Source organism: Sus scrofa, chromosome 4 (assembly GCF_054392235.1).
Source record: "Sus scrofa isolate SSC_HxYL_T2T_F1_AM1 chromosome 4, Sscrofa_HxYL_maternal_Yorkshire_Landrace_v2.0, whole genome shotgun sequence".
In the NCBI taxonomy this organism is placed as follows: domain Eukaryota; kingdom Metazoa; phylum Chordata; class Mammalia; order Artiodactyla; family Suidae; genus Sus; species Sus scrofa.
The window spans coordinates 66,363,080-66,898,592 of record NC_139386.1 but is presented as its reverse complement, the minus strand read 5'-3'; the positions used below and the strand labels follow the sequence as shown (position 1 = coordinate 66,898,592).

At 40.9% G+C, this 535,513-nt stretch overlaps 2 protein-coding genes, 4 long non-coding RNA genes, 1 other non-coding gene and 1 pseudogene across 60 annotated transcripts; 3 read left to right on the top strand and 5 right to left on the bottom strand.

Moving 5' to 3' along the window:
- Window positions 1-20,197: 20,197 nt before the first annotated feature.
- LOC146403839 (elongation factor 1-alpha 1-like) lies at window positions 20,198-43,019 on the bottom strand (annotated as a pseudogene).
- Window positions 43,020-115,202: 72,183 nt separating this feature from the next.
- On the bottom strand, window positions 115,203-434,573 carry STAU2 (staufen double-stranded RNA binding protein 2). Of its 54 annotated transcripts, none has more exons than XM_085020656.1 (16): window positions 434,440-434,560; window positions 427,152-427,217; window positions 411,713-411,843; window positions 406,434-406,579; window positions 395,057-395,216; window positions 386,217-386,352; window positions 330,274-330,433; window positions 328,628-328,735; window positions 326,375-326,587; window positions 314,116-314,253; window positions 305,492-305,623; window positions 290,842-290,902; window positions 255,060-255,367; window positions 231,510-231,623; window positions 117,448-117,536; window positions 115,203-116,306 (listed from the first exon to the last, which is right to left on the bottom strand). In XM_085020656.1, the coding sequence occupies exons 3-16, from the start codon at window positions 411,750-411,752 to the stop codon at window positions 116,213-116,215; spliced, it is 1,899 nt and encodes a 632-aa protein (XP_084876782.1). In that variant the 5' UTR covers window positions 411,753-411,843; window positions 427,152-427,217; window positions 434,440-434,560; the 3' UTR covers window positions 115,203-116,212.
- On the bottom strand, window positions 188,949-189,051 carry LOC146403838 (U6 spliceosomal RNA). The gene has a single exon (XR_014845068.1). It is a non-coding gene; the product is annotated as a U6 spliceosomal RNA (small nuclear RNA).
- On the top strand, window positions 235,182-239,055 carry LOC146403837 (uncharacterized). Its single transcript, XR_014843686.1, has 2 exons — window positions 235,182-237,927; window positions 238,209-239,055. It is a non-coding gene; the product is annotated as an uncharacterized LOC146403837 (long non-coding RNA).
- LOC146403836 (uncharacterized) lies at window positions 306,441-313,480 on the top strand. Its single transcript, XR_014843688.1, has 2 exons — window positions 306,441-310,805; window positions 310,907-313,480. It is a non-coding gene; the product is annotated as an uncharacterized LOC146403836 (long non-coding RNA).
- LOC146403835 (uncharacterized) lies at window positions 320,861-324,105 on the bottom strand. Its single transcript, XR_014843690.1, has 2 exons — window positions 321,955-324,105; window positions 320,861-321,639 (listed from the first exon to the last, which is right to left on the bottom strand). It is a non-coding gene; the product is annotated as an uncharacterized LOC146403835 (long non-coding RNA).
- Window positions 434,574-489,237: 54,664 nt separating the features above from the next.
- Window positions 489,238-527,038, bottom strand: UBE2W (ubiquitin conjugating enzyme E2 W; the record flags this gene model as incomplete). The annotated part of the gene is given in 5 exon segments (NM_001243317.1): window positions 489,238-490,082; window positions 500,357-500,432; window positions 506,214-506,369; window positions 517,001-517,103; window positions 526,945-527,038. Coding segments are annotated over 5 exon segments (443 nt in total), but the record flags the coding sequence as incomplete, so codon positions are not given.
- Window positions 508,600-513,526, top strand: LOC146403834 (uncharacterized). The gene is made up of 2 exons (XR_014843687.1): window positions 508,600-511,293; window positions 511,723-513,526. It is a non-coding gene; the product is annotated as an uncharacterized LOC146403834 (long non-coding RNA).
- Window positions 527,039-535,513: the final 8,475 nt, after the last annotated feature.

Sequence of the window (535,513 nt, the reverse complement as noted above, 5' to 3'; positions counted from 1 at the left end):
AGCAGTTTAATGATAATCATACTGAGTGGGACCCAGGAATCAAAAGTTTGCCAGTAGAGATAAATTCCAACTATTGTTTTCCCCTTATCTACCAGGTCTGCTGCTCTGTCACAAAAGATTAGATTAGCTTGACAGGATTGAACTACATAAAGCCAGACTGATGGGTTTTTTGTTGTGTGTGTGTGTGTGTGTGTGTGTGTGTGTGTGTGTGTGTGTGTGTGATTTTTTTTTTTTTTTTAAGTATCCTGTTTCCTTGAAAGGCTATAGCGTTCAAATTTTTCCCCAGTTGAAAAAAAAAAAACAAAAAACAAAAAAGTCAAATGTCTTTTTCAAAGTTTTCTTTTCCAACAGGCAGAAATAATTCTCAATTGGTGTTGACCTGAATCTTGGAAAATTGCTTTTGCCTCCAACAAAATATAAAATCAGTGGGGGGTGGGGAAGGAGGGTAGTTCTTTCTGTGCCAAATCTATTGCCTGTGTCTGATTAAAAAGAGGAGTAGAGAAAGCAAGACTGGAATGGGCCAGAGGTGGCTGGGACTCGGGGCCAGGGAGTGTCGAGTCAGCATGTGCCTACACTCAGTTCAACAAAATATACCAGGCATGGACTAGGCCTAGGGAATCAAGTTGCTGGCAGTTCACTCCCAAGTTCAAATACAAGTCCCTTGCTGTGCATATGCCACAGGTGAAGCCTAAGCGTGCGATGCAATCTCAGTGAGGTGGGGAGGCGATTGAAATTAAAACCTGAAGGGTGGGCAGGCAACAGCTGGAGAGGAGGATGAGCGCCTAGTCATGGCGAGGAATGGATTCTCAGGAAAGGCCCGGAAAAACGAAGATGGTACTGTGCCTGAAACAGAACGTGCAAAGGCAGTGCCACACCTTCCCAACGAAGGTCCAGGCTTGAAAAGAGCCTTCCTTCCGGGAGAAGGCCTGGGGGCTTCATTTGCTAGAGAGGACAGAATTCCTGGGAGGTTTTTTTTAGCAGGAAAGTGACATGACACTGTTACCAAGCTCATCAGTCAAGCTGCTGTAAGAATTTTGAGATACCGGAAGCCAGGAGAGCAGGGGTCAGGGATGGGGACAGCTACTGCGGCTGCACCAGCCTGGCTGTAACAATGGAAAAGAAGACGCTGAGAGCTGAGGAGGGAGAAGAGCTCTCTATGGCTAAAAAGCTGATTGCCCGGGAGATCTAACTGTGGCTTCAATGACAGAAGCCTTGCTCATCAAGAGCCAGGTCACTTTTGTTTTTTCGTATTTTTTTAACTTAAAAAAAAAATTTGGAGTTCCCATCATGGTGTAGTGGAAACGAATCTGATTAGGAACCGTGAGGTTGCGGTTTCGATCCCTGGCCTCCCTCGGTGGGTTAAGGATCTGGCGTTACCGTGAGCTGTGGTGTAGGTCGCAGAAGCGGCTTGGATCTGGTGTTGCTGTGGCTGGGTTGCAACAGCTCCGATTAGATCCCTAGCCTGGGAACCTCCATATGCCACGGGTGCGGCCCTAAAAAGACAAAAGACAAAAGACAAAAAAAAAAAAAATTTTTAGTGCCACGCTATGGCACATGGAAGTTCCCAGGCCAGGGTGAATTGGAACTGCAGCTGTGGGCCTATGCCACAGCCACTCCAGATCCGAGCCACATCTTTGGCCTATGCCTCCCCTTGCAGCAACATTGGATACTTAACCCACTAAGCTAGGCCAGGGATCAAACCCACATCCTCATGGCTACTAGTCAGCTTCTTAACATGCTGAGCCACAACAGGAACTCCCAAACAATTTTTTTTTTTTTTTTTTTTTGCTTTTTAGGGCCGCACCTGTGGCATGGGGAAGTTCCCAGGCGAGGGGTCAAATCGCAGCTGCAGCTGCTGGCCTACACCACAGCAACAGCAACAGCATATCTGAGCGGCATCTGCATGCCACCTACAATGCAGCGCACAGCCACGCCAGATCCTTAACCCTCTGAGCAAGGCCAGGGATCGTATCCGCATCCTCATGGATACTGGTTATTGCTGAGCCACATCATATTCTTTTCCATTATGGTTTATTACAAGATGTTGAATGTAGGACCTAGCAATTAACATACTAAGTGAAGTCAGAAAGAGAGTGCCGGGTCATTTTGAAGTGGGAGCAGCAGAACAAACAGTGACTCTCTCTTAGAAAGGTGGCATGTGAGATGTCAATCAGTCCCCAGGGGTCACGTGGACATTAGACCTGGCCTCCAGGAGAGAGGTGGATGCTAAGATTCTGGACTCATCTGTGTGAAAAGTGTGCAGTGAAGGAAACCTGATGGGGGGAGGGGAAGCGAGGAATGAGAAGGTCCAGGCAGAAAACCTGGGGGAACAGCTGAAGGATGAGTGAAAAACCGTGACATCTGAGCAAAGTTCTTAGGGGAACTTCCTCCTCCACCAGACTAGAAACAATTATCTCCTCCGCCTGGGCCTAATCTCCAGACTGAGTCACACTTAAGAAACTTCAGTCTGCACCCCCCTAAAATGAGTCTGTGTGGCCAGCCCTGGGACAGTGGCCCAAAAGGTGAAGGGCAGGGTTAACAGATAGCAAAAGGGATCTATCTGCCTGGGGACTTGGGTTCCTAGTGACTGAAGCCATTGTTTTGTTTGTTTGTTTGTTTTTGTCTTTTCTAGGGCTGCACCCGCGGCATATGGAGGTTCCCAGGCTAGGGGTCGAATCGGAGCTGCAGCCACCGGCCTACGCCAGAGCCACAGCAATGCGGGATCTGAGCCACGTCTGCAACCTACACCACAGCTCATGGCAACACCGGATCCTTAACCCACTGAGCAAGGCCAGGGATTGAACCCCCAACCTCATGGTTCCTAGTCCACATTGACCACTGAGCCACAACGGGAACTCCTGAAGCCATTGTTAAAATGACCAAAGGGGAGAATTTTTTCCCAAGCGAAGCCTGGAGACTGTTGCTGTTTGAGAATTTTGTTTGCTTGGCCTCAGAAGCGTGCCTTGCTGAAACCAGGCAGGGCATGGTTCTTGAGAACCCTGGGGAAAACCAAAATGCTTTTCAAGTGTCACCAAATGGATACATTTTAGTTCAAATGAACTTTTTGACCTGCCAGAAAGATGGGAGAGGACCAGCTTGTATCAGTCTGCCTGCTTGCAGAGGCAGCTGCTCTCTGGTTCCTGCAAGTACTAAACTCTTGGCTAAGGGCTGCTCAGGGCTGGTCCCCAGGTCAAGATGGAGGTCCTGGCACACCCGGGCTCTCCCAAGGCCCTGCTGCGGGGACATAGTCCTACAGTAGGACATACATGTAGGACATAGTCCTACAGAAGGTTTATTATGACTCTTTCTGGGCCTTACAGTTCCTACATGACAGAAGTGATTTCAAAGCACTTAACATGTTTTCAGGACTATCCCTCGGGGCAGGCCTTGAGAATTTGCAGTCGTGGGGTCCAGAATCCTACTCACTAGGCCCTTCCTTCTCATTTAACTTAACTTGCTCCATTTCTGTAGAGCACTTCCAAGAGGTCTTCCAGGAGCTGCGAACAAGCTTTGCAGCTGTCAAGCGTTGAAACCTTTCTAACCACTAGCCAAAAGCAAGGGAATTGATTAGCAAGAAAAACAAAGCATCTTCAGCCCCGATTCTGAGTTTGAGGTTTTCCTGTCAAGGTGATTTAAACCATGCTGCAGGCGGGAGATGTGTGTTCAGAGCAGCCAAGAAGAATGCCCCTCGCCTTGCCCACGCGTCCTGGGTGGTCCACCTGGACTCAGCTCAAGCAGGCCTCTCCTCCCCCACAGGGGAGGCGCACGGCCCCTCCATCCCAGCCCTCTGCCTGCACCTATGCTGTCATCCCCCTGCTAGCCTGGCTCTGGGTAGGGCATGTGTGGTCCAGGAGACCAAAGGGCAGAGGGAGAATCCCATCCCCAACACAAGCACGCGCATTCTGCATTTGTAGAATTCCCATGTGAGCTCAGCATTGTGGGTTGAACTATATCCTCCCACAAGATAATGAAGTTCAAACCCCCAGTTCCTCTAACTGTGACCATATTTGGAAATAGGGTCTTCGGAGGCAGATGGAATCCTGAGGAGGTCGTGTTGTGTGAGGGTGGGTCCGAAGTCCAATTGATGCCGGAAAGATGTTACCGGAATCCGGGTTCTTGTTCACGGAGCCGAAGAATGATTTTTGTGAACACACGGGCAGCAAGCAAGCAAAGTCTTTATTGCAGGAAAGCAAACAGCTCCCAGGACAGCTGGGAGGGGGTAGAAGAGTCCCTTTCTCCACTCTCTTATAGGGGTTTTTATCCCTTAAAGATGGGGTACCAACAGGGGGTCCAGAAAGATGTGGTTTTCTCCCATTGGTCTTGCCCAGTTGCCTATATCAGCCCTTGTCCAATAGGGGTCTCAGGGGTGGAAATGGCCAGTAAGTCTCAGAGTTTCTTTGCCCCCTCTCTTCCAGTAAACTGAGTCAGGGGGCTTAGAGATCATGTCCATCTGGGCATAGGTACACTCCCCATAGTAAACAAGGCCTGTGGGGATGTTACTCCCTCGAGCCCTTAAGCAACAAATGTTAATTAGTAGCCATATCAAGAGTTCCCATTGTGGCACAGCAGAAATGAATCCGACTAGGGATGAAGAGGTTGCGGGTTCAATCCCTGGCCTAGATCAGTGGGTTAAGGATCTGGCATTGCCGTGAGCTGTGGTGTAGGTCACAGACACGGCTCGGATCTGGTGTTGCTGTGGCTGTGGTGTAGGCCAGCAGCTATAGCTCCTATTAGATCCCTAGCCTGGGAACCTCCACTTGCCATAGGTGTGGCCCTAAAAAGACAAAAAGACCAAAAAAAAAAAAAAAAAAAAAAGCCATATCAAGGCATGCATCGAAGCCCATGCTCCTATGCTGACTATCGGAGTTATCATTCTGCCTCACAACCACTGGAGTCCTCATAAGAAAGATGGAGGAGTTCCCTGATGGTGCAGGTTGTTAAGGATCCAGCATTGTCACTCCTGTGCTGCTGTGGCACGGGTTCAATCCCCGGCCCTAGAACTTCCACATGCTGCAGATGTGGCCACAAAAAAAAAAAAAAAAAAAATGGAAACACTTAGAGGAGGACCATGTGATTACAGAGGCAACGACGCCTCCAAGAAGGAATCAATCCTGTCAACACTTGATTTTGGATTTCTAGCCTCTGGAACTGAGAGAGAATACATTTATCAAAACCGCATATAGGAGTTCCCACTGTGGCTCAGCGGGTTAATAACCGTGACGATGCAGATTAGATCTGCGATTTTGCTCACTGGGTTAAGGATCTGATATTGCCTTGAGCTGCGGCATAGGTCGAAGATGAGGCTGGGATCTGGCGATGCTGTGGCTGTGGCATAGGCACTTCCATATGCCAAAAGTGCAGCCGTAAAAAGACCAAAACAAAAACAAAAACAAAAACAAAAACCCCAAAGCTATGGATTCCAAAATGCGAAACACAGCTGCCCAGGAACTTCCATATCTGTTTGATTTTTCTGATAATTCTCAGTTCCCTGTCACCAACTGGGTGTCCTGCAGTTCAGTTTCAATTCTGATTGCAGACCCCGCAGGTGAGGGACCCAGTGCCACAAGACTGCCCCCACTTCAGACACCAGTTGCAAATGGGGGTCCTCCAGGCTACACACACATCTACCCATCCAGCTGACTATAAACTTGGGGGTGTCCCACCGCCCCCTCAGACTTGGTAATTCACCGGAACACCTCAGAACTTTGGTAAACACTTTAAATGCAATGACAGCTTATTATAAAGGACACAAAAGAACAGCCAGATGAAGAGGTACAGAGATCAGGGACAGAGGGGTGGGGGTGGGGGGTGGGCACACATCTTCCATGCCCTCTCAGGACACCCTTTGCAGCCCCTCAATGCGTTCACCAACTGAAGGCTCTCCAAATCTCCTAGTTCAAGAATTTTTATGGTGGCTTCATTACGTAGGCATGATTGACCAAAGCATTGGCCATTGATGAAGGAATTCAATCTCCACCCCATCTTCCTACCCTAGAGGTTGCGAGTAGGGTAGGAGGGGTGGTGGTTGAAAATTCTAACCCTCTAAATTCAAGCCCAGCCCCTCCTTGAAACCGTCTCACCGCCACCTCCTGTCACCTCATTAGCATAAACTCCGGTTTAGTGGAAAGAGACTTGTTAGGAATAGCAAAAGACCCTCCCTGCACTCCTGAAATTCCAAGGTCAGAAACCAAGGACAGAGAATAAATAGAGGCTGTACAGCAGAAACTGACGGAATATTGTATGTAAATCAACTATAATAGTAAAAATAAAAATCTTTTTTTTCTTTTTGCATTTTAGGGCCACACCCAAGGCATATGGAAGTTCCCAGGCTAGGGGTCCAATCAGAGCTGTAGCTGCCGGTCTACACCACAGCCACAGCAACGCAGGATCTGAGCTAAGTCTGTGATCTACACCACAGCTTGCGGCAGTGCTGGATTTTTAACCCATGGAGAAAAGCCAGGGATTGAACCTGCACCTTCATGGATGCTAGTCAGATTTGTTAATCCCTGAGCCACGATGGGAACGCCAGAAAAAATAAAAATCTTAAAAAAAAAAAAAAGAGTAAATAGAGATATTAGGGGAGGATGTCATTTGGGGACTTTAATAAGAGAAGAATAGATAAATTATGATAGTCTTACCCATTTCACCACCACCCCAATCACCCACCTCTGGCAACCATCAATCAGTATCTATGGGTTCAAGGGCTTTTTTTAGCTTCCTCATATACACAAGGTCATAAAGCAAATACTAGATATTTTTTTATTATATCACAGATACCTCCTATGGCACAATAATTTGTACATTTGAGGACAAGAGTCCTGTGTATTCATCTCAACGGTCCTGGTCCTAACACCTCAGATACGGCCAAGCCCGCAGTTAGATGCTCAGTTAATGTTGACTTCAGTGCTCTTTAAACTTTTCACATATCACCTAGAGGCCATCTCATCAGTGAAATAAAAAAGGACTTTCCCGGAGTTCCCGTTGTGGCTCAGTGGTTAGCGAATCCAACTAGGAACCATGAGATTGCGGGTTCGATCCCTGGCCTTACTCAGTGGGTTAAGGATCCGGCATTGCCATGAGCTGTGGTGTGGGTTACAGACATGGCTCAGATCCCGTGTTGCTGTGGCTCTGGTGTGGCTCTGGTGTAGACCGGCGGCTACGGCTCCTATTCAACCCCTAGCCTGGGAACCTCCATATGCCGCAGGAAGTGGCCCTAGAAAAGGCAAAAAGACTAAATAAATAAATAAATATAAAAAATAAATAGAATAAAAAAATAAAACAGGACTTTCCCAATCATCTGTGCCCTAAAGGAACTTTTTTCCCTGCTCTGCTGCTTCTTAAGGAACTATGAGGACAAAGGAATTTTCTATCCATGTGACCTTGTACACTTTGCTCTGATCCATGTCACTGGTATGCAAGTCTCTGCAGCCCAGAAAAGTCTGTCAGGCACCTACAGAGGCCACTCCGCAGATGCTGGTCCTCCCAAACACGCTAAGTGTCTGGCCAGTCTTGGAAGATCAAGAGAGAAAAACAAAAGCTAGCCACGTTTTGAAAAGGACAAGCATGGAATTCTTGTGGCGCTGCGGGTTAAGGATTTGGCATTGTCACTGCAGTGGCTTGTGTCGCTGCTGTGGCTTGGGTTCCATCCCTGGCCCGTTAACTCCCACATGCCCCAGGCATGACCAAATAAAAATAAAAATAAAAATAAATGTAAAGGACAAGTATTGAGGCAGACACAGAGACGCTGAATCAGACCCCTAGTACACCATTTTCTTCTGGCTTGACGTGACAATGGATAGCTTATCTTTTTAGGAAAGGAAGAAAAAATAAAATAAAAGACTAAATGAAAGCCTCTCTTAACCAGAGGCTGCCTTTCATTTTCAACTGCTTTGCTCCGACTTCAGCAATGGCCTTGTCGGATTTTCTGGGCTTTGCTGCAGGATGGATGCTAAAAGATCTTTTGCAACATCCCTGGAAGGGGACCTAAGATGCTTTTCTCATGACAGCCTCTGGAGCCCAACCCGCTGCCCTCAGCATTCCTGAGGCCCTCCCGGACCACGAGCCGGGAAACACAGAACCTGGCCAGGGAGTGAAGAAATGAATCCGGCTGTCACGGAAGGAACTAGATGGAGCAAAAGCTGCAGCCCCAGGGGAGATTCCCTAACCACAGTTCCTCCAGCTGCTCCGACTTCCTGCTCCACCACCGCCTGCAGTCTGTCCCTGAAGACCTTCCCACAGCCAGCTGAAAGCCCAGGAACCATTTCTCCTTACCTGCTGCAGATGCAGTAGTGCGTGTTCTGGAGAAGGAGTGGCCAGATTCCCTTCTCTGGGATGGAGCTGGGGGTAACGCGTTTCATTCGCGCCGCTAGGTTTTAGTTCAGTGAGCCATAGAATAAAAAGTGTGTGCAGTGTGGGTCCTTCTGGCCTAGTCTCAATGAAGAAATGTCCCTTTGAGGAATTCCCGCTGTGGCTCAGGGGTAAGGAACCTACTGGTATCCATGAGGACGCAGGGTCGATCTCGGGCCTCGCTCAACGTGTTAAGGATCCAGTGTTGCCAAAAGCTGTGGTCTAGGTCCCAGATGTGCTCGGATCCTGTGTGACTCTGGCTGTGGGCGCAGCTCCGATTCGACCCCTAGCTTGGGAACTTCTGTATGCTGCAGGTGAGGCCCTAAAAAGAAAAAAAAAAAAAAAATGTCCCTTTGAGATGATTTATCTTAGAAGGAGTAGTATTTTAAGGATGGAAGGAAAAAATCAAGTAACTACAAAGATCAGTTAGATGTCAGCTAAAGAGGAAAGGATGAGGTTATGATGGACTAGAGAAAAATGCACAAAATTGCAGGATTCCTCAGGCCGGTCTACTTGGCCCACCCTGGTTGTGGAGGTTTGTAGGCTGAAATGGATGCCTTCAGGTTTCTAGTCTTTTCTCATTGTATCAGACTCTGAAAATCAGATTCATTTTCAGTCAATCCAGTTATAGTTTGGGAGGCAGTAAGATGGAAAAGGAAAGGAGAAAAAAATTTTATCTTTCCAACTTCAAATGAGAGCTATTTAAAGAACATACTTCAGTCTTAGAGGAATAGCTGTTTCAAAGTCGGGAACCCTTGTGCACTATGGGTAGGAAGGTAAAATTGTGCAGCCACGGAGGGAAAAGTACCATGGTCCCTCAAAAAATTAAAAATAGAATTTTCATATGGTCCAGCAATGCTACTTCTGCGATTATATCCAAAGGATTAAAAGCAGGGTCTCAAAGAGATATTCACAACCCATGCTCATAGCACCACTATTCATAACTCAACATGTCCATGGACAGATGAATGGATAAAAAAATATGGCATAGGAGTTCCTGTTGTGGCACAGCAGAGACAATCCGACTAGTATCCATGAGTCCATGTGGTTTGCTCCCTGGCCTCGCTCAGTGGGTCGGGGATCTGGAGTTGCCATGAGCTTTGGTGTAGGTCGCAGACGTGGCTTGGATCCCGCATTGCTGTGCCTGTAGCGTAGGCTGCCAGCTGAAACTGTGATTCAGCCTCTAGCCTGGGAACTTCCATATGCCCCAGGTGCAGACCTAGAAAGCAAAAAAAAAAAATTGATATAGACATACAATGGAATACTCTTCAGCTTTAAAAAAAAAAAAAAAGAAAATTCTGAGACACATTATAACAAGGATGAACCTGAAAACACGATACTAAGTGAAATAAACCAGTCACAAAAGGACAAATACAACATGCTTCTCCTCATATGAGGTACCTAGGGTCATCAAATTCATAGCGACAGCAAGTAGAATGGTCAGGGGCCAGTCAGGGGCGGGGACGGGGAGAGGGGATGGAGTTTCTATTTAATGGGTCCAATTTCCATTTTACAAGATGAAAAAGTTCTAGAGATTGACTGCCCAACAATGTGAATATACTTAACACTACTGAACTGTAAACTTAAAAATGGTCAAGAGGGTGAATTGTATGTTATGTACATTTTACTGCAATAAAGAAAAAAATCCAGGGAGTTCCCTTGTGGCACAGCAGGTTAAGGATCTGGCCTTGTCGATGCTGCTGCTCAGGTTCTATCCCTGGCCTGGGAACTGCCATATGCTGAGGGCGTGGCCAAAAACAAAAACAAAAACAAACAAGCAAACAGACAAAAAAAAAAAAACTCACAACACTTGAATGGCCTGGCCTTTGGGGCTGCTATTGAGGACACAGTAGTCCATCCATAAGTAGCCATACGGATGGTCTTCTTAGCTGGTGTCATCCTTGTCTGCGATGGGGAGGAAGAAATTACAGAGCAAACACTCAGCCGATGCAATGGGCTGGGCACTGAGGATGCAAAGGTGACCAGGACACATATCCTCAGGGGGTCGAAAGCCAGACATTCATATGGGATGACTTCTCTATGAGCATTATCAAGACTGTTGCCATGTGTACTTTCCAAGTGACCATCACTTCCAGCTCGGGCTTCCGCGGCTTCTCCAGTTCCCAGGCAGCACCCCATGTGTAACGTGGCACGTGTCCCCAGGAAACACAGCGCCATTTCCCCACTAGTCTCCTCGGATGCTAATAGAAAAGCACTCCACCGCCAGAGACTGTTCCCAGTGGACTGTGAACACCCCTGAGTGCTGATGGGTTGCCGGTCCTAAGCAACCCTGGGAGTTAGGGCCACAGTTTATACCTGTGTGTTTGATGCTTGGCTGGACCAGGTACTCTCTGCGGTCCATGGCATATGGAGGTTCCCAGGCTAGGGGGTGATTCGGAGCTATAGCTGCAGGCCTATACTCCAGCCATAGCAACTTGGGATCCGAGCTGCGTCTGCAACCTACACCACAGCTTATGGCAACTCCAGATGTTTAACCCACTCAGCAAGGCCAGGGATCGAACCCACAGCCTCATGGTTCCTAGTTGGATTCATTTCTGCTGCACCACAATGGGAACTCCCATGAATCCAGGGTTGAATCTTGCTTTTCTTCCAAGTGCTTAGCCCCCAGGAGGCACTCAGGGCCCATGAGCTCTGGCTTGGCACATCCGTTTTCCTACCAAAATTAAGGAAGGAGTTTACCCAGCTGGGAGCCAGTTCTCCAACTGGCCTGGGGTGGAAAGTAATGGGAGCCAGAATGACTTCCCAGGAGTCATCTGGTCCTTCACCTCAACTGTGAACGACCGGAGGCCTGACCAGAAAATGAGAGGCTGAGGCTCAGCTGGGGAACTTACAGCCTGCTGGTAGCCTGCAGAGGCGTGGGCTCCCACAAAGTGAGTGGGGCAGGGGGCAGGCCACCAGTTGACCCAGGCTCTGCACAGTGGCCCAGGTGCTAACACAGATGTCAGCTCATAGGAAACAGGGAACCTCTGGGCTTCAAGATCTTCAAGCTGTCTTTTCTTGTGTGTGTGTGTGTGTCTGTGTGTGTGTGTGTGTGTGTGTGTGTTTCCTTTTTTGTTTTTTTCTTTTTTGGGCCACACCTGCAGCCTGTGGAGATTCCCAGACTAGGGGTCAAATCAGAGCTGCAGCTGCCGGCCTATACCACAGCCACAGCAACTCGGGATCCAAGCCTCGTCTGTGTCCTACATGATAGCTCACAGCAACTCTGGATCCTCAACCCACTGAGCAAGGCCAGGGATCAAACCCACATCCTCATGGATAAAAGTCGGGTTCTTAACCAACTAATCCACAAGAGGAACTCCAAGCTACCATTTCTTACCCATACTCACACACTTGCATAATAGCAGCCGCACTGCAAATTGGTACAACTGCCCTGCTGCTGCATGGAGGGGACTGTCCCTGGCAGGTTGCTACCGAGGTTCCAGGCACTTAAAGTCCTTAGATGAAACTTCCCATGCATACGGTTGTTGCTGCTCTGGTGTGGCTTTACCTTGTCAATTTTTTTTTTGTTGTTGTTCTTTTTGCTATTTCTTTGGGCCGCTCCCGCGGCATATGGAGGTTCCCTGGCTAGGGGTCAAATCGGAGCTGTAGCCACCGGCCTACGCCAGAGCCACAGCAACGCGGGATCTGAGCCTCATCTGCAACCTACACCACAGCTCACGGCAACGCAGGATCGTTAACCCACTGAGCAAGGGCAGGGATTGAACCCTCAACCTCATGGTTCCTAGTTGGATTCGTTAACCACTGCACCATGAGGGGAACTCCCTACCTTGTCAATTTTTAACTGTACACCATTTCATTCATGTATTCTGCCCCCCTCAACACACACACATGTGTTTCCCCACTTCTGTTCCCAACATTCTCCTGGATTTACTATCTTGCAGGCCATTCCTACTATTTTGCCATTTCCAGTGTGGGCTCCCAGGCTTACTCCCTCCACGGGGCCCCCAACTTACTCCACTGGAAGTTCAATGTCCCTCCCTCCCCTGACCCTCAGAATGCCAGGTCTGTGCTAGGTACACTCACTGTCCGAACCTCTGTTGAAAGCAATTGGAAGGCAGAGATCTTACCTTATTCATCTTTGTATTTCTCCCTCCCCCGCCTCCGAGTGCCATCACAACTTGCCCTGCACACAATTTGTGCTCAGAAAATATTTATGGAAAGAAGTCATGCAACTCAACAATAAAAAGCCAAATGGCCCAATTAAAACACGAGTAAAGAACTTGAAAGATATGCCTCCAGAGAAGATCTATAAATGGCCAACAAACATATGAAAATATGTTCAGTGTCATTAGTCATTAGAGGAATGCCAATCAAAATTGGGAGTTCCTGTGGTGGCTCAGTGGTAACAAGCCCAACTGGTATCCATGAGGATTAGTGTTCCATCCCTGGCCTCGCCCAGTGGGTTAAGGATCTGGCATTGCCGTGAGATGTGGTGCAGCTCCGGTCTGATCCCTAGCCTGGGAACTTCCATATGTCGCACATGTGGCCCTAAAAAGCAAAAAAAAAAAAAAAAAAACAGAAAAGCAAAACGGAATTATAATAAGGTACCACTTTATATCCACTAGAATGGCTATCATACAAATTTTTTAAAAAAGAAAATGAATGTTGGCAAGAATGTGGGAAAATTAGTACACTTGTACATAACTTGTGGGAATGCAGAATGATGCAGCTGCTGTGGGAAACAGTCTGGTAGTTCCTCAAAAAGTTAAACACAGGAGATCCCTTCATCGCTCAGCGGTTAAGGATCCTGACTAGGATCCATAAGGATTCGGGTTCAATCCCTGGCCTCGCTCAGAGGGTTAAGGATCCAGCATTGCCGTGAGCTGCAGTGTACATTGCAGATGTACGTTGCAGATCCTGCATTGCTGTGGCTTGTGGTGTAGGCCGGCAGCTATAGCTCCAATTTGACCCCTTGCCTGGGAACCTCCATATGCCTCGGGTGCAGCCCTAAAAGGACAAGAAAAAAGTTAAACACAGAACTACAATATGACCTAACAATTCCACTCATAGGTATATACCCCAAAGAATGAGAAGTAAGCATTCAAACGAAAACTTACACATGAATGTTCATAGTAGCACTAGTCACTTTAGTCAAAAGATGGAAATAGTATGAATATTCTTCAATAGATGAACGGGGTTTTGTTTTTGTTTTTGTTTTCTTTTTTGGTCACCCTGCAACATATGGAGTTCCCAAGCCAGGGATCAGATCCAAGCCACAGTTGCAACCTACATGGCAGGTGTGGCAATGGAACTCTAAGAGATGAGTGTGCTATACATGCTGCAACATGAATGAACCTTGAAAACACTACGCTAAGTGAAAGAAGCAAAAGAAGATACATTACTGGGCCATTCCCTTACTGTGCCATTCCCTCCCATTAGGTGAAATGTCCAGAATAGGCAAATCTGTAGGGACAGAAAGTAGATTAGTAGTTGCTCACAACTGGGAATGGAGATGGCGGCCGGGGTGTGATGGTTGACACGTATGGGATTTTTTGTGGGGAGTGATAAAAATATTCTAAGACTGACTGTGGCGATGGTTGCATAACTCTTGTGAATATACTGAAAATCGTTGAATTGTACACTTTAAACAGATGGATGGTATGGTATGGAAATTATATTTCCATAAAGCTGTTTTAAAAAAGAATAAATGAATGTATTTAACAAAATTTTCACATTCACATTTTCACATTTGTGTCTTTGAATATTCATACAATATAGGAAGGTGACATGCCGCCATTTAAAATTTGCTGGGACCCGATCTGAATTCCACAAGTGAAGAAGCTGGCATCCTTGAGGAAGTCCTTGGGCCAAGTGGGAGGTCAGATGCCGCCAGATTCCTTTACACTCACAAGGCATTAGTGGTTTTTGTACGTTAAGATAGAAGAGAAGCAGTAGAAATTCTCATAACACTTTTTCTTTGTGAAAAATACGGCCCTGGTCCGTGGGAAAAGAGAGTCATAAAATCAATAGGTATAAAAAGGTAATATTGTTCACTTGTTAGAATAGCAAGAAAGTCTTTGTATTTCCCCAGGAAATATTGAGTGTCTAGGAGGTTTAGAATCTTGGCTTTTAGAGAGCAGAGGAAGTCACCACAAATCCAGAGGCAGAGTGCAAGGATTTGCAGTGCTTATTCCATAAAGGTGGTTCTGACCTGGAATTAACACCCAAACGAAAATCACTGGCTGGAGATAAAGATTTTTATTTTATTTTATTTTATTTTTTTGCTTTTTAGTGCCACATTGGAGGCATATGGAAGTTCCCAGGCCAGGAGTCAAATTGGAACTACAGCTGCTGGCCACAGCCACAGCCACAGCAATGCAGGATAGGAGCCTCTTATGCGACCTACGTCACAGCTCACAGCAATGCTGGATCTCCAACCCACCGAGCGAGATCAGGGATCAAACCCGCATCCTCCTGGATACTAGTCAGATTCGTTTCCACTGAACCACGATGGGAACTCCCTGGAGATAAAGATCTTGCCCTAGGAGACTGAACTTTAGTGAAGACTCTGGTTGGTTATGGCCCATTGGAGGAGGGAAGCTTTGCTGGTGGTGGAAGGAAAGGGCTGATAAGGACAAGATGCGCAGACAACAGGGTGGCAAGGGTGAATGGATCTTCCCGCAGCCAAGGCAACCCCATGTATTTACAGAGCAACAAAGCAATTTTCATTCTTTGTAAGGTTGTTGAAGATCCTTGTATCTGCTGCTCACCTTGAAACAGCTGGGCTGTCCCTTGCTCTTGGCCACTGGAGAAGGGGCTACAAATGAGAAAACCGGCAGGAAAGATCTGCAACCAGATCTCATTGATAATCAGGGAAATGGGGATTAAAAACCACAAAGAGATACCGTTTCCCACCTATCGCTATTGGCGAAGTGAAACAAAGCTGACAATATGAATGGCTGTCCAGGGTGTGGGCAACAGGAACTCTCATAATTGGGGGAGAGAGTGCACAACTTTGACATCTTCAGCAACACACAGCATTGCCCCAAAACCCCATCCTAAATAAAGAGCCTAGAGAGATCCTCACACATGCGCACAAGAGGATACGAACAAGATTGATCATTGCAGTACGTTTGTTTAAACCGATTGGAGGAGTTCCTGCCGTAGCTCAGAGGAAACGAATCTGACTAGCAACCACGAGGACTCAGGTTCGATCCTTGGCCTCGCTCAGCGGGTTAAGGATCCAACGTTGCTGTGAGCTGTGGTGTAGGTCGAAGATGTGGCTTGGATCTGGTGTTGCTGTGGCTGTGGCGTAGGCCGGCAACTGTAGCTCCAATTCAACCCCTGGCCTGGGAACCTCCATATGCGTGGGTGCAACCCTAAAAGGACAAAAAAAAAAAAAAAAAAAAGAAATAAAATTAAATAAACACTTGGGAAATGACCAAAAGTTTCATCAAGAGGAGAACACTGTGCTAGATTCGTTTAATGAATTATTATAAAGCAGTGAGAAAGGAAGGAGGCTATAAGCCTCAACATGTATTGCTGAATACAATAAAGAAAGTGCAGAAAGATGAATTATGCTTTTTTTTTACATTTTATATTATTTATTTATTTGGCCTCACCCATGGCCTGTGAAAATTCCTGGGCCAAGGATCAAACCTGAGCTAGAACAGTGACCAAAGCCACAGCGGTGACAACGTCAGATCCTTAACCTGCTGCACCACGAGGGAACTCCATATTGTCATTTATTAACACTTCAAAAATATGCAAAACTATTTTATTCTTGTTTATGGATGCACAAGGTAAATGAAGATATGAAAGCATACGCAAAATGCTAAGAACCAAATCTGGACAGTGCTAGTCTCATGGAAGAGAAAAGAATAGGATCAGATGAAGGCTGAGTATACAGGGGCTTGAACTGTATAATGATTTTGTCTTTTTTTAAGTATATATATATATATACACACAGCTATCTGAAGGGAATATGGAAAACCGATAAACTCTAACATATTGTGTGGTAGAATAACTGGGTATGCTGGTATTCTTTATATTAAATTTTCCTGTCTGCATGCTTGAAATATTCATAGTCTCCTAAAAGTGAAAAGATTAAAAAAAAAAAGAAGAAATCTGAATCTCTTTCTGCAATTGCCTTCTAAAAATTTATGAATTCAGGAGTTCTCTTGTGGTGCAGTGGGTTAAGTATCCAGCATTGTCACTTCTGTGGCGTGAGTTTGATCCCTGGCTGGGGAATTTCCTCACGCCATGGTCACAGCCAAAAATAAAAACCTCTTTTAAAAATTAAAAAAAAAATCATGAGGAGTTCCCGTCATGGCACAGTGGTTAACGATTCCAACTGGGAACCATGAAGATGCGGGTTAGATCCCTGGCCTCGCTCAGGGGGTTAAGGATCTGGCGTTGCTGTGAGCTGTGGTGTAGGTCGCAGACGCAGCTGGGATCCTCCATTGCTGTGGCTCTGGTGTAGGCTGGTGGCTACAGCTTCGATTAGACCCCTAGCCTGGGAACTTCCATATGCTGCAGGAAGTGGCCCTAGAAAAGGCAAAAAGGCAAAAAGACAAAAAGAAAAAAAAAAAAAATTATGAATTCAAAACATTCCTGAGAGGAAAGGAGAGGTGTATGCACAATGTATTTTGGGATCAGGGGCTTTAGCAGAGTAAAGCAATCCATCCCACTCACCCTTACATCATGTATTTCTGAAATACTCCCAGAGCTGGGGGATCTGCAGGAGAATGATGGAGAAGAAGCCATGAAAGAGAAAATAGACTCTGTTGTCGGTGGATAGAGAGGGCCCCGCCCTTCCCCCATGCAGAAATGTGGGGAAGTGACTAAAGCCAAGACAGTTTGGGGTTTGTTTTTTGTTTTTTGTTTTTTGGTTTTTTTTTTGGTCTTTTTAGGGCCACACCTGAGGCATATAGAGGTTCCCAGGCTAGGGGTCAAATTGGAGCTGTAGCTGCTGGCCGACACCACAGCCATAGCAATGCTGGATCTGAGCTGCGTCTGCAACCTACACCACAGCTCATGGCAACGTCGGATCCTTAACCCACCGAGCAAGGCCAGGGATCGAACCTGCATCCTCATGGATGCTAGTCAGATTCGTTTCTGCTGAGCCACAATGGGAACTCCAGTTTTGGGGGATTTGAGTTAGAAGAGACCTGTCCCAGGCACCTTGTCGGGCACCTGCTGCCTTAGCCCGGCATGGAGGTGGTAAGTGAGTTCAGGGCCCGAGACCATCTGCAGCATGACTTTTGCGATCCAGAATATGGCGCTAGACCAAGCCACTAGGGAAGCACAGAATCTAAATGTGTGCCATGAAATAGCTATAAGACTTGTGGTCCTACTGGACAGGAAGAATATATGGGGGGGTGGATTTTGAACAGAATCAGGCAATAAATAAAGAAGAGGAAGCAATCTTGGCGCAGGAAGTTGCAGACTCAGAGCAGATGGGAGACTTGGGCAATGTGTACCTTGAACCCTGGAAATTCCAAACTTCAGTACAGGGCATAGATTTCAACCCAGGGCAGCTGAAAACTGGCTCCTGTGTCCACAGCAAAAATCTGTTTGCTATATCACCTTAGTCTGCTCAGATAGAAACTGCAACTTGGTTGGTTCAACTTTACTGTTTCCTCCAAGAATAAGTGTCTTTTGACCTTGGAAAGGGTTCAAACTAAGTATTAATACTTTCTGTTAGATTTTGCAACCATTTGTGTACACTGGGCATTTTGAGTGTTTATGATGTTTAAGAGGAGTTGGCATTAAAGAATCTAATATATTAGCCTCGTGATTCCAATTTAAAATATGTAATTGAGTAATTGTTTAGATTTGTGATTTTACTAGGTTCGTAAACAATATTGGAATGTTTATGAAAACTTGAGATGCGCTGTGTTTTTAAGCTTACTTTATGATACTTATTAGAATTGTTTTAGTATTGGGGAATGTTCTGATTGTTAGGTATTTGAAGTGTTTGTAAATAAAACCAAACATGTTACATTTATAAATCCACTTTAAAATATATAAGGGGATTTAATTAACAAAATGTAAAAAGCCCCTTTAAGAGTGATTGTTTAAAATTTATCTAGATTTGTAAATAAAGTAATGAGAGTTGTCAGTTGAATTTAAAAGCTTGAGGAAAATTAGGGGTTTTCTCAAAGTATGATTTAAATAAGTTAGGCATAATTTTTTAAAAGTAACCACAAATAGTGTCTCCTCTACACACAGAGCTTCCCTTCAGGACGTTACACAAGCCAGTAGCCATCACACTTTATGCAAGTAGCAGAGGGGCTGCTCAGTGCCCCATGGGTGGGAAGGGAGGACACGCTGGGGTCCCCCCAAGGACCTAATGTTCCTTTCCCTAATCCTCATCCCTGACACTGAATAAACACAGAAGCTCCATGGCATCTTTTCTCTGCCTTTTTATTATGAAAGTTTTCAAACATACAAAAGAATGAAAAACATACAGTACAAGGAATACCCATATACCCACTACGTAGATTCCATAGCTGTAAACTTTGAGAGTTCCCGTTGTGGCTCAGCGGAAATGAATCTGCCTAGCATCCATGAGGATTGCTTACCCAAATGATGCTTTTTTTTTTTTTTTTTTTTTGTCTTTTGTCTTTTTTTTTAGGGCCGCATCCATGGCATATGGAGGTCCCCAGGCTAGGGGTCGAATGGGAGCTACAGCTGCTGGCCTATGACACAGCCACAGCAACGCCAGATCCCAGCCACATCTGCTACCTACACCATAGCTCATGGCAATGCCAGATCCCCAAACAAATGATCGAGGCCAGGGAATAAACCCGCAACCTCATTGTTCCTAGTCGGATTTGTTTCTGCTGTGCCATGACCAGAACTCCCAAATGATGCTTTCTTAACACTCCAAGCAAGAATCATGCATTGCGTGTTTCTTTATATTATTTTAATCTGGCACAACCGTTCAATTTTATCATGAATTTCATGAAGCTAATGTGCTTCCAGAGTCAGTCTTCTTGGAAAATGTCCCAAATTCTGAATTTGTCTATTTTTTTTCCATGACACTGCTTTAATTTCTTTTTTTTTACCTCTGGTTTTCCTGTAAACTGGAAGTTAGGCAAAAAGGCTCATTTAGGTTCAGGTTAAATATTTCGTAAGTGATACTGTGTATTGGATATTGTATTACCCCAGGAGACTCAGGTTTATAGCAGCTTTCCCACTATAACTTGGTTAAGGTGGCAATGAGCTTGGTAAGTGCTGGAACTTAGCAACACAAAATCATTATTGTCTAGTATTAACCCCATTTTACAGATGCAGACACGGAGACTCCTATACTTGCAGCTAAATTTCTTTAGGTAACAGCTTTTTTTTTTTTTTTTCCCCCTCCTCATTAAACTTTTTGAAATGGGTCTCAAAATTCTGTGACAGATTTTTGGTAAAGTTGATTCCATTAAAAATTACTGATTTTAGGAGTTCCTGTCGTGGCTCAATGGTTAATGAATCCGACCAGTATCCCTGGAGATGCAGGTTTGATCCCTGGCTTTGCTCAGTGGGTTAAGAATCCAGTGTTGCTGTGAGATGTGGCTTGGATCCCTCATTGCTGTGACTGTGGTCTAAGCTGGCAGCTGTAGCTCCAGTTAAGCCCCCTAGCCTGGGAACCTCCACATGTTGCAGGTGTGGCCCAAAACAAAACAAAAATACTGATTTTAAAAATAACTTAAACCTGCCACACACAAAACAAATGGTCCACAAAACACTCTTTTTCCTTCTGAAGTTTTATGATGCATTGTTATCATTAACCAGTCTTTTACTGTTAAACTTAAATGGTCAACTGAGACAAACAGTTCTGAGAGTGTTATTCCACTCCTGATGAAGACTGGGGTGGCTGGTATTGGGGGAATAATATTCATTTAGCTTTCTGAGCAGACTTGGTGACCTTGCCAGCTCCAGCTACCTTCCTGTCTTCTTGTCCCTTGCTTTGATGACACCCATAGCAACCGTCTGTCTCATGTCATGAACAGCAAAATGGCCCAGAGGAGGATAGTCAGAAAGGCTCTCAACACACGTGGGCCTTCCAGGAACCCTAGCAACGGTGGTAGCATCACCAGATTTCAAGAACTTGGGGCCGTCTTCCAGCTTTTTCCCAGAATGATGAACAACCTTCACCTTCCATTCGGCTAACTTGCCGGCAATGCAAGCTGTGTGAGAACCCAGCACAGATGCATATCCAGCACTGATTTGGCCAGGATGGTGTTTAGATGTTTTTAGATGAGCTCTAAAGCCAGCTGCTTCCATTGGCTTTTTTTTTTTTTTTTTTTTTGGCTTTTTGCCTTTTCTGGGGCCGCTCCCATGGCATATGGAGGTTCCCAGGTTAGGGGTTGAATCGGAGCTGTATCTGCCGGCCTACGCCAGAGCCACAGCAACGTGGGATCCAAGCCGCATCTGTGAGCTACACCACAGCTCATGGCAACGCCAGATCCTTAACCCACTCAGCAAGGCCAGGGATCGAACTCGCAACCTCATGGTTCCTAGTTGGATTCATTAACCACTGAGCCACAATGGGAACTCTGATAGACAGGTTCTTGACATTGAAGCCCACATGGTTCCCAGGAAGGGATTCACTCAAAGCTTCACGGTGCATTTCAACAGAGCCACCATCCCAGCTTCTTAGAGCTAAAAGGTACCTTAACAAATAATTCATTCACTTATTAGTTCATTCGAGAATAGGTGATGCCAGCTTAGTCTGAGTTAGTTGTTCAAGCCCTGAGTCAGGCATAGGGGACGCATCAATGACAAATCACCTACAGGGAGCTTACATTGTAGTGCTATGAGAAATAAGTAAGTTTGCAAAAGATGTTACATGATTTGGAGGGATGTGAAGGTGCATCAGGGAGATGGAATGGGTCTTATTAAGAAGGTGACTTTTGGAGGGGGGGTTCCTTTTTGATTTTATTTTTAATTTTTTCTTTCTTTCTTTTTTCTTTTCTTTTCTTTTCTTTTTTTTTTTTTTTTTTTTTTTTTGCTTTTTAGGGCCACACCCACACATGCGTATGGAAGGTCCCAGGCTAGGGGTTGAATCTGAGCTGTAGCTGCCAGCCTACACCACAGCCACAGCAACGCAGGATCTGAGCCGCGTCTGCAAACTATACCACAGCTCACGGCAACGCCGGATCCTTAACCCACTGAGCGGGGCCAGTGGACGAACCCGCAACCTCAATGATACTAGTCAGGTTTGTTCCACAATGGGAACTCTGAGAAGGTGACTCTTAAGCCAATACTTGCAGGAGGCGAGAGTGTACACCAGAGTCTCTCCCTACTCTGAGGGGAGAGTGTTCTAAGCAAAGGAAACAGTCCATGCAAAGGCACTGAGGCAGAAGAAGGGCAGGTATATTTGAAAAACATGGAAGAATAGACCCTCCAGCACCCAATCCTAAGCCATCTGACAGAGGCACCTCATCCATTCAGTCAACAAATATATAGATATATGGACAGGTTCCTTTGCTTCCGTAATAGTCTGTGTATGGGGCCCCATTCAAAACCTGCAGATGCATTTGTGTGTCCCTCTTGCCAAACTGTCTGATAGGTCCCCCCTGAGACCCAGTCCCAGGGTGATTCTCCCACAGGATGATCCAAGAGGAATGGATAGATGTGAACATCCCGTGACAGAAGGAGAAAGAAGACAGGCACAGATTCAGAGGTGGAGAGGTCAGTTTGGGGCCAGTGGCATGAGTAGGAGCTGGGCTGTCCTCCCTGCCTTCCTCTGTCTGAGGCTTTTGGGCCTCTCTGAAGTCCCACCCTGGCTGATGGCTCAATTTTTTTTTTTTTTTTTTTTTTTTTTTTTTTTTAGGGCTGCATCTGAAGCATATGGAAGTTCCCAGGCTAGGGGTCCAATTGGAGCTGCAGCTGCCGGCTTATACCACTGCCACAGCAATACGGGATCCAAGCCACACCTGGGACCTATACCACAGCTCACGGCAACACCAGATCCTTAACCCAATAAGAAAGGCCAGGGATCGAACCCATATCTTCATGGATACTAGTCAGGTTTGCTACCGCTGAGCCACAATGGGAAGTCCGCTGATGACTCTATTTGCCCCACCTCAGCTGGCAGCCCCTTATTGGCGATCCTTGTAGAGACCACTTGAGGACAGTGACGGCTGCCAGGCCGATAAATCCACTCATCTAAACCACTAAGTATTGGAGTTTCCGTCATGGCGCAGTGGTTAACAAATCCGACTAGGAACCATGAGGTTTCGGGTTTGATCCCTGGCCTCTCTCAGTGGGTTAAGGATCTGGTGTTGCCATGAGCTGTGGTTTAGGTCGCAGACGCAGATCAGATCTGGTGTTGCTGTGGCTCTGGCATAGGCCGGCAGCAACAGCTCCGATTCAACCCCTAGCCTGGGAACCTCCATATGCCTTGGGAGCTGCCCTAGAAAAGGCAAAAAGACAAAATAAATAAATAAATAAATCACTAAGTATTTAGAGGTGAGGCCTCATAGGGGAACTTGAATTTGAAGCTGTGGGAGACGAGTTTCTACACTTCGCAACCCCCACCCCCGATTTACCAAACTGGAGACTGTACACACAGCGGAGAATCTGGGAAGAAGTTCTGGAACCTCACAGAGAGCAGAGTAGGGAGCCCTGGGTGAGTCTTGGGTCTGCCCTGGGGATGCAGGGTGGGAAGTCTTCCCACCTCAGGCTTGGGTGTTCCAGGCTGGGTCTCCATAGGCAGCTGCTGAATTAAGAGCCCGGGCTGGATTCTCTTGGATCTGTCCTTGGAAAAGTCTGGGTTGTTTTCTTGGGTTTTTGTTTTTATTTTTTCATTTTTGGCTGCCCCTCCGCACATGGAGCTCCCCGGTCAGGAATCCGATCTGAGCCACAGTTGCGACCTAAGCCTCAGTTGTAGCAACGTTGGATCCTCAAACCACTGTGTGGCCAGGATCGAACCCTCGTCCCAGCACTCCCAAGATGCTGCAGATCCTGTTGTGTCACAGTGGGAGCTTCAACATACTTTTTTTTTTGTCTTTTTAGGGCCGCACTCGTGGTATATGGAAGTTCCTGGGCTAGGGGTCAAATCGGAGCTGCAGCTTCCAGGCTATACCACAGTCACAGTAACATCAGATCTAAGCTGAATCTGTGACCTACACTTCAGCTCACAGCAACATTGGATCTTCATGGATACTAGTCGGGTTCGTTACCACTGAACCACAATGGGAACTCCATCCAACATACATTTTTTAATTTTTATTTTTATTTTTTTTTTTGGTCTTTTGAGGGCTGCACCTGTGGCATATGGAGGTTCCCAGGCTAGGGGTCGAATCAGAGCTGTTGCTGCCGGCCTACACCAGAGCCACAGCAACACCAGATCCGAGCTGCGTCTGTGACCTAAACCACAGCTCATGGCAACACCAGATCCTTAACCCACTGAGTGAGGCTAGGGATCAAACCCACAACCTTGTGGTTACTAGTCGAGTTTGTTAACCACTGAGCCACGACAGGAACTCCCATACATTTTTTTATTGTGTGTTTTTTTTTAATTATAGTTGATTTTCAATCTTGTGACAATTTCTGCTGTAGAGCAAAGTGACCCAGTCATACATATACACACATTCCCTTTCTTGTATTATCCTCCATGGTTTATCCCAAGCAATTGGATGTAGTTCCCTGTGCTATAGAGTAGGACCTCATTGATTATTCATTCTAAATGTAATAGTTTGCATCTACAAACCCCAAAGCCCCTCTCCATCGCTCTCCTCCCGCTTGGCAACCACAAGTCTGTTCTCTAGCAACATACATGGATTAATACATCAAAAAAGCATGTAATCGAGTGAAAAGTAATAAACTGAACACTAAAGTATTTTCCACTGGAAACATGTTAAGATGAATACAGGTTTTCATTACCATCTTACTGCAATTTTCTTACATGTTACTAGCCTGCATGTTTTCTGTAATCATGCAGATGTGAATTCAAGTTTGAATGATTAAATAAATGAAAAGTCCTTCTACTGCAGAGAATCATTTCACAAGGCATGGAAAAGTCTGCTTGAAGAGCTGAGGAAACTGATCAAGCCCGGCATAGCACCGTGCTAATGGCAGAAGGCTCTGCTCAGTCACTGCGCAGGTGAGGACATGGCTGCAAGCACACAGCCAGGATCTGGACCAGAGCCCTAGAGTTCCTGCATTGGGCTGAAAGGGTGATCCCAAAGTGTTCTTGTTCCCAGCCCCCACTGCAGAGGCACCCCTTAGACCAGAATGGGTGGCCCTGCAGTGGTGGCAGCACCCCCCAACTCCACTCATCCCCAGCATCCTCTCCCTGGCTGGAGTGTGTTCCACCATCTAAAACAGTTTTTGCTCATTGGGGCTGGAAAACAGGCTGTAAAATAAATAAAGCCAGGAGTTCCCGCAGTGGTGCAGTGGGTGGATGATCTGGCTTGTCTCTGTGGAGGTGCTGGTTTGATTCCCCACTTGGTGCAGCGGGTTAAGATCCTGTGTAGGTGGAAGCTCTGGCTCGGATTTGATCCCTGGCCCAGGAACTTCCCTCTGCCATGGGTCGAAAAAAGAATAAAGCTGATGCGCAAAGCGACCTTCTTCTTTCTCATTCCCAAAGTAAGAGATTTCTTGCCTAAGACTGGAAGTGAGGGTGTGAGAGAATCAGGGGACCTGAACGGAACTCAGATGTGGCCGAGGGAGCCGATCTTAGGAAAGGTTTGGGGTGGCGCTCCCAGGAAGGACTCTCTGGAGCTCCGTATTTCGGTTGGCCAAGTCTTATGCCAGGGGACCAGGCTCCAGTATGGGACGGGGCTGGAGTCAGAGACATGTGGGGGGCCCGAGTCAGAGGGGAAGCAGGGAGTTACCCCTGTGGCACAAGAGTATCTGCAGCATCTCTGGAGCGCTGGAATGCAGGTTCAATCTCGGGCGGGGCACATTGGGTCATGGATAAGCATTGGCACAGCCCTGCCACAGCTGTGGTGTAGTTCACAGCTGCAGCTGAGTTCTGATCCCTGGCCTAGGAACTCCATATGGTGCGGGGCAGCTAAAAACAAAGGAGAAGCAGGTTTTTCTTTCTTCCCAGGCAGCTGTGGGCTGCAGGACTAAAGTGGCCTCTTCTGCTCTACCTCTTCTGTTCTCTGTTCCTGGCCCTGTGTCTAATGATCAGAGATGCACATTTTTGGAAGAGTTTCATCAAAGTCTTGCTTAGAAACAAGCGTAGCTATTAGCTAAAACCACACATGTTTTGCTTTGAAGACAAACAACAGATAAGAGAGTTCTTGTGTAGTTCAAATGGTAGAGGTCCATAAAGAACTCGGAGGAGGCCGGTGAGCAGAGAAGAACAAACATGGGCTGGGTGCGTGAGCCGCATCCGGCTGAAGCCAAAATTCAGAATGCTGGGGATAATAATAGCAGACCCTGACTGAGTGCTGGCTTTCATATAGTAACTCATCTAATCTTCCCAACAACCTGTGAGGCAATTACTATCATTAAACTCGGTTACAGACAAAAACGGAGGCGCAGAAGCAGACATTGACTCATTCAGCCCAAGGTCATATAGGTGGTGTAGAGCCAGGATTGGAACACCCGTAATCTGGTTTCAGAGTCTGCCCTCCTCTTTCTCATGTGCCCTCACTCTGAGTCAAGGGCTGATGTCCCTGTTTAGCAGAGGAGGGTAGGCTCCAATTCCCCTGCCACATGTGGAAGCGAAACAGGACCCAGAAAGCCAATCCCACTCCCTGGTGATGGTGAGGAAAGGACAACTGAGGGGAAGAATCACATTCTGTGCATGTCTTTTCCTGTGAAGCACAACCTCAGACAAGCCAGTGGAGCCTAGTCTTGCCCCTGGTTCAGCGACATACAGTGAATGAAAAGATGTTCCATGTCCTTAGTAAAATGCCAATCGAAACCACAAAGAGATACGACTGCATATCCACTAGGATGGCCATTGTCAAAAAGTCAGAAAATAAGTCTTGGTGAGGATGTAGAGAAATCGGAACCCTCAAATGATGCAGCTGCATTGAAAAATGGCCTGGCAGTCTCTCAAGAAGTTAAAGAGAGAGTTATCATATGACCTAGCAATTCCATGCCTAAATGCATTCCCCAGAGAACTGAAAATAAAGGAGTTCCCTGGTGGCTCAGTGGGTTAAGAAGCTGGCATTGTCACTCCTGTGGCCCAGGTTTGATTCCTGGCCCTGGAACTTCCAACATGCCATGGGTGAGGCCAAAAAAAAAAAAAAAAAAAAAATTGAAGACAGGGATTTATGAGTTCCCATCATAGCTCAGCAGAAAGGACTCTGACTGGCATCCATGAGGACACAGGTTCGATCCCTAGCTTCACTCAGTGGGTTAAGGATGTGGTGTTGCAATGAGCTGTGGTGTAGGTCGAAGATGCAGCTCTGATCTGGCTGTGGCGTAGGCCTACAGCTGTAGCTCCAATTTGACCCCTAACCTGGGAACCTCCATATGCCACAGGTGCAGCCTTAAAAAAACAAAACAAAACAAAATAATAATAAAGAAAAGAAAACAGAGATTCAAATAAAGAAAAGAAAACAGAGATTCAAACATTTGCACACAAATGTTCACGGCAGCTCTATTTGTGGTTCCCAAAAGGTGGAAACCATCCAAACGTCCACCAGTGGATAAATGGAAAAACAACAAAACGTGGTATATTTTTACAATGGAATGCTATTTACTCATAAAAAGGAATAAAGTATCAGCACATGCTACAATGTGAATAAACCTGGGAAAAACTATGTTACATGAAAGAAGTTAAGGAGTTCCCCTCGTGGCGCCGTGGTTAATGAATCCGACTAGGAACCATGAGGTTGCAGGTTCAATCCATGGCCTCGCTCAGTGGGTTAAGGATCTGGCATTGCCATAAGCTGTGGTGCAGGTCGCAGATGTGGCTCAGATCCCACATTACTGTGGCCCTGTCGTAGGCCAGAGGCTACAGCTCCAATTCGACCCCTAGCCTGGGACCCTCCATATGCTGCGGGTGCAGCCCTAGAAAAGACAAAAAAAAAAAAAAAAAAAAAAAAGAAAGAAAGAAGTTAAAAAGTCATCTATTCTATGATTATGTTCATATGATGTATTATCCAGAAAAGGTAAGTCCATGGAAACAAAATAGATTACTGGTTTCCAGAATCTGCAGGGAGAGGTCTGGAGAGTGATTACTTAATAGATACAGTTGTTCCCTTTATTTATTTATTTAGTCTTTTTAGGGCCGCTCCTGTGGCATATGGAGGTTCCCAGGCCAGGGGTTGAATTGGAGCTATAGCTGCCGGGGGCTACACCACAACCACAGCAACGCCAGATCCAAGCCACATCTTCGACCTACACCACAGCTCAGGGCAACGCTGGATCCTTAACCCACTGAGTGAGGGCAGGGATCGAACCCACAACCTCATGGTTTCTAGTCGGATTCATTTCCACTGTGCCATGATGGGAACTCCGGGTTTCCCTTTAGAATGATGAAAATGTTTTGAAACTCTATAGGGTTGATGGTTGTGCAACATTGTGAATGTATCAAATGCCATTCAGGTGTTCACGTCAAAGTGGTTAACTTTAAGTTATTTGAATTTACGTCCATTTTTTTAAAAAAAGAAAGAATAAAATATGAAGTGCAGAAGAGGGGAGAAATGCAGCCAGGCATCCCTTTCTCTGAAAATCCGTGTGCTTTTGGTGAGTGTGGCTGAGTGTGAGCCCAGGACACCACCACAGCGATGGCGGACATGCTTCCTCTGCTCAGGGCCTCACCTCACTGATGCATCTGCTCTCACAACACCATGGAGGTGAGGTGTGGGGGGCATACAGTTGGCTACACATGTTGAAAAGAGCAGAGCTGGGATTTGAACCCAGGCACTCAACTCTAGAGTTCATGCTTTAACCCAAATACCTACCCTTTTTGGGGGGGAGCTGTGCCTGTGACAGGCAGATGTTCCCAGATTAGGGATCTAACCCTCATCACAGCAGTAATAATGCTGGACCTTTAACCTGCCAGGCCATCAGGGAACTCGTAACTCTGCTTTTCTGTAGTGACAGTGATAATGTCAAGAGGTACAAGAGCCAACATTTGATGGGCTGTGCTCCTAGTAGATGCTAAGACATTCGTTTGTTCAAATATTCATTCCACAAACATTTATTGAATACCTACCCTGTGCCAGTTGCTTTTCTAGGAGACAGACCGGGTCCCTGTGCTCATGAAGCTTACACTCCCATGGGGTTTGAGGGGAACAACACAAGAATAAATGTGGGAGTTCCTGTCATGGCTCAGTGGTTAACAAACCCGACCAGCATCCATGAGGATGTGGGTTCTGGCCTTGCTCAGTGGGTCAAGGATCCTGCGCTGCCATGAGCTGTGGTGTAGGTTGCAGACATGGCTTGGATCCCGAGTTGCTGTGGCTGTGGTGTAGGCCAGCAGCTGCAGCTCTGATTCGACCCCTCGCCTGGGAATTTCCATATGCCTTAGGTGCGGCCCTAAAAAGAAAAAAGACCAAAAAAAAAAAAAAAAAAAAAAAAAAGAAGTATGAATATCATGTCAGGAGAGGGCTAATCAAGAAAAAAAAAAGAGTAAGTGATGAGGGAGTGACAGGATGGGCTGGAGGGAAACAAGTTTAGCAGGGAAATCTGGGGAGACTGCTCTGAGGAGGTGACACAGAAGATTTGATGAAACAAAGGAGAAGGACTGGCAAAAACCTCGGGGGAGAAAAACTGGCCGAGGGACCAGCAAGTGCACAGGCCCCAAGATGAAAGCCAGGGAGCAGGGAGCAGAGAGGCCATGTGGCTGGGATGGGGAGGGGAGTAGCAATAAGATTCCCAAAAGGAAGTCAGAGCACAGAGGTTGCAGGCCATGATGAGAAATTGGAGTTATTGTGTCTAATGAGAAGTCATATACTATCCAATGAACTCTCACAAACAACCCTGCAAGGCACATACTGTTATCATCATCATCATCCTTGTTTTTTTTTTGTTTGTTTGTGTTAGGGCCGAACCTGTGACATATGGAAGTTCCCAGGCTAGGATCCTGGTTGGGTATCCATGAATCGGAGCTGCAGCTGCCCGCCTACACCACAGTCACACAGCAACTGCAGATCTGAGCCATGTCTGCGACGTACTCCGAAACTCACAGAGCTATAACTCCGATTGGGAGCTTAACCCACTGAGCAAGGCCAGGGATTGAACCAGCCTCCTCATGGATACTAGTCGGGATCTTAATCCGCTGAGCCACAATGGGAACTCCAATTTTTTGCTTTGTTTTTGTTTTGTTCATCCTTGTTTTGTAGGATAAGAATCTGAAGCTCAGAGTGGTTAGGTAACAAATTCAAGATTCCACAGCCAGTAAGTTTGGAGCTGGGATCTGAACCAGGTCGCATGATCCCAGAGCCCAGAACCTTAAACAAACAAACACAAGCCCCAGCTACGGATCTTTTACCAGTGCACGCAAGCTTAGCCTGAGGCTGAGCTGATTTAAGCCTCCGGTAGAAATGCACACTCTCCGTATCCACACTGCATTTTCTGGAGAAGCTAGAAGTTGCCCAGAGAGAGAAGAGGATGATAATAGCTCTGGGCCCTCATGCTCTCAGCTTCATCCTCTCCTGGATTTGGAGCTTGCAGGATGAAAACCTCAGTTTAGCAATGACAAAAACTGAGACCCAGACAGGGCTTCATGTTGCCACAGGCTAAGGGGTCAGGTGGCAGAGCTGGAATTTGGACTCAGACAGTCTCAGGCCAGAGGCCAGAAGTTCCCCACAGGCCCACGTTGCTTTGATCACGGGTCCCTGACCGCATTAGACCCATGAACTTCAAATGTCACCGCTTCCCCGTTCCCGGACTCCCACTCCTGAGAGGGGGCTGAGGACCCTCCAGCCACCTTGCTGCTCCCCCCACACCCCTCCTCTTCCCCGTCACCCTATATCCTCAGCCCTTTCTTCCTTCCCTGCCTGCAGCCAGCCCGTCACCTGTTGCCAAATCCTGCCAGGCTGCCTCGAACCTACTCATTCCCTCTTTGCCACACCCAGTGCCCTGTGACTCTGTCACGCTCTCGCTCACAAACTGGGAATGCCACCAGAGGTGGCCCCACCCTCAAGGAGCTTACTTTCGAGGGGCAGAAACCCATGAGTAAACATTTTGTATGCAGGGAATAAGTCCCTGGGAAAGGAAGGCACAGGGCCATGCCTGCCAGTGGTGGTGCTCGGTGGGATTGGGGTAACCTGAGGAAGTCAGAGAGGACTTCTTGGAAGAGGTGATGCTTGAATTGAGCCCTGAAGGACAGTAGGGACAAGAGGCAGGGCCATCTCCCTCATAGCTCTCTGTGGGTTGGCCCTGAGTCCCAGACATGCCTTCCCCACCCCCGAGTCCCCAGAGTTCTCGGCCCTGCACACTCTCTACCCTGCAACTTTTGCTCAAATGGCAATTGGAGGAGGATGAAGCAATGTTGACAGGAGACCTGGAATCAAATCCCCGTTCTGACACAATCCAACAGGCTTGGGCTGGCTGTTTAATCTGGCTAAGCCTTCCTTTCCTCCCCTGGGAAATAAAATAATACCTACTGTATGTAGTTCTTGGGAGAATAAGCAGTAACATATGTCAACCTGGTACATGGCACTTATTTAGTAAGTTTTTCTTAGACAATTCGTTTTGCATGAGATACCGTTCTTCAAACCTCAGTTTCTTCTTCTCTTTTTTTGCTTTTTAGGGTCATACCCATGGCATATGGAAGTTCCCAGGCCAGGGGTCAAATAGGAGCTACAGCTGTCAGCCTACATCACAGCCACAGCAATGCAGGATCCGAGTCATGTCTTCAACCTACACCGCAGCTCATGGCAATGCCGGATCCTTGACCCACTGAGCAAGGCCAGGGATTGAACCCATATCCTCATGGATACTAGTCAGGTTTGTTTGTACTGTGCCACAACGGGAACGCCCAAACCTTAGTTTCTTTGAGAAATCATCTGAGGAGTTCCCGCTGTGGTACATCAGGTTAAGGATCAGGCATTGATGCAGCTGTAGCTCACATCAATCCCTAGCCTGGGAACTTCCATATGCTGCAGGTGTGGCCAAAGGGGGGAAAAATCATCTGAGATTCAAAATTGGTGAATCTGAAATTGGTGGTAGTGTCTCTCCTCTTCCAGACCCGTTTCACTGCTGTTGGAGCACATCTCAGAGTCTGCCCTGCATTGGTGACGTATGGTGTGTCTGACTCACCTAATAGATGCTCGGCTCTGGAGAATAACAGTTTTGTTTCATTCGTTTTTAACCCCTCAGTGCTCAGCCTAGCCCAGGCTTATCATCAGTGTTGATAAGATTGAAATATGGACGACTGGGGCAATTGGAGGTGTTGGTGATGGTGTGTCATTCTGCCTATGGGCCAGAGCAGGGACAAGCCAGGTGACAGAGATGCAACGTTGAATGTGTAAGGGGGGGAAATGAGGGTGGGAACAACATAGGTGAGATCCAAAAAATGTGGAAAATATAGGAAAGAGAAAGTGGAAATGAATAAAACCAGCATGCTTCCCATTGTCTGACCTTATATATTAGAGTCATTTAAAAATCTCCCACCGGGAGTTCCCCGGTAACATAGTGGCTAAGGATCTGGCATTGTCACTGCTGTGGCTTGAGTTCAATCCCTGGCCGGGAACATCTGCATGCCATGGGTGTGGCCAAAAAAAATCTTCCATAAATAGGCAATCCCCCAAAGAAGAAACGTAAAGAGATAGTCATCATATGAGAAAAATGGCCAAACTCACTAGAAGTAAAAAGTGAAAATTAAAACAAGAACAAGAGCTCAGAGTGGTAAAGACAGAGACAATGTATGTGTCCCATTGGTGGCCCTCCAGTCCATTCTAGTAGAATGTAAACCGATCCAGCATTAAAATGGGCATACCCTTTAATTCTATAATCTTACTTCTAGGAACTTCTCTCTCTCTCTTTTTTTTTTTTTTTTGATAGGCAGGAAGTAGATTTATTAGGATAGGACGCTTGTGAGAGATGCAAGTGGGCAGGCAAGGAGGGTCTGCCTCTAGGAACTTCTCTTAAGGAAATTATCAAATAATAGTGTGATGTACAGAAAGATTTTATGACAGGCTGCCTATAATAATAGCAAAAAATGGCAAGCAAATACTCAATGATAAGCTGCTATTAAATAAATTATGACTATAGTATGGAGCCATTAAAAATAATGTGGCATGAGTTCTCTTGTGGCACAGTGCATTAAGGACCTGGTGTTGTCACTGTAGGAGCTTGGGCTGCTGCTGTGGCGTGGGTTAATCCCTGGCCTGGGACCTTCCACCTGCTGTAAGCATGGGCCCCCTCCCCGCCCAAATGTGGCAAATCTAGATTTCTTACCTCTCATGTATGCAGTGGTTATATATACATTCTTTCTACTTTTTCTACAGTTAAATAAAATAAATTTTGCATTCTATGTGGGCTGTAAGTGTCCAGGCAGTCAGGTAATCAGATAGCTGCCTCCTCTGTATGGTGAACACCTGGCTGCCCCGGGGTGCTCACCTGACATCCTGGCTACCTGGTCTCCATCAGGGCACAAGCCTGAAGCCACCATCAGAGGAACTCTTTTCAGACCAGAGCAGGTCAGACTGTCTGGCCTGTGACAGCAGAAGAGGGACAGGTTTGTGAGGACAGAGGTGGGGCTGTCTGTCCGTGGCAGCTCTGCTCTGGAATTAGGGGTCGCAGACTCACAGAAGAGTGGCACAGGGCCCCACTCCACAAAGCAGGGGTGTGCCATGAGGAAGGGAGGAATTAAGACCCCCTTCCCCAGGACATCACCAAGTCAAGGCCTCATTGTCATGACCAGTCATCACAATGTCAGGTTTCCCCAAGCTCAGAGGAGAGAACCCTGATGTCTGTTTTGGTATTAAGTGATCACCAGCCCTTGTGAGAATCCCCCACCTCCCAGGCACATCTCTGTCCTCACAAAGGGTCCCCAGGAAGGGGGCTCCAGGCACCAGAATGTATTCGAAGTAAATCCTTGGGCTTGAACTTGCTCCAGGCTGCAGGAAGCTGAGACCTCTCTGGATTAATGGAGAAGCAAACAGGATGGCGTTTAGAGGAAAAGGCAGGAGGGTGGGCCCTAGAGATAGGTCCTACTTCCTCTAGGAGTCCACCAGAACTTTTCCTTCTATTATTCATTGACAGTGAGCGCTTCCTGCTTGGTACTATTGTCTTTTTATGTGTTTTCAGGCACTTCATAGCTTACCTCCTTTATTAGATTGACCATGCCCCGAGGGAAGGCCAGTTCCACTGGTCTTTGTATTCCCTCTCCCACCCCTTCAGTACCAAGCCTGGTGCCTTGGGCAATAGTATTCCTTCCACATGTACTTACTGAGGGCCCACTATGTGCCAAGCGCTGCTGGAGAGCCTGTGGTGAACAGGGCAGACAGGCTTTCGAATTCATGGAATGCATGTTCTCGGAAAGGAGCATCAGATCATAGACACATAAATAAATGAGAGAATATGACAAGAACAGTCATTTGATTTACGTTTTTGTTGTTGTTGTTGTTGTTTCTTTTTAGGGCTGCCCCTGCAGCATATGGAAGTTCCCAGGCTAGGGATCAGATGGGAGCTGCAGCGGCCAGCCTACATCACAGCCATAGCAACACGGGATCCGAGCCACCTCAGTGACCTATGCCACAGCTTGCAGCAACACCATATCCTTAACCCACTGAGTGGGGCCAGAGATCGGACCCACATCCTCACGGACACTATGTTGGGTTCTTAACCTGCTTAGCTCCAATGGGAATTCCTACATAATTGCAACTACATTTGTTCAGCAATTCTCAGAAACACTGAGAATAATAAAAATAACAATGAGATAAGGCAAGCAATCCACCTGCCACTCTACTCAGTGAGCCCACACCAAGAGAGAGTCCGAGATGGAAAATGTGTATCTGTTGTTCCCTCCCAAGAGTCTCACCTTGCTGAAGGGGACTCTGATGTTCGTGTAGTTTTTTTCATAAAGCATCACTCCTTTTTCTTTCTTTTTTTTTCTTTTTAGGGCCGCTGGTGAGGCATGTGGAAGTTCCCAGGCTAGGGGTTGAGTCAGAGCTGCAGCTGCTGGCCTACACCACAGCCACAGCAACGAGGGCTCCAAGCTGCATCTGCAGCCTGCACTGCAGCTCACAGACATGCTGGATCCTTAACCCACTGAGCGAAGCCAGGGATCGAACCTGCATCCTCACTATGTCGGGTTCTTAAACCACTGAGCCACAACGGGAACTCCCCAAGAATCACTCTTAAATAAAAGCCATCTGGTGTTCAACCGAAGGAAACAGTGGTCTGTTCCAACTTGGAGGGCAAACAATTCTCTCAAATTCACAGAGACATAGTCTATGGTTTTTCAATATGGAGTCTCCCTGCAGTGGGGTTCATGGGGAATGGGGAGCATTTCAAGGGTTATATGATTACATGTCATTTCTAGAGTACACGTGGGCTTTAGACCTAATCCCTGATAAAGTTTGACGGCCCTGCATGTATGCTATCTGCTAACTCTTCACTAACTCTATATCTGGTATCTGATAACTCAATATCTTTTTTTACGAAGTTCCTACTATGTGTCAATAACTATTCTATATACTGAAACTAGAGATGAATCTAAAGAAGTCCCACTCTCAAAGGATGAACACTGTCTTGTATTTGCATGGTGTTTCATATCTACAAAGCATTTTTTTTTTTTTTTTTGATTACACCCATAGCATTCGGAAGTTCATGGGCTGGGGAACCTGAGCTGTAGCAGTGACCTGAGCCATGGCAGTGGCAACGTCAAGTCCTTAACCTGATGAGCCACTAGGAAACTCCTCATACCTACAAAGTATTTTTGTAACGCTGACCTAATGATTTAGCTGCCCATCATCTCTTCTCTTTTTTTCTGGGAATTGTACCTCCCTGGCATCCATTCTTTTAGGAAATGTTCTTACAGGCTACAACCCCGAGTTTTGAATGGGAGCTACCACCATTCCAGTATCTCATCTCTTGTTCCTGTGGATTCAGTGGACTAGTACCCTGCCCCAGGCTGGTCAAAGTCCCGGGATTTGTTCACCTAGTTTGTGGATTAAAAGAGGACTAAAATAGGATTTGTGGAACTAGGAGCAGAGATGCAGACATTTCCGGTGGGGAAGAAGCACTGAGATCTGCTGTGCCAGCAGCCACTGGTCATGCTTTCGGGCCAAGTGGAGGAAGGGAACCTGGAAGAAGGCGCTGGTGTTCAGATGGAAGCAGAAACCAGGAGTTCCCGTCGTGGCGCAGTGGTTAACGAATCCGACTAGGAACCATGTGGTTTCGGGTTCAATCCCTGGCCTTGCTCAGTGGGATAATGATATGGCATTGCCGTGACCTGTGGTATAGGTTGCAGAGGCGGCTCGGACCCCGTGTTGCTGTGCCTATAGTGTAGGCTGGCGGCTACAGCTCCGATTAGACCCCTAGCCTGGGATCCTCCATATGCCGAGGGAGCGGCCCTAGAAAAGGCAAAAAGAAAAAAAAAAAAAGGAAGCAGAAACCAGAGAGATGGGGAGGCATCCTCTCAGCAGCAAGGGTTCCCACTACCCGGTAGACTCCCCCTCAACATGAGGTTCCCTACAAATTCTTTTGGTCACTTACAAAACAAGGCTTCCGAGATTCAGGTCTGAAAAAACTCTCTCTCTCTTTCTTTCTTTTTGGGCAGCACCAGCGGCATATGGAAGTTCCCAGGCTAGGGGTTCCAATTGGAGCTACAGCTGCGGGCCTACACCACAGCCACAGTAACATGGGATCCGAGCCACATCTGCGACCTACACCACAGCTCATGGAACACTGGATCTTTAATCCACTGATGGAGGCCAGGGATCGAACCCGTGCCCTCATGGATACTAGTCAGGTTCATTACCGCTGAACCACAATGGGAACTTCTGATTTGCGTTTTTATTTATTTTTATTCTTTTTCTTTTCAGGGCATATGGAAGTTCCCAGGCCAGGGGTCTAATTCGGAACTACAGCTGCCTGCCTACACCAGAGCCACAGCAGCACGGGATCCTTGATCCACTGAGCAAAGCCAGGGATTGAACCTACATCTTCATGGATACCAGTAGGGTTCCTTTCCGTCGCACCACATCAGGAACTCCCTGATTCGCGTTTTTAGATATCATTTGTTCCTCATTTCAGGGAAAGAGCTCAGAGAAGTGATGTGAGCTTACCCCGAGAGAGCAGCAAGAATTTAACCCTGCTTCGGGAGTCCCGCTGTGATGCAACGGGATCAGAGGCCTCTTGGGAACGCTGGGACGCAGGTCTGATCCCCCGCCCGGCACAATGTCTTTAAGGATTCCGCTTGTAGCAGCTGCGGCCTCCGCCGCAACTATGGCTAGGATCTAATCCCTGGCTGGGGAACTCCATTTGCCTCGGGGCGGCTAAAAATTATAAATAAATAAACCCTGCTTCAGACCTTGGTTCACATCCTTGACCCTTAAAAGAGCTTTCTCTGCTTCTGGTCTTGTCCGTCTGCGCCCCATGTGCGTTCTGCGCCCTCTGGTCCACGTCTTTTTCGCAATGCAAAGCTGCGCACGCATCACATCCGAGTTCCATTCGGCCCGGGGCTCAGTCCCAGCAGACGCTCCTCCGTGGGGCGCCTGCCCACCTTTCCAGCCCGCACTCCCTCCCTCGGCTCGCGTGTGCCCCTGCAACTCCCTGGTGAGTCATGCTCTCAGGCTCCGTGGGCGCGCTGCTCCCTCTGCCAGGAGCCCTCGCCTGCCTGCCTGCCCGCCTCCTAGACCTGGCACTGCTCCTCCAGTCCCCAGGCAACCAGGCAGCCTCCCTGCCACCCACCAGCCTGGGCAGAGCCACGCCTCCTCCTTTCTCGAATCTTCCCCTAACAAAGTCCCCCTCTCATCGTTTCTCATTCTTATTCTCTGCCTTATAGAATAGAGGTTCATGGGACAAGATGTCAGCTATTTCTAGGCACTGGCCCAATGCCTGGAACATAGTAGGTACTCAATAAATGTTCGCAGAGAGGGTGTACAAGAGGACTGGGACCATGGAGGCTGATGCAGATATCAGGTACTTATACTTTATTAATAATCAGCATCAGTTTAGGGGTTGACAGATGTGATGCTTTTGAAGCCTATGAGAGCTAACAGGCAAATCTGAAATACCTTCTCAGAGATTCATCTTCACTCTATGTACCCAATTAACACAGGGCCATTAGTCCTTTCTGAAGCTGCCAAGATCTATTAAGCCATTTAACTTATCCTTGGGCACTTCAGGATCAGTCCCAAGGGTATTTTTTCAGGTCCCGGCAGCCAAAGCCTAAATGACTTAAGTGGTGAGCTTTCTATCACTCCCACTGGGAACCCATCCACTGAAGCAAAGCTTTAATGGATCTAAAGCACTGAGAAGCAGGAGGTCTCCCAAGGCTCAGGCTGGAATCAGCTTCAACCCTTAAAGAACACTGGTCTGGTGCCCTTGCTAAGGGCGGCCTTGGGAGTAACTGGAACAGGAAACCACCCTCTGGGGAGTGATTGGAATGGTCCTAGGAAAGTCCCCAGGCCTCAAGGATGTCCCTCAGCCATTGACTACAGTGCCTGAAATTCCCTCCATTAATCACTTAACAAATATTTTTTGAGCACCAACAAGGTGCCAGGCCCTTGGGGATCCCGATGCGAATCATTACATGTTTGTTATTCTGAGCTAAGTTAGGGCTTTGTGCTGAGCTCCAAAGTGATGGTCTCTTTGAGGGTAATCCACTAAGCATTATCAGTCATTAATACCATCCTTCCAAGGAGACTGCTGGGGCAGGAGACAGCTGCACCGTGGGGTCTCAGAACAGAGAGGATGGATGCAAGCTGTCGGGCAACGAGAAGAGATGTGAGCCTACCACCCAATTCCAAGTGTAGTCAGTGGCCACCATGGTCACAGTTAGCCAGTTCCATGCCCTACTGCCACCCCCCTGCAGCCCTCTGGAGTTGCTAGATTAGAGAAATGAGCAGAGTGGACATGTCAAGTATACTTTGTTTAAGGGATTAGTCTGAATTCCAGAGCCTGGTACCACTTTTTTTTTTTTTTTTTTTTTTCTTTTTAGGGCTGCACCCAAGGCATATGGAAATTCTCAGGCTAGGGACTGAATCAGAGCTACTGCTGCCGGCCTACACCACAGTCACAGCAACTCAGGATCCAAGCGGTGTCTGCAACCTACACCATAGCTTGTGGCAACGCAGGATCCCCAACCTACCGAGCAGGGCCAGGGATCAAACCTGCATCCTCATGGATACTATTCGGATTTGTTTCCGCTTCACCACAATGGGAACTCCTGGTCACATTTTAATTCCATCAAGAAATGCCCCAGGCTTGCATCTGGAGTGTGGGAGCAGATTTAAGCTAATTCCTGGTTTGGGCATTTAGTTTAGCCTCTGTGAACAAAACCAATGTCAGGGCCAACTCTAAGTTGTGTAATAGTTTTTTATACAACCACAGCTGTCATTTATCAAGTGCCTACTAGGTGGCAGGCACTTTATCAGATGCTCAATTTAATCCATTTTTTCACAATAATGTTGGGGGTGTCCATATGTTTTTCTTTTTTTTGCTGCCCCACAGCATATGAAGTTCCCCGGCCAGGGATCAGATCCCAGCCATAGTTGTGACCTAAACCTCAGCTGCAGCAACACCAGATCTTTAACCCACTGTGCCGGGGTCGGGGGGATCAAACCTGCGTCCCAGCACTCCCAAGACACAGCTGATCCTGTTGTGCCACAGTGGGAACTCCTGAGGGTGTCCATTTTTAAGACACCAAGTCTTAGGCTATTTGCTCAAGGTCACACAACTGGTCGACAATTGAGGCAGAGTTGCAGGCTCCACTTTTTTTTTTTTTTTTGTCTTTTGTCGTTTTTTTTTTTTTTTTGTCTTTTTTGTTGTTGTTGTTGCTATTTCTTGGGCCGCTCCCGCGGCATATGGAAATTCCCAGGCTAGGGGTTGAATCGGAGCTGTAGCCACCAGCCTATGCCAGAGCCACAGCAACGCGGGATCCGAGCCACGTCTGCAACCTACACCACAGCTCACGGCAATGCCGGATCGTTAACCCACTGAGCAAGGGCAGGGACCGAACCCGCAACCTCATGGTTCCTAGTCGGATTCGTTAACCACTGCGCCACGACGGGAACTCCTCCACTTTCTTTACTGTTAGGCTATACAGATCATGGGTAAAGTTAATTTTTAGTATCATCTTTGTCTAGACACAGAACGTGAGTGACCCCATCAGAACTTGGGAAGGAGAAAGGCATTTAACAAGAAAAACTTTTTTTTTTTTTTTTTTTTTTTTTGCTTTTTAGAGCTGCACTCATGGCACCTGGAGGTTCCCAGGCTAAGGGTCGAATCGGAGCTACAGCTGCCAGCCTACACCACAGCCACAGCAACATCAAATCCAAGCCGTGTCTTTGACCTACACCATAGCTCACAGTAATGCCGGATCCTTAACCCACTGAGCGAGGCCAGGTATGGAACCTGCGTCCTCATGGTTGCTAGTCAGATTCATTTCTGCTGAGCTAAAATGGGAACTCCAAGGAAAACTTATTCTAAGGAGATGGAATGGCTCAGCCATGACTTGATTAAAAATGTGAGGAAAGGAAGAAGATGAGGTGGCCAGGATGGGACTCCTACAACAGGTGAAACTGGGGACACGTGGAGGTTTTCAGCCACATTTCTCTCTCTCTCTCTCTTTTTTTTAGCTGCGCCTGAGGCATGTGGAAGTTCCTGGGCCAGGAATTGAACTTGCACCACAGCAGTAACCAGAGCAGTGACACGCTGGATCCTTAACCCTCTAAGCCGAGAGGGAACTCCATCCCTGTTCTCTTAATGGCAACAAGGAGATCATGTGCAGCTACGGGGGCCATTTTTGCCCTGGTAGAGACAGATGTAACAGCAAGTATTCCAGCCTGAGAAGACCAGCCACCGCCATCATCTTCTAAACTCTTCTACTGGGTGTTGGTCCCCAAAATGTATGGCTCCGTGGCCATGGATATCTGGTCCTTGATGGATCAGCTCATTGTTAAATGAACAAACTGGAACTGTGTGATTATCCATCCTTTTTCATGCACTTAGGGCCTAGTACCTCCAGATATACCAACAACAGCCTAGACCCTGGACCCTGGGGCCACCAGTGAGGTCTGTCTGGATGCTGAGCTGGCCGGCCCCAGGCAGACCCTCCAGCTGGCCTCAGGCCTTCTTTATAGGGTTACAGGCGCTGCCAACCCTGCCTCTCTTGTTGGGAATCTGGGGCCTTTGAGCTGGCCCTGGTCCAGCTGTGATCTTCATAGGAAACCTGGGGAGAAGCTGGTACCCATGAGAGTGTGCATCTCGTTAGACTTCTTTCCCAATTCTTTGGATACCACCTTCTAAGAGTTCATGCAGTTTCACCTGATTTTTTTTTCCAATACTTAATGAATTTTATTACATTTATAGGTATACAACAATCATCACAACCAAATTTTATAGCATGTCCACTGAGGGTTTGGGATGGACATGCAATTTCATCTGATAAATCCACTTGTTACCTTTTCCAGACATTAAAAATAGAAATAGTTTCTGGGAGTTCCTGCCATGGCTCAGTGGTTAACGCATCCGACTAGGAACCATGAGGTTGCGGGTTCGGTCCCTGCCCTTGCTCAATGGGTTAAGGATCCGGTGCTGCCGTGAGCTGTGGTATAGGTTACAGACGTGGCTCGGATCCCGAGTTGCTGTGGCTCTGGTGTAGGCCGGTGGCTATAGCTCTGATTGGACCTCTAGCCCGGGAACTTCCATATGCCATGGGAGTGGCCCTAGAAAAGGCAAAAAGACAAAAAAAAAAAAAAAAAAAAAAAAAAAAAAAAAAAAAAAGGAAAGAAAGAAAAGAAAAGAAATAGTTTATGAAGTTAAAAATCATTTCCTTCCCTCCTTCCTTCCTTCTTTCTTTCCTTTCCTTTTCTTTCTTTGTCACACCTATGGCATATGGAAGTTGCCAGGCCAGGGCTCGAATCTCAAACACAGCTGCAACCGATGCCACAGCTGCAGCAACTCTGGATCCTGAACGCACTGCACTAAGCCAGGGATCAAACCCATGCCTCAGCAGCAACCCAAGCAAAGGCAATGCCGGATCCTTAACCTGCTGCACCACAAGAGAACTCCCTTTTGCTCTGAGCACTTTTAAAGCAGATACTAGATTTCGCCCCCAAAACTTGGTATGTGCCTTTAATAGATCAGCCCATTTTAAGGGACAGAACCACAATGCCAAACAATATACCCTTAATATGATCTAATATGTAGTCTCGATGTTCAAATTTCCCAGACTGTTTCAAAAAGATCTTATTTTTACTAGTTATTGGCACTTACCAGAAGATAAATATAACAAAAACAGTATATGAACCTTGTTTACGTAGGTGTGGTTGACTTCCTATTTTTAAATTCCCTGTCATCCTGTCACTGGATAGTTTTAGCATCCATTGATGATCATGTCTAAATCTATCGTCTTACTGGAGGTTGTAAAAATCATGATTTCCTATTATTCTTTATTATTAGGGTGAATTTCGACATAAAGATCAACTTTACCTTAGCAGCTCTTTGGTTTCTTGAAGATACATTTCATGCAGGAAAGAAGGGCTACAAGCTTATTTTTCTATCAGTTTTCAGAGAGATGAGTTGGAACCCAAATAACCTCTAATAGTGACCAAAAGGAGTCTTTAAAAAAAAAAAAAATGAATTTTGTGTTTTCTGTATTTGCCACCTTTCAATACATGACATTCTTTTTGTATTTATTTATTTATTTATTTTGGTCTTTTTTAGGGCCGTGCTCACACCATATGGAGGTTCCCGGGCTAGGGGTCTAATCAGAGCTATAGCTACCAGCCTACGCCACAGCTATAGCAATGCCCGATCCAAGCCATGTCTGTGACCTACACCACAGCTCACAGCAACGCCAGATCCCTAATCCACTGAGTGAGGCCAGAGATCGAACCCACAACTTCATGGTTCCTAGTCAGATTCATTTCCACTGCGCCATGACAGGAACTCCTCATTATTCTTTTTGATGCTAAAAGTTTCCCGTCTTTGGCCAGTCAGGCTTTCCAGCTGGCCTCTGGGCCAGCTTTTGATAGCTTCCCTGCTCTCTGGCACAATCCTGTAGGCTCATCTTGGACATTTCCTGCCCTAATCAAAGATCAGCTATTTTTCCAGGGAGCTCTGCTTCCTTCCAGTGTTCCAGGCATCTTTAAAGGAGTCCCTTTGGGATGATAACATAAGCTCGAAGAACTGAACAACACTGGGAATTGGAAGCACCACATTGAGTACATGGGATAAAGGTCTTCTTCTTTGGGGATAGAGAAGGGCAGGATGAGAGGAGAAGGAGAGATTTCTGAGGCCCTGGCATGGCTTCACCTGCCTTGCTCATCCCCTTCTCTGAATCTCTTCTCCCCTTAACCTCTCCTCTTAGGACTAGCACTTTCCATTTGCCATTAAGTGCAGGTGAAAGTTGAGTCAACTCGGAACCTGACCTCCCTTTGCAAAGAGCCCAGCGTCCTTGTCCAGAGTTGCATCACTTCCCACCCAGCCCTTCCTGAGCCAACTCCCCGATGTCTCCGGGAGAACACAGCCGGCAGCATCCCAATGACATCAGGGAAACTCCTATTTCCAACAGTTTCTCCTTCAGCTGCAAAAATGTGCAGCGGCAGACAGGGTGTGGGCTTTTGATGGCTCCGCAGGAAGCAGCGTTGTTTTCTCAGCACCACCTCTGAGCGCATCTTCGGTGGGGGCTGTAGTTGCTCAGCGGGTGCGGAGCCCTCCCAACCCCCACCCTGTCCACCACCACGCCCGCGTGGGGCAGGGAGGGCAGACCCCACACCATGTGGCAGGTGTTAAGGATGACAGAGAACCAGCACAGTGGAACAAAATATAATGGAGGCCGGTCAGGGGCATGCCTGAGACGCCCTCCTGGTTTTCTCGAACGTTCTGTTTCTTCCACCCCCTGCTCGAAGAGACTGTCACTGCACTTAAATGGCTTAAGAGAGTCTCCGTGCCTGCCACGCTCCACCAGTGTGCTCATGAATCTAGAAAGGCCATTTCTTGTGGTTCCCACAGTCCCCTGGTGCTGCTGGCCAGAAATGTTGTTTATCATCACAACTTCCTCACTGTGCCCCTAATCCCAGGAGACAAGGAAAGAGGTCCCAGTTTAACAACACTCAGCACCTGTTAATCCTGGCACACAGCTCAGAGGATCTACTGTGTACCTGGGGTGCTTTCTCATGAATTCCTGTTTGCTCCTTCCAGCAGGCCTGAGGACAGATATTGTTGTTTTGTTTTTTTAGGGTCACACCCTCAGCATACATGGAAGTTCCCAGGCTAGGGCCTGAATCAAAGCTGTAGCTGCCTGTCTACACCACAGCCACAGCAATGCTAGATCCTTTAACCCCCTGAGCAGGGCAAAGGATCAAACCTGACTCTTCATGGATACTAGCCAGGTCTATTACTGCTGAGCCATAACGGGAACTCCAGATATTAGGGGTTTTGTTTGTTTGTTTGTTTTGTTTTTTCTTTTTAGGGCCACACTGGCAGCATATGGAAGTTCCCGGGCTAGGGGTCAAATTGGAGCTGCAGCTGCCAGCCTACACCACAGCCACAGCAATGCCAGATCCAAGCTGCATCTGTGACCTACACCACATCTCACAGCAATGCTGGATCCTTAACCCACTGAGGATAGGCCAGGGGTAGCAGTTGGGTTCTTAATCCACTGAGCCACAACAGGAACTCCTGAAGACAGATATTGTTAGCCTCACTGTACAGCTGGAGAAATTGAGGATCCTTAGAGGTTAGGTCATTGGCCCAGCTTCCCACAGCAGGCTCAGGTCAGGTCTCAGTGTCCTGAGGCCAGGTGCTATGTGTCTGCCTGCTGCCTTGTTTCTGCTTTCCAGACTCTGTAGTTAGAGCAGGGAGGGCCACTTGGCCAATGACTCCTCCTCCTTGGGACTAAAGTAAGAACCTGTGACATATTTCCTTTTTTTTTTTCCTTTCAGGAATGGGAAAGAATAATGACTGCTATTACAGTATTAAAGCCACCATATCTTGGAGTTCCCATTGTGGCTCAGTGGAGATGAATCTGACTAACATCCATGAGGGCGCAGGTTCGATCGCTGGCCTCGATCAACAAGTGGGTTAGGGATCTGGTGTTGCTGTAAGTTGTGGTATAGTTTGCAGACGTGGCTCAGATCTGGCGTTGCTGTGGCTATGGCATAGGCCAGCAGCTACAGCTTCAATGACCCCTAGCCTGGGAACTTCCACATGCCACAGGGGTGGCCCTAAAAAAAAAAAAAAAAAAAAAAAAGGCACCATATCTTGGCTTTTCATTTAGACCTAGAGAAATAGACCCTAGTTCCGTGACATGGCTAACATAAGCCTGGCAAAATAAAGCAAGATAGAGTAAAGTAGACCATGCCCTCTTCTGCTTAAAGATCCTCAATATCTTCTTTTTTTGTTGTTGTCTTTTCTAGGGCCTCTCCTACGGCATGTGGAGGTTCCCAGGCTAGGGGTCTAATCGGAGCTGTAGCCACCGGCCTATGCCAGAGCCACAGCAACGTGGGATCTGAGCAGCATCTGCAACCTACACCGCAGCTCATGGCAATGCCAGATCCTTAACCCACTTGTTGATCGAGGCCAGCGATCGAACCTGCAACCTCATGGTTCCTAGTCAGATTTGTTAACCACTGCGCCACAAGGGGAACTCCCTCAATATCTTCTTATCTCAGGTACTAGCCAAGGTCCTACAGTAGCTCCTCCCAGGCCTCATGCAACTCACCCACCTCCCGCCACATCCTGGGACACCTTTCCCATTGTAACCTCTGTAAGTGCCACCTCCTGGGAGGATGCAGGGCTAACGATCCTGAACTGTTCTCCTTGCTCAGTCCACTCCAGCCACGTCAGCTTCTTTGCTATTCCCAGACACCCAGCCACACTTCTGCCCCCGGGCCTTTGCACTTGCTGTTGTTGTGTGTATATGGTGGAGGCAGGGTTCGAAATCAGGCATCGGGTCTAGGGCCCCTGCCCTTCACCATGAAGCTCTGCTATCTTTTCCCATCTTAAAGGTTTTCACGCAGGACCCCATCTTTTCCTTTTGCAGAAGAGATGCCCTGTGATATCATGTAATATCACCTTACTTTCTAACCTGCAGATCATCTGTGGGTTCTCATCTGAGGTTCAGAATCCTGGGTGTTAGAGAGACAACGCCCGCTGCTTCTCCAGTAATCAAAGGAAGCTCTCCAAAGGCAGGATGCCTCCCAAGCACCGCCTAATGAGTTCATGATCCTATTCTGTGTTCTTATCTTAAGTCTTGGGAGCTTGACCATTATTTGAAACCTCTTTCAAAGGCTGCTGATTTTACATTTAATCTTGAGAAGGCCCTGCTGGGACAGGCAGGTCTACTGTGCCATTAGCTGGATGTGTCTGCTCTGGGGTGATCACCACGTCTAGACTTGCATGGCAGGTCACACTGGCCGCCATTGGGTACGGCCACCTTCCTCTACCAGGCACGTTGTGTTTATTGTCTCATTTCAGCTTTACTCCACTTTATATAGTAGCTCATCATATGCCTGCTTTATGGATGAAAAACTGTAATGCCACTAAGGTCTGTAGCTAGGCCTATTCCAAAGCTCATGCCTTTTCCAGTTAGCTGCCCTGCCTTTCAAAAGTAGGTCACCTCAGAGTTCCTGTTGTGGCTCAGTGGGTTAAGAACCCAACATAGCGTCTGTGAGGATGCGGGTTTGATCACTGGCCTCCCTCAGTGGGTTAAGGATCCAGCGTTGTCACAAGCTGCAGCGTAGGTTGTAGACACAGCTTGGATCTGGTGTTGCTGTGGCTGTGGCATAGGCTGGAAGCTGCAGCTCCAATTTGACCCTTAGCCTGGGAACTTCCATATGCCTCAGGGGCGATTATAAAAAGAAAAAAAAGGAGTTTCCGTCGTGGCGCAGTGGTTAACAAATCCAGCTGGGAACCGTGAGGTTGCAGTTTTGATCCCTGGCCTGGCTCAGTAGGTTAAGGATCTGGCGTTGCTCTGAGCTGTGGTGTAGGCTGCAGACTCAACTCGGATCTGGCATTGCTGTGGCTCTGGTGTAGACTGGCAGCTGCAGCTCTGACTGGACCCCTAGCCTGGGAGCCTCCATATACCACAGGTGCGGCCCTAGAAAAGACAAAAAATAAATAAATAAAAAGAAAAAAAAATTAAGTCCTCTCTCCATCTCTCCTGACCCTCAGTTTCTAGATCTGTGGCACCTTAAATGCATAACAATGCAGAGATATGGCAGTGCTTCCAGGTCTGAATGGTATTCGGCCTCTGCTAATCTTAGAAGACACCCCACTGGGAAGCTGGAATCTGGGACCCGGTCCTGTCTAGTGTTTGTCAAAATGTGTTTGACAACTTGTTCAAGATTTCAGAGCTTTTGAGCTGATAGTCAACACTTTAAGTTTGGATGTGCTTTACAAAAAATACAACCAGCACACCAAACCTATTATTTAGATATCCGTTAGGATAAAGTTGTGCTTTACAAAGTCATTAAAAATAGTAAGGAACGAACAGTGCAACTGGCTCCCAGAAGTGGTGAAAGTCAAGACTATAAACAACAAGTTTGAGCAACGTGTACACTTTGGTGTGTCACGAGCAAACTGTTCTGTGCTCTGTGTACCCAGCACTACACTGACTTTTTAGCGAGTTAATGCTAATGATTGGAAGGCAGCCTGGGGGTTGCTAGAATTGTCTACTGCTGGCTTTTACCACTAGCTAAAAATGGAACTACGGTTTCCTATTCTCCGGCACATGAAAAACAAAATAGAAAAACATAAAGAACATCCTTCCCCCTTCATGTCGACGTCTCCTGAGCTTTACTGAAAAACTACCTTTCATGCTACAAGAGTTTATGGGAAACAATAATCCATCCCAAGAATAAACAGTAAATGGAATGACGATTTTCTAGGAAGTGCTGAGTTTGGCTGCAGTAGCAGCAGCAATGAGCCGAGAGAGGTTTTTTGGCAGCACCCCCAAGGGCCGTGGAGAACCGTGAATTCTGATTAAGAAAGCACTCATCCGTTTATCTCCGTGGGAGTCGGGGAGCGCCTCCTGTGAGGCACGAGGGTGTCCGTCTTATGTGGGGATTTCCTTTGGCGTTACAGAAAATGACTCAAGGGCACTTCCACTCCCCAGAGTGAGACGCGAGAGGCTGGCTGGGGCAATGACTCTGTGGGGTCCAGATTTGCTGTGACGTTGGCTCAGGAACCCTGGTGAAAAAATGATTCATTCAGCGTAGCTTGGAGGGCGGCTCCAAGCTGGGTTTCTAGCCCCTTGGCCCAGGAGAAACGCACCCCCGTTTTGCCTCTTGCTAAGTACACTGGCCCCCCCTTTTTGCCCCTTCACGGCATCTGGCTCCATGCGCAGAAATGCTCGCTGTAGCACTGCTGGCAACAGCAAAGGTTAGAGGCAACTATGTCTCTGAGTGGGAGACTGGTTGAGTACATTGTGGTATGTCTGGTATGTTGCATGATGAAATACTGCGAAGGTCCTTCTGAAAGATGACAGTGGATCTATGTGAACTGACAGTGAAAGACATCCAATAGGTTTAAATGGAAGAAATAAGCCCCAGAACCACGTATAGTGCCTAATGCATACGTATGTGTGTACAGAGACAGGTCCGGGAGAAAATTCACCTGAGGCTGCCTGATGAACTTGGGGAGAGGATGGGAGATGCTCCCACAGTGCTGCCTCTTCTGTCATGATGTTCTAGGAAAGGAACAGAGACTTTTGACTTCATAGGAAAGGACTCACTGAGCTTGTTCCCAGGACCCTTTGGGGGAAAACTGAACATTTTGCCCATTTCCAGGAGTGGGAAGAACTGCCAGTGGGCCTCACCCATGGCCTATGGAGGTGATCAGACTCACCATGTCTTGAGGACCAGCCAGCCCATGGTGACATTGGAGAGGGTGGGGCCTATTCCACCCCGGGGACAGGACCACTCTTCCCTCTTCCAAGGTCATGGTCCCATCCTGCACCTGTATTCCCCAGGGCCCACTCCTCTTCCCTGGGCATGTGCCTAAACTCAAGGGCTTCCCCTCCCTCTGTCCTTTGGTCCCGTCAAGGCATCCCTCAAAACCTTGTTCTCAGGGAGGAAACCAATAAACAAATTATGGGCTTCTCTGCCAGGCAACACATTTACATAACATATTCACATTTGCATGTTAGCTGGGGTTTTCTGGGGAAAACTCCTTACCTGGAACAAATCCACCTGTTCTTTCAACAAATGCACCCAGAGTAAGGGAGGTGCTTACCCAGAGTAAGCACTCCAGGCCAGGTGCTGAGAATAGACAGTGGGCCCTGCCCAGCGGAGGCTGTCCTGGGGTCAGAGGCTGGCCTAGGCAGGGCTGGAGAGGGATTCAGACAAGAGGGCAGCAAAAGATGTCTTGGGAGAAGTGAACTTCCTCTTCATGATGGAGGCAGACCAAGGAGGCATTTGTGGGAAAGTGTGTTCCTGGGAAAAATCAACTTGGAAACAGGAGCGCTGAGTTCAAATCTTGTCTCCATCACCTACCCCCTGGGGCAGCCTCAGGAAAATCAAGTCACTCAAACCTACAATTTCCTTGTGAGTAAAATGGGGATAAAAATAGTGTTTGCAGGAGTTCCTGTTGTGGCTCAGTGGTTAACGAACCTGACTAGGAACCTTGAGGTTTTGGGATCGATCCCTGCCCTTGCTCAGTGGGTTAAGGATCCGGCGTTGCCGTGAGCTGTGATGTAGGTTGCAGATGCGGCTCAGATCCCACGTTGCTGTGGCTGTGGCGTAGGCTGGCAGCTACAGCTCTGATTAGACCCCTAGCCTGGGAACCGCCATATGCCGTGGGAGCGGCTCAAGAAATGGCAAAAAGACCAAAAAAAAAAAAAAAAATTGTTTGCATCCTAACACATGGAATTCTAGTCATACTAACTGCAATGTAGTTCACATTCCCCATCACAACGTCACAGGTGAATGCTGCTGAGGTATCTACTAGCTCTTCCAGGAGCAGCAGTGTGACCTCGTGGTTGGTGCCCTCTCATCTTAGGGGCTCCACTCATAATATAGCAGGTTGACACAGTGATCAGGTGCCAACCAATAGTGCCAAGAGTAGTCAAATGTGCAGACTCCAAGGCCAAGTGTCTAGGTGTCTCTGTGACCTTGGACAGGTGTTTTATCCTCTCGGTACCCCAGTTGTCTCATTTTAAAATGAACTCAATTGAGGAGTTCCCGTCGTGGGAATCTGACTAGGAATCATGAGGTTATGGATTCGATACCTGGCCTTGCTCAGTGGGTTAAGGATCCGGCGTTGCCCTGAGCTGTGGTGTAGGTTGCAGTCTCAGCTCAGATCCCGTGTTGCTGTGGCTGTGGCGTAGGCTGGCGGCTACAGCTCCGATTAGACCCCTCGCCTGGGAACCTCCATATGCCATGGGAGTGGCCCAAGAAATGGCAAAAAGACAAAAAAATATATAAATAAAATGAACTCAATTGGAGTTCCTTAGTGGCTCGGCAGGTTAAGGATCAAGGGTTGTCACTGCTGTGGTGGAGGTTTGATCCCTGTCCAGGAACTTCCACATGCAGAAGGGGTGGCCAAAAAAAAATAAAATAAAATGGAGATAATAATACAACTCACTACAATTGGCCTGTTGTGAGGATTAAACTCATGCAACAGCAAAACAGGTGATAAGTTCCTTGACATCAATCTCGGTGATGATTTTTTGGATTTGACACCAAAAGCAAAGGCAAAAAAAACAAAAACAAACAAATGGGACTACATCAAACTAAAAAGCTTCTGCACAGCAAAGGAAACCATCAACAAAATGGAAAGGCAACCTACGGAACGGGAGAAAATATCCAGGAATCATATATCTGATAAGGGGTTAATATCCAAAGTGTATGATGAACACATACAACTTAAATAGAAAAAAATAAAACAATCAAATTTTTAAAAATGGGCAGAGGATCTGAATAGACATTTTTCCAAAAAAGATATAGAGACAGTCAACAGGTATATTTTTATAGGCCCTCAGCATCACTAGTCATCAGAGAAAGGCAAGTCAAAACCACAATGATATCACCTCACACCTGTTAGAATGACTACTGTCAAAAAGATAAGAGATAACAAATGCTGATGAGACTAAGGAGAAAAAGGAAACTTTGTGCATTGTCGGCAAGAATGAATTTTTTTTTTTTTTTTTTTTTTTTTTTTGGTCTTTTTGCCTTTTCTAGGGCCGCTCCCGCAGCATATGGAGGTTCCCAGGCTAGGGGTCAAATCGAACTGTAACCGCAGGCCTATGCCAGAGCCACAGCAACTCGGGATCCGAGCCAAGTCTGCAACCTACACCACAGTCATGGCAATGCCTGATCCTTAACCCACTGAGCGAGGCCAGGGATCGAACCCACAACCTCATGGTTCCTAGTCAGATTCGTTAACCACTGCGCCACGATGGGAACTCCGGCGAGAATGTAAATTGATGTAGCTACTATAGAAATAGTATCGAGGTTCCTCAAAAAATTAACAGAATTTCCAGCAACATGATCCAGCAATTCCTCTGGGTAGTTATATAAAAAAAAGTAAAAACAAAACCCAAAAAACCCAAAACACTAGCTCAAAAATATATCTGCACCACCATTTTTTTGTTGTTGTTCTGTGTTGTTTTTGCTTTTTAGGCCTGGGCTTGAGGTTGAATTGGAGCTGTAGCTGCCAGGCTACACCATGGTCACAGCAGCAACACCAGATCTGAGCCATGTCTGTGATCTACACCACAGCTCATGGCAATGCCATATCCTTAACCCACTGAGTGAGGCCAGGGATTGAACCTGCAACATGGATAATAGTGGGTTCGTTATCACTGAGCCACAAAGGGAACTCCTGCACCACCATGTTTATTGCAGCATCATTTGCAATAGCTAAGACATGACAACAACTTAAGTGTCCACTGGTGAGTAGAAGAATAAATAAAATATTTTATCAATATATATGTGGATAAAATTCATATATATATGAATATGTAATGTGTGTACATATATATGTGATATTATTCAGCCATTAAAAAGAAGGAAACCAGGAGTTCCCGTCGTGGCTCAGTGTTTAACGAATCCAACTAGGAACTATGAAGTTGTGGGTTCAATTCCCGGCCTCGCTCAGTGGGTTAAGGATCCGGCGTTGCCCTGAGCTATGGTGCAGGTCACAGATGCAGCTCAGATCCCATGTTGCTGTGGCTCTGGCATAGGCCGATGGCTACAGCTCTGATTCGACCCCTAGCCTGGGAACCTCCATATGCTGAGGGACTGGCCCTAGAAAAGACAAAAAAAAAAAAAAAAAGAAAAAAGAAGGAAACCCTGCCATTGGTAATCAAATGGCTGGACCTTGAGGGCATTATGCCAAATGAAATGTCAGACACAGAAAGACAAGGTCTGCATGATTTCAATGATTTCAGTTATATATGGAATCTAAAAAAACCAACAACCCCCCTCCAAATAGAAAAATAACCCTTGAATTCATAGATATAGAAACAGACTGGTGGTTGCCAGAGTTGGGGGATGGGGCCATGGGCGAAACAGGTGAAGGTGATCAGAAGATACAAATTCTCAGTTATAAAATAAGTAAGTCCTGGGGATGTGATGTAATATATAGCGTGGTGACCACAGTTAACAATACTGTATTGCATGCTGGAAAGTTGCTAAGAGAATTGATCTCTAAAGTTCTCATCACAAGGAAAAAAAAAGTTTGTAACTATGTACGGTGATGGATGTTAACTAAACTTATTGTGGTGATCATTGCACACTATACACATATTTTGGATCATGTTGTACAACAGAAACTGTTAAGTTACATGTCAATTATATCTCAATTTTTTTTTCCTTTTTGTCTTTTTTGGGCCACACCCAAGGCATATGGAGGCTCCCAGGCTAGGGGTCAAATCAGAGCTACAGCTGCTGGCCTATGCCACAGCCACAGCAACACAGGATTCAAGCTGCATGTGTGACCTACACCACAGCTCATGGCAACGCCAGATCCTTAACCCGCTGAGCAAGGCCAGGGATCAAACCTGAGTCCTCATGGATCCTAGTTGGGTTCCTTAACCACTGAGCCACGAAGGGAACTCCCTATATCTCAATTTTTGAAAAATCCACTCAAAAGCAGATGAACAGTGCCTGACTCGGGCTGGTCCAGTATGAGCTATTGTCAGGGACCAAAGAGGAAGGTCATGTACTCGGTGATGACTAAGGCTGGGTGGTGGGTGCATGGAGCACGGGGGTCGTTAAGAGAATTCTGCTTCATTTCCTAGCAGGAGGGGGCTGAGAAAAAAGCCAAGGATGACTAGCAGTCCCTATCACACTGATGCTCTGATTATAGCATTAGTCACAGAGAAAGGGGTGTCAAGTCCCAGAATGTGAGGTTTGACATTTTTTTTGAAACAAGAATAGGATCTAAATAATAAAAGGAACAGTGGGCTATTTAAAAACAGTAAAGCTAGGGATTTCCCCAACCGGTTTTGAGGATAAATAAAAATCAAGGGAAGGCAACTCTGCCGAAATGAGTGAAAGGTATGCAGCTGTTGAATTCTGAGAAGAGGAGTGTCTTCCTGCTGATCTGGGCGGGGGAGGGGGGATGTTCCGGGAATACCAGGGGCTTCAGGTGTCATTCAAACAGTACTGAACTGACCTCACATCCAGATGGGAGGCACTGGGAGACAAGACATTGCCTCATCTGTCTTCCAGAAGCGATGAAGTGTGTGCTAAGTGCTGGTAAGCAGCATAGCAATAAGGCCTCTGGGATTTCAGAGGAAGGATGGAGTTTTGAGGCCTGGGATGAGGAGGGAAGGATTCAAGGAGGGGATGGGCTCTGAGTCAGATAGGAGGATGAAAAAGCCTTCATCCTAGAGAAACACTTTGGTACCAAAAAAGGACCCACATTAAGCCTCTTCAAACTAGGTATTAGATGGAGTTCCCATTATGGTTCAGCAGTAACAAACCCAACTAGTACCCATGAGGACTCAGGTCCAATCCCTGGCCTCACTCAGTGGGTTAAGGATCCAGCGTTGCCATGAGCTGTGGTGTAGGTCGCAGATGTGGCTTGGATCCCGCGTGGCTGTGGCTGTGGTGCAGGCCGGCAGCTAGAGCTCTGATTCGAACCCTAGCCCAGGAACTTCCATATGCCGCGGGTGCAGCCCTAATGAAAAAAAAAAAAAATTGGGTATGAGATGGATTAGAAAGGAGAGAAAAGGAAAAGCTTAGGGATTAGTATGGCAGAGGATCAGTGGTCAAGGGTCTCTTGGACAAAGTAAAACCAGAATCTGTCCACTGGCATCAGATTCCTGGGAAGCTGGAGACCTCAAGCCTCAGACCACCATGTCCTTACGAAAGGCCCAAATTCAGACAAAGGGATCCAGGTTTAAATGTATCTTCTGGACCAGTCCTCAGTTAATTTTCCAAAAAAAATTTATCAGATGTTCCAATCCCATACTATGGCCAATAAGCTCGAGGACAGTGCAAAACACTGAACAAAACTCCATTGTGGGTATTTGTGTGATTGACAGGACAGTATCACATATAAAACTGTGACATAGCCTCCTGAGGTTTGCGCTTTGCTGTTTGTTTGGGGTTTTTTCCTAATCAGCATCTAAGTGAAGATGTGCATTTCTAGCCCCCCGCAAAGAGAAATTCTATTTAAGAGTAAAACATAGAGATATTTGTAGTTTCAGGTGTGGCCATGAGGTAAGGTGTGGTGTTAGACTCAGTCCAACAGAGTGACACCACCAGGAGCTCCCTGTCCACGACGTTTAAATTAATCCCCAGCTGCTCTGTTCACTATCACTGATGGATACTGCCATCATTTACCATGAAGCCAGTGGGGTGAATGCTCCCCACCACCCCCTCTTCCAAAAAAAAGATATGGCACCTGCGAATGTGACCTTATTTGGAAAAAGTCTTTATGAATGTAATTAATTTAAAGATCTTGAGATAAGCTCATCCTGGATTAGGGTAGACCCTAAATCTAATGATAAATGTCTTTATAAGAGAGGAGAGGACCATGTGAAGCTGAAGACAGAGACTGATACATCCACAAGCCAAGGAACATCAAGAATCGAGGGCAGCCACCATGGAGTTTCCATTCTGGCTTGGCCGGTAAAGAACCCAACCAGTATCCATGAGGATGCGGGTTTGATCCCTGGTCTTGCTCAGTGGGTTAAGGATCTGGCGTTGCCACAAGCTGGGGCACAGTTTGCTGATCTGGCTCAGATCCTGTGTAGCTGTGGCTCTGGCATAGGCTGGTGGCTATGGCTCCGACTTGACCTGTGGCCTGGGAACGTCCATAAGTCAAAGGTGTGGCCCTAAAAAGACAAAAAAACAAAAACAAAAAAAAGGAGCAGCCACCATGGGGTTCCCTTGTGGCACAGGAGATTAAAGATCTGGCACTGGCACTGCAGTGGCTTGGGTTGCTGCTGTGACCCAGGTTTGATCCCTGGCCCAGGAACTTCCATATGCCATGGGTGTGGCAAAAAAAAAATAATAATAATAATGAAATAAAGCAGCTACCAGAAGATGCACGATGCAGAGTATTTTCCCCCAAAGTCTTCAGTGGTGCACAGCCTGATGCTACCTTGATTTTTGGACTCTGGCCTCCAGAACTGTGAGAAAATATGTTCTGTTGTTTTAATTTTTTTTTAATTTTTTTGTCTTTTTGCCTTTTCTAGGGCTGCACCTGCAGCATATGGAGGTTCCCAGGCTAGGGGTCTAATCAGAGCTGTAGCTGCCAGCCTACACCAGGGCCACAGCACAGTGGGATCCGAGCCACGCCTGCCATGTACACCACAGGTCATGGCAACGCTGGATCCTTAACCCACTGAGCAAGGCCAGGGATCGAACCCGCAACCTCATGGTTCCTAGTTGGATTCATTAACCACTGCACCACGACGGGGAACTCCCACGTTCTGTTGTCTTAAACCACTCATTTGTTACCATCAGCCTCAGGAAACTTATACAAAGCCCTTGTATTTTCTTTACATGGCACCTAACAGAAGATGTTGATTCAAAAGGGTTTTTTTGTTGATTCAAAAGGGTTTTTTTGTTTGTTTTTAAAGAAAGCCCTCTCCCTCCATGACCAGGGAGCATCATTCAGATGCAGAGCAGAAAAAGCCTAGCCCCAGAACTGACTCCTGAACAGTGCCCCTGAAAGAGTCAAGACACCCCTCTCCCTCGTCCATCAAATGGGGATGTTTCTGAGAACAGCAAACTAGATACATCATGGGAATGCACGATGTAGACTCGGAGGGTTGGCTTCCCCCTCTACTCTCTCTCTCACTCTCCAGGTTCCCCACTAGGAAGAGCCCCCTTGTTGACCCAATGGCTGTTCTTTCACAGTCAGTGGAGAGAACACAGAGTGTGAGCTCTGCAGTCAGACTGCCTGGGCTCCATGTCTATCAGCTCTGTGACCTGAGCAAGGTCCTCTCCTAAGCCGCTGCTCCTTACCCATACAGCAAAAACAATAATAAAAATATCTAGGCAACTGCATTGATCATAGGTTGGATGTAAAGAAGGAGGAACTGGGGTTCCTCTGAGGTGCAATGGAAATGAATCCAACTAGTATCCATGAGGATTCAGGTTCGATCCCTGGCCTCAATCTGTGGGTCGGGGATCCAGCATTGCCCTGAGCTATGGTGTAGGTCACAGATGTGGCTCGGATCCTGTGTTGCTGTTGTTGTGGCTGTGGCGTAGGCTGGCAGCTGTAGCTCCAACTGGACCCCTAGCCTGAGAACTTCCATATGCCTTGGGTGCAGCCTTAAAAAAGAAAAAAAAAAAAAAAAAAAAAGATGGAGGAACTGAATACATGGACGGTAGATGATTCGTGTAATGCTTGGCCCATAGTTAGCTCTCTAACAACTTACCTGTCCTCCTGGCTTCCATTATTCTGCCTTGAAAATGAGGGCTCCAATATGTGGCCCCATCCACCTCAACCTCAGCCTCCTGGGTCCACTTGCTTTTTCACCTCATCCACCAAACTTGCCCGTTCTGAATGCACATGGCCTCACCTTGACGAAGTCAAAGTGATAATCTAACTAACAAGGAGCCTTAGAGCTGGGAAGGAGAGGAAGCAGGAGGCAGAAGAAGGTGCACGTTGCCAGCACTCAGCACAGTGATTGGCCTGCTGCAGCCAACATTGAGAAACATGATCAACAAATCCTAAGAGGTCCCACATCTGCATTGTTTTCACTAATGAAGAGGAGTTTTTTCAGAGTTCATATTTTTGTCGTGAAGAAGCACTTATCTAAAGTTTGGCAATACCTTCGATTACTTTTTTTTCCTGTTATACTGAAGAAAAGTTGAATGAGTAACTTAAAATAGCCATGTATTGAAAAATCTCCTGTTAGTCAAGTTTATCTCTCTGACCCTTCCTTTTTCTTCGTTTGTGTTTACATGTCTATATGCACAGAAAAATGTTGGGGATGATGGTTAACAAATGTTGACAACAGTATATTATGATGTAATTTTCCTTTGCACGTTTCTGTGCTCCTTGGGCATGTATTTAAAAAATGTATTATGCTGTTTTTGGCAGCACAGAAACTGAAAACAAACAGATGAACAAACAAAATAGTTTTTTTTTTTTTTTCACAAAACAACAAAGTTATTGCTAAAAACATATCTGTTGGTACCCAGGATAGGCAAATTCATAGCGGCAGAAAGTAGACAAGAGTTTCTAAGACCGAGTTTACCTGGTGTTGGAGGGGAGGGGAATGGGGAGTTACTTTTTAATGGATGCAGAATTTCTCTTTGGGATGGTGAAAAAGTTATGGCACACAGATAGCAGTGGTGGTTGCACAAAATTGCCAACGTACTTATGCCACTGACTTGTACACTGGAAAATGGTTAAACTGCTAAATTTTATTATACAAACACACACACATACATATATATGTGTTGCGCGTATATAGAGATATATATATATTTTTTAACCACAAGGAAAAAGAAAAAGTTTACCTCCTGGTGTTTCCCATCCCTGGGGCACTATGACACTAACCGCCTAGGCAGCCAATATGGCGAATGAGTTTGGCCAATGGGCTTGCTTCTCCAGTTCAGTATTTGCATGAAAGAAGCCGTAATGATTTAACCTCAAGGAGAGACTAAAGTGGGGACTTCATGATCTTAGGCAGGGTCCAAAGAAGAAAAATCTGCTAAACAACTTTGAGTGGAAGAAAGGGCTGGGGTTGAAGAACATCCTTCTTGTTGCCCTTGAAAGCCCCACAGGTAGATGGGGCTTTTTTTTTCCTTTGCAAAACTGGCCAAGAAGTTCTGAGCTGCTGTTGGATCCCTGTGCTCTGCATTCTCTCATTCAGCCAAGTGTCCCATGTTTGGCCCAGTGATCCAGTAACCAAGTCCAAGTTTACGCCTGTGTGTCTGGCCTGGAGCTTGTCATCTTCTAAGGAAGTGCAACACTGTACAATGTGCTCTTTCTCCGAGGAAGACGGATCAGCAAATGGTGGGCTGGAGACAGGAACTCAGGCCCCACCTCAGTTCCAAGCCCTCTGAACCTCTGTTGTACGCTGCTGCCATGGCAACTTCTGGGGAAAACACCTGGTTGAGAGGGAGCCTGCCAAAGCCCGCAGTAACAACAGCGAGGGACAAGGAAGAGGGTATTTCCGGGACAGCCAGTGAGCAATTAGAGACGAAAGGGCCAAATCGGAGCCAGCCAGCCTGAACAGTCTGGAAGTGTTTGACCCAGAGTTTAAACCACAGCGGCTGAAAATATAATCTTTAAAAAATCAATACAATTGCTTCTGTAAGCACTAACTACCGAAGGACTCTTTGCAAGTTCCTTTCTCGGTCTTTATTCTTGGGCACGGTGACCAGTTAGAAGGCTGGCCTCTGTTCCTGGCCCTTCATGGGGTTTATAATTTCAGCAGATCCACCGAGGGCTCCCAAACACTCCAGCCGGGCCAGGCGGACGCCAGCTGTTCACACGCAGGCCTTGAAGAGAGCGATGTCTGCAGACAGTAAAACATGTTCTCATATTAGCGTCTTGCTAGAAGCGCTGCTCCACTACACTGTTAACATAAGTCACAGGAGGCAAAGTGACTTCACTGTGTTTCTCCTCTCCCCTCTCCCCCCCTTTTTTAAAACATGGAGTTTTAAATTTCAAGTTTTGTGATCTAACTTCCCATTTCCCACTCACAAACAAATGACATCTGGCCACTCTCAACAATAAACTTGGAAAGATGAGACATTTCCTGTTAGTTCTCCCTGTAACCCCTGCTTAAACTTTCAAATTCCTGAAAGAATTGCCTGAAAAAGAAATGGATCACTAAAAAGTGAGGAAAAGGTGGGGAGTGGGGATGCGGGGAACTGCCACAAGGACCCTTTGACAGTTAATGCCGATAAGCTCTTACCAGTATTTCGGCGGGTGTTGTTTTTATTTTTTAAAAATACTATGCAATAGCACTGAAAGATCAAAACAGGTTTGTTATTCTGCACAACCACCCTGTGGAAACCGCAGTTGGAAAAACCTTCCGCCAGGCTGCTGGATCCCCCATCAAGGCTAATTGCCCAATTCCTTTAAGTGGTGGCAGAAAATATTATTTTAAAGTACTCATCTGTTTTTTAGCACCCTGCTTATTTATCCATCAACTCCTGAGAAATGCCACATGGCCTCACAACCTTAACAGTTACACAACACTTTTCACTTCTTCCGGATCTACATTTCCAAACCCAAACTTTCTGTCTCATCTTCAATTGCCAGCAGGACATAGGGGCATTTCAACTCAGAAGCCCTTAACGCAAAATCTGCATGACTAAAACTGCTCGCTCCTCACCAGTTCCCCAAAGCCAGCTCCTTTTTCCATACTTCCTCTTTCCTCATCAGCAAGCGCCTGGGTCGAGGGTTGAGCCATGACGTCATCACAGAGGGCCTAGGCTCTTCCCCGGCTCAGTCCTTGGGGACCCTGATCCGTGCTGTCACTGCACACTTCCTATTTCTACAGCCACAGCCTTCTCTGCGCTTGATAGGGACCATGATTTGCTGATAGGCATCCCTCTGCCACTTCCTGTCCCCACCAATCCAGAAGGCACTGGACAGCTGGTCTTTCTAACCCGTCACAGCAGCATTTTCCTGCTCACCGTTTCTGAGTGCATTCTCGTGGCTTACACTAGGCGTGGGTTTCGTGGGGTACCAGCTGAGCAGTCGCACTGGGCCCCGAGCTCAGGAAGGCACTGTGCTCTCTTGAAACTCTTACTTTTTTGTTCCATTTATTTATTGCTTTATACGGCAGCACCTGTGGCATATGGAAGATCCCAGGCTAGGGGCTGAATCAGAGCTACAGCTGCGGGCCTACACCACAGCCACAGCAAGGCAGGATGTGAGCCTCCTCTGCAACCTACACCACAGCTCACCGCAACAACAGATCCCCCCACCCACTGAGCAAGGACAGGGATCCAGCCCGCATCTTCATGGATACTAATCGGATTCCTTTCTGCTGGGCCACAACGAAAACTCCTACTCTTACCTTTTTTGAACAAGGGGACTTGATTTTGATTTTGCACTGTGCCCTGCAAAATAAGTAACCAGTCCTGCTTCCCTGCTAAGTCTGGACTCCTTACCTTGGCGTAAGAACCCTTGAAGTTTGACTGGCTCCTCTCTCTAGTCTCATGATGGTTCTTGACATCAACCCTCCACACTAGCCATTCATATTGTTGATCTCTTGGAACTGGAGCATGCCATGTTCATCCCTGATTCCACTTTGTTCACCGAATTCCTCTCCCTAAACATACCCTCCCTACTCCTCTCTCCCTCTTCCTCCCTCTCTCTCTCTCTCTCTCTCTCATCTCAGTACTACTTATATGTCAATAGTCCCTCCTCCATAATCTCTTCCTACACTCTACTTCTCTAACGATGATGGTCAGCCTCATCTGGCTCTCGAATGCTTATTTTTCTTACTTTCTCCTTTTACTCCTGAGCCTTGTCTTCTCAACCAGTCCTGGGAGCATGTCTTACAGGTCAGTGCCATCCCTTGCAGGGTGCCTGGGTGATAACCAGAGGACGAGCTAGTTCTCCCCATCTCTGGGGAGGGTGTTAGAATATCTCTGCTTTAAAGATGAGTAACAGGAGGTCCCATTGTGGCTCAGTGGTAATGAATGCCACTAGTATCCACGAGGATGCAAGTTCGATCCCTGGCCCCACGCGCAGTGAGTTAACGATTCAGCATTGCCATGAGCTGTGGTGTAGGTCACAGACATGACTCAGATCTGATGTTGCTGTGGCTGTGGCATAGGCCGGCAGCTGCAGCTCCAATTCAATCCCTGGCCTGGGAACTTCCATAGGCCGCAGGTGAGGTTCCTCCCCCCAAAAAAAAACTAAAATAAAAATAAAGATGAGTAACAGAGAGAAAGTGAATTAAAATACACAAAGAGGGTTAAAAGTGTGGAAAATGAAATATTCACTGGGCACCCAATCCATCAATTCAATAAATACTTATTAAATGCCTTCTCTGTGCCAGGCACTGTTCTACTCTAAGCAATTAAAGAGGCAGCAGGTAGGGTGGTTGCCAGCTATTTGCATGTCCCCTAGAGCTCCAGGGATGCTCTGTGGCTGGGCAGAAGCAGGCAGTTCCCATTCAGTGCTGTCCTCAGGTTTACGGGGAACATCCTTCAACTCCCAGGGGAAGCTGTCACAGCCGTGTCTGCTCTGGGATCTTGGTACCCAACTCCTCCTGTCTCATCTCTCTCAGGTTCCTCAAACATGTCTGGAGTTTGTGCTGAGAGCTCTCTACTCAGGATGCGGCTGATAGGAATGCTGGGGGGTGGAGCTCATCCTTACCCCCCCTGACTTTCTCGCTTTTTCTCCACCAATTCAGGAAATCTAACTCATAAGGAATTTGTCCAAATCAATGGTTTCTGCCCCAAGTTCCCTCAAAAATCCCCAAATCCCATTTTCCCAATCGTACATTCCCAGAGGCAATGAACGCCTCTCTGGGGCTGCCTTGTCTGGGATGGAGCAAAAGTTATGGGGTAGAAGAAACTATTGGGGAGCAAATAGTTTAAACTTTTGAAATTATGTAACAAAGCACACTCCTCCAGATGCTAACGGCACATCCTTTCCACATGACAGGCGCTGGACCAACCATATAAACAGAAAACAACAGGGACAGGCCCCTGTGCCTGGGGCCCCCAACATACTGCAGTTTCCAGTCTAGGAGGGAGGAATTACAGATCTTCCCTGCACTAAGGAAACTCTTAGTCAGCATTTCTGAAAACTGCTGTCCCAAAGGGAAATGACTTCGTAGACACAGAGCAAGAAGAACTATTAGACTTTTTCTTATAAATATAGATAAAAAGAACAGACAGCTCCTGGTGGGAACAAAAGCACTGTGTGGGACACACACACACACACACACACTCACACACTCATACAATGCACAAAAATATATCTTATCATTCTATGCTTTCTTTTCCCAGGGACATTCCTCTTCCTAAAATCACCTTCATTGCAGATGATTATGCTTAAGACTTTGGAAAGGAATGTGGGGACTTTTCCTTCCTTAGGTCCTTTTGAGGCAGAATATTAACTCAGGTAGTCAGCGTAGGAGCATGGGCTTCGATGCATTCTTTGATATGGCCATTGATTAATATTTGTGGCTTAAGGGCTCCAAGGAGTAAAATCCCCACAGGCTTTGTTTGCTACAGGGAGTGTACCTACGCCCAGATGGACATTACCCTCTAATCCCCTGTGACTCAGTTTACGGGAAGAAAAGGGCAAACTATGAGACTTACAGGGGATTTCTGCCCCCAGGATCCTATTGGACAAGGACTGATAATAGGTAACTGAGCAAGGCCAATGGGAGAAAACCACATCTCTCTGAACCCCAATTTTAAGGAATAAAAACCCCTATAGGACAATAGAGAAAGGGGGGCTCTTCTCCCCCCTCCCAGCAGCCCTGGGCGCTATCTGCTTTCCTTTAATACTTCGCTTGCTTGCTGCCTGGAGTTCATTCTTCCACCGCCGTGAACAAGAACCTGGATTCCAGTACCATCTTTCTGGCATCACTTTTTGGAAGTAAAGGGATTCCCTGAGGCCTCAGGCAGGTGTGTTTTGGCCACTAGGTTTCCAGTCTTGTGGTGACTGGCTGTCAACTCTGAAGGGAAGAGAAGATTGAGCCAGAATAAAGAGTTGGGAGCCATGCCTGCGGCGCTGCGATGTCAGGCCAGGCAGCCACTCCTGTGGTGAGTGGAAATGGTGCCCAATTCCCTCTTCAGATGGTGCTGAGGAAAACACTGCCCAGAAGGGTCTTCACAGGGAGGTAGAGGAGACGCACCAACGCAGGAGGCCAGCTACATCGTGAGAAGAGCGGAAAAGAGAATTGTGAAACTCCCTGATGACTGAAGCCAGAAGAGCTGGATTTGCTTCTCCAATGCCACAGAATTGCATCCGGAAAATACTAATTTTTTATTCAGATATATTTATGATCACAAAGGAAAGGCATGTTGATTTCTGATTCTCTGGTCAAGTGTTTTTGATGATGGGATTTTTTTAAAAAGACGGTAGGTCATTTAATTAACCTACCCATCAGAAAAGAAAAAAGTTTTTCATGATTATTTGAGGAAGATTGCATTTTTTCTCAAGAACTTCTTCATGAACCCAAATCAGAACCCAGCTACAGAGGATGCCCAAGGCATTTTTACATTCATCAATGTTTGTCGAATGCACGTGGGGCCCTGGGTCTTGCGAGGCCCCGAGGATGAAAGCAGGTGAGACAGAGCCTGGGTCCTCAAGGAATTTGCAGCCCACAGTGGGAGGGAGATAAATGCTCAGATTGAGTGTCAGGAAGAAAAGCAAGGAGACTATGAGGAAGGAGGAAGAGACGCTAAATTCCTGGAATAGCTCACATAGTTTGAGGCTCAGACTCTTCCATGGCTCCCATTTTGTTCTGGGTTAAAGCCAATGTTCTACTTCATCTGCCCGCCCCCTTCCTCGCTGAAGTCATCTCCGCCTCTCTCACGGGCCCCCTCCCTCCACTCCAGCCACGCAGCCTAGGGGCTTTCAACTTGCTGTTTTCTCAGCCTGAAACGCACCCTGCAAGGGTGTGTCTGGGATGGTTTTCTCCTTCCGGCCTTTAATTAGCTATCCGCTTTTCCGAGAGGGTCTTCTCCCACCCAACACACTCTGTTCTTCTTCCCTTCATCTAAAACCTCCCAAGAGCAAATGGTGAACCCGCAGGGATCCATGAGCCCCACTTTGAGAACCACTATGTAAATTCCATGGAAGAATCATTAACGTCCGGCTCTCTAGCCTGTCCCCCAGAGATGCTATTTTAGTGAGTCCAGAGAAGAGCCTGGACTCTGCTTTATTTATTTATTTATTTACTTTTTTTATTTTTAGGGCTGCACCCGCTGCATATGGAGGTTCCCAGGCTAGGCGTTGAATCGGAGCTACCTACAGCTGCCAGCCTACACCACAGCCTCAGCGACACTGGATCCTAACTATCTGCAACCTACTCCACAGCTCAAGGGAATACCAGATCTTTAACCCATAGAAGGAGGCCAGGGATCGAACCCTCAACCTCATGGCTCCTAGTCGGATTAGTTTCCACTGTGGCACTACGGGAACGCCTGCATTTTAAATATCATCTCAGGAGGTTTCCTCATGGCAGGTTAAGGATCCAGTGTTGTCACTGTTGTGGCTCTGGTACAGCTGTGGCACAGTTACCATCCCTGGGCATGGCCAAAAAAAAAAGTTTTTTTTTTTAATTTTTAAAAAATCAGATGTTCCCATCGTGGCTCAATGGTTAATGAATCCAACTAGGAACCTTGAGGTTGTGGGTTTGATCCCTGGCCTCTATCAGTGAGTTAAGGATCCAGTGTTGCTGTGGGCTGTGGTGTAGGGTGGTGGCTACAGCTCTGATTAGACCTCTAGCCTGGGAACCTCCATATGCCATGGGTGTGGCCCTAGAAAAGACCAAAAAAAAAAAAAAAAAAAATCCAGCTCAAAAAAAGTAAATTTAAAACAAAACAAAACAAAAAAAAAAACGAAAAAAACCCAGCTCGTGTCTTTTTTTTTTTTTTTTTTTTTTTTTTTTTGTCTTTTTAGGGCCGCACCCTTGCGTATGGAGGTTCCCAGGCTAGGGGTGGAATCAGAGCTGTAGCCACCGGCCTACACCACAGCCACAGCAACGTGGGATCTGAGCTGCCTCTGCGAACTACACCACAGCTCAGGGCAATGCCGGATCCTTAACCCACTGAGCGAGGCCAAGGATCGAACCGGCAACCTCATAGTTTCTAGTCAGATTTGTTTCTGCTGAGCCATGACGGGAACTCCTCAAGTGATTCTAATGATGAGGTCCAAGACCACCCTGCACAAAAATGAGGAAAATGGGAAGTCATTGAAAGGTTTCAAATTGGGAATGACAAGGTAAGATGAAGCCTTATGGGGAGGACTGGAGGGCATAGTCCTAATCGCTAAGAGATCACAGAGGTCCAAAACAAGCGTCAACTAACTGCATCCTGTGGGTGAAATCTGGCTCTCCACCTATTTGTATAAATAAGCTTTTATCGGACACAACAGTACCCATTCTTTTATGCAATTGTCCATGGTTGCTTTTGTGCTAGAGTTACACAATTGAGTAGCTGTGACAGAGACCATAAGTCTGGCAAATCAAAAAATATTGAGGAGTTCCCATCATGACTCAGTGGTCAACCAATCCGACTAGCATCTATGAGGATGAAGTTTCAATCCCTGGTCTCACTTAGTGGGTTAAGAATCCAGCATTGCCCTGAGCTGTGGTGTAGGTCGCAGACTCGCCTCAGATCTGGCGTTGCTGTGGCTCTGGTGTAGGCCGGCCGCTGCATCTCTGATTTGACTCTTAGCCTAGGAACCTCTATATGCCGTGGATGTGGCCCTAAAAAAAAAAAAAAAAAAAAAATTGACTATCTGAGCCACTTTAGAAAAAGTTTGCCAACCTCTGGTCTAAAGCAAGGGCTGGGAGGCAGAAAGAAAAAGTGGCCAATGTTTGGAGACAAGATCAGGTAAGTAGATGGGGTGATGTGGGGGTGGGGAGGCAGGGGATGAGCTCCCAGAAATAAACCTTGGGTCTCAAGCTCAGATCACTATGTGAAAGTGCCAACACCAAGTAAGAGCCTTGTGGCCGGAAAACCTCAGCATTTTCATGAAGATGGTAATTACAAATTCTGGAACATATACTTTCCAGGGTTAACTTACAGATTTTCTGTAGTTTGTCTGTACCATGTTGGTGTTTGCCTCTCAGAAACTAAGAAATAAAACAGTTTTATCAGAGGAATCCCAGGCACTAGTCTAAAATGCATTATACTTCATTCATCCTCATCACTCAAGTAAAAGGTACAATGATTCTATTTTACAGATCAGCAAAGTGAGGCTTACAAGTTATATAAAGCACCCAAGGAGAGATCTGTCAGATTCCAGAGGTTTTTTGTCTTTTTTGTTGTTGTTGTTCTTTTTAGGGCTACAGCCAAGGCATACAGAAGTTCCGTGGCTAGGGGTTGAATTGGAGCTGTAGCTGCCAGCCTGCGCCACAGCCACAGCAACGCCAGATCTGAGGCAAGTCTGCAGCCTACACACAGCTCATGGCAATGCTGGATCCTTAACCCACTGAGTGAAGCCAGGAATCGAACCCTCATCCTCATGGGTACTAGTTGGGTTAGTTACTGCTGAGCCATGAAGGGAGCTCCCAGATTCCAGAGTTCTTAATGTTTCCCTTTGCAGAATGGAAGATCTACTTTGTATATCATATGGTTTGCAAAAGTGGTTTTTTAAAGACCACTCCCAGTGACAGGTAATAGAGGATTCCATTGTTTGTTTTTCCACTCAGGGCTTGTCTTACCCTTTGCTTCCTGTTTCTAAATCAGTTTCTGATCCGTAACAAAACATTACACTTAATCCCTATCTACAGTAACTGGATATTTTTACTCCCAGTTGTGGAGACTGGCCAAGGCATTCGATAGGCTAAATAAAATAAATTACATCCATAGGTAATATGTTCACGCTGATTGATACCTTCAGAACTGGAATAGGGGCTCCAAGGTCAAATCCATGGTGCCTTCTGTAGCCTGAGGGAGGAGACTGAGTGTCCCCAAGCTGATGATGGTCCCACGGACTTGTAGCACAAACTCTGCTTTTGTCATATTAAAGCTGAGTTCATTTCATATCTATGAGGAAAGAAAATGAAATTTTTACTCTATTTTACCCCCTGAAGTAAAGAGCTAAAGCTGCTACCGGAAGGTCAAAAAAGAGAACTGGCTCTATTTACCAGTTTATTTTAAGAGAGACAGTATAGGAGTTCCCGTCGTGGCATAATGGAAACGAATCCAACTAGGTTGCGGGTTCCATCCCTGGCCTTGCTCAGTGGGTTAAGGATCTGGTATTGCCGTGAGCTGTGGTGTAGGTCGAAGATGCAGCTCGGATCCCCAGTTGCTGTGGCTCTGGTGTAGGCCGGCAGTAACAGCTCTGATTAGATCCCTAGCCTGGGAACCTCCATACGCCGCAGCTGTGGCCCTAAAAGGACAAAAGACTTAAAAAAAAAAGACAGTACAATAATGTCTTGCTAACCTGGGATTGCTTTCCTACAAAAGACTGAGATTAAAAGGGAAGAAGACATGCAGCCGTAAAACAAACAGACAAAACAAAACAAAACAAAACAAAAGAAGAGAGGAACTGAATAGCTATCTTTCCAAAGAAGACTTACAAATGGCCAACAGGTACATGAAAAGGTTCTCAAGGACATTAATCGCCAGGGAATGCAAATCAAAACAACAATGGGATATCCCCTCACATCTGTTAGAATGACTGTTATCAGAAAGAGATAATAAACGCTGGTGGAGAAGTGGAGAAGAAGTAAAACCCTTTTTCACTGTAAATTGGTACAACCACTATGTAAAACAGTATGGACGTGCCTTAAGAAGTTAATAATAGAAGTACTATATGACCCAGCAATTCCGCTATGGGTATATACACAAAGCAAATAAAAACAGGATCTCAGAGACATCTGTACTTGTTTGTTCATTGCAGCATTATTCACAATAGCCACGGTATGCAAACAAACTAAGCATCTGTCAACATATGAATGGATAAAGAAGATGTGATGTATTATACATAATGGAAAAGTATTCAGCCATGAGAATGGAGGATAGCTTGCCATTTGTGACATGGATGGATTTTGAAAGCATTATGCGAACTGAAACTAGTCAGACAGAGAGAGACTAATACTGTATATTATCACCAATCCACACCCCCCACATATATGTTGTGTGAGTGTGTGTGTGTGTGTGTGTGTATACTGAACTCATAGAAACAGAATGGAATGGTGGTTACCAGATTCTGGGGAGCAGGGGGAAATGGGGGAGATGTCGATCAAAGCGCACAAATTTCTGGTAATAAAGTGAATAAATTTTGAGGATCTAATGTACAGAATGGTACACTTTGTGTGATAAAGATTAGAGTTAATAATATATAATATTATATATTTGAAATGTTCTAGGAGAATAGATCTTAAATGTTCTCACCATAAAAAAAAACGACAAATATGTGATGTGATGGGGGTGTTGGCCAACGCTATGGAGGTAGTCGTTTTTCAACATACATGTATCAAATCAACAGCTTGTATTTCTTTCTTTCTTTCTTTTTTTTTTTTTTTTTTTTTTTTTTTTTGTCTTTTTGACATTTCTTGGGCCGCTCCCATGGCATATGGAGTTTCCCAGGCTACGGGTCGAATCGGAGCTGTAGCTGCCAGCCTACACCAGAGCCACAGCATTGCAGGATCTGAGCCGCATCTGCGAGACCTACACCACAGCTCACGGCAACGCCGGATCGTCAACCCGCTGAACACAGCCAGGGATCGAACCCGCAACCTCACGGTTCCTAGTCGGATTCGTTAACCACTGAGCCACGACAGGAACTCCCAGCTTATATTTTATTTCTTAAGCTTAATGTTATGGGTCAATTATATCTCAGTAAAGGTGGAAAGAATAGAATACCCCTGAAAAAGTATAGGGGTGATTACAGTGATCACCATTCAATGGCAGTCTTTCCTGTAAGGAAATAAAAGGCGGGGGGAGGAGAGACAGCAAAGGAAAAACAATAAAATGACATTAGACTATCTTAAAAACATAGTAAATGACAGTTCTCGAGGACATTCTCTTCCAAATTCATTGCTGTAAGAACCTGTTTCAGTACACGGCTCTTCCCTTACTTCACCCTTCCCTGGCTACTCATTGCAAGTAAAATAAAATCTGAACTCCATACTGTGGCCTACAGTCTCCTAACCATCTGACCTTCACCTCCATGCCGGCTTCTATGGGATCCTAAGGTCATGATCCTTTCTATCTCAAAGCCATTGACACTTGGACTTTGTGTTTTTGTTTTTGTTTTGTCTCTTTGCCCTTTCTAGGGCTGCTCCCATGGCATATGGAGGTTCCCAGGCTAGGGGTCGAATCGGAGCTGTAGCCGCTGGCCTAAGCCACAGCCACAGCAATTTGGGATCCGAGCCGCATCTGCGACCTACACCACAGCTCATGGCAACGCCGGATCCTTAACCCATTGAGCAAGGCCAGGGATCAAACCCTCAACCTCATGATTCCTAGACGGAGTCATTAACCACTGAGCTACGAAGGGAACTCCGACACTTGGACTTCTCTGCTCCTCATCCTTCAGCTCTTTGCTCCAGCTTGACTCAAAGAGGCTTTCTGGGGGTTCCCAGTCACTCTTTTAGCAAACTTGGCTTACCGCCTTTGTGGCATAATGATTCTTACTTATGTATTACTTAGTCGTCTGTCTTTTGTCTGCCCTACTAGAATGCAAATTCCAAAAAGTTAGAAGCTGTGTTTGTGTTTTCAGTGCTATGTCTTGAATGCTTAGTATTGTTAAAAAACAAAATTTGACTGAGTAAATTTAAAGATCTAGTTGGTTTTGTTTAATGATTTATGAATCAAGCAGTAGCACTTCTTACCAGATAGAAAGGGAGCTTTGAGGAGCTGTACAAAATGGAAGACTTTTGTAGGCAGGAGGAGGCAGGGCAAGGAAGTTATTCTAACAAAGAGTGGATTGTTTCAGTCAAGGTCTCTTTCCTTTGAGGGAGGGTGGGGGTCTATCCAGTAGATTATCTCACTAGTGATGACCAGGTAATTCCAGATTGACTGGTTCAAGGTTACATTCCTGGGAGAGACTGAAACTGAAATTAGATTAGATTAATCTTGGTTTGCTAATGCTGGGCTTAACACAAGTGACTCCATTTTGGGCCCATTGTTTATTTCTGTTTTCTTTTTTAACAATTCCCCCTTTTCGGAGTTCATGGCTTGGTGTTAATGAACCCGACTAGTATTCATGAGGATGCAGGCTTGATCCCTGGCCTTGCTCAGTGGGTTAAGGATCCGGCATTGCCGTGAGCTGTGGTATAGGTCGCAAACATGACTTGGATCCTGCATTGCTATTGTTGTGGCGTAGGCTGGCAGTTACAGCTCCAATTTGACCCCTAGCCTGGGAACCTCCATATGCTGCAGGTGTGGCTCTAAAAAGCAAAGCAAAACAAAACAAAACAAACAATTTCCCCTTTTGATCAAACTCTGAGCTTAACTGAAAGATATGATCAAAATTTAAAGCATTAACTTTAGTGGCATCCAGCTATCACTCTGAAGTTCTCATGGTTTTTGTTGATCCTCTGAATGGAATTCACAGGTCACAACTTCTTATTCATATTTTTTAAGGTGGTCATTCTCTTCATCCCTTTTTTTTTTGTCTGCCCCATGGCATGTGACACTTCCTGGGGCAGGGATCAAAGCTGAGCCACAGCTGTGAACTACAGCACAGCTGCAGCAATGCCAGATTCTTAACCCTCTGTGCCACAGTGAGAACTCCTCTTCATTCCCTTTTTGATGATCCAGTCTTAGGGAGACCATTTGCTTGGTGGTCAGTGGATGCAAACATGCATTTAAAGCTTTTGAGAGAATATAGTGCACCAAGAAGACTATTGCAATTATTTAAGCAATGATTTCCAATGTCTGGAGTGCACTTAAAAGCCATGGTCCCTAAGACTCAAACCAATCAAAATCAAGTTAGTCAAAGAAAGATCCTGTTTGAAGGAGTTACTTTTTTTTAAATTGCTCAATGAATTTTATTACATTTATAGTTGCACCATGATCATCACAACCCAGTTTTATAGCATTTCTGTCCCAAACCCCTAGAGCACCCCCCACCCCCAACCTGACTCATTTGGAAACCATAAGTTTTTCAAAGTCTATGAGCCAGTATCTGCTTTGCAAAGAAGTTCATTGTGTCCTTTTTTTAGATTCCACATGTAAGTGATAGCATATGATGTTGGTGTCTCACTGTTTGACTAACTTCACTTAGCTTGATAATTTCTAGGTCCACCCATGTTGCTGCAAATGCCATTATTTCTTTCCTTTTAATGGCTGAGTAATATTCCACTGTGTATATGTACCACATCTTCTTTATCCACTCCTCTGATGATGGACATTTAGGTTGTTTCCATGTCTTGGCTACTGTATATAGTGCTATAGGACTACAAAGGAGTCACTTTCTTAAGCCAGTTTTCTTTCTTTCTTTCTTTCTTTTTTTTTTTGTCTTTTTGCCATTTCTTGGGCCACTCCCACGGCATATGGAAGTTCCCAGGCTAGGGGTCTAATCAGAGCTGTAGCCGCTGGCCTACGCCAGAGTCACAGCCACACAGGATCCGAGCTGAGTCTGCAACCTACACCACAGCTCACGGCAACGCCGGATTGTTAACCTACTGAGCAAGGGCAGGGATCGAACCTGCAACCTCATGGTTCCTAGTCAGATTCGTTAACCCCTGCGCCACGACGGGAACTCCTTAAGCCTGTTTTCTTAAGTAATGAAGAACTTGATGAAGAATCTTTGTTTTCTAAGCAGATTACTTTAAAAGGTAAAGAAAAAACTTTTTACAATTTCTTCTCAAAAGCTGACCAATAATCTAAGAAAACTTTGTCCTTTTAACAGAGAGACAACAAAATTTTAATTTTGCACCAGATTACCTTTGAAATTAAAATTCTTTTTTTTTATTCAAATAAAATCATTTTAATCTTCGTCAGTTTGGTTACACATACAATGCATTTCCAAAGATTCTTTTTCCTCAAACCTTCTACAACTTTCTTTTTCACATTTAGATTTGTGCTATTTTTTCCTCTTTCTCATTCTGAAGTAATTAGCCTCACTTTAGAACAAAATTACTTTTTTTCCCCAGCTACAAGATGCGCCTCTATTCCACATACCATCTTTTACCACAAAACAGTCTATTTCCTTGCAAACAAGATATTTCCCTTATTATTTCTAGCAGTTTAATTTACATAAACAGTTCCCCTGGAACAACATGGGTATTGAGTTTCTGACTTCCACCCCATACTCCATGAAGTAAAAAAAAAAAATCCATGTATAACTCTGAAGTTAGCTCTCATATCCACAGTTTCATCCTCAGATTCAACTAACTGTGGATAGTGTAGTACACATTTATTGAAAAAATATAAGTGGGAGTTCCCGTCGTGGCGCAGTGGTTAATGAATCCGACTAGGAACCATGAAGTTGCGGGTTCGGTCCCTGCCCTTGCTCAGTGGGTTCAGGATCCAGCGTTGCCGTGTGCTGTGGTGTAGGTTGCAGACACGGCTTGGATCCCGCGTTGCTGTGGCTGTGGTGTAGGCCGGTGGCTACAGCTCCGATTGGACCCCTAGCCTGGGAATCTCCACATGCCGCGGGAGCAGCCCAAGAAATAGCAAAAAAAAAAAAAAAAAAGACAAAAAAAAAGAAAAAATATGTGGACCTCTGCAGTTCAACTTCATGTTGTTCAAGAACCAACTGCACTGTAATTTTTAATGTTTAAAAACCCTAATTTTTTGTGAAAGAAGTATATAGCTGTGAACTGCCTTTTTTTTTTTTTTTTTTGTCTTTTGGCCATTTCTTGGGCCACTCCCATGGCCTATGGAGGTTCCCAGGCTAGGGGTCGAATCGGAGCTGTAGCCACCGGCCTACACCACAGCCACAGCAACGCAGGATCCAAGCTGCATCTGCAACCTACACCACAGCTCACGGCAACGCCGGATCCTTAACCCACTGAGCAAGGCCAGGGATCAAACCCGAAACCTCATGGTTGCTAGTCAGATTCACTAACCACTGAGCCATGACGGGAAGTCTGAGCTGTGAACTGCTTTTTACATTACTACAGCCAAATACTGGATATCTTCCCAGATTGTGTGAATTTGACTTGGTTTCTATTATATTCTTGAGAATTTTAGGACTGCTTAATTCATATAAGTGTTTATTTTTCCTTAACTATCAAATAGAGATCTTTCACAAATTAATTTTGCTATTACCATCTAGAAGTAAAAATACCCCCCAAAATCCCACATATCTACAACACATGTATATACGTACATGTGTAAATAGACAGATGTAAAAGGAGACCTCATACAAAACCCATTAGTTGTAAAATAAGTTGCATTCAGATTGTGTTTATGTGTGTATGTATGTCTGGTCATGCCCCTGGCCAGGGATCGAATCTGTGCCACAGCAGCCACCTGAGCCACAGCAATGAAATGCTGGATCCTACCAGGGAACTCCCAAACCTCACTAATTATAAAATAAGTTAGGGAGCTCCAGTCATGGCTCAGCAGAAACAGATCCGACTAGTATCCATGAGGATGTGGGTTCCATCTCTGGCCCTACTCCATGGGTTAAGGATCCTGCACTGCCATGAGCTGTGGTATAGATCGTAGACAAGGCTCAGTTCCCTCTTTGCTGTGGCTGTGATATAGGCCAGCAGCTGCCACTCCGATTCAACCCCTAGCCGGGGAACTTCCATATGCCACAAGTTCAGCCCAAAAAAGAATAAATAAATAAAGTTGCATTCAGATTGTGTGTGTGTGTTTTAGAGTATAGTTCATTTACAGTGTTTTGTCAATTTCTGCTTTACAGCATATGACCTAGTTATAAATGTATATACAATTTTTTCTCATACTATCTTCCATCATGTCAAATTGTGTTTTTAGCAGGTGAAATAAGGTTAACTGCTCAATGGGTAAAACTTTTGCTACTATCTGTGGAGAAAAGAGAAAACTGTTCATTTGCCTAAATCTCAGTAACATTTCCCCTTTTTGTCTTCCTTCTGCTAAGAATTACCTCCCTAAAGTTTTCGCTTCAAAGAAATGACCTAGATAAGAGTTCCTGGAGAATAACAGGTGAACAGTTACATCTTAAAAGCACAGGGAGTGAATGCAAGTTCCTCTAAGAAGGACTTTCAACCCCTAAGGCCAAAATTTTTAGGATATCTACAAATTTTTTGTGATGAACTGGTGAGATTAATTGTTTAAGAGGATAGGTGGATTTTTTTTTTTTTTTTTTTTTTTTGCTGTCTCTTGGGCTGCTCCCACGGCATATGGAGATTCCCAGGCTAGGGGTCCAACTGGAGCTGTAGCCACCGGCCTACACCAGGGCCACAGCAACGCAGAATCCAAGCTGCGTCTGCAACCTACACCGCAGCTCATGGCAACGCTGGATCGTTAACCCACTGAGCAAGGGCAGGGACCGAACCCACAACCTCATGGTTCCTAGTCGGATTCGTTAACCACTGCGCCACGACGGGAACTCCTTAAGAGGATAGGTGGATTTTGAATCATTTTCAGAGCTGTATTTCTGGTGTGCAAAGATTGTGGGAAAAAGATTGTTGTTTCTCATTCTTTGAAGATGTGGGTTGTTGCCTAAATGATATCAAGGGGCTGAATCGCCATCCAACTACATTATTCTTAATATGCTTCTTTACATCAGGGAGAAGATTTCCAACTAAGAGGGGAAGCAAAAGAATTAGAGTTTATCTTTGGAATGTTTTCCTTTCCCTCTGCGTACATTTAATTTGGGGGGAGAAAGCCTGAAAACAATTCCTCCTAGGCATTTTCAAAAATCCTTTCAAATATCTTGTAACAACTCCATGGACTCAAGGAAGGTGCAAAAGATATTTTACTTTTCTCTTTTTACTGGTACTACACACAGAGATATAGGAGAGCTGATTGTGATAAGAATTCTCAACCTTAGCTGACTTCTACCAGTTTTCCCAGGAACTCCTCTGCAGGCTTTGGCATCTACCAGAATTTGGCAAGGTTTTCCATGAAGTTTAATTTTAGTTTCCCTTGGCTATTTAAGGGAATAATATACAATTTGCTAGAAAGTCCCTCAGAGATTCGTGGACCCTGAGAAGGGGCCAAGGGGAAGCCCCTCCTTGAGGGTGGATATGGGGTCTCTGTAAGACCACTGACTTGGTGGACTTTGTTAGCGGGTCTTGTTCTAAAGTCCCTTCAAATCACTCAGCTACAGTCACGAGTTCAGTCAGACCGGTGTTCTCTTATCCTATTTTCTGCCTTTTTATCAATTCATTTATCTTAGGAGATGATCTGTTTACAAAAGCGATCCTCCACTTTGAGGATCCACTCTGGGTTTGGAAAATGCTTTTTTTTTGTTTTGTTTTGTTTTTTTTTTTTTTGCTTTTTGCTTTTTAGGGCTGTACCCATGGCATATAGAGGTTCCCAGGCTGGGGTTGAATCGGAGATACAGCTGCCAGACTAAACCACATGCACAGCAACTCTGGATCTGATCCATGTCTGTGACCTACACCACAGCTCACAGCAATGCCAGATCCTTAACCCACTGAGTGAGGCCAGGGATCAAACCCACAATCTCATGGTTCCTAGTCGGATTCGTTTCCTCTGCGCCACAACGGGAACTCCAGGAAATTCTTTTACTCTGGCCCTTAGTTCAGCCTTTGACCAAAGAGTAAAAGATACCTGAAGAGGATGACCTGTAGACTCCAGTGGTCTTATTTTACTTTTTAATTTATTAATTAATTTATTTTTTAGGCTGCACCCATAGCATATGGAAGTTCCCAGGCTAGGGGTCAAATTGGAGCTGCAGCTGCCAGCCTCTAGGCCACAGCCACAGCAATGCCAGATCCAGGCCAAGTCTGGGACCTATACTGCAGCTCATGGCAATGCTAGATCCTTAACCCACTCTCTGAGCGATGCCAGGGATCGAACCCACATTATCATGGTTACTAGTCAGGTACATTACTGTTGAGTAACAACAGGAACTTCGGTGGTCTTATTTTTAAAAGGTAATTGTTTAGGAGTTCCCACTATGGCCCAGTGGGTTAAGAATCCCACTACAGTGGCTCAGGTTGCCACATAGGCCTGGGTTCGATCCCCCGCCCTGTAGGGTGGGTTCAAAGGATGCAGCGTTGCTGTAGCCATGGCATAGGTCCCAGCTGTGACTTGAATTCAATCTCTGGCCCAAGAACTTCCAAATGCTACAGGTGTGGCCATAAAAATTAATTAAATTTAAAAAAGTAAATTTAATAATCTCTTTGGCATGGAAAAGGTAATTCAGGCAGAAGATTACCAGAAAGAATGCTAAGTAATGGACAATAGAAGAAGGCAGTAGGAATTATTTGTTTTTTTTTTTTTTTTTTTTTTTGTCTTTTTGCTATTTCTTGGGCCGCTCCCGCGGCATATGGAGGTTCCCAGGCTAGGGATCGAATCGGAGTTGTAGCCACTAGCCTACGCCAGAGCCACAGCAACGCGGGATCCGAGCCACATCTGCGACCTACACCACAGCTCATGGCAACGCCGGATCGTTAACCCACTGAGCAAGGCCAGGGATCGAACCCGCAACCTCATGGTTCCTAGTCGGATCCGTTAACCACTGCACCAGGACGGGAACTCCAGGCAGTAGGAATTATATCAGTCTTATAGTCTTTGGTTTTAGATACCTCATTGTGTGTGTGTGTGTGTGTGTGTGTGTGTGTGTGTGTGTGTGTGAGTGTGTGCACGCGTGCACTCATGTCTTTTTCAGGCCAAACCTGCAGCATATGGAGGTTCCCAGGCTAGGAGTCATATTGGAGCTACAGCTGCTGGCCTATGTCACAAGCACAGCAGCTCGGGATCTGAGCCACATCTGCAACCTACACCACAGCTCACAGCAATTCTGCATCCTTAACCCACTGAGGGAGGCCAGGTATCAAACCTGTGTCTTCATGGATACTAGTCAGATTCATTTCCGCTGAGCCATGGCAGAAACTCCATCTCACATATTTAAATTTTCATTAGCCTTTTGCAAGAAATCCTTCAATGAAGCTATTTTGGAATTTTGAAGCCTTTTGGAGTCTTCTGCATGCCAATTAAAAGAAGTGTCCTATTCGGTTTGTGTACTTTGGGAACCCTCAATTTCAAGTGTACTTCTTCCATGAGCAATTCTGTTTCATCGAAATGTTCCCCATAATGGGCACCATAATTCTAGGGTGTCTTAGTAATATTTTGACATTTTAAGGATATTTACAGCATCCAGGACTGCAGTTCTTAGATGTAAAGTAAGCAGATGTGCCGGAAGGTGGTGTGCTCAACTCTTTGGAATTTAAGGACTTTTTATTTTGCGTTTTAGGGCCGCACCTGCAGTATATGGAAGTTCCCAGGCTAGGGGTTGAATCGGTGCTACAGCTGCTGGCCTATGCCACAGCCACAGCCACACCAGATACTTAACCCACTGAGTGAGGCCAGGGATAGAACCCGAATCCTCATGGGTACTAGTTGGATTATTTCCACTGAGACACAGCAGGAACGCCAAGGATACCATTTTTAAAAATAAATTAATTAATTAAATAAGACTTTGAGTCTCTCTCTCTCTTTTTTTTTTTTCTGTCTTTTCTAGGACCGCACCCGTGGTGTATGGAGGTTCTCAGGCTAGGGGTTGAATCGGAGCTGTAGCCACCAGCCTACACCACAACCACAGCAACCCGGGATCTGAGCCTCATCTGCAACCTACACCACAGCTCACAGCAATGCAGGATCCTTAACCCCCTGAGCAAGGCCAGGGATCAAACCCAAAACCTCATGGTTCCTAGTCGGATTCGTTAACCACTGCGCCACGACAGGAACTCCAAGCCTTTGAGTCTCTTCGAGACAAACTAATTCCTGAGGAGGATGGGTCATTGAGGTGGAGACTGTGCAGCTTCTTGCAGGGAAGTTTTCTTAAGGTTGGCAGGTGACCTTGTGTCAATCTAACCTGTTTTGTGACCAACTTATTCTGACATAGAAGTCTTAGAGTCAGGCAGAGGACATTCTTTTAGCTTTCAAGTGTTTAATCCATGCTTACCAATTTTACAGCTTTTTGGCTTCTGAAATGTCCATCAGCAATAGCCTTTACCTCGTGTGCACATTAACAGAAACCCACAGTAACTGAAGAAAACAAGACTGTGGACATTGGCATTAACCAAACAGGTGTTCCTCTGGACTGGCTGAAAAAAGACTTTGTGCCCACCACCAGCAATTCCAGCAGGGAATCTGGGGCTGAACCAGCAGACCTGAACAAATGGAGCTGCAGACTAAACCGAGGGCTAGGCTTGGGTTCTGAGTCAAACTGTTTGCCAGCTCAAGCTGACCTGCCCTGGAGTGCCCGTGGTGGCTCAGTGGTAACAAATCCAACTGATATCCATGAGGATGTGTGTTCTATCTCTGGCCTTGCTCAGTGGGTTAAGGATCCAGTGTTGCCGTGAGCTGTGGTGTAGGTTGCAGATGCGGCTCCGATCCTGTGTTGCTGTGGCTGTGGGGTAGGCTGGCAGCTGCAGGTCCAATTTGACCCCTAGCCTGGGAACTTTCATATGTCGAAGGTGCAGCCCTTAAAAAAAAAAAAAAGAAGAAGAAAAAGAAAGAAATTCTCAAGCTGACCTGCCCTGCACTGGGAAGCCAATTAGATCAGAAGCTCGACATGAAGAAAGTGGAGCTCAGAACTGAGAGGAAGTCAACCCATAGTCCTCAGAAACGGAAAGACAGAGAACTTGAGAAGTTCTTGGGTACCAAAGCCTGTGCTTCTCCTTGTCCCTATCACCTTGCTATGCGACAAAAACATTTTTCAGATCAGGCCCCAAAATACAAATCGTAGAGGAAAAAAGTGAAAAATGTCCCTACCTCAAAATAAAGGATTCTCTCTAACAAGAGACACCATTGATAATGCTAAAATATTAGCAACACAGTGAGAAAGAAATTTGCAATATATGTAGCAAGCAAAGTATTACTAAAAAGAATATAAAGAATACTTTATTAATAAGAAAAAGACGAATCAATTTTAAAATGGTTAAAGCATATAAACAGTGTTTTGGTTTTTTTTTTGTTTGTTTGTTTGTTTTTTGGTCTTTTGTCTTTTTAGGGCTACACCCCACGGCATGTGGAGGTTCCCAGGCTAGGAGCTAATTGGAGCTGTAGCCACCAGCCTACGCCAGAGCCACAGCAATGCCAGATCCGAGCCAAGTCTGCGACTTACACCACAGCTCATGGCAATTGGGATCCTTAGTGAGGCCAGGGATCGAACCCGCAACCTCATGGTTCCCAGTCGGATTCGTTTCCGATGCATCACAACAGGAACTCCTATAAACAGTTTTTAGAAGAGAAATATAAATGGCTAATAAACAAGAAGTCACTCAGGGGAGTTTCTGTTGTGGTTCAGGGTAACGAACCTGACTAGTATCCATGAGGATGCGGGTTTGATCCCTGGCCTCACCCAGTGGGTTAAGGATCCAGCATTGTGGTGAGCTGTAGTGTAGGTCAACAGCTGCAGCTCTGATTCCACCCTTAGCCTGGAAACTAGATGCCAAGGGTGTGGCCCTAAAAAGACAAAAAAAAAAAAAAAGTCACTCAGTCTCTGCAGTATACAGGAAAAGGTAACTGAAAACAATGAGGCCCTAGTTTACCGCATTGGGATTGGCAATATTTAAGTTTATTAATATCAGTGCTGGAGAAGATTTTTGGAAAAAGAAACCTGAGTGCTTCTGTTAGATAGTAGATAAGAACCACTTGGCTCTGAGGGGCAGCTAGTGAACATATCTATTAGAACTCAAATTTCCTAGTCCCCGGGCCAGCAATTCCATTTCTAAGCATCTTCTGCGGAGAGACACCTGGACCTCAGCACAAGGGGGCACAGGCAAGACCGCCAATGCAGCACTGCTTGTAAATGTGAGTTATTAATGTACATCACGCGGGGAAAAGCCCCCACAGAACAACGCACAGGACATTCAGAGAAATGAACCACATCTATATGGATCAATAGAGGTAACCCTCCAAATCTACTGCTAGGTAATAAAAGCAATGCTCATGTTATATGTACCATATTGTAATAATTTATATAAAAACACACATATGAAACAATACCGTGTATTTTCTTGGGGCGCATAAAAATATATGTAGGGTGTTCACCGTGGTCTGGAGCTACACCCACAGATTCATAACCACAATTTCTTCTGGAGAGAGAAGAGGCTGGTGAAATTGTGGCAAGGTGGTTGAGGAGGATGTTAGCTGTCTAACATCCTCTAATTCCCACTCGGCACCCAGTACTGATGTGTGGATTTTCCCCACCATCAAACAATGAACTTAATTCAATTCTGATGCTATCTACATGGAGATAGTGTCAGATCCTATGGAGTAAGGGAAAAACTGCAAAACTGCCTACCCCCAACTCCAGAGACCAATAGCAAGCCCCGGTGATGGGTCTTTTTTTTTTTTTTTTTTTTTTTTTTCCTTGTCTTTTAAGGGCCAAACCTGAGGCATAAGGAAGTTCCCAGGCTAGGGGTCAAATTGGAGCTGTAGCTGCTGGCCTACAACACAGCCATAGCAACTTGGGATTTGAGCCACATCTGCAACTTAAACCAGAGCTCACAGCAACGTCGGATCTTTAACCTGCTGAGCAAGGCCAGGGATCGAACCTGCATTCTCATGGATGTTAGATTTGTTTCCGCTGAGCCACGACAGGAACTCCCCAAGGAATGGTTCTTTTTTGAAGAACAACTACAACACAACAAACACTTGGATCCAGTGCCAGGGTCAAGGATATATTTTCCTGGGATTGGGCTTCTCTCCATATATTGGGAAGGTGGTACCACCTGCTGTTTTTCTTTTGTTTAAGGGTATGGTTCTTAGCTGGGGGCAGGGAGTGGGGTGGTATCTTTCCAGGGGACAGATTAAAATGTTTTCAGAAAAAAAATCTGCAGGCATTTGAGATCATCATACTGACTAGGGGTCTCTCTTGCCATTGACTGTGAGTATTGAGGATTCTACACACTAAACATCGTACGATGCAGGGACCATGTTGCCCATGAACTGTCTTGCCCACTGAGAAATAGTGGCTTTAATAGCACCCAACTGAGCCTCCCATGTGTAAAAAGGCCTAAGATTTACTGATTTTTGGATCCGTAAATTTTAAATTGGTTGATAAGGATTACTCCACACCTCCATATCCATGTAGGCTGCTTTTCTGTGCAGATAGGACCTCATCACCATCTAATAAGACTTACTCGGAGGTCCCATCATGGCGCAGTGGTTAATGAATCCAACTAGGAACCATGAGGTTGCAGGTTCGATCCCTGGCCTTGCTCAGTGGGTTAAGGATCCAGCGTTGCCATGAGCTGAGGTGTGGGTCGCAGACGCGGCTCGGATCCCACGTTGCTGTGGCTCTGGTACAGGCCTGTGGCTACAGCTCTGATTAGACCCCTGGCCTGGGTACCTCCATATGCCGAGGGAGCGGCTCTAGAAAAGGCAAAAAGACAAACAAACAAACAAAAAAAGACTTACTCATGGCTGAGACAAGAGTACACATCGCTCGACATCAACAGGTAGGCAGACGGGTGAGTACTATTGGCGGCCCGTATAACACCCGAATTACAGCCTTATTGACTTGTGGGTCGGTGCAAATTTATGAGGAAAGCCACAGGCAGGGCATAAAACAATGAACTGCTACTTCTGCTGTGATAGATTTGCTGCTGAATGCATGTGACTGGGAGTGGAAACTGGAGTCTGGAGAAGGCACCACGGTATACTGGGGGGCAGGGCAGTGTGTGTTGGCAGCATCAACTCGGCCCCACAATAACTCAGCCCTCACAGGCGTTTGGGCCAGAGAGATTTATGGACCCCAAGGAACGCGTGCGACCAAGGCTGCTCAAAGGAGGCCATACATTGTGAAAGTCGGACTGTCAAATAACATGTTGGGATTTCTTCAGTGGTCCCAAGACTTAGAGATTCCATCTTTAACACATCAATAACTTAGCCTCTGGTTAGCAGGGTTCACTGGGGCATGACTAATCAGCGGATGAAAGTGTCTTTGTGGGGATTAACTTTAATGAAAAGAAAAGGAATCGTTATTTGGGGAGTTTGAAATCTTCCATAAATCAAAGCGAACACTGACAAAGCAGGTTCATAAGGTAAGAATGAAGCCATTGTGGGGAAAATTAAGGAACAGCTACTTTTTGTATAAATCACAGGTCGGGGCCACATTGGTTGAGGATTCCATGGGAACAGGACCGTTTCACTTCTTCAGGTGTGAAGGAGCGCTATTTGGGGGAAGCTCCACTCTCTTTAAGGGAAACCAGATGTCCTGGGTGCTTATCACCACTTTCCCACCGACTTGCAAAATAATTTGGCGCCGGGCTTATGGCGTCTTTGAGGGACAGATTGCCATTTATTCCAAAGGCGGCTTTCAAAAAATATCCTAAACCCATCCCTTACCGAGGGCCCTGTAATTCACAGTCTCTCCCGGAAACCATGGGAATGACTCTGTGTAGGCCACCGGTCACTTAAGAAAGATGACTCTATCCCACTGAGAGCTTAGGCAGTAGATTTATAAGAAAAAGCTGGACTCCCCTGTAATCAAGTGATTAAAGTTGACTCCACTGGTCAAAGGTAAAACTGGCATGACGTCCCTCCTGACACAAGGCACTGAGAAGGACACAACGTCATCAGTGTGGGTTCCACCAAACATGCGTAACCGGCACCTAATCATGACGAAATTTCTAGATAAACCCAGGCCAAGGGAAATTCTACTAAACTGATAAACGCAGGCCAAGGGAAATTCTACTAAACCACCAGCCAGTTTTTTTTAAAAATCAGTTTCGTAAAAGTCAAAGAAATTCTGAGCAAACATCCCGGGTAAAGGAGACTAAAGGGATATGACAACTAAATGGAATGTGTCAGCCTAGACCGGATACTCGTCAAGACAAAAGTTGCTATAAACAGCATCAGGATATTTGTGAAATGTGCATGTGACCCATGTTTTAGAAACAGCACTGTATCAATGTTAAATTTCCTGAATTTCTTTTTTTTTGTTTTTTTTCCTTTTCATTTTTGGCTACACCTGGAAATTCCTGGGCTAGAGGTCGAATTAGAGCTATAGCTGCTGGCCTATGCCACAGCCATGGCAACACCAGAGCCATAACCTACTGAGCAAGGCCAGGGATCAAACCCACATCTTTTTTTTTTTTTTTTTTTTGTCTTTTTGCCCTTTCTAGGGCTGCTCCCATGGCATATGGAGGTTCCCAGGCTAGGGGTCTAATCACAGCTGTAGCTGCTGGCCTATGCCACAGCCATAGCAATGCGGGGTCCAAGCCACATCTACGACCTACACCACAGCTCACAGCAACGCCGGATCCTCAACCCACTGAGCAAGGTCAGGGATCAAACCCACAACCTCATGGTTCCTAGTCAGATTCTTTAACCACTACACCACAATGGGAACTCCAAACCCACATCTTAATGGTTACTATCTGGGGGTCTTAACCTGCTGAGCCACAACAGGAAATCCAAATTTCCCAAATTTCATAATTAAATGGTAGTTATATGAAACTATCTTAGTTTCTGTGGGATACACATAGAAATATTTTAAAGTTAAAGCTCAAGATGTCTGCAGCTTATTCTCAATGGGTTCAGAAAAAATTACATATATATATATATTTAGAGAGAGAGAAATAAACACAGAGACAGAGAAAGAGAGTAAAGTAGCAAAACACTGACAATTGGTGAACTAGACAAAAAGGATCTAGGAATTTATTGTATTCTCACAATTTTTATGGAGGTTTGAAATTTTTTTCAAAATAAAAAGTAAAAAAAAAAAACAAATGAGATATACTTTAAGAAGAGTAAATGCAAGAGGAAATTCACATATTCCCTTAAAATTTTTTCTGGCTGCGTTCTGGTTGTTGGAGTCAGTGACAATCTGAAGTGTGCGGTATGAGAGAAATGGTTCATAGTATCAGTTAAGTATGCTTTTGATTTCCAGTTTCATAAGCCCAACTTGTACAAATATGAATATGTTTTTTATGTCAGCCGTTCTAGAACTGGTGAGGAGATTCCCAGGCTCCTGTCCTTTCACTCTACATTTTTAGTGGATTGGCCTTGTGTCTCATGGATGCAAGATGGCTGCAGCACTTCCAGGCATCACGTCTTCTTTCCAGGAGGAAGAAGGTGGAAGAAAGGAGAGGCTGCACCTGTTTAGAATAGCAAAAGTTTTTCCAGGAGTTCCCACTGTGGCTTAGCAGTTAACAAACCTGACTAGTATCCTTGAGGATGTGGATTTGATCCCTGGCCTCACTCAGTAGGTCAAGGATCTGGTGTTGCTGTGAGCTGTGGTATAGTTTACAGACATGGTTCAGATCCTGCGTTGCTGTGGCTATCGTGCAGGCCAGCAGCTGCAGCTCCAACTAGACCCCTAGCCTGGAAACCTCCATATGCTGCAGATATGCCCCTAAAAAGCAAAAAAAAAAAAAAAAAAAAAAAAAAAGTTTTTCCAAAAACTTCTGGAGGGCAGTTACAGGCATATATGTTCAACACGTCTATTCTGTAAATATTATTCTCTTGACCATGAAATTATATATTACCAAATATTAGAGAAAAAGTAATAGTTAAGAGCCCAAAGTCTGGGTTCAGTCCTGTTCCTGATTTTCACTCTACATGTGACTTTACACAAGTTAGTTAACCTTTCTGGACCTCCATTTCCTTATTTTTTAAATGAGAGCTTTAAACTGGATTATCTCAAGTTCTCTTCCAGTAATAACAATCTGTGCTTATATAACATTTGCTAGTTTTTAAGGGTGCTTTTTTCTGAAGTGCACACAACTCTGACTCAATCTGTCTTAAATAGTTAGGAAATTTATTATCTCACAAAAGAAGAACACTGGTAGGCCAGGGTTCAGGTTGTTGGTTTTTTGGGGTATTGTTTTTGTTTTTGTTTTTGTTTTTTTGTCTTTTTGTCTTTTTGTCTTTTGTTGTTGTTGTTGTTGTTGCTATTTCTTGGGCCGCTCCCGCGGCATATGGAGGTTCCCAGGCTAGGGGTTGAATCGGAGCTGTAGCCACTTGCCTATGCCAGAGCCACAGCAACGCGGGATCCGAGCCGCGTCTGCAACCTACACCACAGCTCGCGGCAACGCCGGATCGTTAACCCACTGAGCAAGGGCAGGGACCCAACCCGCAACCTCATGGTTCCTAGTCGGATTCGTTAACCACTGCGCCACGACGGGAACTCCTGTTTTTGTTTTTTTGCCACTCCTGTGGCATATAGGAATTCCCAGGCCATGGATGGAATGTGAGCCATCGCAGTAACCAGAGCTACAGCATTGACAACATCGCATCCTTAACCCACTGGGCCACAGGGTGACTCCTCAGATTGTTTGATTTAACTGCTTAAGAGCATCACCAATCAGGAGCTCTCTTGTGGTGCAGCAGGTTAAGGATCTGGTGTTGTCACTGCAGCAGCTTGGGTTGCTGCTGTGGTGTGGATTTGATCCTTGGCCTGGGAACTTCCACATGCCTCAGACACGCAAAAAAAAAAAAAGCAAAAAAAAAAAAAAAAAAAAAAAAAGCAAAGCATCACCAATCAGCATTTCAGGCTCTTTTCTCTCTGCTCTGCCCTTTCTGGACAGGCTCCATCATCATGCTGTTGATGCAGCTCTTCCAGGCAGGGTATCCAGATAAAACAGTGTGCATTAGAAGAAGAAATAGCATCTAGTCCCATGGTTTTCTCACAAAAGAGGTGGAATTTATCCAGCAGCCTCCTAGCAGACTTCCTCTTAAGTCCCACTTAGACAGAACTGGTTTGTGTGTGGGTCCTGAGCCATCACTGAGAGGAGAACAGAATTACCTAGTTGGTTTAGACTAACAGGCTTAGGCTAGTTATCTGAGGTCAAACAGATTTTGGGGAAGTCAACCATAATGTATTTGTATTAGTCAGGGATCTCTAGAGAAACACAACGAGTAGGGAATTAGATAGATAGATGGGAAGATAAAGATAGATACATAGATAGATAGATAGATAGATAGATAGATAGATAGATAGATAGATGATAAAGATAGATTAGATAGATAAAGATATATAGATTAGATAGATGATAGATGATAAAGATGATTAGGTAGATAAAGATATATAGACTAGATAGATAGATGATAAAGATAGATAGATGATGGATAGATAGATGAAGATGAAGTAGATAGATACATAGGTTTATTACAAGAATTGGCTTATGTAGTTAGGAGGCTGAGAAGTCCCACAATCTGTTGCCTGTAAACTGGAAAATCCAAAATCAGTGGTACAATCCAGTCCACATCCAAAGGCCTGGCAACCTGGGGCTTCCACTGAGGGCAGGAAATTCACCCTTCCTTCGCCTGTTTGTGTATTGGATGAAGACCACCCCCAAGGATGAGGGCACTCTCTTTACACAAGAATCGAATATGGAATCGAGTACAGAATCTCTGCCAGGAACAGGCTCTCAAGACACACCCTGAAATAACATAGTACTGGCTCTCTGGACATCCCTTAGCCCTGTCAAGTGGACACATAAAATTAACCATCACACGACTCTTTGCCTATAATGGGGAATTATTTTGGAAAATAATTTGTCTTCCAAATACCATAGGAGAGTTCGTTCGTTCGTACGTATCAGAGCCTCACATACTTTTGCTCATCCACCTCAATCAGCATTGGCCACTTCCACTTAAACCAATGAAATATCTCCTTCACTGACTGCTCTAAGAAGGGGTCTTAGAGAAAATACCCACACAGGCCTAGAGGGCAGTGGACGTCTCTAGAGTTTGTTTACGTATACCTTCATTTATTCACGTACATATTATTAATACATAGTAAAAATACATATATTAACTCAACAAATATTTATTGAGCACCCACTATATGCCAGGCACTGATGAAAACCTGCTGTCTCTGCTGTTCAAGAAGCTTGCGCCTTGGTGATGAAACAGACAGCTCAACAAATTATTAATGTTAAGAGTCAGTAGTTCCCATTGTGGCTCAGCAGGTTAAGAAAGTGACTAGTATCCATGAGGACATGGGTTCCATCCCTGGCCTTGCTCAGTGGGTTAAGCATCCAGCATTGCCACGAGCTGTGGCATAGGTCCCAGATGTGGCTGGGATCTTGTGTTGCTGGGGCTGTGGTGTAGGTTGGCAGGTGCAGCTCCAATTCAACCCCTAGCCTAGGAACTTCCATATGTCACAGGCACAGCCATAAAAAGAAAAAAAAAAATCAGAAGGAAAGAATACCTAAAGACTTGTATAACATCGTAAAGGAAAATTGCAGTTATCGCAGATACTTGGGATTCTCATGATCTAATAATGCTATAAAATATAAGCAAGATGGGTGCGTGTGTGTGTGTGTGTGTGTGTGTGTGTGTGTGTGTGTGTGTTGGGGGTTATCATCCTTTTGTTTCTTTTACTCAGAGTTTTAAGTTCCTATGTGTATTCACACTTCACAGTAGACTATGCCTTTCAAATATAAAGTTGTGTTGGTTTCAGCTCTGATACTTTCTTCTCTAAGAAGTCTTACAACACAGAAAATTATTTTTGACTATTCCTGTTGATTTTCTCCATTCAGTTCCACCAGGCACCGTTAAAGGGGAGAGAATTTTTTTGTTTTTGTTTTGTTTTGTTTTGTTTTGTTTTAGGGTTGCACTTGCGGCATATGGAAATTCCCAGGCTAGGGATCTAGTCAGAGTTGCAGCTGCCAGCCAATGCCACGGCCACAGCAACACGGGATCTGAACCACCTTTTCGACCTACACCACAGCTCATGGCAATGCTGGATCCTTAACCCACTGAGCAGGGGCAGGGATGGAATCCACATCCTCATGGATGCTAGTCAGTTTCTTAACCCGCTGAGCCACAACAGGAACTCCAAGGGAGAGATTCTTTAAGCTTGGTTATTAATGGGCAAACATGTCAGACTTACCTCATGCCAGACACTAAGTGCTAGAGATATATTACTCATTTACTGCTCACAGCAACTTTACAATATAGAGTGAGGAAACTGGGCCACAAAGGATGAAATAACTTACTCAAGGTCACAGAGCCAGTAAGTGATAAAGATGGTATTTAGGAATGCTGACCTGGCTTCAGAGTCCATGGTCATAGCTACCAGGCTGTGCTGCCTCTCATGGTGACCTCTAGCATTAGAAACTGAACCCCAAGACAGAGTGGGTTTCAGTCACACACTGTCACTCACTTAATTAATTCCCACAACACCTTGTGTCAAGTAGGTATGAAGGCAAAATCCAGGTTATTCAGAAAACATTATGTCAACAAAAAGATCGCAGGGAAATAAGATTAGAAAATATCTTCAACTGAACCAAATTAGAAAAACACACTATATCGAACTTTTGATTTTAGTTCAAGTATGGTGAGAGGGTAAATTATAGCTTTGAAGACATGTATTGAAAAGAAAGAAAATCTAAAATCAGCCATGTAATCTTTCTTTCAAAAAGCTAGGAAAAAAAAAAAAATTCAAGCCCAAATAAGTAGAAGGTAGGAAATAATTAAGATCAGAATATGAATGAACAAATAGAAAAGTGAAAAATAATAGAGGAAATCAAGGAAACCAAAAGTTAGTTTTTCAAAAAGAATCCACAGATTTGATAAATCTTTAATTAAACTGACGGGAGCGGAGGGGTGGGGGGGTGGGAAGAGAAGGCACAAAATACTAAAATAATAAATGAAACTAGTATCATATTTATAGACCCTAGAGAAATTAATATTGGGGAATATGATAAACAACTTTATGTAAGAAATCAGATAATTTAGATGAAGCAGTCAAATTCCCAAAGTGACAAAAATTACTAAAACAGATTAAAGAAAATTTTAGGAGTTCCCACTGTGGCTCAGCAGGTTAAAGAATGATGTTGTTTCTGTGAGGATGCATGTTCGATCCCTAGCCTCACTCAGTGGTTTAAGGATCTGGCATTGCACAAGCTGCAGTATGGTTCACAGATGCAGCTTGGATCCAGTGTTGCCGTGTCTGTACTATAGACTACAGCTGCAGCTGCAATTCAGCCCCTAGACTGGGAACGTCCATGTGCCATGGGTGCAGCCCTAAAAAGCAAAAATTAAATTAAATTAAGTTAAATTAAATTAAAATTAAAAAATAATAATAAAATAAAAATGAGTAACATGAGGAGTTCCCACTGTGGCCCAGCAGAAATGAACCCAACTAGAATCCGTGAGGATGCAGTTTTGATCCCTGGCCTTGCTCAGTGGGTTAAGGATCCCGTGCTGTCAAGAGCTGTGGTGTAGGTTGCAGATAGTGGCTGTGGTGTAGGCCAGCAGCTACAGCTCCAATTAGACCCCTAGCCTGGGAACTTCTATATGCCACACTGGCAGCCCTTAAAAATGAATGAATGAATGAATGAATGAATAAATAAATAAATAAATAAATACCATGAGCCATGAAAGAAAAATATTGGTAAAATGGGCCACACTCTGAATATAAAAAACAATCTTAAAACTCAACAACTCAACTCAAGTGTCCATCAGTGGATGAATGAATAAACAAAATATGGTATATAATACTTTATATACTATTATATGCTATTCACCCTTAAAAATCGAAGGAAATTCTGCCACATGTTGCAACATGAGTAGCCTTGAAGACATCATATTAAGTGAAATAAGCCACTTACAAAAGTACATGTATTGCATACTTCCGCAAATATCATAAGATTCTTAGAAGTCAAATTCATAGAGGCAGAAAGTAGAACGGTGGTTTCCAAGTACTGGAGAGAGAGGTGAATGAGGAGTGAGTGTTTAATGGGTACAGAGATTCAGTTGGAAAAGATGGAAAAGTTTGGGAGGTGGAAGAAGGTGAAGGTTGCAAAACAATGTGGACAAACTTAATGACAGAACTGTACAGGTAAAATGGTGACTCATGTTATATATACTTTACCACAATTTTTTTAAAGTGAAAAAAATCTTAACAGTAAGCGGACAAACAAGCCAATTTAAAAATGGTCAAAATATTTACACAGATAACCACCGAAGAGAAATGACTAAGAGGAACAGGAAAGATGCTATATTTGATCAGGCTTAATGGAAATTAAAGCCACAATGCGATACCAGTACACACCTAGTATAATGACTAGAATTCAAAAGATTAACAACAGCAAGTGTTAAGTATTCAGAGAAACTGGAATTTTCACACGTTACTGATAGAAATAGAGAATTATACAACCAAACTTGGGAAATCAGTTCGACCGTGTCTTTAAATTTAAACCTATACTTATTACATAACCCATTAGCAATTTCACTAATAGGTATCTACCTAAGAAAACTGTGTCCATGTGAACTTGTATAAGCAGCATCATTCATAATAGTCTGAAACTAGAAACAATCCAAATGGTCATAACTAGGCGAATGGACAAATAACAGGTGGTATATCAGTATGGTAGAATAATGACAGTAAAACAAAGGTACAACTGACACATGGGATGTCAAGTAGGAAAATCCAGCTACCAATCCTGAATGAGGATTCCTACTGCATGGAGTATAATGAAGAGCAGAACATCGCCAACCACCAGAAACAGGAGCTCACAGACCCTGGCCCATAGCATCACCTGTGGGTTCAGAGTTACCAAGGAGGACCCGACACACAAGGCACTGATTGGAGGGAAGATATGCAGCAAGGTCAGCATCTCCTTTGGCTTCGTGGGGGTTTTTTTTGGATACACCTGTGGCATGTGGAGGTTCCTGCGCCAGGGAGCGAACCTTCACCGCAACAGTGACCCAAAACACTGTAGTACATCAGATCCTTAACCCACTATGCAGAGAATTCCAGGGTCAGTATCTCGAGAGCGTGACAGTCTCGCACGGCCAGCAGGTCCCTCCCCATAACTGACACAGGGCAATGGACTGCATATGCCCTCTTATGCTGCAGGCAAAGACTAATTTCCTTCCCGTGGTGGGTGGGGTGGGTGAGTGAGCAGATATACTAGTGGGGTTGGCCAGCTGCCTCATGAAGTAGGTGCTAAAGCAGTACAAAGGAGGTCACTAAATACCCCAGAACAGGGAGAGATTTCTCCTAATAAGGAAGAAGAATCTGGGGCCAAGCAACAGCTAGGCGCCTGGCCTCCATATAAGGACATGTTCTAGGCACACTGATTGCTCCAGCAGGGGGAAGGGTGACAGGTTGCATGATGGTTGTTTCCCTAACGTGCAACCACATAGATGGTCTTCCAAAACATCATACTAGGTAAAAGAAGCCAGACGCACAAGACCACATATTGTTATTTATGTGAAATTCCTAAAAAAGGCAAATCTATGGAGACACAAGGCAGGTCAGTGATTGTCTGGGAATGGGAGTGGGAGCCCAGATTGGCTAAAAGAGTCATGAAGGAAGCTTCAGGGGTGATGGAAGTGTCCTAAGATTTGGCTGTGGTGATGGCTGCACAACTACATACATTTATATACATCAAATTGTGTACTTAACGATGGGTGAATTCAATGGAATGTAAAATATACCTCAATAAAGCTGTTAAGAAATTAAGTTTAAAGAGACACAACACCCAAATACAAAAGAATGATTCTTGCCTAGATCCTGGATTCAAAGCAAAAACTATGCAAATTTGAATATGGGCTACATATTAGATAATTTTATGGAACTGGTCATTTGTGGAGGTATGATAATGGTATATAGGTATATAAGAGAAAGTCTGTCTTAAGGGATGCCACGTGAAGTATTTAGGGATAAAATCCTATGATTCTACAACTTCTTTTCAAATGGCTCAGAAAAAAATAGAGCAGGAAAACAAATGTAGCAAAATGTTGATGTGAATATAGATGAAGGTAAACAGGTATTTGTTGTGCTCGGATTTGTTTTCTTTACCCTTGAAATTTTTCCAGATAACATCTGGGAAAGAGAAAGAAATTCATGCCTCATCACAATAATAAAACCATTGAACACCAAAGACAACTAGGAGATATTAACAGCAGCCAGAGAGAAAACCGAGATTGTTCACAAAGGAATAACACTTAGAATAACAGCAGATAAGAGCAACAGTAGAAGTTAAAAGTGGTGGAACGGGAGTTCCTGCTGTGGTGCAGTGGGTTAAGAATCCGACTGCAGTGGCTCAGGTCACTGCAGAGGTACGGGTTTGGTCCTCAGTCAGGTGCAGTGGGTTAAAGGATCCAGCGTTGCCACAGCGGGGGCATAGGTCACAGCTGTGGCTTGGATTCAGTCCCTGGCCCGGGAACTTCCATATGCTGTGAGTGCAGCCACTTTAAAGAAAAAAAGCAGCGGAACAAGGTCTTCAAATGTTTGAGAGAAGGTAACTTCAAACCAACACTCGAGTACCCATCGCACTTATCTTTCAAGACCGAGGATAAAATTAGGATGTTTACTGAGAGTCTCCTGCACTGAACCTTTAATAAGAATGTCTAAAGCTAAAGGATTATACCTCAGCAAGAAGAAAAGTTAAACTATAAGGGGTTTGAGGTAGAAGGAATGTTGAGAAAAGAAAAAGGAAAACATATGTGTGAAACACAGTAGTAATAACAGTCACAAAGACGTCAAATTTGCTAGGTTAAAAGAAGGGCAGAACTGGAGTTCCCTTGTGGCACAATGGGTTAAGGACCTGGCATTGTTGCTGCAGCGGCTTGGATCACTGCTGTGGTGCAGGATTAGTTCCTGGCCTGAGAACTTCCATGGGTGTGGCCAAAAGAAAAATAAAAGGACAGGACTAAAACACTGAACCACAACGCCGTGTAAATTAGGAGGGGATGATCAGGGGGAAAATGTTCTAGGACGCTGGCATTAATTTGGGAGGGTAATTAATACAGATAAACTTTCGATTTTGTTAAGAAAAATGTGCATAGTAATATTTGAAGAGAAATCACTAAAAGAACAGCAAAGGAAGATATAAATTCCAAACTAATAGAGAAAGAAAAAATAGAAAAAAGAAAAAAGAAACAAAATGCTTTATCATATATATATATCATACATAAATTAACCATATACATATTTCAGAAAGGAGAACAGAGAAGCACAGAAAATGAATAATTACAGATTTCAAAAAGTAAAATGGAGGGACTTCCCATCATGGCTCAGCAGGTTAAGAACCTGGCATAGAGTCTGGGAAGATGTGGGTTCAATCCCTGGCCTCACTAAGTGGGTTAAGGATCTGGCGTTGCCACAAACTGTGGCAGAGGTTGCAGATGTGGCTCAGATCCCGCACTGCTGTGGCTATGGCTGTGGCATAGGCTGCAGCTGCAGCTCTGATTCAGCCCCTAGCCTGGGAACTTCCATATGTCACAAGTATAGTCCTAAAAAGCAAAATAAATAAATACATAAAATAAAAAATAAAAAGGTAAAAATAAAAAGGAGAGATATAGGGAAAAAAAATCAATAAGCCAAGTGACAAAATTCTTGTCACTTGTAATGTCTTAAGAAGAAAAAGAGAGGGCAGAAAAGATGTAAAGAATGAAAAAGAGAGATATAACAGATGGAGTAGAAATTAAAAACATAATTAGAGAATACTAGAAACAGCTTTGTGGAAATAGATTGAAAACAGGAGGAAAGCTAATTAAATAGGAAAAATAAAAAATGACAAGAAAAATTAGAAAGTATCAAGAGCTCCAAAGCTGATCTAGAAACTGGACCAATAGTTTAAAATGTTCCAGCATCTGCTGTGTCTGACAAATACATTGTAGGGAGGAAGAGAGAAAGAGAGAACATATAGAGAGTTAAGCAACATACCAAATTCCAAATGTATAGACTTTATTTGAATCTTGATTCAGACTATAAAACTATAAAAATTTATGGATACGAGTTCCCATCATGGCTCGTGATTAATGAACCTGACTAGTATCTATGAGGACGCAGGTTTGATACTTGGCCTCGCTCAATGGGTTAAGGATCCGGTGTTACCTTGAGCTGTGGTGTAGGTTGCAGACTCGACGCGGATTCCGAGCTGCTGTGTCTGTGGTGTAGGCCAGTGGCTAGAGCTCTGATTTGATCCCTAGCCTGGGGACCTCCATGTGCTGTGGGTGCAGCCCTAAAAAGACAAAAGACAAAAAAAAAAAAATTATGGATAATTGGGAGATTTGAACACTTACTGAGTATTGGCTAATATATGGAATTACTATTATTTTCTTGGTGTATTGATAATATTATAGTGAAAAGAGTCCTTATTTTTTTAAAAATCTGTGCTGAAATATTTATAGTGCAATGGTGTGACATTGAGGATGTTGGCGTACTGATGAAAAAGATTGGTGAATAATTTGTCTTTAGCGAAGGTGAATGACCATTATATGCAGGGTTCAGTTTTCTACCTTTTTGTGTGATTGAAATAACTTATAAAATAAGATGTACTTATACACACATGATGAATATACTAAGATTCCATGTGTATATCCATACGCACACACACATACGTATCTGGTGTGAGAGAAGATGTGAATTATGGGAACCCTGACATGTTACTAGTATGCGTGTAAATGGGTCCAAACATTTTTAAAGACAATTTGGGGGAGGTCCCGTCGTGGCTCAGTGGTTAACGAATCCAACTAGGAACCATGAGGTTGTGGGTTTGGTCCCTGGCCTTGCTCAGTGGGTTAAGGATCCGGCATTGCCGTGAGCTGTGGTGTAGATCACACACCCTGTATTGCTGTGGCATTGGTGTAGGTCGGCGTCTACAGCTCCAATTCGACCCCCAGCTTGGGAACCTCCATATGCTGTAGGAGTGGCCCTAGAAAAGGCAAAAAAAAGGCAAAAATAAACAAACAAAAAAAGACAATTTGGAATTTTTTGAGCATTTAAACATCTATATGTCCCCCAACAAAGAATTCTATCCTTTGCACATATGTATATTGACAAAAGAATGAATAAATCTCAACATAGTCATGAAATCAAGTATTAGGTATCCATGAACATGAATGAACTACAACCACATTCAACATCAATAAATCTTAAAGGAGTTCCCGTCGTGGCTCAGTGGTTAATGAATCCGACTAGGAACCATGAGGTTGCGGGTTTGGTCCCTGGCCTTGCTCAGTGGGTTAAGGATCCGGCATTACCATGAGCTGTGGTGTAGGTGGCAGACGCGGCTCGGATCCCGCGTTGCTGTGGCTCTGGCATAGGTTGGAGGCTACGGCTCCGATTTGACCCCTAGCCTGGGAACCTCCATATGCCGCGGGAGCGGCCCAAGAAATAACAAAAAGACAAAAAAAAAAAAAAAAAATCTTAAAAACATTGGGTAAAAAAACAAACAAAACAAAACAAAAAAACAGGAATTCCCATCGTGGTTCAGTGGCTTACAAACCCAACTAGTATGCAGGAGGACACGGGTTTGATCCCTGGCCTCGCTCAGTGGGTTAAGGATCTGGCATTGCCGTGAGCTGTGGTGTAGGTTGCAGATGTGGCTCAGATCTGGCGCTGTTGCGGATGTGCCGTAAGCCTACAGCTGCAGCTCTGATTCAACCCCTAGCCTGGGAACTTCCACATGCCGTGGGTATGGCCCTAAAAAACAAGAAAGGAAGGAAGAGAGGAAGGAAGGAAGGAAAAAGACAGATAGACCAGGAGGCTACATATAGTAGCGTGATGCCATCTTGATAAAACTCAAAAATGAGCAAAAGCAAACAACTTGCTATATAAGCAAACATACAAATATAATTATGTGTAACTATATATGTGTAAATATATAATTATATATACATAATAATACACACACACACATATATATATAACAATGATAAACTCCCAAATTCAAGATAATGATACCTCTGGGGAGGAGGCCTGGAGCACCCAGTGGAGAAAGAACATTAGATATAGGCATTATGGCAATGTCCTAGTTCTTTGGCTGGGTGATGGGTTCACAGGTTTTCATTATATTATTAAGCTTTATAATGTAAATATATGATATAATGTATATATATTAAAATACATATTTTAAGACAATTTTTTAAATAAAGAAAAAAATTGTATGATATCGTTTGTCACTCCTTGAGGAATTTCCCTCTCTCTCTGTAGAGCTGCATTTCATTTCTTAGAAATCACAGGGTTAAGTGTGCACAGCTGCTAACTCTGGCAATTATTCTGTGGGTTTGAAATTGAGCGTGTTTTAGCAGTGCGAGAGCCCACCCTCTGGCACCTCTGATGGGTCTTTCTCACTTTTCGTCTCACTCGGTTCTTATTTTTTCCCTTCTATATTTAGTGGCTTTATAATGTCCCAAAATTTTCCATAAAGATAATTTCCAGAATGAGCTACTGAGTTTGGATAGCAAGCTCATGGACTCTGCCCCTGCAGGACTAGCAGAGAATAGCCTGGCCAGCCTTGCCACTTAGGTGACCTGCCCAGACCTTGGGGTCCCACCAACCATACCTCCCAAAGTCTCCATGAAGAAGGAAACACAGGGAAGCCATCTCCACCTTCACCCACATCTCCATCCCCATCTCCACCCACATCTCCATCTTCATCCACATCTCCATCCCCTTCCCCCTTCCCACCCACATCTCCATCTTCATTCACATCTCCGTCTCCTTCCCCACCCACATCTCCATCTTCATCCACATCTCCATCCCCTTCCCCATCCCCACCCACATCTCCATCTCCATCTCCTTCCCCACCCACATCTCCATCTTCATTCACATCTCCATCCCCTTCCCCATCCCCACCCACATCTCCATCTTCATTCACATCTCCATTTCCATCTCCATCCCTGTCCCCATCTCCATCTCCACCTCCATGTCCTCTGGTTGGGTCTCAGCCCTCACCACTTCCCAGCCTAGGAGTAACCACACAGCAGGACCTCCTAGGTCCATGAACAATGTCTATGTGTGGACAAAGGGTGGGTACTCAATGGAGGCCTGACCCAGGCCAACATCCTAGGCTGACCCTTAATCCAGAGCAGAATCCAATCATGCCCAAATCCAGCCCCCCCACCTACAGGTTGTCAATAAAGTTTTATGGCACACAGCCACTCATTCATTCACATGTAGTCTATGGCCATGTTTGTGCCTCAATGGCCCAGCTGAGTAGTTTTGACAGAGACATTGTGGCCCTTGACAGTTTGCTGACCCTCTGCTCCATTCACTGGTATCTCCTGTGACTACCTTTTTGGGGAGGGGGTAGTATCAGACCTGTTAGCTGATGAAAGCAGCATGGTGGGCAGTGGTCCTCTGTAAACACCCACCTCTGTTCCATCTTCAGAGGACTCCGTTTTGGGTCTCTAGTCTTCCGTTGTCAGGCAAATCACAGAATTTCTTTCTCCCCCTATCTGGCTGATGGAAGGGACAGTATCTGCCCAATCTCCCTTTCCACATGAGGTTCAGATGAAACACTGTGCATCTATTTCTTGACTAAAGAGCACAGAGTATAGAGAAATGGTTCTCAAACTTCAATATGTTGTGCTGTTGCTGCTGGTCCAGGGACCACGCTTTGGGGACCTCTGCCTTGGATCAACAAGCAGTTCTCCACATTGGAGTCACCAGGAAGCTTTTAAAACTCAGATGCCCAGGACACATCCCAGAACAAGTAAGTCAGAATCTGTGAGAGGGGAACCCAAACATCGAAGGTTAAGGATCTGAAATTGTCACTGCAGCAGATCGGGTTGGGGCTGTAGCTCAAGTTCGATCCCTGGCTAGGGAACTTCCACATGAGGCAGGCCCTTCGCTCTCTTTTTCTCTTCCTTCCTTCCTTCCTTCCTTCCTTCCTTCCTTCCTTCCTTTCTTCCTTTCTCTCTCTCTCTCTCTTTCTTCTTTCTTTCTTTCCTTCCTTCTTTCTTTGTCTCTCCCTCTTTCTTTCTGTCATGTCTGTTTACTCATCTAGAACCTAAATTCCTTTAGAAAAGGGACTAAGTCATTTGTTCTCCACTGTGTCCCCAGAACAAGCCACACTGGCTAAGTGCTCAGTCAATATTTATTACATCAAGGTTGGTTTAGTTTTACCATCCCCATCCTTGTCCACACAAGTGACATGATATGCATGGGCTGGATGCCCAACCCACAGAGCGAGCTGGGGGTCAGGAGGGAAGGAAGGCGGTCCAGGCCTCTGAGGGGGCAGCTGCCACTCACTCCTGCCAACTGTCACCATGTAGGCCCTTGGTTGCTGGATCTTCCAATGTTTCAAGAGATACAGACAATCCAGATCTTCTGTGATTTAGAAATCTTGGCAACTAAACTAAACTAAACTTAAAAAAAAAAAAATCCAACCCTCTGGGAGGCCAAACAAAACACATAACACATCTGTGGGCTGGATCCAGCCGGAGGGCTGCCAGTTTGCAACCTCTGCTGAAATCCAGATGGATGAAAACCATGGCTCTGCTCTGATCTACCAGCCCAGTCACCCTATCAAAGGGAGGAATGAGGTTAGATGTGGTTTGGATTATCAGTGTTTCCTAGGAAAAGATAGTCCTTTGAACCATGAATTTGACTCTGGATTTCATGAGCTGTAGGCCTGGCGATGCGGTGAGTCCAGCCAACCTGCCATTCACTGAACATTTCTTCCCACTTGGTTGGTGCCAGGGAGGGTGCAGCCCTTTGGGCAGTGGCTGGATCTCAGAGCCTTGAGCCACAGGGCTCCCTGCCAGTTCCTTCCTCCCTCTGCCCTCCTGCCCTGCCCCCTGGATGCTCCAACTTCACTCCTCACTTCTGCCTCCCTCCTGGCTCCCTAGAAACCTGGGGGCCCCTAAGCCCACTTCCTCCCCAAAACCCCATTAGAGGAGGTTTCAGCTCTCCAGCTCCCCATCCCCTGCAGCAGCAGAGCTAAAGACAATGCCAGTAACATGGTTTGGGTGGTGACCAGCACCAGCTGTTCTGTTTTGCTTTATTTTACTATGTTTGTTTCTTCATATATCTTTCCATTTTTCTCTCCCTCAGTCAATACATTTTCCCCTCTGCAAAGTGCATGTTATTATGTTTATTATTATTTTGATTTTAGGGCTGCACCTGCAGCATATGGGAGTTCCCAGGTTAGGGGTCGAATCAGAGCTGCAGCTGCCAGCCTACACCGCAGCTCATGGCAACGCCAGATCCTTAACCCACTGAGCGAGGCCAGGGATCAAACACACATCCTCATGGATACTAGTCAGGTTTGTAACCTGCTGAGCCACAATGGGAACTCCCCAACATGCATGTTCTAAATATTCAATATTTGTTAATGGTTTTTATTTTGAAGTTAAAAAATTTCTTCACCACACCCATGGTATGCAGAAGTTCCCGGGCCAGGGGTGGAATTCACACCACAGCAGCGGCCTGAGCCACAGCAGTGACAATGTCTGATCCTTAACCCACTGAGCCACCAGGGAATTCCTTGAGATAAAAGTTTAACTTTCAATGCACTGCAGAAATCTTAAGGATTTAGTTTTGAGGTCTGACAAATGCATATGCCTGGAACACCGCCATCACCCCAGGGAGTTCTCTCCCACCTCTGTCCCAGTTAACTCCCCACTTGACCCCCCCAGAAGCAAGCACTGCCCTCATAGTTTCCACCATAGATGAGGTGAGTTTGCCTGAATAAAGTCATTTAGCGTGGACTGTTTTGTGCAAGCCTTTGCTCAGTAGCATGCATCTGAGATGAATTCGTAAGATTCTTTGTATGTTTATATGATTTCCGTGGAGACTTCCCTTGTGCTCAGTGGGTTAAAGGCCTGGCAGTTTTCACTGCTGTGGCTCTGGTTACAGCTGTGGCAGGGATTTGATCCAGGAATTTCCTTATGCCATGGGCGCAGCCAAAAAAAATTTCCTGTTGATGGGCAGGTAGGCTGTTTATAGTTTGGGGTATTAATTTTTATTTTACTTTATTTTCATTTCATTTCATTTATTTTTTTGCTTTTTAGAGCTGCACCTATGGCATATGGGAGTTCCCAGGTTAGGGGTCGAATCAGAGCTACATCTGCCAGCCTACACCACAGCCACAGCAGTGTGGGATCTGAGCCAAGTCTGTGACCTACACCACAGCTCCTGGCAATGCCGGATTTCCAACCCACTGAGTGAGGCCAGGGATCAAACTTGAGTCCTTATGGATATTAGTCGTATTCATTCCCTCTGTGCCACAACAGGAACTCCCATGAGGCTATCAAGAATACAGTTGCTATGGGCGAGCTTGCTTTCTTTCTTTCTCTCTTTCTTTCTTTCTCTCTCTCTCTCTCTCTCTCTTTCTTTCTTTCTTTCTTTCGTCTTTTTGCCTTTTCTAAGGCTGCTCCCATGGCATATGGAGGTTCCCAGGCTAGGGGTCTAATCGGAGCTGTAGCCAGCAGGCCTACGCCAGAGCCACAGCAACATGGGATCCAAACTGTGTCTGCGACCTACACCACAGCTCACGGCAACGCTGGATCCTTAACCCACTGAGCAAGGCCAGGAATCGAACCCGCAACCTCATGGTTCCTAGTCGGATTTGTTAACCACTGCGCCACGATGGGAACTCCACTATGGGCATTCTTGTACAGGCATTTTGATCTTCATTTCTCTTGGGTAAATCCTAAGAGGTGCAGTGGCTGCATCACAGAGCAGATGCAGGTGTCATTGGGTTTTTAAATTGGGGTTTCCCTTTGATCAAATGATATCAACAATCATATCTGAATTTCTCCTTTCTGGCTGGATGTGCCCAGAAAGTGACAGATAGACCTTGCCTTCAGAGAGCTTGCAGTTCAGTGAAGGGGACAGACATGCACACAACATGTGGGACATGGAGCTCACCATCTGCTAAGGAGAGAAGGAATAAGGCAGCCCATGCCATGGGTTTGGGCAGGCAGAGGATGGCAAATCCTGGAGGGCTTCATGCAAGAGGCAGACTTGAACTGAGCCTGGAAAGGAAAGTGAGGAGGGAAGGGAGAGGGTCGCACATGTTAGATATGAGAAGGTGAGAAAACATGGGGACAGGATGGGGACAGGCATGTGTAGAAGACAAAGAGAAGACAAATCAGCCTGACCTAGAAGGGCCTGCAGAGGAAGTAGCATAGAATCAGGCTGCAGAATGTTTGGGGTTCAGCCCATTGATGATGAGGCTCCAGAATTTCAGCTTTTGGAAGGTACTCCTCCTTCCTCTTCTAGGGCTCATTGAGTTGGGTTATTAGTCATTTTAGTCCACCCAAAAAACTCTCAAAAATCCAGACACAATAGTAAGATTTTCAAGTTCTTTAGAACTGCTGGAGGCAGAACATCAAGTATGTTATTTCAGTGCTGCCTTAGAGATGCACCAGTTGTACTTTGTGGTTTTTCACATAGGGGAATAAGCTTCATGAGAACTGCACACAGCAGGAAATCTCTGGTCCTGGGATCCAGTGGTTACTGTCTTGCTTCTTCTTTTTTTTCTTGCCTTTTTAGGGCAGCACCTGCAGCATGTGAAGGTTCCCAGGCTAGTGATCCAATCAGCACTGCAGCTGCCAGCCTACACCACAGCCACAGCAATGCTGGATCCGAGCCATGTCTGTGACCTACACCACAGCTCATGGCAACGCCGGATCTTTAACCCACTGAGCAGGGCCAGGGACTGAACCCGCATCCTCATGGATACTGGCTGGTTTCGTTACCAGCGAGCCATAGTGGGAACTCCTGTCCTGTTTCTTAGATGGCCCCACCTGTGGCTTTGGGTGCCAGCTCTCCTTCTTATGCGGCCGATGGTTCCAGAGGTTGAGGGTGGCGTGGGAGGGCAGGGAAACAGGATCAGGGCCAAGGCAGTTGGAACAGAACCCTTGGGACCCTCCCCTTCCATCCTGGCCTGAGAACGACATGCGCCGGCAGGGCTCGGGGCTCCCATGTGACTAGGAGCCTCCTGCGTTCTGCATTCTTTCCTGGTAGGACACACCGTCTCCTGACAAAAACAAATGTCTCCACTCCTTAGAATCTGTGTATGTTTTCCAGACTTAGCAAGGACACTGCCCTCGGTGAAGCTTCAGTCTCTGACTCAGGATCCTATAAAGACATTCAGATGGCCTCGGGCAGGAGGAAATCTGTTGACCAGCTCTCGCACAGCTCTTATAACATGCTTGGGTTGCCAAGGCTCCATCCCAGCCTCTGTGGGAGATTACAGAGGGGGCCAGAGAGATCCCTCGGCATCTGAGAGGGAGTGGAGAACCACGGGAGAAGAAGCTAGGTGCTTTACCCTGGATTTCTTTTTCTTTCTTTCTCTTTCTTTCTTTAAAGATCGGATTTATTTATTTGTTTTTATTAAATTATTATCAACTGATTTACAATGTTTCTTCCATTTCTGCTGTACAACAAAGTGACCCAGTCCACACACAGTTCTCTGTGCTGTACAGTAGGGCCCCATTGACCAGCTATTCTAAATATTACAGTTTGCATCCCCAAACCCCAAACTCCCAGTCCATCCCACTCCTTCCCCTCCCCCTCTCCCCAGAAACTACAAGTCTGCTCTCCTTGGCCGTGATTGGTTCTGTTTTGTAGATAGGCTCATCTGTGTCATATTTTAGATTCCACAAATAAGTGATATCATATGGTATTTGTCTTTCTCTTTCTGGCTTACCTCATGTAGTATGAGAATCTCTAGTTACATCCATGTTGCCGCAAATGGCATTTGTCTTTTTTACGGCTGAGTAGTATTCCGCCATATGTGTGTACCACATCTTCTTAATCTATTCATCTGTTGACGGGCATTTAGGTTGTTTCCATGTCTTGGCTGTTGTGAATAGTGCTGCAGTGAACATAGGGGTGCATGTATCTTTTTGAAGTTAGGAGGCGGCTTGCTGAAAGGGCTTAAATGGAGTCCAGGGCTACAAATCTCAGACCTAGTCTGAGAGAACTGACTGGATGGTGGCGAGAACAATGGCCTGCGTCTCCTGGGGTGTCTAGGAAGCCCAGGGCTAGAGGGAAGCTGTGCCGATGCAGGAAACATCTCGATTTCCCCTCCTTGATCCTAAAGGATGGAGGCTGGCAGCACAGGGGACCCACTGTCCCAGTTTGCTTGGTGTTTCTGGTTTTAGCATTAAAAGTTCCATGTCCCAGGAGACCCCTGTCCTCAACAGATTGAGAAAGTGAGTCACCCTGTAAATGGTGACGGTCCTAAGGAGCATGTTTCTCTGAACAAAGCTTGGGTTTCTCTACAGTTTCGGGGGCATGTGCCAACAGCTCCCAGACCAAATCTAGAACCACCTCACTAGGCAGCAAGGGTGGCCAAGTGGAGAGCAGCAAATTGTCCTTCCAGCCAGGCTGATGATGAACATGGGAGTTGGGGGCCTGAGCCCCGCAGAGGCAGCTGCTGGATGTGGAGGAGGCATCAGGGCCATGGGGTTCAAGGCAAAGGTGTTTTCTGGATCAATTTCCACCATCTTTGACGAGGTAACAGGTCTTAGGGGGCTGTTTTATTTGTAAATTTCAGAAGGAGCCAATGATATACAGGCCCTGAAACTGGCTTTCTGACCAGAGGGTGGGGTGAGGGTGGAGTGGAAATCAGGGCTGAGCAGGGCCCACTATGGACCCAAGGCTGGGAGACTTACATAGATGATGCCAAATAAAGCCACAAACACACAGTTCCTGTCATCAAATGTCAGCCTTAGGACGGCTTGGTTCTGGGCCAGGTTCAAAGACTTTGCCCCCCATCTTCCTACCCAGAAGAAAGAAGACACAGCTTGGGAGGGTGGTGGAGTACACCCTGCAGAGTCAAAAGGAGATAGCTTTTATTTCTCTTGTAAGTCTGTTCCTCTCAACTAGAGTTGAAGGACCTCAGATTCTTGCTCCAAGGAAACAAGTTTTTGCCCCCCAGATACACAAGGACTGCTCCTCCAAAGGCAACTACAGAACCCATTGCTCTGTAATTGGGGTCCCACATGGTGGGTCTCTTGAGCCAATATCTTTCTGAGGCGCCATAGAAGTTTGGGGGCCCATCGTCCTATGGGTGTTTGTTGGGCCAATTGTCTGAAACGCATCTCACAGTGTGAACACACCGTGTCAGACTCAGTGGTCTAGGGATCCCCTCCCACCCATCCCACCCCCTCCCCTGACATTGCAACAAAACTCTGGTGACCATATCACCGATTGCCCCCGAAGGATGTGTGGCTGAGCTCAGTGCTGGCCGCTCTCAGACAACTGTGGGCATCCGTCCCCCACCGGCCACACTAGCCAAGACACTCAATGTGTTCTTCATTATTGGCTACCCAGGGGGTCTGAATTACAAGGAAATAATTCAATCTGGTGGACTAGGGTGAAACTGCCAACCAAAAGACCAATTTATGAGATCATCCAAACCTGGATGTGAAATTAATTCCATGCACAAAAACTCACCCCAGACCACCTTGTTTAACTTTATATTTTCCTCCTAATCAGATCTTCCTCCTGTCATGTATGTTCCAGACACTATGCAAACAATACCACCATCATGCTAGAAATGACGTTACCTCTGAAAGACAGAGAGTTCAAACCGTAGTGTGATCCTCAGGTGAATCGTGCCTGTCAGAAATGAATTCGAGGTGACGAGTCAAAGCATGCTTATTAGCAATATCACAACCCAGTAAGAAAAGTGGAATTTGGGGCAGCGTAGCTGAACCAGAACTTTCTGAGGTACCCTTCTTTCAAAGTCAAGCTCACAGGACCATGGTCTCCTAGTGTCCTGGCATTGACTCTGGGTTCCCGTGAGACAAAAAAAATTCTTGCTTCAGGCTTTTGCCATTCTTTCCTGACCCTCCCAGCAATGTCTGGAATCCCCAAACAGGTCATGGCCCCTGCCCTGGAGCAGCTTACAATGGAGGTTATGAGGAAAATTTGGTAGAGATGAAGCAGCAGTAAATAGCGCAAGATGGCACCTCATGGTGGCTTGGATCGCGAGCTTAATGATGGCCAGAGGGTTTAGGGGTGGCTGCAGGGCTGAGTGGGGCTCACAGTGGGCCTGGGACTGGGAGCCTTGAAGCAATGATGCTGAATAAAGCCACAAGCACAGTTACTGTGATCAAGTGTCATATCTCATAACTAAAATTAGACTTCAAGGCAAGAAAGAATGGGAACTCGGCCATCTGGTCTCACCTAGTAATGGTGTCTGGCCCTCTCCTACGGAGACTGACTAGGAAAAAAAAAAAAAAAAAACAAGCGCTGTGTTCAACTGCCTATGTGAACCAGCCCCAAGTGGCTCTGCCCAGTCATTTGGAGAAGGCCCCTCTCTTTTCCAGTTGGAATTTCCCAGGCCTTTGTGCTCCTACCTCTAGGCCCAAGACATTCACTCATTGCATGGGGCTGTGACAAGGACACAGAGGGAGGGAAAGAGAACTCCAGCCCTGTTGTGGTACTTGGAATTGTGGGTAGGAATCTGAGCAACAGAGATGGGAGCAAAAGGGTACTTTAAGGTTTGCTTTTGCCAGTTGACTCCAGCACTTGAACTTAAGTCTACAGGAAAGAAGAACAGGAGTTCCCTTCGTGGCTCAGCGGAAATGAATCTGACTGGCATCCATGAGGATGCAGGTTCGAGCCCCGGCCTTGCTCAGTGGTTTGGGTATCCGACGTTGCCATGAGCTGTGGTGTAAGTCACAGATGTGGCTCAGATCCCAGATTGCTGTGGCTGTGGTGTAGGCTGGCAGCTGTAGCTCCAATTTGACCCCTAGCCTGGGAATCTCCATATGCCCATATGCTGCAAGTACAGCTCTAAAAAGACAAAAAAAAAGAAAGAAGAATGAAACTACTGCTGCATAGTGGACCATCCCCAAGCCATCCTCCAAGATGGAAGAAGATGATTTTCCACAATTCCGTGGGTTGACTGGACCCAGCTGGGTGGTACCTCTTCTCTGCATGATGGTGGCTGGGGCTGTGGTCACCTGAGGCTCTACTGGACTGGAGAATCCGAGTTGGCTCACTCACGTGGCTGGCAATGGATGCTGGCTATTGGCTTGGAGCTCAGACAAGTCTGTGGACCAGCGTGCCTTTGTGTGGCTGTGGCCTCTCCATGTAGCTTGGGCATCATCGTGCCATGGTGGCTGGGTTCCAAAGGTGAGGGTCAGAAGAGGGAGTGACCCATAGGTAAGATGCAAGAGGTAAGACCTGGAAAGGGAGGCCTTGGACAGGCATAATGTCCCTTCCATCAGATTCTATTGATTCAGCCATTACAGGGCCAGCCCAGGCTCGAAGGGAGGGGAAATAAACTCAATGGAGACAGTGACCATTTTACAGCCATTTTTAGCCCACCACTCCAACCCCATTATAGACTTTCCATAAAAGTCAACGTGCCCCAGTCCATGCCCACACAAGCCCCATCCTCTCAGCTTTAGTCCCCTGATCTTTTTTGTTTGTTTGTTTGTTTGTTTTTTGTCTTTTTGCTATTTCTTTGGGCCGCTCCTGCGGCATATGGAGGTTCCCAGGCTAGGGGTCTAATCGGAGCTGTGGCCACCAGCCTACACCAGAGCCACAGCAACGCGGGATCCGAGCCGCATCTGCAACCTACACCATAGCTCACGGCAACGCCGGATCGTTAACCCACTGAGCAAGGGCAGGGACCGAACCCGTAACCTCATGGTTCCTAGTCGGATTTGTTAACCACTGCGCCACGACGGGAACTCCTCTCCTGATCTTTGATACTACATCCTCGGTTACCAGTGGAAGATTTTCTCTGGATGTCTTGCAGGCAAGTTGACACCCCAAGTCCAGAACTGAACTCATTGCCAGCTTGCTCTTCCCCTGTGTTTCCTATCTTAGAGAACGGCCACTCACCTGGTCCCCACACTAGGGCCCAGCAGCCAGCCCAGGTGGCTTCCCTCACCCCACCTTTGTATCCTATTTGATGATTAAGGCCTGTTGAATCTACATTCTACGTTCTTCTTCTTCTCCCCTCCTCCTTCTTCTTTTGGTCCTTTTAGGGCCTCACCTGAGGGATATGGAAGTTCCCAGGCTAAGGGTTGAATCAGAGCTGCAGCTGCCAGCTTATGGCACAGCCACAACAGCGCCAGATCTGAGCCACATCTGCAAGCTATATTGCCGCTCAGGGCAATGCTGGATCCTTAACCCACTGAGTGAGGCCAGAGATGGAACCCACATCCTCATGGATACCAGTCAGGTTCATTACTGCTGAGACACAACAGGAACTGCGAATCTACCTTCTTTGTGTTAGCTGTCCCTCCCTCCTACGGCTGCTGCCTTCATTCAGACCCTCATTATCTCTACCCCATGGTGAATAACCTTTGTCACCTGCTTCCTGTATCTCCACTTCTCTTTCCCAGGATGGTATACTCAGGAACAGGTAAGAGGACCATTGTAGTGATGGCACATTTGCAGTAGATAGAACAGAGAGATAAGCTGCCTTTTCTACACTGGGGGTGGTCAGGGCTATTGACCGTTCTTTCTCTTTATCGCCAAGGAACGTACCAACAAGAGCCAAGTCCAGCGCAGGTACGATACCTCAGGGGCACCTCATCAGCCTTGGTCTCCCTGACTTCTGACATGCTATGTGCCTCTCTGGGCCACTGGTAGGCATCTTTTGCCATCGTCCCCTAATCCCCTAGTTCCCTGAGGAGTCCAGAGCCAAAGGTATAGCATGAGGTGTGTAGAGACACATAACCACTTTGTCAGAAATACTTCTCTCAACTGTGGGTCCTTTAAATGAGTCCCAAGAGGCATTAGGAGCCACAGATGTCTGGCTTTGTGGCAAAGGCATCTCAAAGATGATGATCCTGTTGTCTGAGTGGCCCACTGAAGCTTCCTGTAGATGCTCCCTGCCCCGGGTCTCTGAGGACATTGAGTTTGCAGTAATAATCATTTGTGTGCATGTTTTAGAATTGCCTTCACAAAATCTAAACTCCCGGATGCAAAACAGAGCTGTGTCTTATTCATCTCGGCTTCTTTCTCTTCTCAGTGCTGACAGGCTACAGCACACAGCAGTTGATTCCTAATTATTGATTCATTTATTGACTGGCTTTTGGTCAATATTAACTCATGTTTATCAAGTACTTACTCTGTGCCACATATGGTTCAAAACACTTTTCTTGTCTTAACTCATAAAACTCATCGTGTATGTAACCTATATAACAATTACTGCCACTCTTACTTTAGAGCTGAAGAAACAGAGGCTTGGGAAAGTTAAGGTAACTTACCTAAATACATAGAGAGTTAGTGGAAAAGCCAAGCCATGAACTTGGCAGTGACTCTGGAATCCCAACCTTTATTTATTTATTTGGTCTTTTTAGGGCTGCACCCATGGCATATGGAAGTTCCCAGGCTAGGGGTCCAATCAGAGCTGCAGCTGCCCGCCTGCACCACAGCCACAGCAATGAAGGATCCAAGTGCATCTGTGACCTGTGTTGTAGCTTGCGGCGATAGCAGATCCTTAACCCACTGATCGAGGCCAGGGATCAAACCCGCATCCTCATGGATAAAAGTGAGGTTCTTAAGCCGCTGAGCTACAGTGGGACTTCTGGAATCCCAGCTCTTAGCTGTATCCAACACTGCTTTCTTGGTAAAAGGTGGATCAATTACACACCAGGAGTTGGGAAAGTTGTTGGTGGTGGAAGCTGTGTTTGTATAGGGGATGGTGGCTCATAAAGCCTCAGCTATCATTGAGATTTATGCCAGAAAAAGGAAACGTGCAAGCTGGTTTCCTACTGAGCCTTGGTTGCAAGTTGGTCAGCCCAGTTCCCTAGATTAAGGAAAGCAGGAACCCAGGGTAGACTTTCTTTTTATACCAAAACCTGGGTCATTGGCCTGAGTTTCCCCACAACGCTTTTCATAAGCACTGAGGGAGCAGGAGAAGGTTAAGTCTATCCCTCATGAAGAGAATCTATTTCTGTCTTCTTGCCTTTTTCCCCTCACTCTCTGGTGGCCGTTTCATCTTCCCCATTGGACTGGAATCTCTTTGAGGGTAGAGACTTTAAACTTCATCTGGTTCCCCACAATGACTAACTCAAAAATAGAGACTCGGGAGTTCCCTGGTGGCTCAGTGGGTTAAGGGTACAGTGTTGTCGCTGCTGTGGCTTAGGTTTGATCCCTGGCCCTGGAACTTCTGCATGCTGTGGGTGTGGCCAAAAAGGAAAAAAAAAAAAAAAGAAAGGATGGAGACTCAATCCTTATTTGTTGATTGGTTAATAGACCAGAATTTGGTGAAGGTGGGAAACTAGAAGATATGTTTAGACAGATAGTTTCAGGCTAGTGGCATCTTCTTCTAAGACAGAGGCAGTGGCTGAAGTGGGGCTGAACACTTGAACAGCTGTTGTGTATTACGTTGCAATGCCTATGGAGATAACGCTAGTTCCAGGCACAGGCGCACACACACACACACACACACAAAAGTCCTGATCCTCTGATATCAGAGATAACCCGTTGGCTAAATCCTCCTTGGAATTCACATCCAGGCCTGATTCTGGCCAAAGCTGGGGGCTTGATAATCATCTCAAGTTGGTGAGATGGATCTAGTTCCTTCTCCTGCCCTCTGGGGATGAGGAAGGCTGAGTAGCCAGACGCCTTCCTGGAAAATGACTACCCATGTAGAAGATTTAAGGGCCAGCTCCAAGGAAAAAGAAGATGCTGCCTGTTCATTCCTGAAGCCAAGGTGGGCACATTCACAGACTTACCTGCCGGGAACACTCGGTCTGTTCCCATCACAGATGTCTTCCCCCAGAACTTCTCGCATCCCCATTTTTCCACAAGGCAGCTTGGCTTCCTCACACTTTATTTTTGAATCCAAATTTCTGATACTTGCCATTGTCTGCTTCCTCCCACACACTTAAATAGTCATGTCTCCTCCCTTCTTTGAGCTCCCTTGAAAACTTACTTATGGGTAAGGTTTGCAAGAAAATTAGACCAAGATTGCCACCATCTCTACCCACCTCAGTTGTAAGACTCAGAATCCCTTGCTTTTTTTTTTTTTTTTTTTTTTTGCTTTTTAGAGCTGCACCTGTGGCATATGGAAGTTCCCAGGCTAGGGGTCAAATTGGAGCTGCAGCTGCCAGCCTACACCACAGCTCACAGCAACACTGGATTCTTAACCCACTGAGCAAGGCCTGGGATGGAACCCCCATCCTGATGGTCACTAGTCGGATTTGTTACCACTGAGGCACAATGGGAACTCCCAGAAATGCTTTTACATTTAAAATCCACTCAGATGGAGTTCCCACCATGGTGCAGTGGGTTAAGAATCCTACTGTAGCAGCTCAGGTTGCTGGGGAGGCGCAGATTCGCTCTCCAACCCAGCACAATGGGTTAAAGGATCCACCATTGCTCCCGCTGTGGCAGAGTTCACAGCTGTGGTTCTGATTCAATCCCTGGCCGAGAAATGTCCATAGGCCATGGGTGCGGCCATAAATTAAAATAAATAAATAGATAAAATAAACTCTACTCAGGATAGCAAAAGTACGATGAGGCTGTCAGACTTCCAGTGCTGTAGAGATCACTAAGGAAGATGGCTACTCTACTGCCTCATTTTCTTATTAGTGGTGCTGACAGAAAAGAGGCTTTTAGGCTACAGACTAACTTGGGATCACTGGGAAGTTGTTTTTTTTTTTTTTTTCTCCTAGGTAATCTGGTGAATCACTCAGGATAGCTTTGTGGTTCATCAGCCCCTTGAAACTAAAGACTGAGGGATTAAAGGAAACCAAACAAAGCAGTAGAGCCTTCATAAATCTGTGAGCAATCTATGACTTTGGGGAGAGTGTGAGTGGCATATTTAAGCTGCACTGTTTACACTGAAAGGAAGAACTGGCTCAGGGTTCTAATGAGCCTTGGCCCCTGAGAAGCCGTTGAGGCAGGTGCCTACGGGGTTGTCTCCCCCAGCAGGGATTCTCCATCTCTGATGTCAGCTCCGCTCTATTGCAAGGGGTAGACTGGGGGCGGCCACGTTGGTACCCTGCGGGCTGTGGGAGGTGAGCCCCTTGTCCAAGGCGAGCGAATCAGGAGTTCCTTCCTGCAATCTGGGGATGAAGTCAAGAGAGAAACTCAGCGTTCCTGCAGGTGGCTGTAAACGTGGGTTCTATTGGTAGCCGGGCTCTCTGGTATGTGCACTTGTGAAGCAGGAGCTGGTGTGGAGCGAGAGGAATGAGTCATACATTCAGAGGGAGGAGGGGCCTTGAGAGTGGGGAGAGCCAGCTCTTCCTGGTTTCCCCACAGCCTTATACTTCCTGGCACCAGTTCGTTTCTGTATTTCTGCCCTGAGCGTCTGTGAAACACCCCTAGAGCTTAGAACTCATTTCCCATTGCTGATTTGAATACGTTTTTTATAATTCACAACCAAAGCATCATAACTGACATTAAAGGAGTATTTTTCTTTCTGTTATTTCATTTAAAAAATTCATATACGAGGGAGGTCCTGTTGTGGCTCAGTGGTAACGAACTCGACGAGTATCATTGAGGATGCAGGTTTGATCCCTGGCCCTGCTCAGTGAGTTAAGGATCCCTCGTTGCTGTGGCTGTGCTGTAGGCCAGCAGCTGCAGCTCTGGTTCAGCCCCTAGTCTGGAAACTTCCATATGCTGTGGATGCGGACAAAAGAAAAAATTCATATACTGGAAACAAAATCCGCATCCCAGCATTCCGTTAGTGATAGAGGTACCAAGAGTGATACAAATTTAGAACCTCAATCCTCCTAGAGCTGTTGCTTTACAGATGTGGAAACTGAGGCCCAGGCAGGCTAAATCCATTGCCCAGGTCACATCTGTGTCTGAACCAGGTCCCTTGACTCTTGACTCCACAACCACAGCTCTTTCCCTCAGAGCCACTAACTTTGACTGAAATATTGTATCTATTTTCACAACTTACAGGCGTGAGAAAATAGACCCTCTACCCTTGCATATTCTTATCTTGGATGTTTTGGATAAAGCGCTGTACCTTGAAGATGTTAAATGCCTTCGATAAGGCTATACATTAACAGAAGTAGACCTGGAAGTTTTCCCAGGCAGGAGGCTCCATCCAATTAGCCCAGGCTTCTCTGTCCAGGCGTCCAGGTCACTGTTGATCTGGTTAGGCTGGCAAATCCATCATGGCAGTGGTTTGGGGGTCATTCAGCGCTTCCGCAAATATTTATCGAGTACTTACCGTATTCAAGGAGGCACTCACTGTTCTGGACCAAGAGATACAATGAGGGACAAATCCAGTTGGCCTTAAATGTAGGTGAGCTTTAGGAGCTTTATATGTATATTCGGGGCTGGAGGTGGGGTGGGTCAGTGGATGTGTGGGGTGTGGAAGATCCACTACTAGAATAAAAGCATGGTGGCTTTTTTTTTTTTTTTCCTTTTTAGGGCCACACCTGAGGCATATAGAATTTCCCCAGCTAGGGGTGGAATTGGAGCTGCAGCTGCAGGTCTATGCCACAGCCACAGCAACACCAGATTTGAGCTGCATCTGCGACCTACACCATAGCTCACAGCAACAATGGATCCTTAACCCACTGAGTGAGCCAGGGATCAAACCCATATCCTCATGACACTCTGTTAGGTTCTGAACCTGCTGAGCCACAACAGAAACTCCAGCATGGTGGCTTTTTGACAGTTGTCATCAGACTCCAGCATGGTGCCCAAAGCATAGTGAGATGAATGAGGGAACGAACAGTGATGGAGAGAGACAAACAGGTGAACGCAGGGGTTCTGAGTACAACACACTCACCTCTCCTGTTCATTTCCTGGTCTGCTTTTCCCTCAGGCGAGAATGTGGGTTCCTGAGGGTGAAGTGGTTTCATTTGTTTATTTCCTGCATTCCCAGCATACAGCAGAGTGTGCTGGGGATCCAGTCCAGGGAGCTTTTAGTGATGTTAAGAGGTTAGAATACAAGAGGGAAGTCTCCCCAGTGAGGCTCTCTTTCAGTGAGTTTCACAAGGCGGATGGAGCTTGAGTGGTGCCTGCCAGAAATCGAGTATTGGGTTTGACCGTGTGTAAGGAAGTCTTTGCTTTGAACCAGATATGACCACATTCTTCCTCATGAGACACGTATCTGTGAGGGTGGAAATACAGGAATGTCCCTGGGGTGAAGACTGGAATTGAATCTGCTGGCCTAGAGAAGGGATATAAATGCAGAAACAGGAAGATAGGGGACAGGATTTCGGGGGGGGGGGTCTTCATGAGTCCAAAGTCCTCTGAAGGGAGAGGTTTTTTTTGACTCGCCATGGTTTTGGTTAAGAAATGCCACAGTCAGGAATTCCCACTGTAGCTCTGTGGGTTAAGAATCCAACTGCAGTGGCTCGGCAGTGATCACAGGTTTGATCCCCTGGTGTTGCCGCAGCTGCGGTATGGGTTGGAGCTGCAGCTTGGATTCAACCTCTAGTCTGGGAACTTCGATATGCACTGGGTGAGGCCATTCAAAAGAAAGAGGAGAGAAGAGGAAGGAAAAGAAAAGAAGAGAAAAGAGAAAAGCAAAGCCATTGTTCCTCTGGGGTTGAAGGTACAACGATCTTATCAGCAGTAATGCCATATTTTATCATGAGTGCCTATCTCTGTGTCAGGTTAAGCAGTGAGATTTATTTTGTTGTTGTTGTTGTTGTTTTATTTTATTTTTTTGGTCCTGCCTGTGGCATGCAGGAGTTCCAGACCAGGGATCAAGTCTGCATTATAGCAGTGACAACACTGGATCCTTAACCGGCTAAGCCACCAGGGAACTCAGTGAGATTTAAATTTTGTTTTCTCAGCAAGTTTAGCCCTTTGATAGATCATTCATTTGTCCATTTACTCATTTATTCAGTATATCATTTATACATTTATCAGATACCTACATCACAGTGGGGTATGTTGGGGGGGCACCTCAAAGACAAATTCACAGAGGATTTTGCCATTAAAGATTTCTTAGTTCTGTGTGCAAAACTGTCAGGTTTTCTACCATTCTTGGCTGTAATGCTAACAAGGGGCCTTTGGAAATTAAAAGGTACAGAACAAGGAGTTCCTGTCATGGCTCAGCAGAAACAAATCTGACTAGTATCCATGAGGATGCGGGTTCAAACCATGGTCTCACTCAGTGGTTAAGGATCCAGTGTTGCCGTGAGATGTGGTGTAGGTTGCAGACGTGCAACTCAGATCCCAAGTTGCTGTGGCTGTGGTGTGGGCTGGCGGCTCCAACTCCAATTTGATCCCTAGCCTGGGAACTTCCATATGCCAAGAGTGTGGCCCTGAAAAGGTAAATAGAAGGAAAAAAAAAAAAAGGTGCAAGACAAACTGGGCATTGCACTGCTAACTCACCAGCAGCAGGATTTAAACAGCAATCAGTTGGTCTGGACCATATTTCCAAGGTCACTAGGAGTCTTGCAAACCTCTGTATAATAAGGTAAGTTTTTCATTAATCTATTTTTATTTTATGGTGCAGGAAATTGGTTGAAGCTGTCAAAAAAAAAAAAAAATCACAATTGACAATATCTGCTGGGAGAAGAATCTTAGGACAACTCTGAGAGGTCAGCCCCAGGAAAAGAGAGGAGGGTCCTTATCACAGCCTGAAGGGTGGTGTCTCATCATTGGTCTTTGGCAAGTTGTGCTGGAAAGGGCTGGTCGGAGTTCCAAAGTGCAATATTATATTTCCAATTAAAATGTAAAAACAAACCTTTTTCGTAAAACACATTGGCCTCCTCCCTGGGAAGGGACTACAAAGCGTGGTGCTGATTGAGAAAAGCTGAAAGCAGACACTGTAATTGATAAAGGAGATAAGTCAATCTGTGTCCTTTAAAGAATAATGAGTTCCATTTTTCATCAAAAAGATCTCCTTGGGCCGAAGAAACCTTCTTTCAATAAATCTACTTAATGGTTTCCCCTCTAATGATATAGAACACGGCAAGGGACTGCCGGCCCCCCATCATTTGCATTGCTAATTCAACCCAAAGAAAACCCAGACGTTCCCAGGAAGGGCTGCCCTGTTCTGGGAAAAATATTTAAAGGCTTTCCTGGGCTCCTGATGTAGGTAGAGGGGATGAGATTTGGAATAACTAGCCTGTCACTAAACTTGAGAGCTGATGCCAAGGTCCCCACTGCCGCACTCCTGCCACCCGCCCCCCACCCCCCGCCCCCGGGGGCGCTCAGCTTTAAGGATGCCTCTGTCAGACAGCTCCAGAGTTAAATGCCTCAGATACTTGGCCTGTGAGAACTGATGTACTTTGTTCCCTGAACTCATCCCTCTCCCACAGCTCTGATGGCTTTGGTGGTGTTGGGACCGTGGGTTGCGGGAGGCAGTGCGTGTTTATGGTGTTTGGGAAACTGAAGATGCAATTTAAAGATCCTGCCTGAAGGAGGGCCATGTACAGGCCTGTTCCCCGCCCCTGTGAGGGTGGGAGCCTCAGGTGCTGAAGGTGGTGAAGGGAAGGGCCCACCCCCATCTGAGGGAATGATTTAGGGCCCTTGGGTCAGGCCACCTGATTCAACCCCAGCTTACCTTCTCGAACCCCAGCTTTACAAATGTGCAATTATTGCCACAGGGACCCGGCTTTATGGAACAAAACCTATTTCCTCTGAGGGTCCCCAGCCCTCTGCACGCTGGCGGATTTCCCCACGTGGGAATCATCAAAAACACCCCTAGAGTTATTTCCTTCTGTTGCTGTTTGTTTCTTCTGCAGTCGCGTGTGAGTCAGCCAGGTCATGATGCGTGGTGGTTTTGCTTGTGAAATCTTACATAATTATCTTCCTATTGTCATGTTGGGCTGAGCAGTTAGATCCTATGGTGTTTTCTCATTGCACAACATGGGCAAATCAATAAGGAGAAAGCCTGAACAATGAGATGACGTGGGCTGGTCAGGAACCTGGCTCCCAGTCACCCAAGAGGCAGCCCTTGCCGTTTCCCAGAGACGGCCAGTGGCGTGAGAAGCCTGGACGTCCCCTAGGGTCACCTGTGCAGGGTGACGGGGCCGGGCCGGGCAAGGGCCTCTGGGATGGGTGACCCGGGGGTGATGTTTAAGAGCGAGGCAAGGGAAGAACCACAATGACAACACTTCACACAGAAATCGATCACATTTTTTTTTTTTTTTACTGCATTGGCTACACACGGGTTTCCCACATGCTGGTCCAGAGTGTGGCCGGCTGCAAGCTGGTGAGACTGCTGCGGCTCCTCCGACAGGCTTGGCCTTTCCTGCCATGGACATTATTTTGATCCCACTCACTGCCCCGAGGGCAGAGGCTGTGATCAAAGACACTCTGGATGCGGACAGTGAGTGGCTACGACACATGGATGGGGTGGGCGCAATTTCCACCACAGGAGAGCGTGGAATCCACAGAAATGGCTGTCAAGAGGCAAGTCGCCCCCTTCGTGGCTCCTCGGGAGGGTGGAGTTCAAAACCCACGCGTGGGTTTCGTTTTGGAATCCCTGGCGTCTACGGAAACTAGCCGTTCCTAACCTTATTTCGTTTCTGTCACCCCCTGTCTGGCCTGATTTCAACCACGTTTGTTTACAGACATCTCTGAGGGATTGGGCCTTGAAGTCATTCATACGGATGGAGGATGAAGGTTACAAATATCTGCTTAAAAAGAGAGACCTGTGACTCTAGAGGAGGACAAGGACCATCACATTCCACAGCACGTCATTGGTTAATCTTTGAATCGTCAGGCATGGTTGAAAATGAGAGAGAGAGAGAGAGAAAGACTATCACGGAACAAGCGCCACCACAAAACAATCGGAACAGAACCAAACCCCGTTTCCAAGCTGTACCTCGGTTTCTAACACTTTTCATTAATTGTTATGTTAAGCTTCAGTAGCAGGATCAGGTTTCTGCTGCCTCTGGGCAAGCAAGCTAGGCTGGGAGCTCAAGTTCCTGGGGAAAGGCTCAAAGTTGGATTCCCTGCCCCCCCCCCAATTGAATAAACAGTCCTATGTATATTATCTCTTGTGTTAGAAGAGTGTTGTCTTCACATCAGACTCAAATAATGGTATTAGTCATTCATTTCCTTGAACACAGACACCCTCATGCGTGCTGACAGGTTTATAAGGATGCGGTGGCAGCCGTGGTTCTGGGAGCTGCTAGATGACCGACCTTGATTTCTTGCAGTCCTGAGCGATGGAGCCCGGGTGTGTCTGGTTATTGTCCGCTTTCTCCCCCAGATGCTGGGCTTGTCTGGAAGATTAATACATTAACAAGAGCTGAAGGTTCCAGGGTTGCACATCTTCAGACATGTTTATTAGCAGATGGCACACAGGATTCAAAGGTCACCACAAAAGTGACATTTTAAAGTGAAACAACAATATTTATGTTCAGATAGTCTACTGATGAGATCATGTGGAAATGGTTTTGATTAAATTAGCTTATAAATGGTTGCCAATCTATAGACAACTTCAAATGCCACCGTCTGTTTACCAAATGTTTTCTTCTCACGCTCTCACCTTTTAAATATTAATGACCAAATGCTGTTTTGTGGGGACAAGCTTGTGTAACAGCAGGATAGGTCTATCCGGTTTTGACTTCCTGGGTTATCAATTTTTTTTTTTTCATTCTAAAAATGTTATCTCCTGTGTGTGTTCTGAAACCTCACCTGCTATTATTCCTGCTTTGAAAGAGTTTGGATTCTGTCATGGGAAACACAAAGGCTTGCAACATCTTTAATGTAAATTGGGTCTCTGGAGAGATGTAAAATTCAGTCTCTCAGATCAAACGTTATGTTTAATATCATAAAAGAGGTATGAGCTGGATTTCAGAAGCACTTAGCGAAGCTGCATGTTGGCCTCAGCAGCTCTTGGGAACCACACGCTTATGGCCGTGCCGTGTCGCTTGCCTTTCATACAACAATGTGAAAACCAAAATGTGGCCAAGGGAGGGAGCTCACCTCTCAGCCTCCTTTTTTTTTTTTTCCTCCCCTCTCTCTGTTGTGCCCACAAATTAGCAGGAATGTGAGTGAAAATTTTTACCTCAGAAAATGGGTTAGTCAGAGAAGGCGCAACAGTCTGAAGGGAAAAGCCATCTTTATAAGTGTTGCAAGTCTCAGTGGTTAATGAAACTCACAGAAATATTTCCAGCAAAGGCATCAAAATGCAGGACTAATGATCACTCCGTAGATTAAAACTTTCACAGACAAATTTATAGAAAATGAATATGGCCAGCTCTACGGTCCTTCATTGATTTACATTGAGTTGTATTATGAATAATTTTGTAAGACACAGATATTATTGCCTTGAGGTTTTCACCTATGATTATGTCTATCTTGTTTTTCATACAGTTACACAATTACCGAAGTAAGAATGTGACAGAAGATCGAACTTACTTTTCAAGAGAACCTTTTTCAATATTCATTGCCCCTTCCATCGGATCCAATCCTTGTTCAGAAAATTGTTTCAAGGCACTTAAAGCTGCCTACAAATGAAAACAAACACACAAACAAGGAGATCCATTCACTGACTTTGATGTAATAAATACGTTATGTTACGGTAAAAGAAAGCTGCCATATATAGTAAGGGCTGTCATTTTCATTTAGTCTAAATAAATGCATTTTTGTAACATTTAACACAATTATATTTGAGAGGCTGTATGATGATGGAGGGATGTATATTCTGTGAAGGCTTTGTTCTTTTGTGTTGGGGAGGAGGGAGAAATCTCCATAAATCTCTGGCCTTATCCATAATTTCATAAAATCACAATGTTTTTATCCACAAATGCAAGAACACCGAGGCTAAGCCGACCATTCTTTGATGATGATTTTGCACAATTCCTCCTCATGTTGCTGAAACTACACATTCTCTTCCTCCAGAGGTGAGGACATTAGGGTCCCCCCCCAACTTTCCAAAGTTAACTTAAATGTACTGTTCAACTTTATAGACGTTTAGTCCCAAGTCACAGAACGTGAGCTGAGAAATGAACCAGAGACACTCTTGCAAACCGAGGGGATGATAGGATGGTATCTTGTGAGGAGGGAGAACATTCGAGCTTTCGGGGGCCCTGGGGAAGCAGGCCTGGCCGCTCAGAACCTTCCGAGGCGTTGATATGCCCAGGATGCGTGGGGTGCTGAGGGGTGTTGACAGGCTGGCGGAGCCTCGCTGAATAGCTGGAGGCACCAAAAAATGTGATGCTGATAAGATCTGCATAACTTGTTGACACTCCTGTGCATGGTCCAAATTGTTATTTCTGTGAATAAGGATTTGAGTCTTCTTCCCCTCCCCCGCTCCCTGCCACTTTCAAGCTCCAGGAAAAGAGCTTTGTTGAGTCTGAACTAGGTGCGAGCAGCCAGGGTTGTTTGCATCTCCAAGGTCCTGCTGGCTCACACTTTGGTCGTCTGTATCTTCTCAACTGCCTTTGAAGAAGAGCTAAGTCTTGCAGGGGCTCAAACTTTCATCTGCCAGGGTCCCCTTTTGGATAGGTGACTAAGGGCACGGACTTTTCTACCGTTCTTTATTCATAATATATCTTTTTGACTTTGATTTTTAAGTTAATAGACTATTTTTTGTTTTTTTTTTGTTTTTTGCCATTTCTTGGGCCACTCCCGAGGCATATGGAGGTTCCCAGGCTAGGGGTCTTATCGGATCTGTAGCTGCCAGTCTACACCAGAGCCATAGCAACAAGAGATCCGAGCCGCATCTGCAACCTACACCACAGCTCACGGCAACGCCGGATCCTTAACCCACTGAGCGAGGCCAGGGATCGAACCTGCAACCTCATGGTTCCTAGTCAGATTTGTTAACCACTGCGCCACCATGGGAACTCCATTAATAGACTATTTTTTTAGAGCAGTTTTAAGTTTACAGAAAAATGGAGCAGGGAGTACACAGAATTCCCATATACCTTCTCCACCTCACTCCCAACACTGTTTCCTCTGTTATTAACATTCTGCCTTTTGAAGGTACATTTGTGACAACTGATGACATACGGATACACAATCATTAACTAAAGTCCACAGTTTACATTAGAGTTCACTCTGTGTTGTACATTCTATGGATTGTGACAAATGCATAGTGCCACCATTGCAATATTACAGAATAATTTCACTGTCCTAAATATCCCCTGTGCTTCATCTGTTCATTCCTCTTCTCTTTCCCCCAATCCCTGGCAACCATTTATTTATTTATTTATTTATTTGGTTGGGGGGCAGGGCTCACCTTCTGCATATGGAAGTTCCCAGGGTAGGGGATGGAATCAGAACTGCAGACACAGCAACATGGGATCCAAGCCAAATCTGCAATCAACACCACAGCTTGTGGCAATGCTGGAACCTTAACCCACTGAGTGAGGCCAGGGAAAGAACCCAAATCCTCATGGATACTAGTCAGGTTCTTTACCCGCTGAGCCACAACGGGAACTTCTGATTTTTTGTTGTTGTTATTAACCAGCTCTACAGTTTTGCCTTTTTCAGAATGACATGTAGCTAGAATCATACAGTATGTAGCTTTCTGCATAACCACCCCAAACTGGAAGCAACCAAGATGTCCCTCAATAGGTATAAAGGAATACACAGACAGTGGTACCTCCATACACCAACAATGTAAATTGACTTCTTCCACTTAGCAATGTGCATTTAAATTTCCTGCATGTCTTTCCATGGGTTGAAAGCTCATCTCTTTTTATTGCTGAATAATATGCCATTGTATGGAGGTACCACTGTCTGTGTATTCCTTTATACTTATTGAGGGACATCTTGGTTGCTTCCAGTTTGGGGTGGTTATGAAGAAAGCTACTTACTATCAACATCTGGTGCAGATTTTTGTGTAATATTTGTAATATTTTTCTCTCTCACTTTTCTTAATATTAAATCTTTTTTTTTTTTTTTCTTTTTAATGGCTGCACCTGCAGCATATGGAAGTTCCTGGGCTAGGGGTCAAATCAAAGCTTGAGCTGCTGGCCTACGCCACAGCCACAGCCACAGCAACAGCAACGTGGGACCCAAGCCACATCTGTGACCTATGGTGAATTGCGGCAACACCAGATCCTTAACCCACTGACAAAGGCCAGGGACAAAACCCACAACCTCACAGACCCTATGTTGGGCTCTTAAGCTGCTGAGCAACAACAGCAAAGCCTCCCTCCTTTCTTTGTCTTTCTGGGTTTTTTTTTTTTTTTTTTTCTTTTTTGTCTTTTTTGCCTTTTCTAGGGCCACTCCTGTGGCACATGGAGATTCCCAGGCTAGGGGTCGAATCGGAGCTGTAACCGCCGACCTATGCCAGAGCCACAGCAACTTGGGATCCAAGCCACATCTTGGACCTACACCACAGCTCAGGGCAACGCTGGATCCTTAACCCACTGAGCAAGGCCAGGGATCGAACCCGCAACCTCACGGTTCCTATTGGGATTCATTAACCACTGCGCCATGACGGGAACTCCTGTCTTTCTGTTTTTTAAATCTCAACACCGGTATTCAGCCCAAAGGAAAAATAATGTCTTTGATTTTTTCTTTAGGCTACTCCTTTCCTTTTAGATCTCTAAGCTGGTCTCCCCAATTCAGACGTGCTAATTTGAATGCCCATTCATATCTGCAGCTGTGGCCTGGGGGCGCTGGGGCAAGGCAAGGCCACGTTCAGGCTCTCTGTTTCACCATTATCCCTTAGAACCTGGAGTCCTGCAGGGATGTCAGTGCCCCACCCCACCACCCCAATCTTGGCCCAGGCAGCAGCTGGCATTGGCTGCAATGGTAGGTAGGCACTAACCTCAGTTGGGTGGAAGCAGTGGGGCTAGCAGTGGAACTGGGGTTCTGTTATTGGCTGAATTGTGTCCAGCCCCCAAATGCATATGTTGAGGCCCTAACCCTCCATACTCAGAATGTGGCCTTATTTGGAAAGAGGGTCATGGCAAATATAATTAATCAAGATGAAGTCATACTAGGGTAGGGTGGGCCTGATCCAATATGACCAATATGCTTATCAAAAGGGGAAACTTGGAACCAGAAATATAAACCAGGAGAACACCAGGTGAAGAAGGTGGAGACTGGAGTGATGCAACAAAAGCCAAGGAGTATGGCCAACAAACCAGCAGCAACCAGGAGAGAAGCACAGAACAGGCTTCTCCCTTGGAAGGAACCAACTCTGCCGACACCTCCATCTTGGACTTCAAGCCTCCAGAATTGTGACAATACATTCTTGCCTAATTTCTTGGTGGTGGTCCTTTGTTATGGTGGCTGAATACCAGTACATTATCGTTCCTTTTTCAGGGTAGTAGAACCTCTTTCTCCTCTCTCTGATATTTCCCGATATAATCTTACTATAAAAATAATTTTTCATTACAGAAAAGTCATAATATGTAGGCAAGTAAAAAGAATGTGAAAATAGGAGTTCCCATTCTGGCAGGGGGGTTAAGGATCTGGCACTGCTGCATCTGTGGTGGAGGTCGCAGATGAGGCTTGGATTCAGTCCCTGGCCCAGGAACTTCCATATGCTGTGGGTACAGCCAAAAAAGGCAAAAGGAAAAAAAAAGGAATGTGAAAATAAATATTTACAGTCTTATCCACCACTCACCCCCTTGGTGTACATCTTTCCATAGCCTTTTCTATCCCCTCCCCATATGTACATACTTTAACCTGGATCATGTCCTAACACGGTTTTGGAACCTGCTCTTTTCATTGAATGTGAGCAGTTTTCCGCATTGCCAGAAATATTCTGGTGGCATCCTTTTGCAGGACTGCAGTCTCTGACTGGCTTTATGTAACTATCTGTATTTAGCCAATTACGTTTGTTGGTCATGGAGGCCACGCCCCATTTTTAAGTTCTTATTAACACTGCATCAACCTTCCTAAGAGTCAAACCTTTGCATACCATCTCATTAATTTCCTTGCGATAAATTCGTCAAAATTGAATGTTTGGGCCAAAGGGCATGTGCATTTTAGAAGATCTAACATAATCTTCCTTCTGCCCTCAGGGAGGTTATGTCCACACCAGCACCCTGAAACACCATCTGTTTCTCTAGGTGCTTTGGGAATTGCCTCTCAGAACCACTTTGTGGGTCACTTGAGCAAACCGATTCTGTCATTTTGTGGCCCGGTTTTATTTATTTATTTGTGTATTTATTTATTTATTTATTTTCATTTGTCCATCCTGACCATTTAGCTTATTCACTAGACTTGGCTTTGAGTGAAGTTTGGTAGCTTTCGAAAGTTAAATTCACCCTCAAAAGACTCAGATTTGGACAGTCCTCCTCCTAAAAAAATGTAATTTGCAGAGAGACTGGACTCGTATTAAATTCAATTAGGGGACCTCAAAGGTCCTTCTGAGTCCTGAAACGCTGAGGAGGCTGAACAGCCTTCCCAGGCGACTATGCTGGGAATGTCCCTTGGATGTGCGCAGGTTTGTGGGCTTATTACAGGGAACCTGAGCGCAGGCGCAGAGCGAGGAGGTGGCCTCCTGACTCTGAGGACTAGTCCACGTGCCCACACCCTCTTCATGACATGGGCGACTGAACTTGAGAGTTGTTTGTCTAGCCAACAGTTTTGAACAAATGAACAACTGTTTTGTTCAGAGCCCTTAATATGTGAATTATTAGCAGGAATGCTGATTTTTAACAATTTCTTCCCAAATGGACTATTACAGGAGGCTATTCAATCCCAGGAAATTTAAATTTGCAGTGTAAGGTGTTGGTATTGCTGAATGAACTCCACAGAGCTCCAGGGTTTCTTGGTTCTGTTTTATTACCAATGAGGCCAAAACAACCACGAGAATGAATTAAAAAAAAAAAAAAGTACAACATCAGGATTTCCCGTTGTGGCTCAGTGGGGTAAGAACCTAACCCTAACCCTAACCCCTAACCCCTAACCCTAACCCATGAGGATGCAGATTCGATCCCTGGCCTCGTTCAGTGGCTTAAAGATCTGGCCTTGCTCAAGCTGAGACATGGGTCACAGATGCGGCTCAGATCTGGTGTTGCTGTGGCTATGGCTGTGGCCAGCAGCTGCAGCTCCAATTCGACCCCTAGCCTGGGAACTTCTATATGCCATGGGTGTAGTCCTAAAAAGACAATTTTTTTTTTTTTTTTTTTTTTTTTTTTTTTTACAGAGTCACTTTTAGGCTAATTGTAGCCCATTTTCACTACTTGCTTTGGGAATACTTGTTTCCTGAACACCAGGAGCCAAATGTCTTGCTTTACCTAGTCCAGGACCCAGTGACACCTCTTCTCTTCTATCCAAAAAGAGATGCACATGAGATGCAGGTGAGGTCTCTGGGAGCAGACTGGGTGTTTTAGCTTTTGCAAAAACTTCCTGGGTGATTCAATCAACAGGTCAGCAAGTTCCCAGCACCATCAAGATGACTGTCACCACTCCAAGAACGTCCTACTGGCTGGAATGGTGGCATGCTCTTCCATTGGATGCCATGAATGGATTTTCAGAATTCTTGTGTGGCTTCTTCCCTCCAAAGGTATGTTTAAGGGCTTCTAAGTCACCGTCCTTTATCTGCCTGATGAACTAATCCAACCCACACCTTATTGATAGCTCTGAATACAATTGCTTCTATGAGAGGACCTCTTTCTGCTTTATAAAAAGCAATGAAGGCGATTTATCTCCTCCGTAAACAGCAGTCCACTACCATCTGATGAGCACCCCTCTGCCACAGCCAAGAGACCGGGACCTTTCCCTGCGTGACCTCAGGGGTTAGTACAGCCCTGCAAGGTAAGTCCTTCCCACGAGGAATAATTAATGACCCACCCTAGGGCACACAGCTAGTAAGTGGCACAGCCAGACTATGTCCTGGAGCCCATCACTTTATTTCCTTCACACATAAAAACTGTTCCTATTCAGCCTGGCCAATATCAGCATAACTCCTTTCAATATCATTATGTCTTTTTTTTTTTTTTTTTGGTCTTTTTGTCCTTTTTTAGGGCTGCTCCCTCGGCATATGGAGGTTCCCAGGCTAGGGGTCGAATCAGAGCTGTAGCCACCGGCCTACACCAGAGCCACAGCAGCGCAGGATCCTCGCCGAGTCACCTACACCACAGCTCAGGGCAACGCCAGATCCTCAACCCCCGGATCGAACCCGCAACCTCATGGCTTCTAGTCGGATTCATTTCTGCGGTGCCACAACTGGAACTCAATATCATTATTTCAACATCACTCTTATTACCTCCTCTGTGTTCATTCTATTAATCATTTCTCCCAATAATTAACTGAGGTAAGCTCATACAATTATCTCCCTTTTCTGGGGAATGGCTTAATTATCTTTTGGGGGGGGCACATAAGTTTCCAGTCACCACCCTTTTTGGGGTCCCTGGGTTGACTCCTGAGACTTCATTAGGTGCTTCTGTAATGCTTGCATTTGTTCAATCAGTCTAGCAATTATGTTGTCACTTAGAAGGACCCAGTGTCCACATGCATTAATTTGATTCTCCATTTCTTTTCTTTCTTTCTTTTTCTTTCTTTCTTTCTTTCTTTTTTTTTTTTTTTGGTCTTTTCAGGGCCTCACCCACAGCATATGGAAGTTCCCAGGCTGGGGGTTGAATTGGAGCTACAGTTGCCAGTCTACACTACATCACAGCCACAGCAGCACAGGATCCGAGCTTTGTCTGTGACCTACACAGCAGCTCACGGCAATGCCGGATCCTTAACCCACTGAGCGAGGGCAGGGATCAAACCCACATCCTCAGGGATACTAGTCAGGTTCATTACCGCTGAGCCACGATGGGAACTCCGATTCTCTTTTTCTTAACAGTCTGAGGATGCTGAGTCTCACTCTTGCCTGGCCTCCCCTCTCTATTGTTCTCTGAAGAGCTCATCCCCCACTTTCCTGTGGTTGCAAGGAACAGAAAAACGGGGGGCAGGGCAGCATCCACCTGGGATTGTGGATGAGGGCTACCCAGTAAGAGGACGTGCTGGGACTGCAAAGGGGAGATGGACAGAGCAAGAGGGCTTAGCTGTGATTTGGGGGTGGGGGGGGTTAGCTGAGCCTGAGACGTGTGGAAGTTCCCAGGCCAGGGATGGAGACTGCGCCACAGCAGTGACCAGAGCCACTGCAGTGACAACACTGGATCTTTCACCTGCTGAGCCACCAGGGGTTAAAGTCCTTGGCTGTGATTTATAGGGAGTGATAAGCCATGTGTTCAGGAAAGTCGGGATGTGCAGGGGCTGCCCATGGTGGCTCCTCTTACAGGTACTAACAAAGCATGTGTCCCACTCCCCTCCCCCCAAATCAGGAGCTCAACTAAAGAATTGGGGGGGCTCTTCTCCTGCCCCCCACCCCCTATTCATCACATGCTACATTCCCTGAAAGGACACTTTACAGAGTAAAAAGCCCTATGGAATGAGATGGGTTTGCTTCTCCTTCAACAGCAAAATGCCCACAACAGTAGGATTATGCAGCAGCCCCCAAAGAGCCACATAATGTTTAGCAAGAGCCACATATCAGTCCTTTCAAAGAACAATGTATAACAGAGTAGTATTTTGAAAAACTGAAATTGAACAGTCCACAAAAATATTTTACTGCACACCTCCAGATGGTAAATTGATTACAACCCTTAGGTTTAAACTACTTGGGCTGGATAAACTGGTACTTGCTAGAGGCCAGTTGCTTTATAAAAAATGAACATATATAAATAAGTATGTGACATAATATTAAAGGACACTTTGTTTAGAGTGAGGGGAAAAAAAATCAAGTAACCTTCACTTGGGGAGACTTTTTTTTTTTTTTTTTTTTTGCTTTTTAGGGCCTCACCCACAGCATATGGAAGATCCCAGGCTAGGGGTCAAATCAGAGCTACAACTGCCGGCCTACACCACAGCCACAGCAACGTGGGATCCGAGCCATGTCTTCAATCTACACCACACCTCACTGCAACGCTGGGTCCCTGACCCACTGAGCAAGGGCAGGGATCGAACCTGCATCCTCAGGGTTACTAGCCGGATTTGTTTCCTCTGCACCACAATGGGAACTCCCAGGGAGGCATTTTTGAAGCCCGATGAGAAGCAAGTTCTGCCTTGTCCATTAATGAGAGGGTAAAGGGGTAAGAAGCTGTTCACCTCTGCTCACTGCAGGTCACCCTCTCATCATGGACCATCTGCTGTGTGATAAATGTCAGCTAATCTTGGGGAGTCGTGGGAAGGAGGGAAATATGGGTTCCCTAATGAGGAACATCCTAAATGATGCTTAAACCCAAGTTGTGTAATTTCCCACACACCGTGGATCCGCGAATTTCAAAGATACACTCACAAAAGTATCCAGAACCTTCCATACGGCTTTGGCCATAAACAAATAGACAACGCAATGATTTCATTTCCAAAGTCAGAAAATGTTTTCCTACCAAATCAAAACAAACGTACTCAGCATCCATTTGTGTGTTACCACAGCCTACCAACTGGAATCTTAAACTTCAGCTTTACGATAATGTATATGTTCTGGATTTTTTGGTTTTGTGTTTTTTTTTTTTTTTTTTTTTTTTTATGTATATCCAAGGCAACAGACGTAGCTTCATTTGAAAGGAGAAAAATTTTTAAAGTGTTTTAAAGATGTGAATGACATTTCCTTTTCTTATTCCTGTCTTTTCAGCTCCACACTTGTATCCATTTGTGCATGTGTGTGTGTGTTGTGTGTGTGTGTGTGTTGCGCACACACTTTTTCCGTACAGGAGAGCATCTGCATAGATATATAGAAATATTTTTGTCCCCAAAAGATTTTACAACTGTTTGGGGAATAAAGCCCCACAGGTTCTAGAACAGATGTTGCTACCATTTCATGTGTCTCTTGTTTTGTGTGTAGTTATAGCAATACCAGAAACATGATGCCAGCAAGATACTTTCCATGCCTGTTTGGTGGTCTCCGGTCACACGTGTGCGAGTGTGTGTTTGCATGCCCGCAGGGTGGGGGTAAGCCTTTCCAGCCATTTTTGTAATTTCTAACTTTCTTCTCTTCAATTAGCAATTTAGCAAATCCTGTGGAAACCGGTGCCTATTCTTCCGGCTTCCTTCTGCAGGGATTAAATAGTTTGTAATGACAACGTACCAGCATTAACTCACTCTCTGGGGAACAACAATGGTCTTCATTAGGAAAATGTGATTTTTAACTCATCCCCTATGACACACAGTCTTTTTCTGAGTCTTTGAACAGGATGCCCAATGGATCCTTTTATTTCCTTTCTTTTTCCATTTCACACTTTTCCCACCAATTTCATATCCTGAATCCCCAAAACAGGCTGTTCCCATTAAAGTCGATGGTAACCATACATGTCTGAACGTGGCCTTCATTTTTAAGTAAGTGTTCAAGGTTTGTTTTGCCTTTTCCCCCTAAAGTGCTTGCTCATGTGGAACTCTTTCTGGGAGCGGATCTAACTGCTGGATTCATTTCAGAACGCAAACAGGGATCCTATATGCAGTTCATTAAATCACTCTCCTTTAATGAGAAAAGGATAGGCTTCAAATTGGAAACATCTTCATTTGCAGCTGAGGGCTCCCCGACTTCTTGTCCCAACAACCTTGGAGACTGACTCCATAGGTAATCATTTAAATGACTGAAAAGCCAGATCTTTCTTCAGTAGGCTTGAAGGCTTATCACCCAAAGAACGTGAATTTTAATGCTTCGAAGTCTTTTTTTCTTGAAAAGCTCTATCGCAAAATGCCAAGTCTCTCTTCATATAAAATAAGAGAAACCAAAAAGAGAAAACTGTATTTCTCAATGTTATCACATTATGGTAAGAGCCTCAGGCATTTCAGATGAATCGATGGGAGGACTTTAAAAATAAAATAAAAAGAGGATTCTATATACTGAGCTTTAATTAAACCATTTGCTGCCCTGCTTTCTAACAATTTCTTTACAGCCCGCATCTTCATTTAGGCTTACACAGTCCTATTCAGGTAATTTCCATAAAATTGGTGCTTTATAAAATAGCTCCTACTGTTGGAACAAAGAGATGTCAACTAAACTGATGGCTACTCATTGCCAAAAAAAAAAAAAAGCATGGGTGGTCAGAAAACATGCAGGTTTTAGAAAGTCTCCTAAGGCAAAGGACAAGAATTTGGGCTCTAGAATTTGGGGAATTAGTACAAAATTGAGCACTGAAACTAGATTTAACCATCGCCTTTGTTACAGTGATCAGGCTCTTACTGCTGAGTAATCCATGTAGTTACCAGACTCGACAAGATATACGGAGTCGAATTTAAAGCAGGAGTCGCTGTGCTAAAGAATGTTTCCAGTGTGTTTAGAACAAACTGGAACAGCAGCTCCCATGCTGCCCATGTCTTCCTCCAGTCAATCACACTGTTTCTGTTTTACTAATATCATTTCTTTCTAAAATATCTGCATCGTCCTTTAATTATTTTTGCTTCAACCAAAAGCGCTCTTTGCAAGGGCATTTATCAAACCACGGTGTCGGGCACAAAGGCAGGTGTCCGTGAATGGGGGAGCATCTCCCTCTGAGCCTGGTGGGATAATGCCCCCTCCAGGTGTCCATGCCTTACCCCCAGAATCCGACTAGGCCCCCTCACCTGGCAAAAGTGATTCTGCAGACAGGACTGAGGTATGAATATTGAGACAGAGCGATTATCCTGGATCATTCAAGGGGGTCCAGTCGGACTACACAAGTCCTTAACATCACAGAACCTTTCCAGGCTTTGGTCTGAGAGAAAGATGTGGCCGGAAAAACATGGTCAACAAAATGCAACGTTGTTAGTTTTGAAGATGGAGGAAGGGAGACTCAAGCCAAGGAAGGTGGGTGGCCTCTAGAAGCTGTAAAAGGCAAGGGGACTAATTTCCCCCTGGAGCCCCCAAAGGAACTGTCGACACCTTGCTTTCAGCTCTGAGAGACTCCTGTCTGACTTCTGACCCACTCTCAGATAATACATTTGTGTTACGCTACACCACTAACCTTGTTCATTTGTCATAGCAGCAGGAGAAAACTAAGACACTCTTTTTCTGCCATCTGGACAAAGACGTGAAAGGGCATGGCATTTGGAGTCTTTAGAGCCCAGGTTAAAATGCCAGCTCCACTGCAGACCAGCTGTGTGTCTTTATGCAAGTGACTGTGTCTCTCTGAGCCTCATTTTCATCATCTGTAAACTGGAGACTGTAACACCTACAGCATCAGATTATTTGAGGGGTTAGTACCTAGACCATAGTGTTTCATAAATGAGGGCTTTCACTGCACATCTTTCTCTGCTGAGCCCGACATCCAGGCATAAAATCCTTTATACCTCCATCTCCATATTAATTTTTGTCGGGTTTCCTGTATATTTCTATGATTTTTTTTCCAGCGCATTGCTCATCCACCTCTGTTCTTAGGAGAACCCTACCATTATGTCTCCCTCCTAATTAACAGCCATTACTGGAGTTCCCATTGTGGCGCAGCAGAAATGAATCCAACTAGGAACCATGAGGTTGCGGGTTCCATCCCTGGCCTCACTCAGTGGCTTTGTTGTGAGCTGTGATGTAGGTCACAGACGCAGCTTGGATCTGGCATTGCTGTGGCTGTGGTGTCGACTGGCGGCTACAACTCTGATTAGACCCCTCGCCTGGGAACCTCCATGTGCTGCAGATGCGCCCCTCAAAAAGACAAAAACACACACACACACACACACACACACACACAAAAAACAGCCATTAATAACTCACAGCCCCAGAACATCCTCTCAGTATTCTTTTTTAAAACTTTCATTTTATTGTATTTTGGGCCACACCCATGGCAGAGGGAAGTTCCAAGGCCAGGGATAGAACCTGTGACAGCAGGGACCCAAGCCACTGCGCTGACAATGCCAGATCCTTAACCCACTGTGCCACAAGGGAACTTCTTGTCCTGTATTCTTGGCTTGGGATTCAAGGTCCTCCACCAGCTGGCTCCAGTCTCCCTGGCAACCTCACTTACTGTAATTTCATTACAGCTCTTTCCTGGAGTGTGATCCCACAAACAGTAGACCAGTCACCAGCCAGGAACACCGGGCAGGTGTTATCGACGAGCTCCCCCACCCACTGGTCTGAAGGAGCATCAGCCTTCCAGAAGCCCCACCCACATGGATCTTCCTCCCTGGTCAGACTGTGCTACCTGCTGTCTGGGGAGGCATCTGGGTCTCCCTACCTCCACACCTTGGCTCCTGCAGGCTGCTCTTCCTTGATTTCCAGCCCATGTCCCATCTATGAATTTCTGACCGCCCCAGCCACTTGTCTCCCTGAACTGAGTCAACTTCAAGGTGTCTACACCCTGTCTCCCATGTAGTTGGTCTGTTGGGGCCATTTCCATGTTCCCTTTGGGGCTCAGTAGAAGTGAATCTGACTAGCATCCAGGGGGAGGCAGGTTCGATCCCTGGCCTCGCTCAGTGGGTTAAGGATCCAGTGTTGCCATGAGCTATTGTGTGGGTCACAGACACGGCTCGGATCCCACGTTGCCGTTGCTGTGGTTGTAGCGTAGGCTGGCAGCTGTAGCTCCGATTCAACCCCTAGCCTGGGAACTTTCATATGCTGCAGGTGTGGCCCTAAAAAGAAAAAAATCAATCAATAATAATACAAATGAAAAATAAAAAGCTGTTGTGTAGGAAAGGGAGGACCTTGTTCTGGGAAAGGCAGTCAATCCCAAAAGGTTGAAGCCACAAGCCAAGGGGTTTGGCCTCAGAACAGGAAGGAACCTTGTGTCCATGGAGAGCAAGCTGAGCTCTGAGCAGAGACCAGATGCTGCCCATCTCTGGGGCCGAGAGCAGGTGGGTGAGGCCACCTTGATGCTCTGTGTCAGGACAAGCCTATGCCACCGGCACTTCAGCAGGGTGGGAAGGGTTGTCAGAGAGGTGACTGACATTCAGAGAGCTATGTCACATAGGATGTGGTTTGCAGGTGAAAGCTGAGTTTTCTTTCTTTCTTTTTTTTTTATTTTTTATTTTTTTTGGTCTTGCCCACAGCACGTGGAAGTTCCCAGGCCAGGGAGTGAACCCACACCACAACAGCAACAACACCAGATCCTTAACCCACAGCACCACAAGGGAACTCCTGAGTTTTCCTGGATAGGGGTAAAAATTGGACTTAAACTTCCCCTGGGTCGTGTGAGAAAGTCTCTACCCCTCGTCATTCCTCAGCATCTCCATTTAGAGACTGAATCAGTAAAACCATCCTGTGACAGGGATTATCTAATGGTTATGTCCTGGAGGTGTCTGCCACATACAATGCTATATGGGAAAGGTTTAACAACCGACCCTCTGGGGCAAAAAAAAGTCCCTAACTGGCACCATTTCCAGCTCCCTGCTTACTGCTCAGAGGGAGGGCAGCAATGTGGTTAAGAGCCCAACAGACCTGAGCTTAATGACCGGCTCCACCTCCTAGTAGCCCTAAGACCTTGGGCAAATGAAAATCTCCAGTCTTAAATGACATCCTGTGCTTCATGACGCTCACTTTGTTCTAAGAACTTTCCATCCCTAACTCATTTATCTGCACAGTCAATTCAAGGAGTCTTGGCTCTCATCCCCAGTTTAAGAGGAAGATATGGAGACAGAGATGAAATAATTTGTGCAAGACTGACATGACTTGATCTGGAATTTGGACATAGATGGCCTGGCTCTGGAGCCGAATTCTTACCTACTATGTTGTACCATCTCTCAGCGCAGTGATAGATATACCATCTGGGTGCTCAAGAAATGGTAGCAGCCATCAAGGCGTGGAGCCCTGGGTGCAGGCTCTGAGGATATGGGGCTCCCTGCCCCAACTTTTTTCAGCCACACCCATGGAATGCGGAAGTTCCCGGGCCAAGGATCTGTGCCACAGCAGTGACAATACTGGACCCATAACTGCCAGGCCACCAGGAAACTGCTGGGGCTCCATCTTCAATCCATGCTCTGACTTCCTCTTACGCTCTCCTGAGCTGTGCTCTTTAGGGACATGAAGGGCAGGAGTAGGGGGGACTTGTGCAGGCACAGAACAAAGGCTGCTGGACTTGTCTGGGAAGCAGGGTGAGTGGCGACTCTGCCTGGATTCAGAGTAGTCAACAGTGACCTCACTGGGGGACCATTTAGGTGGGACCCATACTTGGAGCTGGATTAATTCAGAATGACTATCAAGGCTGGAGCCCAGATAGGCTGGGACCAAACAACTCAGTGGGCTAATCAGAACCTACATAAAAGTATGTTAATTAGTAACTTCATGTTTTGTCCTAATTTTTTTTTTTTTTTTTTTTTTTTTTGTCTTTTTGCCTTTTCTAGGGCCACTCCCGTGGCATATGGAGGTTCCCAGGCTAGGGGTCCAATCGGAGCTGTAGCTGCTGGCCTACACCACAGCCACGGTAACACCGGATCCTTAACCCACTGAGCAAGGCCAGGGATCGAACCCATAACCCCATGGTTCCTAGTTGGATTCGTTAACCACTGAGCCATGATGGGAACTCTGTTTTTTCCTAATATTAAAGGGCGATATTTCCCTTGATTTCCAGGACCTCCAGTCTGCCTGCTTTTCCTCTTATGTCACTAGGCACCTCTTCCTAATCATCTCTTCTTGTTGGCTTTGTCCTCACATTTAAGTCTATCCTTGGATCTCTTCTCTTTTCTATCAATGACTTCTTTGAGGCATATAGCTTAAATCCCTTATAATGATGGCTCCAGAGTTCCCGTCTGGCTCAGTGGAAACAAACCTGATTAGGATCCATGAGGATGTAGGTTCAATCCCTGGCCTCGCTCGGTGGGTTAAGGATCTGGCATTGTAGTGAGCTACAGTCTAGATCAAAGCCAAGGTTCAGAACCCACATTGCTGTGGCTGTGGCACAGGCCAGTGGCCAGAGCTCCAATTTGACCCCTAGCCTGGGAACTGCCATAGGCCTCGGGTGTGGCCATAAATAGTGATGATGATGATGATGATGGCTCCAAATTCCTATCTTCAGCCCAGCCGTCTGCCCTACAGTTCACATGTATAGCTGCCTGGTGGGTTTCTCCACTTAGGAGTCTAGAAAGCATTGCAAACTCACCCAAACCCAGACTCTTGGTTATCATCTCCAGTGCCCTCCACTCCCAGGAAACAGAACCCCCATTTCACCATCAGCTAAGGCAAACCCCGCTGGGAATCACCCTCACTCTCTTTCTTTCTCTGTCACCACTCACATCTGACCTGTTGTCGAGTTCTGTTGGTTCATCTCTGAAATGCATCCAGAATCTAACTACTTCTCACCCCTGACTCTGCCTCAGCCTCCCCCCGGGCCTCTGTATCTCTCAACAAGTCTCACATGCAGTTTCCTGCTCATTCTCTCTGTCTTTCTCTGCCCACCTAAAGCCTAGTCTTCGAACAGATGCAGAAAGACAGGTGTGAGATATAAATGAGAACAGGTCACGACCCTGTTTAAAACCCTCCAGGGGGAGTTCCCGTTGTGGCTCAGGGGTAATGAGCCCGACTAGTATCCAGGAGGATGCAGGTTCGATCCCTGGCCTTCCTCAGTGAGTTATGGATCCGGCCTGGCCGTGAGCCTTGGTTTAGTTTGCAGATGCAGCTCAGATCCGGTGTTGCTGTGGCTTGCAGCTACACCTCCAATTCAACCCCTAGTCTGGGAACTTCCATATGCCACAGGTGTGGCCCTAAAAAGCAAAACAAACAAACAAATAAATAAATCCCTCCAGGGGTTTCTGGTTGCTCTTAGGACCAAGCCCCCTAATTTCTGGACTTGGGCCCCAAAGCCCTCTGGGACCTCTGCCAGCGACATCTTCAGTCTCATCCTTCTCATCACCTCCTCTTCCAAACCACAGCACCCTGGCCACACTAGCCACTCAGCTTTCAGGAGAGCAGCCTGAGTTCAATCCTGTCTCAAGGACCATCACCTGCTCTTCCCTAGAAATTGAGTCCTTCTCCCTGGTCCCTAAATGGCTCTGTCCCTCACTTCAGTTCTTGGCTCACTTGTCATCCCTCGAGACCAGGGGCTCTAGGAGAGCCTCACACCTGGCGTTCTCGTATCTCCTCACATGCCTAGTTTTCAGTGCTTACTGTCCAACCTACAATTTTATTATCTATTTGTCCACATCCCCATTAGAACGGAAGTTCCACGAGGGCAGAGATTTGTCTGTGTTGTTCCTTGCTAAATTCTCAGCACCTAGAATAATAGACACTTAATAAATCCTTATTTGTTGAATGACTCAAAGAACGAATGAATGGTTCAACAGTGATCAAGTTCAAGAATATCCAATCACCTCCTATATGCAGTATAGTTTTATTAATTCTCAGAAGGTCTCTATGAAAATTAGGGAGTAGATCATTTCCCCCATTAATTGAAACCCAGAAGTAACGATTCATTTGATGTTTAAAGATTGCTATTCAGGGAGTTCCCATCATGGCTCAGTGGTTAACGAATCCGACTAGAAACCATGAGGTTGCAGGTTCGATCCCTGGCCTTGCTCAGCGGCTTAAGGATCTGACATTGCCATGAGCTGTGGTGTAGGTCACAGACACAGCTCGGATCCAGCGTTGCTGTGGCTCTGGTGTAGGCCGGTGGCTGCAGCTCTGATTGGACGCCTAGCCTGGGAACCTCCACATGCCTCGGGAGCAGCCCAAGAAAGACAAAAAAAAGAAAAAAAGATTGCTATTCAGTTCAAGTAAGTAGCTGCTATAGCCCAAGAAAGACAAAAAAAAGTAAAAGAAAAAAAGACTGCTATTCAGTTGAAGTAAGTAGCTGCTGTAGCCCAAGAAAGAAAAAAGAAAAAGAAAAAGAAAAGAAAAGAAAAAAAGATTGCTATTCAGTTCAAGTAAGTAGCTGCTATACATTTATCTTTCAAATGAAGAGAATCAAGTATCATGCTAGGTCTCCAATGTGGGTGTTCTCATACCTTGTAAACCTATTTTATGCCAACTACTTTATTGTAACTTTGGAAGAAACTTTTTTTTAGGGCCGAACCTGAAGTAAATGGAAGTTCCCAAGCTAGAGGTTGAATCAGAGCTGCAGCTGCCGGCCTACACCACAGCCACAGCAATGCCAGATTCAAGCCATATTTGCAACCTCCACTAGAGTTCATGGCAACACCAGATCCTTAACCCACTGAGGGAGGCCAGGGATCAAACCCGCATCCTCATGGATACTAGTTGGGTTTGTAACCCCCGAGCCACAACGGGAATTCCTAGAAGAAACTTTATTGGAATTAATTTTAGTTCTTTTTCTTTTTCCAGAAAGTTTGCATTTTTTAAACTAAAAGAAGTAAACTTTAGGAGTTTCCACTGCAATGCTGTGGATTAAGAATCTTGTGTTGTCTCTGCAGTGGCTCAGGTCACTGCTGAGGCACGTGTTTGATTCCCAGCCCAGCACAGTGGGTTAAGGATCTTGCATTGCTGTGGCATAGATTGCAGTTGAGGCTTGGATTCCATCCCTGGCCCAGACACTTCCATCTGCTGTAGAAGAGGCCAAAAAAAAAAAAAAAAAAAAAAAAAAAGATAGTAAACTTTATCTTCTTTTTCTAGGTGCCACTGAAAGAAAAGCAAAGCCTATCACTAATAGTATCACACTTGGCTTGGTAATTTTTTAGAAACTCCATTAAAAGGTTTTTTTTGTTTGTTTGTTTTTTTTCCTTTTCTTTTTAGGGCTACACCTGCGGCACATGGAAGTTCCCAGGCTAGGGGTGGAATCGGAGCTGTGACCTACACCACAGCTCATGGCAACGCTGGATCCTTAACCCCCTGAGCCAGGCCAGGGATCAAAACCACGTCCTCATGGATACTTGTCAGGTTGTTACCACTGAGCCATGACAGGAACTCCTAAAAGTAATTTTTAACGTTTATAATTAAATAACTGTCTCAAAAGGAAAACTGCTACTCTGGTTTCCTAAAAAATCTTCATTAAGACAGAATAATCAAAGAAAGAGATTTACCTTGTGTTTAAATAATTATGACCTCAAATGGTCCCTTTCCCTACCTTCACACCCACATGAGAAGTAATTTAGTATGCTTTTGGGGATATGGTTTAAGTCTGCCAAACACTTAAGTAAAAAATCCTCCTAAGTTGTTTCACAAAACTGCTAGTATTCTAAGAGGGTTGACATTTTTTTTTTTCTAATTGTTTGGCTGCAGATGAAGATGTAAGGTTATAAGTCTAAGAATTCATGCGATGATCAGTGATGGAATCCTAATCCATCTTAAGCTGTAAGCATGACAACTGGCAGTTCCCAATGTGTATTAAGAGACAGAGAAATTTTTTTTTTTTGCCTGAGGGTACATTCCCTTTCAAAAGCAGGATATTTTTCTTCTTTTGCTTTCTAGAGATATCATGTTAAATGTGCTTTTTAATGGCTAATCTTTTAAGGAGGCAAGATAGACTGGAGAGAAAATATGTGATAAATTTATAAATTTTGGGGGAAATGGAACACGAGGCATTCCAATATGCGATTTCAAATTAAAACCTTAACTTGGGCAAGGGACATTATATCAACCAACAGCATTCTTTAGAGATGCCTGACATTCAGTTGGATAGAATTATATATTGAAATAGATTGTCAGCATATTGTGAATATTTTCCCTCTAGCATCTGGTAGTATCAAAGCCCAGGAGGAAGAGTGGGTCACCATGCCAGAATTTAAAAGCTGCCTTTTGGATAAATATGTGGAAAGGGTAGGAATTAAGTTATCAGAAGGCTAGAAGAATTTGCTGAAAGGGGGAGGATGCTAAAAGCAATAAGCTATTTGGAATTTGATAGCAAGCAACTTGAGGCTTTGTACAGCGAGTACTGTTAGCCAGCTAAGGGTAAGATGATCTTGCAAAAGAGGAAAATTAATGAATGAGTACAAACATAAAAAGCAACAAGGCAATACCCTGACCTATAAAAGTCAGCATCTGAGATGGTATCTGAGATGCATTGGGGGAGGGGCCCCAAGGGAAATCAGGCACAGCTCTACAAAGCCTTCTCTATATTTGGAAGAGAGTGGTGACAGGTGATTTCCGTGCCCTACATTAGTCAAGGAAAAGTAACAGCTCAACAATCACCCCTGGAAACTCAGTGTTCAAGGAAAGACCAATTGGATGTTCCTGGGCAGTGGACCCTGGTCAATCAGGGTCCCAGACCCCTTCCCTCTTGTGACTCTGCCTCCTCTAGGCTTGCCTTATGGTCCTCTCTCTTTGGCCAGTGGGAGAGAAAATAAAATGGAAGAGAGTTCTTAGGAGGATTTTATGAAAGAGGACTCAAAGCCCTTATGCTCTATTGACTAGAACCTAGGACATGACCATACCTCATGCCATGACTGAGTCTGGCGGTGAGCTGAGAAGTAGAGGAAGCAGGCGTGGTGAGTAATTAGTGTGAATTAGTACTCATAAGTGGTACCACGTCATTGCACTCCTTTGCTGAGGTACCCGCATGCTTATCTCCTCATGCTAAAATTGTTAGGTCCCTAGAATAGGGCAGACTTGGGTCTTATTTGTTTTGTAGTAGAGCCAACACTGCCATGGAATTAATGCTCAATTTGTAGCCAGATTCACAAAGCCTGGCAGGCTGACCTGGAGCTGTTAAGACTGAGTGTGTATGCTCAAGGCTCATTCCTTGAAATGCCCGAGTTTTTCCTCCCTTCCTCAAGATGGCCTCTGTGAAAATAGTTCCAGAAGGCAAAGGGACATGCCAACAGTGGGCAAGGGGCACCTACTTTGTTAATTCGCATTGTGTCTTCATGCAAGAAGCCTTCCCAGGATCCCCATACCCTATGCCACTTAGGAGGCATTTCAGTGAGGGAGGGGAGAGGTTGGGTTCCTGAAAGACAGAGGATGAGGTGGAGGGTTTCTAGTGAACCCAAAACTTTGGGGAAAAGATGGAACCAAAATCTTTATCAAGGAGAAGCCAGACTTCCCTATCAACTGAAAAGGAAGTCAGAAGTTACAGGTGAATAAGTAGGACTACAGAAATTTATAAAATCTAGAACCTTATTCTGTCTCCATTTGGTTTCATGTAAAGTGGTAACAGCTCCTGTGTGACTGACAGAGGACTAGTATCTAGAAAATACCAAGTTAAAAAACAAAAAACACAGTAAAAACAAAACAAAAACAACAAAAAAACCCAAATCCAACAAACAATCAAATTGGAAGATGGGCAAAGGATATGAAGAGAAGGTTCACCAAAGAGGATTTCATAAATGGCAAATAAACATGTGAAAAGATGTCAACATTATTAGCCATGAAGACTAATAAGACATGGTGTCATTACAAACCTATTCAAACAGCTAAAATGAACAGTAGTGTTGACACCAAATGATGGAGAGGATTCAGAGACACTGGATCTCTTATACAGTTGTGATGGGACTATAAAATGGGGCAGTTGCTCGGGGAAATAGCTTTCCAGTTTTATAAAAAATTAAACATTGACTTACTATACAACCCAGTAATCACATTTGGGGCCATTTATCCCAGGGAAATGAAAAGGTAGGTCCCCACTAAAACCTGTACACAGATGTTCATAGTAGTTTTATCTATAACAGTCAAAAATAGGAAACAACTAAAATACCCCACAATAGATGCACTATTAAACAAACTGTGGTATATCCCTAGTGTGGAATACTATTCAGCAATATACAGGAATGCACTATTCGGACACACCACAGCTTGGCTGGATCTCAAGAGTACTGGGCGAAAGAAGCCAATCTCAAAAGGTCAGATATTATATGATCCTATTTATATAACATTCCTGAAATGACAAAAGTGTAGAGATGGAGAACAGATTAGCGGATGGAGTGGAGGAGGATCGGGTAGAGGGTGAGACTGTAAAGGGATCTCCAGGGAGATGGAAGATTGCAGGGGTTGTTACACCAACCTACATATGTGAGAATCTGGCCACAGACCTGCAGTATGCACATGGCATGAGCAGTGATCTCTTGGTTTGAATGTCGTACCATAGGTAAATAAAATGGAACCATTGGGGGAAACTGAGAACAAAGCACACAGGACTTTTCTGTACTATCTTTGCAACTTCCTGTGAATCTATAATTATTTCAAAACAAAAATTAAAAACAAAATTAGAACCATGCTTTTTGTAAAATTAGCATTTTCGCTTTTTTCTTTTTTTTTTTTTTTTTTTTGTCTTTTGTCTTTTTAGGACTGCACCCATGGCATATGGAGGTTCCCAGGCTATGGGTCCATTTGGAGCTGTAGCTGCCGGCCTACACCACAACCACAGCCACAGCCATGTGGGATCTGAGCCACATCTGCGACCTACACTACAGCTCACGGCAACGCCAGATCCTTAACCCAGGAGGCCAGGGATGGAACCCGCATCCTCATGAATGCGAGTCGGGTTCGTTAACCAATGAGCCACGACGGGAATTCCCATCCAACTTCTCTTCATCAAAATAGCCACTAAAAATTCAATTCCCTCTAAAATCACTGGACATCTCAGAGAACTTTCCAGCTAATACTAGCTTCAGGAGTTAGAGGAATACATTCAAGGAGTTCATTTATAACATTAAAATATTTCCTTTAGGGAGTTCCCGTTGTGGCTCAGTAGAAATAAATCCAACTAGTATCCAGGAGGATGCAGGTTTGATCCCTGGCCTTTCTCAGTGGGTTAAGGATCCAGCATTGCCATGAGCTGTGGTATAGGTCTCAGATGTAGCTCTGATCTGACGTTGCTGTGGCTATGACATAGGCTGGCAGCTGCAGCTCCAATTCAACCCCTAGTCTGGGAACTTTCATATACCTTTGGTGTGGCCCTAAAAAGAAAAAAAAAGAAAAGAAAGAAGGAAAAAAGAAAATCTTTCCTTTAACAAGGGTAACACTCATGGAACGCTTTGATCATTGTAAAAATCAATAAAAATGTCATCTTCCCATGATTAAGTAAAGACCCAGTCTTATCACCACTGTCTCTACCATGAGACTCTCTGGCTCGTCACTGTCAGCGGAACAGCTGAGCATGGCAATAACACCCCCATGATTTCATGAAATGAACCTCTCCAAGGTTTAGCTTCTACTGTTCCCATTCTCCCATTTATTTCCTTTTTTTTTTGTAGCTTCAGCTTGCTTGTAGTTTAACCTATACACATAATGTTCTTTCTTACCTCTCGGCCTTTCTCCTCTGCTGTGTCTGCTTGGAAACAAATGGACTCCCCACTTGTCCTAACGTGGCTGACTTTACTTTTTCCTCTAAGAAAACGGCTATAGGCTTTTTCTTGGATCAAATGTCCATTCTGCGCAGACACCAAACACTGTCTATTGAATACTAAATTTATCCATCCGTCTGTCTATCCTGTAGACTAGGAGCTCTTCAAGACTATAGGCCATGTCTTTTTCTTTGCATTTTCACACCCAGTACCTAGCAGAACAGGAGTTTAAATGCGTGCCTATGCAGCTCGACTAAATTATCTCCACGACGCACATGGAGTCTGACTTGAGTTGGGTAACTAAAGATTCCTTCTCTCTCCCCTGAGCTTCTATTTGAGTGAACACTAAGCATGGGCTAACTTTTGGCCAAGGGCAATCAATAGTTGTGAGAAATCTAGAGTCCCTGACCTCTTGCCCTTATAGCATAAAGGATATTAGAAGTATTTTTACTAGTAAAATAAGTGGTACTCAAGATAAGTGGTTTGTTTAAAGTAATAGGGGACCATCCCCTTTGCATCGCTGAAGAATTAGGATTGGCAAGCCAAAAGCAGCCTCACCCCTTCTCCATCACCTTTGAGTGCTCTATTGCCCGGGGTCACCCATCCTCCTCAGGGCCATTGGTCACCTGACCCATGTGTAGGGTTGGCAGGTCTTGCTGACAGGACATTGATGCACCTGCTCTGTTCTCAACCTATTAGAGCACCTGAGGCCAGGGATGGATTAGCCTGCATTTACAAAAACAGGCTGGATAAAAAGTTTTGCACCAGTCTATTAAAAAAAGGACATGTTTGGGAGAATTTGGCCTACTCATTGCTTTTATTTTAATACACCACAGGATGGCATGGTTAAACAAGAGAGAGAAAGCATAGCTTCTCCCATCCTTAATTGCTGAAAGTGACTTTTTTTTTTTTTTAGGGCTACAGGTGCAGCGTATGGAAGTTCCCAGGGGTCGAATCAGAGCTGCAGTTTGCCAGCTTATGCCACAACCACAGCAATGCCACATCCAAGCCCTGGCTGTGACCTACCTCACAGCTCATGGCAACACCGGATCCTTAAACCACTGAGTGAGGCCAAGAATCAAACTCACGTCCTCATGGATACCAGTTGGGTTCATTTCCACTGAGCCACAATGGGAACTCCCAGAAGTGACCAATACTGAGCAAAGGATCTGCTTGGCAAGGACAGCCCCTCTAAGAAGCATGCGCCACTCTGGATCCTGGGAATGACTGGCTTTCTTGGCTCTTACCTCCCTCTTACCTGTTCCCACCATGGACCCACCGCCAGGACAATTCCACTTTAACTTTACACTGCACTAGCCCAGCTGCCAGGAGATGGAACTTTCCCTAGGAGGACCCTGGGCAAAACTCTAAAAGGAGCCTGGGTAGACTTGGTCTTCTCCCACTTGTAGGCATCGCTGAGTTTTAAACTAGAGAAAGGTTGGCAAAATCATCTTGGCTGACAGAAAGGTATGGATCCGAGATCATTTTGAAAAAGAAATCCTGCATGATTTTTCATTTTTTTTAACATTTGCTAACAGGAGACACAGGTCTTAGAAAGGCTGAGAAACACTGACCTGGACCTGCGCCCATAGTTTACTTGGGAACTTGTATCTCAAGGCGGTCGTGGACTCTTCTAAGGTCACAGAGCTGGTAGGCGGCCCACCCTTGCCTTGAACCCAGATTATCTGTTCCCCACCCCGTTGGAGTGGGACAGAGTGAGGACAAGCGGGCTGGAGGGATGGATACATGTATTGGTTCATCGGATACTTGTGGCGAGCTGATTGCCAGGCCCTGGGTCAAGCTCTGGGAACACAGAGGTGAAGGACAGACGAGTCTGCCAGAGGAGCCCTGGACAAACGGGCAGCAGGGAAATGCATGTGATGACGTTAGCAGCACTGGCCAGCAGGGGGATGGGGTGGTGCGGGGGTGAGGTGGGGTGGGGGAGATGGGCAGCCAGCTGGGAGGCAGGGAGGACTTCTTGGGTGAGGTGTAGCCCAGCTTTTGTACAGAAGGAGCAGGTGTGGAGAGAGACACCCAGGACAGGCCCAGGGCAGCAGAGGCACGGAGGTGAGAAGCAGCGGGCCTGTGTGCTTAGAACAACTAGGCAACAGTGTCCCAGAGCTGTAAGGGAAAGCCAGGCCTGTCCCCCAGGAAGCTGGAGAGTGAGGCTGTATTAGTCAGCTGCAGCTGTGTAACAAAACACCCAGGTGCCTCGAACAACAGAAACGCACCCTCTCACAGCTCTGGAGGCTGCAAGTCTGAGACCAAGGTGTCAGCAGGGTCTCCCCTTGGCTTGCAGGTGGCCACCTTCTTGCTGTGCCCTCAGACAGTCTTTCCTCTGTGCACTTGCCACCCTGGTGTCTCTCTCTGTGTCCTGATCACCCCTTATAAGGATACCAGTCAGGTTGGATCAGCACCCACCAGTAACAGCCCCATTTTAACTTAACCACCTCTTTTGAAGCCCTATCTCTAAGTCTAGTCACCTTGTGTGGTACTGGGGGGTGGGGTTCTTGGGGGTGGGGAATGGGGGTGGGTACCAGGGGCTGGGGTGCTGGGGGTGGGGAATGGGGGCGGGTACCAGGGGCTGGGGTGCTGGGGGTGGGGCTTCAGCACATGCACTTTGAGAGGGAACGAGCCCAGGCCTTAAGAAGGACTGTTGTGTCATTTCAAAGAACAGAGACCATCACCGCAGACAGACTCTCATCGGGACAGTGGCGTACTCAGATGTGTGTTTTTGAAAGAGCCCCTGTGCTTGCAGTTAGAAGGTGGCAGTGGCCTGGGGACCAGTCAGGAGGCGGCAGAGCGGACCAAGTCTATTCTCTTCCTGAGCTGATCCATCTTCAGCTCTTCCTCCCCACTGACAGCGCTGGTTGGAGACACCACTTTCGCTCTCTGGGCCCAGGAGGCCCAGCTGAGGGCGAATCGGTTTAGGTAAGAAAGGCCTTTCTTGGGCATCCATGCTCACTGCCCACTGCATGAGGAAGCATCCTGCAGGGTCTCTTCTCTGACCTGACTGCTGGGCCCCTGCCAAGGAAGACACCTGCCCAGAGGGACTGCAGGGAGCGCCAAGGGCACGGGCAGAGGCCAAGACACCTTCCAAGTGGCTCAGTGCAGGACCCAGACCGCAGGGTGGGCTGAAGCCGCAGAGGCCAGGGGCTGAGTGGAAACAAATCCACGGTCAGGGCCGCTGCTTAGATGGCATCCTCACCAAGCCAGGGTTTAACGCCGGGCCCGGGGATTTAAGGGTTTGATGCATTTAGACAAGGAAGCGATGCCATTATGTTACATGCATTAACATCTAAAAAAATGAGCACTGTTTTCTTTTTGAAGTACGATGTTTAATGTAAATTTCTGACAGCAAGTTTATCATGTTGAGGAATTTGCTATTTCTAGATCTCACTTTCTTGTTACAGATAGATAATGAACATTTTCAGATTCCTTTTCTTCTTCTTGTGACACATAATCACATTTCTTTATTTTACTTTATTTCATTTTATTTTTAGGCCACATCCACGACATAAGGAAGTTCCCAGGCTAGGGGTTGAATCCAAGGTGCAGCACCCAGCCTACAACACAGCTGCAGCAATGCCAGATCCAAGCAGCATCAGCAGTCTACCCTATGCTGCAGCTTGCTGCCATGCTGGATCCTTAACCCACTGGGCAAGGCCAGGGATTGAACCCGCATCTTCACGGATGCCAATTTCTGCTGGACACCAAAGTGACCCGGTCACACATATATAGAGATTCTTTTTCTCATATTATCTTCCATCATGTTCTATCACAAGTGATTAGACATAGTTCCCTGTGCTGTATAGCACGACCTCATTGCTTTGTCCATTCTAAACGTAATAGTTTGCATCTACTAACCCCAAACCCCCAGTCCGTCCCACTCCCTCCCCCTCCCCCTTGGCAACCTCAAGTCTGTTCTCTCCGTCTGTGAGTCTGAGAAACTGAGCACTTCTTCAGGCCTTAGAAACACTGGAATTATATTAGAAGTAGGGGTCTCAGACCGACTGCTAGATTGTACAAGTGTACAAATAAACAGGTTTCTTGCTATAGCACAACTTTATTCTTCTGATAATTGATTTCAAGATCATTTTTACAAATCTTGTGTATTTTTGCTTTATGTAAATGAACAATATTCCTCTGTGAAAAGGTCTGCGGTTTTCACCAGATTGCCAAGGGGTCCCTGGCTCAAAACAGGTTACAAGCCCCTGGGTAACCAAGGCCACAGATGAGATGACATAGAGCCCAAAGAGAGGGCATGAAAGGCCCATTTCACCCTCTGATGATAAGGCATTCGGGGGCCAGGACTTTAGAGAACTAAAGCTTCTCCTGAGCAACTAGAAAGTTCAGGGCTTCAACACAGAACAGAGAGAAAGAAAGAGAGCTGTGTTCCTCTGAAGACAACTGTTCAGAGATTTTCATCATGCTCTTGTACACAAACCACATGTCTGAAAACGGAGAGACCATTTATAAGATGCCGATCATCTCTAGATGCCTTTGGATGTGTTCACTGAAACCTACCCGTGTGTGCCAAAGCAGGGGGACACAAGGGAGTGAGGGGTTTGGTGAAAAACCACACCAGTGAAGTGTGCATTCTCTCTTTGCTCCAAGCTGACTAGAGGCTTCCATTGTCCTGTATGGACACACCGGAGGGTGTGGTGGCCTGGGGACTCTATTACCACCCCCGGAGGGGACATGAGTGGCTTGTGCAACTGCCAACTAGCCTCTCACTCCTCTGAAACGTCTGCGTATGACACGGCCCAATGCCAGCACACAGGATGTGCAGACCAGGCACGGGAGGATCTGTCCGAGAAAACACCAAATGGCCCAGGGGCCCACGTGTGCTGGTGCTGGTCCCACATGCCTCCGGGCCAGCACACGCAGCTGGCGGGCATCTTGCCGCATGCTCCCCCAAAGCAACCAAATAGACAGAATCCTTGACCGGGACGCGCTCCTTCTCAAACAGCTCCTTCTTAATCCCGTGCTTTCTACTTTTGAGACGTTGTCTCTGTTCATCCCACATGAACCTGCAGCCATCAGCCCCTTTAATAGGGGCGTCTATAAAGAGCTGCCCGAAAATATGCTTTTCCAGTGCACTTAATGTCTGTCCAATTAATTCCAGATGTGAGGAGCTGAAGGAACAGTTCTCAGGACTGAACAAGATGACATAAATCTTACAGCTGACAGAGATCCCACTGAGCTCAGTTGGGGAAACTCACAGAGAACTTGTTTGGGGCCAGAAAAGCGGCTGGGTATAAAGACAGATGTGTACACTCGGATTCAAAAAAATATGTTGAGAGAGAAACTGCTCTTCTAGCAGTGCCTACAAATAGGGCTGGAGGCACGAAGCAGGTTGGTTGAGCCCCCCACCCCCCATCTCCGCCACATCAAAGGAGGTGATTGAAAAGGCTTTGCTAGAAAACAGACCCACTCAGCAGCAATGCTTCCTGGTCTCCTTAATTGCTCTTCTCAGGGAGAGGAAGGTGGGCACTCCTGACTAGACCTTTGCTGGAAGAGAACAAGGGCTGTTTGTGCAGCTGAGGGTTTGGCTTTTATTTTTTTAATTATCAGGTTTTGTACCCTTTCCAGAAAGTTCCTTTTAAAAATAGTATATTCTTCCTCCTCTTCTCCAGATGCTAGGAAGTGCAGGTTCAACCCAAACCGTGTCTATTTCAAAGGGACACAAAAACATAGGGCTGGAGTTCAAGGAGTTTGGTGGCATGCTGCCCAAGGACTAAAGGCTTGGGTTTTCTCTTACCCTCCCGGTAATTTTGTTTTTAAAGCTTGGAAAACAAATTCCACTGGAGGATGGGCTTCTGCAGGATGCAGCGTGGAGGAGGGCAGGCCGGGCGGGGACCCGGGTCAGGGGACTGAGCCCAGGCTGGAGCCGCCGCGGCCACCCTGATGGACAGGTGCGCGTGCGCAGTGGACAGCACCTCAATGCTGCATCCAGAAGGCTCTATTCTAGAGTTTCAGGATCACAGGAGAGTGGCATGGGTTTTTCCCCTCTGGAGCCTCCCCAGTTACATCCAGCTTCTTCTTCAACCCTCTCCTGCCCCATGGCCACAGCAGCTCCGCGACAGAGCACAGAGGGGTGAGGCTTGCTGGGGGTGGCTCACGAGGGCCCCTGGCAGGGCTTGGGCAGGGCCATGAGGAGTCCGGGGCCCCCTTCGCTGAGGCTTTTCGCATTTTCCTGCCAGGCCGCCCACGGAAGGCCCTGATGAGAATGCATTTCGTTGACAATTTTATGACCCTGGCCATTTTCCCCTGTAACAATATCTTTAAAATGGCTCCTTGTCTTCAGGTGGGTAAGAGCGGAGCTGTGTACTCCCTCTGCTCCCTGCTGTGAAAAGTCTCTGCCTGAGACAATGGCACTAAAGTATCAGAAAGTGAGTTCTGGATCACATAGCTGCACACATAACTTTGACCGCTTTTATTTTCCATCTTGAGATAAAAGCCAAAACATGTTTTTTAAATTTACGTTTTACATCTTTTAGTTGGGCCTGACTTTTCCCAGTGAATTCTGAGTGGTGTAAAGATGTCTTCGAAGAGAGACAACTTCAACTGGAAAGAAATGAAGGCAAATGACGGCGTCTCCCAGTGACATGCTAATTTATGGCACCGTAAAGATACAGTTCAAAGCCCGAATGAGCCAGAAGGAAGTTGGTGGATTGATGGCTTGCAGTAAGAAAGGTTTAGAAACAATAAAAATGTAAGCAGGACTTTAGCTTGGAAATGAGCTAAAGGGTCCATTTGTTCCAAGTTACTGAGTTTTTAATTTAGATCTGCTGTTAAAACCTAATGCATTTTGTATCTGTGGTTAGTAAATGACTCTAACCCGGTGTCTTTAAGGAGAAATTGCAAAAGAGCAGGAATAAGGCTCAAAGATAAGACTCACAGCTGCATGTTTGTTAGCAAAAAATGTAATCTCTATATCTCATCTTGAAAATGAGATTACAAAGCACCAAAGTTAAAAAAAAAAAAAGACACACCTGTGATTTTTTAAAAGAGATTAGCGATTACTGTAAAAGGGAAAAGACATTTCCATAGAGCAGTAATTCATCTGTAATAGCACATAAAACATTGTATATTCATGAACCATTGCTGGCAATGATTTACCCCAAACATACCAACCTGAGTAAGAAGGTAAAAGCTATCCTTCAATTTTCCTGTGACTACATAAGCGTGTATTCCTGTTTCTTTGCTCAGTCCTCATGTCATTTACACTTTACAGCGACACCTAAGGTGGAAACACACTCAGAAAACATATTCTTTAGATTCTGAGGGCTGTCTGGGAAAAACTAAGAGGCACTTCGCTATCCAGACCAAGCAGATGAAGACTGGCACAGGGGCTTGTCATAACCTGAGTGCTTTGAGGCCTGAGTAGATAAACCAGTTTGAAAATGGATAGCTCCTTTTAGAAATTAGAAGGAGAACCTCTTTTTGTTTTGTTTTGGTTTTTTTAGGGCTGCACCTGTGGTATATGAAGGTTCCCAGGCTGGGGTCAAATCAGAGCTATAGCCACTGGCGTACGCCACAGCTGCAGCAACTCAGGATCCAAGCTGAGTCTTCGACCTATACCACGGCTCATGACAACACTGGATCCTTAACCCACTGAGCGAGGCCAGGGATCGAACTCTCATCCTCGTGGATCCTAGTCAGGTTCATTAACTGCTCAGCCATGAAGGGAACTCCCTTTCTTTTCTCTTAAGAGGCAATGAATTCTTAGGAGAAGTACATTTTATTTTTCATTTTATGCTAAAGAGACAATAGAGACTCTGGTTTGGTAACACTAGTAATATCTCTTTCTGAAAAACACAAAGGTATTAATTAGGCATGCCTTTTTTATTATTTATTTATTTTTTTTTTTTCAGGGCTGCATGCACAGCTTATGGAGGTTCCCAGGCTAGGGGTCTAATCAGAGCTACAGCTGCCGGCCTATGCCACAGCCACAGCAATTCGGGATCCAAGCTGCCTGTCTGCAACCTACACCACAGCTCATGGCAACGATGGATCCTTAACCCACTGAGCGAGGCCAGGGATCGAACCTGAAACGTCATGGTTCCTAGTAGGATTCATTTCCCATTTACGCTGCGCCTCGATGGGAACTCCCTATTCTTTAATTTTTTTTTTTAAGGCAAATGTCCTAGATGTGGGTCAGGGTAGCCAGGTCACTCTCCCCATTGGGGTGCCCATCCTCTTGCCTGACCAGCCACTCTGGTGGGGAGAGGGCAGAGCTGTGTGCCTCTGCTTGGATGCGTGTCTGCATGACCTGAAAACAAACGGGCACTTCCACTGAATGTTATCTTCCTTTTACTTAAGACCATCTGACTCTAAATAGGTTTCTTAGGGAAAAAGCCCAGACTATTAGACTATTTAAAAATTAGTTATACTTAATAAGTAAGTTATCTATAAAATAGAGGTTATTAAATTTGTTTCTCAACAGAGCAAGCTGTAAAACAGGAATTCTGTTCGCTAGTCCAAATTAACAGCTACAAATTCTGCACTTTAAGGCTGCATGTTCGTTCTTAAAATGCCACACATTCATAAAGTTGCATTTTACTACACATGCCACAACATTAAATGGTAACTGTGATATAACACCCACTGGACACATTTACACTTTGCAGGACCCTAAAGAATAATATTTCTTCTTGGATTATCTGGTTGCCTATTTCACTTGCAGATACGACCTAATTAAAAAAATGTTAAGTGGATCTACCTTCAATTCACATATTTTCTTACCTATTTTTTTTTTAAACCCATCTCACCCTCCTCCACCCCTCTTGCTTCTGGCAACCACCAATCTCTTCTCTGTATATATGAATCTGGGTTGTTTTTTTTTTTTTAATTCCATACATAGGTGAGATAATAGTATTTATCTTTCTCTGATTTATTTCACTTAGAAAAATACTCTCAAGGTCTATCTATGTTGCTGTCAATGGCAGGCTCTCCTTTTTATGGCCCAATAATATTCCACTGTGTGTAAGTAACACATTTTCTTTATCCATTTGTCTGTCAGTGGATACTTAAGGTTGCTTCTGTGTCTTGACTATTGTCACTAGTGCTGTAATGAACATGAGAGCGCATGTATCTTTTCTAATTAACGTTTTTGTTTTCTTTGGATAAATACCCAGGGGTGAAATTGCGGGATCATATGGTAGTTCCATTTTTAATTTTTTGAGAAACCTCCATACTGTCTTTCAGAGTGACTGCACCAATTTACATTCCCACAAGTGTGCATAAAGGATCCCTTTTCTTCATACATTCCTTATGCTTTCTACTATGCTCCTTGATGATAATACCATAACAATGGATTTAAAAGACTTCTTTATATGATTTTTGTTTGCACCTGTATTGAGGAATGTTTTTCAAACCCTAACTCAGTGGTGGCAACAGAGCAGAAAAGTGAAGATTAGGATGCTCAGGAATGGGACCTTGGGACACATTTCCCAAGAGTACCAATCCACTCTCATCTTCAACATAAAGGAATAACATGGTCCATGATGAAGTCTTTCATTTGAATGGCACTTGCCATTTAATTATTTATTCTGTATTTTTTTTTCAGGGCCACGCCCACAGCATGAGGAAGTTCCTAGGCTAAGGGTGGAATCGGAGCTGCAGCTGCCAGCCTATGCCAGAGCCACAGCAAAGCGGGATCCAAGCCACAGCTGTGACCTACACCAGAGTTCACGGCAACGCCAGATCCTTAACCCACTGATCGAGGCCAGGGATCGAACCCACATCCTCATGGACGCTGGTTAGGTTCACCACGGCTGAACCACGATGCCATTTAATTATTTTTAAAGAGGGAAGACTAAAAATAAGGGGGACATTCCTTCAAAGGTAATTCAGTATCATCTCAGCCTCCTGGGCTGTGGAAGTTCTAGATGGACGACCTGCCGATGTCCATTCACAGAAGTCATCTTCAGTGACTTCACAGTAAGGCCAGCATGAGACTGTGCTCCCCAGGGGACAATGACATGCCATGAGAGCTGCAGACTGCACAGGTCTGTCATTGTCCGTGCTGGTGGGTGGGAGGACTGGGTCTCCTCCCAGGCTGGAAGAGAAGTGGTTTGGGCAGTTCTTTCAAGCCAGCTCACACTTCAGGATAGGACTCAGCCTCCAGTGGAGATGGAAACACTTAGCCAGGTCATCCCACTCACTGTGTGCAGCACGACCCTGGGATTCTCCCATGTGCAAACCCACCAAACACATGCCTTGTGGCAGGCGGAAGGGCCATCTGGATCCCATCTCCTAGTACAAAGGTGCAGGTCAGCAAGCCTACCGCCTGCTCTGCTTGGGCTGGGGCTGGGACTCACTGGAAAGGTTCAGAAAGGAGAGGCTGCATCAATGGGGAATTTAGCAGCTGTGGTCTCTGGTCAAACTACTACTGTCTCAGGAACTACGTGGCTGAGGTGAAGGGTCTAAGAGGCAGGATCACTGGTCAAGGGTCAAAGGCCAACATGCCCAGGGAATTCCCATTGTGGCTCAGTGGAAACGAACCTGACTAGTATCCATAAGGATGCAGGTTTGATCCCTGGCCTTGCTCAGTGGTTTAAGGATCTGGTGTTACTGTGAGCTGTGGTGTAGGTCGCAGACGTAGCTCGGATCCTGAGTTGCTGTGGCTGTGGTGTAGGCTGGCAGCTGCAGCTCTGATTGGACCCCTAGCCTAGGAGCTTCCATATGCCTTATTAGTGGATCTAATGAAGATCCACTTAACATTTTTTTAATTAGGTCATATGGCCAGCATGCCCAGGAGGCTCACTCCAGCCACAGCAGACTCCAAAGTCTTTTCCTAGATCTCCCTTGATCTGAAAATGTTTCCAGTGGGCTCTGGGGCAACCACAGTGCAGGGCAGGAATGGGCAATGGTCCTCGCAGCCCCCAGAAACAGGTCCATGGGTGCTCTGTGACTTTGTTTGGGCTGTTCCTTCTGCCTAGAGGGCCCTTCCCTCCTGCCTGCCCATAAAAAAAACACTACTCATTATTCCAGATTCAGCTAAACTGTCCTTTCCTCCCTAAAATCATCCTCTAATTCCCTGAGAGGGAGTTGTTCTGCCTTTTGCACTCCAGAATGCTTTGCCCATATATTCATTATAGATTTTTTTTTTTTTTTTTTTTTTTTTGTCTTTTTGCTATTTCTTGGGCCGCTCCTGCGGCATATGGAGATTCCCAGGCCAGGGGTCGAATCGGAGCTGTAGCCACTGGCCTATGCCAGAGCCACAGCAACGCAGGATCCGAGCCGCGTCTGTGACCTACACCACAGCTCACGGCAACGCCGGATCGTTAACCCACTGAGCAAGGGCAGGGATCGAACCCGCAACCTCATGGTTCCCAGTCGGATTCATTAACCACTGCGCCACGACGGGAACTCCTCATTATAGATTTTATATCACACCAATGATGTGTGAGACCATGTGTCTCTATACGCCCCCAGGACATGAGCTACTTAAGGTCAAGGGGGTGTGTTGTATTTATCACTTTAGCCCCAACACAGAACCCAAAATATAGTGGATGTCCAATACATATTGGATGGAATGACTGAATGATGGATGGATGGATGATGGATGGATGGATGAGAAACTGAGGCTTGGTGTCTGAGGGTTTCAGCCAAATCCAAGGTCACTGGCCATTTCTAGCATCTAAGAAGATGGGCTCAAAATCTGGGTCCACATGAAAAAAGGAAACCACACATTGGCTTAAAATAATCGTGAAGACGTGCCCTCTCTGCTGGGCAGGATCAGGCTTAACAGTAAGACCAGTTTCTCTGACAACATTCAGGTCTGGGAGCAGATGTATTTCAGTCTCATTGCCCCCTAGCATTGTTGAATTAAAAGTTAAACAGGGCATAATTACTGCATGAGATTAAGCACAAAAGGGCCATCTAAAATATACAGCTCCGTCTATTTAGATCCCAGTTGGGACAGAGGACTTTAAATAGGACCTACTTAAAATAGGTGAGCCTAAATTACTCCAGGGTAAGAAAGGGAACCTCTCATCTAATATTACACGAAGAAAGAATAACTGAAATCTGCCCAGAGTTATCAATCATTCATTCAGTCAGCTATCTTTTGAATACCTCGTAAGTATTCACAGCATTGTCTCTGCTTCCAGGAGGGTGTAAAGAAACAGGCAAAGTGCTCATGAAAGAGGAAAAATTTGTCACGTGGGAGTGAGAGGGAGCTGGTCTCCTCAAGCGGGGGGAGAGGGCCAAACAGCCAGGATGTGAGGCAGGAGCGAGCTTGGGGCTCGGAGCTGGAGGTCTTGGTGAGGGTCTTTCCATTCCATCTTAGCAGATAATTATTCTCTTCCTACTACGCATATGTGGGTCACCTGGGCTGATACAATTCTGTATTTCTAGAGCCACTGACATTTTCTCTAGGACCACACCTACGCTTTTTAAATATGGACAATTTATACACACATTTGGGCATCCATTCAAAAATGGAAACATTAAGATTTTATTTCATAGTGAATCACCCAGAGTGCATTGAATGATCACAGTTATCAAATGAAACCAAGGTTCTTTTCTGTCCCCAAATCTCTGATGCTCTGATGTAATAAACACATTGATACTTGAACTTGCGAATGCCATTTTTTTTTCAGTCCTGACAACTTTATTTTGCATTGGACACTCTTTGAAATGCTATCTATGATTTTTCCTCATGGGCACACTATATCCATGATTTAAGATTTTTTTCATAATTCTCCCCAGCCTTTTCTTGCTAATCAAGGGCACAGATACAAAGGCGACCTCTGTGCAGTTAGCCATCAGATTCCCAGTGGAAAAAGACAAGGATATTAGACACCTAATCAAGCTGAGAAATAAATACGCAGATGGAAATCTCAACAACCACAAAAGCACTTCCCTTCTGATATTAGCATCTAAATGCCCACCAATGACACAACAGACTGTAGGTTGGCATCCAAGCAAGGCCCGGACAAGCCTGTGCCTGAGCCCTGGGGACTCCAGGCAGCCCTGCAGCCTCAGCTCTTACACATGTGGTTGTGTCTTTATCTCAAATGAACCATTCATGCTTACGTACCCGCTCACATTTCCATTTGTAAAGTTGTCATAAAGGAATTTCATTTTATACTTTCCAGGCTAACAATTTGATACAAAAAAGATACGCTGCCAAATAAGAGGATGGGGGAGGAAAAGAATTCTCGCAGACAGTTGTGAATCAGCAAAGCAACCACTAGGAGAGAAATGATGTGGTGACTTCCACCTTCTCCCGCATCCCCGTGATGCCGAAGTTTTGCTGACAATTTATTCAATCTGGACTTGAAATACCACTCTTGGTTTTCTCATGGGTGTAATATTTATACTACTCTGACTTTCCTTTCTATTGAGATCACCTTATTTTAGCTGTTTAAATTTATATGATTTCCACTAGGATAGGTATGCTCTGCAAGGTACTGAGTGACAGGTTAAGTCAACATGGTTAAGGGGTTGACACCGGCACTGACCCAGTAGAACTGACTGCTACCCTGGGTTGGGGCAGGGTCTTAGATGCCCCCTTTTCACTTGGTGCTTCTCTTTTGAGAACTGGGTCTTGGGGAGAAGGGGATCCAAGGAAGGGCCTGGGCAGCCATGGGGTCCATGGGGTCCATAGCGTTGGTGGTGGATACTGTGAACCACAGGTCATGGGTATTACCGATGGGTACACAGGTATTTCAATATTTTAACAGCCACTATGGGCATACTAACATCTACCTAGTGAATTCATCCATTAAGATCCATTAAGTTTCATTTTTTTTTTTAGGGCTGCACCTGCAGCATATGGAAGTTCCCAGGCTAGGGGTCAAATCAGAGCTGCAGCTGCCGGCCTACACCACAGCCACAGCAATGCAGGATCCGAGCCATGTTTGGGACCTACACCACAGCTTATGGCAACACCGGATCCTTAACCCACTGAACAAGGCCAGGGATGGAATCCACATTCTCATGGATACTATGTCAGGTTCTTAACCCAATGAGCCACAATGGGAACTTCAAGATCTATTTTTAAATTTCATTATTTATTTATTTATTTATTTTGCCATTTCTTGGGCCACTCCTGAGGCATATGGAGGTTCCCAGGCTAGGGGGCGAATCAGAGCTGTAGTCGCCAGCCTACGCCAGAGCCACAGCAACATGGGATCCGAGCCACGTCTGCAACCTACACCACAGGTCACAGCAACGCCGGATCCTTAACCCACAGAGCAAGGCCAGGGATCAAACCCGCAACCTCATGGTTCCTAGTCGGATTCGTGAACCACTGCGCCACGACAGGAACTCCTAAAATTTCATTTTTAATCTGATTTTTAAATTTCCTTACCAGGAACCTCACAGGAGGAACTTAATTAAAATTCTCACCTTTACTCAGGTCAGTCTCCCAAAGCAATAGAAATTAGAGCAAAAATAAACCCATGGGACCTAATCAAACTGAAAAGCTTTTGCACAGCAAAGGAAACCAAAAAGAAAACAAAAAGACAACTTACAGAATGGGAGAAAACAGTTTCAAATGATGCAACTGACAAGGGCTTAATCTCTAGAATATATAAACAACTTATACAACCCAACAGCAAAAAAAGCCAATCAATCAATGGAAAAATGGGCAAAAGACCTGAATAGACATTTCTCCAAAGAAGATATACAGATGGCCAACAAACACATGAAAAAATGCTCAACATCGCTGATTATAAGAGAAATGCAAATCAAAACTACCATGAGATACCACCTCACACCAGTCAGAATGGCCATCATTCATAAGTCCACAAATAACAAGTGCTGGAGGGGCTGTGGAGAAAAGGGAACCCTCCTGCACTGCTGGTGGGAATGTAAACTGGTACAGCCACTATGGAGAACAGTTTGGAGATACCTTAGAAATCTATACATAGAACTTCCATATGACCCCGCAATCCCACTCTTGGGCATATATCCGGACAAAGCTCTACTTAAAAGAGACATATGCACCTGCATGTTCATTGCAGCACTATTCACAATAGCCAGGACATGGAAGCAACCCAAATGTCCATCGACGGATGATTGGATTTGGAAGATGTGGTGTATGTACACAATGGAATACTACTCAGCCATAAAAAAGAATGACATAATGCCATTTGCAGCAACATGGATGGAACTAGAGAATCTCATACTGAGTGAAATGAGCCAGAAAGACAAAGACAAATACCATATGATATCACTCATAACTGGAATCTAATATCCAGCACAAATGAACATCTCCTCAGAAAAGAAAATCATGGACTTGGAGAAGAGACTTGTGGCTGCCTGATGGGAGGGAGAGGGAGTGGGAGGGATCGGGAGCTTGGGCTTATCAGACACAACTTAAAATAGATTTATAAGGAGATCCTGCTGAATAGCATTGAGAACTTTGTCTAGATACTCATGTTGCAACAGAAGAAAGGGTGGGGGAAAAACTGTAATTGTAATGTATACATGTAAGGATAACCTGACCCCCTCGCTGTACAGTGGGAAAATAAAAAAAATTATTAAAAAAAAAATTCTCACCTTTACTTCCATAAAATAAAATTAGCCCTAGAATGGATTTGGAATTTTGGTTTTCATAGTTATAGTTTTCCTTGTTAGCGAATGAGATTCATGATAACGTATTTGAATCTTGTGGTTTCTTTCTTTCTTTTTGGTCTTTTTTAGGACCATACCTGTGGCATAAGGAAGTTCCCAGTCTAGGGATCAAATCAGAGCTGTAGCTGCCGGCCTACACCACAGTTCATGGCAACGCCAGATCCTTAACTCACTGAGCGAGGCTGGGGATCGAACCCTCATCCTCATGGATATGAGTCAGTTCGTTACCACTGAGTCACAATAGGAATTCCTTGAATCTTATGGTTTCTACCCAAACCTCAAATCAATACTTTAAGATATTCAGGAATATTAGTTTTACTCCGGCTTTCATTTTAATGCCACAAATACTTTTTTACTTTATCAGTTCTTTGGATTTAATTCTGTCTAGGAAGTTTACAGAAACAATAAAGGAAGAGGGGGGATAAAAGAGCCTGCAGTTTCATTAGCAGTTGCCAGACATTCCCTCCCAATACTTGTCAAGCAAAGCTCAGGAAAAAGTTTAAAAACTGAGAACAAAAAAAATACCAACACAAAGTAGCTATAGAATGTTCTTTAAAGAAAAAGAAAATCTTTGCTCACTTGAACACTACTATCTCTGTAAAATGTTGGCTCCTTCTGAACCCCTTTTAACAAAGTTATAAGAAAGTCTCTCTTGTTATGGGACCTGATTTTTGACCTGTGTGTTCTCAAAAGGGGAAACCAGGATTTTATCCTGATAAATTCAGAACCAGAGGGGTGTAAACCAAGCTCTGAATACAGAAAGCACGAGAGGAAGTTAATGCTGGTCAGTGGGTGGATGGCATCAGAGAAGGGCAATAACACTCCACATTAATTATACATCAACCCGCCCAGTCCCAGGCAGGGTATTTGCCAAGAAGTTCTTACATTCCTGTGGCCAGGGAACAGGGCCGCACTAACGTTTCATGGAAAACAACAGTGCATTATAAAACATTTTTAATCACTCCAGCTCCCTGCAATGACCAGATAATCTAACAAAAATTTTCATTGAATGGAAGCCTACTTTGGTGAAAATCATCAAAAGTTGACTTTCGAGTTTTTTTTTTTTAATAAAGAAGTTTCCTTTATTCATTTTTCTCTCATGACTAACAATTGCACATTAGATGTTAACTTGCCAAGGTTTTTATATGACAAAGATAGATGCGGAGATATGATTTACCAAAAAAAAATTTAAAAACCCCAAAACAAAATCCAATAAAGGGTTCTCTTCCTTTGAGAGTGTATAGTCGCAGAAGAGAAGCAAAGATCCTTTTCACCAAGCATGAAATCAGTTAATTCCCAACAAACACAGAGCATAAGAGCCATTTCAGGTAGGCTTCCTCATTATATTTGTAGGAAAGAGGCATCATTTTCCAGCCTATAGAGAGTATATTTTCTGTATGGCAATTGGAAATTCCTAAATCCATTCTTTTCTTCTTTTTTTTTTTTTTTTGTATTTTTAGAGCCGCACCTGCAGCATATGGAGGGTCTCAGGCTAGGGGTCGAATCAGAGCTGCAGCCACCAGCCAACACCACAGCCACAGTAACACCAGCCCTGATCCACATGTGCCACCTACACCGCAGCTCATGGCAAGGCACAATCCTTAACCCACTGAGTGAGGCCAGGGATGGAACCTGCATCCTCATGGATGCTAGTCAGATTCATTTCCACAGAGTCACTATGTGAACTCCCCTAAATCTATTCTGAGAGCCTGCCGGAGGTCCAGGCTTTTTTATTTTATTTTATTTATTTATTTATTTATTTATATTTTTTTGTCTTTTTGCCATTTCTTGGGCTGCTCCCGCGGCATATGGAGGTTCCCAGGCTAGGGGTCGAATTGCAGCTATAGCTGCTGGCCTACGCCAGAGCCGCAGCAGCGCAGGATCCGAGCCGCGTCTGCAACCTACACCACAGCTATCGGCAACCCCGGATCGTTAACCCACTGAGTAAGGGCAGGGACCGGACCCACAACCTCATGGTTCCTAGTCGGATTCGTTAACCACTGCGTCACCATGGGAACTCCGGTCCAGGCTTTTTTATAGGAACAACTTAAAATCGTTGAGAGAGAGAGCTCCTCATGGAGGCTCAGCGGAAATGAATCTGACTAGTATCCATGAGGACCCAAGTTCAATCCCTGGCCTCGCTCAGTGGGTTAAGGAACCAGAGTTGCCTTGAACTGTGGTGTAGGTTGAAGATGCAGCTGTGGCATAGGCCAGCAGCTACAGCTCTGATTTGACCCCTAGCCTGGGAACTTCCATATGCCGCAGGTGCAGTCTGGAAAAAAAGAAAAAAAAAAAAATCATTGAGAGGCACTCTGGTTTCTGGAGCTGCATTTTCCCGCCTTCTCCTTGCCAAGAAGTGGGGCGTCCTACGTGAAGCCCGCTGTCTCGTTAAGATGATCCCCTCCACGAGGCCCTTAAACAGCAGCCCTAGCATGTGCACAGCTCCCATTGACCTCAAAACCCATCCTCCGACTCACCGCTCGGCCCTCAGATATTGCCGCATCCACACGTGCTGCTGTCATCACACCCACGCTGTTGTCACAACACCCCACGTTCTGTGACTAAGGGCTCTGGTATGCGGCCGAATACATGCCTTCAATAGGAATTTCAAAACGATATTTCAGGAAGACTTGTCCTTGGCTCCACATCTTCATCTGCTCAATGTGGCCACTGTCTCTGGGGGAGCACCCCGTGACTCTGGCGGCCTCCCGGTCCCCAGCCCCCGGTCGGTCGTGAATACACAATGGGGATCAGAGGAAGGCTGGCGGAGGAATCTAGGACAGAGCTGAATTGGATCGTTCTCCTCCTATTAGACCAGTCATCCAGGTCAGCACGTCTCACTTCACCCGCATCCTCTACTCAGCCGTGGCTGCCAAGCCAAGCTCCAGCTCAATCCCAGTTTTGTACCCTTATCTTCTCAAGAGTCTCAGTCTCTTAGCCTGAGGTACTTGACGAGTTATGTGTCTGGCAAACATTCTGCAGGCCCCTTTGGGGCTGCGGAGTAGCTGTTGCCTGTGTATCCAACCAGGCGAGAACTCTTAAGAAAAGGGCATTGTTGTGTTTGTTTTGATTAAGGTGGTTTGGGGAAGGCACCTGTTCCAAGTTAGCAAAGGAGCGTGATCTGATAGACCGCACACATGACTCAATCCAGGCCCGGGGGCTCTTCATTCTCTCGAAACGTGTATGCTGAAGTCCTAAAGGGGGTGCAAGAAGTTCTGCACGCGGTTAAACACATTTGCTGATACTCAGCTTAGGAATGCCTTTTCAACCTTTCTTGGAAATTGACATGAGTAAAGCAACAGAAAGAAAGGATACACCGTAATTACCAAGGGCTTTTGAGGAAAACACTTAAACCAGAGGGATGATTTCTGTCCTCTGCTAAGGCTCTGAGACCTCTTGGATCCCTGGCCTTCTAGTTTGAGGTATCTTTTGCTATATTCCCTAGTTGCTTTGGAGGGGTTGGCGGGGGGTGGGGGGGGTGGGGGAGGTGCGCGCTTTAGTGGCCCAGAAACATCTGCTGCTTCCAGGGTAAGAGCCACAATTATTTACTGCTAGACTCCGCACGTAGCTTTGTGTTCAGATTCTCCACGCAGATGTCCTTAAGGAGCTCTAATTGTCCTAACATAACTGAGGACACGTTGGTCACATTCCACAGATTTCCAATATGCTTCTGAGAGCAAGTCATTCCAAATGGTTAGGCTGTTGACACTAGAGTCAGCTTTGGGTTTTTTGTTGTTGTTTTGTTTTGTTTTGTCTTTTGTCTTTTTTTTTTTTTTTTTTTTGAGGGCCACACCTGCGGCATATGGAGGTTCCCAGGCTAGGGGTCTAATCTGAGCTACAGCTGCCGGCCTACACCACAGCCACAGCAATGCCAGATCCGAGCCTCGTCTGCAACCTACACCACAGCTCACAACAACACCGGATCCTTAACCCACTGAGCGAGGCCAGGGATTGAACCTGCAACCTCATGGTTCCTAGTCAGATTCGTTTCCACTGCGCCACGATAGGAAACTCCTGGAGTCAGCTTTGGATTCAAGTCTGAACCACAGCTCTGAGCTTTAGTTTGGGGGGTGCACCTGCTTCCCGACCCCAGCGCCTTTCCTCCTTTCAGTTGAGTTCCACGAACATTCACTGAATAACTGTGTGCAGGTCCTTTGGTATGGTGTAGGTGGTTAGAGGGGCTACAGAGTCAGACCAACCTGGGCTAGCATCTGGCTGGGAGACATGGGAGAAATTGTTTCACTTCTCCGAGTTGCTGTTTCTTCAGTGAGTGTCCCCAAATGAATTAACACACACAAAGTGCCAGGCACATGAGAGATGTGTAATACATAGTAGCTCTCACTATCACACAGATGAGGTGACAGACCACAAACAGCTCATGGGCTAGTGGAGAAGGAAAACACTAAAGAGGCCATTTCACTACTTCTGGTAAGGGCTGCTTTTCTAGGACTAATGCTTATCCCAGCCTTAGTTATATCAGGTGGAAGGTGAGGCTCAGGGGAGGAACACAGGAACTGATACCTGAGTTGTATCTTCTTGGCTAAGTCAAGGAAGACATCTTCTCTCTTTGCACTGGAAGAAAGTCAGAAACTTGGTGGAAGCCCAACTCATCTGGTAAGTGTGGGGTGCCCTTGAAGGCGACACACAATTTCTTCTGTGCATTTGCAAATGCATCCGTATGCTAAGGGCAGGATTCCACTTACATCAGGTCATGCTGCTGGCAGCCCAAGAAACCAAGACATACGTAAGGCTGGCAGCACGTGGGAGGACAGAGACTGTGTGGGAGGGGGAGAATGAGGTGGGAGAAGCAGAAGTCAGGCAGGGACTCAGCCGCAGGCCTTCACCCATCTGTGGAATGTAGGGGAACTCTTAAACTCCGAGCCTGCAGGGATGGAACTGGACCAGGCCCCTTGGGCTTCAGGGCTGGGTCTCTGCCCAGCTGTGGTGCCACACCCAGGGCTCCAGCCCTATTGTTCCTAGCAGCTCTGCTTCCACTTTTCTCCCTGGTTGACCCAACTTCCCTGCTCCTTTGTCCAGTTGGATCACCCAACCCAAGCCTGTCATATCCACCTTCTCTATCCATCTTTTAACCACTACGCTCCATGGATAATGATTTTTTTTGTCCACATCTACGGATAACACAAATTTTAGACCCCAAACATATGTAACATGGAATTCCCTTGCGGCACTGCAGGTTAAGGACCTGGCCTTGTCACTGTAGCAGCTCAGGTTGACCCCTGAACTGCTGCAGTGGCACAGGTTTGATCCCTGGCTTGAGAACTTCCACATGCCATGGGCACAGGCCAAAAAAAAAAAAGAAAAAAAAATAAGAGATTTTCCTTATTTCTGCTGTATCCATGAATTTCAAGTGTCACCTACATGGTGACTTGCCAAACACTTTAAGTGTTTTGAGTCAATTTAATGATACCTACTATGAAAAAAATATGCAACTTATTTGAGTGCTTTGGAATGTCCGCAATCAGGCAGTGAAGACAATGGGATTCCAGAGTATGCAGCCAATAATGGGGAAGGAAGTTCTCTGAAAATTGTGTGCACAATAGATAATTAACATGAAGGCAGTCATATTAGGAGGTAATAAGAAGGTTCCTTTTTTTTCCTCTGGTCTGCCTGCATTATGCCTACCTACCAGCATTTGCTGAGCCCAGATGGGGATGTGGGGTCTCACAGACCTGAATTTCACTCCTGGTTGAATGACCATGGACAAGTAAATTCGTCATTACAACGCTGGCTAGAGAGTGATAAAGCTAATACTGTCTAATTTTATCTTACTTCATACCTCATCAATGCCGTATGCCAGCCCTTGAAAATGAAAATGGCCCATAGATCTTTCTGTATGACAATGTACATGGGCTGGACTGGTGCTGGTTCATTTGTACTCTTTCCTGACCTGCTGTGCACTGGTGAGATACAAATTAAAAATGGCTTTTATAAGACAACTTGCAGAATGGGAGAAAATAGTTTCAAATGATGCAACTGACAAGGGCTTAATCTCTAGAATATACAAGCAAGTTATACAACTCAACAGCAAAAAAGCCAACAACCCACTTGAAAAATGGGCAAAAGACCTGAACAGACATTTTTCCAAGGAAGATGTACAGATGGCCAACAAGCACCTGAAAAAATGCTCAACATCACTGATTATTAGAGAAATGCAAAGATCAAAACTACCATGAGATACCACCTCACAACATTCAGAATGGCCATCATTCATAAGTCCACAAATAACAAATGCTGGAGGGGGTGTGGAGAAAAGGGAACCTTCCTGCACTGTTGGTTGGAATGTAAGCTGGTACAGCCACTATGGAGATCAGTATGGAGATACCTTAGAAATCTATACATAGGAGTTCCTGTCGTGGCACAGTGGTTAATGAATTCGACTAGGAACCATGAGGTTGTGGGTTCGGTCCCTGCCCTTGCTCAGTGGGTTAACGATCCGGCGTTGCCGTGAGCTGTGGTGTAGGTTGCAGACGCGGCTCGGATCCCGCATTGCTGTGGCTCTGGCGTAGGCCGGTGGCTACAGCTCCGATTCGACCCCTAGCCTGGGAACCTCCATATGCTGCGGATGCAGCCCTAAAAAGACAAGAAAAAAAAAAAAGAAATCTGTACATAGAACTACCACATGACCCAACAATCCCACTCTTGGGCATATATCTGGACAAAACTTTCCTTAAAAAAGACACATGCACCTGCATGTTCATTGCAGCTCTATTCACAATAGCCAAGACATGGAAACAACCCAAATGTCCATCAACAGATGACTGGATTAGGAAGATGTGGTACATATACACAATGGAATACTACTCAGCCATAAAAAGAATGAAATAATGCCACTTGCAGCAACATAGATGGAACTGGAGACTCATACTAAGTGAAGTAAGTCAGAAAGAAAAAGACAAATACCATATGATATCACTTATATCTGGAATCCAATATAAGGCACAAGTGAACCTTTCCACAGAAAAGAAATTCATGGACTTGGAGAATAGACTTGTGGTTGCCAAGGGGGAGGGGAAGGGAGTGGGGTGGTTTGAGAGCTTGGGGTTAATAGATACAAACTATTGCCTTTGGATGGATAATCAATGAGATCCTGCTGTGTAGCACTGGGAACTGTGTCTGGTCACTTATGATGCAGCATGATAATGTGAGAAAATAGAATGCGTACATGTATGTGCAACTGGGTCTCCATGCTGTACAGTAGGAAAAAAAATTGTATTTAAATTTTTTTTAATTTAGAAAAAGAATAATCATAATAAAAAAATATCCAACTGCAGTGGCTCAGGTTGCTGTGGAGATGAGGGTTCAATCCCCAACCCCACACAATGGATTAAAGGAGCCAGTGTTGCCACAGTTGTGGCATACATCACAGCTGTGGCTCAGATTCAGTCCCTGGCCCAGGAATTACCATATGCTGCTGGTGAGCCATAAAAAAATTAAAAAAAAGAAAATCTATTTTTGTAATGCAAAATCAATTCAACTCTTGTAGAGTTGGCCAATAGCCTTCTTGAAACATTAACTTTGTATTATCTTTATGTCTGATATACTTGCCTTTTAAGGTCTGAGCCCTATTTGAAATAAAGCAGTTATTTCCATTTCATCAACAACAGAAAAATAAAAATTAAAAATTAAAATTAAAATTAAAATGGCTTTTATAACAATGTTGCCCAGAAAAATTGTATCCCTCCTATCTATTTCAAGGGAGGCAATTCTGAAGAGTAAATATGCTATATACCTGAATTTCTGCGTACTCAGAAACTGTAAGTACTCAGATTGTAAAGGATGTCGCTTCATAAGAAAGACTGTAGAAAAATAAATCACTCTAGTTATTATGTAAGCTGATGACATAAAACAAATATCCACAGTTCAGGTTTCTAAGTCTTTCTAAGTGGTCAAGGCCTCAGTCTGATACTCTTCCCACGACTTTGCTAAAAGTTTATTTATTGATGTATAATCCACAATTCAGACCTTACTTTTATGGAAAGCATTTGTAAAGGAGGATTTCAAGACGGTAATTTCCTTTGGTTCTGATTTATCCTGTATCTGGGGTAAACAAAAGTTTGATTTCTGCAAAATGATTTCTTTCTTTTATCTTTCTTTCTTCCTTTCTTTCTTTCTTTCTTTCTTTCTTTCTTTCTTTCTTTCTTTCTTAATGGCCACACCCATGGCACATGGAATTTCCTCAAGCCAGGTACTGAATCTGATCCACAGCTGAGAACTACGCCATAGTGCAGCAATACCTGATCATTTAACCCACTGCGCCAGGCTGGGGATTGAACCTGCTCCTGTGCAGTGACCTTAACCAACTGCATCACAGTGGGAATGCCTTGCAAAATGATTTCTTTCTTTCTTTTTTTAAACCGCTGCCCCTGTGGCATATAGATGATCCCAGGCTAGAGGTAGAATAGGAGCTGCAGCAGCAGGCCTATGCCGCAGCCACATCAATGCCAGATCTGAGCCATATTTGTGACCTACGTTGCAGATTTTGGCAGCGCTGGATCATTAACCCACTGAGGGAGGCCAAGGAACTCGCATCCTCATGGATACTGTATTGGGTTCTTAACCCGATGAGCCACAACGGGAACTCGGCAAAATTATTTCTGATCAGTAAGCTGTGGATGGGGAACGAGATAAGAAAAGTACCTTATGTCTCATGGAAGTGATGTTGAGCATTTTTTCATTTGAACCTTCCCAGCAAGCAGGGTCACTGGTCTTGGGTGTGCGCAGGAGAGGAAGTGGGGGTTGGTGGTTATGAAGTCAAGACTTTAAGATGATGATGCACTGGGATTCCCCTGCTGAAGGCCAGATTCGTTAGGAACCATTTTGACTCCAATTTTTTTCCTTTTAGTAAAGAGTTGGGATTTTTGAGACAGCGCTTTCCAAGTTGCCTGAAAATCTGTAACAACTTCTAAGCTTCTGAATGAAACTTTTCTGGGACATTGCCTGAAGCAGAAGGCCCTAGTGGTTTTGGTTTTGTTTGGGAGTTTGGTTGCTGTTGTTTTTTTTCTTCACACAAGAAACAGGCTGGCAGATAGATCAGGCAGAGCCCTGTTTCAAGAGCTACTCAGGCTTCTAAACTCACACCGAGTTTAAAGCTGGTTCTCAGAGTTTCCATTTTCTCTCTGAACCCTTTCTGAATGGAGGTCCTTGCGGCTGCTCACTATTCTTTTGGAGGGTGACACCTCCTCTATTCTCCTCCACTTTGAATATCATTTTTCAAGCTTTCTGGGAAGCGCTGTTACCCTTCTATGAAGAGACTCCAACTGCCAATCTTGAAATATTCTTTGAAACCAGTAACACCAGGTGCTCTGTTCGAGAGGGAAAGGAGGCAGCTCCATATAATATACAATACAACATTTGTTCGCAGGCAGCATTGGATTTAAACACACACACACACACACACACACAAGTGCAGCCTAAATAGCTCAATGTTTCTCTTGAAACGCTCTAAGGGTTTCAGGAAATGCAAGGAAACTTTCAAAAACAGAGCATTAAAAAAAAATGGAAACAGAAGAATCAAAGGAAACATTAAAAAAGGAATTCAAGTTGAACAGGGCTTGTAATAACATGCTTACAAGAACGGAAGTTGGGACGATAGATGAAGTTATATCATCAACCTGCAAGTAAGAATGCTCTCTTTCAGAAGGGAAAAGATCTCCTCTTTGTAAGCAATTTGAGAGGGGGCGGATTTGTTGTTGTGATATCGTTTTAGGAAGATACAGCTAAAATGAGTTCATTGCCATTGGAGGAAAGTGTTATTTGCTCAACGTAATTTATGTGTGGAACTAAAGTCAATGGGAAGAATAAACCTCAATGCGATGTTTTCTACCCTTTGCCAAGAAACTCTTATTCCTTTTTGGATTTTTATACCGCCCTTGTGCTTCGAAGAGCAGAGACCTGCAAAGGAGGAAACTCAGGTGGCAGAGAGCTGACCCCCCCGTCCCCTCCCATCCTCACAGACAGCTTGGGCCTGGCCCAGTTTCCTGATCACTCAGGCAGTGTGGCCCAGCAGTGCTGGGGTATCCTATTCAACACTTAGTGGTTTAAAGACATGATGAGCATTTCGAATCTTTTTGGAGGCATATTTTATGCTTTTCAGCACATGTGATAATATTTTATTAAGTATTTAATGGCATATTTAAAAGTTACAGTTCCTGGGAGTTCCCTTGTGGTGCAAGAGGTTAAGTGTTTGGTGTCGTCACTGCAGCAGTCCGGGTTTGATCTCCGGCCTGGGAACTTTGCATGCCTCCAGCGCAGCCTACCCCTGCCCCCCCCCCAAATCCCTGCAATTCCTTTAAGATATCCTAGAATATAGCCCATCCTCCTTAGTTTCTATCTTTAGTAGGAATATATTTGACTAGAAAATGTGTTAGACCTATCTTCTTTGTTAGCGGAGGTATTAGGGTTTATTTATTTATTTATTTTTGCTTTTTAGGGCTGCACATGTGGCATATGGATGTTCCCAGGCTAAGGGGTGAATTGGAGCGGCAGCTGCAGGTCTGCACCACAGCCACAGCAACATCGGATCCTTAACCCACTGAGCGAGGGCAGGGATTGAACCTGCAACCTCATGGATACCAGTCAGGTTCATTACTGCTAAGTCACAATGGAAACTCCCTATTTTTTATTTTTAAATTATTTCTTCATGCTAATTACATCTTTTAAACCAAGCATAGGTAGTTTTATACATATACATATATTTTTTTAATTATAGAGAACCCATTGGTTTTAAAATATTTATTAATTTATTGAAATATAGTTGATTTACAATGTTGTGTTAGTTTCAGGTATACAAAAAAGGATTTCACTTATATATGTGTGTGTGTGTGTGTAATTTCACAGATTCCTTTCCCTTATAGGTGATAACAAAATATTGAGTATGGTTCCCTGTGCTATATACAGTAAGTCCCTGCTGGTTATCTACAGTTGTATATATTTTTTGAGGGAGGTGATTAACTCCTCTCTCTGCTTTCACAGGATAATGGTTTAACATTCTCCTTCTCCTAACCCTTCCCACGAATGACCACTTTGGATTTGTTGCCAGTGACACTGAACATGAATAGTTCCGTATGTCTAAATTTTTTTGCCTGCACCTGTGGCATACAGATGTCCCAGGCCAGGGAATCCCAACACTTGCCAGAGCAGTAACCAGAGCCACAGCAGTGACAACACCAGATCCTCAACCCGCAGAGCCACAAGGGAACTCCAGCTGTCATTCTTTAAACATATGCATGCACACGCATGTATACATGTGTGTACATGTATTGCTTAGTTGTGCCACAATGGGAGTTAGTAGCCCTTCTTCTTTGTTGCTTTTTCTTTGAATCTTCATTGTTCTGATTTTCTTAGCCCTGAGTTTAAAGGCATACATGCTATGGTAGAGGTATTTATGGTAGAGGTAATTTTTCATCTTTATCCTTTGACTAAGTCATCAAATGCTAGGGAAGCACTCTTGCATTTTAGAAGAGCATACCTGTAGATCTCACAAATCTGAATGGCGGTCCCTAAATTACATTGCTTTCAACCAAAATACCACGGGGTATTCTCAGAGCTGTTTTTCATGACGTTACTCAATCATCTTTACTTATCTGTATGTTCTCTTCACTTTTATGTGCCCCCCCCCCAGAAAAAGTGAATTCTTCTTTCTTTTCGTTCTAGGTCTTAAGAAAATAATTTCTTCCAGCTATCATCTCCGCAGTCTTTGTAATAAAACTCCTGTAGAGGAGAGGTGAAAGGGCTTGAGCAACGCCTTCTATGCTCTGGCTTATTAGAGAGGATAAAGGGTTTCTGAGCAGGATGAAAGAAATAATCCAGGAAGGAAGCCAGGAAGAAAAGGGGGTGGAGGGAAACCTAAGCCAGTATCAAGAGCTTGGTGAATAGAAGAAAGTGACACAGAAGAGCAAAAAAGAAGCCACTCGGATAACCTTACCATCCCTCCTTGAAGGCCAATTTCAAAGGCTTCTTCTCTGCCTTCCTCACCCTCTCACTCTCCCACCACCGGTGTCCCAGAACATTTTACCTGCATCCCCCTTAGAGACCTTGTCAATTTCTACTTTGGATTCTAGGTCCTCTGGGTAATGCAGGGATTTCAATCCCCCGTCCATCCAACACAAGAAACAATTACTGAGCGCCACTTCCCTTGATACCAGCTACTATGCTAAATGCCAGGGTTACAAAGAGAACTGAGACATCACCACTGCCCTCAAGAGGCTAAAGGGTGTTGGCTGAGCCCTTGCCAGCCACACCAGGCCCATTCTCTGCTGGCCCTGCCATGTTGTTTCTGTGTCATTTCTCTGCCTGGGCAGTCTCCTTTGCCTGAAATGTTCTTTTTCTCCTTCTCCCTTATGCACCTTTCAAGAGTCAACCCTAAACCCTTTAGGAAGGTTTTGCTAAACTGCCAGCTTGGGTTCCCCTATCATAGGCTCACTTTTAGCACTTCTCATAGATCAAAACTTTCTGTTTATAAGACTATCTCTTCTAGTGGACTCGGGGTGGGAACCTTGCCTTCTAATCTTTGATTTTTTCCAAGATCAAGGACTATGCCTGGTCCATGGTAGATACCCATTAAGTCTTAGCTGAATTAATAATTAACCATGTCTCCTCATATTATCCCTCTCAGGTAAGGTGGGAAAGATATCATTTATCCCTTTTTACAGGGAGGAAGACAAAGGGGCAGTGCTGAGGACTAACAATGAGTGTTGTTACCTACCCCCTCCATTCATATTTGAAGCCTAACCCCAATATGATGGTATTTCGAGATGAGGCCTTTGGGATATAACTAGGTCATGAGGGTAGAGGCCTCATGAATGAGATTAGTGCGCTTACAAGACGAGACACAAAGAAGACTCTCTCTCTCTTTCTCCCTTCCTCTCTCTGCCAAATGAGGACACAGCAAGAAGACAGCCACCTCCAAGCCAGGAAGAGGACCCTCAGCAGAAACAGGCCAGGCCAGCACCCTGATCTTGGACTTCTCAGCTCCTAGAACTATGAGAAATGCATTTCTGTTACTTAAGCCCTCTTGGTTCTGGTATTTTGTGAAGGTAGCTCAAACTGAGACAAACGAATCAAACAGGGCAAGTGACCGGGCCCTAGATTTAAAGGATGGAGGTGCTGGGTAAAAAGCAACACCTTCGATTCTAGCCACCAGACTACACAGATTTGCCATGAGAAAAAGGCATCCTTATTCCTTCTGTGTCATCTTGTGAAGGAGTGTTTGGATAGGACCCTGAGTAGAAGGATTGGGAGATAAAAGGATTCTGGAACAAACATGGTCAGGAGACTTATTGGACAAAACAGGGAAATAAGTGAAACACCCCATTTGTTGTAGTCCCTAGAGAAGACAGATTGAGAGTTCGTACAGGTGCATGGATTCTATCCACAGTAAGTTCAAGAATGAATAATGTGGGTCAAAGGAAACAGGATAAAGAGTAGATCAGCAAGTGACTACTTCTGCAGGGCAAGAACACACATGTATAAATACCCAGAGGGCACCTGGGAAGAATCAGATTAAAGCTGGATTTAAAGCAAAGAGGCTTGGAGAACAAAGCTGCAACCCAGGAAAAATGGGATACAGCCGAACAGACTTATGAGTGAATAGCTAATCAATGTGACATTTAAATGGGCTGATATATTTTATTTTTCTATAAGGGTGACAAACAGGAAGTACAAAGCACTGGGAGGGGCCTGATTGTCCCATTTTAATTCAGAAGCCCTGGTTTTAGGTCTCTTAAAATGTATTGGCTCTGTCACTTTGGAGAAGTTACTTAGCTTCTCTGCATTTCAGTTTCTGAAGAGGATATGATACTCTGTTTTTACAGAGTTATTGTGAGGATTGACTCTTCATTAAGAAGTTCAGGAGTTCCCGCTGTGGTGCAACTGAAAGGAATCTTGACTAGGAACCATGAGGTTTCGGGTTCTATCCCTGGCCTCGCTCAGTGGGTTAAGGATCCAGCGTCGCTGTGAGCTGTGGTGTAGGTCGCAGACTCGGTTCAGATCACGCATTGCTGTGGCAGTGGTATGGATAGGCAGCTGTAGCTCCAATTAGACCCCTAGCCTGGGAACCTCCATATGCTGCAGGTGCGGCCCTAAAAAGCAAAAAATAAATAAATAAATAAATAAAGTTCAGATTTGTGTTTTAAATCACTATATTCAGGGTTGGCTCAGGGAATTAGCCAGTTTTCCCAAAAGCTTGTAGGCAGATACCCCTTTCTGTTTTGATGGCAAGGTTTCAGTTACATGCCTACCCCCAGCTGCAAGGGAGTCTGAGAAAATGACTCTGCATCCTGTTTTTGTGTTTTGTGTTTTTTTGTTTATTTGTTTGTTTTCTTGTGGTTTGAGTTTTTGTCTCTATAAAGTGAAGAAATTCAGGCAGGAGAGAGTTAGGAACGATTTTTGTTGTTGTTGTTGTTGTTGTTGTTGCTATTTCTTGGGCCGCACCCTCGGCATATGGAGGTTCCCAGGCTAGGGGTAGAATCGGAGCTGTAGCCACTGGCCTACGCCAGAGCCACAGCAACTCGGGATCCGAGCCGCGTCTGCAACCTACACCACAGCTCACGGCAACGCCGGATCGTTAACCCACTGAGCAAGGGCAGGGACCGAACCCGCAACCTCATGGTTCTTAGTCGGATTCGTTAACCACTGCGCCACGACAGGAACTCCAGGAACGATTTTTGATGAGTCATCCTCGGTGGCGACATCCCACACCCAGCAGCCACGGCATACATATCAATGGACCAAATGCGACCATGGGACAAGCCCACTATGCAGTGGGCTTGGGATGAGGAATCTGCTTAAACAGCAATGCAAAGTAACAGATACAATGGGATGTAACAGCACGTTTAGCAGGAACTGCTGAAGCGCTACCACCGCCAATTTCCAGGAATAACACATAGGCATGCTTCCAACAAAATGGAGGAGGAGATCGAGTCTTTCAGAGACTCCCTTTTCCATGATCTGCTGTCACCATTTGCTTTTCACTTTTCACTTCTTCTCCCTCTTACCTTCCCCCAACCCTAATGGTTATTTTATTTATTTATTTATTTATTTTTGCTTTTTAAGGGGGCACCTGCCGCATATGGAAGTTCCCAGGCTAGGGGTCAAATTGAAGCTGCAACTGCGTCACAGCCACAGCAACACAGGATCCCAGCCGTGTCTGCAACCTACAGCACAGTTCACAGCAATGCCTGATCCCTGACCCACTGAACGAGGCTAGGGATCGAACCGGCATCTTCATGGATACTAGTCCTAGTCGTTTCCGTTGCACCACGAAGAGAACTCCAGTTACTTTGGTTCTCCTAAATCGGCACTCCCAAACACTTTAGGGTGGGCTCCATTTTCCAGGATTTTGCGTCTCCCCTTTTTCCCCAGTAACTCAACTGTCTTATGTTTGTTTTTCTCAGGCTCCAATTCTTGGTTATTGCCTCCAAGACCGAAAAAGAAAGAAGAAAAGGAAGGAAGGAAAGAAAAAAGGAAGGGAAGAAGGAAGGGAGGAAGGAATTCAAGCTGAGGTGGGTTCATCCTCTCTTACAATATTTACATTTTAATTGTAGCCACTACTGCCAGAAGGCAAAGTATGGTAACCAGGTATGATTTGGGGCATTGTAGGCTAGGACCAGTGAAAATGAAATTTTCGGATTAGGGGACTTTGGCTTCATTTTGTCAGCTAGAACATCCCCACATTGATTAAACCAAAGGCGGATCCTGGTAACACCATCTGGGAGCAGAGATGCAGGCAGGGAATGCAGAATGACTTTGCCTCTAATCAGTGTGTGGTGTGATAGGACAGGGTGGCGTGTACCAGAACTGGGTGGGGAAGGACAGGTCTGTCCAAACATGAGGAGGAAAACTGATGTGCTAAGAAGAGAGGACACTGGGTTTAAAATAAAGCTTCATTAGAAAGCTACACAGTGAGGAGGAAACACCCAAATCAAAGCAATGCCACTAATGCACTAATTATTAGCATGGAGGTAGATACCTGTGAACTACACATGGCATTCAAGGGGAGAGGGGTGGGTACAAGGAGAACAGGACTGGGGGAGGACAAACTGAAGAGAAATAAAAGTGGCCTCACATTTAAGCAAACCCCAGGCAAAATAAAAATGCTTTTGCTTTGCTTATTCTTCAGTGGAATGAATTTTTTTTTTTTTTTTTTGTCCTGTGTGTTTAGCTACGAGTGCGTACTATTAGAAAACCATCAATAAAAGAACAAATACAGATAAATTTGGGAAAAATTAGGGAGCTTCCATTGTGGCTCAGTGGGTTATGAACCTGACTAGTATCCATGAGGATATGGGTTCGATCCCTGGCCTTGCTCAGTGGGTTAAGGATCCTGCATTGCTATAGCTGTGGCCTAGGCCAACAGCTGCAGCTCTGATTCGACCCTTAGCCTGAGAACTTCCATATGCCACGGGTGTGGCCATAAAAAGCAAAAAATAAAATAAAATAAAATTTTAAAAATTAGGGAATAATTACTCACAATATAAAATAATTACTGAGTTTAGAAAAAGAATTCTCCTTGAGGTTTCCTTAAGTGCCATTTAAGATACTACTCAAGTTATCAAAGATCTTTTTTTTTAATGTACAGTACACCTTCCAAGAATTCTATTTCAGAAGGTAATTCCATGTAATAGAGAAATCAAGGTTTTACTCTATGTAGTTCAGCATTTAAAAAAACAAGAAACATACACTGCTATTAGAGAAAGGCAATAGAAAAATGCCACCCTCCCTCACCTGTAATAAGGGGTCATTTTCTATGCTGTGCTAATAAGCTCACATTTCACCAAGAAGAATTCATTAAGTAGAGAGAAAGTCAATAAAAATGTGCTTTATTAAAAAAAAAAAGAACTGATGTAATTAAAGGTATTGGTGAAAACTAGCTCAGTTATGAAGGGAAAGTGACTCAGCGGCATGTTTAAGAAATGAAACAATACACCATGGAATCTTCTCCCAGTTTAAGTTATTTCAGAAAAAAAAATGATACTTCACATAATTTGTAATAGCCAAGGTGAATGTCAGCATGATGGAGGAAGAAGTACTTCCATAAAACTGTCATTCTTCAAATAATAGTGAATGATAGTATAGACAGTGCTCACAGCCCGAGAAATCCATTCGTGGGGAGAGGAAGAAAACCGCACAGCCCTCGGGCTGGCGGCTTAAGATGGGTAGAGGCAATGTTCATTAGTACTGCTATTTCTCTCTCTCTCTCTCTTTTTTTTTTTTCTTTTTGTCTTTTTAGGGCTTCACCCACAGCATATGGAGGTTCCCAAGCAAGGGGTCAAATCGGAGCTGTAGCCGTCGGCCTACACCACAGCCACACCAACGCCAGATCCAAGCCATGTCTGTGACCTACACCACAGCTCACGGGGACCCCAGATCCTTCACTCACTGAGTGAGGCCAGGGATCGAACCTGCATCCTCATGGATCCTAGTCAGATTTGTTTCCACTGTGCCACGATGGGAACTCCTCCTTAGTACTGCTCTGTATGTGACAATCCCAATGAGAATATTTGGTCTCTGGAACACATAAAGCTGCACACTGGAGAAAACAGGTTTCAGACTCTGAAAATCCCAGATCAGATGATAATTCCGTGGAAACAAACGTGTGGGCTAGTCAAATGAAAGAATGTGCACCCATCAAAGGGCAGCATCATCCCCTCCAAGTTTATGTGGTCTTAGTCACGTGGTTGGAACAAAGGGCAAAAATCCACACGCCTCAGGACCAAGTAATGTGCACGCTGGGCATTTCTGCAGACCTCAGCTGTACAGATGAGCAAAGAGGGCAGAAGAGCCATGTGAGTGGGGAGCACCCTCTCCCCTGGGGGGCTCACAGCTTAGTGTTGTCCTGTGATCTGAACACTGTTCTGGGAGACAGAGAAACAGCCAGGGGCCTGGATTTGCCGTTGATACCTTATGACAAGCCACTCCCTAGTCTAACACCTTCTAATATAACACCATCCAAAGGATTAAGAGCTTACTGGCTGAAAAATAAAATAAAAAGGTGGATCAAGAAATGCTCCGAGCACTAGAAAGCTTAGTGTCGCTTTCTGCTAGCTGCCTCATTCACATACCGAGGGGAAAAATAACGAGGGCATTGGGAGAAGGAGGGAGCTGGAAGAAGTCTGGAAATTTCCAGGTACAAAAATAATCAATCACCCATAACAAGATCAATTACAAATGGGAGGCATTTTTCAAATGAAAATATTAACATTTTCACATGCTCTGTGATTCACACACCCTTTCTTGTCCACTCCAGCGTGTTGCCAAGACAATCCAATAAAATACTATCTGCAAGAATGATTTATCAGCTCTAAATCCCTTAAGAATTTTTTTGTGGCATGTGGTCTACATGGTTAAACAAAACAAAACAAAGCCCAAAATACCTCAGGGAGGCTTGAAGAGGAGTGTCTGAAAATGGTTAGAACATCATCACACCCCTGTAGTCTGCAGGCATTTTTCTCTTGCAATGTCTGCCAGCACACATCATAATGGATAAAGAAGATGTGGTACCTACATACAATGGAATATTACTCAGCCATAAAAAGAATGAAATAAATACCATTTGCAGCAACACGGATGGACCTAGAAACCATGACACTAAGTCAAGTCAAATAATGAAAGACAAATATCAGATGATATCATCTGTATGTAGAATCTTAAAAAAAAAAAAAAAGATACAAATGAACTTATTTGGAGAACAGAAACAGACTCACAGACTGAAAAACTTACAGTTACCAAAGGGGGCAGGTGGAGGGGGTAAGAGGGATGGACTGGGGGTTTGGGATTGTCATATGCACACACACTGAGGTATAAGAACTGACTGGCCAACGGGGACCTGCTGTATAGCACAGAGAACTCTACCCAGTAGTGTGTGAGAGTCTATGTGGGAAAATCATCTGAGAGAGAACGGATATGTGTATACATATGACTGGGTCACTTAGTCATACAGCAAAAATCATCACAGTCTTATAAATTAACTCCACATCATAAAACTTAAAAAAAAAAAAAAGAACTGCCTCGTCTGGGGCAGTGAAAGGGAGACTGCCTAATGAAGTATAAATAAAAGTTGGGTTTGGGAGATGGGTTATTTCATGATCTAATTACTGTCGATGTATCATGATAGGCAAGGGAAAAACATTAGAAAAAGTTTCACTGAATCTGAAATTTTACGTTTACCATACCTAAGGCTTTTTCTACCCACAAATTGCTGCTCTGTTAACCAATGAACACAAAAACTACCACTTTGTATCTCTAAGTACTGCTTAGGATTGAATGTTTCTCAACTTTGCTCTTTTTGTCACTCCTCGTAACAGAGGAGGCATGTCCCATTCATCTCTCGACTTAACAGGGTGTGTCTGTTGGGAAGAGAAGAGCAAAGAAGTATGCTGCTTTGGGAGCTCCCATCGTGGCGCAGTGGTTAACGGATCCGACTAGGAACCATGAGGTTGCGGGTTCGATCCCTGGCCTTGCTCAGTGGGTTAAGGATCTGGCATTGCTGTGAGCTGTGGTGTATGTTGCAGACAAGGCTCAGATCCCACAGTGCTGTGGCTCTGGTGTAGGCCAGCAGCTACAGCTCCAATTCGACCGCTAGCCTGGGAACCTCCATATGCTGAGGGAGCGGCCCAAGAAATAGCAAAAAGACAAAAAAAAAAAAAAAAAAAAAGTACGCTGCTTTGAACTAAAATTCATCCATGCCTTTGGCTATATTATAAAGCTAATTTCTACCAACCTTCCAACAGATAGTCCATATGCCAAAGTCTCACAAAAGGCTGCCTTTACAATTAGATCCGTCTCCCCAACAGAAATGGGTGTGTGTGTTCTCCAAAAGATACAAAAGCATGTACATAACAATATTCATACCAGTCCAAATTGAAAAAGATAAACAGTGGGTAGTCTGGTCATGGAATATTATACAGCAATGATAATAAATGACCTGCAATTACACTCAACACTATCAATAAATATAAAAGTGTTTACAGCAAAATTCCACTTATGTAAGGTACAAAAACAATCACAACTAAATTATGTTGTTGTTGAGAGCTAGGGAGGTGGTGACCTTGGTGAAAGGGAGCACAGTGGAGGCTTCTAGGATATATATATATATATACATTTTTTGCTTTTTAGGGCCACATCTGCAGCATATGGAGGTTCCCAGGCTTGGGGTCAAAATGGAGCTATAGCCACTGGCCTACGCCACAGCCACAGCAACATGGGATCCAAGCCACATCTGCAACCTGCACCACAGCTCACGACAACGTCAGATTCTTAACCCACCGAGGGAGGTCAGGGATCGACCCCACATCCTCATGGATCTTAGGTTCGTTAACCGCTGAGCCATGAAGGGAACTCATATACTAGTGTATTTTTTAATCAGGCTACTACTTAGAAAGATGTGTTCAGTTTTTGAAAATACATCAAGGGTATACTTATGGACCTTTTCCTGTGGTATATTCTACTTCAGTGAGACATTTTTTTAAAAGTGGAGCAGCCTCTAAGTTGATAGGATTCAATTAGATTTGTTCTGACTGGTACTCTGTTACCACCTGTTTTCAAATGTCCTAGTTCCCATGGATCAGCAAGCTGCTGATCAACAGAAATTCTTTTGGTTTCTGAGACTTAAAGCTGAAACACATTTTAAAAAAGGACCGTGTACTTGCTGTGGGTCATTACTATTTGTAAACAGTAATAATTACCTGAAGTTGAAACTACTTTCTGTGTTCATTCCATTTCCCAGGACTCACATGGCTCTGATTCACTGATAGTGAGCAAAGTGTAAACAAGTATTTGTACTGTTACTGGAAATCATGGATTCAGGAAATGCATCTGCAAATTCAATGGATCATGGATTTACAGATCCACGGAGGATACTCTGAATTCAGTGGATGATATATTTTGGCTATTTGGATTTTGTTCCATTTTTGAGATGTCTCAAAGACCTTGGAGAGTCCACATCCTCTATATGACAGAAATCTAAAAAAATGAATCTGAACCATCTACTGAATTTATTTAAGTTCACAAAAGGTTTTCCCATTGATATATGATCAGGGGCTCATCCAGTGCTAATTTATTTTATTTTATTTATTTTTTTCCTTTTTGGCTTTTTGCCTTTTCTAGGGCCACACCTGCGGCATATGGAGGTTCCCAGACTAGGGGTCTAATCGGAGCTGTAGCCACCAGCTTATGCCAGAACCACAGCAACGCTTGATCCAAGCCACATCTGCGACCTATACCACAGCTCACGGCAACGCCGGATCCTTAACCCACTGAGCAAGGCCAGGGATTGAACCTGCAACCTCATGGTTCCTAGTCAGATTCATTAACCACTGCACCACAACGGGAACTCCAATGCTAATTTGAATCAGAGAAGATTTCTTTGAACATGGTCATGTTATGATTTTTAACTCTGCCCCCCATTTTTATAGATCAAGAACATGAGACTTAGAGAGATTAATGACATCCCTACAGCCATGCAGACATTTAAAAGCAGAATATGGGTCAGAATTCAGGTTCCCTAAGAACTCAACTGATTCACTTTCACTCTAGCTTTCCAGCTTCCATTTTATGTTTGATTCATAGAATCATGAACAATTAAAAAGAGATGATAATGGAGTTTCCGTCGTGGCTCAGTGGTTAACGAACCTGACTAGTATCCATGAAGACGTGGGTTCAATCCCTGGCCTTGCTCAGTAGGTTAAGGATCCAGCGTTGTCATGAGCTGTGGTATAGGTCACAGACATAGCTCGGATTCCATGTTGCTGCTGCTGTGGCTGTGGCTTAGGCCAGCAGCTGCAGCTCCAATTTGACTCCTCACCTGGGAACCTCTACACTCCATGGGTACAGCCCTAAAATGACAAAAGACAAAAAATTAAAAAATGATATGAAATGAAGTTACAATGGACCAACACTAAATTTTAGTTTATTGTGATATTTACACATTCTCAAGAGCAAGGTTGAAAAATTAGGTGTTCCTAAGTGGTTACTGATATGGAGAAATTGGCTGATGTCAGTCTAGGGACTCATGTTTAGAGTATCTTTCAAAAACTACCAAGATTCTTATATTGGAAATTATGACGATTGTTACCAGTGGGAGCTGTGGTGACTATTTTATTTTCTTGTTCAAGTACACAGAGTGTCAGAGAAGCATTGAATGAACTTGGACCAGACAGAACAGAATTTATCAGACCCTTCTGCATATCTCTGAAGACATATATCAGAGATTTGAGATTAATTATAACTTCTTAGCTTCAGACTACTGGTCACACAGATGTGTTCAATTTTTGAAGATACATCAAGTGTACACTTACGTACGCTTGGGGCTGTTTTTACCTTACAATAGCCTTTCAAGGACTATTGACCCGCTGTGGGTCATTACTATTGGTAAATAGTAATAATTACCTGAAGTCAAGACTATTTACCGTGTTCATGCCATTTTCCCAGGCTCTGACTCGCTGACTGGAGAGTGAAGTAGTTTCATTACTTCTGAACCCATTTACCTTCTGGCTTTGTATTATGGGTAATGTACTGTGACCTGGCCTTGTGACCTTTATTCAGATTAAAAATAGAAGTTTCCTTGATCAGGGCTGTGTAACATTTATAGTCTGATTCAGTACACTTCTAAACACAGGCATCGCTAGATGAAACCAGGCTTTAAAAGCAACCATCCAACAAATGAATGAATAACATAAAATTTTGTGGCAGACATTAGGGTCTTAATGGCCTCTCAGGCTATGACAGATGACTAGATATAAACTGCACTTTCCTCGAAGCCTGAAGAAATGCTAACATATTTGATGGCACTTGTACCCGTGCATGGAACCACTGGCCACAGGCTCAGTGGACACATGGAGACAGATGTTCACAAGTGGGTTTCTAAGCCCTGCAACAATTGTAGCATAGAGACAATATTAATTGCACAGAGCTACTATTAATTACGTACCATTCCCGTCCTAAACAACAACCGGGGGCGGAGGTGATGTGAGGTCAATTCATCCAACAAATCCTTATTGAGGACCTATTCTTGGTGATTGGAGCTTCAGGGAGATACTATCCAGGTGAAGCATTTAGCACAGGGACCGACATGGGGTAAGCATTTTATAAATGTTATCAGGGTAACAGTTCCTGGCTGAAGTGACCTTGAAACTGGCATAGGAAGAACCGGAAGAGAGAATCAGGCAAATGGGAGCAGAGAAAAGTCATCCAAAGCAAGAGAGGATGGCATCCTCTGGGACTGTCAGGGGTTCGGGAAAGCTGGGACATCAAAAGGCAGGAGCAAGGGTTGGGGCCACAGAGATGAGCAGGTGGCCGAGTAGGAAGAGCCCCAGCACTCTTGCTACAGTGGTTGGTTTTCATCCTTTATTCAATAAAAATCACAAAGAGCAGCGCTTTTCACACCGTTGGAGCTCATCTATTAGTTCGCTCTGAAGTCATTTTCATGGGTTTCAACCAGCATTCCTTTTCAACAAAAGAGATCAAAACAGAATAGGATAGGACTGGATAAAAAACAGAAAACTTGCTTATATATTTCTGTGCGTACTGGGTCATGATGGAACATTTCTTTCTTATTGTAAGCCATAGTGCAAATGTTTAAAGGCCACTTCTTTGAAGTATTTAAGTGGAAGAACGATACAAAACAGCCTTGTACTTGGGAAACTCAACTGGGCTGCCATATAAAGAGGACTGCCGTGGGGACAGGCATGAGAACAGGAAGGACAGCTGCCACAGTCAGGCTGTAGATGACAGTGTTGAGTTGAGGGTGGGGCCAGTGCAGATGGGCAGATGTTCTACAGATGGGTGTGCCAGGAAGCTGAGGAGGACTAGGGTTAGCCTGTGTGGGCCAAGTTTCTACCTTAGGCAGCTGGGGAGTCTTGCTGCCCTTCTTAAGGCAGGGAACATCATAGCCAAAGCAGAGGCACAAGAAAATGAATTAGGTCAGGACATGCTGAGGTGCAAGGTTGGAAATAACCATCATTTAGATAACTTTATCTATAGAAAAATGTCTACAAACTAATCATTATATCTATTGTCTGATGGTAAAAGTTAGCACAACTATTGGTACTAATGTTAGAAATAGAAGTGTGTGTACATGTGTGTTCTCTCTCCCTCCCCTCCCTCTCTCTTTCCTTCCCTTCCTTCCTTCCTTCATTTTCTTTTCCTTTCTTCTTTATAGTAAGGAAATGGAGTAAGTACATAAGGGATATACAAGTGCCCAGACTTTGAGAACAACAGCAACAAAAAGACAAAAAAGCAAATGCAAGTCCTTATTAATAGAACAAAGTTAAAGGTTGGAGTTCCCGTCGTGGCACAGTGGAAATGAATCTGACTAGGAAACCATGAGGTTGCGGGTTCGATCCCTGGCCTCGCTCAGTGGGTTAAGGATCCGGCGCTGCCGTGAGCTGTGGTGTAGGTCACGGATGCAGCCTGGATCCTGAGTTGCTGTGGCTGTGATGTAGGCTGGCAACTGTAGCTCCAATTGAACCCCTAACCTGGGAAACTCCATATGCCACGGGTGCCGCCCTAAAAATCCAAGTCGGATTTGTTAACCACTGAGCCACAATGGGAACTCCTGGACTGCTCCGGCTCTTGCTTAAACTTTTTTTCTCTCTTCCTGTGGTCCTCTGCCCCATTTTCATCTACAACTTGAGTTCACAAGCACATGCGTGCACACATAATGGGGAAAGCTTTAAAACTTGCTGGTTGTGTAAAAATGAATGCTCGATATAAAAATGAAGCTTGTAATACAGTAGAGAAGTGGGCTAAACAAGTCCTTAAGAAAACTACTCTTAAGAAATTATCAAGGAGTACCTGTTGTGACTCAGAGGTAACAAACCCGATTAGTATCCATGAGGATGAGGGTTTGATCCCTGGCCTTGCTCAGTGGGTTAAGGATCTGGAGTTGCCGTGAGCTGTGGTGTAGGTCGCAGATGCAGCTTGGATCTGGTATTGCTATGGCTGTGACATAGGCCAGAAGCTACAGTTCTGATTTGACCCCTAACCTGGGAACTTCCATAGGCTGCAGGTGCAGCCTAAAAAGACAAAAAAGAAAAAGAGAAGAAAAGAAAAAAGAATTATCAAATTTGGAGTTCCCATTGTGGCTCAGCAGGCTAAGAACCTATATTCATGAGGATGCAAGTTTGATCCCTGGCCTCGCTCAGTGGGTTAAAGGATCCAGCATTGACGCAAGCTGCAGCATAGGTGCCAATGTGGATCCGGCATTGCTGTGGCTGTGGTGAAGGCCAGCAGCTACGGCTCCAGTTTGACCCCTAGCCTGGGAAACTCCATATGCCAAGGGTGCGGCCCTTAAAAAAAAAAAAAAAATCACACTGTTATGTAACTATCCATCTCCAGAAATTTTTCATTTTCCCCAACTGAAACCCTGTACCCTCAGCCCCTGGCAACCACCATTCTACTCTCTGTCTTTATGAAGATAAGTACCTCATACAAGTGGAATCATTTAGTATTAGTATTTTGGCAACTGGCTTATCTCAGCAAAATGTCCTCAAAGTTTATCCGTGCTGTAGCAGGTGTCAGAATGTCCTTCCTTTTTAAGGCTGAATCATACGCCATTATATGTATATACCACATTTTATCAGTTCATCTGTTGATGGACACTTGGGTTGCTTCCATATTCTGTTTATGGCGAATAATGCTGTATGGGTATACAAAATAACTCTTTGAGTCTCTGTGTTTTACTCTTTTGGGTATATACCCAGAAGCAGAATTGCTGGCTCGTATGGTAATTCCACGTTTAATGTTTTGAGGAATGGCTGCACTATTTTCCACAGCAGCTGCACTGTTCATTTTTACATTCTCATCAATGGTGTTTGATAACAGCCATCCTAATCAGTATGAAGTGGTACCTTACTGTAGTTTCTACTTGCATTTCCCTATTGATAAGTGATGTTGACTATCTTCCCATGTGCTTATTGGCCCTTTAAATACCTTCTTTGAAGAAAAGGCCACTCAAGCCCATTATTGAATTGGGCTGTTTGGTTTTTTGGTTGTTGTTTGTATCTTTGGCTTTTAAGCTCACTGTGTTCTACCTGCAGCTCACAGGAGAATGTATTGATGAGGGTGAATTAAGGGTCCTCAGATGAGCAGGAAGCAGGTCATGGAGCAGAAAGTCAGAACTTCATTAGTACATGATTAAGGAGAAAAACACAGAAAAGGATCTGGGCTGGGTTCACCTGGAATAACGTCTTCAGGTTAAAAAGACGACACTGCCAGGGGGGGATCCTGGTGATCCCAAGAGTCAAGGTGTCTAGTTCTTGACTCACTCGGCTCCATTCTGTATTGTACACCATCTATCCTGGAATTGCTGTGGCTGTGGTGTAGGACACAGTTGTAGCTCCGATTCACCCCCTAGCTTAGGAACTTCCATATGCCACAGGTGTGGCCCTAAAAGGCAAAAGAAAAAAAAAATCTAAAAATAAAAAAGAATTTTGAAGGCTTTGTTCCAGTGTCATCTTCCTGCATTGCTTTTGAAAAGCCCCAAAGTGTTATTATGATTCCTGAGCGTTTACATATGATCTCTGGAAGCATGTTGTTCTCCTCATCCGCAATGTTGTGAAGTTTCACAATGATAGGCTTCAGTGGGGAGCTATTTTTACCCATTTCATGGTGTAATCTGGGTTTTTTCAATATGGAAACTAATGTCCTTCCTTCTTCTCTGTCCTCTATTTTTGAGACTCATATAATATTTGGATGCTGGACCTCTTTTCTGTTTTCCATCTCTGTATCTTTTTGTTCTGCTTTTTGGTGATGTTCCTCAACTTTATTTTCTAATCTTTTTATTAGCAAACATAAGCATGTTTCTTGGAAATCACATCATCATATTTGTATGCTACATAGCAATAAAGAAAGGAGGACACCTCTGAGCAAAACTTGCAGGCCAAGTATAAAAGGAAAGTGGGGCCAGCTGCTACAAAGAGCAGTTGTACATGTAAGACCGGGTGAAGTTATTCTAAGTGCAGTGTGCGCCATGGGCTATTGCATTTCTTTGAGGCAGCTGAATAGTCAGGTTTACTCAATTATTTTCTGCTGACAGGACTCCTTAAAAAATTTCCTCCCTTAAAGACCTTGCATTCCAACATAAACACAGAAACTTCTATCAGTAGTAACAGCTAGCAATGTTTTTATCTTTCAAAGAATTGGTTTATTCATATCAATTATTAAATTATTGCCATAAAGCTATTCATATTTATTTATTTATTTATTAGGGCCACACCTGAAGCATATGGAGGTTCCCAGGGTAGGAGTATAATTGGAGCTACAACTGCCGGCCTACACCACAGCCACAGCAACAGGTGATCCAAGCCATGTCTTCGACCTACACCACAGCCCAGGGCAACACCGGATCCCTAACACACTGAGTGAGGCCAGGGGTTGAACCCTGAATCTCATGGTTCCTAGTTGGATTCGTTTCCACTGCGCCATGACGGGAACTCCATAATATTTCTTTACTATCCTTTTAATGTTTGTACAATCTGCAGTGATATTACCTTTCGGCCCTGATAGTGGAAACTTGTGTCTCTTCTCTTTTTTGTCATGACCTCTAGTTTGGCCAGAGGGTCATCAATTTTATTCATTTTCAAGAACCAGATTTTGGTTTCAATGATTTTCTTTACTCTTTTTGTTTACTATTTCACTGAATTCTCCTCTGAACTTCTTTATGTCCTTTATTCCACTTATTTGGGATTTATTTGCTTACATTCTTTTTGAGGAGAAAGCTGAGGCCATTGATCTGAGACCCTTCTTTTCTAATATAGTCATTTAGTGCTATAAATTTCCCTGCAATTACTGCTTTAGCTATGCTGATAAAACACCCATTATTTGGAAATATGCTTTTTAATTTCTGAGTATTGGAGATTTTCCATATATTGTTCTATTATTAATTTTAATCTAATTCTACTGTGGTAGAGAACATAGTTTGTATAACTCAAATCTCTTTAAATTTACTGAGATTTGCATTAGGGCCTAGAATATGGTCTGTAGAGGTGAATGCTCCAGGTGTACTTGAAAATAATGTGTTCAGGAGAGGGGTGTTCTACAAATATCAGCTGGGTCAAGTTGGTTGACAGTGTTCAAGTTTTCTATATCCTTACTGATTTTCTGTCCTTTCGTTCTTTCAGTTATTGAGCAAAAAGTGTTGAAATCTCTGACTGTGTTTGTCCATTTCTCCTTCCAGTTCTTTATTTATTTTATTATTATTATTATTTTTTTTTGTCTTTTTTGTTTTTGTAGGGCTGCACCCACGGCATATGGAGGTTCCCAGACTAAGGGTCTAATCAGAGCTGTAGCTGCCAGCCTATGCCAGAGCTGCAACAATGCCAGATCCAAGTCTCATCTGTGACCTACACTATGGTTCATGGCAATGCCGGATCCTTAACCCACCGAGTGAGGCCAGTGATTGAAGCCACAATCTCATAGTTCCTAGTTTGATTTGTTTCCCCTGTGCCACAACGGGAACTCCTCTCCTTGCAGCTCTATCAGTTTTCGCTTCATATATTTTGAAGCTATGCTAATATGTGCATAAACATTTAGGATTGTATCTTCTTGATGAGCTGGTCTCTTTATTATCATGAAATGATCATCTTTATCTTTGGTAATAGTCTTTGCTCTAAAATCCATTCTGTCTCATATTAATATAGCCCTTTCAGCTTTCTTTTTATCTTCTTTGAAAATCTTTGAGTGCAAAGAACAGATGGCCATGTATACAGAACGATCATCTCTACTAAATAACTGACAAAAGTCGTAACATCAATACATTGAGAAGGTCTATGTGGTTGAAAAGATAACATCTAGAGAAGGGCAGTGTGATTCTCCAGATGCTGGTAGTATCAGCATCACCTGAGAATTTGATAGACATGCAAATTCTCAGACTTCACTGCAGACCTAGTGAATCAGGATTTCTGGAATGGGAACCAGAAATCTGTGTTCTAACAAGTGCACCTGGGAGTTTCAAGGCATGCCAGAATTTAAGAGTCATTTCTAGAGTCTCTTCTAACTTCTAATTCTTAGGAATAAATATTTGAAAATAAACTTAAAAAATATTTCCTGAGGGGTGAACAAAAAAAAAAAAAAACCTTTCTCTAGCTAGAAGGGTCTTTCTCCAACCCTACTCTTCTATAATGCTGCCCCACCCAAAGGCCCATTTGTGAATAGGTTAGTCATAGAATCATACATCTGATTAAAGTGTAATGACAGAATAAATAACTACATACAGAACTAAAATGTGTGTTAAATAGATCACATTTCAGAAATATGGGTAAGTACTCATTGCTTTGAGTTTTTAAGTTGTGATTTTTAAAGGTAGGAAATGCTGCTTGTGGGAACATGATAATGAATTTTCACTGCATGTGACAACTGACTCTTGAGGATGACTCAAATATTCCCTCCCCTTGAAACAACTCAAGGGGGCAGAATTTTTATTTTCTTTTAGGTCTAGGACAGTGAGGTGGGCCATCTTCTAAGTGAAGTTTCTCTACCATGCAGTGAGCCTGTGTATATAGTCTCTCTAGTGGTATCCCACACAGGTGGAATTCTTCTTCCTTTTCTTTAAATGGGCTTTTATGCCTAAAGAACTACTTTCTGCTGCTGCTGCTGCTCATCTATACCATTAAAAAAAAAAATTTTTTTTAGGTTAGCCCCTGCGGCATATGGAAGTTCTGGGGCTAGGGGTCGAATTGGAGCTGCATTTGCCAGCCGGTGCTACAGCCACTGCAACACTGGAGCTGCCATCTGCAACCTACACTAGATCCTTAACCCACAGATTCTTAAGGCCAGGGATCAAACCCCCATCCTCATGGATACTAGTAAGGTTCTTAACCCACTGAGCCACAATGGGAACTCCATCTATACCGTTTTTAAAGCTCCTCTCAGGTGTGGGGCTGCACGTGGTTCTTTATAGATATGACCTCATCTAATGCCCTCTATAACCCTGCCAGGCAGGTACCACACTCCTCATTAGAGACCTGTGGTCTCACTGCCAAGGAGTCTGTAGAAGAGGTGGTAGGTTACTCCCTGAATCCAAATTCTAGAGAATTCCCACTGGGGCCACCATAGCTACTCGTTATAACTTCAAAACATAAAGAACAAAGAAAAGAAAAGGACTCATGATCTAAAAAACAAAGAGTTTTTTTTTGTTCAGAAATTTAATAGATACTTGAATGCTAGTTTATTTTGGCATACATGCCATACTTCTAGGTATGAAAGGAACCTAAAAGAAGGAGAAGAAAGTCCCTGCCATGGCACTTTGTAAACTGACCACATGCAAACACATACCCTCACACAAACACCCTAAGCCAAAAAAGTTCTTTTAAGAAACAATATCAGAAGTCATTTCAGTTTACTGCCTTCCATTTAATATGGTCTGGACTATATATTTTTATTAAATGTACTAAGTTTCATTTTTTTATTTTTTATTTTTTGGCTGCACCCACAGCATGTGGAAGTTCCTGGGCCAGAGCTGTAACCAGAGCTACAGCAGCAACAATGCTGGACCTTTAATCCACCTAGACAACAGGGAACTCTTAAATTTTATTTTTATTTTATTTTTTAATTAAATTTATTTATTTATTTGCTCTTTGGGCCACACCTGAGGCATGTGGAGGTTCCCAGGCTAGGGGTCATATCGGAACTGGAGCTGCTGGCCACAGTCACAGCAACACAGGATCTGAACCGCATCTGTGACCTACACTACAGCTCACAGCAATGCCAGATCTTTAACCCACTGAGCTAGGCCAGGGATCAAACCCTCATCCTCAAGGATATCAGTCAGGTTTGTTATCCCTGAGCCACAGCAGGAACTCCCTAAGTTTTATTTTTAACAGAAATCTTTTATTTGGGTTACAAGCCACATATACTACTTAAAAATTTTTCTCAGTCAGAAAGATCAAGACGCTAGAGGTCAAATCAGAGCTGCAGCTGCTGGCCTACACCACAGCTCATGGCAACGCCAGATCTTTAACCCACTGAGCGAGGCCAAGAATCGAACCCGAATCCTCATGGATACTAGTCAGCTTTGTTACCGCTGAGCCACGATGGGAACTCCATATTGCACTATTTTTATGTATAGTTGGTTTACTGATCTGGACCACCTACTAAATGAAAGTTAAGAACTTCATTTTGAGAAGCACATGAAGAATTAGGTTCAGATTAAAGTATGGATGCTATTTACCCAGTTCAGATGACTTAATTGGTGGTTTTCTCCACAAAGAATGGTAAACAGAGCTCCCATACCTCTTCTGATTTCCTTGTATCAGAACCGAAAATAATATTTAATATTTGCTTTGTACCTAACATGAAAAAAAAATTTTTTTAAGTCCTATGCAAAGAGTAGTCAATGGTCAGCAAAAGAATTTGAAAGCCTAAAACAAGACACAACACTGGAGGATAAAGTGGTTGGTTTTTCCTCTTTGGTCCCTATTTCCAGTAGCATAAAAAAGGAGTTACAGAAAAAGGTGTTTTCAACATGCTGATGTAAGATTTTTAAAAATCACTTGGCTTGAAGGAATTTTAACAACATAACAATAAGGAGAGAGGAAACTGCAACATAAAACCAAAAAGCATGTCCATAAGAACTTGAAGAAATCAGGAGGGGAAAAAAAAACCAAAAAACCCTTTCCAAATTGTCTAGACAGTCATGAACAATCATTGACTTGGTTTGTTATCATTTCAAATGAACTCCTCTTAAAATACATGATTTATATGTGACCATTTACACAGCTCTTATCTATGATTTCAAAGGTGATCAGTTTAAAGTTTAATGAATTTTCCTGATGCTGAATTTTTAAACCTTTGAAATCTTATAGTTCAGTAACATACTATTAACTGAACATTTAAGCAAAGCTGCATCATCTAGAGAAACTCCAATCTCTTCTGATGATTAAATTTCAGTAATTGAACATAAAAACATTCAGAAAAAGAAGGGCTGTATAAATGAACTGTCAGCATATATTACAACATTACAGGGCTGCTTAGGTAAGAAAATGCTCCTTGAAGACGTTGGCACAATGAGCAGCCAATTGGAAAAATAGAGGAAGTGAGCTATCACTGAAATAACGAGGAGGAATTCCATTAAGGCTCCAAGCCAGGTATGTGAAGGAGGTGTGATTGATATGTAGGACTTGGAGATTAACTGTGTAGGACATTCTGAGGCCGGGCATACATGCATCGAACACAGCGCTATATTTGGTATCAGAGTTTGATTGAAGTGGTGTTTACAGTCCTTGTTCTTGCTAAGTCTTTTCTGCTAAATACTAGGGATTCTATTTCAGCCATGGCGTCAGCAAGGGAGCATTTTCACGAGGCAAAGAAAAATTCAGTCATGCCCAGCGTTAGTTTCATATTAAAATGTGATTAGTGTTCACTTTTAGTATCAACGCAATTGAAAAGGCTACATTCCGCACAAAGACAGGGATGACAGTGACCATGAGCTCATCAAGTCCCTGTGTTCCTATCAGCAGGTCCCTTTGGATAGGCTAATAAAGGGTCCGGTTTTAGAAGATAGCATAATGACATGACATAAAAACAATTTAAAAAATTTGATATTTATGGGTATGGGAGTATGGAAGAAGTCATTGTTTTGAAGCTGCCTCTAGAATTGCTACAGAGCATTGGAATTTAGCTCAAGTTAATATCCTTGAAATGTTAAAAGACAAATGTTAGTTCTGAATATATATTTCTGGGGCAAGTGATCATATAATGGAATAGAGGCCAGCTGGATGGATGTGACTATTCTTTAAAACATTCTTTCTGGAACAGAAGTGAAGCACTGGGAATCTAACACAGCAGAACCTTGTTAATGGATGGCTTTTTATTACGTGAATTCTGATATAGGGAGGGTTAAATAATGTTTTACCAAGCCGACCTATTACAATAAAAGGGTGTATAATATCTCAGTTCGTAGGGTGGATGCTAGTCCCACTTACCAACATCTAAGTTATAGAAAAAAGGTCCTGCTTTTCTTTTGCTTAAATTGGAGTATAGTTGACTTACAATGTTGTGTTAATTTCAGTCGTACAGCAAAGTGATTCAGTTACATATATAACTCAATCTTTTTCAGAGTCTTTTTCCCTTATAGGTTATCACAGAGTATTGAGTAGATTTCCCTGTTGGAAAACAGTAGGTCCTTGTCATTTATTGATTCTGTATATAGTAGTGTGTTTATGCCAATCGCAACCTCCCAATTTGTCCCCCTGTGCCAGCGTTTCCCCTGTGGGGACCATGAGTTTGATTTTGAAATCTTTGAATCTGTTTCTGTTGTGCGAATAAGTTCTTTTAAACATATGGAACACCTGACAAATTTGCCTGTTATCCTTGAGCAGGGGCCATGCTCATCTTCTCTGCATCATTTCAATTCTAGTGTGTGTGCTGCCGAAGCTTGTCTTTTCTAGGGCCGCGCCCACGGCGTATGGAAGTTCCCAGGCTAGGGTTGAATTGGAGCTACAGCTGCGAGCCTACACCACAGCTACAGCAACACAGGATCCAAGCCGCGTCTGCGACCTACGCCACAGCTCCTGGCAATGCCGGATCCTTAACCCACTGAGCAAGGCCAGGGATCCAACCCACAACCTCATAGTTCCTAGTCGGATTCGTTAACCACTGCGCCACGACGGGAACTCAAACACCCTGCTTTCTTGTTTATGCCTCTTGCTATACACAGAAGAGCAAGCAACCTGTGATTCTAGTTCTGCTCACCACGTGACCCCAGGAAGCCAGTCAACTCTCTATGGCAATTAAAAATTCAAAAACCAGGCACACTGGAGGTTAGTTTAAATTCCCTACAAAGTTTTCTCCAATAAAATGAGGATTGACAACTGGCCCTGACAGAAGTATAACCTTAAGGTATTTACTTTTTCCATACCTTATTAACTATTTAGCAACTTTACATCATAATGGTACCTCGTTCTTTTCCCAGACCAAATTCAGATGGAAACATCCTAATCCCACAGGCAAAAAGAAGCAGCATGGCAGCCAGCATCGCCAGAACAGTCCCTGATGTTCGAATTCACAATACCGTCCTCAACACCAGCAACTGGTATTACAGGCGATTTTTAAGATGTTGCTTTGTGAATATATATATTCACCATATAAGCAACATATAAGAATGTGTATATATGTATATAATATATATATATCTGACTCATATAAGAATACATATAAGAATGTGTATATAAATATACACACATATAAGAATGTATGTGTATATGTATATATATATTTTATTATTATTTTTTTTTTAGGGCTGCACCTGCGGCATATGGAAGTTCCCAGGCTGGGGGGTCAAATCAGAGCTGCAGCTGCCAATCTACACCACAGCCACAGCAGCTCAGGATCCGAGCCGTGTCTGTGACCTATACCACAGGATCACAGCAACGCTGGATCCTTAACCTACTGAACGAGGCCAGGGATTTAACCCTCATCCTCATGGTTACTGGTCGGGTTCCTTACCCCTGAGCCAAAAGGGAACTCCCCGAATGTATGTCTTATATGTATGTATATACATATACATATATATACATACATATAAGAATGTGTGTGTATATCTATCTGAATCACTTTGCTGAATAAGAGAAATGAACACAACATTGTAAATCAACTATATTTCGATAAAAATAAATAAGTAAATTAAATTTAAAATGTTGCTTTGTTTTGCTTATCTTTTTACAGAACTACATCCATACGTTTTTAAAATAGTCATTGGTTCTAAAATATCAATTAGTTTAATATAATACATAGCCAGTGGCAATGATCTCTGCATTATTCGGTGTACTTAGGAGCTGATCCTCCACCCTGAGGAATTTACAAGCCAAAGACCACGTGGCTTCAGGAGAGAAGTATAAAGTGCCTGGAGGCGAAGGAATTGGGGGTGGGGACAGTCTGAACCAGCCTAGAGAATTAAGAAACATGCTTCTGGGTAACCGTGACCTCTGCAATGGGATGGGAAGAGCCGATGTAACTAGGAAAGGAAAACATAGGGAGAAGGCTGTCCAGAATGAGGAGAAAGCTGGAACAAAATAAGCAGTCAGGAAAGCCGAAGTAAATTAGGTGGTTTGGCCAAAGTCAAAGAGTGTGCATGGGACAGAGGGAGAAGAGGCTGACAGGAAAGTTTGGGGTATACCGTTTAGGTTCTTGGATTCTTCTGATGAGGAGTCCAGAAAGGGAGAAAAAAAAAAAAAAAAAAAAAAAAAATTGGAGGCCAGGGCTGTCTCTACAGACAACTAACCTGAAACTGGTCAACTAAGTACATGACACACTGTCATTCCCCTTATTGGCTGTGTGAGCTCAGTGAGAACAGGAATCTTCTGTTCTGGCTACTTAACCTCCAGGGACTGCCCTTATCAAACACGTACATTTTTGTTGAATAAATAAATGAACAAATAACTACATCAATGAACTGAAGGTAAATGCGAAGTTTTAATTTTTACTGTTAGTATATCTCTTATGTGCAAATATGTTCCTCTGTGACTTATTTCAAGTAAATGAGCACATGGATAATTCAACGGAATTTTCTTTCCTCCACATTATGTCCTTTCTAGTTTACTCAAAATATCATATAAATAGAGAAAAACATAATAAATTTTATGTGCAAGGAGTTGATAACATAAACTTGTACTAGAGACTGCTTTTGCATATTATTATTATTATTATTATTATTATTTACTTATTTATTGATTTGTCTTTTTGCCATTTCTAGGGCCGCTTCCCACAGCACATGGAAGTTCCCAGGCTAGGGGTCTAATCAGAGCTGTAGCCGCCAGCCTACACCAGAGCCCCAGCAACACCAGATCCAAGCCGCGTCTGCGACCTACACCACAGCTCACGGCAACACCAGATCCTTAACCACTGAGCAAGGCCAGGAATCAAACCCACAACCTCGTGGTTCCCAGTCGGATTCATTAACCACTGCGTCACGATGGGAACTTCTGGTTTTGCATATTATTAACTATCTATTTGTATAAAAAGCAAAACAATTATCTTACTGAACATGACATCTAATATCAGAATTCTTATCAGTTTTTCCCGAAAATATCTATTCCTATCTTCTTTTAAAAGGGCTGTTTTAAACTAGAAATACAAGAAAATCTCTTATAATGGTCACAGAAGACCACACGTAATATTTCAGAATTTTCCTTTCTCATTGGCCATTGAAATTGGTGGGGACGACGAATGTAATAAGTTCTTTCCCTCCCACTTGTGGCATCATTCAAGCTAGGAAATATTTTAATGGATCCATAGCTTAAGAACTATGTGTTTGTTTTTTTAAATGGCTGCACCCAAGGTGTATGGAAGTTCCTGGGCCAGGGACTGAATCCGAGTTGCAGCTGTGGCAATGGCAGGTCCTTTAATCCACTGTGCCAGGCTGGGGATGGAACCCACACCTCCGCAGTGACCCGAGCCGCTGCAGTCAGGTCCTTAACCCTCTGCACAGTGGGAACTCCACTTAAGAACTCTCTTGTCCATCAAGCTGCCAATGTTACCTGTTGAGCACTTAGGGAAATGATGCAAAGAGCTTCCTTTTGAAAGCTCTTTACTTCTGGGAAGGACCTGGGGACTCCGGTGCTGTTCTTAACCCCGGTGGTTGGTGAGTGTGGTGGTTGTGCGTGGTGACTGACACAGAAGAGGGGGAATCTGGGAGTTCCTCCCCAAACTGAAAGCCTCTAATCATCATCGGAAATTAAGGGGTGAAGAGATGACCTGTGAATTTTTTGTAATAATAGAGGAGGCTCCTAAACATAGCAGTGGTTATAGATGAAGAATGTACTTTTCTCTCCTTTCACATAAACACCCAGGAGTGCCCTTCTATTTGATAAAGAAGGTGATAGGAGATCTGATTTGTTTGTTTGTTTAATGTCCAACTCTTGCCTGTTCCTGCTGCACTCTGTGACTTTGAAAAAGAACATTTTTCTCACTCATTGCCCACATAAGGCATCTTAGCACATCTTAAGAGCTTTAAATACATCTGCACAAGGCAATGTTGTGTCAGTATTCTCGATGTTAAATAGTGGTTTAAATTATCCCAGGGCAAATTAGTTTGATTAGATTAACAACTGATAAGGCAAGAGAGAAACAACATTTGGGAATCAAGAAAGGAGAGGTTAAACTTCACCTAAAAAACAGAATATAAATTTCATTGGGTACACATCTATGCATAGCATAAAAATGAATTCATGTTTTATAATGAATCATAACATATTAACTTACTTCCGTGAAGTATCTGGGAGAATCAGTGATTCTGAAATATAAATTTTCTTATCAAATTTGGGAAAAAAAAATTCGTTTCCTATAAACAAAAAACATTTTGTGTGATTCAAATCTCTAGGCAAAACAGTTTCAATTTTGTGGCACAAAGTTTGTACTCAGTAAATATTAGGGAATGCATGCATGAATGAATGTTTTACCATAAACACTTTTGTCCTTTAAAAGCACAACGGGGTAGTATAAATGTGCTCATATACAGAGTACAACCTTTTAAATGACCTTGATTTATAAACATAATTTAAAATTCCAAGTGAAATGATGGGACTAGAATCAGAAAACAACATAGACTTTTTTTGTATTTGTAAGGTGTTTTTGGTATCACATTTGCATCCAGTGGTGAATGTTCAAAGGTAAAAAAATACATGCAAGTTTCCTATTTAGAAGACCAAATTCATCATAAAATAGCTTTTGATTACAAAGCACCCAGCATTTATGTCTCTGCTAGTCCAAGGAAATAAAGCTGTAATAAAGGAAATAAAGTGGTAATAAATTGCTCCAAAGCAAAGATAAAATGACCACCCAATTAAACCATAACTCTGAAAATCATCTTGAGGTTAAATTGGGAAGAAATATGAGGAAAAGGGCAATTAAAGATCAGTCTTTTAAATCTGAGGTCTCCTCACTGACAATGAAAGATTCGGTCACTTAAACTGTTTTTCGCTTTTTCATTTATGGGTTGCTTTTTACCAATATTTCATCCCTCAACAGAGGAAATAAGGAATCCTCTTAAAAAAGAAAAAGCTATACCAGGCTATCAAAATCTTTGCTAAGAAAAATAAACAAATCAAGATTGATCTCCTGGGTTTCTCAGAAGTTCACCAATTCCAAATGTTCACATTAAGTTTCAAAAGGGAAAAAAATAATAAAGCTTCTCTATAATACAATGCTTAATAACTCATGGGGTGGGGGGGTGCAGGGGTTAATCACGGTGGCATTTTGTCAAATGTATTTAAGTATAATTAAAATAAGGACACATTTATTTTCTTTTCTAAAATCTAAGTTTCTGTTCCCCCCAGAACTGAGAAATATGGGCTAATTTTGTCTATTAATCCTTAAGGGACTTTCTCAAATAGTTTTTCAGAAACGATTGAATGTGCTCTCAGCAATACTTTGGCAGGCTGGATCGTTTTTTGTTTTTTTTTTTTCATATTTACAAAACTAACAGCCATGTAACTATTAAATGTGTCTACAAAGCAAATGCAAGAGAGACATTTTCCACATTTAAGCACACTGCGAAGTTATTTCTTTTTCAAGAGGTCTTCAACAGTAGTGAATGACAGAGCAAGTGAAAAAGAGAAAATATTAATCACATTACTGAAAATACACTGGTTATTTCCCCCTGTGTTAAAATTCTCTTCCTGCTCCATTTAAAGTCCACCAAAAAGACATCGTTTGCTATAAATGTCACACAAATGGAATGGATAAATAGTTCAGTACAACCGAAGGTGGCCTTCATCTAATGTACCGTTGTCTGTCAGCTAATCTCTCCTGGTTTAACAATCTGAGTTTAACTACTTCATGATGAATGAGACAGGGTGCAAATGACCTGAGTGTTTCAGCCCATAAAACAGGCTTAGGGAAATAAAACTTGCAAATTTGATCACCAGCCTTAGATTGGCCATCATTGGCAATATAGTTAGAGTTTCCACAGAGACCAACAGTTTGCAAGACATTGTCTAAGGGTAAGATTAGGTCATGAAATGCCCATAATTTACATTTAAAGTACCATGTACCCTAAAGCAGCCTACTATCTGCAAGGTTTGCCGCTGCGTAACTGAAATTCAGATAGCTCGGAATTGAAAGGTGGTGAGTTAATTGTCAGAGGACCTGAGGCTGAGAGTTTTATAGACTCGTCTTACGGAAAGTTTCTCGGGAGCATTAACATGGAGTCGCATTAAGCAAAAAGGGCTCCAGTTGTTAACAGCAGTAGGTCTATTGTTCACGAAGAAATACATTTCAGGAGTTTCATTATGAGAGCGAGAGGGAGAAAAGCCTTTTTGGCTTTCTGCATATAAAATCTTCTCAAAAAGACATCTGCAGTTTAAAAAAAAAAAAAATTCCACCTACTTTTACTACTACAACCCTTGTTAATGTTCCACAGTTCTCTGCTCTGACTTAAAAGTCATTTCCTTAAGAAAACAGATGACAGACAACTTGAGTGACTGATGATATTGTGCCATCACTTTGTTTTTCTCAGAGGCCTTGGTTTAAGAGGATGGATGTTAGTGTAAATGACAGAAAGGGGAGCTTCGCATAAGATTTCACTTCTGTTCAAAGACAAGCTAATGTAACCTCACTGCGGTGCAATCAACTTGACAAATGGACACGGTGCAACCCTCTGCCTCCCACTGAAACCTGAGAGCCTGATTTACACAATGTTCTCCCTGTAGACGGAAAAAGACTTCATGCTGCTAGGCTGTATAATGGGTTGATCTGATAATTCTTTGCATGTCATGAAACTTGATCACATGGAGGTGAAATGCATCTCAAAGAATGAGGCAAGTTAATGAACTTATAAAACTACACTTAAGTCTTTTAAAACCTGAATAAACAGAAAAGGGGACTTAGCTCAAACCCTGGCGAGAACCTATAGCAGTTCTCATGCTCAACTCTGCAATCAATTAAAGATAGATGGCTTTTACTTACAATGAAGAAGAGATCCCAGCTCTAAGGAGTACAGCTCTGTTTAAACAATTCAATATAATTTTACCATCAGATTTTGCCAGCCGTCAGTGCCTTACCTTAAGAATTTTACATTGCTTTAGCCTGTTAAATTAGGTCCCTGGAAGCTTAATTGTTTTCCTTTTAAAGTGGGAAATTTCTGAAAGAATTTATAAATACTACCACATTTTACTACTCTATTTTGCAATTATTCTACTATAATTTGAGTTATACATATCCTAAACCAGCTCTGGACCCAAAAAAAGAAAATCACAAAAATCAGGGCTTCATAAGAAATACAGATTTCTGCTTTAAAGTCTTAGGATGAATTCTTACTTACTCAGAGTATGAATGCTTACAGAAATTACTTTAAAAACAAATACATGGTGTAGCATATTTTGCAGGCAAGGCTGATTTCAAATCCTCTGTAGTAAAACTGTCTGTTGTTATTAATGCTTGCAAATAAATACCATGAATGTAAACTGCAATCAGAAGCAGTTTTAACACATGTAAATGTTGAATGAGGTAGAATTTTAGTCTCATGTTTACTTTGCTGTTGTCACAAATAAAAAAAGCACTTATGAAAACATTTCATGCTGAAGTGAATGGATTTCAACAGCTGCTGATTTGGTGACATGGAGAACCCCAGTGGAGACATCCTGCTGAATTAACGTTTTGGAAATGTTAAAAAGAAACTTCAAACAGACCTCGTTTAGCAGGCGGTCAAAGATTTTGCTCAGTGGGGATCATGTGAAGGCTAGCAGAGCAGTCACTCAGCCATGAATCAGGCTTGTCAATAGTTGCCTATTTTCTCAACAGGTGATTCAAAAAGGCACACAGTCTGTTTCCCCTAATATTTGTGTGTGCTTGCACAGAGAACAATTATCCTAGACTTCTGCTCTATCATTATTTAGGAAGGCACACCATGCACAGTTGGGGAAATTGTAGTTTCAGGGGTTTAAATACACTAAAAAAATTTTTTGTACGTATGTTCTTTTCTAACCCCAAATAGTTTGCTACGCTATATCTAAAAATCTACTGATTTTCAAACCAACTTTTATCCTCAGTTAGGGATCTGGAACAAAGTCAATCAAAGGATTACAGAACAGCAAGGACTCCTGGAGAGAAAGATCAAATCTCTCATTTTACAGATGAGGAAACTGAGGCCTACAAAGGTTCAGCAGAGATTTAAGTAAATCTGGCCAAGGTCACATATGTTTTTCTTGATGTGTTGGGACTAGAACACCCATCTGCTGACTCCCCAGTTCAACAGTCATTCCACTGAAGAAATACATCAGATTTAAGCTTCATTTAGCAATACTCAAGGAAAGAAACCGTGAAGCTAGGCAAGATCTCATAGTTCAGTGTTTTCCTGATTTGGCATGTTTTGATTTTTTTTCTTTAAACTGGCCACAGAGAGCATTAATGGAAAATTCCTTCCCCACATCACCAAGAAGTGGGGGTGGAGGGGTGGGGGGGTGAAAAGAGGTCCAGCACCAAGCTTTGTTTTCAACTCGCGACACTGAAGAGTTTAGTACAAACATAGAGTACAAAAATAATGAAGCATTTCATTGTTACTGACTCAGATTGGCATTGTAAACTGTGCAGTACAAGCTACTATTATGTCAGAAAATTACCAGGTATCCATTAAATGAGCCCAGACCATGTTCTATTGTTCAAGGTTTTTTTAGTTGTTTTTGAAAACCTAAGCACAGAGTTCAGTGAAAGTTCTCAGAGGTGACTCCACAGTCATAGCAACGCTCCCTAGCTCAGGCAGCCGCGCCTACAGCTCCCATCAGTGTGCAGTCATTATCAGCAAAAGCAAAATAGAGCCCGAGGCTTAGCACACCACCTCAAATTGGCAAGACGGACCCTGCTGGAACATACTTCCCACAGAATTCAGAGATAAAAATTAGGAAGAATCATCGGTAAATGACAGCCCCATAAACAGACACACATAACCATACATACAAGCCTCTCAGGGCCCCAGGTCGTTAATTCTTCTTATGAACCTTTACCTTTTAGAAGTTTAAGTTCGCATATGGTAAGAGGAAATAGGTACTCCAATACTAAAGCTGACAGGAGTGTAAAAGACAGATGGGGTGCATACATCAAAATGAAAAATGTCCTCATCCTTTGACCCAGAATTCCCACATACAGAAATTAACCCTATGGAGATAATTCAACAAGTAGGGAAAGATATATGTGCAAGGATTTTCATGGCAGTATTTTTTTGTTGTTGTATAAAGTTGGAAATTAGGTTAAAATTAAGTGAAAAATTGACAAGAAAATAAAGGTACACGCATACAACAGCAGGCCTGCAGCTGTTAAAAATGATCATTCACTTAATCTAAAGCTACAATCAAGCTATTAAAAATCACCATTCATTTACTATAAAGTACAGTAATATTAGCATACAAATTGACAGATTAATGGAACAGAATAGAGACCCCAGAAACAGACCGACACTTATTCGGTCGTTTGAATTTCAACACAACATCAAAATAATCAGCTATGTTAGGATTCCAAACTGAACACCATGTGTAAACAAACAAAAGAAGCCTCAACTCTCTCCTCTTGCCACATACAAAAATTAACCTTAGGTCCATCTGAGACCTAAATGTAAAAGCTAGAACTGTAAAGCTTTTAGATTAAAAACAAAGGAGAATATCTTCACAAATCGGGACCAGGCAAAGGTTTCTTAAAACAGAAATAAACAATCATAAAGTAAAAAACATAAACCAGACTGCGTCGAAGTTCAAAACGTGTGCTCATGAAAACACCTTGATAAGAAGACGAATAAGGAAGCCAAAGACAAAGGAAAAAAATATTTGCAAAGCACAGATGACAAAGGATTGGTATCTAGGATACCCATAAGGAACACCTATAACAAAAATAAAAAGACAAACAACCTCTTTTAAAATGGGCAAAAATTTGAACAGTCTTCACAAAGAAGGACATATGAATGGCCAATAAACACATGTAAAAGCATTTAACATCATTAGTCATCAGGGAAGAACAAATGAAAACCATTCATGAGATGCCGTTACACACCCACCATTAGGGGTAAAATTAGAAGGACAGCACCCAGTGTTGGCAAGGATATGGGGCAAATGAACTCTGCACATGGGTGGTGGGAGTATCAAATGGTGTCTTACATAAAAGGGACACCTACCCTAACACTCTGCAATTCCACTCTTAGGGATTGATCCAAGAGAAATGAAAATCTATCCATAAAAGACTTGTGCAAGAATGTTCATAGCAGCTGTACTCATGGTAGTCAAAACTGGAAATGGCTCAGGTGTCTATCAAAAGGAGGATGAATAAACAAACCGGCTTATTCATACAATAAAATACTGAACTATTTGGTAGCAAAAAGAAACAAACCATGGATGCAAGCAAAGACATGGATAAATTCCCAAAATATTTTGCTGAGTAAAAGTAGCATTATACAAATGAGTGTACACTATATGAGTTCATTTATATGACGTTCTGGAACAGGCAAAACTAACATAATGGAACAGAATCACCCAGAACAATGGCTGTCTTTGATGGTGGTGAGATCTGGGGTTTACTGCAAAGGGACCTGAGGGGACTGCTTGTAGCGACGGCAATGTTTTATATTTTGATAGGGGTTTCAGATGCACAGGCATATGTATGGTCAGATCTTGTCAGACGGTACACTTTAGGATTTGTGCAGTTTACTGTTTGCAAATTTTTCCTCAAAAGGAAACAGAGGAACCATTAACAAGTACTGAACTCAATGACATACATGGTAAATTATTGGGGAAAGGAGTATATGCATGTCCGCTCCTTTCTTTGAAATGCATGCCCTCCAAAAATAGATTCATAGACAGATGTTTAAATAGAGACATATATGATGGAGCAAGTAGTCACGATTGCAGGTGATTTGCAAGGAATATGTAAAAATTTTCAAAATAACACTTTTCCAAACTGACATTGCACCTCTACTAATAGATACTTTTTTCATCTTTGTATGCAATGAAGTTTAATGACAGCATGATTTTCAAGTCTATGGCAAATGTCAAGAGAAGATATAAAATAAAACTAGTTCAGTCTGATCAGTGGATCTGTATATCAAAGTTTGTCACTTTTTTTTTTTTTTTTTTTTTTTTTGCTTTTTAGGGCCACACCCACAGCACATGGAAGTTCCCAGGCTAGACGTCAAATTGGAGCTATAGCTGCCAGTCTACCGCACGGCCACAGCAATGCTGGATCCTACACCGCAGCTCAAGGCAATGCCAGATTCTCAACCCACTGAGCGAGGCCAGGGATTGAACCCGCATCCTCATGGATCCTCGTCGGGATCGCTAACCACTGAGCCATGAAGGGAAGGCCCTGTCACATTTTTGAGCAATATTAAAATGCAGAAGTAGTTGTACCACCTTCTATTAAAAGTCCATGACCTGGCTCAGAGCAAAGACTTTTAACAATAAACTGTAAGCTACTTTCACTACAATTAGAAATATAAAATGTATTAAGAAATAGTTAAAATTTAATGGAAAATTTTGTTAACAGATAACATCTTCAATTTTATGGATTACTGATTTAAACGCATGCAGTAGGAAAAACAACATTCTTCCAATTATGTGTCATCAACAAGATAGAGACAAACTAATCATAAGATCCTGGGAGTTCCCGTCATGGCTCAGTGGTTAACGAATCCGGCCAAGAAACATGAGGTTTGCGGGTTCGATCCCTGGCCTTGCTCAGTGGGTTAAGGATCCGGTGTTGCCGTGAGCTGTGGTGTAGGTTGCAGACACTGCTCGGATCCCGCGTTGCTGTGGCTCTGGCATAGGAGCCAGAGAACCTAGCCTGGGAACCTCCATATGCCACAGGAGCAGCCCCAGAAAAGGCAAAAAGACAAAAAAAAAAAAAAATCCTGCAGAACCCCTAGGGTCATGTGTAGTAAGAACATTTTATCATAATCTCAGAGTTCCTTTATCATATATTTAGAATAAAAACCTAAACTGTATGCCCATTTCTAAATTAATGTTATTGATAAAAGAAGTTTTACTCTTATTTGTTGGGTATGATTTTTTTATTTGCAATTGAAATAATAGATCTACTTTATATCACATTTTGGGATGGTTGGCTCTAATCCCAAATACCATGCAAAGAAACTGATCTGTTCAAATTAGAAATGGACTGGTCTCTTTAGGTATTCTAAGCACTAAATATAGAACTGTACATAAAATTTAATGAACTATGGTGGAATATGTTTATGATATTCAATAATTTACAGAGATTATATTGAGTTTGGTACTTCATACTATTAAAACCATATAATGGGTCTCAGAAGGATTTCTTCATTTTGTTGGGCGATATAATATACTTTTTTGCTCTCAGTTATACAAATACTTAGCATCATACAGCAATAAAGTAAAAGTTCTCTGCCATTTATTGGAATTGAGGGTGTATTTTTTAAAAAAAAAACTGGTTAATGAGTATAAGAAATAATTAAAATGTTAAAAAGAAGTTTATCTTAAGCATTTACATTTTTTAACAAGTTATTTTTAAAAGCACACATCAGTTACTTTGCCAAATGATTTCATTACTTACTTGATGGCTTCCCTATTTAACATAATATTATAGAGTCCTCCAGTTATCAGACAAAATGCCAATAAAAAGTTACACTTTTTTCATTACTTAATTTACCCACATTTAAAGACAGGGGCCCTTAAAATAAATCATAAACTACTAGTAGGAATAACTCAAAAAGCTCAATGTATATCATATACATGCATATAGTTAACACTAATTTTAGGGTTTATTCAATGAAAAATGTGACTATAAAATAACAATGATTAAAATATCTCAGAAATTATGTATACAAATGAGCACTGTCTAATTAATATTCATTTAGAGAAACAGCAAGTGATATAGCTAAAGAATTCCATCTTGGAACTGTCTTTTACAAGAGTGTCAGCCTCAAGTGTATGTTCTCACTCTCTTACACACACACACACACACACACACACACACACACACGAAGCTGCCTTCTTTTACAATCACACTTTCAGACACAATAATATTACTTAGCCAACATCTCCAAATAATTTACAGTTATTTCTAAAAATCAAAGCCACCACAAAAAGTGATAAAGTTGCTACCAAAAGAATGTTTGGAAAATACTGAGGACATTTTTGGAAAGTGGAAACTTAAATGTATCCCTAAAATAAACATACACTGCCTCCCAAGATGCGAAGATGACCACTTGGGGGGAGCCAATACTTACTGCGATGTATACACTCCGGAGTGTGTGTGTGCGTGTGTTTGTTTTAACTGCCATATCTGAAGGAAGTGTCAGAAAAGAAGGAACTGGGTCAGGTATCAGAAAGCCTCGGTTTGAGTTTCAGCTCTGTCATTTATAAGCGGTGCATGTTTGGGTTAAGTCCCTACACTTTCTTTGGGTCTCAATTTCCTCATCTTTAAAATAAAAGAGTTTATCTAGACCAACACAGTCCAATAGAAATACAAGGTGGGCTACAGATAGAATTTTTATAGCCACACTCAAAAAGTAAAAAGATGAAATGAATTTGAGTAATATATTTTATTTAACCTGATACATTCAAAATGTTAGCATTTCAACATTCAGTCGATAAAAAAGTTGTCAATGAGTTCTTATACACTGATTTTTTTACTCCATCTTTGCACTCCTGTGAGTCCTTTATACTTACAGCACACATCCCACTGTGGACCAATCCCACTTCGATGTTCAACAGCCACATGTCGCTAATGGTTAACATATTGGACAGCCGAGCTCTTTTGACTGTAGCTAACAGATCTTTCCATTTTAAAAATCTACTTTGTTGTCAACATTAATATATGAACAACAGAATTAGTATAAAATTTAGCACCAGTGTATGAAAACCATAGATTAAATGCTTCCATGGAATATCTACTTTCATCAGGAAAGGTTCATTAATTTCCTATCTTATCTGGCATTTTTAAACTCTGGATGCTTTTTCCTAACCTTAAGAAGTAAAGATCTGGCAATTATCTTCAGGACTCAACCCCACAGAGAGTGGATCACTTAACCTATTAAATTGGCTTAAGTCTATTAATAATTGCCAAGTCCCCACTGCATATTATCTGATGCCCATTTGGCCTTAATCTGAAGCTTAGATCTTTATGTAATCATAAAAATCCTAAGACTGTTTTTCAAATGAATAAACATCCGAAATGACTACTATAGTGATAAAGCCTATTTAATTTCTGCTTTGTTTCATTTAGTCTAAACAGCGAAAGTTATCAGGGTTTTATATTCGTGAACCACAGCACAAGCAAATCAATGTTCAACAGTAGGTAGTATTATCCGTTCTTGGGAGCTTATTACTGGGAAAGGCCGTGTTCATTAAAACAAGTAATAATATTCAATAACATTTTCTTAATAATCATTGAGCAAAATGTTTAAACCATTTGCTATGTAGTATCGTTAGTCATTTAGTAATTGAAAGGGTGGAACAGAACCTACTTTCATCACAGGGCAACTTTTCAGTTATCAATTACACCTGCAACAAACCCCTACAAGTTATCACTCTCCAGGTACAACTGGACATCATCTCAATTGGCTTATGAGTTTGTTATACCAAACCTTATAAAAATTATAAAGGTGTATGTACTCTCTGACATTACTAAAATCTTTTGAACCTTCTTATTCCCCCTCAAATTTATAATGGAACAATTATAACACACGTGTTTTTGTATCATTATAAACCATTATATAACAGAATTCTTCCGTTTTTAAAAAAGTTGCTAATAAAACATCCCACATGATTTGGCAAAATTTTTTGCAAATCTCTAAAATGTATTTCAACATTACATCTAGTGAAAGCTAATGATTTTAATTCATATTTATAGGTGGAAATATAGCAACATATTGATCCCTCAATAACACAACATATTTTGTGTTTGTAAATTTGCCCGTGAATTAAAATCATGTCATTTGAAATCAACTTTCTACATGATTTATAGTATTTAAACAGCATTTAGCAGAGCCGGTCTGACACCTCATATTGTCTCATTTCTGCAGGAAAAAGCTAAGCATTCTTGCTATGCTGCAGTCACCTATAATTAATTCCTCCACGCAATTATCTTTTACACGTCAGAGGCCAGTGAAGAAAGTAATAAAGGCAAAGTCAGGCAACTCTTGATATTGAGTGGCCCAAGCCTAGTGTACGGTCTGGCACTTCAGGGATGTGCAATGTTTGTTGCATGAATGGCCAAACAGCATATAGACTGTGTAGTATATACGTGTGTGAACACTGTGGCCTGCATCCATTCTATCTATAACAAAACACACACACAAAATATAGGTACTGTGCAGGCAAGTTTTCTTTTCTTCTTCTTCTTCTTCTTTTTTTTTTTTTTTTTTTTTGTCATTTTAGGGCCGCACTGGTGGCATATGGAGGTTCCCAGGCTAGGGGTCAAATCAGAGCAATAGCTGCCGGCCTACACCACAGTCACAGCAACATGGGATCTGAGCCATGTCTGTGACCTACACTACAGCTCACGGCAATGCTGGATCTCTAGCCCACTGAGCGAGGCCAGGGATCGAACCCACATCCTCATAGATACTAGTCGGGTTTGTTATTGCTGAGCTACAACCGGAACTCCTCTTTTCTTTTCTTCTAACGGATACCAAAAGAATAAGTACATCGTGAAGACAAAATACAGCCCAATCGTTATTGTTTTGTCAAATCTCAATCTAGGAGTTCCTGTTGTGGTGCAGTGGAAATGAACCTGACTAGTATCCATGAGGATGTGGGTTAAATCCCTGGCCTTACTCAGTGCGTCAAGAGATCCAGTGTTGCCATGAGCTGTGGTGTAGGTAGCAGATGTGGCTGGATCCCACATTGCTGTGGCTGCGGTTCTCCAGCAATGCATTAACTTTTTTTAGCTTTTTAGGCCACACTTTCGGCATATGGAAGTTCCCAGACTAGGGGTCAAATCGGAGCTACAGCTGCCGGCCTCCACCACAACCACAGCAACTCAGGATCCGAGCATCGTCTACAACCTATACCACAGCTCACAGCAACGCTGGATCCTTAACCTACTGAGCAAGGCCAGGAATTGAACCCGCATCCTCATGGATCCTAGTCGGGTTCATTACTTCTGAGCCATGAAGAGAACTCCCCATTTGTACAAATTTTTTAAGAGAAGCTTGAAAACTAGACTTTCAATACATGGTTTAGTTATAATACAATGATAAGATAACATATGTAACTTACTGTCCACAAGAAGAGGCCACTGTTACAATATATGGATATGACAGAACAGTGCAATATACTTTAATTTTATTACATTCCAATGTTTAGAAGATGATACTTGGGACTTGTGATGTGATCGGTAAGTCTCTTTTAGTATTTTTGTAGCTGTGGATGTAAAGTAACCAGACAAATAACATGTAACAATTTTGCCCCTAAATATAAAGGAATCTGCACATTCTATTAAACTAGGCGATGGGTGGTTCAAGGCTAAAATCTTCAGGGTCTCCAGTGGTGCATTAACTAAACCAAAAGGACAACTTTACTCATTTCAAAATGTTTTATTATAACAGCAATTGTCGAAGGCAAACACAAAAGATCCTACCATGCTTAGATTTTAAAACATAAATAACCAATTTAATGCATCACTAATGATGTACAATAGATGTCTTCTTGTAGTACCAATTCAAATAAGAGACTGATGTAATCGGCCAGATACTTCAAAGCAACTCATTTGGTAATAAGAAAACACTTCTATTGTGCAAACTTTCCTACTAAAAAAAAATTACGGAAACCTTCCCAGTTGGATATTTACTAAATAAAAGTGTTGAACTCTCATTAAAATGTTAGTTAATAAGAAAAAGAGAACTAAGTAAACTTAGGTCTAAAAAATTAATCTGGAATAACCTTAGGCTTTTAAATGGAACTATATCTCTAAACTAAAAAAAACAGATATTAATGGCAAAGTATGACCTATTTTAGACTGGTGCTTTATATTCAATATATTTATATGTCATGTCTTAAAATTTTAAATATCTATTACATTCGTTGCTATTATGTTATACACCCCAAATACACACACTCCAGATGCCTTATCTATGAAATAAGTCTAGCAGTGCACTTCACTTTTCTATTAATCTTCTTCAGCAAGAATAAGTAAAAACATGTCCCCAGTTCTAAACTTCTGACGGTCAAGTCTTAGGTCAGTTTCCTGTGCATATTCTACTATAATGTTTAACATATTCTTCCAGCAAAAGAACTTTAAACTTCTCTCTGCCTTTCTTCTCCCTTATCTATCATGGAATCCACAATGCCAGGCTGAATAGGAAAAAAAAAAAATACGAAATTCAACAAGTATTTCCAAAGCAGTCTAAGAAGATGATTGTTTGCTGACCAAGGCCATTTGCAATTTGTCTTCTGGCCCACAAACGTCAGGCAAAATATAAGTGTCAATTAGGACTATCTGTTGTTTCTTCTCCAAGAGCAGCTAATCCTGGGAAAGTACCTATTATTCCACAAAGGGACAAGAGAGAAGGAGTTGCCATTTCTACAGCCACTGCAAGGGAAGGGGGTGTCCAAAAGTAGCACACAGGAGATGATTCCTAGGGCTCCTTCAGTGGTATTTGAAAGACCCAGATCTAATGACCTCATCTTTTTTTATGGCTCATGATAGAGAGGCAGATGTTACATGACGTTCCAGTAGGATTTGCCTTTACTGGGTAATATTTTAGGAGATACCTTCTCAACGAAAGGAAAAACATAAATGATTTGAACCATATCATAATAAATTATATTATCAAGAAGGCAGTACTATATTATTTATTCCACAGAATTTTAGAACTAGAAAAAAGATATTTCTTAAACTAATTTGCTAAGTTATTCCTCGCTCAATATTCATTGTTGCATATGCCCTATGCCAGTACATTAGCCATGATTGCTTTGCATGCTTGCAGATTTTCATGGCTTCTCATGACCTGCTGGATGAAATCCAGATTCTTTGTCCTGGTGTCCAAGACCCTTCGCAGTCTGATTGCTCTCTTTCATCTAGCGCTTGTTCCTGGTAAAATCCGAAGACCACCACTACACTTCAACCAAGGGGTTCTGTCCATTAAATGAGCTTCCCCTGCCCCTCAGTGCCTGGGCTCATGCTAGCCCAGCTGCCAGAACTTTTACTAAATGCCCTTTTTCTCTATTGTTACAAAGGGAAATCTGGTTCATCCTCCTCCTCCTGTAGAGAGGGCCACCTTCTGCATAAAATTTTCATCTCTGTCTGCAAAATTTCTTCAACATGTTACTTATACTCCTCATAGGCCACTTATCTTGAATTTGCATTACAGAATTTCTTCTAATCACAGTAATCAATCTTTGGGGGCAGCATCTATTTCTTATACACCCCTGTAGACACATATCATCACACTGCCTTGTATGTGGCAGACATTCAATAAAGGTTTACTGAATGAATTAACTTTTATGTAATCATAATCTTTTATTCTGGATGTATTCTTATATGAGCAGTCCCTGTAGAAACCCGGGGCAAAAACCATCCCTGCCTGTAATCTCCTCTCAAAAGCAAACAATAGATATGATGAATCTCTCAATTATAAATTCAATTGAAGGTGAGACTAGAGATCAGCCTCATTCATAAAATGAGACAGTAGAAGCCCAGGACTGATGCCAGGGACTAAGCAATAGGCCCTGAATGATAGGTTTCCTTGTAGCTGTGAAAAAGATACACTACCTATCAAAGCGGGCAGGGAACAGATCATTTGGCATAAAATGGAAATGAATGTGTGTACTCTGAAGTGCTTTATAATGAAGTTTTTGGTGGATATATTCTTTCCTACTCTATTGACGTGGTCAAATTTTCAAACCTGCAAATCAATGAGGCTTAAAGTAATAGAGAGGCTCATTTCCTGCGATGATACACGATTCTCTGTTCAGAGTTCTGCCATCTACATAAATTGAGAAGCCTGCAATGGAAGATTTCATAAAGTAGAGTCTCCTTTCATGGAACTGACCTAAACGGTGAATCACAATTTGAAAGTTACTCATCTAAAACAACAACACAACACCCAAGCACCTTGCCTCTAGCTGAAAAAGCAACGGTGCTTTTTCTTTTTCTTCCTTCCTGTTTTTTTTTTTTTTTTTTTTGGCACATAGAGATACTGAATAAATATGTGTTAAAATGGATGAATAAATGACCAGCTGCTTTTAAAAAAAAATCAGAATATCAATTAAGAATATTGTGACAAGTGACGCAGTGCTAAATATCTGAACATGTACTTTAGGGGAAGAAACTAAAAATTTGCCTCTTGACTGAGATTTGAGAACTGTTCCCCCAACTTTATACTGTTTGGGGTTCTGTAGAACAACAGTTCCAGAAAAACTCCACGGCTCTCTGGCCTGGGCTTATAAACTTTAGGGAGGGAGTCAGTTTCTGTTAGAATGCAATCAACAATCTGCCGCCTTTTTAAAGATAACCTGGAGATGAAAGGACACAGTAAAACAGACATGAAAAGAGAGAAAATACCTAAGAGAAGGACAAGCGAGACCAATGCTAATACTGCAAATAAAAGTAAACCCTAACACAGAAGTTGTTTGAATAGCAGCCCTTAAAGGTGCTATTTTATCTCAGGCTACTTTGCAGCATGTTCCAAGTCCCACGTAAGACCTCCAGAAACTTTTTACATGCACGCAAGAAGAAAGCCATCGGCAGTGGTAGATATTGGTTGGAAAAGGACTTCTGAGAGCTTCCTAGCATGACCATCAGATAGAGTCGCTTACTGAAAGTAGAACGGATCATTTAGCTCAGGGCTCTTCAACAGTTAGTATGTCCCAAGAATTCTTGGGACAAGCTTGTGAAGGACCACAATAGTTTTCGCTTTAGTATTTTACGTAACTAATTTAGCATTTTAGGTTGTGACTCCAAAACACTTGTAAGAGTTTGCCGCCCTTCCTTCTTCTACTTCCCGGGAAACTTTAGGATTAAGAGACTATGTATCGTAAATGCATGGTGTTTGATTTTTTCAAAATGACGGTTTTGAGGACACATCGCTTAGAACGAAGGGACAAAGCAGGGTGGAAGAGCCTTGCTGTTTTCTTTCTCTCCGGCAGCTTACTTTTGCCACCTAGTGGGGGAGGCAGTTTCATAGTTAGGTTTGTGTTTTGTGTTTTTTCTTCCCTTAAGATCTAAGAGCCAAGGGCAGTTTCTTATCAGAATATGATCAAACACACTTTTCCTTCATACTGGGGATTTGAGATAGTTTGGGGGATAACCTTATTTCTCCAAACTGGTCTATTTCCTATCCATTGGTTTTCTTCCAAACAGTTTTCTCAAGGTAAAATAAAACCTTCTACAAATGCATAATTTATTAACTCTTAAAAACAAAACAAAACAAAACCTGGCCTTTTCCTGGTTTCCAATCATCCTCCATCCCCATACAATGGAGAGGGTCCACATTTTGGCTCGTTCCTGTTTTTGATACCTCTGTGGGAACCAAATCTATACCTTCGTCTCTCATTTCTCATTGCGGTTCAAATCTCAACTCTTCATCTACTGAAGATCATGGAACTAATATTTAATGTGTCAAGAACCCAAGTCATCATCCTGCAGAAGAATCAAAGAATGGCTTTCCTTCTGAGTCCGTGTGGCAGGCTTAATTAGAGCTACGCTGCAATCCGGGGTTTAAAACGGCAGAGAAGAAGAAAATTGTCTTCAAGTATGGAAAAATTAATGAAACAAGTTCAGCAAAGGGAACAATCAGAAGTCAGGATCAGCTTGCTGGGCTGGGTGGGAGGAAACATGACGATCAAGGGTTCGGGTGGAGCAAAAATAATGAACAGGAATTGAGGTCAGGAACATAGGAAATTTGAGGCAGGTCGCAGAGCATAAAACAAAGAAAATTGGAAATAAGAGACTAGTGAGTTTGGAGAAAGTATCATAGCTCAGGTCCTCGGGCTTCAGCACATGCAATGATTAAGAGGGCCAAGAACCAGGAGATTGGGGTCTTGGGCATGGAAGAGCCTGGTGTTACCTAGGTTTGCATTCTACCTCTGTCCAAACAGTAACCTCCCCTCCCACCACCAATCCCCATAGAGTCTGCTGGAGAGTTTCTTGAGGTTCCCGACCCAAGTACACTATGGCTTACCCAAATTTCCATGTTCATGAAGTTTTTTATGGCTGCACCCACGGGATATGGAAGTTCACAGGCTAGGGATTGAATCGGAACTGCACCTGCCAGCCTACACCACAGCCACAGCCACACCAACTCTGAGCCACATCTGCGAACTACACTGCAGCTCACGGCTTAACACTGGATCCTTAACCCTCTGAGCGAGGCCAGAGATCAAACCTGCATCCTCATTGATACTGTCAGGTTCTTAATCCACTGAGCTACTACAGGAACTCCTTTTTTTAAAAAAATACCCTTACTGAGGTACACTTTATATACCACAAATTTCAGCTAGTGTGAAGTAGTTTCCATAATTTTTTTTTTTTTTTTTTTTTTTTTTTTTTGTCTTTTTGCCATTTGTAGGGCTGCTCCGGTGGCATATGGAGGTTCCCAGACTAGGGGTCGAATTGGAGCGGTAGCCGCCAGCCTACGTACGCCAGAGCCACAGCAACTCGGGATCCGAACCACGTCTGCAACCTACACCACAGGTCACGGCAACGCTGGATCCTTTAACCCACTGAGCAAGGCCAGGGACCAAACCCGCAACCTCATGGCTCCTAGTCGGATCGTTAACCACTGCGCCACGACGGGAACTCCCAAGTTTCCACAATTTTAGAAAGGTACAGAAACATCACAATCTAGTCTTAGAACATTTCTATTACTACCAACAATTTCCCTGTGCCCATTTACAGTCAGGCCCTGCTCCCATTCCCAGCCCAAGGCAACCGATAATCTGATTTCTGTCTCTATAGATTATCTGCCTTTTCGGGAAATTTCATATAAATGGAATCATATAACATGTCCTCTCTTGTGTCTGGGGTCTTTCACATAGCATGTTTTTGAGGTCTGTCTTTGTTACAGTGCGTAACAGTTCATACTTCTTTATCGCTAAGTAGTATTCCATTATATGGCCTGTCACACTTCGTTTCTCTACCAGTCAGCGGGCATTCAGGTTGTTCCTAGGTTTTTTGACATTCTGAATACTGCTGGTATGAAGATTCACATACACATCTTTGTGTAAACATCTGTTAATTTTTCTTGGGTAGATATAGGGCTGGAATTGCTGGATTGCATAGTCAATTTGTTTAACTTTTTAAAAAACTGCCAAAGTACCTTCCAAAGTGGCTGGACAGTTTTCCACTCCTATCAGCAATCTATGAAGGTCTCAGGTTCTCCATATCCTTGCCAACATTTGTTACCACCTGCATTTTTTTTAGTAAAATCATCTTCGTGGATATGAAGTGGTATCTCATTGTGGTCTGACTTTACACGCCCCTGATAGCTAATGATATCGAGTATCTTCTCAGGTGTTTATTAGCCAGTTGTGTATTTTCTTTGACAAACTGTCTTTACATATCATTTATCCATTTTAATTGAGTTGCCTTGACAACACATGACAAGAGCTCTTTGTATAATCTAGATATGTCATATTTCAAATATATGACTTGTTAATATTTTCTTCTAGTTGGTAGCTTGTCTTTTTCTTACTAATGTCTTTTGAAGTTATGATAAAGTCAAACTTAACGATTTATTCTTTTATGGATTGTACTTCTGATGTTGAATCTAAGAAGTCTTGGCCTAACCCAAGCTCATGAAAATTTCTCCTATAATTCTTTCAAAAGTTTTACAGTTTTAGATTTTACATTTAAGTCTATTCTCCATTTTAAGTTAATTTTTGTATATGGCTGAGGTAAGGGTCTATATTCTTCTTTTTTCCATACAAATATTTAACTTTCCCAGTACCACTTGTTGAAAAGACTATCCATTTAATTTCCTTGGCACTTTGTTGAAAACTGATTGAACATAAAGGATCATTTCTGGACTATTCCATTTGATTCTATTCCATTAATCTACATGTCTATTCTATGCCACTAACTTGAATAATGTAGCTTTATAGTCAAATGTGAAACTGAGTAGTGTTAAGTCTCCCAATTTTGTTCCTTCTTTTCAAAAGTGTTTTAGTTATTCTGGCTTCTTTGCACTTCTGTATAAATTTTAGGATCAGCTTGTCAATTTCTACCCCCAAAAAAAGCCGGCTGGAATTTTGTTAGCAATTGCATTAAATCTATAAGTCAATCTGGGGAAAACTCGCAACAGTAACATCTTCTAATCCATAAAAATTGAATGTCTCGCATATATTTAGATCTTTAATTTCCCTCAGCAATGTTTTATGGTGTACAAGTCCTAACACTTCTTTGGTTATATTGGTTTCTAAGCATTTTATTCTTTTTGATACTACTGTGAATGACACAGTCAGTTTTATTATTGGGTTACTTGTATATAGAATATAGATGTACCATTGATTTTTGTTAATATTGATTTATATCCTCTAACTTTACTGAACTTGCTTTTTGTTTGTTTGTTTGTTTGCCTTTTCTAGGGCAGCTCCTGTGGCATATGTAGGTTCCCAGGCTAGGGGTCTAATCAGAGCTGTAGTCACCAGCCACAGCCACAGCCACAGCAACATGAGATCCGAGCTGCACCTGCGACCTACACCACAGCTCACGGCAACACCGGATCCTTAACCCACTGAGCAAGGCCAGGGATAGAACCCCAAACTTCATGGTTCCCTAGTCGGATTCGTTAACCACTGTGCCATAACGGGAACTCCATGAACTAGCTTTTAAGCCCCAATAAAGCTTTTGTTCATTTGGTTGTTTGGTTTTCTTCTTAGGATATTCTATACACAAAATCATGTCATCTGCAAATAAATGTAGTTTTGTTTTTTCCTTTTCAAGCCACAGGTCATTTGTTTTTTTTTCTTTCTCTTTCCTTCTCTCCTCCCCGCTTTTTGCACTGGGTACAATCTCTAGTATACTGTGGAGTGTAGAAGTGGTGAAAGCAGGCTTAGATCCCCAACTTAGGGGAAAGTATTTAGTCTTTCACCATTAAGACGACATTAGCTGTAGGTTTTTCATAGATGTCCTTTACCAAGTTAAGGAAGTTCTCTGCCATTCCTAGACTGTTCAGAGGTTTTGTTTTTTTAATGGCTGTGCCTGTGGCATATGGAAGTTCCTGGGCCAGGGGTCGAACTGGAGATGCAACAGGGGTCTATGCCACAGCCATGGCAACCCAGATCTGAGCTGCATCTGCAACCTGTATCACAGCTGGCAGCAATGCTGGATCCTTAACCCACTGAGCAAGGCCAGGGATTGAACCTGTATCCTCACAGAGGCATCATCGGGCCCTTAACCCCCTGAGCCACAACAGGAACTCCATTATTTTTCATCGGAAATGGGTGTTGGATGGTGTCCAGTGTTTTTTTCTGCTCTATAGAGATTATCGCGTAGCTTTTCCCCTTTATTAATATGATATAAATAGCAATTGATTTTCAGATGTTAAATCAACCTTGATAATGGTGTTTGATCTTTTTTATATGTTGATTTTGTCCAACAGTTTATGAGGCTCTTAATTTTTTTTCATTCTTTTGTCCCTGTTAGTCAGACTAGATAATTTCTTTTGATCTGTTTTGAAGCTGGCGAGTTCTTTCTTCTGCCATCTCAAATCTATTGTTGAATCCAATCCCTTTATGAATGGTTCATCTTGGTACTTTTTAACTCTAGAATTTCTATTTGGCCTTAAAAATTTTGTATCTCTTTATTGAGAGTTTCTACTTGTTGAGTCATTGCCGCTATATTTTCCTTTCATTCTTTAAACGTTTCCTTTACTTCCTTGAACATATTTATTATAACTGCTTTGAAGTCTTTACTGAGCTCAATATCTAGGCCCACTGCTTTTTTCTAGAGAATACTGGTTGCTCTTTCCTTTCTTTGTATATTTTATAATTTTTTGTTGGAAACTGGAAATTAGATACTATATTGTAGTAACTCTGGGTTTTAATATTTTCCCCCAGGATTGTTGTTGCTGTGGTTTTCTTGTTTATCAATTTGCTTTGCTTATTTAATTTGTGGAATCCATTTCCCCCAGGGCATATGGGTGCTTGTCTCTTCTGTTTTGTGTGTGTGTGTGTGTGTGTGTGTGTGTGTGAGATTACAACAAGGAATTTATGTCCAAAGACAAATGACAAGCAGAGTAATGCGATTTAGACAAAGATTATTAATAAAACAACACATTAAAGTTTTCCAAATGGCATCACTCTTAATTGCTTTTTTAAAATTATTTTTATTTTTTCCATTATAGTTGATTTATAGTGTTCTGTCAATTTCTACTGTACAGCAAAGTGACCAAGTCATACCTATATATATATATATATTCTTTTTCTCACATTATCCTCTATCATGTTCCATCACAAGTGACTAGATATGGTTCCCTGTGTTAAACAGCAGGATCTCCCTTTCGTTTTTTAAAAAATTATTTTCCAGAGGTCCCGTTGTGGCTCAGTGGGTTAAGAACCTGACTAGCATCCATGAGGACATGGGTTCAATCCCTGGCCTCACTCAGTGGATTAAGGATCCAGCGTTGTTGCAACCTGTGGTGTAGGTTGCAGACATGACTCAGATCCGGAGTTGCAGTGGCTGTGGCGTTGGCCAGCAGCGGCAACTTGGATTCAACCCCTAGCCTGGGCAACTCCATATGCCACGGGTGCAGCCCTAAAAAGAGAAAAAAATTCTTTTCCTTTTTATTTTTAATAAAATAAAGAGGGGGGTCACATTTGTGTCTTTACAGCTTGGTGGGCAGTCAATGATTGGACAGTGGTTATGCTCAAACACCCTTAGTCAATAAAGCTTCTACTCTCTGCCAGTGAATGCATGTTTGGGTCAGGGAACATATTCAACATTCAGGCAGCTCTCAAGTGTACCTTGGCTTTTGCTTTCTGCCAGGCCTTCTTGCATTTCCTCTGCATATATGCAGAATTTTATAGTCAACCAACGATGCATAGATAGCTTGAGCCCTCTCTGGTCTCTCTTGCAGATGTATGAAGCCTTTTGGTCAGCTGTGCTGGGTTTACTGAGGCCCTTTATCATTGTATCATTTTCTGAGTCTTCTTGATAAATTTCTGGCTAATCTCTTGGTCCAATGTTGACTCCAATCTATAGCCTTTGTTTGCCAATAAGATGTCCCCTGTTGTTCACAATGCTACTGGGCATTTTCACATTCCACTTCAAATCAAGGAGAGCCACTCCTCCAGTGAAACTGCTGGTTTCCATGGCTTTCCTTGCCATGTCATAAGTAATATGCTGACTGAGCCTGGAGTGGGGCATGAGATTAGCTCCAGGCAAGAATACCACAGAACTCCACCTTTTTTACCTGGAGTTCAGTTTTTTTTCCATGAACAAACATCTTTCAGTTTGGCGAATGCCTTCAATCCATTTCTAGAGTCCTAAAATTGACTTTTTTTTTTTTAAATAATTCTTCCAGTTTTATTGTTGCCTTCTGGAAGGAAGATTTGCCCAGCTCTTACTCTGTCATTTTGGTGGTCTGCCTTTAAAGCTATTTTTAATTGTTGTTTCTTTTCAACATACTCAGCTGGTCACCAAGGTCTGCTGATTCTTTCTATGCGATGCTGCTTTCCTTGCCATTTTTAGAGTCATATCCATCAAGGTAACCAGCACCCACTCACTCCCCAATTACAATGACAGGAGCCTTCATCACAGTCAGTTCTGCATTTGGCTACTAGACTGATCTAGTATTATCATATCATTTGCTCCTGACTGAAGCATGGTTCTTTGCTGCAAAGAACATAAAATTCATACTGTTCAATCTAGCTGTCAAGAATGTACTTAACTGTCTTGATCTTATGCAACAACATTTATTCCTGGAGCTCTCACCAAGTTGAATTTTTCTTCCCCCACATATCTCTTGCCAACTTCCATGTTTCTATTTTTTTCTTATGTTGTTTCCCCTCTATGGAAAGCCCTTGTAATTTGTCTTTCAATTTATAGTCCATCGACTCCTAAGAAAAGCTTATTTTAATCCAGAGTAAATTCTTCTGCTCTTGACCATTTTTATATTTATTCCATAGTTGATTTCAAAATTCATATATGCATATGTGGATTTTTAAAACATTTCTGACATCAAATCATGTTGCTTTGGAAACAGTCCTCAATTGTTTGTGTACAGGTTTTGTTGCTTCTCCAACTTTTTTTTTCCTTTTAAATTCTTTATTTTTTAAAGCAGTTTTAGATTCACAATAAAATTGAGCCAAAAGTACAGACAGTTCCCATATACCTTGTATCTAACTTTTAATTACACTCAATTTGAAGGCTTTCCTTGTTTACAAAATAGGAAACACTTCTTTAGCATTCAGTACAGTGGTGGAGATCAGCTGGTGCTCAGTACATGACTGCTAAGTGAATAATCTAAAGTGCTTCTTGATTTCCTATGGACATCTTCAAAAATCTTTTAAGAAAAATGACCACTTTAGGATGTCTCCCCCACTTCCCTGACCCCTTGAAGAACTTAACTCTTACATATACCTCTGAAAGCAGAGACGAAATAAAAATATTTAGTAATTAGTCTGGTACGGACACCAAACAAATGAATCAAACAACGAAACAGCATCCTCAAAATCCTACTGGCCCAAGAAAAGATCCATCAGTTCCTAGGTTGTGGGGAGGAGATCTCAGAGGTCTTGGGCATGAAGCCATGAGGACAGGGGATGAAAAATGGGGCCAAAACTACCTGCCAAGTGGAATGAAAGTGTTTAAGCATTTTTTTTCTTTTTTCTCTTTAGGGCCGTACTAGCAGCATGTGGAGGTACCCAGGCTAGGGATCGAATCAGAGCTATGGCTGCCAGCCTACACCACAGCCACAGCAACACCAGATCCGAGCCGCATCTGCAACCTACACCACAGCTCACAGCAACGCTGGATCCTTAACCCACTGAGAGAGGCCAGGGATCGAACCTGCAACCTCATGGTTCCTAGTTGGATTCGTGTCCACTGTGCCACAACAGGAACTCCAAGCATTTTAACAATTTGTATAACCATATCAGGAGGCACAGACTGAATATCAGTTCTGTCAACAAGGAAATGACTATTTGGAATTTTACGATGGCAGAATATATCTATAAAACGGACTCTGTCAATTTCAGATTGGGAGAGCAATATGAGAACAATGAGTCTCGGAAATGCAAGGTGCAGACAAGGATAGAAAAAGGTCAGAAGCCAATGTCAAGGGTCAGTGAGGCAGTCCAAATCAAAGAGAACAAAAGTATTAAGAGGACAAGACAAACAGGGCAGACCCTAGGTAAGTACCCAGGAGTCAGAGTTCAAGGTAAGCTGCATTTAGTCAAACAGACAGTAAGGAAATGCTAGGTAAAGATCAGAGTAAAGAGCTGTCTAGGAAGCAGAAATGTATCAGCAACAAGGAGACTTACAGCAAGTGGATCTGTCCCTGAGCTAGAGATTTTCTTACTCTGTGCTTACTGCTATGGCAAGAACCTCTGTAAAAGCACAACCATTCTCTGCATATGAGGTTAAAAAGCCTGTCAGCATATCAGTCTTTTTTTTTTTTTTTTTTTTTTTTTGTCTTTTGTCTTTTTTTGGGCCACACCTGCTGCATATGGAGGTTCCCAGGCTAGTGGTCTAATCGGAGCTGTAGCCACAGGCCTACACCACAGCCACAGCAATACCAGATCCGAGCCGCATCTGTGATCTACACCACAGCTCACAGCAACACTGGATCCTTAACCCACTGGGCGAGTCCAGCGATCAAACCCGCAACCTCATGCTTCCTAGTCGGATTCGTTTCCGCTGCGCCACGATGGGAACTCGCCAGCATATCAGTCTTTTAGAGAGAGAAATGTAAGTGTGGATCTTGGTCAAGTAATGATACTTCTTACCAAAAGGTACCAGGTTTGCTGGTAGCACATCACTGATCTATGAAAGGAAACAGAGACACTTAATCTTTAAAATTTTTAATTTTTTTTTTTTTTTTTTTTTTTTTTTACTTTTTAGGACCATATCCATGGCATATAGAGGTTGCCAAGCTAGGGGTCAAATTGGAGCTAGAGCTGCCAGCCTATACCACAGCCATAGCGACACCAGATCCCAGCCGAGTCTGTGACCTACACCACAGTTCACGGCAATGCTGGATCCCTAACCCACTGAGCAAGGCCAGGAATAGAATCCATATCCTCATGGATACTAGTCTGATTTGTTTCCGCTGCACAACGGGAATTCCGACAGAGACATTGTACAATCACTGTGTTGGCCCTTATTCTTTAACTTCACAAATATTCAATATTTGGGGGTTTAAAAAAATGTCTTCATATTCCTCCTATCAGAGGATGCAAAAAAAGAGTATTTAAAAATATATGTGATCTGAAAAGGCCGACTTAGAAACAAAGAGACCAGGTCAGATAACCAGAAGCAATGAAAGAATAAAATGGAAAATTCTGGGGAGTTCCTGCTGCAGCTCAGCGGTAACAAACCCGGCAAGTATCAATGAGGATGTGGGTTTGATCCCTGGCCCCACTCAATGGGTTAAGGATCCAGCGTAGGTTGCAGATGCAGCTCCAATTCGACCCTTAGCCCCGGAACTTCCATATGTTGCATGTGCGGTTCTAAAAAGCAAAAAAAAAGTGAAAATTCTGAAAAGTTACCGCTAACTAGTTTGTTTAAAAAGGACTTTTGGAAATGGGGAGAGGCATGACTTAATTGAAGGTGTACTGCTGAGAGAGAGAAGGTTACTGTTTTTCAGTTTTAAATAGCATAATAAATCATACACAACACCATAATGTGAGCTTACGAGAAAGGTAATACTCTTTAGGTTATAAAGTGACCTCTAGTGCGCAATAATGCTCTCAAGTCTGTGGCCTAGGGAACTATATTCTATTGATCGTCACTTTAAAAAAGTCTATATAGCCAACAGTTTTCCACTATAACTTTCACACCCATTTAGCCAATTATATACATATGGTATTTATTGGTTCAATAATGTAATCTGGTTATGACTCATTAGTATGAACTCTTAACAGAAAGGTTTTTAGGCTATTTCCCCAACGATCTTCATATCAACATTAAATATCCAGACCTAGAGAATAGTAGGAATATTAAATTCCTACTTAAAATAATTTGAAGTTAGAGTACTGAATTAAAAATGGAGGGAGTTCCCGTGGTGGCTCAGCTGTATGAACCCAACTGGGATCCATGAGGATTTGAATTCACTTCTTGGTTTCACTTAGTGGGTTAAGGATCCAGCATTGCCATGAGCTGTGGTGTAGGTTGCAGACATGGCTCAGATCTGGCACTGCTGTGGCTCTGGCACAGGCTGGCAGCTGCAGTTCCGATTCACCTCCTAGCCTGGGAACTTCCGTATGCCACTGGTGCAGCCCTAAAAAAAAAAAGACAAAAAAATGTTAAAAATAAAAAATAAATAAAATAAAAATGAAGGAACTACTGACATTGAGTATGTATGCAGGTCCAAAACTGTACAAAACTTATCAGAGAGAAAACCTAGGAAATATTTTTGGGCTCTATCTACATTTTCATTTGCATCTTAGGAGATCAGGAACATTAAATTATCTTCAAAGAGATACTCAGTTGTGAAATGGTAAGCTAAGGTACAGAGCAGATAACCATACTGTTGTTAGAAAAAGTCATGGTTTTTAAAACCTAAAATTTCTTATTTTCTGTTGATTAAAATTTAAGCTGTTATTCATCATCAGAAAAAAGAAAAAGTAGGAGAAGAAAAGCAATAAGGTAAATTCGTGGGTTTTGACTATAGTCCAAAACCATTTTATAGGTTAAATTAATAAGTCACTTGTGTGCAAAATATCACTCGATATATATAACCTCTTAGAAATGTGGTCATGCTGTACTAAGCATAAATAAAATTATGAGGGAGTTATAAAATACATAATATTCAATCTTCCCAGTACCTTCTCCTATACTTCACTGCTAGTTCTGGCAACTGCTTATGTATCTGAAATGAAGAAGCCAAAGATCATTATGGAAACAACAGAATAGTCCCTATTTAAAACTTGTGGCCGCGAAGTGTTTCTAAATGGGATTTCAAAAAGGAGACAACAGTAACCTTTGCTGCAGGCAAACCCTCTTTCAATGCTTTGATGAATACTGATGAAGGAAGACAATTATTTTTCCCTTGGAGAATAAAACCGGTTTCTACGGTAGAGTTCATAAATCCAAAGTTCACCATCAAATCTAACTGTGCTCTCATGTGTGCTCTAATATGGGGAATATTTCCAGACGTTTGGCTCCTTTCTCAGGATGAACTCCGAATAACCATGTTTAAAATAACATTTGATAAACAATTCTAAAGTTGTAATTACTCACTTCTGCTGTTGCAATGAAAGTGGCCACAGACAATACTTCAACATACAGACATGACTATTTCCCAACGAAACTTTCTTTATGGGCACTAAAATTTGAATTTCACATAATTTTCATATGTCATGAACGATTATTCCTACTTTGAGTTTTTCCAACCATGTGACTTTCCCTCTTGAAATATTTTTTTGAAGATATGAGTGAATCTAACTATGTGTGGTGACAGATGTTTACTAGGCTTGGGGTAAACATTTCACAACATATACATATATCAATTCATGATGTGGTACACCCACAACGAATACAACCTTATAATTCAATTATATCTCAAAAACAAACAGCTATAGTTATACTCGTTTTACTGTTTCACAATAGATAAATGATGGCTTTCTTACTGACAGTGAAGACAATTTACTTTTAGTTCAAAATTAGCATCAGGAGTTCCCGTCGTGGCTCAGAGGTTAACGAATCCGACTAGGAACCATGAGGTTGCGGGTTCGATCCCTGACCTTGCTCAGTGGGTTGAGGATCCGGCATTGCCATGAGCTGTGGTGTGGGTCGCAGATGTAGTTTGGATCCCGAGTTGCTGTGGCTGTGGTGTAGGCCAGCAGCTACAGCTCTGATTAGACCCCTAGCCTGGGAACCTCCATATGCCACAGGAGTGGCCCTGGAAAAAGCAAAAAGACAAAAAAAAAAAAAAAAAAAAAAAAAAAATTTAGCATCAGTGTATACATAGCATAATGTCAATTAAGTGGTATAACCTACAATTTGGAAAAATACAGATCTTGTATTTACATGTTTTTTACATGTTTTATTACCAATTGTGTGCTTTTGGATATAATACTGTCCTTAATACTCTGCTTAAATTTCAATATTATTAGAGGTCCCTTTCCTCCATGATTTCTTCATGTCAGAATAAAAACATGAAGAAGACATGAATAAAAAATAAAAAACCACAACAAAGAGCTAAAAAACAAAAACAAATGCCATATGACATTGTCACTGCTGTGGCACGGGTTCGATTCCTGGTCCAGGGACTTCCATGTCTCTGCTGTGGCACAGGTTTGATCTCTGGCCCAGGGACTTCCACATGCCACAGCTGCAGCCAAAAAAAAAAAAAAAAAGAAAGCCATATGAGCTACTGGACTAATTACTGAAATATAAAATGTAAAAAAAATAAAAATAAAAACACATACGATTGAGTTCCTTAACTCTAAGATATATTTTTGTAAAATGGAAATTTTAAAATGAAAAGACAGCAGAAGAAATTTTAGTCCTTTAATCATGGGATATGTTTCAGACTGAAGAAATATTCTGAAACACAAAAATCAACAAATATGAAAGCACTTTCCCAAAACAAAGATGTGCCTCTTTGGTATCTTTCTCAGCATCCTGTTTCATAAAATGTAAACAAAAATCAAGTTGTGTGTTGAATTTTGGCACCTCAGAACCTCCTTGAAGCTGCCGCTGGCACCAATCATACCCTCTCTTTCAAAACTCTGTGGCCCTCAGCACTGTGGCTTGACAGTAGAGCAAATGAAACAGTGAAGTTCAAAAAAACTTATTTGGGGAGTTCCCATCATGGCTCAGAGGAAACGAATCTGACCAGCATCCATGAGGACGCAGGTTCAATACCTGGCCTTGCTCATTGGGTTAAGTGGGTTGCCATCAGCTGTGGTATAGGTTGCAGACGTGGCTCGGATGCCACGTTGCTGTGGCTGTGGCGTAGGCTGACAGCTACAGCTCTGATTAGACCCCTAGCCTGGGAACTTCCATATGCTGAGGGTGTGGCCCTTAAAAAAAAAAAAAAGACAAAAAACAAAACGAAACTATATGGAATCTGTGTAAGACAAAGAATGGCACAGCCCTATTGCAGGTGCCTCAAAGATAATGCAGTGAGGTCTGTTACTATGCAGGGTTACTTTTAAGTGTCTTTAATATTAAGAAAAGCTTTATTTGTCTTGGGTAGTTGTTGCTCAAACCTGAAGTTTAAAGCCTCTGAAGTCCGTGCCTCTCTATATTCTGAGGGATGCAGTTCCCAATGACATTGCTCAGGGACAAATGACTTGAAAGGCTTGAACTGGGAGGCAGCCCTAGAACTTGAGGAAAGTAAATCAGACACAGAGATACTCAGATGCAGGACAGGCGAGAAACATTCAAAGTTACACACCGATCAGTAATGAGTGAAATTCATGGGATATAGGATGGATTCCCCATGACAGTTAGACATATTCAGAATACGTAAATACTCTTCCAGATCAACATCTGGAAGTCCTCAGGATGACTTCACCCAAAATGTGCCTACAAAGCCACCACGGGAGAGAACAGTCAAATGTGCTATTCTCTCACCAATTCTATCAAATGAATGCTACCAAATCCAAGTCATTCTCATGTGTCTTAGAAAGTCAATCCATCTCCATCCTATGAGTAGGTGCAGAATGCCTCCTGTGTACCAGAGCACAGACACAGAGAAAACTCAGGCAAAGGAGACCCCTTCCCTGCTCCCCTCCCCCTACCCTGGCCCCAGCCCTGGATTTCACTGCCCGGGGGGGTTGACCAACATGAAAACAAACAATGGGAAAACAGTTTGAGAAGTGGAATGGCGAGATGATCTAAAAAGTAGGTTTGGGGAAGGCTTGTTGGCTGGAGTGACATCTTAGTTGGATCTGATGGATATAACAAAGTTCCTCTAGGAGCAGACAATGGCCCAGGTGGCAGAAATTACAGTGTAAACAAAGACACAGATGTGAGAGCATGAGACATGGTATCTCAACACTGCCAGGCAGAGAGTGTGGGTAAGAGTTAGGTACCCAACTCTTGAATGGTCAAGCATGAGTCTAGAGACATAGGCAAGGACCAAGTTATAATGTCCTTGTGTTTCATCCTGTCCCCCATACATGCGGCTATTGAGCAATTGAATGTGGCCACTCCAAAATAAGAGGGATGGGAGGAGTTCCCATCACGGCGCAGTGGACGAATCCGACTAGGAACCATGAGGTTGCAGGTTCAATCCCTTGCCTCTCTCAGTGGGTTAAGGATCTGGTGTTGCCGTGAGCTGTGGTGTAGGTCACAGACCCGCGACTTGGATCTGGCGTTGCTGTGGCTGTGGTGTAAGCCGGCAGCAACAGCTCCGATTAGACCCCTAGCCTGGGAACCTCCATACGCCACGCGTGTGGCCCTAAAAAAAAAAAAAAAAAAAAAAAAAAAAAGACAAAAGGCAAATCAAATAAAATAAAGTAAAATAAGAGGAATGTATGAAAAAATATAAAATACCTCAATGATTTAAAAAGTTGATTACAGATTGAAATGATACTTTAGATACACTGAGTTGAATAAAATATATTGTTAAGATTAAACTTACCAGTTTCTTGCCAAAGGGTAGGGGGAGGGAGTGGGATGGACTGGGAATTTGGGGTTAATAGATGCAAACTTTAGATTTAGAATGAATAAGCACTGAGGGCCTGCTGTATAGCACAGGGAATTATATCCAGTCAGACTCTTGCAATAGAACATGATGGAAGACAGTATGAGAAAAAGAGAGTGTGTGTGTGTGTGTGTGTGTGTGTGTGTATGACTGGGTCACTCTGTTGTATAGCAGAAATTGACACAACACTGTAAATCAACTACAATAAAAAATTTTTTTTAAATAATCTTACCACTTTCTTTTTATTTTAAAACATTTTTTAAAAAATAATCTTACCACTTTTTTATTTTTAAGAAAATTCAGAATTATTTATGTGGCATTTTCTCCCTCACATAGTAGTTCCTGTGATTGTTTCCTCAACAACCGTTTCACCCCAAGCATTTACCCTAGCGGTCACCTCATTTTTTTTTGCCAGTGACTAGTTTAGACATGGGCATGTGACTGACCCAACCAAGCCTGAGCTGTGAAGGAAAGACAGCTGCAGGAATTCCAGATACAAATGTCTTTGCCCCAAAAGGGAGACAGAAGAAGATCAGATGGCATCCTTTCTTTGAGATGTCACTATATGGCCAGGACACGAGAACTACTGTGGCCATCATTCCATGACAGAGGATTAAGGAGAGGACGGCAGAGTTAAGAAATGAAATAACCCGATTCCCTGTTGACATCATGGAGCTACTTTATCAACCAACCTGGGAGTTCACCCTTCCTCTGAACTTCCTGTTATGTGAGATAACAAGATTCCTAATTATTTAAGCCAATATGAGTAAAGTTTTCTGTTACTTGTAGCCAAAAGCATCCTGGCTGATACACTCCATCAGACCAAAGGGCAAGGGATCATTTAAGACCCTCTGGCACTACGAAAGTTCTGTACCCAGTCTACAATCAATCCATCCATTATTGTGATTCTATATACTTAGATAAAATGCATGAAGTCTTTTTCCCTTTTAGTATTAAGTTACTCTACAGCTATAAGACATCATGACACCGTTACTCGGGCAAAGAGACTTTTAATGAATCAGAAAAAGAACCATGAGTAGAATCTAATTAATCAAAAGTGGAGGAGAATACCCATAAGACTTGTACAGCATTACACCTAAGAGCTGCCCTTCCAGTGACAGGTCTGCTTTGAATTCTAGTCAAAGCACACACACTGGGAACAATTCAGCTTGATTTTACCAGTATGGATGTAAACCCTTAAAGCCATGTAGCAAATGACACAAACAAGCAAATGGCATGGCTTGTACCTTATGGAGATATCATGAGAATTAAGCAAAATAATGTATGGCAAGCCTAGCATGATACTGACTACGTGGTAAACACATGGATAGAAATCTGGTTCTTGTTCAAACTAGTGGTCACCAGTGGGGACAGGGAAGGAGGGAGGGGCAAGACAGGGGTAGGGGATGAAGAGGTACAAAAGATTATGTAGAAATAAATAAGCTCCAAGGATGTATTGTACAGCATAGAGAACAAAGTCAATATTTCATCAAAACTGTAAGTGGAGCAGAATCTTTAAAAATTGTGAATCATCATGTTATATACCTGAAACCTACATAATGTTGTAAGTGAACTAGATCTCAATTAAAAAAGAAATTTCATTGTTTCTTTTTGCTTGTAAAATTATTGATTAAAAAAATCTTGTCTTTTTACAGCCACACCCACCACCTATGGAAGCTTCTAGGCTAGCGACTGAATTGGAGCTACAGCTGCTGTCCTACGCCACAGTCACAGCAACACCAGATCCAATCGACCTACACAGCAGCTTATGGCAACACTGAATCCTTAACCCACTGAGCATAGCCAGGGATTAAACCCACATCCTCATGGATACTGTGTTGGGTTCTTAGCCCGCTGAAAGCCACAACGGGAACTACTGATTTGTAAAATTTTAAGTAATGTGTTAAGTATGCACTGCCATTGACTCTATAGGATAACCTCACTTTGTGATGATAGAGGTCAGATTACAGCAAATAATACACATGTTATACTCCCTAGGCTAGCTGGTGCTTGATTAGGTGGTTGATTTATTAGCTCATTCTTTTATGTATATGAAACAGGTGAGTTACAGTGCTAACAGGAACAAAATAAGGTAGGCAGAGATAACACTATTAACCAGAAATTAAGCGGCAGTATTTTGGCTCATCTGTCTGCTTACCCAGTATTCATGAAATTGGTGAGACTGATGGTGCAGTTTGAATGAAGATCAATAAAAAGAAAATACAGGAGTTCCCATCCTGGCTCAGTGGTTAACAAATCCAACTAGGAACCATGAGGTTGCGGGTTTGATCCCTGGTCTTGCTCAGTGGGTTAAAGGATCCAGCGTTTCCGTGAGCTGTGGTGTAGGTTGCAGATGTGGCTCGGATCCCGCGTTGCTGTGGCTCTGGTGTAGGCTGGTGGCTCCAGCTCCGATTCGACCCCTAGCCTGGGAACCTCCATATGCTGCAGGAGCTGCCCAAGAAACGGCAAAAAAGAAAAGAAAATACAAAGACAAGGACAGAAGTGTATGACTTTGAGGCTGCAACAAGAAGGTAACTGATATACTTAAAGGAGACAGGAAGAGAGGTACTCAGTAACGTTTAAGAAAGACAAAGATGCAGAAAGGGTATCAGGCCAGGAGAGAATACAGCTAGTATCTGCTGGGTTATAACTACTAAGAGAATATTCCAAAACTCTTTCTGCACTATTACAAACAATTCTGCTTTTACTAATATACGCTTTACAATATAAGTTTAATTTCCCAATAGGATATACCAAAAAGTACTGAGCAAAAACCATCACCAGCTCAATCTTCACAAATAAGTATTTATTTATTTAATTTGTTTTAGTCTTTTGTCCTTTTTAGGGCTGCACCTGTAGCATATGGAGGTTCCCAGGCTAGGGGTCTAATCAGAGCTACAGCTGCCAGCCTACACCAGAGCTACAGCAACACCAGATCCAAGCCACATCTGCAGCCTACATCACAGCTCAAGCCAACACCAGATCCAAGCCACGTCTGCGACCTACACCACAGATCACAGCCCACTGAGCAAGACCACGGATGGAACCCGCAACCTCATGGTTCCTAGTTGATTCATTTCCGCTGCGCCGCAATGGGAACTCCACATATAAGTATTTAAATTCAACTGATAATGGCTCTTCATTGAAACTGCCATATGATCTACAAATTTTAAATTTCACAAGATGATTCAGCTCAGCGAGGACTATAATAAATTAGTGGTTCTCTAATTTAGGACAAGGACTAGAAGTCAGTTCTCTTTGTATGCTCTAGTACCTAGTTCGGGGTTCCCACATACTTGCTCAGTTAACAAATGTTTCCTTAAAAAAATAATCACTATCTGTAAATGTAAACTATGTTTATGTTCTGGACAGTTAAACATTCTAAATTAATGTGAATGTATCATATCACATTTATTGGGATGAATAAGGCAAACACATGTAGAACTTTCTCACCCATACACATGGGGACCTTCAGGCGGACAGGGCCTTGAATGACGGTCCACGGCTTGGATGAGAATTCAGTTTTCAAAGGGGAAACACTGGCCTACAGATCCTTTCCCTAAAGTCAGAGTGGGACAAGCTTCGGCCACTTTTTGGAGACTATTAATCAGTCTAGGAGGTCTGAAGCAGGCCTTAACTAACCACTGGCATTCAGAGCTGTCAACCAGGTTATTAGATAATTACACTGCATTTTTTCCCAAGACGGCTCCAATACACACAGAGAATACAGGAAAGGAAAGGGGAGTCTATTCTTCCACATTTCCTGGGGATCAACACCGCATGAGTAATTGATAAAAGAATGAGTTTGGGGAGTTCCTGTCATGGCTCAGCAGAAAAAAATCTGACTAGTATCCGTGAGGATGCAGGATTGATCCCTGGCCTCGCTCAGTGGATTAAGGATCCAGCATTGCCGTGAGCTGTGGTGTTAAATCGCAGACGCAGCTCGGACCTGGTGTTGCTGTAACTGTAGCTGTGACACAGGCCAGCGGCTATAGCTCTGATTGGATCCCTAGCCTAAGAACCTCCATATGCCACAGGAGCCACCCTGAAAAGACAAAAAACCCCCAAAAGAATGAGTTTGGCTTTTTTTTTTTTTTAAGTTGGGTTTATTGCAGTATAATCTGCGTACAGTAAAACTTACCCTTTTCAGGGTACAGTTCTGTGCACAAATGCATCCAGCTGTGGTTTCTATGTACAGTCAAGATATAGCACATTTGCATCACCCCCCAAAATTCCCTCATGATAATTTATGGCCAATCCCTCCCATCGCCTGGCGACCACTGATCTGTTTTCTGTCTCTATAGTTTTGCCTTTTCCAGAATGTCATACACATCAAATCTACAGTACGTAGCCTTTTGAGTCTGGTTTCTTTCATCTATTCTGATGTAACTGGCAACAAGGCCAGTGAAACTGGGGCACAGAGAAAAGGAGAGGGGTGGTGATTCAAATTGGAGAGACAGAGGGGGCCAGGAACTTGTATGCCATAACAAAAATTTCGGATTTATAGGAGGAGTGATAAGAAGCCACTGGAAGTTTTTGAGCAGCTGAATAATGTGAACTGATTACCTTAAAAATAATTTTAGCTACTGAATGGCAGAGTGCCCACAGAGCAACAAAAGCAGAAAAAAAAAAAAAAAAAAAAAAAAAAGGAAGCCAGTTTAGAGCCAGTTTATGGTCTGGATTAAAAATGCTAGCAACTTGAAGTAGCATTAACAGCAGAGACGGTGAAGAGCAGTCAGATCAGAGATGTCACTTAGAGGAAGAGATGCTAGGACTGGAGATGGAGAGTAAAGGGGCTGAGGAGGCAAGGGGGCCTCAAGGTGCTCGGCCCAAGCGACAAGGTAGATGCTGGTGTCACTTACCAGGGTAGAGAAAAGAAAAAGGAGAGAAAAGATAAAAGGTGGGAAAAGCAGGTTTTGGAGGGAAGGATGGGAGAATGAAGGGTCCCATACGGGTGGACCTCATCAGCATATATTGAATCTTTTCTCTGATCATGTTGCACATCTGTGTTGACCTGGATAGAGAAATTGCACTTAAGGGCCCCTGTCCTATGACTCTTAATACAGTGAGTGAAGACACTGGGTGATACACGCAGTCACCACTTTCCTGGGTCCCTAGAGTTAATTTTTTTTTTTTTTTAATTAAGAAGATAATCTGGAGTTCCCATCGTGGCTCAGTGGTTAACAAATCCGACTAGGAACCATGAGGTTGCGGGTTCGGGTTCCATCCCTGGACTAAGTCAGTGGGTTAAGGATCTGGGGCTGCGATGAGCTGTGGTGTAGGTCGCAGAGGCAGCTCGGATCCCGAGTTGCTGTGGCTCTGGCGTAGGCTGGTGGCGACCACTCCAATTAGACCCCTAGCCTGGGAACCTCCATATGCCGCGGGTGCAGCCCTAAAAATGACAAAAAGACAAAAAGGAAAAAAAAGATCATCTGAAAAGGTTCAATGCTAGGGAGCTCTTCCATTTCTCCCCTTCATTGTCTATACAAATAAGAACAACCCGAGTTTCACAGGAAGGAGCACCTCTCAATTTTGCACATACTTTTTTTTTCAGAATACTTATTCTCCAGTTTGATTGCAGGGGCTTAAATGAATTAAGCATAGACAATGTTTTTAATTAACCGTCATTTTTCTTGCTTTAAAGCATTTTCCTGTTTTCTAGTACTTTCAAATTAATAAGTAAAGAAGCATTCAGCGGTCCCTCTTGTCCACCTTATGAGACCAAGATTATGCTTTGGAGATGGTAAAGGAGGACCTTTTGCTCAGACACACCCTCAGGAGGAGGAAAGGGTATTGGCAACACAACGCCTAAAAGCCAGAGGATGTGGAGCAGAGGTTCAGTCGGTGTCTGCCTTCCTCAGGGAGCCCAAAGATCCAAGCACAGGGAGGTGCACTGATGACACCCACCCCACCCTGCAGCCCTGAGGCCACCAAAGTAGAGCAATACACAGGATGACCATTCCAGTCATGGCTCCATTCATACATCCAACTGTCCGTCCATTTAACCATTATCGACACATTTCCTGGAAGTCTCTTTTTTTCATCTTAAAATTTCATGCAAAGTTGTCATCTCTAATAGAGTTGTATTTTAATATAAAAATGCCTTTATTTACTTACCATTGAGTAATTGACATTCCAGAGAGATGCAGAAAAAGACCAGTTGTGCAGGTTGTGCACTGCATGCCTTGAAGGGGAGGGCTTTCACAGTGTAGTTACTGTGGATCTATTATGACAGTTGAGTAGCAGTAAAATGTTTGAAGCAGAGTTATCTTTTTCCTTTTTTTTTTTTTTTTTTTTTTTTGGAGGGCGGCTGCATGGGAGTTCCTGGGCAAGGGATTGAACCTATGCCACAGCTGTAACCAGAACCACATCAGTGGCAACACCAGATCCTTTACCTATTAGGCCACCAAGGAACTCCGGAGGTACCTTTTTCCTAATCTGTAAAAGTGCCATCTGGGCTAACTGCAGCCTTGAACTTTTGAGTGCCTTGGCATATGAACTTGGCACAAGACTGAACCAGCCTCATTAATTACTCATAAAGAAGTCAAGTTCCAAGAGGTGAAGAGACAAGGTCCCAGAGCTGGTCCACAGCAAGTCTGGGTTTGATCCCAGTCTCCGCTCCCAGCCCCCATTTCTTTCATCACAATGTACTACCTCTGCTAACAGCAAATCGCTCATGTATGTGGGTTTCTGAGAACGCTTTGAGTTCTTTGCTGAAGGAAAGACTTTTGCAGGATGGTTATCTCATGCAGCTTCTGCCATAGCTTCCATCTGCCATTTTGTTCCTAAAACTCAGATTTTTTTGACCAATGGATTGTTCTTTCCTGAACAGCATAATACCATGCCACCAATTAAATGATGACTGGAAACCCATTATGTCAGAAACATAACGAACTAGACAGGTGCGCCCTTAAGAATGCTTTCTTAGGGCTTGTTTGTGCTGAACAATTCAACTATGTCTTTGAGAAGATATATTATTATGCTCTTTTATTCTCTCCATGCAAAGGCACTACTCAGAAAAAAAAAAGTCAAGCAAGACTACTAGAAATTCTCAGGTTTACTAAGAAAAGGATATGAAAGTGGTTATGATTGTTCTATCTGTAAATGGTTAGTTGAAAAAGCACAGCTGGTTAGTCATACAGTAAACTGGGTATGTCTCTTTATTTTTACTCCAAACTAGAAACTCTATGGCCTAGATCATTAGTTTTGTCTAATCTAATGATTTTGTTTGTTTTTGTTTGCATTTTAGGGCTGCACCCGAGGCATATGGAGGCTCCCAGGCCAGGGGTCTAATCAGAGCTGTAGCTGCTGGCCTACACCAGAGCCACAGCAATGCCAGATCCGAGCTGTGTCTGTGACCTACACCACAGGTCATGGCAATGCCGGATCCTTAACCCACTGAGCGAGGCCTGGGATCAAACCTGCAACCTCATGGTTCCTAGACGGATTTGTTTCTGCTTCACCATGACGGGAACTCCTCATCTGATGATTATTTTATTGGAAAATATGGATTGTCCTATAAACAGGATGCATTATCAAGCTGCTTAGCTAAACAATCAAAAGGAATGCGTTTACGGAGAAAAGATACTTTTCAGATTTTTAGCGGCATTTCAGAAATTAAAATTAAAAAGTTAAAAAAAAAAAACCCACCAGAATTTCATTTTAGCAACATCCCAAGTTATGAGAGTAAATTTATGGTCCCAAAAGTTCACGCAGCTACTTGACATACATTCTCTAAGACTGAACTCTCTTCAACAGAACTACATGAGCCTCTCATAATGAGACTCCAGTGTTAGCTACACTTCTTTGCGGATCTTTCTTCCCATGTGTAATTATTAAAAATAAAAACAGCATAGGGCAATTATTTCTTCTTTATAAGAGAATTCTATTTTGAAATTAATAATGAAACTAGAAGTCTAAAATAATTTACATCTCCTAAGATATCAATTTCCCAACACAAAAAAAATCTTGATTTTTTTTCCCGGAAGTCTAGCAAATGGCACCAGTGGTTAATGTTTTAGGGAAAGCAAAGCTGTATGTGTGCACAGAGCTTCCACTGGGATGGTCTCTGATTTCTGCGCTGGGCCATAGGCAGCAAAATGGCAGTGGCGCATTATACCTGGTCATGGCTGGCTTCAATGGAGCTTCCAATAGCATGGAAAGTCATCTGCACAGGGGCTAATGTCAGACAGGTCACATACTCTTTGTCACTTTGTCTATCACAGTAGTGAACCTATAACAGAACACATGCAATCTGCTGAAGACCGCTTCAAAGAGGGAACCAGATACAACAGGTCCTTTTCAAAGCATCTAGCTTTCAAGGAGTTCAAGTAATTTATGCAGAACACAACTCAAGTATTTAACACCTTCTCAGGACTCGAATATCTATGGAAAAAAATCTATTGAATCTGTTTTAAGGACTCCTGAGGTTTTCAAAGAGTTGAGGAGACGCATTGCAGAGTGTTCTACATTAGCATAGCCAGCAGAAAAATTCACAACTAAATGCTATACCCATCTTTTTTTGTCCAACTTTTCATAATGCATAATGCATAAAGGACTCCAGGGTAAAGCATGAGTCAAGTTCACTTGAGTCTAGTGAAATTTTGTCAACCTGAATTTTCCTCATCTTTGACTCTGTGTGTGTGTGACTGCCATTTGATTCAGCGTGACATTCTTCTATTTATACATTATAGTCCCTATAAAACCAGGGTGTGTGTGTGTGTATGTATGTATGCATGCGTGTGTGTGTGTGTGTGTGTGTGTGTATCCCTCACTACATCATGTTCTGCTTAGAATTTTGACATTACAATCAAATTGAATTAAACTGAAATGATGTGTAACGTGCAGACCAAAATAAAGTTACTATAATATTACTTCTCTTTTCGTTGAATACAACCAACCATTATTAAAACCACGTGTAAGAGTATATGGGGTTTGGGGGAAGCAAAAGTCCATCTTCCCACTGGGAAAAATTCCACCCTTCCATTTATCTACTTTCGAAAATGGTCTTTCAAGCAGTATTTCATTCTAAGCTAATGAAGTAAAAATAGCTTTGCTTTCGTGATAAATTAATGAACATATGCCTAAACAGATGTACGTATAAAGATGTATGTATACTATGATTCTGACAGAAAACAACAATATAAATCTTAGTCTAAGGGTTTAATAATTCAACATTTTTAAACCACGAAGGTTAAGATTGGCCATCCACTTCCCTGAAGGAAGGGAAACTTCCTGCAATCTATAAAAAGTAGTTCAGCGTTCAAAATCAAGTCAACACACAATGCTTTGTTTCCAAAGTACTTTAAAGATTTTGTTATAAATATATTTTTTCCAAATTACCTTTGAGGAAAAAGATTTGACCACAGTTCAAAATCACTGTGCTGTACTGCGTGAGCACATTAAAAGGTCACTCGGTGTGTCTGAGTTCAAGAAGCTGGATATGCTGTTTACTATGCAGCAACTAAATATGACGTGGAAATGAAGCATCACATAACAGGTTTATGCAGAAGCCAATACACGGGGACACTATAATGGCTGCATTTCACAACCATTTATGGGACACTTAAAATATTACGTCTGATTTAGTGCTATCATAAACACGCCTTTTAAAATAAAATGCCCTTTGACATCAACTGAAAAGTCTATATGGAAGACATGACACCCTCCTAAATATCCAAATCGATAGTGAACACGCTCGGAAGCCAGCCAACTTATTGTCATTTGATTTTCTTTCCTCTAGAGAAATGAAAATTAGGTACAACGAACATTGCACAAGACCATTCCAGTCAAAAGATGAACTTCAAACTTCATTTCCATCAGTGCCTTGGAAACTATTACTGAAAGATCTAACTTTCCTCCCAACTGTACACCATTCATCATGAGCCTGCAATACCCTATTCAACATTATACATGCAATGTAAGTGTACGTGTAGAACTTACGTATATAAGATAGAGGCGCAAGTTGGCATGTAGCTCGAAAGAAAATATCACAGCATCCAGTGAGGTGACAGATTGCTAACTGTCCTCCAATATTTTCCCACAGTAACTCTTGGCTGGGCACAGAATAAAGACATTTCCTAGGCTCCCTGGTAGCTGTGATTACTTATGGCTTGAGTAGAATGTAAATGAAAATTCTACAGTAGTTTCTTGGAAAGTTTGTAAAACGAGATTCCAGGTTGTGCTTTTTGTGCGTCTTTACTCACTTAGCTGTTTGGAATCTTGGCTATGTCATCTTTGACTGTGAGGACAAGGGCTGAAATTTAGAGATGGCGGAGTGGTAAGCTGGAGGGAACCTGGCTCCCTGAAGATTTCATGGAGCAGAACCATTACCCTAGCCCTGGATTGCAAACTTATGGACCTTTATGTGTGAGAAGAACCCACATCTATTTTTCTTAAGTCACTTTTTATGACTCAGGAAAGAACTTAATCCCAGGGGGATTGTTCCCATTGCTGCAAAATTGACAACACAATGCACAGTCAACAATTAAAGGAGCACGAAGGAGTTGCCAATGTCTAGGGCTAGGCCTCATTCCCTCTTCCCATTGCCTTATTATCAGCCAGCAGAACTGCTCCAACCATAGAGAATACACAGAGGCACCAGGAAAAGGCAGGTGAATGGGAAGGAGTTATCCTGGTAGTAACCTTGTAAAGAATACAGTATTTCTAGCAAGTGTGGGAGCTCTAAGAAAAAAAGCTCACAAGATGGGGAGTACCTGCTTTAAAGGGAGACTGAAACTTCTTCCCCTGTCAGTAGGTGTGCTGAGAATTGAACCTATAGACCCCCTTTGAAAAGAAATCTTGACTGAGTCCGATGTATGTCTCTAGCCATTTGGAAGCACATGAAAACAGAGACTGAGTTTTGGAAATAATCTGAGAGCTTGGTGAAGGTGCCCTAGCCACACAGCATCCCTGAAAACAAAAAGGGATGAAGGAGGACATTTACCTAGATCTTCATGGCCCTTGAGCCAAGGCATCGCTCAGGCCACTGACACCTACTGACAGTGGGGTCAGGGGCATGGACCCCTGGGAAAGCCCAAGGAAAAGAGGGCTGCCTCTCAGAGGCAGAGAGAGAATTGGGAGAAACTAAACATTGCTTCAAGAAAAGCGTGAACAGAAGTTCCTTTCGTGACTCAGCAGTTAACGAATCCAACTAGGATCCATGAGGATGTGGGTTCGATCCCTGGCCTTGCTCAGTGGGTTAAGGATTTGGCATTGCTGTGGTTGTGGCGTAGGCTGGCAGCTGTAGTTCCGATTCAACCCCTAGCCTGGGAAACCTCCATATGCCACAGGTGTGGCCCTAAATATCAAAAACAAAACAAAACAAAAAAAAAAAGGAACAAAGGAAAGTGTGAACAATATTTTTAATAACTATAAATGGAGTATAACCTTTAAAATTTTGAATCGCTAGATTGTACACCTGTAACTGGTATGATATTGTAAAGCAACTATATGTCAATTAAAAAAAGAAAACCATGAACACCAACTATATGGAAACCAGCAATGGATAAAACCAGGCTAAGGGTGGCACCTTCCCCCACCCTAGTCCCCTCACCAAGGCTTCCAACATCAGAGTTATGAGTAAGGCCATGAAACAGAGGTAGAGTGTGGAGGAAGATGTCTTTAGAAGCAGATCAAGCTCCTGCCCCATTAATTACAAATACTCAAAGGTACTGGAGTGAGGGGAAAATAAAAAGAAATCAATGTATATCCTCCCTCCTCCAAGTGTCTTGAGCCAAAACAACTGGCTGGCGAGATATGAGCTTGGAGTTTTATGGTGAACTGGACTAGATTTCTTTTTTTTTTTTTTTTTTTTTTGTCTTTTGTCTTTTGGTTGTTGTTGTTGTTGTTGTTGCTATTTCTTGGGCTGCTCCCGCGGCATATGGAGGTTCCCAGGCTAGGGGTTGAATCGGAGCTGTAGCCACCGGCCTACGCCAGAGCCACAGCAATGCGGGATCCGAGCCGCATCTGCAACCTACACCACAGTTCAGGGCAACGCCGGATCGTTAACCCACTGAGCAAGGGCAGGGATCGAACCCTCAACCTCACTGTTCCTAGTCGGATTCGTTAACCACTGCGCCACGACGGGAACTCCTGGACTAGATTTCTTAACACTAAGGGTAACCAGAAAACTATGGGATTTTCCAAAGATATAAAGAAACATGAATGAGAGACCTGACAGAGCAAGGAGGAAAGTGGTAACTGGGGAAATAAAATCATCCCATATTTATACCCCCTCATACTGAGCCTGCCGCTAGAACAGAAAATATATGTAAAAAATACGGGAAACTATTGTTTGAGGACACAATTGCAAATTAAACAAAAAGTAGTAATATACAGGTAAAAGACCTTAAGAAAGATCATACTTTACACACTCAATCAATCACTCATGAAAACAAGTTTAATGTGCCTCTTGAGTTTTATTTTCTTCTTGGACATTAGAACATGAGAGTTCATAAATTGTGAATTTCAAAAGAAAAATGTGTGATGACATTTTAAAATTCATCCTTCTAAATCTAAAAAAAGCTTCCTATGATTCAGAAGCCAGGAATCTTACAATTCTAGGCTGAAACAATTAGGGTAATAAAATTCCACTACATTGTATAATACACAGATCTTCAAGATTGATGTGTGAAATATTTCTGCTATAAGAAAGCAGTGTTTCTACAAATGTGGCCCTAAAAATGCCAATATACAATGTCATGGACCTTGATTTTGATTAAAGAAAAATGAGTAATTTTAGAAGATCACAAAAACATCTCCTATGTTTAAGATGTATTATTTATGAGTCATATCATTTTGCTATCTTTCATACTCTAAAAATGTAAGCAACAAATCTTGATTTTTATACTGTCGGAGTGCTTGTTCTGGATTTATAATACCATCAACGAGAGCAAATTGACATTTTGTTTCTTTCTCATGGACTTACAAAAACTGTTCCAATAAAAGATGAGTCAGAAATCTCAATATATGTAAATTAAATAATGCGGCTTCCTTTGAAATTTGCAAATCTATAATAATTTTTATTTTTAAATAAGCCTCCCAGTTTGATTTGTAATTGCATAAACCCAGATGAGATGCTATAACTATTCACTCTGATAATGATTTTGCCAGCCTAGCGATTTCTTCTTCTTGAAGGGAGAGGCCCAAATCACTTTAACTATTCAGACGACTTAAGAAATAAAGAAAAATACTATAAGCTCTAAAACAATTTACATAAAAAGCTAGGTATGTGAGTTTTTTCATACCCATCTGAAAACACAAGGGGCCATTCCAATGCAAATTTAAATTCCCTACCCCCTACTTCAAAAAAAGTTGAATCAAATTGTTTTCTGCCCAGGGTGAGAAATTCCCTGATGTAGTAGGACTACTAAATATTTTACTAATCTCAGAAGGGAACTGGTAAACTGACTGTCAGATGTTTTTAACAGTCACCCCCTGAGAGACAGAAATGAAGAGGGTGTGAAAAAGATCCATGTTGAAAGAAAGCTGCTCATTAGATCATTAAGGAAAGAGAAAGGCCTGTACATGCACATAGGCTCGTAACACAATCACTGTGTCAATGTTTGATTAGCACAACTCAGGTTCACAATAATAGTTTTACTCCACAGCAGCAGGCAGGGATCACAGAGTAGCTATTGCATAGAAGCCCTGCGAGTAGGGGTAAAGACAGCAGGCTGCTAAAGGGCAACAGTTTGGTACTATATCTTAAGATACTCAAAACATGCTTGATTCTTGCAGAGTCCGTACACGAGCTGAACAAAAGACCTAAATCTTTATTAACATGCAGATTAGCATATTCTTGGCAAAGCACAAAACAATACTGCTTGATAAATACTTCTCTAATAAGTAAATTGGTATTAAACATTTCTTAACTACTTTTTTTGGTAACTAGAGGACTGTAAATCATCTTATTTGGGTCAACTATGGCAATACAAATCTACGGGACATTTATTTATAACTAATACATTGATTTATAAGTAATAAATAAAGGAAGTTTCTCCATGAAAAGCACTTAGAATAATGCATGGCTCATAGTTGCATTAAAATAAATATTAATTCTAATAATAAGAAAAACACATCCCGTAATAATGTAGTAGAGTAAAAGATATGATAAGATATATAATTATGAAGAATAATATTACATTAGGGTTGTGTCTGTCACTGACTTTCTCCAAAGCTTCTTTCCCCAATCCTTTTCATAACCAGAGTCAAGTCCTTTGTAACTAAAATGTAAACATATATTTAACGTGCTCAGTCATGTACAGTGTTTTAGCTGTATGAGTAATCTGTTTCCCTCTATGTGCAATATACTTGTCACATTAATGCCTCTAAAGGGATAAGTGAATAAATGAAATCACATTATACAGGCTAAAGCTCAACTTGTAATTATCTTTTCTCTCTTTCAGAAATTCTATGCTTGGGAAAAAGCTTTGAACATTATATGCCTATATCTGGTGTATAAAATCTAGCACTGATGTACAAATTTATTTCTCATATAAACCACAGATGAAAACTCTCTAAAAAATGCAACAGGAGTTCCCGTCGTGGCGCAGTGGTTAATGAATCCGACTGGGAACCATGAGGTTGCGGTTCGGTCCCTGCCCTTGCTCAGTGGGTTAACGATCCGGCGTTGCCATGAGCTGTGGTGTAGGTCGCAGACATGGCTCGGATCCTGCGTTGCTGTGGCTCTGGTGTAGGCCGGCAGCTACAGCTCCGATTCGACCCCTAGCCTGGGAACCTCCATATGCCGCGGGAGCAGCCCAAGAAATGGCAAAAAGACCAAAAAAAAAAAAAAAAAAAAAAAAAAAAGCAACAGATAGTGTTGTTAATATTGATAAGGGCGATAAACTGCATCCCAACTTTAAATAATGAGTTTGTACATGAGAAAATTCCTAAATTTTTGTTTGTTGCTTCTGTTGCCATTGACTCTGCCAGTTCAGGTCTAAAGCAGTTAGTTAACATGTAAATTACATGATACACACATATATATAGTTATTTTGGTTCTACATTTCCATAAATAAAACACTAAATGATTTTTAATAGTCAATGACACATCTACAGGAAAGAAGCTTCCCTTTTGTAGTCTGTACTCATGTTTTGATATACTCACATATATCCATTTATATGTGTAAAAACAGGCTTCCTTAAAATCCACAGGCTTTGCAAAGAAATAACTTTTTAACAAGGAAAACTTTCCAAGGTCAAAGGAAAATTACAGCTATATAGGCAATCAGTATACCACCAAAGTCAAATTAATACAAAATTTTCTCTCAAGAGGGCCAACCAATTCTACCAGTTTTCACATATTAGAATTTTGCTGTATTGACTATCACTTAAAAACTGGGTATCAAACACAAGACCAAACAAATCTTTTTATTATATACTGGTTTAATTCATAGCGCATTTTTTTTTTCTTTTTAGGGCCGTAACTGTGCATACGGAAGTTCCCAGGCTAGGAGTCTAATTGGAGCTACAGCTGCCCACCTACACCACAGCCATGGCAACATGGGATCCAAAACGTGTCTGCAACTTATACCACAGCTCATAGCAATGCTAGATCCTTAACCACTGAGAGAGGCTGGGGGTCAAACCCACATCCTCATGGTTACTAGTCGGGTTCGTTTCCACTGAGCCACAATGGGAACTCACCATAATGCATTTTTTTTAAACAAAAGTATTAGAATATTTTCTTTCTACTCAGGAATTACAGATTTTAAAAACATACTAATACTTGTATTTAAAATATAATTACATTCATGATGAAAAAACCATTTAGGACTTCCGTTTTCAGTCAAGACACAATAGATTTTTTCCCTATTCTTTCTGCTAAGTACATAAAATATATCCATAAAATAAACATAACAGGACTCAGAAAGGTAGAGAGAAAGACGAAGACCAGGTAGGAATTTCAAGACCCAAGAAACAACACAGTGGTGAATTCCTGGATTTTCCTTTTTTTTTTTTTTTTTTCTTCATTTATCCTGAACTAGGTACTAGAATAATTAGCATCCTGGGACAGAATGGAGGGTCAGGGCTTTCACTACCACTCAGCAATAATAGGTTGTTAGCAGAGGCTAAGTGGGGAATGTGAACTTCTACCCATATCTGGTAGTAAAAAGGCAGCATTCCTATACCCTAGATGGCACACTGCCAGAGAAGGCTTACTGAAACAGAAGATTTAAATAAGACTTATTAGACTCCTAATATCCAGGATTCAAGAGAAAATCATCCATGATATCAAGAAACAGGATAATCTCAACTCGAATGAGAAAAGACAATCATGAGATCCAACAACAAGATAACATAGATATTAGACTTCATAACACAGATATTAGCCATAACACAGATATTAGCCATCATAAAAATGCTTCAAAAAGAATTACACACTCCTGAAACAAATGAAAAAAACAAAAAACAAAACTTCGCCAAAGAAACAGAAGATATAAAAAGAACAAAATAGAAGATTTAGAACCTGAAAACAGAAAAATCAAAATGAAAAAAACCACAATGGATGGGCTTAGCAACACAATGGAGAGAAGAGAGGAAAGAGTCAGTGAACTTGAAGATAGATAAATAGAAATTCCCCAATCTGGACAACAGAGAGAAAGCAGACTGAGGAAAAATGAACAGTGTCAAAAACTTATGAGGCCATAACAAAGATGTAATATTTACATCATTAGAATCCCAGAGAGAACAAATAGTGATTGGGGCTAAAAATGAATTTGAAAAAAAAAATGGCTGAAAATTTACCAATTTTTGACAAAAGATACAATAAAAGCACAGGTTCAAGAAGTTGATCAGACTCCAAATGTGATAAACACAGAGAAATCCATGCCAAGACACATCATAATCAAACTTCTAATAGTTAAACTGCTTATCCTAGAACCAGTGAGAAAGAAACAACTCTTGACTTATACAGGTAAAACAATTTGACAGCAGTTTCTCAACAGAAATCATGGATGTCAGAAGGAATTGGAATAATGTTTTTCAAGCACTAAAAAATTTTCAGCCAAAAATTTTATATCCTAGCAAATATATCCTTAAAAAATGAAGGGGAACCCAAAACACTCTCACATGAATGGAAAACTGCTAATATGCTGCCAGCATACCTACCCTAAAAGAATGGCTAAAGTAAGTTCTTGAAACAGAGGGAAATGAAAAAAGCAAGAATCCTGGAACTCCACTGGGAAGGAAGGAAGAAAACAGACAGGAGTAAAAATGTTGGTAAATACAATAAATAGACGTTCCTTCCCTTCTTGAATTCTCTAAATTATGTGTGACATTTGAAGCAAAAATTACAACACTGTCTGATGTGGTTCTCACATAGGTAGAGGGAATATTTAAGACAATTATAAACAGAGTAGCATTTAAGGCACTAAGAAGGGCATATCACAGCTGCAATATTCTTACAAAAATGCACAACCTCAATCAAATAATGAGAAAATATCAGAAAAACCCAAATGTAAGAACATTCTACAAAATAAGTAACCAATATTATCCAAAAGTGTCAAGATCATGAAAGACTAAAGAATGGGTTATGATTGAAAGAGACTTATGAGGCATCACAACTAAATGCAGTGTGAGATCCTGGACTGGATCCTGGATTCCTGGACCAGGAAAAAGACTTTAATAGGAGCACTGACAAAACTGAATAAGATCTGTAGATTAGTATAATGTCATCATTAATTTCCTAGTACTGACAATTATGCTATGGTTATATAACTATTAACATCAAACTCTGTAGTGTATTTCTGCTTTAAGTCTAAAATTATTTTTAAAGGATAGCTACAAAAGGGAAAAAACCTTTAGTGCTTCAGAATAAAGGAGACTTGAAAGAAGCCAAGATTCTATTAGAGGAGATAATAGATAAAACTTTCTATACCATCAAAATTTTTTACTAAAAGAATCTTCAAACAATAGACGGGTATCAATGGAGACAATTTTCTCTTAATTAGAAAAATCAGGTCACTAGCAATGTGGTACTTTCTATCGTTGATAATAGGAAAGAGGTTGCAGAAAAATTCTGGCAAGCATAAAAGCCTAGAAAATTACAATATCCAAAGCAACATGAAAAAGAGAAGTTAAAGATTCCTCTTTAAGATAGAGTTTTAGAGATAAAAAAATTATTATATAGGCTTATGCCTGTGAAGCCTACCAATGGGGATTAAGGAACTTGAACCAAGACATATCAATAAATGCTATTTAATTTGCAAAAGGCAAGAGGAAGCACAACTACTGCTTCAACTGCAAATCCAAATTGGCAGCAACACTGCCTACAATGGATTTTTTTTTTAAGCTATTTATATTTTTACTGTAGGAAAGTATTTTGCTGTCACTACTTCAACTCTCCCCCATCCCATTATTTACTTTATTACAAAAAGTTTCCACAGAAATTCTTCCAACAGGGAACAGTAACTACACAAAAGCAAATTCTGCTAGGTTCTTCTTTGCAACATTTGATAGAGAAGTTATGGAAAAGCGGAGAGACTGTTATCCCAGAAGCCAAAAGAAGACAAAGTTCAAGATGAGACAAAGTTTAGAATTTGACCCCAGCCAGGTTAAGAGCCTTAGAAAACATAACTCAAAACTATGCAGAAGAATGTAACAGAATTCAGTCTCTGTAACAAATCTTTAATATTCAGGATACAACCCAAGGTTACCTGACCTACAATAAAGAGGAAAATGTGACTCATACTCAAGTGAGAAGGCAATTACTAAAGACCCAAATCCAATATACTTGATGTTGAACCAAAAAGGTGTTTAAAGAACCTATTATAACTACTCTCAAGGATGTAAAGGAAAATAAATCTGTAATAAATAAATAGGAAATCTCAGCAGAAACAAATTAAAAAGAACCATGTGGAAAGTTTAGAAATGAAAATACACTACCCAAAATTTTTTTAAAAATTACTGGATGAAGACGACATAAAACTTATAGATCAACAGATAAAATCTAAAGTTCAGAAAGAAATTTTTAATGAATAAAGCCTCAAAATTCTGTGGGATAACACTTTTTAAAATGCATGCAAATGGAGAGAGAGGAGACAGAAAGGGAAAAATTTGGAAAATGCCCCAAATTTGATGAAAGCAAAATAGATAACAATTTAAGAAAGCAATAAATATGCAGTGAGTTCAAGAGTGGCCCCCCAAGAAATGTCCAAGTCCTAAGTTCTAACTTTAAGTAACTTTATTTTTTTATTTTTATTTTTTTGTCTTTTTGCCTTTTCTAGGGCCGCTTCCATGGCATATGGAGGCTCCCAGGCTAGAGGTTGGATTGCAGCTGTAGCCACCGGCCTACACCAGGGCCACAGCAATGCGGGATGCAAGCCACGTCTGCGACCTACACCACAGCTCACGGCAACGTCGGATCCTTAACCCACTGAGTGAGGCCAGGGACTGAACCCGCAACCTCATGGTTCCTAGTCGGATTCGTTAACCACTGCACCACGATGGGAACTCCTAAGTAACTTTAAATGTGACCTTATATGGAACAGGATATTTACACCTGTAACCAAGTTGAGATCACCCTGGATTTAGAGTGGGCCCTAAATCCAATGAGAAGTATCCTTATAGCTTTTCCCATATTTTAAACTATTTTCTTGGAGTTCCTGTCGTGGCACAGTGGTTAACAAATCCGACTAGGAACCATGAGGTTGCGGGTTCGAGCCCTGGCCTTGCACAATGGGTTAAGGATCCGGCGTTGCCGTGAGCTGTGGTGTAGGTCACAGACGTGGCTAGGATCCCGCACTGCTGTGGCTGTGGCGTAGGCTGGCAACTATGGCTCCAATTAGACCCCTATCCTGAGAACCTCCATATGCTGTGGGAAGCAGCCCTAGAAAAAGCAAAAAGACAAATAAATAAATAAATAAACTAACTATTTTCTTAGGACAGATATCAAGATTCCCAGTTAGTAATTAATTAATTTAAGGGGTCTATTCAGTGGCATGTAAAAACAACTGGCTGTGTTCCTGTTTCTGGTAACAGAAGAATGAGTTCATAGGATGAATCCTCTAGCAGTTAACGATATACAAGGTAGACAAAATTAAAGAAAAATATTTCGGATCAAAAGCAGGCAGACACCAGGTCAGAGTTTTCCCTTGAAAGACTAAAACGACTGGAATAAGAATTATAAGTTTATGGCTTTTTTTTTTTTTTGCCCGAGGGCATTCCTCACTTCCTGTAATTCTATTGGTAGAAAATTGCAGTCTTATGAGCTGAAGGTAGCACTGGGAAGAGTTTAGGGGTGGCAGATAAATGGTCATTGAGGGAAGAAGTCCTAGAAATGAGGTAGCTATGGAAGTGGTGCGACACCAAATCTGAAATATAAACTCTACCCCAATCCCTGGACAACACCTGAGGGTCTGATGAAGAAGTAGGCAGAAACCAGTGAGAAATCCATTAAAATCTGAAAGTCAGATCCCTTTTTCATCGATTGTAGGCCCTCGAGTGCACACATCTCAAGTGACAGAAAGCTAAAGCTTTACTGGCCTGAAGTATCAGAGGACATGGGCTGGCAGGCAGATCAGCTGAAAATTTAGGCGGGGGCAGGGGGAATGCTGGAAGCTAGGAAAGGGCTGGCTCCAAAATCTGAGCACAAACTTGGCCCAAATAATTATGCAGGCACAGGAAGACAGCTTTTCCAAGAGGAAAGGCTGCAGCTGGAAGCTGAAAGAACTCAGTGGAAGTATCTATCAGCTGAGGGATACCACCACGGGGGAGGAAAAGCGTGCAGTTTTAGTCCACGCAACCTAGCTGAGTACTAGACCAAAAAACAAAAACAGTAATCTACAGAACAAAAGATGATCCAGAGGTGCAATAACATATCATCCACAACGTCCATTTATCCAACAAAAATTACAGAGATGCACAGAAATGGGAATGAACTGTATTCATAAATAAGGTAGTCAATAGAAACTGGCTGTTAATGGGTCCTGATGTTGGATTTAGATGACAAAGACTTCGAAACATCTAGTATAGAGATGTTCAAACAGTTTTTTGAAATGTGTTCTCCATAATTATACAGATATGGCATCACAACCAAGAAATAGAACCAAAAAAGAACCAAACAGAAAGGATAGATCTAAAAAATACAATAACAGAAATGAAAAATTTACTATATGGACTCAACAGCATATTGGAGAAGACAGAGAACAGAATCAGTAAATTTGAAAATATATCCGTGGAAGTTACACAATCTAAAGACAGAGGGAAATTAACAGAGTATTAACAAAGGATAGATCTAAAATTAACAAAGGATAGATTAATCTATCCTTTGTTAATCTATCCTTTGTTAATCTAAATTAATCTATCCTTTGTTAATCTAAATTAACAAAGGATAGATCTAAAAAATACAATAACAGAAATGAAAAATTTACTATATTGACTCAACAGCATATTGGAGAAGACAGAGAACAGAATCAGTAAATTTGAAAATATATCCGTGGAAGTTACACAATCTAAAGACAGAGGGAAATTAACAGAGTCTCAGTACCAAAAGGCCCAACAGAACATGTAACTGGAGTCCCAAAGGAAAGAGAAGAGAAAAGGGCAAAAAAAAATTTTTTTTTGAAATAAAGTGGCCAAAAACTTTTCAAAACTAATGAAAAACATTACCTTAAATAATGTTTAAGCTAAATGAATCCCAAACAGGATGAAAAACAATCCTAGACATACCACAGGCAAATTGGTGAAACCAAAGATGAACAGAGTATCTTAATAGCAGCTAGAGTAAAACAACACATTCCATATATGGTACAGAAGCAACTGGTTATCCCATGGGAAAATCAGACTTCAACCCATAACCATACCATACACAAAAAACTAAATGGATCTCAGCATTAAACATAAAAGCATAAACCATAAAATGTCTACAAAAAAAATAAAAGAGAAAAACTTTGCAACCTTGGGGTAATCAAAGATCCCTTAGGCCCCAAAAGGCACAATTTATGGAAAAAATGGAAAATTGAACTTCATCAAAATTGGAAACTTCTTTTCCACTTTTCAAAAGATGCCATTAAGATAATGAAAAGACAAGTCCCAGGCAGAGAGGTAACATTTGCAATACAAAGCACTTTGTCCAGAATACATAAGGAACTCTGATGACTCAATAATTTTTAAAAACTTCAACAAGAGGAGTTCCCACTATGGCACAGCAGGTTAAGGGTCTGGTGTAGTTTCTGCTGTGGCATGGGTTCAATACCTGGCAAGGATCTGGCATTACTGCAGCTGTGGCGTAGGCTGCAGCTGCAGCTCAGAGTTGATCTCTGGCACTAGAACTTACATACATGCCCGTGGGTGCAGCCAAAAAAGAAAAACAAAAACTGCAACTAGAAACTAAGTAAAAGATGTGGACATTTCACAAAAATATATAATTGGCCAACAAGCACCAAAAAAGGAGTGCATATTATTGGTCATCAGTAAAATACAAATTAAAACATCAATGAGATACCCGTTTCTTTCATAGAATAAGACTGATCATATCAATGTATGGAATTTTCAAACACTGCTGGTAGGATATGATACAACACACTGAAAAAGAACCTGATAGTTCTTGTAAATTTGTATATGTACACTTACCATGTGACCCAGGAATTTCACTCCAAGGTATTATCCCAAGATAACTGGAAACATGTCTGCACAAAATCTTAAACATGAATATTCACAAAGATCTTTATTCAGAATAGTCCAAAATTTGAAAACAACTCGAATGTCTATCAATAGATAAACTGATGAACAATTTGTTGTATATAGCCACACAATGGATTAATACTTAGCAACACAAAGGAACAAACTACTGAAATATACAACACAGACAAATCTCAAAAATATTACAGTGAATGAATGAAGCTAGGAACAAAACTATGCAAACTACATGCTTCCATTCTTATGAAATTTTAGGCGAAACTCATCTTTAGTGACAAAAAGGATATCCTGGTTGCCTGGAGGCAGGGAGAGGTGAAGAAAACAGGCTGCGAAAAGGTACCAAGAAATTTTTTGCATTAAAAGAAATACTCCTATCTTGATTGTGGTTGTAGTTACCTAGTTTGTAGACATTTTTCAAAACTCATCAAACTAAATAAAATGGGTATGTTTTACCATATATAAATTATACCTCAGTAAGGTTGATTAAGACATTTAGAGTGTAGTTACCTTTGATACAATGGCTGGAGGCTCTAAGTCACTGGTCATGCTTCTCACAAATAATCATAATTAATCTCAATTAATTTCTAAGCAATGATTATCTTAGGAGACTAACCATTTGAATGTAACGTGTGTTCAGATGAGATGAGGTACGTTCAGGGTGGTATGGCCGAAGACTAACATATGTGTTCAGATGTGACTGTTTGCCATTTCACTTGTCCTGTTCCTTCTCCCCGCTCCACACTCCACATCCCACCCCCACAACCCCATCCTAATGTCTGCTCCACCAGGGCAGAACTCCCCTGACTGTCATTTATGCTATATCCTCAGTGCCCAAAAAGTACACCTGGCTCTATACATTTTAGTTAATGAATGAATGAATCCCTTACACTGTTAGTATTCATTGGGAATCTCTGCTAGGCCTTTGTCCACTTTCCCTATCAATCTTAACTACTTCTATGTCTTCAATTCCATCTATACACTGATGACTCTCCCATCTTTGTGTCTTATCCTCCCTTGTTGATCACCAGACCCATGCACAAATGTCTCTTGGACAAAGTGCCTCTGAAAGTCCCATAGGCAACTCAAATTTGCCATGATCAAAATGGAACTCATTAGGGAGTTTTCACTGTGGCTCAGCTGGGTTAAGGATCCGACGTAATCTCCGGGTTCGATCCCTGGCCTCACTCAGTGGGTTAAGGATTCAGTGTTGCCACAAGCTATGGTGTAGGTTGCAGACGTGGCTTGGATCCATTGTCACCGTGGCTGTAGCGTAGCCTTCAGCTGCAGCTCCAATACGACCCCTGGCCTGGGACGCTCTGTATGCCACGGGGGCAACCATAAAAAGAAAAAAAAAAAAAAAATGGAACTCATTCAACTCCTCTAAGTGTATTCATCACACTCATTCTAAAAATAAAACCTTTCCTGAAACATGACACATTCATATTACCTTCTTACTTTACTTCATCCTCAAATTTTTGAAACGAATGATCAATTCATCCTCAAATAGTCTCTATTTGCTCTTCAATGCATTTAAATCCAGCTTCCATTCTGACCAGGCCAGGGAAAGCATCCTCAGAGAAGGTGGTACAGGAGATCATTTAACTTTCTCAGCTGTACTGTGGACACCTGCACCTTGGCCCCACTCTAGGATCATTAGTTTTGCCTTAGTTCATCTCTACTATTGATGAACTAAGGCTATTTCTCTACTGAATTTGTGCAAAATCACCCTTTGTGCTACCAATCTTGTCTCTTTTTTGCCTAGTTCCTCCTCCACACTGCTTACGCAATTATCTTTCTAAAATACAAAACCAACATCATCACCCTTTAAAAAAAACAAGTTGGTGGTCTCTGCCTAACAGATAAATTCAAACTCCCAGCAAGATACTCACATCTTTTTAGCCTTGGGAAACACTTCCACTTTGAGCTCTAAGCATTTTCTAAGACACTGGGCCTTTTTTCTGTCTTTACTATTTAGCTGCTTCTGCTTGCAATTCCTTTTCTTTTTAGTCACCTTAAAACTCTATGTACTCTTTAAATTTTATTGCAAATGTCTTCTCTGCTATGAATTCTTCCTAATTCTTTCAGTCAGAGTTGTTCATTCCAGTCTAAGATTCTTTCTTCCTTTTTTTTTTTTTTTTTTTTTGCCTGCAGCATGTAGCAGATTGATGTTGACTTTTCAGTTTCCAGGCCAGAATCGAACCCAGGCCACAGCAGTGGTGAAAGCACCAAGTCCTAATCACTAGGCCACCAGAGAAGTCCCCCATCCATGATTCTTGACATGGCTAACCACACCTCAAGGGTTCACTTACCATATTATAACTACAGTGATGCTTATTACGTGGGAAGGCATTCCCTACATTACTTGTGCAGCATGCTACAAACAATTCATTACTTTTTATCAAAATGTGTAATGTTCAAACACAGATCCCTGGAGACCAGACTAAACTGTAGTAGCGGCCAAGCTTCTGTTCAGTGGTTTTCTTTTCCTGTCTGTCTGTCCCCCACTTGACCGTAACTCTTCCTGTGCCCACTGCTTGGTGTGCTGCCAAGGTGTGCAGGTACTTATTAAGTATTTGCCCAGCGTGAACAAACAAATGTTCCATTTCCTGTTGTTTAGCTAAATCAATTCCAGTATGCAATGAGATGACATTCCACAGCCACATTAACTTTATATCCATCCAACTGTGCACATGTATGCTGAAATTATTGAGAACTACTCTTTTTTTTTCTTTTGTTTTTGGCCATGCCCATGACATGTGGAAGTTCCCCAGCCACAGATGGAACCCATGCCACAGCAGTGACCTGAGCCACTGCAGTGACAATGCCGGATCCTTAACCCACTGCACCACAGGAGAACTCCTTGAGAACTATTCTTAATGGACTTTCTACATTTTTCTCTTATTAAGAGTTTTTGAATCTGTAAACTTTGTATCATTTCCCAACAGTTGTCCTTGTTTTCTCAAATGTTCCACTATAGGACTTCATTCTGAACTTTTCTTTAAAAAAAGGACAATTCTACAGATAAAAATGTCTTAAAAGTTCTTTAAATATCTCTTATCTCTGACAGTTAAATCTGCTTTTTGATGTATCATGTTAAGATGGCAGAACCTTCCTGAACCTAAAATCTGTCAGGGTTTAAAATGAACTAGAATTCTATCAATTGTATTCGTATAATAAAATTATATCTTTGAATAAAATCTCAAGTTCTTTCCAGCCCAAAAGAGAATTTTTAAATGACTCAGACTCTGTTGTATACCTAGCAGAAGGCATAAATAAATGTATTAATGAAACCTATGACTAAACCAAAACAACATCCAGAAGACCCTGGAGCCTAGTCCTTTCTTCAGGGATCAGGCTTACAAAATAAGGACTTATAAGCAAGAAGCCAAAATGTACCAGGCACTTCTGCCACATCATGAAATAACATACATAATGCCTCCTTCACCATCTGATATAAAACAAGACAGTCAATAAATGTTAGTTTCGTTTATATCTCCTAATGCCCCTGGTATGTTAAAGCAGTTTTTTTCAGTGTGCAGAAATCCTTCACAGGCAGTATTCCGCACGTTGTTCTCTTTCTCAAGAGTTGTCCGGGGTGAGAAGAGAACAATACATCTGCTATCTTAGATACTGTCATTCGCGGAAAAAAAAAAAAAAAAATAGCCGTAGCTGAATGCTGGAGAGAGGGAAATAGATAATTTCAACATGACTTAGAAGGAATATAAGAATGCAGGTCCCCACCTGACATGAAAGGTACTACAGTTAATGTTATGTTACTAAGTAAAAATCACATCACTGCCAACCTTTTCTAGAAAAGGGAAATGAAATTCACCTTAAAATGAAAAAAAAATTTCCCTCTCTTCAAATTGATCGAAGAGATAATTAACTACTGATTTTCGAATAATTCCAAATAGAATTCTCATGTTGAGTTGAAATCCCCCCCCTTTTTTTTTTGCCATTTCTTGGGCAGCTCCCGTGGCATATGGAGGTTCCCAGGCTAGGGGTTGAATCGGAGCTGTAGCTGCCAGCCTACGCCAGAGCCACAGCAATGCAGGATCCGAGCCGCGTCTGCAACCTACACCACAGCTCACGGCAATGCCGGATCCTTCAACCCACTGAGCAAGGGCAGGGATCGAACCGCAACTTCATGGTTCCTAGTCGGATTCGCTAACCACCGAGTCACGATGGGAACTCCCTGAAATCCCTTCTGATTCAAACAGAAAAGGCTACAGATACTTCTACTTTGAGATGACTGACACAAAATGGCAGATATTTTTTTCAACAAGCAGTGGCTCATTTCGGATCCACATCAAAGTCCCTGTGTTAGGAGAGCTCCTTCGTGTTTGTATATCACTTTCTTTGAAATGTGTGTCTTCCTATGTATGTGCTGGTGTATCAAGGCTCAAAATGAGTATCTTTGTCCTTCTGATTACATTATGCAGTGATTTAGGGTGGAGTGACTTAGTCTGGAATAGTTGATCCAATAATAATGGACTGTTTTACCAAGGCCTGCTTGATTCTTATTTGCATTGGTGTTACCCATCGCAGTATGTTTTTATATGCATCAGGATTTATTTCTTCTGAATGTAATATTTTTCTCTAAAGAGTTGGAAATTTTAGCAAAGTGATTCAAACTGTAATTCTGCTGGTTTTTATGAAGTACAGTTATGTGGTATATAGTTTTGCAGACCCTTGAGGGTTTGGCCACGTGTATCAATAAGTCAGTTTGCATGAATGTGGACTGCCCATATGAAGAACAAACCTAAGGTCTTCAGTTACTATAGAAGACCAAACCTTCAAGAGAATTCATCCAATTTCTCCAAGGTCTTTGGAAAGTAATGAAGGCTAGACTCAAGAAGGATTTTTAAGAAGTGACTATAAATTAGAGCAGAATCTCTTGACCCTATGCCAAACCCACAAATGTGTTTTGTTCATTGTACACTGAGTAATTTCTCATCACTTTATACAACCATCGTGTAACAATACAGATGAAAATTTGGGCGCAGAAGTGACATGCTAAGTTATGTTTCAAGGACAAATTAGGAAAGAGAAAGAATATACCTCCAAGTGAAGGAGTATATGTATATGCATGATTTCTTTCTCCATATTTTCCTATTAGAAGTCTACAAAATTTTACTTATAAAATTTTACTTGGTCTTTGAAAAGAAATGGATTCCTCACTCTTCAAAAAAAAAGTGCAAACACCCACTTTAATGATAAATACATGGTTTACAAAAAGTGAGGTATAGAGGAAATAAGAAAAAAGGAGAAAGGAAAAGGTTGGTTCTCAATTTGGCCAAACCCCAGCGCCTATGTCCTATCTCAGTGTGATCTGTACTAAGGTCATACTGTTAATTGTGTATGTCAAACATGTCAAAAATAAATACTTAAAAGAAGCCTATAAACATAAAAGAAGAATGTTATCATCAAATTAAACGTCAAAAAAGGAGACATATTTGTTGAAATGTATGGTTTGAACTGTATTTGAAAAGAAAGTTCTTAATTAGGTATTTTTAAGCCTTCTACTGACATTCTCATCTTGTTAAAAATGGCGCCAATATCTAAAACTCACAATAATGAAAAGTCCCCTTAGGAAACACTTACTGATTTTTATTTAATAAACTAATTATGGTTTAACTAAGATGCCAAGTGCTTCTTTACATTCTGCATGGGAGAAAAACAAATCTAGTTTATGATATTTTACTCTGAAAGTTTTGAAAACAACACTGCTCAGTGGATGATAATTACAAGGGGGTTATACACTAAAGAGTTAAAATTAAATCCATCTACAAAGGACAATTTACTAAAATAATTCATTTTAATTTTCAATCTAATCACTTTTCTAATGACTCTTTTAAACAGTGACACTGCTTATACTTAATTATACAGAGAGATTTCTAATATAATTACCATGAAAAAACATATTAAAGATGTAAAAACTTAGAGTAAATTATAACACTACAAAACAAAGTTCTACCTTAGCTAAATGCACAGCATCTCAAAAATGCCTCCTCCATAATAACTGTCTTTAAAATGCTGAATGATTTTGAAACATTTTGGTATTATAATGAAAGGATAACAAGATATGCACCAAGGAGCCCCAAACACTATTATAACTATATTTCAAATGAATTTTTATGAAATGGATAGAAGTTATAGAAGCATACTGACTGGGCTGGACAAAGTCTGAACTTCACAGAACTACTGATATTAAATTTTTTTCTAAAAAATAACAAATCAGTAAGAACATTCAGTTTTAAAAGAGGATAATTAAACTGTACTCAATGAAACTTCAAAGAAACAAATATTTGTTTATGACAGCAATCCAAAGGTCTGCATCTAAAATGTGATAAAAACTTTAGGTGACCCCAGGCAAGGATAAAAGAATTACTGAGAAGTCCAAGTGTTCAGTCAAATTCTGACCTGCGAAGTCAGCTTTATTAATAATAACTTTAATTGTATAATCATTTAAATTACTCTGTAGATTTAAGCAAAAGGATGTGAGCTTAATACCTCATTCTGGTGAGCAAATAAGCTTCCGTAACTTATAAATTTCAATTAAGAGTGGATAATGAAAAAATTTAAAAGTTAAAACGACTTTGTTTTCAGTACACTAATATATTTTTTTACTTTGTAATACAATATAGCTGTCACATACAATGGCTCTGATAGGCTTAAATCAAATGTCAAGAAGGGCACAGAAGGCCAGAGTTTATACAACATTCAATAAGCAGTAATATCTATTCAGTGTACAATAACAAAATTTTAAAAGTACTAACCTCGAAACACAGAATTTATTGTTTTTAAATTCCAGAAATAAAAATAACACAACAGCATGGAATCTGTAACAAGCTGGCCCTACCATTTCTAAACTACAGTTCAATTAAAAACATTTAAGGAAAAGCAACAATCTACATGTTTTTCTACCAGGTAAACGTACCTGAGCAAGTTACCTATAAAGAAATCGCCTTTTAAAACTTAACCACAAAGACTCTGCTACCGTGACGTTTATGAGGACGCACTAGGCGCCGGACGGGACATGCAGCCACTGCGCACAGATTCTGTTCACCACACAGCTGCAGGCTGCAGTCCGTCAGTGACACAATAGTTCATATCAACACCAAGCTCATTTGACCAAAGAAGCACAGTAAGGTTTTAAAACCATCTGTTCATATTCATTAGTACGGAAAAATCACAGTACACCAATTTGGAAATGTTTAACTCATCTATAAATAAGACTGTATTATCTCAGCATAAGCTCGGAAAAAAAAAAAAAAAAGGGTCTGAGTAGTCAGCCCGAATATAGGGAAACAGATTCTATATTCTGACTAAAGATATTTTAGAATTATAGTTGTTGTCATTGCCAAGAATTAACAAATAAATACAAATTTAAAAATTGAAGTATTTCTTCTGGCAGCAAAATTACATCTACCGCAACAACATCTCTAAGCAAGAAATCAATTCAGAGCTTGAATGCAATCTGTGCATTGTTTCTGTAAAAATGTAAATGCAGTGTAACTTTCAGACATTTCTAAACTAGATTTGCAAATAAACAGTGAATTTTTTTATCACAATTTATTTCTAGTTCATCCTATTCAGGTTATAGAACTAAAATTTGCTTAGTTTTTCCCCAGTATTTTAACTGTATGAATCAAGGTCCTTTTATTTTAAACAGTGGTTTATTGTTATTCTTAAGGTAAACAACAAAAACAAATTCTAAATGTTTAATTTTCAAATTAAGTCTTTAAAATCTCAGATGACAGAGCCCATAACTGGTAACAGTGTTTTAGAGTTCATATTAATAGTCTAATTAAAAACACTATGACTACCTCGCAATAGATTTGAAAAAAATCAAGTTTCTGTGAAGGGAAACAAAAAAACATGCACAATACCCCCAAAACACATGATCTTCTCTCTTATATCTAAATCTGTAAAATTTTTTATAAATACATGATCATTCTACACAATACATATCTTCTAGGGCATTGCTAAAGGAAATTACAGCTTTGGGTCTTAAGGAATAAGACTACGATGGAAAGGGGCTGAAAAGAGCGGAATCTGAGGGGGCAGGTGTTCTTTCCACACACAAGCCCGCTGCTGCTCATCCAGTCATGGGAGCCGTTACAGTTCCATACAGGATTTTCAAGGCAACTAAGACGTCAGAACACAGGTACTTCCTCTTCCTAGAGTTAACAATTCTTTTAAAAGCTCTACCCTAAAGCACTGTTGTTTGTTTTTCAAAAGAGAATGATGACTAAATAGGGGAAAAAAAGTTTCCATCCCCCGATTCACCTACACAACAACTGGACCATAAGCTAGGCTTCCAATGCCCAGTGAAACAGAAGTGTGGGTATCACAGGAGGCAGGTGCTACCCTAGTCGGTTCCATACACGATCCCGTGAAATGACACGTGTTTTTATGCCTCAAACGACTACAGATCATTTATTATTGTTCTAACACCATGTTCGATTAACTCCTAAGATAACAGACTTCTAGGATGTTGTACCTTCACGGTATACCTGAATCGATACTAGCCACAGAATGCCAAATTCAAAACTGTTATGAAAGTAAAGACATCAGTAGAAAAACTCAAGCTTCCTGTAAAATGAGGGAGGACTTAGTGCTAAATACTAACACCAAAAGTATGAAGGCAGAACTTTTGTTTGGGGAAGACAGAATGGGGGAATAGACCCAATCAAGACCAACCAGAAGACAGAACAGAGAATGAAAAATGTTAAAAATAATAGTAATAATAATAATAATTATAATTATAAAGGCAGGAGAAGGAAAATGGAGGAGAGCCAGGCAGCAAAAGACTTACTAGAGAGAATGGAAAAAAAATTTCAATGAGGCACGTGCACATGGCTCGTTTTTCTGTCCTCTGTGTGCCTAATAATTTGCAATGTAGGTGGCAGAGAAGTCGCACTAGCAGGCAAGAATGAGCTTTCTGATGGATAGAGATGAAGGATCTGGGGCTAATGAACTGTTTTGTTTTCTTGTTTTTGTTTTTGCTTTTAATTCATACCTGAAAGCCTTGAATCCTTGCTAAATATTCCAGTTGTTTTGAAGGCTGTACTGGAGAACAAGGGGGAGTAGGAGAACTTCCTTTTAAACCTATGGCTTCAGCTGTAGGAGACGTTCCATTCATAAGGAGTTCCCTGGCAATGGTAGCTGAACTATTCGATGTGGGAGATACACTGAAGAAAGAGCTTGAGGGCTGGTTCATATCTTTGGGTGACAAATAGCCTAGAGTAGTGCCAGAGATTACTTTGTGGCGGCTGGCTTCCATCTCTTGATAAACATCAGGAGACAAATGAAGAATTCCTTTTGGAGCTGTCAGTAAAATAAAGGAACACTGTTATTACACTTAAAATAATTGAAAGAGAAACATGTTACAGCATTATTAACTCAAGGATTTCACTTGGTATAGTAACAAAGCAATGAGAAACACTGTCAAGCAAGCATCTTCCCCCTGCACTGGCAGAGGCAACTGCAGTCTCTTACTCGGAGGTGAATGATGTTTCAACATTCCTAAAATCATTACTTTTAAAAATCCACAGAAGTGACTTCAGTGGAAGGCGTGTGGGGTAGGGAAGCTGTGGGGGAACACGCCATGGTGGCTAAGATTAGGAGGGTGCAAGGCCATCACCTTGAAATTTGGTGTTTTGTAATCTCATAAAAGGGACATGGAATCCTTAATATATACAGCAATTGAGACACGGTAGGTAAAACAAAGGCTGGGTCAAGTCAAAATTATCTGAGGAATAAACTCCTAAGTCCAATGGCCTACTGGTGTTCTCTTCTCCACAAGGATGTCTCACTACCAACTCAACCTGTCCCTCAGTAAGGGAGAGAGCATCTTCTTCCTCAGACTGTCTTCCATCTGGCTCATCTCATCATGACACCACCATCTACCTCCTGGCAACCATCTTTGTCTCACCCACAGTCATTCAGTCGCCATGTCCACTCAAGAACCTGCCCCTTCACTGTCAAGTGCATTAGCTCAGGCTGGGCCACACCTGGTTCTGACATCAGGAGGTGGGAGCTGGGGCTGTGTCGTCAGTTGGTGGTGTTATAAACATATAAAAGAAGCACTTTCCTTTGAGTCCCACTTGTCTCAGAGGTGTTTCAGACCACATTTCACAAGGCCTGTTCTAATATCTTGGATCACATCATGATTTTATCTTTTTTTTTTTTTTTTTTTTTTTTTTGTCTTCTGCCATTTGTTGGGCCGCTCCTGCGGCATATGGAGGTTCCCAGGCTAGGGGTTGAATCAGAGCTGTTGACACCAGCCTACGCCAGAGCCACAGCAACGTGGGATCCGAGCCGCGTCTGCGACCTACACCACAGCTCACGGCAACGCCGGATCGTTAACCCACTGAGCAAGGGCAGGGACCGAACCCGCAACCTCATGGTTCCTAGTCGGATTCATTAACCACTGCGCCACGACGGGAACTCCATGATTTTATCTTTTAAAATTACTGACAAATCACCAGTTTTGAAGAATGTGCTCTGAGAGACAAGAGTGAATTCCCTTGATCCTGCCTCTCCCTTTCCCATTAGCCTCCTGCTTTGGGCCTCTGTGTTTCTCCCCAGCACTGGTGCAACAATCACTGGGACGCCTCACCATTGCAGGTCTCCCCTGTGTCCACTTCCCCAAGATGTGTTCTATAGCATAGTCTCCAAAAAAAGGGTTCTGTGATGAATAAATCAGGGAAATAACTCAAATTACATCACACACAAACATCCCTTTTGGAGGATTAAAAATGCACATTAGCAAAGTAAAGACTCTGAGACGTCCAGAAGAAAAGAAATCTATCCAACTTGGTTCAACCCAGGATTTCCTAAATTTATTTCGTACCCGGGCTGTTCATATAACATTAATAACACCTAATATTCTGGGAAATGCTCAGGCTAGTCACTCTCTTACTTTAAGGTCTTTACTGGCTCCCCATCACTTACATGATAAAATCTCAACTCCTCAGCATGGCACGGGAAGCCCTTAGTGACTGGCTTCCTACCTACCTCTCTATTCGACCATAATCTTCATGAAGACCCCATGCTCCGGCCATGCAAACACAGTCACACTTCTTCCAGTATTCTGGCCTGTTTGAACCCATCAAATCTTTCTTTCCTTTTTTTTTTTTTTTTTTTTCCTTTTTAGGGCCATAGCTGAAAAATATGGAAGTTCCCAGGCTGGGGGTCAAATTGGAACTGTAGTTGCCGTCCTACACCACAGCCACAGCAACACAGGATCTGAGCCGCATCTACAACCTACACCACAGCTCATGGCAACGTGGGATCCTTAACTCACTGAGCGAGGCCAGGGATCAAACCTGCGTCCTCATGGTTATTAGTCAGATTTGTTTCCACTGTGCCACAATGGGAACTCCAACCCCATCGGATCTTTATTTCTGTTCTTTAGTCTCTTACACACACACATATGCACACACACACACATTCATTCACTCACCCCTCACACACACTAGTTATACTCCTACTGCTAGTAGGTTCTAGGCACTGTGTTAACCAAGACCTCCAGGCACCCTCAGCCTCTTGGAAGAGGAAGGTGAAAGGGATGAATAACAGAATGTGGTAGGTGCCTCTGCAGAGATGGGTTAGGGAGCAATGCACATGGGAAAGAAAAAGTGCTAGCTGCTCAGGACAGGCTTCCTGGAGATAGTATTGATGGCAGATTTCAAGGGATGAGGCGAACAGGGCCAAGGAGTAAGAAAACCAAAGGCAGATGGGGACAGGGGCAAATGCAGAGACCCCCCCAACACTACTCTGAGCCTAGAGAGGGCGGTGGGAAGTGCTGCAGGGGAAGGAGGAGGCAGGAGGGGTCAAGCTCCTGGGGCTTATCCTGATGGCATTAAAACACAAAGGAGTTGGTTTTTAAAAATAACTTAAAAGGGATCCCTCTTACACTGTCAGTGGGAATCTCAACTAGCACAACCACTACGGCAAACAGTATGGAAGTTCCTCAAAAAATTAAGATAGAGTTGCCATATGACCCAACAATCCCACTCCTGGGCATATACCCAGACAAAAACTGTAATTCAAAAAGATACATGCACCCCTATGTTCATCGCAGCACTAGTCACAACAGTCAAGATATGGAAAAAACCTAAATGTCCATCTGCAGACAAATGGATAAAGAAGATGTGGTATATAGATACAATGGAATATCACTCAGTCATAAAAAGAACAAAATAATGTCATTTGCAGCAACATGGATAGAGCCAGAGATTATAAGTGAAGTCAGTCAGAAAGAGAAAGACAAATACCATATGATATCAATTATCTGTAGAATCTAAAATATATACAAATCAACATATCTATCAAACAAAAACAGACTCAGATATATACAGAAGAGACGTGTAACTGCCATGGGAGTGGGAAGGAAGGACTGAGAGTTGGGATTAGCAGAGGTAAACTATTATGTATAGAATGGATAAACAGCAAGGGAACTATATTCAATATCCTTTGACAAAACATAATGGAAAAGAACATGAATACAAATATATGTGTATGTATACGAAAATATATATGTATCACTTTGCTGTACAGCAGAAATTAACATATAAATCAACTATAAAATTTTTTAAAAATAATTCATATAGCTTAAAATAATATAGCAACCCTATTTTATAGATTTACTTTACGCCTTTGTGTTAGCTTTATAATCAGGAAAAATTTCAACAAAATTTTTTTAAAAAACATATGCACTGGAAAAAATGCAAATAAATCTCACTAGCCATAGGAAACTACTTTTAACATTTTACTTTAAAAATATGTGTTTAGTCTTTTTTCCTATACACTTGTTAACTTAAAAAAATAACTTAAAACAGAAATATGATCCTTTTGTCATTTATAAAACAATATACTTCCATTAATAATTTTAAAGCTTAAAATTTCATTATGTGAATTGTTCCTTAAACAGTTCTGGACACTAATTTATTTCTCTCTTATTTGCAATTAAAACAATACAGTGATATACGCTTTTTGTAATTATTCACACAAAAATTGATTTCCTTAACTTAGAAGTAGTTCAAAGAATATGTATTTCAGTCTTTTTGACACTAACATACTGCTCCAAGTTGGCACAACTCCAATGGGTGTGCCAATTTCACACTTCTATATTCATAGGAAAGTTTCTTTTTCCTATTTTGGTATTAGACATTATTAAAAAAGTCTTTGCCACTGCTCTCTGTTAGTGTAGATAAGTGGCAAAGATTTTTTTTTTAAATAACAATATCTAATACCAAAACAGAAAAAAAAAATGTGCTTTTAAGCCCCATCCACTGATATGTGGGGAGGTGAGGGGGGCTGAAGATTTGAGTTCTATCATCAGTGACCAACGGTTTAATCAATCTTGTCAATGTAATGGAACCTCCACAAACTCCCTGAATGAGGAGGGGCGGAAAGCTGCTGAGTTTTGAACACACCCACGTGCCGCAAGGGTGGTGCTCCCCAGCCCCACAGAGACAGAAGCTTCTGTGCTCCAGACCTTTTCTGAACGTCATCTGGTTTTTCATTTTTATATCCTTTATAATAACCAGCGATAGTATCTTCCTGAATTCTGTGAGCTGTTCTACTACATTATCAAACTTGAGAAAGGGGTTGTGGGATCCCCCCTGAATTTATAGCCTGCTGGTCAGGAGTATAGCTGGTGACATGAGACTTGTGACTGGCATCTGAAGTGGGGCATTTTGTGGGACTGAGCCCTTAATCTGTGGGGTCTGCACTAACTCCGGGTAGGTAGTGTCAGAATTGAATTGCCCAACACCCTGTCAGTGCCTGGAAAGTCGGAGAATTGGTTGGTACGGGAGGAAAATCCCTACACATTTGGTGTCAGAAGTGAAATAAAACAGTCCTATGTCAATGCTAATCAAACTGTACACATTACGTGCCATTTATTATACTTCAATTATATCTCAACAAAGGTGTAAAAATATTTGCCAATTTGATAAGTGAAACGTCGTATTTTTTTGTTTGTTTTTTCACTACCTGCACAAACACTGTATGTAATTCTTATTTAAAGTATAACTTAATGTATGGCTCTAAACTCTACCCTCAGTTTAAGAAATCCAGAAACTAACAGCATTATTTCAGCGCTGTTACTGTACAGCAGTAACAGGCTTGCCAATAGCAATATTATAAAGCTACAAAAATGCTCTCCCAACACTCAAAAGAGGCATTACATCACAGTATAAGAACTCATGCAGTGTTCAGGCTCCCTTATTCTGCAGCAAAGCCTGAAGTGACTTTTTCCATGCATAAAGAAGATACCTTTCTATAGAGCTTAACCAATGTAAGAGTCACTGAAAGAGTGGAAGATACATGGGGATTTATGTGATCAAGTGCCGAATGATTTTCAACATGAATACTAGTAACGGTGTTTGGATTGGTCACAATTCGTTTAGGTTCTTCCTGTTGTAAATTTAAGGGTAAAGACCTAAAAGGAAAGTCAAAGAGTAATATAAGGTATACATATTTAAGGACTTTCAACTGACTCCTGACAAACAATACCAATTTTTTACTCTATGGGCATTCTCTTGTGGTGTAGCAGGTTAAGAATCTGATGTTCTCACCGCCATGGCTTGGGCCACTACTGTGGCATGGGGTGACCCCAGGCCGTGGCCCCCCAAAAATGTATACTTCTATTAGCAGTGTGTGACTAAATCTGTTTTCTGACACTTCTGTCGAAACAGGTTTTAGTTACTCTAAATTAATTACTGCCACTCTACATTTCATTGTTATAGCAATTTACATTTATTTGATTCCTATATAGACAAACTTTTTCTCATTTGACCACCATGGGCTCATGTCTTCTTTCCTGTGGCTGTGACCTCAGTCTTGTTCATGGACTTGGAAGGTATTCTCTTGCTCAGGCTTGTTGCATCTGTTATATTTCAACCTCTCTCTGAAGATGTCCTGAATCCATTCTCTCATCATCTATCTTTTGTTTCTGATTTTGCCTTTAATACACCTATCTGTAATCACTGTACACAGCTACCCTGCAGATACAACACTGGCACTCTTCTAGTGCTTTATATGCATGATCTCATTTAATTCCAACAACCGTGTGAAATGGATTTTTATGTCTCTATATTAGCACAGAGAAGCACAGAGAAGTCAAGAAACCTAGCCAAGGTTGTATGGATAATGATTTAGCAAATGCTAGATTTTAACACCAGGCAGTCTGTCACCAGAGCCTGGATATTTAAACATTATATTAAATGGCCTTCTAGAAGAACAAGTAGGAAGTGAAATCCAATGTCTAGCCGGTTCCACACACCTAGGTTTAACCCAGGAAGTGCACACCACGCCTGAGGTTTACCAGATGGCTCTACGGTTGAGCCACGTCATCCTGACTGTTCTTAGATGTTCCAGAGATGGCCTCACCGACATCTCCCTAAATTATATGATGTTCACATGGAATTTCAAATGCCCAAACTTGCCAGGGACTGTGACATCTTATAAATGAGGAATGCCAGGCCACAGTGCCCTTTTTACTTGTCTTCCCCATTAGGAACCCTCTGGCACAAAAAGCCTCCTGCAGCATTTTCATGGAGTTCCAGTTCTTATCAGAAGAGCTGTAGACAACACTTTGAATTGAGACCTCTTAAAAGGTTTTTATCATATGTACAGAGATAAGAAAACTCAGCAGATCCTTGCCTTTCCATGTTCACTAATGTCATGACTCTTCCAGAGGCTGATGAACATCAATGAGTAGTTAAATGGTATCAGGGCTTGCAGGACAACAGGGCAAGCCAACGTAGCAAGAAAGACAATGTCCCTTCACTGGGTCCAAGTGGTTAATGCTAGTCTTTAAAGAGGGATTTCATGCAAGTCCATGGAATGAGTACATAGCTACTGCTTAATAAAATGAACCTGCTGCTTTTTATACCAAAGCTTTGAGAGAAAAATCATACCTGTGTTTCCATACGTCAGCTTGAATTCTTGCCACAATACTGTTAGACTGAGACCTACTTCTGTCACAGTGAGTTTTTCATAACAAAATTATAATTCACAGAGAGGTAAAATATTTTGGTAAATGAGAGAAGGAGCAAAAAAGGGGGACAGGTTCTTCAGATTGAGATCTATTAGCATCTGTGGGTAGACTCTGCTTCTACGTAGCTACCACCATGGATGACCCACCTGGTCTTAAGAAGAAAGTCAGTTATTTGCATATCTTTTGAAAGCTGATGCCTCAAAATTTTATTCCTTACTTGATGAGACAGAACATTTTATTTAGTACTATCTCTGAAGACAGAGTCCTGCTTCCTGACTGACATCTTTATATTAAAACACACACCATTTTGGGGAAATGTGTGCCTGCTGATTCAGAACTGGATTATCGGAAAAGCTACTTGGTTGTTACTGGCAAAACAGATTCTTTTTTGTTGTTGTTCTCAAAAAATCTTCTCTTGTCCAAAGTTTCAAGTGGCAGCCAGATAGAATACATTATGTCCACCTCCCCTAGCATCTCATCATTATCCTAAATCTATTCAGTAAATTTTGTAAGTTTCCAAAAAACTACAACTAAAAAAAAAATTCCCTTTTTTTTTAGGACCATTCCTGCGGCATATGGAGGTTCCCAGCCTAGGGGTCCAAATGGAGCTACAACTGCCGGCCTATGCCAGAGCCACAGCAATGCCAGATCCGAGCCACGTCTGCAACCTACACCACAGTTCACGGCAACACCGGATCCTTAACCCACTGAGTGAGGCCAGGGATCAAACTGCAACCTCATGGTTCCTAGCCAGATTCACTTCTGCTGTGCCACAATGGGAACTCCTAAAAAAATTCTTAAAACCTGGAAAATAAACTGCTGGTTCAAAATAGGAAATTTGAGAAAAGGAAGAGTAAGAACAATAAGATTTACCAGTCTGATAGTGACTTTTTAAAAATCATCTATATGAGAACTCACAAAAACCCAAGTAAGGTCTGCAGTTTAGTTCACTGTGTTGTACCCGTGTCAACTTCCCAGTTTTGATAATATATTATGATCATGGAAGATGTCACCATTGGGAGAAGCTGAGTGATGGGTACACACAACCCCTCTGTACTATTTTTACAATTTTAAAAAGCTTTAAAAACCCAACTACCTGAAAGTACCACTATGCTGCTCTGGGTGTCTCCCAGCACAGAGGCCCTAGAACAAGGCAGCTCCGAGACACGGAGGTAGAGAGGAGGTGGCATGGTGCCTGGATGGCCCTGAGGATCAGCAGGGCCAGGCTGGCCATGCGTACTCCTAGAGGTCTGCGCTCTGACCACTGCCTTGCCCTCCCTGGCTCCCCAGGCTCTGGCCACTTGACCATTGGTTCTGTGAGAGTAAGGGAGGACCTCGTGGGTCTTTGGTCCCCATGGCTGGGACTCTGCTCTCTGCCAGGGAAGTATGTGAGGTCATTCAGTAGGTGAGAGCACATGGAACCCAAGAAAGAACCTACTGGATTGCCACATATGGTGAATAAACTCGTCATTTATCTTAATAGTAAAGAAGGTCTCACTTAGCTGGCTTCTGGAGAAGACATGTGTTCAAGGCTCAATATTATCAATAAAGATAGAACTCTAAAGATGGACTATTTCTACTGAGGAAGACAACACATTTGCAATGATAAAGAGGTTTGAGAGCAGCTTGTAAACATAATGAGTCATGTTCAATAACCAGTTTATTCAAACGGGATAAAAACACTACTGGTAAAATAAAGAACATTCTTGGAGTTCTCGTCATGGCTTGGTGGTTAATGAATCCGACTACGAACCATGAGGTTGCGGGTTCGATCCCTGGCCTTGCTCAGTGGGTTAAGGATCCGGCGTTACTGTGAGCTGTGGCGTTAGTTGCAGACATGGCTCAGATCTGGAATTGTGGCTCTGGTGCAGGCCGGGGGCTACAGCTCCGATTAGACCCCTTACCCTGGGAACCTCCATATGCCGTGGGTACAGCCCTAGAAAAGACAAAAAAAAACAAAAAAAACAAAAAAACCATTCTCATCAGTTATCTTTCTTCACACACACACAAAGAAGCCATTAGTGATTACCTCCCTAAGACTGTAAAAAAGACCAAAAAATAGATTATATAAGTCTGCCGTATGACACAAATGACCAATCCCTTAGCAGGAAGACACACCCTGAAATGCCTAACACAGCAGCCCCAATACCACCCTACACTACTCCTCTGGTAGCATACTGAGCATCTGTTACAGGGTGCTCACAAGGCAGTAGTAATTACAGCTAAAGCTCATAGAGTCCTTAGCAGACATCAGGCTTTGCATGCATTAGCTCAGTGACCCTCGCAGCAACCCTGTGAAGCAGGGGTTATGATCAGTCCCGTTAAGGCCCTGAGGCACAGAGGGGTTATGTGAGGGGTTATGTGACTCGCTCCAAGTTACAGCCAGCAAGTGGCAAGCAGTGGGACTGGAACCAGGCAGCGGGGGCTCTGGAGTCAACTCATGTAACTATTGTTCAATTACTAAACAAAAAAATCACCTGTACATTTAAGTTCTATGCATATAGATTCATGAAAAAAAAAATATTTTTTTTTGGTCTTTTGTCTTTTTAGGGCCACACCTGTGGCATATGGAGGTTCCCAGGCTAGGTGTCTCACTGGAGGTGCTGGCCTACACCACAGCCACAGCAATGCCAGATCCTTAACCCACTAAGCGAGGCCAGGGATCGAACCTGCAACCTCATGGTTCCGAGTCAGATTCATTTCTGCTGCACCACAATGGGAATTCTGGATTCATGAAATATTTCAACACCATGACAAAGAAGAGAAATTGTCAAAATACTGAACTTGATATGAGGAGTTTCCTTCATTTCAGATCTCTCTTCCAGCCTCAATAAACCAGAGTCTTTCATGAGTAGTATAGTACATAAAAGGAAAGACAGAGGTAGGGAGCTGGGGAGAAGTTACTTTAAAAAAAAAGATTCTCATTGTGAAACTACCTTTTGGGAGAGATGTGAAAAAAAAAATGTGCTTGGCCAGTATCATAATTCTATTTATTGTGAGACAATTTCAAGTTTTAGGTTAGCACACACAACAGAGAAAACACAGCTTTAGGATGAAAGACATTAAACCGCGTAACACTTTCTTTTAGTTTTCCTTATATAATTTAATTCTGATTTAACAATTTGTTGCAAATTAGACCATATATTACTCAGAAAGCTATGACAGATTCCACATTATGAATAAAAATGAGCTGATTTGAATCATACAGATATTAAGTACTTATCCAATTTTTAAACTTCCTTGTGAAAATAATAAATTTATTTTTTAGGAACAGGAAAGGAACAGTTTAATAAGACAGAGAACTTTGATAAAACCCACTTCAGTTCAGCTAAACACAGAAAAAAAAAAACTGTTATCCTACCCTTACCCGTGCACCAAAGGCCAAATGGGCACACAGGCTTTCACGCTCACCATGCAGTAATGAGGCCCCCCTAGACACCGTGGCAGGATGGGAGGCGGCATAGTAGTAGGGAGCTGAGATTTTGATCCCATCCCATGGTTTCAGCAGAAACCACACAGGGAGCCTGGACTTCTACCCCCTCCTGGCAGTAATGAGTGGCATCAGAAGAGGAACAGTGCAGAGTCAGGACTTTAATCATCACCTAGTGGCAACAAGGTTATCCCTGCTGGAGTGTCAGTGAAGATCATGAAGGGACAAGAATTCCTACTCCATCCAGCAGTAACAAGGAGTCCTCCACCTTGGGCATCAATGGAGGCAGAGTGAGAAACTAGAGTCATCTCCAACTAACAGTAACAGGTGGCACCTCTCCCTCCACAAGCCAGAGTAATGTCCCTCTCTCTCTCTCTCTCTCTCTCACACACACACACACACACACACACACAGTAGAAATGGAAGGTTTAAACAACAGAGTCTCATAATATAATGTGAAAATGTCCGGATTTCAATCAAAAATTGTTAGTCATATGAAAACCAAAAGATCTCAAATTGAATGGAAAAAATCAAAAGATGCCAACACTGAGATGACAGAGATTTTATTTATTTTATTTTTGTATTTTTTAGGGCTGCACTTGAGGCATATGAAAGCTTCCAGGCTAGGGGCTGAATCAGAGCTGCAGCTGCCGGCCTACACCACAGCTCACGGCAACGCCGAATCCTTAATCCACTTAGTGAAGCCAGGGATTGAACCTGCGTCCTCATGGATCCTAGTTGGATTTGTTACCACTGAGCCACAAGGAGGTAAAGGGACTTAAGGGGAGGTAAGAATTCTACACTTCAAATCTGTAAAATATTATCAGTAAACTGATAAATTTAGTATGCTTAAAATAATATCTAAGCCAACCATTGAAAAAGGCTATACAATAAGATACACTCAAAAGCACTCCAGATAATAAAAATGGAATTCTAAAAAGTGATCAAATAACCCACAGCAGAAAAAGAAAACAAAACGAAAGAACAGAAAAAGTAAATAAAATGGCAGACTTAAGCCCTAACATATACATAATTACATTAAAAATAAATGATCTATATTAATTAAAAGGACATTGACAGAGTAGATTAAAACTATGACCCAACTACATGCTGCTAAAAGCAATTCATTTCGAATATAATGACATAGGCACATGGAGAGTAAAAGGATGAGGAAAAAAAGACATACCTTACAAACATTAATCAAAAAAAAGCAGGACATTCTACTTCCAAATGATGACATGGGTAGATCTATGGACTCACCTCAACAACAACCATAACTAGAGAATATTAATTTTAAAATATTTTTAAGTCTCTGGAAATTGTTCTAAGGGCATACAGCAAATAAAATATTTTCCTATGTAATAAAAAATTTGGCTGCACTTTGTCCTCAGTTCCTGGGACATAGTCTCTAAATCCTTAGACTTTATTTATTTATTTATTTATTTTTGGGTTTTTTTTGCCTTTTCTAGGGCCGCTCCTGTGGCATATGGAGGTTCCCAGGCTAGGGGTCGAATTGGAACTGTAGCCAACGGCCTACGCCAGAGCCATAGCAACGCGGGATCTGAGATGCGTCTGCGACCTACACCACAGTTCACGGCAGCGCCGGATCCTTAACACACTGAGCAAGGCCAGGGATTGAACCCGCAACCTTAGAGTTCCTAGTCAGATTCGTTAACCACTGAGCCACAATGGGAACTCCCCCTTAGACTTTCCTGAGTAATAGAAGTATCCTTGTTATTCATGATGCACCCTTTGGATCACATCAGAGCTTATGCTAATGAGGGGACTCAGAATGGGCAAGGGCCAAGTCAGAAAGACCAACCATGTGATCAGAGGTTTGGCACTTTGAGTCATGTGATACCAGGCCAACCTCTGAGGAAGGGAGGAAGGTTGAAGACTGTTATCACCCTCACAGCCAATGATTCAATCAATTATACCTAAGAAATGAAAGCCCATAAAAATCGCACAATTCTGAAAACTTGAGTAAGCTCCCTTAGCTGGCAATGCTCAGAGCATCTCCACATCAGTGGGTAGGGAGGGCGACACATTTCTGACACCACGGAAAAGGACCTCAGAAAGAGTACAATGGAAGCTTTGTATTTGGGACTCTCCAGATCTCACTCTATGTGTCTCTTTTTCTGGCTGGTTCTGATTTGAATCATTCTTGCTATAACAATACTATAATCATAAGACTTTACTGAGTTCTGTGAGTTATTCTGGTGAATTATTAAATCTAAAGGATAATGGGAAGCCTTGAATTTATAGCCAGTTGGTCAGAAGAAAGGATAGTCCTGGAAACCCACCCCCCTTGGCCCATAGCAGCTGGTGTCTGAATTGAAGTAGTCTTGCAGAGGACTCTCTCCTTAAATTGTGACACCCAGCCTAACTGCAGGCTTTCCATCAAAAGTCACTGCATATTTAGTCAAGAAAATGTAACAAACCTCAGTAAGAATAAGACTCTTTGGCACCTGAGCCATGGCCCATTCCCTCCACCACATACAGTGAAGAAGATGAGATTCTTTTTCTCCCCAATCTCCTTTCAAGGAATATGGTTTCTCATTCCTGAATATAATCAAAGCCATTTATGATAAACCCACAGCAAATATAATCCTCAATGGGGAAAAACTGAAAGCCTTCTCACTCAAATCTGGAACAAGACAGGGATGCCCACTCTCACCACTGCTCTTCAACATAGTTTTGGAAGTCTTAGCCACAGCAATTAGACAAACAAAAGAAATCAAAGGCATCCATATAGGAAGAGAAGAGATCAAACTGTCACTGTATGCAGATGACATGATTCTATACCTAGAAAACCCTAAGGACTCAAACCCAAAACTCCTTGAACTGATTAATAAATTCAGCAAAGTGGCAGGATATAAGATTAACATTCAGAAGTCAGTTGCATTTCTGTATACCAGCAATGAAGCATTAGAAAAGGAATACAAAAATACGATACCTTTTAAAATTGTACCTCACAAAATCAAATACCTCGGAATACACCTAACCAAAGAGGTAAAGGACCTATATGCCGAGAACTATAAAACCTTAATCAAAGAAATCAAAGAAGATGTAAAAAAATGGAAAGATATTCCATGTTCCTGGATTGGAAAAATCAATATTGTGAAAATGGCCATCCTACCCAAAGCAATCTACAGATTCAATGCAATCCCTATCAAATTACCCATGACATTTTTCACAGAACTAGAACAAACAATCCAAACATTTATATGGAATAACAAAAGACCCAGAATCGCCAAAGCAATCCTGAGAAACAAAAACCAAGCAGGAGGCATAACTCTCCCAGACTTCAAGAAATACTACAAAGCCACAGTCATCAAAACAGTGTGGTACTGGTATCAAAACAGACAGACAGACCAATGGAACAGAATAGAGAATCTGGAAATTAACCCTGACACCTATGGTCAATTAATCTTTGACAAGGGAGGCAAGAACATCAAATGGGAAAAGGAAAGTCTATTCAGCAAGCATTGCTGGGAAACCTGGACAGCTGTATGCAAAGCAATGAAACTAGAACACACCCTCACACCATGCACAAAAATAAACTCCAAATGGCTGAAAGACTTAAATATACGACAGGACACCATCAAACTCCTAGAAGAAAACATAGGCAAAACACTCTCTGACATCAACATCATGAATATTTTCTCAGGTCAGTCTCCCAAAGCAATAGAAACTAGAGCAAAAATAAACCCATGGGACCTCATCAAACTGAAAAGCTTTTGCACAGCAAAGGAAACCCAAAAGAAAACAAAAAGACAACTTACAGAATGGGAGAAAATAGTTTCAAATGATGCAACTGACAAGGGCTTAATCTCTAGAATATACAAGCAACTTATACAACTCAACAGCAAAAAAACCAATCAATCAATGGAAAAATGGGCAAAAGACCTGAATAGACATTTCTCCAAAGAAGATATACAGATGGCCAACAAACACATGAAAAAATGCTCAACATCGCTGATTATAAGAGAAATGCAAATCAAAACTACCATGAGATACCACCTCACACCAGTCAGAATGGCCATCATTAATAAATCCACAAATAACAAGTGCTGGAGGGGCTGTGGAGAAAAGGGAACCCTCCTGCACTGTTGGTGGGAATGTAAACTGGTACAGCCACTATGGAGAACAGTTTGGAGATACCTTAGAAATCTATACATAGAACTTCCATATGACCCTGCAATCCCACTCTTGGGCATCTATCCGGACAAAGCTCTACTTAAAAGAGACACATGCACCCGCATGTTCATTGCAGCACTATTCACAATAGCCAGGACATGGAAACAATCCAAATGTCCATCGACAGAGGATTGGATTCGGAAGATGTGGTATATATACACGATGGAATACTACTCAGCCATTAAAAAGGATGACATCATGCCATTTGCAGCAACATGGATGGAACTAGAGAATCTCATACTGAGTGAAATGAGCCAGAAAGACAAAGACAAATACCATATGACATCACTTATAACTGGAATCTAATATCCAGCACAAATGAACATCTCCTCAGAAAAGAAAATCAATCATGGACTTGGAGAAGAGACTTGTGGTTGCCTGATGGGAGGGGGAGGGAGTGGGAGGGATCGGGAGCTTGGGCTTATCAGTCACAACGTAGAATAGATTTACAAGGAGATCCCGCTGAATAGCATTGAGAACTATGTCTAGATACTCATGTTGCAACAGAAGAAATGGTGGGGGGAAAAACTGTAATTGTAATGTATACATGTAAGGATAACCTGACCCCCTTGCTGTACAGTGGGAAAATAAAATAAAATTTAATAAAAAAAAAAAAAAAATAAAAAAAAAAAAAAAAAAAAAAAAAAAAAAAAAAGGAATATGGTTTCTCACCAGAAGGGCAGGTCACCAGAATTTCCCATTTCCCCCAGCTCCATGTTGCAAAAGTTAAATTCCTCATGTATACAGCCAAAAAGTCAGGAAATCCCTTTCTTCCACCCAGCCACCCTTCATACAGTGAAAAACTCTATATAGGCACAGCAGGTTGAGAACACTTGAGAACTGGTTGCTCTCTCCTCAGGGCTCAAGGGATGAAAGTTCATGTCAAGAAGGGCAAACCAAGAACACCAGAGACTACCTCCCCTGGCCACTATCCTGCTCACAAAGCAGAGGTGTCATTCTCAGAGAAGTGGGCCACAGTCTCCATTCCCACTTCAGAACAGTGACCCAGAAGTTCTGCCTGGGGTGAAGGAGTCAGTAAGAAGCTTCCCCAAAGGAACTGATTTTATTTGAAGTGGGATTAGGCAGGGAAGTTCAAGCCTAAGGTCACTCCTGAAAACACTGAAGATCTGGGTGGTAAGCAATTCACACAAGTCTAGTAGTTTCACAAAAGCAGTAACAAGCTACAATGTAAAACCAGCTAATTTCCCAGAAATACCTAGGGCAAGATAGCTAAGAAAACTGTCCTTAAGGTCAAAACAAATCTGAAATATTGGTCTCAAAAACTATCCTGAAAAGGGACCTAATTTTCTTTTATATTTTTTAAAATTAAAAAAAATTATTTTTTATTTTTATTTTTTGTCTAGGGCCACACTAGCGGCATATGGAGGTTCCCAGGATAGGGCCAGAGCTGTGGCCTATGTCAGAGCCACAGCAACACCAGATCCGAGCCATGTCTGCAACCTATATCACAGCTCACCACAAAACCAGATCCTTAACTCACTGAGCGAGGCCGAGGATCAAACCTGCAACCTCATGGTTCCTAGTTGGATTTGTTTCCGCTGTGCTACGACAGGAACTGTGGGACCTAATTTTTTTTTTTAATGATTTTTATTTTTTCCATCATAGCTGGCTTACAGTGTTCTATTTTCTACCAAGGTGACAGAGTCACACATACATATATACATTCTTTTTCTCACATTACCATGTTCCATCATAAGCAACTAGATATAGTTCCCAGTGCTATATAGCAGGATCTCATTGCTTATCCAATCCAAAGGCAATAGTTTTCATCTATTAACCCCAAATTCCCAGTCTATCCCACTCCCTTCCCCTCCCCCTTGGCAGCCACAAGTCTGTTCTCCAAGTCGATGGGTTTCTTTTCTGTGGAAAGGTTCATTTGTGCCGTATATCAGAGTCCAGATATCAGTGATATCATATGGTATTTGTCTTTCTCTTTCTGACTTACTTCACTTAGTATGAGTCTCTAGTTCCATCCATGTTGCTGCAAATGGCATCATTTTGTTCTTTTTTATGGTTGGGTAGTATTCCATTGTGTGTGTGTGTGTGTGTATATATATATCACATCTTCTTAATCCATTCATTAGGTTGTTTCCATGTCTTGGCTATTGTGAATGGTGCTGAAATGAACATATGTGTGCATATGTTTTTTTCAAGGAAAGTTTTGTCCAGATATATGCCCAAGAGTAGGGTTACTCGGTCATATGGTAGATCTATATTTAGTTTTCTAAGGTACCTCTATACTGTTTTCCATAGTGGTTGTACCAATTTACATTCCGACCAATGGTGTAGGAGGGTAAAGGGACCTAAATTTAACTGATGAGAATGAGAACAATTTATGCCCCAAGTAAATAAGAGGGCTATATGCCAGTAATTAGTGAAGCCTAGCACATGAATATTGATATAAGCTTAACAGAGATCAGAGAGAGAGCAAAGAGAACTCTACTAAATGTGTCATTCTCATGTCATGAGAAGTGACATCAGAGGCTTCATTTTGCAAGAGAAATAAACCTCATAAAAATAGTCCAGCTTTTCCTCTAAAAACAGAAACAAAGCAAGAATCCCCACTTTTGATACTTCTATTCAACAAATACTAGTTTCTAACCAGAACAATTAGGCATGAAAAAGAAATAAAAGGCATGAACATAGGAAAAGAAGTAAAATGATCTCTATTTGCAGATTATATTATCTTTTATGTAGAAACACGAAAAATTCCACACCAAAAAACCTGTTAGGACTAATAAATGAATTCAGCAGAGTAGTATGACATAAAGTCAACAGACAAAAATCAGTTGTTTTTTCTACACACTCACAATAAACAATCTGAAAAGAAAATTATAAAAACAATTACATACAATGGCATCAAAAAGAATAAAATATTTAGGCATTCCCTTAACCAAGGAGGTTAAAAACTTGAACCAGTAGGAGTTCCCATCGTGGTGCAGTGGTTAACGAATCCAACTAAGAACCATGAGGTTGTGGGTTTGATCCCTGGCCTTGCTCAGTGGGTTAAAGATCCGGCGTTGCCATGAGCTGTGGTGTGGGTCACAGACGCGGCTCAGATCCCACGTTGCTGTGGCTCTGGCACAGGCCAGTGGCTACAGCTCTGATTAGACCCCTAGCCTGGGAACCTCCATATGATGGGGGAGCAGCCCTAGAAAAGGCAAAAGACAAAAAAAAACCCCAAAAAACAAAAAACAAACTTGAATACTGAAAATTACAAAACATCGCTGAAAGAAATTAAAGAACACACAAATAGGAGTTCCCGTCGTGGCACAGTGGTTAACGAATCCGACTAGGAACCATGAGGTTGCGGGTTCGGTCCCTGCCCTTGCTCAGTGGGTTAACGATCTGGTGTTGTCGTGAGCTGTGGTGTAGGTTGCAGACGTGGCTCGGATCCCGTGTTGCTGTGGCTCTGGCGTAGGCCGGTGGCTACAGCTCCGATTCAACCCCTAGCCTGGGAACCTCCATATGCCGTGGGAGCGGCCCAAGAAATAGCAATAGCAACAACAACAACAAAAAAGACAAAAGACCAAAAAAAAAAAAAAAAAAACACCACACACAAATAAATGGAAAGAGATCCTGTGTTTCTGGATTATGAAATGTAATATTATTAAAATGTTCATACTACCAAAACAACCTATAGATTCAATGCAGTTCTGATCTAAATCCCAGCGGCATTTTTTACAGAAATAAAAAAGTACTCCTATAATTTGTATGTAACTACAAATGACCTTGAATAGCCAAATCGATCTTGAGAAAGAAGAATAAAGCTGGAGGCATCACACTTACTGACTTCAAAATATATTACAAAGCTAAAATCAAAACACTAGGATATTATTAGCATAAATACAGACACACAGACCAATGGACAGATTAAAGAGCCTAGAAATAACACACATATATGGTCAACTGATTTTCAACAACAGTGTCAGGACACTCTTTAACAAGTGAGAAAACTGGATATCCACATGAAAAGGAAAAGAACAGGATCCTTCCTTATCTCACACCACACAAAACTCAATTCAAAATAGATGAAAGCCTTAAACAGAAGACCCAAAGCTATAAAACTCCTAGAAGAAAAAACACAGGGGGAAAGTTTCATTACACTGATCTAGGCAATGATTTCTTAGATGTGATACCAAAAGCACCAGCCAAAAAAACTCCAAGTGGGACTGTATCAAACCAAAATCTTCCGCACAGAAAAGTGAACAATGAACAGTAGAAGAGTAGCTGCTGAGGCCTGGGGCAAGGGAGAAATGGGGAGTTGCTGTTCAATGACCATAGTTTTCAGTTATGCCAGATGAAAAAGTTCTAGAGATTTGCTGTACATTGTGCTTACAGTTAACAATACTGTACTGCACACTTAAAAAAATTGTTAAGAGGGAAGATCTCATGTTATTTTTTTATCACAATAAACAAAGTTAAATTTTAAAACAGTAAAAATCCTATATACCAACAGTGAACAAATGTAATTTGAAATTAAAACCACAATACCATTTATATAGGCACCCCTCAAAAATAAGATACTTAGGTATAAATCTAACAAAATATGCACAAAATATACATGAAGAAAACTACAAAACTCTGATGAAAATAAGAAAAACTAAATAAGAGATATCTCATGTTCATGGATAAAAAGACTCACTACTCTCAAGATGTCAGTACTTTTCAACTTGACCTCTATAGGTCAATGAGATCCCAATCACAATCCCAGCAAGTTATTTTATGGATATCAATGAACTCATTCTAAAGTTTATACAGAGAGTAAAAAATCCCATAATAGCCAACACAATATTGAAGGTGAAGAACAAAGTTGGAGAATTGACGCTACCTGACTTCAAGACTAATTACAAAGCTATAGTAATGAAGGTAATGCGGTTTTGGTAAAAGAATACATAAACAGATCAATGGAACAGAAGAGAGAGCCCAGAAATGGACCCCCATAAATACAGTCAATTCATCTTTGACAAAGGAGGAAAGGTAATACAACGGAGCAAAGACAGTCTCTCCAGCAAACAATGTTGGAACAACTGGACTTCCACATGTTAAAAAAAAAAAAATAATCTAGCCACAGACCTTACAACCTTCCCCAAACTCACAATCCTAAATATAAGATACAAAACTCCCAGAAAGATAACATAAGAAAAAATCTAGATGACCTTGGGTAAGGTGATGCCTTTTCAGATCTAACACCAAGGACAAAATCCATGAAAAAAAATAATTGATAAGCTGGGCTTTGTTAAAATTAAAGACTGCTCTACAGAAGAAAATATCAAGAGAATTAGAAGTCACAGACCGAGAGAAAATATCTGCAGAAGACACATTTAATAAAGGACTGGTATTCAAAATATTTTACAAAGAGCTCTTAAAACTCAAAAATAAGATATTAACCCATTTCAAAAATGAGCCAGAAACCTTAATAGACATCACCAAAGAAGATATACAGATGGCGCATAACCATATGACAAGATGCTTCACATTGTATGTCATCAGGGAAGTGCAAATAAAGACAAGATATCACTACACACCTATTAGGATGGCCTAAGTCTGAAACACTGACATCACCACCAAATGCTGGTGAGGATATGGAGTTAAAGGAATTCCCATCCTTTGCTGATAGGAATGCAAAATGGTGCAGGCACTGTGGAAGACAGTTTGATGGTTTCTTACAAAATTAAACATACTCTCACCATTCAAATCCAGCAGTGATGTTTCCTGGTATTTACTCAAAGGAGTTAAAGACTTATTTCCACATAAAAAATCTCCCACAGATGTTTCTAACAGCTTTATTCATAACTTCCAAAACTCAGAAGCAACCAAGATGTCCCTCAGTAAGTGAATACACTGTGATACACCGAGACAATGAAATATTATTCAGAGCTAAAAAGAAATGAGCTATCAATCGTGAAAAGACAGGGAGGAATCTTGAATGCATATCATCATGTGAAAGAAGCCAATCTTAAAAGGTTACAGATCTGTGATTCCAACCACATGATCTTCTGGAAAAGGATCTTCTTATTGGAGACAATAAGAACAGTGGTTGTCAGGGGTGAAGGGAGGTTGGAAGACAGGAACAGACAGAGCGCAGAAGACTTTTAGGGCAGTGAAAATGTTCAGTATGATATTATAATCATGGATATATGTTTTTGTCCAAACCTATAAAATATACAATACCAAGAGTGAACTCTTAAGGTTCACTATGGACTCTGAGTGATCATGATATGTTAATGTAGGTTCGCCCTTTGTGGGGGAAAAAAAAAAAGGACCATTCTGGTGAGTTATATGGATAATGGGAAAGATTATGCATATATGGGGACTGGGGGTATGTGAGAAATCTCTGTACCTCCCTCTCAATTTTGCTATAAATCTAAAACTGCTCTAAAGAAATAAAATATTTTAAAGTAACAAAAAGTCTAAGATTTCGTATTAGCACAAAATGTAACAGAGAGAAGATGCCGTAGCTCAGTAGGAAATGGACTCAACTAAAGCCTAGCTTTCTGACTTGGAGTTGCAAGTCACCTCTTTACCTTGTTTCCTTCATCTGTGAAATAAATTAGGCTAGAGGAACTTGAAAATTTCTTTCAGCTCTAAAAGTCTATGAATCATCTTAACACAAACCAGAAAGCTTGGAATAAAACAAGACACTTGAATAACATCACCCAAAAAGCCTGTTGAGTGTTTTCAAAAATGAACTATTACTAAAGTTTTTTAAGTCTTAAGAAAAATCATGTAATGCAGATGGCTGTTTCATTGTTAAAACAAACACTGCACATGCTTTCTCAGCCATTTTAGTGTTTTTACATGATCCACCCAAAAATCAAACTGGTATCTGAAACAATAGTTTGGACACTTTCCATGTTATGAAACATCCTAAATGTGTGTGGTTTTTTTTTTTTTTTTTTAAAGATTCTGGTACATGATACATAAAACATTCTTTCCAGAAAATGCATACTTAATTTTAGTGGAATTTCTTTCATAAAACATTATTGAGCTTCCCCTTAATTATCAGCAAGCGATATATCTAGAAATAAATACATTGTCTAGTGGCAAAGGCAGATCTTAGAAGATTCAAGTTCAAGTCTTTACTATCTCTGCGTGACCTCAGGTAAGTTAGAAAATCACCTGAGCCTCAATTTTCCTGACTGTAAAATTAGAGGCTGGATGTTCTCCAACCTTTTCATACTTAGGACTTTTGTCTTCTTTTTCTTCTATGCATACCATGTTTCAAGGATCTATCTTTCAGACAGATGCATTTCTTTAGTAATAATAAATCATCTTCATGTTCCCTCCACCAAAGGCTGCCAATCTGAGATTCAAAACAGCTTGAGATATGAATTCAGACATACATCATTCTAACCCAAAGCAAAGCAATCTACTGAGAATGAATGCATTATTCCCATCAGGTTGCTGAAATACCAATAATGACATCTATTAGTATACTGAGTCCAGCAACACCAAGCTGAGAACCACAGGTCTAGATATATCTAAGAATATCAATACAGAAGGGGAAAAAGGTAAAAATACTGTGGTTATTTCATTTGTTCAAATATTAAGCATGCAATGACAGGTGCTATGCTATATGATTTTATTTTTAAATAAAAAACAACAGATTTTTCCAAATCACACTTGTTTCATTTTTTTTTTAAGTTTTCTCCTCCTTTCTTAAGGTGGGAAGGAGAGTAGTAACCACATTTATCTTATAGATTGATTAGCTTTTCAAGAAGCAGTTTCAACTTCTAAAAACTTCATTGAAGTCACCAATAATACAAAAAATGGTACAATGCCATCTATAAATACTTTCTGAATAAATTAAATAATGAATGCTCTATCCATTACACTCAGACTAAAGTTTCAGGGCAACTGTCATGACTGCTTTGCTGAACCTTAACAGCCTTCAACCATATAGTTCCCTGTTGCTTCTTTGAAACTGCTTTTAACTGATCCTTTGACCACTCTCATTCCTCTTATTTCTCATGTCAAGAGGATTTTTTGATTACTTATACTCCATATAACATATGCAGAAAGATCACGGACCAAGCACATTCCCAAGCACAAGGAAGATTCACATTTGTTTTAAATGAACAAAGTTTGGAGTTCCTGTCGTGGCGCAGGGGAAACAAATCTGAATAGGAACCATGAGGATACAGGTTCGATCCCTGGCCTTGCTCAGTGGGTTAAGGACCTGGATTTGCCATGAGCTGTGGTGTAGGTCGCAGACGCGGCTCAGAGCTGGCGTTGCTATGGCTCTGGCGTAGTCTGGTGGCAACAGCTCCGATTTGACCCCTAGCCTGGGAACCTCCATAGGTTGTGGGTACGGGTCTCAAAAGACAAAATAAATAAATAAATATAAATAAATGAACAAAGTTTAAGTTTATTCATGTTAAAACAAGATACTCAATGATTAAAACTGGAGCATGAAAAAGTCATATGAAAGGAAGAAAATACAACATCCAGAATAATACCAAATATATGTAGGATCTTAGTATATAACAGTGAAATCTCAATGCAATGAGGGTTAAAGTTGGATCCATTCTTACAGTATAAATCCAAAGGGATCAAAGATTTAAGGGCAAAAAATAAAATTATATAAGTTCAGGAAGACAACTTAAAAGAATTTTCAATAATTTCAGAACAGGGAAGACATTATTAATGAACAGTGAACTGTGGTGTAGGTTGCAGATGCAGCTCAGATCCCACATTGCTGTGGCTGTGGTGTAGGCTGGCAGCTGTAGCTCCAATTGGACCCCTAACCTGGGAACCTCCACATTCCGTGGATGCAGCCCTAAAAAGACAAAAAAAAAAAAAAAAAAAAAAAAAAAAAGAATCCCACTGCAGCAGCTTGGATCCTTGCAGAGGTGCTCAGATTCAGTCCCTGGCCCGGTAACTTCCATATGTAGCAGGTGCAACCATAAAAAGGAAGGAAGGGAGGGAGAAAGGAAGGAAGAGGGGAAGGAAGCGAGGAAGGAAAATTCCGCCATAAACAAAGAGAACAAGAAAAATACTGCAAGTCATGTCATAAAGGCAAGCACACACATTCTTTTCAAATAAGGAAAGAAAAAAAGACCAATAATTCAATTTTAAAATGAGCAACAGATATATTATTGACATAAAATGTAGAGAAATTTAAAAATATATGGAAATGGCTCATAAATGTACAAAAAATATAATCCATCCCATTCACAGTAGGAAAAAAGCAAAATGAGACTACACTGAATACCATATTTCATCAATCAGATTGGCAAATAACCAGACGTTTGAGAGCACATTGTTACTGAGGCTGTGGGGAAACAGGAAATCTCTTGCACTGCTGGTAGGAACATAACCTGGGAAATCTCTACTGAGCATAATCTGGCAACATCTAATAACATTATAAATGCACATATTCTTTGACTCAGTAATTCCACTAAGTAAGAATTTATAGCACACATATAAAATGATGTACATATGAGGTTTTATGCAGCACACATATAAAATGATGTACATATGAGGTTTTATGCAGCAGGATTATTTATAATATAAAAATACTGTAAACAATCTAAATGCCATTAGTTTGAAACTAGTTAAATAATAATAACAAAGTCCCACACATTATCAATATGGAAGGATCTTAGGGTCATATTGTTGACTTAAAAGAATATTGAGAATATTGTAGAAGAGTATCTGGAATGCTAGGGAATAAAATAATACATATTTGAATTTGCTTCTATATATATAAAAAGATGCTGGAGTAATATAGAAGAAATTAACCAATCATGAATTACTTGCTTGGGAGGCAAGGTGGACACTGTGCTAATGGAGACAAAACTACAGGGAGATTTCTCAACTACTTTGTATTTAAAATTTTTATCCATTCAAAAAACTAAGTAAAAATAGAAGAGTGAAATAAATAAGATTATAGTAGACTTTTAACTGAAATCAAACTAAATTCATCATTAAAATGAAATCAAAAGTACAAATTTTTTTTTTGTTTTTTTGGTCTTTTTGCTATTTCTTGGGCCGCTCCCGCGGCATATGGAGGTTCCCAGGCTAGGGGTCCAGTCGGAGCTGTAGCCACCGGCCTACGCCAGAGCCACAGCAACGCGGGATCCGAGCCGCTTCTGCAACCTACACCACAGATCACTGCAACGCCGGATCGTTAACCCACTGAGCAAGGGCAGGGACCGAACCCGCAACCTCATGGCTCCTAGTCAGATTCGTTAACCACTGCGCCATGACGGGAACTCCCAAAATTTTTCTACTTCTAGGAGCACAGAGGACTAGATGTTTTGAAGGGCTTTCTGGCTCTCCCACTCCAAAGCAACCAGTATTTCCTGTAAATATGAACTTACATGTACTCTGTAACGCATAATTTCCACTCCTAGGTGTGTTCCCAGAAACTCATATATGGGCACCCGGAGACGTGTTAAAAAACGTTTATAGGAGTTCCCATTGTGGCGCAGTGGTTAACGAATCCGACTAGGAACGATGAGGTTGCGGGTTCAGTCCCTGGCCTCACTCAGTAGGTTAAAGATCCGGCGTTGCCGCGAGCTGTGGTGTAGGTTGCAGAAGCGGCTCGAATCCCGCGTTGCTGTGGCTGTGGCTCTGGCGTAGGCCAGCGGCTACAGCTCCAACTGGACCCCTAGCCTGGGAACCTCCATATGCCGCGGGAGCGGCCCAAAGAAATAGCAAAAAGACAAAAAAACAGTAACAAAACAAAACAAAAAAAAAATGTTTATAGTAATATTGTTTATAATAGCAAAACTCTGAAAATATCCTGGGTGGATTAATAGAAGAATGGATAAATCAATTATATAAATACTTTCATCCACACCGTGGGTGAAATAAGTGTATGTAACAAAATCTTAAATGGCAATTTTAAGTGGGAGAAAAAAAGTTCCATAAAATACACACTATAATGTTACTTCTTTCTAAAGACTCGTACTTATTTGATAAAACTGTCAGAAATAAAAGGTGGGCGACTACCCACCATATAAAATCCAGAGACATTCCCTCAGGTGGGGAGGGGCAAGGCAGGCTGAGGGACATGGAAGAGGAGGATGAAGGCGAAGATAACACCACCGGTCATGTTCTGGTTCTTGAACTGAGTGGATTTGTGCTTTATTTTATTATCATGCTTCATAACTTAACTTCATTATGTATCAAATATTACCTGTATTTTTCTTTAAAAATAACACATGAGATTAACATCTCTTGGCAAATTATACTATACAGGAGTTAAAAACCTCCATCTTTCTAGACAAGCCGATGAATAAGTGATAATAAGTATTACCCTTATTTTCTCCTGTATTTATTGTAGAGTTTCTTTGATAATGGAGAGAATCAATTAAAAGTAGCTCTTGGTACTTCAACTTGCAGTCTCTGGGAGACTTTCATCTGTGTGTCACTGCTCTGCTCTGTTTCAGTTATGAAAAATGCTAGTTTTAAACACCTTTGATCCCCGGAGAGCTCTGAGAATAAAGAGCACATACTTCAAATTTTCAAAACAAATTTCAGAAACTGAAATTTCATTCAAACTTTAGAAAACTACTCATTTTCTCTTCGTTAAAAAAAGTCATAAAAGGCTCCCCAAGTGGATTTAGACATTCAGCTAACTACCTCCCTAGCTGTTTAACATAATATCATCTGTTTAAATTAAATCAGATTGTGCAATTCAGGTCAAGGTTTGTGTATCTGTGTTTTAACTATATTTCAATTTTTTTCTGACTATAAAGCTAGTATATGTTTATTATGGAAAAAATATCCTCTTGTCTTTTTCCATATCTTTTAGTTAAGCTTTAGAAATAAATGGGCCTAAGTTCGGTATTTTTATTTCTTCAGAAAGGCAATGTTAATTCACAACCCTACCAGTGGTATGTGAGTGACTGCTTCTTCAATGGTTAGAATCATCGTGTTTTGTTTTGGTTTTTTTTTATAATTCCTTTTTTATTTTTTTTTTAATTTCCATTTCTTTATTTCTTTATATCTTTTTCCATCTTATAGAAACATGTGCTTAGTTCTTCGATTTGTCCATCTTTCTCTTTTTTTTTTTTTTTTTCCCACTGTACAGCAAGGGGGTCAGGTTATCCTTACATGTATACATTACAATTACATTTTTTCCCCCACCCTTTCCTCTGTTGCAACATGAGTATCTAGACAAGAATCATCGTTTTTAAATTCTTGTCAATTACACGGATCAGAAATTATATAACATTTATTTCTAATTTGGACTTTCCTGATTGCTGAACAATTTTCCATTAATTAATTTCTGTTCATTCATTCATTCATTTTCATTTTTGTCTGCCCTGTGGCGTATGGAGTTCCCAGGCCAGGTATCAGATCCAAACTGCAGTCATGAACTAAGCCATAACTGCGGCAACACTGGATATTTAATCCACTGTGCCAGGCTGGGGATCAAACCCGCAACCCAGCACTCCCAAGACACTGTCAGTCCTGTTGCACCACATTGAGAACTCTTTAATTTCTGCTCTTTTAGAATGACTCCTTAAAGTCCTTTGGCCATTTTTCTATTGGGAAGTTTATTAACCTGTATGTGTTCTTTGTGTGTATTTAATCTGTTGCTATATATACTGCAATTTATGCTGTTTGTCATTTGCCTTTTTATTTTCCTATGCTTTTACCTGAACTCACTTTTAGTTGTTTTTTGTTTTGTTTTGTTTTTGCCAGCCCATGGCACATGGGAAGTTCTAGGGCCAGCAACTGAATGTGTACCACAGCAGTAACCAGAGCCACAGCTGTGATAATGTGGATCATTAACCCACTGAGCCACCAGGGAACTCCATCATTTTTAGTTTTTATGTACCTAAATCCATCTCTTTTTTATGCTTTCATCTTTTGCTCTATGCTTAAAAACACTCCCATATTGCAATCAATAAATGAAGCCTTAAATTGCTCATATGGTTTCCTTTAAAAAATATATCTGAAATCTTTTGGTATGTAAAAATATTAGTCAAGTAAGTTTTTAAAATTGTGAAAATTTAAATTTACTCAATCTTTCCTGAGACTATTTCAGAAAATATACTGTATTAATCAGATTAAAGACTTATTTTCTAGTTTCAGATTATTTTTCCTTAAATGAATTGGTCTTTAACTACAAACGCAACTGGTATGCCTCAAACAGAAGTAAGCTTAACACTGTTTCTCATTCCACTACTGAAATACCAGTGGGAATAAATCTAAGGAGGTAAAAGATCATACTTAGAAAACTACAAAACACTGACGAAAAAAACTGAAGACAACAGATGGAAAGATATACCATGTTCATGGATTAGAAGAATTAATATTGTTAAAGTGACCATACTGCCCAAGGCAATAATCTACAGATTCAATGCAATCTCTACCAATATGCCGATGGCATTTTTCACAGAACTAGAATAAATATTTCTAAAATTTGTATGGACATACAAAAGACCATGAATAGCCAAAAACAATCTTGAGAAAGAAGAACAAAGAACATGCTCCCTGATTTCAAACATAATACAAAGCTACAGTAATCAAAACAGTATGGTGGTGGAGTTCCCGTCGTGGCGCAGTGGTTAACGAATCCGACTAGGAACCATGAGGTTGCGGGTTCGGTCCCTGCCCTTGCTCAGCGGGTTAACGATCCGGCGTTGCCGTGAGCTGTAGTGTAGGTTGCAGACGTGGCTCGGATCCCACGTTGCTGTGGCTCTGGCGTAGGCCGGTGGCTACAGCTCTGATTCAACCCCTAGCCTGGGAACCTCCATATGCCACGGGAGCGGCCCAAGAAATAGCAACAGCAACAACAACAACAAAAGACAAAAGACAAAAAAGACAAAAAAAAAAAAAAAAAAAAAACAGTATGGTGGTACTTGAACAAAAATAGACACAAAGATCAATGCAACAGAATAGAGAGCCCATACATACACTCACACACTTACAGTCAATTAATCTATGACAAAGGAGGAAAGAATATACAATGGAGAAAAGACAGTCTCTTAAATAAGTGATGCTGAGAAAACTGGACAGCTAAATGTAAAAGAAATTAGAGCATTCTCTGACACCACATACAAAAATAAACTCAAAATGGATTAAAGACCTAAATGTAAGACTGGAAATCACAAAACTCCAAGAGAAAACACAGGCAGAACACTCTGACACAAACTGTAGGATATATTTTTGGATCTGTCTTCTAAAGCAAAGTAAATAAAAGCAAAAATAAACAAATGTGATCTAATTAAACATAAAAGGTTTTACACAGCAAAGGAAACCATTGACAAAAGAAAAAGACAACCTATGGGATGGGAGAAAATATTTGTAAATGACACGACCAGAAAGGGATTAACATCCAAAATATATAAACAGCTCATATAACTCAACATTAAAAAACTCAATTAAAAAATAGGCAAAGACCTGAATAGACATTTTTCCAATAACAAAAAAAAAAAAAAGACATACGGTTGGCCAACAGGCACATGAAAAGATGCTCATCATTAATCATCAGAGCAATGAAAATTAAAACCACAATGAGATACCATCTCACATCTGTCAGAATGGCTATCACCAAAAAAATCACAAATAACAAATGTTGGCAAGGATATGGAGAAAAGGGAAGTCTTGTATGCTATTGGTGGGAATGTAAATGGTACTGCCACTATGGAAAACAGTATGAAGGTTTCTCAAAAAACTAAAAACAGAACTACCATATGACCCAGCACTCCCACTCCTGGATATTTACCTGAATAAAATGAAGACACAAATTATAAAGATACATGCATTCCTATGTTCACCAATGTCTTATAGTTTTCTGAGTATAGGCCTTTTACTTCTTTGGTTAGACTTATTCCTAGGTATTTTATTCTTTTTGATGAGAATGTAAATGGGATTTTTTTAAAAATTTATTTATTTATTTATTTATTTATTTATTTTGTCTTTTTGCTATTTCTTTGGGGGTTCCCAGGCTAGGGGTCTAATAGGAGCTGCAGCCACTGGCCTACGCCAGAGCCACAGCAATGCGGAATCCGAGCCTCGTCTGCAACCTACACCACAGCTCACGGCAATGCCTGATCGTTAACCCATTGAGCAAGGGCAGGGATCGAACCCGCAACCTCATGGTTCCTAGTCGGATTCATTAACCACTGCACCATGACGGGAACTCCTAAATGGGATTTTTTTAAAAAAAATTTCTCTTTGTGATAGTCCATTGTTAGCATATAGAAAAGCAAAAAATTTCTGTATATTAATTTTATATCCAGAAGACAATTTTAACCTGGCATAGCTAGCACCTAACTATATGTAGACAAAAAAGCTAATGTACATGTACGTTTAATTTTTGAAGTGGAAGATATTTTTTAAAAGATTACAGTCAGAAGAAACAGCTAAAAGTTACAACTAAAACAACTAAAAAAGAGTTTAAATGGTTTCACAAGTGACTGTAATTGCAAACAGCTAAAAATTACAACTAAAACAACTAAAAAAAGAGTTTAAATGGTTTCACAAGTGACTGTAATTGCATAACATCTGGCTTGATCACCTGCAGATTTGGACCTAATTTTTGCATGCTTCTCAGGCTTTCTTCATTGCACTGAACTGCACTGAACCATAGACTGTCTTGATATATACAACGGAATATTACTCAGCCACAAAAAAGAATGAAATCTTTCTACTTTCAACAACATGGATGAATTTAGGGAATATTATGCTAAGTGAAACAAATCAGAGAACAGTGAATACTGTATTATTTTTGCTTACATATGGAAGTGAAAAAACAAAACAAATGAACAAATATAAAAAAACAAGAGTTACAGGTACAGAGAACAAATAGGAGGTTGCTAGAGAGGGTGGGGGGAGGAAAGAAATAAGTGAGGGAGATTAAGAGATACGAACTTCCAAAATAAAAATGAACTTGCAAAATAAATGTGTCACCAGTATGAAATGTGTGGTGACATAGTAACCAGACTTAATGTGGTGATCATTTTGAAATTTATAGACATACTGAATGACGACATTGTACAACAGGAACTAACAGTGTTGTTTGTAGTCTACTGTACTTCAAAAACGAATAAACCCAGAAAAAGAAAAAGAGATCTGTGGTTACTAGATTTGTGGTTACACGGGTGCGGGTGAGGTTGGGGGAGGGGGAATTGGATGAAGGCAGTCCAGAGGTACAAACTTTCAGTTATAAGGTAAAAAAGTACTAAGGATGTAATATATGACATGATAAATATAATTAACATTGCTGTACATTATATATGAAAGTTGTTACAAGAGTAAATACTAACTTCTCATCTCAGGAAAAAATACCTTTTTTCTATTTCTTTAATTTTTCATCTGTGAGATGCTGGATGTTCACTAAATTTATTGTGATAATCATTTTATGATGCATGTAAGTCAAATCATTAGGCTATATACCTTAAACTTCAACAGTACTTTATGTCAATTTTATCTTAATAAAACTGAAAGAAAAAATAAAATAGATTTCTCCAAGTTAGCTACACTCTAAGATTTCCAATATGGTATTTATGTCTAAATACATAATTAAGTTGAATCCCCTGGCTTTATATTTAAATCCTATTGGCTCCAACTAATTTAACTGTCTTGTTACAAAGTGGTTTCTGTTATAGGAGCCCCCAAATGGAACCGCCCAGGGAACTCTTCCAAAACACTTAAAGAAGCATTAATCTATTATCTTAAAAATATAGCCCCACCCACCCATGCCCCACCCTCTCCAAAATGCAGAGGTTCTAAACACAGTATACAGCATAGAGGAAGAAGCAAGCAGCCAATCTATCTAACATCATGTCACTGGGCTGGTTTAACCTCCTGATTTCAGGGTGCAGAGAGTTTAATAATACATGGATATAACACAAACTGACAAACTTTTGGTAAGTCAACTGCAATACAGAAAAGGTCAATTAGAATTCTTTTCCATCCCCAAAGTATTTGTCTTGGGTCATCTCTAATGAACCTAGAAGAGCCAGCATATTTCACAGAGGCTAAATAAAACTTTTTAAAAGGTTAACGGAAAAATATTTATGTGAAAATGCCTCCAAATAATCTTTTAGTGGGTGGATTCGGCACATACCAGTGAATACCTTTGAGCTTAGTCCAATTTGGAATTAAGCTTGAGTTTACCTTTAAGAAACAATGAACCTGCTTTTAAGTAAAACTCTGTATTAATAAGAAACATGGAATGTGAATACAAAAAAAAAAGATTTTATCAACTGAACTGTATCTAAATATTTTACAAAGTTTTCCATGAGCCGTCAGTAAGTCTTTAAAATTCATGATCTTTTAAAAAACTTGTTAGTCATTCATCTGTAAAAATTTAGCTTTTTATGTGTATGCCAAGCATAAAATTGCCCCATGCTAAATTTAACACAAACCTCACATTACAGAGTTATGTGTTCTTGCACCTCGACATGACTATGACAGTGATTCAAAGGGTGAAAATACACTTAGGATAGTCTATGTTCTGCAATTCAGTACAATGCAGAAAGCCTCAGAAGCATGCAAAAATTAGGTCCATGTTTTAAATCTGTAGGCAATCAAGCCAGGAACCAAGCTCTGCAATCACAGTCACTTGCAAAACCATTTAAACTCTTTTTTTTTTTTTTTTTTAGTTGTAACTGTTAGTCGTTTCTTCTGACTGTAATCTTTTAAAAAATATCTTCCACTTCAAAAATTAAATGCACATGTACATTAACTTTTCTTGTCTACTTAAAGTTAGGTGCTAGCTATATCAGGTTAAAGTTGTCTTCTTTCCCCTTTCCACTTCTGCATTCCCTTCTTTGAATTTTTATACAATATGGTTCCAAGTTAGTTTCATAATATTTATCCAAATAATGGTTGGCTAAAATTTTTTCTCTTCTTTTTTTATAGCCACATGCACAGCATATGGAAGTTCCCAGGACAGGGATCGAATCTGAGCCACTGCAACCTACACTGTGGCTGCGATGACACCAGATCCTTTAACCCACTGTGCCAGGCTGGGGGTTGAATCCTGCACCGCTGCAGCAGTCCAAGCCACTGTAGTCAGATTCTTAACCCACTGGGCCAAAGTAGGAACTCCAAAAATTTGTTCTTTTTAACTACAATTTGTGAAGTAGAGTTTAACCAGAAACACGATAGGGAAAAACTTCATGATGACATTCGTTTTCTTTACAAAGTAACATATTACCTTTTCATTTAATCATTTCACAAATGTGAGATAATTAAAGATACTCCCTCTCTTTTTTTTTTTTTTGTCTTTTTTGGTATTTCTTGGGCCGCTCCCGCGGCATATGGAGGTTCCCAGGCTAGGGGTCCAATCGGAGCTGTAGCCACTGGCCTATGCCAGAGGCACAGCAACACGGGATCCGAGCCGCGTCTGCAACCTGCACCACAGCTCACGGGAACGCCGGATCGTTAACCCACTGAGCAAGGGCAGGGACCGAACCCGCAACTTCATGGTTCCTAGTCTGATTCATTAACCACTGCGCCACGATGGGAACTCCTAAAGATACTCTCTTAACAGAGCGCACTGAGTGATAAGATGCAAGCTGAGTTGCTCAAGGTCAGACAATGCCAGTGAGGCAGGTAGCACCGGCATTCTCTTAAATTTCTGTCTTCCCCATGTGAGCCATCCTGAGAGACCCCTCCTCTAACCTCTGCCTACAGAACACAGGTATTCTCCATGGGACAGGAACCAATCAGGGCAGATTTCAAACTCAAGGAACAGGTAAAGTAAAAGAGAGTTTAACCTAAATGTCACCATAATATATGCATTTAAACTCTTTCCTTTTTTTTTTTTTTTTTTTTTTGCCTTTTCTAGACCCTCTCCAGCAGCATATGGAGGTTCCCAGGCTAGGGATCTAATCAGAGCTGTAGCCGCCTGCCTATGCCACAGCCACAGCAACAGCAACGTGGGTTCTGAGCTGCGTCTGCGACCTATACCACAGCTCACGGCAACAGTGGATCCTAACCCACTGATTGAGGTCAGGGATTGAACCCGCAACCTCATGACCTCATGGTTCCTAGTCGGATTCGTTAACCACTGAGCCACGACAAGAACTCCTAAACTACTTTTCAAGTAATTCATCACAGTGACCAACTTTTCCCTAATGTTGTATTGAAGTCGCCACGAGGCACCAACGGAGCTCTAGATCTGGGGAAGAGAAACAGTTACTTCTCAGAGCTGGGCGGCCCTCTTCGTCTTTGGTGACCTGCCACAGAGACCGCTTAGAATTCAGGGAAGAGCCAATCAGCTTTCTCACCTCCTCGGGCTGGGAAGGGGTGAAGATCATTCTTTCAAATTCTCAGTTTGAACTACTCTATGGACCAGAGGAGTCCTAAAATGTGAACAGCCCGGTTAAACTTTAAGGGGGCTTCAAATGGTTTCCTCTATTAGGTTTAAAGCAAATCTTTATGCATTCTTACACATTTCTGATCACTGAAACTCACTGGCCTCTTTATGATATTTCTTCTCATACACGCAAAGGAATTCAAATCCCTTAGCAAATTAAAAAAAAAAAATCAAGAGACATATAAAGATGAGGGCCAAAACATCACTGTTTAATGATGGAGTTTGTAGGTTCTCTACAATGGGCTTTCATGTTAAAACTGTCAAGTTAAAAACTATCTGACTGATGTGATAAATTCATTTGAGTAATAAAAAAAATGGAAAAAAAGATTTAAAGAAATGGAAACTAAAAAAAAAAAAAAAAAAAAAAAAACTATCTGACTTCCCTACTCAGATACATAATGTTTATGTTCCTAGAAAAAATATTTAGTGCCAAAAGTAACTATTCAGATATAAACCACATAGTATTTGGTCAGATGTACCTACATGCAAAAGACATCTGACAAGTAAAAAGTATAAGAATGGAATTTTTGGCAAGCCTATACAGAATTATATAATTTTTACATAAAAAGAGAGAGAGAGAGAAGGCATGGAAGGAAATTAACATTCATCATGTGCTTAGTAAGAAAGCAGTATTGTGCTAAGTACTTAACATAAAACTGAAATCAATTTAATGCTTGTTACATTCCTTTACCAAGTAATTATAATCCTATATACTGAAACATCGAAGGAATTAAAAGTAAACTCTCTATGAATCCTCAATTGATTCCATTTTTTCTTTGGGCAATGTACTAATAAGCCTATCTCATTCATCATCCTTATGTACATAGACAAAAGGCCTGGAGTTATATTACATTATTTAAATTATTGCCAGAAAACAATTCATGAATGCCATTACCTCACTGAAGTAGTCTTTCCAAGAGGCTAGTTTTCATGACACAAGAATTCAATTCTCATAAACATGCTTTTGATAAAATTTGTTACAACTTTCATTATACATTAAGAGATCGGCTGCTAATATCAAAGAATACTCTTTATTACAACAATTTATGTATTTAAGCTAATATAGCTTCCAGAGATTATAAGGAATAGAACAAGGATTAGAAATGACAGAGGTCTGACTTTCCTGGGGACTTCACTTAGACAGGGTCTTTAACTGTCTGGCTGTTCTGTTTTACTGATTTATATACAGTAAAATAATTACCTCAGTGAAAATATATGCTTTTTGGGAGAGGTGGGAAGGAAATTAATGAAAAATGCCTATGCTTCCAATGCATAACAGCTTGACAAAAAGAAATAACCTAAAGTGGATTTTTAAGTGTCTATAATACTATATTTGGAATAAAATAGTGAGCAATTTTATTCTTACATTTCTAATATTTTGATTAATGACTTTAAAACTCTAATGACTCAGCACAACTTGAAAATGTTTATTACAATGTTAAATGAAAACACATTGCAAACTCTCATCTCCATTTTAATTACATAAAAGTGGGTCTGTACCTAAAAAGGAGAACTGTGAAAACAGCTGATATTGGATTATAATGGGCTGGTAGACAACTGTTTTTCTTTTTTGATTCTTTTCTATGGTAATAATGCCATAATAAAAGCAACTTTAAAAAAAGAACGTGATCACTATGTGGAGAAAATATTAAGGATATGAGTACCATACCTGTGTCTTCTGTCACTTCCAGGAAAGCAAAACACCAAGAATTCCATGCATCTTTCATGACACTTAACATGGTACCTCAGGCCCAAAGAGACCCAGCAAATACCCACCAAGAGACAATTCACTGAACCACGGATGAACACTAAGTGCACTTAATATAAAAGTAGAAACTTACTGTTATTTGTTGGTTCAGGAAACCCAGCCTTCGGACCACTCCATCCTTTGTTTTCCCCTGTCTGAAAAATTAAATCAATGGTTTAAATCCAGGGAAAGAGACTTATTCAAAAAGAAAAAAATTAATCAATTAATCCAGGGCAAAGGCTATCATCTCATTCTCTCCAACTCTGATCCCAGGACCACAGACATAAGAATAACTAATATGAACAGTACCATCCATCCTTTTTCTACATTTAATCTGTTTCTTATGTCTCCTGACTTTATCTGTTTATTTAAATTTACAATTTAACTCATCAAGAAAGCCCCACATTTAGTATAGGTATTATATACAACACAGGCTCTATCAGGGTGGTTAAAAGTGAATAATTCTTTTTCAAACAGGAAACGCTAATAATCATCACAAATGCTAACATGACTAAAGAGCTTCTTTATCATTTCTGAGGTCAAATTAATGATAGAAACATTACTATATCTGCTCTGGCAAAGTCCTGACAATGGTCACCAAGTATTGTTTATGACATATACAAAAACTGAAACCTAACCTAACTTTAAGTAAAATTTGGAATATCCTTTAGCCAGATGATTTGATCAAGGTTTAGGGTAAAATACATTCTGAACTCAGATATTTTGAAGTAGTAAGGACTTTAATAAAATTAATAAATAACTTTAACTGTGATGTTCTCTTTTTGTGGAGCCAGAGTTACTGATAAAAAGTACTCCAGGGCAGAGGGAGAGGTACATTTCCTATTACAATCAGTATTTTATATTTACATTTCCTATTACAATCAGTATTTTATATGTCAAAGACTAAACGGATAAATTAAATCCACATAAAACATTCTATACACACTCTACATCTGTAATTAAGAGTGAAAAGTTGGAGAAGGAGGAAATGTTGGTACATGCAGATACACGCTGATGGGAAGGCCTGGGGAGACTTCCACTCACATGTCCTCTGGGAGGCACAAGACAAGTTCACAGAATGAGACAAGAGCTGATGGAGAAGAGTGTACACACTAAGGGGTAAGTCACTTCAGGGAAGGAAAGAGCTGGCTAATTAGAAGAATGCAGATTCTCGGGCACTGGAAGGCTTAGCTGAAGTAATAACACATTCAGCATTTCATTCCTCCATTTCTCTCCTTCTATTAACAAAAAAGTTTACTCAAGCCTGCTGATCTGCGATTTTTACCCCCAACACTCTAATAAAACTGCTTCTTGTAAGGCATCTGCTTAAACATTATAGAGTGAACACAAGGAATAATCTCTTCTCTCTCCCTAAACATGTCTAAATCAATTATCCAATAACCCATAAACTCTTCTTCCTCCCTCTGCCCCTACCCTTCCCTGAATATGAAAGGAGTTAATGCAAAAGACGTAAGTCAATCAAAGCGTGGAACCTAGAAAGCAAATAAGCAAGTTGTAACTAACTTAACAGATGTGAGTCGGCTGAAAAAAACGGCTGAAACCTCACGTGCTGAGTAAGAAGTCAACAAAGAGCTTACAATAAGTAAAGAGATTTGTGTCCCAGGACCCCAGAAAGCCTTGGGAATCAGAAGCACACCCAATGCTTCTAAAAATGAATCCTGGAAGAGGCTGAAAACAGAAAGATTGCTTGGAAGTCTCAAAATGCTCTGAAATTTCCAGGTCATCTGTTTGATCCCAAGGAGACAGATTTCCTTTAAGACAGAAAGGCTGAAAAAAAAGACTCTGGACACCAGGTACAGCTGAGGATGGGATGGATCTATACGCCACACTGAAAAAAAGGAGATGGAGTCCAAAGCTACATCCTGGAAGATAAGGTTTCCCCATTTCCTTCCTCACTGGACCTCAGAAGACAACAGCCTGGCTTCTGATCCACAAGAAATGGTGAAGACAGCACAGGGAACAGAATAAAACTTCCCAAAAAATGTTAAAAAAAAAGTTCTGAGAGAGAGGTTATAACTATTAAGCAAGAATAGGAGGTTACAAAAAAGGAATATTCTGAGAATGAGGAAGCGCTCTGGGAGATAAAAAAGACAATAGCCAAAGAAAAAACTTCAAAGAAGGACTGAAGATAAAACTGAAGAAATTGCCTAGAAAACAGATCAAGAAGAAAAAGAGACAGAAACAGAAAAGAAAGAAAGAATCAGAGGATCATATAATAGGTATTCCACAAAGAAACAACAGCAATAAAAATGAAAGACATTATCAAAGAAATAATATAGAAAATTTCCAACTCTTAAAGTACATACATTTCTGGAGTGAAACCCAAACACCCAATAGAATTTAACAAAGAATACACAAATCAAATCAATCACCCAAGACGTTTCAGATCTCCTGAGAAAGGAAGTTATTAGAAAAGCATCAAGAGGGAGAGGAAATATAAAATTTTCATAAATAGGCTTTAGAATCAGAGGGTTTGGGGATTTCAACAGTAATACTACGAGGTAGAAAACACTGGTGCAATTCCTTCCAAACTCTGTGAAAAAAATTTTCCAATTTAAAATTATATCTCAGAAAAAAATATTGCCGATTTAGAATTATACCTAAGAAAAATATCAATTAAGTGTGTGAGAAATGTAAAAATGTGTCAGACTTATAAGACCTCAAAAAAACTGACTCCCTCTGTATCCTCTATCAGGAAGCTACTAAAGCATGTACTCCAGCAACACAGGAAAACAAATAAAGAAAGAACAAGGGAAACTGTCCAGAAAACAGGCGACTCAACAAGGGGAAAAGGCAAAAGGAATTTTCAGGGAAATGCTAAAGAGAAGAACCAAAACAGTGAGTCTTCAGCAGATCTATCAAACAAACAATCCAAAGCAGAAGAGGAGACTAAGAGCTCCAAGAAAGAAACTAAAAAACTACACTATATGTTTACTTGGTAGACAGTTTGGGGATAAGTTAGAGAAACATAGAAAAGTATACATGTGGAGTATGTATAAGAGAGTTAAATAAATCCTCATTTTCCATAGCAGGAACTCAGATAATATCTAAAAAGAAAAAAATCAAGAAATCGCAGTACAAGCCACTGACAGTAGAAAATCACTGGACAACTGAAACAGGCAGTAAGTGGTTGCCTGTGGGAAAAAAGGAAGCAAAAATGGTCATGGCAGAGAAGGAGAGCATTTTTTTATTATAAATCTGGAATCCTTATACCATTAATCCTGAATAAACTTTGACTTCTTATACATATGAGTATTACTTTGACCAATATATAATAGTAAACATAAAAAAGAATGGAGTACATGTTAATCATATCTTGATGTAGCATAAACTCCAAAATAGAAGTGAACTCCCAACATGTAAGTGAAAAAAAAAAATCAAGATGCAAGGTCAGTATAGTTTTTAAAGGCAGAGAGAGTATTCACTCTTCCTTAGAATGTAGAAATGCAACTGTGAGACGGACCAGACAATGTAAAAAATTCTAACTTCTCTCAAACTCAACAGAAATCTGAGACTGTAAAGCAAACAAATGAAATGAATCCTAGAAAGTGATAAAATCCTCTAAGGAGAGGCCAGCATCTTAAAATGTTTCAACACTAACAGAGCAAAGAAGGAAGAGGTGAATGCCAAAAATGCAGGTAAGAAGAAAGCAGATGAAATGTTAATAAATTCTAGAAGACTATGTGTGGGTTAGTACAATAGTTTAGAAAAACTAGGAACTCCAGAGAGAAGGGCTTTTCCATGAGCCTTCTCATGGACAGCTAAAGGTACAGCAGGAAACCAGAGGGAGTCTCACTCAGTGGTGCAAGTATGGAGCAAGTGAATGTCATCACTGAGAGAAAAGCACAGAACTTTACACACTCATCTTGACTCTTCTCTCACACAAAGCAAATAGCTCAAATCATTGGAGAAAGGGAAGAAACAAATCCTATCTGCCTCTGGGGTAGAGGCAGGAAATTTTACTGCCCCAAAGTTTATACAAAGACTCACTATTCCTAGAAAAGGAGCAGAAACAAAAGCTACCTGCTCATAGGGGAAAAAGAGGTGGGGAGGGTAAAGACTCTGTTGAAAACAAGGCCCTGATAAAGCAGCTGTCTGAAAATGCTAGGAAAACTGCATCCAAGACAACCTCCATATCCAACATAAAGTTTGGCTAACATGGGTGGGGGGGTAGAAACATTAGGGAAAGCCCACCTCGGAGGCCCAGGTACCCAAAGTCTGTCTGAGAATAAAGCTGGACAAGAAAAGCTGGACAAGAAAATAAAAAACTATGCTCCCACACCAAACACAATCCCACAATCGAGTAATAGGAAATGGTAGTTGTTTACAAAGCATGGAGATACCTCTCATCTCATGGCACAGCAAATAAGGGGCTGCTGACACCTGAGGTTGGAACAGAGACACTGAGGAAAAACCCTCCCCAAACCTTACCCTACACAAAACACAGATAACAGCAAACCAATGCTAAAGGAATTTGAAGTTAATAGTGACTATGGTAATAACACAACCCAAAACGAGCTCAACTACTGACTAGATTGATACCACCCTCCATATTAACAGTCTGAGAGAAGAGACATGCTTATCTCTCAACATAATACTATTTAATTCAGCCTCTACTGTTTCTCAATACACAATGTCCAATATTGATACAAAAATTATGAGATATCCAAAGCCACAAAAGGAAATAAAACTGTCAAAGGATAAAGAAGTAAAAAAAAAAAAAAAAAAAGAACCCAGAGATGACCCTGAGGTTAAAACTCTACGAAATAAATTTTATAATATCTATAATAGGTTACAATATCTTTTTATTATACCTTTTAATAGGTTAAAAGATCTAATGAAAAGGCAGCAACATGCTTGGAGAATTTCAGTGGAAAAACAGAAACTACAGAACACAAGCAAATGGAAATCCTGCGGGGAAAACATTGGAGATGAAAATTAATATTGATGTTATTATTAATAGATGGATACAACTGAAGAAATAATCAGTAATTGTGTAGATAAATCAACAGAAATTACTCAAACTGAGACATAAAAAAAAAAAAAGGAGTGAAAAATAAAAAGGAACAGAAAATCCTGGATCTATAAGATAATACCAACGGTCTAACAAATGTGTAATTAGAAACTCCCAAGGAGAGAGAAGACAAGGAAGAAGAAATATTTGAAAGCATAATAGCTGAGAATTTGACAAAATAACTGAATGACAACAAATCACAGATCCAATACGTTTGTTCCTAAATAGGAAAACTACAAAAAAGAGAAGGAAGGAGGAGAAGAAAGGAAGGTGAAATGGAGAAACAGAACACAAAGGAGAGGGGAGAGGAAAGAAGAGAAGGAGCAAGAAAGGAAAGAATTAAATTGAGACACATTGGAGTCAAACTGCTAGGAACTAATGGAAAACAAAAGTTGCAAAGGCCTTCAGGGGGTGAAAAAAGCACAAGAGGAAAAATGAATTAAAAAATTAGGAATTCCTGTCGTGGCTCAGTGGTTAACAAATCCAACTAGGAACCACGAAGTTGTGGGTTCAATCCCTGGACTTCCTCAGTGGGTTGAGGATCCAGTGTTGCCATGGGCTGTGGTGTAGGTCACGGATGTGGTTTGGATCCTGTGTTGCTGTGGTTGTGGAATAGGTCACAGATGCAGCTAGGATCCCAAGTTGCTATGGCTCTGGTGTAGGCCGACAGCTACAGCTCTGATTAGACCCCTAGCCTGGGAATCTCCATGTGCCATGGGAGCAGCCCTAGAAAAGGCCAAAAAAAAATTACAGCAGACTTCACATTAAAAACTATGCAAGTCAGAAGACAATGGAACAAGATCTTTTAAAGTGCTGAAATAGAAAAACTCAGAATCCTATAGCCAGTCAAAAATAACTTAAAATGAAGGTGAAGCAATGATTTTATCAACAAACAAAAGCTGATGAAGTCACTGCCAAGAGATCTGCTGATACAAGTAGTTTTCTTTTTTAGGGCTGCACCTGCAGCATATGGAGGTTCCCAGGCCAGGCGCTGAATCAGAGGTGTAGCCGCTGGCCTACACCACAGCCACAGCAATGCCAGACCTAAGCTGTATCTGTGACCTACACCACAGCTCATGGCGATGCTGGATCCTTAATCCACTGAGAGAGGCCAGGGATTGAACCTGTGTCCTCACTGATACTGTGTCCTCAGCAGATTCGTTTTTGCTGAGCCACAATGGGACCTTCACAAGTAGTATTAAAGAAAGTTCTATAAGCAGGAGTATGATAACAGAAAGAAATTTGCATCTATATAAATAAAAGTAATGAAAATTGTAAAAAAAAAATGAGGCTAAAAAATATGACTTTTTCTGATTTTTAAACATTTAAAAAGTGACTGTATATAGCAAAATTAGTAAAAAAAAAATTGTGTGTTTTATACTATATAGAGATAAATAAAATGCATGACCACAATAGAAGGTCACAGAAACACAGAGTATAATTATATTAAGAGATTACAACTAGAACAAATTCAAAATTTTATATGGAACCATAAGACCGAGAATTGCCAAACTTTTCTCAGGGAGAAAAAAAAAAAAAAAAAAGCAAGGTGCATAACTCTCCCAGACTTCAGACAATATTACAAAGCTACAGTAATCAAGACAGTGTGGTACTAGTACAAAAACAGACATTCTGATCAAGGGAATGGAATAGATAGCCCAGAAACAAACTCAGATACCTATGGTCAATTAAGCTTTGACAAAGAGGCAAGAATATAAAATGGGAGAAAGACAGTCTCTTTAGCAAGTGCTGCCAGAAAAACTGGACAGCTGCAATCAATGAAACTAGAAGAGGTTACAGAGACACAGAAAAGTAGCATACGACTATATCAGAGGTCAAAGAGAAAAAAGTGAAGAACAAAGAGTAAATAGAATAAATAGAAACAATGAGTAAATGGAATAAATAGAAACAACTAGTAAGATGGTAGATTTAAATCCAACCATATCAATAGCTACAATAAGTACAAATGGTTTGATTACCCCCAACTAAAAGGCACAGATTGTCAATTATATTTTAAAAAGCAAGACTGAATTACATGCTTTCTAAAACAAAAATCTAAGCATAAAGACACAGATAAATTAACAGTGAAATAATGAGGGGGAAAAAATCCTGTGCAAACACTAATTTTAAAAAAAACTGGATTGACTATATTAATATCTGACAGAGAAGAATTCAGAACAGGCAATATTAACTAGGGATAAAAGAAAAATCACATAATAATAAAGTGGTCATCAAAAAGACATAACAACCCAAAATGTATATGTATATAACAGCATAGCTTGAAAGTACATAACACAAAACTGATAAAATTGAAAGTAGATGAACCCAAACTTGTTGGAGATATTAACACTTGATAAAAGAAGTAAAGAGAAAATCAGAAAACAAGACTTGAAAGAAGGAATTAAAGGAAAATTAGAACATATTTTGAATTGAATGAAAATAAAAACTCAACTGTTTGTCAAAATTTGTGGGACAGAGCTAAACCAGTGCTTAAAGGGAACTATATATCATTAAATTGTTATTTGAAAAGAAGAAAGTTAACAGAACCATAGTCTAAGTTTCTAGTTTACAAAACTAGAAAAAGAATAGAACATTAAACTAGAAAAAGAACAGAAAATAAAACCCAAAGTGAAGAAAAGATAAAGAGCAGAAATCAATAAAACAGAAAACAGAAAAATTGAGAAACAGAATCAATGAAACCACAACTTGGTTTTTTGAAAAAGGATAAAAATAATTAATAAATCCCTAGCCAGATTGATCAGGAGAAAAAAAAAAAGAAGAAGAAACAAATTACCAATATCAGAAATGAGACAGAAATATCACTACAGATGCAGTAGCCATTAAAAGAATTATAAGGGAATGTTATGAACAATTTTATACCATTAAATTCAACTTAAATGAAATGGACAAATTCCTTGAATGATTCAAACTACCAAAGCTCACTCAAGCAGAAGTAGATAATCTGAGCAGTCTTAGTCTATTTTTTTTTTAATTCAATTTATACCTAAGACCTTCTTACAGAAAAAAATCCTAAACCTAGATGGCTCCCCTGGTAAATTCTACCCAACAGTTAAGGAAGAAAGAATACCAGACTCTTTGAGACCATGAAAGAGGAGGAGATGCTTCCAAAACTCACTATATGAGGTCAGCATTATCGTGATAGTGACACTAAAACCAGAATTTCTATCTGAGATGATGGAAACTTTCTGGAAGTGCACAGGGGTGATGGTTGTGCAATACTGTAAATGTACTTAATACCACTGAAATGCACACCTGAAAACAGTCAAATGGTAATTTTTTTGTTAGGTATGTATATACCAGTATTCTTCACATTTCAAAAGTTTACTTTATGCCACTTTGCTTTTATGAAAGATCTCATTAATACCTGTCTTTGCAGACCAAAAGAAATCCAAAGAGGATTTTGCAAACCAAAAGAAACCCACAGAGATTTTCACTTTTACAAAATAAAAATAAAAATATCTTTCAGTGTTTATTTTGCAGCTAGCCATTACTGAGGCAGCACACAAGAGCAACAAGAGCAGCAACCATATTCAGCATCTGAGCATCCAAACACCATAGCTTTGAGTCTGAGGATCTGGCTTTATTTGGATTTATTTTGTATATCTGTTAGTAAGCTGTGTCCTAAAGTAACTGGTTCTTCATTTTACACTATTTTGGCTTACAAAAAGTTTCATACGAATATTTTACTTTCAGATAGTGGGAGAAACCTGTTTCAAATAAATTTTTTGTTTTTATTTATTTATTTAATGTTGTCTTTTTAGGACTACACCCAGGCATATGGAAGTTCCCAGGCTAGAGGTCGAATCGGAGTTGTGGCTGCCAGCCTATGCCACAGCCATGCCGGATCCGAACATCTGCGACCTACACCACAGTTCACAGCAACACCAGATCCTTAATTCACTGAGCGAGGCCAGGGATAGCGAACCCGTGTCCTCAAGGATACCAGTCGGGTTTGCTACTCCTGTTTCACATAAATTTTTTAAATCCATCAATAAAAAATTTGCTAGATCTGCAAACTACACAGAAAAAATCATATGAGTATTTCAACAGATGCAAAGAAAGCATGTGGCAAAATTCAACACTCAATGATAATTCAAGAAGGGGAAAAAACCCTCTCAACAAAGCAGGAATACAAGCAACTATCAACCTGATATAGAGCATCTAAAATCTACAAATATCATGGTATATAATTGTACAAGACTGACTTCCATTTCCTCATAGGATTGGAAACAAGGTTAAAATATTTGGTTTTCTTTTCTTTTCCTTTTCTTTCTTTGTGACAGCTTGATGGCTGCAACATCCTCTGTTTACTGATATGGCAGGCAATAATTTTTAGTTTTTCGGTATTTTTCTTTTTCTTTTTAGGGCCACACCTGCCCACACCCAGCTTATGGAAGCTCCCAGGCTAGAGGTCGAATCAAAGCTGCAGCTGCCGGCCTACACCACAGCCACACCAACAGTGGATCCAAGCCGTAACTACAACACTGGATCCTCAACCCACTAAGCAAGGCAGGGATTGAACCCACATCCTCATGGACACTATGTAGGGTTCTTAACCTGCTGAGCCACAATAGGAACTCTGAAATATATGGTTTTCTATTCAACAATCAATGACTTCTATTCAATACCATACAGGATGTTCTACTCAGGGCAATAAAGCAAGACAAAAAAAAAAATAAAAACATACAGATCAGAGAGTAAAAAATAAAACTACCTTCATTCATAGATGACACAATCATCACTGCAGAAAATTGCAAAATAATCTATAAAATAAGATACTCTAACTGATAACTCAGCTTAGCAAGGTCACAGGCTACAAGGTCAATATATTTTTAAAAAACTGCATTTCTATACACTAGAAAAGAAGAATTGGAAAATGAAATTTAAAACCAGTACCATTTACAGTATAAACATGAAACTCATAGATATAAACATAAAAATGTGCAAGATATTTCTATGAAAAAGTACAAAACATCACTAGGATGCATTTCTAAAAACCTGAATAAACACAGAGCTAGATCTTATTTATGGGGAAGACTCAATATTCTTAAAATACCAATTTATGTAAAACTGATCTAGGAGTTTCTGTTGTGGCTCAGCGGTAACAAACCCGACTGGGACCCATGAGGATGTATGTTCGATCTCTGGCCTCGCTCAGTGGGTTAAGGATCTGGCATTGCCATGAGCTGTGGTATAGGTTGCAGACTCCACTTGGATCCCGTGTTGCTGTGGCTGTGGTGTAGGCTGAAAATTAAATAATAAAAAACTGATCTATATATTTAACACAATCCCAAAGAAAAATCCCAACTGGATATTTCTGATATAAATTGATTCTAAAATTTATTAAGAAAGTCCATGATTTTTTCTGTGGAAAGCTTCATTTGTGCCATATATTAGATTTCAGATATAAGTGATATCATATGGTATTTGTCTTTCTCTTTCTGACTTACTTCACTCAGGATGAGAGTCTCTAGTTCCATCCATGTTGCTACAAATAGCATTATTTTGTTCTTTTTTATGGCTGAGTAGTATTCCATTGTGTATATATACCACATTTTCCTAATCCAATCATCTGTCAATGGACATTTGGGTTGTTTCCATGTCCTGGCTATTGTGAACAGTGCTACAATGAATATGCGGGTGCATGCGTCTTTTTTAAGGAAAGTTTTGTCTGGATATACGCCCAAGAGTGGGATTGCTGGATCATACGGTAGTTCTATGTATAGATTTCTAAGGTACCTCCATACTATTCTCCAAAGTGGTTGTACCAGCTTACATTCCCACCAACAGTGCAGGAGGGTTCCCTTTTCTCCGCACCCCCTCCAGCACTTGTTATTTGTGGATTTATTAATAACGGCCATTCTGACTGGTGTGAGGTGGTATCTCATGGTAGTTTTGATTTGCATTTCTCTACTAATCAGGGGAGTTGAGTATTTTTTTCATGTGCTTGTTGGCCATCTGTATATCTTAATGCAAAGACTCTAGATTAACCAAAATAATTTTTAAGAAGCGAAACAAAGATGGAGTTCTTTATCTGATTTCAAACCTTACCAAAAAAACTATATATACAGCTGACACTGAAGAACAGACATACAGATTAATGGAACAGAACAGAGAATCTAGAAAGAGACCCATACATGTGGTCAACTGATTTTCAACAAAGGTGCTAAGGAATTCAATGGAAAAAGTATTACTCTTTTAAACAAATGGTGCTTGAACAATTGGATAATCTATGCAAAAAAAGGGGAGAGAAGACAGGAAGGGAGGAGAGGAGAGTCTTTTACTAGATAAAGGACTAGCATCCAAAATACATAAAGAACTTTTATAACTCAATAATAAGAAAGCAAACTATCAATTTTAAAAGGCAAAAATTTTGAACAGATATTTCAAGGAAGAGATGTGAATGATCAATGATAAACTACTTGGCATTATTAATTATGGAAAATGCAATTAAAATCCCATGAGATGATGTCATATACCTACTGGTATGATCAAAGCTATTAAAACTGACCTACAAAGCACCGGAGAAGAGTGAAGTAATAGGAAATCTCAAGCATTGCTTGTGGAAATGCAAAATACTACAGCCTCTCTGAAAAACATCTTCACCTTCTTATAAAGTGACATGCGCCCTTTTTACAAGAATATGTACCTATAGGATATACTAGAGAATGTGTACAATTAAGACTTATACATGTATGTTTATAACCACTTTATTTATAATAGCCTCAAACTGGAAACAATCCAAAAGGTGGTGAAGAATAAAACAACAAACAATAAAAAAGAACAAATGAATGATAAATGCAGCAACATGGATGAATCTCAGCAATAAGAAGCCAGACACAGAGGGCTACATAATGTACGATTCAATTTATACAACATTATGGAAAAGATAGAGACAAATCAGATCAGCGCTTATGAGGGGCTAAGCAAAGCAGCCGTTTATTACAGACTGGCATTATGGAACCGTTTGGTGTAACAGAAGTGTTATAAATCTTAACTGTGATGGTAGTCAGTATGTTTATACTCTCTCTCTCTCTCTCTCTCTCTCTCTCTCTCTCTCTCTCACACACACACACACACACACACATCATGCAGTCACTGAACTGCAATTCAATATATCTGAATTTTTTAAGTGGGGATTTATTAGTGCATACACATAGAATATCTCTGTAAGGATATTTATTTTACTTTTATTTATCAAGTCCTTATATAAGATTCACTGTATTTCAGAAATTATTCTAAATGCTGTACAAATATTAACTCACGGGACAGGCCTTTAGGGAAAGAGACCACGAGACTGAGGCTCTCCGAGTCAAGTGAGACTAACACTTTTATCGCTGTTTACTCTTTTGTGCCATTTAAATTTTTGTAATCATGTACATATCTTGCTTATTTTTAAGCCAATTAAGAAAAAACTGCTTTTACAGGTTTGTTTTTTTTAGATTGGTTTTCCAAATTCTCCAAAGATGATCTCATTGACAAATCAGTGTACTCACTCCTCTTAGTTGATCTCTGCAGCAAAGACTGCCACCTTTTTCTTTAAGTCATTCTCCACCCCGCCTTGTGCAGGTATGCTTTCCTCCTCCTTCTTCCTGTCTCCTCATGTGCATTATCTGCTACTGAAATCCTAGCACACACACTTAAGAAGCCCCCTTGGTGCCTGCCCCTTCTCTGCTCAGGCACCACTGCATCGTTATCGTCCACCTGAACAATTCCTGCTGGCACTGGCTCCCTGCCTTGAGTCCCACCCTGCCAAGGCCATTCCCTACGTTACCTATAGGACTGCCTTTTGAAGGAAGCAAATCAGATCATGTCACTTTCAAATCTCAAATTAAAAATTCAACAGCTGTTTACTACACATAAAAACAATGGTCTCAGCTATTCCTGACTTTCCAGATTTATCTTCACGTTTCATAATTTTAATTCTACTATAATTTTTGTTACATGACTAAATTTCCTCCCTCCTAACACTTCCTGGTCAGTTTCTTTTTTTTTTTTTTTTTTTTTTTCTGGTCAGTTTCTTGAGTGCAGGGACCAAATTCCAGGCATCTTGTTATCTTCAGCTTTAAGTGTTTGGCATTTAGTGGGTGTGATGGTTAATTTTATGTGTCAACTTGTCTGGGCTACAGTACTCAGATATTTGGTCAAATATCATTAAGTGTTTCTGTGAGGGTTTTTGGATTAAAATCACTGAACTTTGAGTAAAGCAGATAGTTCTCTATAACAAGGGTGGGCATCATCTGGGGAAGGCCCACCCAGAAGAAGGCTGACCCTTCCCGGAGTGAGAGGGAGGCTCTGGGATCTGCAGCTCCTTCCTGAGTCTCCAGCCTGCCAGCCTCTTCAGCAGATTTTTGACCTGCCAAGCCTTCAAGCCTCACACACACACACACACACAAACACACACACCCTGTCGGGTTGTTTCTCTGGAGAACCCTGACTAATAACCCAGTGGATATGCAAAAAAAGTTTCAAATTAATGACATTTTTTATTCTGTTTTATTTTCACTTAACTTATGAGGAGATTTATTTTGACGGATTTTTATAAATCGCTCACCAGTTTTAAGTCAATATAAATGTGTTAAGTTAAAACAACATATACACAATGTAAGAACTACAGAAACAGAACACGTGTTAGGTTTCATGTTACAAATACTTTTAAAAGAAAAAAAAGTAGCCAGGTTATAAAAACAGAATTGAAATCTCCAGCAATACCACACAGACAAATAACTTTTAATCACTCAAAATAACTGCCTACATATTCATAGCTGCCTTAAAAATAAAAAGGTATAGCTAAGTATTTTTTAATAGATGATTTCACTTCTACTCTAAACTTCAGAAAGTGTGTTCCTGCAGAAAATGAAAATATCTCTGAAATAGAATCCTTATGTGAGAAAGTGGCAGGGAAAAAATGTACTGTTTATGATAGAAATGATTAAGCCTGTTTTGTGAATGTTCATATAACTAAAATGTTTAATAAAAATAATTTCTGCATATGCATAGATAAAATGATAACACAAAGTGAAATTAAGCCAGTAACTGCCAAGTTTTATCTGCCAAGTCCTGAATTCAGGGTTCTCGGCTTCTCTTCCAATAGAGGTAGGTGTTAATGATGTCATTAACTGCTGCAGAAGAAACAGGGGACCATGAACACAAGTCGTGGCAGAAAATAAACACCCTCTGAGTTTACCTTTAAATTTAAAGTAAATAGAAAAATTAGTTTATAGAGTGTCTGTTCTACATAGTTCCTGCCCTAAAGGGATAACTCAGGATCTTAGTTTCCAGGATTTTCAGCTATATTCTAGAAATAAAGGCTAACAACCTCTATTCTTAAAAAGCACAAATTAAAACTATGTCTATACGGCAAAAACCATCAGTCAGTAAGCGAAATATTATTACATTGGTATTATAAGAAAATATTTATAGCCATACAACAAACTCTTTGTATTTGCTAATTGTAAGATTATAATATTTCATCTTGATCCCTAAACCAATGTTATTTTGTACCTGGAGAATCTATTTTTAAAAATATGAAGATAGAGGACCACCTTAGAAAAGTCAAAACTCGGCATCTTCTTTAACACCAGTTAAGACACTACTCAGAGGCAAGGAACATTGGAACAAAATTTGTTCATCACTTTTATATTCTGACAGCACACATAGAACATGTCCATGTAAATTTAACTCTCACCTTGTCAAGCTGATCCTGAAGATTAGTGGATGCTTTATAACCAAGTTGTAACAGCATTGCTTCCGCAGCATTCTTTTTGGCTATCTTTTTATTAGGTCCTGTTCCAGTAGCAACTTCATTGCCTACCTTGACCTAATAAAAGTAAGAAATTAATGATAGTTGCTTTGGTAACAAACCTTAACACAGTAATGCAATGTGTTTTGCACCCCAGCATTCAAAAATATAAAGTTCAGTCCATAATAAAAACAGTGATTAAGATCCCCTTTATGTAATATATGTACTTTATGTGTATACACACACACACATACCTACTTGCAGAGTATTGTGCTAAGTGAAATAAGTCAGAGAAACACAAATACTGTATGATATCACTTATATGTAGAATCTAAAAAATACAACAAACCAGTAAATATAACAAAAAAGAAATAGACCTTCAGATATAAGAAACCAACTAGTGGTTAGCAGTGGGGAGAGGGACGGGGGGAGGGCAATATGGGGAAGCGGATTAAGAAGTACAAACAATCATGTATAAAATAAGCTATAAGGATATATTGTACAACACAGGAAATATGGCCAATATGTTATAATAACTATAAATAAGTATAACCTTTAAAAATTGTGAGTTACTATACTGCAATATATAATGTTGTACATCAACCATACTTCAATTAAAAAGTCTTTAGTCCAAAAAATAAATAATGATAGATACTTTTAAAAATAAAAAATATGGAGTTCCCGTCGTGGCGCAGTGGTTAATGAATCCGACTAGGAGCCATGAGGTTGTGGGTTCGGTCCCTGCCCTTGCTCAGTGGGTTAAGGATCCGGCTTTGCCATGAGCTGTGGTGTAGGTTGCAGACGTGGCTCGGATCCCGCGTTGCTGTGGCTCTGGTGTGGGCCGGTGGCTACAGCTCCAATTCGACCCCTAGCCTGGGAACCTCCATGTGCTGCGGGAGTGGCCCAAAGAAATAGCAAAAAGACAAAAAAATAAAAATAAAAATAAAAAATAATGTTCACATTGCATCCCAAGTTTACAAAGGTTTACATTAGACAGTTCCTAAAGAGAATTAATATAAAAGGTTAGTATGATATTGTGGTTAAGAACAAAGACTTCCATGTCAGATTTAAGTATGAAATCCAACTCTATTAATTCCTAGCTGCATGAACTGATTCAAATTATTTAATATTTCTAAGCCTCAGTTTTTTCAACATTTAAAAAGGTGGTAATACAATGACCTCAGAGTGTTGCTTTGAAAATTAAATAAGAAAATGTATGTAAAACTACAGTGTATATTGCTGTATTCTATATATATAATGTGCTGTATCACTGCATACTCTGTATATATATATACCTATACACACACACACTGTATACTGTATATATACACAATGCATTACTATATATTGTACAATACTGTGTATTGTATGTACACCTGGTATTACTGTGTGTGTATATACTGTATTACTGTATACTGTGTATGTATATATACACTGTATTACTATTTACAGTTTATGGAGCAATATAAAAAGTAGCTTTTTATCATCAGAACTATTCCACAGTTATCTTTTGTGAACAACTGATACACACATGTATTTATGTATGTATATTCACATATTTAAATATACATCAGCCATCTTATATTCACATGTACATCTAATTGGGTAATGCTCTTTTTGACATGCATGTGCTGAGATTATACAAACAAAAAAAGTAAATTAGGAAACAAAAAAGGAAAGAATTACAAAGAGAAATAGAAAATACACAATGATAGTAAGACTTGTTTTTATACGCTTGGTCTCAGTAAGTAATCAAAGAAGCAGACAAGAAGATAATCACAATTTTGGCAATTAAATAATGTAAGCTAAATAATCTATAGGCAAGATATCTAATGAAAATTAGAAAATATTTTCAAAAAATTACAATGGAAATACAGTATATCAAAACTTGAAGGATACAGCTAAAAGAGGGCCTAGAAGAAAATATGTAAACCATCAACACTTAGAAAAAGGAGAAAAGTAATGAGCTAATCATCCATCTCAGGAAGTTTCTCACAGCAAAATAAACTCAAAGAAAACAGAAAAATAAAGACAAGAACAGAAATTAAGGAAATATAAAACAAAGTATATCAGAGAAGTTAAAAAAGCCAAGTTGGTTCCCTGAAAAGACTAATAAAATGGTAAACCAGAAGTAAAACTGATAAAGGAAAAATAAGAGAAGACACAAATAAAAATGAAAATAAGAGATAACTATGGCTTCCGTACCACTACAAAATAATAAGGGATATTGAATATTTTAGCTAACAAGTTTTGAATATTTAGATAAAATGGAAAATCTTCTAAACAATACAAATTACCAAAACTGGCACAGAGGAAACCCACAACTACATAGATGTCAAATGAACAGATTATATGAGTATGGACTCCAGAAAAGAGGTCCAAGGTGGAGGTAAAATTTGGGAATCATCGATTATAGATGAATTTAAAGCCAAAAGACAGTGAGAACTCTGTGGGAGAGAGTGACAGCAGGAAAACCAAGCATAGCATAGCATAGCATCCTTCCTGAAAGCCAAATGGAAGATTACTATAGCTTCTGTAGCATTACAAAATAATAAGGAATATTGACTATTTTAGCTAACAGGTTTTTTTTTTGAATATTTAGATAAAATGGAAACATTCCTAGATAGTACAAATTACCAAAACTGGCAAAGAGTAAACCCATAACTACATAGGTCTATAACTACTAAGGAAATTAAAACCACAATTAAAACCTTTCCACAAAGAAAACTTCTGAGAGCTTCTCCAGCAAGTTCGACTCAATATTTCAGGTCAAATAATGCCAATCTTAAAAAAACTCATCCAAGAATTAAAAAAAAAAAGAGGAATCAGTCCCCAAATATACAGAAATGCATCACTTCCATTCTAAAATCTAAAAAGAACAGTGTAAGAAGGGAAATTTATAGACCAGTTTCACTCAAGAATATAAATGTTAGCTTAAACTATGTAACAGTACACTGAGCAAAGCAATCTTAAAAAGAAGAAAAATCATGCCTATGTCAGGATTTTTCTAGAAATGCAAGATTAGTCTATCATTTGAAACCCAAAACAAAATCTATCAATGGAATCTGCTATACTGATCACCTGAGGAGACAAGTCATATAATCATCCAAATAAATGAAGCAAAAGCATTTGATAAAACTCAACATCCATTAATAATAATATTAAAAAAAACCTCTTAGCAACTAGGGAAGGAAGAGAACTCAGCAAACCTCAGCAAACATTATACTTAATGTTGAAATTCAAAAATCATAAACAAGACAAAGATGCCCTTCATTTTTACAAGTACTACAAACCTAGGACAGAGCAATAAGGCAAGCAAAAGAAAAGGTATAAGAATCAGAAGTGTAAGAACAAACTGCCATTACTTGTAGAAATGACATTTATAGAGTATATCCAAAAAAATTTACAGATAAATTGTAAAAATTTATGAAAGTGTAAGTTCTCTGCATAAAAGGCAGTATACAAAAGCCAAATGCCTTTGTATATCCCATCAACAATCAAGTAGAGAATAAAAAATATTTAAATTTTAATTCAATGGAAAGAGAATTTACATTAAATGAAAATCAAATATCTGTGATGTGTAAAAGCTTTACACATAAAACAATAAGCATTACCAAGAAAAATTAAGATAAAGCTAATAAAAAGAGATATGCGATACTCATGTATTGAAGATTCAGTATCATCATGATACCGATTCTCTTCAAATTGACCTACAAATTCAATGAATTCCCATCAAAAGCACACATATATTTTTATAATATTTGACAAGCTAATTCCAAAATTTACATGGAAATACAAAGAGCAAAGAACAGCGAAGATCTGAGGAAGAATAAAGTTGTGGTATTATTCTTTGGGATCTCTAGATTTATTATAAAATTAACATACCGGGAAAAGACAGATAAATCTGCCTTAAAGTGAATTATTTCTGTTCCTCAAAAAGCCGTCATTAAAAAAGGAAAAAAGTCAAGTCACAGCACGAGAAGATATTTGAAATGCCATATAACTACAAAAAGCTCACATTCCAGAATATATAATAGACTCCTATAAGTCTATTATAAGTCTATTAGTAGAAAAACAAGCTTAACAGCCAGTCTATATATGAAATTTTGGATTATTTTGGCAAATGTCACTGTTGTTTTTAAAAAAATTAGAAAACTTCAATAGCTTCATGTCATTTAATTTCACAATGACACTATACTCTCTAGCAATGAACGGGATGGTACAACCAAATGTAGTTTTCAGATATACTGCATGACAATTCTACCCATATTTCTCTTTTTTAGCTCTCGTGTGAAATCATAACACTGGTTATTTCACTTACGTCAGAACACAGAGATTTCTATCTGGTATCCACACATGTGCTGTTTACCATTTATTCTTAAACCATTATTGAGAGTTTTATTTGTTTTACTATTCTATCACTACTTTCAAGCTTCAGCGAACCAAGTGCTTTTAAGGAATCAGGGATATACAACACAGCATTTTTTTTTTAATTAGCAAAGTAAATAATGTACAAATTACACGACAGAAATTATACTTTCTAGACGGTTTTACTCAGAATGAACTAAATGACATACTTCTTGTATATGAGACACTAAAAATGGACGCATTGCAGAATCTCTAACCACTATCACAAATCTTATAGTTCAAATTTGTGCACTGTTTCTGAAATAGTTCACTGCTTTTTCTTCTGAAACCAGAAACCACCACACTGACAAATCACCATCTATGTGCTGACCCCACTCAGAAGCACTGATTGAGTGCTAGTCTCAGCAGATCCCTGGAGATGGGTGAACAAAGACCACATCTCCCATCTCTGTGTTGGCCTGCACCTGACCTGAACAACAGGCTCTGTGTATAACATCCTCAAGTCTTTGGCTACAGCCAGCTTCTGCTACCTGTTGTTTTTTCCAGTGCTTGGTTTGTTCCCCAGCTTCCCCAGCCCCTGTGTTGTTGCTGGAATGCTTGCTAGTGAAAGGATTAAGCCAGCTACGTCAGAAGCTTCCTCTACTGCTCTAAGGGTCAAAAGACATGCCAAAGCAAACAGCAGCAAAAGATAACTGATCAGTGAGGAATGTTTCATCTGTTTTTAGATGCTATATACATCTCCTCCTTCTCAGTTAATTCTTCTGCTGCTGCTTCACCCCTAAATCTCATTTATCTACCCAGGCCTGATGCCCTTTGGCTCCAGGTTCCTGCTCCTTGGGTGATGGGGTTCCCGTCACAGCGTTCACCTTAGATATGTGTCTGCTGGCTCTCTGTCAGACCTACTCTGATACCTCTAGACTTACTTCCAAAACAGGTGCTTCCAGATCCACTTTTCCCATTCACCCACCTCTTGTTGCACACAAGTTTTTCCAGTTGCATGGTTCAATAGCTTGTGAGTAGTTGGTTACCCCAGAGTTATTTGTTAATATTAAAAAAGATCACTATGCCAAAGGACTCTGATTCCTGGCCAGCACACACAATGGTCACTCAAAAAAGAAAATCACTGCATAATGAAAGTCAAGTAAGTATGTGAGTGAACTTCCCAAAGTCATCTTCCTTGAAAGCTCAGAGATTTTACAACCATTATAGGATTGTTACAAATATTCATTTTTCTGCAAAGAGGTTCAATTATTTTGCTATGCAATAAATTTAAGACTACCAGCTATGTATTTAAACTACTCATTTAAATTAATCAAGCCCTCAAAAAACTAAGAAAAAGTTCTAAAATAACATTTTCCAGAACTTTAATTATCTTTCACTGAATCACAAATAAAAGCAATGAAATTTCCTCTATGTATATTTTTTTTGAAACCTGGAGATCTTCATCACAGGTAGAAAAACTGACATCATATGATGATATATAATAAATAGAATGTGCTAAGACATAATTTAGTTTAATTATCATTAGTTTCTCTTTGAAAAATTAAAATACTCCTCTCCTGAAAAAATAAAAAACTTTAAGAAATTTGCTCTGGAACTAAATATCCAAATAACGTCATCAGAGTTTTTCCTTTACCTAGTAATCAATATAAATACACCCATTTTATACCAAATATTTGTTTGTGGGGATTTTTGGTGACAGACAAATATGTGTATGTTATCTTTAGATAGTTGACATCCACATTCAATTGTAACAAATGATTAACAGTGCTTAAGCAGTTTATACAAAATCTTTACTTTGATGAAGTTGCTGCAATGCTGTAATGAACCCACTGGGGCTTTCAGAAAATGGAAAAAACAATATGAATTCAGTGTGAAAACATTTAAAAGCATAGCCAAATGTTTCTGTTTGACTAAAACATTTATGAATACCTATAAAATGGAAGCTAGCCTAAGATATTCTAAATTCCTCTTTCAAAAGGGGTACTCAATATTCTCTACAGAAAAGGAATTGTTTAATAAAGTCAAAGCCAGCTTTTATTCCTAACACAGGTCAAAAATTTAGGTGATTTTTTTTCCTTCAAGTTTTGCAGTTCAAAGAATACTTTCTAGAATTCTTCAAAGTTAAGAATGTAAGAGCGTTATCCTTGTGGCTCAGCGGGTTACGAACTCGACTAGCACCCATGAAGACACAATTTGATCTCTGACCTTACTCAGAGGGTTAAGGATCCAGTGTTGCCATGAATGATGGTGTAGGTCGCAGATACGGCTCAGATCCCGCATTGCTGTGGCTGTGGTGTAGGCTGGCAGCTGCATCTCTGATTCTACCCCTAGCCTGGGAACTTCCATACGCCATAGGTATAGCCCTAAAAAGACAAAAAAAAAAAAAAAAAAAGAATGTAAAAAGAAAATCAGTGTATATGTTTTTCAAAGTGATAATACTGAAACAACACTGTTCTGGGTCATAATGACATCCAAATAATAATGTATTTACTATCACAGAAGAATATCCCCCTCTTTGGATATCTAAGTTCCTAACCGTGGTTTACCTGTAACTACATCATTAGTTTATACCTCCAACAAAAGCCCAGCATCTCTCAATCAGGCAGGCAGGTAAGCAACAAATACACATCATAAGTTTATGAAGGTCCTACTGTATACATACCACCATATTTGGTACTGTGAGATAGAGAAATAGGGATTATAAATTAGGAAGGAAGGTAAAATCAGACATGCATGAAATGTTCCTCAACATGAGACACATGAGACGGAGTCCAAACATCCCACACATGGTCAGCACTTAAGAAACATCTGCTGAATGTAACTGGCTTATATTAAAAGTGAGATGCACACGTTTCTCTGGAAAAAGTTTCTTTGACAAGCCTATTACAACAAAGAGAGTTCAGACAATAAGGAGAATTTAAATATGGATGAGGTACAGAATGATTCTAATGCCCCATGCCTAATGTAAAAAAAGTGAGAAAAAATTCTGTATTTTTTAGAGATACGTGCTAAGTATTTAGGCTAAGATGACATGCGGTTAGAAATTAGCTTTAAATTACCTCGGGAAAAGAAGGAAAGATGGAGGGGAGGGAAGGAAAGAGGGAGGGGATAAAAACTGATGGCTAAAACAAATGCAGCAGTAATTAATTGTTTTGGGGTGATGGGCATATTCCCCAGTATGCCATTACACTATTCCATTATACCATTCTTTATAGCATCCTATTCTGTATATGCAACTCTGGATATGTTTGAAATTTTCATAATAAAAATTAAAGGTTTCTGTGATACCACAGCCTGAGTTGGCAAATGAAGATGGAGAGGTAGGATTTTAAAAAAGGAGGACGGAGTTCCCATTGTGGCTCAGGAGTAACGAACCTGACTAGTATCCACGGGGATGTGGGTTCAATCCCCGGCCCTGCTCAATGGGTTAAGGATCTGGCATGGCCATGAGCAGTGGTGGAGGTTGTGGATGCGGCTCAGACCTGGCATTGCTGTGGCTGTGATGTAGGCCGGCAGCTGCAGCTCTGATTCGACCCCTAGCCTGGGAACTTCCATATGACGCAGGTACAGCCCTAAAAACAATAAATTAATAAAATAAAAAGGAGGAAGGCATTTTAGGCATTTCCCCTCATTCCCAGTCCCCACCTATCTATCAATACACCAGCAGCCATTCTTCAACTTTCTTGGCCACACAACTTAGCAGTTAAATCCCTCAGCAATTCTGAGCCCCTTTGTCCTCACCACAATTAAGTAGCCAACTAGCTCTTTTGCTAATTTTTCTAATAACCTCAAAGCTCATGCTCTTGGCCCTGTTCCATATACTACATCCATCCTTCTAAGTTCTGTTTCTAATTCCATCTGTCTTTTATTCCCAGTAGTTAATAGAGTCCAGCTGCAGATTGCAACACATTAAGTTAGAGATAGGCACTCTAAAAGACGAACTTGCAGTAAATAACCTGTGTGACCTTACAGTCCCTCCGAAACCTCCTGCTGTCTCATTCTGACATGTCCTTGACATTTGAATGTTTCAACCAAGTTGGTAGATGCGCCTGGAGGGAATAAATGCTTTACCTGTCAACAATTTTACTTTCTACTGTTAATTCCTAGTTTTCCTTTCCACCACATCTTTATTTCAGCATCAGGATTTCTAAATTTTTTCAAGAGTTAGAAGAATCCTTTAATATAAAAGTTAGAAATACCTGCATCACAAATTCCCGACGTCGAGGCATTCCTCTTTCCGAAAGCAAAACATAATCTGGCTCCTTTTCCTTTTTGGCCTGTTGAATTTGAGCCAGGCGGCTAATGGGGTTCATTCCTTGACCATATTCTGGTCCAGCCTAAAAAATAATAGAAGAAAAAAAAAATTGAAAACATGCTTGTAAAACTTGTCACAGGGTCCTTAAAGAAACCATGGTTTTCGCTTCCTCTCCTGCACCCCGAAACTGTGACTAGAGAAAACAAATGAAAATTATGAAAACATTAAAGGAAAATCATTAAATGGTTCAGAAACTAAGGCTTCTATAAGAGTGAGGGCTCAGAGATGACATTGATAAGTTGGGTCTACTACCCTTTTAAACTCTTTAATATAGTAGGAAATGCTTCAAAACAAAACAAACACCCAAAAGAATGTAAGAAGACAAGCCAGGAACTGAGAAGAGATATTTGCAATACAAATACCTAAATATATATATATCCAATATCCAAAGCATATTTTTAAAACTTCTAAAAAGTATTAAGAAAAAGACAATCTAAAAGAAAAAACAGCAAATGAGATGAACAGATATTTAACAGAAGAAAAGAACATATAAAAAAAAATCCATCTCATTAAGACTCAGAAAATGCATACTAAAACCAGTGAGATACTATTTCACCTGTCAACTTAGTGAAAATTAAGAAGTCTGACAGCTTCCGTTGGTGAAGATGGGGAGTAACAAAAACATATACAGTACTGACCATAATGTAAATTGGAAAACAATTTGACAACGTCTAGCAAAGCCAATGACCCACTCCTCAGTAGTCTATTCAACTAGGAAACTGTTACTCAAATGCGTTGGCTCATTTGTACAGGAGTATCCACAGCTGCATTATTTGAAATAGCAAAAAAAAAGAAAAAACCTAAACATTCATTTATAAAAGAATAAATAACTTATGGCATATTCATACAAAGGAATGGCACACAGCAGTGAAAATGAAAACTGGCAGTTTCTTAGTTCATTCATCAAGATGAATGAATTTAAGGGAAAAAATGTTAAGTGAGAAAAACAAGCACAGAAGAATATATGAAGTACAATATAATTTATGTAAAGCACATTAAAACTATAAAACGCTGGCAAAAGTAAATAAAATCTCAGTAAGTAGACAGTTCATGGATCAGCAGATGCGATATTCTTCAAGTGTCAATACTCCTCAAACAGATCAATTCATTGCAATCCCCATCAAAATCCATGCATGTTCTTTTTTGGCTTATTAGTTAGTCATTAATTAATAATTAATTTTTGGCTTATTAATAATTAATAATTCAAAGCTTAAATTTCATATGGAAATGCAAAGGACAAACAAAAAAACAACTTTGAAAAAAGAACATAGTTGGAAGAATCAGACTGCCTGATTTCAAGATTTATTATAAAGCTATAGTAATCAAGATAGTACAGTGACACTGTCTAAAGACAGACACTGAGACCATTGAAACATAACAGTATCTGGGGATAGAGCCACACATACATGGTTATCAAAGGTGCAAATGCCATTCAGTGGAGAAAGGGTAGTACTTTCAATCAATAGTACTGTAACAACTGGATATTCACATGAAAAAAAACCCAAAACTTCAATCCATATCTCATACAAAAATTAATTCAAAATGGCTCATACACATAAATGTAATATCTAAAATTAAAACTTCTAAAAATATGGGGGAAATTTTTGTGGCTTCATTTAACAATTTCTTAGAACACTAAATCACATTCAACAATAATAAATTGAAGTTTGTCAAAATTAGTAACTTCTGTTATTTAAAAAGGACAAATCACAGGCTTGAAGAAAATATTTGCAAATCACATATCTGACAAAAAAAATTGTACCCAGAATAGAGAACTTTTCAAAAGTCAATAAAACATTTATTATAAAAAATGTATTATTTGTTCTTATTTAAATTATTACTTTAAAATTTTAAGCGAGCAAAACACTGGAACGACACTTCATCAAGCTTCATGGGCTACTTGTATATTAAAAAATACTCTATCACTAGTCACTGGAGAATTCTAAAGTATAAAACTACAATGAGGTTATCAATATGCATGTATTTAAATAACTGAAATTTAAGACTATACTGTGTGTTAGAAATGATGTGCAAATAGTAGAATTCTTACACGTGGCTACTGGGAATACAAAATGGTTCAATCACTTTGAAAAAAAAAACTGGCAGTTTCTTAAAATGTTGAATACATACCTACTGAATGATGGTGTCATTCACTCCTAAGTATTTACCCAAGAGAATTAAAAGCATATGCCTTTAAGACTTAGACACCAATGTCCACAGCAGCTTTATTTTTAATAGACCCATACTAGAAACATCCCTAATATCCATCAAAGGGTGAATGAATAAACAAACTATGGTATATCCATTCAATATAATACCACTTAGCAATAAAACAGAACCAACAGTTAAAAATGCAACAAAATGGATGAATTTCAGAATTATTATGCTGAGTGAAAGAAGCTAGTCAAAAAGAGAGTGGATGCTTGGAAATTGAGGGTGAGGGGATTACAAAGAGGAGAATGAGGGAACTTTGGGGAGCAATGAATAGGTTCATTTCTTGACTGTGGTCATTGTTTCACAAGTGTATACATATATCACATCCTATCAAACAGTACACTTTAAATATGTACAGTTCACTCTATATCAACTACACTTCAATAAAGCTATTTTAGAAATTAACCAAATAACCATTTTTCAGAACCACAAACATGCAGCAAAACTGTCAGGTCACAAAACATTAAACACAAAACTTATGATGATGGTTATGGGAGGAGGTATCAGGATGTGGCTGAAGGGGGCATACAGGCAGCTTAAAAGAGATACTCAATATTCAAGCTGGACAGTGGGTGTTACTTACTTTTAATAGAATGTGTATGCTATTTAACTTATGCACACATTCTACAGAAACCTTTTAGAAGGTACTTGTTTTTAACTTATATTTAAGGTAATATTTATGAATAAAGCTTGATAAAAACTTATTCAAAAGTATGTGCATAGCTTTTTTTTAGTGGCTCCTAAAAGGTTTAAAAATAAAAAACCTTTACAAATTAAATACCCTTTCTGCATGCAAACCAGCTTTATTCATATATTATTCCTAGAGATGAAGGTCTGTATGTCATATGGTCAGGGCTTTATTTCCATCTGTGAAAATTTATTCTAAAACAAGTATTAGAGACAAGGATTATCACTATGTTACTGTTTATATATGTTATGCTAAACTTATGGAAGAGCCACTACATAATCTTAGCTTTTCCTGACAGCTGTTGAGTCTCCATCACACCTAGTTTGGGGTTGGAGGGAGGGCCTCCAGGTCGGATTTTGCAAGGTCTGTTAAATTATGTTTTGCTCATTTTGGACTTTATCCAGAGAACAGTGAGAAATCACTAAAAAACTTTAAGCAGAGACATGACATGATCTGATCAGTATTTCTGAAAGAGAACACTTTTTTTTTTTTTTTGTCTTTCGTCTTTTTAGGGCTGCAACCATGGCATATGGAGGTTCCTAGGCTAGAGGTCAAATCAGAGCTGAAGCCGCCGGCTACACCACAGCCACAGCAATTCGGGATCCAATCTGCAGCCTACACAACAGCCCATGGCGATGCCAGATCCTTAACCCACTGAGCAAGGCCAGGGATCGAACCGGTGTCCTCGTGGATGCTAGTTGGGTTTGTTAACTGCTGAACCACGATGGGAACTCTTGAAAGAACACTTAAAAAGATCATTTGATTTCAGGTATTTGCAGGAAGCCAATTAAAAACCTACTATAGTAGTTCAGGCAACAGATGATTATGAGTTTGGATGAAAAGGGTGACAGAGGGATGGAAAGAAACAGACCAACCTAGGAAATATTTAAGTGAAGAACTCAAGAGGACTTGATGATTGACCCGATATAAGGGGTAAGAGAGAAGTCAAAAATGACTCCCGGGTTTGTTTCAGCAGCTGGATGGGGTTGACAGTCACTATGATAAGGAATGCAGGAGGAATAGGAATGGTTCAGAAGGGAATGTGATGAGTCTGGGACAGAGCTTCAGGTGCTTGTGAAATATTAAGGGGAGATGCCCAAGAGCCAGTGTCGAGCACAGACTGTATTTGGGGATACGTGTACGTAAAGACTAAATTGAAGGCCTGGGCATATGAAGAGAAGCCTAGGAGACAGTAAGAATGGGAAAAGACTGAAAACTTAAATACTGCAATAGCTGAGTAAGGGAGGGGAGAAAGAAAATGAAAATTTCAGCTTTTGATAAAATACTGGTTTCCACATCTATTTGCAAACCAAAACATGGAAAAAATATAAGAAGGGCTGATAAGAAAAGACAAATACAGACAATATCTTATAAGACTGGGATGCCGCTGAAAACATAAAGGCAAGCTCTTGTGACCAGCACTAGAAGATGTGTACCTAATGCATGAAGATGGTCAAATAAATGAGTATTTCCAGTGGTATGCTGCCTTATTCCTGTTTAATTTGCCTCTTTTATAAGACTATCTATAAGTTCCAAAGACAATGTTGGCGATACAGAGTCCAATGACACAGAATGAGATGCATAAATCCAATTAGAGAATAATGCAGCTAAAAGAACATTAAGAATGACTGGTTACCTCCCTTATTAACTATGAGCACCCTTGAAAATTAAGTTACTCCTTGGATATCAAGTCTTAGATAATAATTCTACAAACCAATAAGGACACTCTTATAACAGCTGAGTCCAGGAAACTTTATCTCTCACATCAGAAAGCTTTCTTTGAGGCCTCATCTTATAGAAGAGAATTACATTCAAAAAATAGGATATGAACCCAAAGACACCATCAGGGCAGTCTTACATTTTAACAAAATAACTCTGTAAATTAAAATCCAAAAAGAGTTCACAACCAAGCAATTTCATGACATCAGACATGACTGGACCTGAAACCTGACTCTGCTCCATGATCTTAGAAAAGTTTCTTAAACACCAAGAACATCATCCGTAAAATGTGGATAATACCTACATTATAGAGTGATTAAGAGAATCAAATGAGACAATGTTATAGATTCATTATTTTAAATAAAATGAAGGCTAATTATCAACAGATATTTTCTCTATTTCTATTGCATAATAAGGAATGATAGACCCTAGATGTGTAAGACATAAGGAAGTGACAAAAATGCTAAAAATCAAGATACTATCCCAAGCTGACCCATTTATTGGCCCACTGTAAGGTCTGATCATACCCCAAATTATCTAGATTCTAACTCAATGTATGCATGCTCCTTCCTCAAAATAACCTTACATTTCAGAGGATATCTATAGACTTTATTTTAACATAAGCCAGATATGGTACAAGTAATTCCAAGTATGATGTATGTAAGGAAAAAATGCAGGGGGCTAACTGATTCTGGACTGGGGGAGGATCAGAGAAGGCTTCCCTGAAGAAGTCAAGTTAAGCTGAGATGTGAATGGTGGATAGGAAGAAAGTTCTGGAATAATATGCTTATATACTAGAAGTAGTAGCAAATAATTCTGAAAATTCAAAATGTTTCTCCCCTCTCTGGGGAGCAACACTTAAACAATATTCTTGCTTTTAATGGTTATAGTTACAAGGAACAGGAGGAGTTCCCACCATCACACAGTGGGTTAAGAATCCAAATGCAGCAGCCTGGGTTACTGTGAAGGCACAGGTTTGATCCCTGGCCCAGCAAAGGGGATTAAAGTTTTCAGCATTGCAACAGCTATGGTGTAGGATGCAGCTGTGGCTTGGATTCAATCCCTGGCCCAGATCTTCCATATGCCATGGGTGCAGCCATAAAAAAAATTTTTAAATAAAATAACAGGGTTCTATTTATATTCTACTATTAAATACACAAATCTTTTCTAAAGACTTATTATTCTTAATTTATTAAGAATAGACTTAGTTTAATCGATGGATGTTATTGTAACCAGTTTTGCAGTGCCGTTTTTACAAAAAATTTTATTATAGTTGATTTGCAATGTTCCTTCAATTTCTGTTGAACAGCAAAAATAACCCATATATATATATACATTCTTTTTTTTTTCATAGTATCTTCCATCATGTTCTAACCCAAAAGACTGGACATAGTTCCCTGACCTGTACAGCAGGACCCGATTGCCTATCCATTCTAAATGTACTTGCACTGCCATTCTGATATAGAGCACTGTTCTTCCTATGGGAAGAAGCTATAGATCCTACACATAAAAAGATTTATACATTCATATACATACAAAATGTGAACAGAGAGAATTAATTATAAAATAAAACAGCTAATATTTATTGAGTACTTACTGTCATGTTAATTAAATATTCGACAATAATTACTAATGCATTCTATGTATTATTTACATATCAATCCTATGAAGCAAGTTCAATTATTATTCCTATTATAAAGAAATGAAAGATTAGAAAAGCTAGGTAACTTACTCCGGTCACACAGATTCCTACTCCAAGGTCACCAGACATGACTCTAATGGTCATTTTCTTAACGGCCATATCCTACTCCCTGACCATGTGGTTCATATAAACGGCAGCATATAAATGGAGGCCGGTCCTCAAAACCACTATGACTCATGATGAGTGGATCTATTTGGCATTTATCTTTAGTCTATCTTGCATATAACACAGAATGCTATTTCAGGGAATGTATAACCTAGAGCCCCTCAGGGAAGTAATGACAGTCCTCATTAAAAAGAACAAGTATTTAACGGTTGTTTAAGAAGGTATTTATTTACATAAATATACATATGCATGTGTTCTTTTTAAAAATTTTATTACCATTGATTTACAGTGTTTTATCAGTTTCTGCTGCACAGCAACATGACCCAGTTATACATGTACATTCTTTCTCTCACATTATCCTCCATCATGTTTCATCACAGGTGATTAAATATAGTTCCCTGTGCAATACAGCAGGATTTCATTGCTTATCCACTCCAAATTCAATAGTTTGCATCTACTAATCTCAAACTCCCACTCAGTCCCACTCCTTCTCCCTCCCTCTTGGCAACCACAAGTCTGTTCTCCATGTCCATGACTTTGTTTCTTTTCTGTAGACAGGTTCATTTGTGCCATATATTAGATTCCAGATTTAAGTGATATGATGTGGTATTTATCTTTCTCTTTCTGATTATTTCACTTAGTATGAGAGTCTCTAGTTCCATCCATGTTGCTGCTTTATTCTTTTTTACGTCTGAGTAGTATTCCAGTGTGTACAGGTACCACATCTTTTTTTTTTTTTTTTTTTTTTCTTTTCAGGGCTGCATCCACAGCATATGAAAGCTCCTGGGCTAGGGGTCGAATCAGAGCTGCAGCTGCTGGCCTACATCACAGCCACAGCAACACCAATCCAAGCCATGTCTCCTACTGCATCTGTTAGTATTTGTTGTACGTAACTGGGTCCTCCTTTATCAGCAGCATATATATATTGATGACTGTAACATCCTCTTCTTGAATGGATCCTTTTATCATTAAATAGTATTCTTCTTTGTCTTTTTCTTTTTTTTTTTTTTTTTTTTTTTTTGTCTTTTTGTCTTTTGTTGTTGTTGTTGTTGTTGTTGCTATTTCTTGGGCCGCTCCCGCAGCATATGGAGGTTCCCAGGCTAGGGGTTGAATCGGAGCTGTAGCCACTGGCCTACGCCAAAGCCACAGCAACGTGGGATCCGCGCCGCGTCTGCAACCTACACCACAGCTCACGGCAATGCCGGATCGTTAACCCACTGAGCAAGGGCAGGGACCGAACCCGCAACCTCATGGTTCCTAGTTGGATTCGTTAACTACTGCGCCACGACGGGAACTCCTTCTTTGTCTTTCTTTAAAGTCTATTTTGTCTGATATGAATATTGCAACTCCCGCTTTCCTGTCTTTTCCATTCACTTGAAATATCTTTTTCCACCCCCTCACTTTCAATTTGTGTATGTCCTCTGCCCTAAGGTGAGTCTCTTGTAGGCAGTATTTTGTAGCCTCTTGTTTTTTTATCCAATCTGCCACTCTATGTCTTTTGATTGGAGCATTCAGTCCATTGACATTCAAGGCAATTATTGATAAATACGTATTTATTGCCATTTTAAACCTTGTTTTCAAGTTGATCCTATGTTTCTCCTGTTACTTGCTTTTTTTGGATGGATGATTTCCTTTTATTTCATGCTTATGTCCCCTTTTTAGTTTCTGTGAATGTATTATTTGGTTGTTATTTGTGGTTGCCCTGTTTTTCAAGTATGTTAACCCCTTCCTGTATCTCCTTGCTTTAGCCTGATAGTCACACAGGCTCAAACACATTAAAAAAAATTGATTTTCTTACTTTCCTACACCACATTTTATGATTTTGATGTCCTCTTTTAACAACCTTCAGGTTTATCCTTCTGTTGTTCCTTGTGTTTATCATTGCTTTTCAATAGTTTTTTTTTTCCCCCTTTTAGATCTGTATACTGGCTTAAGTGATTACTTTTCAATTATGATTTCCTCCATCCTATTTCTTCTTACTTCCTATTTATTTATTGCTTTTTAGGGCCATACCCACAGCATATGGAAGTTTCCAGGCTAGGGGTCAAATCGGAGCTACAACTGCTGGCTTACACCACAGCCACAGCAACATGGGCTCTGAGATGCGTCTGCGACCTATATCACAGCTCAAGGCAACGCTGGATCCTTAACCCACTAAGCGAGGCCAGGGATTGAACCTGCATCCTCGTGGATCCTAGTCGGGTGTGTTAGCCACTGAGCCACGAAGGGAATTTCCCTTCCTTGTTATTTAGAGGAGCCCTTTCAGTATTTCTTTTAGAATGGGTTTAGTATTGCTGTACTCTTTTTGTTTTTGTTTGTTAGAGAAATTCTTTATTTCTCCTTCTATTTTAAGTGATATTTTTGCAATTTTTTCCTTTTAGAACTTTGAATGTATTTTGCCACTCTCTTCTGGCCTGTAGCATTACTGAGAAAAATCAGCTGATAGCCTTAAGGGGGTTCTCTTATAATTAACACTTTTTCTCTACCTGCCTTTAGAATCCTCTTTTTATCTTCAACTTTTGCCATTGTTATTATAATATGTCTTGGCGTGGGCCTGTTTGGGTTCAACTTGTTTAGGGCCCTCTGTGCTTCCCTATCTTGATGTCTGTTTCCTCTAGATTTAGAAAGTTTTCAGCCATAATTTTTTTAACTGTTTTCAACCCCCCCCCCTTTTTTTTTCTTCTCTTTCTGGAATCCTTGCTGTCCTGATTCAGTGACTTCCATTATTCCATCTTCCAAGTCACTAATTCGTTCCTCTGCGTTATTCATTCTGCTCTTCAGTGACTTTAACTTTGCTTGCATCTCTGCAAATAAATTTTCTAATTTATATATATGAGTTATATTTTCTAGTTTCTTTCTAAAGTAATCTGCATTACTGTTCATATTTGCTCTTAATTCCTTCATATTCACTCTTAATTCCTTCAGTATCTTCACCATCTCCTTTTTGAACTCGGTGTCTATTAGACTGCAGAGGTCTGTTTCTTTGTTTGCTCCCTCAGGGGAATTCTCCTGTTTTTTCAACTGGGAATGGTTCCTGAGCTTCTTCATTTTGCTTATATTTTTCTTGTTCTGTGAGTTTAGGGAAAACAACTACTGTAGGCTTGGAGGGCTACTTATATGCGAGAGAACCCCTAGGTATTTTGTGAGGGCTTACTGTTTATTTGGGGCATCAGGGCTGCTTTTGGTTTGGATGTTTGCTGTCTCTTTCCTCAGTGTGTGCAGGTAGGGTGCTGTATGTGATTCCAGGGATATGGAGGTAATGGACAGGTTTAGTAGCCACTGCCTGGTTGACAGTGGCAAGGACCTGCAGGAAGGTGGTACATACTGCTCCTAGTTGCAGGGCCCTGGGACGTGGCAGTGACCCTCAGGCAGGTGTAGGTGGTACCCAGAGCATTTGGCAGTGGCAGTGGCAGTGGCAGGGCATGAGTGTTCCCAGGGGAGTGAGAGCAACAATGGGTGGTGCTCAGTTGCAGTGCCCTCCTCTGTGCCAACCTCTGAGGTGACTGGGGCTGCAGGTGGTGCCAGTGCACAGACCCCTAGTTGTGGCAGGCCATGCTCACCTCTGGAGTCTAAGATAAACTGCAGTGGTTTGCCCCTACCACCTATAGACCATGCAAGAGGTACCCTACCCAGCTAAGCCCACACCAAAAGGCACCGCCACCCATTGCCCACACAAGAGGTGCCTCACTGCCCATAGCCCCACCTTCTGAGAGTCTGTACGTGTGCAGAGAAAGATATTCCTGTGGCAGTCCACCGCCCCTTCTCTTGCCTTCCCCAACGGTGGCACCTTTCTTTTCCCGTGGGTCCAGACCTCTTCCCAAGTTCCCTTGGCTGTGGCGTTCTGCCCCCCAGCCCTTGGCACACTGCTCCCTAGTCCCTCAAGCTGTCTCCATACAGCCAACACTAGTCCTCTCCTGGGAACTGACTTCTGGAGCCTATGTCTCAGTGCCCAGCCCCTGACCGAGCATCTCAGACTGTGATGTCCAGGGGTGGTGGTACTGATGGTCTTTTCAGCTTTCTCTCTGCTTTGCCCTCCACAGTCCAGCTGCTCTGCTTTTTCCTGAGTCTTTGAAGTCCCTCTGTCTCAGCTGATCTCCCCATCAGTTAGGTGGCTTCCCAGGGCATAGGTTCCTTTCCTCTTTCACAGCTCCTTCTCAGAAATGGTAGTCCTGTTCTGATTTTTTTTTTCTCCATTTTGTTTTCCTTTTGTTCTACCCAGTTATGCGGAAAGTTTCTTGCCCTTTCTGGAGGTTTTACGTCTTCTGCCAGCATTCAATAGATGTTCTGTGTGAAGCATTCTACACTGCAAATGAGGTTTTTTTGTTGTTGCATTTGTGGGAGAAGATGAGTGCCACATCTTACTCCTCCACCATCTCGATCCTGCCTCCCTATATGCATGTGTTTTTAAATAAAGCAAAGGTACAAAAGCATAAAACCTATAAAAACACTTCAGTTGTGCCACTGCGTGATCTAAACAAAAGAAATTCATCAAAGATAAAACGTACTTCACTTCTGTTACCCTTGATTTGTAGAGCCTAGTCTGAAGAAGTCTGCTAAATAGGCAAGGCTGCACTGGCCACTGATGTGCTGGCAGTTTAAGACTCTCTCAGGAAGCAGGACTCCAGCTACATCCATGTCATACACACCGGGCATTCATGGGCACTGTTCTGAGCTAAGTGCCACTTTACCTCATTCCTGTGACCTCTGCTTTTTTTCTTTTTTGGTTAATATAAATACAGTCTGATTTAGTAAAGAGTCATAACATCGTGAAAAGTTGTGTGCTCTATATTCTTCTTTGGCAATGTACATATGCCCGAAAAAAATGGAAACCAAATTATCCCGTTGACCTCATAGGGCTGCTATGAGGACTAAACATGAAAGCAAGTGAAGGGCTGGGACCACATCTGGCAAGTGCTTTGTATTTACTAGCTGCAGCTCCTGTCATCAGTGTTAGTATTACTCATATGATTATTGCTCTGCATCTTATTACCATTTCCTGAAATCCTAAGAAGTCACCATATAGCAGTGGTGTTTGCAGAATGAACACTGGATCACAGATGTGTAGTTCAGGTTGCTCCACATGATAGGTGGATACAAGTAAGAAAATCCTTTGAATACGTTGCATAAAACCTTATGTGTAAAATGAGGGCTAACATCTGCCTTACACAACCATGACAAGAATTTTTCCAAAGGTGGTCATGAATGGGCAAGTTTTTTTGGAGGGGGTTGTCTTTTCTAGGGCCACATCTGTGGCACATGGAGGTTCCCAGGCTAGGGGTCTAATCAGAGCTGTAGCTGCTGGCCTACGCCACAACCACAGCAATGCAGGATCCAAGCGACGTCTGCAAACTACACCACAGCTCACGGCAATGTGAGATCCTTAACCCACTGAGCAGGGCCAGGGATCGAACCCGAAACCTCATGGTTCCTAGTCGGATTCGTTAACCACTGAGCCACAATGGGAACGCCCCAAGTATTTTTTAAACCATAAAAAAATTATGAATATGTAAGGTATTATGATTTCATGAACAAACACAGAGACACCAGTGTCTAAAAGCAAAACAGAATTGTTACTGGTTTACAGACACATGCCCAACCCTGATTCTGAGACTGCATGGAACCCACAGGTTTAGATGCCTGCCCTATGAAAAAACTTTTAGCTAGAGTTACTACAATTTTACATAGTAAAACTAATGGTCACAAGCAGAGACTTACCTTTACTATTGTTTTAGGGCGTTTTTTAAAAAATAGTTTTGGCTTTTCAACCACAGGAAGAGGTGGAAGTTTCTTAAGCTCCTGTAGGACAGTGGTTGCAGCGCGCTTCTTGGAGAGTTTTTTGCTGTTTCCCTCTCCTTCTGCGGAGAATTCACCCACGGACACCCGAGTGACAAAGCTTTTCATATGTGGTGGTCCACTTTCTTTGATAACCTAAAACATACATGTAAAATATTCAAAACAGTCGCTTAAGATGCATTCTTGTGGCATGAATCTTTTTTAATGTTCATATGTAATTGAAATCGTTATTAGTAAGAATCAGGCCAAAATTATAGATTTTTTTAACAAAGCTATTAGGAAGATACTATACAGGGACTATTCATTTATAATACTTATGACACTTAATGAACTGAAGTTGGAGAAACAGAAATCTAAATAAATACATTCAATTCATGGTCAAAGTTGTGTTTTACTAGCTTAAAATACAGAGTTCTAATTATGGTTATCCTGTTTCTTATGGAATGGAAAATTAAGGACATAAAACATACCATATTACCCTGGGTACAGAGAATGATAATTTGTATATAACTGTGTACACATCTAATTTTCTCCTCTGTAAGAGTAAGTTACTGGGATACAAGGACTATGTCTTACTGGAGTTCTATAGCCTATAAAGCATCCTACGTGTGGAAGCCACTCAAAAACAGGTGATGGTTGATAAACGACCTATTTTTGATGGGGACCTCAAAGGCTGCTTTACAGAAAGGTCATGAACCTTAAATTGGTAAGCAGCTAGGCCATTAAAATACCTAGCTTTCTAGAGTAATGGATTATGAATCTTTCAGTTATGAATGTTGCTAAACCTGTATTAATGTGTTCTTTTTAAACTATACCAGCCTTGGGAGGAAAGTTACCTTCCAAAGCTGGAAAAGTGCTCAAAACTTTAGTCTCCTTCAAAATTCTGATTTATAAAAGACACCCTATTTAGTTAAATAGTTTACCACTGAAAATTATATTAAAAAAGTGTCTTCTAATATCAGATACCAATTAGGAAATGATACAATATCTCAATAATCCAATATTATTGGGGATAAGGAATGTACGATAAGTACACTTTGCAATAATTTAAATTTACAAGTTGAATCACCAAAACTGTTTATTTTAACCACTTTGACGGACATCTTCCTCAATTTAAAAAATATGTATATACTAAATATTTAACCTTGTGTTGCTCACATTAGATCTTCATTATGAATGTTAAATATTCTACACTATACTGTATCGATGGCTCTAGGATATCTAAGACTTCTAAAACCTACTTCTGTTCACTGGAGCCTTTCAAAGGCCCCATGTTCCAAAGACTTTTGAGTATATGCAATTACTTTCAATAGGTTTTCAATATTTCTTAAAAACTATCATTTCTTGCCAGGCCCGACAGACAAGAAATTTTCTTGTACATTTTCTTCCTGCTTTACTCTTTTTGCTGCCTTTAATCTATTACAGGCTGAGCAATCAAATAACCCAACTTCTTACAACTGCGTCTAAGAAAGCAAACAGGTTCTCAGTGGAGATAAGCAGATCCTGCCAGTGAGGAAAGTGTGGGAGCTTTCTGGTAGGTGAACATCATAGAATTAGAAGGAGGATACCCCATGACTGTTTCAGCTTATTTCCTGGGTTTTTCCTATTCTCTACATAGTTGAGTTGCAAAATTAATAAAGGAAGTATTATAATAACATTTTTTCTTTTTTAAGTATCTCAATTTTATAAATACTTTGTGACATATTTATCTACTTGTAAGCTAGAGTGCTGCTCAACTACTTTTTAGTAACTTATTATAAAGATTAAATTTAAACATCTTGTGGCCTCCATAAATTTAAAAGAAATCAGATATTAATATAGACATGTCACTAAATATTACCTTGGATACTTTCAAATTGATCTTACTGAAAACACCAAATTTTACGGGGCACTACAAATTATCTTAAACTCAGGAAATAAATTTTATAATGAAACCTGAAATATCATGTATAAAAAATGGCTCAATGCAGAAAAGCCGAAGGGATCAGCAGGAATCCATGATATTATAATAAGTTCTATTCTCCCAGGGCTTGAACCATTTCATGATAGAGAGGTTGAACAGAAGGAAGCACAATAAATCTTTCAAGATACTAAAATTTTATTAATTTTATTTATTTGTTTAAAATAATGAGGAGCACGGAAGAAAAAAGAGGAAGATCTCTGCTGAACACATACCTCAAAACTGACGGGCATATTTCGCTTCAGAGCAATTTCAAACACTAGGCTGATCTCAGATTTGTTTGCATCTTTGTCATCATCCATTTCTTTTCCTGATTCGCCATTCTAAACCATAAAAATAGGATGACATTGAATCCTCACTTTATAACAAACTTCACATGTATTCTACAATCAAGAGAACCTATTGGAGTTCCCGTCGTGGCGCAGTGGTTAACGAATCCGACTAGGAACCATGAGGTTGCGGGTTCGGTCCCTGCCCTTGCTCAGTGGGTTAACGATTCGGCGTTGCCGTGAGCTGTGGTGTAGGTTGCAGACGCGGCTCGGATCCCGCGTTGCTGTGGCTCTGGCGTAGGCCAGTGGCTACAGCTCCGATTCAACCCCTAGCCTGGGAACCTCCATATGCCGCGGGAGCGGCCCAAGAAATAGCAACAACAACAACAACAACAACAAAAGACAAAAGACAAAAAAAAAAAAAAAAAAAAAAAAAAAAAAAAAACCTATCTAAAACACAACAGGAGACAGGAAACCGGAGACTGGATCTTGTGGACTCCTATGTAACTACCGTAGTTAAGCACTTTACTGCATGGCTTCTTGTGATTTGGTTTTAGTTTTTTTTCCCAAAGTAGAAGGACGGATGCTGAATATGGAAATCTTTTACTCAACCACACACTAATTTGAGTGTATCCTTAGAGAACTCTATCTCACACACACACACACACACACACACACACACACTACCTCTACTTTCATACGATATTTAATATTCTATGAAGACTGGGTTGTAGAAAGAGTTCAGAACGCAAACCAGGATTCTGGAGCTCTGTGCCTGGCTCTGTAACAATTTACTTATTGATCTATTTAACACCTATTAATGCTGAACACAGTGTAAGCAATAAAGAGATCAAGAGACAGTATTCCTGCTGTCAAGAAGCTTATGACTTAGTGGGAAAACAGATCAGCAAACAGATAAGAGTCATAATGAAGGTGTACAAAGAAAAATATTGAGTCTTCCATTAACTACGATAAATCTCAAAGAAGAAAGAACAGGCTGAGAAAAGGCAAACTATATAGAGGTTGAACCTCATAGTTTTAAATAACTAAGTGGAGAACTCAATAAGAAGGTGACTTATTAGACATGCCTGAGCTAGAGACAGCGTTTTGAAGCAATAAAGAAAGTAGCTAAAGCCAGGGGAATGGGTGAATCCACTAAAGATCACCTTCAATACTCTCCCGGGTAAAATAAAGTGGGACTAAAAAATCCATTAAGATCTCCTCCACTTTAAACTCCTTGATTCTAAATTAATAATGCTGTGTAATCCATGCTCAATAAAGTGCAGCATTAAATACAAGGCAAATGAATGCTACTTCATATCTTTGTTTACATCCCCAAATCCTGCCTTGCCTGGGAAGTGAATTCCACAGGGCGAACCAAAGAGCTCAAGGGTAAAGTCATCCGAGCAGCAACACATGAGCCTAGTGAGCACAGAGGCAATCCGAGGAGCAAGTCATAGCAGATCACCTCTCCAGTGGTCCCTCCTATCCACAGAGACTTCCTTCATTTATAAAAAAGCACTTATTTGTCTTCGCAATAATCCCCCTGGGAGACCACACGAAATAGGCTGCCACATGCGGCAGCAACACACCTGAGCTGATTTTTCTGGAATAGGTTCATTCTGCAGTGCTTGAAGGGCTTTCATTGCGGCATTGTGTCTAGCGGCTTGTCGAGTCTTTCCTTCCCCAAAAAATTCATTATTTCCTACTGTCAGCTGAACATAGAAGATCTTGGGTATTGGGCAATGATACCTAAAGTAAGAAAATAGAAATATTAATGCTAGCTCAGTAAAATCACTCCATAATCATCAGCAAGATTTGCCCTCTTTAAAATGATATCCTCTTATTAACCCCAATAAAGTTTAAGCCTCACAAATGTATTTCTAAAAGCTAAAATGTGACTCAATATATCCATTGATAATCGTGTATATGATCTGGATGAAAACATACTTTAGAAAATAACATTAAACAAATTAATATTTTAAGAATTGTTTAATTAAATCACAGAAGACATTTTGGCGAGAAGTTTTCCGTGGCATTTTTTTTAAATGATTTTTATTTTTTTTGCATTATTTTGACAGAAGTGAGCCAAATGGTGTGGTGCTGAAGGATGGGGACCTGCCACAGAGGCAGGAGACAAGCAAACCCATTTAGGGACAACACATGGATGACAGCGCTTTTAGCAGAAGATAATTATGATTAGATATGGGAAGGGCAAAGAGATGAAACTACTACTGCAAAGTGGTAAGTACTTGGCAAAGGAACAAGGAGATCAGATTCAACATAAGAAAGAATGGGGAGTTTAAGTCAATTCTAAAGCAGAAAGTAACATAATAAAATGTATTTAAGTAGAAATTTTTTAGCAGGTTTGTGCTTAATGAGACTAAAGTAAAGAGCTTTCATGACTAGAAAGCTGCAACGATGCAGACATGATGGGATACAAACTTAGAAGAAATTAAGAGGCTATGCAATAAAATCCAATAACTTAACAATTATTCATGGAGCACCTTCTTAGGATGGGGGGATATCACAATGAACAAAAACACACATTACAGTGGAGAAGACAGACAATAAATAAGATAAATATGTAGGATACCTAATATGTTAGAAATACATTTAAACTGAAAAAGAAGGAAAGGTTCAGGAGTGCCGGGGGAATGGTCAGATAGAGCGGCCAGTGAATGTCTCATTGAGATGACAACTACATAAAGACCTGGAATAAGTGAGGGAGGAGCCCACACAGGTATCTGGAACAGGGCCTTCGAGGCGGTGAAAACACCAAGTGCAAGGCTTTGTCTGAAGCACCAGAGGGCAAAGCGTGTTCAAGTAATTCAGATGATTCCCACCTGGTTAGAGTTGAGGCAGTAAAGGAAGGAAAGCTAAGAGATGGGAAGAGGTGGCCAGATCCCACAGGGCCTTCCTTAGAAATCGCTGTAAGGATCTGACTTTTACCCTGAGAGGAACGTCCAGCCACCAGGAGGTTCTAAGGAGAGAAGTGGGATAATCTGACTTGCAATGTGGAAGGACTATCTGACTATTACATTGAAAACAGACACAGGGGAATGATGATAAAAGCAAGGAGATCCATTGAGAGGCTATTGCAATAATACAGGGGCCTGAACTAGGGTGGCAGCATAGGAAGTAATGAGAAATAGTTGGATTTTGAACGAATGTCAAAAGTAGAGATGATGGGTTTACCAAAGGACTAGCTACGGAGTATGAGGGAGGAGTCAAGGAAGGCCCCCCCCTCAGGATTTCTGACAGGAGCAACTGGAAGATGGAGCTCCATACATTGAGTGGGTGAAGACTGCAAAAGGAACAGGTTTGTTGGGGGTGAGTATTAGCAGCTCCGGTGTGGAGATGTGCAACTATTCAGTCTGCTGGACATCCAAATGAAGACATCAAATGGACAGTCAGGTTGACGAGTCTGGACTCCAAGAAACAAGTCCAAGTTGGAGATAAAATTTGAGAATCATCAATAATATATGGGTGAAATTCAAAACCACAAGACAGTGAGAACTCTGTGGGAGGGAGGGAGAGCAGGAAAACCAAGTAAATAAAGCATCCTTCCTGAAAGCTGAATGGGGAAAAGTATATCCTAGAGAAGGAAGGAGTCACCTGTGTCAAATGCGACTCACCGGACATGAAACGATGACTGAGAACTATGACCACTGCATTGGACCATTTAGAAAAACTAACAGAATCGATTTTGATGGAATGCTGGATTCAAAATTGTAACACTGAAAAATTAAGTGATTACTCCAGTGCTGGAAAATGCCTGTTTCCCAGCAAAACGAAGCCAATCGAGGTCCTACTAAATTTTAGTTAATTATTGGACATCCAAGTGGCAGAGCTCTACATTCAACCTGAGATAAACTGGGCAGAGCCCCTGTGTAAGAATTCACAGGCAGATGGGACTAATCAGCGAAGGTTTACTGAAAGCAAAGGACTAGAAATGTACACTGGTACTGAAGATGCAGATTTGGGGGGTAATGACTGAAAACCAGGTGAGCAGGTAAACACCTGGAAAGGATAAGTGTAAAAGAACCCTAAAAACGAGTGCCTAAGGCTGACATCTGATTAATGCCCGTGATCAAAAGGCAGGGGAAATAACAGACGGCAGTGAAGGCGATGAAAGCGGGTCAGTGTTAGAAAAGAAATTACAACACAATGTCAGGGAGAGGGACGATCAACAATGTCAAACCGTGTGGCGAAATCCAGAGTGAGTCTGAAAAGAAAAAGTCACTGTTTAAAATTTTTAAAGTCAATTTTCTTGGCCCACAGTTTTCTATTAACTTAAGATGAAATATTTTAAATGTGTTTTTCTTGCATGTCATACGTTCTCATTTTTAATTGGCAAATATAAAAAAAGTTAAAGGAAGAAAAAAAATCACTGACAGTAAAAGATACTTTTAACACACAAAGACTAAAAAGCATTAAGACCACACTTTTTGCTCTTTGATTGCAATAACCAATGATGTTCTGAAGTACATAATTTCCCATTACCTATTTTATTTTAGATCCCTTTAATGCAGAAATTCTGACAGACTAATATCATCACTGCAGGTGACCTTCATTTTGTTTCCCACAAAATTCAGTGTTCCCTCCACAGAACTTTCTGCATATTTTTAACTGGCTCCACTATAAAACTTTAAAACAGACAACCTGAAATCAGAAATTTACTTCTGGACTGAGATCTTACATGGCACGCCTTCACCACCGAGCAAATGTTTACAATTAATTATATACTTCTGAAAATAGAGGTCCACAACTGGAATGCTAACAGACCTTTAACTACGGTGGAGAGAGTGGGCGCCACGATAATCACTAAGGCCTGCTGACAATTACAAAACTCATTTCGGTTTGCCACAGAGACAAACAAAATTTCTGTTCATTATAACTTTACTGGAATATGATGTCATAACACATAACCATACTGAAACAATCTGCTGATTTTCTGACCAAAATATTAATTGCACACTAAAGAGCCCTTGGGGCCTCTTCCTTTCTGGCCATCAAATATGTACGGGTATGTGCCTGATGTGGATACATATGCGTGTGTATATATCGTATAAATATCAGAGGGAAAATTAGGTAGGTTGTATTTTTAACATAAAAAGTAACACTAGCATTAGCGGCAGGAAATATCGAGACCCCGAGACCCCGACGCCTGACTTGTTTCATTCCAGTTTCATTCCACCCTCTTACTTAACAATGATTCTGAATAATCTCCCCTACGTGGTTTGAATACCTTATATATCATATCTCCTCATATCAACATGACAATTAAGATTAACCAGAGCATTCTCATTAACGGCACCCAGACTGAATTATAAGAGAGAAGATGAAGAATTTTTTGTGTGAGTTAGGTCCTGGTCTCTAAATATCCATTTCCTTTGGTAAAGAAACTCAAAGTTTATTAACTTTCAAGGTTGGTATGTTCTATTTAATGGAGTTCCTTTTTCTATTTTTATTTCGAACATTAAGCTCATTTCTGGTAAAGTGCTTGTGATAAGCGATGCACATATTTCTACAAATTAGTACATGAATAGGAACTTAATCTTACCTTGCTATTCTTAAATAATTTTCCACAGTCAGAATTTTGTGATCAGGAGTTCCCGTTGTGGATCAGTAGAAATGAATGTGACTAGTACCCATGAGGACGCAGATTCAATCCCTGGCCTCACTTGGTGGGTTAAGGATCCAGCGTGGCTGTAGGTCGCAGACACAGCTTGGATCTGGCACTGCTGTGGCTGTGGTGTAGGCCAGTGTCTGCAGCTCCAATTCAACCTCTAGCCTGAGAATCTCCATATGCCATGGGTGCGGCCCTAAAAAGAAAAAAAAAAAAAGATTTTTGTGATCAATACTTAGATTTCCATAGTGATTAGTGTTAAGGGATGAGCCATGAAAACTCACCACCCATTCAGGCTGTAAGTTTCAAGGTCGGAATGGCTTCTACCCACAGCCTCCAAAGTATATTTTGTAAAGTGTGATCCTGCTTTCATAAGAATCATCTTTAGTGCTTATTAAAAAAATGCAGATTCCTGTGCTCTGACCCTCATCTGCTGATTCAATCTCTGAGGATGGAACAAGAGTCTTCACTTGCGCTAGTTTCCCTGGTGAGTCTCGCACTAAGGTCCTAGAGCACCTGTTCCAAGGGTCTCCACAGCCAGCATGTGGCTTATGTGACTTGAAGACTGTTTCAAACCCCAGGCAAGCAAGGGACGGCACACCTTCCTTAGAGCACTATGGTCAGGTTTCTTATGTCTCCCTCATTTAATCCTCACAGCAGCCTAGTGAGACAGAAGTCCCCATGGTTCCAGACTTTTCGGGGGTCAAACTCAAGTCTGCCAACTTCAGAGCTCAGATCTCAAGCAGTTTCCTAAATACCTGGTTTGTCCTCGTCTCTTTTTGTTCATATATGTTTATTAAACCAGCTCTATGTTCTTGGTGGGCCAGAGAACCTAATGCAGGGGTTCTTTCTTAAGCTAAGGTCTGCTAACAGACCAGAAGTGTTCTACTTAGTAGCTGCTAAAACAAAAAACCCCATAATGAAATCCTATGTTTTTAGTACATTAAACCAAGCAGGCACAAAAATAGGCACAACTGTGTAACCTATCAAAAGTAAAAGGTCAGAATAATAGGCTCCGGTGCCACACTGCCTCACGGTCTAAATTTTATGAAGGATATTTGCAAGACCACTTCCCCGGCCCCCGCCCCGTGCCTCTTTGCCCTCTAGCCACTGGAAGTCTTACAAAAAAGAAACAAAACAAAATTTCGGGAGTCCCCATTATGGCTCAGTAGGTTAAGAACCTGACTAGTATCCATGAGAATATGGGTTCAATCTCTGGCCTCACTCAGTGGGCTAAGGATCCAGAGTTGCTGTGGCTGTGGCTCTGGTATAGGCTGGCGGCTGCAGCTCCGATTGGACCCCTAGCCCTGGAACTTACGTATGCTGCAGGTGTGGCCATTAAAAAAAAAAAAAAAAATTTCTTCAAATAAAATAAAAGTTTTCCTTTCTTTATATCCCAAAAAGTCTTTAGATTTGGCCTATTTTTAAGATGTCACAAGTTAATACAACAATACAGAAAGAACTGGAGTTTCCTTGTTGTGCAGCGGGTTAAGGATCCAGCATCGTCGCCGTAGCAGCCCTCACTGCTGCTGTGGCATGGGTTAGCCCCCTGGTCCAAAAACTTCCAGAAATTTCCATGTGCTGTGGGCGCAGTCAAAAAAAGAAAAAAAAAAGGAAAGAATGGTATTTGGTTCCTTTGAATTAATACTCGACATTCCTTAAGCAGTTTTGTTTTTTGAGCAAAGGGAACATTTCTATATTCTTATGTAAGTATTCTCATACGAAAATAAGTATTCTTATTCTTGCACGGGACTGTCAGCTATAACAACTTTCTACACCATATATCCTTGCCATCCTCCCTAAAGTTACCTCATTAATGCCTCCTTTATGGACTTGCTTCGTATCTCTTTCTAAATAACTAAAATCCATGTGTCTGCCCTACCCTTCTGTGACTGCCTTATTCCCCATTATCTCCACTTTCCTAAGTATCATTTTTACAAGGTGAGAAAGACATATTCCAAATAACATTAGAACTTTTAAAAATTGAAAAATAATTGCCTCATTTTATTTGATAGCATTATTCATAAATCTCAGCACAGCTTGAGCATTCATATCTCCTCTACAGGTTTATGTCTTAAATATATGAACTTGTTATCTTCTGATCTAATAAGGAGAGGCTTTGGATTGCTGTGTTTACTTCTAACATGGACTGAAAACAGAAATGTCACTTCATCTTTCTGTCTCAGTTCACTTATCTGTAAAAATGTTTGCACAATCTACGTTTAAAGAACTCTAAAGGCCAAAACTTAGAATTCAAATTGCCCTGTTGATTATTCTGATTTTTTGTACACTTTTTGGCACTGCTAAGCATTCTTTTTTCCTTGGTATAGAAAAATAATAGGCTTTATCATAAAACTATAAAATAGTCCTTGGCACATGTTCAAGCCTGTGTGTATATAAAATGTCTAGATAGGAGAGAGTTCTTTCTCTAGTCATATCCATAAACTTGGAAAATATATCTTTTATGGGATCTGAATGTTTAGTCTTGAGAAATTTTAAGAATGAGGAGCTATTAGAAAAGACTCATAGGGCAGCTGAAAATCAACTTTAAAAGAGATGGAAGGACATTTTTTTCTATTTGCAGAATTATTATAACCATGTTTAAAACGCATAAAGGAAAACACAGAGAGATGTGCACTAAAGGCTGCAGTAGGGTGTTCTGAAGTGATGGAATTATAAATGACATTTGCTTTCATAATTTCAAATTTTAAAAAATAATATAGTTGGACTGGTACATAAACAGAAGAAAATATTTAACTGAAAGTTTTAACTGTCCAAAGGTAAATCTCTGCTCCAAGTGTAAATCTGATCAACTAGTGGAATGACTTGAACATGAGTCACAAGAGTAAATCATCCGTACTGTGTCACTTACGCCAGTACCACAACAGGACTATGGAAATCAAAGCACGTTATCAAAGAGCCCCATTTTATAAACGCACAACCACCACCCTCAATCCCACACTTGGGTCCAGCATAGAACTATTTTGCCCCTTCCCTGAATGGATATCTAGATAAATCGTCACCAGCAGCAGCAGCACCATTACCATGATTACAGCAAATACTTGGAAAGAACCCACTATGTGCCAGGGGCCATGCATACTCATCTCAGTCACCATAACAACCTCAACTTCACTGGAAAAGGAAAGGAAGGAAGCAAAAGAGAAACGGAGATGTTAACTAACTGCCTGAGGCTACCCCACTCGAGCCAGCATTTGAACCCAGGCAGTCTCACTCCAGAGCCCCTGATCTTAATTAACCTCTACACTCTTCTGCCTCTGAATGAACTGAATCAGTGAGCTCTTTAAACTGCAGAGATCCAAACTATAAGTTTTGCAGAGCCCATGAGGGCCTTGGTACAACAAGGCAATTTGAGTCAAACTAGATATGAGAGATCAATGGCCACATGGGTTCCAAAGAGAAGGCTGGGGGCACTTAAGTCCGGAAGACTGAGCTGACTGCAATCCTACTGCTCTCTCTCTCTCATGCTGTGTTTCCTCTCTCAACCCACCTTTCTGGAACCCGTGCTTAAACTGCCAATGTTCATATTAGGGAACTGCAAAACAAACCACGAGTGATACCACTTCACATCTGCTAGGATGGCTCCAGTTGTACAGCCACTGTGGAAAAGGGTTTGGAATGCCCTTATAAAAGTTAAACAGCCTTACCCTCTGACCCAGCAATTCACTCTCAGATACATAAAACCAAAGAGAAATTTTTAAAGGTGTCGAAACAAAAATGGGTACACAAATGTTCACGGTAGCATTGTTCATAACAGCCCCTAAGTGGAAACAGCCCACAGGTCCATCCAACGGCTGAATGAAATAGAGAGAACGTCATACATCCCAACAACGGAGTGCTGTACGGCCGTGCAAAGGACCGAAGTACTGGCACGTGACACAATGTGGACGGACTCTGAAAACATCACACTAACTGAAAGCTAGACACCAAGTCCACATACTGTCTGAGTCCTCTCAGATGAAATGTTCAGGATAGGCAGCTCCATAGAGACAGGAAGTAGATTAGCAGCTGCCAAGGGCTGGCAAGAGGGCAAGGGGGGAGTACCTGTTAATGGGTATGGGGTTTCTTATGGGGGCAATGAAACGTTCTAGAATTAGACAGTGGTGATGGCTGCACAACACCGTGAATGTAGTAATTCACAGTGGACTGAACTACACACTTTGAAATGGTTAAGATGGTGAATTTTATGCTCCTCTGAACTTCACCTCAATACAAACCGATTTTTAAGAAAAATGTTCATACTCCCTAGGATTCAATCTTCTGTTTCTCATTGACAAGACAGTCTTCCTAGGTGATCTCACCTGTTCTTACTTACACTCTTGGCAGACTCCCAGAAACTAGCCTGCCAAATCTGGGGAGCGCAGGGGAGAGGAAATAAAGTCATCCATCCCCTTTGAACTCTCAGAGATTAATAACCTGGTCTTCTTCCTGACCTTGTTTGATTGCCCGGGGTGGGGATGTCTGAATTAAAGCATTAATTTGACAAATATTTATTAAGGGCCTAATTCGTGCCAGAGACTGTTTCAGTCCCTCAGGATGACGGTCCTTCGGAGACAATCAAGAAATAAAATAGTATCAATTCGTAAGATGGGCTAGGAAGAAAGGCAGGGTAAAGGAACAGAGTAGAACGGCTCCTTTTAGGAAGGGACATCTGAATAAAGACGTGAATGGAGTAAGAATGCGAGGCATGGGAATGCCTGGAGGAAAGAGGGTTTGAAGCAAATAGGTAGCAAGGGCAAAGGCCCTGGGGTGGCAACCTATGGGGCATTTTTTGAGAAACAGCAGGTGTCCCTGTACCTGGAAAGCAGTGAGTCAAGGCGTGAGTGGCAGGAAACCAGCCACCACTTAATTCCCCATGCAATGGGAGCCATCGGAAGGTTTTAAGCGGGAGAGTACCATGGTCTGATTTATTACTTAAGGCTCTCACTGCTGTTTGCCCAAAGGAAGGCAATAAGAGAGCACTTGGCAGGCTACTGCATAGTGTAGAAAAGTCATCTCTGAAAACAGGAGCCTGAAAGGCTGAGCAGAAAACAACAGGGCTGCAGGCAGTGCTCACTATTCAAGAGCACTTAAGGACTGTGCTCACTATTCAAGATGGAACCAGTCAACATGGTTGTTTTTCTGCAGTTTCCCAGCACAAGCACAGAGTCAGAGAAGCTGGACTTAAGCAGTCTTGCTAAGCATCAGTGGTCATTCAAGCAGGGAGGCACCTGGGACAGAGGAGTTAAGTGACTGGCTGTAGAGCTAGTGAGAAAAGAGTTTATCACTCTTATCACTGCAAGAGTTTATCATATGCAGGGAAATGCAGCCCTGCAAAAGTGGCAGGTAAGTCAAGGCTGCAACCACCCTGGAGATCTGCTCAGTGTTTTCCCTAAGCTCAGGTAACAGAGGACACCCCTGTGTCCCGCCAACACCTGCACAGATGGCATGTAGCAGGAGCAGCAAGGTGTGCCTTTCCGTGCAGTGGCTGATGTGCAGTGCTGGAACTAGAACTGCAAAGAAGGGGCCCTGGCTTCTTCCAGAATGTGCTGCCACTGTGCCCACGGGGTACTGCGGCACACTACCTTGGGTAAATGGCACCACAGATGGCCCTGTGGAAGCCAGAAGTAAAGGGTGATGGGGCCGCAATGGGGGTGGGGGCCTCGGGGCAGCATTTCTCAAAGTGTGGAGCACCCACAAAAACCATCAGAGTTCCTGCTGTGGCACAACGGGATCAGCAGCATCTCTGCAGCACCAGGACACAGGCTTGATCCCCGGCTTGGTACAGTGGGCTAAAGGATCCAGGGTTGCAGCAGCTGAGGCTTCTAATCCCTGGCCCAGGAACTCCATATGCCATGGGGTGGCCAAAGAAAGTAAACACACCAACATCTTGGAGATCCCATTGTGGCTCAGCGGGTTAAGAACTTGATGTTGCCTCGGTGAGGATAAGGGTTTGATCCTTGGCCTCGCTCAGTGGGTTGAGGATCCGGTGTTGCCGTGAGCTGTGGTTCAGTCACACTTGCAGCTCGGATCTGGAGTGGCTGTGGCTATGGCTGTGGCTGGCAGCTGCAGCTCTGATTCAACCCCTAGCCTGGAAATTTCCATATGCCATGGGTGCAGCCTTAAAAAGAAAAAAAAAAAAAAAAAAGGAAGAAAAACAAAAACATCCAAGTCCTCCTGGAGGTGTCTAGGAACACTTCTAAAAATGCAGCCTGAAGTCTGACTATAAAGCTCCTTGAGTAGAGTCAGGAGGCAATGTTGTTACCTGACAGCCTTGGTGATTTTTCTGCACGTGAAGACTGAGAAGCACCTCCTGATGGGGGCTTCTTCCCTCCCTTGCTGGTGATACAAAGTCTCTTGATTCCTGAATATTAACTTTGCACCCATCCCCCTCACTGAATTCTCCTGCTGCCCTTAACAGGTTTTTAGTTCTCTTACAATTTCCAGATAATCACAACCCGATTTGCAAAAAAAAAATTATAATAACTTTTCCTATTTCTTTCCACATTATGTTACTTTTATTTTCCCTAATTGTGTGGGTCCAAACCTCCAAAAGAATACTAAGCAGCAGTTGATAATAGCTGGTCTTATTACCTTAACGGGCATGTGGCTGGTGTGTCCTCATTTAGCATAATGCTGCTGCTGGCTGTGTTAGGATGGGATGGTTGTGTGTGTGAGAGACAGACAGACAGAGAACGTGTGGGGACATCTATAGAGTATATTGATAGTGTGAAAAAATATTCAATTATTCATAATGTATCAATTTTTTAAGTCAAGAATGGATTTTTAATGTCTTTTCAGCATCTGTATAGTTAACAATTTTAACTTTCTATTTCTCAATAAAGTGAATTTTATTAACATATTTTCTAAGAGTGAAACAATTTTCCATTCCTAGGATAAATCCCAATTGGTTATAGTGGTTCTTCTTTCAATGTATTGCCAAATTTTTGTCTGCTCATATTTCAATTAAGATTTTTCCCTTGATATTCTATAAGTAATATTGATCCGAAGTTCTATCCTTTGTTGTTTTCTCAAACTGGCATCATTGAACTAGACACCAAGGTTATTTTTCATTGCCCAGAACAATTTATGCCCAGTTTTTCAAAGGTTCAGCAAAATTCCTCTGTGAAACCACCAAGGCCAGATGCTTTTCCTCAGAGTGGTGGCAGAGAGTGGCAGGAGTTAGCTGTTCCACTACTTATCCCTTCACATCCACAGCAATTGGATTTACTTTTTTTTTTTGGTCACCCCCATGGCATGCAGAAGTTCTCAGGCAAGGGATAGGCCCAAGCCACAGCAGCGACAATGCCAGGTCCTTAATCCACTGAGCCACCAGGGAACTCTTGGATCTTTATTTTTGAGGTCAATCTTGATAATTTATCTTTTCCTATAAAAGCACCCCATCCATCCAGTGCCTGAAGTCACTGTCCATAGTTGAACAGAGTAGTCCTTTATGAGAATTTTCATTTCTTATACATCTCCCATCCTCAGACCCAAGGTTTGCATATCTGTGCTTTAAACTCACAATCACTTGCCTTGATTAGGTCACATATTTATATGCTTTATTGGTTCTTCCTAAGACCAAGTTAACGGATTCTGCATGTTTTTCCTATTTTTCCTCTGTTTTCTAATTAAGTTATTTCTACATTCATTTTTCTTCTTAAGACTTATTTTGTTGTTCCTTTTCTAACTTCTGGTGTCTAAATTAATTTTCAAGGTATTTATTAACATAGATATAAGATTAATAAACCTGCCCTCTCTTAGGCTTTACATTGTCTGAAATGTAATATGTTCAAGAGGGAAATACACCATACAATGTTTCCTAAATATTTTTGGTAACGAAACCCCCTTTCAAATGAACTATCTCATGTATTCTATGAAACACCCCTAAAGATATACTGCCTTAGTTAAGAGTCAGGGTATTCTTCCAGGTTACTGTTTAATCTGCTAAAAGCTTTTTATGTTGAATGTAATAAAGATTACTTAACATTTTAAGAAATGCAATTACGAATGTTTTATAAACTTGATAAACACTGAGAGAGTGAACAGAAGAAAACATCTTTAAATTACATTAAGATCAACTGGATTTAAGTTCCACCTACTAGATCCATATGCTCTCTGGGTAAGAGGACTTACTTTCTCTAAGACTCATTGGCATTACGAAAGATTGTGTCTATACCATCTTTCTTAATCTTACTAGAATGGCAAACCAAGCAGGAGGAAATTACTGTATTTTTCATGAACTATCAAAGCATATCCGTGTATTGGGAACAATGTTCAACTATCATAGGCATGTGCACTTGGAATGCACTTTGCACCTCAAAAGCATTCATAAAATATTTTAAAGAAATACAATTTTAAGTTTTTAAAATGCATTTACTAAATACTGCGTGCTAGCAGTCTAACAGCAGATTCCTAAATTTAAGAAAACCATGGAAAATATGGTTTATTTTTTTCTCTGAATTGTTTTAAATTCTCATTATCAATTTCATCAACAGACCGTCTGTGGTTACGGGCTGTCTGAGAACGTCCTTTGCTCACTGGTAAAGAGAATCTCCTAAGATCTTTCCAGCAACAAAATGGTTTCTGAGACTGGCTCTCGAAAATATCTTAAACGCTTCTCTTTCTTCATTATCTTAAGCCCCAAAGTAGATGCTTTTGAGAAGTCTACATTTTAAAACAAACAAACAAAACAGGTATTTTTAGAAGGTGTTTCAAAACCCTTTTTGGATAAATTAATTTTGTAACGTCTACAATAAGAGATTCAAATGCATGATGGTGTCTGCACTGGAACCTTCCAAAAGCTTCAGAAATTTTTTGCTTTGTTACAATGTCCAGCACAGACATCTACTCCAGGGCCTTTGCTGATGAGAATTAACTATCAACTTTGGAGGCTTGCCCACTTCAAATACTCCCAAAAGCAACACATGGAGACATTACATCAGCGGTATTGAAGAAAGATTAATGTGCTTTGTTGGGAGATGCAAACAGTAATTATACTTACTGCATACTTCTAGTATTTTGTCTTTTTTACCCAAATCTAAGTGAATCCACTTGTACATTTGCATATAGCTTAATGAAACAATAATGTGTAGTTAACAGATATTCATTGGAATATAAAAAATTTAGTTGGCATTTTCCCAGCTAATTGTTTTTACAGCTTGACTTCACTTACACATTAGCTACATTCATAAAAAGGTTTACATAAGGCAAATATTTTCATACTAAATCCCATTTTCCCACTGTTGCGCAATATTAAATGTCGAGTTGTGTTTCTATAGGAAAATGTTGGCTCCAACACATCATAAAAATTATAATTAAACATCTAAAGATGTATGCCAAGGAATAGGTACATTTAATCAACTATTTTATAAAATACATTTTATCCCCTCACCTGCAATAAAGATTGGTCAAATGGATAACCATATTGTTTCATATTCCCACAATCATTAGAAGGACATGTACACTAAAACAACAACAACAAATGCAACGTTTGGGGTGAGTTCATAAAAACTGAAAAAAGAAACAATTTATTAGCTAGAACTGCCACATGGAGATATGCTGTTAGATAGATTCGGGCAATGCAAGTAGTCTCGGCTCGCTGATAATCATCATTAAATTTTGGTATTGGTAATACACTTGGCAGTTTATTATAATCCATACCAGATGATTTACTGGAATTTTACAGGTCATTGGAGCCAATAGCTTCATCTAACTCAAAGATTACTTGTCAAAGAAATTAAAAAGACCTGCTCAACTAACATGGATCCTTTTGCAAGTATAAAAAGCACTTTTGCTGAAACAGAAGAGTACTAGGGACTTTTAGGAAGCTCTCTTTTAACTACAAATACTTGGAGACAGTGCAAAGCGACTGAATTTTCAGTCATTTTAAATTAATTTTTTAATTTTTTTGCACAAATTCTCCAAGGAATACTACGTGGAAGGCAATTATCTACGCTCTCCTTCCCCTGCATTGCTGCAGATAACCTAGGCATGCTTTTCATCAATAAGTAGTATGGCAAGTTCCCATCATGGCTCCATGGAAACAAATCTGACCAGCATCCATAAGGACACAGGTTCGATCCTGGCGTTGCTCAGTGCGTTGAGGATCCAGCATTGCCATGAGCTGTGGACAGACTGAAGATGTGGCTCGGATTCCACATTGCTGTGGCTGTGATGTAGGCCGGCAGCTACAGCTCTGTTTCAACCCCTAGTCTGAGAACCTCCATGTGCCACAGGTGTGGCCCTAAAAAAGAAAAAAAAAAAGTAGTATGAGTTGTGCCTTATTCCAGGATGTGCACTAAGCTGAGAATCATCGGATCCTCCTTACCGCTGTCAGGCTCCCTGAGACAAAAACATGGCATGGCAACAAATAAGACAACCCTGGTAAGGATGTGACACTGCCATCAGTCTGACTACCACACATGGGAACAGGCTGAGTAACACTTAGAACTGTAAAGGACTAATAGTTCCAACCTCTGATTATGATGGTTTATTCCTATTCACAATCTGGATAAGAGGTTGTATTTTAGTCACACTGCAAATGCTTTTCTGTGGGCAAAGTAGCTTTGGAGGTTATTCTTAAGTAAGTCTGCCATGTGAGTCTAATATTCTAAAACAGGAGACTTTACATGAGTTGGCAGAAAAAGCATGAGCTTTGAAGACACATAATCCTGGGGTGGAGGGCTAGCTGGGTCCTTTACCGGCCTGTAACGCTGGGTAAGTTAATATGATGCCAGAACATAGTAGAAAATCATAATTGTTTGCCCTCCTTTCTTGGCAACTAATCCAACATTCTTCCTGGATATTCCACAGTGTGTCACCATGATGCTTCAGCACCTCTTGTGCTTCTTCTTATTCCCTATAAATAACCCAGGGGCCTTGCCACCAGCTCCACCTTACTACACATGCTGGAGGGGGCCCAGGAAGGGCCACAGCGAGGCTGGCAGGTCTCTAGCCTTCATTTCACCTGCTTGGTGACACCCCTTCAGGGCTCCCACCACATGGGGGAAACAGCACTTCGTGCCTCCCTGGGAACACTGCCCTTGGGTTTATCAGTCCTTCAAGAATGCTTATGCACTTCGAAATATCACGTGGTGGTCAGGAGACACCCTGAAAAGTCCAGATACTATGAAAACCAGTAAAAACCAACTAAATCAATCTGCAGATGAATCTAGTTAAAATAATGAATAATCTTCCTCTTACTACAACTTTTAAAATTCTGTCTTGTATCTTCAAGAACATTTATTTATACGTTTGGGGTATGTTCTACCCATCTAACTACTCTGTGACCTGTCAGTCAAGCACAGTGTAAAAGTCTACTAACTCAGCTGTCTTTGAAGATGTGCGTCTTGATCACAGACTGTGAGAAAGTCAAAAAATAATGAGGAAATAAAGAAAGCAAGTGGGTCAAGGTTCTGATAACTGAAGCCAAGGAAAAGCCTGGGAAATTAATGAGGAATAAGCTCCCAGGAAACCTGAACTGAGAAAAGCAGTAAGCCAGGATAAGAATAAGACCTGAGATAATTAAACATACAGTCCAAACATAGTAGCCTAAGACCTTAAACTTGACCCAGAGACAAAAGAGAACAACAGGTGAAGGTGCCCTTTTCATCTCAGTGAGGGAGACAAGGGGTGAGAAAAGGAGAGAGAAAACGCATGCAAGCAACGAGGATGGAAAATACGTGGTGATAGTAGGTATGATGTTAAGATTATTTTATTACATTCCATCAGAAATGCAGACTATTGAAACTCAACCTAAAGAATTTCTTGGATTTAGGAAAGATCAGAAGGTAAGAGAGTTTTATTTTTGTTTTAAAATGGGACATGGAGACAACTAAAAAGTTCAATACAGTATAAAAATGTCTCGCTGTCTTTACTGATTTCGAGAAAGCCTTCCATATGTTCTTAAACAGACAGGATGTCAGGCAAAATCAATGGGTCATTCAAACTCAGAGTGTATAAGGTTGCAGAAGTATTCAAGGAAGCAACATGGAGAATTCCGAAAATCTGAGACCCACATGGGAATAAAGTAAGAATGCATCTTGAGCAAATTTTTTCTATTTTTGTTATTCTGAAAAAATTCACTCAAGAGAACAAAAGCAAAGGCTTGCAAAAAAGCCCATAGAGTCTGATTTGCTGGGGATGAAAGTGCGACAAGGAGAGAAACATGCAGTGCAACCTGAAATTGTAAAAATGGGGACTGAGATTGTAAAACCGAGACTCCAGAGCCAGAGCGATCATGACTGAGAAGAGCAGGAGCACAGGGACCCCCCGGGAGTGAAGCACCCAGACATACACAAGAAGCCCCGGCCAGAAACTGAGCACCTCAGAGCGGGTGAACTTAGGACAAAGTCAACCAGATGAAGAGCTACTCTTACAATCTTAGTTGTCATTTGACTCTTGTCTGTATCAAAATCTGACTCAAACAACTTCAAAATAAGTATCTTCTTTTACTTCGCAAATTTAAGAAGGCAAGGACTCCCCTGAAAATGCTGTGAACCCTGTAATAGACCATAAGACTTCTTCCATTAAGGACAAGTTTACAGCGAATGATTCATATACTATTCTGGGGGTGATATTCTAGGAAGGCTATAAAGAGAAGGATTTCTGCTCATACACAGGGGAAAAGTCTTAATCACTGCAGTCCATGTCTCATAGCTGACATGACACCGAGCACTTAAAAGGAGTCCAACACACATCTGTTAACTGAGGGAGTGAACACAGCTTAAGTTTACCGAGCAGTTTCCCCCATGCTAGCATCGTACAGCATCGTACAGAAATAACTCATCTAATCCTCACAATAGCCCTATGAGGTAAATACGAGTATGACTCCCTCTTTGCAGCTGAGCAAAGTGCAGAACAGAAAAGTTGAGTAAGTTGGCCTACAAGGAACCAGGTTCCAAAGGCAGGCAGGCTGACTTCACAAGCCGCCTCCCGTAATCTGCTCCACCACACACTACAGTCCTCCCACTGTGGGAGTGAATGGTTGGGAGGAAGCAAACTGGACCAGTCAGGGCCAGGCTCTAAGTTATGTGGGAATAAAGCAAACCTGGCCACACAGCAGGGTGAGCTCAAAACAAAAGGATACATGTGGGATCCGGCTGGGGTAAGTGCTGGGATAGGTGCCCTGAGCTGTGATGGGGGACCCCAAGCACTGCCCACATCTCTCCTGACCCCTGAGCCACACGGGCATGGCACAGACCCGAAGAGTCTGAAATGCGAGCTGCTGCCCAATCAGAAAAAAGTTCTGCCAGTAAATTTCAGCTAAATTCACTATCTGCTTTTAAAAATTACTATTCTTCAGAGAGACATAATAGAATCCAGTTTACACAACATGTAACTCAAAGAGTCCAGAATATAATCTAAAATTTCTCAACATATGAAGAAGCAGGGTAAAAATGACCTATTCTCATAATAAAAGATAATCAACAGAAAACAACCCTGAAATGACCCAGATGTTAGATTTAGGAAAGGAAAACCACTTCCCTCCCTTTTTTAAGTAACAGTTATTTTATCTCGAGAGACTAGTATTATAGGTACCAAACTTTCAAAAAATATCACTCTTTAATTAGTCAAGACAAATACAATAAGAATACTACTCAGGTCATTTGAAATACTTTTTTTTTTTTTTTTGTCTTTTTGCCATTTCTTGGGCCGCTCCCACGGCATATGGAGGTTCTCAGGCTAGGGGTCGAATTGGAGCTGTAGCCACCGGTCTACGCCAGAGCCACAGCAACATGGGATCTGAGCTGCATCTGCAACCTACACCACAGCTCACAGCAATGCCAGATCCTTAACCCACTGAGCAAGGCCAGGGATCGAACCCGCAATATCATGGTTCCTAGTCCTAGTCGTGGTTCCTAGTCCTAACCACTGAGCCACGACGGGAACTCCTGAAATACTATTTTAAAAAAAGACTCAGTCCATCAGAGTAACTACATATAACTGCAATTTCACTGGCAGGTTACATCCACTAAAATTCTAAATTTAATATCCTCCAAGATATGCTTAAAAGTAATCACTATCCCATGGTTTATTTTAAAAAGTCTTTGTTGAGCCTCTCTGAGATTTCAGGCCAAGCTGAATGAAATTAACTATCTCTGAAAACACACAAAAAAACTATTTGTTGAACATACAAACAGTTTCTATCCAAAAAAATGCCACAATATTTTTTTTTTTCTTTTTTTTGTCTTTTGTCTTTTTAGGGCCGCACCCTCGGCACATGAAGGTTCCCAAGCTAGAGGACAAATCAGAGCTGTAGCCACCGGCCTACACCACAGCCGCAGCAACGCACGACCTGAGCCATGTCTGCGACCTACACCACAGCTCACAGCAATGCCGGATCCCCAACCCACTGAGCGAGGCCAGGGATCAAACCCACAACCTCATGGTTCCTAGTCAGATTCGTTAACCACTGAGCCACAGCGGGAACTCCCACAATATACTTTTTAAATTCTTAAAGACTGATATGAATTACAACCCTTATTTTGGCATAAGCATGAAAAAATTAAAGTTCACCCAATATTACTAGAAAATAACAATCTTCATGTTATAGTTTAATATAATCTTTTCATATGATGATATACTAATTTAAAAGTTTTGGGGGTTCTGGATTCTTTTAGGGTTTTTCTTTTTTTTTTAGCCATGTCAGTGGCATGCAGTTCCCAGGCCAGAGATCAAACCTCTGCCACAGCCGTGACAATGTCAAGTCCTTAGTCATTAGGCCACCAGGAAATTCTTCCTTTGAGTTTTAAATCCACTTGCCAATCTTCTTTAATAGTGTATTTTACCCAATTTATCTTTGTACCTCTCCCAACAAAGGAATAAGCCCACTATTTGTGAAGAGTCAGAAATTCTTTAATCATGGAGACTGTATATAATTCTTTTATGCTATCTGAAGGGAGGACATGACTTTAGTTTCATCTGTGCTAAAAAGGAGACTTCATTATGAAAAGATCTGGAAAAGGAATGAGATACAAAAATGAAGGACACAGACACATACTATATTCAGCTGGTTTTCTTCTCCGTAAATGAAGGGTTAACAGTGAGGTGTTAATGACGCATACTTGGTACCTATTCTCTACAAGCCTGTGATGACTCAGAAGGAAAACAAGTCTCTGAAATACAACTCAAACTAAAAATTATATTGAAAAGGACATATTTAAGCACCTGAGAGGTATCTGACTATTTCGAACTGCTTCTTAAAAACTTCTTAAAAACTGCTCTGAACAAGACAGCCATGATTCCATGATTCTTATTCCTCCCTGATAATATTTTTACTTCTCCCAAGCCATAAAATTTACAAGAGAAATAAATCCACTTGTAAAAGGGTTAATATATTTGGGAAAGAAAATTAAATCAACCCTCTTAAAAGCCAAGAAGAGAGTTACCAAATAGAATACATAACGTAAAATTAAAATCATAGAAAATTAAACTGGAAGCAACATTCAAATCAAAGAGGTGAAGAATTCTAAGGAGATTTACCCCAGCTACATTAGGAGGAAAAGTCAATGGCTGAATCGCTGGGCCAGCTAAATTTTCATAGTTAATGCTGTTCTATATAGTAACATTGAAATGTCTTAGGGAAAAATCACGGCGCAGAGTCACGGAAACCATGCTGCAGGTGCAGCTTACCTTTAACTAAGTTAAGATGTTGAGCAAACCATGTAAGCCAGTACTTCCTAAAGTTTGTTCTGTATCCACAGATGATTCATGAACATAACAGGATCCAAGGCCAAATGAGTCTTGGAAATACTATACATTAGATACATTTCTGGAAGATTTATAACGTACAGAAGCATATCACAAGTTTTGAGATGTTCTACAGCAAAGAAATCCTTTGGTTTAATACAGTATCGTCCAGATTTACTCGATTACTTTTTTTTGGCCACACCTGCAGTATGTGGAAGTTCCCTGATCAGGGACTGAACTCACACCACAGCAGTGATCTGCACCACAGGAGTTGACAACGCTGGATCCTTAACCCCTAGGCCCCCAGGGATGCCTTAGAGATGAGATAAATACCTCTTCAGATTCTAAATTTTAAAACCCTGTGAAATTATTTGTGAAAGTTGCTCAAATATTTAATTCAAGTTTACAAACTTGAACCCTCTGGATCGAATACACTCTTTATTCTTGACAATGCTCTGCCCCTCCTCTTTCAGAGCGCTTATCTTTGTTTATTTATTTATTTTTGGGGTCTTTTTGCTATTTCTTTGGGCTGCTCCCGCAGCATATGGAGGTTCCCAGGCTAGGGGTCAAATCGGAGCTGTAGTCACTGGCCTACAGCAACACGGGATCCGTCTGCAACCTACACCACAGCTCACGGCAACGCCGCATCGTTAACCTACTGAGCAAGGGCAGGGACCGAACCCGCAACCTCATGGTTCCTAGTCGGATTCGTTAACCACTGCGCCACGACGGGAACTCCCAGAGGGCTTATCTTTGGATTGAAATTCTCTAACCATCTAGATCCAGCCCTTTAAGTGGAAGAGAAAAGAATCATGCTTTGTCTTCCTTGTTTCTTCAACACTTAGCAGAGTGCCTGAATCATTAAATTTTTGCTTTTTGTTTTTGTCTTTATTCTAACACAAAAGACTTTTACCTGATCAACCCCTGGCCACTCTTACCCTTCTCCTGTTGCCTCTCTATGCAACTATGGTCATGCTTCCTCCTCCTTAAAAATTTTTACCTCCCATTCCTCTTACCATGAAGACCAAATTCCTCAGGATCGTCCTGGAGGACCTAACCTTTGCCTACCCATCTCCAGTTTCATCTCAAATCATTCGATGCTCCTTTCTGCTTTGTACACTTTAGTCACACAAGGATACGACAGGTGATATGAAAAGGCAGGGAAAGAACAGCTGGGCAGGGGACTGGGAATGTCGGTAGAGGGAGGTGGGGTGGGGTCCATGGACGGCATGACTAAAAGGTTACATTAGTGAGAAGAAACAGAAAATGAATACCTCTAAGCTGTGAGCACGGATGACTTACTTGGAAAATGCAGCCAGTGTAGCTGGCGTGGTGCTGGTGTGGTGATGAGGAGCACATGAGGTCAGGGAGGTGATGGGAGGCCTGAGAGAACAGGGCCCTCCAGGGACTGTGCGTGCAGTCAGCTCCCATATTTACCTCTCTGATCTAGATCCCACCTCTGAGCTCATCTCCTGAATCGAATATACACTTGACAACTCCTCTTGGATGCCTTACTGGAAAGTTTATCTGAGGTCTTCATCCCTACTTCCAATCTGTTTTCTCCTCCATTCTCCCCCATCTCAGTAAATGGCAGGAACCTCTATGTACTGGCAAAAGCCAGAAGCTGTAAAGTGCCTCCCAGTGAACTGAGAATAGATGTAAAAGTCTAACAAAATGTTCTCCATGCTAGGTAGCCGTATCCTTTGATTAACATGGTAAAATCGGTGAAGAGCCTGATCTCACAGACATGGCCCTCCACTAAGGCTGCTTCTCCTGCATATTTACACACATGCCTGCATCTGATTCCCATGTGAGGGAATTAACATTCCAATGGGGGCAGAGGCTGGGTGAAGTGGGACATTAAATCTGGGTGTCCTCTGAAATGCCAAATGTTCATCTAAGACAAAATGGCACATGCACCTGGGGTTCAGCCCTGACAGCAGTATAGAAAAGAAGGTCCTTCTAGCCTATGACAGTGTAAGTGAGAGATCTAGTGAAGCCCTTCAAGTAGGATCAGTGTCCCAACGGCTTTACATTCTCTAAAAAGAAATGGAGGAGTTCCCGCTGTGGTGCAGTGGTTAACGAATCCGACTAGGAACCATGAGGCTGTGGGTTCAGTCCCTGGTGCTTGCTCAGTGGGTTAAGGATCCGGTGTTGCCCTGAGCTGTGGTGTAGGTCACAGATGCGGTTCGGATCCCGCGTTGCTGTGGCTCTGGCGTAGGCCAGCAGCTACAGCTCTGATTCGACCCCTAACCTGGGAACCTCCATATGCCGGCGGAGCGGCCCTAGAAAAGGCAAAAAGACACACACAAAAAAAAAAAAAGAAAGAAAGAAAGAAAGAAATGGAAACCACAAACAAAAACTACTGTTGTGTCTGAAAACTTCTGGAACCTCCGTAACTTCCCCATGATTATTATTTGTTACTTCATGGTAATTAGCAACAAACTCCCACAAAAATAACAATTAATTATGGTGTATTACTACTGTGAATACCAACCAAATTTATCAAGTAGGTGTACGTTTAGTTACATAGAAAATTCTTATAATACATATTAAGTGAGAGGAAAATACATGATTTCCATATAAAATATTAGTAGCAGCACCTCTGAAAGGTAAGAATGTAGACAATTATTTAAACCAAAGGTTTGTGTATGCTTGTCCAAGAAAGTAGTAAGAAAATAAAGAGCTAAGGAGTTCCTGTCGTGGCTCAGTGGTTAACAAATCCGACTAGGAACCATGAGGTTGCGGGTCTGATGCCTGGCCTTGCTCAGTGGGTTAAGGATCCAGCATTGCCGTGAGCTGTGGTGTAGGTTGCAGATGGGGCTCGGATCTGGTGTTGCTGCGGCTGTGGTGTAGGCCGGCGGCTATAGCTCTGATTCAACCCCTAGCCTGGGAACCTCCATATGCCATGGGTGTAGCCCTAGAAAAGACAAAAAAGAAAAGAAAATGAAGAGCTAAGAAGGCAAATTGGAAAATTAGACAAGGATTTTGAAAAGAACATTTTATAAGACTTACTACAGTCTTTATCAGCAAAAGCAGATTCTGACACATACTTGCCTTTCCACTTTTTATAGTCCTATTATTCAAAAATCTTTTGTGAAAAATTTTCCAAAAATAAAATAAAAACTTCTAGTTTTACTAAAATATCAAATTAGCTATGTATGATGCTTTACTCTAAATTCTAATCCAACTTACACACATGAAAGGAAATAAGAGGTTCCAGGACAAAATAGAGTAGACATACTTCTTTCCTCATGCTAAGTGCAATTAAAACTCCATGGCATTACCTGTACCATAAACTTAAGAAAATTCTGAACTCTGGAAGAAGGGAAACGGGCTAGAAAACTTGGGACCAGATGAACAACAAACCAGGATTTCTTTTTGCATAGTATATCCTGAACTGGGTGCTAAGAAGCCAGCAATCTGAAAATGTCAGTGTGTACAGACATGACACAACACACACACACACACACACACACACACACACACACACACACACACACACACACAAGGCTTATTCTCTCTAGCCAAAGGACCAGAAAAGGGGCAATCATGCAGGAGAGAAAGCTTGTAGACAATAATTGCTAGTCTCCAACAACACCACAAAAAAAGCTGCAACTCCATCCCATCTCTGCCAGGAAGGATTATATAAGGAGCCTAGATGTCCATTCTCCCAGTTATAATGAGTTCTTTTCCCCTGCTGGAATGGTGTCGGAGAAGACCAAGTGAAGTTGTGACTTTCGTCCCCGACCAGAAATAATGAGCCTCTTCTTCCCTATGAGGTGTCAATGAGGGAAGGAAGGGAACCTGAGTTTCCATTCAGATCTGGCAATAACATGGCAAAGTCCTCCCTTCCCTGCTAGTAGAGTGTCAGAAGCAGCCAACTAAAAACAAAGATTAAATCAGCTCTACAACCTCATCACATGTTACCCAAATGTGCAGAGTCCAGCAAGACTAGTGATCATACCAAGAACCAAGAAAATTTCAACTTTAATGGGAAGAGACAATCACAGATACTAAATCAAGATGACACAGATGTCAAGTATTGTAAAGCGGTCATCATAAAAACACTTCAATACATAATTACAAACATACTCGAAAAAAAATTTAAAAAACAAAGTCTCAGCCTCCAGAAAAACAAAACAAAAATCAGAAGATATAAAGAAACAAGTGGAAACTTAAGAACAGAAAAAAATACAATAACCAGAATGAAAGATTCACTGGAAAAGCTCAACAGCAGAACAAAGATAACAGAGATAAGAATCAGTGAATGTGAGGCTAGAACATGAAGTTCTCAAACTGAATAACAGAAAACAGACTGGGAAAAAAATGAACAAAGGCTCAGAGAACTGCAAAGCTATCACAAACGATCTAACATTTGTGTAACTGTTGTCTTAGAAGATAAAAAGAAAAAGTGCACAGGATTGAGAAGTACTTCTTCCTCAAAAACGGCTGCTGGAAAATTCCCAAATTTGTCAAAAGATATAAACTCACAGATTCAAGAATATGAGCAAACTCCAAACAAGAGAAACCAAAAGAAATCTATGCCAAGACAAATTCCTGAAATCTAAAGTCAAATAAAAATTTTTAAAGCCACAAAAGAGAAATGATACCTCATTACATCTTACCAATAAAGGAAAATCAATATGAATCAGAGTGGATACCACATCAGAAACTATGGAGAAAGTGACACAACATTTACCATGTGCTTAAAAAAAAAAAAAAAAAAAACTGCCAGCACAAAATTTAACATCCAACAAACTTATTCTTCAGGAATTAAGGAAAAATCAAGGCATTTTCAAATGAAGCTCAACTAAAAGAATCTGTTGCCAGTGGACCTATCACAAAAGAACAGCAACAGAAAGTTCTTGAAATGGAAAGAAAATGATAAGATCTTGGAACATCCAAAAGGAAAAAAGAACAAGTCAATAATCATAGGTTAACAGAGGAGATTTTTCTTTCTCCTCCTGTGGTTTCTATACTATATCTAATGCTTGAAGCAAAAACTACCATTGTCTGATACAGTTCTCAAAGTATGTAGAAGAAATATTTAAAACAAGATTACAAATGAAAGATAGTAAAGATACTTATAGGGAGGTCAAAGTTTTCTAACTATACTCACATGGGTAAAATGTGGACACTTGTAGACTCTGATAATACCTGGAGCAAGCATTAAAAAATCTATACAAAGTGATATATCCTGAAACACTAGTTAAATCCAAATTGAATACATAAGGCACAAGTAACCTACAAGAAGGCAGGAAAAAAACAGACAAATGAAAAACAAATTAATGAACTGAACTACAATGAAAAACAGAAACAAAATGAAATGAAGTGAAAAATAAAATAAAATGGTAGCATTAGGCCCTAACATATCAATAATTACATTAAATATAACTGGTCAAAATATTCCAACTAAAAGACAGTTGGCAGAGTAAGTTTAAAAACTTAATTCAACTACACATTTTAAATGAGTTTCTAACAGACCGTGTGTAGTTGGATTACACAAACTCATTCTAAGAGGCCACCATCACCCTGATACCAAAACCAGACAAAGATATCACAAAAAAAGAAAACTACAGGTCAATTTCACTGATGAACATTGATGCAAAAATCCTCAACAAAATACTAGCAAACCGCATCCAACAATACATTAAAAGGATTGTACATCATGATCAAGTGGGATTTATCCCAGGAATACAAGGGTTCTTCAATATCTGCAAATCTATCAGTGTGATACACCACATTAACAAACTGAAGAATAAAAACCATATGATCCTCTCAATAGACATGGGAAAAGCCTTTGACAAAATCCAACACCCATTTCTGATAAAAACCCTTCAGAAAGTGGGCACAGCGGGAACCTACCTCAACATGATAAAGGCCATATATGACAAAACCACAGCAAACATCATTCTCAATGGTGAAAAGCTGAAAGAATTCCTGCTGAGATCAGGAACAATGCAAGGATGTCAGCTCTCGCCACTACTCTTCAACATAGTTTTGGAAGTCCTAGCCACGGCAATCAGAGAAGTAAAAGAAATAAAAGGAATCCAAATTGGAAAGGAAGAAGTAAAACTGTCACTATTTGCAGATGACATGATACTATACCTAGACAATCCTAAAGACTCTACCAGAAAACTGTTAGAGCTCATCCATGAATTTGGCAAAGTCGCAGGATACAAAATTAATACACAGAAATCAATTGCATTTCTACACACTAACAACGAAAGATCAGAAAGAAAAATTAGGGAAGCAATCCCATTTACCATCACACCAAAAAGGAATAAACCTACCTAAAGAGACAAAAGACTTGTACTTTGAAAACTGTAAGACACGGATGAAAGAAATCAAAGATGACACAAATAGAGGAAAGACATCCCATGCTCTTGGATTGGAAGAGTCAATATTATCAAAATGACTACACTACCCAAGGCAATCTACAGACTCAATGCAATCCCTGTCAAATTACCAACGACACTTTTCACAGAACTCCAACAAAGGATTTTAAAGCTTGTTTGGAACCACAAAAGACCCAGAATGGCCAAAGACATCCTGAAAAAGAAAAATGGAGCTGGAGGAATCAGGCGCCCTGACTTCACACTATACTACAAAGCTACAGTCATCAAACCGTGTGGTACTGGCACAAAGACAGAAATACAACATCAGTGGAACAGGACAGAAAGCCCAGAATTAAACCCACACCCCTACAGCGAACCAATCTATGACAGAGGAGGCAAGAAGACACAACGGAGAAAAGACAGTCCCTTCAATAAGTGGTGCTGGGGAAACTGGACAGCCACATGGAAAAGAATGAAATTAGAACACTTCCTAACACCAGACACAAAAATAAACCCAAAATGGATTAAAGACCTAGACAGAAGACCAGACGCTATAAAACTCTTAGAGGAAAACACAGGCCAAACACTCTCCAACATAAACCAACAGCAACATCTTCTCTCAGATCCACCTCTTTATAGAGTAATGACGGTAAAAACAAAAATAAACAAACAGGACTTAATTAAACTTAAAAGTTTCTGCACAGCAAAGGAAACCCTCAACAAAACGAAAAGACAACCCACAGAATGGGAGAAAATCTTGGCCAATGAAGCAACTGACAAGGCATTAATCTCCAAAATTTTAAAAGCCTTCTGCAGCTCAATACCAAAAAAACAAACCAACTCATATCAAAACATGGGCAGAAGATCTAAACAGACAATTCTCCAAAGAAGACATACAGATGGCCAAAAAACACATGAAGAGATGTTCATCATCACTCACTAGTAGAGAAATGCACATCAAAACCACTATGACGTACCACTTACATCTGCCAGAATGGCCATCATCAAAAAGTGTACAAACAATCAGTGCTGGAGAGGGTGTGGAGAAAAAGGAACCCTATTACACTGTTGGTGGGAATCCAAATTGGTGCAACCACTGTGGAAAACAGTATGGAGATTTCTCAGAAAACTAAAAATAGAATTACCATTTGATCCATCAGTGCCACTCCTGGGCATCTATCCAGAGAAAACCACGACTCGAAAAGACACATGTACTCCAATGTTCACTAAAGCACTATATACAATAGCCAAGACATGGGAACAACCTAAATGTCCATCGACAGAGGAGCGGATCCAGAAGATGTGGTACATACATACACAATGGAATATTACTCGGCCATTAAAAGGAACAAAATAATGGCATTTTTAACAACATGGATGGACCTAGAAATTATCATGCTAAGTGAAGTCAGACAATGAGACACCAACATCAAATGCTATTACTTACATGTGGAATCTAAAAAAAAAGGAGACAATGAACTTCTTTGCAGAACAGATACTGACTCACAGACATTGGAAAACTTATGGTTTCCAAATGAGATAGGTTGGGTGGTGGGGGGATGTACTGAGGGTTTGGGATGGACGTGCTATAAAATTTGGTTGGGATGATTGTTGTACAACTATAAATGTAATAAAATTGAGTAATTTAAATAAATAAATAAATAAAAATTTAAAACCCCAGCTATCACACTTCTGGGCATTTATCCCAGAGAAATGAAAATTTATGTCCACACAAAACTGTGCACAATGTTTATAACAGCTCTATTTGTAGCAGCTGAAATCTGGAGGCAACCAAAACATTCTTTAATAGGTGAATAGTTAAGCAAACTGATACCACCATACTACAGAACGCAAATTAGCAACAGAAAGGAATCAACTACTCATATACAAAATAACTTGGATGTACCCCAAGGACATTAGGCTGAGTGAATAAAAGCCAACCTCAAAAAGTCACATGCCGTATGATCTATTTATATAAAATTTTGAGATGACAAAATTATATAGATGGAAAACAGATTAGTAATTGCCAAGGGCTAAATATTGAGAAACAGGGTGAGACTATAAAGGGACAGCAGAAGGGCAATCCATGCGGTAATGGGAAGAGTCCTATATCTTGACTGCAACAGTAGTTACACAAATCTGCACACGTGATCAACTGGCACAGACCTAAAACCCACACATTGAACCAGTGTCAATATTCTAGGTGAGGACTGTACTATAGGTATGTAAGACGTAACCAGCGGAGAAGACTGAGTGCAGAGTATGTGGGATCTCTCTGCACTATTTTTATAACTTCCTATGAATCTAAAATTATTTCCCAAAAAAGTGTTTTTAAAAAAAGGAATAAATTAGAATTTAAAAAGTAAATCAATCAGAACTAGCAGTATCTGCACTCTAAATTTTTTTTTTATATATCTTGAAGTTTTACAGCCTACATTCACTTCCATTCCTGATATTTATTTTCTTGAATGACTTAATTTCATGGTGATTTTTACTCCAGAAAATAAAAAATTGAAATGAGACTTGGATGATTTTACTTCACAATATCCAAAATATCCAGTAACAAAATTATTTTATGGAATGGGTATGGGTCAGATAGAAATAGATTTAAATCCCAGTTTTATAACTTACTACCTTAAGCAAATTAAATTTGAATCTCAGAGTTTCTGTTGTGGTGCAGTAGTTAATGAATCCGACTAGGAACCATGAGGTTGCAGGTTCGATCCCTGGCCTCGCTCAGTGGATTAAGGATCTGGCGTTGCTGTGAGCTGTGGTGTAGGTTGCAGACGGGCTCGGATCCCGTGTTGCTGTGGCTCTGGCGTAGGCCGGTGGCTACAGCTCCAATTAGACCTCTAGCCTGGGAATCTCCATATGCCGCGAGAGCGGCCCTAGAAAACATAGAGAGCCAAAAAAAAAAAAAAAAAAAAAAAAAAAAAAAGTTAAAAAAAAAAAATTTGAATCTCAGTTCCCAAATAGGTAATTAAAATGGAGACAAAATTACATACCTTAGAGAATGATCAGCTCTGTGTGTAGAAAAGCTTGTAGTGTTCTATACATGCTAAATTATCACAGTAACTTCTATTGCTATTAGCTTATCTGCCTGAATGGTATAGATATTCCGCAAAAGCAGGGGCAATTACATATATTTCCTTTGAATCACTCTATCATCAACACAGTGACAGCCATACAATAAATATCAAATATGCACTGAGTTCTCTTTGAACTTGTAACTTCTACCTTTAAAAATTGTTTCCTTATTGTAAATTATACTAACCTGACTTTCTAAAAAGGGTTAGGTTCTGCTATTTTTTAAATAAGAGTTTTATTGATGAAGCTAATATGTAGTTGCTAAAGACATGAAACCAAAGACTATTTCAACTGGTGTTAATAGTTTCAAGACACGAAACAATGAACAAGATCTCCAAATATTCTACATAGCCTGTACTCTTTCGTTTGATAAAAGTATTGAATCACTATGTTATACACCTGAAACTAATATGTTAATTACAACACAATAAAAAAAAATGAAGAGGAAAAGAAAATCCTCCTTTGTAATGTTATGTCCTGTTCTTTGAAAACTCTTTTTTGTATATTTTCCATTTCCTGCTAAGAGCAGTCCTCATTGTCTCTTGGTACATTAGAGAAATCAGACCTATCCCATGCAATATGCCCAAGAGTCACAACCTTAAGAAAAGCAGTTACCACTTTCTGCATATCCATATTCCTATCTTCAACTCTGCCAGTTAAGAGTATTTTTTTAATGGCCAAAGGAGTGGTACTTCACGAAAAGTATTATTGTTGCTTCAGGTTTTCACATAAAGAATCCTATTTTCATTTAAACTGGCTAATCCTGGAGTTCCCGTCATGGCGCAGTGGTTAAAGAATCTGACTAGGAACCATGAGGTTGCAGGTTCGGTCCCTGCCCTTGCTCAGTGGGTTCAGGATCCAGCGTTGCCGTGAGCTGTGGTGTAGGTTGCAGACTCGGCTCGGATCCTGCGTTGCTGTGGCTCTGGCGTAGGCTGGCAGCTACAGCTCCGATTCAACCCCTAGCCTGGGAACCTCCATATGCCGCGGGAGCGGCCCAAGAAATGGCAAAAAGACTAAATAAATAAATAAATAAACTGGCTAATCCTGTTCCTCATGAGCCCTTTCTCAACACAAAACTCCAGGATGCTGACCCCGATCTTTCAGTTTTCTAGATATTATTTCTATACTCACATATCCCTCATTATCTTATTTTTTCTATCAAATAGAAACTGTGAAATAAAAAAGCAGCCCCCCCGCCGAGTCCCCAATTTAAAATCTTCTAAGAATTTATTTCACTAATTCTTTTCAGTTCTAAACTCCCAAAGAGCTCTCCTTAGGCAACTATCAAGTAGGATAATCAAATTCAACTTTTTTTTCGGACCACACCTTCGGCATATGGAATCCCAGGCTAGGGGTCGAATCGGAATTGTAGCTTCCAGCCTACGCCACAGTCACAGCAATGCCAGATCCAAGCTGCGTCTGTGACCTACACCACAGCTCCTGGCAATGCCACATCCTTAACCCACTGAGTGAAGCCAGGGATAGAACCCACGTCCTCACGGATGCTTGTCAGATTCGTTACCTCTGAGTCACAATGGCAATACTCAAATTCAACTTTAATACTAATTACTAAGTAGTTTCTTTCTCTCATAAGAATCAATATTAAAAATGTACTGCTAGGGACTGTGATTTTATAATGTATTATCAATGTATCAAAATAAAAACGTAAAAACAAAGTAAAATCTAGGCTCTGGGATACGGGTCTGAGAGCGCACCATTCAGAGATGCTCTACTATACTTTTAACTTCTACTTTGGAATAATATTACATATATTAAAAAGATGCAAATATAGTACAAAGAGGTCCCATATACCCTTTAACTAACTGTCCTTAATGTTATCATCTGAACAGCAGAGTTTTCCAAATTGCTAAGGATTTTGCCTCTTTTCAGAAAACTAAAATTTTTTGTATTTCAGTAACTGTGGAGAGAAATTTTTCTGAAAGTTATGGCTTACATTTTTCATATTAAAAATGTCAGTTATATAAAGAATCTCACATGCTGACTCAATGTCAACCACATAAATGACAACTATTATTATAAACCTCTTGAGACTATAGTTTGTTCTTATGCTAAACATCAGTTTCTTCACCCAAGTCTGCTTTATTACTTTCTAAACCATCCTCGGCAGTCAGGTTGTCATCTTACTCCTTGTTGCACGTCAGTGCACTTCGGCATACAGTGCTTGCCCCTGCCCCCGCTTCTAAATTAATGTGCCTAAACTGCTATTGTCTTGGAAACTGATACTGTTGTTAGAATTGGGGGCAGAGTAAGAGTTACAGGGTTTTGAATTGGGCCTTGAGGTGCTCCTTTAAGTGTGAAATGAATGAGCTTTATTTAGTTTGTGGATTTTGTTTCAATATCACAATTTATTTTTCACTTCACTTTGAGTTTCTTCAGCATTTTATGCAGAATGAAGTTGTCAGTTAACTGAATATAGGTTTGAAGAATTATATATTTATAAGAGAATATAGCTATATATATTTATTTAATGACAGTAAGTACTTTGCTTGGGATTGCACAGAAGTAAAACTGCTTTGATAAATTTCATATAATTACTTTCTCATATAAGACTTCATTTGTGCATGATTTTTTTCCCCTTCTTTTGAATTTAGGAGTTCTTTTCTCCCTGTCTCTGTTAATGTGTATTTAAAAAAATGAAAAGTCTCATTTCCAAAATGAGAATATTTGCTAGTGAGTAATGCGTACTCTTATGGAATTGTCTATGAAGTCTGATAATTTTTTTCATGTCATCTCTACAAAGATGTTCCTTTATTGACTTGACCTGTTTATTCGGTATTGCTTCCTTTCTCCAATTTAAAGTCCTTATGTACTTGTTTCTGTTCCTCTATTGCCCTTTGTCTCCCCAGTCTCTTCTTGGGAACCAAAAAAAAAAAAAAAAAATCTTTTGCAGTTTTTTGAATTTTAGGTGTAACCATCTCTATCCCCTGACTCAAAAGGAAAAGAGAAGATGAAAAAGACAAAGAAATAGGACTGCAGGTTTTGCTTTGGAAGGACAAAAAAAAAACCAAACTTTTTTCTTTGAGTTGTAGATCAAAAGTCAACAGAGACAAATGTTGGTTCCACATAAAATATTTCCTAACATTACTGTCCAAGGTATAAGTCGTAAGTGTCCTACCTCTGATGATACTTAAATGGAAGTGGCCTTCTCACCTGACAAAGATATCAGAGAGAGGTTTCCTTCCGTGGCTTGATGTTCTGGACTTAGAAAAAGATTTTTAATTTGCCTCACAAAGCAAGACCTAACTATATGCTATATACAAGAGACACGCCAAAAACAGGGAAAGGCTAAAAGAGAAAAGGATAGACAAAGGCATACCTTCAGGAAATCCCTGAGGACCGCGGCTAACTATAATTTTTACCTTCTACTTTAAAAGTAGTCAAAAGTCCTATGACTACTTAAACCAACATATCATAAAATAATCTTTGATGTTAATAGAGGGTAACGTGTGTTTGAGTTAACGTTCCAATGACTGCACATTAGAATCACCAGGGGAATGTTTCAAAACACTGGTGTTCAAATTCCTCAACCAGAAATTCTGACTTCATTAGTCTAGATAGAGCCTGCCATCAGACTTGTGAAAGCTTTCCAGGAGAGCCTGATATTCAGTCAGGGTTGGGAACTACTGAGATAAATCATTTTCTGCATGACATCTTTAAGAATCTTGAAGGAATCTTCAGAGGGATACAGTATGCAGATCTGTCTTCAAACCATTTTTTCATGGAGCACCTTGTAATTCTGACTTCAGTAATTCTTCAGCTAAAAATCAAGGTAAATATTAAGTTTAGAATTAAACTGAGCAACTTTCCAAAAATCTTTTTTTTTTAGGGCTGCACCCAAGGCATATGGAAGTTGCTAGGCTAGGGATCGAATTGGAGCTGCAGCTCCCAGCCTACATCACAGCCCCAGCAACATGGGATCCGAGCGTGTCTGTGACCTATACCACAGCTCATGGCAACGCTGGATCCCCAACTCACTGAGCGAAGCCAGGGATCAAACCTGCATCCTCATGGTTACTAGTCAGATTCGTTTCCACTGCACCACAATGGGAACTCCCCAAATTTACAAAAGATCTAAATGTGCTTACCAGGGACGGAGGAAGTAAAAGAAAGAAAAAAAGAGTTTTACTTTTGTATAGCTATCACAGTTTTTATTATATTACAAAAATTCCAAATGAAAGATTTTAACTAAGAAACTTCATATTTATTTAAATGATGCTTAAGTTATGTCTGTGACTCAAAAGTATTCATATGCTGTGAAAGCTAATTCCAAAGATAAATTCATACTGCCCTCTAATGGGACAAGATAAATATTTTTACCTGGACTATGCCAGAAATACTGATGATGGATACAATTTTATTATTTCATAAGTGGGAGAATTATATTAAATACCACAGAAAAAAAAGACTTCACTTTTTTTTGGGGGGGGGTCTTTTTTTTTTTTTAGGGCCACACCCATGGCATATGGAAGTTCCCAGGCTAGGGGTCAAATCAGAGCTACAGCTGCCGGCCTATACCACAGCCACAACTTGGGATCCGAGCCACGTCTGCGACCTACACCACAGCTCACAACAACATTGGATCCTTAACTCACTGATCAAGGCAGCGACTGAACCCTTGTCCTCATGGATACTAGTTGGGTTCGTTAACCACTGAGCCACAACGGGAACTCCTAAGACTTCACTTTTGAATGTGACTGAACTCAAACATCTACTATGACTGCTATATTCATGTTCAAGACTTTTTCAACTATCAATCTATTTTCAAGCTTCCGTATTTGCCTAAGCATGTGAAAATCAAGATAAAGATATATACCACCTCTGTGCATTCTGCAACAGCCATCTCTAATTTGGCTTCTCTTCAAATATGCTCATGGCAAAACGGTCTTCAATCTTAATGCTCATACCTCACAAAAGAATTCTGAAAACTATGTATGTTCTTTTACATTTTTATTACATTTAAAATTTTAACTAGTATCTAAAATATTTCATTAGAAGCTTAAATACTTGTAGAGGATGCAGTTCCTGGCTTGCCATAAATAATGACATTTCAAAATAAAAGTGCTATGTCACTCCTCTAAATGTACACAAAGGAATTTAAATGTCACAGCAAGTTGATACCTAACCTCATCTACTTCAAAAATACAAAAGCTCTATTAAATATATAAGAAATCTGTATCATTTTTTTCTTCTCAATTTTACCTTTTATTCTCTCTTCAGAGATTTTTTCCACAGCTTTTGTCAAGTTTTTTTATATTTATATTCTTTTTCTCACATTATCCCCCATCATTTTCCATAACAAGTGACTAGATAGAGTTCCCTGTGCTGTACAGCAAGATCGCATTGCTTATCCACTCCAAATGCAATAGTTTGCGTCTACTAACCCCAGACTCCCAGTCCATTCCACTCCCTCCCCTTCCTCCTTGGCAACTACAAGTCTGTTCTCCAAGTCCATCTTCATAGATTTTTACCCTCATGTTACATTTTATTGCTCACTCTATCATAATCTTATGCACCAAAACCATGGATGTTAATTTAAATCTTTAGAAGTTTATATTTCCTGTGACCATACGCATGAATGTTTAAAAAAAAAAAAAAAACTTTTTGTGGGAATTCCCATCATGTCTCAGTGGTTAACGAATCCAACTAGGAACCATGAGGTTGAGGGTTTGATCCCTGGCCTCACTCAGTGGGTTAAGGATCCAGCATTACCGTGAGCTGTGGTGTAGGCTGCAGACGCGGCTTAGATCTGGCATTGCTATGGCTCTGGCGTAGGCTGGAGGCTACAGCTCCAATTAGACCCCTAGCCCAGGAACCTCCATACACCGCGGATGTGGCCCTAGGGAAAAAAAAAAAAGACAAAATAAATAAATGAAAAAACTAAAAAAAAAAAAACTTTTTGTGGAATGAGCCATTATTGTAATTAACTGATAAGTAAAGAAATATAAATATTACAAGTTTTGATAACTTGTTCTTTTTAAAAATGTAAAATCTTAGTGGGTATGCTTCTCAGTGAGATAGAGCTTTTTTAAAGAATGTATACTGCTGTATCTAAGAAAGAATATTTCTTACTGCTAAATAAGGTAAGTTCTCAATTTTATTCTGATTTCACAGTTTTCTAGGTATACTCACTGATAAACATTATTCACATTAAGAAGTAAATCACCCTTGAGTTTTCTTATAGCAAGATCTTTCTATGTTACAACTTACACTATGATCTACCATCAAAAATTATTTTTAATGAGGTGGCAACTGACAACTTGACTTGGTCCTTTTACAACTGATTGAAAGCAAAGAACTATAAACTACCTGACTTATACTAGGAGGTGTTATATGTTTATTACAATTATTCACTATTCAATTCCTAAGAAATATTCCAAAAAGGCATTACTAGGACTTATTAATTATTAATAACTATATCTGTTATTCTTTCACTGAGCAGCACCTTCTTTAATTTGATATACTCAGAGAGGAGAGAAAAATTAAAATATTGCTAATTACAAAACGCTTCTGCTGATACAATATCTCTTTTACAAAATTTTTTTATCTTATCATGTACTTTGAACATATTTTCACTAAAACCTCGGAGTGACAGAGTTAGCTCATTTAATTTAGCTAAGGGATAAATATCCACAACAGTACACACTGTCAACCAATTCCAAATCAGGTTATCTTAACCAAAAAAAAAAAAGTCTTTGTTTCTCAAGTCAAATATGTTTGGGGCTTAAAAAAAAAAAGATTTTTAATCTGTCTCACAAAGCAAGACCCAACTATAATGCTATATACAAGAGACATGCCAAAAACAGAGAAAGGGGAGTTCCCCTTCATGGTTCAGCAGAAACAAACCTGACTAGCATCCATGAGGATGGAGGTTCAATCCCTGGCCTCGCTCCATGGGTTAAGGATCTGGCATTGCTATGAGTTGTGGTGTAGACTGCAGACATGGCTCGGATCTGGCATTGCTATAGCTGTGGCATAGCCCAGCAGCTACAGCTCCAATTCAACCCCTAGCCTGGGAACCTCCATATGCCACAGGCGTGGCCTTAAATTTAAAAAAAAGAGAGAGATAAAGAAAGCTAAAAAAGAAAATGACAAAGGTATACTAGGTTAATGGAAATAAAAAGAAAATAGCAATTATTTTCCTGGTATCAGACAAAGTAGAACTCTGGCTAACAATGCAATAATGTCAAAGAACATTTTTTAATGCTAAAATCTTTAATCATCAGCAATATATGAATCTCAATGTGTCAAATAACATAGCAAAAACTACAGGAGATATAAGGAGATATGAATAGAAGCACACAAATACTAAGACATTTTAACATAACACTCTTGGTACACACAGATCAGGTAAGAAAAACATATGTAAGGATGTAGCAGAAAAGCTGGGCAACAAAACATTTTGGAATATCTTATAGAGATAGACACATGCATTTACACACATACATATATGTATATGTATATACATACATATATATATATATACACACACATACACCAAATTTCACATCCTTTATACTTCCTCTCAAGTGCATTTGCAGTATTCACATTGATCCTACATTATACCACAAAGAAAGCAGGAGTAAGTTTCTACAAAAAGAAATGCTACAAAAAACAGTCTTTGATCATAATATAATAAACCAAAAATTAGTAACAAAATATTAAAAAGAAAAAGACCCTGCTACACTGAACCTTTATTAAACAACTTTAACGAGAAAGGGAAAGTATAAACTGGAACTACAGAATTACTAACAAAAATAATAATGAAAATAGTACACAACAGAATCTATAAGACACATGTAAAGCAATGATCAGGAAAACTTCATAGCCTTCCAGTTATTATCAATAAAATGAAAGCATTAGAACTGGTTAAATGCAACTCAAGAAGCTTTTCTAAAAATTATGTATTTTTACTAACTTGGTGTCAGAGTCTATTTCCTCATTTTTTTTCTTATTTATATTTAGTATTAGATTGCAATATCCTTTTCTGTACCTTCTTGCCAGGTTTAGGTGATGATGTTATACTTGTGTGTGAAGAAAACTGGAAATTCCACTCCCCTCTCAAACTTTGTCTAGTTAATATAACATTAAAACTATCTGGTCTTTGATAATTTGGTAAATAGAATTCCCCTGTGAGACCATGTGGGCCTGGTGCCTTTTTATGGGCTTAATAACTTTATTTTTTTTCCAACAGCTACTGCTGCATTTAAACTTCTATCTCTAAGCATCCAACTTTAGTGAATAATGTTTTCCTAGGAAATTATCTGTATCACCAAGGTTTTCAAATATATTCATACAGAAGTCTGCAAAGTAGCCGCTTATAATTCATTAAAATTTTTCTCCATTCCAACGGTTGTTTCCTGTCATTTCTCATTTTTTTATTTGTGCTTTCTCCCTTTTTTCTCCTTGATAGCTAGTTAATGGTTTATCTATCTTATTAATTTTAAAAATCAGTTTTGATTATCAATATATTTTCTACTCTCTACTTCATCCATTTGTTTTCTTTCTCTGTACATTCATTTACTTTATTTTTCAAACTAGTTTTTATGATGTTGAGCCATCCTCTCCAACACCAAAAATATCCTTCCATTCATTGAAGCTTACTTTTATCTTTCAATACTAAAGTCTGCTGCATTTTTGGACATTTCTATTTCTCAGTATTTCATCTTCTCTGTTGTTATTATAAAGGGGCCTTCTCTATTATTACATACTCTACCTGTAATCCTTGTATATTTGAAAGCTACTGATTCTAGATATCAATTTTACATTACACTGCCTTGGTGAATTATTTTATTGTTTCAATTATTTTCTAATTTGTATGTCTCTAAATTCCTCTCTCTCCCCCCTCTAATGCCTCTAGGACACTGCCAGAGAGTTTTGGAGGTAGTGTGCTTTATTCCTGATCTTGATGATAAGATAAAAACTCTCTATGCATTTTCAAGGTGTCTTTGGTAATTGCCATCATGGCATTTATCATTCTGAATTGTCATCGTCTATCCTCTCCCAGTAGGGTATAAGCTCAAGAATAAAGGCAACGTCTTATTCATCTTCATGTTCACCAGCATCCTGCTTCTCAAGAACTACTCACTAACACTGACATATTGAATGAATCAATCTATGAATAAATATATTCCTAGTTTCAATGAATCAGAGAAAAAACATGTCTCCAGACAAGAATCAGGAACTGAGAGGTGGTTTAAAATTGGTATGATCACTTCACACCCATTAGGGTGACTATTATCAAAAAAAAAAAAAAAAAAAAAAACAGAAAACAACAAGTGTTGAGAATGTGGAGAAATTAGTACTCTTGTACAAAATGTGGATGATGTGCATTTTATTTTATAAAGCAGAAATTTCCCTTCAAAATGAGGAAACTGTTTTGTTCTAGCATGCCATCCCCTTTCCTCAACAACTTCATGTTGCACTAAATATTAGATTCAGTACCACTGCCATAAGGTAGGTATTAACCATGATGACCTTTATCACTTTTTCATCTTCAGCTGCCAGCTGTTGCTTCTGCATTTGGTTTTTTAGCCCACTCCTCTCTTAAAGGCTTATGCCACTTGCTTGGACTGGATAACCTGCTTCCATTACTAAACAATCTGAAATTAAAGCTGTGGAGGGGGGAAATCACTCTCTCCATCACCTCTTCCTTTCTTTTCTACTCCTGCTATTGTAAGAGTTGCAAGAGCCTCATTGCTATTGTTCAGGTGGCATCAAGGGTAAAATGTTACTTGGAAGCCAAAGTTAGAACCATTTACAAGGTACGCTGTTCACTGGAATTAAAATGAGTCTTTATAGGCTATCTTGGGAACTGTGCCACCATTTTCCACAATTTTTCCTATAAGAAAATACACTCTAAGTTTCCAGTAACCAACATAAAAACAAACTTTGGAACATGGCCTATTTTGATCATCACCCAAAATCTTGCCCAGAATTTATTAGACACAATATATCATTTCCAAGAAATCCTATTATTACAAAAACTTCTATAAACATGTAACATAAACTCTCATTAATGAAAGTCACAGCACTCGCATTAAAAACCATACTTATATTTCTAAATCCAATTAACATTAAAAACTTCACAAATCCTTGGCTAAAATTCAATAGTTCAGGGAAAGCAACTGAATATTAAAAGATAAAAACCTGGTAGATAAAACTGTTTCTCTAAAACATGGGGGGGGGATTCCAAATTTTTCAAATTTCTCAGAGCTAATACTAAAAATCTATATAAAATGTATTTGCACAGCCCTACAAACTGAAGGCCCACTCACTTGCATGTGACATGCTACCTTAAAAGGAGCTTCATAAATTGAATAAAATTCATCTCAAATGAAAGAACGGATGCTGTTTATTTCCCCTAATCTAGGATAAAAAATGTTTAAAATTTTAAAACAAATTTACGATTAGAAAGACAGGTCAATTCTTGTAAAAAAATCATAAATTTAGCATTTAATACATCTAAGTCATGGCTAAAGAATCATTTTCTTAAAGAATCATGATAAACTTGAGGGGAAATTATATAAGTATTCTTTTGATGCTTTCCTTTATATTCACCTTTCTGGAAAATAATGCACAAGTATTTAGTGTAAGGAATTTGAAAAGGATCTCAAGAGCATTTTTTTTAAGTGACTAAACAAAACTCAGACAAAAGTCAAGCCAGAATTATAAAGAGTCATTTTTTTAAATTTAAGAATTGGCTTTTTTTAAATTTCTGCTTTTGTTTTGGGGCTTGGGAGGAGGGAGGATATAAAAAAAAAGTTAAACTTCTTTGGCATCAAAGGGTTTTTTATTTACTAAACATACCAGATATTTTAAACAGTCTCTAATCCAAATTGAAGTATTGAGTCCTGGCCTTACCTGTCAGTCTTCAATAGCAGAACAGAGGAGTATAAAGTTCTGGATTTGTGTAATGGGAAATTTATTACCAAGTTACTAGTCTTTTAATACTAAATAAGCAGCAAGAAAACACAGACTAGCCATTCTTTGGAAATGAAAGTGAGAAAGTTGAAAGATCAACGGTAAAACGGACCTGCTACGACAAGGCAAAAGAGGTATGTGTATAAAACGCTGCAAATTATATAAAAGGCACACATTTCCAGAGGCTTCATTTTAAATCCTAAGTTATAAGTGCTGAAATAGCAGTTTTCCAAAGGAGAATGACTCTGGGCTGCAATGGCCATCTTATTCCAAGATCAACTTGATTCCAACAAAAGGCCAGAAGTATGCATATTTGTTTTACAAAATTAGTTAACTGAGAATCAGATGGTTTGTGGAAACTGCTCAAATCTACACAGTCACCAAGTCAAGTGCAGAGTCTGCACTTGAAACTTGACTATATTACCTACAGTATAATAAAGGCTAACAATTAAAGCATGTTTATTGAGGAAAGGCTGAAGCTAAGCAATTTACAGACATATTTTAATCCTCAAACACTCCATGAGATAAATATTATTTTAGCCCCTACTAAGACATTTACCATGGTTTTGGCCAAATGCTTGAGAGGCCAAAAAAAAAAAAAAAAAAAAAAAAAAGAAAAGAAAAAAAAGAAAAAAGAAAAGAAAAAAGCTTGAGAAATATTTGTTAGCATCAAAGAAAATTGAGAATTACAATACATTTTGTAAGTCAACTTTATTGAGGTAAACTTTACATATGATGAAACGGGCCTACTTTAAGCTCATAATTAATGAGTTTTGACATCCATCTCTATACCAATCACCAAAATCAAGATCTAGAACATTTCTATCACTCAGAAGAAAACTGTTGATATCTTGCAGAAATCCTCACCTTCACAGCCTAAGCAACCAATAAACTGATTTTTATAACCATGGATTAGGATGGCTTGTTCTAACATGTAGCAAAAGTAGAATGTTACAGTATGTACACTATGTACCTGGCTTCTTTTGTTCACCATGACATTTAGGGGATTCATCCATATTGTGGCTTTGGATCAGGAAGTGTTACTACTGAGTACTAGTGTATGACATGGTTATGATACAATTTGTCTAACCATGTACCTGGTGGTGAATATGTCGAGTTCAGGGTTCATGTCAAAGAAAAATGCTACAAACATTCATGTACAAGTCATTGAATAGCTATGTATTTTCTTTCCTCTTAGGTAAATGCCAGGATTGGAATTGCTGGGTGGCAGGGTAAGTGTGTGTTTAACTAGAGGTGACAAACCATGACAACATGATTATAACACTGTATATTCCCAGCAGTCATGTACGAGAGTTCCAGTTGCTCCACCGTGACACTTGGTATTATCCAGCCTGTTAAATTTTAGCTATGGTTTTAAGACACACTTCCCTGATAACTAATGATTTCAAGCATCTTTCTATGGGCTTACTAGCCATTCTTATCTCTTTTCCATTGAAGTGTCTAGTCAAATATTTTGCTCATATTTGTCTTACTGAGTTGTAAGTGTTCATTTATATGCAACGAACAGATGCAAATCCTCTGTCAACATAGACATCGTAAATGTTTTCTTCTAGTTTATGATCTGCTTTTTCTCTTTTTTTTTTTTTTTTGGCTTTTAAGGCCCACAGCCTCGGCATACGGAGGTTCCCAGGCTAGGGGTCAAATCAGCACAACAGCTGTCAGCTGATGCTATCACCACAGCAACAAAGGATCCAAGCCACATCTGTGACCCACACCAACACCAAGGATCAAACCCACAACCTCATGGATACTAGTCACATTTGTTTCCACTACACCACAAGAACTCCCGCTTTTTCACTTTAAAACAGTGACTATCAGGTACTGGAAGTTTTAAATTTTGATGAAGTTTAATTTCTCATTTTTTTCTTCTATGATTTGTGCTGTGTTTTAAGAAATTTTTACCTATCTCCAAAGGAACAAAAAATTTTCTTCTAGAATGTTTAAAGCTTTTTTTTTTTTTTTTTTTTTTTTTGTCTTGTCTTTTTGTCTTTTTGTCTTTTCTAGGACCACACCTGTAGCATATGGAGGTTCCCAGGCTAGGGGTCCAATCAGAGCTGTAGCCGCCAGCCTACACCACAGCCACAGCAACATGGGATCCAAGACACATCTGTGACCTACACGGCAACGCCGGATCCTTAACCCACTGAGCGAGGCCGGGGAACAAACCTGAAACCCCATGGTTCCTGGTCAGATTCGTTAACCACGAGCCACAACATGAATTCCCCTAAAGCTTTTTTGATACATAGGTCTATGGTCCATTTCTAATTATTGTCTGTCTGTGGCATGCGCTAAGTGTTGAGATCATGATTTAGCTTTTACCTCTATTTGCTGGAAAGAATAGCCTTTGCCTACTAATACCTTTGTAGAAATTAATTTTGAAAAAAAACTGACCATATGTGGGCACATTTATTTGACTCTGTACATCAGGGATCAGCAAACTTTTTTCTGTAAAGGGCCAACTGGTAAATATTTGGGGCTTTTAAAAAATCTGTCATACCTACTCAATTCTGTGGCTGTGCCACAACAGCAGCTACAGGCAAAGCAAACACATGATCATGGCTACGTTCCAATAAAACTTTACTGACAGACACTAAAATTTCAATTCCATCTAAATTCCATATGTTATGAAATACCATTCTTTTGATTTTTTTTTTCCTCAACCATTTTAAAATGTAAAAAGCATTCTTTAGCCTGCAGACCACATAAAAAGAGGCAGGCCAGATTTGGTCTATGGGCCACAGTTTGCCAACCTCTAATCTATTCTGTCCCACTATCTATAGAGTCGGCCCTCTGTATCTGTGGGTTATGTATGCATCCATGCATTCAACCAACCATGGGCAGGAAACATTCCGAAAAAAAAAAAATTCTAGAGAGTTTCAAAATGGAAAACTTACATAACGTTTACATTGCATTAGATGGTGTAAGTAACCTAGAGGTGATGTAAAGTATACAGGAGTACGTGCATATATTATACGTAAATATTATACCATCTTCTATAAGGGACTTGAGCATTGTTGGATTACGCTATCTGTAGGGGTTGGGGGATGGTTCTGGAACTAATCCCCAAGGGATACCTAGGGATGGCGGTATATTATTCCCCATGCCAATATTCTACTGTCTTGATTACTGTAGCTTTATAGCAAAACTTCAAGTCAGGCATCATGAGCTCTCCAAATTTGTTCCTCCTTCTCTAAACTGTTTTGGCTACTGCAGATCCTTTGCACCTCTACACAAATGTTAATGTTATTTTATCAATTTTACAAAAAAAAAAAACTGCTAGGATTTTTATTGGGATTGCACTGCATCTTCATGTTAACTTTAGGAAAACTGACATCTTAATATAAAGACTTTTTTCATTTGTCTGAGCAGTATTTTTTTTGCTTCCAGTATATAGGCCATGCACATATTTTGTTACATTTAACCCTGAATATATATTTTTATGCTCTTTAAATTTTCCAGTTGTTTATTACTATAAGTAAAAATACTGTTGATTTTTTTATTGACCTTGTAACCTGTGATCTAGCTCATCCATTTCAGTAGCTTTTATGACTTCTTACAATTTTCTGCATATAGGATCATGACATTTTGCAAATAGACCATTTTATTTCTTCCCTTCCAATATTTTCCCCTATTTATTTCTTCTTATTGCACTTGCTAGAACTCAAGTACAATGTTGAATGGAAGTGATAATAGTGTATTTCAATTCTCTTGAATTTACTGAAAATTGTCTAAGTACAGCAGATCATCTGTCTTGCTGAATATTCCACGTGCACTTGAAAAGAATGTATATTCTGTTGTTACTGAGCAGAGAGTTTCATAACACTGGCTGACAGTGTTACTGAATTCTATAGGTATCTTAGCTCAAGACGTCATAAAAAATTACCAGGGACTGGGTGGCTTAGACAGAAATTAATTTTCTCAGTCGCAGAGGCCAGATGTCCAAGATCAAGGTGCCAGCATGGCCAGTTTCTGACAAGAGAGCTCTTTCCCTGGCTTGCAGACAGCCAACTTCTTATGTCCTCATACAGGGAGGAAGGGGAGGTGTAGCCAGGTGTCTGTTCTTATAAGGGCACTAATTCATCACTGAGGGCCCCAGCCTCATGATCTATCTAAGCCTAATCAGCTCCTAAAGATTCTACCTCCAAATACCAACACATTGGGGGATGAGGGTTCTTCATATGAATCTTGGGGATACACAATTCAGTCAAAAGCAGCAGCCTTACTATCCGACTACTTATTCTAAAGCCTGTTAGTAGGTGTATGTATATTAAGAATTATTAGGTCTTAATGACGATTTTATACTTTGATCATTGGTAATTTTATCCCTGGTAATATGTCTGGTTCTCAAGCCTACTTTGTCTGCTATAAATATAGTCACTCCAAAACCTACCTAAAGAGAAAAAAGACTTGTACTTTGAAAACTGTAAGACACGGATGAAAGAAATCAAAGATGACACAAATAGAGGAAAGACATCCCATGCTCTTGGATTGGAAGAATCAATATTATCAAAATGACTACACTACCCAAGGCAATCTACAGACTCAATGCAATCCCTGTCAAATTACCAACGACACTTTTCACAGAACTCCAACAAAGGATTTTAAAGCTTGTTTGGAACCACAAAAGACCCAGAATGGCCAAAGACATCCTGAAAAAGAAAAATGGAGCTGGAGGAATCAGGCACCCTGACTTCACACTATACTACAAAGCTACAGTCATCAAACCGTGTGGTACTGGCACAAAGACAGAAATACAACATCAGTGGAACAGGACAGAAAGCCCAGAATTAAACCCACACCCCTACAGCGAACCAATCTATGACAGAGGAGGCAAGAAGACACAACGGAGAAAAGACAGTCCCTTCAATAAGTGGTGCTGGGGAAACTGGACAGCCACATGGAAAAGAATGAAATTAGAACACTTCCTAACACCAGACACAAAAATAAACCCAAAATGGATTAAAGACCTAGACAGAAGACCAGACGCTATAAAACTCTTAGAGGAAAACACAGGCCAAACACTCTCCAACATAAACCAACAGCAACATCTTCTCTCAGATCCACCTCTTTATAGAGTAATGACGGTAAAAACAAAAATAAACAAACAGGACTTAATTAAACTTAAAAGTTTCTGCACAGCAAAGGAAACCCTCAACAAAACGAAAAGACAACCCACAGAATGGGAGAAAATCTTGGCCAATGAAGCAACTGACAAGGCATTAATCTCCAAAATTTTAAAAGCCTTCTGCAGCTCAATACCAAAAAAACAAACCAACTCATATCAAAACATGGGCAGAAGATCTAAACAGACAATTCTCCAAAGAAGACATACAGATGGCCAAAAAACACATGAAGAGATGTTCATCATCACTCACTAGTAGAGAAATGCACATCAAAACCACTATGACGTACCACTTACATCTGCCAGAATGGCCATCATCAAAAAGTGTACAAACAATCAGTGCTGGAGAGGGTGTGGAGAAAAAGGAACCCTATTACACTGTTGGTGGGAATCCAAATTGGTGCAACCACTGTGGAAAACAGTATGGAGATTTCTCAGAAAACTAAAAATAGAATTACCATTTGATCCATCAGTGCCACTCCTGGGCATCTATCCAGAGAAAACCACGACTCGAAAAGACACATGTACTCCAATGTTCACTAAAGCACTATATACAATAGCCAAGACATGGGAACAACCTAAATGTCCATCGACAGAGGAGTGGATCCAGAAGATGTGGTACATACATACACAATGGAATATTACTCGGCCATTAAAAGGAACAAAATAATGGCATTTTTAACAACATGGATGGACCTAGAAATTATCATGCTAAGTGAAGTCAGACAATGAGACACCAACATCAAATGCTATTACTTACATGTGGAATCTAAAAAAAAAGGAGACAATGAACTTCTTTGCAGAACAGATACTGACTCACAGACACTGGAAAACTTATGGTTTCCAAATGAGACAGATTGGGTGGTGGAGGAATACACTGAGGGTTTGGGATAGACATGCTTTCAAATTTGGTTGTGATGTTTGTTGTATACCTATAAATGCAATAAAATTCATTAATTAAAAAAAAATAAAAAACAAATAAATATAGTCACTCCAGCTTTATTATGATTAGTGTTTCACAGAATATAATTTTCTATCCTTTTAACCATTCCGTGTTTTCATATTTAAGGTGGATTTCTTTACATACCATGCCATACATACCTCCTGCTCTTTTATTCAGTCTAACATTCTCTACCTTTTAACCATTGTGTTTTAGACCATTTACATTTAACATAATTATCACTACGATTGGGTTTAAATCTATCACACAGTTCTTTGTTTTCTGTTTATCCCATGCATTCATTACTCCTTTTTTCTACCTCTCTTCTACCTTCGGAGATAACAATTTTTTATGATTGTTTTATCTCCACTATTGTAGTCTTAACTTTTTTTGCTCTGCACCAATATGCATCTTTAACTTTCCACAATTTCTCTTCATATCACACTATGTCAGTTCACATATAAGAAACTTACTAAGTTTTCTAGACGTTTATGATGGGAGGGTAGATCTAAAACCAATTATTCCATCACAACCAGAAACATAAGTCCCCAAAATGTTCTTAAATAATTCAATTTTTATTTAGCACTTGGGAGAAACACATGTTAGGGGACCCTCTTCATATTCTACTTCAAAGAAAAAAGGTATACTTCTATTTCATAAATAAAGTGTCTCACATCTGCAATGAGTTTTGTTTTAAAGGGCTGCAATATCTACTAGTTCCTATTCTTTTTTTCCTTTCAGTTACTAGTTTTTTTTCTTTTCTTTTTTTTTTTTTTTTTTTTTTTTAGAATTTCCAAGTAACTTTATTTTTTTTTTTCCACTGTACAGCATGGGGACCAGGTTACACATACATGTATACATACTTTTTCCTCCCATTGTTATGTTTCAATTGAAGTATCTAGACATAGCTCTCAATGCTACATAGCAGGATCTCATTATATATCTGTTCCAAGTGCAACAGTTTGTATCCATTAACCCCAAACCCCTGAACCCTCCCTCTCCCCCCAGGCAGCCACAAGTCTATTCTCCAAGTCTATGATTTTCTTTTCTGTGGAAACGTTCATTTGTGCTGTATATTAGATTCCAATTATAAGTGATATCATATGGTATTTGTCTTTCTCTTTCTGACTTATTTCGCTCAGTATGAGAGTCTCTATTTCCATCCATGTTGCTGCAAATGGCATTATTTCATTCTTTTTTATGGCTGAGTAGTATTCATTTGTGTATATATATACCACATCTTCCTAACTCAATCGTCTGTCGATGGACATATGGGTTGTTTCCATGTCTTAGCTATTGTGAATAGTGCTGCAATGAGCATGCGGGTGCACGTGTCTTTTCTTTTTTTTTTTTTTTGTCTTTTTGCCATTTCTTGGGCCGCTCCCACGGCATATGGAGGTTCCCAGGCTAGGGGTCTAATCGGAACTGTAGCTGCCAGCCTATGCCAGAGCCACAACAACACGGGATCCGAGCCGCGTCTGCAACCTACACCACAGCTCACGGCAACGCCAGATCGCTGCCCCACTGAGCAAGGCCAGGGACCGAACCCGCAACCTCATGGTTCCTAGTCGGATTCGTTAACCACTGTGCCACGACAGGAACTCCCTGCATGTGTCTTTTTTAAGGAAAGTTTTGTCTGGATATATGTAGTTCCTATTCTTAAACACCACCTGCCTAAGACAACAGCTTCTGACCCAGAATAATCCTTCCTTTACCTTGAAATCATATCCCTGGCTCTCTACCAGAAAAAAAAAAATTATGGTTTATTGAATTATGGGTTCATTCCCCCTCAACTTTGCTTTGGTAACCTATACTCTTTTCTGGCTTATAACAGTTTTAGTCACGTTGTGAGCCACACGGGAAGTCCTGAAAGGCAATATATAATGTTAACGGTTTTTTTTTTTTTTTTCTTTTTTGGCCACTCCCCAGCATATGGAGTTCCTGGGCTAGGGATCAAATCCGAGCCATAGCTGCAACCTGCACTGCAGCTGTGGCAACACCAGATCCTTTAACCTTCTGTGCCGGGCTGGGAATTGAACCTGCATCCTGGTAATGCAGAGATGCTGCCAATCCCATTGTGCCATAGCAGGAACTCCTAATGTGTCTTTATTATGGGTTTAGACTTATTTCTCCCAAATGCAAAATATTTCTAATTTGATTAATGTAATCAAGTAATCCTATGTAAAAATGAGGAAATAGTAAATGTTTTGTCTTGTAGTCTTTCAGTTTTACATCTATCCAATAAAGCGATATCCTCATGAAGAAATATCATTTTTAAAAGTACCATTTTGAAAAGTTCTGACATATATTCCAAGTACAAAGCATATAATATAAGAGAAAAAATATATTCCCTAAACCAAGGGATTTAGTGCACAGAGAGAAAATTATAGAACGAATTCCTGCTTTTTACCACTTCACATTTATTTCATTTATCCAAAAGGTGCTAGAGTTGTATAGCTGGCTGACTTTTCCTCTTGGGCTGAATCATATGAAACTAGCATACTCACAGGTCAAAGAAAGGTCAAATACTGGCAGTTTCATACAATTTAACCTCTCACTAATCAATTAAACACAAGCCTTGGAGTACTAACCAAAATGAACAAATGCACTCTGTATATTGTTTTATCAGTACACAAGCACCATCTGGTGGCCAAATGCAAAACTGTAACTTTATACCTGTTGCTACTGCCACAAATTAATTCAAAGCTTCTTACTGTTCTACTTTCGAACACGCTTTTGAAAAGGACACTACAGGAGTTCCCATCGTGGCGCAGAGGTTAACGAATCCGACTAGGAACCATGAGGTTGCGGGTTCGATCCCTGCCCTTGCTCAGTGGGTTAAGGATCCAGCGTTGCTGTGAGCTGTGGTGAAGGTTGCAGATGCAGCTCGGATCCTGCGTTGCTGTGGCTCTGGCATAGGCCGGTGACTCCAGCTCCGATTCAACCCCTAGCCCCATATGCCGCGGGAGCGGCCCAAGAAATGGCAAAAAGACCAAAAAAAAAAAAAAAGAACATACAAGAGTATCACTGTTAATAAAGAATATCATTAAAAAAAAAGGACACTACAAACGAGTGAAGAACACTTATACTGATAGTCTGAATAAGCTCAAAATAAATAACACACCAACATCACAATAATTAAAAGCTAGTCATCAGCCAACACAACAAACTATGAAATATAATAAGCCATTTCATAAACTAAAATCTTGGTTATTTCTGGTTTTACTGATAATGAACATAATGAAATAAAGTAAGTTCACATATTTCAAAAAACTTGTTTCACCTGCCAAACTTCTACTAGTAGTGATACCTATCCATAAAGTACTAAGTCTCAGAGATTTATTTCTCAGGGGAATAAAGGGAGACCATGAAGCCAAAGTAGATACCTGGATCTGCTTATAGGAACAAGCAACTTTTTGGCAAGACAGTTCAAATGTCTTCCTTGTTCAACTCGTACCACGTATGCCAAGAGAGAGCAACTTTACTAACCTAGCTACAAATGACTGGACCAGGAACTGGATACATTAACCAAAGGCAACCAAGTATTATCTTGACACAAAACACACCAACCACACCTGGGGACAACAGGGTACCTGGCATGAGTGCCTGCCATGAAATTGTTCCAAATTAAATGATAACAATCCCATACAACCAAATCCTTTGGAGAAAGAAGTATAAATACTAGATGAAGAACAGATGTGTCACTCAAACTTAGGTTGCATGCTGAACAATGCCACTTTCTCCAAGACATATTACATATTCCTATTCTGGAAGTTCTCAACTCTGAAGCTCCTCTTTCCAAATGTACTTCCAACAAACCTTATAAGTCTTTGAATGCTCTTCGTTGAGGCCTTAAAGAGTGTTAAAAAATGGACTCCTCCTAAGTATCTCATAGTTGATTTAAACTCAACAGTCAATGAATTCCTCATCTTTCCAAAGACCTACTCCAAATCCTCCCATTGTGAACACTATTACCACTGACCCCAGTATGTGCAACTTATCCCTAACACTCTCTCTCCAGGAGCCCGCAGGCACTATGAGGCCTACCTTTTAAATATCTAGGCTCTGCCCCCTCCTGTCCATCTTCACTCTTCCAGGCTCTCATCGTGTTAAGCCTGAATTACACCATCCTTGTGATGGCATCTTTCTCCCTTAAATTTTAAGCCTATCCAAACTATTTTTCACATACTGCCAGAGCACTATTCCTGAAACAGATATCCAGTTATAAAATCCCTCAGCTTGAAACCCTTCGAAGGTTCCCAACCACCTTCAGGATAAAATCTAAACCTCCTGGCACGTCACCTGAGCAACATCCAGGTCAGCGACCTGCCTGAATTTTAGCCTTTTCGCTCCATTCAAACCAAACTGCTGGCAAATCTAAACTTCCCAGGATCCCTTGCCATTGTTCCTGAAATCTAGATTGCTTTTTCTTATCATCTTTGCCTGGCTAATACCTCATTAATCTTGAAGATTTAGTTCAAGTGTCAATTCCTTCTAGGAGGCTTATTTAATTCCGCAATCAGAATGAAGTGCTTGTTCTCAGTGTTTCCACAGCACCCCATGCACACACCTGTTCACTCTCTTCCTCTTCCCGCAGACTCAGGGTCTAACCACATTGTCTTTCATCAAAGTATCAACCCTAACACAACATGTGGAAAAGAGAAGGCATTTGATAAATGTTTGCTGAATGAATGAGATCTTGCAGAAGTCCTTCGATTTGGTAGTATTATCTCCAGTTAGCAAAGGAGGAAACCAAAGGAGGGCCAAGGCCTTGCCCAAGATCACACAGTCAAAAGCAGCAGGTTACGACTTGAACCAAAGGTTCTGACTGTAATGGAAATGATTTTCCCTCATAATCTTTGCCTTTAAAGACCCACTCCATAAAATAATTACGCTCTGCATAGCTAGTCTGGATGGAACCAAACCCTGTTTCTCCAGGCTGGGTACAAACTCAAGCTTGGCCAATTACAGTATCCCCTCAACCCAAAACTGGTCTGAATGGCAAATTCTGGGATGAACAATTTTTCTTGAGACTCTTCTAAGAACTTTTCAAAAACAAAAATGTGTTCCTCCTCTAGTACTAGAAGTCTAAGGACTATGTAGCATATGAGGTATAGCAAACAGAAGTGAAAATAAAGTCAAGTAGAGGGAAAATTAAACAGGAGCTAGAAAGAGAGATACAGAAAATGAGGAAAAACAACACTAAAGCCCTATATCCAACTATGCCTGAAGATCTCCCCAGGAGACCTCCCAGTTACATATGGCAGAAATTCCCATTTCATATAATTTAGTTTGTGGCCCACTGGCAATCTGCATCAGTTGTCCAGAGCTTTTCTGGCCATTAGACAAGCAACAATGTTTCTGTAATCTGTAAATACAAAAAAATGATAAACTTTTTAAAGGAGGCCTGATTTCGGCTATTCTATTCCTTGAGAAAATACATGTTTTTACAACAAAGATGGGAGAACAAAAGCATAAAATGTCCTCCAATCTTTGCACCTTCTACTCTGTCATATAAATTTTTGTATGCATTCAATTTTATAATATATATTAGTGAACCAGTGAGAAATGAGAGAGAAAAAGATGTCCTATACATACTCATTTTCAAACATCTTGGGTGCAAAAATAGAGACACAAGTATTTTAGAATCCAGGTTGTACCCACAGTTAGCTCACAGAAAAATCTTTTTTTCTCCAGCCATCATAAGACAGGGCAGAGAGGGGAGGGAGGCCTTTTTATGAGTTCCTCCCTAGGCCTTTGAATGAGTTCAAGTGGAGAAACCTCATCAGGAAAAAAAAAAAAATATCATGGGTAATGTCTAATTATTAATTGATATTATTTTAAGTAGAATATGAAAAGACCTTTTCAAAAATCCCTCTAAATGATATCTGTTTCTTGGACTTCTTAACCTTTCATTCCCTGCCTTATTATGTACTGATTCATCTGGAATCTGACAAGGAGAAGAGCATCTTCTCTGATCTATGGCTCCAAATTTCCCTGTATCACATTCAGGTGTGTCATCTACAAATTAAGGTCATATGTGAAATAACCATTTTAACAGACTAATGAGTAATGGTTAGATTTGCCCTTTTGTGAGCAGAGAGCTTTTAAGTTGAAACATGGTTTGGCAGCTAACCAATACTTACTTATTTTCTTTTTACCCTTTTGTGATCAGCAGAAATTTCTAAAGACTCTCCAAAAATCTGAAAGGGAAAGTCCACTTTATCCATTAAATGGAAATGGCCTAAGTCACAACCCTTTAGAGAAGTCATTTAAAAATTCTTATAAACAAAAATAAACAAATGGGACCTAATTAAACTTAAAGGTTTTAGCAGAGCAAAGGAAACCATAAACAAAATGAAAAGATAACCTTTAGAATAAGAGAAAATATGTGCGAACAATGCTACTGACAGAGGATTAATTTCCAAAATATACAAACAGCTTATACAGCTCAATATCAAAAAACAAACAACACACTCAAAAAAGGCAGAAGACCTAAATACACCTTTCTCCAAAGAAGACATACAGTTGGCCAACAGGCGTATGAAAAGATGTTCAAGATGGCTAATTACTAGAGAAATGCATACAATTACACTGAGGTACCACCTCACACTAGTCTACAAATAATAAATGCTGGAAAGGGTGTGGAGAAAAAGGAACCCTCCTTTAACGCCAGTGGGAATGTAAACTGGTACAACCATTACGGAGGACAGTATGGAGGTGTCCTTAAAAACTAAAAGCAGAGTTACTGTTTGATCTTGTATTCCCACACCTGGGCCTTTATTGGGAAAAGATGAAAACTCTAATTCAAAAAAATACATGCACTCCAATATTCACAGCAGTACTATTCACAGTAGCCAAGACGTGGAAGCAAACTAAATGTCCACTCACAGGTGAATGGATAAAGAAGACGTGGTGTACACACACACACACAAAATATTACTCAGCCATAAAAAAGAATGAAATAATACCATCTGCAGCAACACGGATGGACCTAGAGATTATTATACTAAATGAAGTCAGAGAAAGACTAATATATATCATATGTGGAATCTTAAAAAAAAAATGATAGAAATGAACTTATTTACAAAACTGAAATAGACTCAAAGACACAGAAAACAAACCCATGGTTACCAAAGGAGATGGCAGGGAGTGATAAATTAGGAGTTTGGGATTAACATATGCATATCACTATATATAAGACAGGTAAACAACAAGGATCTACTGTACAGCACAGGGAACTATACTCAGTATCTTGTAATAACCTATAAAGGAAAAGAATCTGAAAAAGAGGAGTTCCTGTTGTGGCTCAGGGATAATGAACTCAAATAGTATTCATAAAGACACAGGTTAGATCCCTGGCCTTGCTCAGTGGGTTAAGGATCCAACATTGCTGTGAGCTGTGGTCTATGTCACAGATGTGGCTTGGATATGGCATTGCTGTGGCTGTGGTGTAGGCCAGCAGCTGCAGCTCCAATTGGACCCCTAGCCTGGGAATTTCCATATGCCACAGGTGCAGCCCTAAAAAGACAAAAAAAAAAAAAAAAAAAAAAAAGAAAGAAAAAGAAAGAATTTGAAAAAGAATATATATACTGGACTGGAAAAAATTTTTAAGCATCAGCAAGTATGTGATCACACAAGAGAATTTCTTAGGCATAAAAGCAGTTGAAGAAATCACACCCAAAAAAATTAACAGGTTAGACCACACAACATTTAAGAGTTAGTACATTCATACAACTGGGTCATCATGCTGTACAGTAGAAAAAAACTGTATTGGGGAAATAACAACTTAAAAAATTAAAAAATAAAAAAAATTTTTTAAACAGTGCATTAAAACAAACACAAAATGAAAAGCTAATTTTTTAAAAGCAGAAAAGCCAAACAAATAGAATAAACTTTAATTCTAATATCCTCAACACACAGACATGTGAAGAATGATCAAGTGATATAATAAACAGCAAATTAATATAGACAAATCAAAAATGGTAACCAATAAGTATGTGAAAAATTGCTGAAGAGCTCCCTCGTGGCTCAGAAGACTAAGGATCCAGCATTGTCACTACTATGGCTTGGGTCACTGCTGTGAAGTAGGCTCAATCCCAGGCCCAGGAACTTTCTCATGCCACAAGTGCAACCAAAAAAAGAAAAGAAAAGAAAAACTTTTGAGCCTCATAAGTGATTAAAAAAAAAATTTTAAACATACCACTTTTCAACCATCAAACAAGACATGTTTTAAACTCAAGTGTTGTCAGATTAGTATGAAATATACTATAAGGAATTAGTACAAACTTTAATGTAATTTGGTAATATATTATTCTTTTTAACCCAATGTCCCCCTGTAATCTATCTTAAGGAAATAATCAGTGAGGTGAACAAAAACTTGTATATAAAGATTGTTTACTGAAAATTGTTTATAATAATCAAAAAAATGGGGTAGAAAACAATACAGGTGATCAAAACAAGTATATTTAGTTTATATACTCATCAAGTATTCCTTGTTTACACCTGTATAAACACCTGTAAAATACACCCTAGCCATATTTAGCATTATAAAACCATCAAAAATATCTTTAAAGATTACTTAAAAATATGAAAAATGCCATCTTAACTAAGAGAAAAAGGGCACAATATTGCATATTCAAAATAAATAAACTATGATATATTCAAAGAAACATTATTCAGCAAGAAAACATGGCAGAATCCAGGTTCAAGGAACACGGATGAATCTCAAAAACCAAAAAACAAAAACCAACAAAACAGGAAAACCATTACATGAAATGAAACAAGCCAGACATGAAAGAATAAATATTGTATAAGTCTATTTACAGGACTTCAAGGACAGGCAAAACTAATCTATGGTGACAGAACCAGGCTTTACTTCTGGGAGATGTCTCAAGAAGGTGATGGAAATGCTCCCGATCTTCATGGGGTGGTAATCACATGAGGACACATATTATGTAAAAGGTCATCAAATAAACTATAAATATCTATGTACATAAATAAAACAATAGTCATGAAGCTGTACATTTAAGATTTGTGCATTTTACCATTCATATATTATACCTCCATAAAGTAACACAGAAATTGTATATAAAGGATAATTTCCATTTGGTTAAATATATTTATGTGAAAGGAATAAAAAGAATATAAAACACATCAAACTATTAAAGACATTTAGTTCTGGGATTGCATATTATTTGCATTTTTAACCTTCTGCATTTTTCACATTCTCTACATCACAGGGTTTCTTGACTTTTATAAATGATCAGGGAAAAAAACTAAACTTAAAAAAAAAAATCTGCCATGCTTGCAACAGAAAATTCTGTTATACTTATAACTATCAAAAATTATTCAATGTGCAGAAAGACTTAGTAAGTCCTTCCAACAATCTTCCTAAAATTATAAACACTCATGTTTGCAATGTATTCAGACAAATGAAGAAAAGTATTAATTAAGCTAAGCATCTGCTTAGTGAATAAATGACCAAGACAAGTGGGAAGCCCGCACCACACTGTAGAAAGACTTTAAAACATGGTCCTGCCTGCAACAAACAAGGACTCGCCTGACTCAATATATCAGTTCCTGAAAAAGCTTTTTTAATTATTACTTTAAATATTGCTTTTAAGCCTCACATATATAAATTCCACACAAAATGTCCCAAGTGAGTTTTCTTTACAACAGAAATACCCTTTGAGTTTTAGAAACTTTTACAATATGCATAAAATAATAAATAAGAACAAAACCAAAGAAGATATACAAACCTCTGATTGTACATGCCCCGAAAGTTGTAATTAGCTCTATAATTTGGGAAAGGCTTTGGATCTAATGGCCTGTAGATGGCAGGCTCTCCCCTTTTCATAGCAAGCCCATTCAGTTCCACAGTTGGAGTTATACTACCTGTTTAAAAGAAATATTAAAGGCACACAAGTGAAATATTTCCATTAAAAAAGCATGTAATCGATATTTATTTCACATATAATTACCATGGAAGAAGGTGGGAGTGAATGGCCCTTCCACGTGATTTTCTAAGAGGGTGCATAAGCTACATAAACAGGAAAATCATCTCTAATGAAATTTCTCTAAGGTGTTGGCAACATTTCCTGTAGATTAATGACCAAAAATTCAACTTTATAGTCACACTATTTCAAAACAAAGAAAAGAGAAGATTCCTATATCGCTTAATTTGGATATTGTGAAGCAAGCACTGAACTTCAAAGTTACTCCAGAAAGTTTACGTTTATTTAATATTTTTAATTTTTAAATTTTTAATCTTTAATGAAAAATATCTTCAGTGAATATGTTAATTTATATTTTGGTAATCAAGCAACTGAATTAGCAATAAATACAGGGTCATCAGTAATTCTTATACTTATCTAATGAAAATTAATTTTTCAATTTTTTCTATAACCAACAACAGGATAAAGTTGTAAGTAATTCTTTCTGTGGATAATCTTTAAAGATACACACTGAAGCACTAATGAATGAAGTGATATATTGAGATTTGCTTCAAAATAATTCAGAAAAGACAGAGATGCAGAAACAAGACTGGCCTCCATGTGTGGGTAACTGTTGCAGCTGATGACAAGTACAGGGATGCTCAACATTTACTCTTTATACTTTTGTAAAAGTTTGAAAAATCCCATAATACATTACACACAGTATACAATTATTATGTCAAGTTACTTTAAGTGCCAAAAAAGGTTATTTTATAAAACATATATATAATACATACATATAATATATTCTATATAGCAAATCACAAAAAAAAATGAATCTAAAGCTTTCATAGAGGGTAGAATTTATTTCCAATGTAAATTCTGTACTATTTCATTTGAATTATGCCTTCTGAAGCATACATTTAAGACTCCATTCATCATGAGGAAAAATGGGTCCACTTATTAAAGCAGCAGAGAAAGTGGGGCACAAAGTACCAGTCAGTGGGTAGTGGAGCCTGACAAATGCACAACTGGCAGCCAGGTCACAAGCAATCCATCAAGAGTCATAAGCTGTTCATTTCATGTCTCATTTCTAAAGAATTCACATGAAACCACTGAAGAGTATAATAAGAACAGGAACTTAAACCAAGGTGAAGAAAAGGGGGAAAAAAAGGAGGCGGGAGGACAAAGGAGGAAGCAGAAAAGAAAAAGATAAAGATAAGGAAAACAGCAAAGAAAAGTTAACATACTAAATAGTAAGTCCAATTAGTCCAAACCCTGAATTTAATATACACCCTGAGGCAGAGGAAGAATAAGTCAAGCATAAAGGATTCTCTTTTCTCTCTGTTTCATACACAGTTTTACCAAGGGGTAAGTAAGCTGCACAAACCTTAAGCATCCAGCTCCACGAATTAATACACATGCAAACATTCATTCAAGCACCACTCAGATCAAGACCTGAACATTTCCATCACCCAGAAATACCCAATCAATAACCACCTCCCACGTTACCCATTCTGACTTCTATCATCATAGATTAGTTTTGCCTACTCTTCAAATCTCAATATATATCAGTTTGTCTTGCTTCTTTCACTCAACACAACCCTTTGTTGAATATCAGTATCTCAAACTTCATTGCTGAATAGCAGTCCACTCAGTTCATCTAATCTGCTGTTGATGGAACATCTGGGTTGTTTCCAGTTTGAGTCTATTAAGTATAAAGCCATCTAGAACATTTTTTAATTAGTGTTTTAGCAGACACATATACCCTTTTCAGCTGGGTATACACCTAGCAGTGAAATTACTGGGTCACAGAGAAGTTTAACTTTATTAGAAACTGCTTAACAGTTTTCCAAAGTTTTTTTTTAACACCAAAGAGCAGTCTATGCATTTAAAAGTTTAAATTGTTCTTATTTCATAGAGACTTCAGTTTAATAATAGCTTAATTAATAGATTTATGCCATTATGAATTCTACTTTGCAATAAACATATAAACACAAATAGCATAAAGTTCAAATGGGAAAAATTGAAAAGGAAAAAAAAGCTTGGAAGACTCATCATTCATGTATGGCAATAAACAGGAAATTAATGTGTCTGAAATGACTAGTGAGATCATTTTTAATGCACTGGTAGGATATACTACGTCTGCCACCCACACCAAAACTGCATTTTAAACTAGGTTTAAAGTATCGTACTCATATCATTTAAGTAAAGAAATGAACACATATAAATTCCTCATCTGAAAGTAAGACTACATTACATTTTCTTCATAGAAATACTAGAAACTAGTGTTTGTGAAGGAGAGAAAAGCATAAAAGCACAAACCATCCAGAAATGGTTTTGACTCCTTAGTCCATCTATTTCTTACAGAACAAGACTAGCATCTCCACATGTGCAACCTCTCACGACGTACAATAATGCTCTCACAGAAAACATTTAATGAATAACTCCAAATCTATGAGCTGCCTCCAGGAAATGCTAGGTGCCACTGTTGTTATCATGTGAGGGATGGACCCAGCTTGCATAAAGATAATGACTACATAAGAATCCTCATGTATTTTATGGCTATAAAGTTAACACTATAAATGCATAATCAGTTTTTAGTGTTTTTAGATTATATTAAGGAAAATTTCTACATTTATCAGTGATAAAAATAATAAGACTAATTAGCTATACAAACATACATAACAACTGTGGATTCCTATTATATGAAGGTTAAAAAAAGTCACAACTAGTTTTAGTTTTCAAGGAGCAATGTATTACCAACATTTGAAGAAACAACTTTGTAGGAAGTTAGAAAGGTCCCTGGAACATAGCAGTCACTCAATAAACATTTGTTGAAAGAATGAATTGATTAATTCATCAATCAGGGCTCTTAGAGAAATGACTGGAGCCAGAGCAAGAAAAACACAAATGACCTAGGAGCACCTTATTGTGCCAGAAAGTAAGAAATATCCAAAGAATAATGAAATATCTGAGGGACACAGGAGTCAACCGAAGGTGCCATACCATTGGCCAAATCTGGGATAATTTGAGCATCAAAATAAATAATGACAGTAATAGACCATAAACCTGTAGATAAAATAGGAATCTAAGAGCCTATGTGATATAAATAAATAAGCAAAAAATGAGAAGGATCAGAAAGCTCTTGGGCAGAATGCCAACTCAAAAATCAAAAAAGAATATGGAATCAAAAATCCCCCTCTGGCAACTCTCAGACTAGTCACTGATTCAGACAAGAACCGTCAATGGATGCCAAATCTGGTGGGTAAAGGAAAGGTTGGTGAGGAACAGAGTGTTTATATAGTCTCAAACTATCTCCTCAGAAAATACTTGTTACTTACACTATTTAATAATAAAGCATACTTGTTAATTAACTTCATGATAGAGAAGCCTGACACATATACTCTTCACCAAGAGGCAAAAGTCATCCCTAATGGGACAAATCAATATCATATATCTCCTGATAAGAAACATGGGATGACCCCAGGTCACTTCCATGGTCACTCATGCTAAAAATGCATAAATCATAAGGAAACAGCAGACAAACTCGAGTGAAGGGCATTCTACAAACAACATATAGAAACATCAAGGTCATAAAAGACAAGACTGAGGAACTGTTTCAGACTGAAGTGGAATGAAGAAAAACAGTACGCCCATGATTCTGATTAAATGCTGGACCTACAAAGGATGTTACTGGGATCACCAGGGAAATGCGAATGGAGGCTGGACGACACAGCGTTTTCAGACGGCTGATGTTAACTTCCTGATAAGACATCGTGGGTGTACCTGGAAAATACACACTCAAGTGCTAAGGGGTAAATGGGGCCTCACATGCATAATTATTCTCAAATGGTTCAGAAATGTTGACTGTTTCTGGGCGATGGGTACCTGGGAGCTCTATGTACTCCTTCTACAAAATTTATTTACATTGGAAACTATTTCTTTTTTAAAAAAAAAATAGTTTTTAAAAAATAAGAGGAAAGAGAAAGCAAAGTAGTTCTATGAAACACTCCTCATTAACTGGCAGATTACCCATGCTGTGCTGAATTTAACTCCTCTCTGGGATGTAACTACTGGTTAAGGCCCATCTACTTACTGGGAAGTTCAAGACTGGAGTGCAGAAAGGAAAAGACTATCTTTTCAACAAATATTGCTAAAGGAAAAAAAAAAATCTTGAACCCCACCTCACATCATACATAAACCTCAATTCCTGACAGACTATAAATCTAAATTTAAAAGATAAAATAATAAAATTTCTAAAAATAAGATGAGGTTATCTTCACAATTTTGTGGCAGATAAAGATGTCCTAAATAGCACACAAAAAAAGCACTACCATTCTAGCAATCCCACTTTGGATATCTATCCCCAAAAAACAAAAACACTAACTCAAAAAGATATACACACCCCCATGTTCAGGGAAGCAAGCTAAGTGTCCACTGATGGGTGAATGTATAAGGAAGAAGGAATACAGCCACACAATGGACTATTACTCAGCAATAAAAAATGACATTTTGTCATTTGTGACAACACGGATGGATCATGAAGGCATCATGCTAAGTGAAATAAATCAAATACCCTATGACCTCACTTATATGTGGAATCTACAAAAAGAAAACATAAAAAATTAGAACTCATTGATAGACAACAGACCAGTGGTTGCCAGAGTTAGGGGATGAGGATAATTATAATAGGTAAACAGGGTCAAAAGGTGCAAATTTCCAGGTATAAAATAACTAAGCCATGGGGATACAATATACAGTATGGTGACCATAGTTAATCATACTGTATTTTATATTTAAAAGTTGCTAAGAGAGTAAATCTGAAAAGTTCTCATCACAAGAAAAAAAATGTGTAACCATGGATGGTGACAGATGTTAACTACTTACTGTGGTCATCACTTCACAACACATATAGACACCAGGTCAAGATTTTGTATACCTAAAACTAGTATGATGCTCTATGTCATCTATACTTCAATTTTTAAAAAGCACTAACTGTAAGAGAAAAGACTAATAGATAAGACTGAATTCATATAAAAATTTCTGTTCTGGAGTTCCCGTCGTGGTTCAGTGGCTAATGAATCCAACTAGGAACCATGAGGTTGCGGGTTCGATCCCTGGCCTTGCTCAGTGGGTTAAGGATCTGGCGTTGCTGTGAGCTGTGGTGTAGGTTGCAGACGCGGCTCGGATCCCGCGTTGCTGTGGCTATGGCGTAGGCCAGTGGCTACAGCTCCAATTCGACCCCTAGCCTGGGAACCTCCATATGCCGTAGGTGTGGCCCTAGAAAAGGCAAAAAGACAAAAAAAAAAAAAAAAAATTCTGTTCTTCAACGTGCACCATTTGGAGCACAGAAAGATATCTGCAATACACGTATCTGTCAAAGGATATGGATCCAGAACATGTAAGAACCATATGTCAATAAAATACAGAAAAAGCTAAAAATCAGACAATGTGGGTTTTTTAAAATGGAAAAAATATTTCAACAGGGAAGATCCTAATGCCAACAGGTACATGAAAGGGTGCTCACTTTAATTAGTAGGGAAAAGCAAATTAAAACCACAATGAAATACTGCTATATCCCCAGAAGAATAGGTAGAAAATTTGAAAGCTAAAGACACCCTACTTTAACAGGGTTATGGAAAGCTCTCATTTACTGCTACTGGGAGGGAAACATGATAACTGACACTGTATTAATAGTGAACACAAGAATAACCTATGACCCAACAACTCCAATCCTAGATACATCCCCAACAGAATGTTCATCGACAGGGACCTGCTGATGGCATAGGAAAAACTGCTCAATGTTCTATGATAGCCTATCTGGGAATAGATATGTGTATGTGTATACCTGACTCACTCGCCTGTTCAGCAGAAATTAAAACAGCATTGTAAATCTACTATACATCAATAAAAAAAATTTTAAAAAGAATGTTCATAGCATTATCATACTATTATTTCTAATCCCAAACTGTAAACAACTCAAATGTCCACCATCATTATAATGAATAAGTAAACAGCACCTAGCAGAGATATGCTATGCTATTAATACACAATGTGGATAACTCTCACAAACATAACATTCGGAAAAACAAGCTATCACAAAAAGAGCATGGTGCATGATTCCAATGAGCAGGCACACGCATCTAAGACGACAGAAAGCAGAACGGTGGTTTCCTTTGGAGTTGGTGAACCACTAGAAAGGGGCATGAGGGAGCTTCTGAGGCACTGGTAATTAAAGCTTGCTATACTCGTAAAGCATTCACAGGGCAAAATTCCATCGAGGTGCTGCAATCATAATTTGTGTGCTTCTTGGTACATATTATATTATATTTTAAAGTTTACCCCTCAAAGTCTACTCATTCTCTCAGCTCACTGCAACATCCAAAGACGGAAACTCTTTATCGCCACTGGCCTCTCTCCTGTTTCCTTCCTCTGACTCCTTTTCTAGTTTACCTGCTATAATCCTTGGACATAGACTTGACCCAAAGCTCAGCACCCAACTGCTTTTGCTTCACAGCACCTGGCCTCGAGGGCGAGTCCACAAGCGTGGCTTTCACCAGTGGGTCAGTCACAGTTGTCCTTCTGTCTGTGCCAACTGCTGTGACAACGCTCTGGCAGAATAGGGGGGCTACAGCAGTTAACGCTCCTGAATGTCTTTTCTTTCTTTACCCATAAACAATGGCAGTGGTTTCCTAACGGAATTTGCTTTTAAGTATTTTCCACCTTCCAGTCACATGTCAAACTCAACTTCCTAAATTGCTCTTTTAAACACATCATTCACCTGCTCATAAAAATTAATCCCCCAAATTACAGACAGTATTTATATCCTAAAGCTGCATTCAAGTCCATCGCAACCTGCTCTCTAGCTACATCTCTAGACTTATCTCTTACTAACCACTTACCTGCACTATTTAAAAAACACCTACAAAAAAAAATTTTTTGGGAGTTCCCGTCATGGCGCAGTGGTTAACAAATCTGACTAGGAACCATGAGGTTGCGGGTTCGATCCCTGGCCTTGCTCAGTGGGTTAAGGATCCAGCATTGCCGCGAGCTGTGGTGTAGGTTGCAAACGCGGCTTGGATCCCACATTGCTGTGGCTCTGGCGTAGGCTGGCGGCTATAGCCCCGATTGGACCCCTAGCCCGGGAACCTCCATATGCCTCGGGAGCGGCCCAAGAAATAGCAAAAAGACAAAAAAAAAAAAAAAAAAATTTTTTTTGGCTAAATCTGTTGTCCAAATTCCTATTCCAATCAATGCCTTTCCTCAAGTATTCCCTCAGCCTGGAATATTCCTTCTCTCCCCTAAACTTGCCTACTTTCCATTCAAGACCAATATCTCACAGCAAGTGCTTCAGCCCAGCACATGTTTATCATTACTTAACAATATTGATGGCTGTTATCACTCACTGGGGACCTGATCTTTAAGCACTAAGTTATGTGTTTTATGTAAACAACTGTAAAATTCTCATAGAAAAAGATAACGGTTTATATCTCTCAGATATGTTAAAGCAATTGCTTAATAAAGAGAGGTAGTGGTGTGATGCTAATTATCAACCAGCAATCTGAAGAGTTTCTTAAAAGTTAAAAAAATAAACAGCCTCTTGCCAACTTCAAGCTGAATAGGTTTTTTGCTTTATTATAATAATATTTTGGCTTATTTACGCTTACTTAATAAATACTGGAATCAGCTGAACAGATGCAAAAGGACTGGTACTAGGAAAGTCACAGAGTTCTGCAAAGAGCAGTCCTTGAAAAAGAAGAGTGTCTACCCAGCACTTATGCACATGGGGAAGAAAGAAGCGTCTGGCCTGCGGATGAGCACAAGCATGTAGACTATAATTAAACAGACTAGAGAGTCGGCAGCAAAATATTTTTTTCACTCCATCACAAAAATACCTCTCAGAAGGTAACGACTTGCATTAATAATTTGACAGACGAGTAAGTAGACTTAGGGCTGGTACTCAACTATGGAACTTTATTAACTTGGCGCCATCAGTTCATGCACTGTGTCCAACACAGGTCTGCTCCTCCCAATAGATAATTGGACATATACTGTATGCAATCAGAACAACCTTTAAAATTATTCTCAGGAGCTTAAAATTAAAACACTCATTTACTGAGCAGTGTATTACACATAAGTGGGGTGGGTTTTTTTTTTGGATTTGAAGGTTTCTTGACAAACTTCATGCGAATGTTCTAAATGTAAATGGTTCTATCAACACATTTCTTTAACAACAAACAAAATAATAATAGTTTTCTATTGAACTAAAGAAAATCATTTTTAATTATGAAAACATATATTTTAAAAGAGAAACTGATCATGCCTACCTTCACTTTAGGAAAAACTCAGTCCTATTTTTTGTTCTTTGTAACCAGACATCTTTTTGCCAACATTGAAAAAGTAAAAAATTCACCTTTAAGAGTGCAAATTTTTAAAATAAATATAATTACCTTCTTCATTAAAGCAAATATTTAAAATAAAATCTACTAAAGCAATTTTTTTAAGTAATTATTACAATTACCTTCTTCATGGTCCCACCTGTCTTTATGGTCTGCTCTATTAATACCTGTTGACTATGCAACTGGCCTGTTTGAAGGAAAATACAGAGAACAGCACATGCAGAACACAACAACACAAAAGAAGGAAACGAGTCAGGGCCATACCTGGGTTATTATTAACATTACTTTTGGGTGGCTTCTGAACTGGTTTGGGAAGCGTAGATTCAGCTAAAGCCTTATTAGCGACAGCTTGCTGGGCCTTCTTTATACTGCTCCCTTCGGATTCCCATGTCTGCTCCCCAAGACTCAGTTGCACTGAGAACATCTTGGAAAAACATAAAGAGACAAAGAAAACATTGAAATGTTTCAGGAAATAAAATGTGCTGTTCGAAAGAAAAACAGACCTCAGAATCAAAATTTTAGAGCTAGAGGTGAGCTTACAGATCATCTGCAATAAAAATTTTATTCTAGTATCTAGTAAAAGAATTTTAAAAGATTGTGCCAAATTCTGTTGGAGCCTATCCCAAGGCTTAACAGCAGCTCTAAGTGTACATTTGGGTAGAATGTATCAAGAAAATAGCTTCCCTAAATGGAATCATATTGTTAATATCATTCACACAGTCCTCAAAAAAAAAAAAAAAAAACTAGAACAAAGAGTAAGAGAAACTATATGAGAATCCAAACGGTTCTGTCTTTATAACCTTTACATATCTAATTCCTTAAACTTTATACTTGGTACAATCAAGTCAATGAGTCAAGCAGTCAAGCAACCCAATTAAATATTCTGTGACCAAGAACCTCTCGATCCTCCACAACCAACCTTTAACTGGTCACCGAATTCACTCAGTTTTAACCCATAAATATTTCTCAAATCTCTTTCCTCTTTCTGCCAGCGATACTGCTGCACTGGATACAGCCTTTCGTCACCTTAACTTAGATGTAATTATCTCCCAATGGACTGTTAGTGAAACTATCTTTCCTAAAACTCAAATACAATTGCATCACTCCAAACAATACCAGATTAAAAACCTTTGATTATTCCCCTTGTAGCAGGACACAAAGAAGCTACCCGTGCATCTTCATCTCACACCTCCCCCTTCCCTTGCATATCCTAGTGTTCCATTTACACCGTATTTCTATATGTGCCCCCCAAATCTACTGTTCACCTTTAAAATTTAGGATCAAGTTACTGGATGTACACGCAATCTGCTCTTTTCTCCACAGACAGCTTACTACTTTGTAGAAATACAAAGTATGAACCTCAAAATACTTACTAGTTATGAAGAAATAAACGTGTCTTTGCAGAAAAGAGATCAGGTAGAAAATACCTTTAACAACCAAGTGATTAAAGTTAGCATCATCAATAATCATACACATGGACATCGTGTGCCTCCAGATATGATCCAATGACACGTATGTAGCATCCTTGGCCAAAAATGTCTACCCTAAATCTAATCATAGGGAAACAATCAGACAGATCTAGATTATGGCATATTCTATAGACAACTGATCTAAACTCTTCAAAAATGTCAATGTTATGAAAGGAAAAAATAAAACAAAAGAATGCATGGGGGCTGTCCTACATTAAAGGATGCTAATGAAACATGAAAAAACATGATAAAGTATAACATAAGATCCATGACTGGATTTGGAGTGGGAAGAAGAAAACTATAAAGGGCATTTATAGATGAGCCAGGGAAATTTGATTATAGACCATATACTAAATAATATATTCAGTCAATATTAAATTTCCTGACTGATGATAGCATATGGCTATGGAGAAGAATGTCTCTGGTCTTACAAGACAGATATACAAGTATTCAAGGATGATATCATGACAGCTGAAATTTATTTTCAAATTGTTCACAGAAAAGTACATATCTATACAGAAAGAACAAGAAAAAAAGTAAGTGTAGCAATGTAGTAAATAAATTAATGATTAGTAAATCTGAAAGATACGGGTCCCCATTATACTACTCTTTCAATTTTTCGTATAGGTTTTCAATTTTTCAAAATACAGGGTTTGAAATATTTACAATCACTTGAAATTCAAAACATACATGTATCTGTTAAAAGTGAATAATTTTTTATTCTGATATAGTTTTAAAATTTTACCTAAAACATATCTTTAATACATTCACCTGATTTTAAAATGATTTTTCAATGACTAGCTCTTTTGGTGTTTAACAAAGAACTCTGCCACAAAGAATGTCACAGCCTCCATTCTCCTCCAAATCAGTTCATGCTCCAGAACATTCCACACATTATTCTTCCACTCATTCACGTTCAAAACCTCAGTAGATTCTTTGTTTATCCTTGCCTTCCTAAGACTTCTTTAACAATGCCTCAAAACTGTTCGTTGCATATCCACCATTTATTGCTATGTGCAATGTTAGGGAAGTACTTATTCTTTCCCTGTTTTCTTACTTCTTTGGAGTGAAATTGGAGTAATAAGAAAAGTAAAACAAAATGGTGTAAAGGCCCCCATTTGAAATGTAGAGATTGTCAAAATGGATGAAAAAAGCAAAATCCAACCCTACACTACCTCCAAGTAATGCATTTACTACAAAGACATACGGTTTAAAAGGGGATAGAAAAAAATATATATCATGATAACATAAATCAAGGAAAAGTGAGAATGATTATATTAATATCAACAATGCAGACTTCAGAGCAAAGACTACTACCAGTGAAAGGCCATTTCCTAATGATAAAGGAGCCAATTACCAAGGAAGACAATAACACTTAGGCCAACTAATAACAGAACTTCAAAATATATGAGGCAGAAATTAACAGAACCACAAAAAGTAAGGAAGAATCCACAGTTAAAGTCAGAGATTCAACACCCCCCTCTCAATAACTGACGTAACAATTACCAACCAGCCAGAAGACTACAGTAGACCTGAACAACACTATCAACCAACATAACCTAACTGCGATGTTTTAAAAATATTCAATCCCAAAAGAGCAAATTCTCACAAAATATCTACCAAGATAGACAATATTCTGGACCATAAAACAAATCACAACAAATTTAAAGGAGTCAAGTAAGGCAAAGTATATTCTCTGACCACAATGGAATTAAATTATAAACTGATAACAAAAAGATCTCTGAAAAATCTTCAAATATCTGGAAACTAAATAACGCATTTCTAAATAACCCATGGGTAAGAGAAGAAATCCAAAGGTAAAATAGCAAGTACTTTAAAGTGAATGAAAATGAAGATCCTACATCTCAGAAGGTGACACTAAAACAGTACTAAAGGGAAATTTCTAGTACTGCCTGCGCTAGAAAAGAAGGAAAGTCTCAAATAACTCAGCTTTAATCTTAAAAGAGAATAAGGCCAAATCAAATCTCAAGTAAACAGGAAAAAAGTAATAAAGATAAAAGCAAACATAACAAAATGAAAAACAGAAAAACAATAGAGAAAAAAAAATCACAAAACCAAAAGCTGGTTCTTCGCAAAAACCAATAAAATTTGTAACTCTCTATGCAAACTAGTCATGAAAAAAAGAGAAGACACAAATTACCAGCATCAAGAATGAGAGAGTTGGAGTTCCTGTTGTGGCACAGTAGAAACGACTAGGAACCATGGGATTGTGGGTTCGATCCCTAGCCTTGTTCAGTGGGTTAAGGATCTGGTGTTGCCGAGAGCTGTGGTGTAGGTCGCAGACGTGGCCCAAAAGCGGCTCGGATCCCAAGTTGCTGTGGCTGTGGTGTAGGCTGGCGGCTACAGCTCCGGCTAGTCCCCTGGCCTGGGAACCTCCATATGCCGCAGGTGCAGCCCTAAGAGGCAAAAAAAAAAAAAAAAAAAAGAATGAGAGAGGTGACATCACAAAAGATTCTTAAAATATTAAAAAGACAACAAGAAAGGGGTTCTCTTATGCTACAGTGGGTTAAGGATCCAGTGTTGTCACTGCAGCAGCTGGGACGAGGGTTCAGTCCCGAACCTGGGAACATCCACATGCTGCAGATGCATCCAAAAATTAATTAATTAATTAATTAATAAGACAAGGGAATTTTTTTAACAACTTTATGCCAATAAACTCAACCACATAGGTTCTTAAAAGCCACAGTTACTAAAGCTCATTCAAGAAGAAATAGGTAACCTGAGTAGCTTTATGTCTGTTAAAGAAATTGATCTTTCCACAAAAAGTCCCGGCCCACATGGTTTTGATGATAAATTCTATCACATATTTAAAGAAGAAATAATGTCAATGTACAAAAACTCCTCTCAAAAACTGAATTAGAAAGAATACCTCTCAACTTATTCTAAGAAGCTAACATGAACCTTGATACCAAAACCAGAATAAGATACTACCAGGAAAAACAAAATAAAACAAAACTACAGAACAATGCCTCTCATAAAGATAAAAATAAAAATCCTTAAAAAATTAATAAATGGAATCCATCAATACAGAAATGAGAAAATACACTGTAATCAAGCGTTTTATCCAGGAAGGCAAGAGGTGATTCTACATTTGCATATCAATTAATATAATTTACATTAAGAAATTAAAAATGCAAAAAGGACATGACCATCTCAATGTAGAAGAACCATATGACAAAAACCAACATCTATTCGCTCTCAGGAAAAAAAAAAAGCATAAATGCAGTTCCCGTTGTGGCACAGCAGAAACGAATCCAACTAGGAACCATAAAGTTGTGGGTTCAATTCCTGGCCTTGCTCAGTGGGTTAAGGATTCAGCGCTGTTGTGAGCTGTGGTGTAAGTTGAAGATGCGACTCAGATCTGATGTTACTGTGGCTCTGGCATAGGCGGGCAGCACCAGCTCTGACTGGGTCCATGGCCTGGGAACTTCCACATGCTGCAGGTACGGCTCTAAAAATCAAAAAGAAAAAAAAAAAGTATAAAAGCATTCCCTCAGTCTGATTAAAGGCATCTACAGAAAAAGCTACATCTAACATCACAATTAATGGGGCATCTTTACGACTGCTCATAAAGTTAGAAACAAGTTAGAGATTATCTGCTCTTACCACTTCTATTCAACATTGCACTGTAACTTCTAGCCAATGCAATCAGGCAAGAGAAATCAGTAAAATACATTTAGATTGGAAAGTAAGTTCTAAAAGTGTCTTTATTCACAAATAGTTTGTGGAATACGCAACAGCATCTAAAAAAGGGGGAGAAGGGCAAGTAGATTAAGTGATTTTAGCAAGACTGAAAGATGCTGGATCAATATAAAAAAGTCAGTGTATTTTTAAAGCAGACTCACAGATATAGAGAACAAACTAGCAGTTACCAGTAGGTGATGGGGAGGGGAAGTATAAGGGTGAAGAAGTGGGAGGTACAAACTATTGGGTATAAGATTGGCTCAAGGATATTCTGTACAACATGGGGAGTATAGTCAATATTTTGTAATAACTATAAATGGAAGTTAACCTTTAAAACTATTAAATTTTTAATTTTTTAATGTATTATAAAAATAATCTATTTCCCACTTCTAACTTCTTTGGCCCTGTGCAGATTCCCTATATTAGAAAGGCAGTTATTTTTAGTTCTACTTGATAGTATAAATTAAAGTTAGGAGTTCCCATTGCGGCACAGTGGAAACAAATCCGACTAGTATCCATAAGGATGAGGGTTCGAGCCCTGGCCTTGCTCAGTGGATTGGGGATCCAGCTTTGCAGTGAGCTGTAATGTAGGACACAGAGGCGGCTCGAAAGCTGCATTGCTGTGGCTGTGGTATATGCCAGCAGCTGCAGCTCCAATTCAACCCCAGCCTGAGAACTTCTATATACCGTGGCTGCGGCCCTATAAAAGCAAAAAAAAAAAAAAGAGAGAGAGAGAAGTTAACCCACAATGGAAAAGTAGGAATTTTCAGATTCCTATACTCACATTTTTATTCTGCATACTCTCATATGTGTATATACACAAATGTTATACATATATTTCAATGGTTTAATATGTATAAAATAAAATTATAACACAAAAAATTAGTGTATCTATACACCAGCAATGTTTAATAAGAACAATTATAAATTGAAATTTAAAAAACAATGCTACTTACAATAGCATCAAACATATAAAATACTTAAATACTAACCTAAAAATGAGAAACACTTGTCCAGTGAAAACTACAAAATACTGTTGAGAGAAATTAAAGAATATCTAAATAAATAAGACATACTTTGCTCATTTGTTCTCCAAATTGAGCTACAGATTCACAGCAGTTCTGTTCAAAATCCTAGCAAGGGGTTTTACAGAATGGACAATTTGACTCTAAAATTCTTATGAAAATGCAAAGGATGCTGAATAGCTAAAACAATTCTGAAAGCGAGGAACAAAATTAGAGGGCTAGTGCTACCAGACTATAAAGCTACAGTAATCAAAACAGCATAAGATTTGAATAAAGATAGAAAAATAGACCAATAGAACAGAACAGCATCCAGAAATAAACAAACACACATATGGACAGCTGATTTTTTACAAAGGTGCAAAGACAATGCAGTGGGGGAATGAGAATCTTTTCAGCAACTGGACATCCATATGCAAAAAAATAAAAAATAAACCTTATTCCATATCTCACCATCATATACAAAAATTCATTCAAAATGGCAATCAGACCTAAATATAAGGCCCAGATGTAAAAACTATATAACATCTAGAAGAAAACATAGGAGAAAATCTAATAACCTTTTATGGGGCAAAGATTTCTTGATACTAAATAATACTAAAAGTAAAATCTTTAAGAGAACAAATGGAGTTCATCAAAACTAACAGCTACTGCTCTTCAAAAGACATTGTTAAAGAAAGAAAAAGACAAGTCACAAAGAAGGGGAAATACCTGCCAAGTACAAATCTAAGAAAGGATATGTATTCAGAATATACAAAAAGAGGCATTGCAGAAATTGGCAGAGCAGGAACACCAATAAAAAAGTGTCCACTGGAAGTTCCTGTTGTGGCACAGCAGAAACGAAGCCAACTAGTATCCATGAGGATTTGGGTTCGATTCCCAGCCTCACTCAGTGGGGTCTGGGATCCAGTGTTGCTGTGATCTGTGTTACAGGTTGCAGACGTGGCTCAGATCCCACACTGCTGTGGCTATGGCACAGGTCTGCAGCTACGGCTCTGATTCATCCCCTAGCCTGGGAACTTACATGTGCCACACATGTAGCCCTAAAAAGCAAAAAAGAAAAGAAAAGTATCCATCACATTATAAATACTTAATAGATATTTTACCAAGAATTTTTTAAATCCTATATACTACTAACATAGAATGATATAATTATCTGGGTACCTCCATCATCAACATAATTGCTAAGAATTTAAAAATCATCATTCCATTACACTACCCTAGAACAGGTATTATACTTCTCAAATTACAGATGAGAAAACTGAGATTCTGAATTAGTTGTTCAAAGCCACATAAGCTGGATAATGTAGGCAAAGATAAGGCCTGGTAAATCTAGAAAGAACTAAAAAAAAAAAAAGGACTGCTTGGCTTTAAGGCCATTAGGCACTACCCGCCTCAGTGACATCTATTCCACTTGAAACCTTCTCAAAGTGCCAGTATGAGAGTGGCTTTCCTAACACTTAGTCATGCACACTGACAACATATCAAAACAGGGAAATAAAGGAAAAGAAGAAAATACCACTTTATATTATTCTTGACTTTTCCTTAAATTCTACATTGTAACAGCCTTTCTTTTGAGACTTGAGAAAATCACAATTCATAGGAAAAATAAAGAACCGTATTTAGGTACCTGAGAGATATGGCAATGTCGTAATAACCCACATTACCAAAAGGTATAACAAGTTACTTGTTATAATTTAAAATGTGCATAAAAACAAAAGGGGAGAAGGCAAACATTAAAATATTTTTTAAGAGTCACATATTACAAGTTGTTCATATTCTGTAAGACTCACTAGAGGAAAAAGGAAAACATGTAAACCTAAAGAGATGACTACTTCCTGCCAAGAAGTATGCATAAGGAAACAATTCTACACCAACCTGAAGACACTAATCTCTAGCCTGTCTTTCTCAACTATAGATGCACATTTGAATCATTTGAGAGCTTTAAAAAAAATCCTAATATCTAGGCCTCATCCAAGACCAATCAAATTAGAAGGCCTGAAAGTGACATTCAGCATAAGTATTTTTTATCTTTTTTTTTTTTTTTTTTTTGCTATTTCTTTGGGCCGCTCCCGCGGCATATGGAGGTTCCCAGGCTAGGGGTCTAATCGGAGCTGTAGCCGCCGGCCTACGCCAGAGCCACAGCAACGCAGGATCCGAGCCGCGTCTGCAACCTACACCACAGCTCACGGCAACGCCGGATCGTTAACCCACTGAGCAAGGGCAGGGATCGAACCCGCAACCTCATGGTTCCTAGTCGGATTCGTTAACCACTGCGCCACGACGGGAACTCCCATAAGTATTTTTTAAAACTCCCTTTGTGATTCCAATGAATAGTCAAGGTTGAGAACCACTACTGTGTGTGTGCGTGTGTGTGTATATAAATATGTATGTTTACATATCTATGTAAACTGCCATATAATTATGGATAATGTCCCAAAAATTGTTAAGTTGAGGCTGTTTAAATTTTTCATGCCAGAGATAATCATTTATTTCATAAAATACATTTATTTCTTACTTAAAACCAGTGGTAAACATCTATGAATGAAAAAAATCATTTTGTTTTCCACAACAGGGATCCAGACTTAACCAGTTAATATTAACATTCATTATTAACATTACACAGATTTATGAATACTATCTTTCACTCAATAATTCACTAATTATTCTAGTATTTATTCTTTTTAAGACTGAGATACAGGCTAACTGGTGTAGTCCATGATCAAAGCATCCAGAACAGCAGGCAGAGGTTGGCAAATGGATGTCTAAACCTTAAAACCCAAGGAGATCTGGGAGTTCCCATTGTGGCTCAGTGGTTAACAAATCCGACTAAGAACTATGAGGTTGCGGGTTCGATCCCTGCCCTTGCTCAGTGGGTTAAGGATCCGGCACTGCTGAGACCTGTGGTGTAGGTTGCGGACGTGGCTCGGATCCTGCATTGCTGTGGCCCTGGTGTAGGCCAGCGGCTACGGCTCCAATTAGACCCCTAGCCTGGGAACTTCCATATGCCGGGGGAGTGGCCCAAGAAATGGCAAAAAAAGACAAAGAAAAAAAAAAACCCAAGGAGATCTGGAACCATCTAGAAAAAAGAATGTGGACCCAGCAAACCTCAACCATTAGAAAGGGAATTTAATGACACAGAAGAAAATCTGGGGAGGGGAGGAGAGGAAAAGTTAAAGGAATGGGCTTGAACAGATGAGAGGGGTTGGGATTTAGTATAGAAGCAGAGGGGCTGGCCTCTACAGGCAATTCATGTGCAACCCAGAAGGGAAGGCAAGGCTGGGATTTTGCTCAGCCATATGGACCAAGATGGGGGAGAGAGTTGAGGGTACATACAAAGCATATGGAATTTAAGCTGGATAAGGAAATGTGAGGACTGAGGAAAGTCAGAAAAAGGAAAAAGGTGGTAGAATCAATGAATGTGTGGTGTGGAAGGACTACCAAACTCAGACTACTAGAGAGAATGAACTAGATGTCAGAGAGAAATGAATGTCTGGGATTGTGAGTATGGAGGGTCTTGAAGTTATGAGTAATGAGGTAATCAAGAATGTGATCACAGGAGTTCCCGTCATGGCGCAGTGGTTAACGAATCCAACTAGGAACCATGAGGTTGCAGGTTCAATCCCTGGCCTTGCTCAGTGGGCCGTGAGCTGTGGTGTAGGTCGCAGACACAGCTCGGATCCCGAGTTGCTGTGGCTGTGGTGTAGGCCAGCAGCTGCAGCTCCAATTTGACTCCTAGCCTGGGAACCTCCATATGCCGTGGGAGCGGCCCAAGAAAAGGCAAAAAGACAAAAAAAAAAAAAAAAGAATGTGATCACAGGAATGAGTAGTGGAAGGAGAATGGAAGACAAGATAATTGGAGAAATGCAAGAAACTGAAATGTCAGCATGTTGGAACCATCATCTATTTACACAATGATATCACCAAAACTTAAAACAGGATGGGTATTAGAAAGTGAAAGTGAGCCACGAGATATGTGATGGAATCTCCCAGAGGTCCTTCACCCATGTGATCACTGTGCTGTCACAGGGAGGGTTAGTCTATTAACATGAAATTCAAAGCTAGGGATCTATCTTGAGGAAGACTACCTGTAATTGGCAATGAGAAGCAAAAAGGCCACAAACTAGAGAAACCATAAACTACAGAAGAATAAAATAGGTATTACCCTAAATAAACTCAGTCTAGTACAATAGTAGCGTCCTATGTATATACATCATGGTACCTCAGCATAGTAACAACTACAAAGAAAGATGGAACCTGCTGGAGAACTAGCAGAGGGATCAGAGAAGTTTCACAGAGGTTGTGTAAAAGATGTGAAATGTGAGATGAGTGTCCAAAAATGATACAGGGAAAAGGGACTTTTAAATCAGAGACATTACAACACAGGCAAAAGCAGACAGAAGTGAAAAAACAGGAACCATTTGAAAAAATGCAAACAATTCAACTTGATTAAGGGCAGGAAGAATGAGTAGGAAACATAGGAATTTGGCCACAGAAGACAGTCAGGATATAAGACCACACAGGTAGACCAAGGCCACAACCTTTTTCTGTGAACAAAAGATATTATGAACAAATTTAAGTGTGGCTCAGAAACCCTTCATACTAGCGAATAAAATTGATGGGTTTCAGTTTTACCTTCTATTCCTTACTTTGAAGGAGATGCTAGAAAACAATTAAATAATCCAATAGCCAGTTGCTTTACAAAGATTAATCAACCTTTAGAAAACCAACTGTTTCCACACTGTATACAAAAATTTATGATCATTATCATAATCTCCAATATCCAAGATTTAAAATGTGACAGAGGTTTGTGTACAGCTTTGAGATTTTTTTTAAGAGAGGATCAGAGCTCAAACATAAACACATCAGTAACAGATTTCTTTCTAACATGTATAAACACATAGAATGAGGCTGTATAAAAACATAAATTGACTTTCCATTTAAAAGAACAATATTATAAGCAAATACGGACATAACAACAATACTGGTATATACAACTTTTATAAAAGATGAATCTCAGAATTAATCATACTGGAAAAGATGTCTCACCAGGTAACTGTTGTTATATTTTACTCTATATTTATTTTTACATTAGCAGTTATATTTAACGAAAAAAGTTCAAGTGCTGGCAGCAGCACATATGAACTATTAAGCAAGTCACTTAACTTTTCTGTGCCTGAGTTTCTTAATTTGCACAACAGATATCAAAAATCCATATTTCATGTGCTTTCATTAAGTTTTTGTGAAGTACTGTATCTGAAAAAGCTCTGTAAACCATAATGAGCTATAAAATTGTTTAGTACAGACTTTAAAATATTTTTAATAAAGCTAAGAGCCTTAAGCCATCCATTACCACCCCCCAAAATAAAGCACAATTAAAACCTGAGATGATAAATCTGATAGACTTTGATAAGCATGTCTCACCACCTCTCTTTGAAACCTTACCTTCGAATGAGCAGGCCCTCTTTCTTTCAGAAGTTTATACTGGGGTTGGACTCTATTGAAACGGGCTAACTCATTTACCAGACACATTGGAGTTTTCTCTTTGGGGGTTGCCATTTTATCTTGGAGAGAAGCTGTAAATAAAAAGGCTGTAAAGTTTTTGTGAAGAATGACTTTACAAAATGGAAGAAAAGCTAGTTTTGACTTTTTTAGATTGAAGTCAGATCGTATCTTTGGATTAAATTATTTTCATGAATTTTATATAAAAAGTACAAATCATCTAAAGTCTTCCATTACATGCAACAGAAATATGTATCACATTTTACACAACAAATTGAGGTAACCTCTTTCCTAGGTACCTAAATTGCTCTCTATATATACATATGATAACAGCATGCTTAAAGATTTTAAAACTATACAAGATTAAATTTTTAATTTATCCTATAACTTTCCTTTAATAAATTTTAGCACAAACACATAATCTTACTACTACAAAAAAACTAAATTTTATCTACCTTTTTTACCACTTGATCTTTCTTTTTTTCCTTCTCATTCTGAGGCAGCATATTAACTGAAAAAGCTCTAGTCTTGGGATCAAGTCCTAAGTTTAATTAATAAGCTCTGTCAACTACTCTTTTTTAGTAACTTTTCTTTTTGTTTTTTAATGAAATTTTGAAAAGCAGAAAGAATAATTTAACAAAGGACCATGTTCTTACCATCCAGAATTGAAATTAACAATTTCTATGTTTGCTTTAAGTCTTACTTAAAATGAAACAAAAAGACAGTATTACATTCCAGTTAAGTCCCCTTTATCTTTTCCAGAAACTACCACTATATGAATTTAGAATATACCCCCCTAGGATATTCTAAAGTGCATGTGTATGCATTCATGCATATCCATGAAGAAACAGTCTTGATATATGTGGTTTTGAATAGTTCATATAAGTAGTAATATAATAAACGTATCATTTTCACAACCTTCTTCACTGTTATGTTTTTGAGATTTAACTTATATACATCTAGTGCACTGCTTTTAACTGCTGTAAAATTACCATGTTTTTTTTTTAATCCTCTCCCCTACTGATAGTAGATATTTAGGTTGTTTCCAATTCTTCACTTTTAAAAAGGTAAAACACTCTACCAAACAGCATTCAGAAGGACTGTACCAAATTACCTTCTTCTGGGAGTATGAGAAGTACCATTTCCCCTCAACCTTGAAAAATGCAGTATGGGCAGGTATCTTAATCTTTGATAATGCGATGTTTGACAAAATATATTGGTTTTGATCACTTGGGTTTCCCACTGCTTCTGTCCTTTTTTTCTATTGATTATTTTATGTGTTACATTTATCAATCTTTTTATAACTTATGCTTTTTCTGCCTTGTTTAAGAAACCCTTCCCTACAAGGTGTGAATGATTTTTACTTAAATTTACTAAGTCTACTATTATTTATCTATAAAATAAGGGTAATAAGTCTATTCTACTTAATTCACAGGTTGTTATAAGGTTAAGATTTTTAAATGTATGGTACTTTAAATTCTACCACAGTTATTACTACAGATTCAGAATATTTTCCTAACACTATTTTATTCTACGATTTCCTTCATCTCATGTATAGACATATTTAACTGCTTTTTACTTTTTCATCTCCCATTAATCAGTGTCAAAAAAATATTTTAAACCTCAAACATAAAACATGCAAGTGGATTACCTCTGGCTCAATGAAACTGTAGTCACAATATACAGAGAATACATTAGACAAATAGAAAATTTTAGGAACTTCATCTATAAACTTTCCATGACAAGGTTTAATTAGAAAGTGGTATTCTTTTTAATACTTTAAATTAGTTTTTTAATATTCTTTGGTATAATAACTTGATCATAATCATCATGATTAAGAAATTAAAACAATACTATAAAAATACTTAGTAAGGCATAAGTAAATATATATATAACTTATATATATATATATATGCAACCAAGAGTTGCTAAAAGTTAATTCTATAGTTAAACCATTCTAAGTGGCTTGCAAACCAGAAAAAAAAAAAAACCCTAGTAATTACTACATTTTTGAACAGCACACAGCACATAAAAGACACAAAGTATTATCAAGACAGGTTGAAGGAGTTTCCGTTGTGGCAAAGGGGAAATGAATCTGACTAGAAACCATAAGGTTACAGGTTCAATCCCTGGCCTCACTCAGTGGGTTAAGGATCCAGCATTGCTGTGAGCTGTGGTGTAGGCTGCAGACGCAGGTCGGATCCCGCATTGCTGTAGCTATGGATTAGGCCGGCAGCAACAGCTCCAATTAGACCCTGAGCCTGGGAACCTCCATATGCCAAGGGTGCGGCCCTAAAAGGACAAAAGACAAAAAAAAAAAAAGAGAGAGAGAGAGAGAGAGGTTGAGAAAATCTTCATTTTACTTTTTCTACTGTATTATCATTCAAATAAACATTTTATACACTATACCAGAAAGTCAGTCATTATATAAAATACGAGGTGACCTGGGATTAGAATCAATGTTGGTCTTTGCACACCATGGCATTAATTACTCAAGTACAATAAATAATACAGCTATCTGAATATCAAAAGCAAAAGGAGTTCCCTTTGTAGCTCAGTGGAAACGAACCCGACTAGTATCCATGAGGACTAGGTTCAATCCCTGGCCTCGCTCAGTGGGTTAAGGATCTGGCGTTGCCGTGAGCAATGGTGTACGTCATAGACACGGCTCGGATCCTGCGTTGCTGTGGCTGAGGCATAGGCTGGCTGCAGCTCCAATTCAACCTCTACCCTGGGAACCTCCATAAGCCACATGTGTGGCCCTAAAAAAAGACCAAAAAAAAGCAAAAGCAGAATGGAAATGAGAAAATACTGAAGTCTGGTAAATCAATTTTGTGTAACACTTAAATAGCATTTATACTGCTACTATAACAATTTTCATAACTCAGCAATGCTTCATATCTGTTATGACACAAAAAATATTAGAAGAGTAAGAATACAATGAAAATTTTGTAGTACAAAAATTAATAGCATAGGTTTCAAATATGTTAAAATATATTTAAATGTTAAGTTCAGAGCTCTGCAAACTTGTCAGATAAGAAAATCTGGAAAATCTGATCTAAATCCTTTAAAGGAAAGTGGTAATAACATGGTGTTAAAATTATACCCCACTAACTTTCTGCTTCATAAAAGTAACATAAATCCAATAATGGAGCCATGGATTTAATGCGTGACTTAAATTTTGCTGTGACAGGTGTGCAAAATACAAATAAGAGTTCATTTTGATAAAACTTTATAACTAAAACCTAAACATTTAAAATAGGCAAATTTAAAAATAATTAGTCCTAGTTCAGATTTTTTTTTTACAAAATGATTAAAACTTTATTTTCCACTGCTGTTCCTCTACTCGATCAGAAATCTTATTAGTACTAAGTATTTGACAGAGCTCAATGATTGAGCAGTAATTCAAAAATTAAACCAAAATTTTGATAAAGTATTTACAAAATTATAAAACAAACTGTACATAAAAATAGAGACAGAGATCTATAAGCTGAATGTATATGTTACTTTTTAGAAGAGCCAATAGTGACAAAAGTAAGCAATATATACACTGTTGCCCAAGTATGTATTTTCAAGGGACCTAAGAATGTCCTCAACAAAGCTACTGTGAAAGAGGTTTCAGGTTGATACAGTGGCTGCCACAGCAGATACATTCTCAGAAGTAAAGGTAATTTATGATCATGGATTTCACAATTCTAAGACTGCTTTTGGGAGAACAAATGCCATATAGTTAAGAGCCTGTTTTGGATATCTCTGCCACTGAATGACACCTCTGTAACCTTGAAAAAGTACTTAAATCTCACTTTCCTGGACAGTAAAATAAAAATAAGAGTTGTTTTTTATTAATGGATTATGGTCTTGGTTGAATGAAACAATGTAAGGCACTATTAACAATAAGAATGTATTATTATTATTCTGCTTACAAATAATTTATTGAAGCACTCTATCATAGAATATGTATAGAATGATATGATTTTATAAACTTTTCAGAGCTTCCTAAACTAAAATACTCTGAGTTAAATTGTTCTCTTAGGATAAGAGATTGTATGATTTTATTCATACAAATATATTTCTTTAATATTCTACAAAAATCATGTATTTGTTATTATTTTTTCTACTGATTTATCAAAACATATTAAATTTGTTTCCACTGAAAAAATTCCCAAGAGTGATAAAAATTACATTTAAGATTTCTCATATTTGTGTCAGGGCATATTCTTTGTTGTTATAAAATTTTTTTTTTTTTTTTGTCTTTTGTGTTTTTTTTTGTTGTTGTTGTTGCTATTTCTTGGGCTGCTCCCGCGGCATATGGAGGTTCCCAGGCTAGGGGTTGAATCGGAGCTGTAGCCACCGGCCTACGCCAGAGCCACAGCAATGCGGGATCCGAGCCGCATCTGCAACCTACACCACAGCTCACGGCAACGCCGGATCGTTAACCCACTGAGCAAGGGCAGGGACCGAACCCGCAACCTCATGGTTCCTAGTCGGATTCGTTAACCACTGCGCCACGACGGGAACTCCAAGTTGTTATAAAATTTGTTTACACATAATTCTCCCTAACTTTGATAAGTAACACTGGTAAAATAGCAATTTATAATAACAACAGTATCCACACAGTCATCAAAACATAGACATACTCTATTTTAAAAGATTCTATTTTTTCCTATCTTTATAAAACGTCCTAGACACTCTGGGACTTGAATCTTTAAAATATACCAAAATAATACAGTTCACAGTTCAATAGGCAAAATTCCTGTCCTAAAGGAGCTTACAGTCTGGTGGAAAATACAGGCACATTTAAGAAATAAATACCCTCAATTGCAACATGCTAAGTGCTATACTAAGGGTGTTCAAAGGGACACCTTAGGTAAGTGAAGGGGATGTTGAAAGGTAGGTTTCAGAAAGTGGTGGTTAGATTAGACTGATTAATTAAGAAAGGTAGGCATTTACCAAGTTAGCAAGGGTGGAAGAGAAAAAGACAGTTCAAGCTTTTCCAGAGCACACATGCAGGAGAAAGCAAATAAAACACATCACATCTGGCAAAAGCAAATAGATCATTAGCAGAATATACAATGCAGAGTAGGAAATAGCAGAAAAAAACTATCTGACCATAATCCACCAAAACACCAAAAGTTTCCTAAGCCAGAACTTAAGAGTGCAGCATTTTTAAGGCAGTTAAATTACAGCCAGAGCTGTTGCTAGTAAATCATAGTCTACCTCACCTGCCAAGGCAAGTCTCTCCATAGAAGAATCCGTTTCCATCCCTGGTCCCAGAAAATGACTTGGACACAGTTTCTATGTCTCTTTTGCTGGCTCACCTTTCCCTACTCCCTGCTATTGGAAGGGACTCATCCTAATTCCCAAGTAAAATAAAAAGAAAGAAAACAGAGTCAAAAAATCAAGGAATTTACCTTCTACAGGTTCTTGCTCTCTAGGAGAAATGTGACCGTCCATAGCTATAACTAAAACAAACCTTAAAACTTCAAATTCGACCATAACCTAAGTTGTCCAAGCAAAACCACCACCCAAGGATCAAACTGCTTTATTATAATTGCCTGTTAATCAAGAACATTTAAAATTCGTATCTCATACAGACACAAAAATCAATTCCAAAAGTGTTAAAATGTAAAATATAAAATATGACAAAAACACAAGTAAACTTGGCTAAATATTTCTCATAATCCTGTAACACTATCTAACCTTATTGTTTTTTTTTTAAATCAAACATGTGCATATTTAAAGAAGTGGGGGGGGCGCGAGGACTCAACTTTCTACTTTGAAATACTGCATTGTTTTACTTCTTTATAATAAACATGCAGAACTTTTAAATCTAAAAAATTATTTTACGAAGCCATACCAAAAGTTGGAAACAGTTTGCCTTAGACTCTAATTGCTCTTCTTTTTTTTTTTTTTTTTGGTTTTTTTAGACCCACACCCACAGCATATGGAGGTTCCCAGGCTAGGGGTCTAATTGGAGCTTCAGCTGCCGGCCTACACCACAGCCACAGCAATGCAGAATCCAAGCTGCATCTGCGACCTACACCATAGCTCACAGCAACGCTGGATCCTTAACCCACTGAGCAAGGCCAGGGATTGAACCTGCGTCCTCATGGATGCTAGTCAGATTCATTTCCACTGAGCCACAACAGGAACTCCTGCTATTCTCCTTTCTAAAGTATTTACAGTGCAACCAAGGTTCTGACAGAAAGAAGATGCCCAAGGACCTGATTCAAAGCAGGCCATAGTGCCATGTCTACAACCTCTGATTTTTCCAAGGGAAACCAGGGATTTAAACACTACAAAAACACAGTGTAGCCTCACATTCTTGACATATTCTATTACATTTTTCCATAAGTATTTCATATTCTTGATACTGTGGTATATTGTCTTTTTTTCAGATCGTTCCTTGCTAGTGTGTAAAAAAACAACTGACTTTTGCATACTGATCTGGTATCCTTCAACCTTACTACACTTATGCATTAGGACTAGTAGGAGTTCATCACATTTTCTGCATAGAAAACCAGGTCATCTTTGATTTACGACAGTGAATTAAAATAGTTTTGTTCCTTCCTTTGCAATGTGAATACTATTTATTTCCTTTTCTTGCCCAACTGCACTAGCTGCAACCTCCAGGACAATGTTAAAAAGGATTGGTCAAAGTAGACATCTCTAACTTGTTTCTGATTTTTAGGGGAAAAAAAAAAAACTGTTCAATCTTTCCATGAATAAGTAAAATATTAGCAAATAAAGTATGTCATGGATCCCCATTTCATACTGAGGAAGTTCATTTCTATTCCTAGTTTACTGAAGACTTTTTTAAAATCAGGAATAGTTATATTGAATCAAATGCTTTTTCTGCCTATTGAGATGACTGCTTTTCACTGTTTACCTTGTTAATGTGGTGGATTACATTACTCTATTTTTTGAATGTTAAACCAACCTTACATTCCTGGGATAAATCCCACATGGTTATGATGTTTTGTCCTTTTAATATTTTGTTGAATCTGATTTACTGAAATTTTGTTTAGATGTTTTTACATCTACATTAGTGAGTAGTAGTATTCTGTAGTGCCCTTGCAATGTCTTTGTCTGGTTCTGGTATCCTAGTGATGATGACATCCATGTCTTTGAAAAACGCTCCCTCCATTACAAATGTCTTTGAAAAGTTTGTGTGGAATTGATATTATTTCTTCCTGGAGTATTCAGTACAAGTCACCAGTGAAACTATTTGGACCTGGAGTCTTCTTTGTAGGAAGATTTTTTTAACTACAATTTTAATTTTTTTATACATATAGGACTATTGAGATTATCTCTTTTCTTCTGCTTTCTTTGGGATGAATTTGTTCTGCTCCTTCTACATTATTACGGTGAAAACTAAAGTCATTTTAGATCTTTCTTCTTTTCTAATATGTACTTAGAGCTATAGATTTCCCACTAAGTACTGTTTTAGTAGCATCTTCGAATATGTTGTGTTTCTATTGTTAGTTTAAAATGCTTTATAATTTTGATTCCTTCTTTTAATCATGAATCATAAACATGCTATTTAATTTTCAAATACTTGGGGATTTTTCAAAGATATTTCTATGAATGACTTCTAATTTAATTCTACTAGAATCAGAGGATTCCTCTTGAGTTGAATCCTTCTGAATTTATTAAGACTTGTTTTGTGGCCCAGAATATAGTCTATCTTGGTAAATGTTCTGTGTCAACTTGTGAACAAATGTGCAGTCTGCTCTTCTTGAGTGAAGTGTTCTGTAAATGCAGAGAGATCAAGCTAGTTGATTATTTGCATTCAATATGATTAGACCTACCATTAGGTTTGAGTCTATCTTCTTGCTATTTATTTTTTATTTTTCCCCATCTGGTCTTTGTTCCTATTTCCATCTTTTCATGGCTTCTGTTGAATTAATTATATTTTCACTTCTACTTTTTTTGCTTATTTATTATAGCTCTTTGTTCTGATATTCTACTGGCTGCTTTAGAGTTTATAGTATATATCTTTAATACAGTCTACCTTTATATTATACTACCTAATGTAAAGCATTAAAATCTTTAATAATATCCTTCCATTTCTCCCTCAACCTTCAAGCTACTGTTATTATCATTATACTTTCATGTATGTTAATAAGCCATATAATCTTAATATTTTTGCTTTAAATAAGAAATTACCTTTCAAAAAGATTAATAAAAAATCTTATACATTTATTCAACTACCATTTCTGCTTTTTTTTTCATCTTTGTCATTTTCTTGCTGCCTTTACAATTTTGCTTCTAGTGGGGGAATGTTGAGCAAGGAATTTGAATAGACATTTCTCCAATGACAATATACAAACAGCCAACAAGAAAAGATACTAAACATGAAAAGATACTAAACATCACTAATATCACATAAATGCAAGTAAAACTACAAGACACCACTTCATACCTATTAGGATGGTCATTGGCATTAAAAACAAAAAAAAAAAAAAACAAAATAAGTATTGGTGAGGATGTAGGGAACTTAGAGCCTTTGTTCATTTTTGGTGGGAATGTAAAATGATGCAACCACTATAGAAAACAGTACCTAAACATGAATTACCACAGGATCCAGCAATTTCACTTCTGGATATACACCCAGAATAACAGAAAGCAGGGACCTGAACAGATTACTTTACTTGCACACTCACATTCTCTGCAGTATTATCCACAATAGCCAAGAGGCGTAAGTACCCTCAATGTCTACTGATGGATGAATGGATAAACAAAACGTGGTACATACACAAAATTGAGTATTATTCAGCCTTAAAAAGGAAATTCTGACATATGCCATAGTATGGATAAACTGTGAAGACATTATGCTAAGTGAAATAATCCAGTCACCAAAGGACAAATGTTATATGATTCCACTAATATGAGGTATCTAGAGTAGTCAAATTCACAAAGACAAGTATAATGGTGGTTGACAGGAGCTGGTGAATTGGAGAATGGGAAGTTAGTGTTTTAATGGGTACAGAGTTTCAGTCAGCAAATAGCAAAAAGTTCTGCAGAAGGATGATGGTGATGGTGGCAGAACACTGTACATATACTTAATGCCACTATACACTTAAAACTGGTTAAAATGGGAGTTCCCTGGTGGCCTAGCAGGTTAACAATCCAGCACTGTCGCTGTGGTGCAGGTTTGCTCCCTGGCCTAGGATCTTCTGCATGCTGTGGGCATGGACCAAAAAAGGAAAAGGTTAACATGGCAAATTTTATGTTATATTTTACCACAATTAAAATTTTTAAATAAAAGAAAACAAAAAGTCACACTTTTCTCTGAAAACTTTTTTTTGCAGTATAGTTGATGTACAATGTTGTGTTGGTTTCAGGTGTACAGCAAAGTGATTGCTTCTAAGAGTTCTTTTGTGGTGCAGCAGGTTAAGGATCCAGCATTGTCACTGCAGCAGCCTGGGTCACTGTTGCAGCGTAGGTTTGATCCCTGGCTTGGGAACTTGCACATGCCGTAAGCACAACCAAAAAAAAAAAAAAAAAAGATTTTATATATATGTATATATATTCTTTTTCAGATTCTTTTCCATTGTACGTTATATTACAAAATAGAAAATATACAGCAAGTCCTTGTATATTTTATACATAGTAATGTGTATCTGTTAATCCCAAACTCCTAATTTATCCCTCCTGCTACTTCCTGCTTTGGTAAACTTAATTTTGTTTTTTATGTTTGTGAGTTTATTTCTAGGTTGTAAATAAGTTCATTTGTATGACAATTTACTTCTTTCTGAAAAGCATTTTCAGTGGGAAGAGAATCTGAAGTTAACAAGTATTTTATAGTATTTTAAAGAAGTGACCCAACTCTCTTTTGGCCTGCAGTTTCTAACAAAAACTCTGTCATTCTTTATTTCTCTGCTTATAACATCTTTTTTCTTCTGCTTTTAAGATTTACTTTCTCTATTACTGATTTTCAGTCATTTGATTATGATGTGCCTTGGTGTGTGTTTTTTTAATGTTTCCTTCAAATCGGATTCACTGACCTTTACACATCTATGTGGTTTATAGTTTTCTCTAAACACAGAAAATTTTCAGTCATTATCTGTTCTAATATTTTCCTGTTCCCTCTCTCTTCCCTTGATTATGTAATTAATTTATTTTAGACTACATGATTCTATCCAACAGCTCACAGGTGCTCTGCTCATTTTTTTTGTCTTTTCACTGTGTCTCATTTTGGACAGTTGCTATTCCTACATATTCGAGCTCACTTATCTTTTCTTCTGCTGTCTTATCTGCTATTAATTCCATCAAGTACTTTTTATTTCAGATATTGCATTCATCTCTAAAATTTCCATTTATTTTCATATGTTTTATTTCTGTCCTCGTTTTCCTGTTTTCCTCTACCTTCCTGAACATTGATAGCATATTAATAACAATTCTATTTCCAGCTTTGTCTGTTAAATCAATCATCTTTGTCATTTCTGGGTCACTTTCTATTGATTTTTTTAAATGCTGGTTATGGGTCATATGCTCATGCTTCTGTAAGCATTTTAATTTTTAATTGAAATGAAATTGATGTGATATCAAATTAACCATTTCAAGTGAAGACATTGATAGCATTTAGTACAGTCACAATGTTGAGCAACCACCACTTCTACCCAGTTTCAAAACATTTTTATAATACAAAACGAACTCCATACCCATTAGGCAGTTACTCCCCTTTCCTCCTTACCCCTAGAACCTGGCGATCACCAATCTGTATTGTCTCTAAAGATTTACTTAATCTGGATATGTCATATAAACAGAATCCTCCAACTTGTGACCCTTGTGTCTGACTTCTTTCAATTAGCAAAATGTTTTGAAGCTCAGCACATTGTACCATGTATCAGTACATCATCTTGTTTTACAGCTGAATAATATTCTATAGGGTGTATATACCACAATTTGTTTACCCAATTATCTATGGATATTTGGAGCTGCTTCCACCATTGGGCTACAGTAGACAGTGTTACTATGAGCATGTGTGTACATATATTTGAATACCTGTTTTCAAATATTTTCAGTATACACCTAAGAGTGGGATCATATGGTAAGTCTATGTTTAACTTGGTAAAGAATTGCCATGCTGTTTTCCACAGAAGCTGAAACACTTTACATTCCCACCAGTATTGCACAAGTGTTTCATTTCTCCACATCCTTGCCAACGCTTGTTACTGTTGTTCTCTTTGATTCTGGCCATCTGAGTGAGCATGAAGTGGTACTCACTGTAGTTTCATTTGCATTTCCCCCATCACTAATGAGAGTATTCGTTCACATGCACGTTGGTCATTTGGACGTCTTCTTTGGAGAACTGTCTATTCAAGTCCTTTGCCAACCTTTAGTGCGGCTGTCTTTTTGTTGTTGAGTTCTGAATTTTCGTTCTTATATTAGGTCACTGATCCATTTTGAGTTAGTTTTTGTATGTGGTGTAAGATAAAATAAAAAGAATAAAAAGTTTTTTCTTTTTTCTTTTTGGCTGTGTCCATAGAATGCAAAAGGTCCCAGGCCAGGGACTGAACCCATGGCATAGCAGTGACCCAAGCCACTGCCGTGACAACACCAGATCCTCAACATCACATCCTTAACCCACTGCACCATAAAAGAACTCCCCAAGTTTATTCTTTTGCATGTGGATATCCAGTTGTCCCAGAACCATTTGCTGAAGATACTCTTTCCCACACTGAGTGGTCTTGGCACTCTTATCAAAAATCAGTTGGCTAGGAGTTCCCATTGTGGCTCAGCAGAAACAAATCTGACTAGTATATATGAGGCTGTGGGTTTGATCCCTGGCCTCGCTCAGTGGGTTAAGGATCCGTGAGCTGTGGTGTAGGTCGCAGATGCAGCTCAGGCCTGGCATTGCTGTAGCTGTGGTGTAGGCCGGCAGCTGAAGCTCCAATTAGACCCCTAGCCTGGCAACCTCCATATGCTGCAAGTATGGCCCTAAAAAAAAAAAAAAAAAATCAGCTCTCTACATATGAATTAGTTTATTTCCAGCCTTTCAATCCTATTTCATTGATCTATTTCTCTACCTTATGCCAGTACCAAACTATTTTGATTACTGCAGTTGTAGAGTGTGTTTTGAAATGGGGAAGTATGAGCCTCCAACTGTTCTTTCAAGATTGCTTTTGGGAGTTCCCATCATGGCGCAACAGAAACGAATCTGACTAGGAACCATGAGGTTGCAGGTTCAATCCCTGGCCCCACTCAGTGGGTTAAGGATCCAGCAATACCATGAGATGGTGTGCAGCTCACAGATTGCAGCTTGGATCTGGCATTGCTGTGGCTGTGGTGTAGGCTGGCAGCTGTAGCTCCAACTAGACCCCTAGCCTGGGAACTTCCATATGCCACAGGTGCAACCCTAAAAAGACAAAAAATAAAAAAATAAAAAAAGATTGCTTTGGCTATTTGGGCCTACTGCAGTTCCATTAAGAAGGTGAAGATAAGCTTTTCCAGTTCTGCAAAAAAGGTCACTAGAATTTTGATAGACATATTAAATATGTACATTGTGCATAGTTCTGCCATCTTAATAATATTAAGTCTTTCAATCCATAAACACAAAATATCTTTCCTTTTATTCAAGTCCTCTTTAATTTCTTTCAACAATGTTGTAGAGTTTTCAGAGTACAGGTTTCTCAATTCCTGTATGCTTCTGGATGCTATTATAAATGGAACTGTTTTCTTAATTTCCTTTTGGACTATATACAGAAACACAATTGTATTTTGTGTGACCTCGTACTTACAATTTTTCTGAATTCATTTTTTAGCTCTATTTAGTTTTTTGGTAGATTTTTGGGGATTTTCCATATATGGCACCATGTCATCTTCAAATAAAAAGTTTTACTTCTTTCTTCCCAAGTTGGATGTCTTTCATTTCTTTTTCTTGCCTAGTTGCTCTGGGTATAATTTCCAGTACAATGCTGAATAGCAGTGCTGAGAATAGGCACCCTTGTCTTGTCCCTGACCATAAGGAGAAAGTTTTTAGTCTTTTACCATTGAGTTGGATGTTAGCTGTTTTTCATAAATACCCTATATCAAGTTGAGAAGTGTCCTCATAGTCCTAGTTTTTAAGGGTTTCTATCATGAACAAGCGTTGGATTTTGTCAAATGCTTTCAGTATCAACTGAGGTGATCATATGGGTTTTTTTCCATTATGCGGTATATTATACATACTGATTTTTCTGCATTCTTGTGTTCCTGGAATAAATCTCACTTGGCCATGGTGCACAATCCTTTCAATATATAGTTGGATTCAGGCTTTTAGTATTTTGTTGAAGATTTTTGCATTTAAGTCATGAGAAATACTGATCTGCAGATTTTTTTCATGGTGTCTTTAGCATCAGTATCAGAGTAATACTGGCCTCAAAGAATGAGTTAGGAAATATTCCCTCCTCTCCTATGTTTTGGATGCTTGATAAGGATTGGTAATAATTCTTCTTTAAACATTTGGTAGATCATCAGTGAAGTCACTGACCCCAGACTTTTCTTTGCTTGGGAGGGATTTTTTTTTTTTTTTTTTAATTACTGATTCAACCTGTTTACTTCTTGCAGGTCTGCTGATATCTTCTATTTCTTCTTAAGTCAGTTTTGGTAATCTGAGTTTCTACAAATTTGTCCATTTCATGAAGCTTATCCAACTTGTTGGCATAAAATTGTTCATGGTACTCTTGATTATTTCCTTAAGGTCAATGGTAATATCCTCACTTTTCTTTCTTTCTTTTTTTTTTTTTTTTTTTTTTGGTTTTTAGGTCCATACCTGTGGCATATGGAAGATGGAAGTTCCCAGGCTAGGGGTCGAATTGGAGCTGCAGCTGCAGGCCTATGCCACAGCCACAGCAATGCAGGATTCAAGCCATGTCTATGACCACAGCTCACAGCAATACCAGATCCTTAACCCACTGAGCGAGGCCATGGGTCAAACCCACATCCTCATGGATACTAGTCGGGTTCACTACCACTGAGCCCCAGTGGGACTCCCTCCTTTTTTATTTCTGATTTTAGTTATATGCATCTTTGCTATTTTTCTTTGTCTAGCTAAAGGTTTGTCAATTTTGTTGATCTTTTCAATGAACCAACTTTTATTTTTGCTGATTCTCTATACTGTTTCCCATTCTCTATTTTGTTTACTTCCATTTTAACCTTTATTATTTTCTTTTTTTGGCTAGCTTTGGGTTTAATTTGCTCTTCTTTTTCTAGTTTTCTTAAGGAGAAAAGTTAGATTGCTTAAGATCATTCGTCTTTTTTTTTTTTTTTTTTTTGCTGCTGTTGGGTGTTTTGTATATAGCTGTTAGGGTCTAATTAGTTTATAGTGTTGTTCAAGCCCTCTATTTCCTTACTGATCCTCTGTCTAGATGTTCTATTCCTTATCCAAGGTGAGGCAAGCACTTTAGTTCTGGATTGGATGACAAACACTGTGAATTTTACATTGTTGAGTTCTGAATTGTGTTATATTCCCCTATATAGTACTGGACTTACACAGTTAAGTTACTTGGGATCACTTGGAGCCTTCTGAAGACTCTAATGCCCCATGTCTTTCAAGGTCTTTACACTCTAGATAGTGATGACATAAACTACTCCCAGCCTTGTGTGCGCTCTAGAAATTGCTTTCTTGCTGCTTTCCAGTAGTTCTTTTCCTGGCTCTAAGTAGGTCCTGTCATGCATCTACCAATCAGAACTCAGCCAAAGACTCAAAAGGAACCCTCTGCAGCTCTCCAGGATGCATATATGTTTGAGTGCACTTTTTAACTTTCACATGTACTCACCACTCTCCCCAACAGCTCCCTCCTCTCTAGTAGTCTGTCCTACAGTTCTAACCAACTTGGTCTTCCCAAATTCTAACCTGTTTCCTAATCTCAACAAAACTGGGTTCTATTCTGATTTCTCCAACTCATCCTGCAGCCTGTAAATAACTTCTAGGCTCTACTGTAAATTGGCACAATAGAAGGGCTTACCGTACTTGTTTGTATTCTCTCAAGCATCAGAGTCTGGTGCCGCCTGTCATCCAATGTCCAAAAAACACTGTTCACATATTTATACATTCTGAAGTTATTTAAGGAGAAAGTGTGTATTACTGCTGCATAACAATTACCCCAAGCTTTAAAAATAAGCATATTTTTTTCATATATTTTCTAAGGTTCTGGAATCAAGGAGCAGCTTAGCTACGTGGTTCTGGCTCAGAGTCTCTCATGGGGTTGCAGTCAAGGTGCTGAGGGCCAGTAGTCTAGGGCTGGAAGCTTGACAAGGGCTGGAAGATCTACTTCCAAGAAGACTCAGTCACACACTATTGGCTAAAGGCTTCAGTTCATTGTTAGCTCTTGGCAGGAGGCTTCAGTTTCTCACCAACTGGGCCTCTCCAGTGGGCTAATTCACAACCCAACAGCTAACTCCTCTCAGAATCAACAATGCAAGGCAGCACAGAGGAAGACAGAGAAGGATGGAAAAGCCACAATGTCTTTTATAACCTATCCTTGGAAACAATTTATCACTTCTACCATATTGTATTGAGCACACAAACAGATGTACGAGAGGATTACATAATTACATAACGGTGTAAATACAAAAAGGCAGAGATCACTGGAGGCTACCTTGGAACCTGGCTACAGAAAGGATAAATCCTGTTATGCCCACACAGCAGAAAGCCAAAGCCCTTCCTATATATTTTAACATCCTTATGTTTACTACTTTTTTAACCTTCTAATTGTAGACTGCATCCTGACTTCAAGAGAGATGGACAAATTGCAGATCCTACAAAAGCCAGGCTTTGAGAAAAAATAACTAAGAGTAAGTATCAACAGATTTTAAGCAAAAAGGATAGAGTTCTTGGGGCCTATGGCAAGAAAGAGGAGAGCACTGCAGCTGACCATGGCTTGAGAAATGTCCAGTGCCTCAATCCCCTAAACAAGTACTTTACTCTCATGACCAAATGAAATGTCTGTCCTCCTTTCTCATCAACCTCCAGAGCAGCAATAGCAATAACACCAGCCATACAATATCAACAGCAGTAGCAAGAGTACTAGGACCAACGCTAAGCATTTGGTCTTTGTTATCTCAATTACTCCTCACAACAAACCTATAGGGTATGTATTGTTTGTCCCTTAAATACTAGGCCTTTTGTTTCTTGTTGACTGATCCCTGGCTTTACACTTTACAGTATATCTTGACAGAACTTTATTCTTTCCATATAACACCTGGCTCCCTCTTACCCTATAGGGTTCTCTACTCTCCGGCACTGAAACTGTTTTGTCCTTCCTGTTCTTCTACTCCTCTTGAGTCAGAATTTAAAGCTTCCCCTTAGCTTCCATGTTCCCAATAGCTACTCCCAAACCTCTTTAAAAGGAACCACCAAACCACTTAGACCTCTGTAATGCCCTGTTGCTGGGCTCTCCCAATGCTACAGCTGCCTAACACAGACTACCCAACCCCTTAGGACACACTGCCCCATCAATGTGCCTCATCAACTAATCCCAAAACATTTGCCCTATTTCAGTCACTAATTTTAAAATATTATTTCATCGCACATTGTCCTTCTCAAATTATATTTGCTACAGCTTAATGTGCAAATGGGTTTCCTTTCCCTAGGGGTTTATAATTAATCATCAGGGAGAAAGGTCCAAAATATATCAAACTCCTACTTAGTACAGTACCTTGGAAACAGAGCTTACCATTAGTTATGCGTTGAATAATGAATGAAAAAAAAATAAAGCTCAGAAAATTCCCAAGAGGATATAATCCACAGAATTTTTACAATAAAAAGGTAAAGAGATCAATGGACAAATATAAGCAATTCACAAAAGACAAAAGAACAAATACAAGCAAATCATAGAAATGCATACTAAAATACCACTTTCAATCTTAGACTGACAAAGTCTGAAAATATGTCAAGGAAATAAACAGGCATTCTGATAAACTTCTAATATAACTTTGTACTTTTGATATTTATGCATCAAATATCTTTAAAATCTACATACTTGTTTGACTAGTATTTCCATTTCTTTTTTTTTTTTTTCTTTTTTTTTAGGGCTGTGCCTGCGGCATGTGGAGGTTCCCAGGCTAGGGGTCTAATCAGAGCTACAGCTGCTGGCCTACACCAGAGCTACAGCAATGCAGGATCCGAGCCACATTTGCGACCTACACCACAGCTCATGGCAACACCAGATCCTTAACCCAATGAGTGAGGCCAGGGATTGAACCCGCAACCTCATGGTTTCTAGTCGGATTCGTTTCCTCTGTGCCATGATGGGAACTCCCAGTATTTCCATTTCTAATAATTAATTGCAACAAAATAATGGTCAAAGAACACAGGTATATGTAAAAAAAAATATACTCACTGTGGCACTATAATACAAAATCTGTCCAACAATAGGGATCTGATTAAATAAACTCTAGCACTTCCAAACTATGGATTATTATTAAGTCACTTTAGAACACTATGTATTGCATAATCCTCGTTTTTTAAAATAACATATATTCACATAAAAACATACCTACATGGGTGGGGGAAGGGAGGGAGGGATGGACGGACTGGGGGCTTGGGATTGGCATATGCACACTGAGGTATATGGAATGATAGGCCAACGGGGACCTGCTATACAGCACAAAGAACTCTACCCAATATTCCATGATAATCTATGTGGAAAAAGAATCTGAAAGAGAATAAATGTGTGTACATGTATAACTGAATCACTGTGGTACAGCAGAAATTACTACAACCTTGTGAATCAACTATACTTCAATAAAACTTTAAGAAATAAAAAATTTTTTAAAAACATCTGCAGAGAAAAAAAATCTAGAGGTATACACCCCCAGATGTAACCAGTGATTGTTTATGTAAAGAATAGTGGAATTATTTATTCTTTTTTTTTACTTATCAATACCAACTAATTTTTCTACAAGAGTTGTGCATGGATAACAACACACAGTCTTAAAAGGCAAGAGTAAAAATGAGGAGTACGATTTAAAGGTAGAAGTGCCATTATCAAAACAGAACATTCCCATGTTTCCTAATAATAATGTCAGGCAGAATTAATATCAGCTAACACAGTTAAGTAATTTAGTATTCAATGGCTGCACCCACAGAATATGGAAGGTCCTGGGCCAGGGACTGAATCCAAGCTGCAGCTGCGATAACACAGATCCTTTAACCCAGTGTTCTGGGGCAGGGATCAAACCCACACCTTCACAGTGACCCAAGCCACTGCAGTAGGATTCTTAAACCACTGCACCACAGAGGGAACTCTGAAAGCCTAGTGTTCAATTAGTTCTAGGAACACATACAAAAGAATTTGCTAGTACTTTTCAGGCATTTTAAGAAAACAAAAGACTTGCCAAATAAAAATTTATTACTAATCCTAATGACAGTGTTGAAAATCACAGAGTAAAAGTTTCTACTTCTTCAAGATAAGTGTTAGCTTTGATTGCCTTTTCATGTGCTTTCACATTTATCTTGAGAACCCTCTCTCTAATGGGAGAGCAGTCACCATGAAAGTGATGTAACCCAAAAAAACACTCCTAAGTTTAAGAATTCCATGGGACTTCATTTCGGCTGAAGAGAGAGTCTTCTCTCTAATTTCTAGTATTCCAAATTAGGTTAGCTTTTCCCCTCAGGCTTGAACATTTTAGGGACTAAAACTCAGTAACACAAGAGGGGAACGGATGTGTGCATATGTATAACCGAATCACGTCGTTGTCCAGCAGAAATTATCACAACACTGTAAGTCAACTATATGTCAATAAAACTTTTAACAAAACATAAGAGGGGGTCCTAAGCAAGTCGAGGAATACATTATCTGTTACGGGTAAAGCACGTATGTCTCCAGGCACTGTGGACAATTTCTAGCCAAAAGCCCTGGGAACTGTTTGTGACCATGCAGAATGTTGCCCAGGGGTTGTCTGCAAATGCCTGGTTCAACATGACCAGCAGCAAAGAGGGTTAGTAAATCCTCACTAGAACTGACCTATAAACTATCACTGTCAATGATGTTGTCTGACATAAAAGGAATGGTCATTTCCATCTGTCGACGGTAGCATATGAAACAAGTTATTCTAACTGTACCCAGATAATTACTGGCAGGTATCCAAATAGTCATTTAGGGAGAACCTGACATCCACAGCACAGCACATGACCTAAGTCATGTCTCTTAAAGCTCCGTCAATGCAGCCAATGGGATTTGATACAACTGTGAAGGCACAGGACTCACTTAAGCACAGTTTGATTCCTTTTGGCCTATGTTAGTAATGTCTTTGATGAAAGAAGTACTTGTTGCACAAGAAAACTCTCTAGTACAAGGAGAAAATCAAAGAGCGACTTTGCATAAGGGGGAGATGTTACATTAACAGCCTTTGTGTCGAGTGACATCATACAATACCAAAATGACAACGTGAGTACTGTGTGGTTACTGTTGACAAGAAGGGAGATCTCCTTGCTTCAGTGACAACCCTAGCATCATTCATCCACTCGTTCAGCAAACACAGGAAAACCATACACAACAAGAACTGTGCTAGGACCTGGGGATACAGAAATAAACAAGCCGAGTCAGTGCCTCTGATGTCTAACAAGGAAGACAGACAGTAAATAAATACACACTTGAATAGAACTTAGAATGTCAGGATGTCATTAAATAAAAGAGCCAGGTATTATGGGAGCAAATCCTAGGCCTGAGAGTCCAGGGGACCAAGCAGGAAGGGGGTGGGAGGTGTTCAGGGAGAGGTAGTCTGAGCAAAGATCCTGCAGCTGAACCACCTTGCTCAATCTAGGACCTGAAAAAATCTGATTTGACTGAAGCAGTTAGACTGTTTCCTGGACACATATTAAACCTGAAACGCGTAAAGACATGCAAGTTAAGAGATCGAGTTGGTAATTCCTACCTGAGTACGGAGCTCAGAAAAGAAATCTGGACTAGGTATAAACTTAGAATTGACTGGCTTAGAGATGGTAGGTGATGCACCGAAACTGAAGGTTTCTTAGGCAAAGTAAGCTGGATTGGGAGGGATGGGGGTGTCATCATTTATCATTTATTACATCCTCAAATCACAAATTAATTTATGATTGTAATCAAAGTACTTACTTATCTCTTGACTTGCAAATGTGAAATACAGTATTTTCTAATACTACAGTTATGATATAGTGCCCTTTTTGTTCAGAAAGGATAAAATCAAATGTATAAAGTTCCTGGAGAAATGCTAAGACCTAAGAAAAATATATCTTTCAGTGAGTCTAAGGCATTATATGCTATAGTTGATTTAGCACAGCACTTCCTTCTAGTCTTTCTCAGTGCCCTAGAAAAGGAATCTTTTTTTAACGCACTGATACAACTACTTCATAAGATTTGTCACTAGAAATGCTTTCAGTCTGCAGAAATGCCACCTACTGAAGCTAGATCATGACTGTAAGCATCCTGAACACACCGACAAGTCCAGAGGGAATGTCACGTCAAAAAGAACAAACTTTGTGCTCTGCAAGCTCAAAAGTTATCAACTTTCAGGACTACAGCTATAATCCTTCCACAACCTGCCCTGCAGTCTTGCTATAATGAATATAAGGTATGTAATTGCTCTATAAAGTGGTGGTCAGGTTATGATAATAGAAAAGCTGAGTTAAAAGATTCCCCGATTTACGGCCTAAGCACCATGTAAGTGTGACATGCCATAACACAAACTCACCTGATTTATCTGAAGCATGTTAAAACAATATTGTCCAAACTGCTGTATCCCTCAGGGCTCCAAAAACTAGAAAATGAAAATGAAGAAATAAAGTTTAACTTAGTTGGTGATCTCAGTGATTAGTACTTTATAAACACATGCCCATGATCAAAACCAAACATAAAATGGATCAGTATCAGCATAGGACTCTATACAATGATAAACATGTTCTTTATCTTTGCTGTCCAACCTGGTAGCTACTAGTCACATACGGCTTCTAAGCATTTGAAATGTGGCTAAAACAACTGAGAAAGTAAAAAAAAAAAAATTTGGCTGCAGCCCCAGCATTCAAAAGTTCCCAGGCCAGGGATCAAACCCAAACCACAGCAGTTAACCAGACCCACAGCAGTGACAATGCTGGATCCTCAACCTACTGAGCCACCAGGGAACTCCTGAGAAAGTAAATTTTAAATTTTCTTTAATGTTATTTAAACTTAAATAACCACATGTGGCTAGTGGCTACTGCACAGTGGACAATGCAGATCTAAGCTGAACAAAGTCCCTGTTAGTTCTAGAGTTCTAAGACAATTTCAGCAAAAATGAAGCTGTTAAAATAATCTAAAAGTTTCAGATTAGAGGTATTTAATACATACTTGCCTTGCTCCAGTAAAGTTTTAAAGAGCTCTGTTCCCATCCTCTATAAGATAAATTAAATCTAAAGTAAATATTAACGCACACATATTCTTTTAGGTAATATGGAAAATAGTATATAGTAAAATTACCTAGCTATATTTTTTTGTTTGTGGTTTTATTATAATCAATATAAAAATAGCAAATACATTAAAACTTACATAAAATTTTCCCCCCAAAATCGTCATCCTGACACATTCCACTGTTACATTTATTTATTTATTTATTTATTTGTCTTTTCTAGGGCCACTCCCGCAGCATATGGAGGTTCCCAGGCTAGGGGTCGAATCAGCCACAGGCCTACACCACAGCCACAGCAATGCGGGATCCGAGTCGCATCTGCAACCTACACCACAGCTCATGGCAACGCCAGACTGGCCCACTGAGCAAGGCCAGGGATCGAACCCGCAACCTCATGGTTCCTAGTCAGATTCGTTAACCACCGCGCCACAATGGGAACTCCCACTGCGACATTTAGATTTGTTTCCTTACAGGTCTAACTTCCTCTGGTTGTACTTCTTTTCATGTGGCAAATATCTTCTACATTTAATTTAAAGATAGGTATCAAAGAAGGGCAGGAAAACCAAATTTATAAATAAATAATACAATCTTATAATGGGAAAAGTTACATAAAAAAATGAATTATGTACAGCCCCTCCAAAAAAAATTATCTAAAAAGCAATGACACAATTGTGAGATGCAGCATAAGAGCTAAATCCAATCGCTTGTATAGAAATTTTTATGCTATACAATGTTAATATTGAACTTCCCTCAGAAGCAAAGGTTCTTGAGATATATACATATAGTTACAATATAAACATATGTGTGTGTCTGTACGTGTATGTGTGTGTGTGTGTGTGTGTGTGTGTTTGTGTGTGTATTTGGCTACCATTTTTTCAAAAAGACAAACTAGAGTCAACTCAAAATGACTCTGAAAGTTTTCAATTATTTCTCATAATAGTAACCTCAGCATCTGTATCAATTTTTATATTTTCCAAGAGAATTTCATGTTTTAGAAATAGCACAAGGCCTGAGTACCAGTGAATCTGTTTCAGTCCAAGCTCTTCAGACTGCCATTTGAGTCAATGTAAATTATTTTGTGTATCTCTGAGTTCTCTATCTCACTTTTTTCTTCCTTTAAAAAAAAAAAAAAAAAAAAAACCTTTAAAAAGTAAATCTAAGTGTTTGTGGAAGGCAGCCTCTAACAAATAGAATACAGAAGAAATAATGAGCTATCACTTCCAAGACTGGGTTATAAAAGGACCATTATTGCCCTCCCGGGTGTCACCTGCTTTCATTCTCCCACCTGTTTGCCCTGTGAGAAGCCAGCTGCCCCATCATGAGCTGCCCTGGACGACCTACATGGCAAAGAACTGAGGGATGCCTCCAGCCTACAGCCCAAAAGACACTAAGGCCTTTGGTCCAATATCCCCCAAGGAACTGAATCCTCCCAAGAGTCAAGTGAACAACGCAAAAGTAGATCTTCTCCCCAATTGAGCTTTCGCATGAGAATAAGGCCCCACAGACAGCTTACCTGCAAGCTCTTAGGGAGCCCTAAACCCCACGCACTCAGACGAGCTGCACCCAGATTTCTAACCCACAGACCTGAGATAATAAATATTTGTTGTTTTAAGCTCTTAATTTCTGGAGTAATCTGTTACATGACAATATATGAGATAGTTCCATTCAACTCTAAAATTCTCTAATTCTATGGTGTTTTAAGTATTAATTAATATACTTAGGTAGACCCCCCCCAAGAAAATCAATTCCCTGTTCAACATAAACAAAAGAGTAACACTAGAATTTGAAAGTGGTAAATTATGAATTATTAAACATTTACATTTTATTTAAAAGAGGAAAACATTAAAAAATATAGCATTAGTCAAAAGGTATTAAAATACACTCTATAACTAAAAATACAAACCCAACTAATTTTCTTTTTTTAATTGAAAACAATTCATCTGGATATGAATAAATCACTAAAAGCATCTCAGTGATTTAGCGTCCCTTATGTTCCAGAATTTAACATGAAGTCGTAAGCATTTACCAAATTTGAGAAACCTCATTTTGTTTTTATTTCATGTAAGCCTCTAAAAGTTATAAATGTTTATCTGTGGACCAGTACATGTTCCCTCAGTATTAGAGTTTGGCAACAATGATGGCTGATTCTGAGAAGTAGGCACAATAAAATACAGGAGTATATTTTTTAGGTTCTAACCTTCTGATATACAAAAGGTAGTTGTTTTGTTTGTTTTGTTCTGACTACACCCGCAGCATGCAGAAGTTCCTGGACCAGGGGTTGAACCCACACCACAGCAGTGAAAACACCAGATCCTTACCACTAGGCCACCAGGGAACTACACAAGGTAGTTTTATGAAGAAACAAAGATGAAAGCATCTATTCACTTAAAATTGACCATACAATTTTAAATATTTTGTAATCCTTTCCTTCATAATTATAAAATAAAGATCCATATAAATGAAAACATGAAAGTAATATTGTGTGCAACAGTGCTCTGTGAGGTAACTGGACAACATCCTGAACTTACGCTTTTTCACAAACAAGTTACATCAGGCTTTTATCAATATAAATTTTAACTCTCGACAATCTGGAATGCCCACTTCATTTCTTCTTTAAAGACATGCCAGGCCTACCATCCTACATTTAAAACAACTTCATAAAATAGCAAGTCCGATCAACAAAACAGCATTTTACACTGCCTACAGTTTCATAAAATTCACCACTCCCCTGTCAAAAAAGTTCCCAGCTGATATCCATTTCCATTACAGCTAAGTACTTTTAGAGAAACCTATTCACATGTCCCCAAAATGCCCTACAGTGTTATCCAGTCAGGCACATTAGGACACGGAGTTCCAGATTCCAAGCTACTAAGTGAAAACAGGCAGGGCAGTCTATGAAGAGAAGGCACTACTAGCTGGAGAAGACGTGTCCTCATCAAGAATTAAAGGTCCAACGTGTATCTGAATTGTACTGCTATAACTCTCTGTTCTTGTTACGACATCCTGCCTCTCTGGTTAATTGAAAACTATGCAAAATTAAACCCTGCTTTATTAAATGGCATTATTAAAGTAATAGATCTATAAATTTGATATTGGCACCCATCCCGCAACTGACAGGCAATACTCACTTAAATGTCTCATTTGACAATACGAAAAGCAAAAACATTTAGAACTTTTTATTCAAAATCAACGATACACAAATATGAACTATAATATTATGGCTCCCCGACACTCATCTAGTATTTTCTTGATTATCTAGATGAGGCACAAATATATCCATCATGATCTGATTACACTGTGCATCTGTCCCACTCTTCAGTCTAAGAGCAAAACAATTCAATTTTGCAACATCTAGACTCTTCCCTTTTCTTTATGATGACCTGTACACATAAATGATCAGATACCCAGTGCTCAGTGTTCAAAAGAAGACAGAGCAATAGGAGTAAAGAGGAGGTTAACTACAACGGAAAAAAACCAACATACTGGCCAATTATATCTTCCAGGACCTGATCCTAACAGAGGAAAAGCACTCAGCCTCACTTTTTATATCATTTATATCCTAATAACTGTGATGACCACCTTAGATATTTCTGATATTCTTTGCTTTAAACCAGACCAAGCAACTCTTCCCTAGAACCTCATTCCAGGCAAGCCAAATATGCTAAAATGTGGATTTTAAAAATCATTTTCCATGCTGAAGTATTTAGGCATAAAGAGCCATGATGTGACTTACCCTCAAATGGTCCAGGAAAAAAATATTGTGTGTGTGACAAAGAGAGATCAAATGATTATTTGGTAAAATGGTAACAGATGAATCTAAGTTACAGTGACATGAATAGCCTTTCTTTGTATTGTTCTTATTCCTGGTAGTTTTCTGTAAGTTTATAATTATTTCCAAATAAAAAAACTAAAACTTAAAAATTGGTGGAGTTTTCTTGTGGTGCAGTGGGTTAAGGATCTGGCATCACTGCAGCAGCTCAGGTTGCTGCTGTGGCACGGCTTGGATCCCTGGGCTGGAACTTCCACATGCCACAGGGCAAAAAAAAAAAAATTACATGTCATTCTATCTGAAATTAACAGTACATACAATTATACAGCAATATTTTTACAAATACAAAACAAGTTAAGGAAAATTTTAGTGGCATATGGGAAATCTGCACCATACCTACCAACTAATAATCACTGAGGAATAAATTTCAAATTACAATGCCATGGAATGATGTGGCTACGGTGACTTGAGTTAAAACCATAGCCAGAAAAAAAAAAAAAAAAAAAACACAGACATCACATAGTTTGGTGTAAGTGCTTCACAAATTTAATACAGGCCTGCTGCAAAATGCAGCAAATCTACAATTCAAGTGGTATGTGTTATCTCTGGTTTGCAGTAAAATATAGACAAAATGAAAAACTTGCCCTATTACAAAACAAGCAAGATGTAGAATGTCTTGGTTTTGATGTTTTATTAAATGAGATTTTTTTTCCCCACTGCAGCTCAATTCACAACAGTGTATGTGAATCATCTTAAGAAATCAAGGACGGAGAAGAAATAGCCTTCAGGAGCAATGTTGCAATCTTTTCTCCTACAAGGTTACTATTATCCTGCCTGCCCATCACAATTTTGATTTCAAATGTTCATCATGCTTTCTTAAAACATAAGGATGCATCAGAAGAGCAGTAAGACTTGGCAAAAGTTCGCCAAAATTGTGAACTCAAACATTAAAAATAAAGGTTTGCAGCGAACAGTGAAATACCTTTAAAAGAGCTTTCTGCAGGAACCACCCACTTGAAAATCCTATAGTACCTTCCTCTAATTGAACGGTCCTTCTCAACTCAAGTAGTTCTAAACCTTAAAAGGGAAAGGGAAGGGGGGGGGGCGGGTGTCACGCCAAGTATGGCCCCTTTCCAAAGAAAATTATCCACAAATGCAAAATTCTGCACATATTTCCAGGGACTTCCAGAACCCCGAGGCCATTATCCCAGCCCCCCTCCCGAAGAATATCAGCGTCGCGTCTCAATTGCCTCTGCAGAACAGCCCCCACGACACAATCCACGCGGCTCTCCCCGGAGGGACTGGAGGCTCTGTCCTTACACCGTGGAGTCTGTAACTGATCTGCCTCTTCGCCCGACTCCCTTCACCTCCGCAAGGTCACAACTGCCAACTACCCCTTTAAGCAGAGCCCTCACCGGAGTAGTTCGTAGGAGCCACGGCAGAACTTGCCTGTCATAGGATATATTTTGTCCCCCTCGGCCCCACCTACCTTCCCCATTTCGGCGCGTTACGTCTTCATCACTTGCCCATTCTACAGAAATAGCCACCGCCGCCGCCCCCCGGCGCGCCCCCCGGCGCGCCCCCGCCCCGCCGCTGCTCCCGCGCCCCTAGGCCCATTCCCCGCAGACCCTCCCAGGATGGGCCTCCCCCCCCCCCCCCAGTTTCCCTTCCCCTCCCAACCTCCTCTCCGCAAGGACCTCCCCCCAGCCTTCCCCCTCCCGCACCGCCACTACCCCCGCTATCCCCCCCTTCCCGGTTCCCACCCCCGCCCCCAAGACCCCACCTTCCCAGGTCCCTACTACCCTGGGGCACACACCCCCCCGCCACCGCACCACGTTCGCACCGGCCTCTTCGCCTTCCTCCCGGCTCCTCCTCTCCAGACACCTGTGTCGACCCACCCCCTCCACACACGCCCCCCCCAATTCTTTCGCTACCTCCCCAGCTCCCCGGCCCCCGCCATCCTCCTTCCCTCCCCCTCCCGCCCGGAGCGAGCCCGCGGAGGGAGGGAAGGCGCGGGGGAGGGGAGGCCGCGAAGGGGCCGCTCTTCTCGGGGTTCGCCGCGCGCCGCGAACCTGCAAAGCTCCCCAGCGCCCTCTGTCTCCTCCGCCAGCGGGGCGGATGTCGGGGTCTCCCGGACGCACCCCTCCTCCAGGGAATTTACCTTCTCGCCAGGGACACTTTGCAGACGGCTCCAACATTGGCAAACACTACAGAGAACTGACCCCACTCGGCCGCCGCCGCCGCCGCCGCCGCCGGCTTCCACCCCTCGGGCTCCCCGCCCCCCGCCTCCGCCTGCCCGCCCGCCCGCCTCCCCGGCGCTCCCGCCGCGCCCTCCCGGGCCCGCGCCGCGCGCCCCCGCCGACGCAGCCGCTCCCGCGCCCCAGCTCGCCCGGTGTGCGCGCGCGCGCCCCTGGCCCGCCCCCCCGCCCCGCGGCCGCGCACCGGGCGCCCGCCCTCCCTCCCTTCCTTCCTCCACTCGCCGGCGCGCGGCCGAGCGCGGCCATTGTTCGCGGCGCCACTCCCGCCCCCTGGCGGCCGGCAGTCGGACGCAGCAGCTGCCGCCACGGGCGCTGCGGTGGTGGCGCCGGCAGGCCGGCCTCGGGCCAGGGCCGGTCCCCAGGGACTTTTGGGAAGCAGGGCGAGCGAGTGCCCGGGGACCCCACCCCGACCCCAGGCTCCTGGTCTCCAGTCCAGCTGCCCGCCTCCTCGGCTGCAAAGGATGGGCCTGGGGCAGCCTCTCCCACACCTGCACTCGGCAACTGTCTCCCCCACCCAGTTGACCCACTGCTCCTTCCAGGCAGTGTCAGAACCCCGATCCCCCGCCCGTACCTTCCCCAGGCTCCGTCGCTGGCCCTCTCTGCTCTGCTGGGGACGCGCGACCATCCCGCGTCGGCTCTGGCCGCCGCTGTGCGCTGCACGGTTTAGCGGATCCTGCACCTTTCTCGACTGCGAGGAGGAGGGGGGCGGGGGAGAAGGGGAGGGGGTTGGCGCAACTGTCTCGCCCAGAAAACACTAGTGATCGGTAATCACCTGCTCTCCAAGAGCCGCAGCGTGGCCCGACAACCTCCTCAGCCACAAAAGAAATCGTCTGTGGTCACATAAAAAAGAAATCCTTCGAACCAATAAGGATGATCACCTTAGAACAGTGTCCTAGATCCTAGATTGTTGAGCCAAGGGTGCCAGAAAACTCGAATTCCTTCTTGATTCGTCCTGGTTTTGATGTGGGTTAGTGATGTCCGGATAACTTCAACCCAGTTAAGCCCAGTGAAATTCAACAGGCCACTGCACCATAAATTGCACCATAAATAATCCGGCAATAAAGTCTGGAAATAGGGTTATTATTGTATTTTCACTTGTCCATTTGCATTATTATTCCCAGGGTTCCCTCCCAGTGTCAGTTCTCCACCTGAGCAGTGTGGACTAGGCCTGTGATTTCAGACATCACCTAAAACCATAGGTCCCTGAGCAGCTGGGAAGACACTGTAGCTAGTGCTTAAAAGCAAGGGCATCTGAATTAGATAACCAGGCCACGTTATCCACTTACTAGCCAGGAGACCATGGGCATGTTAGTTACCCAATGAGTCTGTTTATTCTTTTGTTCAAGGGGAGATAACATGTGATAACATGTATTTAACTGTGATAGTATGTATACAGCCCTTTAAACAGAGCCTGGCATGTACTTGGTAAAATAATAGCTACAGCTGCATTTTCCCCCTAGAACTCTGTCCTAGCTCCTTCCCCTCTTTTCACCTCTGCTGGTTCCTTCAAACTTGGTGCATCCTCCCTAAATCTGCTCTAGTCCTTGAGTAAGGACTTCTAGCTGCTCAGGCCTTGCATTCAAATACCTGTTGAATGTTTTGAATGAGTCCATACACCTGCAGTATCAAGGGACAAGCCTCCCACCTGTGTGCCTCTCCTCAGCTACCTCCTCTCCCTGCAGTCCACCCTCTCCTCACCCAAGGAGCAAATCATCCTTCAAATCATTCCAAAATCACCTCCTTGAAGTGCCGGTCATGGCTCTGCAGAAATGAATCTGACTAGCATCCATGAGGACACAGGTTCGATCCCTGGCCTCTCTCCATGGGTTAAGGAGCTGGTGTCGAGGTGAGCTGTGGTATAGGTCGAAGAGGGGGCCTGGACCTGGTATTGCTGTGGCTGTGGGGTAGGCCAGCAGCTACGGCTCCAATTGGACCCCTGGACTGGAAACCTCCATATGCTGCAGGTGCCGCCCTAAAAAGACCAAAAAATAAATAAATAAAATCACCTCTCTAATTCCTCTGAGCAAGCCACACTTTTCCTCTGACTCTCTCCTCTGACTTAGTTGGTGTATCAGATTATTATTGAGCCTGACTCCACATGGCGAACAGTACATTGTTTAAGGCCAGTCTCTGTATCTCATTCCTCTTTGTTGTCCCAGCATCCAATAGCCAGTAAGTGGAAGTAAATGCCTTTGGAATAAATGGATGAGTTTACGCTTTTAGAAAGGACTCTGAAGTGGTCAGAAGTGTCATTCCCTCTAATTCGGGTCATTAAAATTAATTGAAAACTTTATCTCCACTGTAACTTTTTCTTAAAACTGATTTAAGTCTTTGGTTATCCACTTGTTAAGGAGACTATGAGCATGTTACATTTAAACCCCAAATACAATGAGTTTTTAGAAGCCATAATGGGGGGTTTCCTCAGGGCTCAGCAGGTTAAGGATCCTGCGTTGTCACTGTACCAGCTTGAGTCACTGTGGCAAAGGTTCGATCCCTGGCCCAGGATAGTTGCAGCCAAAAGCAAAAAAAAAAAAAAAAAAGCTATAATTATCACAGAGAAAGTTATTTTTAAGCATGAATCAGCACTTTCAATGGCTCAAGGTGTGTAGATAGCATCAGGGCATGAAATCACCTGAGTAACATGGAAATCCACACATCTTGGGATTTGACCTTACAGTGAAATGTTTATGTGTGAGTTAAAAATAATAGATATCTGAAGAGTGTTGGTCCTATTGGAAGCTGATTAAAACAAAGCAGCAAATTTATCAGTGTGTCTTTACCAGGTACCATTGCAGTCAAATATTCAACCATCAGAAAAGGATAATGCTTTCAAACTCATCATGGTCCTTAAACCAGTGAGCGTGGCCAGGAATCAAATCCGCATCCTCACAAATACTATGTCAGGTTCTTAACCTGCTGAGCCATAACAGGAACTCCCCTGAACATGTTTTTATCACGACACAGTATTTGTTTCTTCCAACATACCATCAGCTCCTTGAAGACAAGAACAATGGCTTCCTGAATCTTTGCTTCTGCAGCATCTAGCACAGTGCCTGTGCTGAACAGTAAACACTGGCTGAATGAGTGACTGGCCCTAGAGATTATCATACTAAATGAAAGAAGCCAGACAGAAGAAGATAAATATCACATGATATTGCTGATATGTGGAGTATAAGAAAAGAAAGAAAATACAAATGAACTTACTCCAAAACAGAAAAAGACTCACAGACACAGAAAACAAACATACCAAAAGGGAAAAGGCAGGGGGAGGAATAAACTAAGATTTGGGGATTAACATATACACACTACTATATATATATAAGAAATAGATGACCAGCAAGGACTTACTGTTTAGCACAGGGAACTATACTCAATATTTTGTAATAACCTATAAAGGAAGAGAACATGAAGAAGAATATATATGTACATATGTGTGTGTGTGTGTGTGTGTAACTGAATCACTGTGCTATACACCTGAAGTACACTTTGTAAATCAACTATACCTCAATAAAATTTAAAAAATAAAATAAATGCTGGCTGAATGAATGGATTAGTGAAATGGACAAACATTTACTCTGTACCTACAATTTACCAAGTACTATTCACAGCCTAGGGATATATAGCAATGAAAATAATTGGCAAAGCCTTTGTCCTCATGGAACTTAGAAATGAATGGATAGGAGTTCCCGTCGTGGCGCAGTGGTTAACGAATCCGACTAGGAACCATGAGGTTGTGGGTTCGGTCCCTGGCCTTGCTCAGTGGGTTAAGGATCCGGCGTTGCCGTGAGCTGTGGTGTAGGTTGCAGACGCGGCTCGGATCCCGCGTTGCTGTGGCTCTGGCGCAGGCCGGTGGCTACAGCTCCGATTCGACCCCTAGCCTGGGAACCTCCATATGCCGCAGGAGCAGCCCAAGAAATAGCAAAAAGACAAAAAAAAAAAAAAAAAAAGAAAGAAAGAAATGAATGGCTAAATAAATACATGAAAGAAAAAAAAAAAAAAAACTTCCCAATCCTTTACCTCTATTAGAATACCATTGTGGAAATTTCCAAGGTTTTTGCCTGTTCACTAATAAATTAATTCCTTGAAACTCAGTATGTTTTCCACAATAATGATGTCAAAATAGGTAGATTATCAGTGGCCTAAACACTGTACTAAAAAGCAGTAGAAATAAATTACAAACATAATTATTAACAGTAAGGAAAGAAAATTTTATTTGAGAAAGTATGCAGTTCTCTCAAGTCTTATCAAACATATTGTTCAATAAATATTTTGATCAAATATTACCAACTAATTACTGATTTTTTGGCTAATTTAGATACAACAGCTGGTTCTCTAATGCTGTTTTTACCAAATTTATTAGGCAATATTAGAAGTTGGAGACAAAAGAAGAATCAAGTTCCTTCCATTCCCCCCAAAAAGAAATAGTTACACAATTCTTGTTAAGTTTTTGGTTTGGTTTTTTTTTTTTGCTTTTTTTTTTTAAGGCCACACCCACGGCATATGGAGGTTCCCAGGCCAGAGGTCCAATTGGAACTACAGCTGCCGGCCTCCACCACAGCTCACAGCAATGCCAGATCCTTAACCCACTGAGTGAGGCCAGGGATGGAACCCACAACCTCATGGTTCCTAATCGGATTTTTTTCCTCTGTGCCATGACAGGAACTCTGAGTATAAGGTTCTTTTTCTTTTTCTTTTTTTGGCCTTTTTAGGGCTACACCCATGGCATATGGATGTTCCCCGGCTAGGGGTAGAATCCGAGCTGCAGCTGCTGGCCTACACTACAGCTCATGGCTACTTGGATCCTTAACCCACGGAGGGAGGCCAGGGATCGAACCTACAACCTCATGGATACTAGTCGGGTTCATTACTACTGAGGCACGACAGGAACTCCAAGTATGATTTTCTTGAAACTGGTGGAAAAATGTTTGCTAATTTTATAGAGAATAACATGATATGGACAGAATTTTGGTATTTGGCACAGAATCTGGCTTAGATGATTCAGTGAAATATAAATATTGGACATGTGATGGAAGGAGATATGGACTCTACCACTTCCGTAACTTACATATATTGATAGATAACAAATATATCCCTGGCATTTAGTTTTACTTCCAGGGAAAGCTGAAGAGACAGTGATTTTTTTTTTTAAATTTTATTGGTATATAGTTGACTTACAACATTGTATTAGATTCAGGTCTACATATAGCAATTTTTTTTTTTATATCCTCAAGAACGTATGTCCCATATTAGATCCAGAATCCTCAAATATCAACTTTTTTTTTTTTTTGTCTTTTTGCCTTTCCTAGGACTGCACCCGAGGCATGTGGAGGTTCCCAGGCTAGGGATTGAATCGGAGCTGTAGCCACCGGCTTAAACCAGAGCCAGAGAAACGCGGGATCCGAGCCTCGTCTACAACCTACACCACAGCTCACGGCAACGCCAGATCCTCAATCCACTGAGCAAGGCTAGGGATCAAACCCACAACCTCACGGTTCCTAGTCAGATTCATTAACCACTGAGCCATGATGGGAACCCCATAAAGATCAACTTTAAAAGCAAGTAACATTGCTTTCTCTATCATAAACTTGAATACAACTACAACAGGCTGTTCATTTCATATGCCGTAAAGATTTACTGCAAAGACACAGGTATTAGGGAAAAGTTGCACTGTGAAACAGATACTGAATGCAACATGAAAATTCAATGCACTAAGTGTTAGCATTTCTTCCAGTCGGTGATGTTATCCATGGCTTTATTAGCTGACAGGTAACAATGATTTGCGAGAGTTGATTTCATATTTTAAAACACACTACACTGTGGAAGAAAGCAGCTGAGGCTAGAGTTCCCATTGTGACACAGCAGAAACAAATCTGACTAGTATCATGAGGATGCAGATTTGATTCCTGGCCTTGCTCAGTGGGTTAGGATCCAACATTTCCGTGAGCTGTGGTGTAGGTCGCAGATGTGGCTTAGATCCTATGTTGCTGTGGCTGTGGGGTAGGCCAGCAGCTGCAGCTCCAATTCCACCCCTAGCCTGGGAACTTCCACGTGCCACAGGTGCAGCCCTAAAAAGAAAAAAAGAAAAGAAAAGAAAGAGGTTGAGGGCATCAAAGATGCAGGGTCGAATCCACCTGTCCCACAGAACTTGGCGACATCTATTAAGAGACATGTGACAATATGCCAAAACTTGTTGTGAGAGGAAGTCTCTCACAACACAAAACAAAGCTCAGTTACACATATCCATCCTAGAATTCGGAAGCTGTTACCTCTCTGAAGAAATATCAAGAAGGGGAAAAAAAAAAAGTATAAATACTATGAACAAAACACTTCGAAGACAAGTGCTTGGGTATAACACACAAAATAAGATCAGTAATTTGTGCAGTATTGCCATGAATCTACATGCCTCAACTATTTTTTATCTCACAATCAAGTCTTTCTCATTTTGTTATTCACTTCTTGTGTTTCATGTTTATGTGTTCTTTAATGTCCATTTTTATTTTCTGTGATTTTTATCTTTTATGGCAAAATTGCCTTATGGCCAACTAGTTATGCCATGAAAATGTTTGCAACAAAGATGCTTAGGATTAAAATACTGGACACAGGAAGATCAATACATCTGGCATTAGAAATGATGGTATGATGGAGTTCCTGTCGTGGCTCAGTGGTTAACGAACACGACTAGTATCCACGAGGACTGGGGTTCGATCCCTGGCCTTGCTCGGTGGGTTAAGGACTCCACGTTGACATGAGCCGTGGTGTAGGTCACAGACACGGCTCAGATCCCACATTGCTGTGGCTGTGGTGTAAGCCAGCAGCTGCAGCTCCAATTCGACCCCTAGCCTGGGAACCTCCATATGCTGCAAGTGCAGCCCTAAAGAGACAAAAAAAGAAGAAGAAGAAGAAGAAGAAGAAAAAGAAGAAGAAATGATGATATGAATAATAAAGAAAAACTGTGGGTTTTTTCCTCATTAATTTGGTATCCAGAGAACCAGAAAATGGGTTGATACTGTGGGAAAAAACTCCAGAGAGAATTTACAATGACTTTTCCCACCATCGTTACCCTAAATTTCTGATACTTTCCTTTGTGCCTTGTTTATAATTATTTAAATTTCCTTGCAATGGAAATAAATGTGTAACATCTCTGAACACAGCGGGGGTGGGGGAGTGGCAGGTGTTGCTTCTTAAAGAAGTTCAATGACTTCGTCCAACACTTTTAAATTGTGACTATTTTGGAGTTCCCGTCGTGGCGCAGTGGCTAACGAATCCGACTAGGAACCATGAGGTTGCAGGTTCGGTCCCTGGCCTTGCTCAGTGGGTTAAGGATCCGGCGTTGCCGTGAGCTGTGGTGTAGGTTGCAGACGCGGCTCTGATCCCGCGTTGCTGTGGCTGTGGTGTAGGCCGTTGGCTACAGCTCCGATTGGACCCCTAACCTGGGAATCTCCACATGCCGAGGGAGCAGCCCAAGAAATAGCAAAAATAAATAAATAAAATTGTGACTATTTTGAAAGATATCACTTAAGCAATCACTTTCACCTTCTTGATCCCACCCCCACCTTTTCAAAAGAATCCATTGTTCTGGAGTTCCCGTCGTGGCGCAGTGGTTAACGAATCCGACTAGGAACCATGAGGTTGTGGGTTCAGTCCCTGCCCTTGCTCAGTGGGTTAACGATCCGGCGTTGCCGTGAGCTGTGGTGCAGGTTGCAGACGTGGCTCGGATCCCGCGTTGCTGTGGCTCTGGCGTAGGCTGGTGGCTACAGCTCCGATTCAACCCCTGGCCTGGGAACCTCCATATGCCGCAGGAGCAGCCCAAGAAATAGCAACAACAACAGCAACAACAACAACAAAAAGACAAAAGACAAAAAGACAAAAAAAAAAAAAAAAGAATCCATTGTTCTTTCTCCCTTCCCATTTATAAAAGAAGAAAAAAACAAAACCCTGAACATTCCAGCTAGTTATACCTTCTCATTCTTTCATCTCTTTGGTTAATTGTTGATGGTGTTCTGAATTGGTAATACATTGCGGTTGTAAAAAATCATCCCCAAATTTAATGGTTGAGAACAACAGTCGTTTATTTCAGGCAGCTTGGGCAAGTCCTGGTAGCTTGTCCCTGACGGTGTCAGCTAAGGCAGCTCACAGGCTTCGAGCCCAAACCACAGAAGGGCAGGCTCACACACACACACACCTGTTGTTGATGCTGGCTGTCAGCTGGAACCGCATCTGGGGCTGTCAGCCAGAACACCTACCTGTGGCATGGGGAGCTGCTTTGGCTTCCTCAAAGCATGGTGGCTGCGTTCCAAACAACAGGAAATCAAAGATGCTAGTTTTTAAGGCCTGGGCCCATAAGCTGGCACAGAAGGGCTATGAATTCTGCCATATTCTATGGGCAAATAGTCACAGGGCCCAGAGTCAGAGGGTGAGTCCTGACTCCATCTCTCCATGGGAAGCATGTCAAAGAATGTTAGGGTCACATTTAAAACTCCACATATTCACTGAAATATATCACCTTGTTGTTTCAGTTGATTACTCTTGGGTTAAAATAAAGGTGATGTCAAAAATTTCCTTCCATGGACACCTGGGTCAGCCTGACTCAGGGCAGCTGACTTTACTCATCTAACACCTCCCTTGTCCACTGAAGACAGCTGCACACCTGAATGACGGAGATAACAAAACCCGGTTCGAGTTGTCTAATCCACTCTCCTTGCCGGGTCAAGGGGGAGGCTCAGGGCAAGTTAGGTTGTTAGCAGCTGCAGCAGCAGAAGAGAACCTGCAATTGTAACACTGTGTTTGTGTGACAGGTGCCGCTGGCAGTGGGCCAAGCTGCCAGCAAGGAGGTGAGAGGTGACGTAGGGCGGGGCCAGCAGAAGGCAGCCAGACAAGTTCAGGCCGGCGGGCAACATCAGCAGAGCTCATCACCCAGAACAAGGGCTGTTCCTTCTTCCCACCCCTCCCAGACCCACCACGGCATCACCGGCTGGGCGCAAGCCACGTCTTCATTTACTCATTCAACATACATGCCTATGACGGGGGCAACCCCAAAACATGGCAGCTGGGCATACAGAATATCTCAAGGTGAAGGAATTTGAGAAACAGCGTGTGCAGGAAGGAATTTCTGACCTTCCCCTGAAATAGGTCATAAAACCCTCATGTATGACGTGCCCTCCCTCTCCCCAGAAGAAAGGCACATCCTTATCTCCTGGAGATGAAAGAACTCAGAGAAGCGTCATGAACGGGCCTTGCTAAGTTTCAGCCAGTTTATTCCACTTACCTCATGACCTCTGTCCCATCACATCTTCCCACCCTTCATCAAACCCAGCATGGAGACACGCAGGTTCTTCAGGTTCTCATTTCCTTAGGAAGGCTTCTGTGTCACATGAAAGTTGCATCAAATCAACGTATAGGCTTTTCTCTTATTAATCCGTCTTTGGCTACAGGGGTCCCAGTTGAGAACTTAGAAGGGTAGAGGGAAAAAAATATATTTCCCTCCTTTACACCTGCCAGTGAAAGTGATGTCTGTCAGTGTCTTAAGAAATTGTTGGGATTTCCCAAAGTGGCTCAGCGGTTAATGAATCCGACTAGTATCTATGAGGATGCGGGTTCGATCCCTGGCCTTGCTCAGTGGGTTAAGGATCTGGTGTTGCCACAAGCTGCAGCATAGGTTGCAGACACGGCTCGGATCCTGTGTTGCTGTGGCTGTGGTTAGGCTGGCAGCTGCAGCTCCAATTCAGCCCTAGCCTGGGAATCTCCATGTGCCGCAGGCGTGGCCCTAAAAATAAATAAATAAATAAATAAATGAATGAATAAATAAATAAAATTTTTAAAAAACAAGAAAGAAATTGTTTAGGGGCATTCCCATTGTGGCACAGTGGGTTAAGGATCTGGTGCTGTCTCTATGGCAGCATGGGTTTGATCCCCAGCCCAGCCCAGTGGGTTAAGAATCCGGCATGGATGAAGCTGAGGCTTGGATTCAATCCCTGGTCCAGGAACTTCCATAGGCCATGGGTGCTGCTGAAACAGGAAAAAAAAAAAAAGAAGAAGAAGAAAAGGAAAGAAAGAAAGGGGGGTGGGAGGGAGAAAAAGAGGGAGGGAGGGAGGAAAAAGAAAAAATTGGTGCTGCTCTGTACTCCTGTGCGGGGCCATCAGATCTGTCTGCCTCATCAGCCCAAGTTCCAATATAAGTCTTTCCATCCTGCCAACTGCCCTCCAAAACACATGCACACGCACACACACACACACACACACACACACACACACACACCCATTTCTTAAGACCTGGTAGACAACTTCTGCTCTGTACCTACCAGTCTCGAAGCCCAGGGCTGCCCCCACCTGCATCCTTACCAATCAGGATATCTTCCCCTTGGGCTGTCCCAGCCGTCCACAGATAATAAACCTCTTCAGCTTTAAAGCTTGGCTGCTGACCCTCCCTGCCCGCCACCGACTTTGGCTACCAACTGCTGCTGAGTCTGAAGGGAGTTTTCCACACCTCCTCAGAGCCCACCCAGCTTTTGGGGAACCACACTCCCAGCTCCCTAATTTGCTGGTAACCACACCCCTAAGGCGGGTGCCCCTGACCCTCTCAAGAGGGTCTACCAGGCTAAGCTCTGCAGAAGGTAAAGAAGACACAACTTCTTTACATAACCCCGCTTCAGCTTTCCAATCACCATAATCCTATCCACACCCTACATTCTCTCCATCTAAATGGCCCAAGAGACCGGGTTTCAGCAGTTTGGTTTGTACTCAGTGCACGGGGCTCTTGTATCAAGGATTTGGAAGCTTCTCCATCCTCTGACCATTTTACCACTGTTGTGTGTAAGGCTTTGGGTGCCCAGAGAGGGCATCTGAACCAGCCTTGGCCTTTTGATGTCTTTATCTTAACTAATCTGCCAGACTATTGCCTCAAGTGATTGCAGGTCAGGTTTCTCATTATAATCTTCGCTTTCCTGCTTTTAAAATGTCTCCAGGAATTCCCTGGTGGCTCAACGGATTAAGGATCCTGCATTGTCACTGCAATGGTGCAGGTTCGAACCCTGGCCCAGGAACTTCCACATGTCAAGTGTGTGGCTAAAAAAATAAATAAATAAATAAATAATAATAGTTTCCAAACAGGTAAATAAAGCTGATTTGTCTTGGCGGGAGGTGTCCCACTGGCCTGCCCAGCCTTCAGTAGTGCAGTGCTACAAGGTTTGTTTTAACCCCACCAATGTCAGTTTTATGCAATCCATTTAAAAATAACCATCTAAAGCTTTCCACCCTTTCTTTCCTCTCTTTGTTTCACCCCGTCAGTGTTTCCTTTACTTACCTTATGTCTTAATAACACTTTTAAAATTTTCATTCTCCTAAGACCTGTCCCTTGACTCTTCTCTGCCTCTCCTCATTCTCTTGTTAATTAACTTAAAGTTTTATAAGCATCTATAAGATCCATGAGGGGAAGCTACGATAGCAGATTCCGGACTGTTATTCACTTATGCAACACCAAGGTTGGATGGGGTGCCCATGCAAAAGGGACCCCCTTAACCACAACATTGACCATGACTCAGGCAATGGGCATAGCCAGCAGGTGAATATCCTGACTATCAGGAAGCCAGTCCCACATGGCTTGCAAATGAAGCCTATTAGCTGCTGCATCTGGAGTGTTCCACTTGGATTTATAGAGGAAATCAGGCAGTCACCCTTCTCAGAGAAAACAGATCTTGCAGTGACTATTATCCAGCCCACGAGGCTGGCTGTTCCCTCAGGAATAACCTGCTTTGTGTCCAGATCAGAGATAGTTATCTGTGATTTTTCTGCCAACTGAAGAAACGTACAACCTAAAAAATGAGAATTATGTTTTATTTGGTGGACTGGCTGAGAACTTAAGCCCAGGGGACAACCTCTCAGGTAGTTCTGAAGGATGGCTCCAAAGGGGGGAGGGAGGAGCCAGGATGCTTAGGAGTTTTGCACAACGAACAAACAAAAAGGCAGTGGAAACATCAAAAGAGTACTATTAAAGAAAGCCAGCTATCTTAGCTTAAGGAATTTGGTGCTTTTCTAGGTATAGGAAGATGCAAGAATCGGGGGTCATTGAAATCATTCCTTTGAAATGCACCTTATCAATGGGAAAAAAAATGGGAGTTCCCATCACAGCTCAGTGGTTAACAAACTCGACTAGTAACCATGAGGACGCGGGTTCCATCCCTGGCCTTGCTCAGTGGGGTAAGGATCCAGCATTGCCGCGAGCTGTGGTGTAGGTGGCAGGTGCAGCTCAGATCTGGCGTTGCTACGGCTGTGGTGTAGGCCAGTGGCTCAGCTCCAATTAGACCCCTAGCCTGGAAACCTCCATATGCCTCGGGAGCCGTCCTAAAAAGAAAAGAAAAAAAAAAAATGTTGCCTGCCTTACCAGTAAACAAAGGATGTTGCAGCTTCAAGCCATCATCTGATAGCCGCCCCCACAGTGAGCCCTGAGGGAACTCAGGATAGAAACGGTATGCCTGCCAGAAGCCATCTGAAACTGCAGCCACCCTGAGGAGACCCAGAATGAGAAAGCACAGGATACTGGCCCCAGATAGCGGAGGGGCTTATCAAAGGAATGATTTCAATAAGCCCTGACTTTTGCATCTTCCCATACAAAGAAAAGCACTAAATTCCTTAACTTGAGATAGCTGGTTTTCGTTTTCTTTTCCTTTTTTTTAAATCTTTTTAGGGCCACACCCATGGCATATGGAGGTTCCCAGGCTAGAGGTCCAATCCAAGCTGTAGCTGCTGGCCTACACCCCAGCTACAGCAACGAAGGATCCAAGCCACATCTGTGAACTACACCAGAGCTCACCATAATGCGAGATCCTTAACCCACTGAGTGAGGCCTGGGATAGAACCTGCGTCCTCACTGGATGCTAGTCAGATTTGTTTCCGCTGAGCCACAACAGGAACTCCTGGTTTTCTTTAATTAATAATAATCTTGAGATATTCCTACCAGCAGGTCTTTGTTGCAGAAACTCCTGTGTATCCTGGCTCCTCCCTTTCCTCTTCAGAGCAGTCCCTCAAAGCCATCTGAGATGCGGTGTCCTGGGCTTATGTCCCCAGTTTCGTCTGCTGAATAAAATGTAACTCTCGACTTTAAGGTTGTGCATTTTTTTCAGTCAACAACCTGAACTACCTAAGGCCAGTATCCTGCTTTTCTCCATCCTGAATCCCCTCAGGGTGTATGGTGAGGGGTGGAGGGGCAGGTGCAGCGGCTGATGGCTTGATCGCCAAAACACCCTTTGTTTACTGATGTGGCAAAGGACATTCTTCATCCACAGTTCAATAGTAAGCCATGGGTCCTGTGTGGACCCAAACAGCCTCTTCCATCTGCAGCATTCAAAAACCAAAGACACCCCCCCGAAATTACTCTCACAATTCATCTTAATAAAAGCTCATCACAAAACTGCCACTACTGGAGTTTCCATTGTGGCTCAGCAGGTTAACAACCCGACTAATGTCCATGAGGACATGGTTTTGATCCCCGGCCTCGCTCAGTGGGTTAAGGATCTGGCATTGCTGCAAGCTGCCGCAGCGGTCACAAATATTGCTCAGATCTGACGTTACCTTGACTGTGGTGTAGGCCTCAGCTGCAGCTCTGATTCAACTCCTACCCTGGGAACTTCCATAGGCTGCAGGTGGAAACAAACCAACCAACAAAACCTGTCAATACCAATCCACAGAATGAGATTTTGTCACATTGTATTTCCCGCTTCAGTAGCTTCTTGGTTGTGTCCTCCCTACATGGAGTTGGTGGGGGGGGTGAGGGGATGAACAGGGTGGAAGTGTGAGGCTGAAAGTTTTCACCTTTTACCCAAGATTTGGATTTTCTGGGGACAACCTCCCATCCTGAAATTATCTAGCCAACACCACCCCCCAACACACACACCTAGTCATTTCATTAACATGAAAAAAAAAAAAAAGACAAATGCATCACCCAGGAGATTCCAAGGATCTTAGACACTCTTGTGTCAGGAATGGCTAAATATTATAAATAAAGATGCTCTTACTCCCCTTTGATTTGGGAAATTTTGAGGAGTTTAGGAGATCTTTGGCAGAAACTTGGGGGCAAACTCTGGGGCAAAGACCAAATTTATATTTCTTATTATGTTACAAGAATTTTTTTTTTTTTCTTTTTCCTTTTAGGGCTGCACCCGTGGCCTATGGAAGTTCCTAGGTTAGTGGTTGAATCAGAGCTGCAGCTGCAGGCCTATTCCACAGCCACAGCAACACCCTATCTGCGACCTTTGATGCAGCTTTCCGCAACACCGATCCTTAATGGACTGAGCGAGGCCAGGGATTGAACCCGCATCCTCTTTGGACACTATGTCAGGTCTTTAACCCACTGAGTCACAGCAGGAACTCTGGGAATTTTTTCAATGTACCCTTCTGGGTGGACATAGCCTCCATAAGGACGAGTGTTACTGAGTAGACACCACCTCTGTGCCAAGAAAAAAAGGAATGTGCAGAAGATGCAGTGGATTTCCAGTCCTGTTAGCCCCTCAGCTAGGGTTTTGTGACCAGGGAGCCCGAAACAATAAGCACATGGTCTCTAGGCTACAGGCTCATCTGATGGCCTCAAGCCAGCTTACTTAATACCCTTCAGCCAGAAATGATCTAACCCCCCTTGTGAGTGTCTTTTTTCCACTTCCAGCCAGTGAGTAAGTGTCCATCTCCTCCTTACAGAACAAGAGGAATTAAAACACTCATCACTAGATGAGTCAGGTCAGTTTTTCCAGCACCACTTTTAGCAGCAGACTCAATGGATACTGTCAGAATTATCCCTGGATCCCCTAGATTCAGAATAAAACCAGAACCAGTCAAAAACAGGATTAACAAAATCAAGTGTGGAATCTTTGGGCCAAATTCCAGACCATACATAGGACTGACGCAAAATACCATGAACTGTCACTCCATGGAATCATCTCAACAGACTAACAGATGTTAGGTGAGAAACGGATTCTTTGATTAAAGACGTCTAAGAAGCTGTGAGTTCAACAAAGTTAAAGAGGCTTCTTGATTGCCGAACTTCTCAGAGCCTTTCTTCTGCCACAGAGCTGAAACTTCCAAGAAGGGATAGGTTATGTTCAATTTCCCAAACTCATTTGACCGTAGGAACTTTTTGGCAGGGAGCACATCCATGGAGCATATTTTAGGAAACATTTAGGCACAGTGGAAGATCAAGCAGAGGGACTCTGCCTGTAGATGGAGCTAAAGGCTTCAATCCTCAGCCAGGAACTAGACGAGGTCATTGCCTTGTTAATTTCCCTCGTATCTTTAATCATCAATGGGTTGTTTTGTAACATCAAACTTTGTTTTTTAGAATAGTTTTAGATTCATAGCAAAATTGAGCAGAAAGTACATAGATTTCCCACCTCTTCCCTCCCCACATGGGCATAGCCTTCCCCATGATCAACGTCTTGCACCTGCACCAGCATCCTGTTTACATTTGTGACAATTAATGAAGCTATGCTGACACATCATTATCCCCCCAGAGTCCAGAGTTTACTTTAGGGTTCACAATTTGAGTTGTTCTTTCTATGGCTTTGGTCAAAGTTATAATGACATATACTAGCAATTGATCATATCTTTATAGGTGTTTCCATGCTCTAGTATTCTGGGTTTTTTTCTTTTTTTATGGTCACACCTGGGACATATGGAAGTTTTGGGGCCAGGGAATGAATGTGAGCCGCAGCTGCGACCTATGCCACAGCCGTGGCAATGCCAGATCCTTTAACCCATTGCTCCGGGCCAGGGATGGAACTTACATCTCTGCAGCAATCACAGCTGCTGCAGTTGGGTTCTTAACCCACTGTGCCACAGCAGGAACTCCTAGTATTGTGTTTTCTTAATCCTAATATCTAAAATGTCATCTCGAAAGAACTACTCATGGCCCTATGTTTAAAAAGATAGATTTCGGAGTTCCCGTCGTGGCTCAGTGGAAATGAATCTGACTAGTACCCATGAGGACTCAGGTTCGATCCCTGGCCTTGTTCAGTGGATTAAGGATCCAGCGTTGCCCTGAGCTGTGGTGTAGGTTGCAGACATAGCCCAGATCCCACGTTGCTGTGGCTGTGGCGTAGGCCGAGAATTACAGCTCCAATTCGACCCCTAGCCTGGGAACCTCCATATGCCACAAGTGCGGCCCTAAAAAGACAAAAAAAAAAAAAAAAAAAAAAAAAAGATATATATTTCAATGCCTTAAAGCAAGATTGGCAAACTAGAGCCTTTGGGTCAAAGATGGCCTCCTGCTTGTTTTTGTAAATAAGTTTTTCTAAAATATAGTCACATCCTTTCATTTACATATTGTCCATGGCTGTTTTCATGCATGTGCAGAATTGAGTAGTTGAAATAGAGACTGTATGACCCCCCAAATTGAAAATATCTACAATCTGCCTCTTTATAGAAAAAGCTTGTCAGCCCTCACTTAAAAGAGAAAATAAAAGGTAGCGTTAGTTCAGTATTAGTCTTTTTCAAAGTCATATTTCAATGAATTTCACTAGTTTAAACTTGAAAAGATGTGATTAATTCTATTTTGTGCCCTTTAACCATCTCTGTGTACTCTGAAAGTTTTCCTTCCTCTTTTCTCAGAGAAGCTTCCTCTCTTCTGCCAACTGAAGAAAAATGCACAACCTAAAAGTGGCAAATTTTATTTAGGGACCTAACTGAGGACTACAGCCCAGGAGAGAGCCTCTCAGAAAGCTCTAAGGAATTTGCTCCAGAGAGATAAGGGAAGAGCTAGGATACATCTGAGTTCTTGCTGGGAAAAAAAAAAAAACGTAATCAAACATCAAAAAATTACTGCTAGGAGTTCCCATTGTGGCTCAGAGGGTTAAGAACCTGCAGCATAGGTCACAGATGCGGGGGATCCAGCTCTGATTTGACCCCTAGCCCAGGAATTTCCGTATACTGCAGGTGCAGCAGGGCCCCCGACCCCTGCAAAAAAAAAAAAAAAAAAAAAAAAAATTACTGCTAATCACAAAGACAGACATCTCAAGTTAATGATGTTAGTGCTTTTCTATGTTTGGGAAGATACAAGCGCCTAGGCTCATTGAAATTATTCCTTAGATATATAGCTTGACTATCTGGGGCCAGTATCCAGAGCACAGAATATTTCCTGTTTTTCTCCATCCTGAGTTCCCCTGAAGCACCATTTTGGGGGCGGGGGTTGGCAGCTGCAGTGACTGATGGCTTGATGGCGGGCACATTCCTTGTTTATTGGGATGGCAGGCAACACTCTCTTTCCACACTTGAATACTAAACCTCCCTCCTCCATGTGAAAAGTACGTGGAAACCATTTTTTCAAATTGGTACTTCCGGTTAAAAATGGCAGATTGACAGCAACATGGGTGGAACTAGAGATTATCATCATAAGTGAAGTAAGTCAGAAAGAGAAAGACAAATACCATATGATATCACTTATATGTGGAATCTAAAATATGACACAAAGGAACTGATTTATGAAACAGAAACAGACTGACAAACATAAAGAACAGACTTGAAAAAAAAAAAAATGGAGTTCCCGTCGTGGCGCAGTGGTTAACGAATCTGACTAGGAACCATGAGGTTGCGGGTTCAGTCCCTGCCCTTGCTCAGTGGGTTAACGATCCGGCGATCTGGCGTTGCCGTGAGCTGTGGTGTAGGTTGCAGACGCGGCTCGGATCCCACATTGCTGTGGCTCTGGTGTAGGCTGGTGGCTACGGCTCTCATTAGACCCCTAGCGTGGGAATCTCCACATGCCAGGAGCGGCCCAGGAAATAGCAAAAAGACAAAAAAAAAAAAAAAGAACAGACTTGAGTTTGCCAAGGGGGGAGGGGGTGGAATGGGAGTTTGGGATTAGCAGATGCAAACTGTTATATATAGAATGGATAAAAAACAAGGACCTACTGTATAGCACAGGGAGCTATATTCTGTGATAAACGATAAGGGAAGAGAATATTTTTAAAATGTATATAGCTATAGAACTGAATCACTCTGCTGTACAGTAGAAATTAACACAACATTGTAAATCAACTATATTTCAATTTTTAAAATGGCAGATTGAACACATCCACTTATTGCTTGTTCTGCCAACATCCTGTTATAACGAAGGTAAAAGTTATAACCTCGGAGATCCCATTGTGGCTCAGAGGAATCAAATCTGACAAGTATTCATGAGGACACAGGTTCGATTCCTGGCCTCGCTCAGTGGGTTACGGATCTGGCGTTGCCGGGTGCTGTGGTGTAGGTTGCAGATGTGGCTCAGATCTGGTGTTGCTGTGGCTGTGGCGTAGGCCGGCGGCTACAGCTCCGATTGCACTCCTAGTCTGGGAACTTCTATGTGCCACAGGTGTACATAGAATAATAAAAATAAAAAGTTGTAAGCTCAAGGGAGTTCTCTTTTGAGGCAACATAATTAAAGATCTAGCATTGTCAATGTCATGGCCCGGGTCACTGCTGTGGCGTAGGTTCAATCCCTGGCCCAGGAATGTGTACATGCTATGAGTGTGGCCAGAAGAAAAAAAAAAAAGTTACAAGCTCAGGAAGACAAACAGAAGAAACAATAGTGAACAAAAAATAGTTAAAGTCGAGAAGTGGTAACTAATAAGCTAAGAAAGCAGAAGCTAAGGGTTCAGGGAAAAATGAACTGATTTATAAGAAGAATCCAGGCACAGCCCAGAAACTGAGGCACCATAGTGCTTAAAGGGGAAAATGCACTGGACTTGCAGTGTAAGAATTCATTGAAGCAAGTTCCCGTCATGGATCAGTGGTAATGAACACCGACTAGTATCCATGAGGATGCAGGTTCAATCCCTGACCCCACTCAGGGGGTTAAGGATCCGGCGTTGCCGTGAGCTATAGGTAGCAGATGTGGCTTGGACCCCACGTTGCTGTGACTGTGGTGTAGGCTGGCAGCTACAGCTCTGATTTGACCCCCAGCCTGGGAACTTCCATATGCTATGGGTTCGGCCCTAAAAAGAAATTTAAAAAAAGAATTCATTGAAAACTCTAAGGATGTTGTTAGTTTCTACCCTTGCAGCAAAGAGCCAAGCAGCTCTCTTGTTTAGTTCCCCAAGGAGATGGAGGCTTATTCTCTGGGGAAGCAGACCCAGGGCGAGACAGGCTGGGACCTGGGACCTGGGGCTCTTTGTTGCAGTGCTTGCATCTGGACCAATGTCTCCTTGAGCAACAAAATACAAAGAAACCATAAGGGACTAAAAATAACTGTGTCTCGCAGTTGGGTCAATTACGGACAAGATGCAAAAAGACCAAAAAAACAGAAAAAACAAAAAAACAAACAAACAAAAAAAAACCCCTAACTGCCGCTTCTTAAGCGCCTGGAGCAAAAGCAGTGTGTTGGGAGAAAAAGCAGAGTTTTGCACATGAACACACCACCACCAAAGGGGTGGGTAAACCACCTAAGCCACTCCTCCGTGCCCACCCCTGGACCCACCCCTAACCTCACCCCATATGAGGAATCAGCTCAACCCCTCACCCGACTCGAGGAGCAAGAAAAGGAACCTGTTACTTGTTCTCACTCTCACTCCTGCCTGTTGCAGCAGAAATCCCAAATAAAACCTTGCCTGGGAGATCCCCCTTGTGGCTCAGTGAGTTAAGAACGAGACATAGTGTCTATGAGGCGGCGAGTTCGATTCCTGCCCTCACTCTGTGGGTTAAGGATCCAGGGTTGCCGCAAGCTGCAGCACTGGTCACAGATACGTCTCAGATCTGGTGTGGGTGTGGCTGTGGTGTAGGCTGGCAGCTGTAGCTCCAATTCCACCCCTAGCCTGGGAACCTCCATATGCTGCACGTGCAGCCCTAACAAGAAAAACAAACAGACAAAAACAAGAAATAAAAAAACTTGCCTGAATTTCTCATCTGGCCTCTTATCAATTTCTATTGATTAAGGAAGGCCAAGAAACTTGGTCAGTGACAAGGGAACAGCAGGCCCAGTGCAGGCACAGTGGAGGCTTGGCAACAGGGACTTCTATGAAAGTGAACTGAACCTGACACATGTCCCAAACCCTTCCTTCTCTTTAGTGGACTGCCAGTTGTCCATCAAAATTCCCTTTCTTGGAGTTCCCGTCGTGGCTCAGAGGTTAACGAATCTGACTAGGAATGATGAGGTTGCAGGTTCGATCCCTGGCCTTGCTCAGTGGGTTGGGGATCTGGCGTTGCCATGGGCTGTGGTGTGGTTTGCAGATGCAGATCTGGCGGATCTGGCGTTGCTGTGGCTCTGGCGTAAGCCGGTGGCTACAGCTCCAATTCAACCCCTAGCCTGGGAACCTCCATATGCCACAGGAGTGGCCCTAAAAATGGCAAAAAGACAAAAAAAAAAAAAAATTCCCTTTCTCTTCTTCCATAAGTGAGTTGTAGCTGGGCCAGTGGGATGTCAGGTAGAAAGCACATTACCCAGCCCCACTGCAGCTGAGAGTGATCAGAGGACGGAGCTCTCACCAGAAAGGTCAACAGACACTTGCCTGTACCTGAACTGCCCCTGGCTTTTTCCTCTTTCCTCAGGCTGGAACCTGGGTCCATCTGAGATCCTGTATGTTTTTGTTTTTTTTTCCTAGAGGATGCAATTGAGAGATTTTTATTCTCTTCTATTATACCTGGTTTACAGTGTTCTGTCAATTTTCTACGGTACAGCCACAGGACCCAGTTGCACACAAACATATATACATACACATTCTTTTTCTCATATTATCCTCCATCATGCTCCATCACAAGTGACTAGATAGAGTTACCAGTGCTCTACAGCAGGATGAGATCCAGTTTTAATTACCTAGAGAAGGATAGTGCCCTAAGGCAGGGGTTCTTAAACCTTAGCATGGACCAAAGTCACCTGAGGGTTTATGAAAAACACTAAGCCCCGGAGTTCCTGTCGTGGTGCAGTGGAAATGTATCCAACTATGAACCATGAGGTTGTGGATTCAATCCCTGGCCTCGCTCAGTGGGTTAAGGATCTGCCATTGCCGTGAGCTGTGGTGTAGGTTGCAGACATGGCTCAGATCCCACATTGCTATGGCTCTGGCGTAGGCTGGCAGCTGTAGCTCTGATTGAACCTCTAGTCTGGGAACCTCCATATGCCACAAGTGCTGCCCTAAAAAGCAGAAAAAGAAAAAGAAAAACAGTAAGCCCCACGCCTGAAGGTTCTGATATGGTACGTCTAAGGAGGGCCCGAAAATTTGCATTCCTAACAATATTCTAGTTGATGCTGATGCTGCTGGTCCAGGGACCATTCTTTGAGATCCATCGCCCTAGGAAACTGCATCCCTTGAATGACAGGTGGGATGAGCAGTCCATTTACCCAACCCTGACAGTTATGTGAAAGAGCCACTTCAAGCCACTGCACTTTGGATCTCTTCAGCAGAGACTGTTGCATCCTAACAGCCTTGCACAGCTCCTGGTAGTGTGGCAGGAGCTGACACCCACGAGAGCAGATTTCCCTGAAGATCCTGGTTAGCTACAGAGAAACCACTGACAGATACTGCTGGAATTACCCAACGACAAGCAACAGCAACAACAATCAGGCTTACTGCCTCCTCACTCCCAAGAAATCCTACACTTTCATAAGCCTCGCCCATGCACAGGGACCTAGTCTGCTTTGTGTGCCTCCCAGACACTGGAAGGAAGTAGCTAACATGAAAGACTGACCAAAAAGGGAAAGAAAAAAAAAATAGGACTAAGATGAAAGAGAGACAATATAAGAAACAGAAGTTAGTTTAAAAATATATAAATATGTAAATATATACATCACTAATCAGAGTTTAGAGGTATTATATCCTTAAAAAAGAACTGGATGCTAGAGTTCCCACTGCGGTTCAGTGGTAACGAACTCAACTAGTAAGAGGATGTGGATTCAATCCCTGGCCTCACTCAGTAGGTTAGGGATCTGGCGTTGCTGGGAACTGTGGTGTAGGTCACAGACGAGGCTCGGATCCCGCGTCGCTGTGGCAGTGGCGTAGGCTGGCACCTGCAGCTCTGATTCGACCCCTAGCCTGGGACCTTCCATGTGCCACAGGTTTGACCCTAAAAAGACAAAAGTAAGTAAGTAAATAAATAAATAAGTACATATTTTTAAAAGAACTGGAAGCTATAAAAAATTATAATCTGAAAAAATACATTCTTAGAAATTTAAAATAATTGAAGTAAACATTAAAATAAAAGAATCAGAGGAAAAACAAGCAAAGAGTTATTATTTTATGTTTTTATTTCTTTTTTTTTTTGCTTTTTAGGGCCGCACCTGCAGCATGTGGAAATTCCCAGGCTGGGGTCAAATCGGAGCTATAGCTGCCAGCCTATGCCACAGCCACAGCCACGCAGGATCCGAGGCACATCTTCGACGTATACCACAGCTCACAACAACGCTGCATCCTTAACCCGCTGAGCGAGGCCAGGGATCAAACCCGAATCCTCATGGTTCCTAGTCGTGTTTATTAACCACTAGGCCACAGTGGGAATTCCCAAAGAGGTTTTTAAAAGGAAAAGAATTTTAGAGAATCAGTCAAGGAGATGAAATATCCCCTTACTGAGAGTTCTAAAAACAGAAGATGTGGGGGTGGCAATTATGAAAGAAACAGTAAACGAAACTTTCCCGGAGTTCCCATCCTGGCGCAGTGGTTAACGAATCCGACTAGGAACCATAGGTTGCGGGTTCAATCCCTGGCCTTTCTCAGTGGGTTAAGGGTCTGGCGTTGCCGTAAGCTGTGGTGTAGGTCCCAGATACAGCTCGGATCCCGCGTTGCTGTGGCTCTGGTGTAGGCTGGCAGCTACAGTTCCGATTAGACCCCTAGCCTGAGAACATCCATATGCCGCAGGAGCAGCCCAAGAAATGGCAAAAAGCCAAAAAAAAAAAGAAAGAAAGAAACTTTCCCCAAGCTGAAGGACAGGAATTTCTAGATTGAAAGAAGCCATCAAACTTCACAAGATTGAAAAAGTGACCCAATTAAAGGTCTGTCATCAGGAAAATTGATACTTCAGTAATTAAAAAAAAAAAACTTTAGAGTTCCCTGGTGGGTTAGCAGGTTAAGGAATAAGTGTTGTCTCTGCTGTGGCTTTGGCTGCTGCGATGGCATGGGTTTGATCCCTGGCCGGGGAACTTCCACATGCTGCAGGCATGGCCAAAAAGAAAAAAATCCAAAATCTTCCAGAACTTTTGCTTCCAGAGAGGAAACATACCACCTACGAAAGAATGAGAAAAAAGATGGCATCGGCTTCTCAGAAAAAAACAAACAAAAAAAATGAAATCTAGAATTAGTAAAGATAGATTTACAAGGAGATCCTGCTGAATAGCATTGAGAACTATGTCTAGATACTCATGTTGCAACAGAAGAAAGGGTGGGGGAAAAATGTAATTGTAATGTATACATGTAAGGATAACCTGACCCCCTTGCTGTACAGTGGGAAAATAAAAAATATATATATTAAAAAAAAGAATAAATATAGAATTAGTAAAGAAATGCCTTCAAAAAATTCTCAGGAAGAGTTCTCTTGTGGCACAGCAGGTTAAGGACCTGGTATTGTCACTGCAACAGCTGGGGTCACTGTTGTGGCGTGAGTTGGCTCCCCGGCTGGGGAACTTCCACATGCCACAGGCATGGCCACAAAAAAATTCTGACGAAACTTGGAATTCTATATGCAATGAAACTATGAATCCTGTATAAGAGATTTTTAAACCTAATGGATCTCAAAATTTACCTCCTGTGTCTGCTTTTACTCTTTCTACAGGGAAAATGAAGGCAAATGAGAACGTGAGCAAAGGAGAAAGACACCAGAGCCAGGAAACAGGGATCCAACACATGACACACAAAGGGATTTTCCAAGATGATGATAAAAGGAAGTCCCTGCAGGGCAGCTGTGCGGAGGCCCTGAGCGCAAACAACCCAGAGCCAAACAGGGGAATGCTGGGCTCTGGTGGCAGGGCGCCTTGAGAAAGCAGATCTGATCAATGACCTGAGGAAGACTCTTCCCTTTCTGCCAATATTTTGGTTTTTCCCATGATGCCTTTTCCTGAGATGATAGACCCCTGCCTCATTGATGTCAAGTTCAAAGGACCACCATGGCCCAGTATATCAAGAGTAAACCTAATGAGTTTCCTCTGAATGGAAGCTTCAAGAGCCAGTGTGCGGTCTGTCCCATGCCCTCTCCTGCCAGCCACTGACCAGCCATGTTCCCCAAAGAGGCTGCTGTTCACTCCATCCCAGAGTGAAGACAGCGTGCAGCCAAATAGCTTATCTACTTCCCTGACTTACTGCTTACTCTTTTTTCTCATCATTGCTTATATAACCATGTAAATATTATTCTCAGAGTTCCCTGGTGGCCTAGCAGTTAAAGACTCAGCATTGTTAGCAGATCCGGAGAAAGCCAGAACAGCTTTGCTCTTCTAAGTCATTGGAATCGGAGGGTAATTTGTTACCACAGCCTGACCTAATGTGTCCTGACACATTATCTGATACCTTTGACCATGTGGGAAAACTGCATTGTAAAAAGGTGGGAAGAGGAGCTCCCATTGTGGTTCAGCAGGCTAAGGACCCCGTGTTGTTTCTGGGAAGATGGGGGTTCGATCCTTGGCCTCCCTCAGTGAGTTAAAGATCTGGCATTGACGCAAGTTGAGGTGTAGTTTGCAGATGCGGCTTGGATCTGATGTTCCCCTGGCTGTGGTGTAGGCCAACAGCTGCAGCTCTGAGTCAGACCGTAGCCCTGGAACTTCCATATGCTGCAGGTGTGGCCATTAAAAAATAATAATAATAATAATAATGTGGTAAGACTTAGTGACAGGTACCCAGAAAACTAAGCAATTACATCCCTTAATTTAGCAAATATTTATTAACTCCTAGTATATATCATGAATATTTTCTAAGGCACTAAGGATATAATACGTAAAAGGGTCAAAGAGGCAATCATTAATGTCAAAAAGTACTCATAAGAAAGTGAAAAAAATCATACTTCTTGGCTCACCAGGAAATAATATATTTTTTTGGCCATGCCTAGAGCATGCAGAAATTCCTGGGCCGGGAATTGAACCCATGCCACAGCAATAACCTGAGCCACAATGGTAACAATGCTGAGTTTTTAACTGCTAGGCCACCAGGGAACTCTGAGAATAATATTTACATAATTATATAAGCAATGATGAGAATAAAGAGTAAGCAGTGAGGCAGGGAATTAGATAAGCTATTTAAATCTTTATACACCATACTAGGATAATATCTAAAATGATGAATAAAAAAATAAGGTATAAATACATTATGAAAAAGATATGGCATACACAAAATATTAAACAAATAAACAAGTTCAGCAAGGTTGCAGATTACAAGAGCAATACATAACAATCATATTTATATACAGCAGCAATAAACAATCTGAAATTGAAAGTAAGGACAATTTCATAGAAAGCACATCAAAAAGAATAAAATATTTAGGAATAAATTAGATAAAGAAAGTAAATAAAGCCATGTGTCCCACGTTCAGAATTAGAAGATGTAGTATTTTTAAGATGGCAACGCTCCCCAAATTAATCTACACTTTCAATACAATCCCTATCAAAATCCTCACTCACTTCTTAGCAGGAATTGACAAATGGATCTTAAAATTCATGTGCAAATTCAAGGGTCAACAAATAGTCAAGCAATCTTGAAAAAGACCAAAGTGGGAGGACATACATTTCCTGATTTGAAAACTCACTACAAGTCTATAGTGTCAAAATAGTGTCACTGGCATAATGATATATAGAGATGTAATTCAATGGAATCAAATGGAGAGGCCAGAAATAAATTTGTACATGTATGTGGTCAATGTCAATTCAACAAGAATGTCAAGACCATTCAGTGGAGAAAGAACAGTCTCTTCAACAAATGGTGTTTGGGGGTACAACATTGTAAATCAACTATACTTTAATAAAACACACACACACACAAATTGTGTTGGGATCATTTGAATGTCCACATGAAAAAGAATGAACCTGAATGCCTACCTCACATGTACAAAAATCAATACAGCATACAAAAATTAATGAAACAGATCAAATTCTTGAATATAAGAGCTAAAGCTATATAACTCTAAGGAAACATATTTGTGTCCTTGGATCTGGCAATTGTTTTTTAAATATGACACCAAAATCAGAAGCAACAAAGGGAAAAGTAGATAAACAGGTCTTTATCAAAATTAAAAACTTTTAGGAGTTTCTTGATGGCTCAATGGGTTACGGATCCAGAATTGTCACTCCTGTGGTTTGGGTCACTGACATGGTGAGGGTTTGATCCTTGGCCTGGGGATTTTTGTATGTCTCAGGCACAGCCAAAACAAAACAAAACAAAAAACAAACAAAAAATTTAAAACATTTGTGAATCTAAGGACACTATCAAGAATGTAAAAGGAAGATTTCCCATTGCGGCTCAGTGGAAAAGAACCTGACTAGTATCCACGAGGATGCCAGTTCGATCCCTGGCCCTGTTCAGTGAGTTAAGGATCCCGAGTTGCTACGGACTGTGGTGTAGGCCGGCAGCTGCAGCTCCAATTGCACCCTTAGCCTAGGAACTTCCATATGCTGCAGGTGCGGCCCTAGGGGGGAAAGAAAGAAAGTGAAAAGAAAACATACAAAATGAGAGAAATATCTGCAATTCATAGATCTGATCGGGGTCTCATATCAAGAATATTTAAGAAAAAAAAAGCTCTCACAACTCAGCAACAAAATGACAAACCCAATTAAAACAGGGGAAAATGGAGAGACTGCTAATGGATGTGGGGTTTCTTTTTGAAGTGAAGAAGTTCTGGTATTAAATGACGGTGATGGTTGTACATATTGAAAAACACTGAATTTTACTTTTTTTGTTGTTTTTTAAAATTTTTTTATTATTATTATTATTTTTTTGGCTGCACCCCACGATGAAGGGATCGAAGGACATAGCCACAACCCAAGCTGCTGCAGTGACAATGATAGACCTTTCATCTGCTGTGCCAAAAGAGAACTCCTTGAACTGCACATTTTTAAATGGTGAATCTTGTGGTACGTGAATTACATCTCAATTTTTTTAAAACATTGAGATAAACATGAGTAGACCCAGCTAAACGAGGTGAGATTTATAGCCTCTGGGAGCTGTATTGGCACATTTAAAGAGATGGAGCTGATAACTACTGCTTTTTCTTATGTCTTTTAGTAAGCTGACATTTGATACTATATACATAAATTATTTTGATTTAAAAAAAAATCTTATTTAAAACAATCACTGTATCTCAAGCCCATTCAAGGCTCAGTGGAGTCTAAGAATGGAACGAAAACACAATATTAATGAACTATGCAATTCCTTTAAAAAAAACATGACTTTTTACTTTTGGATAAGAATGGACTTGGCGTCTATTTTCTTGCCTGCAGTCTATTTTCTTGAATTAAGATGTGGGAAAGCTTTAGGAAAAAGGAAGCACAGAAATAGAGAAGGCATTAGTTAACTTGAGGTCGATGAAAATCTAAAATCAGAGGAAAACTTAAGTAAGCCAAGAATTCCTCATTTGTAAAATCGGTTGAAATGCTTATGCTTGAAAATGAGGTTGAAAAAAAGGGAGCCATTAAGTTCTAAAATATCCTTACTTCCCAAATTAAGACAGGAATAACGCAATCAGAAATAAATAAAGCACTTATCAAGCACTCCAGAACAGTGTGTTCCAAAATAATGGCTTGTGTAAAATACAATAAAAATGAATTACTAGGAAAATGAAATTAAAAAGCAATCACATACAAACTACAAAGCCAAATTTTCATTATTGGATTAAATATATATATATACATATATATATATGTATATATATATATAACATTACCCTGTCAAATTGCTTTGAAGTTTCTAAATGTGCATTCTCAATTTCTTTACTCATTTCTTCATAGACTGTTAACAAATAGTTCACACACTGACACAGGACCATGAATCAACTTTGAGAAGCTCAGCTCTACAAACTGTGTGGAACCAGATTCTTAATATCAGTTATTAAATCTTAAAATAGTTTCAGAGGCAAGAGACTACAAGAACAGAAGTTTCAAAATAGTAGTCATACCAGGAAGATAAGATGGGCTAATAGTATTATATTAGAGCATTGCATCAACACAATTCATTTATGGAAAGGGCTGCAGTTATTTCACAGTGGCAAAAAAACAGCAGGCAAACTAATTGGACAATGGGAGATGGTAAAAATTATAGTATATTCAAACTACAGAACAGGATATAGCTGGTTACCATGAGATATATCTATATGTATCACATGGAAAGATGTCCATTTTTTTTTTTTTTTGTAGTTTGTCTTTTTAGGGCTGTACCCACGGCATATGGAGGTTCCCAGGCTAGAGGTCAAATCGGCCAGCCTACACCACAGCCACAGCAACACAGGCTCCAAGCCGCATATATGACCACAGCTCAAGGCAACATGGGATCCTTAACCCACCTAGTGAGGTCAGGGATCAGACCCGCATCCTCATGGATACTAGTCAGGTTCTTTAACACTAAACCACAGCAGGAACTCCGAGAAATTTTTACTTTAGTTCATTCATTCATTTGAAAACCATGTACTGCGCACCAACTATGTACTAGGTGGGAGGAAAACTATGACAGACATTAAGCAAGTAGACAAAGAACTTGAAAAGAAAGGAAGGAATACAGAAAATAGGAAGGGAAGAGCTGTGGTGTAGGTCACAGATGTGGCTTGGATCTGGCTGCTGTGGCTGTGGCGTAGGCCGGCAGCTACAGCTCAGATTCCACCTCTAGCCTGTGAACCTCCATATGCCGAGGGAGCGGCCCTAAAAAAAAAAAAAAAAAGAAAAAAAATAAGAAAAAAAAAAGAAAGAAAAAAACAAGAACAAGAAATGACATTGGAGGAGTTCCCGTCTTGGCGCAGTGGTTAACGAATCCGACTAGGAACCATGAGGTTGTGGGTTCGATCTCTGGCCTTGCTCAGTGGGTTAAGGATCCAGCATTGCCATGAGCTGTGGTGTAGGTTGCAGACACGGCTCGATCCCACATTGCTGTGGCTGTGGTGTAGGTCGGCGGGTACAGCTCTGATTCGACCCCTAGCCTGGGAACCTCTATATGCCGCAGGAGCGGCCCAAGAAATGGCAAAAAGACAAAAATAAAAAAAAAAATTAAAAAAAAAAGAAATGACATTGGAACTGAGAAAATGAATGGTGAGAAGAGATACTCTGAAAATGGAGTAGATTGAGTACCAACAAACATAATAAGAGAGAAAAACATTAGCTTTCCATCACTATTCAAGTATTACTTAGAAAATATTTTCTTTTCTTTCCAACAGAGGGGGGAAAAAGTACAGATAAGGTACAAAAGGGCACAGGGGAAATGTGGGGAAAGGGGGCTAAAGAAAATGTGGTTTCTCAGGAGTTCCCATCGTGGCGCAGTGGTTAATGAATCCGACTAGGAACCATGAGGTTGCAGGTTCGGTCCCTGCCCTTGCTCAGTGGGTTAACGATCCGGCGTTGCCAAGAGCTGTGGTGTAGGTTGCAGACGCAGCTCTGATCCCGAGTTGCTGTGGCTCTGGCGTAGGCTGGTGGCTACAGCTCTGACTCGACTCCTAGCCTGGGAACCTCCATATGCCGTGGGAGCAGCCCAAGAAATGGCAAAAAGACAAAAAAAAAAAAAAAAAGAAAGAAAGAAAGAAAGAAAGAAAGAAAAAGAAACAAAAACAAAACCAAAACAAAAAAAGAAAATGTGGTTTCTACACACCGTGGAATAATATTCAGCCATCAAAAAGACATCTTGCCATTTGTGACAACATGGATGGAACTTGAGGGCATGAGGCTAAGTGAAATAAGTGATATAGAAAGATGAACACCATACAATCTCACATATGTGAAATCTAAAAAAAGGAAACACACACACAAAAAATGCTGAACTCATAGATACAGAAAACAGAGAAGTGATTGCCAGAAGTGGCAGGGGGTAAGGGGAGGGCGTAGGCAAAATGGGTGAAGGGGATCCAAAGGTACACACTTCCAGTTATAAAGATATCATGTACAGCATGGTGACTGCAGTTAATAAACTGTATTGTAGGGTGAGAGAGGAGGGAGTGGGATGGATGGGCAGTCTGGGGTTGGTAGATGCAAACTCTTACATTTGGAGTGGATAAACCATGGGGTGTTACCGTACATCACAGGGAACTGTGTCCAGTCTCCTGGGATATAACATGATGGAAGATGGTATGAAGCAAAGAATGTATATGTATGTATGACTGGGTCACTATGCTGTACAGCAGAAATTGACAGAACACTGTAAATCAACTATATTCTGATTTTTTTTTTAAAAAAAAAAAGCAAAGTAAATACTGTATTGCATATCTGAAAGTTGCTAAGAGAGTAAATCTTAAAAGTTCTCATCATAAGATAAAACATTTGTGGGAGTTCCCACTGGGGCTCAGTGATAAAGAACCCGCCCTGAGGATGCAGGTTCGATCCCTGCCCTCACTCAGTGAGTTAAGGATATGGCATTGCCACAAGCTGTGGTGTAGGTTGAAGACAGGGCTCAGATCTGGCGTTGCTGTGGCTGTGGTGCAGGCCGGCCACTGCAGTTCTGATTCGACCCCTAGCCTGGGAATCTCCATATGCCGTGAGTGTGGCCCTAAAAAGCAAATTAAATAAATAAATGAATAAATAAATAAAAATAAAATGTCCCAACCTCATCTCATCACGCTGGGAAACTCCTCCCCAATTTCACGTTGTCCTCCTGGGGGTATAAACTCACTGGCACAGAGGCAGTGTGAGACCCAGGCTGCTGAAGTCCCCTGTACCCCCAGCCTCACTGATGACTGAGGGGTGCTGCAGACATACGACCTGAAAAAGGCCAAGCAGGGTCTGCTCTAAGAGGGATACAAAGACTGGGAATGAGATGCCAGTTTTCTTGGAGCTGTTAGGCTGGGAAAGGACAGCTGCCAGTGACCCTCCTGCTTACCATTTGGAGAGAATTTGTAGAATAAAGCCAGGCAGAGCTGGGAGGCAGAGGCTGAGCCCTTCTTACTCCCCTTGAGCCCTGCTTTCAGCTTTTCTGAAGCCAGTGCCATCTCGGCTTATTTATAAACCAATAAATCCCTTTTAGCTTAAGCTAGTTTGTTTGTTTGGGGGCATAGCAACCTAAGCCACAGGAGTGATAATGCTGGATCCTTAAACCACTGAGCCACCAGGGAACTCTAGCTTAAACTAGTTTTGCTTGCAAACTAAACAGACCTAGTACAAAGCCCAGGTCCAGCTTGAGAAGTGGAGAAATGGGAAGGATGTTTATAAACATTAAACATACATTAATCTGGGGGTTCCTGTTGTGGCTCAGCAGGTAAAGAATCTGACCTATCCCTAGGTATGTTCGATCCCTGGCCTCCTTCAGTGGATTTAAGGAATCAGCATTGCTGTGAGCTGTAGTGTAGGTCACAGATGTGGCTCAGATCCGGTGTTGCTATAGCTGTGGTGAAGGCTGGCAGCTGCAGCTCCAATCTGACCCCTAGCCTGGTAATTTCCATGTGCCACAGGTATGGCCCTAAAAAGCAAAAACTAAAAAAATAAAAATAAAAAAAAATTAGAAAAAAAACTAATCTGAAATTTCTTTTTTGATGACTGGGGAGATTTGTCACTGATCTCAAAACAATTCCTTCCACTAAAATCCCATATTTAATAGGGATCATAGTTCCTATTAATTTTTAGTTAGCAGTTTCAATAATTGCCTCTCTTTCTGCGAGAATGAAAATTTGTATTTTTGCTCTTGTTCTCTCTGACAAGTATTTACACTCCTGATAATGAGTTACATTGAAAATTACTTTGTCTTCTGTCTCCTGGGAAAGAAAGAGAAAAGGCACTTCTTGTAACCTAAGAAACTTGGAAGTGAGTTAAACCGGTCGTCCTCAAACCTGGCTCTGCATCAGAATCATCTGGGAGAGATTTATTCCCCTAAAGTATAAATTCTGGCTCCATTTCAAATCTTTTTTTCTTTTAATTTTTTTCTTTCCATTATAGCTGGTTTACAGTGTTCTGTCAATTTTCTACTGTACAGATCCTGCTGTAAAGCCCTGGGAACCATATCCAGTCCATTTCAAATCTTCCTGGAAGGATATTGAGTTGAATTGATTTAACACTAAGCAATGCTACAGTGAATGAAGTTATAAGTTTTACTTTTTTCTTTTTAGGGACATGCCTGTGGCGCATGCAAGTTCCCAGCCTAGGGGTTGAATCAGAGCTGCAGCTGCTGGCCTACACCAAAGCCGCAGCCACAGCCACAACCACAGCAATACAGGATCTGAGCAGCACCTGCAAGCTACACTGCAGCTCATGGCAACGTTGGATCCTTAACCCAACGAGCAAAGCCAGGGATGTAATTTTCATCCTCATGATACTAGTCAGTTTCATAACCACTGAGCCACGATGGGAACTCCATTTATAAATGTTTCTTGAAGAGACAGAGATACAAAAAAGTTATCTCTTCTGTCACTGGCTGGCAGAGATGAGCTCATGAAAGGCTCTTCAGCTTTGTGAACAGAGGAAATATATGGGCCATGTAAATTTGAGCTACAGATGTAACTTCAAGAACATCAAAATGAGAATAATGAGAACACACACATCTATACTTCTATAAATATTCTAGAGCTTTGTTCTATAATGCAATTAAGTTACTCGGAAAGAGTTTGATCCTCTTGACACTGGCCTTCTTTTTTAATTAATTAATTAATTTAGACCAGGCCCAAGGCATGTGGAAGTTCCCGGGCCAAGGACTAAACCTGAACCACAGCAGTGCCAACTCCAAATCCATCACTAGGCCACCAGGGGAACTCCTTGATGCTTGCCTTCTAATGTGTGGTGTGTGTGTGCGTGTGGGGCACTATTTAGACAAGGCTCTCGCTTGCCTTCTAATGTGTGTGGTGTGTGTGTGTGTGTGTGTGTGTTGGGCACTATTTAGACAAGGCTCTTCTGAATATTCTACCCTAAGCCCCAGGAATTACAGGGTTTTCCACTCTGGCAGGTGAGACCGCAAACTCTTCCCAGCTTTTGTTGTGATCTCCGCGCATTGCTCTTTTGGGATGGTTCTTTCCCCATCCTCAGACTCGCTGGCTGCTACCTGGGCATCCTGGAGCTCTCTCCACACTGCTTCTGCTCTCTGGTGCTGCCCTGACAACACTACGTGGGGCCTCCCTTGACGTGCAGCTTTGTTGGGGCAGCCGGGCTCCATCTGGTTCCTCCTCCCGCACAGCAGCCTGGAAAAGCTCTCCAGGCAGGAAGCTGTGGTGAATGTCAGGGTCCCCACATCTGTTTCCCTTCTCTCGGGAACACTGCCCTTCTTTGCCTGATAGTCGTGTTTTGGAAACTGTTGTTTCATATATTTCATCTAACTCTTAGTGCTTTCTGTTCTTTTAGTTCTTTAAGGGGCCCTGGTTACTTCTTCTTGGCTGGATAAAGAAGTTTGTACTTGCCAGAACATTGTAAATCAACTATACTTTAATTATGAAATTTTTTAAAAAGACATTTGTGAATTCTTAAAAAAAAAAAGATATTCTAAGGATTTCCTGGTGGCTCAGTGGGTTAAGGATCTGGTGTTGTCACTGCTCTGGTACAGGTTCAATCCCTGGCCCCGGAATTTCCACATACCTTGGGCACAGCCCCCAAAAATGAATAAGTAAAATGGGAGTTCCCATTGTGGCTCAGCCTGGGAATTTCCATATGCTGCGGTGCAGCCCTAAAAAAAGTCAAAAATAAACAAATCAAAAAACCTCCTTGGAGTTCCTGTTGTGCTCAGCAGGTTAAGAATACAACTAGTATCCATGAGGACTTGGGTTTGATCCCTGGCCTCACCCAGTGGGTTAAGGATCCAGTGTTGCCTCAAGATGCAGGTGTTGCTAGGATCTGGAATTGGTGTGGCTGCAGTGTAGGACTGATTCAGCCTGTAGCCAGAGAACATCCATATGCTACAGGTGTGGGCCTAAAAAGAAACAAACAAACAGGAGTTCCTGCTGTAGCACAGTGGGAAAAAATCTGACTAGGAACCATGAGGTTGCAGGTTCCATCCCTGGCCTCGCCCAGTGGGTGAAGGATCCAGTGTTGCTGTGAGCCATGGTGTAGGTTGCAGACACGGCTTGGATCTGGCATTGCTGTGGCTGTGGTGTAGGCAGGGGGCTACAGCTCTGATTCGACCCCTAGCCTGGGAACCTCCATATGCCGAGAGGGCAGCCCTAGAAAAAAGACAAAAACAAACAAACAAACAAACAAAAACTCCTCACAGTGTGAACAAAAGGGAATCATTGTACACTGCTGGTGAAAATGTCAACTGGTGTGGCCGCCACAGAAAACAGTGAGGAGGTTCCTCAAAAAACTAAAAACAGAACTACCATATGACTCAGCACTTCTACTCCTGGGCATATATCTCTAATTTGAAAAGACACAAGCACCCCAATGTTCACAGTAGCATTATTTACAACAGGCAAGATATGGAAACAGCCTAAGCGTCCAGTTACAAATGGATGATAAAGAAGGTGTTGTGTGTACACACACACACACATACACACACACTGGAATACTACTCAACCATAAAAAAAGAATGAAATTTTGCCATTTGCAACAACATGGATGGACTTGGAAAAAGGCAAACATCGCATGTTATCACTTATATATGGAATCTAAATGATAAAACAAACTGATGAATATAACAAAATAAGAAGCATACTTGTAGAGAACAAATTAGTGGGGAGAGGGAAAGGAGATGGGCAAAATAAGGGTGGGGATAAAGAGATATAAACTATGCATAAAATAAATAAGCTCCAAGGATATATTGTACCAGCAGAGGGAATATAGCCAATATTTTATAATGGAATATAACCTTTAAAAATTAAGAACTAGGAGAGTTCCCGTGATAGCTCAGTTGAAACCAAATCAGACTAATATCCATGAGGACGCAGGTTTGATCCCTGGTCTTGCAGTGAGTGAAGGATCCAGCTTTGCCATGAGCTGTGGTGTAGGTGGCAGCTACGGCTTGCTGTGTCTGTAGTATATAGACTGGCAGCTACAGCCTGGGAACCTCCATAATGGGGTGAGGCCCTGAAAAAAATTTATTTTATTTTATTTATTTTTTTGCCATTTCTAGGGCTGCTCCCGTGGCATATGGAGATTCCCAGGCCAGGGGTCTAATCGGAGCCGTAGCCATCAGCCTACGCCAGAGCCACAGCGATGCGGGATCCGAGCCACGTCTGCAACCTACACCACAGCACACGGCAACGCCGGACCCTTAACCCACTGAGCAAAGGCAGGGATCGAACCCGCAACCTCATGGTTCCTAGTTGGATTCGTTAACCACTGCGCCACGATGGGAGCTCCAAATTTTTTTTAAAGTCAAAAGAAAAAAAAATTAGGAATCACTATGTTGTACACCTAAAACTTACATATTATTGGACGTCAACTAACTCTCAGTAAAATAAGTAAATAAATAGATAAATAAATAAATAAATAAATGTCAAAAATTACCCCACAGACCCTTTTGACTGCTAGCAGTTAGGCCCTTCCACCTGCTTTATGAGCCTTTGATGTCCCACCATCCATCATTGTTCCCGTGCAATCATCCAAATGTGGGGACAGCCTCTCCTACAGCCAGCCCTGGTCCACAGAGGAGAGCCACCACTGAACTTCTTAGTGATTCTAGTGCTCTTCTCAGCATCACCTTACAAATGATGGCCTTTGTGATTCGTCATCCTCGGGACCCTCAGAGAATCTCACCCTCTGGGGAGTCTTCTGACCTCACACAACATCCATGGCAGCACACTCACTTCTTTGAGCCTATTATTCTTTTCTTCTAGGATACACGCTGTCATGGAGTTTGTGCCATGCTCTGGGATAGGTGCCAGAGTGTTAAAACCCAGAGCCCAAGAGACTGTCTTCCAGGCGATAAACTCTCCATTATACAGTCTCGTGCTCCAGCCCCTTTGTTCAAGCACCTATAAAACCCAGTGCCACCCCCGTAACTGGAGGTACATGTTGGACAATTTTTGCAATTACTTTGGGAGTGACATCAGAAACGTGGCAGAATGAGATGTTCCTCCTTCATTCATATCCCCTCTCAACAACTATTTGGCATCCATCCATGGACAAAAATGACCCCGTCAGAGCTTCAGGATTTAGCACCATATGCAAAGGGACCTGGGTGGAATCTGGCCTGTCCGTGCTCTGGGTAATAGGCTTACAGACCCCAGTTCCTATTGTGGACCCTGCAGTGTCCTGTGAACTGGCTCCAGCCCCTTTGGCCATAGTCTAGGAATCCCTGGAGAACACAGATTTAGACGTTCACTCACGGGCAAGACCACCTTTGTGAAAGTCTAGTTTCCAGCAGGGAAGGTCCAGCGCACTGCCGGAGGAAAAAAAAAAAATGAGTTTGGATGCATCGAAGAAGGACAGACCAGCTTGAGTTTATCCACATCGCCCCTCCCTCAAGGTGGCACAACTCAGAGCAGAGATCTCCGCTGGTGATTTCTCCTGTGGGGAAAGTAAGAGTGTATGACGGAGTGCCTGGCTTCTCTAGCTATGTGAGAAGTTGCCAAAGAGGCCCATTTCGCTCTCATTCTCTCTCTCCCTTCATCTATTGCATTGCAAGCTTCATGACTGAGGGGTGGGAAGAGGCTGAGAGAACAGCAGATAGGGCTGGGGCATTAAAGGGACATGGTTCCTACTATTTGTATAGGAAACTCCGTCAGGAAGCCTGCCCATGAAGTTCCCGTTGTGGTGCAGCAGAAACTAATCTGACTCGTATCCCTGAGGATACGGGTTTGATCCCTGGACTCGATCAGTGGGCCGGGGATTCAGTGTTGCCACAAGCTGTGGTGTAGGTCGCAGACATGGCTTGGATCCCATGTTGCTGTGGCTGTGGTGCAGGCCGGCAGCTGTAGCTCCATTTCAACCCCTAGCCTGGTAATTTCCATATGCTGCAGGTGCAGCTATAAAAGCAAAACAAAACAAAACAAAACAAAAAAACCCCAAAACCAAACAAACAAAAAAGGCCCGCCCATGAGCTGCTGAGAATGCCTCACAAGTAGATTCCTCGCAACTGGCCCATGGGCACCTCTAGCACGCCACATACCTCACCCACAGCCCATCCTGTCCTGGCCCTGACCATGGCTGGCCCCCTGTTCATATACTCTCAGTGGTGGTGGTAAGAGCGAACTTTGGAAAACGGCTCGTGAGCATAGGTAGAAAACACCAGAATTTGCAAGCCTGGAAAAGATCACAAACTGGAACTTGAGCTGCAACTTTGGGGAAACAAAAGAGAGGCTGTCTGCCCTTGGCATGATGTGCTGCAGGATTAAGAGAAGGCACACAAGCTTAAGAATTCTGCCATCATTGGGAGCTAGAGGCTTGGAGCAAGTATATCTGTGGAAGATCTGAGAAAGTCTCAGAGTCTGGGCAAGGATGATGGAGGGTATCTTCTCTACCAAAGACAGTAAAAACTGGAGGAAGTGATTGCTACTTCAAATACCAAGACAGCAATGCAAACCAAGAAACACGAAAAACCAAGGAAACACCACGCCAGCAAGGATCACAGTAATCTTCCACTTATGTAGGCCAGAGACATGGAGAGCTGTGATTTATTAGACAGATAATTCAAAATAACTGTTTTAAAGGAGCTAAATGAGCTATGAGAAAACACAGAAAGACAATTCAACAAAATAGATGAACAAAATGAGAATTTTTTTACAAAGATAGAATAAGAAAGAACAAGAACAAGGGGTTCCCATTGTGGCTCAGTGGGTCAAGAACCCAAGGCCATCTCTCTGAGGATGGAGGTTCAATCCCTGGCCTCACTAGTGGGTTAAGGATCCGATGTTGCTGTGAGCTGTGGTGTAGGTCCAAGGCAAGGCTCGGATCCAGTGTTCTGTGGCTGCGGCGTAGGTCACAACCATTTTGATTGGACTCAACCCCTAGCCTGGGAACCTTCATATGCTGAAGGTGGGACCCTAAAAAGCAGAATAATAATAATATTAAAGAAATAATGCTGATCCTCTCAAAATCTTTCAAAAAAGTGAAGCAGGAACATGCCCAAACTCATTTTACAAGGCTCGTACCACCCTGACACCAAAACAGGACACTGCAAGAAATAAAGCTTTAGGTCAACATCACTAATGAATATACAGATATAAAAGTTCTCGAGAAAATATAGTAAACTGAGTTCAACAGCACATGAAAAGGACCACACACCATGATCAAGGAGTATTCCTCCCTGGAATGCAAGGATGGTTCAATGTATGTAAATGAATAAATGCAATACACCATGTTAACATAAGGGAAGAAAAAAATCATATGATCACCTCAATAGATATAGAAAAAGCATTTGACAAAATACAACATCCTTTCATGATAAAAACTATCATATGGAGGGGTGAAAGGAATGTACCTCAACATAATAAAGGCTCTATATGACAGGCCTACCAGTTAAAATTACATTCTGTGGTAAAAGCTTGAAAGGCTTTCCTCTATGATCAGGAACAAGACGAGTGTGCCCCTCTCACCACTCCTATTCCATATAGAACCGGAAGTCCTAAAGAGCAACCAGGTAAGAAAAAGAAATAAAGGGCATCTAAACTGCAAAAAAAGAGGTAAAATCATTTTTGTTTGAAGATGATATGGTCTTATAAATAGAAAATCTTATAAAGTCTCCACACACACAAAGAACCTGTTAGCAATAATCAATACATTTAATAAAATTACAGGATCCAAACTCAACACTTTAAAAATACATGAAAAAGGGTGTTCCTCCTGCTGTGAGTTAAGAATCTGACTCCAGGGGCTTGGGTTGCTGCAGAGGTGCGGGTTCAATCCCTAGCCCGGTGCAGTGGATTAAAAGATGTATGTTGTGGCAGCAGCAGTAGCAGCAGCAGCAGAGGTTGCAGCTGTGGCTCAGATTCAATACCAATCCTTGGGAGTTCCCATCGTGGTGCACTGGAAATGAATCCGACTAGGAACCATGAGGTTGTAGGTTCGATCCTTGGCCTTGCTCAGTGGGTGAAGGATCTGGTGTTGCCATGAGCTGTGGTGTAGGCTGGCAGCTGCAGCTCCCATTAGACCCCTAACCTGGGAAACTCCACATGCCTTGGGTGCGGCCCTCAAAAGACTAAAGAAAATAAATAAATAAATAAATAATTTTTAAAAAATTCCAATTCTTGGCCTGGGAACCTTTGTATGTTGAGGGTGTGGCCCTACAATTTTTTAAAAATCTGAGGAAATAAAGCAGTTCTTTTCACAATAACATCAAAGACAATAAATACTAAGATTGAGGAACTAAATAAATATTTTTCCAAAGAAGGCATACAAAGGGCCAACAGGTACATGAAAAAATGCTTCACATCCCTAATAATCAGGGAAATGCAAAGCAAAAAACACAATGAGAAATCACTTTGTACTGTTAGAATGATTATTACGAAAAAGTCAGCATTCTCTTGTGGCACAGCAAGTTAAGGATCTGTCATCATCATTGCAGCAGCTTGCATCACTGCTGCGGCGTGGGTTCGACCCCTGACCTGAGAACTATCCCACACCTTGGGCGTGGTCAACCTCCACCTCACTCACAAAACAAAAAAACAATAAGGCAAGAGATGAGTGTTGGTGGCAAGAGACAAGGCAACGCTTGTGCACTGTTGGTGGAAATATAAACTGGTACTGTGGAGCACAGAATGATGGTTCCTCAAAAAATTAAAAATAGAACTATCATATGATCCCACAACCCCACTTTTGAGTATCCCAAGGAAATGAAATTAGGATATTGAGGCAATATCTGCACTTCCATGTTCACTGTAGCATTACTCAATTCACCAAGATGTGCAAATAACCTGAAAGTCCCTCAGGAGATGAATGAATAACATTGTGATATATATATATAATGAAATATTTTTCGGCCATAACAAAAAAGGACATCTTGCCATTTGCTTCAACAGGGATGGACCTTGAGAGCATTATGCTAAATAAAATAAGTCAGCAGAGAAAGACAAATACCATATGATACGATTACTCACATGTGGAATCTAAAAAAAGCTGCACTCATGAAAACAGGGAGTAGAATAGTGGTTGCCAGGGGCTGGAGGTAGGAAAATGGGGAGATGGTGATCAAGGGGTACAAATTTCCAATACAATGAATAAATTCTGGGAGTCTAATGTAAGGCATGTTAGTACAACATATATCCTAGAAAGTTGCTAAGAGAGATCTTAAGTGTTCTCATCACAAAAAAGAAATGGTGGAGTTCCCGTTGTGGCTTAGCAGGTTAAGAACCTGACTAGTATACACAAGGGTGTGGGTTCGAATCCCGGCCTCACTCAGTGGGTTAAGGATCTGGTGCTGCTGTAAGCTGCAGCATAGATGGAGATGTGGCTCAGATCACGTGTTGCCGTGGCTGTGGTGTAGGCCTCGGCTGAAGCTCCAATTTGATCCCTAGCCTGGGAACTTCCATATGCAGCAGGTGGTCCTGAAAAAAAAAAAAGAAATAAAAAGAAATGGTAACTATGTGAAGTGATGGAAGTATTAACTAACTCTACTAAGATAATAATTTCACAATATATGTAAGCACATAAAGTCATTACATTTGTACACTGTAAATTTATATGGTGGTATGGCAATCATATCTTAGTAACATTGCAAAAATTGAATTTTAAAAAAGGATAGTTCTGGGAGATCCCATTGTGGCTCAGAGGGTTATGAACCCGACCAGTATCCATGAAAATGCGGATTCCATCCCTGGTCTCACTCAGGGGTTAAGGATCCAGAGTTGCTGTGAGCTGTAGTATAGGTTGCAGATGTGGCTGGGATCTGGCATTGCCATGGCTGTGGCTGTGGCTGGCAGCTATAGCTCCAATTCAACCCCTAGCCTTGGAACTTCCATATGCCACGGGTGCAGGCCTGAAATAAACAAATAAATAAATAAATTGCAAAACAATATGTAAAATTCAACTCTTCAAATATAAACCAAAGGAATGAGCATTTGGAACCAGCATACACTCACCAAGAATAAGATGCATCAGAATAACTGGTGTCTCAAACTATTACATTTAGAACGGATAAGCAATGAGGTCCTGCTGTACAGCACAGGGAACTATACCCAATCGCTTGCAATAGAACATGATGGAAGATAATATGAGAAAAAGAATGTATATATATATATGTATGACTGGGTCATTATGCTGTACAGCTGAAATTGACAAACACTGTAAATCAACTATACTTCAATAAAAAATGTTTTAAAAGAATAACTGTCAGCTCCTTTGACAAATTTATGCAGAAATATGACCTGAGTGATGTGTAATAGAAAAATATAGGAGTTCCTGTCATGGCGCAGTGGTTAACGAATCCGACTAGGAGCCATGAGGTTGCAGGTTCGATCCCTGGCCTTGCTCAGTGGGTTAACGATCCGGCATTGCCATGAGCTGTGGTGTAGTTCACAGATACAGCTCCGATCCCGCGTTGCTGTGGCTGTGGTGTAGGCCAGCGGCTACAGCTCCGATTAGACCCCTAGCCTGGGAACCTCCATATGCCACGGGAAGCGGCCCTAGAAAAGGCAAAAAGACAAAAAAGAAAGAAAGAAAAATATAGAGAGAGTAGTTTAATAACGCACTGAGCTGCAGATACCAAATTGTATGCTGTAGCCTCGTGTCTTTGTGGTTTTAAATACTGAAAAGATTTAGGACAAAGGCTTCAAGCTGATATTGAAAAGGAAGGAGCGAGAACATGTTGCAGGATGGAAAAAGAAAACAAAAAACACAATGCTCAATAGAATGACAGAACTAAACAAGATGAACTCTTATAGGAAAAAGTAACATAATTTATTTGGAAACAGACAATTTTTAAAAAATGTTTAAACCCTAAGCAGATATAAGAAAATGAAGAATGCAGCTTTTACCAATCAAAATCATATGTCATGTGGCTGCCAAAAAAAGTTAATTCAATCTTAGGTGTTACTTAAAAGTAATGTCTAAACCAGTGTTTTTTTCAAACTTGTTCTAAATAGCAAGCCCCTCCTCCTAATGCAAACACATGCAGAACATTCACATGAAAAATGTTCAGCTGTGTCCCTGGGGTACCTCCAAGGAATTCCTAGAGCTGTGAGAAACAGCTTGAAAATCTCTGACCTAAACCAGAGAGCACATTCCATCCTCTTTTATCTCTCAGAGTATTTGAAGTAGAGATCAATTCTGGTTACCGCACTTCGAAGCATCTTTGAAAATCTTGACCCTACAAAAGAATGACAGAAGGATTTGAAAATGTGTCACGTGAAAAACAGCAGGGGAGATGTTTTCCTGAAAGAGAAATATGGTCTCGACACATCTGGAAACATCTGGAGAAGGGACTAGGATCAAGTCTATGTGTTTTCAGAAAACAGGACTTGAAGAAAGAGATGGATTGTATGTATGAGTTTCCTAGGGCTGCTGTAACAAATGACCACAAACTAGATGGCTCAAAGTAGATATATATTCTCTCAGTTCTGGAGCTAGAAGTCCAAGGACAGGTGTCAGTAGAATCATGCTCTTTCCATAGGCGCTAGGAAAGACTTCTTCCTTGCCTCTTTCATCTTCTGGTGGTTCTTGGCAATCCTTGGTATTAACCGGCTTGTAGATGTACCACCCAGTCATTACATGATGTTCTCCCTGCTTGTGTCTCTGTGTCTTCTCCAGTCTTAGAAGGACATCATTATTGATCTGGGCCCTCACCCTTCTTCTCTTGATGAGTCTGGCTAAAGGTTTATTAATTTTGTCTTTTCGAAGAAACAGCTCTCAGTTTCATTGATTTTTCTATTGTTTTTTTATTCTATTTCATTTATTTTTGCTCTGATCTTTATGTTTTCTTTCCCTATCTCCCTTAGGTGTAAGGTTAAGTTGTTTGAGATTTTTCCTGTTTCCTGAGTCAAGCTTGTATGATGATAAAATTCCCTCTTACAGCTGGTATTGCTACATCTCATAGGTTTTAGATTGTCATGATTTTGTTTTCATTTGTCTCTAGGTGTTTTTTTTTTTTAATTTCTTCTTTGATTTCTTCAGTGATTCATTGGTTGTATGGTGGCACATTGTTTAGCCTCCACATGTTTGTTTTTTCAGTTCTTTCCCTGTAGTTGATTTTTTTTAGTCTCACAGTGTTGGTGGTTGGAAAAGATGCTAAATATGATTTCAACTTTGCTAAGTTACCAAGATGTGTTTTGTGGCCTAGTATGCAATCTACCCTGGGGAATGTTCTTTGCACATTTAAAAAGAGTGTGTATTCTGCTGCTCTAATGGAATGCTCTCTATATAGCAATTAAGTCTGTCTTCTCTAACGTGTCATATAAGCCCAATGTTTCCTTACTGATTTTCTATCTGGATGATCTGTCCATTGATGTAAACGGAATGTTTAAAAAGTCCCCCACTATTATTGTGTTACTGTCAGTTTCTCCCTTTATATCCATTAGCATTTGCTTATGTATTTAGGTGCTCCTATGCTGAGAGCATATATATTTACAATAGTTATATTTCCTTTGGTCATTATGTAGTGACCTTCTTTGTCTAGTGCCCACCCTCTGGTGAGTGGAACTAGGTTCTAGGGTCTCTGGCTGCAGGACCCTGGGGTCCCGGACATTGTGCCTGCACACTGGTGTGAGGGGCCAAGAACTGGTGGGCAGGGCCTTATCCAGTGATGGATGTGAGCTCAGGGGGTCTTAAGGCAGTCTATCTGCTGGTAGGTGGGGCTGTGTTTCTGGCCAGTTAGTTGCTTGGCCTAAGGCATCTCAGTACTCAAGCCTGTTGGGGAGGTGGTGGGCCAGGGTCCTCAGGCTAATAAGCTAGAGAGGGATTCCAAAATGTGCTTGGCAGCAGGAGTGTCTGTGTTGTAGAACAAGTTCCCTCAAATGGCTGCTGCTGTTATCTGTGGCCCCAGGCTGAGCTCCAGCCTCTCCAAGATCAGCAGGTGGGTTAGACCCAGACTCCTTTCTAAATACTGTTTTTGCCCTAGGTCCTGAAGCAGGTGGGATTTTGCTTGCTCCCTTTAAGAGTGGTGTCACTATTTCCCACAGCTATCTGGGACTCCCAAAAGTAAGTCCCTCTGACCTTCAAAAACAAATGTTCTGGGGGCTTGTCTCCCCAGTGCAGGAGCCTGATAGGGGTTCAGACCCCTCACTCATGGATGAACGTCTCTATGATTGTAATTAAACTCCCTTTTGTAGGTTGCCCATTGGGGTCTGAGATCTGACTATACAATGGCTCCTGCCCTCCTTACCCATCTCATTGTAGTTTCTACTTTATAACTGTAGCTGTAAAAGATCCCTTCTGGTAGGTTCATCTTTTTCATTGATGGTTCTTCTATAAAGAGCTATAATTTTATGTGCCTATGAAAGGAGATGAGCTCAGAATCTTTCTATTCTGCCATCTTCGTTGATCTCCTCCTGCCTTACATTTTAAATGCTCTCTATCCAAGAGAGCTGAGGAAAATGTGGTTCTTCCCAAAAGAGCTCTGAACCAACACTTATCTGACGTTTGTCACAGTAACTGAGCAATTTCTAGAAATGTAAGTAAAACCTTAAGTATGTACTTTTTTTTTTTTTTGGCCTGGGTGTTTTCACTCAGTATAATAGAAATTTATCAGTGTTGTTTGCATGTTATCAATAGATTTTTTAAATATTTAAAAATTTTATTTATTTATTTATTTATTGGCCATGTCTGCAGCACGTGAAAGTTCCCATGGGATCAAACCCATGCCACAGCAGTGACAATGCCAGATCCTTTACCCACTGAGCCACCAGGGAACTCCTAGAACATTTTTGTTGTTGTTGTGTTCCATTGTATAGATATACCAAAATTTGGTGACCTATTCACTTTTTTTTTTTTTTTTTTTTGGTCTTTTTGTCTGTTTCAGGGCCGCAGCCACAGCATATGGAGGTTCCCAGGTTAGGGGTCTAATCAGAGCTGTAGCTGCCGACCTACATCCGAGCCACAGCAATGCCAGATCTGAGCCTCATCTGCAAACTACACCACAGCTCACGGCAATGCTGAATCCTTAACCTGCTGAGCAAGGCCAGGGATCTCAAACCCACAACCTTCTGGTTCCTAGTCAGATTCGTTTCCAAGGCGACATGATGGGAACTCCTATCTATTCACCTCTTGATGGACATACGGGATGTTTCTAATTGGGCTATCACAAACATCTGCATAAAAATCTTTGTATGAACATATACTTTCTTTTCCCCTGGATAAATACCTAGGAGTAAAATGCCTGATTAGCCTAGTAGATGCATGTTGAACTTCAAGAAGCTGTCAAACTATTTTCCAAAGTGCTTATACAATTCCATATTCCCATCAGTAGTAGGAAAGTTCCCATTGCTCTACATTCTTGTCAAAACTTCCTATGGTCAATGTAGTGAGTGCATAGTGGTATCTCTTGGTTCTAATGTGTAGCCCCCTAACAACTAATGATGTCACTCTTAATTTAGGTCTATGATTCATTTGGGGTCAATTATTGTATACGGTGTGAGGTTAAGATTTTTTATTTTTGGGAGGTCCCGTCGTGGCGCAGTGGTTAATGAATCCGACTAGGAACCATGAGGTTGCGGGTTCGGTCCCTGCCCTTGCTCAGTGGGTTAACGATCCGGCGTTGCCGTGAGCTGTGGTGTAGGTTGCAGACGTGGCTCGGATCCCGCGTTGCTGTGGCTCTGGCGTAGGCCGGTGGCTACAGCTCCGATTCAATCCCTAGCCTGGGAACCTCCATATGCCGCGGGAGCGGCCCAAGAAATAGCAACAACAACAACAACAACAAAAGACAAAAGACAAAAACAAAAAAAAAAAAAAAGATTTTTTATTTTTGCAAATGGCTCTTCAAATGCTCTAGTACCATATTGTTGAATAGATTATTCTTTTCCCCTAGAAGTGCTTTGGCATCTTGAAAATCAGTTGACCTTAACCCTGGACTCTCCTTTCTGCCTTGACGTATAGGTCTGTATTTATGCCAATATTTATAATAAACCGCTGTTTGGATTACAGTCAAGCCTCTTGTTTTCCCCTCCAGTTTTGCGATCCTCCCAAACACACTCTCTAGACTATAGCCAAGGCAATTTTTCTCAAACGCAAAACTGATTCTGTGTGTTGCTACTGCCCATAAGATAAAATCAAAACTCTATAACCTGGTCTTTCATGTTCTAGCTCTAGTTTTATCTCTTGACTTATTCTCACCACTCCTTCATCCAACGTTAATGCTACAAACACATTGTTCTCTCTCCCCCGTAGGTTTTGGCACTTGCTGTGTGCTTTAACTTAGATGCCTGGCAAAGACCCACTTCCCCTGCAGTTCCTTTCAGACTCACTAAGACAACTTTGATTGTTCCTGCCTTGAAGTTCCCTCAGCTTCATCACCCTATCACACTATTGTGCCTCCCTGCCAGATCTTAAGCTCCTTGGGACCCAGCAGGCACTCAATATTTCAATGATTTGAACAAGACAGGTTCTTGTTCTTCAGAGGGTCCCATCAGGGTGCAGCTGCAGAGCAGAAAACCACATCAGAATGTCACTCCCCAACCCACACCTCCCAGGCCTTCTAGGTCTGCTGTTTCTGCTGGGTTTTGGTTTTTGTACCATGGTGTCTTGTTTCCCAGATAATCTCTGTGTACTGACCACTGTATTGTTTATCACTTGGAGGAACAGTTTGAGGCCTATGAAAAGAAGAGCTTTCTCCAGAGAGGGCTTTCTGTTGCTTCTGATTACCTCCTGAGGACACGGCCAGTCGGAGACCTCATCTTAATCTAAGTCTGTAGTTTAACATTTCCTTTGCCACTCAGGGTGCAAGTTCCAATCAGGGCTGTTTCCTCAGGTGACCTTTACTCCAGGAATGGAGCTCTACTGGGTTCTGGCTTCATTAGCTTTGATGGGTAAGTTGTTGGCTTAGTGGTTCAGACTGGTCTGGGGCACATCCTGGACTTTATTTTCTGAGCAAAACTCCATGATGTTGTCCACACAATGGCTCCATTTCCTGATTCCCTTCTAATTGATAAATGCCCTGAGTACAAAGGGAACTTGAAGGCTAGACTCTTCTTTTTTGGGCCACACCTGGGGCATATGGATGTTCCTGGGCAAGGGATTGAATTGGACCTGCAGCTGAGGCTGACACCATAGCCACAGCAACAATGGATCTGAGCCTCATCTGCAACCTATGCCACAGCTGTCAGCAATGCCAGATCCTTAACCCACTGCACAGTCCAGGGATTGAACCCGCATCCTCACAGTCAGGGTCTTAACCCACTGAGCCACACGGGAACTCCTTGCCTTTCTATTTAGTGGAAACTGAAAATTCCATTTCAAACTTACCCTGACCCACAAAGCCCTGTATCATTTGGCCTTTGGCTTCTCCTCCTCCATTGGCTCACTCTGAACCAGCCACATCGTCCTCCTGGCTGATGTTCATACAAGTCCTGTCTTAAAGCTCTTATATTTGTGACTTTTGTACTTGCCTGGAGCCCACCACAAAGTTTGTATCTTTCAAACCATGACAGTACTTTTTTATGCAAACAACTTGGTCCTCTGATTATCAAAGACTGACATTTACCTACACTCCTTCAGGCTCATCACTTTTTATGTTGTATTTCAAAATTTCCTATCTCCCCTTGGAAGATATATGCTTTCTCTTTACTGCCTCCTTCTTGGTATCGAAGAGATCGTCCCTAAGTATTTGCTTCATGCCTTTTTTTTATTTTTATTTTTTTGTCTTTTGTCTATCTAGGGCCACACCTGCAGCATATGGAGGTTCCCAGGCTAGGGGTTGAATCAGACCTGCAGCTGCCAGCCTACACCACAACCACAGCAACGCAATCTGAGCAGCGTCTGCCACCTACACCACAGCTCATGGCAATGCTGTATCCTTAACCCACTGAGCAAGGCCAGGGATTGAACCTGCGTCTTAATGGATACTAGTCAGGTTTGTAAACCACTGAGCCATGAGAGGAAGGTCTTCATGCCCCTAGAGGTATTTAGTTTAAAACAATTGTAGCCTTAATTTGTGAATATATACAAGACATGCAATTTACCTCAGAGATAAGCAATAAGGCAAGGATATGAGAAACTTTTTTTTTAAGAAAAGAAAGTAAAACCAATTAAGAATGGCTAATGATTCACATAAAAGTAATTTTTTAAAACTCTCTGGAACAGGAAGGATAGGGTGTTCTGCTATGACATTTCACTCAGATGGTGGTTTGGTTTGGATGTATGTTTCAAAATTGCTAGTACCTGAGTAGTTTTCTTTGAAAAAACCAGGATAAAAATACAATCAAGTTAACTCAACTAACATTTTTAAAATTTTTATGTATTTTTTAGGGCTGTACCTGTGGTGAATGGAAATTCCCAGGCCAGCAGTCAAATCCCAGCTGCTGGTCTACGTCACAGCTCTAGCAAAGCAGGATCCGAGCTATTATCTGTGACCTACACCACAGCTCAGGGCAAGGCCAGATTCTTAACCCACTGAGCGAGGCCAGGGATAAAACCCATGTCCTCATGGATCCTCTTCAGGTTCGTTACCGCTGACCCACAATGGGAACCCCTAATTCAACTAGCATTTATTAAAAGCTTATGTGATAGTTACTGTGTGTCATGTGCTGGGTACACAAACACAACTGAGACACTGTCCCAATGTTAAAGATTTCAGGATAGAAGACTGGTAGGGGGTAACAAGGGAAGGACAAAGATAATCACCTTATAATTACACTTAAACTGGATCTTTCAGGTAGAAAAGCAGATAATGAACATTCTAGGAATAGGGAAGAACACTAGCAAACTACAGGTAGTCTTGTTTTGCTGTGACATATGGAACATGTGTAGAGGCTGAAGAGCAGTCTGCAAACATCAGGACCAGGCGGTTAAGTCACAATGGCAAAGGGACTGGAAAGGGGAGAAATTTCAGAGACGTTTTTAAGATGAGCTCAACAGGACTTAATGATGAAAAATGTCAGAGAGGACTAGTAAATAGTGTTAAGATTCTTCATCTGGATAACTAGGTTGAATAGGAATGCCATTAACTGCACAGAAAAGAGTATTAGGCTTTTTTGGGAGGTGAGAGTGGACATTAAAAAAAAAAAAAAAAAACAACTTTTTTTTTTTTTTTTTTGGATATTAGTGCCAAACCTATAGCAAATGGAAGTTCCAGACTGGGGGTTGAATCAGAGTTACAGCTGCCGGCCTATGCCACAGCCACGGCAACTCAAGATTGGAGCTACATCTGTGACCTACACTACCTCAAGGTAATGCCAGATCTTTACCCACTGAGCAAGGCTTCAGATAGAACCTGAGTCCTCATTACCACTGAGCCATGATGGGAACTTGAGATAAAAATTCTTGTTAGGTGCTCCCTTATGGCACAGCTGCTTAAGGGTACAGTGTTGTCATTGCAGGGGCTTGGGCCGCTGCCTGCAGCAAGGGGATTCAATCCCTGGCCTGGTAGCTTCCACATGCCTCAAGTAAGGCCAAAAAAAAAAAAGAAAGAAAGAAAGAAATTGCTTTCCTGATGATATATATCTACCTACACTAGGTCCTTGAAGGGCAGGTGCATGTATGAGGAGGTATTGTCTACCTTACTTTTTTACGTCAACGTTCCTTATATTCAGATTTCTTTCTTTTTTGGCTGGCCCACGGCAGAGTTCCCAGGGCAGGGGCCAGGGATCAGATCTGAACCACAGTTCCAGATCCTTTAACCTACTGTGCTAAGTCTGGGATCAAACACAGGTACTGGCACTGCAGACACTGCCGGCCCTGTTGGCCACTGCAGGAACTCCCAGATCATATTTAATTTTGCTAAGTGTTACGTTAGTATGAAAAGTACCGAGTAATATAGGGAGAATTTCAACAAAATCACTTATCCACAGTAGCTTCAACTGGTGGAGAAAAGTCCTACCATCTGTGAGAGGTAGAAATTATTTTAAGGATTATAATAAAAGGAGAGAATGCCATCAAAGAAAGAAGGACTTTGCATTTATCTAATCAGCTACTAGTCTAGTTGTTTAGGGGTGCCCCCATGAGTAGGAGGGAGCTCCTGGGGCAGGAGATCCTCTGTGAAAGGAAAACTTAGATCAGCAGCAGTGCACACTGAGCTTCTTCCTGCTGGGCATAACTGAGATGTGGCGATACCCTTTCTTCTGCTTATTTCCTTCTCTCTTCTCACAGCTTCAGGAGTCACTCACTTAAGTCAGCTGATCTGTTGGTATCCTCGGGAAAGCATCTGGAAATTCTTTACAGAATATCCTTATCAACAGTACAACCTGAAATTCAGCAACTCCACACTCATGTAACTCTAAGCAGGTACCCAGGTCTCGATTTTCCATCTTTTCTGAAATTGCCCAGTCTTAATTAATTAAAGCATGAAGAACCACTAAAATATAGTAGGCTACACTACAAAGCAAAGATGATCTTTAAATAAACAAGTGGCTTTAATGACTACTGTCATTCTGTTGCATTCATTCTGGAAATGGACATGTCACTATTTTTATAATCCTTTAAAGATCATGGTCTTTTGTAAAGAGGAATTACTATATAAATTTTTACATTACGGCAAACTACAAAAAGGTTTAATATCTATTCAATTTAGTATTCAAGTCTACAGAAAAAAATCAATGACAACTGCTTTATTATTAAAAGTTACTGAATTCCATAAAGCACACAATGTAGTTTATATTCAACTAACAAAAGTTTGATACATGTAATTAAAAATATAATATATAGATTTATCTGTCAACATTTATATTCTATTTAAAAAGCAGTAGCTTTACATATTTTACAACTTGCTTTTATAAAATATATACATCCACCCTATGCAAATCTTCAAGCATGAGCTTCCATTCCTATTAATAAAATGTACATTCTGCGTTTCTGAATATTTAGAGAAAAATGATACCAACTAAAAACAACAAATTCATTTTGACTTGAACATGCACCTAATTCTTGGCTGCCAGATAACTGACCTAATAATCTACTCAAATAATTATTTTACCTTGACCCCAGACAGTCCATTTGCATTATGTAAACAATCTGTGGTTAACTATGAAGAGACTTGCATTTACAATGTATCTGCCACAATCTACCAAATTCCTCATTTGTCTTGCTTCAGCTTTTTACATTAGAGAGGCAGGGTTATGCAGTTATTCAATGTGCCAAGAAATACGACAGGTGAAATCACAGCTAACAAGCCAAAGCCCAGAAAGTTTGGAAACCATGCTTTTGCCTTTGAGAAACAGATGAGAATTATTGTAGGAGCAAACTTTTCTCAAAACCCTGATAGAGTATGTGCCAAAAAACAGAATAAGACCTGTTTCTCCTTTCCCCAGCCAACTGCACTCAACTTGCGAAACTCCTGTCCTTTAGGGATGTGAAGATATACTGGCTTCTAGTCAGACATTTCTTCCACATATTCAAAATGGCTTCAGATATTACCCTGTTATAATTTTCATAAAAAAGATATTTATGTAATAATTTTGGAGATCCATCCTCAACTATAAGTCCCAATCCTAACATGTGAAAATTAAAATCACAATAAATACCTCAATTATCAGGAACACAGTCAGAACCAGAACTTCAACTTGAAGGATAGAGATCCAAGTTTAGATTCCATGGGCCTCTAATGATAATGTATATAAGTCTATCTTTAAATCAATGTAAAACTTAGGCTGAGAAAATAAAAGTCTCCCACAAATTATTATTTAAAAAAAAAAAAAAAAAAAAAAAAACAGTTCCAGGAGTTCCCGTTATGGCACAGTGGGTTAAGAATCTGACTTCGGCAGCCTGAGTCACCTCAGAGGTATGGCGCAGTGGGTTAAAGGATCGGGCATTGCTGCAGCTGCAGTGTAGCTTGCAGCTGCAGCGTAGCTTGCAGCTGCAGCTTGGATTCAACCCCTGGCCTGGGAACTTTCACAAACCATGGGTGCAGCCATACATTAAGAAGAAGTAAAAAAAAAAATTCCAAATCTGGAAATGGCTTAGACTTAAATGGAAAAACACTTTCACCAAAACAGGTAATTTAATTTAACTGGACAATAATCAGGCTTTGGGAGCGGCACATCCAAAAAGTAAAAAAGAAAATTCCCTCAACAGCAGTATTTGAGAACTATTATTAATGACAGCTTATTTATCAAGTAACCAATTCAACAAATTTAGCCATTTGCTGGCCTAAAATAAAATTCTTTACTTAGAGGATGGAATCGTTTTATTACATTTTCTGATATAATTTTAATAATTCTCTTCCTCTGAACTTCCTAACCTCATGAAAGAGAAATGAAATAGGAAAGGGGGAGGAAGCAAAAAAGGGAGGGAAGAGGAGAGAAAAATTCAGGTATTAGAAGGGGACACTGAGGACTGATACACTGTATCTGTAAAGAGAGGAAGAAAAATAAAGGAAGAATAAAAACAAACAAAAGTCTGCAAAAAGGATTAGGGCCAGCAGGTGAAGATTAAAGATACCTTCTTCACAGATCTTAATCATGCAACGGTATTAGCATAACAGAATAGTGCAGTAGCAGCTTTTGATAGCAATGAATCCTCAGAAAATACATATAGTTAAGCTTCAGCTTTTTTTGGAAATCAACTTACATACACAATTATAAATCTTAAAACATTTAGCCAAAATATGTACAAAAAACTAAATAAAAGTGAGATCAAGAAATATAGCAGCAGTAACCATAAAGGCTTAGAACTAGTGACACTGAATTCTTTATTTAAAAAAAAATTTCTTTTAAACACACAGTACCTCCTCTTCTTTTCTATTTTTAGGAAGAAGCTTTAACAAGTTTTGAATATCTCAATTCTCAAAAACAATAGGCTTTTTTAAAAATAAGACTTGATTACCAGAAACAAGTAATATGTAGTTACATACCATTTTCATATCATTACTCATTTCCATTATTTGTCGGTTCATTTTTGATGCAAACTGGGAACAATTAAGCAGTCACTAGATACCTGTTTTAGAATCTGAAGAAATTATTATCCACCACAGGAATCTAATGATATGTATTTTTGCATGTAGTTAAAACTTCAGAAGGGAAAAAGTAATAAACTATTCCAGTTACTTTATACCAAATATTTATATGCCTAGTCAAAACAGTAAGGATTAAGATCATTTTCCAGATGAACTGTATGTATATAAAAGCCATTTTTAGCATTTTCTTCTGTGGATTAAAAAAAAATCTTATTCCCCTGTTAGCTAAAAAGGAGGAATTTGTACAAGTCCCTTAGAGATGAATATTAAATCCCTTAAGAGGACAGCCATAAAATTTGTTTTTAAAAATTTATCTTAAAAAACTGAAAACCATTTCTCTCTTTAAAATCTATGGCATTAATTACCTACTTGACATATATATATTTTTTTTCTTTCTGAAAGGGCACCAAGTTCATGATCTAAGCATGCAAAATAAGAAACTGAATATATCGCTGCCTTAACAGAATTTGGCAAACCAGAAGAATGGCCTTAAAATAAATAAATAAATAAATAAAAAAGAAGAGCGTACGTATTGTCTAAATCTGAAGGTATAATTCTGTAGACCTAAGGGGCAGGCGGCGCCCCACAGAGGGTAGGCAGGGAACAGAGAAGTAGCATTTTCCTATTTACACATTCTTGGTATTCTGGTTGTCATTCAACAACACATTACAGAGAAATAGCTTTTTATTCTTACATAGCTGTTAACTGCCTTCTCTAGAGCCATGTCTCAGGTAAACATCTTATGTCTCTGAATAATGCAACTCACATTTTAAATTAATTAAATCTAAGTGCACAGGAGTTTTCAATGATTTCCTAAATTCAAGGAAGTGATGCATAAGGTGTTATCAGACTGCAGATTTTGAATAGTTGCTGCTTCTAAATTTGACGATATTTCATCCTATCTTCTTCTTAAACCATAAAATGTACCAAAATGATTTGGCTTTCCTTTACTTTCCTCTGCATCATTTTAATGTATTGTATGGTATCTCTACGTAGAGAGAGAGGTATGTTCAAAAATACTATCATTCATATTAAAAAACTGAATTGAGGCTATATAGGACCTATTAATCTATACTAGAGCATTGTTAATCTTTGACCTGGTATATTAATTCCTTTGGTGAATAAATGTCACAGGTCATTTCTTTAAAAAAGGATTTTAGTAAGAGGACCAGCAGTATGGAGAGAGAGCCCCCACCCCCACCCCAGAAAATGTTCTAGTCAATCAGTAGTTTAGAGCAGTTGTGTAAAATATGAAAAATACATAATTTACAGCTGCAATTTTCATATTAAAAAGCAGTTAAAAACTAAGAGTAGTTTCAAAGCATTCCAAAAACACCCATTTTATGTCTTGTTTAAACTGCTCAACTATTATGATTGATAGAGACTACAGTGAGAACTTATGTATATCTAGTTGAGATAGAACAAAAATGTTTTCAATTTTAAACAGTGGTAGTTGATACCTAGCAGTAAAAACAGTGTCCACAATTTGGTGGCTGGCCATTGTTTAAAAATTTTTTTCAAGTTATTTCTACAGCAGACATATTTTTGAAGTCTACCCACCCCTGAGTTCAACAATTATACTTTGAGTGTAAAATTATATGCCCTTAATTAACATGTACAAAGCTACAAAATATCATCAATACAGAGATTAAAAACAATTTTTAAAATATTCTTTGCCAATTACTGATTGGATGGTTTTGCTGGGGTACATATTTCAAACCATTTAGTCAACTGGCTTTTGTTTTTAAGCCCAAACTGATTCATATATTCACTGTAGGATATGTCAAAAAGAGTGCAACAATAGGCATTAGTAAAAATAACATTGTAGTAGAAACAGATTTTGCATATGTGAAAAGGTAATTTATAAAATACATTAATCGCTTTTTAAAAAGAGAACCTAGTTGCAGATTCATTAACTTACATGGTACTGAGAACTGGACCTTTCAAACAATTTTTTTTTTCTATAGAAAAATGTTATCTAGCTGTAAGCAAAGTCTTAAATAACAGAAAGAAAAAAAAAAAAAATCCCTCCAGAAAAAAAAACGGTATGGTCGTGTGAGACAAATAAGCAAACAAACCATTCTATAGTGTACTTTTGCCTAAATTTTAAAATAAAAATGTCCACACTCTTTTGTTAAAACATTAAGCCTCTGTCAAAAATGTATTTCTTATTTTAGGGTACAGGATTGAAGGACAAGATGATACTTACAAGTAAGGAAAATTTACAAGAAAAAAACTTGACAGAAGTTCTTCAATTAAAGTATTGTAACATTCAAACTTGACTTAAAACGTAACAAAAGAAACAAAATTGCAAACAAAAATGTTTATGGATTTTCCAAACATAAATAAATGAAATAGTGTTTAGCAGTAGGGCTCATGCTGATGGCTAGCAGGAAGTAACAGAGTGTAATCTACTTGGAAAAAATCATTAATGTACAAATAACAAGCCCAAATTATGGACTGCAGCAGTTTAATCATCACTGCCATTTTCCTTACTTCCAAAATAAAGCCTTGATTAAACCATTCATACCCTATATTACTCATACCTTGACTTCAGAGATTGAGGAACTATATACAACAAATGAATTTATTTTCACCATAGGGATAACATATTGTACCTCTCTGCCAATGTTACTTGAAAACTGTCCATGTCAAAACAATTTGACAGCAGATATAAACAATTCAATAAATACGCAATGATCTTTCATTACAGTCCTTTAAAGACGCATGTTAATTCATGCTGTTAACCTTAGGTTCACAGTGCATAGAAACCAAATATAAACAGTTGGGGTGACTTTCAAGGTAATGTTGGATCCCTCACTTTATTTATAATCCCATTCTAACCAATAAGTTCATTTCATAGGCCCTATCATGCATTAATCACTGGGTGGCAGGAGTTAATGAAAATTTTTCCTGTTACAACGTCCATTGCCGGCAATGAACGTCCCCAAACCGCCAAAGAAGTCAATGTTATTGCACAATACATGAGGACCTGGAACTTTTCCAAAAGCTTAAAAAAATAAAAATAAAAAATGGAATTATATTTGACATTTCCTGACACCTGCATTAATACTGTATGACTAATAAAGCATGTCAGTTGCCTGGACTGAACCAGCGATCAACATGCGCCCAGAATGCACACGAGTAAAAATGCAGTAAAAGGAAGTAGTCTTCATTGCCTATAGGTCACTTCCAGTCAAAGGTTAAAGTTCAAAGACTGAATGATCAAAGTGCTCTTTTTCTCAGTAGGACTATCTTCTGCTAGGAGGATGATAACAGTGGCATCAACAAGTATCATCTTTAAGAAAAGGAGAAAAAAGATAATTAAAAAAGTTAAGCATGCATAAGTAAAATCTACAAGTTAGTCTAATACAGAAATAATTTCAAGTAGCAAGAAGAACATGGTTTACATTTCTGACTTGTCTCCCCTGATCCCTGCAAATAAAAAGACCAATTTGTGTTCAAGTATATAGTGAAAGATACATCAAGTTCTATTCTTTTAAGGATTTGTAGTTCACACAAATCTTAAAATGATATTATTATTAGTATGTTAGGTCTGTTTAAAATAATAAATTGATACATGTTAGCACATATTCAGGATTTATCAGTCATAAGAGAATTCTTCAGTGGGTAACAATTTAAAAATATAATGAGACAGAAAGTAAACTCCTGACCAACACTGTCATGCTACTTAATACAACTCATGTTTAAGTCTTTGAAGGAAGTAACTTCACAAATGAGGTACAATCTCTAAATCAATAGTAATTTGATTGTCACTAATCAAATTATTAATTAGTTCTTCAAAAATAAGTTCTCAGCAAGTACACCTACATAACAAAGGAGGTCATTAAAAACAATTCCACAGAATTATTTAATAATGCCTTCTGACAGACTCAATATATATTTACGTAACACATAATTTGAGGGGTTCATGACTTATTTTACAAAATTTACTTTACGAAACATATCTGAAGGATTTTGAGGACTGGTTATTCTGACTAGTGACAAAAAGTTGTGAAAACTCTCAAGGAGAAAATCTGAAAAACTGGCTGAAACGTTTAACACAAACCATCCTATTTGAGGATCAATATGCTAATAAGGGAGTTCCCGTCGTGGAGCAGTGGTTAACGAATCTGACTAGGAACCATAAGGTTGCGGGTTTGGTCCCTGCCCTTGCTCAGTGGGTTAACGATCCGGCGTTGCCGTGAGCTGTGGTGTAGGTCGCAGACGCGGCTCGGATCCCGCGTTGCTGTGGCTCTGGTGTAGGCCGGTGGCTACAGCTCCGATTCAACCCCTAGCCTGGGAACCTCCATATGCCACAGGAGCGGCCCAAGAAATAGCAAAAAAAAAGACCAAAAAAAAAAAAAATGCTAATAAGAATTCCCATTCATAAAGACTAAGAGTTAAAAAGCAGCAAATCTGATTTCCATGCTGAGTAAATTGGCAGAATATTCCATGATCCTATACCCTAAGAATATAAAGGGTGAAACAGATTAAATTTTAAAAATAAACCATACCTAAATCATTAGAATCCCTTAAATAAATAAATAAGAACATTTTTAAGAAAGGAAGGCAAGTAAACAGTTTACAGCCTCTAAGAGTCACATTAAAGTATGTTTCTTAAATGACTGTGAATCTTGGAATAAAGGAGACTATATCTGCCATGGATCAGAATAAGCTTAAGAGTATGAAGAGGTTCTCTGAAACATCACTTCTCCAATAGAGATGACAGTAGGGTCCTTGAAATTAGTTTAAAAACTAATTACATTTAAACCTCGAAAGCTCAGAGATGGCACTAAACTTTACTTACTATGTCAAACTAGTGGGGATAAACTTTAGTACTGTACACATGACAATGATTCAATAAGAAAAGTGTCACATAAAATCCAACTTGAAGATAATGCACCTACATAACTACCAATACGCTTTTGTCTCCAAAAACACATTTCCTTTGATAGGTGGTACCATCAATGTAAATACCCACCTTCAGTCAGATGGTAAAAGAAAGTTAGGACTAACCAACTACCACATGCTTGGAATCCCCTATCTTTGAAGAGATAAACTTATTAAATAAATATATGCTAAAGATGGATTTTAATTCTCTGTGGTAGTTGGACCCACAGGGACTGAAACATCACATATCCATGACGGCTACATGTAATAAAGAATCAATTAGTAATAGTTTAGTATGGAGACAGGTATAAGCCAAACCCATGTCCACCTTTTCCCTAAATAAGAAGGGCATCACTAATAAGCAAAAAGCTCATTTGTTAGTAGAAGGTTTCCTAGCTACACGATGAGGATTACTGGATACCAGGACTGGCTTCCAAAGAAACTGTTAAGAGTAAACCTATCTTGGATCAAGACAAATACAGGTCTATAAGAGGTGGTGGGAGAACAATATATTTAACCACTTGGCTAAAGTATCTGTGGCAAGATGATGACCTGAAAAAAAAAAACAACACAATAACCACCTATTTTTTTTCTGGAACTGCAGAAGCCCCTACTAAAATTATACTCTCAAATATAATATAGAAATTACCAGTTCCAAAGAGTGACACCTACCACTGCTAATTTCACTGGGCTTCTGGGAAGTGTACATAAGCAAGAACTATACTAAAAGAAGAAGGTCATTTAATTTCCCCCAAAGTATTAAAAATCATCACATTATACTGATAAGTATATCCCAGCATATTCCCAGAGACACAAGACTAGAAAAAACAGAACAGAGTCAGAGGTCAATAGATGTGAAAGTCAGATGCTACCTCTAAGAAAATAAATCTTTACAGTTAGGTTTGTGTTTCAACAGTGTAATGAGAGAATTAAGTTTTCCTTTGATAAACTGATTCAAGAAAGATTACACAGTAGAGAAGAGTACAGCTATTCTGCAGGAAACAAAGGGCAAAGTGAAAATATGGACTCAGTAACTTAGAAAGTGGTTTTGTAACCCTAAAAGGTAGTACAAATCAAAAGGTGGGTAAACCTATGGACAACTAGTAGGCAGGGAGAAAAGAAGTTTGTTCACACTGGTCTGACACAATTTTGTGTTCCAGGTCCCTTTACAATCCTACAGGAAATGTTCCAGCTAAAGGGAACCAGAATGTAGCCCATAGTTTTATAAAAAAAGATATTCCCCTACTTATCCCAAGATTACAATTTCATCAGTTTAGATATTAGGACATAATATCTAAACATTATGCCAATTTAGTTCCTGTAAGTCTAGTTTTCTGGAGCCAATACTCAATAGTTGTCCCAAACTATAATGTTCAATTCTCTGTCACCTTAAGGAAAGTGCTTCAGGAACTACAAATCTGTGCTCCCATGTGTGAAAAGCACTCATTTATGGAACTAAGTTGAATACGTTTAATACTGATCCTAGGAAATGGATATTATTAATGGACTGGCTATCTCACTGAAATATTTTTATGATATTTATACAAATAGAATTTTTATCTTTTTTAAGAACAATTATGTCTGCTTTATGATACAGAACTTTGAGGTTCATTTATTTAGTGCATAAATAAATGAGGTTCCTTTATTTATGCACTAAACTGGATACCAATCTGTTTTCTAAGGAAGACTGTAGACCTGAATCAGAGGTAAGTTCCCTTTCCTATGCTCAGATGAGTTGTCTTATTCAAATACCTATTTTGGTTAGGGCACTTTATTTTTTTAACCCTATACTCAGCTCAACTGACTTTTCAAAGCAAATGGATCTCCACCTTAACTGGCAACACAGAATATTTGCACTCCAATGCAGATAGGACCTTAATTCCCAAGTGAACAGAAACTGTAAGAGTTCTGGAAAGTAGAGCTTCCAGTAATTAACAATAAGGAATATGTATTCACATACTTTTTAAAAAATTGAAGCATAGATGACTTACAATGTTGTGCCAATTTCTGCTGTAATCAATGACTTTTTACTCTGTAATAAGTTACTGTGTGCTAGAAAAGAACCTTCAGAGAAATGCAATAAATGGTGAGATGTATTTATAAAAAGACAGTGGGGTAACAGCGACTGGCCTAATTTTCAAAGTATGCCAGCAATGTGGAAAATCACAAATCTAAACTCGAGAGAGGCTTTTTTCCAAGAACCCAACACTGGTATCTGACTCAAATGTGGTGTGTGAGCTAAGTTTTCCTCTTATAAAATCTCTAGGAGATCGACTCAATTTCAGATTTGTTATTTTCCATTAATAATGCCTTCATCCTACATTCTGGAAGCCGCCTCTGAAGTACACAAGTATCAGCAATCTGAGCTAGAACCTCACTTGGCTCTTTGATTACAACCAACCAAAATGCTGACCCATGCTGACCCAAGTAGGTTGGTTAGCACCATGTAGAAAGGCTGTGGAGCTTGACACCTGAGGCCTATGATTCTGCTTGGTTTCCAGAAATTAAATATTAAGTGTTTCAGTGAGTTCTTCCAACTCCCAGCAAGTCTTTGCTCTCTGATCTTTCTGTTTAGTTTTGCCGGTCACATCAGGACATTGATCTGACCTTGTAACCCTTCAGAATTAGATGATGGGAAGAAATAACAAGAGTCCATATTTCCTGATAACTGGCATTATAAGGAGAACATAATCAATGAAGATCTTTTGGAACTAAAGTGGCTAAGCAAAAAAATATAAACTGAAATTTCAAGAGTTCCAAAACAAAGCTGAGGTGATTCTGCTCTTTGAGTGAGTACAATTACCTTTTTGATTAAGATTTTCCAAATTCAACTATAGTGACAAGGTGGGCTATTTTTCATATTGCTTGCAACTGTTATTGTGAAATGTATAAAGGAGAATATACAGTACATGGCTGAAATGCTTCATCTTTGTAAAGGTAAAATTCAGGAAGAGTCCCTGTACCCAGCCACCCGGATGACAGAGCAGGTGTTCAATCATCTCAAAGTTTAATGTTACCCTTCCTTGATTTCGTAGGACGCTTACTCATGGAGCAAAATTGTCCATTTAAGGGAGAGTGTGGGAAAGGAATGATTCAGGCACGCACGGTTCAAGCAGGAGCAGAAAACATATTAAGAACGATCACTGTAAATCAATGAACTGAGGATGTTTTATACCTGGGACAGGACACTAAGCAAGGATAGACATGATTTAGTTGAATTAGAATCAGGTGCCTTGTAAAAATGGCTAATTTGTATGGAGGGGTACTTTTAATCTGTTTATTGGACATGGAATTCCTATGCAAACCCTGTACTACTTTACATTAAAAGGTTAATATAATTTTTTTTTTTTGTCTTTTTAGGGTGTACCTATGGCATATGGAGGTTCCCAGGCTAGGGGTCTAACTGGAGCTACAGCTGCCAGCCTACACCACAGCCACAGAAATGCCAGATCCGAGCCACATCTGTGACCTACACCACAGTTCATGGCAACGCTGGATCCTTAACCCACTGATTGAGGCCAGGGATCGAACCTGCAACCTCATGGTTCCTAGTCAGATTCGTTTCTGCTGTGCCACAATGGGAACTCCCAGATTAATTTAATTTGAAAAGCCTCTTTTCTTACTACTTCTTGGCTAGCTTGGAGATGACCCAAACTCAAACTTTAAAAATTATTAACTATGAAAAATGACGTCTATCTACTCTATTCTAAAGAATTTTTATATATTTCTAGTTTTACTATGCAACTTTTCCTCATTCTCATTCAAAAGCAGGTAATTAGGAATTCTGGAAGTATTCTTAAGTAAAGGACTTCTCATTAGTTTTTTTAAACAATACAAGGCAGCATCAGAGGGCTTAAAACATGATTATCTTTTTAAAATTTCCCTACTAGGGAATATGGAAGGGAAAAAAACAGATACTAACAATGGGGTGGGACAGAGTGGCAGAGAAGACTGTACTTTCAAAATACACGTATTTTGAAAATTCCATCACTCCAAGACAATTTCTTCTCAAGTTTAACAATAACCTTAAAGTGGTTTTAAAGCACTGTGGGCAAGACAGTGGGGGAATTTATTATTAGCGAAGTTGGGTCTGAAAGAGAATGAACCACTGTCTTGAGAATTTTGACATTTTAAAGCATGTTTGATTTAATTGTGTTTGTCAACATTTCTTACTGACTAACCTTAATTTTTGATGAATTTGAGAACTTGATAAGGTAAAGGGGACTGTGACAGTCAAGAAATGATTTTGGGGTTGGTTTGGGTTTTTTTTTTTTTTTTTTTTGGCTTTTTGGCTTTTTAGGCTTCATCCATGGCATATACAGAGGTTCCCAGACTAGAAGTCGAATCAGTGCTATAGCCGCTGGCCTACACCACAGCAACACCAGGTCTGAGCCGCATCTGCAACCTACACCACAGCTCACGGCAATGCTGGATCCTTAACCCGCTGAGCGAGGCCAGGGATTGAACCTGTGTCCTCATGGATACTAGCCAGATTTGTTTCCACTGAACCATGATGGGAACTCCAAGAAATGATTTTTTATTTTTGAAAAGGTTCTTTGTAAAGACACAGAGGGAACAGACAGCTTAAGTGTCTGCAGTGCTGGAGGAGGAGAGTAAAGGGTAGAATAAAGCAGTGTTTTTGTATTTGCTGGTGGTAACAGTGTCCTCCTTTAAGGAAGCAAAAGTCAAGAGGCGAGAAAAGGAGGAGAAGTCAGCAGTGTAAACTGAAGGGCCATTTAATTAATGTGGGGTCTTCTTTAGTTTTAGTGGACCTTCAGCATCCAGAAAGAAATCCCACTGGAAACTTGTCCTTATAAAAGGATCTAAGAATCCATGAAACAAGAGTTATCAAGTGACCGGCTGCCTCAGAATTATTTGGGGATATCTTAAAAAGTAAAACCAGCATTCTGGCACAATAACAACGTTTACATTAGATGCCTTAAAAGAGGAAGCAATCAACGAGGCGTTGGTGAGGAGAGCTTCCAAGAAGAGTGGAAGGACTAATTCCAGGCAAATGGCACAAGTGGAAACAACAGAGGACGAGGAATGGAGAGGATGTCATAATTAATGGTTCACGGAATAGTTCAGGCATAAAACATTTTTTGTATCACAGATGATTTTCTTAGGATAGATTCTCAGATGTTTAGCAACTAAGACAAGAGGTTTGATGTTGAACTTTAAGCTTGTTAACTATTGCTGAACTGCTGCTTCCTTAAAGGACGACACTGCAGTACCAGCAAATATGAAAACAGTTGTATTCTACCCTTTACTCTCCTCCTCCAGCACTGCACTCATTTCATAAAACTCTTGTCAATTCAATATAGTTTCCGAATATTAAATTTGTAATTATTTTACCGTGAACTTTTTTGCCCATGCTTGTAATTAATTCATTCTTAAGCAATTATTAGAAATGGCCTTTATTTTCAATAAGTTATGTTTTTCAACTTTTCTTTTTAAACTTTATATTGACCGTGTTTTGAGGTTCTTCCATGCTTTTACCAAAGGTTTAAATCCTCATATAACTAAATGTTTAATCTGTGATTCTTTTTAAGTTCAGAAATGCTTCCTCCAGAGTTGATACCCAACTTTTTTTTTTCTTTTCTGGCCGCACCTGCAGCATATGGACGTTCCCGGTGCCAGGGATCAAATCAGAGCTGCAGCTGCAAGCTATGCCACAGCTGTAGCAATGCCGGATCCTTAATCCTTTGCACAAAGCCAAGGATTGAACCCATGCTGTCAAAGAGACAATGCTGGATCCTTAACCCACTGTGCCACAGTGGGAACTACCAATACCCAACTTTTAAAAAATTCTTTTTCTGTAGATTTTTTGAAATGCTTAATTCAATCCAAAGAAAGTATTTTCCACATGAAGGAAAAAGGTAAATTTTTCTTTCTCAAAATGGTTGCCAATTTTCTTTTTTTGTCTTTTTGAAGGCCACATCCATGGCATATGGAGGTTCCCAGGCTAGGGGTTTAATTGGAGCTGCAGCTGCCAGCCTACGCCACAGCCACGCAAGATCTGAGCCACATATGCAACCTACACCACAGCTCATGACAACACCAGATCCTTAACCCACAGGGATCGAACGCGAAACCTCACGGTTCCTAGTTGGATTCGTTTCCGCTGCGCCACAACGGGAACTCCTCTTTTTCCTTTATCTTTTTCTGAATTCTCACATTTACTTCTTAAAAAAAAAAAAAAAAATTCTTTTATATTATTTTCCCTCATGGTCTATCCCAGGAGATTGGCTATAGTTCCCTGTGCTATACAGTAGGACTTATTGTTTATCCATCCTAAACATAATAGTTTGCACCTACTAACCCCAAACTCCCAGTCCATCCCACTCTCTCCCCCTCCCCCTTGGCAGCCACAAGTCTCTTCTCTATGTCTGTGAGTCTATTTCTGTTTCATAGGTGGGTTCATTTGTGCCATATTTTAGATACAACATATAAGTGATATCAGAGAGTTCCCGTCGTGGCACAGCAGAAACTAATCCGACTAGGAACCATGAGGTTACAGGTTCAGTCCCTGGCCTCGTTCAGTGGGTTAAGGATCCAGTGTTGCCATGAGCTGTGGTGTAGATCACAGACGTGGCTCAGATTCAGCGTTGCTGTGGCTGTGGCACAGACCGGCAGCTGTAGCTCTGATTTGACCCCTAGCCTGGGAACTTCCGTGTGCCGTGGGTGCAGCCTTAAAAAGCAACAACAACAACAACAAAAAAGTGACATCATATGGTATTTGTCTTTCTCTGACTTATTTCACTCAGTATGATAATCTCTAGGTCCATCCATATTGCTGTAAATGGCATTATTTCTGTTTTGTTTTGGTTTTTTATGGCTGAGTAGTATTTACTGCATACATGTACCACATCTTCTTAATCCATTCATCTGTTGATGGACAATGTAGGTTGTTTCCATGTCTTGGCTATTATGAATAGTGCTGCTATGAACACAGGGGTGAATTTATCTTTTTCAATTATAGTTTTGTCTGGATATATACCAAGGGGTGGGATTGCTAGATCATATGCAGTTTTATTTTTGGTCTTCTGAGAAATTTCCATACTGTTTCCCATAATGGTTGTAGGCTGCCAATTTTTTAATAGTATTACTTAATAATTTTCCTTCTTCTCACAGTGACACCTTATTTATCATATATTCAGATCTTATACAAAAAGGCCTAGAGAGAAGTAACTGTATTTCAGTGACCATTCTTGCATTAGTACCTTTTGGTGTTTGGTAGACTTTTCCTTCATTATCCTTTAATTCGAAATTCAAACTGTTCTTCTCATCTTTTTTCCAAATCTACCAGGCACCCACTCTATCATTCTACTAAATTTTTACTAAATTACATTAAACCTATAATTTGTAAAGGATATACAATTTTATGATACCTTAAAATATTTTAAAAACAATTTCATGGTTTCTCATAAGAGCATCTGTATTTTTGTCACAGCTCTCGAAAGTTTTGTCATTTCTTCTTCTAGGTCATCTGTACTTCTCATTACCCATTATCTGAAATACTTATTTTTCTGTGGTTCTTAGGAATGTCATTCTTCTTTCACTGTGTTTTCTAACGTATATATGCTGGTATGGTGCTCCTGGATTAACTCTAGTCATCTTTTATCTCAAAACTTCAGAGAACTCTTAGAATTAAAGTTTTTAATTGACTCTAACTGAGGTAACAGAAGGTTTCACACTGGATAGAAATGTGAGGAGGAAGGGTCATATTCTTATTCATTAGTTCTGTCAGTTCTAATTTCTTAATAAGATAACACCAAAAGGGAAACAAAGGAAATGTTCTATGTACACAAAAATCACATGGAGCAGTTTTTGTTCACCAGCCTCAAAAAGTGTATTGAAAAATGTAAACTTTTTGTTTTTAATTTCAAATACCTCTTTGGAGAAGCAGTAAGGTCAGTTTAGAAAAGATGCTAGCAGCCTTCAATTACAAAGCTACCATCACCCAACAAAAACAATAGAAATTAATATATTGAGAATAATGTATTCCTAAAACTACAAGCAGTAGAACCTCAACTTTTTTCAGGAACAACTATTACAACAGGAAGAGCTTTCTTTAATCTCTAACATATGATCCCCCACCCTAAGAACAGTACCACAACTGAGTATATAAGGCATCATAGCTTCCATTTCAAATAACAGGTTTCCCAACAGCTGGTTCTAATTTGATCAGAAGACTATTAAGCACTTCTTTTTTTGTAATAAAATGGTAGAGCAGAATGTTAAAGCAATTTTACTTGTGCAGTAGCCATGATTTTGTGTCCCATTAAAAATCTAGTCTAGGGAGTTCCCGTTGTGGTGTAGCGGAAATGAATGCGACTAGTATACATGAGGATGCAGTTCGATCCCTGGCCTCACTCAGTGGGTTAAGGATCTCTGGCATTGCTGTGGCTGTGGTGTAGGCCAGCAGCTGGGACTCCAATTCAACCCCTAGCCTGGGAAATTCCATACGCCACAGGTTCAGCCCTGAAAAGAAAAGAAAAAAAAAAAAAAAAAATCTAGTCTAACTTATCTAATATCTTAAACTATTTTAAAGATTCATCTCCATATTACAAAAATACAGCATCAATTATACATTCCCCCTTTTTCCCGAGCAAGCAGCTAAATAATCTTTCAAACTAAAATACTAAAATGTTATCATTCTAAAATAAAACTGCTTACCATGATACCACCATTTTGTTTTCTTTGGATTCTTGTTACATGTTCGAACATAAAAAGAATTATCTGGTGGTCGTCTCTGAAACCAAAAAGAATTTTAAATAGATAAGAAGTTGTAAAATAGAAAACACAAGGGGGAGATAGTTTTAATAAAAGCTTTAGCAAAACTGTTACAGAATACCTAAGAAACAATATGACATAACTGAAAGAATATATTCCAGGAAATGTACAATCTTGACACTGAAATTGTTGAGAAAAAAAACAAAAACAGGCATGTGCACATGTGGTTTGGGTTAGGTTCCAATGGGATGACTAGAGAATGACTATCGACCCAAAGAGGCGACATTAGGGTGCAAAGAATTTTGGTTTGGGGAGTTCCCTGGTGGTCAAGCAATTAAGGACTCTGTGTTGCCACTGCTTAAAAAAAAAGAAAAAACAAACAAACAAATTTTTGGTTTCACTTACCTCCATAGAAATAATTTAATAATTACTTTCGTGAGCTAGTCAAAACAGAAAGTCTACCTATGTTTATCTAAGCAACTCTAGCAACTGATAAACCTTCATGAAAGATTAACTGTTTTCCTATAAAACAGTATCATCCAGGAGCAATCAAAGAATTCAGTTTCCAAAAAAGTACGTAGGAGGGAAGGGGGGGGTAAAGATATGCTGGCATTTCCGCTGTACAAATGCCCCACCTAACACAATATTAGAAGCATATGGCAGCTCTGTAAGGGAGTTACATCAGAAATAGTAATGCCTACAACACTGAAGACAGGTTATGGAAGAGAATTTTCTTGAAAACTGATGGATATTGATCAGGCACAAGATATATGTGCCCCTCCACAAAAATGTGGGAACACATCAAATTTATATTGAAGCCACAAGGGCAGGTTAGTAGACAATATGATTGGTCCAACCAAAAAGCAATGGTGAACAGAACCTCCTAAGTAGCAGGAAGGAAAATGGGCAGTCTATTTGGCACTTCTAAAACTCGTATCATGATGATGACCTAACCCTTATGAGCAATTCAACAAAAGGGAAGAGTAGAGCATAAGACATTAAATTATCCCAAGATTACCCTGTTGAGAAAATTAAGAGAAAATTCCTAAAAAATTATCATGAAATTAGATGCCTACTTCAAAGAACAGATGATGTGCTGTTGTCCTGCAAAATCGTAAGTTGTCTTCATGTGGAATAAACTGCTATTACTGTAACAAATAATTTCAAAATCTCATTTTATCTTTTTATTAGATCCCAATCTTAAAAAAAAAAAAAAAGGCGGAAAGAAAAAAAAATTCTATTTGCTTACATCAACAATCTAAGCAAATTGGTAAGTGATCAAGGAGATACAGTTCTTAAAAAAATAGCTATACAAAAAGACAGATTATCCAATTGTTTTAGGAATGGAATACAAGACAGAAAATCTGGACTATCTACATTACAAGGGCACCAAGAATAAAGGCTACGTTACTGAAAGGCCCTTGGTCGCAATATCAAAAATTATCTTTAATCTACTACCATAATGAATTTAAATGTTTTCAGCCTAGGGACCCATTCTTAGCAGAAGAAAAGTGGAATGAAAGAATTATGACTAAATAATGTCTATAGTAAAATTAAAATTTGTATTCAGGAGTTCCCGTCGTGGTGCAGTGGTTAACGAATCCGACTAGGAACCATGAGGTTGCGGGTTCAGTCCCTGCCCTTGCTCAGTGGGTTAACGATCCAGCGTTGCCGTGAGCTGTGGTGTAGGTTGCAGGCGCGGTGGCTTGGATCCAGCGTTGCTGTGGCTCTGGCGTAGGCCGGTGGCTACAGCTCTGATTAGACCCCTAGCCTGGGAACCTCCATATGCTGCCGCGGGAGCGGCCCAAGAAATGGCAAAAAGACAAAAAAAAAAAAAAAAAATTTGTATTCAGAGAGTTGAATATTAAAGTGAAACTCATAGAACCATGTCTACCACGGAATAAAATTCACTTGTTTTAATAGAAGAGCTTTCAGTGAATATTTAAAAGACTTTTTGGAGTTCCCATCGTGACTCAGTGGTTAACAAATCCAACTAGGAACCATGAGGCTATGGATTCGATCCCTGGCCTTGCTTAGTGGGTTAAGGATCCAGTGTTGCCGTGAGCTGTGGTGTAGGTCAAAGACGTGGCTCGGATCCCGCATTGCTGTGGCTCTGGCATAGGCCGGTGGCTACAGCTCCGATTAGACCCCTAGCCTGGGAACTTCCATATGCCGCAGGTGCGGCCCTAGAAAAATACAAAAACAAAAAACAAAACAAAACAAAGACTTTTTAACACTTATTTGGGGAGATCCCCTATGGCTTAGTGGATTAAGAATTGGGTGCTGTCACTGCATCGGCTTAGGTCTGCTGCTGTGGCATGGGTTGATATCTGACCCAGAAATTTCCACGTGCAGTAGGCCTGGCAAATCAATCAATCGATCGATCTTATTTGGAGCTAGATTCCCCTCAATGGCAAAGTAAGTTTCTCCTTCATCTAAGTAACCCGGTACCTAGCACAGCAACAACAGCACACAATAGGTACCTTAATATTGTCTGAATTTTCATCTTTCACAAAACTAGTGCTGCCAGAATTGTGAATTCCAGATTATCATTTTGGTTGAATAAGATGTAATTTATAGTTTATATTATGTAATAGAGTTTATCAATAATTTAAGTGGAATGATTAGTCTTATACTAACTTTGCAAGAAACACTCTTAAGCAGACAACTAGAATGTGAGGGGAAAGATGATGGCTAGAAAAAGATGGAGAAAAAAAAGAAAAGGATGAAGGAGTAAGAGAACATAACCATTTTCTAGTTTTTAATAGTAAATCATTACATTTAAATGTAAACGGGGGGACAGGGAAAAAAATAAATGTAAACAAAGCTAATAATCAGAAGGCACACAAAAGAGCTATGTGCAGACACCACTGCTGTTCAGCTTAATTAACATCTCCTATTAAATCTTTTAGTTACTGCCTTGCCTTTCCATTGCTGTTAAAAATAAGAGGTACACAGAAGGAGTTCCCGTTGCGGTGCAACATGATCCGTGGCATCTTTGCAGTGCTCAGACACAGGTTCAATCCCTGGCCCGGCATAGTGAATTAAAGGACTGGCAGCTGTGGTGTAGGTTTCAAATGCGGCTTAGATCTGATTCCTGGCCAGGGAACTCCGTGTGTTTCCAGTAGACCAAAAAAAAAAAAAAAAAAAAAAAAAAGATCAACACGGAAGCCCTTGTAAATCGCTCTGCTCCACACTTAGAAGGGTAAAACCTATACGTGTGTTGGTGGTGGAGGTGGGGAGAGGAGAAAATATGGAAGCAATAAATGAGGAAGACTTGTTTCCAAGCCTTTGAGGTTAACAAGTGCTCAAGTGCAGACCTAAATGCAGCTTAGAAAAGCTAACAGCAATGAGGAAACTCAAGTTAAAAGGTGATACTAACATTAGATAATATGTATCCTACTTCATCTATTCTTTTCTTTATATTCCTAAATGGGAATACTTATCTTTCAGCTAACGATGGTATGTCATAATTTAACTGCCAGAAATTTCTTTCTTCCTCTTGTGGTACATAAAATTGCATATTAAGGGCTCTTACAATAGAATTTAAAATATATGTATAATTTAACCCATTATTTCCCATTCTTAATTGAATTAAAAAAATGTTTTTAAAACTACCAAGAAACCACTTGTAGAACTAACAATCTAAGAAACTCACTTTGCAAACAGTGGCTTAGATAGAGTGTTTCAAAATCTAGACAACCTACCATTTAAAAACAAAGTACTGAGGAGTTCCCATTGTGGCTCAGCAGTCACAAACCCAATGAGTATTTATGAGGACTTGGGTTTGATCCCTGGCCTCGCTCAGTGGGTTAAGGATCTGGTATTGCCATGAGCTGTGGTGTAGGTCTCAGATGCGGCTCAGATCCCAGTGTTGCTGTGGCTGTGGCACAGGCTGGCAGCTGTACCTCAGATTCTACCCCTAGCCTAGAAACTTCCATATACTAGGTGTGGCCCTAAAAACCAAAAAAAAAAAAAAAAAAAAGAGAGAGAGAGAAGTACTGAAACTGGTTTTCTGGAAATCTTTTTCTGGAAATCTGGTTATCTGTAAACCTTTTGTTCCTACTACCTTCCTTCTGTTGCAAAAACTCATGTGTCTTAGCTTCCCCTCCCCGCCTCCCCAGAGTGGTTTCTCAGGGCTACCTGAGATGCTGTCTCCCGGGCTTACGTCCTAATTTCACCCCAAATAAAACTTAACTCTCAAAAAAATAAACAAAAATAAAAATAAAAAAGGAGGAGTACCCATCATGGCTCAGCGGAAACAAATCTGACTAGCATCCATGAGGATGCAGGTTTGATCTCTGGCCTTGCTCAGTGGGTAAAGGATCCAGTGTTGCTGTGAGCTTCGATGTAGGTCACAGACACGGCTCAGACCTGGTGTTGCTGTGGCTGTGGTGTATGCCAGCGGCTACAGCTCCAATTTGACCCCAAGCCTGGGATCTTTTCGTGTGCTACAGGTGAGGCCCCAAAATTATAAAAAAAAAAAAAAAAGACAAAAAAATAAATAAAAATGAAGTACTGGTGTTCCCATTGTGGCTCGTCGACAACAAACTCAACTAGTATCCATGAGGATGCAGGTTCACTCCCTGGTCTTGCTCAGGGGGTTAAGGATCTGGCATTGCTGTGAGCTGTGGTGTAGGTCGCAGATGTGGCTAAGATCTGGCATTGCTATAGCTGTGGCACAGGCCAGTAGCTGCAGCTCTGATTCGACCCCTAGCCTGAGAACTTCCATATACCATGGATGTGGCCCTAAAAAGAGCAAAAAAAAAGTTCTATCCTAAATGTTCTTAACATTTTAATTTAATTAAAATCACAGTTCAATTTGGAGAATACAGGGGAAAAAAAGCTGCTAAAATAAATGAATAACCCCACGGCTCCCTAATCTGTAAGGTATATTTATTTCTCCTTTAAACAGAATACCAAAGTAAACTCCCATGGAGAAGAGAGGCTTTAAAATGTAGAAATTCATGAACAGTGAGCTACAATAGCCCTCACCCAGGAATGACAAGAGGGGGAGTTCCCATCATGGCTCAGCGGAAACGAATCTGACTGACATGCAGGTTCAATCCCTGGCCTTGCTCAGTGGGTTAAGGATCTGGTATTGCTGTGGCTGTGGTGTGGCCTCCTATTTAACCCCTACCTGGGAACCTCTAGATGCCATGGGTGTGCCCCCCCAAAAAAAAAAATTCAAAAAAAAAAGGGGGGGATGACAAGAGGGCCAGAAATGCAGAGAGGATTTAGATACTTTAAAAAAGTACTCTAAATTTAGCTCACAGGATTTTTCTTTCTGGTCTTTTCCCCACTTCTGTATCAGACACAGAATTTGTAGATAGTAAAGGAGAATAACAGGAAAATGCCTGAAAATTCTACTGTAATCTAGTCCTCCTCCTTCAACCTTGACTTTATGATAGGAGAGCTCTGGTTCATGGGAAATTCCCTAAAGAAAGGGCTGAGAAGGTGGGAGCCAGCAGAGGAAAGAAGGGAGCTGTAATGTGTTTTCCTGGGGCTTTCCACTGTGAAATCTACAAACAATCATTTCTTGTACACTTTTGCCCTGTGTTATGCTTACAAAAATACAATTTAGATCATTTAAAAACAGCTACAGAAATTTCCTGTTGAAGAAATATAAAATGTCGGACTTCCATTATCAAATTATTTTCCAATCTATTAATAAACATTCCCCATAACTTCATAATAAAATCATTAAGTCCCTCTTTCAAATAAAGTATACAGTAAAATAGTTTCTCTACCTAAGCCGAAAAAAAGAGCTATTACCTGGAATAATTCTGAAAAGTCCTACCTTTTCTTTGCAGCTGGAAAGCATGCTAATAATGCTAAGACAAACTGATTGGACTGAGAGCGCCGGGGACCAGTCTTCTGTTAGAATGGATAAACAGATATGACCATTGCTATAAACATGAGGATGGACAGGAATATTTTCACCAGTAAACATGACCTACGAAAGAACAAAATTTCATTAACATTCGAATATTCTGTATTACCAGAAAACAAAATATTTTCCACATAAGTTTAAAAAAAAATACTACACACCAAAATCAACGCCAGACAAGATAAAAGACTGCTTGTGGTTTATTCTCATCAATTCAGTAAGTACTGGTTTTACCATATAAATGACCATGTAGTAGGGGAAAAAAAAAATCCAGATTATCCAATTTATATTTCAGTTATCTTCCCCAAATTCACTTTAAAAATTTCTAAAGTACCATGTATTTTTAGACTAGTGAAAGACAACTATATTTACAAGAATGGTTTTTAAAATTCTACTCATTGTTATCGGCATATAGAAATCAAATGCACTAAAATTTCAAATCAAAGCCTTCAATTTTAAGACAACATGAATTACATGCAGTAGGAACACGCACTTCACCCATAACAATGTCATTACCTAAGGTGCTGTCTGCAAAAGGAAACGACTGCTATATACTCTACCTCCTCTAAACTCACACTTCCATTAAGATGGGCACAAATTACTACTTACTAATCAGCAAATATTTGTATGCCTAGATGAAAAAACAAAGGCTGAATGAGTCTCCCAATTACTTGCTGTGTCTCTGCTTTTTCTTTTACTCAATTCTGTTTCCACCCCCCCCCCCCCGGCATTCATCTTGCCTCATCATTGCTTTGAAAGGTAACAAATCAATCACTTTCTTCCTTTACCCTAACAATTCGATGTCCCAACAGTACTGTTTCTTAAAGATATCTAACTAGGCATCTGACTAGACAGAAGAGTAAATTCATATATTCTGAGGAATCTGTAAGCAGGGCCCAAAGTAGGTCAAAGAAAGGGGAAGTCTTATACATTTAAGAATGCTTAGGAGTTCCCGTCGTGGCGCAGTGGTTAACGAATCCGACTAGGAACCATGAGGTTGCGGGTTCGGTCCCTGCCCTTGCTCAGTGGGTTAACGATCCGGCATTGCCGTGAGCTGTGGTGTAGGTTGCAGACGCGGCTCGGATCCTGCGTTGCTGTGGCTCTGGCGTAGGCCGGTGGCTGCAGCTCCGATTCGACCCCTGGCCTGGGAGCCTCCATGTGCCGCGGGAGTGGCCCAAGAAATAGCAACAACAACAACAACAACAAGACAAAAAGACAAAAAAAAAAAAAAGACAAAAAAAAAAAAAAAAAAAAAGAATGCTTAGATATGTTATTTTATAGTAAATTATTTACTTTCTTTTTTCTTTTTTATGGCTGCACCTGTGGCATAGGGAAGTTCCCTAGCCAGGGGTCGAATCAGAACCGTAGTTGAAGCCACAGCCACGGCAACACCAGATCCAAGGTGCACCTGTGACCTACACTGCAGCTTATAGCAACAACAGATCCTTAACCCACTGAGTGAGATCAGGGATCAAACTTTTATCTTCAAAAAGACATCAGGTCCTTAACCTACTAAGCCACAATGGGAACTCCAACTATTTGCTTTTATATAAAAATTAGTCCACCAATCTTTTAAGTGAATTTTATACTGCAATCAGATTAACCATTTTTATTCTGTTCCTTAGCAGTAATTCCTATTTCCTCATTTGGCCCTAAAAAAAAAAAAAAAAAAGTCACCTGGAGATCTGGCTAAAAATACAAATTCAAGAGCCCCTTTCACAGATTCTGACTTAGTAGGTATAACGGCATTTTTTAAAACTCATCAAATATATGCTAGTAGTTCCCAAAGCAGACTTGTGTATCTCAGCCCTGCAAACTGCCTCACCATTTAAATATAGCAGAATCTTAGTAAGGTGAAACTCCACCTTAAGTGATGACAGAAACTGATGAAATACATTGCTCTAGGCATACCCTTTCCCCCCTACTTTACAGAGGAGAAAACAGAGCCAGTGATATAAGTGTGGTCAGAATAAAGTAAGCTATGTATGTACAGTTTACCCTATATATTATACATAAGGTAAATACATACATACACATTTTTTTTCTTCTTTTTTGGCCGCCCTGGGGCATAGCATATGGAGTTCCCAGGCCAGGGATCAGATCCAAGCCAGAGTTGTGACCGAAGCCACAGCTGCGGCAACACTGGATTCTTAACCTACTGTGTTGGGCCAGGAATCGAACCTGCCTCCCAGCACTCCAGACATACTGCTCATCCCCGCTGTGCCACAGAGGGCACGCCAGGTATTATATTTAATATGGGATATGTTATAGGAAATTACCATAAGCTAGGTTTTACTTTTTTTTTTTTTTTTAGGCAAGAAATAGGTTTATTAAAATAAGATGCTTGTGAGAGCCGGCAGGCAAGGAGGTTCTGTTACTTTTATTTTTAAAGTCTACCTACAAATTTGATTTTATTACAATTTTACAAATATTTACATTTAACAAAGCACTCTTTCATACAAGTACGAGAGTCCTCTAGTATTTCGAGTATACTACCAACATAAGGGACTCATTTCCTTGGCTAAAGCTAATGTAAGGTATCAAGGAAATGACTTCATACACTTGTATTTTTTTTCCTTTAAATTCTGGTCATATACCCTCCATTCCCATGGAAAAAGAGCGAAAGTAAAGCTGAAAATTAAAATTCTTAAAACAAGAGATATCAAATTACTTTTCCTGCCAATTGCAGAACAGCTCCCCTTCCCCGAAGACTTGTGGGAAGCACACAGTTGATCTCAATTGTATCTATCGGAGTTCCTGTCGTGGCGCAGTGGTTAACGAATCTGACTAGGAACCATGAGGTTGCGGGTTCGGTCCCTGCCCTTGCTCAGTGGGTTGACGATCCGGCGTTGCCGTGAGCTATGGTGTAGGTTGCAGACGTGGCTCGGATCCCGTGTTGCTGTGGCTCTGGCGTAGGCCGGTGGCTACAGCTCCGATTAGACCCCTAGCCTGGGAACCTCCATATGCCGCATGAGCGGCCCAAGAAATAGCTAAAAAAAACAAAATCAATTGTATCTATCAGTACTTTTTTTGCTAAAAAAGTGCTGCTCTGCAAAAGGAAAGGACTGCTTAAATGGTTCTGCAGTTCCATGAGTCTCTCCACAAATATTTTTAATTGATTTTAGGAGTTTACAAATCTCATATCTGCTTTGGGGTATTCATTTTGCCACAAAATGCTACTGGACTAGTAGCATATTTTCATTAAGAACACAAGCAGTGCCCAAGACAGCATGTTTATTCCCTGGTCACAACTATTTCTTAAAGGCTATTTCTTTCCCAGTAAAGTCTCCTTTTTAACAAGTTATATAGAACAGTGCTGTGAAAGTGCTAAAAAAAAAAAAGAAAAAAAAAAGGAACAGCCAAGAGTTATCTTCTTTGGCACAAATGAATCAATATACAGGAAAACAGTCAGCCAAACAAAAGGTTATCATGACATGCTTTGACTACCTAATTCACTGAGCAGAAGTAAAGCAATATTCTTCTTGGAGAAAAAATAATATGAACTAAATCACTTGGGTCAAGAGCCAATAAGTGTGTGTGAACCAAAAGGAGAGAGAAGAGAGAGAAAAGGAATGAGTAGCAGTGGAAGACACCCACAGCAGAAGCAGCAGACATTCTTTAAGCAGAGAAAAGAAGACAGATACAGTTTTGCAGTTTGAGGGGACTGAAATAAAAATAAATCAGATCTCAGCAATGCTTAAAAAAAAAAAAAGGCAGGGGCATTTAAATCTGCTGCATGCAGGGCAAATGCAGCTAGCCTAAAACTTTCAGCAAAAACAGAGGTCTTGGGCCCAACCTGCCAGATAAAGAATTTTAGAAGTTTGTCAAAACATGGAAAGCTGAGTTCCCATGCCAGAAATGAACTCCTGAAATACAAGAAAAAAAGTTTATTCATGTAAAAGGCTGGTAAGCAGTCAGCACAGTTTTGAAGTAAATTTTGCTCTTCTGGTTTTTCACATGTGATGGAAGAGTGAGCAAGGCTGAATTTCTTCAAGATCATGCTCTTAACTTCCCTCATTTATTTAATACCCAGTATAAGCCAAGGGAGGAAATGGTAAACTATGTAAAACAGATGTGACAAGACAACTGAATATAATGAATGTGAAACCAAAGGGAATAAAAGAATCTTGCTAATTTATTTTTGAAACAATTTATTCACATTCAAATTAGTCCCACAGATTAAAGAGCAATCAGAGACTCCATACATTCCCCACTGCATAAACCAAATTAGTAAAATGGAATTATAGATTTTTAAGAACAAACTATTTAATGGAAAAAAGTCACGATTTTAGAAAAGGAAATTAGATTTAATGCATGTAAACCATATCTGAAGCTCTGCATCTGCATTAGAAGCAGTTCTCAGATGTCTCTAAATTTCCAAACATTTCCCTATTGGTGTGGCTCAAATTCAAGAGCAGGTAAGATCTGAGAAAGAACTGTGCTTGAGACCCATATAATTTTGGGTTCAAACTAAAATTTTAAGCAAGCCAGCCTCAGGAAAATCTGGGGGTATTAAGTGTAGTGTCGTTCATAAAACCACTAAAATCTAATTTGAAAGCCTCAGACAGAGACAAAACAAAGGATGGATATTAGCTAAGTGTTTCTAATGTGAAATTCATGGTCCTCATACTAAAGGATTTCCAAACAACAAACTCAATACTGAATGACTTCACAATATTGAGATTTTACCACGGTGAGGAAATACAAACGTGTTCAGACTAGTGCTCTGGAAGTCATCAGAAAGTCAGACGCCTAAATAGGCTATTGAGCTAGGTCAAAACACAATATATAGAGAATGAGCAATACAAAACAGGCTATAAAACAGGCTATAAAAGCCAACCCATAAGATGGATACCAAGGTTTCTACAGGGACAATGTGAGTGAATGTTTTCTCTGATTAAAAAAATTTCTTTTTGTCTTTTTTTTTTTTTTTTTTTTTTTTTGTCTTTTTACTATTTCTTCTTTGGGCCCGCTCCTGCGGCATATGGAGGTTCCCAGGCTAGGGGTCAAATTGGAGCTGTAGCTGCTGGCCTACGCCAGAGCCACAGCAACACGGAATCCAAGCCGTATCTGCAACCCACACCACAGCTCACGGCAACGCCAGATTGTTAACCCACTGAGCAAGGACAGGGATCGAACCCGCAACCTCATGGTTCCTAGTCGGATTCGTTAACCACTGCGCCACGACGGGAACTCCCTCTGATTAAAATTTTAAGTAGGAGTTCCCATCATGGCACAGTGGACACAAATCTGACTAGGAACCATGAGGTTGCGTGTTCGATGCCGTGAGCTGTGGTGTAGGTCGCAGACGTGGCTCAGATCTGGCGTTGCTATGACTGCGGCGGAGGCCAGCAACTATAGCTCAGATTCGACCCCTAGCCTGGGGACCTCCATATGCCGTGGCTGCGGCCCTAAAAAGCAAAATAAATAAATAAATAAATAAAACTTTAAGTAATGACAACACTTAACGGGCAACTATAAAAACTGAACGTACAAGCACAGAGTTTATTATAATAAACTAAATCAAATTTATCTCATTATGAATAATATATATGAGTAGTCTACCTAAGTGATAAATATCTGACCAAAGGGGCTAGGGATAAGAAATTTACCATAGTTTCCAATTCAGTTCTCCCCTTTTCATCATCTAATATATATCAGCAGCATAAATATTAACAGCTTTCCACAAGCAGGGAGAATCCGACCACAAACATATGAAAACAGGTTCTGAATTTCTGCAATGAGGGAATTTTAAGCAACAGAACAAAAGGGTCCATGTTAAGCAAGCATGAACAGGAGGGAGAAGATGGGTGAGGAGAAGCAATTACTCTTTCCCCCAAGTTTCTAAAGCTTTACAATCAAGGCAAGTATATTTTTAGCACCTTTAAAATAGGTCCATAATACAGCCACCTTCCACAACCAAATCACCACTGCCTCTCACCTGGATCACTGCAATAGCTGGCCTCCTCGTACCCTTGTGCCTCCAACAGTCAATCTAATACATGACAGCCAACATCTTCCTTTTCAGTAGGAGCAGGCTGTCCTGGTTAGCATTTTCAAAGGCATCCCACCTCATGCAGAGTAAACATCAAAATTCCTATGATGGAATATATATGTCCTAACCTATTGGTGGTGGATCCTCCAGCCCGAATTCTCTCTCTGACCTACACTCTACTCTCGCTCCCCTGGTACACTCCACTCCAGGGACCCACCTGGCATGTTCCAGATTCAGGGCCTTTGCATTGTCTTCATATGCCCCTTCCCTCACCCCCTTCATGTGGCTTCCTCACCTCTTTCCCCAACGTCAGCTTCTCAGTTACATCTTTCCTGATCACTCTAGCCATTGCTGCAACATCTTCATTCCTCTTTTCTACTTGTTTTACCATCTACCATCTATATATTTTGTTTTTGTTTATTGTTTTCTCTTTCTACAAGAAAGAAAACTCTACATAAGGAGAGTTTTTGGAGAGCTGTTTTGTTCACCACTGAACTGCCAACACCTAGTAAAGTGTCTGTCCTATGCTACATGCTCAATAAATAATCACAGAATGAATGATAAATGTCTACCTACCCAAATACTAAATAGATTATCAGCTTTCTAAAGGCAGGCCCAATTTCTTGCTAAGTGCCAATGTTTCCATGTCTCATCAAATAAAATCTTTTATAAATGGGTAATTTTACTACCCTAGAGTGGTTTCAATCACTTATCCAGAGCCTGGACCTCTGGAAGGCTTTAGGTATCAGAAATCAATAAACCGATATGTACATCAAGCTTTGATTATTGGGCCCATTATAATTATTTTATAACCATACTGATAAAGTGATTAATACTATTTAAAAATAATTTAAAAGTATTACTGGACTCAGAGTGCTCTGTCATTTTCTCACTCATGAATATTAGAATATACAACTTCTATGACATGGAAGGGAACACGATATTAACTGACGTTAAAAAGAAAGTCTCAGAGTTCCCACTGTGGCTCAGCAGAAACAAACCCAACTAGTATCTGTGAGAACATGGTTCAATCCCTGGCCTCACTCAGTGGATTAAGGATCTGGCCATGGCCATGAGCTGTGGTGTAGGTCACCGATGCAACTTGGACACCGAGTGGCTACGGCTGTGGCTGGCAGCTCCAATTCGACCTCTATTCTGAAAACTTCCATGTGCCTCAACCGTGGCTCTAAAAAGCAAAAAAAAAAAAAAAAAAAAAGCAAAAGTAAAAGCAAAAGAAATCCTCATATTCTAAAAGACTGGGAACAACTGCCCTAGAGTTCCCACATCATTCTACATGTAATCTTTCACTTTAAGAAACAACATTACTGGGAGTTCCGGTTGTGGCTCAGTGGTAACAAACCCAACTAGGATCCATGAGGACGTGGGTTCCATCCCTGGCCTTAATCAGTGGGTTAAGGATCCGGCATCGCTGTGAGCTGTGGTGTAGGTCAGATGTGGCTCGTATCCTGTGTTGCTGTGGTGTAGGACGGTGTCTACAGCTCCGATTCGACCCCTAGCCTGGGAACATCCATATGCTGTGGGCACAGCCCTAAAAAGTCAAAAAAAAGAAAGAAAGAAAAATAAATAACATTACTTAAAGAATAAACAGACATTTTCCCCCAGGCTGGTATTCACACCTTATTGGCAGTATGAAAGAGAAGGAACTTGGATTTGATTTTTGACTAGTTCCACTAACCAGCTTCTAAACCATAAACAAGATATTTCACTTCTACAGGCTTCAATTTCCTCATTTATAAAATGAGGATGGAGTTCCTATCGTGGCTCAGTGGTTAATGAATCCGACTAGGAACCATGAGTTTTCAGGTTCAATCCCTGGCCTTGCTCAGTGGGTTAAGGATCTGGCGTTGCCGTGAGCTGTGGTGTAGGTTGCAGACGCGGCTCAGATGCCGTGTTGCTGTGGCTGTGGTGTAGGCTGGCGGCTACAGCTCCGATTAGACCCCTAGCCTGGGAACCTCCATATGCCATGGGAACAGCCCTAGAAAAGGCAAAAAGACAAATAAATAAATAAAATAAAATGAGGATGAATCCACCTGCCCTAACCACTTCATTAAGAGCTGTTACAAGATAAAATGAGAACGAAAGTTACATTAATAAAGCATGATGCAAATATTACTATACAATAGACGGCAAGGAGGTAATATGTAGCTGAAATGCTTAAGTTCAGACTTGACCATAAAGGGACTTGAAGGCTAAGCTAGAGTTATTAAATTTGACTCCAGAGGAAGTAAGAACCATCAGAGGATTTACTGAGGAGGGTGGGAACGGTGGCAGAGGATGTCTGTGGAAAAACCAATGAGGAAATTGCACCTTCAAAGAAATTTAAAGGCAGTGTGAAAGGATGGCTGGGAGAGGAAGGAACAAGAGGTAATTCTGTAATAGTCCTAATGAAAGCTAAAAACTTGGACCACAGCACTGACTGTAATATAAGAAAAGTGGACTGACCTCAGTCTGTGAAAGGATCTGAAAAACTGCATTTAAGAGCGAGGGAAAGGAAAGAAATTCAACATGATAGGTAGGCAGAAACCCAAGGAAACAATGCTTTTTCTTTATTTTAGTTTGCTACTAGAAAAGGCTGAGTTTAGCTGTGTAAAATTTGGGACCTCTGGAGGTGTTTGAGTAGAGATCCCCAACAAGGGCGTGAAATTAAACCTCAGAAAGATGAGAATATACAGAGCTACAGATGTGGGAGTTAATGGCTTAAGATGGCTGAAGACTTTTAAAGAGTAAGAGGAACGAGGAAGCGCTGAACAGAGAACCTGGAGGACACCAGAATCAGATGAGAGAGCAGGAGTCAGACAAGGGAAAAAGGATAAAAAGGATATAAGCAGAGGACAGAATTTATTACAAAGGTTCTAACTTAAGGAAATATTAAAGATGAATTCAAATGATGTTTCAGTTTGATACTGGAGTTAGAATTAGATACTAAGAACAGAGTTTAGAGAACACTTGTGACTTGGTTTCTTGTTTACACAGTATTATTTTCCTCTGATGAAAAATTGTGTGAGTTTCCAGAGTAAGCCTTCTCCAGTATTCCCCAAGGCAAAGTTAAGAGTCTTCCTTCACATACTTTCAACTTAGTTGAGGTAAGGTAGAAGAGTAGGTGGTGGTGACAAGTGGCTACCTGAGACTTCACTGCCTTCAAGCAGAAACAGTAAGATGATGCTGATAAGCCAAAAGGCAACAATAGAAAGTAAACATCATTTTCTGGAGAGAAGAAAGACATGTGCTTTGCTTTTGATTACAGTCTACACATGGTTATTAGAGAAGCCTAGCAGTCATGATAACACATGATCTTTTTTTCTGCTCACATGAAAACTTTAGAACTCAAGGAGTCTGTTTTAATTCTATGCCTTAAAATAATTATCTCTTTAGCTATAGCACAATATAGTAACTGACTTCCATCTACATTCCATATGGCCAAGAGAAGGTTAATAAGTTGTTTGGTGTATTTTACTTAAAGCAGCAATGAAATATGATTTTCCTCGAAAATACCCTATTTTAGCACCTATCACATTGAATTTCAGGTTATTTGGGAAATTTCATTATTCCAAATATCTCATCACCTAGTAATACTACACAGAGTAGGGTATTAAGTCTTATCATTTTGCTACTAGTAACTCATTTACCCACCTTACCAAGCCAGAAATCTGAAATTCATCCTCGAGGCTCTTCTTTTCTAACCTCCATTTATCACAGTTAAACAGCTCTCAAAAATGGTCCTCTACCACCATTATCTCTTGTCCCAGTTTTAAGCCATTAACTAAACTGACAGTACCTTAAATTATAATGATCAGATTTGGGGCTGATGTCTAGATATTTAACGTCTTATAATCCGCCCTAGGAGTACTAAACAGCTGAAAAAGACAGCATGCCAATGAGAAATCAAAGAAGTGCTCCTTTCCAACAAAGCACCTGCCTCTTCATGACGTCATTCTACCAACATCTTATCTAGGAAATCATTCTTTTTTTTTTTTTTTGTCTTTTTGCTATTTCTTGGGCCACTCCCACGGCATATGGAGGTTCCCAGGCTAGGGGTCGAGTCGGAGCTGTAGCCACTAGCCTACGCCAGAGCCATGGCAACACCGGATCCTTAACCCACTGAGCCAGGGCAGGGACTGAACCTGCAACTTCATGGTTCCTAGTCGGATTCGTTAACCACTGAGCCACGACGGGACCTCCTAGGAAGTTATTCTAAAAGGCTAAGTTCTCCCACAACCCATGGGCCTGGGTACATTTCCATCCCTTTTAAAAATCTGCTTAACATGTATAGATGAGAAACAGTCTTTAGGAGTTTCCATTGTGGCTCAGCAATAATGAACCCAGCTAGGATCCACGAAGATGCAGGTTTAATCCCTGGCCTCACTCAGTGGGTTAAGGATCCAGCTTTGCAGTGAGCTGTAGTGTAGGTCACAGATGCAGCTCCTATTCAATCCCTAGACTAGGAACTTCTATGTGCTGCAGGTGCGACCCAGTCTTTAGTTCTTGGAGGGACAAAAGCAGCAAAGCCCTAAACTCCATAAAGTTAAATGTTCATATGACCTTAATTATATTACAATTAAGATAAAAGAACTTGATTATAACGATTTTCTTTTAATAAGTTTTTACTTAGTCAAAAATCACTAATTTAGCATTTGGCTATAATCTAAAAATATAATAAAAAATTTAAAAGCAAGGCAGTTACCTGAGGAGAGTCAAAAGGATATCGACTACTAAACTTAAATAGAAGTTGAAATTTTTCCCCTTCATATAAGGTACCTGGTGCACCTTCCATGTCTACAATCCACCTAGAATAGAAAAAAAATTTTTTAACTTCAGTTAAAAAAGACTGGGGTGAGAAGGAGAAAAAAGAACACTGAGCATTTCCTCTATGCCAGGCACTGGGACAGGGGTCATTCGTGAGTAACAGCACACTTCATCTCCCCAACAATTATATAAGTAGGTACTAAAATAACACCGTTGGCCCTATCCCCTTCTCAGACATTCCAGGGTTAAATAACTAGATCAAGGTCAGAAAGCTAGCAAAAGACAGAGCCAAATTTTAACCCAGGTCAGGAAAAAAAAAAAACAAAAAACTCAACTCAGATATGCTGACACCAAAGCCTGCACTCTTCCTATTCAATTTATGCTACCTTATTTTTCAGACTATTGCTACGATGTTCAAAAAGATTTCATAGATAACATCAAACTAGACAACTGCCTTTCTGATATCAATTATTTTAGAAGCAATGAGAAAAACAGATACCAGCAATGAATACAGAAAATTGTAGCTGTCGGACCAATTTTCTCATCAGTATTCTAAAGAAGACGAAACAGGAAAAAGGAAGCTAAGTTACTATCAGTTTACTTACTCTGGTGGCTGTTCAAGGCTCTTATAAGGTCTTTCCTTTGTCTCTCATTATATTTCAATTATTTAATAAAACCCAGAATAGACTTCTATGGCATCTATGGAAGCTTTTTCCCCCATATATAACAATCATGAATATAAATCTGTTCATAATTATACACTGTATAATATCTCGTTCTTTTTTTTAAAAAGTGGGGGTAGAGGAATAAAGATTATTATGGCAGATGACAAGGCAGAATTCTGAAGCTAAATGAGTTTCTAATTATAGCTATACCACTTACAATTATTGTATACCTGGTCAATTCTTTCAATCTTACATCTTTCGGGTATTAAAAACTTATTATTTTTGGAGTTCCTGTCATGGCACAGTGGTTAACAAATCCGACTAGGGACCCATGAGGTTGCAGATTCGATCCCTGGCCTTGCTCAGTGGGTTAAGGATCTGGCTTTGCCGTGAGCTGTGGTGTAGGTTGCAGATGCAGCTCAGATCCCGTGTTGCTGTGGCTATGGCATAGGCCAGTGGCTACAGCTCCAATTAGACCCCTAGCTTGGGAACCTCCGTATGTCGCAGGAAGCGGCCCCAGAAAAGCCAAAAAGCCAAAAAGCCAAAAAAAAAAAAAATACATATATATATATAATTATTTTAAATAAGAAGAAATAAAAAGAAGATTTAGGATAACATGTTGAGGTTCTATTCAGCACCCCACATACTAAGGACTTAGGACCACGTAAAATAATAAATGTGCCTACTCTCTGAAGGCAGTCCGTTAACACGTAACATTCCCATAGGAGGACAGGCACTCATTTTCAGAATGCATGCTAAACACCTTATATGGTAATAAAAAATATGACCACAGACCCAAAAGGTGGTATTTTACAGTAAAATAAGGTCTCTTGTTTAACTAGCTGGGTGGCCAAGTAAGCTGTTTACCTCTAAGTACATCAATTATAAAATAAATATTTTTAAAAAAGTAACTGTTACATTAAAAAAAAAAAAAAGTCACCCTGAAGTGTTTTTGGAAAGATAAATGACATACATATAAACTAGATAAAGATAAATTACAAATGTAAAAAACCTGGCAGAATTCCTGACATCAGGGCCAGTACACAGTAAATTAAATACAATGTAAATACTACATTTAAAAAACAGAAGCAAAAACCTATTCTCTTTAAAACTATCTAATTAAATTTACAAACTTTTGCACAGCAAAGGAAACCATAAACAAAACAAAAAGACAACCTATATACTGGGAGAAATATTTGCAAACTATGCAACTAACAACCTAACAAAGGCTTAATTTCCAAAGTATACAGATAGTTCATGCTACTCAACAGCAAAAAAAAACAAACACCACAATCAAAAAAAGTGGGCAGGGAGTTAGTTCCTTTCAGGCTCAGCAGTTAACAAACTCAACCAGGATCCATGAGGATGAGGGTTCGATCCCTGGCCTCAATCAGTGGGTTAAGGATCTGGTGTTGCCATGAACCTGTGGTGAAGGCTGAGGATGTGGCTCGGATCTTGGCATTGCTGTGGCTGTGTCTGTGGCATAGGCCAGTGGCTGTAGCTCTGATTTGACCCCTAGCCTGGGAACTTCCATATGCTGCAGGTGTGGCCCTAAAAAGCAAAAAGGACCTAAACAGACATTTCTCCAAGGATGGCATACAAATGGCCAATAGGCACGTGAAAAGATGCTCAAGATAACTAATTATTAGATAAATGCAAATCAAAACTATAATGAGGTATCATTTCATACCAGCTAGCTATCCATCATCGGAAACTACAAATAATAATGTTGGAGAGGTGTGGAGAAAAGAGAGCCGGAGTTCCCGTCGTGGCGCAGTGGTTAACGAATCCGACTAGGAACCATGAGGTTGCGGGTTCAGTCCCTGCCCTTGCTCAGTGGGTTAACGATCCGGCGTTGGTGTGAGCTGTGGTGTAGTTTGCAGACGTGGCTCGGATCCCAGTGGCTACAGCTACGATTCGACCCCTAGCCTGGGAACCTCCACATGTCGTGGGAGCGGCCCAAAGAAATAGCAAAAAGACAAAAAAAAAAAAAAAAAAAAAGAAAGAAAAGAGAGCCCTCCTACACTCTTGCTAAGAATGCAAATTGGTGAAGCCACTATGGAGCACAGTATGGAGGTTCCTTAAAAAATTAAAAACAGAGTTCCTGTTGTGGCTCAGCAGTAATGAACCCCAACTAGTACCCATGCGGACGAAAGCTGGATCCCTGGCCTTGCTCAGTGGGTTAAGGATCCGGTGTTGCTATTTGCTGTGGTGTAGGTCGCAGATGAGGCTCAGATCTGGCGTCACTGTGGCCGTGGTGTAGTCTGGCAGCTACAACTCCAACCTGACCCCTGGCCTGGGAACTTCCACATGCCATGGGTGCCATCCCTCCCCAACAAAAAAAAATTTAAAAATAGAGTTACCCAGGAGTTCCCATTGTGGCGCAGTGGTTTAAGAACCTAACCAGTATCCATAAGGAGTTGGGTTTGATCCCTAGCCTCACACAGTTGGTTAAGGATATGGCTTTGCCGCAAGCTGCAGCCTAAGTCACAGATGTGGCTCAGATCCTGTGTTGCTATGGCTGCAGCGCAGCTCTGATATAACCCCTGGCCCAGGAACTTCCATATGTCTCAGGGCCATAAAAGGGAAAAAAAAAAAACACAGAGTTACCATGTGATCCTGCAATCCCACTACTGTGTTTATATCCATACAAAACTCTAATTTAAAAAGATACACGGGGAGTTGCCGTCGTGGCGCAGTGGTTAGCGAATCCGACTAGGAATCATGAGGTTGCAGGTTCGATCCCTGGCCTTGCTCAGTGGGTTAAGGATCCGGCGTTGCTGTCACCTGCAGTGTAGGCTGCAGATATGGCTCGGACCCCACGTTGCTGTGGCTCTGGCGTAGGCTGGCTCCGATTAGACTCCTAGCCTGGGAACCTCCATATGCTGCAGGAGCGGCCCTAGAAAAGGCAAAAAGACAAAAAAAATAATTAATTAAAATAAATTAAAAAAATAAAAAGATACATGGACTTCCATGTTTATAGCAGCACTATTTACAACAGCCAAGACATGGAAACAACCTAAATGTCCAGGGACAGATGAACGGATAGAGATGTGGTAAACATATACGCAATGGGATGCTACTCAGCCATAGAATAGAATGGAATACTGCCATTTGCAGCAAAATGGATGTACCTAGAGATTATCCTAGTAAATGCAAAAGCCAGATAAAAAGTATCGTATGATACTGCTTATATGTGGAATCTAAAAAAAAATAACACAAATCAACTTATTTACAAAACAGAAACAGACTCAAAAACATAGAAAACAAACTTATAGCTACCAAAGGGGAAAGGGGAGGGGAAGAGATAAGCCAGGAGTATGGGATTAATAAATACACACTGCTGTATATAAAATAACCAAGGATTAAAAAAAACACCAAGGACTTACTGTATAGCACAGGGACCTATATTCAATAGCTTATAATAACCTATAATGGAAAAGAATCTGAAGCTGTACACCTGAAACAATATTGTATATCAACTATAGTCAAATTAAAAACAAAACAAACAAAACAGCTAGGTCCATCCTAACCATTTAAAATCCCCTTTCAGAAGTTCCCATCGTGGTACAGCAGAAACAAATCTGATTAGGAACCAAGAGATTTCGGGTTCGATCCCTGGCCTCTCTCAGTGGGTTAAAGACCTGGCATTGCCATGAGCTGTGGTGTAGGTGGCAGATGTGGCTTGGATCCTGCTGTGGTGTAGGCCAGCAGGTGTAGCTCCGCATTGACCCCAGCCTGGGAACCTCCATATGCTGCGACTGTGGCCCTAAAAAGCAAAAATAAAATAAAATAAAATAAAATCCCCTTTCAGCCGCACTGACACACCCACCTCTCAGTACGCCATGATAGCCTAAGAGGGGAAAAAAAACAAAAAAAAAAAATCAAGACTTCCCGGTGCCCTTTTCTTCTGTTTATAAAGTAAAATTTACAACACACACTGTACCATAAATTTACACATGATCTATCCAAACACAGCTTTTAAATATCAGCTAGGAGATATTCTTTCAATATCTGGGGAGATAAGTAAAAGAAGGCATACTTTTCAATATTCTGTGGGACAATTTTTTTTTTGGCCACATCCTCAGCATATGGAAGTTCCCACACCTGGGACTGAATCTGAGCCACAGACGCAGCAACTCCAGATCCCTAACCCACTGCACCAAGTCGGTGAGTGAACCCACACCTCCACAGCAAGACGAGCTGCTGCACTCAGATCCTTAAACCACTGTGCCACAGCAGGAACTCCTGGGATAATTTAAAATAATGTTTTGCTAATTTAAAAAACAACGTATTTTTACTATAGAAAATTTAGTAAAGTATACATAAAGCAAAAAAACACCCAAAGATAATCACTGCTTAAGTTTTTGGGGTACATTCCAGTCTAGTCATTTTGCAGTTTTGACATAGATGGAATCCAAATCAAATAGAGCTGCATTATATACACACTTGATTAACTTCAAATCATTGGTGTTCACAATTCCAATCATGAGCACACAGAGCCCAGAAAAAGGTTTATGGGAGAAGTCTCACTACTTAACTTTCTGTGAATAGCTCTTGCTGTGATTCTCAGGTCTAAAACAGGTATTTTTCACATATTCATGGCTCCTTATCAAAGAAACAGCCATCTATTCCCCTCTGAAAGTAAAACTAGCTTTGTTGACTATACTATGGCCTCTCTAAGGGATTTTCCAAGGCAATTATGACTATAAACAATTTCTGCCTTACATGACTATGGACCACAAGTGCTGCGGGCTGCCATTTCACTGTGCTACACTGAGAAACCATTTACCTATTTAATTAGTTCTAAGTCCATCTTTCTATATCTCTGTTCCCTCCTTAAAATAACATAGAGCTTGGGAGTTCCCGATGTGGTTCAGTGGGTTAGGACTGATTACTATCCATGAGGACACAGGTTCAATCCCTGGCCTCGCTCAGTGGGTTAAGGATCGGGCGTTGCCGTGAGCTGTGGTGTAGGTCACAAACCTGGCTACAATCTGACGTGGCTGTGGTGTAGGCCAGTGGCTGCAGCTCTGATTGGACCCCTACCTGGGAACTTCCATATGCCTCAGATTCAGCCCTTTAAAAAAAAAAAAAAAAAAAAAAAAAAAAGATAACACAGAAAGAGTTTATTTATTAGGTCAAAGGATATGATATTCATATATATACTTTTTTTTTTGTCTTTTTGTCTTTTGTCTTTTGTTGTTGTTGTTGCTGTTGCTATTTCTTGGGCCGCTCCCACGGCATATGGAGGTTCCCAGGCTAGGGGTTGAATCAGAGCTGTAGCCACCGGCCCACGCCAGAGCCACAGCAACGTGGGATCCGAGCCGCGTCTGCGACCCACACCACAGCTCACGGCAACGCCGGATCATTAACCCACTGAGCAAGGGCAGGGACCGAACCCGCAACCTCATGGTTCCTAGTTGGATTCGTTAACCATTGCGCCACGACGGGAACTCCCTGATATTCATATTTTTAAGGTCTTAATACATATTACCAAATTGTTTTCCATAAAGCTTAACATGCCTTCATCACCTTCCTTACCTATCCGACATAATCCCACTTAAATAATGATCTAATTTTTTAAGACTATTTTCATATTCTGGAAGATAATGCAAAGACAATAACTTTTGAAGTACATTTACAATAAATTATTTTAAAAGAAAAATTCTTGTCCGACAAATATCTCTAAGTGATTGGTTTATTCTGGACAAAGATATTGTTATTTTGGTAGTTATAATCTGTGGTTATGTGTATACAAATATTTCTATTTGTAAAAACATAAAATAGTCATTTAACTTTTCTTTTTGCTTTTTAGGGCCGCACCCGCAGCATATGGAGGTTCTAGGCTAGGGATTTAATCTGAGCTACAGTTGCCAGCCTACGCCAGAGCCACAGCAACGCTAGATCCCAGCCACGTCTGTGACCTATACCACAGGCTCATGGCAACACCAGATCCTTAACCCACTGAGCAAGGCCAGGGATCAAACCCACAACCTCATGGTTTCTAGTCAGATTTGTTTCTGCTGGGCCACAATGGGAACTCCTTGTTTAAATTTTTATAAATCACTGTGTTGTACAGTTTCTCCCTACTCACGAAAAAGTTGAAAATGGAAACAACTGATTATTAACAATTTCCTTGAAAAGTATAGAATAGGGATAGTGTTACAGGATATTCTGAGGTAGGTTAACAAAGGGGGGGGGAGATGAAAATGGAGTATAATTCTTGTTTAATGATATGGAACAAAACATAGACACTTGCTTAATTATAAAGAACAATGCTTTACTGTCTTGTCTTTTTTTTTTTTTTAAACTTCTTACAGCCCTGTGGCATATGGAAGTGCCCAGGCTAAGGGCAGAACTGGAGCTGCAGCTGAGACCTACACCACAGCCACGGCAACACTGGATCTGAGTGACATCTGTGTCCTATGCCACAGCTTGCAGCAACACCAGATCCTTAACTCACTGAGCGAGGCCAGGGATTGAACGTGCATCCTCATAGAGACAACACTGGGTCCTTAACCTGCTGAGCCACACAGGAACTCTGACAAATGCTTTACTTTTACATGTGTGCTCCATTTTCAAATTCTGTTTGAGATAAATGAAAAGTCACTGAGAGCCATGAAAAGACATGGAAAAACCTTAAATGCATATTTCTTTTTTTCTTTTTTTAGTTTTTTGGTTTTTTTTGCTTTTTTGTTTTTTCTAGGGCCACAGCCATGGCATATGAAGGTTCCCAGGCTAGGGGTCGAATTGGAGCTGTAGCCGCTGGCCTATGCCAGAGCCACAGCAATGCGGGATCCGAGCTGCATCTGTGACCTACACCACAGCTCACAGCAACACCAAATCCTTAACCCACTGAGCGAGGCCAGGGATCGAACCTGCAACCTCATGGTTCCTAGTCGGGTTCGTTAACCACTGTGCCACGATGGGAACTCCTTAAATGCATATTTCTAAGTGAAAGAAGCTAATCTGAAAAGGTTACATACTGTATGATTCCAACTATATGACACTCTGGAAAAGGGAAAACTATGGAGACAGTAAGAAGATCAGGGGTTGGTGAGGAGGAGAGGGAAGGATGAAGAGATGAAGCTCAGGATTTTTAGAGCAGTAAAAATACTATATGATACCACAAGTCACTGCACATTTGTCCAAATCGACAGACTAGACAACACCAAGAGTGAACTAACGTAAACTACACTCTTTCAGTGATTATGATCTATCAGTATAGGTTCATGGATTCTAACAAATGTATCACTCTGGGAATGTTGACAATGAGACGGGGTAGGGCCTGTGTGGAAGCAGAGGGTGTATGGGAAATCTCTGTACCTTCCACTCAGTTCTGCAGTGAATCTATACCTGCCCAATCACTGAGAACCCAGCAATACTCTAAAGAGATAGCTACAGAGCTAGAGATACATGCTACACTTTCAAACATCAATACATCCATTCAAACATCAACATATCCTTTCTTCATATTCCTGTTCTTAAAACTCGACTCCTGCCCGTCTTAAGTACTGGCTCAAATGTCAAACTCAAAGGTAACGAAAAATTGTTTCTTCTGAAAATAATATGAACTTGTTGTACGAATTTTGGTCACTTTTGCTCTGTGGACCTAGATATCACTAAATATTTGAACTGTTCTATCTGCCATACAAATTGGAGTACAGTAAACTTTTATCTTGCTGGCTTCTATCCCATCTATATTTTTGGAGATTTTTTTAAGGCTAGAGTCAATTATTTTAAAATTTCCCATTTTAGAACATTTACCCTTGTCTAACAGAACTGTTAAATCAAAGGAGTGGCAAGGGAGCTCCTGCTGTGGCTCAGTGGGTTAAGAATCTGACAGTATCCACGAGGATGCAGGTTCAAGCTCTGGCCTTGCTCAGTGGGTTAAGGACCCAGTGTTGCTGCAAGCTGTGGTGTGGGTCACAAATTCAGCTCAGATTTGGTGTAGCTGTGGCTGTGGCGCAGGCTGGCAGCTGAAGCTGATTCAAACCCTAGCCCAGGAACTTCCATATACCACAAGTATGGCCAAAAAAAGAAGGAAAAAAAAAAAAAAGAATCCAACTGCAGCAACTCGGAGGTCCGATCCCCTGCCTGGTGGGTGCAATGGGTTAAAGGATCAGGCTGTAGGTCACACCTGCGGCTGGATTCAATTCCTGGCCAGAAACTTGCATATACTGAGAGTGTAGCCATAAAAAAAAAAAAAGGAGTGGTTAAGGACAGACTACAATGGGTTATGAAATCTTAGGATGATACTCTTGAAAACATTTCATACTAATTCAAACGCTCATTTTTAAGAGAAGGGACCCAAATCTCTCTACTCCTCCTGGCACATCTAGAAAGAGACTTTTGTTTCAGTCCCAAGGAAGGAGCTAAATTGGCGGATACTTCTATATCCTCCCACTACCTTTCACTTTTCATCTTCAAGGAAAAGTTCCTTATCTACTAAGTGAGAATGCTGAGAGTCGTGACGTTCACTTAGCTATGCTCCGTAAATGAAGCAACTAACATGTTCAGGGGACCGGGAAGGGGACACCTCTTTAGTAACAGCAGTTACCTTCTGCAGTTACTTTGAATTATTTCCAGTTATCTCATTTTGAGGCTGCCATTTACACTGAGAACAGACACTGTTATTCTCTCCAAAGCATTTACTATGATTTTGAAAATTTTGATAAATAACCTCATACCAAACTGCTCTATTATAGATGAAGTACATTTCATAACAGTGAAACCAAAGTTTTTATATGCTGCCTCACTAGCAAGACACTGTTCTTTTTCTTTTCATGGCTGCACCTGCAGTAACATGGAATTCTCAGCCTAGGGGGGTCAAATTGGAGCTCCGGCTGCCAGCCTGCACCACAGCCACAGCAACACTGTATTTGATCTGCATCTGCAAGCTACACCACAGCAGCAGCAAGGCCAGACCCTTAACCCACTGAGCCAGGCCAGGGATTGAACTGGCATCCTCATGGAGACCACGACAGGTCCCTAATATGCTAAGCCACAGTGGGAACTCTAAGAAACTTTCATAAAACAAAATCATACAGATAAGTACATAGAAGAAGATCTGTTTATTGGATTTACATCTTGATGGAAAAGAATGGGATGAAGTATGAAAATAATACTGTATTTCAAAAAATGAATATATAGTCATATATTTTATTGATAATAAAAGAAAAACGAGTAAGTACTTTAAAACTTAAATACTTACTGTGTAATTGAATTCTGAACACTTTTTTCATTTAAAGTCATTCCAGGAGGTGGGTCATTTTGCAAAGCCAACAGTTCTTTCTGTAGTCGTTTCTAGAAAAGAATTTCAATAATAATTTGTACCTTTTTCCCCAACATAATATCCTTCTAACCATAGTCTGAAATCCTTGATTAAACTTCCTCCAAATGCTCATGCTTTTTCCTTTACAAGCTCTGTACATCTTACATATATTTTACATGCCTAATTCTCAAAATTTTAATTGCCTGTTCTATAACTCACAATTATCAAAATACTTCTAAGCATATTCGTAAACATTCATGCTCTATTCATAGCTATCCCATTAGCTTTATAAGGTTATAAATGCTTAAAACTTTTAGCAGTGTTTCCTTTACCACTTTTCAATTATAAAAAGCACAGTTCTCTATAAATCTTAAAAAATTGCGTCATTTCATTTTTTTCTTTTCTTTTTTGGCTGTCCCACCTATGCCACAGCTGTGGCACGCCAGCTCTTTTAACGCACTGTGCCAGGCTGGGGATCAAACCTGCGTCCTGGTGCCACAGAGATGCTGCCAATCCCGTTGCACTACAGCAGGAACTCCAAGGATGTGTCATTTCAGACAGACAAGCTTTCCAGAACTATACAAGTAGCCTTTCATGCAAAAAGCCTTTTGAAAATGTTTTAAGTAATTTTAATCCATACATTACAGTGCCTATTTGTTTTCTTAAAATAGGATCATCCATAATAATTTAATCTTTCAACACCAAAATATAACACATCAGGGCCTAAGATATGTAAAGTTACTTTTTTACATACTAGATGTCCCCAAATGGCTAAATATTTGCATTGTTTGTACAGATTTTACTGTTCAATTCTTCTCTATAATCAGCAGAACATTTTCAGTGTTCAACAAAGCAAAACAAAAACCACAGCAGCCCATAACTTATGGGCTTAAAAACCAAATAATCAATGCTATTAGAATTGCATGCAACGTAATCAAGATTTTTAATGAACATCTTTTCCTGGATTAAAACACAACGTAAGGATTTCCCCCCCACACCCCTTTTTAGGGCCACACCCACAGCATATGCAAGCTCCCATGCAGCTGCTGGCCTACACCACAGCCATGGCAATGCAGGATCCAATCTGTGTCTGCAACCTATACCACAGCTCACGGCAACGCCGGATCCTTAACCCACCCTGGGGGGCCAGGAATCGAACCCAAGTAATCATGGAATACTAGTCGGGTTCATTACTGGTGAGCCACAATGGGAACTCCACAAATACGGATTTCTGCTCAGAACTTTAAACAACTCTCTGTTTAAAAGCTAGTTTTCTTTTTTTTGAAATAGTAAAATATTATCAATACAGCACTGTTTCTAGATCAATTCATAAAACCTTTAAATAAGCTTACCATCAACCAACACCACTATAGATTAGAAAACTCCTCTCTTCTTTGTTGATAATCAATGTCACAACTTTTTAAAAAAATGACTTTTTAAACTGCCAAAGATGAAAACTTTTCCTGTGTGCAATATCATAATTACTAACAATGAAAATATCAACAACCTGCAATTTCTGACCTCAGCTGCCTTCCAAAATGCAAAAATTACAAACTGAAAATTAGTTAAGAAAAATTGTAATTGTCTAAAATATAGAAAGAAAGCTACATAAACAATTTGTTTTGAATAAAGGAGGAATATATTTGTGATATGTTAGAAGAGGGTTTTTAATTTATTCCACTTATATTAAACAAATGTGGGTTCTATAATCGAGTAAATTTTCAAATATATGGGCTCAATAAGGAAAAATGGGTTTCTGTAATGCAAGAATTCTCAGAGACTTCAGTATGCTCACTTGGACAAGGATTCTCTAAGGGAAGGAAGATTAACATACAGGTTTCCAAAAGTAATGGAATCCTCTCAGTGTAGGGTCATCTTGGAAAGTCTTGTATCAGTGATCACACTTTGGGAAACAATGCTGTGAAAATCCTCCACATCTTGAGAACTTTACTAAGCCCTTGTTTTGAATCAAGACACATAGGAAGGTCAATCTGCATAGCTACCCACTGAAACAGGATATAAAGACAAGAATTGTTTGGGTGTAATTATCCCTAGGTCTCCAGAACATAAAGGTGAAGGGTGCTGTGGAAAAAGAAATCTTTTCCCCACCCTGACACTACTTCTTATATGTCTGCAAAGGAAGGGGCCTGTGTAGTCACACTCCGAGATAATCTCCTGGTATTCACACCCTTTGTAGTTCCCTCCCATATTGTACTAGAGTGATCTCTGTGACCAACAGAACAGAGCAGAAATGATGGTACATCGCTCCCAAGATTAGGTTATAAAAGACTATGACTTGCATCTTTGTCATTCTCTCTAGAATCACTTGCCATATTGTGAACAGCCCAATTCAGAGGTCTACATGGCAAGGTTATGGCCTCCTGCCAATAACCATGTAGGATTTGGAAGACTCTCCAATCTGCAATCTCCAACTCCGGCCAAGCTTTCAGATGACTGGGCCTAGGGCCAATATTTTGCCTGCAAACTTAATCCAGAACCATCCAACCTCTCCCCATGAGAAGGGACACCATTCAGGTTTTCATTTTAATTTCAGTATCACAGGTCAGAATCCAAGACAATCACTGGAACTTTTTTTTTTTTTTGTCTTTTTGCCTTTTCTAGGGCCACTTCTGCGGCATAGGGAGGTTCTCAGGCTAGGGATCTAATCAGAGCTGTAGCTGCCCGGCCTACGCCAGAACCACAGCAACACGGAATTCGAGCCGCATCTGCAACCTACACCACAGCTCACAGCAAAGCCAGATCCTTAACCCACTGAGTGAGGCCAGGGATCAAACAGACAACCTCATGGTTCCTAAACGGATTCGTTAACCACTGAGCCATGACAGGAACTCCTGGAACTTGTTTAATTTTTAACTGAGGGGGTGAAGTCACTAGATTAAAAAGACAATTCATGCCAGTCCCTCAGAGTCTTAGCTACTAGGCAATAAATTACCTTGCATATCCACATCCTCTGCAATAAAGAGATGGAGCAGGACTAACATTCTGGGGGTTAATGAATACTTACTAAGCCCACTAACAAAACTAGTAATTGACACATGTACTAATAAAACTTACAACAAAAAAAAGTATGAGTAGAAGGTCAAACAGTGTATCTGGCAGACTCATAAAAAAGGGAATTCACTCTTAAGTGTATCCTTCCTGGTACAGAAATTCATTAGAGAGGGCAGGAAGTATGTCTTTAATTAGGTTCCTCAGGTTTGAAAATGCCACGTGTTTCTCTGTCATGATAAGGAAATGAGATATAACGGATAAAGACTAACACTTTTAAATATTAAAAAATTTTAGGGAGTTCCCATCGTGGCTCAGTGGTTAACGAATCCGACTAGGAACCATGAGGTTTTGGGTTCGATCCCTAGCCTTGCTCAGTGGGTTAAGGATCCAGCGCTGCTGTGAGCTGTGGTGTAGGTGGCAGATGAGGCTTAGATCCCGAGTTGCTGTGGCTCTGGTGTAGGCCAGCAGCTACAGCTCCGATTCAACCCCTAGCCTGGGAACCTTCCTCCATATGTCACGGGAGCGGCCCAAGAAACGGCAAAAAGACCAAAAAAAAAAAAAAAAAATTTTTTTTAGTACAACCACTATGGAAAACAGTATTGAGATTCCTCAGAAAACTAAATCTAGAACTACCCCACTATATATTCCTGGGCATATATCTGGACAAAACTACAATTCAAAAAGATACATGCACCCATATGTTCACAGCGGCACTATTCACAATAGCCAAGACATGGAAAACAACCTAAATGTCCATCAACAGATAAATGGATTAAGATGTGGTACATATATATACAATGGAATACTACTGAGCCATTTTGGCATGTTTTGTGGCAACATGGATGGACCTAGAGATTATCATACTATGTAAAGTAAGTCAGAAAGAGAAAGACAAATATCATATATCACTTATATGTGGAATCTAAAACATGGCACAAATGAATCCATCTACAGAACAGAAACAGACTCACAGACTTGGAATGAAGAACAGACAAGGGGGAAGGGAGGACGGAGGGACTAGGATGGACTAGGAGTTTGGGGTTAGTAGATGCAGACTTACATTTAGAGTGGATAAGCAACAAGGTCCTGCTATATAGCACAAGGAACTATCTCCAGTCACTTGTGCTAGAACATGATGGAAGATAATGAGAAAAAGAATAGATAGATAGATCTATATTTATATATGAATGACTAGGTCACTTTGCCATAGAGCAGAAATTGACGGAACATTGTTAATCAACCATACTCTAATTAAAAATTTTTTGAATTTTAAATGAATGGAGTAAATCTCTAAACCCTAATATAGATCCCTGACATTATGTGTACTGAACATAATTTAACCTACTAATAATGATTACTCTATTGTGACAGCCTCAGATAACAGTCTACAAATCCATCTGATCCTTCAGTATACAGTCCTGAGAGCTTTATAGCCTCAGTTTTCACTGTCATCTGCTTTTTGATTTCAATGTCTTGTCATCATATGCAATCTCTAGTCACTGATAACCTTTTCTTTCTTTTTTTTTCTTTTGCTTTTCAAGGTTGTACCTGCAGTATATGGAGGTTCCCAGGCTAGAGGTTGAATCAGCGCTGCAGCTGCTGGTCACAGCCACAGCCACAGCCACAGCAGATCCGAGCCATGTCTTCGACCTACACCACAGCTCATGGCAACGCTGGATCTTTAACCCACTGATCGGGGCCAGGGATCAAACCTGAATACCCATGGATAACAGTTGGGTCCATAACCCGCTGAGCCACAATGGGATCTCCCGATATCCTCTTTCTCTCTCTTTTCTGGCTTTTTTGTTTGCTGTTTCCCCCTCCCTCAACATCATCCCACATTACTGAGCAAAAGTTTATTCATTTTTGTAAAGATACCACATTATTTTGATGTAACAAATCCCAACTAATCTTCAGTGCTGGCCTTAATATTTGCTAACATTTATTGCTTCATGTGTTCTTAAACCATACCATACTCTCTCACTGAAACTGCAGAAACTAGGAATAATTTTTCCAAGACCTCAAAAAAATGAAAAGCACAGCCAGTAACAGGTCCACAGACCACACTTTGTGCAGCATGGTACTAAAGCATGGAGTTTCATCCTAATGACACCATCTCTGTCTCTTCAGCTCGTTATCATTTTCACCAACACTCGGGCTTACATATTTGTTCAAATTTTTGCTTTTTCAGACAGCTAAGGATGTATATGACTATATAGGTAATACTACGACTGTTTGATAGTGAACATTACTGTTTAAGTTGAAGACTACCACACCCCATGAAATGCTTTCGATTAAAAAACAACGAATATTGAACAATTACATTTTTAGTCTTTTAGAGTGAGGTGATAAGGCAGTGAAATAATTTTACCTTATTTTAAAATAAGGTAGCTTGATTCATGCAAATTAAGATTTTCTTTTTTTTTGTCTTTTTGCCTTTTCTAAGGCCGCTCCCTCAGCATATGCAGATTCCCAGGCTAGGGGTCCAATCGGAGCTGTAGCTGCCGGCCTACACCACAGCTCATGGCAACACCAGATCCTTAACCCACTGAGCAAGGCCAGGGACAGAACCCGCAACCTCATGGTTCCTAGTCGGATTCGTTAACCACTGCGTCACGACAGGAACTCCAAGAAAACATTTTCTTTCCTAAGCATTCTAAGTATAATTCTATAGATCTTAATTCTGACAGTTACTTACTAAAACTTTTTCTCCTTTTAGGGAATGGAAAGCCTTTGACAAATCAAGGTGTTCATTCTTATTTTAAACTAACATTCTCAAAAATCAGACTGGGATGCGGAAAAAAAAAAAAAAAGTGACAAGACTAAATGACTCCTGTTCTTAAAGACTCCATAGCCTAAAAAGAGAGACAAATACGTAAATAATCTCTACAGGCTTTCAGCTTACAGTAGTGTCCAAAAAGAAAGTGGTCACAGGGGAGAAATACCAGGAGCATGGTATAATGAAAGTCAAAGGAAGAATGCATTTCAGAAACTAGATTCATTTCCAGCAAAATTTGTTTTCCATAGAAAACAAAAACAAAGCGAATGCAGGAACTCTGAAATACAAGGATTAGGGCTGGATTTCACTTTGGGGTTTTCTACCAAACCCAAGGAGGGGCAAGACCAAAAAGTAAGGAATCTCTCAAAAGACCTACATAAAACCATGAATCCTCAGAGCAATGGAGAATAAGATAAAGGGCACAGAAGGAAACAGCAATGAAATGTGCCTGTTTGGAACTTGGCAATGAGCAGAGGAAGAGTCTCCCATGAAATGTCATAATCTCAAGAAGACACTCACAGGGTCCAGAACCAGAATTCCTGCTGAGAACTCTAGACAAGAATTAAACCAAGTGGTCAAGGAAGTAATGCCCCAGGGAACTGGCAGAAACAAAAGAGAATCTTTGGGGAGTACAAGTTCTACCCACCGAGGCAACAATTTCTCTTTTCAGAATCTAGAAAGACTAGAATTTAAAAAGGAATAAAGAAAAAAGGAGAAATTACTCAGAAATAAAAATCTATCTTCCAAGCTGGAAAAGCACCAGATCTGCAATTACTTTATGTTCTTATAGCATTTATATAATTGTGAGCAACACTAAGGCAGAGATTAAGTTATTTTTATCTTTGTAATCGTAGCATTCAAAACCATGCCTCACATCTAATGTTTTTCCTCAGTAAGTGTATTTGAAAAAATTGCTAAGGATGTTGACTGCATCACTGCACACAAAACCCAGAAACAATATATGTGTCTATCAATAACCATACAAATTAAGTAAGATTACAAAACCATATGGACTTCGGTGTACTAACAACAGCAGAACCCAAACACACACTGAAATGAAAAAACAAAAACAAAAACAGGCTTCAAAAATACACGGAGTTCCCCCTGTGGTACAATGGGTTAAGAATCAGACTGCTGTGACTTGGGTCACTGTGGAGGCAAGGGTTCAATCCCCAGCCCAGTGCAATGGGTTGAAGGATCTGGCACGTGAGGCACTGCAGCATATGCAGGAGAGATCATAGGTTGCAGCTGTGGCTCGGATTCACTTACTGGCCTGGGAATTTCTATATGCTACGGGTGCAGCCAAAAAAGAAAAAAAAAAAAAAAATTAAGGGCTCAATGGGAGAAGAAAACATGTCTACATAAAAACATGAATACAAATGTTCAAAGTGGCATTAATCATAACTGACAAAAAAATGGAAGCTACCCAATGCCATTAGCTGATAGGTAAACAAAATCTGTTGTATTCATACAACAAAATGTTTATCTGGCTATAAAAAAAGAACGAATTACTGATACATGCAGCAATATGGATGAATTGCAGGAACATTAAGGTAAGCAAGAAATCAGTCACAGAAGACTACATATAGCATGATACCATTTGAATGAAATACCCAGAAGACACAAATCTATAGATATAGAAAGTTGGAGTTCCCACTGTGGCACATTGGAAACAATATGACTAGTATCCATGAGGATGTGGGTTCAATCCCTGGCCTCGCTCAGTGGGTTAAAGATCTGGCATTGCTGTGACCTGTGGTGTAGGTCCCAGACACATGGCTGTGGTGTAGGCCGGCAGCTGTAGCTCCAATTCGACCCCTAGCCTGGGAACTTCCATATGTCGCAGGTGCAGCCCTAAAAGCAAAAAAAAAGTTTCCCTGCATTATTGAAGACTTCTATAAAAAGTACAAACAAAACAAAATATTTTTTCCACTCTCTTTTTTTTAAATTGAAGTATAATTGATGTACTATATTAACTAAGTTATGGGTGTAAAATGATTCACAATTTAAAAAATTACACTCCATTTACATTTATTATAAATACTGGCTATTCCCTGTGTTGTCAACATATCCTTGTAGGGTTTTTGTTTGTTTGTTTGTTTGTTTTTGGTCTTTTTAGGGCTGCACTTGCGACATATAGAAGTTCCCAGGCTAGAGGTTGAATTAGAGCTGCAGCTGCCGGCCTATGCCACAGCAAGTTGGGATCTGAGCTGTGTCTGCAACCTACACCACAGCTCACATCAACACTGGGTCCTTAACCCGCTGGGTGAGGCCAGGGATCGAACCCACATCCTCATGGATACTAGTTGGACTGTTTCCGATGTGCCATGACGGGAACTCCCCTTGTAGCTTATTTTATATATAGCAGTTTGCACCTCTTGGAGTTCCCGTCATGGCGCAGCAAAAACGAATCTGACTAGAAACCATGACGTTGCAGGTTCGATTCCTGGTCTCGCTCAGTGGATTAAGGATCCAACGTTGCTGTGAGCTGTGGTGTAGGTTGAAGATATGGCTTGGATCCTGCGTTGCTGTGCATGTGGTGCAGGCTGGCAGCTGTAGCTCCAATTCGACACCTAGCATGGGAACTTCCACATGCTATGGGTACAGCCCTAAAAAGCAAAAGAACAAAAAATAGTTTGCACCTCAATTCTATACCTCTATCTCGCCCCTCCTCCCTTTCCTCTCTTCACTGGTAACTACTGGTTTGTTCTCTACATC

Bases quoted from the DNA above. Each gene is read 5' to 3' on its own strand.
- STAU2 (XM_085020656.1), bottom strand. From the start codon at position 411,752: ATGGAAACGGATTCTTCTATGGAGAGACTTGCCTTGGCAG. The intron at 330,434-386,216 runs GTTTGTATATCT...TTCTTACTTTAG, and splicing joins CGGGGCATGTACAATCAGAG to GTATCATTGCCCAATACCCA. The intron at 314,254-326,374 runs GTAAGTCTCTGC...ATTATTTTTTAG, and splicing joins GCCCTAAAACAATAGTAAAG to GCTGGACCAGAATATGGTCA.